This window comes from Chelon labrosus (assembly GCF_963514085.1).
Source record: "Chelon labrosus genome assembly, chromosome: 2".
Lineage (NCBI taxonomy): Eukaryota > Metazoa > Chordata > Actinopteri > Mugiliformes > Mugilidae > Chelon > Chelon labrosus.
Window position 1 is genome coordinate 31,499,957 of NC_140338.1, and position 576,716 is coordinate 32,076,672.

The 576,716-nt window shown below is 40.9% G+C and overlaps 24 protein-coding genes, 1 long non-coding RNA gene and 2 pseudogenes across 38 annotated transcripts; 9 read left to right on the plus strand and 18 right to left on the minus strand.

The window, feature by feature from the left end:
- Positions 1 to 256: 256 nt before the first annotated feature.
- Positions 257 to 33,342, minus strand: LOC311508806 (sphingosine kinase 1-like; the record flags this gene model as incomplete). Its single annotated transcript, XM_084573781.1, has 5 exons — positions 257 to 2,440; positions 8,207 to 8,322; positions 8,598 to 8,692; positions 18,063 to 18,212; positions 32,931 to 33,342. 5 exons carry the CDS (start codon positions 33,340 to 33,342, stop codon positions 1,552 to 1,554), a joined length of 1,662 nt encoding a protein of 553 aa, XP_084429907.1. The 3' UTR covers positions 257 to 1,551.
- A 26,642-nt stretch (positions 33,343 to 59,984) lies between these two features.
- On the minus strand, positions 59,985 to 78,233 carry cygb2 (cytoglobin 2; the record flags this gene model as incomplete). Its single annotated transcript, XM_084567820.1, has 3 exons — positions 59,985 to 65,818; positions 68,527 to 68,758; positions 78,040 to 78,233. 3 exons carry the CDS (start codon positions 78,231 to 78,233, stop codon positions 65,654 to 65,656), a joined length of 591 nt encoding a protein of 196 aa, XP_084423946.1. The 3' UTR covers positions 59,985 to 65,653.
- Positions 78,234 to 88,733: 10,500 nt separating this feature from the next.
- On the plus strand, positions 88,734 to 134,071 carry myh10 (myosin, heavy chain 10, non-muscle). Of its 2 annotated transcripts, XM_084559140.1 has the most exons (44): positions 88,734 to 88,869; positions 91,383 to 91,764; positions 98,300 to 98,456; positions 105,886 to 105,913; positions 107,761 to 107,863; positions 108,278 to 108,307; positions 109,165 to 109,182; positions 112,122 to 112,214; positions 112,807 to 112,870; positions 113,293 to 113,391; positions 113,593 to 113,736; positions 114,398 to 114,493; positions 115,304 to 115,422; positions 115,880 to 116,032; positions 116,176 to 116,349; positions 116,562 to 116,735; positions 117,645 to 117,759; positions 120,173 to 120,366; positions 120,518 to 120,639; positions 120,733 to 120,802; positions 120,916 to 121,076; positions 121,827 to 121,935; positions 122,399 to 122,530; positions 122,668 to 122,874; positions 123,201 to 123,338; positions 124,062 to 124,185; positions 124,594 to 124,765; positions 127,385 to 127,597; positions 127,922 to 128,066; positions 128,151 to 128,357; positions 128,495 to 128,599; positions 129,027 to 129,179; positions 129,970 to 130,218; positions 130,314 to 130,526; positions 130,813 to 131,025; positions 131,149 to 131,310; positions 131,470 to 131,598; positions 131,705 to 131,793; positions 131,924 to 132,047; positions 132,282 to 132,371; positions 133,071 to 133,189; positions 133,298 to 133,406; positions 133,528 to 133,700; positions 133,915 to 134,071. In XM_084559140.1, the coding sequence occupies exons 2-44, from the start codon at positions 91,420 to 91,422 to the stop codon at positions 134,057 to 134,059; spliced, it is 5,979 nt and encodes a 1,992-aa protein (XP_084415266.1). In that variant the 5' UTR covers positions 88,734 to 88,869; positions 91,383 to 91,419; the 3' UTR covers positions 134,060 to 134,071. The 2 variants fall into 2 exon arrangements, with proteins under 2 accessions (XP_084415266.1, XP_084415265.1); XM_084559139.1 differs by lacking the exon at positions 88,734 to 88,869 and having other exon boundaries at positions 90,423 to 91,764.
- Positions 129,894 to 131,789, minus strand: LOC311498553. The gene is made up of 4 exons (XR_014699414.1): positions 131,688 to 131,789; positions 130,788 to 130,971; positions 130,065 to 130,188; positions 129,894 to 129,969 (listed from the first exon to the last, which is right to left on the minus strand). It is a non-coding gene; the product is annotated as an uncharacterized lncRNA (long non-coding RNA).
- A 22-nt stretch (positions 134,072 to 134,093) lies between the features above and the next one.
- LOC311498529 (uncharacterized protein) lies at positions 134,094 to 158,924 on the minus strand. 4 transcript variants are annotated; one of them, XM_084559159.1, is made up of 19 exons: positions 158,377 to 158,924; positions 156,767 to 156,883; positions 155,475 to 155,573; positions 154,574 to 154,684; positions 153,788 to 153,817; positions 153,013 to 153,116; positions 150,627 to 151,185; positions 149,613 to 149,683; positions 149,175 to 149,304; positions 148,347 to 148,453; positions 147,403 to 147,513; positions 146,769 to 146,912; positions 146,075 to 146,125; positions 145,922 to 145,964; positions 143,833 to 145,329; positions 143,541 to 143,748; positions 142,462 to 142,530; positions 137,829 to 140,731; positions 134,094 to 134,870 (listed from the first exon to the last, which is right to left on the minus strand). In XM_084559159.1, the coding sequence occupies exons 1-18, from the start codon at positions 158,677 to 158,679 to the stop codon at positions 140,685 to 140,687; spliced, it is 3,801 nt and encodes a 1,266-aa protein (XP_084415285.1). In that variant the 5' UTR covers positions 158,680 to 158,924; the 3' UTR covers positions 134,094 to 134,870; positions 137,829 to 140,684. The 4 variants fall into 4 exon arrangements, with proteins under 4 accessions (XP_084415285.1, XP_084415288.1, XP_084415287.1 ...); XM_084559162.1 differs by lacking the exon at positions 155,475 to 155,573; XM_084559161.1 differs by lacking the exon at positions 142,462 to 142,530.
- A 1,580-nt stretch (positions 158,925 to 160,504) lies between these two features.
- ift56 (intraflagellar transport 56) lies at positions 160,505 to 169,453 on the minus strand. Of its 2 annotated transcripts, XM_084565979.1 has the most exons (18): positions 169,223 to 169,453; positions 168,893 to 169,036; positions 168,251 to 168,343; positions 168,012 to 168,126; positions 167,335 to 167,384; positions 166,968 to 167,113; positions 165,638 to 165,809; positions 165,378 to 165,452; positions 165,164 to 165,266; positions 164,821 to 164,876; positions 164,322 to 164,375; positions 164,169 to 164,232; positions 163,427 to 163,515; positions 163,043 to 163,126; positions 162,887 to 162,956; positions 161,763 to 161,869; positions 160,962 to 161,095; positions 160,505 to 160,803 (listed from the first exon to the last, which is right to left on the minus strand). In XM_084565979.1, exons 1-18 carry the CDS (start codon positions 169,223 to 169,225, stop codon positions 160,689 to 160,691), a joined length of 1,674 nt encoding a protein of 557 aa, XP_084422105.1. In that variant the 5' UTR covers positions 169,226 to 169,453; the 3' UTR covers positions 160,505 to 160,688. The 2 variants fall into 2 exon arrangements, with proteins under 2 accessions (XP_084422105.1, XP_084422106.1); XM_084565980.1 differs by lacking the exons at positions 168,012 to 168,126; positions 168,251 to 168,343; positions 168,893 to 169,036; positions 169,223 to 169,453 and adding an exon at positions 167,464 to 167,763.
- A 1,496-nt stretch (positions 169,454 to 170,949) lies between these two features.
- Positions 170,950 to 179,693, minus strand: slc25a38b (solute carrier family 25 member 38b). Of its 3 annotated transcripts, none has more exons than XM_084561272.1 (9): positions 179,219 to 179,693; positions 178,797 to 178,899; positions 177,696 to 177,779; positions 176,611 to 176,735; positions 176,079 to 176,163; positions 175,511 to 175,690; positions 175,117 to 175,285; positions 174,445 to 174,608; positions 170,950 to 174,249 (listed from the first exon to the last, which is right to left on the minus strand). In XM_084561272.1, the coding sequence occupies exons 2-9, from the start codon at positions 178,809 to 178,811 to the stop codon at positions 174,127 to 174,129; spliced, it is 945 nt and encodes a 314-aa protein (XP_084417398.1). In that variant the 5' UTR covers positions 178,812 to 178,899; positions 179,219 to 179,693; the 3' UTR covers positions 170,950 to 174,126. The 3 variants fall into 3 exon arrangements, with proteins under 3 accessions (XP_084417398.1, XP_084417397.1, XP_084417399.1); XM_084561271.1 differs by having other exon boundaries at positions 177,696 to 177,782; positions 179,219 to 179,692; XM_084561273.1 differs by lacking the exon at positions 177,696 to 177,779 and having other exon boundaries at positions 179,219 to 179,692.
- Positions 179,694 to 180,670: 977 nt separating this feature from the next.
- Positions 180,671 to 206,684, minus strand: LOC311500787 (myosin-9-like). The gene is made up of 43 exons (XM_084562380.1): positions 206,483 to 206,684; positions 201,865 to 202,055; positions 201,567 to 201,707; positions 201,259 to 201,415; positions 200,848 to 200,875; positions 200,469 to 200,562; positions 200,015 to 200,035; positions 198,249 to 198,341; positions 197,292 to 197,355; positions 196,769 to 196,867; positions 196,283 to 196,426; positions 195,840 to 195,935; positions 195,151 to 195,227; positions 194,857 to 195,051; positions 194,342 to 194,515; positions 193,923 to 194,096; positions 193,614 to 193,728; positions 193,136 to 193,326; positions 192,800 to 192,921; positions 191,383 to 191,452; positions 191,140 to 191,300; positions 190,867 to 190,975; positions 190,210 to 190,341; positions 189,776 to 189,982; positions 189,449 to 189,586; positions 189,199 to 189,322; positions 188,931 to 189,102; positions 188,539 to 188,751; positions 188,238 to 188,382; positions 187,944 to 188,150; positions 187,643 to 187,747; positions 187,057 to 187,209; positions 186,214 to 186,462; positions 185,592 to 185,804; positions 185,270 to 185,482; positions 185,027 to 185,188; positions 184,456 to 184,584; positions 184,112 to 184,200; positions 183,793 to 183,916; positions 182,524 to 182,732; positions 182,333 to 182,441; positions 182,026 to 182,198; positions 180,671 to 181,654 (listed from the first exon to the last, which is right to left on the minus strand). Exons 2-43 carry the CDS (start codon positions 202,048 to 202,050, stop codon positions 181,534 to 181,536), a joined length of 5,898 nt encoding a protein of 1,965 aa, XP_084418506.1. The 5' UTR covers positions 202,051 to 202,055; positions 206,483 to 206,684; the 3' UTR covers positions 180,671 to 181,533.
- Positions 206,685 to 210,038: 3,354 nt separating this feature from the next.
- map2k7 (mitogen-activated protein kinase kinase 7) lies at positions 210,039 to 230,526 on the minus strand. Of its 3 annotated transcripts, XM_084568744.1 has the most exons (13): positions 230,242 to 230,445; positions 227,473 to 227,520; positions 223,418 to 223,562; positions 222,908 to 222,974; positions 221,433 to 221,546; positions 220,181 to 220,300; positions 219,852 to 219,959; positions 219,593 to 219,772; positions 218,753 to 218,833; positions 217,810 to 217,952; positions 217,529 to 217,574; positions 217,286 to 217,421; positions 210,039 to 214,568 (listed from the first exon to the last, which is right to left on the minus strand). In XM_084568744.1, exons 1-13 carry the CDS (start codon positions 230,363 to 230,365, stop codon positions 214,513 to 214,515), a joined length of 1,368 nt encoding a protein of 455 aa, XP_084424870.1. In that variant the 5' UTR covers positions 230,366 to 230,445; the 3' UTR covers positions 210,039 to 214,512. The 3 variants fall into 3 exon arrangements, with proteins under 3 accessions (XP_084424870.1, XP_084424868.1, XP_084424869.1); XM_084568742.1 differs by having other exon boundaries at positions 210,039 to 217,421; positions 230,242 to 230,526; XM_084568743.1 differs by lacking the exon at positions 227,473 to 227,520 and having other exon boundaries at positions 210,039 to 217,421; positions 230,242 to 230,526.
- A 2,059-nt stretch (positions 230,527 to 232,585) lies between these two features.
- pkn1a (protein kinase N1a) lies at positions 232,586 to 283,845 on the minus strand. Of its 2 annotated transcripts, none has more exons than XM_084555586.1 (23): positions 282,959 to 283,845; positions 251,856 to 252,050; positions 250,656 to 250,761; positions 249,728 to 249,876; positions 249,135 to 249,255; positions 244,908 to 245,053; positions 243,865 to 244,078; positions 243,115 to 243,309; positions 242,624 to 242,733; positions 242,344 to 242,487; positions 242,009 to 242,084; positions 241,265 to 241,400; positions 240,847 to 240,973; positions 239,780 to 239,859; positions 239,466 to 239,541; positions 238,078 to 238,169; positions 237,681 to 237,857; positions 237,074 to 237,136; positions 236,531 to 236,607; positions 236,059 to 236,201; positions 235,074 to 235,181; positions 234,771 to 234,851; positions 232,586 to 234,381 (listed from the first exon to the last, which is right to left on the minus strand). In XM_084555586.1, exons 1-23 carry the CDS (start codon positions 282,977 to 282,979, stop codon positions 234,178 to 234,180), a joined length of 2,841 nt encoding a protein of 946 aa, XP_084411712.1. In that variant the 5' UTR covers positions 282,980 to 283,845; the 3' UTR covers positions 232,586 to 234,177. The 2 variants fall into 2 exon arrangements, with proteins under 2 accessions (XP_084411712.1, XP_084411711.1); XM_084555585.1 differs by lacking the exon at positions 282,959 to 283,845 and adding an exon at positions 252,836 to 253,027.
- A 1,997-nt stretch (positions 283,846 to 285,842) lies between these two features.
- On the plus strand, positions 285,843 to 289,830 carry cUnh19orf67 (chromosome Un C19orf67 homolog; the record flags this gene model as incomplete). Its single annotated transcript, XM_084554345.1, has 7 exons — positions 285,843 to 285,984; positions 286,228 to 286,405; positions 286,489 to 286,642; positions 287,180 to 287,280; positions 288,788 to 289,009; positions 289,102 to 289,257; positions 289,357 to 289,830. The coding sequence occupies 7 exons, from the start codon at positions 285,843 to 285,845 to the stop codon at positions 289,481 to 289,483; spliced, it is 1,080 nt and encodes a 359-aa protein (XP_084410471.1). The 3' UTR covers positions 289,484 to 289,830.
- A 2,555-nt stretch (positions 289,831 to 292,385) lies between these two features.
- On the minus strand, positions 292,386 to 319,465 carry prr36a (proline rich 36a). The gene is made up of 6 exons (XM_084559613.1): positions 319,304 to 319,465; positions 305,139 to 305,784; positions 304,767 to 304,860; positions 298,776 to 298,951; positions 295,925 to 298,516; positions 292,386 to 293,937 (listed from the first exon to the last, which is right to left on the minus strand). The coding sequence occupies exons 2-6, from the start codon at positions 305,722 to 305,724 to the stop codon at positions 292,814 to 292,816; spliced, it is 4,572 nt and encodes a 1,523-aa protein (XP_084415739.1). The 5' UTR covers positions 305,725 to 305,784; positions 319,304 to 319,465; the 3' UTR covers positions 292,386 to 292,813.
- Positions 319,466 to 322,929: 3,464 nt separating this feature from the next.
- On the minus strand, positions 322,930 to 337,585 carry mcoln1a (mucolipin TRP cation channel 1a). The gene is made up of 14 exons (XM_084558789.1): positions 336,980 to 337,585; positions 331,980 to 332,257; positions 331,143 to 331,310; positions 330,322 to 330,478; positions 328,856 to 328,937; positions 328,503 to 328,599; positions 327,294 to 327,393; positions 326,989 to 327,095; positions 326,584 to 326,733; positions 326,382 to 326,483; positions 326,073 to 326,195; positions 325,538 to 325,744; positions 325,264 to 325,394; positions 322,930 to 324,495 (listed from the first exon to the last, which is right to left on the minus strand). The coding sequence occupies exons 1-14, from the start codon at positions 337,008 to 337,010 to the stop codon at positions 324,459 to 324,461; spliced, it is 1,770 nt and encodes a 589-aa protein (XP_084414915.1). The 5' UTR covers positions 337,011 to 337,585; the 3' UTR covers positions 322,930 to 324,458.
- Positions 337,586 to 337,736: 151 nt separating this feature from the next.
- trappc5 (trafficking protein particle complex subunit 5) lies at positions 337,737 to 340,952 on the minus strand. Its single transcript, XM_084558803.1, has 3 exons — positions 340,909 to 340,952; positions 340,419 to 340,708; positions 337,737 to 338,662 (listed from the first exon to the last, which is right to left on the minus strand). Exons 2-3 carry the CDS (start codon positions 340,686 to 340,688, stop codon positions 338,366 to 338,368), a joined length of 567 nt encoding a protein of 188 aa, XP_084414929.1. The 5' UTR covers positions 340,689 to 340,708; positions 340,909 to 340,952; the 3' UTR covers positions 337,737 to 338,365.
- Positions 340,953 to 341,035: 83 nt separating this feature from the next.
- On the plus strand, positions 341,036 to 345,028 carry LOC311499260 (N-acetylmuramoyl-L-alanine amidase-like; the record flags this gene model as incomplete). Its single annotated transcript, XM_084560180.1, has 4 exons — positions 341,036 to 342,508; positions 342,825 to 343,685; positions 344,107 to 344,317; positions 344,725 to 345,028. The coding sequence occupies exons 1-4, from the start codon at positions 342,436 to 342,438 to the stop codon at positions 345,026 to 345,028; spliced, it is 1,449 nt and encodes a 482-aa protein (XP_084416306.1). The 5' UTR covers positions 341,036 to 342,435.
- Positions 345,029 to 349,077: 4,049 nt separating this feature from the next.
- LOC311495493 (lysozyme g-like) lies at positions 349,078 to 350,503 on the plus strand. 2 transcript variants are annotated; one of them, XM_084554963.1, is made up of 5 exons: positions 349,078 to 349,457; positions 349,578 to 349,655; positions 349,762 to 349,976; positions 350,055 to 350,205; positions 350,283 to 350,503. In XM_084554963.1, exons 1-5 carry the CDS (start codon positions 349,454 to 349,456, stop codon positions 350,414 to 350,416), a joined length of 582 nt encoding a protein of 193 aa, XP_084411089.1. In that variant the 5' UTR covers positions 349,078 to 349,453; the 3' UTR covers positions 350,417 to 350,503. The 2 variants fall into 2 exon arrangements, with proteins under 2 accessions (XP_084411089.1, XP_084411088.1); XM_084554962.1 differs by having other exon boundaries at positions 349,762 to 350,205.
- A 5,664-nt stretch (positions 350,504 to 356,167) lies between these two features.
- LOC311495045 (zinc finger X-chromosomal protein-like) lies at positions 356,168 to 360,281 on the minus strand (the record flags this gene model as incomplete). Its single annotated transcript, XM_084554357.1, is given in 6 exon segments — positions 356,168 to 356,419; positions 356,596 to 356,631; positions 356,635 to 356,727; positions 356,832 to 356,857; positions 356,860 to 356,929; positions 360,264 to 360,281. Coding segments are annotated over 6 exon segments (495 nt in total).
- Positions 360,282 to 362,274: 1,993 nt separating this feature from the next.
- On the plus strand, positions 362,275 to 363,233 carry LOC311495056 (lysozyme g-like; the record flags this gene model as incomplete). Its single annotated transcript, XM_084554368.1, has 4 exons — positions 362,275 to 362,278; positions 362,404 to 362,478; positions 362,585 to 363,028; positions 363,100 to 363,233. The coding sequence occupies 4 exons, from the start codon at positions 362,275 to 362,277 to the stop codon at positions 363,231 to 363,233; spliced, it is 657 nt and encodes a 218-aa protein (XP_084410494.1).
- A 12,835-nt stretch (positions 363,234 to 376,068) lies between these two features.
- LOC311502050 (lysozyme g-like) lies at positions 376,069 to 377,337 on the plus strand. Its single transcript, XM_084564163.1, has 5 exons — positions 376,069 to 376,312; positions 376,439 to 376,516; positions 376,608 to 376,822; positions 376,901 to 377,051; positions 377,129 to 377,337. The coding sequence occupies exons 1-5, from the start codon at positions 376,309 to 376,311 to the stop codon at positions 377,260 to 377,262; spliced, it is 582 nt and encodes a 193-aa protein (XP_084420289.1). The 5' UTR covers positions 376,069 to 376,308; the 3' UTR covers positions 377,263 to 377,337.
- A 34,266-nt stretch (positions 377,338 to 411,603) lies between these two features.
- Positions 411,604 to 412,928, minus strand: LOC311502072 (annotated as a pseudogene). Its single transcript has 3 exons — positions 412,804 to 412,928; positions 412,534 to 412,699; positions 411,604 to 411,799 (listed from the first exon to the last, which is right to left on the minus strand). The product of its transcript is annotated as an uncharacterized misc_RNA (transcript).
- Positions 412,929 to 416,784: 3,856 nt separating this feature from the next.
- Positions 416,785 to 418,127, plus strand: LOC311502061 (lysozyme g-like; annotated as a pseudogene). The gene is made up of 5 exons: positions 416,785 to 416,834; positions 416,952 to 417,029; positions 417,121 to 417,335; positions 417,761 to 417,911; positions 417,994 to 418,127. The product of its transcript is annotated as a lysozyme g-like (transcript).
- A 5,199-nt stretch (positions 418,128 to 423,326) lies between these two features.
- LOC311502040 (lysozyme g-like) lies at positions 423,327 to 424,571 on the plus strand. Its single transcript, XM_084564152.1, has 5 exons — positions 423,327 to 423,506; positions 423,630 to 423,707; positions 423,809 to 424,023; positions 424,102 to 424,252; positions 424,330 to 424,571. The coding sequence occupies exons 1-5, from the start codon at positions 423,503 to 423,505 to the stop codon at positions 424,461 to 424,463; spliced, it is 582 nt and encodes a 193-aa protein (XP_084420278.1). The 5' UTR covers positions 423,327 to 423,502; the 3' UTR covers positions 424,464 to 424,571.
- A 2,978-nt stretch (positions 424,572 to 427,549) lies between these two features.
- Positions 427,550 to 433,449, minus strand: LOC311498196 (uncharacterized protein). The gene is made up of 6 exons (XM_084558677.1): positions 432,875 to 433,449; positions 429,888 to 430,178; positions 429,567 to 429,799; positions 429,086 to 429,211; positions 428,816 to 428,981; positions 427,550 to 428,357 (listed from the first exon to the last, which is right to left on the minus strand). The coding sequence occupies exons 2-6, from the start codon at positions 430,126 to 430,128 to the stop codon at positions 428,179 to 428,181; spliced, it is 945 nt and encodes a 314-aa protein (XP_084414803.1). The 5' UTR covers positions 430,129 to 430,178; positions 432,875 to 433,449; the 3' UTR covers positions 427,550 to 428,178.
- Positions 433,450 to 438,394: 4,945 nt separating this feature from the next.
- On the minus strand, positions 438,395 to 464,646 carry evi5l (ecotropic viral integration site 5 like). The gene is made up of 20 exons (XM_084558664.1): positions 464,321 to 464,646; positions 455,128 to 455,523; positions 452,171 to 452,360; positions 451,369 to 451,593; positions 450,952 to 451,026; positions 450,561 to 450,686; positions 450,221 to 450,364; positions 450,041 to 450,130; positions 449,344 to 449,441; positions 449,017 to 449,077; positions 448,852 to 448,905; positions 448,289 to 448,321; positions 447,485 to 447,625; positions 444,575 to 444,691; positions 444,166 to 444,306; positions 443,882 to 444,058; positions 443,260 to 443,406; positions 442,776 to 442,871; positions 442,573 to 442,668; positions 438,395 to 439,432 (listed from the first exon to the last, which is right to left on the minus strand). Exons 2-20 carry the CDS (start codon positions 455,367 to 455,369, stop codon positions 439,115 to 439,117), a joined length of 2,571 nt encoding a protein of 856 aa, XP_084414790.1. The 5' UTR covers positions 455,370 to 455,523; positions 464,321 to 464,646; the 3' UTR covers positions 438,395 to 439,114.
- A 2,007-nt stretch (positions 464,647 to 466,653) lies between these two features.
- On the plus strand, positions 466,654 to 471,335 carry LOC311501645 (ATP-dependent RNA helicase DDX39A-like). The gene is made up of 10 exons (XM_084563598.1): positions 466,654 to 466,743; positions 467,590 to 467,797; positions 467,931 to 468,058; positions 468,683 to 468,959; positions 469,054 to 469,172; positions 469,614 to 469,745; positions 469,923 to 470,032; positions 470,278 to 470,422; positions 470,640 to 470,787; positions 471,089 to 471,335. The coding sequence occupies exons 2-10, from the start codon at positions 467,590 to 467,592 to the stop codon at positions 471,103 to 471,105; spliced, it is 1,284 nt and encodes a 427-aa protein (XP_084419724.1). The 5' UTR covers positions 466,654 to 466,743; the 3' UTR covers positions 471,106 to 471,335.
- A 761-nt stretch (positions 471,336 to 472,096) lies between these two features.
- LOC311501654 (CCN family member 1-like) lies at positions 472,097 to 478,063 on the minus strand. Its single transcript, XM_084563610.1, has 6 exons — positions 477,796 to 478,063; positions 476,755 to 476,968; positions 475,854 to 476,101; positions 474,716 to 474,860; positions 473,796 to 473,977; positions 472,097 to 472,839 (listed from the first exon to the last, which is right to left on the minus strand). The coding sequence occupies exons 1-6, from the start codon at positions 477,844 to 477,846 to the stop codon at positions 472,534 to 472,536; spliced, it is 1,146 nt and encodes a 381-aa protein (XP_084419736.1). The 5' UTR covers positions 477,847 to 478,063; the 3' UTR covers positions 472,097 to 472,533.
- Positions 478,064 to 529,854: 51,791 nt separating this feature from the next.
- On the minus strand, positions 529,855 to 530,223 carry LOC311495065 (snaclec 5-like; the record flags this gene model as incomplete). Its single annotated transcript, XM_084554378.1, has 1 exon — positions 529,855 to 530,223. The coding sequence occupies one exon, from the start codon at positions 530,221 to 530,223 to the stop codon at positions 529,855 to 529,857; it is 369 nt and encodes a 122-aa protein (XP_084410504.1).
- Positions 530,224 to 576,716: the final 46,493 nt, after the last annotated feature.

Sequence of the window (576,716 nt, forward strand, 5' to 3'; positions counted from 1 at the left end):
CGTGAGTTGACGAAACTCGTGTTTATGTTCTGTCTCAAGTAATGCTGACACTGAGTCATGACTACGGAGTGTTCAGTATTAAATAAACGGATGCATTCAATAATCAGAATTAGACTTAAATAAGTGATGAAACATTTTTAACACACAGCTCAGCATTATGAAATTAAATCTAGATACTTACAGGTTACTTCTACGTTTGCAGCATATTTAGTTTTTTTCAACATCGTCCTATATCTAAATGTTAGTGACCATTTTATGGAGCAAAATCTTTGGTAAAAGTTTCATTAACTTGAAATATTTACGTGAATATACTGACACAAGTGATAAAGTTCCATTTAGCAAGCTGTTCAAAACCAGACATGGCTTCAGTCGCAGTATGAGAGCAATAAAGTGATAAATTGCGTGGTTCAAAAACATCATTTTAAGGTTTGATGTTTCTCACTTTCACATGCCACTGTTAGCGCAGAGTAATAATGGCTAGCAATGGCGTCTACGCCATTAAGACAACCTCACCATGGTTGTTCAGTGTGATTAGATTTCTCAGAATATCTATTTAAAAATAGCTGACATTTCATGTATCACTTGTGTCAGTTAATTCACATTAATGGCTTTTTATAGAGAGATTTGAGTCATATATCTCATCCGTCTTTTTCATGCTGTCACTCATGATTCCACGGCCCACTCACGCCCCCATGGCACATCAAGGCGCTTGTAAGGAGTCATCCGCAAATTATTATTGTCAAATTTCAAGCAGTTTACTGTGGTGGTTTGTAAGATATAAAGCGCCACCTACTGGTTGCCAAGTTTCGTTCCGTGTCACCTGTAGCGCACCCTGTAGACGTAATGTCACGCAACTTGATGGGCGTCTACACAATATTTTACAGATTGTGTATGCCAAATTTCATGAAGTTAGCTATTGCAGTTTTAGAGATATTGAAATGCTGCTTTCAAATTTCAACTCTTTTTTCCAAGTTAATAAAACAATTGACCTGGATTTGGCTCCATACCTATTCATTAAAGTGTTTAAATCCTCCAAAATCCTGAAAGCTAATATATATATTTTCAAATTTTGCCAAGACAATTAAACATATTATTTATTTTATAACGTATTTCACTACGGTATGTTCACAAAAAGATCCTTGTCTGTAAATTGAGACAAATCACACAACTGAGTCTGACCTGATTGTCTTTGTTTACAGACAATGAATTCTCCTGTTGTAAAACGTTTTTGGAAGTAATAAGGTTTCATAATAATAAGCTGTTGTCATGACTTTTATCCAATTCTTATATATTACTTTTGTAAACTTTATTCATTTATCTAATATTGAACACTGTCCATACGTGGCTGTTTTGGAACATTTCATCCAGCATCAACAGGTAAACCATGTTTTTTCTGTGCTGCTGACAAAATAAAAGTAAACAAGCCTTACATCCACATCCGTTTTTGCTCCAGTACCAGGGCATTTCTGATCTGAAATGCTATAATGTGTTTACTAAACCCCATCAGCCGCAAACAGCACAGATGAAAGCTGGCAGTGATGTTTGTTCAGTTCATCCAGTGATTAATCTCGACAGGCCTCTGTGTACTTCAGCTTGTACTGGACCATATTCCACCACTTCTCCATCCACTGTTATTATCCCTTTGGGGGAATATGGCTCCAGCCTGAGTGCCCGCACCTTAGTGTGCACCAGATGTTGGCAGTTAGTTGCCAGATGCGCCCCCTTCTCCATAGCTAGAAACAACCTCAGTAGCGCGGTGCGTGATATTCCCGCTCTAACGTAGAACAGATGAATGACACCGTCGTCCAAGGTGGCATCCGGTGCTGCCAGGAGGTCCTCTGCCAGGTGGGATTGGTACATGGCCAGCATAAGGACAAAGTCTTCCTCCTGCACCACCACCCAGTTGCTAGGCAGCGGCTGATCCAGAGGCAGCAGCAGAGAATCAGGTGGGCCAGGAAGGCCTTTGGTAGCGCTTCTGGAAGGTGTGTTCTCCGCCCTCCTCACTTTAAGGGAGTTGTTGGAGTGGCAGGAGTTGTGGAAGGTGTTGTGGCGGGAAGAGTCTCCAGACGGTCGGCACAAGAGAGAGGCCGGCGTCTGGGAGGATGCCTGATTGTTGCTGTGCACTCTCATGTTATTTCTCAAACCTTCCTCATTATTGCATTCCTTGCTGGCGGGCAGGTAAGCCAGCCTGCCCTTGTAGACGCGGAGAGAAGCCAGCCTCACCAACGTGCCGACGGTGAACCTGGCGGCTCCAACGTGGCGGTATTTCTCACTCTCTATGTCTACGTCTGCTACAAAGCCCCAGGCCAGAGAGAGGAAGGAGAAGAGACGAGGACTGGAGGAGAGATGGATGGACACCAGATCCATACGGGACACCAGACCTTTACAGAGCAGGAAACCACAGCTGACCAGGAGCTCCTCGCTGGACACAGGAGAGGCTCTGGAGGAAGAAGGACAGCGATTAAATGCTTCCTGCTCTCTAAGTACCTGCTCTCAGTTGCTACTAATATTACAGTTAAAACAACCAATAATTACAATGAATTAATCTATTAGTAAAGTGGCACCTGTTACAGAATGTTAATTATTATTTTAAAGGCAAATTATACAAGTTTCACTTTTTTACTTGTGATTATTTGCTTCTGTTTTTGCCCTGTATTGTTCTAAATGGTACTCCTTTTGACTTTTGATCTAAAGGTCGGACAAAAACACAAATTTAAAGACGTCTCCTCCAGTGTTAGTAAATTGTGATGGATCTTGTAGTCATGATTAGAAATCAATTAAACAAGAAAACGCTGCAAATAAATGAACTACGAGAAGTAAGCAACTAAGAAAAAATGTGAATATGACACAGTTATGAAGCAAATGGTTAGTGAAATAACAGAAATGAATGAAAACTTATCGTAAGCCTAACTTAAATTATCTGTTGATAATTTAAAATTTGATACCCAGTCACATTATCAAAACCATGGAAAAAGAAAGACAGATACAAAAATAAAGAGTCCCCAAGACCACAGGTTAATTTATTCTGCTCCTCCTGGTCAGCTGAGGCTTTATTTTTACATAAAACAACGGCTCCTGTAGAGCAACTTTCATCTTGTGGTCCATTTAATGTTTCCAATTAAATGCACTTGAACGTGACTTTGAGGCAGCAGCAGCTCGACTCAGATTAAAAGGTGGGAAGAGATGCACCAGGTCCAGAGTGGATACTAATATTATATATTTACATTATATTTAGTTAATAAAAAGCAGAAAAGCAGAAACTGCAAGTGGTCCTCAACGAAATAAAACAAGAAGGTGAACTTCTTGAGGTGGACGCCACTCTGGGGAGTGAACTAAAAGAGGAGTGTTACATACAATACAGGAGTAACTGTGACCTTGTTGTGCAACCTGAAAGCACAAAGGGGAAAGATGAGGTGGAGGGTGGAGCCCCACAGAGCTACGATGGGTGTGGAGTGAGGGCTGGGGGTGTAGGCGGCAGAATGAGCCTAAGGGCCTTCAGACGTGACAGGCCGGTCCAGTCAGAGAACAAAGACAAGCCCATCTGGGAGAACGGAGACTGAGGTGGAAGGTCATGACAACACACACAAACCCAGATTTGCCTGCTGTTACCACCCACAGCCAATTACAGTGATGACTGGACGTCTCAGTGGAGTTCAGATATCTCCATATTCATCATCCTGAATTTATTCACCAGTCCAGCTTTCCAGATAGTCTGATTCACATTCCCTCAGCTCTGTTGCTTTCTAATCTGGTAAAAAGGTCAAGAAAGCATCTGGTTTAATCTCACATCTGTTCACAAATGAATCTGTTTCAGTGAACTCAGGCATTAGAGGTAACTAAGTACATTTACTCTCCTTTCATTGTGACCAGTGACCAACAGTTGTGGTCCTTCAAGCAAAATGTTAACATAGAATGACAATACTAACAGACTGATGTTTAGCTAGCACAAGGTTTACCATGTTCATAATCCAAATTCTGTATGTTAGCATGCTAACATTTACTAATAAGACGTGGGAGCCCCAAAAACAGAGGCTATAGGCCTCAGTGTAGTGGCTCAGGTTTGATTCCTTTGCTGCATATCTTCCTATCTTTCTGTCTCTCCACACATACATCTAGACAATAAAGACAAACAAGGCTAAAACATGATAAGCTTATAAAGTACATTGTTTCAAAACGGCAACCTCCAAGGGTGGAAAGGGAATCCAAAGTACAAATGCCATGTTCCTCAAATTGGCCACTTGGGATGACTACATGAGCAAGTAAATCCCCATAGACGTCAGTGTTCAAAAGACCAATGTTACAAGTTTACTGGTACAGAAAATGTTTTTGTATGGTCTCTGAAGATAATGTCTCCATTCATGACAGCTGTTAGGGGGCAGAATTTTTATATAACACCTAACTGAATAATACTGAGGCTTGAAGTTTTGCGTAAATAATCTATTTATGTTCAAGGGGCTACGTGGCCTCAGCTCCACTTACGCAACACCTCTTAGCCCATTTTTGGATTAGCAGGAGGTTATGTGGCATCGGGCTCTGACAAGATGCCGACATCCCGAACGACTAAACTGAACTTCAAAACTGATCTTCAGGAAATCTGTGTGTTAAGAGCGAATCTTCCATCGTTATGTACAATTAATACTGCCTCAATTGTGCTAGCTTGTGAAATTGTGCCTATCTGGGGTTCCATATCACATATTTCCCATTATTTTCTGCTGAAGAAAATATTCAATTTAATTAAATTCTAAAGGATAATTTTATGCAGCACACCTTTTCGTCCTTTACTATTAATGTTTTCATAATTCCCAATAATCAGGACCTTTACTTCTAACAGAGTATTTCTATATTTCTGTACTGGTACTTTTATTAGGAGAGTATCTGAAAACGTATGTGTTTTAACTAAGCTTTTATCGTAGCTTCTGTAATCTACCAGGGGTTTGAGACTCTCACTCACATCAAAGTGTCACAGCTGTCTGTGGGCTTCCCATCTCGCACATGATGTTATATGGCTCCTTCTCATTCTGTTTGTGCACAGGAACCCATTAAACCCTCAGCCTGTGAACCTGTACACTGTTCAGTGCGTTGCATAATACCAGATACGTTCTAGCTGTCACTCGTTTGATCCACGTAGCCTCGATGAACTCGACATTCAGCTGGGAATAATACCAAATACAATCTGGTCAGGGCCACCGCAGGGCAGCCTGCGGCCACCAGAGAGAGAGAGATTTTCTGGATGCCCCGGGAGTGTGAGAGGAGAGTAAACAATACAGAGTCTGGTCCCTTCCTCTCATTGTTGCTGCCGCTCTCACTGGAAGACCATTGTTTGAGGAGAAGCTGATTGGCAGATGCAGTCGAGGTGATGAATGAATGAATGTGGCTCTTTGGTAATGACGAGAGGTGTTTTATTTGAATTTTAATAAGCTTTTTCAAGACAGGAGCAGCACAAAGGCTCATATAAAGGCAATTATACGCCAACCAAAACAACAACAACTGCACAGAGATGCAAAATGACAGATAAAAAATAAATAACGGAGGGCAGAATAAAGCCGACCTACAAACACAAAAGCAGCTTTAAAAAGTGCCTCAAAGCTCTTCATGGGTTTGAAATTTTCCCATGTAGTTCAGAGTTTAGAGTAGATAGGGCAGAATATCTGAAATAACAACAAGCAGTAACAGTGCTCACACTATTAATATATTAGGAAGCACATTTAAACACCACTAAGTTAAAATTCTAATTGTTTCGCTTGCAGGTTCATTTTCAGAAATCAGTAAGATTTTTTAATAAATTTTTCCAGAAAAATGTCTAATGTTCTTTGGTTCCTGCAGTTTTTCATGGCCGTACCTGGCAATAAAATTTAACATTTAATTTCTGACACAACTTTGAAATTTGAAACTGCCTTACTGAAGATGTGTCCTTGTCCAGACTGTGAAAGCCATTTCTTCTAACATTCAGCCCAGATGATTCATAAATTAATCAAGAAAATAATCGCCAGATTAATAAATAATGAAAACAGTTGTTGGCGCAGCCCTATTTGCACCACATACTGAGGACAAACAAAGGGTGAAATGTGTTTCATAACACACACTAAGCTTTATTCCCTCATCATATTAGCTTGAGTAACAGCAAATGGGTAATGACACAGTGATGATTTTACATACTCATGACCCAAATGAGTGTCCTATTTTATGCCCATGCTAATGATGAGGAAAGTTGGAGCCCTAACAGACTACACCAAGATACTTAAAGCTTATCATTAACTAAAGAGAACCGGGAACCACTGACCTACAATACCAAGTCAATGAGTTGACGTATCGTTATTATTGCAGGGTTTATTGTAAACGACTCAGTTACTACACCGAAAGGCAAAACAAAGAATTGACGTAACATTGGAACAGTCAGAATTTTCTAGTTCCCATTGTGCAACTTCAACTTGCATGTCGCCACAGGTTAGTTTTTGTATGTAGACATGTTACTGCTAATACAGTCTCATGACTGCCGTTATTAACTGGTATTTCAAACAATTACCTGGCTCGTGACTAAAGCTCACGGTATTCTACCAGAGCTGCACGGCGAAGGTTTACGTCTTGGTTTTTCTGACTTGTTCAGCTGGAATGCAGTTAGTTCGGGAGTGACAACAGTTCAACGGTTCGACATGATCACAGACCACAGATCTAAGGAATCTGTGTCAAGACTGTTGCCAAAAATGAATTTGCATAAACAAAAAAATACTATCAGATGATATATTGTTGTTAGATTTTTAGCCCGTTAAGACTGAATTCAACATATCAGTGTATATCCCTTTAAGACCAGAGGAATGATTTTAATGTTTCATAAAAACCCAAGTTTGTAGGAGGTTGTTTTCAAACTTTGGTTTTAGAATAATTTTCTATAAGGTGCCTTAGGTCTTAAGGAGTTTAAACCAATATCAACTATGTAGTGTACAGTAGTTACAGTTGGAGTGTTTAAATTTTTATTCTGTGGAACAAAAACTACTGTCCATCACTTTTTGAACAATCACTATCGACTAAAATGCTGCTATGTGATGGGTAGTCGGTGAGTAAACTAGAGAATGACTTCACTTCTTTGCTCATTTCTTCCTGTCCTTTAACGTCTCCTTCCTGCTCTTTCTTCTGGATGAATGAACTCCAAACAATCCATCAAATGAGCAAATCATTAATAATTCATTCAGATAAGAGGAGTGCAATTTACTATGAAAAGCGCCAGAAAGCCAGGATAATGTGTGTCTGAGGCTCACTGTACCTATCTAGCGACACTACAAAGAACTTATTCATTTTAGTATCTGGAGCCGTCCACAACATTTTACACAGCAGCAGCAGTATTATATGACAGATCAGACAGTGAGCACCATCAGTGCCACAGGCTCCATTGAACCAGACTCAAGGGGATCGTAGCCTGTATATATACTGTATACAGTCCATGTCTGCAAAGCTTGATTCAGTTAAAATGGACAGATCTCCTTTTGATGCATTTGATATAGTTTCAAGAGCTGTTCATAAAGAAAAGCTAACACTGTAGATAGGCTTATATGTGTGAACCACATCTTTGACCACTGTTCGGCTGGAACTACTGTACCTATTGCATAATCCTGAATCAGACTTATCTGCACTCACTATGTACATACTGTGTGGACACAAATTAATCTTGCAGCACTGCTCCTGAAACGATGGGCCCCCAGTTTATGGTATGCCACCTAACTCGTTTGTCTGGTTTCAGTGTAGCTCTACACTGGGGTTTTGTCATAAAAGAAAAATAATATTACCCTGCGACGACAGCTTCAAGGCTTCTATTGTCCTTGTCTACGGTAACTAATGCGCATTTTCACCACTGATAAAATATTTTCTGAGTAAGTCATAAATCCATTGGCCTATAAAATGTCAGAAAATAGTAAAAGGTGGTCTTTATTTCCTGCAGGCAAATGTTACATCTAAAATTTTAACCAACCTATAAATCAAAACCAAAGATTCTTAGATTTACAGTGATGCAGGGCAAACAGAAGCTTCAACTTAGAGGAATTGGAGGCAGCAAATGTTTGTCTGGACCAAAATTGGAAAATATTAAAATGATAAAACGGAAAGATAAAACTTAATCTGGCCAACAAACAGAATACATTAAGAGTTGCGCTACACAGACACATCTCTACAGTGCTGTTGACTGATAGTTTTATTCATGTTTCTGCTCATGGCTCACCCAGAATAGTGATGTACTGAAGCAGCCAAGGCATTGCCTGATCCACCAGGAAGGATGCCAAGCGGTGTCTGGATTGCCTCCTCCCAGTCTGATCTCTCCAGCAGACCATTTATTACCTGACACGCACAGGAAACACAGCTTTGATTAATTGTGCAGATAGAAATGCACGGTAACCAGTTTTTAGCTGAGTCAGACTGCAGAATGACTGTCATAGAGCTGCGTATCTAATCTCTAAACCTGTTAGCCCAGGAAGCCCAGGAGTCTTTGTCATGTTTATTTAATTTGAACGAGATATTTACTGATTTAAATCACAGTTTGGAGTTCCTGCACTGCTGTTTATCCTACGATATCCTGTCATCCAAAAATATAGTGCACATGCATCTTTCTTCACCTCATAGAGAAGTCCATCTCCCGACATGATGACTAAAGCGTCCCACTGCGATAGGTCGGCTTCTCTCATCATGTCTCGGGCGTGGTTCTGCCGCTCTGGAAAACACAAAGAAATATGTAATGGGCATTTTTGTGCTGTAAGATGAGTGATCAACATGATGCAAATACAGAGAGTAGATTCTTTATCCTCCTTACTTTTAATTTTCTTTCCTTTATCGATTCTGTTCACAAATTAAAGTAAAACTGTTGGGGAGAAACTTCATACATAGTCTTAAAGGAAGTGTCTCCCAACGTTGCTAATTAGATCGGGACAACTAAATTACCCAGGAGCACTTTGTCAAATGAATCTGAGGCTGCATAATCTGAAGAAGTGGGACCGTGCTGACAGGGCCAGATGCAGGCTACAGTCACTGCTGGCTACCTGTATCACTCTCAGAAAGCACAGAGACCTTTAAAATAGGACATTTTCCCCCCATTCCTTTAAAGAACTTTGTATTCTTGTACTACACGAGAAAACGTAGATGGTCTGTAATTAGCACAGCTTCAGTCCATTTATTTTAATTACTTGCTAGAAACCTACAGAGTCTTCTGGTCAGTGGACAGCAAGTCAGCTCAATATGCAAAAATCTGTCTACAGTTCAGTATATATCAGGTTCATTTATTTAGATCTGAACAGAACCTTTTTGTCAAGAAACAATTATTGATATGTCAGAAGTATATAACTAAATAAAGGCTCTGTTGTAGTCAGTTACCGTTAGTTCTTTGCCAAACTCATCTGCATGTCTGGGTAATTACTAATTAAGGATAAACACATGTGGATATTGTTGTGTGGAACTTTCAGAAAAACTCAGGATTATCTTCAGTGAAAGGAGAAGTCATCACTGCTGATTGATGGACATATGATTTATGTCATAGACACTCACCTGAAAGAAAAGCAACAGGTACACTATCTAAAACAAATACAGTCTAATATAACAGTCCTGCACTAAATCCTCCTTCGTGGCTGTTATAATGTTCAGTTTATATTTAAACAGAGTGAGAAAGGTGGTAATTTAACTGGATGATCATTGCGGAGGATGTAGTTTGTGACGTTATTAAACTGGACTGAATTGTGTGTTTCTGAAATTAGGCTGTGAAAATAATAGAAACATGTGTCGGTAGAACACAATACAATTTAATAGTACTACAAACCACAGGCTCCAAAATACAGTATATATCCGAATCCGAGTCGACTTCCTGCTTAGTGTCATGACACAGCAGTAAAATTGACTAGAATAGAATAGAATGTCTTTGTTGTCATTTGCACAGTTGAGAAGGCAACAAATCAGCAATCAGTGTAGGACAGAATGCTGGCGACCACAGACTGATAAAAAAAAACCCAGGAGCTTCTTGCAGAGGTTAAAGGATCTTAGCCTCCTCAGAAAGTACATCCTGCTCTGGGCCTTCTTGTACAGCTGCCCCGTGTTGCTCGTCCAGTCCAGCTTGTTGTCTATCCACAGCCCAAGATATTTATAGGTCTTCACGACCTCCACCTCCTCCGCTCCTAACAGAACTGATCTAGGGCTGGGTCTGTCCCTCCCAAAGTCAATGACCAGTTCCTTGGTCTTTGAGGCGTTGAGCTGCAGATTGTTCATGTGGCACCAGACAACAAAATTCCTCTCTAGGCTCCTGTACTCCTCCTCTTTGTCGTCTGTGATACACACCATGATGGCCGTGTCATCTGCGAACCTCTGGATGTGACATATTTCAGAGGTGTGTGTGTGTGTAAGTATCATGGTAGTTTTACGTGCCAGTGGTTTTGGTATGTCTGTGTCTGTGCGTGTTGTTGTTTTCTCTCTTGTGTACTTCCAAGTGCTGCCCCTTCCTCCTACTAGAGTAGGTTATTGAGTTCGCCTGATAACACTTGCTCATCGAAGGAAGAAAGCAGAAAAGCTAGAAGGCCAAGTCAGCAGCAGTGGGTTAATCAGGTGTAGTCAGGCTGTGTGACTGTTTACGTCTTTCTTTGTACAGGAGGGTGTTTGATTACTCTCTTCAACAGGAGGGAGGGTATCCTCTTTTGTGTTTCGTGGTGCCCTAGGGTTGAAAAAAAGGCTAAAAACGTTGGATTGTTGGAAGAATGGTTATTCAGTTATTTTAGGTTTAAATGGACATTTAATTGTAAATAACAGTCACTATCGGTTTGAATCTGTTTCCCCGGTCCCTTTCCACAAGGTCAAATTTTAAATTCTTAAAACCTAGCCTACAGGAGAACACAATGATGCGTCAGCTGTGTATGTAAAATAATGTGTTAAATTCTTTCTTTTCCCAGACTTTACAGATTCACAGGCTGCACGGACCTGAAAATCAGTGGTTCCGTTGTGTCTGTACAACCTAACTTTGTTGTCTTGCCCTTAAACGCTGATATTGTCTTCACACACACACACGCACACACACACGCACACACACACCCACACACACTCCTCTAGAGAGAGATCTGATTTCCCCTGCCTCCCCTTTCCTAAAATCTGCAGAATAAAGGAATCAATTCCTCCTTATCAGTCCAGTCACATCACATTTCCTTATCTATGCAGAGGCTGAACAATAAAAAGGACTGAAGGGCCCCAATCAACAACAAAGCTGCAGAACAGTGACACTGTAGAGTGGTGAGAGGAGAACTGAGAGAGCAGCTTTAGTATGCAGCTCAGGACAGAGATAATTCACACTGTGCTTATAATGATTTTTAAGGTTGTCGTAGAGGAGAGGAGGTAGTTCAGTTTTGTCTGGGCTGTGACTAACTCCTTACAGTCATGCAGATCTCTGCTACGTTATTAGCATCTGGTCACGGACCGCAGGGGCCATGGCAAGTGTTCAGGTTGTCTGAAGAAGAATTCAAATAATTCAAAGGCCCCAAGACCTAAATAAACAGATAAATAACAGGACAGCAGATGTTTTTGCAGATACTTCTCAATATCTTTAGCTTGTGATATTGTACCAGTATGTGTCTGCATACACTAGCATTCACTGCACAAGAAGCATTGCTCACAGAGTACCTTTCTGTGTACCTGGAGGATTAAAAAGTAGAACATCTAGGAGGCATATCAGGGTCAAATCCTCTCAGACTCAACTACAATGTACAATGTAAAAAACAGCACTCACATTTTGCAAATTCTGCAATTAACAATATCGCTATTGTTTTTCTTTAAAACAAGTTGCAGCAGACTTGTTGCTGCACCTGCTGCCATCATTGTAAATGTTCTTACGGTCCAGTGTTCCCTATTGCATCCACTTTACCTTTGGCATCATAGAAAAACAAATATGGTCACATGTTCCCAATACTGACATCGACTAGGCACTGCGCGTCAGTTCTTGTGACATCCCTTACAGCACGTTTGCTTCAACGATAGATGTTGTTGTTCTTCTTGAGAACATTCTCTCACTGAGTCACATCACAGTTTCCACATTTCAGGTGTTTCCATCATGATATTTTATGTAGGGTAACAGGATGATCTGTCCTCTTCCTGACCTTGTTTCAGCCCACCTTGATAAGTCTCCACCTTGCTGTCACACACATCCTGACTGCAGCTCTTTTTTTTATAAAGCAGCAGTCTAATGGCTGCAGCACTCATCCACCAACATGACAGCAGGCGATGACAGTTAAACAGCAATGCTTTCTGAGTGCGTGTGTGTGTGTGTGCCTGTTGATAAATCAGGAAACACTATAAACGCTGCCAAAGCTTACTCAGCTACCAGGAGGTGCTTGAGGGTGCAGTCACACAAACGCACAGTTGTACATGCACGCAGATACATACACACTCACTCATTACCTTAGAAATTACCGTGCTGGAAAGTATTACATCGGTGGGTGGGACTGTAACGCTAATATATTAATGACTTGTGCAACGTTTTTGTGTTTTCAGCACCAGTACATAAAAATCTCCACTTGTAGTTGAGTCTCTCGTGACGCTGGCATATCTGAGAATGACTTGTATGAACATATGGCATAACAGGTTGCATTTGAATATCTGCATAAGAAACATGATGGCTACTAACAAAACAATCTGTGATGCCTCTTTAGCCAGCGGAGGGTGCTTGCCAGTCAACCTTATTCACAAAATGCGTACATCTTCCTAAAATCCATGCCACTCTGTAGCAAATATAAAAAGTTACCAAGTTCTTTCCGCTGAAGTTAAATGTTTTTCCCAGAGTTTTCAAAGATCCAGGGAGATGTGAATGGGTTGGGCCGAATGCTGCGCAGTGCTGACAGATGCTTCCTGCTCAGATGCTGCCCTCAGCTAACCACGATCACCTAACAAGACTTAAACATGGGCACTCATTTGATGTGTCTCTGGAAAAAGTATTTAAACTAAGTGATGACCAAGATATTGTTGAACTTACTTATCAACTATATATATATAGCGAGAGAAAGAGAGAGAGTGAGGATATGGTTTGTGGTGCTGTTAAACTAAATTAGAATACATTTATTTTTACTAATGAACCTAATGAACTGGCAAGTTAGTGTATGTTCATGAATGATGAGAATCTTTTAAAATATTTAGTCCAAGTAACTGTTACCTACATTTATATATTCATGTTGATGTTTGCAAAGTAACCATGTCAAGTGTATTTCCAAGTATTTCCTCCATAATCACTGGTGTCTCTGTTAGCTGAGACTTTTCTTTCATTGCTGAAAACAGCACAGCAGTGACATTAATCCGTGTGTGGATGCTGCAAGGGGCTGGGCCTTTTGTGAGTCTCTAAAATAACAGATGAGTAATAAATTAATGTGTGCGCTTTCAGTGAGAAACAGAGACTTCGAAACTGTTGCATTTTATTGGCTGGTGTGAACACATGCACTTAAAGCTAGGGATCCAGGCATTTTAAAATGACTGGATCAGATCGGCATCAGGCTTCAGTCAAGCCAGACCTATTGTAGTTATTTGTTTTAGGTCTGGGACTCAATTTTCAAGGCCAGTACTCAATTTTAAATGATTGGTATCAGATTGGAGGGCAAAAAAACTTAATCAACTTGTGACTAAATTACCCAGGATGCATGTTAGTACCAAGTCTGAATAAGTTCTTTAAACCCTCTTTGCCCCAGGCTTTTATTATCATGACACATATATAAACTAATCTTCATGTGTAAATTGGTGGCATGCCCCTTAAGGCATCGCTGACCTGCCAATTTTGAGTCTGAGTGTGCTCTTATGTCCTAGGATTTCTGCCATTTCGGATCAGTGTCTCTCTGTCCACACCAGTGGTCAAATTGTCTGTATTGTGAAGCATTATTGCAGGGCTCCAGAAGGATTTCCTGGATTGTGTTTTAATAGAAGGCTTTGGTGTATTTCTAAGAGGCTTCCTTTCATAATTGTTGGGGTGATGCCTCGATCTCTGTCCTGTCACTGCTCTTCTAGTGTTCATATAGTGACTTTCCTAACATCCTCATAGGGCCGTGACAGAGAATAAAGCTCACGCCATGACATGTTTCTAAGAGAGCATCTAGACTGCTGTTGTAAAGGACTTTACTCCAGAAGACTGAAGAAAAATAAAAAACAGAAGGAGCAGCACAGCAAGGTTGTCTTAGGGCATATCCATCTGTTACGGTAAATATTTATAATCGGTATTGAGAATATGAGTCCAAGCAGAAGTGGAGTACTTTCTGCCAGACATCTTAGGATGCTTGGGCAGGGAGGGAGACTGCCTGGGAGGAATCAGTGCGCCATCTTTACTCACTAACACAACAGAAAAAACACACCCACAACGCAACACACTGTCTCTATCTTCAACCAACCCCCTCTCCACCAGAATCAGTGCAGTCATCCTTCAACTATCCTCTACCTCTGGCAGAGCCCACAGCTGCCACACAGCCCAGGATTCAATAATGAGTCCATCCACTTTTGTTAACATCCACATACAAGAGAGTTCCAACCATGCGCCTCGTACGTATGCCAGCGACACACAAGCTGCACATGCTGTTAGAAAGTGTTATTGCTAAATACATTGATAAACTTATATTTTACTGGTGATGCGCTGATCAAACTGGGTCGTTACAAACTAGAAAATGGTCTCTTATCTAAAACAAAGTATTATGCACTGGGGAGGGTGGGTTCCTTACATATGTAAAGAGTTCACTCAGACTTGAGAACTACAATCTGATAATACTCACATAGGATTGATGCTACTTTCAATTGCATTTTCTAATCCAGTTTGTTGATGAGAATTGTGTATAAAATGTGCAGACTTTATGGTGCACAGAGCATGACGAAAATGTGAGCAGCATTTGTGACATAGGTTGAAAGCCAGTCCACAGCTTGTGTCTGGGCCAAAAAGTTGCTCTTGAAAACACCTCAAGAACTAAAGCAAATGGCCAGTTAGCACAGACGTTCTGCCCCTGCATGAAAAGAAGTGTATTCTAAGAAACAGAAAAGATACTCTTAGCTGGGAGAAAATTACAAACTGTCAAACATTTATTCATTTCCTGTGACTGCTTGTCCTCTGGAGGGTCGCGGGGGGTTGGAGCCTATCCCAGCTGTCACACCTACAATGGCGCCAAGTCTCAAAAAAAAATATTTTGAGTATTTGGTGTAAAATGAGAAAAGTCTTCTGTGTGCCCTTAGGCCTTTGTTGTTAAGTTTGCTTTTCTTCTTGAACAGCCAATCAGAGTAATCTTTCTTACGGGAATGCCAAGTGTGCAGACACACCGTAACAAAACTAGGGAAACAAATGCTCGCCCCTGAGCAGGCTGACCATCGGCTTGGTGTGGCACAAGTCTTATGTCCAAACCTGTAGCACGCATGGTATAAATGCTGAGAATCGACTGTCTGTAATGGAGAAGACATCTTGTACAAGTAAGTCAATCATATACTGTATGTTTGTTTATTAGTTCCACTTCTTTTTGAAAAGTGGAAAAAATATATATATAAGCTCGTCCATTTTAAAACAGACCGTTAATACTATCACTAAGCACTTGACAGTCCGTGAAAGTGCAGCTGGCCCGGCTTGGTCATTTTGTAACTTGTAGTGTAAACACAGGTAGCTGAAACTTTGTAATGGAAAAATCATATCAGAACCAAATTCATTATTAAATCAGTATTTTGTACATCTAAACAGAGTCCACAAAATAGTCGAAAAAGCCCACTACTGAAGACAGGTCTTTTAAAACCTACAAAATCAAGATGCACAGTAGGCTGTGTTATCTACTTCATTTACAGGTACTGACAGAGGACTTCCTTGTTGTTTACGACCAGCAGAGCTGAGGTCAGGTTTATTAATCCATTCCCATGGCTGCTCACCTAAATGCTTCCTAATTAATGACCCCTGAGGGCATATCTCTGGACAACCCCTAGGGAGAACTTTAATATGCCTCTACTGAGGCCGTTCATTGCCATTTGGGAGAGAAGAAGATTTATTTCAAAGGTCAACCATCCAAAGAGATTGTCTGTCATTGTTGTGTCCAAATTTCTCTTTCAGTGGTCATGCTGTTACACAGATGTAGATTAGAGGATTAATCTATTCTTTTATATTCTCCAGGATTAACTTGTCAAAAAGTACATCTATGAAATGATAAAACATGTATTTCTGCAGAGTACCAGTAAGAGGATTTCTGGTTTCTTTCTTCCCAACTGTGATTTGCTCTGTCTGCCCTCTTTTTTTTCCCCGGTGCATCTCCCACTGAGAGGAAAGGCGTATTTTTTTGTCTGTTAACTGACACTGCACTGAACTTATGAACACAGACTGAGGGTGAAACAGACAGTGACACAGAAAGGGTAACCTTCACAGAATAATTTAAAATGATCTTGGGCTGTATGAGGTGGGTGAGTTTTTCTAATACTGCACTGGATAATCATTACCACACAGTGTGGATTATAGACGCATCAAGCCTTGGAAGATTATATCAAACGATATTATGGCAAACAGGATTTCGTTAGATTGTGTGTGTTTATCGTGGACGCGTCTTCATCCATATGTGCGCACACATTTTTATTACATAACAGCACTGCATGCATATAGGTCAGAGGCAGTTGATCAGCATAATGAGGGTGGCAGCATGAAAACAAGCAGAGGATTTCAACTAGAGGAGGGGGCCTGGGCTGCGGAGAGAGAACGAGAGAGAGAGAGGGAGAGGAAAGCAGGGACATGATGGGAGGTGTTGTTGTTATTGTGGCCTTTGCTGAGCTGTGTGTTTGATAGTGTGATCATCTAGTGTCATTCACTGCAGTGCTAGTGGGAGATACATTTGTGAGCGCTGTTTTGTGTGTGGCTGTATTTAAGAGAAGATGATAATGACTTTACAGGTACAATGGATCTATGAGGTGGGTGGAGATCTCTTGATGTGTGTGAGGTTATACATCTATTAATTTTGTTTATCAACCCAAGCAACTCAATCAACTAAACCAGGAGAGCAAACAGCCCAACTGTTTCTTTTGATTTGATTTATTTTATTATGGCCTATTTTCTATTTTCTAAGCTTGTTCATGTATCGACTCAAAGGAAGTTAATTAAGGGCTGTTCATTTGCTAAATGCCAGTAAAACAGATGAATTAGCGGTCGAGTGTGCATGTGAGCAGACTTAGGTACAGAAATACCAAACTGACATCAAACTGAAGAATCTACTTGACATACGGTCAGCAAAACGTCTTCCAGAAACCCTACAAGACCAGTTGCTCTTGTTTCAGCTGTTTTTTTTTTTTACGTGGATGACTGAGAACCTTCAAAGACAAATGACATCAAAGAACTACCAGCAACGAAGACCCACTTGTGATGTGTCTGTGTGGTGTGTCTGGACCATAAAGTTGAGGAAAGACAGGAAATAATTTTTTGGAAAAAAAAAAACAAGAAGATCTACAGTTCTGCTTGGTTGCTGATCTCGATCTACTAATAGCTGTCCGCTACTAATGTCATAGAGAGCTGGCCTGTCCTGAATCATGCTGATCCATCATTCTACGGGTCACTGATGCACACCAGTAGGTTGACACCAGAAAGCAGGGTGTGTTGGGGTGTCCCGACTCTAAATCTTTAATACACGTTTGTTCATATTTGTTCACTCCACACAAATACCTCACAGCTTCCAGATTCAGAAAGAAATGACATATTTTTTGCACATGCTGTTGTGTTTTAATCAATAATGAACAATAGAAGAACTGTCCCCAATTCTTAAAAACTTGATAGCAATTGTGCACCATGTCTACTATTCCATTCCCAGATTGGCCCCTCCATACCGTATGGTCAATGTCCAAGCAAACTCAACAGGAACGTTGGCAGCAGATGGATGGGCACACTACATCTGTGTATCCACGTTTTGGTATATAAAACGTTAGCTTGTAGAGACATATTCAAAGCGCACATGTTGCTTGTGCTCACATACTTCCCAGGAGATTACTTCCCATAACACAAGCTCATTAGCCTAAATCACACACACACAGGGCCGCCTCCCCAAAAGGCTAAAAGACCCATCTATTAACACTACACATCCCTGTGCCTTGCAACTTACCCGTGATCACCAGAGTGTGTATAACACCAGCCTCGTTGAGCATTCGTTGGATGTGGTTGTTGTACAGAGTGAGCGCCTGTCCCTTCCCACTCTGTGGATTCACCAGCAGCATCATCCGGCACGGACGAGACAACCGGCTCATCAACACCCCTGCAAAGGAGAGAAGAGGAAAAATGTGACAACCGTATGATCAGCTAAATAACAACCTCACTGCTGCTTCCTAAACATTGGCCGGGGTCTTGATTTACATCACGTGCAGAACAAATAGAAGAACAGAAGATAAATGTTATGTTCACACAGAAGTGATCAGTTTTATTGACTGCACTTTTGAAGGATGTCAGTGTGTCAACTGTACGTGGAGGATATGGTACGTCTGACATTAAGTAAGGTAAGAAAGACCACCTAGGGTATGAGCACACATTACAGAGAGAACTGCATGTGACTTACGTATTGTTGCGTTAGATTGTTTGGTATAATCTCACTAAAGGATGGAATCCATAAAATATTTTCAGATTTGTTAAAAATTGAGTCAGTGACAGAATATGTTGGGCACGTGGTACTACAGTTAGAGAGCACAAAGTCTATCTTGAAGTAGAGGTAGTGAAATACTCTCTTGAAACAAGAGGCTAAGCAGAAGAGGCGCACAGCTGTTCCCCTACAGAGGAGCAGGAAGGACACCTGGGAATCAATGTACTGCGATATTTGGAGATGAACACACAAACTGGACCCTTATCTTGCCTAACCAGCCCTGGAGGAGCTTGTATTGAATAACTGTGCAGAAAGATGCTTAATATTTGCTTAATTTCACTGCAGTATAGTACAAGACTGCCTGGACCCTAGGGTAACAGATGTTATTATCGTAAAATTCTTTCTGCAATGGAAACTCATAAGGAGGAATTTAGTTCTCCATATGCTGCACATTATATTAATAATTTTAATGAATTATTAGCTTCTATTTGATTGCTTTAAAACTGCTGCTCCTTCAACCACGCAAATGCAATTTCAGGTAATTCAATATTTTTAAAAAGCCTATGATAAAGTGCCGTTATGTTCAAAACTGACAGGAGATTTATGGATATAGCTAGAAACAAAGGTCGGTGGTTACACACCATCCAAAGCACACACACAGACACACACTAAATTAATCTTACTACACACTTCGCGGGGATGCAGAAGCAGCAGCCCCTTTGCTAAATTTGCAGAGTTGATGCAAATTGGTGTTCGAGATAACTTGGGGATTAGACAGATTCAGGGGATTACACAGATCTTACAAATACAGATCCTAAATCTTTTTAAAACACTGAAGATGTTGGTTTCACTGAGGCACCAAGTGGGACTAAGAGAGAGTCGAACAGCTACGATAATGCTTGCATGTTCTCCCTGTGTCTGCGTGGGTTCTCTCCGGGTACTCCGGCTTCCTCCCACTGTCCAAAGACATGCTGGTTAGGTTCACTGGTGATTCTAAATTGATCATAGGTGTGAATGTGAGTGTGAATGGTTGTCTGTTTCTCTGCGTTAGCCCTGTGATAGACTGGAGACCTGTCCAGGGTGTACCCCACCTCACATCCGATGACAGCTGGGATAGGCTCCAGCCCCCCGACGACCCTTCACAGGACAAGCGGTTACAGAAGATGAGTGAATGAATGAATCTGAGATGAGGCTGGAAAACTACATTTACTCTCAAAGGCTGTGGGATAACTTTAGAAATAGGGACACAAAAGAGTCCTCTCTGTTGTAAGAACAGCCTCATCACTAAACCAACAATTTCAGCCTGACAGGCCAAAACCCTGCGTGATATTGCTCATGATGAGTGATCTGAGCTGTATTGGAATCCAAACGGGTCTGGCAGGTGATAAATGAGTAACGATGGGCGGGAACAACTGCAGTGCAGCTACTCTGATGACGAGTACTTCTGTTTCAATATCACCAGGTCTCATTTTAATGGATTCTGCAGTCATACTACAGGAATGCAGTGACACAGGTGAGAAGAATGTTCCCACGTTAATGTCTTCTGTCACTTGAGTTTGACCTAAGGCAACCTCTCAAGTGCTCCAGGCTTTTTGTTGTGTGGCTGCTATCGCCTTACAAAACAAATGCATTTGAAAACAGCAGTCGTGCAATAACTCAATAAGGCTATGATGTTTGTTGATACTTTCTAGCTACTGGCGTTTGTGGTGATGTTCAGTTGTACTGCAACATACTCCGGTGTGCACTGGAGATATTTTCCCATGTGTCCGTCAGCATCGACACTAATTGTAACCCTTTTTTTGAGTTGGCTATTAAAAGTTAAGTGACAAAAGTAAACAGTAAACTGATCAGCATGTTTCAGGACAGGATAGCTCTCTATGACAGTTTGTAGCTCTTCCTAGCCTACCAGCTAATAGTAGCTCTTCCGATTGCAGAACATTGATCAGGCATAACATTATGACCACCTGCGTAGGTCTCCCTTGTGCCTCCAAAACAGTTGACTCACCAGATAATGGACATGGGCCTTCTGAGGGTGTCCTGTGGTGTCTGGTAACAGAATGTTGATAGTGGGGGCCTTTGGGTCCTATGGGTTGAAGGGAGGGGCCTCTGTGGATCATCCCACAGATACTTGATCAGTTTATGCCTAATCGGTGTATGTGCTAGCTGGCCATTAGCTGTAGTCTTTATAGTGTTTTCAATTGCAACTTTAGTAAAGACTCACAGTCTGCCTTTGTCAACAGTAATTTTTTGATGTCAGTCTGGGTTGTTCTATCCTCATTTATATAAAGGCGCTGGATCTCATTAGATACCAGGTTGTAAAGTATGTAACCAAGTCAAATTATGACATGATGACTTTGTGTATTGTCTGGAGATGTAATTATTTCATAATTTATGTATAAAATTTTATGTATAATATAAGGCTGCACACGAATGCCTGTAGCAACGTTCATTACAGTTGATGCAATAGTTGTTGAGATATTTCAGTCGAGACCAAAGTAGTGGACCGCCCAACGACAGACTTCATTAATATTATATTAAGTATAAAATTTTTATATATCGTATTTGAAAGTGAATTAATAATTGTATGTGCAATATAGAATTGAATTACTGTTTGCAATAAGTGTAAGTAGCAAGGGCGTGTTTATGGCTGCTTTATAATTAGAACTATTATAGAACAACTTCACATTTCCTTGTATCATTTAGACAGAATCATCTTAAAATCATAACGACTGGACTCCTGAGGGAAAGCCACAGAAGTGCCCTCATGAATCAGCTGGCCTGAGAGCTGGCACTGAATGCCCCGACCTTGCTCTGTGTGTGTGTGTGTCTATCCCAACACCCACACAACAGTCTTTGCTGGCTAAATCCAATCCAGTGCCACTTCCTGTGTGCCACCCCTCCCCGTCTCAAAACATTCCAGAGGGCACTATCCATCTACTTGTCTCTGTCCGTCCATGCTCCAGGTTTCCTCCTCTGTCATTAGCCCTGAGGCAGCAGCGTCATGGCATCGAGCCAAAGCATGACACACAGTGCATCTCATAAAGGATTGTAAGGACTGTGGAGAAAATAAATTTTTCAACCCAACTCATACTTTTTCAGAGAAAAAAATGTAATTATTTTGATGGATTGATGGTTTAGGACAGCATATTATGGGTCTGGTTTGTTTGTTTGGTTGGGTGGGTGGGTGTAGTCCTGATTTTCAACTGATGCTCTACTTTATCAAAAATTATATCAAACTATGAGACCAGAACTCAGACAGTCATAGCTACCAAGATTTTGAAACAGTTGGGGAAGGTTTAGTTAGTGTTTAAGACAAAGTAATTAAAAAGCAAACAATACATTAAGTAAATTTCAGTTAAGATGTAAAAGATGAAAAACAACAACAAAGCCCTGCTCTGCATTTCAACTACGTTTACTTGATCTGTGATTACAGACATCTCATCTGCTCCTTTCAAAAACCAACAGCATGGGAACTGTCCCAGATCTTAATTGAATAATCACTACTGACGTATTCACCACAGGAAATAACAGCCTAAATGAAAGGGAAAACCCAGGAGAAGAAAAAAACACATTTTCCGGAAAGGTTCCTTAGAATAGCTGTCTGTGTGCATATACATGGAGTCTGAAATAGGCAAATTTCTTGGTTTTGTATGATGGCTCTCCTCTACATTCAGCAGCATGTCAGCTTCTATTAACCAGACACAGAGGTTAAGGGTTTAGTAGTAAACTTCAAATGCAGTTCTCACAGTTTCCCTGTGTAAAAAAAATAGGTGCTTTCTTCTTCTTTTTATTGAAGCATCATTCATCTTGCCAGGCTTTAAACTACGTGCTTGTGGCTGAACCCACAATGGTTTAAGCAGTTAGCCTCCTATGAGGTAAAATAAGTCAATGGTGACAACAGTGAGAGGCAACCATTTATTTTTATCATTTCTCCTTTCAAAGACAGAAAGCATCAGCATGCTATGAATTTGACTTTTTATAAACATAAAATAAGCCTGCAAGCCAGCCCGAAGTTTCTCCTTCCACAACATTTTAGCGGGGACATTTCAGTCTGGAGTCACTCTGTTCAGAATCTATTATGCTCAGTGAAGATCTGCAGGTCCCATCAAAACGTTTGGCGGATCTTATGCACAGACAGATTGTGTCTGTTGTAAAACATATTGACAGTGGAATAACTTTAAAGGACAAACAGTTAAGAGCGATTACAGCATTTTACAAGCATACGTCACATCATTTGTTACTCTGATTAGTTGTAGGATTTTCTAATTGTGTGCAGAGGTATTTCTTTCTTGCATGAGCGGCTGAAACCATATTGTCTACGGCTAAAACGCCCCATAACGAAATTCCAATGACATTGATTCAAATTCTGAGAAGAACTGAGTCCTGCTATTCCAGGATTATATAACACAGCATTTTATAACTTTAACAATTTTATTTGTATTTAGGATGTTCAAATATTTTAGCCCTGCGAAAGACTGGCAACCTTAGCCTTTAGAAGACAAGCGGTTATTACAGATAATGAATGAATGAATGAATTAAATATTTTAAGTAAAATTTGGACAATGGAAACTCCAGTGTATGATGCTGCACGGTCACTCTTTCTATTGGAGTTGTAATAATTGCACTCATGACTCCCACTGACTCATCAGTTGTGAAGCATGACACAGCATTAACTGCCTGTAAAGAAGAAATGATGTTGCAATCTTGATGAAAACCCGCAGAAAACGCCAGGCTTTCGTCATGCTCAGCCGAGCCGACACTACACCACTCAGACCCAATAAAGCTGCAGCTCAGATGGGACCCGTCACACCCGTCAAAATATGGTGTCATTAGGGATTTAGAGAAAAGAGACAGGATGCACATCCAGACATACTTTATGTCTGGATTTAAACTAAAAGATCACTCTCTTATGGTAGTATGTTGTTCAGACAATAATTATGAGCAGCTAAGTCGTAAAACATTTACGGTTTGAATCATCTTAATTTATTATTATGGGATCTCGGTTAACAAAATAAACAACAAGAGTGTTGGTGAACTGCAGACAACATGATACGATCTTCACCATCAGTTACAGACTAATGACAAGATGTTTACTCTTTTTTGCTCCAAGCATTTAAACAACATACTACAACGCCACACAGATAGCTGTTTCCAAAATCTGTGTGACAGATCAAGGGAGCAGTGACGTACACTATAATTAATTTCAAACATATACTGTACATAAAAACATCTGAATTTGCTCGGGTGTGGTGCTGCAGCTCCTAAGTGACAAAATGGTAGAAATTGACACATTTTTTGATCTGATTATTTTTGTCAACAATGTTTTTTACAACTGTGTTAAACTGAAGTTTTTCTAGTTGTACTTTTTAAAGTATTATTATTATTTAAGCCTTTATTATAAAGAATCAATGCAGAATACTTAAAAATAGCCTGATAGCAACTCTGTATTTCTGCCTCGGTCATCCATGCCTCTCCATGCACCCCAGACTGAGAACAACTGCTCTACAGTGGTTTCACAAAGTTAGCTTCCTGCAGTCTGCACATGACGTGGAACATGGACTAAAAATGAAGGATAAAAAAGTGGTGCATGTTGTTTTTTTGTTTTTTTACAAAATGTAAGCTCATATCTGTAACTAATGCTCAGTTGTGATGTGGACTCTAAGCTTTAACAAACACCCATTAGGAGAGAATCCAGTTTTCACATTTAAGGGATTAGTGGATTAACATGTATTTGACTTAGTGCTTATATTCTCCCAGGCCTGAGCAACGTGACAGATATGTCCAATCACAATTTACCTATGTATTTTCTTTGCTTCAGGTCAGCTTAAGCCAGGTCTTACGTGTGGGGAGGAATTTTGTCAAGTAAAGCAGCAAAACACAAAGAAATGTACACCAAAATCACAAACATCTAAAAAAAAAAAAAAAAAAAAGTTTCAAGGGCAAAGAAAAATGTGCAAAAGAAATTTCTATCTTTCAGCCGCAGCTTCAGATCCAGCCAGATGTGCTTCAGTCCTGAAAGCATTCCCTTTTTAGCAGATATGAAATTGTTTATAAATTTGATACCAGTGTAATGTTAAGGCTCTCAACCGAACTTCATGAGCATACTGTAGTTAACTGCATACCAGCTGTAACCTCATGATGACAATTCAGAGATGCAGCACAACACTGTGGGTGTATCCACGACGGTCAGAGGTTTAGTTCTAGATCATCTTGTGCCCAAATACAATGTTAGTTGTAGCAACACACTTTCTCTGGAGCTTCCATAGTAAACAGAACTGTGAAACCATGTGCCACTTATTAATTTAATTAATTATATTATGATATATTTCAGTGCTGCTACTGTGATTCTGAGAACTTATTAGATCATTCTAATCTAGAACCAAACTATGGTATGTAGTTAGCACTTTTGAGGTAATTGAGCTACTGGAAATTAGTATTTCCATATTCAACTTTTTACTAGATAAATGCTGATCAATATTCTGAATACAAGATTTTACATTCATAATGGTTTTACATTGTTGTATTGCTATTTTTACTAAAATAAGAGAAGACTTCATTGATCTCCAAGTGGCCATTTATGTGATACAACAGCAGGGCAAGACACTGCAACAGTGTACATGAGTGTCATGAATACTGACAACTCCAATAGGAGTATTGGTCTTGACCAAAACCAATACTGCACAGAAAAACATGATGAATTAGTAAAATATTTGAGACATACATACAAAGTTCAAAGACCTGAACACACCTTTCCCCACTCTACCTATTGTATTACATTGTAATTAATTCAAAATATAAACAGGTAGAAGGTAAAGCGTTGATAGCTGGTGATAATCAAGAGGCAGATTTCGGCCAGTCGAATAAATCAGTTTATCTTTAGGTGCATTAAATGAGGTTACAGTTAATAATAGTTTGAACCACTTCTTTTGAAAGTTAGTTTAAATACCACTGAATAACTTTTAGCTTGATTCTAAATAAAATGCTGGTCTCCACATTTCAGTGGTGGGACTACCTTTTTCTTTGCAATTGAATTACTGGCTGTATCTTTTTTTTTTTTTTTTAAAAACTCATTGGGGCCTTTTAGGTGCAGTGGGATGATAACTCTTAGCGCTGTCTGTAAATGAAAGACTGAAAACTGCTCAAGCACACAAGCAGATTTTTTGCTGAGGCAGAACCACGAAGGGTGTGGAAGGCGGAGGAGGAGGAGGAGGAGGTGGCAGTGGTTAGCCCTCAGTAGATCTATATTAAGGAAGGCCGAAAGTTTACGACACTGAGGTTTGAATGAAAAGCTTAATGCAGTTGTCCATAAGGTATCTTAAATTTTGTTATGAAGAGAGAAAGGTCAGGAAAGCTGAGAGAAGATGAAACCACCGTCTGTCTCTCACTAGGGAAGGGAGGTTGTTTTGCCGCAGGAAAACAAATCCAAAACAAAAGAAAACGTCGTAAAAGAAAGCTGGTTATACTAATTCAATGTCCACTTCACTTTACTTCAATGGGCTCTGAAGCTGACATTTTTGATTAACTTTTTTTCCCACAACTACAACTAAAGACAAGACAACGGAGCAACACATTAGATCAATGGAAACTCAGCTACACATATAGAAGATATGCTGTGCGTTGACATATAGAATAAATGTAAAAAAAAAAAACAGGCTCAGACTTTCACTTAGGTGAACCAGCTGCCTTCTAGGCTGGATGGTCAATTAGTGGTTCTTCTTGTCGGTGTATCATAGAACGATTCGAGAGGGCTTTTCTGAGAATAGCAAATTGGGTGAGCACTGAATGTTTTTTTCTGTCTGCTGGTACAGTATAAGTGGAGTTAGTCAAGCTCTTGGTTGCAGTGGAGAGGCGGGAGCTGAACAAATGCTAAATGGCTTGTTTCTATATTGTGCTTTTCTACCTATTGGTACTCAAAGTGCTTTAAAATCACAGTGTGACATTTACCCACTCGTACACACAAGCACATAAGCATTCGTGTACACAATATGTGTGTGTGCTTGTGTGAGCGAGTGGGTAGATGTGTCTGTGACTGTAAAGCACTTTGAGTACCAATAGGTAGAAAAGCGCTATATAAAAACAAGGCCATTTACATACACACACCACAGCCATACACTGTGAGCAACTCGATGTTTATTGTCTTACTCAAGGCACTTCGGGATGTGGTCCATGTGCAGGGGATCGAACCGCTATCCCTCTGGTTGTGGACAACCCCACTATACCTACTGAGAAACAAAGTTTGGTAGGGTTTCTATGGAGTGTAATTTGCCAAATTGTAGTGGTGTTTATGCTGTGTTCTGCAGTTCTCTGCTCTGTTCTGCTGTGTTCTGCGGTGTTCTGCTGTGTTCTGCTGTGTTCTGCGGTGTTCTGCGGTGGTCTGCGGATTTGTTCACGGTAAGACAGAGGGTAAGAAGCTGCTGCTGCCGACACAAAGCTGCTGTGAGCCCCCAGAGCAAAGGAGGCTGAATCAGAGCTTTCAACAGCACATCGAGATCTGTCGCAGCGTATGTCTGATGAGGAGTCCTCAGGGAGAGGGCTGCTGCTACCACGGCTGACTGACTGCACTGTCTAATACTAGAAACTCTGAATGAATAAAATGTTTGGGAGTGTTTACGTTTTTGGCAGTTCAAGAGTGGTTAATCACAGAGTGAGTTTATCTTTCGTAATGACCAGCACCTTGTTGTGTTACAAGTCATCACACACACACAGAAATCAAGCATTGCCTCCTGTATGTCAGACTTCTATTATGTATACACGCATTGTATGTAATAGTGAAAATGTTCAAACCTGCACCACTTGCTAAATAAATTAAAGCAATTTTAGACTAAATATTTCGGATGACTGAGGCAAACTATTGATTCATCATACATCTAGTTTGTTTATTTTATGGCTTTAACTTTTTGACAGGCTCCCCTTTTTATCACATTAAAAATCATCTCAAAGCATGAAAACCGTTATCCAGGCTTCAGTTGTGCCTCAGCCAGAGGTAATGTATTAGTAATAGCATCGACAGGCTGGGAGAGGCCTGGATTTTGCTGCTAAAAGAAGAACCGTCGGTCCCCTTGAGGACATCAAATACGGTGCTTCTCCTCTGACTTCCCATCACTGATTTTTCCATGGTTTCACCCTTTTTCTGCTTAGTTATAGAGGATTAGTAGAAATCATAAGCCACGTAATGATTCAAATGCTGCTTTTGAGTGTGTGCCACTACTGTCTGTACAACTTCCACAAATCAGTTTAAGAAAATATTAATCTGTTGTTTGTTCCACACGTACAATGATAGTATATACGTCTTATTGTCACTGATGCTAGTGAAGGCCTCACAGGAGAGCAAACTAGACATAGGGTCAAAACTGGACTACTGGACAAAGCAGGACGAGAGACACACACGCGCGCAGAGATGATGAATGCCAGTAGTAACAAACACAAAGCAAAGTACCGATGCCACTACACCAATGTAGTTCAATGAAAAATTGTGTCCAGCTTTTCCCTGCTTCTACCAGACATACAGTTGGTAAATAGGTGATGTGATGTATGTTACACCAAATGGAAGAAGGATTGGACTTTGAATTTCGTTACTCCAAAAGAGTGAAAAAGCTCTGTGACTACAGGATGAAGGGTAAATATCTGGCTTGAATCTTAGATATGGTCACCATGGAAACGTCTGGTTAAGCTTAAAGCAGAAAATATTAATAAGCCAGGATGTATTACTTCCAGCTTACTGTATTTCCAGGAGGTGTCTCTGAATGTTACCAAAAGGTTGTCTGTCCACAAGAAGACATCATGGAAGACAGAGTGAACTAGGATTATAACGTTGTCTGCTCTGAGTCTTTTATGTTTTATCTGTTGGGTAAGACACAGTACTTATCTTTAAACCCCAACTTCAATCCAGTCTTGTAGAACTGAAGAAGTTACACAGATGAGTAGTGAAAAGTCTTCAAGAAACTCTACAAGTCCAGTTGCCCTAGTTTCCTTCTTTTTGGGGGGGATTTATCTTTCTAATTATCTCCACTAGCTGTAAAACTTACAACATCGCACTTTTCAAACTAACAATTCTGGGGATTCTCTGATGTTGACATCCCACAGAGTTCACAACATGTACCATATCAATATATCTTCAAAAGCTTTGCATCTGCACCAGAAATAGGAATCCTGAACTGATATCATTGTCCGCTGATAGCTGTTAAGTGACGTCACTTACAGAATATAGAATACATCATATACAGTATATACAGTAGGTTCAACAAAGGCTGGACTTTACTGGTGGCCGATTATTTCACGTTTTAGCAAATTTTACAGTTTTTTTAAATTTTTTTTGAAGAGTGGTTTCTGTTGCTGCATTCATGTGTTCGACCATAAATACACACTTTCGTTAAATGGTCCTCTTACGAGGGAAAGCACAGACTCTGAGGTAGTAGTTAAAAACAGACTTTGAAGAGAGTTCTGAGAACTACAGTCATTCTCAGTTCCCGCAGGGCAGACACCATGAAAGGGATGTATATACTCCAACAGTTATTTTAACTATGAAGAAGCATTTGTTGTGGTCCCATTCTGTCACTTCTGCGAGTTCTGCTTCTAGATACAAAAATCAACCTCACATTAATGTTAAAATTCAGATACCAAATCCATTCAGCTTTAATCACTGTAAGAGAAGTTTTTTTCTTCCTAATCAAAGATGTTGATCAACCTTTTCTAGTTCCACTCACAAACAATTCAGTTAGGACAAAAGAGAACACGGGACATAGAATAACAATGTTTTCAGTAGATGACAAAGCTACTTCACTTCCTTCTGCAGTGTCTCACATTATCTCACTGGCTATCACTAGTTAAACCTGGCATTCATGTGGATGTTACTTTGATTGAAGTGTTTATTTTGTATATGCAAACCAAAATAAAAAAGAAGGCAAAACATTTAAACATAGAAATACATATTCGAAAAGGATTGAGAAGAAGAATAACTTATAAGACATGTAGCACCCACCTAGACCAGACCAGACACCCCCACCCCATAGCAATGACACTCCTTGATGGCAGCAGCCATCCCCAGCAGGATGCAGCCTGACACACACACACACACACACACAAAAATGGTTTAGGAACAACTAAAAAAAAAACCATGAAGAACAGCACAAGGTGTTGACCTGGCCTCCAAATTCACTAGATCCAAAACTGATTAAGTATCTGTGGGATGATCCACAGAGGCCCCTCCCCTCAAAGCCCCCCACTAACAACATTCTGTTCCCAGACACCACAGGACACCCTCAGAAGGCCCATGTCCATTCTCTGATGAGTCACAACTGATTTGGAGGCACAAGGGAGACCTACACAATATTAGGAAGATGGTCATAATGTTATGCCTGATTGGTGTATACAACAGAATTAAATAAAATGGGGTATGAGCCACAATAAGTCTCGTTATCACCAAATAAATAAGTATGGTAAACAATACAAGCAATCCTGTATCTAAAAAGGTATTTTGTGATCAATCAGATATTTTGGCCCCTAACGAAATTATCTCCATTTATTGTTTTGATCAATACCAGTATCGTCTCTGCTGCCATGATAATGATATTGCTGTCCAGAGACGGATTTAATCTTTTTAATGACAAACCTGGATCAATACAATTTAAGAAAAACTTGCTGCGTCATTTGCAGTTGTCAGAGAAAACAATAATTTATGGAGAAGTTGAGTCAATGGCCTGACACGCTCTACTGACTAGAAGTGGTAGTAGTGAGTAACACGCACGTCAACTCGCGTCAACGCACTCAAAAAAATGCTATTTTACTGTAACAAGCAGTACTGTAGTTGTGTTGGCCAAAATCATTGTAGAAAGTCAAACACAGCAAACTAATCATTTTCACAGTCTGCAAAATAAAATAAAAACAGCACCAAAAACAATGCCTGAAATGATCATTATCAGGCAAACTAGTATACGGCTGTGCAACCTAACCTAAACATGCATAACATCTGTATGATTTTATCCACACAGGTCACATACTGATTGCAAGATCACAGTTACATAAGATATATAGAGCATATTGGACACCTAAATCCAAACCTGTTATTCTCTCCCATGAAATGTTTCAAAATGTGGAGTTAGATTACATCATCGTCGTGACTCTACCTTTCAGAAGACAACGGACCTGGAGAAAATAAGATGCCCTCTGAATAATTCCGTGAGTATACTGGAAATCAAGCCAGCGACACAAACGCCGGTGTTGATTAAGAGGTAAGACAGGCTGCACTGACCTCATCTAGACTAATAGTCTGGATGCAGAACCCCTGAACATGATTTAGCATGGTTCACAAGGCCTCCAGAATAATGAGTAACTAACTGGAGACTACCTTTTAGACTGAAATCATATCGCCACATTCCACAGATACCAAAGACCCCTGTAGTCTCAGTGAAGTTGGAAATTAACACCGGTGACCATGAAAAGGCTTAGAAATTTGAAACAGCGGCAGGTATCACAGAGGCATACATACGACCATATGCATAAATGGCCATAATTTGACTCCATCCTCCACACTGTTTTCACCCTTAAACCTTGATCAATGACTTTGCGACTGCCACAAATGCTTAGTTTGACCCACTCAGGTTTTCAGTAGAGCTGTAACTAGAAATTACTTTGAGAAATTATTGCAAGAAATTATTGCAAGAAATTATTGCAACGTTACCGTGTGAAATTAAGAAGCAACAGTTTCAGAAATTAAATATTAAAAGAAGTCACAGTTCACAAACGGTTGCTGGAATTTAGATGGCAACAGTTGCCTAGCAGCAGTCTTTGAAAACGTAGGGCTGATGTTACTACTTAAATGTCAAACATTTTGTTGACACCACTTCCCATGTGATAAGTTCAATGAGAAGGCAGCCATAGTACATGATCAGTTGTTGTAGTTCTAGTTTCCGATGTTACACCTTGAATCTTACGAGCACTGTAGAAGGGGTAGGTTGCAGCAGGAGAAGTAGAAAATACATTTGTGCCTGGTTCTCTGTCCCATGGTTGCAAACTTGTTCAGTCGCTGTCTCAGGTTGCACTCCAGGCAGTAGAATCACAATATGTCTCAAAGAAAAGTCTTGAGTTACTAAAACACAGCTCTTTTCTCTTCTGACAATGACAGCCTGTACAGAATTGCAGCATTTCTTGTCTCGTTAAAAATAAATTTGTGCAAATGGAAAAATGCTAACTGGGTCACAGTGTGCCAGTGATGCAGCATGGAGGAAGAAAGTTTATGTGATGCAAAAAAAAATTTTAAAAAAAAGTTTGGTGAGGAGGACTAATAATGAGGTAACTTATCTTTAGGAGACTCCAATTATAGAACGTCTCCCACTGGAATAATTACACCTCTTGGCAATACATGAACTTGCAGTTGTAATCTTACCCTGTGTTTCTCAGGTGTCTTATGTTAAGTAGGTTAGGTTTGTTTGCAGACTGGACTTACTGAAATGTGACGCTCTATACCACACAAACACCATTGTTTAATTCATGTAAAGAAGTAGCTTAAAGGTGACAGGTACAAATGTAAAAAAAAAAACAGGGTTGTACAGACTGTAGAACTATATGAGCTAATTAATGACTGCATGGTGGTCATTCATTAGATGATAGTGACAATGATTCTACACTTAAAATTATCAAAGATACATGTAATTTTAGAAATTTGCAAAATTCCTAGAATTAAATTAGAATTACTTTTTTAATACTAAAAAAAAATATATGAATCACAAGCTGGTCACCAAGTGATGACCGAATACATTACCCTGATGAGCACCGATGACTGTCAAATGAAGAATGAAAAACGGAACTGAACTTTTCTGACTATTTTTGTAGTAACTTCAGTCATTTACCGGAAAGGAAAAAGACGCCTGCTCACTACAGGTCGTGGAGGTCATTGTCGCACAGTGACTAATGAAACAGCTTGATGGACACTAATAAATAATTCATTTTCAAATATGCTGGTCATACTAATGCTTGGGGACGTTATCCTACGTGACAGTAAACTGCAAAGCTTTGGGTGTAGTTCATTGTAAACTAATGAAAACAAATATATTCTAAAATAAAGGTCCTGCGCTTCATCTTCCTTCAGGAAGTTTCAGATTGTGGTATGGGCTGACGGACTTAATAGGCTTTAAGACAACAACGCCTGCATACATTACCGTGATGTATATTGCAGAGGAACCCTAAATTAAGATAGTCTGGCTTTTATTGAGTCTGTATTGTTCTTAATGGTCCATTTGTTATCATTGGGTTATAATATTTCACTGTATGAACAGACCTCATTTAAACCCCATGTGCTGAGCTGTTTCATAGCGTTAAACTGCAGTGTGAGATCCTGTTGCTCTCATTCATACTTGCCCCTGAAACTTTGCGAACTTTCCTCTCCCGTTGCTAACGAGCACTCACCGTCTCTAAGGTGCTGTTGCCGGGCAGAGCGTTCTCGGACAGCGCGAGCCCACTTCTCCGCCTCGTCCAGGTTGGCGCGCGGGTCCTGGAGCGCGACGAGCCGAAAGCACTGCTCCACTCTCTGTCTTGAGACCCCGGAACTCGTCCAGCGCCGTTTGAGCGGGTAGAAGTAGACCGCCAAGTAAGCCGCCGGGTCCGCATCGTCATCTTCCCGGTACGCCCGGCAGCCGAGGCAATCCTTCAGATTGAGCACCACCTTGTTCCGCCTGACAGGTGCAGATACGAGCCTCTGGACGATGAGGTCCCTCTCGGTCAAATTCACGGAACACCGGACTTTTCGGTTGCCGGTGAGTGTAAATTCCCCGTACAGCGTAACCGGGCTGAGGTCCGGTTCAAAGTTCCTCTGATCCATCCTGAGGGAATGCGGGGCGGGAGGGTCCAGGACGCGGGGGGTCCGGGATACAGCCGCAGCCTCACGGTCACATAGCTCGTCGCCGGAATGATGCGGGCAAAGTGGAGGGACTGCGACTGACAGTGCTGATCTGGTAGGACACTTGTCAAGAGGAACGAAAGCATAATCCACATCCGGGTTCCTTTCAAAATAAGAGCCAATCTAACTGCCTTTGAAGGTGTTCTCGCTACCTTTTTAGGTAACAGATTTTTTAGGGAAATAGGACGGTATATGATCCAGTGTAACTTGGCCAATAAACCTTTCACAAAATATAACTGGAAAAATAAAAAGGGCAATTTAATATTTTAAATGTGAGGAAAATACCAAAAAAACATGTAACAGGATATGTTATATAAAACCCACTGCCTGTTGTGTTATTTTTGTTGTGTTACTTTAATAGTTGTAGACATATTCTGCCATTTAAATCCACCAAAATGACGCTAAACTGAGTGACCAAGCGATTGGTATCAACAGGTCATGGCAGTATTGACTTGTTACTGACCCTGAGGTCAAAAACAGTCTGCTGGGCATCTTCTATACAGCAAATACGTTTTTATCATGTTAGTCAATATTCTGGTTTTGAGCTGCGTGCACCATGACAAAAATCTTAATTCATTTAGCACTAATTAGTTGATGTACAGTTCACCTGAGCTTTCAGGGACGCTGGAGTTTGTGCTTGATGGTACATTATTGTGGTTGCAAGCAATTGTCTTATTTATTGCCTTATTTAGAATTTTATCTTATTATTTAGTTTGCCGATTATTTTTTTAATGTATTTATTTATGGGGTATTTTTTAATGTATTGATAGATAACCAGGAACTGTGAGTCTTAATGGACTCCCAGACTGTTCCCTATTGATGAACCACGTGTTTTTGTAACCACAGATTTACTCCACGTATATCACCATTCATTGTTAATGCCATTATGAACGTCTATTCATGATTTTTTAGTTCTAAGTTAATTTGTATTGTTTTACTGTTAGTTTTGCTGACTTGTTGAACTTTGCTGCCCCCTAGTGGTACGTAAAGGGAAAGACCGCAGTGTAAAATGACTGGAACGTGTACTGTATGTATTATTTATAAGAGAATGGAGGCTTCTTTATGAAGACTTACACAGCTTGCGAGGTCATTAGGTAAACTATTAACAACTAATACATTCTAATATGACAGCCCTGCACTAAATTCTCCTTTATCACTGTTATAATGTTATTTGTTTGGTGAAACAGCATAAGAAAGGTGGTCATTTAACTGCATGATCCTATGGTGCCTTTAAACTAAAGTGTTTCTGTTATTTAGCCTCTTATTTAGACTAAAATGGGTTTGTCAAGATAAACTAAACATGTGTCGGTACAATACAATTCAGTATAATACAATAGTACAACAAACCAGAGCCTACAAAAGACATTTGTTTTTTGAAACAGATGTTGAATACCATAACCTTCATGAAGCTAAGATGTAGTGCAGGACTGATATATCTCACTGCTCTACAACTTGGACTATTACGAGCCTTTAGAAGATGATGTGTTCTTATACATCACACGACAAGTGATTAAAATTATTTCCAGTCTGACCAGCTTTAACTTGAAAGTGTTGCTCAATTTGGTCATTTATCGACAATAAATCAAAACTGTATGACTACTTTTTTGCATTTTATTTCTTTTAGTCTTTATTTTTGTCAGTGCAGAACTTCTTTTCCATGGTGATATTGCTGCTTTAAAATATGCATGGATGTTTTTAACACCCCTGCTACCATAGCACCATACCATATGGTTCAAATGAAATGCTATATATTGTGCAACACAGTGTCTGTATCCACTGTGCATGCATATACTGAATTTATTTAAAAGCGACATACTATAATGTACACGAGGAAGGTGTGATGTAGTATAGTGATTATACTGATTATAATCTATGATAACAATAACAATACTTCAGAACCAGACCAGCCTCCGGGGGGGACTGTAAGGTGGAGTTCAGACACAGGTCAGAACATCAGGTCTGTCAAAAACTGTTTGAGTTGGAATGGTCTCCTAACTACTATTCTATTACAAATCACTGCTTTTAAAAAACAGCTTAGAAAATGATTAAAAATAAATCAAACTGGTGAACATGTAGGAAGTCTGATCAGCACTTTTAACCTCTTTTATTCATTGTACTGAAATGTTATTTATTGCTTTTATATAGTTATGCATATGCTATGTTATTATGTTTGTTTCTCAGTGTTTGAGGACAACGGATGGAAATTAGCTTTTTACATAACATCATGTATTGTTCCAAGTATTCATTCATTTGCACTGCCCTCACCGGATAAACATTCAGTCATTCATTCTTCTGTGTTCACAACTCTTTTTAACAATGCATGTAAGAAATCGAGTGCTTAAAAATAAATCAGCCAAAACATGTTTTCCAATTCAAATCAACATTACTGAGATCGGGACACGTTTTTGCATAAAAAAAAAAAATGGATCAAACATTAAACACACACATTTTGTTTATTCTCCTTTTCAGCATTTAACATCAGTAGCCTTTTCTTATTTTAACTTTTAAAGTCATTCTTCCCTTTCAGTCCTTGTTCATTTATTCATTCATCTTCTGTAACTGCTTAGTCCTGTTAAGGGTCACGGTGTCTGTTGGAGCCTATCCCAGCTGTCATCGGGCGAGAGGCGGGGTACACCTTGGACAGGTCTCCAGTCTATCGCAGCCTTTCAGTCCTTATGTTTGCTCAATTAAAATTAAATTTTCACACTTCCTAATATTGTGTAGTTCTCCCTTGTGCCTCCAAAACAGTTGTGACTCATCAGAGAATAGACATGGGCCTTCTGAGGGTGTCCTTTGGTGTCTGGCAACAGAACGTTGTTAATGGGGGCCTTTGGGTTTCCCCTATTATTAAGGGGAGTGGCCCGTGTAGCTGGAGTCTACGTAACATCCACATGGGTGCTAGGACCAAAATTTCACCAGCAGGACATTGCATTGTAATGAGATGATCAATGTTATTCACATTGCTTGTGAAGGTGGTTTTAATGTTGTGGCTGATCAACTCATGTAGTTAACCAACAGATGGCAGTGTTGATCAGAGAAAAAAGGCAGCTGGTCATCGTCACTCTCCAAAGCGACTCCAACAAAACTAGAATTATAGTCTAAAAACTAAGGATGATTTTCTTGATTATTTTGTGTGTTGTCATGCACATTATAGAGGGAAGCCCTGCACTTTCTACCACAAAATGCAACATCTTGCACTTAGTAAGGTTTGTTTGCAGTGAGCACTCATATGGAAATCCTATCTTTAGTAAAGGATTACTATCTAGTACAATCAATCTGCACTACAGACGTGGTGTATACTGCTATCTACACCATTATAAATCCATCACTGGCAACATAAGCTATCTTCATCACTGCAAGAGTGATGTGTTTGAGAAAATGATAAAGAAGTTTGTCTCACTTCTCCTTCAAATCAAAGTCATTCTTTGCCCCAGGTGCTGGCATATGATCCACAGAGAGGAGAAGAGGAGGAGAAGCGGAGGAGGAGAAGGAAGAAGAGGTAAGCATATATGCAGATGGGAATTAGTGGTCCCAGTAAACACCTGGAGCCAGAGGGGAGATGAAATAATCTTATTCTCTTATTCACATGCTAGTCATGTGCCGCTAAAATGCTTTTCATCCACTTCACACCAGTAGATAGGTAGGCATCACCTCGATCCCTGCTTTGCCCGTGAATGCAGTTTTTCAGGGTTTACTTCGAGCATATTATGTAATTTGCTGCAACGGGAGAAAACGCCTCAGAAAAACGCGTGTGAGATCATTACTCACACTATGGGCCTCACAACAAAAGAGGCCTTTCACTCCAAACTGCAGGGTAGATGCTGATTTCCTAAAAGCTATTGATTGAAAATGGCACAGCTGAGGAGCGGGAGACGAGCCATGAATGGAGACAGTGGATTCTCACTTCCACCGTCCTCCAGCTGTGAGCTCTATTGCCTGCCTGGTATAGAAGTGGGGGAAGAGGGCCGCCCCTGCATATGGTGTTTTTCTTTGGATTTCACAGACAGTGCTGCCATTCCTTCAAGAGCTTGAGAGGTTTCATATCAAAAGGCTGTTGAAAACAACCACAATTTTCACAGTGTACTTTTTTTTTTTCCCACACGTGTACCGGTGCACACTAATTGCCCACAACTGGCAATCCTCGCCATCTGGTTTCATCTCCTGAGCATGAGACCATTGACACAAACTTAATAAGTGATAGGCAGCCATTATCTGTTGTTAAGGCAACTCTGTGCAGATGTCAACTCAGGGCATATCAATACAGTTGATACATTAACCTCATTATTGCTTATATAAATCACTAAGCCTGCTTCTGCCCTACAGTATCACTACCACACACACACACACACACGCACACACACACACACACACACTGTCAGATATCTGAGTGGGAGGAGGGAATGTCATATACCTCAAAATTCAGTTAGCATTGGCATCCGACATGACAGATTCCCCATCTGGGTCGCTTAGCACTGAGGTCTCGCAGAAAGGTTTCGCCTGTCTGCCTGACTCTCCTTCGGTTACTCCTCAATTCTGCTCTGTTTCTTCAGATGCCCACCCTCCATTTTGTCAAGGCGCTGCCACAGTTATGCAAGACTTACGAATACCTGCCTCTCGCTAGCAAACAATGAAACATTTCCAGCTCTGAAATGGTGAGGTTTAATGGCGACAACCATGATAAATGTGCCTCCATGCAAGTTTATTATTTCAAACTAATAAAGCTGTCAATGCCAGGCTGCTTCATGGAGAATCAGCTCTGTGGTGTATTGAACTGCATAATAATAATAATAATGCCTAAAACAAAGACAACCAGACTTTTCTCAAGGACCTTTCACCTCTCATCTAAGTGGCTTCTTCAGTTCTAAATGTAAGTTTAGGTTTTTATTAGGAACATTGAGGGTTGTCTGTGTTATAGTTTAGTGGGGGGTTTTTTAATACTCCACACAGAAAGCACAGCAGTAGTAGCTGATACGTCCGTACGACCCAAAGTGGCTTACAGACAGACACCGCCGTCCCCTGTTGCATAGCTACAAAGTGCTATCATTACTGCAACAGGACAGGTACAATCCTGTTCTAAATTTTCCAAAACTGTGCAATGAACTTTCGCCACCTTTGAGCCACTGCTTGGCAGCTCTGAAAGATAATTCACTGCAGAATTTGTGGGAACCCATCAGCCTACAATAAGGGGTTATTGTCATTCTCAATTAATATGCAGATTTTTGTTAAACTCATTCCAATTAAATCTTCTATAAAAAAAACACTAACAATCACCGTGGCCTTTACAGAACCCTGAGCCTGAAACTGATCAGTCACATGGTCTTTAAAACATCAAATAACAGTGAGAATCTTAATTCTTAATATTGTCCAGTCAACAGGAAACTCAAATATATTCAGTTTGATGGCATAGAAGACTGTTTATTCCTGCTGGCTCAGATGATTTGTTGGTATTTTTCAAAAATATGACTAAAATCATTTATTAATTTGCTAAATCATTGCTTATTAGTGTCTCAACTCATGTAAAAAGTATAGTAAACTATTTCACCAAATGCTTTAATGTGCTTATTTTTTATTCCTGAGTCTTTGGTGTCATTTAGTGGGGATCTTTCTTCTCAGAGGTTTGTTTGACAGCAGATTTGATTCATCTCAGTCTCAGCTCCCACCCAGCAGCCACGGGCCATCCACAGAGCTGAGTCACACTCACTGAACTGAAGTTATGCCAAGAGGAACAGACAGGAGGGAAAGCCCAGGCCTCTCCGTCTGCAGCGAGGGGAATCACTCCTCATTACATGTGGACGTGGTTTATTGGGTCACCTCCATTCTCGCGGCCTGGTTGCTGCACGATGTTTGTGGGGGGAGTCTGAACAGAGGCAGCTGGATTAGATGCTAGATGCCATGAGCACTGATATGTGTCACGGGGGTGAGATGCAGTCTTGCAAAAGAACCAAACTGCCTGACTTCATTAGAGAGAGTCCATGTAACTCTTGAGATGCAATGAATATCATGGCCAGTGGGCTTCACTGACATGTCCTGGGTGAGAGTTTGCTGAGATGCAGCGATGTGTGTTGTGGATGGTGTAATGTGATGCCAGGCGAGAGCCAAATCTTCAGATGAAAGCGTAAGTCTGGGCATTTCTGATCTTACTGTGGACTCACTTGCCACTTCATTAGGTACACTAGTGATAACAAAATTAATCTAATAAAAGAGTCATGCACAAAATCATGACTGTTAAAATGTTTTAGTCCATGTCGAAACAGAGTCAGAAAGAAGGTAATCAGACCGGATGATAATTTTGGAGGATGTAGTTTGTGGTTCTGTTAAACTGTACTGAATTAAACATTAAAGTGTTTCTGTTGTTTATCCTAGCCCTTTTATATTAATTAACCCCTTGACGCCGAGTGTCGCAAATTTGCGACGCACTGCTTCCGCTCAGACTGCAGCCAAAATAACGCATGTAATACTCCAATGTCGATTTTTGCACATTCAATACATACCTAAGAACCTTTTGCAAGCACTAGTTTCTCGTAGCACCAGCCATGGTTCAAAGCATAAACTATAATTAAAATTATATTACGTAAAATATGCTTAAGTATTCACCCACTTCAAGTAGATGCATCTTTGACATAGTGGCTCAAAGACAAAGTGATTTTCATTAGCATCTCTATATTACAAACAAATGTTATGTCAGTCTTCCTAGTCTTGTCCACGGTCCAGGCTTTTAATACGTGGTACAAGTTATTTATGGGTATGATTACTGCATGTCAGCCTGCTGCTGTGGTTCTCCATCATCTCATTTCCTCCAGCACAGAGTCAACCACAGGGTCAGCTTTCAGGATGCTTAGATGTGGCCTGTCAGAAGTAGCTCCTCCGTATATCGCCGCTCATTTTGTGAAGTGGCGCCCTGTCGGTACAGAGAGAGCAGAACAAACATATCACGCTGGCTGAGGGGACACCTCGCTATTCTCATAACCTCTCCAGCCCACTCAAGCCCCATGACAAAATCACAACCTATAAAACCACGGAGGAACGTATAGGGGGAGTGCGTTAGCGCGTAGGCGGCTGGATGAGAGTTTGAAGGACTGCTATTGTTGCTGGTGAGTGCTAATTGCCTCTGAGTGACATCTGAGCAGACTTTTGCTGTAACTGCAGGAGGCCGCTGCTTGCTGTCTCAACCTGCTGCTGATTACAAAACGCTTGCATCGCTGTGTGGTTTACCACCGGAGCTCATTTAGCTGCAAGAATTTTGGGCAGCAGTGAAGGGAGATGTGTTAATTAGTCAAAGAAAATACACAACAAACTACAGACTTTGCTAATCAGTCAATAAGTGGTGATCACAAGAGTGAAAAACAACAGCACCAACACAGTAGCACTTTGTATGTACTTATACTGCTTAATAATATAATGCATACTTGCAAAACATGCAATTATTCCCAGTTCCCAGATGATGATTCCTATCGACTTTCCCAGACATCCGCTGAGTTTTCCTTGAGTGCAATCATGGCTCATAGCTGTGTGTGTTTTTTCATTTTATTTATTTATTTTTTTTGGTAAAATGTACATATAATGGTTGGACATGGTTGACATTTGATACAGATGTTCATGCTCCCCAGAGGATGAATTGCTATCACTTGGTAGTTCTGATTGCCAGCATTTTAGGTGGAAATAGTGACACACATATGACCAGATGAGGCTTCACTGGAGCACTGAAAAAAACTGAAGCCAGTCAGACTTTGATATATTTCACCCAGCAACAGGCATTATGTCTTGTATCATCATGTCACTGGCTCCCTCAACGATGACTTGTGGCCTTTTGCTTCTTCCTTGTAATCTGACCACACCACAAGTCCTGTTTAAAACTTACTTCCTCAGCAGCTAAGCTACAGAACATCAAGTTTGTTTTTTATGAAACTAAATAAAATGACACAATTCCCCATAAAGGCTGTGACACAGCAAGCCGGCCATGGTCCGTTTTCCGTTTTGTGGCTCTAGTTTTGGTGGTGTGCCTCCGAACCACTGGCACAAGTCAGAGCTCTGTGGGCAGATTTTCAGCCGGTTCAGCCTGTTGAATTAAGGACCAAACGATTCGGTCGGGTAGAACAACGTTGTCAAGTCCAGCTTTCAGGACCAGAAACATGCAAAGTGACGTAGGCTTTGTTGTCAGTAATTCTTTGTGAACTTTGTGAATTAGTTTTTTTTTTTTTTTTCAAACAGACCACACATACTATACAGGTCTTTGTTTTCACAGCAGCTGTAAAATGTGAAAGCCTTGCAACGTCTAATGCATGAACCTAACTGCTTCCCCCTTGCTTTATTTTACAGCAACATGAGCACATACATTAAACAATGCCCGTAGGCTACTGCTATTCATGACAGTTACAAAAACAGGTCACATTATTGACTTGATGTCTACATGCCCTACATCTTCTTTCCGCTGCAGTCAACAGCACGGCTATAATCAGATCCTCAAGAGCCAGTGCGTTCCTTCTGTTCCTTTGATTCCTGCTGGACCTTGCTCAGGGTTTTTTTTTTTTGTAAATTTTTTATCATTTTCAAATTCTATCAGAGAGAAATATTTGTCTACAGTACAGCAGACAAGAGGGATCCGTATTAGAGTCTCCATCAGTACCTTTTCCCCCTGCATCTCTCTCTCTCTGAAGCCATTAGGAGCCATGACTCTCTCCTCCATCATTAGATTAAATCCCATGGTCTGCCAGAGTGTGCAGGAAGACCATACTCATTACCCAAGCTGCTCTACTTTAAACGAGCGCACAAAAGCCCCGCTTTCACCTAGTAATTTGAGTCGGACAGGCTGGCAGCAGACAAACAGCGAGATGTGGAAGTGCTGCTGCCACTATCTACAGATATTTGTGCCCTATCCTTGATTACACAGGGGGATTTAGAGTGCATGCTTGGCAGCGGCAACGTTCCTGGGGACATATTAGGCTCATTAGTTCCCCCGGCTTCTGTCAGTAGAGTACTACTGCTGGAGGGATTTGGTCCATAGTTGTCACAAAGACAAACAGAGACATTCCCAATAATAGAGCTCTTAATAGAGTAGATGCATAACACACGGCCATGCTCCGGTCACAGAGGCAGTTTTGGCCCCTTTTCAAAAATGACTCTGTGGCCTGTCGCTCCCTGCGGAGGGTAAATTAAATGCACGCTGGTATCCCCGGGACAACGAACAGGAAAACAGCCTTAATATCAACAAGGATCCATTCATTTGTATAATTAGGCAGGAAATAACAAGATTTCATTTGTTGGCAAGGGAAATGATGCAGCTCATAAAAAAGATGAAAAGCAGTGTTAATTGCTGAGTTCCTGTAGCCTAGAATCTAGACGCGCCCCTAGCGGCAGCAAATTACATTTGCTTCCAGGGGCAGTCTAGTTACTCTCCGTTGACTTGAGATTTCGAAAAATCCAAGATGTACCAGGCCAATCACGAGTCGGTGGGCGGGCTTAACATGATGACGACTGACCTGCGACCATAAGTTCCGTGAATTACGCGTGAATTCCCCATCCTGCTAGAACTACCAGAGCGATGGCTGCTGCTAGCGAACAACTTTCTTTCGAATCGGCTTTGGCCGCCACTCTGAAAGACTTGGAGTTAAGCTTTTCTCTGAGAAAAGAACAAGAAACTGCACTGCAGGTCGTTCTTACAAAAGAAGGATGTATTTGGAGTTTTACCAACCGGATACGGCAAAAGTTTGATCCACAGCTTAAAAATGATTAATGCAGGAGAAACTCAACCTGTAGGCGAACTCATAAAAAAAAAAAACAGGATGCAACAAGAACTATTTAATATCTATTAGGATAAGTTTTTTCCACAACACATGCAAGGAACTCTCTTTTCCGTCGCTCTGACTACGTCACCTTCTTCGTTGCTCTGATTGGTTGTAGCGCTATCCTATTGCGTGGAGAGGGAGTTTGAAAGACAACCGTTTATCCCACCCCTCCGGTTTAGCCCTGTCTATGGAGAGTGCCCAGACCCTACATTTAATGTGGGTCTGGCTCGTCAGGCTAGAGTTCCTGTACATAGGGGCTAAATCATTCCCGTATGTAATTTAGTGACGACTCAAGATACTTGAGAATCTGTGAGCAGGTCCCGTGGTATAAAAAGACAAATGCAGGCAGCTTGTTTTTGTGGCGCTGCCAGTGTTTGCGTGAGTTTCCCCTCAAATAAAGATCCAGTGTGAACATACATCACAGAAAACACTTGTTTATTTCTGGTCGTGCAGCAACGTAATGACAAAAAGTTTTGGTTTGCTTCATTGAGTCTAAACAGGTTTTTACAGCTTTTAGAACAGTTGAGTAATGAAACGCTCGGGTGTGAAATTGCTTTCCTCCCCTGAATGTCAAACAACTGCTTAGGAGAAGAAATCACCATGTTTGGGGTTGCAGCAGTCAGAAAACTGGGTTCAAACAATGCTGTCTGTCATTTCTGTTTTAGATCTGGCGCTCACGGCACACAGCCTACAAATTCCTGACATCGCTGTTTTATTTTATTTCACTGGAATAAAAGAAAAACCCTAAAACCGTCAACAAGACAAGTTCAAGACTATTTCAGGCGTGTGTTTGGGGGCAAAAGTATGAGATTTGTTTTGCTGCCAGAAAGTTTAAGAACGTCTAAATCCATCTCTACGGCTCAGCTGGTTTGACTGGAGCGAGACCTGCTGTGGCTTAAAGAAGATGGAGGACGCACTGGGCTGCTTCCACGACTGTAGTCAGGATATTTTTCCAGAGAAGCATTCTGAGGACAGAGAAGGGTTTTTAGTTTAGTTTAGATACAAACAGTATTCAAATCCACCACAGAGATATTAGTTTGCCATCTATTAATATTTATCATTTTTGGATAATGAGAAGGACTTGGATCCACTCACTAGCTGTCTTTCCATGGACCTGAGGACACCCTCCACATCTAAAACCCACCGCTGTGTGAAGGAGGAGGAGGGCAACGGGGGCAAAGGGAACAGAAGAAAGGCGACAAATGAAAAATTTCATCATTCAAAGAGATATGCTGCAAAGTGGAAGTGACTCATGCTGCTTTTGATCACAGCAGACCCAGTTCTGAGCGAACCGAGCGGTTTCACGTTTTGCTGGATAAAATATTCAACAGGCCGCAGGAGGTTCTCATCCTGACTGCACCTCAAACACACAGGCAGTAAAGCACTTGGAGCGGCAGTTGTCCACGAACCAAAGGGTTAGCAGTTCAAGACACTGAACCCCCAGTTGCTCCCAGTGCGTGGCACTGGTGTGTGAATGTGTGTGTGCTTGTGTGAGTGAATGGGTAGATGCGTCTGTGACTGTAAAGCGCTTTGAGTACCAATAGGTAGAAAAGGCTATATAAAAACAAGGCCATTTACCATTACCACTCAAATACTCTCTAAATCTAAAGTACAGTTACAGTGTGTGATGAGCTCCTAATGGTAGACACCGTATTCTGCAAAAACTAAATGTAGTCATGTGTCATTGCCTCACTGCTTTGAAGGTGCAGTTCATCTAAGAAAAGATGTCATTTATTTTCACGAAACAATGCAAGTTCTGTCATATTTTTCGTTATGTTGGAATATATTTGCAATGTTTCACAGTTTGACTGTTTGACATCATTATGGTAGGAGAAATGTAAGCTCGTTTTTGCACATAAAGGAAAAAGAATGGTCGAAGCTTGCAGCCTTAAGTACACACAGCAAGAGCGATGTGGTGATGACGGACCGTGAAATGTTACTGAAACTAACATTAACTAGCTAATCTCAACTTTGAGGTGACACTTTTAAGGGGACAGCCAATAGGAGTGACTGATCTGATTGACTGACATGACAAACACAGAGTTCGTTTATCTACATGTTCCTGTGAAACGTCATCAGCCGTTTCCCAGGTACTGTTCCAATTCTAAGTACATGTCTGACAAAGTCCAGATGCCCAGATGTGCCCCGCCAGTTTTATTGAGGATGGGTCGAGAAGTTACTTGTGTGCAATTGGGACAGCCAGGTGTCTCTGAATGCATTTCATAGCACTTGAGGACTTTTACTTCTACCTACCGTCTTACATAAAACAAAACTGTCTTTATAATGACTAGCCAGTGAACACTGATACTATTAAACCTGTTCTAAAAACTTCATCTCTACCAAAGTACCTTCGACTTACCAAACTCTGCTTTTACAACAGACACAAACGGCTCCAGGTTTACAAACCTCCAGAGTGGAACAGGTTAACTTATTAACTTTCAAGATAAATTAAAGTTTTTCACACAGCTGGGGACAGGCCTGCGCCGATGGGCTGGTTTGTCCTCTCTGTAACATTTATTGCGAGCACGGCATCATGTAGTGCTTCACAGTCGCTGTGATGTAATGCATTTGAGCTATAATGAGTTCATTAAGGAAACTAATTAATAGATTAGCATTAATTAGTCCACATTTTAGTGTAATTTTCATATTTACTCTGTCCAAAAGCATTAAAGAGACAGGGAGATCCTCTGGCTTCAGAGTTTTGACATATTGATCATGATTTTCTGTGTTCATACAAAGAACCCTGTTCCCCATGCTAAGAGGGCCGGTCAGTAAATACTGTATATAGGCAGAACACTAACAAGCTCAGATATTAATGCATGTGCTGTTTCTGAGGATGACATTTATTGATGCAGATCCAAATCAATATGAAAACACAAAATATGTGCTGCGGTAATTGTTCTTTTTTTTTTTTAAAGGACAGTACTTGTCGTTTAGAGATAAGTGACGGAGCACTGACATCGATTGATCTTCCAGATTCTTGTACACAGAATACATAATGGACTGTCTAAATGACTTTGGCAGAAAGAAAAAAAAACGCACAGCAGCTCAGGGCTCCTAGAAATTAACCAGGCGACAAAATGATCAGACCACTGTGAATAGAAACAGCCTTACTCTGTGGCTCTGTCTCTTCTCTATGCTCCAGTCTCTCACATCCCTCCACTGCTCTGGCAAACATGCATCAGTTGCTCCCCGACTGTCTCCTCTCTTAGACATGATTTCCCCTCCACACAGTTTGTCAGCGTGACCACCACCACCACCTCCTCAAAAGGCAAACCTGCAGTGTAACCCGACTCTAGGAACTGATACTCTTCTACGCGGTGCCAAACTCTGGGAGGTAACGCAGTGGAGACAGCGTTGCCGTGCTACAGTCCTATTGTCAGTAAACATCTTTAAAATCTGTATCACATTTCTCTGCAGTGTTTCCAACTAATGGAAAATGTTTCCACTGGTATTGTGCTATGAAGACAAGAGGAGGTAGAGTGATGGGATGGTGAGGCAGTATGAAACGTAATTAACCACATGTACTGTAGTTCATAAGCAGGAGTGTTCAGAGCTGTAATTCAAATATCAGAAACTGTAACAGAGTAGAATGAAACACACAATGGAAATTGTTCTCAAAAGACCAAGACCTTTAAAGTTTGTTGACCTCTGATTTGGATTCACAGCATGAGAAAACAGTATTCAGGTTTACCTGAGGTGACTTCCTGGGTGCAGTCATTTGTCAGGGTCTTGGCTTTCCACTGGGGTCGCCTCCTTCTCCTCCAAGTCTTTTGGAAAGCTGAGAAGAAGAAAAGATGGTGGTGAAGAAGACACTAGTAGTGAGGAAATCGGTGAAGAAGAGGAGATAATGAGAAGCACTTACTGAAGGTGATAAGTGATCACGGGGAGATAACTACGTATTAGCTCTGCTGGCGGGGGCAGTAATCTGAAGTTGAGAACAGGGTAATGTTTCATAGAGCACAGAGAGCTGCTGGTCAGTTTATGTTGTTTGTGTGATTTTAATCTCTGTGTTCGTTCAACAATAACTTTTAATCATTTAGATATGAATGCAGTGTTAAAATGTTTGAGTTTTAAAGTGGCTTTTGCCTGGAAAAAGAGAACAAACTGAAGCAGTTGCAGACACAAAGCATGTTAGCATGAAATATGAAATTTAGTTTTAAATTTTACTTCTTCAGTCCTTCAATGCTAAGTTTACCCTACTTTACCACAATACTTATTCTTCAGTATACGGACTAGATTACAAAGGTGGTCTCTGTTTGTCTAATGCTCAGATTAGATTAAAAGATTGAAAACTTCACGAACTATTATTGAACATGATGTTGAGGAAAGAGGCTGATGCTGGGTTTCTAGTTCTACTTTAAGGTACTAACCAATTTATGTCAGTGCAACAAAGTACTGATGCAGATTAAAATCAACCTGTGCCAAATTTCAGTGGCTTCCAGTTGTGAATCTAGGTGAGAGAGGTAAGCATATTTTAGAAGAAATCCAGACTATTTAACTACTATATCTTATTGAAGGCCAACACAAAGCGGTCACACCTACTGTGGTTACACTTCAAAACTTGATGCAGACAAAGATTACTGCAATATAAGTAATAATAATAACATAATAATAAGTGGTTGCCAGGGCAACATGTTCAACATGAGGATACAACTGGTCAAAAAAAAGTGTTTCTAAAACCTGAAGACTGTACTGGATGTGGCAGCCTAGAAGCTGCAGCAGCTGCAACTAATGTTAGCTGGCCTGCAACAAGCTTGGAAGGTGAAACTAATGTGATACACCAGCAACTTCATCAACATCTGCAGGTAATTAATGAATCATTTACTCTGATAATTTAACGTTGGAGATAACTTTTCAGTTGACATTAGTGTGTTTGTGTGTGTGAGCAAACAGTGAAAGTGAAATTCCTCACCAAGTAAACCAGAGCACTCTAATAATATAAGTGTGAGATGTTTTGTTGAGTATAAAACCAAAAGTATGTCAACTGGGTACTGTTTGCAGGGAAATGGAATTGCAGTAGAGATGACAGCATTACCAGACAGCAATCAAAGAAGTCCTGCTGTAATGTCAGTAATGTTTTGGTTTAAGTAGCACGAGTATATTTATTAATGTTGCTGAAATGCAGACGTATGGGTTTGTTTTCTACAGCTCAAATCACATGTTTGTTATTAAAGAGATGGTGAACTATTAGACTGACTGGTACTAGACTGATGACAGTGCCGAATTCCAGGAACAGTCTCTGTACTGGTTCAGAAATGAATGGTAAACAATCCTAGCCTAGTGTAATCAGACTTCATTCTTATATGAATATGAGTTTAATAACACGAGAATTGGATTTCATGCTTTCACAAAACAAAAACAGCTATGAATGGATTTGAGTTTGAGTTTCAGCGTTCAGATGCCTTGTATGACTACTCCACTCTTTACTCTTCTGTTCATCACAGTATAAAGTCCAGCCTAATGATTTTATTGGCTCGACAGATCTTTGCTGGAGAATAATCAATTTCCAACAGAGGGCTTCCAGACCAACGTTCCACAAAAAAAAAATATTCGTAGGCGGTCAAGTTTGTGTGTCCTTCCCGGCTAAATGAACCTCACACACCACAGATTACAACCAATCCACCAATGTGAACAATTTGTTCACATTTCTAATAATGCTATTATTGTATCAAGATCATTTTAGCCTGATTGACTGTTTTTTGTTTTTTTGTTTTTTACAGACACATTTGTACCAGTGTGATGGTCTGAAATAAAAGTAGAAGTATGGATTCTACTAAATATTCACCAACTCTGGATACCAGTGATGTGCAGCCAGCCGAAACCCCTGGAGAGGACACTGATCTCAAACCTCAAACTCCATCATAAACTACTTCCACAACTGATGTTTGTCCAGCTCTCATTCAACCATCACCGAACATTTGTGGGTAGATGATAAACATGCTATGTGTGTGTGTGAAATATGATACAAAGTACAGGCTTAGCAGGACAGGACCATTTTACAGCTGCATTTAATATGAAACACATCCAGACTGTGTGAAAGATGTTACTTATAATGAAGTATGTATTTTTACATGTATCTTTAGGAAACTTGTTTATTATAAATGTACTTTATTTGGTAACCAGCCCTGTTAAATTAAAAACAATGTTCCATTTCCCTTCTGTCTTCATTTATGTTTCAACCTTTCAGCAAATAGGATACAGTGTAATTATGTGTTCCGTTCATTTAGTTGAATGTCAAAACAAAAGAGATGGCTATTACTGGATGTACCTGTACAAACAAAGAAAATTGCTAGTTTCACTTTTTCACAGACATTTTGTACAGTCCTCGAGATATATTGAGCATCACCGGTTCGCACCGACTCCTGCTGAAATGTCACATTTAAAGCATATCTGCTGTGTTTTATGAGTGTATTTATAACCTCAGACTGTGTCTTATAGATGTGTTTCCAACTTAACAATCTGCGGTATCACAATGTGAGTGTTTGCTGTGGCATTTACAACGAACAACCCTCTTAAAGATCATCTTAACCCAGCCTTATCGTTTGGAGGGTGTCTGTCTCTGCGGCGCTCAACATAATAATCTTGGCATTTGCAGTCTGCATTTACCACTTTCTTGTCAGCTAAGAATAGCAGCCAGTTATCGGAGATTCCCTTCAGTCACAGAACAGTCACTATGAGCCTGACTAACAGAGAAAGTCAGAAACATTTCTCAGTAATCAGAACTTGTTTCCCAGCACACTGTCACCTTGGAACAAATTCAAGCCCCGTACCGTGGTGTTATTCACACCACATAATTGCTTTGTTCGTCCGTAGATGTCGAGCCTTGTAATGAGCTAAAGATCCGAGGACAGACCTGCCCGGGGGTTGAGCATCTGCAGGCGAGAAGGGGCTCTTGGAAAATGACTCATGTAGTGATCTATACTCTGTCATGCTCTTGCATTAGACATGGATCTCCAACGGAGGCGCCGTACCTCATTACACATAACTGCGTGGAGAGATCAGTATCTGACAACCTGAGGATAATGACATCTGAAGCGGTGTGAAGATCCCTGCACATCTAGATCCCCTGATGAAAGCAAAACCATTTCACCGCATTAAAAACAAAAGGAAAAAAATGTATCAGGCAGAAAGTAAACTGACGTGTCTGACTCGACTGAGGAAGGCCAGAGAGGAAATAGGCTGGTTTCCTAGAAAGATTATAAATTAAGTGAGAATTACACTTTCTGAGAGTCTTATTGAATAAAACAAGATTCATCTCAACCACGTAGATTGCTACTACTAATTAGTGGAGAAAATGCACACAGCAGTGGCCTGAGGGGGCTCATTAAAGCTCGCAAAGGGGCCAAAATACAGTAAAGTGTGATAAGTGGTTTAGAGAAGCTCTCCTCAATGTCTTTTCAAGTGGATTTGTATTAAAAGACAGAGTGTGCGCTGGTTTTACTGAGATGGCTTGGAGAGCTCGAAATGTACATATACTGTACATGGTAAAGGTATGTAGTGACTGTGATGTATGGTCACATTCTAGCAGTGGTGGGCCGTCAGGGCCAGCAAAGCCTTCTCTGCTGGCCTAAACTTTATCAAAATCACTGACTTACATTTTAATATTTTCCCATTAATCTTATTAGGTGCTTCTGGCAGTGTAACTTTGCATTAGAGCTTTTATCCAATCATATTTCAGCCATCATGTGTTGTCTGAGTCAAAGAAATCTGCCTGGGCCTTCACAATTAAAACTGCAGACAGCTGAAGCTTGAAACACATTGTAAAGGATGCTGTTCCTTTAACCAATCACATTTCAAGTTTGTATTTCTTAGGTCTTCTCTGTGGCCCACAGTAGCGTCAGTGTTTGTGATTGGAGGGTCAGATAGCGGTTCATGTTCATCTGTTGCGAGCTGCACAAGCAAATCATCCCCGTTAACGTTTTGATAGCTATTTGTTGAACCTACGATGGCGGAAGGAGGAGAGGCTATCGACTTGGTTGCAGATCTTCTTAGAAAGCTATTTTCACAGCAGACTTTCCAGGAAAAATGGGAAGTTGTGAGGAAAGGCTGCCCAATCCTGGAGCTGCTAGCCTGACCCAGCCAGGGAAAGGGTGCATCCGCCACTTTCAAGTCAGCAGCTATGAGCGCTCCGATGAGAACTGAAAAATTCTTTCTTAAATTCTGGTGAGTAAAACGAATTATATTTGTATCTTTTGTGTATTGTTCTAAGTGATTTTCTTGCTTTAGTAATGGCGGCTGGGATGAAGATCAGCACCTCCAAGTCTGAGGCCATGGTCCTCAGTCGGAAAAGGGTGGACTGCCTACTCCGGGTCGGGGAGGAGGTCCTGCCTCAAGTGGAGGAGTTCAAGTATCTCGGGGTCTTGTTCACGAGTGAGGGTAGGAGGGAGCGGGAGATTGACAGGCGGATCGGGGCGGCATCTGCAGTGATGCGGATGCTTAACCGGTCTGTCGTGGTGAAGAGAGAGCTAAGCCGAAAGGCGAAGCTCTCAATTTACCGGTCGATCTACGTCCCAATCCTCACCTATGGTCATGAACTTTGGGTAATGACCGAAAGAATAAGATCGCGAATACAAGCGGCCGAAATGAGTTTCCTTCGCAGGGTGGCCGGGCTCAGCCTTAGAGATAGGGTAAGGAGCTCGGACATACGGGAGGAGCTCAGAGTAGAGCCGCTGCTCCTCCACGTCGAGAGGAGCCAGTTGAGATGGCTAGGGCATCTGGTAAGGATGCCTCCCGGAAGAGGTGTTTCGGGCATGTCCCACCGGAAGGAGACCTCGGGGCCGACCTAGGACACGATGGAGGGATTATATCTCTCGTCTGGCCTGGGAACGCCTGGGGGTTCCTCCGGAGGAGCTGGCTGAAGTGGCTGGGGAGAGGGCTGTCTGGGTTTCCCTGCTGAAGCTGCTGCCCCCGCGACCCGGACCCGGATAAGCGGGAGAAGACGAGACGAGTAATGGCATTCAACTTGCTATATGAGATATTTGTCACGAATGCACGTTTTATTGTGTATCCTTAAGATGTTGATGGTTTCTATAGCAGTGGCGTCATAACTATCATATTAAGAGGTGTTTTAAATAAGGTTGGAGGTCAGTGAAGGCCTAGATAGAAAATGCACAGCCCGCTACTGTACTCTAGATACTGTATGTTGACGTAAAGAGGAGTTTACGTACTAGGACTGCACACACATAAGTCTGATTTAAACAGTCTTATAAAAGCAAAACCTTTTAAAAATGTAATTTTGTATTTGGTTCCACAGTCAGATACCTCGCAGGAACGAAAGGAGTTAAAGTTTAGAAAGAATATTCCAGAAATATTAAAAAACAAAAAAAGTTAAAAATAACTCACAAAGTTTGGTTGGTTCACAAACATGCATTTGGTTAAGAATCATGTGTTTAACCAGACGGTCAGACAGTCAACACCAAACAGGGCTGTACACGGAGGTAAACAAAGAACAACGACAACTTACGTCTTAGCTCGACTGGTGAAATGCTGGCGCAGTACGAAGGCCAGAGTGGAGAGAACCATCATGGTGGTACACATGGTCCCTAGAGGTCCACCGCTGCCCTGACAGTGAGAGAGTGGGGTCAAAGTGGAGCATCCATACTGGAAACCAGAGTTCCAAGGAGTTGTCGCTCCCTCTGGATCAGGAGCACTGGAGGATTAGTCAGTCCCAGATTAGAAAAGATGACATGTATTATTACACAAGCACTGACTGCACACCTAAGCTTTGGTGTGATGTGTGTGCACTTATTGAGCGTGACTCACATATATACCGCCTAATCTCTAATGAAAAGCACCTGCAGGCTGTATTTTGACAGCTGGTAATTTTGCATCTGCCTGTCATGCCAGACTCTTCCATCGACGTCCCCAGTCACCAGATCATCTTCCGCCTGAACACCTGCCCCTCATTACCCTGATAAGCCACCTACATACCAGGTCCACCAGCAGGACTGTCTCCTCAGTTTGTGTCATATTACATTTATCAGAATTTCCTCCAAGTTGAACCAAGAAGATTTCAATGTCACGTCGAGTTGAGGCCAAATTAACCCCTGAACAAAAGAGCCTAAAAAGAAGTAGGGTTGTTCCATGGCAATCAAAGTCAGTTGTTTAATCTAATGAAACCTATTTTCAACGAATATAGTTCAGACGCCCATGTGTCCATCTCTGCAATAATGCAACTATCTTGAGTTTGACTAATGATGTGGAAGCTCACGTTGTAAACTGGGATTCATCTCTAACATCCATGCCATATAACAAACACGTGGCATTGTTTGCTAATGATCCTAGCTTGATTCTTTTTTTTTGTTTTTTTTTTGTTTTTTTTTTGTTTTCTCACCTGCTTGCTTCCTTTTTGGACTTGATTGCCTTTCCAGTGTGTCTTTCTCCTTTTCCCTTCATATTTAAAGTTTTAAAAAGATCCGGGAATATTAGAGAAAAAGGTTTGGGTGTTTTTTTGCCCTAACTTTAACGACAACATTGAATTAGAATATGACATTTACACAGAAAGAGATGAACAAGATGTTTTCCATGGAGCTGCCCACATTAATTCCTGCTTTGTTCAAACAACTTGTTGTTTGCTGCCACCATATTTCTGTCCCTCCAGGTTCTATACCTGATGTTTACACCATACGGAGCAAACACTTACAGAAAGAATGTGTTTATTCCAAGAAACAATTGGATCAAGTGTGTACATGGTTATTAGGTACTAATATTTTCCTATGAAGCAGATTATAAATGGTCTACACCACCTCTCTCAACCTGTTTTGATTGAGATGGTTGCATGAGAGATATTTTTGTTCTGACTGTGTGTTTATTCAGATTATTAGTGGAATATTAGTGTTCGTGTAAATGCAACATTTTGATCCTCCAAAACAAATTTCAGTCCAGTGGCAGAAATAAGCAAAAGCATTACATTATTTTTCATTTTTTTTTAAATGCCATTAGAGATGAATCTTCCTCAGAGTCAACAGTTTACAGTAAGGAGGAGAAATCAGGAGGCCACACAGAGATATTGATTGGTCGGCACCTTGAATGTTTTGATCATTCCTTTTTCTACAATTGAACTGATAAAATATAAGTTCAGCACAGGAGAACACTTAATAAACTGTCTTAGTGCTGCCTCCATAGCTGCGTCCACATATACCACTCATAGCCCGTCTCTTTGTAGCTGACGGTTGGCCGCTAGTGGATATTCTAGGCTCTGGTTGCCTTGGTAACCCTCTTGTATATTTCCACCTTAAATGTTTCTATCACCCTGTAACATAGCACATGTTCAACAGGTGTGGGTTTTAGATGTAGTCAAAGCGATGATCTGCAGCGGAGAAAATGACTGAACTGTTCCTTTACTGTTCTAAAATGTGTCATTTTCTTTCCAGGTTTTAAATTGGTGAATAATTGAGGATCACCTGCTGTTGTATTTAAGTCCACAGCTGTATCCCATTCAGACTGTGTGATGACCATTTTTAAGCTGAATAATACAACCTGGCAACATAATGAGGATTTCTCCAAGACAGCACAGCTATAAATACACACACACACAAACACACACCAATCAAATCCTGAGCCTCCCCATTATCTGTCCCATTAGGCTGTGCTTATATTTCTTCCAAACAGCCAGCCGGCCCGTGGATGTTGTCAAGCCGGTGATGACAATCCTCACAATGACATCTGTGACTCTGTTGTCAGCGCTCCGTCGTGAAACCCCTGGTGCGTGGACAGCAGACAGATGGACGTTCACACAAGTGGCTGCCGGGAATGTCAAGTTGCAGCGATGTGGCTGTGCATCTCATCGGCAGCTTTGAGACAAGCTCATGACTCCTAATTGGAAAATTCTTCAGGCCTCCTCTCAAGCTTTATGTTGATGGAGAGCTGCACCGGCTCACCACTGCCTAAAAGTCAGGGGTTTATGTGTCACAGAGTTGTTATTTGTGTTGTTTGGCCAGTCTCAGGGAATTAAAGGGATTTATTTGGGAAAATTAGTGAACAACTATCTCTCAGGTTCCCAATTTCCAGAAAGACTATAGGATTATGTTCTTAATGTACTGTATGCCATGTCCAGATGCAGTGAGGCTTTTGTGGGTAGTAGCAGTATAGATACACAGGAGACTCAGCTGAGACATTTTAGTATGATCTGAGGATGAAATCAAGTTCCTAACATGATGGTTTTATCATGGTGGTTTCAGCTGTTGCCCATCAGCACTTTACATTTGTGTCAGTATGTTGGCAGGCAAGCAGCAAAAAGGGCAACAAATTCTGTGCAGTCTCAAGCTCCACCATGAATTACTTCAACTACTGATGGTTGGGTAGATGTTAAACAAGTATTTGAGGTGATCTGCATACAGAGTGGGTGAGAATCCCTAAATCAGGAAGATACAGACATTCCTCCTATCATGGTTTTATCATGTTTCACTTGTTGCATTCCAGTGCGAGGAACAAAACCCCAGCTACGTTTATGTGACAGGAAAATATATTCTCCTCAAATTTATACTTCTAATCAGGTCACTGAAGTTGTTTTAAGCTGCACAAAGCGAACAAGGGAGCGTTGCTGCGTTTCATTTACCTCAAAAGTCCACGATGGGAACGACACTGGATGCAAGTCAACTATACTTTTCATGTCAACCGAAAGTTGGAAAACCAAGACACACACCTTCTGGGAAATCTTTGTCGTGCTTCCTCTTTCATCGTCAGCCAGGTTGGTCCTTATCTGCAACTGTTACCATAATACCATAACAAAGCCTTACTCACTTAGGGTATGGAGTATTCTGTGCACAAAAACAGCATAGGAACATATCAGGTAAATGTTTTCTAGTACTTTGTGCACCACTGATTTAATGGGTACAGACATACAGAAGAGCTAATAAACAGTGGTAAACCAGAGCTTTCATCACTGCCGAGCCATCGTTAGTACTGAGGTCAGAGTCGGAAATTTGACTTGGGTGAGACTTTTCAAACCTTTATTGGCTACCCAGTTTAAATTGAAATCAGCATAAGAGTAACCAGAGTGACCAGTTTTGTCAGTGTGAGTTGGGCTGGAGATTCGTATACGTTGGCCATGCTTGTGATCATGCATCTAGAATGAATAAGCTGTAGACCAATCAGCAAAAATCAGGAAAGGACAGCTGTACAACAGTTTGCTCTTTGTAGCTTCCTGCCTGCCTGCTAATAGTAGCTTTTAAAGTTTCCTCATTTGAACAACAAAAACAGACTACTGCACCTGTTGGTATGAAGAGTTATAACCTTAATGAGCTAGCTGGCCGTTGGCTGTGACCTTTGAGGTGTGTTTAAATGCAGTTTATTTCATCTAGACACTGGTGATGTGAAGCCACATCCCAGTCAGCCTCTGTTGTCGGCAGCTCTTTGATGGCAGTTTGATGTGTCCATACCTTTATACTAATTTGTCTCAGTTTATATTCAGGAGCCCTGATGAATCTCAATAAGGCCAGCTGACAGGTAAAGATATGTCTGGATGTACTTGTGATTCAGTGATGAATGTTAAGACAGAATAAGCTAACATGGCAACATACTTCTCCGTCGTATTTGTGTCTTCTGCTGTGAGCAGTGGACCCCTTCTTTCTAATCTAATCTCCTTTTTATAGATTTCCGTTTCGTTTTCAGGTCGGGGTGAAAGTTGAGTTTGTCCCGGTGCGTTAATGGAAATGACAACTTGTGGCAGTGGGAAAATGTGTCGCCATGGTGACCCGTCGACCAGGCATTGGATGATGGAAACTCTATTTTCTGGCTCTTGTGATGCTTCACCTGTTCCCGTTGCTGAAGCCAGGTGGCAAGACTGATTGCCTCAGTAGTGTTCCCAAAGGCGAGGCGAGTACATACATTATCAATCCAAGCCCACATCAACCTCAAAATTACAGCATGCGTGAATGCTTTCTGTAAAACATCTTCCATGCATTCAGAAAGCAAACGTATGAGAGCCTTTTTTTCTCCACTTGATAACTAAGAATAAATTAAAGTATAGATTTGAAAAATGAGTGTGTTCCTCGCTGCATGAACCTCCCACTGGAGCCTTAGATGGAGTCTCGCCTGCAGCGCCAAGCAGCGAACAGGCAACCATTAATCATTGATTAAGAACATTTACATCTCATTTCATTTAATTATCTCTTGTTCATGAAACAGTGGGACTGCCATGCAGAGTATGTTGGCTGACTGTCTGCAGGCAGGAGATATGTGCTGTGCTGGGTTATCTGGGTCAAGTCCATATTTGACTCATGATTAGGCTGGAAAGACAGAAACAAAACATGCTGATTTGTCCTTGAGGAGCAAAAGCATTTCAACCAAACCAAAAAAGAAAGAAAAGTAAATTCATTTTCCATAGTTTCTGCTGCTGCAGTCGTCGCTAACACAAGAATCCCACCAGCTCGCAGGCTTCACCTGTGGGCAGGGATTGCTTTTTAAACCCTTTTGGTTTATAAAGCACTGAATGGTTCAGGGCAAAATGGCATTTTTTTGATCTGCTGCTCTGTTATGAACCGTCCAGACCTCCCACAGAGAAGCTGCATTCATTTTCTGAGCTCCACATATCTGAAACACTCCTAACTTCACACCTAACTTCTGCTAAATCAAGGCTGTGAACTTTCCTGTTTGCAGTTGCCTTCTATTCATTTAACTTTAGAGCTTCCTATTCATGACACTCTACTATTTTTTGTTTATTCTGTTTCTTCTTTATGGTCCGTAGTCTTACTTTCTTTTTATTTCCTGCTCTGTATTGCTCAGTATGTTTCTTGCCTTCATCTACGTTATTCAGGACACCAGACCTCTGATCTTGGTTACCTTTTTTTATTAAATCTGATTATGATCTGATCATATTTTTAATCCAATTTGGTTTAATTTTGATTTATATTAAAGTATGTTAATGGAATGAACTGAGTCATAAGGGGTAACCTTATTCAGACTTTCCTGAGAAAAACATCTTATTTTTATACAGGACACTGATTCCTTTTATACTTGACTAAGCACTTACACGAGTAATGATATCTTCCTAAACTTTAGCAAATTTTAAAGGGGGTGTTATACAGTTTTCTGAGTCTGTCATGTGTCCATATGGCATCATTCCTCATGTTCAAACTAGATCTCAAGGAATTCCCTCTTGATATGCTTTCAGTGTGCAGACCAAGTTCATACTAGCCTGACGAGCCGGACCCACATTAAATGTAGGGTCTGGGCACTCTCCATAGACAGGGCTAAACCGGAGGGGTGGGATAAACGGTTGTCTTTCAAACTCCCTCTCCACGCAATAGGATAGCGCTACAACCAATCAGAGCAACGAAGAAGGTGACGTAGTCAGAGCGACGGAAAAGAGAGTTCCTTGCATGTGTTGTGGAAAAAACTTATCCTAATAGATATTAAATAGTTCTTGTTGCATCCTGTTTTGTTTTTTTTATGAGTTCGCCTACAGGTTGAGTTTCTCCTGCATTAATCATTTTTAAGCTGTGGATCAAACTTTTGCCGTATCCGGTTGGCAAAACTCCAAATACATCCTTCTTTTGTAAGAACGACCTCAGTGCAGTTTCTTGTTCTTTTCTCAGAGAAAAGCTTAACTTCAAGTCTTTCAGAGTGGCGGCCAAAGCCGATTCGAAAGAAAGTTGTTCGCTAGCAGCAGCCATCGCTCTGGTAGTTCTAGCAGGATGGGGAATTCACGCGTAATTCACGGAACTTATGGTCGCAGGTCAGTCGTCATCATGTTGAGCCCGCCCACCGACTCGTGATTGGCCCGGTACATCTTGGATTTTTCGAAATCTCAAGTCAGCGGAGAGTAACTAGACTGCCCCTGGAAGCAAATGTAATTTGCTGCCGCTAGGGGCGCGTCTAGATTCTAGGCTAAGTTCATACCACAATGCTGTCTCATTGTGTCAGTCATGTTTACTCACTTGATCTGAAACTTAAAGTTTTCAGACCTACTGCTTCTGTTGAGGATCCGTTGGATCATGGACAGTGGTGGTTGTCTCTTTATTGACCTGGACCACTTACTTCCTTAAACACATCTAGAGATGATAATTCTGCAACTCGTTTATCAGCAAGTAAACTCCGTGTCTTGACGTCTTCTCAGGTTCAAATCAAAGCAATGTTGTTGTTTTTTCTTCTTTCAGGAAGTGAGAGGACCATGCAACCATCCTCACTTAGTGACAACATTTTGTCTCGTATTGGACATTTTTGAAACAATTAGAATAAAGAATCCGTTTGCAAGCTTTCTGCAGGTAGCAATTATTGTTGGATTAGGGATTAGAAAAATATCTACCATAAATACGGACTTTGTGTACCTGGTAAAACTCGCCAGTTCATTGGGTACACAAGTGAAAACTAATGCATTGTAATATAAACAGTCCTGCACTAAATCTTAGCCTTATGAAGGTAATGTCATTCATTTGTTTAAAATAACTGAGAGCTGTTGATTCAACTGTGTTTTCATTGGAGGCTGTGCTTTGTAGTACTGTTGACTTGTCAGAAATCATTCTGACTGTGTTTCAGCATAAACTGAACATTATAACAGTCATGAAGGAGGATTTAGTACAGGACTAGAGTGCATTCATTTTCACTAGTATACCTAATGAACTGGCAAGTGGATGAATGTGAAGCTCTTAATTATGCAGCTAATTAAACAAAGCGGATTTCTTCCAGTCTTTTGTGTTTCAGAGCGTTTGCTGAGCTGGAACAAAAGCAAATGCAATGAGTCTCACTCAGACTGCTTCATTTCATTTGGCTACGCTTAAGAAAATCTATAAGGAACACATCTCATGGTGGCCTCAAGTGTTTAAAGACTTAAAAATACTGCACTGTATAATTTAATTTGGAGGAACCGACTGCCTGAACTGGCGGTGCTGTTGTTTTAGTAGCTAAGCGGCTCTTTACAGCCTGATCGCTGTTACTTCTCCAGATGAAAATGTCAGATGAATAAATGCATTTTTCCAGGTGATGTAACCTGGGTGTAATGTTCTCTGGTGGACTGGCTGCTGTAGGGAGCAGTACATTTCTGAAAGCTCTTGGTTATATAATGTGTGCAGCGGACTGATCATTTCACTGGCAATATTACTAATGAATTCTAGCCTGAACACTGAGATAAGGTTAGTTTGGTTTGTTGCATGTGATAAAAACAATAGAAGAAGCTGTCTGCATCTGAACCATTAATCACTGCACAACATCAAGTGTTTCCTTTAGAAACCAAAGACACACGATTGTACAAGTACAGTTTATTGATGGTCATGATTCGTTTTCACCAGGTCTGCGAAGGTACAAGTCTGTGCAAACATGCTCAAAACACTACAAAGCCACTGCACTGGCTCCCACCAACAGCGCAGTATACAATGACATATGCATATACAGTGTTCAAATACATAGAACCCTTCTCATAGATATATTTAGAAAAATATAAAGTCCCGACTTTCCAACCGATAGACAAGAACATTTCACGACAAAAACGCACAGGTCCACGTATGCTGCAATGCCCTTATTTGCAGGAAGAGAATGACTGTGTGAAATAACAAGCAAAGAAAGTGTTGTTTTGGGCTTAAAATGATCAAAGATGGAGACCAGAACAAGAGCTGCTGTAGTACGCTCGGCATGCGAGGACATGCCCAACCATATGTGAGAGGGAAATGGAGGGAGCGTAATTGGGATGTGTCTGCACATAATTGTGTATGTGTGTGAGTTCATGGTGTGATGAGGAGTGTGCTGTGCGCATACGGTGACGGTCAAAAAACCAGCGGCTTAGCAAGGGCACGGTGTGTGTTTGCAGATAGGTTTCAAACCACGCAGTCAGAGGGGTGTTTGCTTTATAAAAATATTCCTGATCCTCGAGCTGCTTTAAGTGCAACCTCGGAGGGACACTAATGTCGGAAATTGGGCAAAGAATAGGATTTTAAACAGGATTTACAACCTCCAGAACTACTGAGGATTAGTTTGACTCCTCAGTGTATTTTTGTCCACTTGTCTGACTAATCTAAGCGTGACATGACCTTACATCTCTCTAGCCAATGCGAAAAGTTCAAAGGAGAACCTTTTAAAACTTCTGCAGTTTTTCAAAAGTACTGAAGATCAGAGTGATTGTGGTTATTGTTTTGATCTCGTTCTCTCGAGATCACAAAGTGATCTATTGTTCTCATAGCAAGGTTACTGTCTTATTTTGTGAAAACAACACACAAGATACTAACTTGAGATAATGGGTTGTGTTTTTGTGCATTTAATGATAACAATACACATTTATTTTAAATGTAATGCGCCATAAGTTGTGCTGCAATCAGTGCCTCAGCAGCTAAATCTTCCAAAACTAGCATGAAAGTACGCTTTGCAATTCATTTTGCTACTTGTATGCAAATACTGGCTGCAGAGCACATCAAGAGTCTGGCACATTGCACCTAAAATGTGCACAACAGCGGACAGATGGAAGCACAGCCATTACGTATTTAACTGCGCGGTATAAAGGTCACATCGAAGAACTGGCGACAATAATGGCAGACTGTGACGCCACCCCACCTCGTGTCTCATGTGTCAGAGCAAAAACGTACACTTAAGCACACGGTGAGGGTTATAACCAATTCCCATGTCATGACATGCTACATGTTCTAGGCTGGAATGAGAGGCAATAACTCTTACCAGTAGGTGGCAGTAGTTTGTATTTGTCATTCTAAAGAGTGAATCGAGAAAACAAAGAAGAGAGCCGTCTTACATAGCTAGCCTCTCCTGAATCAGTTCATTTTTTCAAAATGATTATGCCCTTGTGATAATATTTTTCGTAATTTAATGATCAGATGAGAAGAAGATATGAGAAGGTGATATGATGAGGAGGGCCTGTGGACTCTTTGAACTTGACTGTCGCCACTTCCACTTTTTCTCCTGCACTCCTAGGGCTCTGGCATTAATTCAACATGCTCAGTCTGTTAAAATTTTGAAAATAGGGGTCCAACTAGTGTCTACTGCACGGGACACACCACAAAAGCATAGGTCACAGATGGTCGCCGATGGCCTGACACCAGCTAACCATCGACTTGGTGTGTCGCGGCCATAAAGCAGAGGTTCACAAAGAAATGGAAAGCACAGAGCCACTGAAAGACGGCCAGGGGAAAGATACAGACCAGTCTGACATAATGACTTGTTAAACTCGGATAACTAATAGCATTTTAACTGCACAGTCAGCCATTGTTAATGCGATCAGTTTCACTTGTGACACATTCAATTTTACACTCTGCCTTGAAAATGGTCTTTGAATTGGATTCAATTTGTGAAGCCAAGTAGAGCCATCTATTTGAACCCTTCACTGTCACTAAAGCACAAAAGCGTTTTGTGCGTTTTATTTGCAAGTATAATGAAGTAGTAATAATTCTTGATCGTGTCATTTCCACTTGGCTTCTCCCTTGTTGATAAACCACAAATCAATCACACGTCAAGGGGCTGTGATTTAGTTTACAGCTTCCCAAGGAGATCACGATAAGAAAAATTTGGATACCACTGGTCTGGGACATTCCATAATTTGTCCCAATAAATAAATGTTTTATTTCTGGTATTCATTAATGAATATAACTGTGGCAAACTCATTTTCAAGTGAATGAAAAAGATAGAAGCATCGTTATGAGCGGCTGACACTGTGCGGCAGGTTTTTGGCCATCTGTCCGGGCGTAATTGTTTTTGTTGTCAGGGACGGACTCCCAACAGAGGCAATGGGAAGTTACAGTAGATGAATGACCAAATGAGAAGGAGAGGAGACTCATTACTTCCTCATTAAGGCCAGATGCTTATGCCGACGGGGGTCAGATGGGAGATACAGGACGTCACTGGAGCAGATGCAAACTGAAGATTGGATCAAGTGTCCATTTTAAACAGATTTGTTGCCTATGTTTGGGAACTGACTAGAGCGAGAATCCGGCTAGCAGGATGAGTGCGTGCAGTCCAGAGGCGGCGAGGTTAAGTAAGGTAAGGAAATAAGAGTAAATGGTTAACTGAGGTCTCCAGAATTTAGCGGGGAAACTGACATCCTGGGTGGGTTTCTAAAGCCCTTAATGGAGCCTTTAAAGCAGCACGTCTCTGTGATGGGGTTTTGAAGACGTAAACTAACCGACAGTGGTGTAAATATTAACACAGGAGACGTCTTATAGCATGTGGGTGATTGTGAACCTGATTGTGTCCACCTGCTGATATTTTCCATCTCACTTTCACAATGTTAGTGTGTAGCGGTTTGTGCAGTGAAATGTCAGGCAAAGAATAAAACAGCATCAGTGCTAATTAAGACTTTCTGCAAAGAAAAAGAGCCCTCTTCAACACGACAACAGATCAGCGTGTCAATGAGTTGTAAACGAAGGCAGAAGAGTACGCACATTTGCCCACTGTACACTTATACAAACAACACCTCAGTAAAGTTCAACAAGACATTAAATAGAGAGAAAAAGGGGCACATGTCCCCTGAACATGAGGATATACTGTATTAGGACACAAAGAGGATCTATTAACAGTCAGCAGCTCCATGGTCCCGTAGCTGGGGCGTCAACAACTAACTGCCTCCCCCCCAGCTTAAAAATCATTCCTTGTCTAAACATTTATTCCTTCTTTCAAAGTATCATGAGGTGTTTTCATATGTGAGAAGATGCTTCCTCTCTCGCCGCAGGTTTCAACAGAAATGAACCCCGAAAAGTCATAATCCGCAACATTTTTCTAAATAGATGTCTTTTTATACATCATTGCCTATTACTGAAACCTGATCTGGAATAGACATCCCAACATAACATTAGCTTAGCATCTGTAGCAGCAGGCCTGTCAAGCTTTTTCATCACATGAAAGGAAATCAACGTACAGCAGGGTGGTCAACTTTCAGCTCCGCTACCATGTAGTAGTTGAACACGTTTCTCAAAAGTGAACTTGAATGGTTCACTCTGGTTTACAAACTAAAGTACATTTTTTGATAAAAACCTGGACCAGACAACAGACCAGGATAGACAGATCAAAAGTTAATATGGAAATAGTCATTTCAGGTGAAATTATCATTAAAATTGCAAGAAGCAATTTCATTACTTAATTTGGTGTGATTGTGTGATATTATTTTCCAATGTGTTCACTTTAATGATTAGAGAGGTGAAGTCTTGTTCATGGTTTTGATGTTAATGATCAAGTTTTTGGGTTGAATCAATTATTAAAAAGGCTTCATTGCTTTAATTCTTATAGCTGTCTATTATTCATTTGTTTTTGTGTATATTTCAATGATTAAAGGGGTCATGTCCTGTTTGTGGGTAATATTCTGTGTATGAATAAATTCATTCACAGAATATTACTATTGTAAATTCTGCGGTGCTTTGAGGTTTTTAATAAACAAAGGCATAGACATTCAGTCTGTTCAACAGTGAAATAAGGACTCAGTGAAACGTGAGGCCGTCCACTATGAACAAATCATTTATAGTAGCATGTAAACTGTCTGTGTGACAGCTCATCTGTCTGGGGTGTCAAAAATACAGAAAGTCATTTGCTGTTTAATCCTAGATCAATCCTGTATTATTGTTGAGGGTAATTAATAAATAGAAAAATTTAAGGAAGTTACAGTTTTTGTGTCGTGTGCATAAACCTGCACAGCACACCAACATTTTGGCAAAACCATGACTGAGATCAAAAGCAAAGAGTTGGCAACCCTACTATACGTAGAGTTTGGAGGAAGGTCTCTCTTAACAGACAGATTAGTTAGCATGTCTGCAAAATTAGCCTAATTAGCATCACTGCCAAGACTAAGGAACAAATCATTAGTGTACTATTTTGTGAAACATCTAAACTGACATTTATGTTCATGTTTTCTACGTGTATCAAGCACATTTAGCTTTAGCCTTTATTGTGTTGCTGATATGAAGTCTTAAGGTCATATTTAAGTTTCAGAAATGTTACTTATTAATTTGCATAGATAACATTAAATAGCAAGCAAAAATTGTGTTTCTAATCTGGGAAAAGTGTTTTCAAATTTAGGAGGTGAACTCTACCGCCATTAAATCTAAGTGGCATGTGTGCTTTGCTAAACTGGAAAGCTTGACAGACCCCCAGAGACAGAGCTCAATCATGTCTATATAAAACAAGCTTTTGGAGTTGCTTGTCTAACACTTGGCAGCTAAGGAAGCTCTAATGCTACACATGAAGTGGTGCTTCTGTTTCTGGCAGATTGTTTTGAACAAAAGAAGAACTTGATAGTTAGCATTAGCAGTGAAATATACACACTAAAAAAACGACAGCGGGAGAGTGCAATGACTGGCTACATGGTTTGGTGTCCAACTCATCTCCAGGAAGTGCAGTGTAATGAAAACTTAGCACCAAAATAAAGAACAAATTTGCACGGATTACCACGTTAATCTGATTCATGTCTGTGAAACCGTCCTCGCGGAACTCCTCTCAATTCTCCATCCACATCTTACACAAACATTTTCCTTTTTTTTTTTTCGCTTCTGTAAGTCCACTGGAAACTCATTTGACGACCCTCTTCTTCTTCACACCGCTGAGCTGGAGACCTGGAGCCAGCCCGCCTCAGTGTAGGCCCCCGTCACGTGCCAGTACACCGCCCCCATCAGTTTGGTCCACACCATCTGCACCTCTGTCGTGAAGAACTCTGGGAAATCTTCGGCGAACACCTCCAGCATCACTCCAGCCAGGATCTGGGTTAGAAGGAGGGTGAGAATGAAACTTCATTAATGTGTAAAGCGAGAGAGCGAAAGAGATGGAATATGCGGCTGTGGAGATAATGATGAGAGGAGAGAAATCATATTCAGCAGGTAAAGTGGGAGCGGGGCGATGGCAAAAAAAAAGAAGTAATTTCACTGTTACAGAAAGGTAGGCGAGACAGGTGAGAATTGAAAATGATAACGGGAAAATATGAAAGCTGTGGGTGGACAGACAATGCAAAGGGAAAGAAATGACATAGTAGAGAGAAAGTACAACAGAGCTGGGGAGCGACAACGTAAAAGATGTAAAGAGAAAGCAAGAGAGAACATTTGGTTTAGATGTGGCAGACAAACGGTGTGTTAAAAGCATACATTGTTCTTTTCTGGTAAACCTGAGAACTGGGGCAATAAAAACAATGCATTGAGCTACAGTTCACCTGTTATTATGTGATCAAATCTGCATACTCAGGCATGCTATAAAAAACTAACCTGAAAACTGAGACACCATCAGCTGAGGAAGCTCTTGAAATGTGTGTTAAAAGCAGTTTATTTTGATCCAGTTCTCTCCCCACAGAGTGTATTCTAGTGGTATTCAAGAGAATGTCCTTTGTCAATAACCCAAAGAGATACAAAAGGGGGGATTTACTCAAGTGTGTTACCTAAAATCTTATTCAACAAAGACAGCATCTTTGTCTGTGAACACCGTGAGTCATCTAAACCATGGTATATCTAAAACATAGCTCAAGGCAACTGGACTTGTTTGAGGGGCCACTTAAAAAAGTTTCACTGAGACCTTGCATCTGGAGAGTTTCTTGCCATTAATGGGTCATTAGAGAAACAAAGAGAACACCACCCAAGTTAATCTGAACAGCACGCTTTAGTTCCAGGTGAGCACTGAACCTAGTCATGTTAGATTCAGATGGAAACCACCTACAGGTATCTACTCATACCAGGTAAAACTCCAAAGGGAGGCATCCTCCTCAACTGTCACCTTGAGCCCCCCTAGAGCAGCAACATTACTCCAAACTCCCTCCAGATGTCTGAGCTCTTCATCTTATCTCTATTGCTGAACCCAGTCACCCTTCGGGGGAACCTTATTTCAGATACTTGTATCCACAATGCCATTTTTTAGATGAGGGTTGGAACATAGATCAACTGACAAATGGAAAGGTTTCCCTTACAGCTCAGCTCCCTCTTCAGCACAACAGTCGGATAGAGTGCCCACATTACTGCAGATGCTGCACCAAACCGTCTGTCCATCTCTGACTTCATTCTACCATCACTCCTAAACACCATCCCAAGATACTTAAACTTCTTCGATTGGGGCAGGAACTCATCCAACAATCCACTGTTTTCTGACAGAGCAACATGGCATCAGACTTAGAGGTGCAGATTCTCATCCCTGCAGCTTCAAGCTCGGCTGTAAACCGTCCCAGTGCGTGCTGAACGGTAAGGTCGGATGAAGCCAACAGAACCACATCATCTGCAAAAAGCAGGCACGCGATTCTAAGGTTCATTAATGACACCCCGGATTCACCTTCAGCTCCTGTCCATGAATACCATAAACAGGTCAGACTCTCACTCTCCTTTCCAGCACCCTGGAATAAACTTTCCCCGGGAGGCTGAGCAGTATGATACCCCGAAAGCAATTGAGCACACACACTTTTTTTAATTGTAAAAATGTGTGTTTTTTAGAAAGCTGCTGTTAGCTAGATGTCTTGTCTAAGCTCAAGTAATATGTTAAGACTTGCATGTCATGACTTACTGATGCCGTAATAATTGTCTCAAAGTTGAATCACATTTTTTTGTTGTTGCTCAGTCCCAAAATGAGCAAAACTATTTTAGGTTTGTGTGATAAACTACTTGAGATTATTAAACATTCAGGGAAAGACTATTTCACACTTCATTTTGAGTTTTGTCTGGTTGCAGTCATCAGAACTAGCAGACATGACAACCTATCCGCATGGAGTTATGAATTCACAGAACATAAAAAAGGACTAATTTGTTATTCCCAAAGTGATCACTTGAATCTAAAATGTATTTTAATGGCAGTTGGAAACCCGTTAAATTGCGGTAATGTGTTCTCTCCACAGCTGCATTTATAACTGCAGCCAGCATTCAAAAGACTTGAAGAGGGAATCAATATACTTCCGTCTTCAGTGAGATGAAGAGGGAAGTACATTTAATACTGAGAGTTATGTAACCACACAGCCTGTGTTAAACACTGGGTCCTAAACATTTCCAATGATACTCATCTTGCTTCCAGCTTTTTCTGCCCCCACATGTCATCAACGCTCTTGGGTTTGCTAACCCATAAAACTCATTATACATAATAAACGAAAAAAAAAAGCAAAACATTTAATGATTTTGTGGCCTGAGGAAATTTAGATAAGTTAAAGTGTATTATCCCCCCGATATTAAATTAGTAATGAGAACATTTCTTTTAGGGTGTAGTGAGAATTCAAGGGGCTACCGAGGCAGAAAAAAACTGCTATTGTATTGCTACTTATCCAGCACAGAGAGCACTTGGCGTTTATCTTTCAGGACACAGTCTGTTTGTTTCATGGGCATAATGATCAAGTGTCCAGAACTCGAAAACAACATGACTCCTTGCATTATAACAACCCTGTGGCAATAGTTCTTAAAAATACAAAGGAAACAGGGTCTGAAGTAAAGGATGGTGGCTTATTCCTCAGAGTTACCTTAAAGTACATGGGTTCCACTTTGTGTTTGACAGCATGGGCCTTTCCCACCAGGGCGAGCACTGACGACACCTTCTCTGGGTCATTGAGGTTCTCCACCACGGTGTTGATGGCGTTCATCACCCTGCGGGCATGGTGCCGAAGTTGGCTGCTTCGCTCCATCTCCTCAGGATCCTCCATGTCCCGAAACTGGCTGAAGTACTGTTTTGCCGATGGGAAGTTGACAAAGAACCTAAGGATGCAAATATATAATTAAAAATATTCAGTTTAATTTGTGTTTCCTCTGGAATTCACAACCTGACAGTCAACAACTAGGTTTAAGTCCAGCCATGATATCAGCTATGATAACTAGTCATCACTTACACACAGTAAATTAGTTTGCGTTGAAGATGTTTTAAAGTAGTTTTGTATCATTTGTTTCCTTGTTTGTTGTGGGCTGCAGTCATTGCTTTTATTGTACATTGGTAATAAATTAGTGTGATGATAGCCACCATGGGACTAGTATTGGAAATTAGCTTGGGCTATAAACATGTATTCACTACATTGCTTCCTTTTTTCCTGCTCTGGAGCACTTTGGTCTTGGCAAATACTGAGTGACAATATACTGTACAGAGAATGAATCACAACAACTGGAAAAAAAAAAAAAAACAACTATAGAGGAATGAGATCATTTATCTTCGCTGGTTTGAAATAAAGACAAACTAAGAGAAGCGAGAGAATGAATTTAATTAGAAACCTACAAAACCCCCAGTGAGAATAAATCAGAAGTGGAACCACACATATATCACAAATTTGAAGGGACTCAATTTTTCCAAGCAACAAATGGCTGAAGGCTACTACTCCACATTTCATACCACATATTACCCAGATGACATCCAGTCGGCATAAATTCTCTGTGTGCTCAGTAATTCAAATCAGTGTCTCTATTTCTTCTTTACTAAGTAGGTTTTGACTAAAGTGCAGTTCACCAGCTCACATATGCGTTTTCCTGTCAGTAAAGTGTGTAATCTGCCTGTGCACCATCAGTGTGGCAGGAAGCCCCCAGTAGAAACCTTTACAGAGCAGAAGCACTAATGAGACCCTGCAGTTAAGATTGATGGGATTCTATGAGTGTAATTGGATGCAGGTGTGCTGCAAGTGTTTAATTTTCAGGCATATCTAGAGCTGTGTATGCAAGAGCATCAAACTGAGAGACACCAACTGAAAGCGTGACACTGGGCAGATTAAAACGTTGTATCGTAGGTTTTCAGCTCCAAGATGCCCTACTCATGTATGGAGAATATTATTTTACTGAAATGCAGTGACTGGTGCAGACTAACTGCATGCCTTCTTGAATGAACGTTATAAAATAAAGCTTTGATTAATAACCACTGCAGAGGGCAGTACATGTTATATACTGTCATCAATCTATGTCTATGTCAGTCTAATCACATCAAACTATGTGCTGCTCCACACTTTAGTTTTAAGGTTGAAATTATGATATAGACTAATTATGTATGCGAGATACACTTCGGCAGTTGTTTTTGATCATTTGATAATCTACCCAGTCCTGAGGTCCACAAAACATGTGAAAATATGTTTTATGGACCTCTTTCCTTCCTCTATCGTACATCATAAAGACATAAGCAACACTACTTGTAAACATGTACATCTAACCCATACTCCTGTGACTCTCACTAGTCATTTTACCTTGCTTTCGCTGGGGTATCCCCCAAAGGAGTCCATATTAACGGCATGGTCTTGTGGTATTCGCAACCATATAACTGGAAATGTCTTTGTATGGTGAACGTTCAGAAGTTGTCAGGTGTTTGCAGATATTTTTAGAAAGGGAGGTGTATGGTAACTTAATATGTTGTAATTTAGTTGTAATGACTTCTCCTGGTAATGTATATGTCTGAGGTTCCCAACAGCCTCTTTTTTCAGGAAGCCTTTGTCTTGGTACCTTCTAGACACCAGGGGTTGCCTAGCAGTCTTGTTGCAACATGTGAAGGCAGACATATTTTTCTTCTGGACAGGGGGGTGCCCAGAAGTTGCTCATTTGCATTTAAAGATACAGACACTGAAATGATGATGATTTTTCATGAAACTTGAAGAGACTTGAAGTCTGCAATGCCCTAAGATGGTCACCTTGACTGATATGCAAAAGTGTGTTTGTGGATATTTCATCATTTGGTGCAAGGTGCAAGTGTTTTCTGATCTGGCATTCTTACGGACAGGACAGCATAATTTGTCTGTGCCTTTCAAAACTGATGCAAAACTGAGCCTGACATCACCATCCCCTCTTTTTAGACCTAAGCCTAATCATATTGCTTGTCATTTAACACTGTAAGCTGACATGCAAAGAGCTTAAAGAGCGTTGTCCAAGAAGTTTGAGCTATTTATACACACTTACATAATATCACGGAGGACACTGTACTAAGGTGACTTGAGGGAAAGATCACAATCATGCTTTTTACTAAATATTAATGTCAGCAGGCTAAAATGTTCACAATGCCAAACTTGTTGGGATCAATTTGAAAATATTTGGTCATAACCTAAAATACTAATGTGTAATTTCACACAGGTACACCAAAACCATCAGCTTTAGGGACAGTGAATGTCTGTTTAAAGTTTCACCACAATCTATACAACAGTTGTTGAGACATTTCAGTCTGGACCTACCAACTGAGAGATCTCTTGTGTATGTCAAAATGGTAGTAAAGCCTGTCTAGGAATCCTCACTGTTGTCTGACAGAAAAAAAATAACAGATCCTTGCAAGGCTTTAGTCCAATGCCTTTCTAAACTCAGTGCTGAGCATTTAAGACCTGCCATGTGACATAAAATGACACTTATTTAAGATATAGTACCTTCTACTCTTGTACCACCCTGGTAGATGTAAGCACACAGATAAATAAAGAAAGTGTAAATTATCTTGTGGGATTCTAGTTACAAAGATTTGTTTTGATTCAGGGTTTGACAGTTTTCCTCACAGCTGTCTGTGGTCTCACAGCAGCTCAGTGAGAGAGAGGAAAGAGTGAATGCCAGAGCAACAGCAAAGTTTCTACAAGCCTAACTGAGGGGGGTGTGAGAGATCTGACAGATTAAGCATTGCTGGTTTTCACTCACAATGCAGAGTCTAGATGTTAACACAAATCTTTAGAAACTTACACACAAACACTGACTGAAACAGATGGATTTACAAGTGCACACACACATAACACACACTTCTGCTCTGACCCAGTTTAAATCTTGTCAGTGCTCCAGCTAACTAGAAATGCTAGTACAGTTATTTCCCTGTTGGAGTTCGGCCATTGGCAGCACCGCTTCACTACATCCACATCCCCCAGATCCTATGTCATGCTAGGCTTACAAAGGCTCAGCTTGCCTGTAGCACTTCTAACTTGGATCCACCAGCTGTCAAGATGCGTACACACTATTTTCCTTGGCGGCAGGAATAATTCAGACTGTCTAGTAGCTCTTGTTCAGCTTAGACAACATGGAAGTTAAAACGCGGCTCTCCTCTGATGTTTTCTCTGAAATAAAAAAAAAGACATTGTCTTTTTTGTGCTTGTCTTTTTGTTTTAGAGTAATGTGTGTTTAATCCCATACAGCCAGAGCACGGTTGTACAGTACATTTTAATTTGCATCAGCATATTTCTGAAATGAATTATACAATTGAACAAAGCCTCATAATTCAAACAGTGTAAACCATCTTGAGATGCTAACATTACAGCATCATTAGCTGCAGGAGCAATGGTTCCTTACGTTCTAATAATGTTCTAATTTCTGACTTCTATAGCAGCACATACTGATGAATCAATATATGCTGCACACTAAGTGCAATCTGAACAGCTACTACTGACTCATTTGATGTTTGGTACCTAGTCATTTCATCTGACCAGAGGACTGGTACAAAACATCATAATTATGATGCTATTCTGATACTTTTTCCAATTTACTGCACCATTATTTAAAAAAGAACTTTTGTTCACATTGGATGATTCTGCAGCACTCAGCTTAGATCTAAAGCCACCGTTTGGGAATCTCAAACACCAAATGAATCATCATCTTTTGACCTTGCAAGGATTCAGCTCCCTCTCAAGTTATCCACAGTGGTGAGGGTTTAAATAGATGAATTCACCTTGTGTAACAGACCTAATTATCATTATTCTTTACCATAAACACAATTCTTTCCTTAACCAGGTATTTAGTTTTGGCTTGGGTTTTTTCTTTTCCTCGAATAATACACAAGCACAGAAAAACATGATGGGCCACACTGACGTTTCAGACCTTTAAACTGCATACGAAGGCACGGTGAGAAACACTTGTGTGTGAACAAGGTACTGGTGTTTAGTACCTTGGAGGGCACTGAGAAAATTAGTGCACCTGCCTCTGCATTTAAATTAAGTCATAAAAGATAAGCGGCGCCCTTAGTGGTACTTGTTAATTGCACTTTGATTACAGTGGAAGGGTTTCTTTAATTCTATGGTGTAGAAACCTTGAGCTGAACTGCCAGAACTTCAAGGACGTCTTTTTCACATGGTAAACTCTATGACTCCACACAGCCAACTTAATTACTGGGGGAAAAAAACACATACTCCTGAACTCAGTTTGAAGTGCTATCAAAATAATTCAAACAAAACTAATACAATTACTTTAATGAAGTTGTTGTTTATCAGTAACCACCACAATGCACAGACATTCTTGGTCCTCAGAGGACAGGTTAGGGTTAGACCTTTCTTCTGGTCTTAACTGAATTATCATGGTTATTACTAAATTCATTTCCATACAGTTTAAGCAGATGCCCATGGTCACCAGAGGATGTAATACTAATGATTGTCTTACTTTAACTACCTCCACCATCAGGTTACAGTGTCAATACTTTGCTGTTTTTTTATAACCAAATACCTGCAAAAGAGACCCAGCTGTACTTTGTGTTTCATACAAATCGTGAGCATGGGAATGGGAATATATGACATAGTAATTTTAAGCTTGTTAATTTAGCTCAAAGCACTGCTCTGCCTAAAGTGTGTAGCCCATGTTGTAGCCTACCAACTGAGAGCATATCTACTTGTTTGATTGTGTACTGGTGCCATCCTGTAATTACACTACTAAAATACTAGTTGGTGTGTGATTTGTGTATGACAAACAGTGGTATATGTTGAAGTTGGAGTTAACAAAAATTAATTTCACTGAAATTACTGCAAAGCAGAAAACAGACATTGGAAGGGATGGTGTGTAGACATAGGCTACATTATCCTATGTTACAACACGCTGTGAAGAACTATTAAATGCTATTATGCACAATATTGATAAGCGCATAGGTTTATGTGCGTGTTCTGTTGACATTTTTGCTGTGGTTGTGGAGTGTGTTTTTTGTTTCTTGTGCTTTCTTTTCCCCGAGTGAGAGCCACATATTAGAAGTGTCAGACTGACAGTGTTTATGGTGTTAACGTGGGCTATGGCCAACAGTAGCCCGTGTTCAAGCTTCAACAAACTTGCAGAAAAGCCTCCGTAGCTTCCTTTGTGTGACATGCTACAATATGTACTCAGGTCACAAATATAGATTTCGTCGTTGCAAAGCATTACTTTCTACGTGTTTTTATTTGTGACGTCATCGACTAGTTGATGCCAACTCGACTTTCACCACATATTAGTCAACTTTAAAAAAATCTCAAGTCATTCAACCCGTAGGTAGAAAGAGGATACATTTTTTCGTGCTCAACTTGTGAGACACGTGAATGAGGATATGAGTTTCTGACCATGGACCATGGACTCATGGACACACCAACATAGTTGTAGACTGGTTGTATCTGCACACATTGAAAAATTACTTTTTACTTAAAGCGGACTCTACATGTATAGTCCTACAGCCAATCACAGCAACAAATTATAAGACACACAGTATTGACAAATGCCTTAATTAAGTTAAAGTTAAATGCTAGAACTTTACTATTATTTAGTTATTGTCCAACGGTAGCCATGGTAATTTATAATGGTAGTTATAAACAAATTAAACTCAACAATGTTAAGATGACACTATGACTAAGTCGTTACTTTTCTGTCCATCACTGCATAAAAGCCCACCAAATGATCTGATTGGCCCCACAGATCTTTGCTGGGCATAATGAATTCCAAACAGAGCGACTCCAGACCGAAGTTGGGGAACTTCGGGCTGGCCTCCAAGTTATCGTTGGTTATTAGTGTGCCCAAACCAGAAACCACTCAGCTTTTCCATTAGAGCATTTACAAATATTTATCTTGCTTCAGCATCTTGTCCTAAACACAGCATGAAACAGATCCAATCAATATCAATCAAGTGAGATTGTCTATAAATTCTGACACTTAAATATCTTCCACTTGGAATGACAATGTGCCTGATGCCACCCATCAGCGCCATCCGTGCAACATTACCATTTGAGTCCAAGTACGCTGGGTTCTATTGTATTCACAACGCTGCCATATGCACTGTTCTGCCGGTGCCTGGGGGGCTCTCACTCTTTGGTGCAATTGCATTTGTACGCATTGTTGAGATCAGCTGAGGCTTTTCTCGCCATCTATTCTCTCTGTGCGTACAGGCAGATGGATCCACATGAAAATGTAAATGTATGTTCTCGTGTGGTATGTTGTGCTCTGCTCGCAGCAATAAGAACTCAACCGAGCAAGGAATCTGAACCAGCGTCAGCCTCAGGTTGGGAACGGTAAGCCAACTGTTGATAATTAAACTCTTTGTGCATCACGTAGTGGTGAAATAATGAAAATAAGGAGTGCTGAAACAACACATTTGTTCATTGATCTGGTATTTAAATATTTTATCTAGTAGAAATGTCAATATTCTGTCAGAATTCCCAGCTACAATAAACTATGCCATTTTCATTTTTCATTGAAAATGTTCATTTTGAAAATGTTTCTTTGCCGTGGTTGTAAATCTGAGACCAAAACAAACAAGCAGCTGGAACATTTTCATGTTTCATTGCCACAAGAACATCACTAGGACCCTCATGTCTGTCTGTTGTCTGCTGTCAACAGTCATCTTAACATAAAGAGCTTGTCCAGCAGTGACAAACTAGCATTAACAATGGATCAATGGAAAATGCAACTAGCATTTTTAAGGCAACAATAATTTCAAGGCAGTTAGAAAGAACAATTCCAGTAATTGCCTCTTTATGGCTTAAAGAAAGACAACTGCTCTTGCTTCAGTATTTCTAATTATTAGATGCTGCCCCAGTTGAGCATGCTCTGTCACTGTCTACCCTACAGTCTGTTAACTGTGTGCTCCGTTGTTTCTTAGTTGTCAATATGCATCTTCACCAGAGTCAAATAAACAAATTCTTGCATATGTAATAAGCCTTGATGAAATTGATTTGATGGTCAACATAACTTAGATTTCAAAGGAGGAAAGATTTCCCCTTTTCTTCAAGGGAGGAGACAAGAAGATGGATGTAGAGGCTTGGATAGGGGCATTTAAGAGCTAAACCTTGTAGCTGTCATCCCCAGATAAGAGCACAAGGCACACACATGCAAATGATGCTCTCTGCCCCTTCTGCTCTCTCCCTCAGGGTTTCTCGTCACCCCAAACCTAAAATCAGTTTGTTTCACTCGCATGCTGTTCACTCACATCAGTCTCCTTGGCTACGACCGGCTGTCCATTTTAACAAGCCCTTAAGGGCTGTCTTAGTGTTGCACTGAGACAGTTTAACCGAGGACATTCAAATGAATCAAGGCTTTCTTCTTTCATATTTATATATTTATCTAAAAACATGAAAAGAAGCAGGAGAAACAGAACCGTCCTGTTACAGCTACTTTTCCAGTGAACCTTCACAGAGAATTACAGATCAGATCCTTACATATATATATATATATGCGCGTGGGGGGGGGGGGGGGGGATTTCAACAGCTTACGGACAGAGGCAGTGGCAAAGCAAAAGCAGTAGAAAAAAATTAAAACTGTAAACTCTAAAAACTAAAAGTTACAATTTGTGAGCCGTAAATCGTCTTCTATAAAATAATACCTTACTCACAATAATTTAAATTAGTCACCGTCTCAAGGGTGACATGTGTCTTGTCAAAGTGTGAGAGGAAGTGAACTAGAACTGTCCTTCTTCAGCATCTTAATGAGAGAGGAATGCGATGTTCCCTCTTTGCCTGCACTTGTCACAGCTCAGTTATTGGTGAGAGGTTGAAGGAATGGTTGAAGAACTTGTGCGTGTGTGGGCGCGCGTGTGTGTGGGTGTTGGTGTGTGTGCATGCACACCTGTATGTGTGTTCTTGTATTATTCATGTCGTGGGGACATAAACCTACTCACATTATGGGGACCCTCATCCCTTTCGAGAACAAACTAAGTCCTCATTACATGAATAATTAAATCTAAGACTGAAGACTTTGTTTATGGTTAGAGTAAGGGTCCTCTGAAGGGATAGAAACAGACTGTGTGTGTTTGTATGCTCTGCATGTTTAATTAGTGTTACCTGTTTCCATTCCAAAAAAACAATCATCTACACGCAGTCAACTAAAAGTTCGACATTTTCAGCACTAGACTTCAATGGTTACTTGATGAAGATCACACAGATGTTATTTGTAGGCTACATTTTTTACTTTTTAAGAACTTTTTTGTTCCAAACTCTTCCAATGCTGCCAGGTACTGTTTAGAGCACAGTAATGATGTGGGATAAGAGAGAAGCAGCTACTGAAAAACATTCTATAGAAGATAATTATCAGCATTGTTAATAACACCAACTGAGATTTAAAAAAAAAAAAAAACACTATTGCACATGACTGATTTGCCAAGTCATTAGGTGCACTAGGGAAAACCTTCTAATGTCATTATATAATGTGCATATTACCATAGTACTGCATTCCCATAGAACCCTTCACTGAAAGCAATCGCGTGCTTGTCTTTCTGTCTTTATCTAAATTCATTTCTGTGTGTGACTTGGAGGCTGTGATAGTACTACTGAATTGTATTGTGATGTACCGACACAGGTGTCTATTATATTGACAACCCCATTTTAATCAGTGGGCTAAGTTAAACAACAGAATCACTTGTTTAACTTAGCCCACTGATTTAATCCAGTTTAACAACACCACAAAGCACATCCTCTAATATAATCATACAGTTCAATTACTACATTTCATACACCATATTGACTTGAAGTTAGCATTACAACAATTAGCTCAGGAATGTTATATTAGAAAAATCTGCTTCCACTCGTGTAAATAATTTTTACACTGGCATTGATGCAAATAAGTATAGAGCATAATTCCAAAAGAAAGGCAAGAAGAACTAATGAGTCTTCACTAGTTGTTCTCTCTTCTTGGCTTTCCTTTGTTACTGAGATTCAATCTGAGCATGAGACACTTATGAGCAGCAGGGAAACTAAACTACTGGTGTTATCAGATCGCACACCCATAGCCTCTTGCATCTTGATCTGTGAAGATGTTACTTTCTGTTTCTGAGTTTACTTACTCTGAGACAGATTTGAGATTTTCCTCACAAAGACAACAAAATTCTTCCTCCTCTTAACAAAACTCACCTTATGAGCACGGACACCCCCACATCCTCGCAGTTCTTGTAGACATGCCCCCATGTGCCCTGGACAATCTCCCGCTCGGCGTCGGACAACGGCTCAGCACGCTCTGGACGATCCTCACAATCCACCTGTCCTCTCTGCACTCCCAGCAGCTGTGGAGGTGGCGAGGGCGGTGGCGGGGACTCCCTGCGAGACATCCTCCTGCGGCGCAGCAGCCCAGAGGCTCCCAGCAAGGCCCGGGGGAGGTAGGGAGCAAGGGAGGGGGGGAGGGAGACAGAGAGCTGAGACCCCACGGCGGGAGCTGGGGGGGGCGAGTCTGGGATGAGAAGCGGAGCAAGAGAAGAGGAAAAAGAGAGGGAGAAGAGAGGAGGCAGACTGCACTCACAGCCGAGAAAATAAAAGGGAAAATGAAGCTCCCGATCCCCCACCAAGCTCCCTCACTCCAAACTCTCCTTCGCCTGTCGTAGCTCCAACTAAAAACTTCTTTCTCTCACTGTTTTGCTGCCTCCCCCTCTCCTCTTCCTCTCCTTTCTCTCCCCACCTTTCTCTCCTTCTCTTCTCCTCTCTCCAGCAGTGAGGGAGATTCTTGTCAGTGATGTTGATGTTGTTCTCCCGTCACTTCTCCTCTCCCTCTCTCCGATCCTCCCGCTCTGATGGAGGAGACGAGGCGTTCGGAGGCTGTGTTGTGAGGACCTGATGGAATGAGAGCAGGGTGGGGAGAAAACAGAGAAAGACACATAGGGGTGGAGAAATCTAGAGATGAAAAAGAGGAGGAGGAGAGAGGAAAGGCATTAAGGGTCCCTGACAACACCCCCCACATACACAAAGCACATGTCTGAGCACACATATTGACACAACTACTAAGAATTTATTTGAGTCTCTGTTTTAGAGACACACAATACCATCAAATACATCTAATGAAGACATTCTTCTTCTCATTAGTAGGGTGGGTGTTTATGTGTATATGTTAAAGAGTGTAGAGTAAAATGTGTGCATGAAATTTATCTCAAGCAAACAGCACCAATTTTGCATTGCTACGCTCCTGCAGTTGTTTTCTGAGAAATTGTGACTCCTGCTCCATTTAATATGTTAATAACAAACCAAAAAAATGGTTTTGTTTCACCACTCTTGTCAATCCTCCACAGCTGAAATCAAATCCTGTGATACCAGTAAACACAACCTGCTCAGCACCAAACAGCACACAGATTTAGCAACTAGCTGGTGAGCATAGCGGATTAACGTTTTTGCGGCTGACTGGCGACCACAGGAGAAAAACTGACGACGCGCACACTACGAACTTCACTTCACTTCCGAGTCTATTTGACTCTCTTTTATTCTTTTTCACAACGCTGTACAAGCTTACGGTTGTTTTCATGCGTCCGTGCAAAGTAAGAAAGGCGAAATCACATTAATGCGGTCAACAGAAATTTCCACTCCTGATGTTCACCTTACCCCTTGATTAAAGGCCAGCACCGGTGAACAGGTGAGCGCAATCACTTATCGACTTCCGGGTAAACACCCATAGTGACACCCCTCCACCCAAGTGCCAATACGATGTGCACACACACGCCAAAGACATGAATATTCAAAGACTTACATGGATGGCTCCTACAAACGTCGTTTCGGTGGAGACCAAAAATAGAGATAAAAGACACTGACCCTGGACATTTACCGCTTCAGCAATACTGTGACTTCAAAAACCTGCTAATGTTACCTCACGTTTTATGCATGTGTAGGTGTGACAAAGTGGGTGAGAACCACACCATTTGTCCCATTTACTGTTTCTTCTTAATCATGCTTGTTTAATATTTGTTTGCCAAATTCCACCTTTTTCTGTAATGTGCATACACTTACTATCCTGGGTTTGTTTGTGTTTTGCATTATATTTGGTTACAAATCATCCTTCAACATTTCCATATAAAATCAGACTCAGACAAGTTAAAATTATTTTATTTCAAATGTGCAATATTTAAGTTAATTGTTGAGTTACTTACCATACCCACCATGTGTTCCAGAGACAAAAGGAGGAAAGTTTGGATCTCTTCCTGCTTTTAAGGTCTCTGTAAAGGTCCTTGAGGCGTGCCTGTAGCTCTTTGAAGAGCTACAGGCACGCCTCTATGATAAGTGGATGGCACCAAAAACTAACACAAAAGAGCAAATTGGAGACACCATCATCATGGAGCAGTTTTTCAAAGAGGAACTGTGGATGTTTTTTGTATTCATGGTGATAAGGTACCCCATAGCTGAAGTACCCATGCAGGTTGATGGTCAACACTACGTGCTATCAGTAGGGTTTTTTCAACATCTACCCTATCAGGTGGTGTTAGGCTGTGATATTCCTATCCTTCCCGAGTTGATAGCTAAGCAGTCCCGTGAGGCCAGGGCCAGCGGCACTAGTGAAAGTTTGCTAGCTGTCACCTGATCCAAAAGTAGCCAGGAACAAGCTAGCTCAACAGCGGGATGGGAGGAATTTTGTTTTTCCCATTCTGAGTGACATTGCGAAGCTACAGAGGGAAGACACCACACTTAAACCTGTGTTTGCTAAATGTGTGCATGAGTCAACCCAAGTCACAGAAATAGGAAAGGACGTATTTGTGGTTAAGGAAGACAGGCTCTATCGCCATAGTAAGATTGGTGGCCATCTAGTCATTCCTCAGAGTTTGAGGTCCACTATCTTTAACCTTAGCCATTTTATCCCTTGGGCAGGACATCTAGGTTACACAAAAACATTCCTAAGAATGATTCACCGTTTTTTATTGGCCCCAGCAGTATTCGGATACAGTAAAATATTGTCAGTTGTGTCCACAGTGGCAGCTTACAGCTCCTGGTGGGAAGAGAGATAGAGCACCTCTCATTAATATGCCAATCACTGATACACCCTTTTCCCGTATTGCCATGGACATTGTAGGGCCACTAGAAAGGAGTAGTGCAGGCCACAAGTATATACTGGTAGTCTGTGACTATGCCAGATATCCTGGCCCAGTCACATATGAGCTCTTTTGAAGGAATGGGTGGACCAACCAGACCAGTCTACAACCCTGTGGGCGCGCACAGTGACCGATGAGGAAGAACTGCAGGAGCAGTATTTTCCACCTACCGCATACCTGCCAGACTTGTTCCTGAACTGAAGCAGGAAGTGGAGGAGATGCTGGCTACGGGTATCATTGAACCCTCTCACAGTGAGTGGTGTAGCCCTGTGATGTTGGTCCCAAAGAAGGACAACCCTAAACTGAGATTCTGTGTCAATTTTTTAAAGTTGAATGCTGTGTCTGCCTTTGATCCCTATCCAATGCCAAGGGTTGATGACCTTATTGAACGCTTAGGGAATGCTAACTTCTTGTCGACCCTTGACCTCTGTAAAGGGTACTGGCAAGTGCCCTTTACAGACTCTGCAAAGGACTTGACAACGTTCAGAGTTCAGAGTGGTCTCTACAGGTTCAGAGTGATGCCTTTTGGTCTGCATGGAGCACCAGCAACATTCCAGAGGTTAGTGGATGAAGTTTTGAGAGGAGCAGAAAACTATGCAGCAGCTTACATTGATGACATTGTGATCTTCAGCCGGACCTGGGAGTAGGAAACTGTTTAATTTAAAGAGCTACCGGCAACAAAGGTGATCTGTGATGTTGCATTTGAACTCATTGCAAAGACCGGAGCCAATGGCCAGTTTCGCTAGCACATTCTGTGCCTGCATGAAAGGAAATAACTATCCACACCAGCAGGGGGCAGTGGTCCATGTTCATCATTCACAAAGGGAAATCAGAAATGAAAATGAAACATTCTTTTCAATCTGCATTCTTGTCTTTACTTCTCTTATGTGAAACGTAATACTTCGCTGCACAGGTACTGTTCCAATTCAAAGTACGTAGCAGACCAGTTCATACCTAATACGCGGATGTGTTTCCCCGCCCATTTATCAAGAATGCGTCAGGAGTCCACTTGGGTGGACCTTGGACAGCCAAGTATTCCATTTGCATTTTATAAAGTACGCTGATGTTCCAGTAACAGAATGACCATCCCGTCCTCCAAAGTCAAACTTGTCAAGTCCAAACTACCATGTGCAAACCTGAAGATCTCGTGCAGTAATGTTTTTGTCCACTGTAAAGCTGCTAAGCTGGTGGTGTACACCAAGTTTATGAGTTAGTTGCTAAACATAGCGCTACGAGAATGATGAGAGTAAATATGAGTAAAATCATAACAGTGAGCTAACATATACTAAAATGCTCTGCTGAGCTGAGGAGAACAGATAAAATGGGTTATAACTTGACCCCTCTAACATTATACACAATCATTTTATCTATTGCTATATACATATTGCTTTAGGCTTTCATATTTCTATATGTACAATTGCCTCAATGTGGATAAAACCATCACTTAATGCAATTTAGTATTCATGACTACTCTCTGTATAATAATCTAAATATATTGGTGTCTGGCTCCATAAGAATTTAGAATTTAAGTATAGGATTAAAAACAGCAACAAATGCTATGATTTGTTTTCTGGGTTATGAAGAATGAAATATCAATGCGCTGCTGCCTCTACTTTCAGCCTCCTAGATATCATTCACTGCCCTGCCCAAAGGTACATCGCTGGTGATAATTACACTCACTGCTGCTGTCTATATGAGAATGTTGGTTGACCTGTCTGCGAAATGTAATAACCAACCATCTTATATCTCATATTTGCTACTCTGGGATTCTGACACTTATTCCAGCTGTTCCATTCACTGGTTTGATACATCGGAGCCCTGAAGCTGAACTGACTATGGAAAGCACTGGCTGATGGAATAATAAATCATGGCACCCTGTCAGTCCTATGTCCAACTACCTGCCTGTGATTCCTCTCTATGAAGCTGTATCTGAATCTGTTGTGAATGTATTTTATGCTCAGTTAAACTATATCTATAAGGCTGAATAGATCAATAAAAAATATGATGCAATTTATTGTCCATATGACACACAACAATCCATAACATTATGACCACTGACAGGGGACAAGAATAACACCAATTATCTTGTAATCATGGTACCTGTCAGTCATTTCTTTTAAGGCAGCTAGTAACCATTTTAAATTTGACTTGTTGGAAAATGTGCAGGAAGGGTTTGAGTGACTTTGGGGAGGGACACAGTGTGATAGCTAGATGACTACGTCAGCACATCTGGAAGCTCTACAGCTCTTGTGGGTTGTACCTGGTCTGGAGTTGTCAGTATGTGTCGAAAAGTGTTTAAAGGTAGGGAAAATGATGATTGGTCCACCAAGCCTCATTGATGTTTGGGGTGCGAAGGCTGGCATGTATAATCCAAAGTGACAGACAAGCAAGTGCAGGTCAAACTGCTTTGAGTATATATGGGATGTGCTGGACAAAAAAGTCTCATCCCAGGAATTAAAAGATCTACTTCTAACATCTTAGCCCAATACCACAGCACTCCTGCAGTGTGGAGTCTCAATGGGTACGAGCTGTTCTGAAGACAAAAGGTGTACCTACACAATATTAGGCAGATGGTCATAATGTAATGGCTGATTGGTGAACATTATATGTGTAATGTGCAGAATGCTGGCATAATTATATCTTTAAACATTACACAAATAATAGTTCATGAGATTTTTTTCTTGTTAATCTCTGTTTATAATGCTGATACTGATGATTACTGTCATTATCAATGAAGCATCCTCAAGTAAATTAGAACATTAGAAATGTCCCTGACATTTAGCACAACACAGAAATCAGGAGCACAATTAGTCAAAACATTTTTACCCAGAATAGTGGGTACTTCACTTTTGGTCGATTGACACGAATAATTTTCTTATAACATCAGTTTGTACTATGCTCATCAGTACATTCCAAACACAGATGTACTTACTTTATATGGCAACAAAACAGATAGAAGAAATGAAAGATGCACAAAGTGGAAGATTTGTGTCTTGTAGAGGTACCTGCTTTGTGTCTGGACATTTTTAGCAGACAGTTCGTCGGGTGAGGAGGAAACTGAGGATGACTTGGGGCTGGAAAGGAAACAGATCAGAATGTCATTACAGCCAGTGCACTGGTTGCTATGTAACCACAGCGTTTCTTTGTTTTGCAATCCTTCAAACTTTAATCAAGTAATTTCGTGCACAAGGATCTTTAACCAGACACTGAACTGAAAATAAAATGTTTAATTATTTAGACAAGTCCTGTCTGATTCATGCAGTTACATTTAATTATGGTCTTTCTGAAGAATCAACAAATCAAACTATAAAACGACCACAGTGTATGATGTAAACTTTGACAGTGCTCCTCAGTGCCCTCAAAGTCAGGAAGAATTCTAAAACTACTTCATCTGAACTGAAGCTTTGTTATTCTGACAGGCAAGATTTACTGCATGATGACGGGAGATGACGCTAGAGTGTGAAAAATATTTCAAGATCATTTGTGTATAAAAACCTTTTAAAAGACAATTTCAACCCAGTGAAGAAAATATAATTTGAGAACTCAATGGTAGAGAAAATGACTTACTTAAGATGGAGATTCTTCAGTGAACATATACAGAGAGAGCACATCAATCTATGTTTGTGCAGGGAACTGAATACAGTGCCTGCAGAGGTCAAGCATTCATCTCAACCCAATCTGGCTCGGTGGTACCGAAAACGCCACATTTGACATTCCTTATCTACGCAAGCGAAAAAAAGAGAAGAAAAAAAAAAGATGGAGATTTTTGATAAACTGCTGTCTAGACAATAGCAGAAGAGGGGTGGTGCAGGACGATGCTGATGACAGGTCTATTATGCCACAGAGGCAACTGGAGAAGCCAACAATTGAGCAATGGAGCTGTCACAGCATTTTGCAAAATGGCAGATTTCTGTGCAACACCAAAGGGTGTCACGCTGTCACTCGTCAAGACTAGATGAAATAACTCGCTCAGACGTCTTGCATCTGTCACACAAGCTATGCCAGAGCTCAGTATGCAACGTGAAAGTTAACTGGTTCATATATGAAGCCAAACACCGAGTTAATGAAGGGAAACATACATAAAATACAGTCAAACACATCTGCACCTCTGACAAAAACATGACTGGCTCATGAGTAATAGAAATACATAAAAGTGTCACACAGCACGTGTGAGGATGTAAGTAACTATGCATGGTCTGGAGCTCTGTCAAGACGAGACTCAGCAAACCTTTACCTTTACTGCTGCTGCTATCTACTCTCTGCTGCACTCCAAAAACCAAATATTCCAATCAATCAAATAATCTTAACACTGTGTTGTATAAGGAGACCTGGCATTGGTGACTATGTCTGAAAAACTTGACAATTTTCAGCATAAAAATGGCAACGACATGGCAATTCTATTTGTTATTGTATTTAGTAATGTAATCTTCGATTTTTTTAAATGAGCGAACAGTGTCACTCACAGGAATTCTGCGATTAAGTTAAGAGGTGATTAAATTATTGTTTATTTAACTACCATATATGAAGGTGCAGCAGGTTAGAGGAAGTAGGTTGATAAAAAATAGTGCACAAAAGACTTTCCCCGTGTACAGTACCTACAGTAACTGGACTAAAGAGAGAATAAAAATAAAGAATAAATATGAATAACAGAAAAGAAAAGGGGAACTAAAGATAGACCCACATCCATACAAGTGTACATACCCAGTACACTGGTAGTTATGTATACTATGTATACTACAATATACTACAATGCACTGTACAGAGACCTCTAAAGAGGCCACAGACCTCTAAAGAGGCCACAGACCTCTTAAGGTTGCAGTAATAATCTGATGTAGAGCAAATATGATACACATCATGATGGGTAAAAGGTCCATACTAAACTGTCAGAAATAGAAGATTTAAAGATTCATACGTAGAAAAAGACATGGCATGTTTGAAAAATGATTTTAAAACAGCATTAATATTTTTAACAGTGTTCAGTAATATTAGTCTTTAATAACCACACTTAATAATGAGATGACCCAAACTGTTTTTAACCATGTAAATGAGCCTGTGGCTAATATGTTAGTATTCTACTGTCTGCTTAGCATTGTGATTTTAACCTGGAAAACACAAACTGGTGCTGTCTGTTTGCCAGCAAAAAAACAAACAAACAAAAAACAGTGTTTTTGTCTTATTAATTATTGACTTTCCTAAAGACCAATGATTTTTTAGGTCTCTAGCATTTCTGGCTAATTTTAGCATTATGTTATCTAGCTTGTGTTCATATATGTACTTCCATAGGTCACCTGGGCCTGGTTTAGTCCCCTTTTTGAATTTAGTGTAAAGAAATAATGTTTGATATGAATCAGTCAACCACCAGGTCCATCTTTGGTTTGTTTAGTAGACCTAGCTAACTGACCTGTCCTACCTGACTGTTCAGAAATCTTCTCAGATGTCACATTGACTCAGGTTCCTGTCTCACTCTCTAGTTTCAGCTGTAGCATTTGAATTAAATTGTTTCCACGTCCAACTTCACCTGGGATCCATAGAGACATTTTATAATTTCATCTGGATAACAAAATTAATTGTAATCTTCTTGAATGTCACCATGACAACAGCTGTTCAGGTCTTTCCTACAGGAGCCTGAACAGCGCTTTACTGACGCCATCTTGTGGTTATGTGGAGGTAGCGCAGGCAGAGAAAAATGAATCCACCTGCACCAGTCTATGATCTGAACATGTTGATAGATCCAGGAAGCTGCTGTTTCAGGGGAAAAAACATAAGTAATGAAGTGTAACATTGTGACATAGTGGTGGTTACCAAAGTGAACTTCTTTAGCATAGCTATAAACTGAACAATGAAGGCTATTATTACAACAAACATGGAGGAGCTTCTTTTTCTATAGATATCTTATAAGAATAAATCCATAACTCCGGCAAAGTAGTCAATCAGGGGACTTGTTTTTGGTATGAAAAACAAAAGTGACTTCATTGTAAATAGTAAACACATAAATATATCATAAAAATGTATTAAGAAACTATATTTTAATAGTGAAACATAGCATGATTAAATATACTGTTGATACTGAATTCATTTCCATTCCTATTAATTAACATTTAATTGTACTATTCCTATTAGTGAATCCACCTCCTTTTAATTTATGTGTACTTGCTCAGGCTTGCATGTGCCTTAAAAAACTCTAAAATTCCAGTTTTTCCTGTTATCAGGCCTTACATAGGTTCAACACAACCACTTAAGCACTAAATCCCAAAAACAAATAACATGTTAGTTAGATAGCAGAAGCTGTAGCTGCTGCAGGATGTCAAAAAACAGCAGGACTAATATTTCAGGAGAAAATAAAAGCAAACTGTAAACTGGAGCTTACGCAGTATTTTCTTGTTCATATATCTTCAACTGTGCTAATTAATGTGCTTAATTGTCTGGTAAGCACCCTTTAATGCCCTAAACATGTCTAATCATTACATTTAGGTTCTCTGGTATTTCACTTGACTTAGTGTCATGACGATATGCTCCCTGCTTTCCATGTTCTTGTTTTCTTTTGGGGGTTTTTGACAACTACTGTCCAATCAGTCAGTTATTGTTCCTTTGCAGCTCTTTATTATCTGTTTTACATGGGAGGTACTATACATGGTGGGCAGTAGCAATATGTGTATTTATGCACCAGAGGGCAGTATTTAAACACAGTATGAAAGGTCTGAATGGAAACGAAGTAGACGGGTTGTTTTGAATTTAACTTTAGTATGAGTTTATGTGTTTGACTTGTGATTTTTATTTTTACCCAAATTGAATATATAAGAGACACACATCAAACAAACAAGCAAACAAAAAATGAAAGAGAACAAAAAAGGATGATACACTTGCAGACAGGATATGGCCTGTAGATATTAGGAAGATAAACAAAATAATAGCCACAACAAAAGACTCAAATAAGGTTTAAATATAGAAAGTGAAATAAAAAGAAAAGTAAAGTTACATACTTTATGATTTATGTGCAAATGTGGTCGAATTCCTGAGCATATATGCTATATACAGTATATGTAATATTGCAGAAGAGGATGCTATATAATAAGACAAATACATAGATTTTACTGTACTTAATTGACAATGTATCAAATATGAGATAAACATTTCGGCATGGAAGCAGGTTAAAGCGCTTTATAGACACTCTGGAGATAAAATATAACAATATACTGTCCACTCACTTGTCAGTTCATTAGGTGCACACCTCCAAAATGATCATCCTGTTGAATTACTACCTTTCTGATGCTGTTTTATCATAAACAGAACATTATAATTGTCATGAGGGAGATTTAGTGTAGGAGATTGTATTACAATGTATTCGTTATCAGTATTGTACCTAATCTTTTGGCAAGTGTGTATATACGCATTTATAAACACCAGGTGTAGAACTAATAGAAAACTAGATAATAAACCACATATATTTTCATTTTAATAGTATATATTAGACAAATAATATAATATAAGGTATTCAGGAGAAACTGATAAATGTTGACTACAATATCAAAGGATATTTGAATGACCTGCAGCCGTGAAGAGCCGCATCCACCGGTCTGCAGGTGTTTATATCCTGGGCGGCAGTCACCAACCATCAAAGTTTTGGGATGCAGATTGTTTTTGCACCAATCACTGCAAGGCACCAGACTTTGACAGCCAATCGCAGTCCAGCATTCCGTTGTGGGCGTTGCCCTCGAAGAGTGCGGCGGTGCGGTGCGGTGCATCCTCACGGGCCGGAGAGAGTTCGGTTGAGAGGGTGCTGGATGGTGGAGGAGTACCACTGATGAGAGAGCGGGCGAAAGAAGGGACTATTTTAGCACGCTTTGAAGGACTATTACATTTTATACCGACAAACACCCGGGCGGGGGTTATTCGTCTACTGTGCGTGGTAAGTCCTGCAGAAAAGCCAGGTGCGGTTAGTGAGGATGTAGTGGCTAGCAACAGTAACCGTTAGCTAGCGGATTATTGTGCCATGACTTTTTAATGATGGAGGACCGTCCGCCTTGCTAACGTTAGCCGGCGCCGCAGAGCCGGTGTGCCTTTTGTGTTAAGTCTGAGCCGATCTTAAAGTAGTATTTGTGTTTCAGATATGTGTTTTAAAAGTCTAATCTCCAAGTGCTTCTGTGAAACGGCGTGGTCATTGTCCTCCAGCTTTTATCCCCACCCAGACGTCTTTGAGCCACCCACACCCATGATGGGATTTTGCCTGAGGAGGCTGCACAGTAAATCTCCCATTTGCGTTAACATTCGAGTAGTTATGAATTTTGGTTCAGTTTTTTATGACTTAAAGTGTAAAAAATTGTAGCTGAAACACCTGTGTTCCGCTGGTTAATCGGTGCTGTGGAGTCCATGCAGGCATCTTTTCTAGCGGGTGTGATATGAAGCACAGCACGCCAACTTTGAGCTAGCGTTAGCAAGCTAAACTAGCCGATGCAGCTGTTTGGCCTGGCCGGCATGAGTATCACCCCATGGTTCCCAAAGCTATCTGCAAATTCTCGGCCCTCCTTTTCTCGAATATCTTAATAGAGGTGCGATGTGATACATACACTCCAGAGTTGAAAGGAGGACCAAAGTGACACGGCAGCCAGCAGCCACACTGATCCCCCCCCATCCCGTGACCTGACCCAGATTCGTATCTAACCAGCGCCTGATTTAAGCATGGGACTAGATTGTAGGTTAAACATCTCTGAGCTTTAATCGGCAGAGGTCGTCTCAGAATAATAACAAGATAGATGCAAGCTGGAGTGGTGCTTTCTGTCACGGCTAACTTTGAACTTGTCCCTGCATCAGCTGTTGAGGGCATCAAGTGTCAAGTTTTACCACAGCCGCTCTGTTAAGTGTGTTTTCAGCACACTTTGTGGAAGTGACTGCTTTTATTATTCATTGTAATTTTATTCTTTATTGATTAATACACTAACTTATTAAATATAGGGATGCAGTAAATAATCCTTGGTACTGTCAGTTAATCTTCATTTTCTTTTATTGTAATTAATTGTGTGGTGTTTTAAATCAGAAGAGAGTAAAATAAAAAATACTCTTAAAGCCATCTGACATTGTATTTTTTCACAGCAGCAGCTATTTACTTGGTCAGTCATTTGCCCTGTAAAAAAAAAAAAAAAAAATGTATTTTTTAAATCCATCTTAAATATCTGAGAATGCTTGTTTAGTCTAAAGTGTCTTAAAACCCAAAGATATTCAATACATTATCATATAAGACAACGAGAAGCAGAAAAATAAACATTCGAAAAGCTGAATGATTATCATAAACATGATAACTTCTGCAAACTAATCAGTATATTAATAATTTATACTGTAACTTAAGGAATGGGCTACTAAATTCTTTAAATGTTAAAATGTCACCATGATTTTATTGAACAAAACAGTCATGGTTTCTCATTGGCTTGTCTCAAATGGTGATGTCAGTCCATGTGCCATGGTTATATACAGGGATGGAGGCACACCATTCTGTGTGGTCAAACAAGTCCTTCTGGTAGTAGGTAAATTAACCCAAGTATATGACAAAATACAACATTGACATTGTATTTTTGTTTGGTTTAAAACATAGTTCACACTAGAATAGTTGTATTTTGTATTTTGTTTGTGGTCAACTTATATTTCCTTTTACTCCAGAACATTATATTCCACAAAGTTACATAAAGGGAGTCCAGTGTTTTTTGCTGGCATACATTTTCTAATAGTACCACGACTATGAAACTAGCCATCACAGTCTCCTGCAGAGGAGTGACAGGCAAGCAGCCACCACCGTGTGTGACTGTGATAAGATGAGACACTTGCCAGTTCACTATACATGCACTATACAAACCTCAGAAGCAATGGCCTTGCTTACTGAGATCTCAACTTCTTATGAGAAAAATAGGTTCCTGTTATTTGGAGAATTCAAGCCAGTGAAAATAAATCATGGACTTTCTTGGAGCCAGCATTTAGCGGACATTAGAGACAACAATCAGTGCTGTATCAGTTGCTAGAACCAGTAGCTCTCTCTGCAACATGTCTGGATGTATTTATTCCTTTTGGTCAATGTTGCAAATTATGTTGGCTTTTTAAGAAAACATATTATTAATAAGTTATTTTTGATGTGAATCTTTTCCATATGTCATACCAGAAAAGAACACATGTAAATGTGGAAAGTTATCAAGGCTGATTTCCTTAAAGCGTCTATAGTTTCAGGGACCTAGACTTATGTATTTTCTGTCCCACTTTCATGCCACTAACATGTTATGACAAGTGACAAGTCAAATGTCTGCTGTGAAAAATATCTTAAAAGAATCTTTTACATAACAACTTTGGGTTGCAGCATGAACTCATTAGCAGTAAATTAGTCAACTTCATGATTTTTTTTTATTGGTCACATGTACACTATGCTTTCTCCCTTCCCCACAGGTGGTCTAGATTGTTTTGCTTCTGGTTTCCAGCAGCGATGTCACAGAGGAGTGGGCAGGAGGACCCGGAGCGGTACCTCTTTGTGGACCGAGCTGTGGTGTACAACCCGGCAGCACAGGCCGACTGGACTGCCAAGAGGCTAGTATGGATCCCATCAGAACGCAATGGATTTGAGGCTGCGAGTATTCGCGAGGAGCGTGGAGATGAGGTGGTGTTGGAGCTGGCAGAGAACGGAAAGAAGGCAGTGGTCAACAAGGATGACATCCAGAAAATGAACCCGCCAAAGTTCAGCAAGGTGGAGGACATGGCTGAACTTACCTGCCTGAATGAAGCGTCTGTGCTTCATAACCTCAAAGACCGCTACTACTCTGGCCTCATCTATGTAAGTATTGTAATTCATAAAAATATAATGGTTTTCAAAAATAACTTGCAGTCCAAAAAAATATCATTTTGGTTGCAGTTTCCCTTGCAGGGATCTACTACTTTGTCAGCATACAATCAAACCCACACAGATAATGTTTACTATTACAATAACAAGTAAAATGCTTGAAATATTTCTGTATGAAGGTGCAGCTGTCTCAGTGGCATCCAATGTCCTCAGAGAGGATTATTTAACATACCTAGTTTATTTGTTCCAGTGATGCGTGAGTCACATGTGGTTATTGGTTAAAAAACGATGCAAGTTGGCCTCATCAGTGATGATTTAACCAGACGGACAAAGATTACTTAATCACCTGTTCTCCTACAGGCCACTAGGAATTCATCAGAGCAGCATAACATTGAGATAGACGGCAATGGAACATCCATTCCCTGTACAGGTTAACGAAGAGGCATACTTAATGTATTATGACCATATCTACATAATACTACATTCGCATAGAATCATTCTCTCTTGGTCTGAAAACAAATGTGTGCATGTGCATGTCTTTTCATTAGTTTCAAATAACTGAGAGCTGAGTTGATTCAGCTGTGCATTTTCATTTCGGAGGTTGTGATAGTATTATTGAATTGTATTGTGTTTTACCAACACACGTTTCTATTATTTTGACAACCCCATTTTAATCAGTGGGCTGGGCTAAATAACAGAAACACTTTAACAGCACCACAAACTACACACTCCAAAATGATCATCCAGTTGAATTACCGCCTCCTGACTCTGTTTCAATATAAACTGAACATTATAACAGTCATGAAGAGGGATTTAGTGCAGGACTGTTATGTTAGAATGAATTGGTTGGAAAGTGTTTATTAAACATAACTGGTACATCTCCTTGTCTCCATAGCCTTTTAAACTTGAGTGTCAGTTCCAGAGGCACTTCCTTCAACCGACAAGTCATAATGTCCCATATAATTTGCTGATTTCCCCTGTGATTATGACCCACTTAATGACGTGCATTCCTGGAATAGCCCAGAGTCAGAGCTTGTGGTCCACCTGAGACCCCACGAAGAGGCAGGGGCTGTGGGGTTCAGATTTACAGCCCACAATTGAGAACTTAGCTTTTACTTGGAGCACAGTATGTGGAAGAAAACTTGCAAGGATTTGAGAGTGGTCATGAAATAATATGGCCAAAACTGATTGCACATGGAGTATCTTATACTTCAGTATTCTTAGGTTGTGTTTGGTTGGCCATTGAGAAACATCTTAAGAAGCTTTGTGGATGAAGTCATAACATTTGAAAAGCTAATGAAGACATTATGCATGCTTTGTATTGATGAGGCATGATTACATCACTGTCATTATCCAGTAGATGTCCTGCCAAACCACCAAGCCTTATGGCATAATGTTCCTGACGGGACTGATTAAAGGAAAAAAATTTCCATTCAGGTATTATTACTCTTCTCAGATTCAAGCAGTCAACGACGATTTTGTCAAATATTTTGCATTGACGTGTTTGGGACCTCTCTCTTGGCTTTATCTTACACATGCTACTGCAGTGATGTCGTACAGTTGACTTTTTATTTATTCTGTTAATGAAAATCCTAGGTAAAGAACATACTTGTATGTTCGTGGGGCTTATGGTGAAGAAAGAAATGATCACAGCCCCATCTCTTAGCTCAGGGAGGCCAGTGCTGAGTCATACTGTAACCAAACCGCCTTAAGAGAGCTCTTTGTGTTCACTGATAAGCAACATCTGTCTGCTCAAATAACTGAATTTGGTCAGTTTTGCTGAGAGAAAGAAACACATGCCAATCCATGTCAGCACTGCTGCTCTGAAGGCCAACAGGCATGCCTTTCTTTAGACCTTTGTAATTCATTATTTGTGCTGCTGTATTACCATCTTTTTTGCTTTCACTGAAGCCTAATGTCCACAAGTTAATATTCAAAGAGTTTAAAGAAGTTTAGATGCATGCAGGACTACTGGTCAGCTGTGTTAGCACCCCTGCATATTTCCCTGTCCTGCTTATGAGGATTGTGTGACATTTTAAATTGGACTAGCATAGCCATGATGAATCACACGTGGTCTGACCTGGTTGCTGAGGAGAAGGCAAACTGGATAAAGCCATGAAGTCACTATAATGTATTATTGAATGCAGGCCACTGCATGCTCGTCCTTTGTTAGATAAGTGGTGCATCCTGAAGAGGATGGGTGACAGCTTCAGGCTGAGAGCTTTGTGTGACCGCCTGTATCGGCAAGCTGTTTGTGTAAGCCTGTCTCTTACTGGAGCACTGGTGGCATTGTTCACAAGTGAAACCTAGACATGAGACTCCTCCTCTATTTAATGAAAGAAAATAAACAGAATTTTTTGTCACTGTCCTGGCAGTGTTCTTAGTTGTCTTAGAATTAGTTTTCCATCTTAATGTAGTTAATGTACTGGTCCCCTTTAGACTTTCATGCTGCACAGCCACAGCAGTCGAAATAATTATCTGATGGTAATTGCAGCTCTATTTCATCCAGTTTTGAGTGGGCTGTGACTCTTGGCCCAATTGTGTGTTTGTCTGTCTATCTTGTATATACAAATAAATCCACAACTCACCCCAGTTTGCATGCAAGGTCATTCGGGTCACTTTTGTTTGCTGATAGTTTCATTAACCCCGGAAACATTAAGTGTTCTGAGTTATTTGAATTTGGGCTAGCTCACTCTCATAAACAGTCAAGAGCCCACAGTGATGACAGGGTTGCCGTTTTAATCAAGTGTGTTTGAACGAGATTAAGAGCACCTCTAGATTTAGAGCAAATACAGATCTAGGCAAATCTTCAGCTTATCTGGAAACATATGGAAATAATTAAAATGAACTGTGCTGGGCAAATGCATTTCTTAATTCCCTTGTGTAGTGAGCAGAGATACTTTAAAAGATGTGGTAAAACCCACTTATGTCAGAATGGACGACACTGATTCATGCAATCGCAAAGACCCCAGAAATCGTTTCCTCTTTTCCCGGAGAGAGAGGCCCTGTTGCTAAGCACTGTGCAGTTCACAGACATTTATTTGAGCATTTCTGGAGAGCCAGGGAGCCTTTCAAATGTGTCAGAGTTTTTCTCTATTGGCCAGAGTTTGTGTGGGTTACTACCCACACAAACTGGGTTCAGGGCTGCATTGACTCAGAGAATGATATATGCTTTTGTTAAATGTATTGGTAACTTTCCTGTGAGGAGACATTCCTATGTCATAACTTGTGTTTTCAGATAGGAATGAAACGCAACCCTGTGGTATTTTGTTTTGGCTGCTGGCTGGTGTATTGTTTGGCCTAGTTGTGTAGGTAGCCAACCCCTTACCTTCAGGGCCCCACTAATCCCCCAAATACCCCCTGAGGTACACCATCAAGTTCAGCCAGCTGAGTCATCTGTCTCCCCACTGCCTGTGGTCCATGCTGGGTCAGGATCACGGATCTGTCTGCCTGGCGCTGTGCCCACAGTAGGGGGTCTGGGAAGGGGTTATTATAACAGTGAGCATACAGTACATTTTATAAATTAAAGGTGATGTTAACATTGAATTCAGTGGTGTGAATATGGGCTGTAGCGGTTTTCCTACAACAGGCAGCAGTGTTTAAGTTCAGTGTTTAGATACCTCCAGTGATTCCAGAGTAACAAATGACTGTACAGCCAGCTTGCAGCACTGATCCATGTCCAAAGCATCTGTGCACATACAAGATGCAGGGAGGGGTGGGTTAGTGGCCATCTGGTGACATTACCCCCACCTTCCACACTGTGGGCTACAGCACACGACGCAGCCACCACCAGTGATACCTGCTAAGGTTAGATAAGGTTCTGACTCTCTACATGTTTAGATGCATATCTATCAATGTTCAGGTTTTAAACCAGCTTTAGCATCTTTGGCATACACTAATACTTTTTATCATAACAATTCCTTATATTGAGAGTATATTATTGTTTACTGGTTTACTGGAGCAACATTATACTAAACAGCTATAAATAATTTAGTCACAAGGTCATATTCTGAGTGATGATGCTGATTCCATTTTGAATGCTACAGTCACATCATAATATGATTCCTTCTCCACAGAATCAGACTGTAAATATGTGTTGTGTATGTAGTACGAATGCATGGTGTGTATCTCCACCCAGGTGACATTTGTGTTGTTAAAAGCGTCTCCCTCCTTCCTTCGCTGGTGAACACAATCCACCTCCAGCATGCTTTGGTTATTTCACCACTGTTCAAGTTCAACAACTGGGTAGAGTCCCTGAGCCTTCCAAAGTCCTCTGGTCACCACAGACAAGATAATTAAATGAAAGTCGAATTAAAGTTATCAAGACTTGAACAGAAAAAAACAAACAGGTCAGACAGAGCTCAACAAAACAATAAAGATCACAACTAGATACATGGTTGTGATTTATCCCCCCCAAATTAATCTATTGTGTAGCCCATGCGCTCTCGAGTGTATCAACAGCAGCATCAGACATGTCAGGGATTAACCCTGTCCTGGCCAGTCTGTCTGCAGGTCTGTCTACAGATATACTGTTGTAGATTAAAATGACACCATCCAACATACGATTTCAGTTGTCTGGGTAAAAAATGCCACCAGTTTAATGCAGAGAAACTGATTCATTTTTATGTGGAGAATAAGTAAGTGGAGTAAGAATCTTGAATGCTGTAAGGTCCTTGGCAGTGTGTCAACACTTCACAGTCATGCACAGTTTTCTGATGTGCTCTATGAATTCATGATATAGACAACACAATGGGCCTCATGCAAAAATCACTCATACTATCTCATTTATTATTGAGTGTCAAATACAGCTAACTAAAGAGAATCTGTGTCGTTTACAAAGTTCCTGTTATTCAGAAATTTCTCTTCCATGCAATTCAAATTCATGAGTCGTACAGACTTGTCATATGTGTCATCAACAAAGAGTCTACTTAAAATTACAGGAAGAGATACAGTCTAAAATGTAGGATTGGGGTTGGATCAGGTTTTACTCCAGTCTATACATCTATACACAGATCTGACATTTTGTTTTCTGTGGCCAACGTCACAGTACCCAAAACTATTGGTACTTGGTATCAGACTATACAGTTATATATAGTTCAGGTTCAGGTATATCGTGGATGACAACATTTCATCAGAACATCAGAATCATTATACCTTAATCTACAAACATTTGTTTTAAATAATACTGAAATAAATTAATTAGATTAATGCACTTAAGTAGCAAATTAATAGCAAACTATATGATATAATTATGACAGTATTTGAGGGAAACATGGTAATCAAATATTATAGATTGAGTGTTAACATGGTGAATGTGTGTTTTTGATGAATTCTGATGAAGTAGCCAGTAATATCTATCGCCATGTAATTCCTGGAGGTCCTCTAAGAATAACTTTGAGTAAAAAAGGTTTAGCTTCTTTAAATCCTTGGTCTGCAAGTATTAACCAACCAAACAGTAGAGCATCATCCTTTGGTTTAGCAGAGATCTGAGAGACGCAATCATCATGTTTTTTGCAAAGAAGACAAGAAGATTTATTTTGTCCAGCATTGTTAGGTGTCTGTTTTCTCTACTGTGGTTCATATACATGTATGTTCTGATGCTGCACACATACAAAGGTTTTTGCGTAATAATTTGGGAAATAATGCTTTTGGAAAAACTTTCTGGTAACAAATGGTGCACACTGCTTCCCACACGTGTGGGCTGCCTCGACTCCGTTAACAGATCTGAGGTCAAGATATTCCCAGAGTAAGGGCAGAGGTATTTGTCTTTTTAAGATGTTATGATGTTATGTATATAATGGGATAGGAATAGTTTGGGGTTATGTGAGGTATTCATAGTGGGTCTATTACATGCAGAACATGGTGGTCAACAAAGCACCAGTTTGGTGAAGCAGCCAGGAGCAACGGCACAGAAGCCAAGCAATGATCCTTCATGGAAACGGTCTGAAGCAAAATGTAAAACGAGGCCCCTCTTAAAAATGAATCAATCCTTTACTGGAAAAGAACTGAAGCTGTTTCATTGATATATGCTCTCTTCAAGCCTCCATACTCCATTAAGTTGCTTGTCTTTCACTAGCTAGATTGCTTACTTTGTGTTATTGTGTGACTTCGTTGTGTTAACATGTTCATGTTAAAACTTCACAGTCACACAGTGGTAGACGAGCATCACCTGTGTTGTACAGGGTAAATGACTCTGTTTGTTATTGGACGGCAGTCTGATGGCAGTGTAAGTTGTGATAATAATGTTCTTATAGCATACACATTTTCTGGTGGGCCTTATGTTATGTGGCTAAAATATGTTTTGTTGAAGCAGCACTCCTGATTACTGGGGGTTGGTATGGGGCTGTGCCAACCACCCTGTTCTTATGACATTGCACTAAAAGCTGCATAGTCATTGTCCATTTTGTGCTCAGAATAATCAATACACATGAATATTAAAATACTGTAAAATATTTACCGTGGCATAATGATGACAATTAAGGCTGCTGTGTGAATTGATAAACAACGATGGTCTCTTTTATTTCTCCAGACATACTCCGGTCTCTTCTGTGTGGTCATAAATCCCTACAAAAACCTGCCAATCTACTCAGAGAACATCATCGAGATGTACAGAGGCAAAAAGAGGCACGAGATGCCTCCTCACATATACGCCATCTCAGAGTCGGCTTACAGATGCATGCTGCAAGGTAAGTCTGAGTGTTAATCATGTGGCTGTTGGTTCCTTGTCTATCTCAGTCCACCACACTTACAGGAATTACCACTTTAACACACTTTAAAATGTCATTTAATGTCAGCGTTTTATTATAGTCTTTTTTGCTCTTTAAAAGGTCACATCTATTTACCATATTTTCAGCATCCAATTAGGCATGATCTGATAATCATTCTCACTGGGATATGACTTCGACCATGAGCGCGAGTGTATCATATTTGTAGCACTTTCACAGCTACTACTTACTGACTTCTACAGTGCTGTCAGTCTGCTCTAGTTGTTGCATTTTTTTTTTTTTATTGTTGTAATTCATAAAGAAAAACACAAAATCTTGTAAGTAAAGGTAGCTCAGACTGAATGATGTCTTCGAAAGATCCTTGCTCGGTGGTTGGAAATATTCCAGGCTCTATGCGCAGTGACTGACTAGGATCAGACCAGCGAGAACAGAGAGGGTGACCCCATTGTGCTCGACAATAGATCCTTTGTGTGATTGTGAGGGCCGGCCAGTGGGGGTGGTGACAAGCTGGACAGTCCCGTCAGTCCTTTTAGACTTTGCTTTCCTCATGTTGGTCCACGGAAGGATGTTTTGGAAGCGTCAACAAGTAGCTTGAGTACACCTTTGCTGTCTTTGAACAAAAGCATGGTGACATTCCCAAGACATTTTTACTAGCCACTTTCATTTCACTGCAAATGTGGATGTTTTTTTCACAAAGCTGACTTACAGTTATTTTTTCTAAACTTTATTAAATAGATGCTTGTTTGGGTTAACTGATGGTTTGTCATGTCAGTGCATGTGCATACATATTTCCAGTAGCTGCTATGGAACTGTGCCAGCCCGTCATTTAGTCCATCTAGGTTCTTGTTTGTGTTGCCGCCTTCTCTTTTATTCACACCCTCTATTCTCTGCAAACTTTGTTTCTGCATGGATGGTCGTAGACATGTGGGGGCAGGGCTGCAAGATCCGTCAATTAGTAATGCTTTGATTCTAACATATTTTTGTTGATTCTTTCTGCAGCTTGAATGAGGCAATGACCTCTGCCCCCGAGCATTTCAGAAGGCTCTTTACTGAATGTCTGTGACAGGACCTGTGATTTGTTTTTTATGGAACTCCAACCCTTTTGTAGTGGTATCAGATTTCAGATTTGATATCAGAGTTGTGGCAGAAAAATAGGTTTGTAGGTTGGAGATTAGTGGATGCCAGCTGCTGTTCAGCTGTGACCCTGAGCATTTCAGCAACCCGGTTAATATAAAAGAATATCCTGTTGTATGGGAGGTTTTCTTCAAGCTATCAGTAAAGTTAGAGGGAAGCTAAACACTGAAAAATATCATCAGTTTCCTCCTCTGTCCTTGTGGTTAGATACATTTTATAGGAAATCTATTTCCTGAAACAACATGACAGGAATTTCTGGTTTTGGCTCATTCATCAGCATAATGTAATGTTCAAAAAAAAAAAAAAAAATTGTAATTGCTGTGAAGCAGAGATACACAATTTTTCTACACTTACTGCATATTTCTAAATAGACAAAAGTGTAAACATAGCTATGTCAGTTGACACCTGAGCAAGGAGAACACTGGAGACAAATAGTTTGTTGCCTTTTGATTTATGACATTTGGACCTGAGTGGGTTGGCAAACCATATTTACGACCGAAGGGTGTCTGAACCTCGCAGGGAACTGTTAATTACTGCAACATTGCTGTGAAGCCAGTCATTGCTCATATGGGAGGTGAAATGAAGTGTTAGCTAACAAAGACGGGGTGTATAAGCAGACCTCTAGAACACACTACACATCTGTCATTGATTAGACCCCAGGATATTTGGCATAACTGACCTTGCTGGTCTGTCAGTGCGTGTTCACTGACATACAAGAAGCTAATTTTATCATATATGGGAGTGTGTTGGGAGGAAATGCTTGTGCTTGCTGGAATGAAAGCATATATTAAAGGAAGGTTCATGTCTGCAGATGTGATGGGTTCCAGGAGTGGACATGCATCAACAGAGCTGCAAGTGTCCCAGGTGGAGTTATGAAAAAGAGGGTCTTTGTTTCAGTGGTAATGAAGAAAGACCTCCTTCTTGAGTCTTTCCTTGGTGTTTAATCAGGGCATTAGGTCAAGTCCAGCTGGATTCATCTTGGCTTAGTGGGGTTTCTTCCAAAGCACAGCTCTTTGATTTGTCTTCATTTTTATAAAGAATGAACATCTCACATAAGGCATTACTGATTTTAATAAGATTAAAGGCATGGTTTCAAGAAAGCAAAGTTGTTTACACAAATGTCCCAGTGTAAAGAACACTCTCCAAAATGTGGGATAAATCAAGCTCAGTAATGTTTTTAATGGCACAGCTTACAATCTCAGCCAACACTGGCCCCACCTGACAGTAATCAGGACTGTAGCAGAAACGGCTTTGGTCGCCTTTTGAACTCTTTCAGCCACAAACATTGTCTTGGACACCTATGTAAAGCAAACAGGAAATATGTGTTAATGTTTTACTAAAATAATGTAGAACATTTATTTAAGATGTTGCGGATGAGGAACAGATTTACAATCACTGAAACTATTGTTCTTTTTTTCCCTAACTTTTGTTCCATAAATGTGTGATAAATACTACCACAGTAGGTTATCTGAATATCAGATGAATCCACTTTGTGGTTCTATGGAGACTTTGTGTTCATCAGGCTGAAGCTTGCTTCTTGGACACATAAACCCACATTCAGAGATTCATTCAAAAACTGTAACTGTAAGTAGGGATGTCCTGATCAAGGTTTTTTGAGTAGAGCGGATCCTGAGTCCTGGTCCGGTGACAACAAATACTTAGTGTCATCAGTCAATATAAAAATAATTTCTGGTAGACTTATATGAGCCTTGCTTGTCAGATAATTTAAATCACTATTATGACTGTTGTGTTAGCTACTGAACCTAAATCTTGTTCTTTCTGCTTTTTTTCCTTCGTTCACCCTTTTGTCTTCATAAGTAGCCTTCAGAATTTCTTATTTTCCCTTTCACACTCACTGATTTCCTGTCTTCTCTCTTCTAGTCATTTCCGTTTGGCTTCCACACTGGCCATTTCTTATTTGTTTTGAACCTGATGTAGCTATTAAGTGCCAACTGCCTCAACGATTTCCATCACTCTAGTTTGCTTCAGCTTGCATGCATACCTTGAATAAAAATCTAAATCTCATTGTCAGCTTTTCCAAACAAAGTTAATCATCCTATCAGATTTCATTACGGACCTTCCTTTTCAGAAATCGTCCACATAGGAAACAAAACAACCAAACCTTGCATTTGTTTCCATTTGTAAGTCCTTGGCTGACGCTTTAGCCCCAGCTTTGGCCACACCAGATTTTTTTTCCATTTCGCTCCTAAAACGGATAGTTTGAGATGATCGACTCCTTGCAGTTATATAATCTAACCGACAGATACCTCTGTCTGTTCGTCACAGATATCAGGGATAGTCAAATCCCTTTTGACCAATAGTAAATGGTTTTCTTATATCTGGAAGGTGTAGTAGGATAATGGATAAGTATTTATTCATGCCACTGAAAGCTGAAATATAGCCCTCCTTTTAATGGGCTGTAAAGTCCCTTTGGCAATGTGTCGTATGTTTAACTGCTCTGTGGCCTTGAGCTAATAAACAATCACAAGCCCCTTTTGTGTTTGAAGATGGCTTTCTATGCCAGAAAGGACACTGCAGACAGAGTTGTGTTATTAAAGTTCTTAAAAATCAGCAAAAATTTAGATTACTACTCTGTTACAGCTCAGCTTCATGCCAACGTTTAGCTGCTCCAAATGTGCTTAGAGGCAGATCCTATAATTGCCACATGGGATGGATACCCACTACTTTATTTTTGTTGGAAAATCAATTATATGAGGTAGTCCACCCATTGGTCATTATACAGCTATGAAAGTGTTTTCCGCGTGTCTGATATTAGTCGGCGGCGATTAGATGCTTGATGTTGTGCCATGACTCGATGGCTTTAGATAATTATTTAAGAGGTTGAGACACAGTTAACTTGACATGTCTACAGCTGTAGCATCTCAACATTGAAGAACAGTGGAAACACTGCATTTTCAGTAATTGGAATAAAGTGAAGCTGTGATGGAAAGGTTGGTGGTTGCCACCCAGGTTCATCCTGTCAGTCAGGACATTGGGCAGCAACATTTGGATGTGTCATTACAAGGTTAGAGCACACATGTATGATTACAGAAGTTATTCTTCCTGTTCCAGCACGCTTTCTTTTTTTAAAGCCTCAACTTTGTGTGAGTTCGTGCCAGCTGTGATTGACATCTTCTTCACCCCTTCTGTTGGTCTTGTTGGACACATCAGGGTGGGTCAACTGTCACTGTTAAATTAACCATTATACTTTTATGAGCTAACACAGTGCAAAGCACAGCATCACCCAAGCTCCACCTGACTGGAGGTCTGATCAGCCATAGTAATTAAACCGCCTTTTAAGGAAAGCATCTTCGATTAGAATTTAGCTTCCCAGAAATACTGATTTTGTGATTCAATTGTGTGTTTATTGTGTTTTAGCAGCATTTGTTGTAGATGTTTGTTTTAGGAGAAAAGACTAGGTACAACCATAAATGATTCACTAGTGCTGAAGGTGAAACGAGGTGTTTGATATTCATTACACAGCCAAGTGGACGCTCATTTACTGAAATAACTTTTAGTTGTTTGTCTTTATTGCTTTGAACATTCAGCTAATGTGTGTTTCTCTGCTCACATCACTGGTATTTTGTCCATGACATTTTAGTAGCAGCTAGATCTTTGTGCAGGGCTGCTCTCTGAGGTGAGTGTTAGCACTTCATTGCCACTCCTAAATACAGGCATTAGTCATCAGTGGTGGGCACTGATGGCTAATGCCTTTTGCCATTTAGAGGATGTAAATCCACTATTCAACATATTTTCAAACTCCTCAGCTTTCATTTGAGCTAATAATATTATATATCCTCGGGAAAATCTCTGCCGCCCTCCATCATAATGGAGTCATGTGAAGCTGGCAACAGCATTGCCAATCATGAGAAACCCACAAAAGTTCTTATGACTATTAAGTAATGCCACAGAAATAACAGCCCTGTTATATAATTCTCATCTGCACAGACACGCAGTCTCTGCCAGTAATCAGCACTTTACAGTCTGGAGCTGTTGTTAAGGTCGCTGGATAACTGGTTAATTGGTGAATGGAAGTGAGCAGTCTCACAGTGACTGGATCATATCTTTCCACTGTGTCTGCAGCCAGTCTGATAACAGAGACTTTCTGAGGGGTGTTGGTGTCCTGTTCAGATAGGGATGTGAATGTAAAGACAGACATGACAAAGGTAGGGGCTAATGCTTGCATGTGTGGTGACTTTCACGAAAGATCAGTCTAGCTTTAGTGCATTTGTGCCAAGGTAGCTGTCCCCTTACATGACTGCAGGAAGCATGTAGTGAAAGCCAGGAAACCCAAGTTGTCCTTGATGAGCCATCCAGCTGTGTCCTCATTCAGATAACCTTCCATCATTACCCCAAAGGAACACAGTCAGCACTTCAGCAAACCTTTACCTCTGGCAGAACAGTCCAGTCAGGGACAAACACGGACAAAATCAGTTGATATATTCACAGCATGGTATAGAGCAATAGGTCCAAAACTTATGCTTCAGATCTCCCACAATAAAAGTTCTTTGCAGTTTAAAGACATGATAAATAAAACTGAATTCACTTTAAATCATATAAGTTGAATTTTTGGACTGTACGTGAAACACAGGTTTAGATGGTGTACATTTTTGTGTTTCTAATCTGGAAGATTGATAAGAAAATGAGTGCCCTCCTTCATGGTGAAAGGCAGATCAGGGCACAAACCATGATGAACTAGATTAGGCAGTCACAGATTGGACATGCTACACTGCACGATTACTCTACCGCTGTAATTTTATTTGTGTTTGAGCTATAACTTGAGTAATTTGAGTAGTACTTGCAGTTGTGTCTCTTTTAAAACTTAAAGTAAAATAATTACAAAGGTCTTGTTTGTGCTACATCTGTATTTAAATATGTAAATATAAATTGGCTCATTCAGTGTATTTCCCTGAGCTATTCATAGCTACCTCCCCCAAGTCAATCTACTAATGCATCAGCCTGCCAATCACCCGTCAGTGGTAACTCCTCCTATTACTGAATGTGCAGTCGTAGCAGTTCAGTCACAGTATTAAAGACCTCTGAGCTCAGGCCTCCTAATGAGCAGGCTTTTGCTCATAGCAAGTTACAGGAAAACGTCTTAGCCTATTGAAAGTAAATGCACAATTGATTTTTAGCTGTCAAATCAATCAGCCAGTCACAGGTTTCAGCATGTTTCCAGTATTCATTGGGTGTCTTTTTGTGTACGAGGATAATTATGTATTATTTGGCATCATTATAATTCAAACACTTTTGAGATGACTGGTTTATCATGTAATGAAAAACTTAAAGACAGCATTCTATTTATTGAAATGTTCAGTGTCCAAGGGCAATAAATCTGTTCCCAAAGGGAATAATCAGAATCTGGGGTGCCTTTATATCTTACCTGGTTGAGCAGGCATCTCATAAACTGAGGTTACAACCCCTCACTGCAGTGGCAGAGGTTGTCCCCTCACTCTCACCTCATAACTTCCTGTATCTGTCCACTAAAGACACACAAGGCCAAACATTTACTTAAAAAAAAAAACTAACCCTGATCTAATTATTCATTTAATTATGACATAGCTACTATTAGTAATTGTCTTTGACAGAGTTCATAGACATCTGTCCATAGTTGTAAATGGACAATGCAACATCACCTCAGTAGGTGAACTGTCTGGTGGCTGTCATCTAATCCTTGGGCTTCTTGCTGCTCAGTCAACCATGTGACTGGACAGGAGGCCCTATCCCTATAGGGGTCATTGATGGGAAGACTAAGTACTGTTTTCTCATGACATCATGACCATTCGTTTCTCCTGTATGGCCTTGAGATGACTCACAAGACCCTCCAAACTGAAATACCCCACAGGCTTAAGGAGACACATTTACTGTCAAAATTTATTGCCACATGACCTCAGTGTGCAAGTAGTCATCAGCACAGCACAAATTCCATTTTTTGAACTGCACAAGAAGTGAATCACATTTGTATTCTGTTCAGTCAAACTCTTCAGTCGATTTACTGACTTTTTTGTTTTACTGACCAAAGAGATGACTAAGCTCCTGTTTTTGAATCTGCTAATCAACTACTTTAGCCATGAAATACATTCACAGGAAGTATTTACAAAGATGGAAATCTTATTTGTGTAGATTAGAAATGGACTGTTTCAGTTGTTGTGTTTAATATGATTGAATGCAGTTGATAAAAACTGATAAAAGAAAGTGCAGCTAACTAGTTTGTTCTCCTCTTCCCTTTACCCCCCCCCCACCCCCCACCCAACAGATCGAGAGGACCAATCCATTCTTTGCACGTGAGTCCACCACTGCATGACTCTGTATTTGTCTTATTCCACACTTAATCTTTTTGCAAGAGAAATTGAGCCACCTAGCCCAATTTAATGTCTCCTTTCCACTTGGAAACATCTTGGAAATAACATCACAGTGTATATTTCTCTCTGGTATTCTTGTCTGAATAAATAAAACTCAGAGTGGCCATGATGCATTCCCTGATAATAACACAAGTTCATAAGGGCAATGGAAGTGAACCAGTCACCTGCGGGTCTTGACAGTTATTTTAAAGCAAGCATCTCTGTGACATTGACCAGACTGTCACTACTTGAAAGAAAAGTGAGAAATGCAGCTCTGAGAAATGCCTGACATTTCTGCTTCACAGCCCTCTGGCATAGTTTCAGTGACAAGTGTCTACAGATGACAGGAATGTAGTCAAAGAAAATGCTAGGGAGGGTATCAAGACACACACTGACCCTTGTCCTCGAGCAGCATCAACACTGAGGCTGTTATGTTGTTGGTGTTAAAATCATAAATGAGAATCTTTTTATATTCATTCAAACTCCACATATTTGACTTAATTCAGAGCAGAGTAGAATTAATTTATGGGCCCTTCACAATCTTATTTTAGCTGTAACAACAGTCTAATTACTGAGTTCAGAGGGGGGTGCCATAAAATAGTGTATTTTACTACCACCATCCACTGAGGTTCAAGACACTGCTTTCAGCCTGCAACAAACTATTATTTTCTTCCAACAATGAATCCATCAGTTAATAATAGTCAGTTAATCCTTCGATTACTTGACACAAAATAATCCACATAACTTCTACCATTAGTCTTTCAAATGTTTATTCAAACATTTTCTTGTGTAACATATTTTAGCAGTAAATCTATGACTAACATCATTAGAAAAGGAGTTGTTTACTATAATCTAAAATTAAACATTACCATTACCCTAACCCTAACCCATTCATGGGTCATTAGTACCCCTATTTGACAAAAAAAACCAAAAAAAATAAACAGGTTAATCTTAACACCATCCTCTAATTGCGGGTGCGTATTGTGTGGACACATTTCTTAAATGCTTGCGCATATTTATTCTCACAGACAGTGTAGTTTACTGTAAATAGTGACTTGCGCACATTATTAAGTGCTTTCATATTGATATACACACGCTCATTTCAAAACACAAACTCTACAATCCTCACAAGTTGTGATTAGGTGTGCACTCCCTGTCTATATTTCATATCTTTGAAATGAAGGAGCTGAGGAATGTAACACGCAGCAGTCCAGGGCCAGCAGCAGACACACTGACGCAATCTCTCCGTGATTATCTCCTGTTCAGAGAGACTGAAATCACTCACTCCCCTCGCTCCTGGTCTTTACTCACAACCACATCACACTCACACAATCTGAAACCAAAACAATATTTTGTGCATACTTGGTGTATGTAAATTTGCACTCACTGTAAAACCTCAGGTATGCTCTAAATCCAAACTGCTCTCCCTAAAGTTTTTGCTTGGCTTTGTGGTCGTGGGAAGACTTCTGTGCCATGGTCACTGTTGGACTGTTTGAGAAGTGAAGAGCCTGCCAGAGACCACAGCTGCTAAACTGGACTGACACTTGAAAATATACAGTGAAAGATAGACATCATTAGATATGGACCAGTATTTGGTTTGAGATTATATTTGTTCTTTTAACCAAATTGTATTTTAAACTCAAAGCTATCTACCTGAAACACTGTCATTAAAATAAGAAACAGTACTACTATGTCTTATTGACCCAGTCTTTTTTTTTTTTATCATTTAGTGTTTTTCAATTTGTTGAGCATGTCTGTTTTTGTCTGTATTGTCTTCTTGTGCCTTGCAGAGGTGAATCAGGGGCTGGAAAGACAGAAAACACAAAAAAGGTCATTCAGTACCTGGCACATGTTGCCTCCTCCCACAAAGGAAGAAAAGACCACAACATTCCTGTGAGTATTCTGTCAGACCTAGCGATGCTTGCACTTCTCTCATTACTCACATTTAGTTTAGGTTAATTAAGTTCATTAGACAGATGTGCTATGATATTAATGTACATACTGACGTAAAAAGTACATTCTCATGAAAACTTAATTAGTTGTACTTGCATGTTTATACAACTCATTAGGAGAGGGGACACTGAGGATTAGAGCTACTAATGCAATATCAGAAGAACACTGTAAAGATAATAATTAACCAACAGTCAGATTGGCCACGGTGGGATTGTTGTAAGATGCTAATTGGTTAAAAATAAAAATAAGTATAGACATAGCATGTAAGCACCTGCAGTAGGCACAATGGCATTGTGCACCAGATGTGTGCGCATACAATTTAACAATTTACATTTCTTTATCCGTAACAAACAGCCAGAATCACCTAAACCAGTGAAACTACAGGCAAGTTTTTCACACTCTCTTACACAACATATGCATGCTACACAAACATTTTCCTTTCAAACTAAATATCTGTAACTTGACCTCATAAAGTATCAGTTTAAGAGAACAATGGAACAGCATATTTAGCATCTACTCTGTCTCTCTCTGTCAGGTTCAAAATGCAATTGTAAGTAAATTTGAAAAGTGGCATGATTATTCCGACTTTGTTTATTGTGATGGTTACACAGTGTTTTACTTTACATTTGGTTTCCATTACATTGATTTACACCCAGTGAAACATAATCACATGCATGCTATGTTTATCTGTTGTGGTAGTTGTTGTACATGTTAAGCCGTGACTGTCGTCTTGTGGTTTTTGTAATGATTTTACTGCTGTTAAAAGTTATTAAGATGCTAATAGTAATTCACATGTTAGTTTAAAGTATAAATGTGTATTTTATTCATCTTCTGGACTGTTGAGACAAGCTGCTGACCTCACCTGTCTAAGTATATCACTGCTAGTGGTTATGATTAGTTTACCTGCTCTGTCCTGGACCCAGAGCCCTGCATGCAGTCAGTTAACCAGCAACAGAATTATTACTGTATAGCTAAAATGAATGGTGCTGTTGACTCATAACACCAGCAGTGCTCTGGGTCTCGAGAGCCATGATAATAAATCACTAAGGTAGTAATGACTATGGTAATAATAATAGTAAATAATAATCTGTCGCTAGTTTCATTCATAGACTGCTGTAGGGTTTGCATAGATGTTAATTCATCCTTCAGAAATGCTTTATCTACAGATCCACTTGTAGCCATGACATTAATGCCATTTATAAATAACTTATTTAACAATTGAATCTCCCCATATCCTACAGAGTGGACCCCTGTTTTATGTGAGTAGTATGTAGTTTCTCGCCTTTCTCACCTCACTGTATAAAAGGGGTTCTACACCCACTCTGTTGGCACCTTTTAGATAAAATAACTATCAACTCTTAATATTCCATGATGCTGGGCTGTAGATGCTTTCCACTCACCTTAAACCGCCTGCTGTAGTTTGGCTTTAACTTCTGCATGGCATGATCTCTGCTTTTTGTCCTCACTAGTTTCTCACTAGTATCTGTACCACTTACAATGTGGGGACATCCTCTCTCATAGAAGAAACAATCGGAGGAAAGTATAAAGTAGTTTTTTGCTCTGAACCCGTATTGTGACTTCAAGTTGAATTTCTAATGAATCTGTTCTCTGTCAAATTGACACTAACATCCAAAGAGCATATTAACAATAAACAATGTTTCACTTGTTGCAGCCTAAAATGCTGCAAGTCTTACCATTTAAAAACTATTAATCCTTTGGACACACAGATGACTCACTCAATATTACTTCTATTTATTCAGTGTTATGTATATTCATTTGTACTGCATACATGTAGGTAGCCTACATTTATGTTATATGATCAAAGTGGTTTGCTAGTTTTCAATTTAATCACCTGACCTAGTGGCCCATGCAGAACGTCTGTCGACCTCTTTTCTGATTCTGGCTCAAATGACTTCTCCACATGGGCTTGTTCCCGTCCAGTGTTCTGCATTTTCTCGCTAGTGAAAAGAGCGTCTTGCCATATTTGTCTGGCCCTGTGACCTCTAAAGCAGATGTTGAGCAGTGAACAAACATCCACAACTGGCGTCGGCCCCAGACGATTTATTGGGACGATTGTGACTGATCCTCTTTGATTCCTCTAAATCTGTCCTGAAGGATTCCTCCACGGTTGCCAAACAGCCTGCACTATGAAAAGAGACCAACTTGTTGCTGTTTAGTAGGAAAAGCAATAAATAAAACCATGAGGTCATGATAAATCTATATAGTTCAAAAATATTTACTTTTGTAGTGTGGGCTGATGATGTGTGCTTTTGAAGTCCCTTGGATTGCTCACATTTTATCATAGCTACACAACAATTGGCCAGCTCAAGTGGAGGAGTCGCCTCTTTTGGCTGTCACATTTTTGACATGCTCACTTTGCAACAGGAATGTGGGTCAACTCCTAATGCTGCTATTGGACCCCCACTGACATTTGTAATCTGCTCTTTGTTTGTGTGTGCACAGCAGACCACACAGATGAGTGGAGGTTGCCAATGAACAATTTTAGTACCAAGCTGCACCGCAGGCTTCTGTTTATATAGAAACAAAGGCTTTCGGTTTGAATCCTCTGCCCTCTGTGGGCTACACCGCTGCTCTGATGGAGAAGGATCAGGTTTATCCAGTTCAGCCCTGCTTCATTCCAGCTGCTCAAAAACTCAATTAAAAGCAGACCATCATGCTCTCCTTGGCCAAAGATCACATTACAAGTCTCACATCCTGAGCTCAGTGCTGATTCCTCACTTGTGGAAAAATGGCCTACGCAAACGTTCAGAGTGTGGAGCTATTTTTGTTGTAATGGGAAAATATTCCTCTCAGCCACTAGACGCGAAAAAACATTGCATTTTTCCCTCACTATTTCAGATTCTCTGGTCATGACGAAGCCCACAATGTGGCTTGAATGGGCACATAGTGGAAACACCTGTCTAAACATCTGCATAAGCCACTTATTTATTAATTCATTTTCTTAAAGTGTCCATCCTGACAAAGAAATGTCAAACTGTCTCTGTTGGGGATAAATTCTCCCTGACATGGCAGAATTGGTTTTTGGCTTAATTACAGCAAAAAAGAAAAAAAAAGAAAAGAAAATCCCCCAGTATCTACAAAACAACAACAACTTTCAGCCAGCCAGTGAAAGGCTTTGTTCAAATCTGGTTTTTAATTTAATTTGCTTGTTTGAACTTCTAAAAATAAAACTTGTGCAAATGGAATTGACTGTGTTATTGAAGTTTTATGGCAACAAGGCACGGCTTAAAATATTTAGTTTAAAAAAAGAAAATACAAAAAGTCCACTGTCTGTGAAGAACACTTGAATTCATTTAGCTCTGTAGTCCCTAAAATGTCAGAAAATAAAGCCCCAGATTACTTTTTCAAATACCAGTTATATCCTTATTCAATTAAAATGCCATAAAACGGACACAGAACTATTTTAATGATTGAGAGGTGATCTTCACCTTCATTTTGCTAAATGAAGAAGGCTGTGTTTTTGCTTATTCGAACCTTGTGTCGCATAAAGATGTTACCTCTGAGTACATGTTTTCAAATGGTGTGGTCACATTGTCTGTTGCTTTATTAGGCGCTCTATGTGATGAGTGTAAATTTACCTTACCTGGCAAAGCTTTGACATTCAAGAAACTACTTTGACTTGCTGCAGAAAAACTCTATAAAATGCTATACACTTAACATTAACCCCCTAATATGATACTCATATGAAATTATTATTAGTCAAGAGACTTGCAACTGCCCTTTAAACCCTAAAGCCACTGGTTCTGGGGGCAGCTGCATGTGCAGATGGTCCCCAAATATGCCAAAAAATCTGGAAAGCGTACCCAAACATTTATTTAATTTGGGCGTATCATGTTCAAGCGGTTTCAGCCCTAGGGTTTAAGAGGCTTGAGTTGTTTTTGTGTGCTGTGTTCTTCTTGCTGAGTGTGGATAATGAGCTGCCGTCAGCTACTCTGTGGCTTTCTTAATTCAGTTAACCTACATGGGGATGGTGGATGTAAAGTCTTTCTGTATCAACCACATCACAATTCTTATGAGTCTGCCGTCTTTGGCTGCATGTTTCCAGTTCTCAACTCACAATTTCTCGTATTTGTTTATTGGGCTTAACTTTCACTTGGTTGCAATGGATTATTTTAACATCTCTCTCTCTCTTTCTCTGTTTTAATTGTATTGTATTTATTTGTTAATTAATTTTTAGGGTGAACTGGAACGTCAGCTTTTGCAAGCGAACCCCATCCTCGAATCTTTTGGGAATGCAAAGACTGTGAAAAATGACAACTCTTCGCGTTTTGTAAGTAAAGAAAAATGATACTCATGAAAGCTTTTTCCGTCACAATCCTAATTTGCCACAAGAACAAGACAGAGGTGTTTGTATCTTGAAAGTAATTTGATCATCCTGTTTTCACTCTGAGCAGTTAGACATTTAATATGGGTGGACAGTGGTGCCTACTATTATACTACTACTTAGGAGTACTTTAATAAACTGGACACAGCACTTCTTATTACGTATGACAAGAGGGACATGAGAAGTCTCTTCTCAGGCGTCCCTGTTCCAAATGAATTTGCCTGATTACGTTTTTTGTAATTACATAATCACAACAGAAATAGTTTCCATGTGGTATCAGTGGAAACTCAATCATAATTTACTATATTTAGAACTGATTCATAGTGGATAAAATACAATTATCAGCCCTGCTGTTCATCTGTATCATTGTTTATGTTTATGAAGGATTCATGCTGACTAAGTACATTGTTCTGCAACCATCACACAGCTGATTCTAAATGCCAGGAGGCTTTAGCGTGCGTCATTATGTTGGCAATTGATCGCCGTTTATCTTGTCTTATGCACCTCAGGAACATTTATTTTATGTTCATCTCTGCAGGGGAAATTCATCCGGATCAACTTTGATGTCACCGGATACATTGTCGGGGCAAATATTGAAACCTGTATCCCCTTTTAAAGCAGTTAATGAGAACATTTCTGGCAGCCTATGTTAGATGTTTTTGTAAAGGCAAATCTAAAAGGGATTTTTTAAATAGAAGCAGAATAATGGTATTGAAAAAAAATCTAATTTCTTTTTTAACGTGTAACATTGGACATGGGCAAAATAATTTCCTCTTTTGTGTCTTTTATTATACAGATATTGTGTTGATCTTTTTTGGATGCTTGGTTGATTTTTTTCTTTATAACTATATAAAGTTTTGTGACACAAACCTCACATGAAGTCACAGACCCATGCAGTTTTTAGTTCATTTATCAGTAATTCATTCAGGACAACCTTAGACATCAGAACACCTTTCTGGTCAGACATGTTTTATACTCACCTACCAAATCTGTTGGTTAGTTTTACTTGACCTCTCTGTGTCAGACTTACTGGAGAAATCCAGAGCTATTCGTCAAGCCAAAGATGAGCGCACCTTCCATATTTTTTACCAACTTCTGGCAGGAGCTGGGGAACACCTCAAATGTGAGTAGACTGAGTTTGAAAGACCATGTAGGTACTTCTGTTCATCGTAGCTGTAGACCACCACATATTTTTACCTGAATAACAACAAATTAGGATTTTAGATTCAGCAATGTCCTCTAATGTTCTGTTTCTAATGTCAATTTGTAGCAGTCCTCTGTCCGTGCGTGGTTCTAAATGTTTTTTCCATTCGTCTGTCCGCAGCGGACCTGCTTTTGGAAGGATTCAACAACTACCGTTTCCTGTCCAACGGTAACATCCCAATCCCAGGCCAACAGGACAAAGACAACTTCCAAGAGACAATGGAGGCCATGCACATTATGAGCTTTGGCCATGAGGAGATTCTGGGTATGTTTCCCGTTACACCTGCAGAAAACATAAATCTTTGACTTATTCTTTTTCATGCTCTCTCTGGTGTATATTGTGGTGGGATAATTTCAGAATGGTCTTAAAGGAAGGACCACAGTCCTTGGTCTTAGTTCATTGAAGTCTGTTCAGTCAGTCATTCACTTCTCCAGGTGACATATCTTTGAGAGAGAGATTTCATCAAACTGGTTGCAAATGAAGCTGTAAAGGATGGTTTACTTTACCCATGCTAGAGCCAGGAAGAAACACACGAAATGGATTATGTTTTTGGAAATGTAAACATCTGCTAACATACGGAAACATGCACCTCTTCCTATGATATAGCTCTGCTAGGCACCATAACTCACAACTAAGGTTTGGTATATGTTGATTGCAGTTTGCTTATCACCCCAAATCTCATTTGATTGGATTAATTTCAGTATTTATTCATTAATTCAATAAATTAGTGACAGAAGGCTGAGTCCTATTTAATTAACATGTAATAACATTATAAAGACAAGACTAAATGAAATCAATCCCCTCTTTTTACCTTTATGACCTTGAAACTGCCTGTTGTTTGTCAGCAGTAATGAGATAAATTAAAGGATTTTCTTATCTTCATATCTCAGTGCAATAATTTTTCTCTGGACTCTGATATTCGTAGCCATGTTGAAGGTGGTCTCCTCAGTGCTTCAGTTCGGTAACATCATCTTCAAGAAGGAGAGAAACACTGACCAAGCCTCTATGCCCGATAATACTGGTATGTATTGCAGGAATTACTCACACACAAACTGCAATCCTTTGACATCTGTTTTATAACCTCATGGCTGGGAGCTAACAGGTCAAGACACTCTCTTCCTTCTTTTCCTCTTCTAATATATATTTCAACTCGTTTCCTCCACTGTTGTCTCCCTCACACCGTGCACCTCATCCACACCACAGAGGGACTGGTGATTTATGTCTTTTTTCCCTCTCCCAAAGCCTTGTCAACCTGCCTTACTTAATCCACATCATTGAGAGGATTTACTGAAGGAAATGGGGCACAGCCTTCCAGTTCCTCCACATGTGGCACTGCATTTTTGGCACTTAAAAGTGAGAGACAGGAGAAAGAGTCTCAATGCCAGCGATGCAGTTCAACCAGATATTCCCAAAAGTAAAAGCAGAACGTAGCACTGAAGCAGATGTGTTTTTTTTTTGTTGCCGTGAGACTTGGCAGAGCAGATCATTCTTTTTCCTACTTTTCCACAATCTCAAGCCATGTAAAAAAAAAAAAAAGCAACAACACATTTTCAGTTACATCTAATATTTGAAGACAGTTATAAATCTGAATATTATTCAGTTAAAGGCAAATAATAATATTTTCCTACCATCTTTTACTGGGCTATGCAGGTTCTGTTTATATGATATGAATAGTTAAATTATTTGATTGTCAAATAATAGCAGGAAAAGTCACTGCTTTTTGTTTTATTGTTATTAACGTATTAAAGAGAGTTACAGTTTCGAATTCTACACCATCATTTTATTTTTATTTAAAAAAATGTTCCCTTTCTGTGCTTTTTCCACCTCCCAGCCGCTCAGAAGTTGTGTCATCTGCTGGGTATGAATGTATTGGAGTTTACCAGAGCCATCCTGTCACCAAGGATTAAAGTGGGAAGAGACTACGTCCAGAAAGCGCAGACTAAAGAGCAGGTCTGTTTGCGCTGTCTTTAATTAATTAACACAACCTGTTTTGTCTTTCGTGTCTAGCCTCTCGGCTACAGATCTACAAGACTTATTGTTTAGGTCAACAACAATTCAAATGCAACTGAAGTTTGTCTTTTTATCTGCAAGGAAATAAAGTTGTGATGATGGAAGGGTGGAGTCCAGAACTGTATAAGTAAAATGCTGCTTCATTTCTGCGCAATTCACACGAATATAGCATAACAATTAAAGCCTATTTCCATGGCAGCTCTGTTTGTAAATTGGATGTTTGGGCATTAGCAGTATGTAGTCAAGCTATTGTAGTCAGGCTACGATCTGGCAGCATGTCTGAGTTATACCCCATGTTTGTGCACACTTTCTATATGTTAAACACACATATTTTATTCCTGTACTATTACATTGTTCTTTTCTGACTTTTCTTCTGCTTTTTTTTGCCTCCTGTCAGGCTGACTTTGCTGTGGAGGCCCTGGCTAAAGCAACATACGAGCGTCTGTTCCGCTGGCTGGTCCATCGCATTAATAAAGCTCTGGACAGAACCAAACGACAGGGTGCCTCCTTCATTGGCATCCTGGACATTGCTGGTTTTGAGATTTTCCAGGTTTGAATTTAAATATCTTAAAGAGGAGAATTTTGTCGTTTAGTTAATGATAATATTTGTTATCCACATTTGAAGATTTTGTCATTGATTAGTATTTCCAGCAACAATGCCGTCATTGCTCGTATTTCTCTTCTCGTCAACAGCTCAACTCGTTTGAGCAGCTGTGTATCAACTACACCAATGAGAAGCTGCAGCAGCTCTTCAACCACACCATGTTCATCCTGGAGCAGGAGGAGTACCAGAGGGAGGGCATTGAGTGGAGCTTCATCGACTTCGGCCTCGACCTGCAGCCCTGCATCGACCTCATTGAGAGGCCTGTCAGTGACAATACTGTTACTTTCCTCTTTTTCTTTTTTTTCCTATTAGTTCATTTTCTTCTGCTATCCTGACAAACGTTTTAGCTACTTAATAATCATTCTCAGTATTTCTTTTTTTTTGATTGTTTCTCTTTGTTTTATTGTTGTGAAGTCTAATAAAGATAATTATTATTCACTCTCTTAAATTCTGTCCTGTGTTATTATTCCATCAGGCGAACCCTCCAGGAGTGTTGGCTCTCCTGGACGAGGAGTGCTGGTTCCCCAAGGCCACAGACAAGACCTTTATAGACAAGCTGATCCAGGAGCAGGGCACACACACCAAGTTTCAGAGACCCCGCCAGCTCAAAGATAAGGCCGACTTCTGCATCATCCACTACGCTGGCAAGGTACTCTTGATTTGTCTGTATCAAAGTTACACTCAGCAGGTTTCTGTCAGAGTCACAGCATAAGTTTAGAATAATTATCTAAAGTATGTCACCTGTTGATTAAAATATATGAAATGTATGACTTCGTATTGTACTGATATTATTTCTGAATATCTTGTTTGCCCCTGAATCAACCATGAAGGGAAAAGTTGCTGTCGGTCAGAGGTCAGATAAAACAGTGACGCAAAGTTCTCCTGTGGTGGGATTTCAGGGAAACGCTGAAACCTGGTTTGATTTATTTGTCATTGGGAGGGGAGTTGGACGTCAACAGTGGAGTTATGCAACAGAGCCCAATGTTTGTCTTGTGTAGAGGAGCACATCTGCTTACTATTACATAGACTGAGTTGTTTTAAGGTTCCAGGCCTAAAGTCTGTTGTGGAGAAAAATGTCAAACCAAATATTGTCAACATGATCGTTCACATAAAAAAAGTCTTTGTTTTTCTTTTCTCTTTTCACATAAATGCATAACTTAAACTTTTAACATTAACAAGCTGTTGGACAAACTATTTCATGAAAACACTTTTTTTCCCATTAATATTAATATTGAAATAGTCTGTTTCACAGATGAGTAACAAGTTCAATTTCACAAAAATATGTCACAGAGGATAGCTTAAATACTAAACTACTGTATATTTTTTCCACTTGTCAGGGTCTTGCTGTAGTAAATAATAAAGAAATACCTATGATTGATTATGTCGATCTAAAGCAAGCTAATGAAAGATATATTTATGTAAAATATCCTCATCATCAATGTTTTAATGTAAAAATAAAAATCATGATCATCAAAAATGTCTATTTCAGATGTGTCTTAGTTGTTTTCAGTTCTTTTCTTTTTCCATATAACTGAGTTGTACCACTTTATTGTTCCAGGTGGACTACAAGGCTGATGAGTGGCTGATGAAGAACATGGACCCTCTGAATGACAACGTGGCCACTCTGCTGCACCAGTCTACTGACAAATTCGTGGCTGAACTGTGGAAGGATGGTAATGTACCTCCTTAAAGTATCTCAAAATGTTTCAATTAGTACTAGAAACTAGGAGGAATCGGTTTAAGAAACGCCTCCTATAGCATTCATTGTGTATGTACCTGTTTGCTTATATTGTTAACAGCACATCAACAAGTCTGTCACTCAGGCCTACAGTACTAACAACAGCTTTCTGCTTTGTTGACCCAGGCCTACATATTAACTCATCAACCTCCCCTCCTCCTCTTCTCTCTCTCTGTGTTGTAGAGATTCAGACCATTCAAAGGGCCTCATTCTATGACAATGTCACTAGTCTGGATGAGCCGGCAGGTGAATGACTGGGTCGTGCTGTAGCAGACCTGGGCCAAAATAGTAAAAGGATTTAAAATGACCAGTGTTGGGTTATTAAACCGCACTGGTCAGGGTGCTTGGTGGGTGAGTGGGGCTCAGTATGAGTCCTCCACAAGCTTCTCAAAACGATATTTTTGCCCAGATCTGGCTGTATGTTTCATGCTTCATGAAATGTCTGTCATAGCTGCAGTGGCTCCCATTTGCTTCCAGGCTGCATGGCTTCATCGTCTCAGCCAGAAGCAGTAGTGTCCAGTTCCTAAATAAATAACTGTAGAATGTAGTAATCTGCTCCATTTAGTCAAACCAGACTGCTTTAATTTGTCTGAGTATTCCTATGGGTTGAAGTTGTAGTAAGTTCAGCAGCCCTGGAGCAAGCATTTAGAATCCAGTGCAGCTGTTTCTGAGTCTTATTCCTGTCTTTGTCTCCCCTCTGTGATGTAAAACGTCCAACGGCAAATGGAGGACCTGAAGCTTGAGCGAAGAATATTTAATATCATTAAATTCGTATCTTCCTCCTGCCTAAATAGGATGACCGTGGCAGGGAATTGAAACCAGATTTTGTTCTTGGTATTTTTCTTGGGACTTCAGCTTAAGGTCCAGACAGTGGGTCATGTATCACGTCAGTTTAATTTCCAGCAGTCTGTGAATTGTAACTTTAATTTAGCAGCTGGGGCATTAATAAGTGGCAGAGTAACTGAGAGTTAAAACTTACGGACTGTGTCATTTTGTGAAATGTAGGATAGGTCTGCAGATTATTGCCAGATTACAACCTCAGGTATGTCAGAATGTGTTTTTTCAGTAACAGTATACTTGTGAAAATTATAGAGGGCAACTTTACTTTATAGTGGATGTGGTGTCTCATTTTTTTATTGCCTAAATGTAGACGTTACAGAGGTGTGTCTGGCTTATTGTTGCAGTAACGTGATGTTGCTTAAGTTGGTCACAGGTTTAACAAACAGCATTGTTTTCTCTGATTTAGAAAACAAGGTGCAAATAAAGGTGTTGCTGAGGCTTCATAACGGGACTATAATTAATTAAACACTTTTGGGGCCAATTTAGGCAACAGGGACTTCAGTGTGCTGTGGAGCATTATGTACATCATATGACATTCACAGCTGCATCTATAAATGCTAAATGAATTCTTGGTTTCACTTTAAACTTAAGTCTGCTTTAACTTTTTGAAATTTGTTTGTTTACCCAGAACTGTAACTGTAACGGTAACCATGGTAGCGTCACCTGGTTGGTGGGTCAGCAACCAATCAGCAGGCCAATGAAGGGTCAGTTACCTCAACTGATTAGATCCTGCTCCTATAACAGGACAAGCACTGTACTTTTCCACACCAGATTTACAACTAGGGAAGACCTGCACAGTCTTCTAGAGCCAGCTGCTGTGGTCACAGCTGTTGAAAAGGAAAGGGGTGCCACGACTTCCAATAGCGGATACGCAGAGATCAGCTTTCTCTGAAAAAAATCCCATAAAAACACAGGAGATTATACTTGATTTTCCATCATTAAGACTTGGGAAATACTCAAATATTAAATTATTCCTGTAGGTTAAAATGCTCAAAAGTACATCACCCTGGTGCTTTAGGCCTTCTCTGAATGGTAGATAGTAGACTTGAAGATGCTCCTTTCACAGTGAGTAGGACAAAACATGACTAGCAAAATGGTTTATGGTAATGATGATCTACATTACTTGCAGCAGATTTCAGTAGTTTTTAATTTTAGTTTTGAACCAGTGTATTGTGTTTGCGATCCCTAAAATGTTTGTTGAAACGGTTTTATGCAAAAGCAGTAAAATGTTGAAAAGAGCAAATTGTTACTTAACAGAAAGACAGACTCCTTAGGCTAAGGAATAAAGAGGCTATGCACTCCATCCCCATCTGCAGGACGTAGCTGTAGGTCTAGACTTTGAGTGCTACTTTGGTAGACTGCCTTCATTAGAGAGTAGTATTTAATGTTGTTTTCATCCATTTGCACTTGGTCATGTAGCTCCATTTTGCCACTGTGCTGCTCCTACAGTGATACCCTGCTCTCTGAAGTCTTCCTGTTCTAACCCTACGTCTCTGTCTCCCCACCAGTCGACCGTATCGTGGGTCTGGACCAGGTGGCAGGAATGAACGAGACAGCGTTTGGTGCTACCTACAAAACAAAAAAGGGCATGTTCCGTACAGTGGGACAGCTATACAAAGAGTCACTCACCAAGCTCATGGCCACACTGAGGAACACCAACCCCAACTTTGTCCGCTGCATCATCCCCAACCACGAAAAAAGGGTAAATATGTGCATTTATTTGAAGAGTGTAATCCCATGAAAAGTGTTTAGTATAAGGCAAACAGAGTTGAGTCTTTTGGAGGGTAGAAATAGATATCTAGAAGAATATGTTTGGTGTCTGATCTTAACAGTGTATTTGTTTCCTTCTTCAGTCTGGTAAACTGGAGCCTCACCTGGTTCTGGACCAGCTCAGGTGTAATGGAGTCTTGGAGGGGATTCGCATCTGCAGACAGGGCTTTCCCAACCGCATCATCTTCCAGGAGTTCAGACAGAGGTGAGAAACATCAGAGAAACGTTTAAAGTCTTTTTGCACAGAAAAGAGATTGGCTTTATTTCCAGTTCATGTTCATGTTTTCTTTACACATAGATATGAGATCCTTACACCCAACGCTATCCCTAAGGGATTTATGGACGGGAAACAAGCCTGTGAGAGAATGGTAGCGTATTGTTATTTCTGTGTATTTTAGTTTTAAATATACTTCTAAAATATATGAATTTAATGCTTCCCATGCAGATTATTTCTTAACAACGGTGTGTATTTCTTTTGTAGATCCAAGCCCTCGAGCTGGACCCTAACCTCTTCCGTATTGGTCAGAGTAAGATCTTCTTCAGGACCGGTGTTCTGGCTCATCTGGAGGAGGAGAGAGACCTGAAGATCACGGACATCATCATCTACTTCCAGTCCGTGTGCCGTGGATACTTGGCACGCAAGTGAGTGTCCCGTCTCTGAATATGCAGCCCTATTTTTACAGTATAACTTGATTCCGAAGTTATAAAGGTTGAGTTTTAAATAGATCGTGAAACAGTTACACTCAATAGTTTCCTTCCTGTCCTGTACCTCCTTGTAGGCCTTGTAGGTGCACTTTTGTAAGGATATCACATGTTTTATCAATCACACAGTCTGCTGCATTCGTGTGTTCCACTTGTGGTTCAGTCTACTGGCAGTCAGAGCTCTTCTCTGGAGGGTCTTCATTTTTATTCAAACAGTTTCTTGACCCCAGTGGGGTTGCAAAGCATCCAGATGTTGGCAAGTGTAAATGCATCAGTCATGCCAAGTCATGTACATTTAAACCTTCTCCCTGTAGTTCCCTTCTTGTTTATACGTGCTGCCGTTTCTGTTACATTTTAATCAGCTGCACATGTACGCAACAGATTATTAAAAAACACTCCTGTCCCATGTAATGTCATGCTCCAGTAAATATACTAACAGAGCATCACACTAAGGGAAAACTAAAAACTGAGGTGTCTGATTGTAGACACCATCTTGGTCATATGAGTTGGAAAGATGATGATGTGCCAATGTTACCTTCACAATGTGTTTTTATTGCAATCCAATGGCTATTATAATCTGTTATAAGTTTAAATGAGGGGCTTCTTACTTGGTGTTGCACCCAGCCTTGCTTTGGTCTGCAGACATACACAGTCCTTGATTTACCCCATCTCATCTTTTTCTTCTCTTAGAGCCTTCGCTAAGAAGCAGCAGCAGCTCAGTGCCCTGAAGGTCCTGCAAAGGAACTGTGCAGCTTATCTGAAGCTGCGACACTGGCAGTGGTGGAGACTCTTCACCAAGGTGAGAACTCTGGCACAACCTCTTCTATCAAAGTAATTCCTGTGCTACACTGATGACAAATAACCCTGTGCTTCGGCTTTATCTGGTCATCTGGGCCCTGCTGTACATTTTAATAAGCAATTGATTAAATGAAAACATTTCAGTTCAGATTGCTTTTTCAGCTGCAAGATTTAACTGTCTATCACACATTTTTTTGTTTCACTGGACGTATTAGAACAGCAAAATAAAAAATACAGAATTAAAAGTGTGTATAGATTGAATATTTTTGTTTTTGGTCAAATATAGGAATGTGTTCTCTATCCAAAAGCTACACATGAGACTGATGTGACAGTTCATTGTGCTGCAGGAATCCTAAATTCTGTATTTCCTTAATAAATATAGTTGTAGGCTTTTTTGTAGCATTTGACCAGTATGGCTGTGAAAAAGTTATTAAAGGCATTTTTTTTTGTCTCCTCTTTCTCAGGTGAAGCCGTTACTGCAGGTCACCAGGCAGGAGGAGGAGCTGCAAGCCAAAGATGAGGAGCTGATAAAGGTGAAGGAGAGACAGCTCAAGGTGGAGAACGAGCTGGTGGAGATGGAGAGGAAACACCAGCAGGTAAAAATGCCCCGTAGCTGGAATAATCTTTAACACTGGATAAATGACAGTATAAAGGTTGTTTGGTAAAATGTGTTTGATCAATCTTTTTGGCCAAGAAGACGGCACTTATCTTCCAAACTGTTTCTTCTCTCCAGCTCATAGAGGAGAAGAATATTCTAGCAGAGCAACTCCACGCAGAGACGGAGCTGTTTGCTGAGGCAGAGGAGATGAGAGTTCGTCTCCTTTCTAGGAAGCAAGAGTTGGAGGAGATCCTTCATGACCTGGAGTCCAGGGTGGAGGAGGAGGAGGAGAGGAACCAGAGCCTGCAGACCGAGAAGAAGAAGATGCAGTCTCACATTCAGGTTTATGTTGTTTCCTCTTCAGATTGCTACACACTCAAACGTCTCTCATGCCCTTGTTTTTAATGCTGACATCCAGCACATTGTATTTAAAATAATTTGAAGGATTTGATTTGATCAACTTGTGTACCCAAACAATTACGATCCTAATTTGAATATTGAAAAATGAAGAGTATTATCTTAATATTTTTTTACTACAACTCATGAGATTCTGCATTAATTACATTTCAATAAAGGAACTTCCATCTTCACTCTATTTGCATTAGATTTGATATTAATATATATATATATATGTGTGTGTGTGTGTGGGTGTGTTTTCAACCTCACAGGACCTGGAGGAGCAGCTCGACGAGGAGGAAGCTGCAAGACAGAAGCTACAGCTGGATAAAGTGACGGCCGAGGCAAAGATCAAGAAGATGGAGGAAGACATTCTGCTGCTAGAGGACCAAAACTCCAAGTTCCTCAAGGTGAGAGGAGTTGATCTGGAAATGGCAGCTCAGACTGAAACCAGAGTAAAGCGATGGATGAGGCATATGATGAGATAGCACCACTTTGTGCCTCACAGATTACCTCACATTTGAGTCACACAATTTAGCATATACTGTAGTTTTCAGAGAAAAGAAGATATTTATTACTGCAACAGATGATCTGATTGTTTCTCAGCTGGTGAAAGGATTTACTCAAATACAGTAGAATCTGCTCCTTCTTTGCTTCAGGTTGGGTTTTTATGTGGTTTAACTTCATCACACAGTAATCTCGCGTCCCACATAGTTTGTGTGGTTGCCTAGGTTACAAGAGCAGCCACTGGCATCACTGTTCTTAAGGAGTGTACACACAAATAGGAACCAGCAACAATGAGGGGACAAGTGACAGTGAAATGTCATGAAATTCAGTGGGTCATGCTGTAGTGATGATAAGTGAAAAAACCTTTGTTCAGGTGCAGTGGGCGGTACCTAGTTGAACTAATCTCAACTTTGAGATGATGCGACCCTATCACAGTGGCAGCATGTGATAGGGTTGATTGACATACAACAAAAACACAGAGTTCCCCAAACGTTTCCGCAGGGCAACTTAGTTTGAGTTAGAATTGATGGTGGCCCTGCAGCACTGCTTCCTGGGTAGAAGAGCATTCAAATTTTTACACCACCATACAGTAAGTGTGTGTCATAAGACCTTTTTTCACCCATCAGGAGAAGAAGCTGCTGGAGGACAGGATCGTTGAGATGACCACCCAGCTAACAGAGGAGGAGGAGAAAGCAAAGAATCTCGGCAAGGTCAAGAACAAGCAGGAGATGATGATGGTTGACCTGGAGGGTGAGTGAGAGCAGTTAAAAGTGTACCTTGACCAGGGTCAATTCTAGAAGAGGTGCTTATGTGAACTGTCATCACAGCTAGAAGATAAATAAAGGTTTTATGTTAGACTAGAACACCACAAGGTTCATTTACAGGACACCTAGTATGGCTGTTAATGAGCCTTGATTGTGTAAATGTAGTTTTTACAGCTGTACAATGAGTTAATGAGCAGCAAAGCTGCAAATGTGATTACTGTTAGTTGTGTCAGGCTGTTAGTAATTTGATGTTTGTGTGTTCCTACTTTCAACTGAACTGTTTATGACTCTGTGACCTCTATGTAAACTGTGACTATGCCCAGAAAAAGAGTTTTTAATGAACATTGATAGTTTTGTCTCTTAAACTTGTTTGTGTATGTGACATTCTCTTCAGAGCGTTTAAAGAAGGAAGAGAAAACGCGCCAGGAGCTGGAAAAAGCCAAACGCAAACTGGATGCAGAGACGACTGACCTGCAGGACCAGATTGCTGAGCTTCAGGCCCAGATAGAGGAGCTCAAGATCCAACTGGCCAAAAAGGAGGAGGAGCTACTGGCTGTTCTGGCCAGGTCAGTCACAAGAAGGACAGACAAGCATTATAAATTAAATGAACACATTAGACACAGTCTGCCAATGATAAAACACTTATAAGTGAAATCAGCCAAACTGCTGAAGGCTTGTCTCCAAATCCTAATCTGTATATACAATAAAGAAAACGGGGAGCTGCTATAATAAACACAGAAAATATACACTAATTTGTTTATTTGTGCTTAGCAAACTTTATATTTTACCTTGCATGTAAGATTCAAGGATGTATGTTCAATGCCTCTTTTTCCATTTACTTCTAACCCTCCTTTCAACAAAGTGAGAGATGATAAAAAACAGGGAATTATACATAGTAAAGTAAATACACTGATCAGCCACAATATTAAAACCGTTGACAGGAGAAGTGAATAACATTGAACATCCTGTGACAATCCAATGTTCTACTGGGAAACTTCTGGACCTGGCATTCATGTGGATGTTACTTAGACATGTAGCACCCACCTAGACCAGACCAGGCACCCCCACCCGATAGCAATGACACTCCTTGATGGCAGCAGCCATCCCCAGGAGTTTTTTACTGTTGGATTATGAAACAGCTCAGAGTGGGCCAAGATTTTTGATTATTACTATTTTTTCCCTTTGCCATTAACAATGAAAATGCTATAACATCCTTTACAAATATCCTTTAATGTATTATTGAATGGTTAGTCATTTCCTGGAAGCTTAAAGACGTCAGGATTTTCTGAAATGACCTAATAGGAGATAAAAGAATAACGACCACTGTCAGGTAGATTTCCCTCTGAACCTGCATTACCACGAACCTAAAACTGGTGTGGCAACATGTTACTGTTGCTCATTTCAGTAGATAAACAGCTTCACACACATCTGCCCTCTAGTGCAGTGTTCCCATTTCCATGACAACAGCACGGTGATACTGCAGAGTTCATACCTGAAATAGACATTTAAGCCAAGACAACTCTGAACTCAGACTTAAAGCGGCTAACATCCTCTTCAGCAGCTGCAAGCTATGTTTATTCCTCAGTCTCACCTCAGTCCCTCTCTGCTTTGTTTTCCCTCAGCGACACTGGCTGAGACCTTTCATCTCTGAGGCAGCCGTGTCTGATTACAGGCAAATTGGTGTTGATTGATGCTCTCAGTCCTTGGCTCTGCAGTAGCTTTTTTCCACATGAAGGAATCAAGAGCTTTGCTAAAACAGGCTTTTATTTCACATTGGAGGAGAAACTTCTAGCTAAAAAAAAAACAAGCTTGTTTGATTGTGAAAAATGTGACCATCTCTAAATTCCTTCTCACTTTAGCTCAAGCCTCCCTTTATCCCAATTTTCCACACTTAATTTTTCCCCACTTAGCTGTCATTAAACTGCTTGCATGCAAATGAAGTAAACAGCTGTGGAGGTCAGCTCAGATCGTTTTAATATGACTTCTTTGTAGTTGCCTCCTTCCACCACAGCAAAAATCCAGACGCAGAGCGCGATGGTAAACGTCTGCCTCACTAATTTCACACACAGAAATGACCAGTTTAGTCACAGCCGCAGATAATTAAGCTTTCATTAAACTCAAAGCGCCTCATTTTGAATTCAGCCGCTCTCAGGGGAACAACTGTATCGTCTTTGTTTGGAAAGTGGGGCATTAATTTTATATGAGAGTCATTAGGGCCTTTAATCAAAGCAGGGGTGGTGGATTAATTATATAACTGACTCATTATGACATTCATTGTTTAAAACAGTGAATTTCTACTCAATGACAAATGTTACAGGAAGGAGCCAGAATCAGCAGTCTCATTAGTTTTCTTGATGTCAGCTTCAGCGGTGAACAGTTCACCACACTGCCACCCTGTGTGCACTGGTGGTTCATTTAAACCACAAAAACATAAATGCACTGACTCCCCTTTCATTTAATGTACTTCATTCCCAATAAATAGACAGTCGCAGTCTTATTGTAGTAAATTTATCATGCACAAAATAGTCACCATTTTTGCTGTTGTTTCTAGGACAAAAAAGACCTCATAGATTTCTGTGGTGAAGCAAAAATATTAAATATTATATCATAGATGTTTGTTTTACATTTGAAGTAAGTAAAATACTGCAAGAAGTAGAAGTTGCATCTGTTTACATTTTGTGATGGAAGCTGAAGTGTAACTTTTGAGTGAAGTTGAAGAATGAGTGGAAAGTCCTGAGAAACATAAATATATAAAAATAGTTAATTAAAGAAAATAATTCAATTCAAAAGTTTATTGGTCACATGTTTTGTAAAAAAGAGCATTCTTTACATACATACATTAAGCAATGGCTGCGCAAATCAGATGAAAAAACTGAAGATCTGAAGAGTTTGAAGTGTCTAGTAGTGCACTGTTATCCTCATGAATTATTTCATAAATACCAATTATTCTGTCCATGATTGCATTAATAAAAATATAATTAATAATTACTTAAATAATAAAGATGGACAAAAAATATAGAACACACTGAGTTAAGTTCATTTAAGATGAATGGAGAAATTAAAGACATTTAGAAGTCCAGTACCTTGGCTGAAGTTGTAAGCTAAGGAGACGTTTCTATAGTTTGATTATGACCAAGACCAAGTTCTGTAATTATGATCTGCTCTGCTTGTGTGTCTCCAACCAGGAGTGACGAGGAGACCGTCCAGAAGAACAACGCCTTGAAGCAGGTTCGGGAGCTCCAGGCTCAGCTAGCTGAGCTCCAGGAGGATCTGGAGTCTGAGAAAATGTGTCGAAGTAAAGCTGAGAAACTCAAGAGGGACCTGAGTGAGGAGCTGGAGGCTCTGAAGACGGAGCTGGAGGACACGCTAGATACCACTGCAGCCCAGCAGGAACTCAGGTGCTTAGATCTGGTCACTTGAGTCAACGTTGGTTGTATCTAAGAACTACAAGTTTGAATATGGAATATCTGAAGGTGTGGAGCAAGACAGGAGTGAGTTTACCAGATCTTTGTTGCTCACTCCATATCTCTCAGTGAGGATTAACACCTCAGTCAGTGTTGAGTATCTTCTGTAAATCAGCCGTCTATAGTGTTATAGATATGTTTATTCCCCACTGTTCACTTGACAGGGATTTCAATAGTAATAATAAGTCCTGCATGTTAAGATGTTTTGTGTTAGTATATTAGAAGATGTCTAGCTTCTTCCTTGTGTCTAAACTCCAGGACCAAGCGAGAGCAAGAGGTGGCAGAGCTGAAGAAGGCCATAGACGAGGAGACCAAAAACCATGAGGCTCAGATCCAGGACATGAGACAGAGGCACGCCACAGCACTGGAAGAGCTGTCTGAACAGCTGGAACAGGCCAAGAGGGTGAGTGGGTCTCACCCTTGAAGGGCTTGTGTTTGCCTACACACACAAGAGTTCTCTAAATGCTTTATTTTTTGTTGTGAGCAGTTCAAGGCCAACCTGGAGAAGAACAAGCAGTGTCTGGAGAGTGACAACAAAGAGCTGGCCTGTGATGTGAAGAGTCTGCAGCAGGCGAAGATGGAGTCTGAACACAAGAGGAAGAAGCTGGAGGCTCAGCTGCAGGAGTTTATGGCCAGGGCCACTGAGATGGAGAGGGCCAAGGGAGAGCTGACTGAGCGCTCATACAAACTCCAGGTAAAGATCTCCACAGACAGTTTTCAATATAGCCCCAGTGAGTTTGTATGAACTAGAACTTAAAGAACACCAAGTATTTGCATGCATTAAAATGATTTATTGTGTTTTCATCATAATTTGTCTTGTGTTGGTTGTAGGCGGAGCTGGACAACGTGTCTGCTTTGCTGGAGGAGGCAGAGAAGAAGAGTGTCAAACTGGCTAAAGAAGTTGAAAACTTGAACAGCAAACTGCAAGACTCAGAGGTGTGACAGAGCTACAGCCTTTTTGTCAAATTCAGAACTATAGGGACAGTTTTTCCTTATAGTCTATGGAGGTGTACTGGTACAAAGTATTTGTCACAATAATTTGGTCTGAAGCAGAAACTCCAGAAGGGTTGGTCAAAGACTATTAGTTTTTGTGCAATGGATCAAATGATTATTCTGCTTAATCAATAACATTTTTGTCAACATAACTGATAATGAATTGGTAATGAAGACAATTGTTAGTTACTGGTAAAGGAACAAGCAGTGTTACCTGCCAGTCAGGAAATCTTTCACTTATTAAACTGATCACATCTAGGGAAGTCACTCATTAACCTTCCCTGAAGCTTGAGATGTATGAATGTGCAGCACGTATAACAGACACCTGCTTCTCCTTTGTCTTTGTTTCTGGTTGTGGTCTGGTGTGTAGGAGCTGCGGCAGGAAGAAACGCGTCAGAAACTGAACCTGAGCGGCCAAATCCGCCAGCTGGAGGCGGAAAAGAACACCTTGCTGGAGCAACAGGAAGAAGATGAGGAGGCGCGACGCAGCCTAGAGAAACAGCTGCAGACGGTGCAGGCTCAGGTGCATATTCCCACTCACAGACGTTAATTAGTCCTAATAATCATATACGTACACATCTATAGAATCGACACGCACAAGCACATGAGGAACACATTTGGGTACCAGTGATGCTCGACTGAGTGCCAAGAGAAGGACCGGGCAAAAGTTTCCAACTGTTTACCAGCTGTGAACACCTGCCGTTGAAGTGCAGAGCAGCAAGCAGACAGCTGTAACTCAGTGAGGCCTTGCAGCAAATTGAAGACCCCATGAAGTGAAAGACAAGATGTGTAGTTCAGATTAAGGAGGATACGTAGACAGCGGTTTTGGAGCTCATTTATCTGGCCACTTGCCAAACAGCACCGAGTGCTGAGAGGAGACGAGGAAAAGGAAAAGCATGAGATGACTGTACCTGTGTGTGTTTTAAGAAGAAGGCCCTGATCATGTGAATCATTGGTTAGAACAAATCAGCAGCAGCCAGAGTCATTTAAACCGAGAAAAGTGTGTTTTGTGTTTTAAGTAGCTACAGAAAATATATGGAATCTGAAGTAGTGAATGATCAATTTTTATTTGTATGACACAGAATTGGAAATCAAATGAGACACTACAACAACAGGATCTCACTGGTTGACTCTGTTAAACTCAAAGATGAACCTTATCAGTTGCTTAGACTACTAATAGATGGACGATCCACACGGCTCAGTAATGTGAATTTTCCCCTTCTTTTAGGTCACAGTGACCTAAGAAAGATGATGATTTCCAAATGTACAATTACCTGTATGTTTTTCTTGCTTTAAAACCGTCCTTCCTGTAGCTGTTTGAGACAAAGAAGAAGCTTGATGACGATGTGGGAGCAATGGACGGCCTGGAGGAAGCAAAGAGAAAACTTCAGAAGGACATGGAGCTCACCATCCAGCGTCTGGATGAGAAGACCATGGCCTTGGACAAGATGGAGAAGACCAAGAACCGACTGCAGCAGGAGTTGGACGACCAACTGGTGAACCTGGACCAACAGAGACAGATCGTCTCCAACCTGGAAAAGAAGCAGAAGAAATTTGACCAGGTACGCTGGATAACTCACAGGAGTGTCAGAAATGATAGACCAAGATCACATGTATGTCAGTGTATTGACGGCCATTGTTTCGTTGTCTGCACTAGATGCTGGCTGAGGAGAAGACCATCTCCGCTCGCTACGCTGAGGAGCGCGACCGTGCAGAGGCTGAAGCCAGGGAGAAGGACACCAAGGCTCTGTCTATGGCCAGAGCTCTGGAGGAGGCCTTAGAGGCCAAAGAGGAGCTAGAGAGATTTAACAAGCAGCTCCGTGCTGAAATGGAGGACTTGATGAGCTCCAAGGATGATGTGGGAAAGAATGTGAGTGAACGAAAGATAGTCTTCTTTGTGGGTTACGTCTTCTGAGCAAATAAATGTATCTTGATTAAATCTGGAGTTCATTTACAGCTGAAATGATAGCTTCCAACTTTCTATATTTATTTATATAACTAAAAGAAGTCAACCATCAAATTAGCTAATACTGATCAGCCATGGTAGTTTTTAATGTTGGATATGAAATACATTAATGTGGGTTCTTGGGAGGAACTTCAGTCCCTTGTTTTTTCCGACCTTGTTACATACTTGTTTCTCCTGTCGCTGCATACAGGTCCACGAACTGGAGAAGTCCAAGCGCACTCTGGAGCAGCAGGTGGAGGAGATGAGGACGCAGCTGGAGGAGCTGGAGGATGAGCTGCAGGCCACGGAAGATGCCAAACTTCGTCTGGAGGTCAACATGCAGGCGATGAAGGCCCAGTTTGACCGAGACCTGCTGGGCAGAGAGGAGCAAGGAGAGGAGAAGAAGAGAGCGCTGGTCAAACAGGTGCCATAATGGACTGAATGTGTAGATTTTATTTACACGAGTAATATCAACCGAGAACACACAAATTAGCATTTGTTATCTTTAGACTGCATTGATGTGCTGTGTGTCGTTTTCCTCTGCCAGGTGCGTGAGATGGAGGCAGAGCTGGAGGATGAGAGGAAGCAGAGAACTCTGGCTGTTGCCTCCAAGAAGAAACTGGAGATGGACCTGAATGAGCTTGAGGGTCAGATTGAAGCCGCCAACAAAGGCAGGGACGAGGCCATCAAACAGCTCAGAAAACTACAGGTATGCACCACCTTTCCTTCGCTACTTAGAGACCTCATCATCAGTATTTCATTTGATGGTTTAAATTTGGGTCCATGCCAAGCTTTTCTCCATAATAGTAAAGTCTGAGTTTTCTTCAATGTCAGCCTCTAACTTGGTTCATACTATGTTGCTGCTCAGGCTCAGATGAAGGACTATCAGAGGGAGCTGGAGGAGGCCAGAGCCTCCAGAGATGAGATCTTCACCCAGTCCAAAGAGAACGAGAAGAAACTCAAGAGCCTTGAAGCTGAAATCCTGCAGCTTCAGGAGGTTGGTTCAGGACTTTTCCTTTGCCTGTGATACATGCTCTTTTATTCATGTGAGTGATAAACACTACATTCTGAGGGAAACTGAAGGACCTTGTGTGTCTGTGTAGGACCATGCAGCGTCAGAGAGGGCCCGTCGACATGCTGAACAGGAGAGGGACGAGCTGGCCGATGAGATCTCCAACAGTGCCTCTGGAAAGTCAGTATCATCGTATAGTTTAGTGACAAGGGTCTATAAAACTGAGCTTCAGTGACAAAATGCTTGTCTTTGAGTCGTGGGATAGATTAAGGGTTCAGAGTCAGAATGAAAACTTTAACCTGTGTTTCAGGTCATCACTGCTGGAGGAGAAAAAGAGGCTGGAGGCTCGTATCGCCCAGCTGGAGGAGGAGCTGGAGGAGGAGCAGGGCAACATGGAGCTGCTCAACGACCGCTTCAGAAAGAGCACCATGCAGGTAGACTGACTACACATGGAATAAGAATCATTATTATTGGATACAAAACAAGACGTGCAGATATTTTGGATACCTCTTCCTTCAAATGCTAGTGTTATTTTTTTGTGTAAAAAAAAGAAAAATAATTGTGACAAGTTCTTAATGGTTAAAACATTTTTGTTAAACTACATTGTGCCTCGACCTTTGCCTTTCTTCTTTCCATCCTCCTTTCTCACCTCCCTCTCTTTTTCTCAGGTCGACAGCCTGAACAACGAGTTGGCTGGAGAGCGCAGCGCTGCGCAGAAGAGCGAGAACGCTCGACAACAGATGGAGAGACAGAACAAGGTCTGGTACAGTTCTAAGCCACATATGTATCTGTGCTTCTGTAAACGTAATCGAGAAGCAGCTTTTTCTTTGTCAGCCTGTTGTGGAATTCATTTTTCACTTCAGGCCAGAACACGCCATAGTTAGAAACAACATAATTATGAATGACTTAATATTCAATTTAAGGACTGTGACACACTAAGCCGACCGTTGGCGAGCGTCTGTGGCTTTCTCAGCTCATTCAGCATGTTGAACCGGCTGCCGAGTTCATCACTGAGAGAGATGTCTCTGATTGACTGTTTAACTAACAGAACCAATGCACGAGAGGAAAATAACGTGGAAGTGATGAAAGTAAACTAAATATCAATGTTTAAGGGTCACTAAGAAGGCTTTTCTAATTTTTCATTATCATCTCATCTGAACATTCAGATACACAAATATTTTCACAGTATGATCATCTAGGAAGCATGGTCAGGAGAGGCCAGAGAGAGGTCACTGCTAGCCTCCCAGCTAATAGTAGCTATTCCACTTTCCGGTCATTAACGGTTTAGTGCGTCGGCCCTTTAGTGTCTTGTTATCCTTGACCTTGGATTTGTTATTTACTAACTAAGGCTTCTTCCTTCCTGTGCACCCCACTCCTTGTGTTTGGGTTACCGTCCTCATCTGCTGTGGAGGTGTATGTATTTGATCATATTTAATGCTTCCCTATCATAAATGCAGGAGTTGAAAGCCAAGCTGGCAGAGCTGGAAGGGGCTGTCAAGTCTAAGTTTAAAGCGTCTATCACTGCCCTGGAGGCAAAGATCCTGCAGCTGGAGGAGCAGCTGGAGCAGGAAGCTAAGTAAGAGTCAGACTTATTAAATACCAAAGAACACTTTGCGTCCATTTGAGTAGAAAAGAGAAGGTGGTCGTATTTATTTGGTCTTACCGTTTCCTGTTAAATCTCCAGGGAGAGAGCAGCAGCCAACAAAATCGTCAGGCGTACGGAGAAGAAACTGAAGGAGGTGATGATGCAGGTGGAGGATGAGCGTCGCCACGGCGACCAATACAAAGAGCAGGTATTAATTCACAAGAGGAAACACTCAAGGAAAGACAAACTCTCGTTCTAGTCAGACTGTCCAGCCAGCTGTACAACCTCTCACTGTCTCTGTGTTTCCCATGTGTCCATCCTCCTGTCAGATGGAGAAGGCCAACTCTCGTATGAAGCAGCTGAAGCGTCAGCTGGAGGAGGCAGAGGAGGAGGCCACCAGAGCCAACGCCTCCCGCAGGAAGCTGCAGAGGGAGCTGGATGACGCCACCGAGGCCAGTGAGGGTCTCACCCGGGAGGTCAACTCCCTGAAGAACCGCCTCAGGTACAAAGAGACCAGCGTCAGACCCCATGTGTACTTTGACCATAACATAAGCGATAATAAGCCTCATCAGTCTCTGCTCTTAATTCTAAGCCAGACTAGTCACGTCCTGGTTCTAGCATCTTATTTGTGTGTGAATTTCAGCTGTGTCTTCTCATCCAACAACAAACTGCTTCTTTAAGCAGCAGAGGCTTAAGTTGTCTTTTTCCCCGAGCAGGCGTGGAGGTCCGGTGAGCAGCTTCTCCAGCCGCTCAGGCCGCCGCAACCTCAATCTGGACGGGGCCTCCGTCGACATGTCAGACGACGACGCCGACAGCCGCACCAGCGACTTCAACGAGACGCAGACCTCCAATGTCGAGTAAACGCAGCGATCCTCTCCTCCCTCCCTCCCTTTTTTCCTCCTCCCCTCGTCACCTCCCACCCCCCTCCCCGTCCACCTGTGACCTGCGCCCAGTTTTCCTCCAAAGATCCTCGGCGTCCACATGGTCTTTATTCATTTCAAACCACTGACTGGTCAGAAGATTGGAGCGATGAAGCCGTTTTCGATTGAGCTGGGCGGAGAGCGCCTGGCAGCACGTCTCTGCCCTTTTTGTATCAGTTAACACTGCAGGGAAAATCCACCGCCCTCCTCAAGAAAAGCCTCCGGTCCTGGAGTCACATGGGCAAATGGACACTTCTGCCTTACTCTGTTGTCCTCTGGCAAGCTGCTAGTCCTGGCTCGTCCGTCAGCCACGTATCATCTCAGTGTCACAACACTCCCGTCCCATCAGGCGTGACGTTATCTGCTCAGCTTATTGAGAAAGTATGCATAGGTACAAAGTGCTTTTTATACATATGAAACTCTGCGTGTGTGGTGATGTAGGCCAAGGCTGTGCGCCGTCATGTATGTGACTGCGCTTCATACTGGAAATGCAGGACTGCAAGGAGAAGTTTTTCACTCCGGTGTTGTTGTAAGCGTTCTGCTCACTAGTTTGTGTAGGAGTCATCTCGTACCTGACATGCTCCCTCCTTCCTGTGTTCAGACTTTAAAGATGAAAAGAAAAAAAAAAAGCCCAAACCGAGGTCACCGTGGCCTTCAGACTGCCACGCCGGCTGCTTTAGATGCATGAGTCTCCTTCTAGTGATGTCCCTTGTTCGGCGTCTTCACAGCAGCACTACATGAACGACTAACATCTGGGGACATGCAATAGAAAAACATGGACTCTGAATTGAAAGTGTATTACTGTGAAAAAAAAAAAAGGTATTTTATTTTCTCTGTTGCTTCATCTCAACATTTAATGAAGGAATGTCTAGCTGGGTTTTAACTGGGAATCTGACGCTCGTCATCCATTTTGTGTTGTTGACCAGTTTGAGCACTGTTGTGTTTTGAAGGATATGGTCTGGGAATGATGCAAAGATGCTGGAAAATGCACAGAACTGCACAGAGGTCAATGTGACACTAAATGGTTATTAAACAGGTACTTTGACTAGGAAGGAGACGGTTTATAAATAGTCATCCTCTCACTACATTTCAGTGTTTGTGTTTAGCCTCAATCTGTATTAGCATTACATTTAAGAGAGAGCATCAGCTAAGCAGTGATTTTTGGATCTTTGGAAACCCAGGTTTAACACTTGACTGCAGTTCTTAAAGGTATTTCCAAAGTCCTCAGAAACCTATAACCATCTGAATTAAGAAGAATTGTATGTTGCTTGACTTTAAACCTTTAGATCAGCTGCTACCAAAAGTTCCAGTAAAGTGTCTAGAAAAACTCAAATTTGGTTTCCTATCCCAAATAAAGGTCGTAGCTGGAAATTCAAAAGTATAATGTTCAAGTTGGTTTGTCTATATTAATGTCACCATTGAATATTAATCAAAATTAACATCACATTCCTGTCATAAAATAGGCATAAGGGGCCACCTCTCCAAAAAAAAAATGTTGCACCTTGGAAAATTAATTTAAAACAGTGTCACCATTTGGTCCATTAGAGCGGCTGATCATTTTACACCGTCTTCATAAGCAGGGTGTGAACTCTGAAAGAACGCCACTACCATAACACACCTGACTCAGACAAGTTGTGGGTGGAGGCAGACTTGAAAAGGAAGCAGGATTTACAAACTAAAGATGACGCCTCTAGTTTTATTGCTTCAGTTTGATACATGTTACACTTCCCAGTTTAAAGGACCAGGGTCTGTGTTTTAGTGCCACCTAGCGGTGAGGTTGTAGATTGCAACCAACTGCCTTTCAACGCATGGTGGAAAACCCACAATGGCTGCCAGCTCTTTAAAACACGAAAGCCTATATTTGGTTGGTCCTTTCTTTGGTTACCATAGCAACATGAAGCTAATGAAAACAATTATTTGTAGCAAGACAACCTAATTAGGAGTAACATCCCTGCTGATTGATCCCCCTAAATCCTACACAGTGGTCCTTTAATTACTTCTTGGTGAGTGAGACATTGTTCTTTTAATGTCAACAGAACCACTGAGATGGTTATAGTGTTTTTAAGGATTTTAAAATGACCTGTAGAACAGCAGCAAGTGTTCAACAGTGTTCTGAGTTTTCACAAAATGAAAAACAAATCAACAAATGTAAACTTGTAAGCTCTGTGACTGGAATGTAAATTGTGCCATTATTTTGAGTTTAATCCTCACTCTTCAAACCAACAACACATCTCATCAAGAATTAATGTTTGTAGACAATGCTGCATTCAAATGCAGCTCATTACAGCATGGGAAGTCATGTCGATGACTTGTGAAGTTATCAAAACTGTCCACTTAACTAGGTCACGAATACCACAAGAGGACACTGTTTGAAGGCAGCATAAGAGAAACATTTTTTCTTTTCTCTCAAGTTTTGTTCAAGTTCCTTATATAGTGCTTTTAGCTCTGCTTGAAATACAGCAGCTGAAGCTCTCCAGTGTTAAACCTACATACCAGGGTAGCCATATCCACCATCGACTCTACTGCTTTTCCTTTATTCTGGACACGTTGATTGTGGTCATCAATGGCAGACTCCTTTGCCCTTCTCCCCAAATGTTAACACTAAACAGTATGTTTCTTTAAAAGTGCCTTAGACACTAAATAAGAACATAAGTGGGCAAGTACTTCATTACGGATTTGAAAACAAAAAAAACAGGAGATAACAGGTACATCAAGAATATACTCAACACGTAATCTTGTTTTCTTTCTTTTGTATTTCCGCCATGCTTCGTATCATATCCACTGTGTACCTTGTGTCCATAATAACCTAGCTTCTTCACTATTACAGTATTATAATTAACTAACATGAGAAGCGGAGCCGTCTGCAGCTGCTTTTCTCCCAGGTGAAGGCTCAGCATTTACTCTGGGAACTGATGGTGCTGCACAGGATTTAAATTTGGTTGGAAGCTTTAACATCTACAAGTAGTTAACTCGTCTTTCTTTTATAATTATCCAGCTGGCTGTTGACAACTGGGCGTTCAACTGCAAACACTCCCACCATGTTACTTCTTGTATACCTGTATTTCTAGAAGGTGATTTTTTTCAGTTTTGTTTGTTTTTGTAAAAGGAGAATAAAGCATATTCATTGTAACTTGCTCTTGGTTTCATGTATTATCTTGAACAGCTCTCCTTTTAGTGTCAAGTTAAGTTGGCTGTTCTAAATTATAATATTCCAAATGTTTGTGTCCAGTAAAAGAAAAGTTTCAGTCAGAATTTTAGAAAATAAAATGGTTGCCGTCACATCAGTACACTGATGTTATACTACTGCTGACCATCAACTCCTCTGGTCTTGAGTTCATATTAAAACGAACCCAAATTTGGGAGAAACCAAAATAAAGTTTTGTTGGGAGACCACGCTGACTGTTCTGCCCTATCACACATTTAGAGACTGTACAAAGCAACATCAGACAACAGTGCAAGCACAGCATTGTCATCTACAGCCCACAACGAATTGATTTGTCTTGTCTTGTAAAAACTGAGTTTTTCAGACAAACCATGTTGAGTAAAACTCTGCTTGGTAACTACCCGTGACGTTTTAATGAGTACCAAGAAATAGGGGACGGTAGAAACCGTAAAGAAAATCCAGTTCCACTGATCCAGCATCATCAGTGTCAAGTGGAACTAAATGTTGCAGAATTAGACATGAGCGCTCATACTCACTGATCACTTACCGTTATTTGGTGATAAACTTGCAAAACAGCAGGGCTGAGAACATCACAAGCAGAAGGCAGGTTTGGAAATGGCTGATACTGAAATGGCTCATCACTGAGGTGACCTTCTGACACCCCTGTCAAACAAGAATGGTACAACCCACAGGCTGAGACATGGTATTTTTGTGTTTATACAGTAAAATGGAACATCTTTAAGCAGTAGCCTGTTTTTCTTAACATAATCTAAACGCAAAGCATCACTGGAAGATGATTCTTTTTCAGTTGTTTTGTTTCTGTAAAAGGAAAATCTGTACTGTTGTTTGAAAATTAAGGCCTTTCTTTAGATATATAAAAAAATTTAAAAAAAGGTGAGGGCAGCCCATAAACGTCCATGTTAAAATGCCAAACTTTACCCCTTGATGATAACTTGCAGAAGTAGCAAAATATCCAGGTGAAAAATATCTACTAGACTAAACACAGACACTGATGTAGCTTAGGTCAATTAAGACTCGTTACCAGTGAACAAATGAACCATTTAGTTTTAGGAGGTAATTGAGCTGTTTTTTTCCCCCTTAAAACTACAGGGACCAGAATGAGTGTCTATTAAAGGGGAACATAATGGATGGACAGACTAATTTAGTGTTTGTCTCCTTGGGATCCGTTTCCACAGCAACAGCCGAACTGAAGTAACTATATCTGTTTAAGTGGTAAAAGTTTCAAAGTAAAAGCCTCTCCAGAAAACAACTCCAGAGAAGAACCAACAAACGCTCTTTCAGCATCTTTGATGCGTGGTGTTTCATGTGACACTCGGGTCCTCACACACAGACCTGCAAATAAAGACAACCATGTTCAACTAAAACACAATAAACTGTTGTTACAAAAACAAACGTCTCAGAGTCATCATGAAAACCACCTGTTTTGTTTAATTTCATAATAGACACACAAAAATAATCTACAAAAGACCAAATTAAGTAACCAGTTAATCATGAAATGTCGTTTTTATCCTCCCCCACCCGAAAAGAAACACAGATGTCACCCACTGCTCCAGTCACATGACCTCACAATGACATCCCCAATGAACACGCAGACACGCATGGGTTTATATTTCTGTGGAAGGGAAATGTGGAAATATTCACACAGACACTCACCGACCAGCAGCACCCCATCGTGAGGAGCTACAGAACAATCTTTGGCGTCGTTCTCGGTGCAGCTGGTCAGCCAGACACACGGACAAGGGCGGGAAGTTTTAGTCGTTTTGGGACATGGAGACTCAGGAAGAACGGTTAAGTTAACGGAGGTATTCAGCTGAGGGAAGGTTCTCTATCGGTGTTCAGACACAGAGAAGTTGATTTTAGGGAGAACTTAGATCAATACTTTATTTATCTCGTGTGAATATGGTATGTGACCCTGTACCAGTGTTAGCTAGAGGTAAGCTATAGAACTAGCAAAGGATTTTCTGCAGGAGCGTGTTTGTGTTCAGGTTGGCCACAAACCCAGCAGAAAGGGCAGCTTTTTGTTTTTCTCATGTCCATCCAGTGACATATTTCCTTTCATCTCTGTAATGCAAGTCCCAAAGAAGGGCTGCTTCTCACACGTTTTTTACAGTGTAAGATGGTCCAAACATTTTGCGTGGTATGGACATGTCCCAGCCTTTGCATTGACTTTCAAAGTAATCACATCTAAAATTAGCTTCGCCCTCTGTCTGAACACACGCCGGGGAAATAAGGAGTCTCAAGTGACATAACAGCATCTACAAACATTCACAACTCCAGAAATGCACTGACAAGTTGAGTAGAGGTTGAAAGCCAAGCGACGACTTGCACTTTTGCATTGAGCGTTTACAGTCCTGCATAGATCTTTTTCATACTTTTTCAATATAAACTAAGGCGTTTTGTTATATTAAGTTGGTTTGAGTCGGTAAGCAGAATAAAGTAAATTAAAAAAAAATCTTAACTCATTTAAAAACAAAACAATTCAAGTACGCTACAATCTTGTTTTTTCTCCCCCTCTCTCACAGGTGGTTCCTCTGGCCAGAAGAGGAGCCTATAACTTTTTCTATTCAAGTCTTTTTTTTTTTTTCTTCCAGAAAAGGTCCAGTGTGATTAAACAGCACCAAAAACACACTGAGCAAGAGAGGGGCATCAAACTGTGAAAGGGGGATACATGTCCTTACCCACTCTTACAGAATAATCTGGAAAGAAATTAACAGTATATTGTGTTTGTTATGTACACACACGCATTCAAATCAACCTCACCACTCACTCGCACATTTTTTTTTTTTGTCCCTGTGTAAATTACAAATAATTTATCAATATTAATTTAAGCTACTACTTAACAGTCATTTGTGGGCGCAGAGGTGACCAACAATAAACTTCTACTGACACAACAATTCCCACGTTTGAGACAAAAGACAGAAAAACAAAACAAAGAATTAGTCTGTTTTTCTTTTTTCTTTTTGTACTGCAAGAACAAGAGTCCTGTTATTCCACATAAGCTTAAATACAAATTATATTACGTAGCATACTACTACTCTCATCTGTACCACACCTTCGCTCACACTCATTCCACAGTGATCAAGGTCGGTCGTATGTAAACATGTTGACAAAAATAAAAATAAGCCGAACAAAAACAAGTGTCCTCATCATTCACGCCGTCTTGTTGTCATACCCGGATCGTTAGAAAATAAAGTTAAATTAATTTGTCATTGCCACTCGTAGCGAGGATCAACTGATTCTCCTTTAGGTCCATTTTAAAAGAGGCAGTGGAGCCCCGCCCCCGCATACCACATCGTCATGTCAGTCAATCAAAGTGAAGATTCCTATTGGTGGATGGGTCCAGGAGGCTGTGACGTCACAACATCTCCTGCACTGTTATTGGTCAGTGGGATTTCCTCTTCATGTCTCCACCCTGGCTTTGGTTCGCATCTGAGTGGAGAGGACAGACTTGTTACAACTCTGACAGCTGGATGATGAAAAATACTCTCCTAATATCCAACAACCAACAGCATGAAGCACCAGTTCATCAAATTAACATGGAAAAAGCTGCTATTAATAATAGATTTTTTATTATCAACTACTTGCGTGGAGTATTTATCATCTAAAGAGTCACATATTTGCCTCAAGAGGTGGTGAGGACCAAATACAGAGCAAAAAGTAGCATCAGTGCGGGGTCTGCCAGAAACATGTCTCTAACAAGGCAAGGCAAGGCAAGGCATTTTTATTTATATAGCGCATTTCATACCAAGAGGCAACTCAATGTGCTTTACATAAAAACAGAACAAATTAGAACACACAGTTAAAAGCAAGAACAAAGAAAAATGTTCAAGTTATCCATATAACATTTATTACGCAATTAATATGTCAGTGTCATATTTTCTATTGTTTTGCAGCCTCTAGTGACCCCAGGACCTGAGAAATTAAGCCATAGAGAAGGGCTAAGAAGTGCAGTACCACAAATGGCCACTTGGCTACAAAAGTGAGTCCGCGTTAAAAGTGTCCAACAATAAAGCAAAAATAAACATGTTTACAGCCTGCTACAAAAAAAATTAAAATCCTGCTTAAAGTTGTGCATAATTAAGGGCATGGCTGCTTTGAGTCGTATAAAAGAACTTTCTATAAATTCCAACTTCATATCAAATTAGTAGGCCAAGTAAGAACTGTCAATCATTAGCAATTTGTTCAGGCAATTCTGATGACATATTTAATCTTTTTAATTAATGATCTGATTATTTTAAGAGGTTTTTAAGACTGATGTACTATATAGTTGAGCTGAAACTAGTTTCAGTACAAGCTCATGTTACAACTTTATTTATTCCTAGATGCTTTTTGAATGGAATCTTGTTAAATAACCATTAATGAGAGATACGCTCAAAGGAGAGGCCAACAATGAATTTCTAAAGTGGCAGCAATAGAGTTAACTGTTTGTACTTAAGTAAGTCTGTGGTATAGTTAGTGGATACGTCAGACTATTTGTTAAATAGCTATAAGGATGTATCTGAACCAACCAACTAGCGTTTAACATTCAGTGTACATTCATAATGATGACCTGGTGAAACAGGATGCAGGAGAAACTTCACAGTATTTAAAGAAGGACAAGCTGAGTTTCAGTTTCTGTGTTGTGGTTCAAATAGTCAGATGGTTCTTTGAGCCAAAAGCTGCAAGTGTGATCTTCAACTTTCTGCTCAATGCTATAAATACAAGTGATCCCAGCTACAGATTCATAAAAAGAGAAGATAAATTAGTAAAACTGCTGGATAAAGAGGACCAAACAAAGACTTTCTGATTTGTTGAAACCATGTGACCTCAGCTAACATGAGCAGAAGAAACCATGTCATTTTTCCTAATTCAGTCTGCTAAATCTCACATGGCAGTTTTGCATTTTATTCAGACTGCTGCTCTCAAATCAAAGAACCATCTGCAGAAACAGAGAATAAATAATCCCCAGTCTGTTGTTCTGGATCGTAAAAACAACTGATTCTACAAGCTTTAGCAACAGAGGTCAAACCAGAGGTGGGCCTAACACTAAATATACTGAAGCAAGCGGAAAGTTAAAAGAACAAACAACACAGCAGCTCAGCAGAGGACAACAGGTCGACTTGACACAGACAGATGGACAGAGAGAGAGAGGGAGGACAAAGAGGAGGAATGTAGATTACCTGAAAAAGCAAGCTGCAAGTGAGGAGGTAGGGCAGCCTGCGACCCTGACTGGAGACTCTTATACAGTTCTGAGGAGAGACGGAGGGAAGGGGTGGACAGATGAGAGGAAAGATCACAACAACAACAACCACAATCAGGGGCAACAACATGGTACATACAGATAAAGGAGAACATGTTAAAATGGCCGGCAACAAGAAGAGAGGACGGGATCAAAAGCAAAGTGGCAGCGAGGCGTACAATTACAAAAGGTTGAGATGACAGAGACAGGCACAAAAGATGGAGGGAACAAAGAAGGGAGACAGGGGTTTGTAAAAATGAGAGGGGAGAGAGGGGAGAGAGGGTCACAGCAGAGATGTGAAGTGCAGCACGCACTGAAGTACTGCTGGTGTACAGCATGAACATACAAGTAAGATGAACATACGAATGACAAACTATGAACATGTCTTCTTTAGTAACAAACTGTGATGCTTATAGTGGTAAAAAAAATGTCTCTTCCTCAAGGAGGAAGGCTTACATTTGTCTGACAAACGCTACACTTTTGATTGAAAATCAATAACAGGTTTGTACTATGCACTACTAAATCTCTTCCCAGAAAATAAAATCATACACATAACCCTATAAATCAACTGTCACTGTCACAAATCATTTTTTATTTAATTACAAAGATAGAACAAAAATAAAAAATGATTTAAAGGATGGGGCTGAGGACATATAAATTGCAGTCCATGTAGGTTCTTCTTTCTGATTGGTTAACAGGGGGATTCAGATGGTTGCAATCTCACCACCAGATGTCACTATATGCCACACACTGGACCTTTAATACACCGCTCTTCCGGACACAGTTCCCCAAAAATGCAACCTTTCCTACATTTTGTAAGAAGTTGTTAAAGTCACTGGCCTCAGACAGAGAGTCACAGACAGTACAGTGAAATCAGGATGAGGAAACTGAATCTTTTCTGTGCTTCTTTTCTGGCCTTTTAAAACAAGCATTAAAATAATATGTTTTTATGTTTTTCACTTAATTAAAGGTGAATGGTTTATTACTTAAAATGCATTAAAAAGCTGGAAGCTCACTCACCCATTAGGTCGCTCTGTGCTAGCGGGTATCCTGAGTTGGAGCTGGGGGCTGAGCCCATGCCTGCTGCCCCTGGGGCTCCAGAAGGGCTGAAATTAAGCAACGAGGGGAACTGGAAGGGAAGCGAGACAGGCACCAAGCCTCCTAACATCCCGAAGCCCAGGGGCAGAGCAGAGGGGCTGCCCAGGAGGGGAGTGCCTGCAGAAGATACCTGCAAGAACAGCAAAAGAGTTAGTTGCTTTTAGTCATTCGGAAAACATCAATACAACATGTTCTTGTTTGTGTGAAAACTAACCTGTGAGAGGTGTGACGTTGTGGAGGATGTGGCCAAAGTTCCTGAAGGTAACCAACCATTTCCTGCTTTTGAGCCCTGGTTGGCTGCACCCACCACCCTCTGCCTCTGCCCATGGTTGACTGAGACTGAAGGTGCAGAAGATGAGGGAGTTTTGTCTGGATGACTGCAGATTGCTGATACCACTCCCTTGTTAGAGTTGTTGCTGATGCTACTGTTGCTAGTGGTAGACTGAGGTTTCTGGCTGCCAGCGAAGCTGTGGCTGCCCTGCGTCTGCTTCACCTGCCCGCCCCCTGATACACTAAAAGGGGACCGAAATGTTTTGGGGGTTTTGGGCGAGTACTGGTGTTGTGGCTGTTGGCTGGAGATCATCTGATGGGAAAGCGGGTGTGACGGTGAGGATGAGGGGGAGGGGGAGGAAGAAGGAGGCGGAGTGGGTGCGGGAGGCCGAGGGGTAAGTTTGATGATGGGAGATGAGTTGCTGCTGTGGGAGGACTTAGTGAGGGTGGCTTGCATGGGTGTGATGAAGTTGGCCTGATGGTGGTGATGTGTGTGGGATTTACCTTGAGAGGAGTGTGAAGTGTGGGAGGTGGGGGATGGAGAGGAGGCCACTGGGGAGGGAGGGCAGAAAGACTGCAAGCTGTGGTGGGAGGTAGAGTTGGAGCGGGGCTGTGAGGAAGGGGAGGAAGAAAGTGTGAGGTTGCTGTTCACAGCCATGCCGTTGGATTTGGCACTACCCTTGGCTAGTCCTTGAGTAGCTCCCATTGCTCCCAGAATCCCTGCCGGGCTTGCAAAGCCTTTCTGATGGGGAGGCAGCAGAGGGGAAGCTGTGGGAGGAGGTCGCTGCTTTGGAGGTGAAGGAGACGGATGAGGACGCATCTTACCCATCACCAAGCTTGGCCTGTGATTAGGTGATGCCATGGTAACATGTCTCTGAGTCTGGGTTTGGCCCATGGCACCAGGCCCTTTGATTAGGCTGTAGTGACCATCTGCAGTCCTGGATGTCAGTGACAGGCCCGTAGTCTGCACACGAGCCATGGAGGAGACAACCGGAGATGAGGAAGAGGAGGTAGACGAGGAGGTTGGTAGCGTTGTTGTTGTTGGCAAGTTCCCAACAGACGCAGCTGCCAGCGGAGCAGTCTCCACCTTAGACAGGCTACGTTGCTGAGTGGCGGATGCAACCGACACAGAGAGCTGAGAGGCTGAGGGGTAGTGAGGGGTGACAGGGGGAGGAGAAGACGTGGGCATTTGCAGCGGAGGGGGTGACAAGGGGCTGTCTGAGGAGCCCAAGCCCTTGGATGCATTGCTGAGAAGGGCCAGAGCATGGGAGATGGAGTCCAAAGAAGGAGCAGTCAGATCCTCATCCAGTGAGTCCGACAGGCAGATGGGCTCTGAGGGTGAAGTAAGGGGCTGGCGGTTGGAGGTCAGAGCAGATGTAGAGGTTGGCAGAGATGGGGTGGAGGCCATGGTGAGAGGCGTCTTGTGGATCCAAAGACCCTCCTTAAGAATAGAGGGAACATGGTCAGTAACATGAAACATGTCAATTTATCAAGTAGCTCCTCAGTTAATGTAGTTTGTTCTTGTCTTAAATTCAACATATCACCCTCTTCAACCAATTCCATCAGAGCTTTGTCAGGTCCCATCCTTAATCTACCATGCATGACATTCAACATTACCAAATTACAACTCTTATTTATAAGTTTGCTTTTAATCTGAAAAAAGTCAGGAAAATACTGAGCGATTGTAGAAAACAGCAGGTAACTTCACCCTGTATTTTTTAACCTGTTTTTTCTTTAACAGTCTTAGGGATTATTAGAAAACAGCCTTACTGTGTGGAAATAATAAAACAGGATTCATTTTCTATTTACATAAAATGATAGAAATGGTAATTAGCAATTCTCCCTTTAGAATTAAGCAAATATGATACAAGCAGCCAAGACATAATGAGGCCATGGCAGCTGCATTGTTTATTTCAAGAAAGAATGCTTTTTAATAAATAGGTTAAAAAAATAAAAAATAAAAAAAAAAGAAGAAAAAAGAAATGGGGATTATCTTCAAGTAATATTCAGTAAATAGTCTGAGCATTACTCACCTTGGCTTTGGCCTTGGGTCCAGGCACCATTCTCCTCTTGACTCTGTATGACAAAATGCCAGCAAATATTCAGCCTCTTGTACTGACATTTTATATTCAAGCTCAGTCTTGGTGTTACTGGAGAAACATGAGCTGTAAAAGGTAAATACTTACAGGTTTCCAGTGAGGTGATTGTGAACAGCAAGACTCTCCTTGAACAGTATCCTGATAAACGCACAGTATTAACGATAGAAAACAAAACCAGATGGATTAATGCCAGATTACTGTTAGGAAGTAATTTAAAATAGCTTAGTAGTGTAGCAACATTTCTCCAAGGGGAATCCAACATTCAAAGATAACAGCTGAAAAAAAAAATATTATATATTCCCACCCAAAGCCTGTGGACAAATTTGTCAGTTCAGCCTGAAGACTGCTGAACAAACAAGAACTTCATGCCTGAAAACCTAACCACAATCAAATGTTGACTAAAAAGCACATAAAAGCCAACCTGAAAGGGGAATAAAGCAACAGCCTGCAGATTTATGGAGTGATGAGACTGAACTGGATCAGTGCTATGTCTGTGGTAAGAAGTGAAGAATCAAAGCATTTAAGCATGGAGGTGGATCTGTCTGTCTGTTGAGTGTTTAGCTGCTGCAGGAACTTGTAAACTTGACCTTCTGAGTGACGTCTTGAATTATGAAGAAGAATGTGATGCCTTTTCTAATTTGCATCATATTTTCCAATACATTGTTTACCAGATGATGTGTTTTCTCTATGCCACTTGAATGTCATGCAGGTTGAGGGTGTGGAATCATTACAGGCTCTATATAAGCTGTGATGCCACAATAACACACAAAGACACACAAACCTGGCCTGCATCCAGCCCTTGGGCCACAGTGGTTTGACCTCATTCTCTAAGAAGGCCTTGAGGTAGTCCTCCACAGACAGAGAGCACTGGTTCTCCATCTCATAGCAGCTCAGCTTCACTCGCACCAGGCTGCACAGCAGGTTCCTGCACAAACACAATGTCCATTTCAACGCACATCAATTGATATTAAAATCTAAATTAGGCTGCAGGTGCAGAGCACACAGGCACTTAATAATCAGTGTCAAAAACAAGCCCTTTCCTAAAAATATGAAGAAAAATTCATGAGCAGCTGTGAGTGAGTCAGGGTTTTAGTTGTTTCATCCAGACACAATTTCTTTACTCAAGGTTTCCACATTTATTCAGGGCTTTACTGGCAACTATAAAAGCTGTTAGGTGAAAGTGAGTTTGAAATTATTTTTCCAGAATGTGAAGTGTCGAATGAATATTTATGTTATGGTTGACATTTGTAAGGCTCTTTGAAGCAGCTTTAAAGCCTTTATGAGCTGAGTTTACTAGTTTTACCAGTAGTAATGAACAGTAGAGAAAATGGAAACAAAGCATGGAGAGAAAAACAAATCAGGAACCAAAAACAAAGCATTAGCATTATTCCAGCAGGACAGTCGTGGATCGTTACCTGAGTTTGTCATCCCAGACAAACTTCTTCCGTGGGCCCATCACTCTTTTCCCAGGTTTCTCCTCATCCTCCTCTTCTGAGCCATTCTTTTCGCCCTCTTCTGACTGCTGCCTGCATAACACAAACACACACAAGCAACATTATATGAAGGTAAATGAACTTTCACCAACAATAAACTTCATCAAAAGGCTTCAATTGCGGATATAGAAAAATAAAAATACTCTCATCATAATCAGGAATGTTCATCAAAGCCATTCCTGATTTATTTATTTTTTTAAATCAAAGTTTTCTTGAGTATAGTCTCTTATTTTGTTCTACTGTATGTTGCATAACAGCATTAGTGCCAATAACAGACACAGATGTAACATGTTTATTAAAAACTTGGGTTAACACCTGACTCAAACCACAATGAATGACCAGTTTAGGCTGCCAGGAAGCTTCATAGAACAACTGAGAACAACAGTGAAATTTGGGTGTGAAGTGTGATACTTTCCCTGAGATATGGGTTTATTATAAGTCTTTGTTGCGCCTCGGCTTGAGGGACATAACATTAAGTTAGACCAGATATCAGAGTTACAACACAAACAGTTTACTTCAATAAATTATACAGGTGATGGGTGAGATGCAGCAAGCTTCTCCAGCAGGAGTGGTGTCATCTTCAGGCCTCTCCAGCCCTGCCTTTTTTTTTTTTTACACGTTCTCAGGCATAGCTGATTAAGGTAATCAAGCCCAAGCACCACTCAAAGATAGCTGCACTGCCATTGCAAGGCCAGTGGGGCTGCAGAGGGATCCATCTTGTTTTAAACATATTCAGTTCACCTTTTCAATTTACATGCATCACTTGTGACATCTATCTGTCTATGTATATCTCTTTCGATTTACTTATCCCAACAAGAATTTGAATGATGAGTGCTTATCTTACGAAACCAATGCGATCGACTTACTTTGCAACCTTGGCCATGCAGTCCATGTTGTATTTTGCTATCTGCTCTGGCATAACGCTGCACACAGCCAGCTTCAGCTTCAATAATGGCGTCCGTAGTCGATCATCCTGAAACATTGAGGTGGGGAGCAACGGGAATGAGAGGAAGCACAAAAGAAAAAGAAAGAAAAACAAATGGAGAAACGAATAAGAAAAGGTGGAGATGATGGTGGATTGGGAGAGAATGAAAAGAAAAGAGAATGAAGAGAATCAAAGAGGGAGAGAGAGGTGGAGTATTCTGATTTATTTAGCCAACGATGTTGCTTTAATGGTGCGTGACAAAAGACATTTGGTGGCTTGTTTCCAGTGGCAGTCTTTGCTGCACTAGTCTGCTCACACGGAGTTCTCTGCACATTAACAACTAAAGCATTGAAGTTGGCTGGGGATTAAAAGCTGTAGAGAGAACCTAGACATCCAATTTGAGGTTGAAATATTTCATTGCTTTTCTGATGCGTTACTTATGAAAATTTCCCAGAGCTGTTTTGAAGAATGTTTTGAAATACTACTGACCAAATGTTAGCTTGAAAATCCTGGGATTATACTTTAGTCTGAATGTTCACAGAGCTGGCAAGGTGTGAAGGAAGATCTGTACTTATTATTCATTCTTCACACGACTACGTGACAGGATTCTCAAAGTACTTACTTCCTGAATGTGGCTTTTAGTGACCACAGAGCAATCAGAAAGGCAGGAGCATGAATGTTTTTTTTATTTTTATTTTTTTTAAACCACTTTCTAGATCAAGCAAGATGAAGGTATTTGCCAGTTCCTCAACAGATAAGCCTTACTCACCTGGATGTTGAGGCTGAGCTTCTTCAGACGTTTGAGCAGTGCTTCTTTGTTGCACGGCACAAACGCCTCCATGTGGGAGTAGATGTCTGAACGCACCTCAGGAGGCTGCTCCTGGACCTGCAGCTCAATACTGAGAGGAGGGAGAGAAAGTCAAGACTGTTAGGAAAAGATAAAAAGAGGAACAGAAGAAAGGAGCGTGATAAGAGATTGAAGGAGAGGACGTGGAAGAAGTGAGGGAGTGAGCAAAGGGTGAATGGAAATGAGAAGCGTGTCATTACAGCAGACAATGAGAGACAGAGAAAGAAAAAACAAAACACTTAAAGACAGAAGAAGAGGTGGCAAGTGAAATATGTTAAAAATGAGCGAGGAGGGCTGAAAAGGGAGGAGGAGAGTGAGCTGGGATATGGTTGACGGTGATTTAAATGCTGTCCTACTCACTCCAGGAGAATGTTATTCATGTCCAGGGTGAAAAATTTCTTCCTGCCCTCTTGATCAAACTGTCGCGAGGCCTATGGCAGAAAAGGTTGAGTCAGCATACAGCACTGTTCAAATACAGTATAAATACATATACATATCGGTAATGCCTTTTTAGATCTGACAAACACTCGTCTAAATGTCTCACACAGAACGTCACCTGAATCAATCTGTAACCATTACCCTCGAGGGCACTGATGTTGAAAATGCAGTTTGAGAAGATGTGAGCATCAGTGAATCTAGATATATAATTTTGGAATATATTGTTAAATCAAGGAACTGTGAAAGAGTTCATCCTCATCCGTGTTGATAACGCACATGTGCAATAAAAGTGTAAAGGAATTGCAACACCTGGTGAGGTTGTACATTGCTCTGCATTTAAGCAGACTCTTAATAACAAAAAAGAAAAAACAAGACAACCACATCAAAATTAAGTTAGTGTAATGTTACTGTCTCATCTAACAACACTCCATGCATCACGGAGGATTCAGGAGGACATTCACCAAACTCTCCAATAAATTAGGTGATTTGTGTGACTTTGTATTCACAACTCTTGGTCAAGTCAATTTGAACTGGAAAGGGAAAAGAATTAAAGCTTTTTGCCTTGATAGCCAAATGAATGAATAATAATAATAATAATCCAATGCTTCTCCTCACTCTTCTTCACCTCTGTAGCCTTCAGCATCATCCTTCTCAAGTGCTTTCCTACCTTTACATTTTGACCAACATCTAAAATAAGATCTTAGGCTCAGAGGTATAAAAGCACAGGCCTGCTCTTTTAGTTACATAAAACCTTGCAGGGTTCAGCTCTGAGCCATGTTTCTCCAATACTTTAGAAGAGACCATTCTCCCTGGATTAAACAGCAACAACAAACACTCTGTGCCACTTCCTAGGCTGAACAGCATTTCTGTTTAGCTTCAGTGAAGAGGCTTCACAGGTAATTGCAGCCGCCTACTAACAGACTGCAGTTGACTCACCGCCCGCAGGTCCTCGATGCGTTTAATAAGAGGCGCAGGCAGTCCGTTGGGCAGCGGGGGCGGGGAGAACAGTGCGCTGGAAGACCCCAGGCCTCGCCCTTGGCCACCTCCTCCTGCTGCTGCTGCTTTATGTGGCGGAACACCGACTCCCAGAATGCCATTTTCTCTGGCTGCCACCATGGCATGCTGCTGGTCAGTGTCCAGCAAGCTAAAGTCCAGGTCGCTTAGGAGATCCTGTAGCTCCTTCTCATTGGCCGAGCCGAGCAGTGACATCACAGCAGGGTCAGAGGTGAGGTCTGCCAGCGAGAGGTCACTGCCGGCTGTGTTGCCCTGCGGGTGGGTGGAGTTAGTGGCCAACAGGTGGTTTGTCGAGTTGCCACAGTGGGGCTTGTTAGCCGCACCACCCGCCAGGCCGGGGTGAGCCATGTTGGGGTTTCTTTTTCTCATCTCTTCCTTCTCCCGGGTGAAGCGACGGAGCATGGCTGCCAAGTACAGCGAATCCTTCATCAGCTTCTTTCTCTTCTTCTTCTCTGGCCGGTGGACGTTGAGAGCACTCACTCTGTTGAAGGGAAACACAGACATGTCTTCTTTATAGCGAAACACTGAATACATGTTTGAATGAAAGACAGCTAGAGTGCCTCAAAATGCATTAGTAGTTAGTTTTACAACATGCATTCAGCTGGACATGCAGCATTTATTAAATTTTTTTCATGGTTAGGCAATTGAAATGGAATATGAGAAACCCAACTATAAATCTCCGGGTACAGAAACACTGAAGCAAATTCAAAAAACTACATCAATGAAGGCAGACTGTGACGTTGCCAGTGTCTGCACCAAAAAGTTGCCCTTGAACACATTACAAGGACAACGGCCAACAGCCAGCTGGCAAATACGTTTTGCACCTGTAAGAAAGAACGAACCTCTTCTCTGCTACCAGTGAGAATCAAGTCAAAATCTTAACACACTCACAGCTCCCACAGATACACCTTGCTGTATTCACAAAACATTTTCAACTTTGTTGGGGTGGTGAATAAACCAAGGTGTACAAAAAGAGGTGTGTTTTGATTTTGAAGTCAGAGCCATTAACGTATGAGGATGACACCCATGTTGTTAATCCCACCTTCTAAGATGTGATTAGTGAACAGCTTTTCCAAGCAAACAATAATGGGCTACACTAAACCAGATTCACTGAGCAACGCCGAGATGTGGGCGGCTACTGTGACAACCGAAACCAGGTTTCTTCACACCTAAGTGTAACATTTTAACATATTCACAAGCAAAACTTGTGTATTCACAAGCATTTTCACAGACATCAACACATGCTCATTAAGACAACTCAGTAATGTGGGAAACATTTGAAAGGAAGTCTGGGGATTCTGAGAGATAAGCTTGCTCTCAATGATCTGACACACATATATAGCACCATCCCTTTCATAATGGCACAATGGCAATAGCTGTAGCTATTTTTAGAAGTTGTTTTCCGAATGGCAGTGTGTTGGAGTATTCGGCATATCTGAGCGTGGATAATGGAGCGTTTTCTAGAAGGTGGCTGGCTTGTCTCAGTCAGCATCCCTGCCTCATGATAGATGTATGAGAAGGCCCGCACAAAAGCAGAGCAGTATAATGTCACGCAGGTTGGTGTGCTATTAGCTGGATAAAGAGTGGACAAATGCCTCATCACGTATTCACAGCAGCCCACAATTCCTCAGACACCTAAAAGGTCAGCTTTACAGACACAGGAGGGATACGTGTCCATATACATACATGTGCACTACAAAGGGACATGTTTTAAAGTTTGGCTTAATGAATCCTTAGATTAAATGGGATATGTTTGATAAGATGCATGGAAAGTTATTGCCTAAAAAGAAAGGAGATTAAGCTTGCCTCACCTAGAAACTAGAGTCTTTCATTCAGCCTGATTATTAATATACACCACAGGGGTTGGCTGCACCAGCTGAACATACACCTGGTAAGGTCTAAGTGTAGGCTGGGCGTAAGATGGGCTTTAAGTCTTACCAAGAATAAACACCTGTTGCACCACCTAGCTACATCTGATACTAAATCTTACGCTGAGTCAGAGGCAGGTGTAAAGTGAAAAGTCTTGGCCAGTTATCACAGTGAAAATAAACACTTTGATACAATGGTGCATCTAAGATACAGACAGCACAATCAGCGGCCATTCAGGCATGAAAGAGATAGATATACAGGGAGATAAAAATTTATGAAAGACTTAGTTTTCTTTTGATTTGACCTAGGGCTCACACTCAACCTTTTTATTTTTTTATTTCTTTTTTTAATACATCCAGCTAGTGCAGGTGGTCCCCAGACCCCTTACACAAAGAAGTAGCTGACAAGTGACAAAATATTACACAGCCATGATTCTTACCCTTGTTTCGGTACCCTGTTCTTCTTCGGGCTCTTCTCTTCCAGACTGTTCACTTCCTTCTTCTTTCTCTTCTTAATCACCTTCTCCTTGTCATCATTCAACTTCTAAAAAAAATAGCACACACACTCACATAAGCAAGAGTCTGCGTTACACAATAGATAACGCTCAACGAGGAATGCAGCAGCCGGTGTATGTGATGTGGTAGCGTGCATGCATCAGTTTGTCCTTCAGAGATTTCTCCAGATAAAAGAAGAACATTTATATGCCTCATCACGACTGGTGAGATACTAAAGTGTGATATGGTAAAATAAGCCTTGGACAAGCAAACATCTAGTTAACATGTTGTCTAACAAAGTTAACCATAAAGGTACACACAGTGTTGCATCAATGGGTCATCATCTCAGTCACCACTGTACTACTTTACTGTGACTTGATACGTGACCATTTTCAACTTGACACAAGCAGATGAGTTTTCTTTTTGGGTGGTAGCTTATTAAAAACAAATCAAAGATTATGCAGCCATACTAACATGCAAACACAGGTATGTTTACCCTCTTAGTTCATTGGCAGCAAGGAAATGTAGGAAAGATCTGACCACTCTGGGTCGTCCACAGTGGAACAGGGACGTTGTACAAAAACACTGTGCCAGCCTAGCTAAACACTATTTCAGTCTGTCTCAAACCGACTGACATTCCCACAACTATTAATTTCCTGCCAGCATGCCTGAAAACATATCATGCTTTAACAAACACAGTATGCGATCAACATACTGTACCTCTAATGTGGACACCAGATCCTTTGGCTTCTGTGATTAAAATAAATGTAATACGTTACCAGGGCATATTAAAATAATAAGTAATTACCAAACTAGTGGCTAAAAGGATCCTGTTTTTTTTTTTTTTTTTTTTTGTTTTTTTTATCTGCATGCAATTTATTCCGTAATTTATTATCTGAATGTTTGACTGAGAGATTTTAATGATCCTCGTGTAAGTAATTATAGTGTTAGATTTCGTTGAGCAGTTTCTTCACTTCAAAGACTACAAAGATTATAACAAAGAAATAATCTTTGTTATCATTTTATTTCATGGATACATGCTATGCCACTTTATTAGGTACACAAGTGGAAAAAAAATCAGTTTATGTAGAAACACTGTAAAAGGTGGCAATTCATCTGTATGCCCATTGGATTATGTAGTTTGTGGTTCTGTTAAATTGAATTGAAGCAAACACAAAAGTGTTTCTGTTATTTATCCTGGTCCACTGACTAAAACGGGGTTGTCAACATAATAGAAACATGTGTTGGTACAACACAATACAATTCAATAATACTATCACAGGCTCCAAAATGAAAACACAGTTGAATCAACAGCTCTCTCAGTTATTTAAAACCAGTGCTTAACACCATAATGTTCATGAAGCTAAGATTTAGTGCAAGACTTTTTTATTAGAATGCTTTTGTTTTCACAAGTGTACCTAATGACGTGGCAGGTGAGTGTGTAGTGACACATTTGCGAAACACAGTTTTGTAATTATAATTTCTCTATTTTTAAGGCAGCCTCACCTTGTCCTCCTCTCCCTCGGAGTCAGAGGTCGCCCTGAACTGCAGTGTGCCAGTGTTGATGTAAAATCCCCCCAGCTTTGTGGTGAGAGAGGCCGGCACCAGCTCATCATACTGAGAAAAATAACAATGGAAGATGGTTTGCAGCGTAAGATTACAGGACACTAGAAAACAATAACTCCACTTACACAACAAAATGCCGACGCTGACTGCAGTTTAAAAACATTTTTGAGTAACTGATAATGTGTTTTGTTAACGTGTCGCAAAGTAGCCTTTGCTCTGCCACTGGTCAGCGAATGGCCGACTTGTTTTGAGCATAAATAAATAAATAAATAACTAAAAAGAAAATACAATCCGTCCAGGCCACAAAGGAGAACATTTTTCCATCACAACACATCAAAACAACAACTTCGACAAAAACAAAAAAACAGGTGCTGCTAATTTGTGAGTGCAGAGAGGGCAGCTATCAAAACACCAAAAAAATATGATATAATGGCAGGGAATCCATACAAGGAGCATAATTCTACCTATTACACTTGAAGTAATATCCTCTGAACCCTGACCAACAAACACACAAAAACAATGACATAATCCTGTCGGGGACACAAGGACCATGGACGTCTTCATGAGTCACAAGGATGCTTTTAGGCTGTAGTCTTAGGCTGGTTGCAATAAGGGACAACCGTCTATCTTTAGAAGGACATAATGTTTTGAAACATCAAGGAAGGAAATACATATTTAACGAGTGAGGGATCTGTCTACCCCAACACAGCGAAACAAGAGAGCAACTCAGGAATGAAAAAAGCGCATCAAATACACCCGTGGATAAGAAAACAATGTGTTATCACAAAGATAAATTTGGATATTTCAGTAAAAAACGGCTCATTATCAATGAAGTACTCACAGCTTCTGAGTTGTCTATAAAGGGGTCTGTCTCGTCATAGCCAAACCCAATGTCAATCAAATCTTGCATTCTGTCCTTCCTCTTCTTCCCAGTGTTACCCTAAAAAAACAGTCCATTTTATTTTTATTCACAAGCTATCATATTCCAGTATGTTTTTACACGACTATCAACTGATACCAAAATCTTAAAATGCCTGGGAAGGCTGGAAAAATGTCTTCAGTTTAGAAAATATTTTCCATGTAGTTTTGTTTTTGTGGTACTCTAAAGTACACAAAGAGAACAAAAACATGAGCCTCATAATTGTGCCTTGCTGATAGAGTGCATCATTTACTGGACTTAACAATGAAAAGAAATGATAAATATATGAGGTTTGTTTTATGTATCATGTATCATTTAAGACCAACACGTAAATAAAAAGGGGAATACTGCTTGTGTGCCTTATGTATTTTTACATTATCATCAGAAACTACACTGCTATTTTTTAACTTTTCAAATATCAATATCCGTCTGAAAAATACCACATTGGTTGAACCATAGACAAAACAGACAAGTGGCACAGAATCTCTTCCTGATGTTTCTCCCTGTGATCCTGGATTTTTTATTCAACTCCAGGATCATAGAATTATGGACGTTTATCACTGCCACACCAGAAAAAGAAAAATAGGGCCAGTTTCACATTATGACATGAAAAGTTTGTGGTTTCATTTTAACACGTGCCTTTCACAAGACAATTGCGTGTCAACAAGATGTTTTCACATTATTCTGACACATGAAGTTATCACCTATTTATGTAATATACTATTTATTCTGTTACAACAAGAAATGTTTCACAATATAAGCTGATAAAACTCCTGTGTGAATACGATGACTTCAATTCTGCTACTCAAATTCTTTAGGTTGAGACATTGATGATTTGGCTGTTATATTTTGATAAGTGACGTAATAAAAAGGATTTTAATCTGACTTTTTGGGGGTATGTTATCACATTATAACACCAAAAATGGTATATTGTTAGAAAAAGAATGTAAAAATGCCATGAAAAATGTACATGTCATCACAAAGTGAACACCATGAGCACCGAGTATAGCAGGTGCCTCCAGCTGTGAACCATGAAGCTCTTTGAAGACAATTTGTGATTTGAAATATGTAAATAAAATTTGTGAGGCTTTAACAAGTTACTAAAGCTAAAAAAAAAACTAAAGGGTCAGGGTTTGAAGGGCTTGAAAACGGTGCTGGAATTTGCCTCAAGACTTCATCCACAATAAAGATACATATAAAAATAAATGACTCACATATTTATTTTCAAACTTTTTCGCCAGAGCTTCAACCTGGAGCCGCTCTTTCTCCTCGTCGTCGAAGGGGTCGTTGGGATTGTGGGCTGAAGTCGAACTGGGAGGATTATTCTTAGCCTGGAACAAATGTTTAAAATTGGATATTAAAAAAACAAACAAACAAACAAAAAAAAAAAACAGCAATGATCAGGTGTCAGAAAGTTTAACAACAGTTACAGTCTTCTTAAAACGCTGCCCTCAACTCCAGTAAAATAAGTAAATAATCAATAAAATATCACACTACTGCTTGCAAACCTAAAAAAAATATGAATGGATGCAAGTGACAGATGTTGCAGAAACATGAAATATGAAGAAAAGAAAGGGGCTGACATGACAATATTTAGGATTAAAATTAAAATTAAAATATCCACTTTCAACTTCATTAGGTACACTGGTTAAACAGTCCTGCACTAAATCGCAGCTTCATGAAAGTAATAGTATTCTCTGTTTCTTTCAGTTAGACAGAGCTATTAATTCAACTGTGTTTTCATTTTGGAGGCTGTGGTTTGCTGTACTACTGAACTGTAGTGTGTTATACCAACAAATGTTTCTTTTATTTTGACAACCCCATTTTAGTCAGTGGACCGGTCTAAATAAATAAAACACTTTGTTGTATTTGTATTGTATTTACTCTAGTGTAACAGCATCACAAAGTACATCTTCTAAAATGAACATACTGCTGATGTTTAGCATTAAATGAACATTCTAACACACATGAAGGAGGATTCAGTACAAAATTGTTATATTAGATGCATTTGTTTTCACTGGTGTACCTAATGAAGGGGCAAGTGAGTGTATTTCCATTAATACAAGTTAAATCTGTCAGTATAATAATATCACAATATTGGCAACAAGCCTAAAATTATTTCATAACTAATAATTTTGGGTTTAGGTAATCTTGTAACAGTGATGTTACATGAACCACAACATATGGCAAACATGTTGCTGACATGACCATCTTTGGAATAAAAATCTTTATTAATCCAGTGTGAGTTTTCCTCATTTCAGATAGTACAAACTTAGTTATCCAGATGTGGTCAGAGTATATATGAGATGAGTATGTCTCTGATCTAACAGCTCTGACATTTGCCTTGCTCCCATGCTACATCCTGGTACTTCCATCAGCAATGCTCTCTCATCTATCTATCACCCGCAGCCACAGGGCCAAACTGCATGTGGCATTTCCAAGTGCTGTAATGGCTGTGTGACTGAGCTGTTGCTGGGCAAGTCTGAGTGGAAAGGACACAGGTAGACGGGCTTCATTTCTACATGGGTAATAAAAACAGAGGAGGTCCCTGGCTCAAAAGGCTAATCTTGTTCTGAGAGCGCAGCTGAAGTTGGAAAGCAGCGAGTGAACTGGCTGCTGAATGAGTGGCTAAAAACTGCTGCTGTCTTTTGTGTGGAGTCGCACTAATGGTCACTTTCAGCCACGCTAGTCCACGGAAAAGGACAAGGTGCACTTCCCCCTCTTACTTAGCAATGACAAGTCCACACAAACACTTCCAGAAGCGATAACTCCAGCTCTAGTCTCAACCCGGCCTCGTAATGTTACTCAAACCGGGGAATCCTACCTGGAGGTTTTGGATGAGTTCGCCGTAATTAAACTCGGCTGAGGAGCGGTCGTCGGGCTCGGACAGGGGCAGGTTGAGCCTCACGGTCGCCCTCTTGTCGGCTGCAGCCTTGTCCCTGTCGCCGGTTTTGCCTAGACGACCGTTGCTGGCAGCACCTCCTGCCCCGGTCGCTGCCTCGACCTCCCCGTCTCTACCGAAGTTGAAGTCGGCCTCATCCTCCAGCCGGCGTTTCCTAGACTCCGCGGCTGCTCCAGCTGCGAAGGCCGAGAGGGTGACAAATTGCACTTTTCTCGGTTCGGCCATTTGGATGAGCTGCCTGCCTGAACCTCGCTCCGGACAGACAGCGACAGCGAGGAGAAGAGCTACTTCGCGAAACTACTCCAAATTGACGGCTTGAAGAAGGTTTCGCGGGGCTCCGACGGCTGCTCGGTGCCTACACGGACGTTAGAGCCTCCTCCGCGACATACGGATTGAAATCCAGGGGATGCGACGGTCGGGAAAAAGTTGTTTTTCGGCAGCTACGTGCATCCTCGATTTGCTATGGGGCTGAGACATTCACAGGAGCCATCTTGGGTTTCGGGAGTAAATAAAATATCAGAAGAGAGGGGTCGCTGCGCATGCGCGTACGCTCAAAACGGAAGCATCGTGCCACAGGGGGGTCATCACGTCCAATCACCGCGTGCCCCGATCCTAAACCCGCCTCTGTCACAACAGGCGATAATAACAACACTATAAGTACTATAATGACCTTTATAAAGTGTCTGGCGGAAGGACGGGCGGTGGGAGATACAGACCTCACGATCTGTAGATCCACTAAATAACAGTCTCATCTCGGTGTCCGAGTAGACAGCTTTCACTTGATGCCTTTCATTCCGTCTATTCAGAAACTGCTGAATTGTGCATTTTTGCACCAGCTCACACTCAAACATCAAATCCTAAAGGGAAGAAGGCAAGCCAGTTCATTGGCTGTTCCAGTTAACCTCCACAAAACAGCAGATTTTAGTTTCTAATGACCACCTGTTGATGCACAGTTTAGAAGAAATGCTCCTCGTTTCATTTACTGGGAAAAGCATTTACATTTCAAACTGATGCTTGTATTTTCTGCTCTTCTGCTGTAGATACCATATCTAGAGTAACCTGCTACAAAGCCCAAGAGTGAAACTTTACGCTTGGGCCCCATTAATGCCCCACCTACATTCCCCTTGCGTAATGTGCCTGAGATCTAAGGTTGTTGTGCAAAATTTGCAACTGAAAAGGTTCTTCACAGATTTTATATGAGCGTCATCTTCAGTTTAACTGGCACACTCAACTCAGCATGTGCCCTGTCTGAGATAGTCTTGTCAAGTTGGGCTAGAGTGCAGAGTTTGAAAAAGATGAGAGCATTTAACAGGCAGCAGGCAACTGTATTTAAGACTGCTGGATATTGCATTCAAAGATTGCACCTTGCTCATTTTTGAGGCTTCTGTGTGTTGCATGTTATGTTTCCAAAAGTTGTAAGTTGTGTGGCCCCTACACCAAAACAACTTCACAGGCAAACTCTGCTCATAGGGACTATTCATTAACAGGTGGATGTATGTTTTAAACTGCCTGAATAAAACTGCTACATAAAACAAGTGCAAATTTAAGTGTTAACATTTTCCATCTTATACAAACAGGAAATTATGCATAAGCTATTTGAACATCAGACCACAACTTGGAAATGTCACAAGAAACTTCATGGGCTTATGGACTTATTTTAGCATACTTTGATACGCTAACTTTTTGTACTTTTCAGCACTTTTTAACAATAAACAGTGAAAAGAAGTGTGGAAGATAATTGGATAATTTTATTTTCTAATCTTCTGCAGTAAAATAATGTTAATTAATGTGAACAACCTCATTTTATTTTTAATTGTTTGATTTTGAAAAGGTATTTTTCCAGATGATCCTGGTTATTTTGGTCTTTTAACACTGACTTCCTTTTTCATATCTCCAAAATATATTCATATCTTTTTCATTCTGTTTATTTTTGTGCAATTATTTTTTTTTTGCTCGAAAGTTCAGAAAAACGCATTCAGTTATTGTACTTATATTAATACAAATAATCACAGACACCATAAAAGTACTTTGAAAAATAGAGTCACATTTTAATACAAATATTCAGGAACAGAGAATAGAGAACCTACACATTTTAGTACAAATTACTTCAGATAGCAGACATTTTCATATTTATTCATGTAGCATAGATATAATTTGTGTAATTCATTAAAGTGACACGACCAAATGAACTAATGATGTGTGCATAACGTAGCTGCTCTTAGTACTGAAGGCCATCATGAGAGGAGCACTCTGTTGTCTTTGGCCCACTTCCTCAGAGCTCGGATGATGTACTCAACCTGTGGGTTTCCTGAATTTCGCAGGAGGGCAAGCACCTCTTTAAGTGTCTCTCTGAAACACAAACAGGATATGTGAGGAAACCAGATTAGATCAAGAATCCGAAATCTCTCGTGTTTATTTTATTTACACATCACACCCACTCCGACAGACAAGAGCACATGATAAAATCATGACCCAGTTTACTGCAGAGAAAGAAGAGATAAACATACTTGGACTCTTTATTTGCCAGTATGAGCTGGAAGATGCCCACACATGCCCCTCGTTTGCCCTCCCAGTAGTTGGAGCCTGGGTCCAGCTTCTCCAGTGCATCAAACGCTTTGGCTGCATAGTAGAACTGGCCCATCTAAAACAAGAGTGTGAGATCATGAGCAATGAAAATGGATGACACCTCTACAGACTACAGCTACATAAAAATGTGATAATGCAACACGCAACGACAGAATGAAATGTGCTGTTTTTCTATTTAATTAAGGTGACTTTTGGGAATTATGTGAGCTCAGGAAATGCCTTTGAATTGTGTAACTGAAGGACTCCTGCTTTTAGCAAACCATTAGTGAATTTTAACAAGAAAACAGCCAAATATACACATTCGTTTCGTAGCAACAATTAGTATTTACTGTTCAAGCTGAAAAGCCCACAAGAGAGTACATTTTTAATTTTCTCAAGTGGTTATTTCATCTTTTGGAGCACGAGTTGTCTATCTTTCATGACAACTTGTGACTTACAGCCTTATATTTAAATTTACGCCAATAAATAACTGTATTTATGTGAAACAATCTGTAATTATACTAATTTTTTTAATATATATTTATTGATTGATTGGTTAGAAAAAAAATGTATTCAAATCTTTTTGAATATTCAATAATAACAATGTAAGCACGTTTGGGTAGCAGAAATCAGAGGATATTTGCTATTTTTGCATCATTACTCAACACCACAGAGCAGAGACACCACATGTGGACACCACATAGAGTACAATACACGAGGAAGAATACGGAGGATGGAGTCACCTTGTAGCAGTCATTGGCAATGAGCTGCAGCAGACTGAAGGAATCTGAAGAAGTGCCCATCTTTAGATAGAGCTCCCAGGCAAGCTGACCCTTCTTGTTCATTATATCTGCCAAGAATAAGATCAGTGTTCAATAACCTGTCTTTAACAGGCAGTTTCAGCTTTTATACATTTTGTTCATTCATTCATTGTCCATAACTGCTTGTCCTATGGAGGGTCACGGGGGGGCTGGGGCCTATCCCAGCTGGTACACCCTGGACAGGTTGCCAGGCTTTTATACATTTGAGTTTGGAAAATATTAATGGTAGTGGGCAGGTTTTTATTGATGTAGATTAAGCCAAGGAGGGAAGAATACTCTTTCAGCAGATATTTCTAGTAGAGCTGTGAGTGTAACCATAGCTGAATGAAAGAGTGACTCTAAATTCTTTACAGGCCCAAGGCTAAAAAATCTGAAAATGTCTGATTGGAATCCCAGCCTCAGTGAAAGAGTATAATGGGTCCTCTCAGTTCTGTTATCACTGGGTTAAGGTATCTGAGAGTGTTCTTTGTGCTTTTATGTCAACAAATGATGAAATGGAAACTACTGTATGCTTGTTCGTGTCTGGCTAAAAAATGCTTTGCAGCTGTTTGTTCAGCTGGTGTTGGAAGCAGCAGCAAGCCCAACTGTAAAATAACTACGGTCTGTCTGGAATTAAGAGCAGGTATTCTCCTGTTGGTGGCTTGTTGCACTGAGAATTACTTTTTAGATGGTAAAGATTATTTTTACAGTATCAGCCGACCTATTTTGAGACCTCTCAGTTTTTAATTTAGGCTGTGTTCAGAGTAGGAAAAAAAGTGCCTGGGCCTGTGCTGATTTTACAGATCTTCAAACAGACATTTATTCTTTTGGTTGTCTTCATCTGAAGCCCTGCCATGACTAATATACTGAAATGTTATGTCTTGCTTAACTGGACTAATAGAAGAATTAATATGTGCTAATGTTATTTTTATTGCACTGTTCAATTGTTTTATTTAACCTTTGTCTTCATTTCTTTCACTGTTTATGCTCTACAACATTTGTCATGTCTTGCAAAATATTTTTGTGATTATACTTTAACATTGTGTTAGTATCACTGCTATACATACAACATCGTGCCAGCCAGCTGAGGTAAACATAGTCATTCTTGATCTTTTCACTCTGAATGAGCAGAAAAATCTACAAAAGAAAAACTTAAATTAGTACAAAAATAATCTATAAATGAATCAAAGCCTGTGAATAGACGTTTAGCTCAGTTAGTGTACCTCTTCTGCTTCTTTGTAGCTGCCAAGGGCTGCTTTAGCCTGAGCATAATTGAAGTTGAACGTATCATCATTATAGAAGTAACCCTGAAAAAAGAAAAGCACAGTTATGCTCACACGGAGAAGGATGAGTGCCCACGTGTCCAAAAATAAAGCGCATTCAGAGTGTCAGGTTTGTAGGCCGAATCACGGGGAAGAAAGAGAAAAAAATACATGAGAATAAATGTACTGCAGCTTTAAAGCACCACTTGTCATTTGAAGTGACACTTCAGATCCAGACCCAGCATGTGGGAGTCTTTTTTTTCCAACTCTTTTATCTCATTTTACCACATTAAAAATAATAACACTCACTCTACGCTGGAATACACCACATCGAGCAACGCTAACCTTGACTGAGTTGAGATAAATGAGAACATCTTCAAACTGTCTCAAGAGGAAGAAGCAGGAGGCCATGCATTGCCTTCCAGGAATCGTATCTGAAAGGAAGAGAAATTTCATACATATACAGTATACTTATTCACTATTGCTTCAGAGAATGACATTGATAATATTTCTATCTGACATGTCTGAGAAGAAGAAGAAGTTTCATCACTCATCCAAGTGGCTTCTACACTTCTAACGGGGAGTTTACACTTTTATTAGTCAAGCGAGTGTCCACCTGACAACCGGCTGAGTTAACAGAAATCTGGTAACAACACAATAGTCACTGCAATTAAAGGATGCTTTCCTCAGATTAAACCAGGTGGTGTTCTGCTTGAAAACTCCTCTCTAAACAACTATATAAACTTATCAGCCAATTACAACACAGTTTTATAATCTGTCCCAAATTTTTTCAACCCCTTTTCAACATTTTTTCAAGTCAGGAGGTTCTATTAATGGGTCCTCAAAGTACCACAGGACAGGACACCACCAGGTTAATCTGAACACTCCTTTAGCTGGTTGTTAACAGACACTAGTCATGGAATTTTGAAGTGTGCACCACCCACAGATGTTCCTGATAAAAACCTAAACTCTCCACCAGTCTTTTAGAACCGAAGAGGCCAATTGGAAGAGCAGTGAAATGTCTTCAACAAATCGCAACAAATCAAGTTTCTTAGTTCCAGCTTTGTTTTGGGGATATTTGACGTACCGCATTCACTAGCCGAGCCTCCGACCAATTGAAAGAACTGTTGAGCAATTTTCAAGTGATCCCTCTAAAATATTAAAAACAGACATGTGCCTCAGACTCGAAGCTACGACATTTCTCAGCATGTGATTTTTCAAGTTTAACAGAGGTGCTCACTGATCCAATTTCTTGTCCCAGTGCTGCGTTTACCACTCCTTTCAAAATGTACTCCTGTAAAAACAATAAATGATCAGAGTGAATCATTTGATGTATTGTTTCATGAATTGTTTCATCACGGCTTCAAACGCCATAAAAATCCATTCCAGCAAGAGAAAAGCGAAAGCCAAAGGGGCTTTCAGATCCAGGAGACATTAAAGTGCCTTTGAAGATTTAAAAAAAATGGTCAGAGGTAAAAAAAAATAATAATAATAAATGAAATAAATCTTTTCAGGAACTGTGAAGTGGGGATTCAATTAATCTGGCATGATTGGATTTTCCTCCTGTAAAAAAGCCTAACCTATGAACTGATTGTAGTTAAACATGTTCATTAACATAAAAAGTGTATTTATTTTGTGTTAAAGTGAAATTGGGCAGATTTGGAGTCAATTATTGGCTCCATAAGCAGATATCACCTTTGAACGAAACAGCGAAATATCACATTAAAACAAAGTGTCACCTGAGGAGTGGTGGGAACCAAATCTTGAATGAGGTTGTAAGCCTCCTGGATGTCATCTGAAAGTGTAAATCAGAGTATGTGAACAGCTGAACTGGGCAATCTGACAGTTTAAACAACTATACATTCACTTAACAGCATAATGATAACTGTGACGCTGTATAATAGTGAAATAGTCATATGTATGAGACTTTCAAAAATACAGAATAGATAGAGTATCACACAAAACCTCCCACTGTTTAATATATCTATATAATCTGTAACTATCATCTAAAGTATACCAGTGTATTCTATCTAAAACCTTATTCTGCTTGGTCTAGAAAACTGCACCGCTATGGCAACACACCTTGTCTGAGATAGTAGATGACCAGGTTGAGTCTAGCTTCAGGGATCACATCGATCAGAGGAGGCAGTACCTGCAATGCTCCCTCCCCACCTCGAAACACCACCTGCAGCACACAGGGATTCAGAGTGTGGAAGACTGGTGTGTAAAGTCACTAGTGTATGCACCCACACACACACACCTACACGCTCCCGGCTGAGGTTTGCGAAGAGCTTACCAGGTTGTGTCGGATAAGCTCCTTAGCAAACTCAAAGGAGCAGGAGGAGATGTCGATTAAGTTCTTCAACTCAGCCTAAGAGGGGGAGAGTGCACACAGGAGTCAAACATACAACCAGCTATTCTCATCAAACTGCGATGGAGCATGCAAGTTAAAAAAAATATACAGTATATTTTCTTTCAGTAAAAGCACTATTTTTTGACACTAACCCCCCAAAAATATCAGCTGTTGTATATTTTGCATATTTTAACAGATTGTACCTCAGCTGCTTTTCCATTGTAGAGCCTGAAGTGATTGCAGGCCTTGAGGTTGAGAGCAATAGTGGAGTCAGGGATGCTCTGCAGGTACACGGCCAAGACCTCTTGGGACACATCATAATAGTCCAACTTGTAGTAACAAAGAGCCACGTACACTTTCAGAGCCAGGAACTCCCTGAAAAGATAAGAACTGTTAAACTGGCTTTCAGATACATTTCATATACTAGTTTTTACATAAGAACCTGAAACTATCAATTATTATTTCACTAATGCAAACCTCAGTAGTTATACACCAATGAGCCATAACATCCAATTCAGTGTTATGGCTTTACAAAACCCTGTCTGAAACCCAGTCTGAAACCCCAGAGTAAGCAAAAAGGCGACGGAGGCAAGGAAAAACTCCCTCATTGTGACTGACTAGTCAGTGGGTGAAATATATTAGGCAGCAACATCCTCAAAATTCGTAAATTAAAAGAAGAAAACCTGGACAAGGGGAAGAATTTGAGTGACTTTGACATGGGCCAAATTGTGATATCTAGATGACTGAGTCATAGCATCTTCAAAACTGCAGCTCTTGTCATGAGCAAAGAACTGGACCACAGGACTGTGGAAGCAGGTTGTTTGGTCTAGTATGGATGGCTGGGTGCCTGTGCGTCACTTTGCTAGGGAATATATGGCACCAGGATGCAAGAACCATCACCTGCCTGATATTCAGGTGGTCGTATCAAATTAACGTCCACCTAAACGCCAGAAATTACTCTTAAAAAGTAACTGATATTTGCAGGCTAGATAACACAAAACAACCCTTGCAGTCTAGACTTCAGGAAAGTATGCTTGATTTCCAAGCAGTCTCAGCAATCTTGCTAAACCCTATTTGGATATTTTTGCATTTTTACGTTAACAGTCAGAGATAGGAGCAGCATCGCTTATTTGCATGCTGATAAAGAGTGTGCTCGGAGCTGCTACAGAGGCAACTACAGCTGGCAGATCTGCTGTCAACCTCAGATGCACTGTTGGTCCACAGATGCCACAAAGTCTTGAATATACTGTATCTCTGAAAGAAGAGGCACAGCATCTCTACTGAAATCAAAGTCTTTTCATTTTTCTAATCCTGGCTTCTACAGATACCGTATATCAGGGTTAGAGAAAGCCAGCTCACCAGTTCTGCAGCACTGACACATTATCTTTCTCAAGGTGTGAAGCACATGAAATTTAATACTTCTCCATTAACAACTCGCACCTGTCAAGGTGCTGCCAGCGTGGTGCATGTGTTCAAGTACAGCAGGACTGTGAAACCAATTTAGGAGAGTAAATAGGAGGAAGAAGTACAGACCTGTTCTGCAGCAGAAGGCGTTTATAGATGTCTATTGCCTCCTGATAGTGTGAGCGCATGTAGTGGATAGATGCCAGGCTCAGCTGGTCCTCTGTCACATCCTCCAGGTTCTGGTGGAAACCCATTAGCTTCTTCTCATCGTTGAACTGAGACACAACATCGAGACAACCAACAATAAGATGATACATCAGTCAGAGGTATAATAAGGATTATAAAGAGTGAGGAGAGAGCAAGACGACATAAATCACTCTTAGGAACAAACGGGCAGGGGACTGCATAAACTAAAGATACTATAAGACAGCACTGGACAGTATGTTAAGTTCTGAAAATACATTATAGTGCAATAATATTGTAATCATTTCCAAACCTTGTGAGCCAAGTGGAAGAGCAGTCGGTTTTGGAGGGGGGATACTGGTGCTACAGAGAACAGGAGATGCCAATTTTAGTTAGACAGCAAAACACATGAGATTAGAGAAACAGTTCATTACATCATTACCTTGTTCTCAGCAGTCACGTGACTGGGTAACTGGTGGTTAAATGGGTGGTGATCTAAAGTCGTACAGTGAACCCACTGAGCAACAAGTGCTTAGCCTACTGAGCAATCTCTGCATACCTCAAGTTAAGAAAACGACTGATGCATATCCATACTTATGACAACACCTAAATAACAAATGGTGCACAAATGAAGAACCTGTTTCTATTTACACCTAATTTTCAAGGACAAAACTTATGCACATTATGACCGTTCATTTCAAAACAAACAGCAACAAAAATGTTTCTTAAAATTTTATCTGGTTTATGTAAATGCCCCTCAGTGTCTACTGAGTGCTTCTTTAGGCATTTAAAAAATATTAAATGGCCTCAGATTTGCATTGCATTTTTTTATGTCATCCAGTTGACATATCAACACCAACCCCACTCTGTGAGTCTATTTCACAAAAACAATTTTTCCTGTTTTGTAACGAAATCCTTAAAAATGTCATAGATGATTTCAGAGTTATTTCCCCTAACATAAAACTGTAAGATCACTTCAGAAAAACCTACCTTTGGAGGCAGCCTCCTCAGCATCTTTATAAAGCCCCAGAAAAAACAGGGCACAGGCCAGATAGACCCACACCTCTGCAGAACACTCGGGGTTCATGGTCAGAGACTTGTATTCCTGTCAGAAAATATAAGTATTACCCTACAAAGAATACCTGAATTTCTTATCTAATTACTGTAGTTTGTTTTGTTGAATTCTGTGCATCTGACTCAAACACACACATATATGTATCAAAACATACCTCCATAGCTCTCTTGTAATCACCCAAGTGAAAGGCACAGTAGCCAATCCAGAGGTCTGCATGCTCCTCTTTTTCCCCAATACTTCTCTGAAACTAGAGATGACACAGTGACACATCAGCAGCAGCAGCAGCAGCAGCAGCAGCACCTCAGTATCACCATGTTGCATAGATAAGGATGTGATTCTATTTCTGTAATTCAAGGGCATGACGGAGGATAATCTGCAGGAGGCATTGCCGTAAAAAGGATTTAGCCCCTTTGTGAAAGAACAGATGTTAATTATTCAGCCACAGAGTTAAATTAATCCGGTAGTTCCATCTCAGCCCATTAAGATATCCAGTCCTTCCATTTGATTATTTATTTTTCTAAAAAGTCCTGAATTGTGAAAAGCGGTTTAATTAATTAATCACAGACAGGAAACAGAAGACCCCTTCACTCCTTGTCTGCAATGTCCAGTCTAAACAGCACAATGAGTCACTTTTATTGTGGACCCTTAAAAATAGTAAGACCTTCCCTGGAGTTTTCAATGAATGTAGAATCGTGTTGTGACATGAATTACTACAGCAAACACCGAGCTGGTAAAGGTTTAATGAGCCATTAACGCATAAAATAGATTTTATGAAAAGTAGTGTGAGTTTAAGTACCTCTAACAATGTCAAGGCCCCAAGGTAGTCTCTCTGTTGCAGGTAATCCTCCAAGGGAGGAACCTTAGTCTTGTTTTTCTTCTTTTTCTCGCTGATGCTCCCCGGTGTCTCTCCTCCCACGGCTGGTTTCACACGAGAGAGGATCTGCCGTGGTACAAAATTAGATTTTCTCGAGTTATTGCATAATTTCAGAGTGAGTTGGTGGTCCAGTTTCAGAGGGCCAGAGTTACATTTAAACGACAGTTTTAATGTATAATAATTTATGAAATTACTATTGGTTTACAGTAGATGTGTTATTACGTTTGCAAAAAAAAAAAAAAGTAGTCTCACCATTTCGACGAGTCTTTACCCCAGAGGTGTTTATCTCTAACCTAGGTAACGTTCGCTGCTCCTTTCTGGAGACACAGACGTTAGCTATCTGCTACCTAACAGGTTTTATCTAACGTTGTCTCGTTTCATCTCTCATTCAGACCCGTCATATAACGGTACCAACGTAAACTAAAAATTCCTAAGACTAACCCTGCCGTAATGAAAACTGAAAAATAACAACTTTTCCCCTGTATCGTGGAGAAATATGCTATGTATGTTCTTGGTAGCGTTAGCTACTTAATCGTCAACTACCTACAGACTAGATTAACATTTCCGCTCATGGATTTCCAAATTAAAGGCACAAGTAATGAGCTTGACAAGAGAGTGAGGCAGTTCAACTGCTACTCAGGGTGAAGTGTTGATATATAGGACTCGACACCCTCCTTTGAGCATGGCCAATACGAAGTTTGCCATGACAATCGAAGGATACACTCAGACATTGTCAACGTTTTATAAATGAGTGACATTTATTCTGTAGGTAAACAGAGTTTGGACCTTAACAGGAAACAGCTCAGCTTGTCTATGTTGAACTTGACTCGATGGTTTGTTCTTTGTTGCTTAGCAACCCCGTCGAGAGCGAGAGAGAGCGAGAGAGAGAGAGAAAGAGAGAGAGACGGCTTCACCGCTACACGATGATTGTGGAAGTTTGACAATATTTATACTACACAAGAAATATGTATTCCTCGAAATACACCCGTCAGTGATGTACGTTTTTGCAGAGATTCTCGGGTTTTGGTGTTGAAGTTTAGGGTATTGATGCCCCAGTGGCCTAATGGATAAGGCACTGGCCTCCTAAGCCAGGGATTGTGGGTTCGAGTCCCATCTGGGGTGAAATGTTTTTAGAGAAAGGAAAATTAAAGTTAAAAACAAAGGAAGAGTTTAATGTCCTGTTTCTAGAAATTGTCCATACACCAGTTTCAACATTACTTTACATAGAGCTTGATTAAGCTTGTTAATATATCTACACAAAAAATGTGCTCCTAAATTTCTAGTTATTTTATTGCACATATTCTGTGCACTTATTTCCATGCAAATAACAATTGTTCAACAACGACTCTTAATATCCAGCTTTTTAAAAAGACAGCTTTATGAATCAACAGCAAGCTTTACTGAATTTTCAGTTGATACAACTGTGCACCTCCCTAGAGTTTTGATGAATATGATTTGGAACCAGTCTGAAGTTGTGCATAGGAAGCTGCAGACCAGTCAAATCCTGCTACTAGAACTAGACTGGTCTGCAGTCTATTAGACGACTGGTTCTGCTTAAAAGCGCTGACAGTATTAGCATACAACAGAAATTCATGGTGACAAGGCCAGTTCCAATTGAGAGGTGGCAATATTCTATTATTTCAATTTATTTTTATTTTGGAAATAATATTCACCCCTGTTGTTCTCATCTGCAACTAAATATTGATTACACAAGACTCTGAACTCTTACAATACTTTACATTTTGAGAAAATACCCACACCCACACCCATATATATATTATAAATGAATTTAGTCCTGTCCCAGTTCACCAATTAGCTCCAGACATTAATTTCACCACTGTGGGTGTCAGACGGCAGCCACACGTTCAGCTTTTGTAGCGTATACTGCCATCTTCTGTACAAAAAGTATTATTGAAATTATTTATAATGGCTGTAAATGCCAATTTAGAATCACCAATGAACCTAACCAGCATGTCTTTGGACGGTGGGAGGAAGCTGGAGTACCTGGAGAGAACCCACACAGACACAGGGAGAACATGCAAACTCCACACAGAAAGGACCCAGTCGGCCCGGATTCGAACCCAGAACCTTCTTGCTGTGAGGCATCAGTGCTTGGCTGTATCACAACATTCATTTTTTATTAATGTTAATCTTTATAGTGCCACATTATACAGCAGTAACTATTATAATTCGAGTATGCGTGTGTACAGGTGTGAATGTACCAGAAGCACAGCAGATGTTGGCATGCAATGGCATTCATTCATTCATTCGTGTCATGTCGATAAATGAGCATTGAACTCCACAGCAAATTGCTGCCATGACCACCTAGACCTGTGCTCAGGTTAAATGCTCTAGCTTAATTCAACCAAGAGCATAAACATGGTAGCCTCTTTAAGGATGAACTTCTGTGAAGTCACAACTTGACACCCACCCAGTGTATACACACACAAAAACAACGAATGTGTAGCAATGCCATATGAGATTTCATAACAGCCACTGTTGGATAAAACATAATTTTTAGATTTAATATCTGCGTCACTCATTGTTTTTTGTGATGAAAGAAACAAGTAAACCCTTCAGCAAACAGCCTGGCAATGTGTCCGCACACTGCTTTAATCCTGTCACTGAAGAAACTGCTGAATCATTGGAGACAACAGAAATGGAGCAGCATTGTTGTTTCCACATGGAAAGGTGCTACTTTGAAAAGATAAATCACCTAATGTGATAGAATGAAGTGTAACTAGGCCTATAGAAGGTGATATTTAAGTGTGGCTCAGGTCAGTGAATAACATACTATGTCACTCAGGGACATCTCTAACAGCAACAAGAACACTGGTAGATACTAAATAAAATCATTTTTCATCATCATTTTTTACTGCAGTACCATTGATCTTTTCCAAAAAACAAAGCTAAAGGCAACTGGACTGGAGATGTTTCAGCACTCATTCAGTTCAATTAAATTTTATTTATATAGCGTCAAAAACAACAACAACAAAACCCAGAGCCTGGACCCCCGGAGCAAGCAATAAGGTGAGAGTGGCAAAGAAAAACTCCCTTTTAACAGGAAGAAACCTCAAGCGGAGAATAGTTGCTATTCAGGAATGAATAATGTGACCTTTATTAATTTTTAATATCAGAAAATCAATACTTTTGGAAAAAAAGAGGACATTTTATTGACCTTAAAAATCAGGCAGGCACAGGATTTGTCTGAGCAAACACAGACCAAATATCTACACCAACAATGACCATATGCAGTTTAGTCACGACAGAAGTGGCGTGACGGTGGAGATAATCGACAACTTCAAGGAGTGAATTATGGCACATGTAGCGCGTATATCATATACACAGTTAGCGTTACACAGCAAACACTGAGGTTTTCAGAAAACTACTCCTGTTTCACAAGGCCTTGAAAGAAAACCTGTACTGTTGTTTACTGTCATTAAACTGCTTTGACCTAACACAAAGGAAGCTTCCATAAAACCACTTGTTAGTTAAGGAGGTGTATTATTTTAACATTTTTCTAACAGCTTTACCCACCCACTCTTACACCACAGCTCATACTGGTGTCCTTTCTGACATGTTAACAAGCCATCCAAAGGACTTCATTAAGTGCATTTTGATCCGTTTTAATTAAGTTAATACGATCGTTTTGGCATTTACTCTACGAACACACATAGGAATTATTTTCAATATATCAGCTCTTTTTTATATCAACAATAATAAATAATATCTATGGTGGTAACGGATAGACTCTACACGCAACAGAAACATTTGGCCATATTGTAACAGCCATTTTAAGTCAAATATTTACAAAGCCAGTAAGAGGCTGACAACATGCAGAGCTCTAGCCCTGATATAGACTCCTTTTTAGCACAACGATTAAGCGATGCTTCACTTACAAGCTTAAATATTCTGCAAGTATTGATTTGTCACAGGAGGTAATGGAGGTAATGGAGTTCAGCAAAATATGAAACATTTCATTTTCACTGCCATTAAAATATTCAATAGAGAAAAAAAGTCAGCTTATTAGACAGTGCACACTGCACTGTTAGTTAAAGGTTCCCCCTTTGTAGTTCTCTTGTCAACACAAACTTGATGTTCACTATTAGTGTTACAACCTCAAATTCCTCCTCATTCAATATATGCAAAGTGGATTCTTTTGACTATTTTAAATTGTGTATTGGTTACGTCAATGTTTGCAAGCTTCCTTTTGTAAATGTACCTGTACTCCTGCCAACAAAACTGGGACTCATTCATAAAATCCATAAGTCATAGTGCTACTTGTGGTCAGTTACTCCACAGGTTTCCCCGAAACACCAAGTCCTCAAAACTATCAAGCGCTGAAATTAAAAAAACCCACACAAGTCCCATAAATCCTGATTTGTCTGAGATGCCATCACTGGATGTAGATGTGATTTTTCTTTTAAACACACCTGAATTCACTATACAGAGTCAAAAATGCAGCAGTTATAGAAAAGTTTAAATTAGCATAGTGCTGACAGCAACAAAGGCTTTAATGTGATTATTGGAGTTAGATTTTATTCCCATTTTGCGGCTGTGTGAGTACTTGTGATTGTCTGAGCCTGAAACTAATAAATGTTCTCTGCTTTTCTTATACAAACAAGTGAGAAACATTGCTCAATCTTATGCAGGTTTCACAAATGTGGCAGAAGCAGGAGCAGCTCCCTCCGTCTCTGCAGTTCTTTGTTTTTAGTTACCTCAGCAGATCCACAACTTGCTTGTCTTTTTCATCTTGTCAAATGCAACTCTGCTGCCCAGCAGAGCTGCGGCTCTTACTTTTGGAGTGGTAGCCATACCTCAGGGTGTCTGAACATAAATTGTAAGAGAAACAAGTTCACTTCACAGCAGAGAGTGTCACTACAGTCCAAGACTGATGTACGGGTGTGGCAGGTGTAACATCACAACCTCCAAACTTACACACCAACAGACAGGAACATTTTAACAGACATTTAAACAAGAGCGAAAACACACACAGCATCTCTCTTTTTTCAGACTTGTATCCACATGGCTCGTCTGAGCTTGGCCGTGTTGGTTCATTGTCTCTGAGCTCAACACCTCCTTTTCCTTTTTGCATGAGACCTTCAGTGAAAAAATATATCTTTATCCCCATGTGTATCTTTTTCTTTCCATGCTTTTCAGGATTTGAGGCCCATTTGAGCCATCAGCTGTTCATAGACAGTCCAAGCCATAGCGGCCATCAGAGTGCGTCGAAGGGACCTGGGCACGGCCCCACGAAAAAATCCGCGTAGGCCATGTTCCTGAGGGAGGAGACATAGCAGAAAGATTCAGTGTGATATGATACAGTGAGGAAGACTGACAGCCCCAAACCTCTGGACCAGCCTTCCTGTTTAAATTAAAAGTTTCCCCTCGATTGACTCCTGCTCTTTCACAAACATTTTTGATAGTATTATAATGTTTTCAACCCTGTTGTTGAAACCTTTAACTGTTCTCACCAGGTAGATGTAGTGAATAGCATCCTTTGTGCTCCAGTGGGATGGTCGGACTTGGATGTGGGTCTTCACTACATCTGCAGGCTGTGTGACCAGCGATGCCAAGACACCTGCCACCACCCCACAGCTGAAGTTCACCAGCGGGGAGTAGGCCACTGAAGTCACCTCTGAGAGAAGAGAAACCAGAGATAAAGATGAAGCTGATAAAGAGAGAAAAGGCCAAAGAATGTGTGTGTTTCCTTTCAGCACTGTTTTGAGAACATTCAGGCTAGATAGCGGCAGTTGGTGAGGCAATTTGAATTTACATCACATCATGTATTTGACTATCATTATGGTCTTCTTGGCTCACACAGATCTTGTGTTTCCATTTGCTGCAGTTTTTATTTCCACAAGCTTCATGGTGGTATATTTAAGTCTGTTACCAAAGTCCAAACTTGCAAATTCACATAAAATCAGCTGCATTGAAACACATTTTTTGTCGGTCTCCTGAGCACATGAAAAACCTTTAAGACTAACTGTACATGCACTGAAAACCACTCATTATATACAACACAACAAGCTGATATTCTGGAGTAGAGATGTAATGTGCATTCGCACGTCTGCTTACCAGATTTGTAAAATGCAGTGCTTCATAATTTCTATGATTCATTTTGATCAAGTGATTGAGGTGCTCACCTTGAGGCAGAGCTTTCTTGGCCTGGCTATAAAACATGACGTAGATGCCGGAGAAAGGAGCATCTCGGAGCAGTGTTGCAGTCAGCCCTGAGAACAGCGCCCGGATTCCCTCCGTCTCATACACACTCCTCAGGGCCCCGGCCACACTCACATAGTTGTAACAGCCACTCTGAAACAAAGAAATAATCAGCCGAGTGCCCCGCGACATATTAGAGACTTGTCTCCTTCCCCTCTGACTAAGAGCAGTTGCACATTAACACCAGCTCTCTCGGTTCACAACATTGCTTAAAACAGGACAGTGAGAACATGGTGATTTTAATCCACAAATAACACACACCATCAGAGTTGAAACAGACTCCGACTGAGGTCTGTCAGTTCGTAAACTGTTATTCACCTCAAAGCGTGTCTTGATGACTGTGAATGGTAGCATGCTGACTCCTGCCACAGTTCTAGCACCAGCTCCGAGCAGAACAGCCTCGCCAGCGTTTGGTGCCCGGTCCAGGAAGAAATGCTGCTTCAGGGAGTAGAAGGTGCTGAAGTAGATACCCACCCCTGGGATGCAGCGGACAAATGACTGCCAGGGAAGAAATAACCATGTTTAACATTTCTCAAGATTCTGATTTTGTTAAAATTAAGTTGCTAAAGGTGGTTTTAACTAGAACACATATATATGTATGTGTGTGTGTGTATGTGTGCTTAGTTTTGTTTGACATATTAATTAAATAAATGCTGTAATTATTTTAATTTTCTGTTGGTGAACATAGCCAACACTGAAACTGAAGGGGATGTCAACTAGCCAAGTGTCCGTCTGGATCTTATGGCAAGACAAAGAGGAAATGATAATGCGAGCTGACAGTTTTGGGGGACTGCAGAACAAATGCCAAACGAACACGCAACAACAAGGTTTATAGCTGCAGGAATAACTGTAAATGTTAAAATAATAAAGAAGGTCAGTTACTCACTGGCGAGACTCCCTTCCACAGACTGAAGAAATTCTCTGTCTTAATAACATTGATGAAAACGGTAAACATCCCTGCCTTGGGTGCACTACAAGACAGAATTTAGGCTGGGTTAGACAGACAACACAGACAACCGGACAGCCGCGAATGTGGTGAATGACTGTCGTGAACAATCAACACAGATATTTTCCCCAAACATTCTAAAGCAGGCCTTCTGCATGTGAAACATTCAAAATAAAAATCCACTTGTTCCTATCTTCAGTGGTGGTAATTGCAAGCTAGCAGCCTGACAGTGTGATTATATGCTGCTGGTGTGACTAATTGCCCTATATGGGTCATGACAACAGATTCAGGCTGGCACTGCCGGCAAATTTTGTCCTGTCATGTGTGTCTGTGTCTTTCTCAAGGTGTGTGTGGGTTAAAGTTAGACAGAGAAAAAGGATAACACAAGAGGCATGTTGATGTATATATGTGTCTGGTGGCATGCAGGAGAAAGGTTTCAACTGTGTGTGTGTTTGCATGCGTGCACACACACCCTGGCTTGGCATTGTTCTGCAGGGTCTGCAGCCGTGTCTTGACCAGATCCAAAGGCTGGAAGAGCAGTGTCGAGCAGGTGCCGCTGAGAGAGCCACACATAAAGGCTTTGAGAGCTGGGTGAGCCTGAGGATGATGATAGGCATAGAGAAAGACGGAGAGAGAGACAGAGAGAGAGACAGAGACAGAGAGAGAGAGAGAGAGAGAGAGAGAGAGAGAGAGAGAGAGAGAGAGAGAGAGAGAGAGAGAGAGAAAGAGAGAGAAAGAGAGAGGGAGATGAGACATAAACAGGGACGATGGAGGAGACAGACCAATGGAAGAAAAGGAAGACAAGATGGGGGAATGGCAAAAAGAGGACAAAGGAGAGAAGCAACAAGAGGAAAAAATGGCGGCCAGAGAGTGGACCGAGAGAGAAGAAGAGGTAGAACGTATAGGGAAATTAAGATTACGGACAGAGGGAAGAGACAGAGGATGGACAGAGAATGTGGACAAAGCAAAGAGGAATGTAAAGGATTAGTCACAGTGTAAAAAGCACAATGTAAAATCATCTTTCTCTGCACAATCTATATCTAACCAATGGTGCATTAAAGAATCCTGACACATATATACATAAAATACACATGAACTGGACTTCATATAAACACATTTGTTGTGTGACATTCCCACTTTGAAAAAATAAGCCTGTAGCACAGAGCAGAGGCCCACGTTCCTACACGGTGGAGATGATGAAGATGTGCAAAGACAGTTTAGACACACTCACACACGCGCGCGTGCGCACACAGAAACACACACACAGACACACACTGGGGCTGTTGGGAAGAATTAAACTAAGACCCAACATTATCTGTGGTTACAAGTGCCATGGATAAACAAGCAGCAAGACCCTGATACACATACAATGGCAGAGAGATGTTTAATTAGGCTGCACTTTAAGGTAAGTTACACAAAAAAATAAGCATAGAAAATGGCAATAGTTTAAAGCAACAAAAACGGACCAAACACAAGCAGACTGCTACAACATTACTATACGTTGCTTTTACGCACTTTACACACATGCACAGATTACGCACAAAGACGCACTCCTACCTTCCCCAGGGTGCCTGGGGCTTGGCTCTGAGAATCCTGTTTTTCCTGCATTTTGCCTTCTTTCACCTCCCTGGCTCTGTGATGCTGCTGTTACAAATAGCATATTACAAAATAAACCTCCATCTCTCTCACAAACCTTCATACCCTCTCTCTCCCTCTCTCTCTCTCCCTCAGCGACCCACAGTGGCTTTCTCCTCGCTCCTCCCTCCCCCCGTTTCGGAGCAAAAGCAGACGCTTAATCCAGCCTGCGTTATTCTATGGGTTTCTATCTTTATCTTTCAGACACACTCACACATCTGTATTTCGCTCTTACCCCTCCCCTGTAAAGCTCACTGCTAAACTGCATCTTTGTCAAATGGCATGAGTCATGAAGTGTGTGTGTTTGTAGAATTTAAATTTGGGTCACAGAAATGTATGTAGTAGGAGTGTATTTCCACAAGTGATTAAACAACCGTCTACACATGCAGTCATGTAGCTCTTTGATTTGCCCACATATTTTGCCATGAGAGTGGTTTGAATTCAAATGAGGACATTGGAAAGTCAAGAACAAACCAAAGATAGAAGGTTGCTGATTTACTTTGAGTTTTAACTAGGAGCTAGTTGAGGATAAAACAATGAGGCATAACATTATGACCGCATGATCCAGTGAACAATATTGATCATGTCGTTAACATTGCACCTCATTGCAGACTAGCCACTGTAGCAGATTGCTGAGGAATTTAATGCTGGTTCTGATGATGGAAAAGTGTCAGAACAGACAGTACATCACAGTTTATTTTGTAAGAGACTGTTTAGCCACAGACTAGTTAAGGTGCCATGCTGAGTCTTGTCCAATGCCGTCATGTGGATATCAGAACTAGACAACAGAATAATTAATGGCCTATACTATATTATACAGTTACACATACTGATGGAGAATATTATCAACTGCACAATACCACGCAGATTAAATAATTAAGGGTTTGACTCAAAGGTTTGTCCGTACTAACGATCTCAATGTTTTATTTGTATGAGAAAATAATAAAGAGGTGGTTAATTAATCTCCTGTCCCATCCAGTAACTGTCTGTATGATGAACATGATAAACACCGGCACCACTCACCGCTGCAAACTCCATCTTTGAGCTGGACGCTGAGCCGGACGAGTCCAGTTTCTCCCCTGCTGCTGTCGCCCTTTAGATGCTGGTTAATTTCAGCACGATGTTGCTTAAAAAAGGAGAAATCAGATGACAACCATAAGCCAGGTTTCAAAATTACAAGGTCGACTGCATAGTGTCGCCGGTAGCTGTAAGCTGTGGTAGCTAGCTAGCTGTCAGTGTAAGGTGAAGTTAAAACAACAAGTTTCTTGGGACAGGCTAACGTCAGAAAATAAGCTAAAGCTGCAAGTGACTACTGAAAACGAACATCACCACTCTAAAACATAAACCATGTCAAATAGCTTGTCTGATTAAGCCCATGAAAAAAAACAGTCTGACACATTGCTCAACTTGCTTGCAAGCTAACTTAGCATACTAGCTCCTCTTACCTGGCTTTGGAGTCTGTCAGGGACTCACCGAGGAGATGGGCACCCCTGCTAGCTTCAGAAACTCCATGTTTTCCATTTAAAGCGACAATCCACGATTGTTTCCTAACTGTCTAATGTTAGTAAACAAATAACTTGCCAGGAACAGTGAACTTTCTGGCAAGGCTAACAAGCTAACGTCAGTTTTAGCTAGCTCGCTTCAGTAAGTTATCTAACTGTAATTTGCTTCTTATCTTAAAAAAAAAAAAAAAAAAGCAAAAAGGTTAACGAAGTGTTATGGTTTGAATGGTGTCCTCGACGTCTTATTATTTATTTGTCAGTCAGAGATATTACTCTATATTAGTAATAGAGCATGCGTCTATCGTTGCCTCTACTTGCCGGTATCCTGACGCTGCGACTGTTAGCATGTAGCTATCAAAGTTCACCTCTAGGGCAGCGTTGATCCTGATGCCGCCGCATCACATGCTGACACAGGAGCAGTAACACAGCTATTATTTTACCACCAGTGCACTGCTAGTGTGTGTGGTCATTGTACCAAAACTGCATCTGCAAAAGATATATCTAGCAGATGAAGTTAATGAGGCAAGTTTTATTTTATTTTAATTTTATCAAACAACGCTGTTGTTCCTTGAGACTCCCAGAACTGCAGTTAAACATGCAACCTCAGACTGATGTTCACAATTTTACAGTTCAAAAACGTGCAAAAAAAAAAATATTTTGCAGGTCTCTCCTCCCTCATCCCTTTTCTTCTCTCTTTTTCTGTCTCTACATGGCCAGCCTCATGCAGATGGGTTGTGCTCAAGGTTTCCTCCTGTTTTTCTTGACACCATCACCTTAGTGCTTGCTCTGGGGGTTTCAGGTTTCAGGCTCTCTGTAATACCTCTTGAGTCGATTTGGATTGTTACTGATGCTATATTCAATCACTACCTGAAGTCTGGGAGACTTGCACATCACCAAAGAACTGAGTCTTTTGTAATGCTCTGGGAAACCTTTACTGGTGCTGTGGTTTGACCTCACCAAGTGAAATGCTGCTCAGTAGGGTCGAGATCAAATGACTGAGTTGTTAACCGTGTTGTCAGCGGCATCTTAGTCCACCTCCCCTTTGGAAAAGTTTTCCAAATTACCAAACACTCAGTTTTCTGTGGCCAAAATGTGCATGTTAGTGTCCCTTGTCCTTCAGGTGTAGGTGTACTGCTGTCCTAGTCCTCCTGGTATTGTTTAAAATAAAAATAAAAAAACTAAAGAAAAATGTACTAACTTACTTTGGAAGATGCATGATTTGTCAAACTAGGGACTTTCCCCACAAACACTATGGAAAGGATGGATGATTATATCAACCAGTTCACTGTTTCAGTGTGCATCAGTTGCTTTTACAAGAGACTTGAACAAATGCAAACTTTTCTTTTATGAATACAACTTTTCTAGTGGACTGAAGTCAAACAAAAGACAAGCAAATCAAATGCCTTTAATATTTTCTCAATTTATTGCATTAAGGCATTTTATAAAATACAGAACAGCCCATGTTGGCATCAATGGCATATAATTTCTTTGATAATACAGTGGAAGGGTATAATATTTACCTAAAATATGATGGACTCAACATTTAGAGACTAATGCGCCGATAGAAACCCATCCTGAAGTGCAAAGCAAAGCACAAAACATAGTACAGGGAACTACTACATAAGGAACCACCACCAATAGAAACCGGTGAGAGACAATACATCAACCAAGCTGTCATAAATCATACTACACATTTGTACCCATATTTTCACCAATATTACTGCATTTCATTTTTGCTACTGAAGAACTTCTCAAATGTTGTGTGTTGTCTGAGTTGGCATTGTGCAATTTTGGTAGAGGTAATAACGCAGTGAGAAGAAACATGTACATTACAGATGCAGATTTATAAAAGGTGAACTGCAATTTGTAACCGCAGCAAAATCCCCGATTTTTTATTTATTTTTTAAAAAAACACACATTTGTGTGCAAAACCAGCATAAAATGTCCAGTGTTTTCCTCAAAAAGTGACAGCACCTCAGCCCCAAGCCCAAATAAAATGCTACAAGAGCAATATTTTATGATATAATATACCCATTAAGTAGAAAAATAGACAAAAAGAAGTTTTTGTTAAGCCTTTGCAGAAAAACATTGCTTATATTCACTGAGATTAATAAGATTATTTGGCCAAATATAAATGCAAGTGAAAAATAATCACGGGAGTAGAAGGCTTAATCCTCGTTTGCATAGCTAATGTATTGCTAGATTTGCCTGCCGACTGTGGTCATTAAAATATTTGCCTCTTGGCTTTTCTCCCCCTTTCACTCAGCTGCAGGCTCAGGCGTCTCAGCTGGCACATCCACATCCTCATCCAGGTCCATGTCCACGTCCAGGCCTGTGCGATTCGAGATACGCCGCATATTGAAAGGCAAGTCCCCACGTCTTAAAAACAAATAATTTAAACACAGTCAGGAGCTGCACAACTATAGCACACAGGTAGAAAATGAGACACGCAGTATTATTGACTAAAAACTAAAAAATTGAGGGTTTGGTTGTAGGTAGCAATGTCATAGTGAACTAGATTGTTGCCAGGATATCTCACCTGCTGCTTTGACTTTTAGTTTATGGATTACATCCAAAAACCCAGAATCTTACATTTCTCATAACGCAACTTAATTCATCTTATTTTTCAGTACACCTCCCTTGCCTTGACTTGCCACACCCTAACCCAATTAATTTTCATGATATTTATTACAAAAAAAAAGAAAAAAAAAAAAGAAAGGAGAACGGCTCCTTGGATTCTTAAATTTTACCTGAGTTTGCTCTTCAGAGTGCTGACTTCACGGTTCATACTGTCTGCTGACTCATTGGCATCATCCAGCTCCCTCTGCAGCTTCCTGCGGTAGGCGTTGGCTCTTGTCAGCTCCTCCTCCGTCTCCTCTAGCTGACGCTTCAGCTGGCGCATTCGGCTGTTAGTCTTGTCCGCCTGTAGGGATAGTTTTAACTTGGCATGAACAACATCGATACAGTGCCAAAAACAATACAAGCCAGTCATTAAAAACCCCCTCTTCTCCCTTTAAATTAAATGAAAAGTAAAAGAAGAGCAGCTACAAGGCTGACCTGATCTTTGTATTGCTCCGTGTTGCGCCTCTCATCCTCAACCTGTAGCATCATCTCCTTCAGCTTCTTCTCTGTCCGCCTGGCCAGCCTGGATGCCTGCTGGCGCTCCCTGAAATAAGTAGAAAATTGTTGTGAGAAAACCAGTATAATCCCGAGTACAAAACGTTGCTGCGCTACTGGTTTCCACTCACTTTGACTCCATGTCAAGCTGCTCTTCCAGATGAGCTATCTTGGCCTCCAGGGTGGTGATTGTGGACTTGTACTTGGACTTGATGGTTGACTCCAGCTCCTGCAGCTTCAGTTTCAGCTCCTTGTTCTGGCGATCCAGCTGAGAACGAGTGCCCTCCAGCCTCTGGGAGGTACTGCGCTCTGAAGCCAACTCCGTGGTCAACTGCTCAGTCTAATATCACAGGCAGAGACAGTTGAGATGCTGTTACACTCAAGTATATGCTGAAGTAGTAAACTGTCTTTTTCTTCGTTCACCTTCTGTACCAGCTGCACTACTGCTTAACACTGCAACTTGTATCTTTCACTTAAGAAAAAATCTCTTTCTCCGTCCTTTCTGATTCATAGACTGTATATAAAAATGAATGAAATGACAGGTTCTCAAAAGTGAAGTCAAAGCGAGATGAGCTCCCCCTGGTGGCTGACTGCAGTATATATCATAACATCAAATATATCTTTCCCAAAGTTGGTTTCACATTGTTTGAATGTTTATGAATGTTTAAGTGTTAATTTAAACATTTTTTGATGAGTTTTGTTTAAGTAGTAGCTATAAAAACTGGAAGTGACATCATGAGGTTCGCTGTGATTGACAGCTGACCTTACGGAAGCAGTCACGTAGTGTCCTACAGACTTCTAAGATGCAACTTTAACTTTACATAACTTTAACGGTCTCTTTCAAACTGACAAAATGCAGGCTCTGCAGTAAACTGTGCTAACCAAGGATAGCCAACCAGGACTGTTACAGTCTTATAGTAAGTACAATCTTTGCTGTGGGACAAACAGCGGTCTGATTTCACTGAGAGGGTAATTTATCAGTTTGCTGCTTTGGAAGAAAGAATCAATTTAAATATTGAGTTATGGAATTTTAATTATTGTATAATAACTGCAATGATCAAATTGGAAGTGTGTTAATTCACTACACATTACTATTGCCCCTGCTCTTTACTCTGGATTTGCTGCAGCTAAAATGAAATGTGATAAACTGAATTCAATGATTGTGAAGACTTATTTTCAATATCGTAGTTGCTTTTATAGTATCTCAAGGTGCTGAACTGATAACTGTGCAGCCATCTACTGGTTATTGGTGGTGTTGCTACCTGAGTTATACATCAAAAAACCAATTGTTAAATGCAGTGTGACTGCAGTAGCTTCACATAAATGTTTTGTCTTTCTTTAAGCAAAAGTTTAAATTATCCACCAGAATCAACAGATACTAAGGCTGCGAGTGTCCTTACCTGCAGCGTGGTTCTCTTCAGACGATCGTTCACCATCTCAGTGTTGAGCTGTTCCTCCTCCAGCTCCTCCTCCAGCTGAGTGATACGGGCCTCAAGCCTCCTCTTCTCATCAGTCAGCAGTGAACTAGGGAGGAAGAGAAGCGACTGTTAATGTACAAAGACAAAGCTGTAGATTTCCCTTAGCTGCACAAGATGCAATGGTAAATAAACGTATTATTTACATCAAATGCTGCTGTCTTTCTTTTATGGAATGAATTGATGTGTGAAGAAAAATATCCTTTATAGGACAATAAAGACTCTATCTCTATTTGGTTCATACTTCTTGGTGTTGCTGCTGTTAATTTCATCCTGGAGCTCATCTCTCTCGGTCTGAGCCTGTCTCTTGACTCTCTCAGCAGTGGCCAGATCCTGTAGGAAGAGGAAATTATATTATATTGCTTCTACTACAGGGGCTTTTGGATTACACATGAGAAACATGTCATTTTGAGCCAAGTTAAAACCATGTCTAATTATACAATTCCTTTTGATTTCTATATAATTCTGTCACCATGTCCTATTCCATACAATACCATCCATGACCTTGAGAATACGCCAAGTAAGGTACTTTCCCTACATTTAGCCTTGCATCAGATTTTTCAGGAGCTCGTCTCCATCGTTTCATACCTCCTGGTAGTGCAGGGTGTCGGCCTCCAAGGTCTTGAGCTTCTTCTCAGTCTCTTTGGCCCCGTTGACGGCTTCATCTCTGGACAAACGCAGCTCATCCAGCTCTCTCATCAGGTCTTTCATTTGGGCCTGTAGTGTGGACAGGCAGACGTCAGACACTTTGTACGAAAGAATGTACCTACAATTGCCACTACTGTTATTGTAGCCAACATGGTTAAAAAGACTGCAGACCTACTTCTGAAGGTGCAAACATTCAGTAGATTATATAAACCGGTATGTTCCCATATAACTTAAGCCGTTTGGGATACATCCCTTTATCTTTTTAACAATTTATTAAATATTTAAATACAGGCCTGTTATTACAAATGTGTAACTAGCAACATTACCAACAGGCAGTAAATTACTTCATATTATAACCTGTCAAACTATTTAAAAGTAATGTGAGTCTGCTGTTATTTGTTCATATTCATTTTCTAGTCGTGATTCACTTATGCAAAACCTACCCTATCCTTTGCTCGCTGTTGTAATACTATTGCTTGTGTGTCTGTATGTACTTCCGTGTGAATTGTACCTGATATTTTTTCAGCTGTTTGAGGGCCTCATCACGTCCCTTGTTGGCAGCATCAATCTGGGTTTCCAGCTCAATCAGGTCCAGCTCCAGTTTCTTCTTGGATGACAGGGCCTGAGTACGCTGCCTGCGCTCATCTTCCAGCTCGACCTCCATCTCACGCACCTGAAGCAGTAGACGGACATACAGTCAGTTGAACCTCATGTAAAAATTCAAAATAGAAGTGGTTACAGTCTTCTCTAATACCTGTTTTACAAGCTGTTTCCTCCTCTCCTCTCCTTGCTCATCTCTGGCCAGGAGGTCTCGGTCAAACTGGGCCTTCATCGCCTGCATGTTGACCTCCAGACGCAGTTTTGCATCTTCTGTGGCCTGCAGCTCATCTTCCAGCTCCTCCAGCTGAACTCTCATCTCCTCCAGCTGCTGCTCCACAGCACGCTTTGACCTCTCCAGCTCATGAACCTGCAGGAGAAGGAGGTTTGCATTCACACACGATCAGTGTGGGTCAAGAGTTGGTTATAATAAGCTCCAATTCTACACAGGTAAAAGTACACAGGTCATGTCTTCTTACACTCTTGCCGACATCATCCTTGGAGGAGACCAAATCCTCCATCTCAGCTTTGAGTATTTTATTGGCCCGTTCCACCTCGTTCTTCAGGTCTGTCATGGTCTCCAATTCGCGGGCCAGCGTCAGTGCTCGCGTTTCCTTCTCCCTGGCTTCAGCCTCCGCCTTGTCACGCTCTTCAGCGTACTGAGTAGAAATCGTTTTCTCCTCTGCTAGCATCTAAAGAAAAAATATAAAAAGGATATGATCTGAAAAGGAGCATACGAATTTGTGTGATGCTGAGTTTGCAAAATATGAGCTCTCAATGAGAGCTAAGAAAAATAAATTTTCAGCGACGATGGATATTTTCAACCCATTACAGTAGAAATAAAGAAATCCTGCGCTTATAATAAGTGTCATTATTCTCATGGTTATGTATAAGAATTAATACACAGAAGATTTTCATTTGTCCACATTTAACCTGGTTAATTCAAGCATTATTTGATATTTTCTGTGAAAACCTTACTTATTGAGGTACATGCGTTGTTTTTTTGATACTGTATACTGTAATAAAGGTTTACAACAATATTAAACATTTCAGTACATTATCACATTTTACTTTAGGTAATAACTATTCAGATGATGATACCTGATCAAACTTCTTCTGCTTCCTCTCCAGGTTGGAGACTATCTGCCTGAGGTGGTCCTGGTCCACCAAGAGGTCATCCAGCTCCTGCTGTAAACGGGTTTTTGTTTTGTCCAGTTTGTCGTATGCGGCCGTCTTCTCCTCCAGCTGCTGCATGATGCCGTCCAGCTCTCGCTGGACTCTCTTGCGACCCTCCTCTGCACCCTCCACGGATGAGGCCTCCAGTTCCAGCTTCTTCTTCATCTCTGCCAGCTAAAGACAGAAATAGAATTGAGAGGGATTAGATGGACATAAAAGAAATCATGGCTATGATGAGGTGCAAGGTCTTTCCTCTTTATTAACTGAAAAGACTTGAGCAACAGGTGAAATGACACATATCTCTTTGCCATGATTGTAAGAAATGTGAAATATCCTAGCATCTTGATGTTTAGCAGTAATCATTTTTACCATCTTTGTTTCACATAATTATAGCTGATGTATATCACAGCCACAACAATGTGGCTAGTAATAGCCACATTGTTGGAGATGGTAAATGGCCCTGCTTTTATATAGCGCTTTTCTACCTATTGGTACTCAAAGCACATTCCGGGGATCGAACCGCTAACCCTCTGGTTCGTGGACAACCCGCTCTACCTACTGAGCCACAGAGATGATACTGTTGTATGAAAAGTTGCTGGAATTTATCCTGATGAGTGTCTGAAATGTCCCTGGATGGACTTTTGGTTCAGATACATCACCAGAGCCATGCAACTAACTTGGCTAAAACAATCACATGATGGAAAATCACATGATTTCCATAACATGACATGAAACATAAATGCTTTAAGAGTGACACTGTGGACCGACCTGGGCCTGCAGAGCGGAAACCTGCTTCTCCACGTTCCTCTTGCTCTCTTCCTCTTCATCCAGCATCTCGCGCAGGCTGTTCTGCTCGTCTTCCAGCTGCCTCAGGCGGGTGGAGAGGGAGAGCTTCTGACGAGTCTCCTCTTGGAGCAGCTCCTACAGTTCAGTGAAGGAAATATTGCAGCTTGAAGAAAGTATCCCAAAACCGAAGCATTTAGTCTGTTTTTATTTGGCCTATATTTGTTTACATTTTAGATATTAGCTATGATCACGCCCGTTTTGCAGTGTTACTACTGATTCACATCCCTGGATTAACGATAATAGTGAACATCCAACAACAATATCAGGTAAAATCTACAATAATATTTCTGTTAATCTAATGATTCATGGTTGTTTGAATAAAAAATTGTTTTGTTGTAACAACTGTGTGATCAGATTTGAGAGGAAGGAGTCAGTCACTTGCGTTTTAAGAATGTGAATTTAAAATGTTGCCAGTCTGTGTAGCATAGAATATATTATTTGAGATTATAAAACATACTAGAATGTGTCGGAAGGTAATAATAGTACTAATATATGCATTTGTGCATACCTGTGTGTCCTGCAGCTGAGACTCGAAAGAAGAAATGTCCTTGCTGGATTTGATGTTCTTGCCCTCTGCTTCACTCAGGAGCCTGTTTACGTTGTCCAACTCCGACTAGATACCAGACAGACAAAAAAATCAACGAACAAATGAATAGGTGAAACTACACGGCCTTCTCAACAACTTAATCAAACCAGCCACTTTATAGATCATCCCAAAACCAGTAATTTCAAATGCATCCTTTACCTCTGTAAAAGCATTCAGTCAATTGTTCTCACTCTAAACCTCTCTGAGACAATACCCTGCATACCTGTATCTTAGTCATCTTGTCGGAAAACTCCAGCCTCTGTCGCTCACTTTCTCCAAATTTGACCTGCAGTTCTTGAACCTGGGCTTCAGCCTTCTTGCGACGATGTTCAGACTCTCCTTTTCCTTGTGTCAGGGTCTTCATCTCGATCTGCAGCTCGTTCCACTCACTCTCCAGGGCCTGCTTGGCTTTCTCCACCGACACCTTGTTCTGCAGGACCGACGTACACAAGACAGGTTACTGATGGTATTCAGCTATTTGGTGGCTCCTTTCTCTTCGAACTGCAGCATTCATTACCTTTTTGGCCTGCTCCAGCTGTTCATTGAGTTCGTCAAATGCCTGATTGTGTTTCTGTCTCATGTCAGCCATCTGCTGCTCATGAAGCTGGGCCTCTTCTTCCAGCGTCTTCTTCAGCTGGGCAACCTCCGTCTCACGCTTGGACCTGCATGGATCAAAAACTAGTTAATAAAGAACAAGTTGCAAGAAGAGGATGTTAAAATGTTCCCATTTCTAAATGATACATTGTAGTCATTGTCCGTTCATTAATTGTTCTTGTATTTCCAAAAACAGACGTTAGAATCCACAGCCTGACTGTTACCTCAGCTCCTGCTGTGCTGCAGTCGAATCCAAAGTGTCCTCCAGTTCAGTCTTGAGGGCCTCCAGCTCCTCTCCCAGGTCCCTGCGCTGTTTTTCAGCCTTGCTGCGTGCCTGCCTCTCCAGCTCCAGGTCCTCCTGGAGCTCAGAGATCTGGGCCTCCAGCTCCCTAATCTTTTTCTGTGCTGTGTTCTTTGCTGCAGCCTCCTCCTCGATCCTGGAGGTTAATAAAAGAGAAGAGATGAGATTAACATACGGCTAGTCCATGAAAGTTCATAAAATTTATCTAAATCTAGAATGGGAAAATACACAATGTCTTGTGTCTTTTGTTGTTGAAACATTAGTACCAAAGGTCTTACTGGCAAAAAAACCCCAAACATTGAAAATCACTCAAACCTGGCCAGTGCAGCAAGGAGTTCTTCCTCTTTCTTGGCCAGCTGAGCTCGGAGTTCAGCAATCTGGGCCTGCAGGTCTGAAATCTGGTCATGGAGGTCAGTGGAGTCTCCCTCAAGTTTGCGACGGTTCTTCTCCAACTCCTGACGTACTTTCTCTTCTTTTCTCAGACGATCTGCGTTTAAAAAAACAAAAACAACAAATGACAAGCTGAATATATTGCTTACAGGTGATTAAAATCACAGTTACAATCTAAACAACAACCACTTGCCCTCCAAGTCTGTGATCATGGCTTCATGTTTATTTTTGAGTTTCTGCAAGCTTTTGGACTTCTCTTCCTCCTCAGCCAAGTTGGTGGTGAACTCAGCGATCCTCTCCTCCATTTGTTTCTTCTCCTGAGGTGAAGAGACAATTTTGTCTAGGTTTAGTTGTTGAGTTAAAGATGCACTCATGTTGGATTATTTCAGAGATTGGGTTCTGATTTGATCTATACTGGTCCAGATTAACACGCTGAATGAGACCTTGTTGAGCTTGCTGTTCTGGTCATCCAGCACCATGATGTCCTCCTCTAGTTTCTTCAGCTTAGCATCTGTGGTGACCTTCTCCATCTGAAGCTTTTGTCTGGCTGCTTCCTCCTCATCTAGCTGCTGCTCCAGGTCCTGGATAAAAAGACAAAGAAAAATCTGGAATATTAATACATTTAAGGTTCATCTGCAACTTTTCATTTTGCAGTGTTGTCCCTTATATAATAGCTCCCAAGCTCAACTGGTGTAATCAGAAACGTATTGTCAGGTTTTACATAAAAATAGGAAACATCATACATTTTGTCATCAGGACGTTTTACTGACCGTAATGTTCTGCTGCATCTTTTTTTTCTCAGTTTGCATATGAACGACCCTCTCCTCCTCTTCCTCCAGGCGAGACTCCAGGTCGTGCAGGATGTCTTCCAGCTCCTGCTTCCTAGTGGCCAGACGGGCTCTCATCTCCTCTGCCTCTGCACACAACTCTGTCTCTGCCTGGAGCTGCTCCTGAAGAGCGGCTTTCTCAGCACTCAGCTACCAGAGGAGAGTCATGTAATTAAATCTCTGCACCAATCAGTAGAAAGACTTCTGCTAAATATTTGATCAATTCATTCGTCATGCCAAATTTGAATGCAGTCAAAAAAGAAGAAAGTATGCAGACCCACAGGTAAATCTGACACTTTTTTTGCACAGGTTTAATTAAAAATAATAATACTAATACTAATACTACTACTACTACTACTAATAATAATAATATATACCTGTTGTTGCTTGGTCTCGTATTCTTGGAGAATCTCCTCAGCCTGCTGTTGTCTCTCCTTCACCTTGATCAACTCCTCATCCTTGGCCAGCATTTCCTCCTCCTGCCGAGTTACCTGCAGCAGAGGCTTCACCTACAAGGAAAAATAAAAGTTCAGATGGTGACTTTGTTGGATTAAATAGCATAGCTCTTTTGAGTTAGTGAAGAAGGATCACCACCAGACTGACATGCCTCACAAGTGACGTGGCAATCCACTTGGACAATTTATTGGAACAGAGTCGGAAAAGAAAAATGTCTAAGAAGACTTGATACCACCAGTGCCAAAACATTTATACATTTAACGTTTATAGTAGGGTGCCACTTATTACTCCTTAACCCCTTCACGCCTAGTGTCGCGAATTCGCGACGCACTGTTTCCGCTCAGACTGCAGCCGAAATAACGCATGTAATACTCCAATGTTGGTTTTTGCACATTCAAAATATTCCTAGGAACCTTTTGCAAGCACTAGTTTCTCCTAGGGTCGGAGTGGCAAGCAAAAACATAAATAATTAATTCTTTATATAATTGAAAAATCAATTCAGGCGTTAAGGGGTTAAAGGTGCACTGATAATTATAAATTTGAATGTGACCAAACTGAACTGCCTTTATTAATCCTACCTTAGTGAAAAGCCTCCACCACTGCCAGTTCCTGAGTTTGAGGTAGGCTGCACAGTTCCTCTGGATAACTTTCATGGCTGTCAGCTGCTGCTGTCTCTTGGCAAATGCTCTGGAGAGAAAAACAAGTTCTTTCATCATCATATAATTCATTTGAAGAAGAGAAGCTCAGTTAAAGTCAGCAGTGTGCAAAGTTGTTGCCAAAACATACAGCTGCTAATTGAGTAAAGCGTTTGAAAACTGATGCATGAATTCAAATGACTTGATCTCTCATACTTGCGGGCCACATATCCTCTGCACCAGGCCTGGAAGCTGATGATCACATCAGTGATCTTCATGTCCCTCTCCTCCTCCAGGTGGGCCAGGACCCCGGCTCTGAAGAACACTTTACTTTGACCGATGCGGTACAAGTTCGGGTCCAGCTCTAGTGCTTTGATCTGATGTGGAGGGAGAGAGAGAGGTGAGGCATGAAACAAGGCTTGAGATGAGGCAATTCTAAAACCGATTTGTTGTCCTTACCATGAGGACGCAGGCTTGCTTGCCATCCATGAATCCCTTTGGAATGGAATTGGGAGTGAGGATTTCATACCTGAGAGAATAAACACAGAATAAATTACAATCTTGTAAAGATTATGTATTTTTCTACAAACTGAGGACAAACTTTATAATTGCATTCAGCTAAATGTTTTATAGTCATCCAGGTCCATCTAATGAGGCAGCGGGCATAACAGCTTAGGTCTTTCTTGAAATGACCAGCATATTTCTGAGTCTGCACTTGAGCTTGAATGTCTCCTATTCAGATTATGGGTTGCACGACTTCAGATACTTTAAGGCTGCGTATTATGTGATTAAAGTCAAATCGACACCGACTAGTCTGTAATGACGTCACTCAGAGCATATACAAGCATAGAGTCCACAGCAGAGCTGCCTCCATCACCAAGGACCCTACCCACCCCAAGCATGGACTATTCATACTCCTACCCTCAGGTCACAGGTACAGGAGTGTGAAATGCTGAACCTCTAGACTGAAGAAGTCCTTTTCACCCACTGCCATCAGACTCCTAAACAGCTGTCAGGAGTCTAGAATCATGTACTTCAATTTCTAAGATTTTTGTTTATATTGTTGTCATTTGGTTGGGCGGCAAAAGAAGAATGTCATTGTACAGTGAAATATGTTTCTACACCGTGCACGTGACAATAAACTCTTTGAATCTTGAATCTAATAAAAACACAGTAAAAAGTAATGCTTTGCAACAATAAAATCTATATTCTTGACCTGAATGCATATGCTGAAGACAGACAGCTCACGCACCATGTACTGTGCACTATAGCGTGTATAAATACAGGCTGCAACTCAGCACCATCAATAGCATTTAATAGTGCTTTACAGTGTGTTGTATGATAGGATAGTGTAGCTGGGTAAAACAAAATTGGTATATCTCTGAAGCCTTTTCAGTGGATAGCAGCTGAAGGTCTAATGACTTTAGACAATGAAATTCACTGACAAATTGTTGATGTGCAGCCTCCTTCTCTCTGTTACCACAGGATGTTTGGTGAAGTTGTTAATCTGCTGTCGAGAGCATTTGGCCCTTTCCTCTGTTAGCATTACCAGAAGCGTTTTCAGATGAAGAACGGGCTTCATCTTAAGTGAAGTATTTCCACATACTTGAAGAACCGCTGATCACGTGATCAGTGACTAGTCAACTTCATGCTTAAAGCTCAATGGAACAGCAACAAAGTCGACAAACCGACTAGTCGACTAGTCTGTACAACCCCTAGTTCAGACATAGTTGGTCTTCTGGTTACATCAGGATGATGATATTTAAATGTGCGTCAGTTTTACCTTTTGTCTGAAAATGTTGTGAAAGGAGGGTGGTCATACTGGAAAGGAATAAAATGAGTGGTGTTTACAAATCCATCTACTTTTGTTTCTCACCTCTGTCTGAACTCCTGGAAGACGATACGGTTGGGGAAGCCCTGTCTGCAGATGCGAATCCCCTCCAAGACACCATTACATCTGAGCTGGTCCAGAACCAGGTGAGACTCCAGTTTGCCAGCCTGAAGAGAGAACCAATTAAGGATTTGTTGGATATTTCTTAGATTATTACATTATTAAAATGTGTTTCAGCAGTTTGGTGGGCTGCTTTCATGTCAGAATAAAAGAAGACCTTTATTAGCAATTAATAGTGGGCATCATGATCCTTTCCATGTTAAAATTATACAGGCTGAAGTGTGCAGGCTTATTATTATTGTGCTGTCCTTCCTTGAGTACCTTCTTCTCGTGGTTGGGGATGATGCAGCGGACAAAGTTGGGGTTGGTGTTCCTGAGTGTGGCCATGAGGTTACTCAGCTGCTCCTTGTACAGCTGGCCCACAGTGCGGAACATGCCCTTGCGGGTTTTGAACGCACCGTGCATGGAGTCCGACATTCCTGCCACCTTATCAAGACCGACGATGCGGTCCACTGTGAGGATGAACAGAATTATTGTCAGGATATTTTACAACAAATAACACTCTGCTATGCTGTCTGACTATAGCCACCGTCAATTATTCTGCAACTGGTTCATTTTAGTTTTGAAACTTAGTGTTCTCAAATACACACGTTGGTTGATAGATGCACAAAGAAATGAAATCCTGTAGCTTTAACACTGTCAGCACATCAAATGTTAGAAATACATTGCAGGCTTCTCACATTTTAGACTTAACCTAAATTCAACATTTCTCATGAATAAATTCAGTTACATCACTTACTGTCTCTCCACAGGTCGGCAGTAAACTTGTCTGTTGACTGGTTGAGCAAAGTGGCCACACACTCATTCAGGGGATCCATGTTTTTCATCAGCCATTCATCTGCCTTGTAATCCACCTGCGCCATGATAGAGATTTAAAATGAAACACTGAGGCTACCACTAAACCATTGGTGCTTTAGTATTTATGAAGGACTTAAGTTCAAACTTTAGTGCAAGATATTCTTCTGGTAAGTAACTATTCTTCAAATTCAAGATAGATGAATTAACTTGAAAAATAATCAACAATAACAATGCAAATTTATGGTCTGACCTTTCCAGCATAGTGTATGATGCAGAAATCTACGTCATCCTTGAGTTTCTTGGGTTTCTGGAACTTGGGATGTGTTCCCTGCTCCTGAACCACCTTCTCCACAAAGGACTTGTCTGTGGCTTTGGGGAACCAGCACTCCTCATCCAGCAGGGCCAGGATGCCTGGAGGACCAGCCTGTGACAAGCAAAGAACAAGAAGGCACGTAAGTCTGCGGTTCAGAGAATTGCTCTCTGATCTAATAATCTACACACAGCTACATGCCTCAACTTGTACTGCACAACTGTTTGCTGCAGAACATGAAAGAATAAAACCAGAAGGCTTGTAAGTGTTAATCTTAAATGTCACTCCAGGTTAAGCTGGGTGCTGTGAGTGTTACTGTCTGAGGCCTGAGGAGGAATAACAGCTAGGAGACATCGTACAGGTTTCTCAATGAGGTCGATGCAGGGCTGCAGGTCGAGGCCAAAGTCGATGAAGCTCCACTCAATGCCCTCCCTCTGGTACTCCTCCTGCTCCAGGATGAACATGGTGTGGTTGAAGAGCTGCTGCAGCTTCTCATTAGTGTAGTTGATACACAGCTGCTCAAACGAGTTGAGCTGTTGAAGAGAATTGGAAAATAAATGATTAGGCATTTGATCACTTACTTAATTTTCTGTCCATTGAATCATTTTAGTCATTTTTAAACCAAAACTGTAAAAAATGTTTGTATATGCCCCTCTGTTTGTTTTGTGCCCTCTCTTATCTTATCTCTGTCATCTGTCTAGTTCTTGTATCTCTCAACACTGAGCCTCTGAGCCACTTTATACAGTGCACCAAAACGATTAATATGCATTATGTTTTGCACTCCAACAGAGTAGCTGAGGTCCTTCAGAGTCTCCACCGCTTGATCATAAAATGAAAGTTAAAAACTGAATCTGTCAAGTGCCAAATACTTTACCTCAAAGATCTCAAATCCAGCGATATCTAGGATGCCAATGAAGGAAGCTCCCTGTCTCTTGGTCTTGTCCAGGGCTTTATTGATTCTCAGGACCAGCCAGCGGAACATCCTTTCATAAGAGGCTTTGGCCAGCGCCTCAACAGCAAACTCTGCCTGCTCCTGGGTCTGGGCCTTCTGGACGTAGTCCCTGCCGACCTGGAAAAAAGAAATAGGAAATAAATAAACGTTTTTCATGCTAATTTTGAATTCAGCCTTGTGAACGAGGACTTCGTGAACTTTCTGAACTGTGCACACCTTGATTCTAGGAGACAGGATAGCTCGAGTGAAGTCGGTCACATTGATGCCCAGCAGGTGACACACTTTCTGAGCAGCTGGGGGGGAAACATGAGGGTCACATTGGAAGATGTAAATGATGAATCAAATGGAAAGATTACAGAAAAATGTAGAAAACAAAGACGACTGGACATTAGGGCGAGTGAAGATGTTTCACCACTCATCCAAGTGCTTTCTTCAGTTCTAAATCCCTGGTGGAGAGTTTAGGCCTTTATCAGGAACATATATTGGTGGTCTGAAACTCTTTTGTCTAGGGTCTGTTAACAACCACATAGTCACCTGCCTGTTTCTGCACAATTAGTGTTTCTGTAACAACCCAGGACCTCCAGACTCGAGATGCAAGTGAGGAAGAAACATTTTGGGGACAGATGTTAAGACTGTGCTGTAAGCAGCTGATCATTTTGTCAGTCTCCCGTTTAGAGAGATGTTTTCCAATTTTACATAGATGGCTTCCTTTACTCCTTTTTGGTTAAAACGTGTAATTTGTTGTCTTCTAACAAGTGTCACTTGTCCTCCAGGTGTAGGTGGACTGCTGAGTCCTGGCCTGGAGTGTGCATTACAATCCAGCTGACTTTGTTTTAGTTAGTTTAGTTGTTTAGCCAAAGAACATGCACAGAGAAAAATATAATGATGATGATGGTGGTGTGTACCGGTATCATCAGGCATTGAGGCCTGGTCAGAGTGACGCTCCTTCTTGAAACTCATGTTCCCCAACTGCAGCACAGCCGACACCACCTTCAACAGACCTGAGAGAGAAACTTGAGACATTAGTGTGTGTTGCAAAGGAAAGAACCCACAAACTAAAAACAATAAAAAAATACAGGATTATTTTTACATTCAAGTATGTTAAGCTGGGCAACATTTCATTAGACTACCTTCAAATTTGCACATACAAAGTTGCATATAATCATTAGAAACTATTTTGATGACCAAAAATGAAAATAGTATCTCAAATGGGACAATCTGACCGTTTTCTTTCCCATTTAAACCGCCAATCATCTCAAATGAATGGAAAACTGCTGACAATGTAGGAATACAGGAACCTTTGAATCGATTAATCAAGAACAGGTTAAACAAATAAGGTGACAGGTACCAATTCTTTCCTCTTCTGGGATGCTCATGATCTCAAAGGCGTCCATGGTTTCAGTGAACATGTCTGTGTCCTGCTGCCCAGGGATTGTCACATTTCCATTGGACAGGAAGCGGTACTTGCTGTAGTCCTCTAGACACAGCTCAGCTGTATCATAAAGAGCAAGGAGAATTGTTTATTGACAGCTGATCATTTCATTTCTGTAAAGCTGAGGACACTTGGGTTTAGCCTTTAGGGGTAAGCTCAGGTAAAAGCTCTAGGTCAAAATGCATTTCATAACTGATCTGTGAAAAAGGAACATCGTTCGTAGCCGTCAATTCCATTGAATTAAATTCTTCAAAGACTCCTGTTTAAAAAGTGTTCTTGCTACTGAACTGCAAGTCACGTAGAACGATTAATGCAACCAGTTATTTTGCAACCATCAACTCCATCTTCCTCATGTAGTCCAGTTTGTTGTAGGTGTTGTAATAAAATGGTTTCAGTGCTCACAGCGCAGCTTCTCCCCTGCTCCTGTCAGCATGTAGTAGAAGACGTGGAAGCTCCTCTCGTCTTTGGCTTGTCTGATGGCTCGAGACTTCTCCAGCAGATCTGACGATATTTCAGTCAAGGACAAAACAAAACTGATAATACAAAACAGCAGCATCTTTAAATTGCTGTTTTCCAATGTGACTTATTTCAAAACGGTTTTGGAACTATGAATGCACAATTAAGATTGCACTTATCTTGCAGGCTCTGTGTTATTAAAAGACTCTGTGACACAAACTAGTTTTAATAGAGTTAACGTTTCAGCGGGTATTATCCTCATATGGTGCATGGAACAAATTAAGTAAAAATTAAAATTATTATGAACTAAATGACAGAGGGCAAGGCACATTCCAGCAAACAAACACTTGTTTGCTTTCAGGATTATGCGCTAAATGCCCTCATTAGGTGTCTTTAGCTCAGTTTTGGCTCTAGGGTCTACTAGAAGATAAATACAGAAGTCTTGGGAAAAGTAAGTTTTAAAGGATGCAAGTTTCGATGTTGGCCCCAACGATGTATCCATTGACATCAAAGTTGATCCTGATAAATTTTCCCTGAAAGAGAAGAGAAATCATTTAGCACTAGGACTTGTGTTTGTTTACTGTGTATATACTGTATATGTTGCAACATTTCTAACATTTATAAGGGCTACTCTGCAAATCTAATTCTATAATACACTGCCTGGCCAAAAAAAAGGCACCAGAAAAAAAAAAAAAAAAAAAAAAAAAAAGGCCACACACTATATGTCGTTGGACCACCTTTAGCTTTCTCTAACATTCTCTGTGGCATTGTTTCAATAAGCTTCTGCAATGTCACCAGATTTATTTCCATCCAGTGTTGCATTCATTTTTCACCAAGATCTTGTATTGATGATGGGAGAGTCTGACCACTGGGTGATGGGTGCATCACTTCATCTGTCACTCATCAGACCACATGACCTTCTTCCATACCACCCTAACTACTTGCAGCTCGGTTCATTTGTCCCTGAACAGAGCGTGATTGCCGTGTTCACGCCAGCCCAAACGAATCAACCTGCTGGAGAAATGCTCTCAGCTTCAAACAGCAAACTAGTTGTGAAAGCACCTTCAGTTTACCAAGTGTTCACCTTGTCAAAGTCTGATAAATTTGGGTTATGTTGTCCTGCACTTGACAACAGGCCGCTTGTATTTTCAAGTGGGGTTTGGAATTCAAAGTAAGGTGTGTTCAGTCTAAGGACAGATGGATGTAATGATTGGTTAGACATTAGGAGAAGCCCAGGGTCATACATACCAGGCAGTGAAAGTCTGACTGAGAGACTGAGCAACATCTGCTGCTTTTCACCATTACTTTTTTGTTTGTCTGTTTTTTGTTTTTGTTTTTGTTTTTTTAATTGGCCTCTTCCAAGTGCCTAGTTTCATGTAAGCACACTAATGAAAATGGATTAAGCAGCCCTTTAATATATTCTTACAAATCTTGAGGAGTTGTCGTTCTTGACAGTCTTTGCATTCCCAAAGGCCTCCAGGATGGGGTTTGCTTGCAGCAGCTGCTTCTCCAGCTCCCCCTGACAGACAAAAGAAAGAATTAGACTAAACTGTAGATGGACATTTTTAAAGCAGACATGACTTTAAATCATACCTTCTTCATGCAGCGCTGCAGATCTGAGAGTACAAATAAACCCAGGTACGAACAAAAACATATGCACCTTATTAAAAACAATTCCAGCCTCGGATTCAAAAGAATGACCGCAGGGAATTTTATTATTGCACAACCAACCACACATACACACAAGCAAAGACTGAATCCTGCACATTCCGACACACATTCCCGAGCATAGCAAGCCCACTCAAGCTCCAAAGCCTGTAAGACTGTCTCTGTCCATGCAGGCACAAACAAGACAACGCAAGAAGCATACAGGAAGGTTAGCCAAGATCCCCCAGAGGAAATGCATGAAACGCTGTGCATATTACAACCTGACAATGGCTAAATCAAGACTGACCAGATCCTGAGAAGATAAACTGCTGCTGGGTAGAGTGGGAAACCTGCCCCTGATGCAGCTTTAAATTAGGTGCGAACACCACAGCACAGTTCAACCTCAGATAAAGTTACTGCTTGACAGCTCTGCTCTGGAAGTGTAAATGACCTTCCCCTTTGTTCCCTGAACCCGTAACAATCAGTGGAAAACCTGTTTTTGTGTTTTAAAAAGGCCCAACTCTTCACAAACCTGCTGGGAAAATGTCTCACTGTTGTAGTTTCTTTTCCTGTTTTTTCTCCTCGTATTTAAACAATAGTTTATGCAAAATTTACTTATTTGTATTCCTTTCAAGAAGACCAATTATAACTGCACGCTAAATATAAACCAAGGTGAAAGGCTAGTTAATTTAGCTTTGTGTGAAGTCTGGAAATAGAAGGATTTATATGAGATCATCACTAGAGATCGCAAAAAACGTTTGTCAGTCTCATCTAAAGAGTAACATATAGAGCAAACATTCCCTCCAGCTGTTAGGAGATTCAAAGTGAAAGCCTACAAGTGCATGGTCAAATATCTGAAAAGTGGATGTTGTAAAGTCAGCTCTGAAAGAACTGTGCAATACATCCTTCACAGTTTCAAGGGACAGCTTCCCCCTTTTGAAACTCCACTTTAAATGTGACACAGCTGCTTTTACAGATCACTATTTACAAGGGAACCCAGAAAACAAAATAACATAATACAGCTTTCCAAACTTTGTTTGAGACTGACAAATCTTTTTTTAAATAAGATTTCAGGGTTTTAAACTTTTTCTTTGCAGTTATGGATTATGGCATAATCTTAATCTCATAGATTTGTGAGCCCGAGTCCCAAAATGATCAGCAATGGTTTTATGAAGAGATATGCATCAGCCTGTGTTGTAAACTTCCGTTTCAGTCATGATTAAACTAACGAGTCATAACATGTTGGCGAGTTTTAGAGGCATGAATAGGCAAGGCTAGCAGTTTTCCTTACATTTCCTGTCTTTATGCTAAACTAAGATAACTGGCCACAGCTTGATATTTACCATAAAAGACACGAGCCACAATAATCTTCTCTAAGCAAGAAAGTCACTATGACCATTATCCAATATGTAAAACTGCTCCTTTTAAGCAACGGGCTATTTCTGAGACTGAATGCATTTCCTTCAATACCCAGACAAAGACAAAGACATATTTGCTGTTAGTAGTGTAGTACAGACACTGATGGAGTCAGGGCGATGAACTCACATGTGATAACACAGCACTGCCCTGGAGAAGAGGTAAAAAAAAAAAAAAGAAGACACAGTTCAACACATTTGATACCAACACACAAATGACATAACTGCAGAGGAAACCTGGTGTCACTGACAATCATGAAAAAATGATTTATCAAAGGTTTCATGTCAGGTCTTGTCAAATAATCTACATCTAGCATAGCGGTACAACACTCCCACACACATATCTGCGTTCTGCCTCACTTCAACCCACCGCAGAGGTGAGGCAGGCACGTCGAGGCCTGAAACAGGAATGTTCAGCAGTCGCCACAATGTTTGTTCATGTACACTACATTAAAGAGATGGACTTATGAGGAAATCTACAAACAGGAAGACCGGGGAGGAAGGGGAGAGCAGAGGACATGAGAGGAAAGACAAAAATAATGGGGTGCGACAAGGAAAAACAGAAACAGTAGGCTTTTACTCACCTGGTCTTTCTTGGACTTGAAGGAGGAGGCGACATGTGCGAGATACTGAATGACTTTCTTTGTGTTTTCTGTTTTCCCTGCTCCTGACTCCCCACTGCACAAATACAAAGAGAGATTCAGATGAGAGATCATTTTTATTAAACAGGAACAGCAAGCTGAATATTATTAATAAAGGTTCATCACTATGATCGATACCCTTCAGATTGCTTTCGAGCAGCTATGACCGTTTTTATATATGACTTGAAAAGTTGATGTGTGCATCCTGAGGAGAAAACTAAATCTATGCTTGGCCCAACAAACATGTTGTATGAATCTCAACTTGACACTTAAGAAATGACTTGGGTACTAACAAAGATACCAAAAGAAAAGAGTGACGTACGTGCAAAGGATGGACTGGTCCTCACGATCTGTGAGAGGAAGAGAAACGTGAGAAGCCACATCAGGTGAGAAAGTTGGCAGTAGAAAACACGCAACACGTGTTTGCTTTGTTTTGTAGCAGCCAGTTAAATCATCTGTCAAACACTAAAGCCAAACTTTCTCTGGATCCTGCTGCTTGGATGTGTATATTTATTGTGTTGAATGTGATATTGTAGATTTTAGACTGCTGGTGGGACAAAAAAGAAAACACCTTTGGATTTTGGACTCACTATTTTCTGATATGTTTTACTTACTAATTATTTGAGTGTAAATAATTATTAGTTGCAGCCCTAAAACCAGCTGTTTATATGTGCTGGTGTCAATGTACTATGTGTGTGTACATGCTGTTTTTACAGATATAAGACAGTGGTACCCTGCATCATGCTTCTGTAGGCCGTGTCTGTGATGGCATAGATGTGAGGGGGCATCTCATGTCTCTTCTTGCCCTTGTACATGTTCACAATGTCCTCAGAGTAGATGGGCAGGTACTTGTACGGGTTGACCACCACACAGAAAAGACCAGAGTACGTCTGAGATAGAAGATGATGGAGCGTTAACACTTCAAAGCAATGAGTGCACACATATAAATGTCATGAAGATTGTAACATGAGAGTCTGGGCAAATACTCATTTGTGGCATCGCTAAATAAACATGGATACACAGGTATCCGTGCAGACTCACGTAGATGAGTCCAGAGTAGTATCTCTCCTTGAGGTTGTGCAGCACAGAGGCCTCATTCAGGCAGGTGAGCTCAGCCATGTCCTCCACCTTGTTGAACTTGGGTGGGTTCATCTTCTGAATATCATCCTTGTTTACCTTCACCTGAGGACGACAAAAACAAGGCATCTGTTGGACAGGCTTTCCTGAATGAGATGTACAGGTTTCTACTATGAAACATAGGTTGGTTGCCTTTTAAGGACATCGTCCCTTGACACTAAAAGACAAATTCAGGCTGAGAAGACAAATTCTCGGCTCTCACCTTCTTGCCAGAGTCAGCCAGCTCCACCACACACTCGTCTCCCTGCTCCTCTTTGACTGAGCCGGCCTCGAAGCCCAGTTTCTCGCTGGGGACCCATACCAGCTTCTTGGTGGACCAGTCAGCCTGAGCCAGAGGGTTGTTCAACCCGCTGCGGTCCCCATACAGGAACTTGTCTGCGTCCGTCATGGTAGCTTTAGGACAGAGGAAGAGAAGGATTTAAACAAAAATGAAGTCATTTTCATCTTTTGAGGAGAATTGGAATGTTTGTTTGAGACAAGAGAAGATTCAAATGATTGGACCAGTCACTACAGAAGCTGTATCAGACCCTGTACTTTAGATCTTGTCAGGCAATCGATATAGCAGTGTGCTTTACAAAAATCCTTTTTATAAAAATTACAAAAATCTCCTAGCCTAGAAGCTAGCCTAAACTTTCCACGCCCACAATTTGTTTTGTGGTGGACTGTTGGTCGGGAGTCGCTCTGTTTGGAACTGATTATGCTCTGGCAAAGCTCTGCCGGGTCAATCAAATTGTTTGAGTGAGTTTTATGCAGTGAAGGACAGAAAAGTAAGTGTGACGTCTTCATTCGTGACATTGAGGTTAAATTTGTTTACAACAAAATGGCTCAGACTGGTTGGAGCACTATTCATTAGTGTGCAGCGTTTTTGTTTTTTTTCCTCTGTAAACACACCCCAAAAGTTGTGTTACCAGACTGATATTCTGATAAGAACAGGATACACCAGACTACACTAGATCATTATGTTTATTCTGCAGGAATGCAAATTCTGTCTGATTTTAGACTCAAATGCTTTATGATTATAGGCCACACCTGTGTCAACAACACTTTTATTTCACAGGTCAAATTCAAAGATGCAATCTTTCAGATCTATAAAAGCATCAAAAGAAGATTTTCTATATTACTTTGTAGTTTGTTACCAGATTTCTGTAAATGAAGCAGGCACGACCTTTCAAATGATGAACTTCAAGTGATGCTGCAGTTTGATGGCACTAAAACCACAGCAATTTATCAGCACCATGATAAATTCAAACAGACATAACTTAGCGCAAAGGTCTTTTATTCTTGGGGAAGAATGCGGATATGAAACCAACCAGCAGCCAATCACGCATCACCGCCTAATGCATCATGTTTTGATGCAGATTGAGATTCAGATTAAAACCTTTCCAGACTTGGGACGGGCACAGACAATGCTTAGTGATCACAGTGATTTAAGAGACTGATTGCCACGCTTCCTGACATCTCTAACACTAAATATGCTGTAAAAGTAATCAAATATTAAATCAATGAAGTGGAATGATCGAGAAAATGTGCATTTAATCCATCCAGTTGTACACACAAAGAGTACTGCGCAGACTCAGAGATGTGTGCTGCACCCAAGGAAGAGTTTGGGAGTTAAGTGCCTTGCTCAAGGGCACATCATCAGACTGCTTATTCACTCCACTCTCTATCTGCAGTGTTTCAATGTACTATACCGCCCAAAGAAAAACAACTTTCAGTGTACAACATCTACATCCGTGTCGGTGACATGATTAACGTCCGTCATCGCTGCTTGTTGTGCAGCCGTCACTCACCATGCACGCAGGTCTGTGTGCCAAGTTTGGTTGATGAGTTTTAGCTTCAAACTTCTCTCATGAATATTTAAGAGTTGTGCGTGCACAGAGACAGACGGCACTCTCTGAGGTGGTGTACGCTGCCGGGTTGTCAGGAGGCGCAGCACAGGTTTGGGCACATTATCTCTGCAACAGCTGTTTGCTGATGTTTGTCACTGTGTTATTTTATGAACATGCAGCTAATTTACATTTAAACCTAACTGTACGACAGCGCTCATCACAAACATGATTCATTTCAGTCCTTACCATTATACAGACAACCTGAGGCTCAACACAATCAGACATAACTATTAGTCACTTTCCAGCTGAGCTCTACAGTTTGACTACCTCTCTTCTTCTTCTTCATTCCCTGTCTGGCCCACATTCCTTCCTCACCAACTCATTACACAGGATTCCACAAATTCCCGACTCCTGCTCGTTACACACGACCCTCTTTTCAGATCCCCCAATTTCCGCCAGAGGTAACAAATGTGTAGGCGTTACACATAATCCCGCTCCATGCATTTAAACGCTTTCTGCAGTTAAAGGTAGCCGAAGGTCTGGATGGAGGTCAGCGGAGGGATGCTTTGCAGGCAGAGAGGTGGTGAAGGAATGTGGGAGCAAGTCTGGGCAGAGAGAGAAATGTCATCATTTTCCCGACCACACCCTGGACACATCCTCAACGCTGCATCAGAAACTAAAAGTGATCTAAAAAAAGACTCCGCTTTCGCCCACGGGATCAGGACATACAGAGTCTGAACAGATTCTGTGTTTTTATGCCATAAATGAAGCGTAGCTTCTTTTTAATGAGAGTGTTGATGGGAAAACGAGAAAGGAGAAGGAGAAAAAGGAACGAAGACGCAAAAGTAACGGACAAAAGGGGTGACTAGTAGCATCTGGAGTTTACTTTAAAGGGCTATGTTTTAATAAAACTATATAAAAAAAAGCTCTACATAAAGTTACTTCATGAAAGATGGCCTTAAAACAAAAATATTCTTTATTGGCTTCTGTACATATTAATGAAATGGATTCTAAAAAAGGCAATATTAGAGGCTGTGCAGCATTAAAGAGTGTGTACATCACTGCCTTTTGTTGCATATAAGACAGACAATGAGGAAGCGTCTCACTGCTGCATTAACATCAGAGAAGACTATATTGAGGTGGAGAATATCAGCACTTGGATGCTCCGAGTATGGGTTCAGATGGCGAGGAAAGGCTGAGGACGGATGATAAAAAACAGTACGCTGTGTGTGTACGGAGAGGGAGATAAAGACATGGATAGAGTGTGTGTTTATACAGTGAGGGATAAAGGGATCAGTGCAGAAGGTGTCATCTGTGTCTCTCCTAAGTTCATTATGTGCTCAGACTCTTTAAGATCAGTGGGGGAGGAAGAGGAACACGCCGACATCTCTTCTGCTTTCATCGAGCGGCACCGTAAACCAGAGGCCACAGATGACTAAGAGCGATCGCGTATCTTCACAGCTAGATTACGTGAGGGCCTCATTAATAACCACACTAAAATCCCCACACCATCACACAGAAAACTTGTGACATTCACATGTGGCTTTGCTGTTTAAGCCGTCCATGAACAAACTTCCTCAGGAAGTTGCACAAACTCTGGCCTCTGCACATTTTGACACTCTTGTGGTTGAAAATGACAAAACGAGCCACTTCAGTCTTCCAATCTACTCTTCTGTGTCGACTCTAGTCGCTCAAATCCAGAATCCAACACATCCTCTTTAAAAATCACACCCAGCACTAGAGGCAGCGTCATGGCAGATCCCCTCAACCTGATCAGCGTACACATGCGTTCCCTATTGTCTGCCCTCACCACCTTAATCTCTGGTGTTCTCCTGCAGGAGCATCTCCACTCTCCTGCTTTCTCCTGTTCTTGGCGCCCACTCAATCCCCGCTTTATCCGAGCTTCCTGGCTATTACCTAACGCCAAGAGCCCAGCCATCTGCAGCCTGGCCGCTCGTACGAGGCCGGTGGGGTGACACAACACACGAGGGATTCGGTGAGGGGGGGGGAAGTGTGAGCGGCATGTTTAATTTCTTAAATGTTCAGGGTGTGGGGCGGAGCAGCATGAGCAAGGTGTGAAACTACAACAAAACAAAATGAGACAACATTTTTAAACATCCGCATTTTACTCTGGGCAAATAACAGAGTATGGGGGTTGAGAGGGCGTTTCTGCTGCTGCTTGGCTTCTGTGCTCGACCAAAAGAGGAAGAAGCATCAGAAAACTGCCTTTACAAGTCAGAACTAGAATCACCGTCCAGCTGGGATCGGTCTACAAAGACCAGTTTGATCACAGACAGTAACTCCACATGGCTCACACAAAGCAGAGTCTATTGTAACTGCCTGCCAATTTAGTGCCCTAAGGGTAGACACACACACACACACACACACACACACACACACACACAGCAGCTGGGTGTGAGCGTTTGTTTAATGAAGAGAGGAAAAAAAAAAAAGTTCATGTCATGCAAACCTGACATCTGACGAACCGCACTGGTGAATCTATAGAGACATAAGCTAAACAGTGAATTCCGAAGAAGAAAACATGAATTTTCATTGCACAAGATGAGCCTGTTTTTCCTGTCTTGGTAATGCTGGTGGTGTTGTGAAGTGTGAATATTATTTCCTGCCAAAAAGACCAAAGCTGATGTTTTAAATGACACCATTTATCAACTGGTTTGATAATGGCTGCATCAGATCTGACTGGTTGTACTGGTGTGAGAAACATGAACAGAAGTGAGCTGTCTCAACTTTCAAAGTAATTTTTACACAAGCTGCATCAATAATGAGGAAAAAGGAGATAATTGAGCATGCGCAGGGCTCCTCTGTGAACACCTGGCCAGGTGCGCCACATTTCTCATCTCAACCCAGTTCATTTATAATTTGAAACTCCAAATTTCAAACTGAAAGTCGTCTCCATCTGCTGGAAACACGGACAATGCCACTCAGGTCTCTGTAGCTGCAGGAACAAGAAAACAATAAGAGGGAACACACCTGGTTTTCAGCTGCAGGCACTGCAGGTGAGAGCTCTTCCTGTGTCCGCGTTTGCAGCAGCGCTGTCCTTCTCGACGACACCTCGTTTTTTTTTTTTGCAAAACAAGAAGCTGCTGGTGGAAACAAACGCCTCTGCGCCGCTGGTACTCCGTCCTCAGCCGAGTCTCTGCCCTGTCAGACGGTCCAGCTGCTCAGGAGTGGCTCGGTGATGATCTGCACCTTTGATCCGCCCAGTTTTATTTTTCGCAGGTGAGTTGGAGGCCCCGCCCCCTTCTCACGCTCTGTGTGTGTGTGCGTCTGTGAGGTTGGTGCTGCGTTCACGAGCTCCACGTAGAAATCAGGAGTTGTGAGTTTGTCGCTGAGTTTGCCCTAAATCAAAATGTGGACATTTAAAACAAGCAAATGTTGTGTTTGGACAATTAAAAACGACAAAGAAGCTCATAAATTAGTATTTTATTCAATTTGTGATCAATGAATATGTCGTGCTGTCTAGTGAAGGCTTCAAAAGACTAATACATGCTGAATGCTCACTATGAACTTCCTTTATGATAACCATGAGATCTGTGTGCACTCAGTAATAATGCACAAAAAAAAGGAATAGGAAATAACAGAACAGAAATAGCGGACTGAGTAATCAGTTTGTAGCGTGAAAAAAAAAAGAAAGAAAGAAAGAACCACCAACAGCGTTGAGTATCGATTAACCACTTTATCAGGCTGAGAGAAACTAAATATTCATGACCAGCTTCTCAAATGTTTTGCCTGCTATTGCCAATACATTAAAAGGTTTCTTTAGATTTTAGACCCATTATAATTTTTTTTCTAACATGGGTCACTAATTAAAACATTAATAGACAGATGTGATGTTAATGAAAACCTTTTTTCCTGACATATCTGGAATATAAGATCATTTAAGTATAGTAGGAGCACTGGGAGTATTATGGTCTGGGAATGCAGAGCCTCGTCTGTTCCTGCAACAGGAGCTTGGGTGTGGCACGGCGATGCATCCGAGCTAGAAACATGACACTAAACGCGCAAATAGCTGTGCAGAGAAAAATCAAATGTAGACCAACATAGAGAGTGGGTTAATATGTTTAGAATTAGATGGTTTTAGTGACAGTGGGTCAGTATCTGTGCAAACACATAAACCTTGTTAATGGTCTACCTTGCAATAAATCAAAACATATGAATGAGGTATAAGAAATAGAATCTTGGAACTAACATCACACGTCCCAAACAAGGTAAAATGTCTACCTGCACTTTGTCTCCCATCCACCAATGAGCTTTTGGTTTAATTTCCTACCATATATGGTCAGAGAGAGCAGGCAGAGAAAGAAAAAGATTTCCAAAGAGAGAGAGCTGAGAGGTGGAAGGAGGCGGGCTCTATTGTTTGGCTTGCTGCGGTGTAAAGTTTCTTTTCAGGCCCCATCATTACCCCGAGGTCTGGTCCTCCTGTTGTTTCAGATCTGTCACACATCAAAGATGAGCTGATAAAAACGAAGCATGTCGCAGCATGAACCCAGCAGAAACACACACACACTCCCCCAGCTCAGTGAGGCGTGTCCCTTTGACTGTGGGCAGTACAATAAAACAGCAACTCATACAGATTAATGCTGAGTTAATTGTGTAACAGAGTGGCTGACATTAATGTAAGGACAATATTGATGGAGACACATCTTGTTCAGCAGACTGTTCTCTTTAAAATGATTTATTTTGTCGTTAAGGTCTTCTGAACGGTTTCATCCTTAACCTCATGTGTAACTGGATTATTTTAACAGTATTTAATTCCACATTTATCTTGTATTCCTTGCTTTGAAGGAAGGCCGCTTGTTGCTTGTTTTTTAAAAGTGCCACAATTTAAAGTCACAGCTTCCTAAAAGTAGAGTTCTAATAAGTACAAGTTTAAAAAAATCTGAACAGTCTGAACAAATATGCAACTATTTTTTTCATATTTTAAATCTTTAAGGACTTAGGACGTCTCCAACTAATATGAAAAACCTGAGTGTTGTTCACAAAAGGTTTATTTCTGCAGATGAACGTGGAAACAACATCTTTGTATTGTACACGTTTCACAAGAACAGAATGCGTCCATCACTATTACCTGAATTCACCTTATCACTACAGAAAAAAAAACATATTTGGAATATTTAGTGTCAGTGTGCATCCAGTGCTTCTTTCTAGAGCCCACGGTCTGTCTTTTCACTTAGTCATGATCCTGTTGGTTCGTTTTCACTGCCACAGGGCACAGTCTGCTGTTCCACCACTTCACATACAGTATAAAGCCGCTTCCTGCCTCTCACTTCAGGACAAGGAAACAGTTGCTCCAGTCAAAGGTGATCATACTCATTTTTTTCTGCATAATACATACAACTGTTAGCTTAGTTCAGAAATTCCAGATTAGTTCAAATCTCCACCATCTGTTGTGTAAGTTTCCAACTTTCAACATAGGAGCTGAAGCAGAGTCAAGTCCTGTCACGTCATGCAGGTAATGTGGTAAATATCACTGAAGGGGAAATGTAGAGGCCATAGCAGGAAGGCAGGGAATGGTTGTCTGTCTCTGTGTGTTAGCCCTGTGAGACCTGTCCAGGGTGTACCACGCCTCTCGCCCGATGACAGCTGGGATAGGCTCCAGCCCCCCTGTGGCCCTTCACAGGACAAGCGGTTACAGAAGATGAATGAATGAAGGAATGAATGAATGATACTTTTTACAAAACTGGAAATCCAGTAAAAATCTTTAAGGATTAATTAAAAAAAAAAAAAAAAAAAAGTGATAGAAGTTTATGCATGTTTTTTTTTTTTTTTTAAAAGGGGTTTTATAGGGTTTATATTCCCCTTTTCATGCATGCTGTTGTTGTCCTGTGTGTGACATGTCAGTTACACCAGGCTGAAGTCACCTTTGCTTACCTGATTAACAAAGTACTGAATGAAAAGTGCGCCCCAGTGTGGACAAAACTGGAAGTTACAATTTAAAGGAGGAATTAAAAAGACTTGAGCATATGGATATAGTCTGAAATGAATGAGAATTTACATGTTAAGTTCACTTGTTACAATCAGCTAAAGTACTGCTAACATCTTCTGTGGCTCTGAAGGCCTTCCATCAATAACCCTGATTACATCCTGATTATCAGCTTTGATCATTTACCTGAGTAGAACTTCAACTGTCCGTCACACATCTCGAAATACATAGAAGTGATCAAAACACTGATGTTATTTTCAGTACCATCACACCTGAATCTTTATGAGCAGCAGGACATGCTTTGTAGATTTTTCTGGGCCTCATAGTTTCACCTCTCATGCCACATAAGGCTGCACTGCTGGAGTTTTCTCTGGACAACAGGAACCTTTGACGTCCCTCCACCTGCCTATCCAGGACCTAGACCGAAGCTGGGGAGATAGATTTAGCTGCTGGTAGTCTCTGAAGGTTCAGGAGTTTGAGGTGGGACCAGCAGCGTTGAACGTCACATCGTGGTTCTCTGGCCTTGCTGAGGAGAAACTTTCACCTGTAATATCCTCAGGAAAAAAAAAAACACCACCATGACACATTTTTTAATGAGTTTTTATTTATTTATTTATTTGATTTTTAAGTGTTTTATTATTTTTTTCTCCAAAAAAATCCTGAGGTATTCACAATATAATGGCATTTATTCTGTTTGAAATGAGACTGGGGGATGGAGGGGGATAAAATACAGCCAAAAACCAACAAACAAACAAAATCAAAATAAAGGGACAGTAAAGCTGTGTCGATTGGTTCAACTGTCAAGACAACATATCCAGGGTGTGTCGTACGTACGAGAAGCCTTTGAACTGCAACAGCAGTGACTGCAGTCAGTCCTCCCCCCGCCCCCCGTCCCCACCCCCACCCCGACAACTAGCAAAGTCATGCAATCTAAACCAACAACTGCATTTTGAAAGACCAAGCAACAAACCTCAAATCAAAGCAGGGCGCGTCCCACCTTGCTATCAGGGAGTGCAGGTTAACAACAAGCCAATCAGTTTGCTATCATAGTAGTTATCATCAGCAGAAACACCTGAAAATTTTTTTGTAGGTGGCACTGACAACTAATTGATTAAAAACCATTAAACTCTCAGATAACCAAGCTTTAACTGTGAGTTATTAGAGAGCACAAAGAGTCAAATACACGACGCCGAGGCTTTAAACCACGAGCGCTCTGTTTGTCGAGGCCTTCTGAGAGGGTAAACAGTAAACAAAATAATGGACGCGTGACAGTCGCAGTGAAGCCAGAAACAGTTCACGTTACTGTGCTGCAGGTTTCTATTTTTAATCGACTCAACAGTTAGTGTGATGATTCAATATCCTGCTTCTCTACACAATGAGAAAATGCCAATGAGAGACTACTCCTCTACCTTGAGTCCTGTTTGCCCTCCACAAAAAAGCAACACATGTAAAAACAAATTAAAAAAAACAAACAAAAAAACAACAACATACAAATGACCAATAAATAAATATCAGTGAGAAAAATACACTGTTGAATCATTTTCTTGCTCTGTGTCACAGATTTATAAGATTGATAAAATAACTGCTGTGACTTTAAGAAAATAAGGAAAACACCCGACATTCTCCTCTCTGCACAACAACAACAACAACAACAACAACAACCCCAATCTGCAGCACAAAACTAAACTAAATAAAACCCAAGAAGTGCAACATCAGTCTCAGCATTACAAAAAAAAAAAAAGAAAAAAAAAGCTCTGGTGTTTGACCATTAGCTCCTTACTACAGCATCAAACCAGAAAGAATAAAAAATAATAATAATCATAAAATAAAAATCCAAAAGCAGAGGGAAAAAAAAGAAATAAAATAAAATAACAGCACACAATTTATGACCCAAACTGGGAAAAATAATAAACTGATCATGACGTCTGATCAAAGGAAAACAACCTATAATAATTATAATAGTAATAATAATAATAATAATAATACAAAAATACTATTAGACTTCAGGTTTGTCTTTATGTGGCGGTTTGAATCAGGTGGACAGACACTACAGCGTAGCGGTGAGTAAAACAAGCGCTCCACCTCGCCAGTTAAAGAGACCTGTCTGTCTGGGATCACACGCTTTATTTCTTTGTTCAATTTGGTGTCGTCTTTGCCCTGAATAATAATAATAATGATAATAATAATAATAATAACAAAACAGTAATCAGAATAATAAAAAACAAAACAATGGACAAAAATAAAAGCTAATAATAATAATAATAATAATAATAATAATAATAATCACCGTCAATAAAGACTTTTGGTAGACAAATAAACTTCACACACTCTCAGCACGCTCACACAGCTAACTGAAAAGAACGACACACGGCACGTAACGAGAGGAAACAGGACACTTCTAACAAACACTGACTGCTGATAAAGATACAGCTCCTCCTCCTCAACAACAACTAGTGATGGGTCCAAAGAGAGAAAGTATATTGCAAAATTGACAGAGAACGAAAAAAAAAAGGCAAAAACGTGTGTCTTTTTCTAAGTACACAGTAATTCAACAAAAATACAGACTATATGTGTAAAAATCATAAATAAGGATAAAGTTTTGTGCATCCCCGTCCCAACCGACCATTGTCTTGGAAGAAAAATAAAATAAAAACAAAACAGAAATCAAAACAATGGCAGTCACAGCGGTGACAATAACATGCAATTGATATACTTTACAGCATTGATCTGTATCTCCCCCAACTACGAACCCCGATCTAAACCCCGTCCCTCCCCGACCCCAATACAATCCTTAAATATTTGTCAGCTCATTCAAAACATATCTCTTGCTCTGTCTCTTCTCTGTGAACTAGCTGAAGGCGGCGATGTTGATCACACTGGGGGGGGGGGAGGGGTTGAAAAGCAACACACACCGTCGCCAGTTTGAATCTGTGTATGTACAGGAGGCTTTTTTCCCCCATTGAAGCAAGCTGACATGGTTTGAATGACTGCATAGTGAAAATGATATTTGGTTTACTTACAGATGGGGTTACGACACGCACACACACTCTCGCTCGGTGCCACGGCACAATGTATGTCCAAACTGTTGTCTTTATACACCGCTGGCCTTGCACCTGACAGGCAAATATACACATGAAGCCACTAGTGGCAGTAGCCAGCGTTGCTGTGTAGAGTGGGATCAATTTATACATTTGGTGTGAATGGAGGTTAGTAATCAGATGTTTTCTTTCAGCCAATCAGATGTTTGGATGGGAATGCACTGGAGCAGCCTGGTCGAGAGAGTGTGTGTGTGTCCATAAAATACACATCAGCATAATAACAGGGAACCTTGACAGTGGGAGACTGGGTCCAGCTGTGGACAGGGGTTAGTCGAGACACACAGAGTTTGGACAGTAAACGTTGCAGTGAGAGTGCATCGTCTCCTACAGTGATTATATTTGAAACTGCACCAATGAAGACATCTCAGGCTGTGCTGGCAGAGCAGTACAGCTCACAGATGCTAAGCACCAGATCCAGGTCTATATACAATGGTTTTAGCAGGGAGATCTGTCACAAGGAGCCCTGAACTCCAGCATGTAGAGAGTTTATGAGAGCAGGAGAGACCTGTTCAGTGGAGAAGTAAACCGAGGCTTTAAATCAGGTCACATCTGGTTTCAGCGTTAGAACCAGACAAAAGCTCAGCTAACGGAGTTCAGCCAACATCACATCTGCATCACTAAGACAGATCCAGAGCTATCTTTGGGAAGAACTGGTTTTCCTGTACTTCAAAGCTGGCTCATTTCTAGATCGCCATGGTAACCTATACTTCATGGTTAACCTGCCTAGAGCAGGTTCATTTCAGCACTTTGATTTAGATCATTTAGTTACCACGTGTCCACTGTCACAGATTGAAGATTCACCTTGCAGGACAACTGATTTTTACTCTTAATCCACAATTTAAACTATTTTCAAAGGGCCTGTCACCATTTTAACACATTTCAAGTATGAATTGAAGCTTGAAGTGTGACAATATTGAATATAATCTAAAGAAGGAAAACATTAAAGTTAACTCATTGTCCTCAGCTTGGACAAATAACTATTACTTTCTGTATTACTAAACAGACGGTTATATCAGGGTTATATTAAGAGGAAATGTAGGAACCAGGGTTTTGGGTGCTTAATCCATACTAGGGTCATAAAGTCTACTTCTTCTTCGATCCTCCTGTACAAAGATAATCCTTTAATATATCCACAGTGGGGAATAACAATTTTATGACTTCTTTTAGCCTTATGTTGACTTTTTTTCTTGACACAGTGTGATAGTAACACTTTCACTGCTTGAATAATTGTCATATAAAGCCCTCCTGACATGGATTTGAGAAAGACACTCTTAGTTGGAAGAGTAAAGGCAGAGCTAACAGAGCCAGCTGTGTGATACAGGTTAACACTGAGAGCCTCAGTGAAGACAGGTAACCCAAAGAGAGCCAGGCCCATGGTGAGTTTGAATTACTGAGCGACTGGTTTTTATTGCCCCTGTAGTGTGTTAATGCACCAGTCTCCCCCTGCACAGTATATGACACATACACGGCACTGCTATAATACAGCACCCCCCCAACTAGCTATATATTTATATATATATATATATCATAGCTGATAGTGATCAATTATAACGTCAATATCAATAACAACAATGCTCATTTGTATTCTTGTTGAGTCGTGTTCACCTTTGGTGTGAAGTGTCAAAGTTGTCAAGCTTGCAGGCGACCTGTGGACAGACGGAGGGATGGATGGACAGAGTATTGGATGGATGTGGGGTACAAAAAAAAAAAAGCATCTGGACAGACAGACATCCCGTCTACTCGTATCTACACTGTACAGGCTTGTAGTGTGGTGTTGGGATATAAATGATTAATGAGAGTGATGTTTGAGGTGAGGTGTGTCTTTATAGTTTGTGTGAGTTAGTACTTTTGTGAAGCCAGCCTCCCTGCACTTTCTTTTCTAACCATCTTCCCATCTCTCACTTGCTTTTGCTCTCTTCAGACTTGCTCTTCAGTATTTGGTAACACGTGTAGACATTGCATTATTTCACTTATTTGGCTTAAAAGAACAAGAATAAAGTATTTGTCCTTTGGGGAAAAGAAGTGAGAGCAGCGTCTAAAGCAATAAAAAAGGTAGCAGCAGTAGCCATGTAAATAAATAACATCGTTTGAACAGAACAGTAAACATCACAAACGCAACACACTAGCTCAGTCGCTAAAATCATAATTGGTAGGTTGGTGTTAACACCATGAAAGCTTTTTACAATAATCAGCTAGCCTCAGAGCTGGGCAGTGCTGTGAAACTCGGGCTGTTTTCCTTTCGTTTCTCTCTCCTTTATCACACACTTAACTTGGTCTCATCTAACACCAGCTTACCTCTTCTTTACCTTACCATCCCACTTCCTTAACACTCGCTGTATTCCTTCCCACTTTACTCATCACCTCCTCTCCTTTTCCTGTCATTTCATTTCGCTCGTCTTTTCTGCCCTCTTGACAACATTCCTGGAACTCTCTCTCTCTCTCTATCTGACTTAACAGTTTTCCTGTCTCTATGGTTGCCCCTCCTCTGCTCTCTGTGTCTAGCAGTGATTTGGTTTGCTGCGTGATGGAGCGTGAGACTGCACATCTAGCAGGCTTTGGCTGTGGCCCTGCAAGAGGGGAGGCAGTAAAACTCTAGTCGGTCAGCCTCTATGGACCTGAAATCATATAATACATTTATATATCTATACATAGGAGTTTCACACATAGTGACCAGTTATGTCTGTTTGTCAAGCCTGACACACTCCGTTTCATGTTAACAACAATCCTCAGGGTCAGGGGGGTCAAAGTCAAATTACCTGGAGGCTGCTTGCTGGATCATTTGTTTGCTTCAATAAACATAAAGGTGGGGAAAACTCCAGCAATAATATATATTTAACAATGTGTTTACTTGATGAATTGATCAGTTAAAAATGTATTCTTCATAACAGTTGGTCTGAACATGTCCAGTTGGAACAATGACACTGTTCCGACTTAGTATTAACATATGTCCTGAGTGATCGGATTACAAGTATCCACCATTTGAGTTCAGCTCTATGTAAATTACCACGGACATTATGTGGAGCATACAGAATTATTGCCAAGTTGATGTCTGTAACGGATCGCTACCTGCTTTTGTCCAGAGAGAAAGATATAAAAGAAAATAATGGGAACACTAATGTGGAATTAAAATGCTGAAACTGCTAATATGCATAACTGATAATAAGCTTTACGTTTATCTCAAAGTCTGAGGAAAGATTTTTCTTTTTTAGATTAAACTGTATCTTGCAGGCCCCCGGTTTAGTTTGGCACCCCTCCCTGAGGTTCTAATAACACCAAAACCCCTCGTCATTTTGAGTTCTTAATATCAGATATTTTGTAGGAACAGGTCTGAATCTTATGTCCTTCACCAACAACAACCTGCACGCTGCCTTTGGTCTGGTAACACTGTGGAGCACTACGTCACACTAAGCTGCCGATACAGACAGAGAGGTGGGCAAAGAGGAAGAGGTAGACGAACAGAGAGTAAAGTAAAGAAATGCTCCACAGATCTACCCCACTTATACTCTTTGTACAAGATAAGCTCATGTTCTCTGCCATCTCAATGAATTAGCCCTCTCTCGTTTCTCACACTAGTAACATTTACGTCTTCCAAGCAGTTATCAGTAAGCGTTCAACTTCCCTCTTCTTCCTCTTCCTTTCCTTCTCACATTTCATCACTTCTGTTCTTTATATCCCTCCATCTCAAGAAACGTTCTTTTAGTTCAACTCATTCTGAATACACAAAAAATAAAACCATAAATTACTTTTCTAAAAAGCTACAATGCAACACTAATTTTTTTGTGATATTTTTCCATTGTTTTTCCAATTATGCAGCTGCTAAATAAAATGATGTACATGATAACATATTTTATAGCAAAATGAATGAAGATTACTATTCTTACATGTTAAAAATGTGTGTGTTAGAGCTGTAGTGTGAAGGTGAATAAGTGAAATATAACCTCACTTATAAATACAGCCAGTGATATTAACTCATACATACACACGGAGGTGTTTACTCTCACTCTCTCTCTTTCTCTCTCTCTCTCTCTCTCACTCTCACACACACACACACACACACACACACACTACGACCAGATAAAGATACAGCCTGAGAATGTGTGATATCAGAAACACCTGAAGAATCATCATTGCACCAAATATTGTTTTGTCCTCCTAATAATTTCTGTACAAGTGATTTGTGTTTGCTTAAGGAGCAGATGCTTTGTTCCAGTGTGTAGTGACTACTCTGTTGACCAATCCAATGTCTTGGATCAATGCTGGAAACAGACATTGTAGATATTGGTAAAGAAGCTAGTGGAGGAAATGCAGAAGCACATACAAGACATGAACAGTTTGTGTGACAGTGTGTGGCTGTTACACACTGTGATGCGATGCGAGTGCGATGTAACAGTGTGTAAATGAATTGATACTAACTACAGTGTGCACCTTTTCCTGTTCCCTCCTCCCCATGTCTGCCTGTCCAAATTCAACATACTATTAAACCTATGTCTTCTGTCTAGCCATCCATTTCATCTCTCATCCATTACTCCATCTGTCCATCCAGACCTCCATTCAGTCTCCGTCTCTCCCTCCTCTGTGGGTTCTTCAGGTTCCTCCGGTGGACAGATGGACAGGCAGATTGGGTCTAGCGCTAGCTATAGCTGCTAACGACTAGACTAGAACAGACTGAGTCTGGGCTTGGCAAAGCTAAAGCTAGGCTAGTCTAGCGTATGGCTAAGCTAACACCGTGCTGGTCAAGGCTAGGCTACCTACTGAAGAGTGAATGGAGTTGGTGCTGATGGCTATAACACTGGCTGCTGCGAGGCGACTCGGTGCGATCCATCACCGTCTGAAACCAACCAGCCACGTCCACATCCAGCACCTCGTAACGCCGGATGAATCTATGCTCCTGTAATGAGGCAGATGGAAGAAAAAAGGTTAGTTGAGCAATATTTATTCTTACACTAATTCTGGTCTCAATAAAGTCTTTATGGCTTATTACAAATGGTGGCTTACCAGCAACTGGTGGTATTTTGGCCTTTTTCTGTGATCCTTTGTGAGGCTGCAGAAAGATGCACAAAAGAAGATGCAGCAAGTGAATTTCAAAAGAAAAACCAGAAAAAAACAAAAGGATTTCAGTTTACTTGGAGTGTGGACACAGCTGTGACAGAACTTAGGTGATTAGGAATCGGTTTATTTCATGGAACAAAACCAAAGCAGCTATAAGATCTGGATCTCCTCCGAGGTAGAAAATAATCACCTGATAGCTCTGAACTTTAGAAGAGATTCAAACTCACCAGTCTTTGACGAAGGACTGGAAGTCGAGAGAAAAACCCATGCTGAGAGGCAGGAGAGGAGGATCTTCCTGCAGCACTTTGGTCAAAACCTCAAAGTCTGTCTTGCAGTTCTTATAGGGAAACTGTCCTGTAGCCAGCTCCACCTAGAGGACATGAAGAACACATTAACACCCACAACAACAAATGCTTGACTTGTTTGTAAGTAGATGATTGAAACAGCTAACCAGCCAACCGTTTATTTTTTCTTCCTTCATCTATCTATCTATCTATCTTTTTTTACATTTCTGAGTAAAGTATACACTTGTATGCTCAAGTTCTTGTCCCTCCAATATGGAAATACTAATGAATGTATCTTCTGGGGCCCCCTGTCGCTGACCATAGATTCATTTTACATCCAAACATAACAGGATCAGAGAATCTAATTATCAATTATTCAATAATGCTTTCATTGATCACTGTTCTGTTGCGGGAACAGACAATTAATCAGAAAGTTTTTAGATAATGAAATTATGATTTTAGAAATTGATCAAGTCTGAGGACAGTACATCAAAGCATTACACTGACATTTAGTGCCAGTCTGTGTACACTGAATGCAAGTGTCATACACCGAATGTTAGGCTTCTTCTTCTTTAACAAATAGTGCAAATAGATATGTTATACGAGGGATACTCATATAATGGACATGTTTTTCCATGGTGCCCTGTTTTATGGTATTTGGTAACAGAAACCTGCATATTTTCTGTTCATCAAAACAGATACTTTAATATGCAGAATCTTTATTTCTTGTATTTTGATCTGCATATAAAATGTAGTTAATGTAAAAGTTGCCTTGATTTTGGGATGTAATTATATATTATTATTATAGACACAAGAGAAAAATAAAATGTGTAAATCTTGTAGCACTCCTTCCAGACTGACAATGATAAAATAATAAATACCATACCAGAGAGATGCCGAGACTCCACACGTCTGCTCGGATGTCATAATCAGGTTTGGTGGGGTCTGGAGGGTCTATTCTTTCAGGCTGGAAAAATTCAAAAACAGTGCCCAGTAGAATATTGTGCAAACAGAAGGTGCATCAGAACAATGGATCTCTACATACAGCCGTTTCAAAACCAAGAACAGTGCTGTTTGTTACGTGCGCGTTAGAAATGGCGACACGATCTATGAAACATAATGACTGATGAAGTCTCTCTTGCTCACTGAAGCCACACACACTTTTACAAAGCCTTTCACTGTGCTGTCTGTTGCAGTGAATGGGAAAATCTCCCGTCATAATGGTAAATAGAGAAAATATATAAAGCCACATGGCTACTTTGGGTGCATCAATATAAACACACTGCTAATTAACATCAGACCAATAGATTTGAATATGAAAGAATCACACAGAGGTAAATGATATTCTATATTTTCACTATATTATTATATTACTAATAAACAGACATCACACTTTTCTTTTTTTGCGATCATTCAGAATAGCAGTTGTGCATTTTTTTTCAATGAATGAGATAAAACTCCACTTACACAAGAGGACATTAATTGAGTAGGTGGTCCATCAACGTGACCAGGACACACTGTGTTTACACTACTGAAGGAATGGGGTAACAAGTGGTCCAGACTACTTCCAAATGTGAACCGAGTGATCAGATCTCAAATATATCCTAAATGCGTCATAGTTGGATTTACATCTAAACTTTAAGCTCGTCACTTGTGATTAGATCACTCAGGACACATGTTAATACCAGATATGGTGTGCAATATTTGTGTGTGGGTTTTCACTCACCGCCATATAAGCAGCACAGCCAGCACTGCGCGTCTTGGCCTTGGAATCGACGAGGCGTCCGCTGATGCCGAAATCGCACAGTTTGATCTGACCTTTATCATCCAGGAGGATGTTGGAGGGTTTGACGTCTCGGTGGATGACACCATGTTTCTCTTTCAGGTACAACAACGCTTTCACTATCTACAGCAGAAATACACACAGTAAGACAACCAAGTCAGCAATGTCACATTTGCCGTGTGTGTGCGTTTCTGTAACTTACTGCCACTGTCATCTTTCCGAGGATCCGCTCTGGAATAGGGCCCTGGATTCTCTTCTTCAGCTTTTCAGCACACGTTCCCATCAGCTCCATGGCAATGAATACATCCGTCTGTATATGTATGCAAACACACACACATTAGCTTTTCAGAGTTTTTAAAGCAAGGAAGTTTTACTGAAATAAAATAGTCAAAACACTCCCACTGGTGGCAACATCTCTACAAAAAAGTAGAGGCTACACTTCAGGGGTCTTCAGATGAATAAAAGTGAATTTACGCTACTATAATTTTCTCGTTAAGAACACAAACTGGAAATTATTTTTGGCACACCCACGTTGGTCACTATGGCGCCGTAGCACTGGATGATGTAAGGGCAGTCATGACTCTTCAGCACCACGTCCAGGTCCATCAGGATCCTCTTGTTTTCATCCTTGTTTCCTGTACGACGCATTTGCTGGTGACACAAACACACAACAGGCAGCGCATTGAGCATATGAGAGCAACAAGCCATTAGGAAATCGCAAAACAAAGACTCCTCTGGCGAGCTGATTGACTGTCTAATTGTGATACTGCTTGGTTGGCTACAATTATGTCATCTCTAAAATAGAGGGGCTGTTACGTACGGTTTTTACTGCCACAGTGTTGGTAAACTAATCACAATTAAAGCACAAAACCCTATGCTGATTAGAGGATTTGTGTGTTTATGGTCCCTGTAGAAATACTTAATTAAAAAGATATTGACTGCTGGTAGGAACACAGGGAAAACAAGCCAAAGAGACATTACCAGATCAAAAACTGCTCACATTACAAAGACCCATGGCGTTCTAAAGTAACGGAATAATCAAATCTGGATTTTTCCAGGACAGCTTAAACACCCTGGCAAGAAAACACCAGCAGTGGACGACAGTGTTTTCTGACTTAAACTTATTACCAAACTAATAGATCCCTAATAAAACAACTGTGAGCAACATACTGTGATTCAGTATGGATCATTACTTAACTGTAACAGCCAGCAGCTCGGGCTGATAAGCGTCCTATGAATAATAAACTTGGCATGGGGTATAAAACAGACAAAACAAGATCAACCTTATATGAAACCCTGATTTGTGATCATACTTTTATCAGAGCAGCTTCCCAAGGTCATGAAGCAGTGAGAAACATGTTGCTGCTGTATATGTGCCTAACAGTGAGTGTACACAGCATCTGTCTGCTGTCCGGCTAAGTCACTGATGCATTTGTAATATTATCAACCTGTATTTTGTTTATTTTGTCTGACGAGGTTGTCAACTAATGATTTTATCTGCAGCTGCAGGGAAATTGTAAAGTCTGATGATCAAAACACTATTTGAGAGGCCCTATTAAGTTTAATTGTCTGACAACAAAAACAGAAAAGTAAGAGCAGGAGAGGACACAATGAAGAAGCTGTCCGTCACTATATTTCTGCTGTGTCAGAAAAGTCAGAAGCAATTAACATTAAACTTAAAATTTAAGTGGGCGCATACATGAAGCTAGATTGGAAGTGGATCATCTCTGAGACAGAGCTGGACCACAGCTGGATGCCACTGGGCAGTGCAGGCGGGTCTTACTTTGACAGCGATGACATGGCCCGTCTTCTTGAATCGCACTTTGAAGACCTGTCCACAAGTCCCGCTGCCGATCTCCCCCTCGCTAATCAGGTCTGTGACCTCTGCTGGATACCGCTGTGGATGAACAAGTAGTAACAAGCACAAACAAACAAACTTTAGATCACGCTCAACACATTTTATTGATTCCTTTGTGGAATATTTGTTCTTTCCAAACAAACTCTTCAGCTGATAACAGCATTCAGTTTAATTCCATTTTATTTACAGAGCATCGATAACAATACAAATTGTCTCAAGACACTTTACAAAACCCAGAGCCTGAAACCCCCAGAGCAAGAACGGAGGTGATGGCTGCAAAGACAAACTGCCCCGGCCGGACAGACAGAAAGAAAGAGAGAAGAAACGAGAGGATTAGAAGAGAGCATCAGGTCACTGTAGAATGTTTAGTGGATAAACAGAGTGCTCATAAAGTTACTGTTACAGGGATAAACAAGAGCACAGGGACATAAACCTGTCAGTGACAAAAGGCCAGTTCTGACACTGCATCCTGCTGTGACAGTGAACCTTACTGGGCCACTGAGTGACAAATGCTCTGATCTGTAATAAGCCTCTCCCCAGATTACAGAAGAACACAAGCATACAGTGGGACAGTGCATCATTTATCTTCTTTAAAAATAAATAATCAGTGACACTGATGCAGTGAGGGACATCTTATTGAGTTCATAATGAAGTGAACCCTCTGGGCTAAATAGAGGATGTAAAAACAATCTGGGGGACGAAATGAGTCACATCATTTTCTCAACCATCTTCAAACCCTGACTATGAGACTGGAAGATAGAGAAAACATATAAACTAAACAAGGCCAGTCATTATTAGACAAAACAACAAATATATAGAAAAGAAACGGCCAGAGAAGACAGTTGGTCCCTGAGAGAGAGTTTGCTTTCATGAAGTTTTGATACTGACCTTGTTTATCTGTGGTCTGTCTAACTAGAGCAAGGATACCAACTTTATTATTGTAGTTGAAAAAAAATGTTTTTCTTTCTCAATACTGAGGAAGGACACGTCTTGCTTATTTTTCTTACTGGTGAATTTATTGCTGCCCAAATGAAGGAACACTGATACAAGATGTAAATATCTAAATACACTAAAAGGTTAAGTTTTTAAATAGCCTCAGTAATTTTCTTCAAGAAATTTGTCACTGTACTTTTAAACAGATGTTGCTCAACCAGAATAAACACAAATGTAGTCGCACTGTGGAAATGTACAGTTGCAGTGTATATGTGATTGATCCCAATTTTCTATAGGAACCAGCTATATCGAGGTCTGACTACACATGCGGCATTTGTTGGAAGGTTACCTTCTTTGCTGACATAAAGAAAGAAATGCAGACACACTCGCATCCTCATTCTGATTTTCAGTTCTGTAGTTAAGCAGGGAACTGAAACGCAACACGTGTCGCTGTGTGCTCATCTCACCTGACCGTCGATCTTTAGATAACCCGTCTGTTTCATGATCTCCTGCAATTTCTGGTCGATCTCTGCACTGTGAGGACAAGAAAGACACAGAAATCACAGTGTGAGAAGAGAAATTCAAAGTGTTATTGGAGACGTTATGACAAACGTTTTGCTCTAATTATTACTGATCAGAAATTTAGGCAATGGGAAAAAAATCATAGCGTCAGCAAATGCTAAATGAAGTGTTTGGTGTCTGGCTCATAAATGGATGCTGTGTGAGTTTCTGTACAACCTCTTCCACCCACACTCTGCACATGTGGACCCATTATGTGTAATATAAGGACACTTCATGCAGCTCAGTGTTTGTGTGAGTATTTCATGTACATGTAAAAACCTCACAGTGTTGAACTCATCCTGTGTGGCCATTTTTAGCATGTGAGTTGATGTTTAAATACTCATGCAATGTATCCCATGTTACTGGTCAAGAAAAGTAATTTTTTGTTGTTGTGGTGAACATCGGAGTCAACATACTTCTCTAGGCTCTTCTGTAGGCCGTAAGGAGGCGTGGGAAGGGGGAGCATGGGTCGTGGGCGGCTGGTGTAAGGGTGGTGCTGAGGTGAGCTCTCTGAGGATGATGAACGACTGCCTCCATCGTTGGCAAGGGGCAGCTGGAGCGCTGGGGGGTGGGGGGTACAAGACACATTAGACAAAGACAGACGGGGGAAAGGGGTTTACACCAGAGGACAGCATTTGAGATGTCTATGGGCCTGTTCAGACCTTGCATTAAGAGCTGATCTGGGCATCCCCAGGATGTACTGAGATCATATTTGAGAGAGTCAATCTCCGACCACATTTGGAAGTGGTCTGGGTCGCATGTGCCCGCATTCTTTTGGTAGTGTGAACGCAATGCATCGCAATGTCGCATTTAAGACGGTTTATACTCAACAGAGGTGCTCCTAACTGACTAAATAATAAATAAATCCAATCAAAGTATTTAATATCAGTACACAAGTGTGATTCTGAACATGCAGTCATGTTGATGTATAAGGAGCCATGTGTGGTTACATATTTCTTTAATTACTGATGTCTTTATTTCCCTTTATTACCGGAGATTATGGTGCATATGTAAACTTCCAGGGTTGGAGTTATAATATGAGTTTTGAGCAGGTCTAACTAACGTCAGGGCGGAAATAATAACTTAATGCGTGTGCCAAAGTCATGATGCACATATATGAGGCAGAGACCCATTAGCATACAAAGTTCAAAACTGAGATCACATCTGGAGGCGTATTTGGAGACGCATGTTAATACCAGGTGTGAACACACGTACCTAAAGCTGGTCACTTGCGATCAGATTGGCCAGATTGGATCTTAATGCAAGGTCTGAAAAGGCCCTATGATTACTCATGTTCTCACTTAATCCATTATTTTAGTGATTTAAAGTTGCTGTACACTAACAGAGAAGGTGATAATAATTTGTAAGTGGTGATTTATTAGCTTCACAAATTTGCATAATTTATTTTACTTTGTTTCATTAAATCTGGTTTTCAATTTTTTTTCCTGACACCCGACTAAATAAAATATCATCTAATCTTGTGTTGTACAGGTTGATAAGAATTTCCCATCAAACTGCAAGAGAAAGTGTCCTTGGTGAGGTCAAAGAGTTCTTTCACTACAACATTGCTATCTAGACCCTGCATAGCATTTTACCAGCATATGAACTTGTTTTTCTCTCCCCCGAAAGTTACAACTTTTCTTTCGCCGATGTCCCGACCCAATGTCAAAACAAACAAGACGGTTATCTCAGAGCAAAAGCAACACCATTCTCAGGCAGGAAGGGACAGCGCAGTGTTAGCCCACAGCTTGGGAGGTACAGTTTAGGGACGTGCAGTCTACAGTTTGTTTTTAATGAACAACTACAGAGTATTTAAACAGCTCCAGACACTGATCTTAACAGTAATGATAGCGTTTTACTGACTAAAGTCACTGCTGAGATCTCAGAACGCACCAACATCACAAGAATATGACTGTACGAGAAGCAAAGTGATCATCAGTGAGTGCACACATTTGGGAAATAATTTCGCTGTGTGCTTTTCTTTGGGTATTTAACTACTTGTGTTAGTACATTTTACAGATGTCACCGTGTTCTCAGATCTCAGACATTATTTTGGTGAGTGCAAGGTTATCAAAACTGCTAGATGATAAAATGTCAGGAGCATTAATGATAAAAAATAAAGGTTCTAATAGACAATAATTTGACATTAAAGCTGACATTATTCACATGAAGTCATTCTGTATTGACTCTTTGCCACTGGACAGCTAATAAATAACTGTAGGTGTAGTTCACATGTTCCTGGTGCTGAAATCCAAATTGAAAACAGAAGATGTAACATGCTTTAAGCCCAAAATGAAGACAGATGTACATCATGCATTAGAGGGCGTGTTAAAACCCCACCAGCCTTATACTATCAGGTGCATGTCCAAGCAAGCGCCAACTCATTTTCAAATAAATATGTTAAAGAATATCAAGAGTACAATAAGAAGCACTATTAAAGGATTATGAAGTACTATCATGCAACCGAATGCTCAGACAGAAAGTCAGCCCCTATGATGACCTCCTTGACCATGAACGCTGTCATTGAGAGTTTAACTCCCCACTCATTAGCGATGTCCCATCATCAACTTCTCAAATGTCAAGACCATGCAAATGTTATTATTATCATTATAATATATACAACAGGCTGGCAGCTCCTCTGAGAGTGCCGGTGGGTGTTTGTTTCCATGAGTCACCTGGATGCATCTGCCTGTAAGGGGAGAATCGGTTAGTGAAGGGAAGGAGGGGTTAGTGTGGAGAGGAAAGGGAGACTCAGGCAGTCTTTGGCACAGATTGCATCTCCATAGTTCAGCTGGCTCCAGATGGACGGATGGGAGGATTGACGGGCAGACAGAGTGAGGAGACACACAAAAACAGATAGTTGCAGGCACTGCTGCCCCGCCTCCTGCTCACACAGTGTTGCTGTAAAAGGAAGGGGAAGGTGCCAGAAGATGAAATACAGACAAACAACATCAAACAGTCCGATGTCAGAGAGAGAGAGAAAGAGAGAGAGAGAGGGGAAAGAAGTTCAGCCAAAACTGCATAGCACAGACTAAGCTAGAAGTCAGACAGTCAGTCAGACAGACTCGGACAGGAAGGCAAGTCTTCAGTCGGCACACAAAGAAAACAGAAAGAGAGGCCAGAGTGTTCACAGCACTCCTACAGGCCGACCAGTGGGGATGCTGGATTAGAGACTGTCAAACAAAACACAACCCAAAAACATTGTGCCGTGCAGAAAAGCCACATGCGCCGTGATTCTCTGCCTCCAGCGAAACAAAGGTTAATCATCCAAAACACGTCCACACGCACAATGTGAACATCAACACATACCAGCACTGCCCTGCCACTGGCACAGACACACACACACACTGAATGGACAGAGGGAGGTGGAAAGATGGAGAGATGGTGTGAGTTTAGAGGAGGTGTAAATAACTGTTGGGATAAAATATCAGCACTGGTCGAGGACCGATTTCATAAACACGAATTAAACATATTCAGGTTAAATTCATCAGATGATTGTGAGACAAAGTGTGCAGGAAATTTGATAGGGTTTATTTAATATTTAAGTTAAAATCCATGTCTTTGAAGCAACATTTGTCATCGGATGTGTTCACATACCTTATATGTTACACAAAAGACCAGCTAGTCGGCAGAAACTATATGAACCTATGTTGGTGGGTGAGATTAACCTTAGACTCAAGGCACAGACACAACAAACCTGCATCAAAGAACTACAGTCATCTCACGTCACCTCAACGCAAAAACTACGGCCAACAGCCAGCTGGCACATATGTTCTGCGCCTGCATGAAAGGAATAACTCTGGTAAGAAACCAGACGAGCTACTATTAGCTGGGAGACTAGGACAAACTAAAAGCCGTCATAAAGAGCTGTCCTCTCCTGAATAATGCTGGTCAGCTTGTGTACGTTTTTTTCATTCTAGATGATCACTTCATTGTGAAAATATCTGTAAATTTGAATGTTAAGATTATATAAATATGTAAAATGAAAAAGAAAAAGCCTTGCGTGCCCTTTAAATGCTGTTGTTTCTCTTCTTATGAACTGGTTTTCAGCCAATCAGAGATCTCTCTCACCAACTTGTTCTGCCGCCGACATGCTGAATTGGCTGAAAAACCAGCAACAGTGGTCTAACAAGTGCCAGTGGTGCAGGACAGACTTGGTCTGACACTGGACTGTTGGCTTGGTGTGTCACGGCCATTTTGTAAGGGAAGTAGCATATATTTTAATGGACTGTCTCTTTTAGACTCTAAATTACACTGGATGCAAGAAGTTTGATTTAGAAGACCACCCTAAGAGAAGTAGCGATACTGAATAGTGAGAAGATTTTGTTTGTTGAAGAGTGGTATAAAATAAGAGAAATCAGAATCAGAAAGAGATGATGGAGGAAGGAGGGGCAGAGGGTGTAATGGGAGACACAGGTGTTGGGAGGTGGGGGGAGTGCAGTGGCAGAGAGAGCGATGGATTGAATGATACCTGCACGCTGGGAAGGGGCTGGAGCAGGACTGAGCTGGATCACGATGACTGGACACAGGAAAGAAAATATACACACACGCACGCATTACTGTACTGTTCTACTGAGACACACAAACACACACACACACGCACACACACTCCGTCAAGTAACAGAAAAAACTTTCACACTCGTTGTGTTCACACTTAAACAAAATGCACAAACCTGAACAATTTGTATAAAACAACAAGGCTGGTAAGTTTCTTTCTCTTATTGCCTACAAGCCTCATCAAGACCAAAATCAACTATACGCCATGCCACCTCTCGATGCTCTGCAACCTTGTCTGCAGCACTTAACACACTGAGCACTAATGAATTAATAAATCTAAATAAAAGGCCCAGACATTTCTTAACAAAGCAGGGTACAGCAGACCTTAATAAATACTCCAAAAATAGGAGTTAAAAATCTCTTCGAGACTATTTTCAAAAGCAGATTAACACACATTTGGTGGGTAAATCTGCTCAAAATGAACTACAGAGCCAGTTCATTAGGTATACTGGTGAAAACAAATACATTGTAATACAACTGTCCTGCACTACATCTGAGCTTCATGAAGGTTATGGTTTTAATCATTTGTTGAATAACTGATTCAACTTTCATATTGGAGGCTGTAGTTGGTAGTACTGTTGAATTGTATTTTGTTGTATCATCACATGTTTCTTTTATTTTGTCCACCCTATTTCCATCAGCAGGGTAGGCTAAATAACAAACAGCTTAGTATTTAATTCAATCCAGTTTAACAGAACCACAAAGTACATCCTCCAAAATCACACAATTTTCACATTAATGTGAAAATGACCACTTTTCTGACTCCGTTTCAACATAAACTGAACATTATAACAGTCAAGAAGGAGAATTTAGTTCAAGACTGTGATGTTAGAATAAATTAGTTTTCAGTAGTGTAATGAATTGCAACTGAATGCAAATCTCTCAGTGCTAACAGAACAGCTCTTTGGTGTGTCTGTAAGGCAGTTACACCATAAAGGTGATGTCAGTGCTCTCTTTTCCCAACTTTTAAAATATGTATAACTCACTGAATGGAACTTCACACCCCACATTTGTTTTTGGTGCTTCTATGCCTTTAGTGTACACAAGCGCCTCAACAAGTGGTGTGCCCTCAACCAGGAGAGCAACGAGGCGCCCCAAAGACACATATTTTTAGTGGCATATCTGTATCCGATCGTTACTAGTTATAAAAAAAGTTTAGATCTACATTCACTTACGAATGCACGCTAATATACCAGTCCTGCTCGAAATCCGTGTTCATGACTGCAATAATGTTCAGTTTATGTTGAAACAGCAACAGAAAGGTGGTCATTGAACTGGATGAACATTCTGGAGGATACAATTTGTGGTTAAACTTAATTGAATCAAGTGTTTCTGTTCTTAAGCTTAGCCCACTGACTAAAATTAAATTGTCAAAACAATAGAAACATGTGTCAGTAAAATACAATTCAAAAGCACAGCCTCCAAAAAAATACAGCTGATTTAACAGCTCTCTCAATTATATGAAACGAATACTGAATACCATGAGCTTCATGACGCTAAGATTTAGTGCATCCTTTTCACTAGTGGATCTCATGAACTGGCAAATGAGTGTATATCACAGACCAATTAGCATATGTGAGAGGAGAATCAATTATGGTTGGTTTTGGTCTTCAGGTGAGATTTGACAATAAGAAAATGAATCTCATCCAAATTCTTATTTACACTTTCATTATGACAGACCAAACTACAATAGCAATAATAATAAAATAAGAAGAGGAAAAAGCAGGTTTATTCTCTCAAACCTACATCCTATACCAAAGGACAGGAAGGGATGATCTGTAGGAAAGAATAATGTCAGGCAGCAAGTCGTAAAAGTTCACAGTTCCACTGGTAAGATAACAGAGAGGCACCACAGAGTCTAGTGTCCAAAGACAAGCTGCCTACTGAACCACTCTGACTGTTGCTCGATTTTCCCATCAAAGGCCCAACATTTATGCTTCACCAGCTCCTACAACACTGACCTGACGCCACTTTAAACCACTGAGGATGTTTATTCGATATGTCAACATGCAATTGTATCATTTTGCCACTATGTGTTAAGAACCCGATGTGTTTACAACGCCGCTGACACCGCAGACAACAGTAGTTAACGTTTGTTCAACGCTAGCTAGCGGTACATAGCTTCAACAAATTAGCCTCTGTTTCGCCAAGGGATCAAAAATGGCAACAAAAACGGACTTGTTGCAAAGGTCACAAGAAAATAAATAGACGACAAAACCCATGAGCATACAGACAGACTGGGGATAAATGGCATGCCCGCAGTATTTCACAGGAAGACTGTAAACTACATGAAATTTTCAAACTGACGCTGGGCCTGCCACCGACTATCAGTGCTAGCTTGTTAGCCTAGCATGTTTGACAGGACAGAATCAAAACAGATTTCGGGACGTGACTGAGTGGGCGAGATATTTCATGACACTGCTTCAGTTTTCAAAATTACACCTTGTGTTTCCCACTACAGAAACTGTACCGCTTATTTAGTGCTTGGTTTGACAGTAAAAATCAACAAACCAAGCTGAGTCGGTGTTTGTTTATGTAGCTAGCCTGTTAGCACGGAGCTTATAGCTAGGAGAGCAGCATAACACCCCAACTCCTTCCCTCCCTCCTGCCTCCGCCTCTCCGATCTTTCCCCCTTCTATTCTGGCCGTTACCGACACCCCGGTCCTCCCCGGTGGACACTCACTGGGCCTCGGACGTGGTCGGTGCGGACTCATGTCGATGTTGAGGTCGATTCTCCGGCGAGCTTCTTCATTTTCCTGCTTTAGTTTCTCCTCGATTCGCGACAGCCTCTGTTCCAGCGACGACATCTTGAAAAATTGAGCACCATGTAGTTCCCAGCAGAGCTCTCGACTCCCCTCTCTGGCAGGCAGGCCAGCAACACACTCACTGAAACACACTCACTGAAACACACACACACACACACTGCAGTAACGGGACCACATGTCACACATCTGTGTCAATGTTACAGCCACTTTAAAATCAATAGTAGTTGATACATGTGAGTTACTGTTCACAGAGGGATCTTTCAAAGCTGCCAGTCTGGCACAATGCTGCACTTTTAAATATAAAATTATTGGGCTCCTACTCCTGTGCCATTTTATCCTTTTATTAGAATATCCAGTGCTGTGTTGTATTGTGAATGGATACACCACTTGAGTTGCAGCTAATAATTTCACCACATACACTTACACAGTGATATTAAAGACGTCTGATTCTGACAATGAACTGAACATTTAAAACTCAACACAACAAACCAAATGACCTTGCCTGAGTTTCACCACTCATCTAAGTAGCTTCATCAGGTCTAAATGACTGGTGGGAGTTTAGTTTCTTTATTAGGGTGGATGGTGTACACTGAAACTCACATGACTAGTGTAGGGGAAGCAAAGAAGGGAGCAGCTGATTTAGATCATTCTCTGTAGGTTCATCCCTACAGTGACCTTCGTTTACAATGTGGTGTGTGTAGTGGTTAGCACTGATGCCTCACAGCAAGAAGGTTCTGAGTTCGATTTCCTCTGGGTCCTTTCTGTGTGGAGTTTGCATGTTCTCCCTGTGTCTGCGTGGGTTCTCTCCAGGTACTCTGGCTTCCTCCCACCGTCCAAAGACATGCTGGTTAGGTTCATTGGTGATTCTAAATTGTCCGTAGGTGTGAGTGTGAATGGTTGTCTGTCTCTCTGTGTTAGCCCTGTGATAGACTGGAGACCTGTCCAGGGTGTACCCCGCCTCTCTCCCAGTGACAGCTGGGATAGCCTCCAGAGGACAAGCAGTTACAGAAGATGAATGAAAGAACGAATGATTACAGCTTTCATTCCTCACAGCGAGATGTCCATTTGTATAATTCAGTTTTATGAAATAAAAGTGGTCTTTCCATAAGTGGTGCTTTGGTAAGAGTTTAGATGTCAGGCTTCAGATAATTAAATACATAGCTGGTACAAAGACTCGAAGGGATAAATGATAGAAAGGAATTAATATGTTTGATCCTCAACAATCCACCTCTCATATTTAAAGGCTACACTGGTTGAAATCAGAACTGTAGTATTACTTTTGTTAATGAAATTTCATATATGAATCAAATGGTTATGTTATGTTAAATGTCATGAGTTTCACTGGTACTTGGTTATAGAGTCAAAATTATTAGTTGGTTACTTGATTAGTCCAGCTATAGATTTAATCAGTAAATCTATAGCTGACAAATAAAAAGGCAGCATGGTGATGCGGTGGTTGACACTGTGGCATGGCAGCATGGTGTGTCCAGGTTTGAACCTTGGCTAGGACCTTTCTGTGTGAACATTTCATGTTCTCTCCTCTCTGTGGCTTTTCTCTGGCCCAAAGACAAGTATGTTTGCTTATTGGTGATCCTAATTGGCAACCTGTCCAGGATGTACCCCATCTCTTGCCCAATGCCTCCAGGACCCACCTGCCATAAACACTGACTGACTGAAAGATAGAGGATGGATGGATGGATGGATGGATGGGTAGATCACTTCAGTCATTCAGTAAGCCAAAATGCCAGACCTTTAAGGGTTGGGCCTTCACTAACAAGGGAGGATTTGCACATTTCTACCATACATATATTTTTGGACTCTAACAAATTTCAATTATTTATTATTGTAAAATGTAATTATCGATTGCTTAATCAAACTAGTCATCTCCTCACATGTCAAGTAACAGTTCACATCTATGTCTGTTTATATTTCACATACGTTATCTATGAAGACTCTGAAGGAATTTAATTAAATTTTTACAAAGCATTATGACACAACAGTGAAGTTAACCACTGACTTATGAAATATAAAATTGAACTCTATTGGAAATTTGTCATCATTAATTTTGACTTCTTTATTTATAGTCAAAAACACGTTTTATCAGGTCACAGACAGAGACCTCTGAGCACCAAAAGGCACTCGAGTCATTTCTTGTGATATTGTGTTATATATAGTAAATGAAACTAATTGTACTATATTGTCAAATGATACCACTTTAATCTGATGATATTGAATTATTTCTAAGAAACTGTTGAATTCAAATACTGAATGCTGTCCCATTCATTCATAATGCCCTATTACAAAGGCAGTGCTTACCTTTTTAATCTACAATGCATTTGTGAAGTTACTGGCATTTGTTTCTTTCTAAACTTCACTTTCCGGTATTTCTGCTTGATTGAACTCTTCCACGACAACAATAAACACACATAAAAGTCACTCCAGGTTTTCTTTATAAAATAAGTCATCTTATAATGTCACAGGGTTTTGTATTGTCGTACACGAGATAAGTAAAATCCACACGGTCATAAATACAGCTTCACAACAAACCTCTCCTGTAACATTTTCACCACTGGCTCATGTTTTCTCAACATTTATCATTCCGTTTCCTCTCTAATGATATATTGTTCATTTAGAAACGTATTGCCAAGAGAACTGGGATCTAAGGCAGTGAGCTCTCCAATTGGTTCCACTGTGGAAAAGTGGAACAGTAATGAGGTTTGCTTTGCTTATGGCACCACCCAGATTTTCCACAAGATCTCAATCAGAAACTGGAGACCGAACCCCGCAGTGACCACAGTAGGTAGATTCAACCCGTCAGTGGCTTAAGTCTTATAGCCACCGAGTTTAAAGTTTTAAAGGTGTTGGAGGGAAATGACTTACTTCATGTTCACAACACTCTGGTAGCAGCTAGATGAATGTGTCTCATATTGATGAGTCTATTACATCACAGTTTAGTGTTATTGAATTTTTTTTCCTAATTAAAAAATTGCCACATAGCTTTTTATGCTGATGTTTGTGTGTGCTGCACATGTTGATATCAAATTCATTTTAAAACAGTGACCAATAATAAAAAGCTAGTTTTGTGAAGCGTACTGAATCATACACAGAGGAGTCAGCGGTCATTAAACGACAACTCATTTGCAAGTTCCTGTTGTAAAATCCAAGCTTCACAATTTTAAAAAAGTAGTTGGTGGACATTTCATTAAAAAGTCCACTGCAGTGAAATCATAAAGTGGTTCTTTACCCCATACCTCACTAATAATTCATCTAGAGTCCATCCTAAAATCAGAGGGTTGTCATCTCATGAGTGCTAGAAAAGCTTTTAGCACAAATTCCCTCTAAATGTTGTCATTTTCTCTTCGTCTTCAGCACACTGTATCCCCTCCTGTACACAAAGGACCACAAAATAAAAACAAAATGCTTTTCTATGGAACAAATACAAATACAAATGTAAGGCATTGGTATGAGAGGCCACTAAGCAACCTCAAAACAGTCAATAGTACAAAAAGACAGCAAGCTTCTCCTCTCACAGCTGCACAGGTGACTACATTGACGCATAAGAGGATGGGAGGCTTAAGTTTGCAAGATACACAACCCACTGGTATGTTGTACATTGACTGGAGAGGTGGCCTTTGTTTATCCTTCGTTTGTGATACAAGATTTCACCCCCACAGCTATCTGTCCGGGCTTTTATTTTTTCAGTCCAGGATCTTCGCGCTCTCTGCTTTCAGTTCACAGTGTAAAAGACGGCAGACAAGCTCGGACAGTCAGTCGGTCCGCTCTGACTAAAACCGCCGCGAGGCCTTCAAAAATCTAAATCCAACATTCCGCTGCATCAGTGAGCTACAGGCCCACTAGCAGAGGTCAGAGACGTAGTCGAAGTCCCGGAAGCTTTCCTGGTCTTTGCGGGAAAGCACGCGGGGCTCACGTGGAGGCGTGAGGGCCGGAGGTTCGGTGGTGAACTCCTCGTCGAAGTTGCTGACATCCTCCTTGCCGCCGATGGAAGGGATGAAGGGAGGGGGCACCTTCCTTTGCAGCAAGGCCTCCCAGTCAATATTCTGGAGGGAGAAAGAGAAAAGAGAAGAGGAATATTTTAAAAGGTGAATTAAGCATCTGCTGATTTTAGTTCTGTATAACTTTCCATCTAAGTGTCAGGAAGGAAAATTAAAGTGGCTTTTCCAAAGGCCTGGAACAAACCACTTTAATTATCTTTCAGCACAGGGATCAAAGATTTTTACTTGTCTTTGATAAGACTGCTGATTATGTCAAAGCATTTGTATAACATTATTATTGTGTCTACTCAAAACTGTAGCAGACCTGTTACTGCTACTGAAAACTGAATATTTCTTATTGCTTTTTCACAGGAAGTGTAACTAATAAGATCTGGATGAGGGTCAGCAGATTAGTTCTGAATATTTAAAGGAGAGCTGTTCGAAAATACACTTACTCTGAAAAATGGCTGCTTCTTCACTTCCTCTGCATCCTTTTCACCAGAACCCAATCTTCTCTCTGGATTCCTCCTTAACAGCTACACACACACACACACACACACGCGCGCGCGCAAACACACACAAACAGAAATAAGAAATTATAGGAAGCTGTTGTGTTCGAACATCAATGCGACCTGTGGTTAAGTGTGTGTGTCACAGTCAGTGATTAAGTGTTTCACATGTAAGTGCAGCATTTGTCATGTATAGTCTGAGTGATAAAGATGGCAAGGTGGTGAAAAAATGTGTGTGTGCACTGTTACCCTTCTCATGATGCCAATAGCCTCGGTGGAGAGGAAGCGTGGGTAGCGGACTTCATCATTCACAATGCTGTCAAACACCTCCTCTTCATCATCGCCTGGGAACGGAGACTACACACACACACACACACACACACATAGGACACAAACACAGAGACACACAAAGTCCACTTAATCCAATATAGTCCATTTTATGCACAAATCAACATCTTAACTACAGTCAAGGGATAATCTGACGTATAGACCTGTCACATCTTACAGACGCTGCAAGAAAGTCAGCTATAATTTGTTATTTTGTTAGTTAACAACTACAAGGACAAAATATTTCAGTATGCTCTCATTATTGATGAACAGACAGCACATGAGGTGCATTTGCCTTTACAGTTGATCATTCAAAATTGTGAGTTTTTTTCTGAATGAATGAGGCAAAACTCTGCTTATGCAAGAGGACATCAGCTGAGTAGGTGGTCCATCACTGTGGCCAGGATACATTATGTGTTAAAACACTAGTAAAAGAATGAGTCACGAGTCGTCCAGATCACCTTCTAATGTGATTAGATCTCAAATGCATCCTCAGTGTGTCTTGGTTGTGTTCACACATGTCCTTGAAGCTGTGATCACTTGCAATCGGATCACTCGGGACTTGTGGTACCCGATCTGAACGGGACCTGTATGAAAGGGCTTTCTGATGCGATGATTTATCAGTGAAGTTGAGGCTGAAGCTATTATTTGACATTAAATGTACATTATGGACATTACTTTTCTTTTTCTTCGTATCATCATTCATTCATTTTCCGATGAGTATTCTCAGTATCTTGTGACATTAACCCTTTGCTTTTTCCAGCAGAGCTCGCAGGTGAAACCATAGCAACAGTGTCACATCAGCTACATGTGACATCAACCTAACAAGTCTCTACTGCGTGTTGACATCTAACTATATCCCCATGGACAGTCTCAAAGCTTTCATTACGTGTATGTTATTTCTCACCTCTCCCACCAACATTTCATAGATGAGGACCCCTAGTCCCCACCAGTCTACTGCTCTGGTGTAGGATGTATCTGTGAGGACCTCTGGGGCCAAAAACTCTGGAGTCCCACAGAACGTGCTGGTCCGGTCTCCGTAACCCATTCCTGCAGAGAGACGGAAAATGTTTGTGGCTCAAAGCTTTTAGGAAAATCTCACAGAAGGTGTGGGAGATGTATCTCCTTATTTACTTTGTCTCTTTTGATGTAACTTTATCACTAAGATGACAAAAATCTGCCACACTGTAGTTCATTTTAATATTTATATACCATTTTTCAACACCCCTGTGTTTTTGGGCCCAGTACACAGAAAACGTTATTTTCTTTTCCTTCTTCAAAAAATGTATTTGTATCCTGAATAGTAATTTCCTCAACAGAGACAAACTGAACTCAAGCATATTATAAAAAGCCCATCTGTCAGTAACATCGTTATCCACCTTCTTTACACAATCCAAAGTCCGCGATCTTCACATAACCATCTGTGTCTAGCAGCAGGTTGTCAAGCTTGAGGTCTCTGCGAGGGAGAAAAGATGAAGGTGAGAATCAGTGTCTCTGTACAGTATTTCACCATGAGCAGTGGGAGTTTTGAAGGAGATAAAAACACCCTAACAGCTCTGTGAGGCTGTGATATACTGTACAGCCGTGCCAAATACAAATATCAAGCTCAAAAAGGAGCAGCAACATTAGTAGGATTTATCCTCTGGGCATCGAGAATGTACGTATGCTGTTTGTAACAAGCAGTAACCTGAAAAGTTGACACTGCCGTACCTAGAGACATACGCTAGCACAACTACAAATAAACATTTAATCTGCAAAAACATAACCACAGATTTGCTGTGAATTTAAAATGATAGTTGTGTCCTTTAGTTTTAATTTTCTTTTCAGTAAAGTAGTAGTATTTTGTGGTTGGACCTTCTTCACCAAACATTTTCTAAGAACATACAAGAGTTTAGAAACTGGTTTGTGTGGTCTCTACTCACCTGTACACAATCTTATGGTCATGGAGGAACTGAAGTCCAAGAACCACGCAGGCTGCATAAAACCTGAAGTCAGAGCAAATAACTATTATTATTAATCTACAATGAACGCAGTCCGAGTGTAATGCTCCAAATAAATAACGGAAACTACTTTCAGACCATTTGTGACTGTGACCAAAACCACAGTCTGAATGCAGGCAGCTTTTTGCCATCTGTTGCACTGCAGTTGTACAACTATTACTAGTTTAATGTTGTTCAGACTGGCCTCAGAGACTTTCTAACATGACTCCTGTAAGTGAAGGGAGGTATTGGACTATTTTGAAAGCCTCAGATGATTTGGTTTAACTGGCTCATTTTTACACACAGCGAGGACTGTGGATTTTTCTCCCCATCCTATTTTGCTACCTGATCATGGTATTGTGCATGCTGGCTAATGGAGCTCTTATGTAAATGTAACATTGTGCCTTTTAGAAATGGGATCATAATTAACATGTTTAGTCATTCACAATTACAGAAATGTTGTCCAATAGTGTACAGACTGACACAAACAGTGACAGAATAATTCAATTCTTAGCATTTTGTCTTTGTCAGACATGCAGTCGTTACGTACACAGCCCGTGGTTCGGTGAAGACATCAGTGTGGATGTGCATCATCAGGTCACCACCTGCTGTGTACTCCATAACAAAGCACACATGCTCTGGTGTCTGGAAGCATGCGAACAGGTTGACCAGGAACGGATGGTGGGACAAGTTCACGGTCTCAAAGATGCGCTTCTCGCACATCAGACTGGAGGAGGAGGGAGAGACAAAATGGACACAGAGGCAAAATAAAGTGAGAATGAGATGAGTAGGTGAGAAAGATGGGAGGATGAGGAGGATGAGAGGAAAAAAAAGATGAGAGTGACATTTATAGATATTAGATAGAATATTGGCTCTACAGCTTCAGGCTAAAAACACCAACCAATCATAAAAGCACAGGACTGAGGAATAAACACATCAACACACACCTTTCCACCTCATCCCGAGTGATGATATCTCCTTTTTTCAGGGCTTTGATGGCGTACATCGTTCCTGTTTTCTTGTACTCTGAAAGCAACACCTGGAGACACACACACTTTGTTTCACTTTTTAACTAAGGGCTTTTAGAGCTACATGTTTATTCCTTTAGTCAGCTGAAGAAATAAAAACACTTTAAAATCTACTTACAATAAAATCTTACACTATTTAAACCTGCAAGTTAGGCCTGTCACGATCACAGATTTGTCTGGACGATGTATTGTCCCACAATTTATTGCTGATAAACGATATTATTGTCAACATTATTTTGAGACCATTTATTCACTAATGTAATGATAATATGGAATAATAATGAAAGTACACCCTTTCAAAAGCAATAAACTTTTATTTCTCAGGAGTATTTAACATTGTCATTGGAATGTCAAGAACTTTTAAATATCCTAAATAAATAAAACAAACACAAAAAACATTGTAGTATTTCTCAAAATTCTGCTTTTCAACTGTATTAAAATGCTGCATTTCTATTCCAATGTAGTGAAGTCCACTCTCTGTGAGCGCACACCATTTTGCGCTGTTTCGTTCATATTTACTTTGACGACCAAACGCCTCAGTGAGTGTTGACTGTCGGGGCGAAGGCAGCTTTTTTCCCAGCTGTGAAAACTGGACTGGGTGGTTGTGTTTCAGGTGCGCGTACTACTTTCAAACAAATACGACGTACTGGCTCGTCCGTGTTTATGTGCTCACCTTGTTCATTTAGTGTAAATCCGAAATGTTCCCACACTAGAGCTGTGGCATTCTTCCTTGAAATCATCCCTTTTATTCCTACACAAGTTACCTTTCTCTCTACTCTTCACGAGGCTTACTTTCTGCACTCTGTGTGTGTGTGTATGCTAGCGGCCCCCCACTGAGACAATTGACAACAAATAGACTGGATGACTGACAGGAGGGTCCACTCCATTCATTATCCTATGGAAGCAACGCGTCTAAGTGCCGAGACCGATGCACAGAGTGAACCCTCTTGTCATCCAGCCTGTTTGGTAGAGAGAGACGAGGAAAACAAACACGCATGCACAGGGCAATATATAGAGGCCGGCAAAATGAGTTTGTTTTCATTTATCGTGCGATTAATTACTTTATTGATTATTGTGACAAGCCTACTGCAAGTTCAAAGCTGCTTCTTTTCATTACTACTGTTTATACCTTTGCACATAAGGTTCACATAAACAATATTTTTTACAAATGGTCTGGATATGGTCAGATTCCTTTCAGCTTCTTGCTAGTTTCAAGAAACAACTTTTGTTTGTGCATCCATTGATCTGGTTGTTGAACCACTTTTTGCGGATTCCAAGTGTTAAAAAGTAAATCCATAAAACTGTACCTTCCCAAAGTGTCCCCGTCCCAGCACAGCAATCAGCCTGAAGTCATGGAGGGACAGAGGACCTTTCCTCTGCTTACTGGAGAGACGGATGTTAAGAAGGAAATTTTAATATTTTGTTTTGTGATAGTAAGAATAGTAAACAGAGCCAACATCATTTTTGTCATTTACACCTCTGCTCTTTCTACTGCCACATGTCAAAATGTAATATGTCAGCAGTCTAATTATGAAAACTACAGTACATCAGTCAAAAACAGACGAGTATATGAATGAAGGAAAAAAGAAAAAAAAAAAGGAAAATCTGTACGTGTGTGTACCTGTTAACAGGTGGGGTTTGGACAGGGGACTCAGGGGTGAGGTCTCGGGGGGAGAAGGGCTCGATGACTGGCAGCTGATCCTATTGGAGGACATGTGAGGAAAGATACATTAAGGAAGAGACATGCAGAGGGAGAGATGACACACGAAATGGAAGACAATAGAAAAAGTTTGGAGGAACACTTACTGCCCCTGCTTTGCATTTTAAACCTGATGGGAGCCAGTTACAGCGGTACAGATCAGTAGTAGTCATCCAAACAGACAGGTTTTTTGAAAATATAGATTTTTTTCCAGTAAACTAAGATGTTATTAGGTATTGGGAAGACACTTTAGCTGGACACAGTCCTTTTTTTCCCTCAGTAGCTGCACTGCTAACAGGAAGGACTATGAGAACAGCGATGATGTAACAGAAAGGAGACTGAAGACGAAGATGTTTAAGCAGCTCTACATGCCTATACTGGAAGGGCTGTAAAGATGGGATATATTCCTACTGTGAATGTTCACAATGTCAGTTATTTGTGTGACTGTTGGAAAAAACAGTGCACCTGAAGTGTAACACCATATATTTTTAAATATATAAGCTTGTTTCTAGATAGAGTTTTAATCTCTATCCATGTCTGGCCATTTATGGGTTGTTAGAACCACTGACTCTAGGTGTGAATAGAAGTCAAACTAAATAACAAAAACTGAACTGATGAAGCTGCATGGATGAGTAGTAAACCTTTTTCAACCTATTTGTTTTAGCTTGCTTTGTTTTGGAGATCTATGTCCATGATTCTGAGGTGTAAATGTGGTGCAGACGTTAAAACATGGTCATTATTATAACTATGATGTGAAATGAATGTGGCAAGAGTGACTTTATGGGCCTCTTTAGAGGTATGTTTATTAACTTTAATTTTAATTCAGCAAAATTTATTAGCCTCCAGACTTAAATTATGGCCTGTAGTATGGGTTTTTACATCAATAACTGATGGAAGGAACAAAAGATAATCTTTTTTTTGAGGCTTGGGTCTTCTAACTACAGTAGCTTGAAAGGATGCTTTTGAAAACACCAACTCTTGTCACACACCTCCCCTATTTCCCGGGTGTCCTCTCTCTCTGTCTGTCTCCCCGGAGTGTGTGTGTCCACGTCTCTCTTGAAATCGCCTCTTATCGGAGAGTCACTGTCCAGACTCAACTTCTCCACTGAGATCTCCCTGAAACATCCGCACAGACGCACACAAACAGACCGACGCAGTGATGAAGACAGACAAACGGACATGAAACAAAACACACAAGGTTGTTAGATGTGTGGCAGAGAAAAGCATCGTATGCTTTAGTCTTTGCCAGGAAACACAAGGAAAAAGGTTCAAGGAATGCTGATGTGGTTGATAGCGAAGTCCAGCTGACAGCTATTAAACGTCACACACACACACACATATGCAGAGTGTTCGCTCTGTAGATTTAAGTGGGTGTTTACAGATGTTTGCGGTGTGTAACTGTCTCACCCAGAGCTGAGTGGAAGGCTGTGTGTGTTGGGACTGTAGGTGCCCGAGTTGTTGACGGTGGGGATGGCATTTCGAAGCAGCCTCACCCACGTCCCAATATCCACGTTCATCTGACGAGCCCGAAGGAAAGCCTTGCCTGGAAACACACACATCTAGAGTCACTAATGTCTTGTCTACCCACACTTTAGAAATTAGTTTTCCAGCATTCTTTGAACAGGCTTCTTCTATTTTAGATATACACAACAAATATCAGCGTTGCATTTGAAAAAAAAAAATAAAAATCTGATGTGGGACTGTTGTTAAGGCACAATAATTTAAGTGTGAGTTAAGTCCAAGAAGTTTGAAAGCAAGTCAAGAACAAATCTGAAACTAATTTCTACCATCCCACGTCTTCAGAAACGTGGGAGGGAAAAGATTCTTGTTCCTCCAGAAATATATATTAAGAACTTTGATACAAGAATGCACAAAACTCTAAAACGAGGATTATTGGATGGTACATTGCAAGTGCAACAATATTTGTACTTGACTGTGTTAAGAGTGCCCTTTGCAATCAAATCGTCATCAAATTATTCACCGCCAGATGGCGCTGTGGTCTAAATGAAGGTTTGAGTTCATTTTCTCATAAAGAAAAAGACACTCTCACCAAAACAGTTCCTCTGTATAAACTGTGCAAAGTTTAGAGAATAGAAAAAGACAGAGAAACAGCAGATTAGCAGTTTTTCCTCTCTGCACTCTGTTCCCCACCGTGCTGCTTAGAAAAGACTTTCTTCTGCCTCTGGAGGCGAGGAACTCTCTCTATGACCGGGTTAAAGAAGGTCACCTGGAAAACGCACACAAAAAACAAAACATAAAAACCCATATTTTATTTTCAGCCGTCACAAACAGAACCTTTCAAGTATGATTTATCAAAGCAGTGTTTTTCCAGTACAGGTGCAGGTGACAGCTTGTAGGTAGGTGGACATGCGCACCATCTCATGTCTTGGGGTATTTATAGCACGCAGGTGTCACGTATGCAAGAACATGTATGTGCACTTTTGTACATAGTGTGTGTATATATAAGGATTTGTGAATGTGTGTACCTCGGCCAGCAGCAGGCCCTGAGGTTCCAGCTCCAGCTGAACTCTATGTTTCTGGTTGTCCAGGAACTCCTCTAGCTTCAGGTACTTCAGAGCGCATAGTGAGCGGTAGTCCTTCCAGTAAACCGCAATCTCCATCTCCCTCGTCTGAAACACACAACCACACAGCCAGGCAACAGTGTTACACACACTAAAAAGGCAGTTGTATTTACATTGCAGCTCCTTTGGTGGAGTGTTCCGTGATTATGTGCAGATCAGTGGGAGTGTTTGTGTGAATACTGACCCTTTCCAGCTCCACCGTGAACGTCTGGTCCCACGCCTGTTCTCCCACAGTCTTCCAAGCTGTCTGGCCCACCACTGTGTTATCCAGCTTCAGCACTGCACTCACCTCAGCTACACACACACAGACACACACAGCAATGATTTCCTCTATAGGTGACATTCCTGAAGAGTACACGGCACTTCTGACACTTGTGGTGAAAACTGCTCTGCAATACAATATAAGCACTGATTTCCTTTGAGACATCTTAGAAAGTGCAAGACCTTAAGAAAAGCTGTTTGTGGGCTGCTTTTTCAGTGTTTTGAGGCGATCAAGTGAAAACTGCTGATGTTTTGTGTGAGCACTGACCTGTGGTATCTAACCTGACCTGCCTGCCAAGCTGCCGCTGCTCATATGCATTTGCTACACTGCATGGAAAGTAATGCTGATGTGGTAATGGAAGAAAAAGGTTTACATCCATGTCCTCAAACTGAAGCACATGAACACCAACTCACAGGAGAGTTCGTCTGTCTTGCTGGGCGTCTTGCCGCTGACAGAGCCACTGCGCCCATAGAGTCCTTTGCTGCCTCTCATGAAGGACCTGGTGTCACCGGGGCTGTAGCTTGGCAGCATGACAGATGTCCCTTTATTACGACCTGGGACCACCTCCAACAGTCCAACACAGCCCAGCAGCTGCACCTGTAAGGTACCTGATGGCAGAGGAAAACACAGGCCAGATAAATGATCTGTGTCAACTCAAAATCCATATATTTGTGAAGACATGCACGCATATTGTTGGACTGTGTGCACTAGTGATCACTTCCACGAATAGCTATTAATGATAAGATGCATATAAACACCAGTTAGAAACAGTATGAAGTTTGGTTCACATAACCCATAAAAACTATCTGACCGCTTTCAGACAATCAGCGAAAATGAATCAATCCGTTTGTGCCTTTTGTTGTTAAAAACAAAAACAAGACGCTGTTTGCTCAGATGGTTGTGACATTACAGCCAGAAGGAGGGAAAAACTCATCATACTAAATCAATTGATGAGACGGCTCCACACAGATACAGCAACAAATACGCCACAGCCAATGTGTAGCACTTATGCTCATCTAAACAACACAATGAAAAGCCTCTAAACATATATTTGCTTCATCGTATGGGGTCAGACTTTAGAAAGATTACTGTGTGAAGGTATCTACATCCCTTAATCTGAGTAGGACCTCTTGAACAACCCAGTGTTGATCTGTAAAACATACCAGTGAGAGGTGAGGGCTTGTTTAGGGTGCTGTACTGATTATGAAGGTACGGGGCACCGTGGCGGGAGCTGAAAGCGGGTGAGGAGGCCAAGACCATCTCCTCTTTAATGATGCTGGCTTTGGGATGGTCCTCTGGCAGCTCTGCCAGACGATGGTCCAGAGAATCCCTCAGCAGGTCCAACCGCTGAGACGCCTCGCTGAGACGCGACTGTGCCTGCACAGCATTTACACAGACGTGCTTTAATATACATTTATATCCACTGGTCGACTGCTTAAAATGACAAGATTGACAACTTATTAAAAAATGCTAACCCAGCCTCACAGTGCAAAATAATCAAATCATATTTGGGACACGTTTTATAGCAATCAACTGCTGCTCTGATCGACTGCTGCTCTGTTTGCTATAGTTAGTGTGTATGTGTGTAGGGAATATAGGCTTATATTTACTTTGTCTAAATAATTAAATATAGGTGTATGAGCTATAGCTCTGTGTTGGAGACAGATTGGTTCACTGGTGCTGACACAGTTCATCAGACACAGTTATTCTGATTTAGTGCAGTACTTGCACTAACAGCTGCTGCTGTAAAATATATTTCAGATGTTTTTTTATGAACACATAGTGCACAGTACATTAGCTGGAGCTGCTCTGTATAATATCTGACTTCTCAGAAGACTGCTTTGCTGCTTTCAGCATCCTGTGTTTTTCCTAGAGCCATAAATTAAATCCAATCCAGACACCTTAGGGTGTCACGATGTTGTAAAAAACCGCACTGATCTAAACTAATACCATTTAAGAGAAATATTTTAGACGAGTGACAATGCCAAATATGACTAAAGTCCCGGATGGAAGTAAGAAGAAGAACAGAAGAGGTCATGACAGAGGAAGAGCAGGTCAGTATCTGATGTAGTAGCTGACATTGGTGTGTCAGTGTAATACCAGTGATACAGATGTTGTCCAACAAGTGTCTAAGTGTATGCTTTGAAGTGTGTGACAGGAAACTCTTTGCAGGATGTCTCTGTGTTGTTTGTGTTTCTGGACTAACCTCAGACAGAGCTTTCTTGTCTTGAACCTTGCCGGCCCCCAGGAGTCTGAGGACATTTTTGGCCCCCTCAGCAACAGCATGTTCCACCCTGTAGTGATGTCTCAGCTCTTCGATACGGAGCTCTACCCCACACAGGTCATGGTTTCCTATGTGGTGGGACAGACAAATAACAATAAAGCCCATCAGAGATGGTGATTTTACACAATCACTGCATGAATTGTGTGGCTAATCTGCCATAGGACTCAGGACCCAAGTTTCCCAGAAGAACATTACATCATAATGAGATCAATAATGTTATTCACTTCTCAGGTTGGTGGTTTTGATGTAGTGGCTAAATGGGTACTATTAAAAAGTAGTGTTTTGTTTTGAGTCTATAGTCAGGTGGATGTTGAAGCACTTGTTTGGCAGTGTTGTGTTTTAGGGAACTCCCCTAGGCATACTAAGTTAGGCTAATGCCTTAATGCGTGTCATGCATTACACAAGAGTCGGACAAAGAAAACATTAGCACAGCCTGGAGGGAGGTAAGCAGCGTCTAAGTGTTCACCCAGTAAGTAGCTCTTACCACATCTGTTACCAAATGGCCCCATGTCCCCTCTTTAAAAGCAAACAGAGCAGTTAAAAAGCCTTTCTTGTGTATGTAGATTTGTAAAAGTGCCTGATCATTACCTTAAGTTTGGCAGTCGACACTAATGCAAAAAGTATTTCTCTAACTTCGACTGACCTCTGGCTTTCTCTGTTGATAGTGATGCTAGAAAAATAACAATCTACTGTATAATAATCATTATATACTGTACATATTTACACTCTCCCCAGTAGACTGAGGGTCACTTCAAATTCCAAACACACACAGTTAATTATTTGACTCCTGAAATGAAAAGACTGGTAATGGAAGTCAGATTAAATCACAAAATGAAGTGTAATGCTCTCATGTCAAAAAGGAAAACATACTTAAAGAAGGGTAAGCCTCAGAGCAGACCCCACGAAGCACAATTACAGCCAAGCGGCTAGCTTAATGACACAGTGACAGGCTCTCACAGTGGGCAGCAAACACAATGGAGCATGCAGACATAGGATGAACAGCGAGGAAGTGTGAGATAAGGAAACTGACAATTGAATAAATAGCATTAAAAAAAATCCGCATTTGGCTTTCAAATGTCAGGTTAGTAAAGAGGAAGGACAGAAGGGCACAGAAGGAGCGGTCAAGAATCATTTTTATGACTTATGGGCTGTTCAAAACGCCGCATCAGACATGAGTATAAAGAAAGGAAAAGAGGGGGGCAGGGGTGGAGAGTGATGTGGCCGCTTTTATCTCCTAATAAGGTGTTCTGCCTGGAGCCCAGACCCCGCTAGATGACCCCTCCACCGGGTGTGGTGCCTGGAGACTGTCTGTGTACACTATACACAGTGTGTGTGTGTGTGTGCGTGTGTGTGTGGTTTAAAGAAGAGAGACAGAGCGGGAAAAAAAACACCATGTGGATCAAGAGGAGAGAGAATTTAAGGTTAACCATCAAAGGCAATCAGGCAGACAAAGTGTACAAGCAGACATATGAGCTTGAGCTTTCTCTGTAATTGTGTGAGAGAAGTGAAACTGAAATTTACACTCTGTTTATAGGTCTTGAGAACTTGTGTATATATGTAAACACGTCTGACAAACCGATCAGATATCACATGAGTCAGCATCAGCTGGGACTGAGAATAATAGTTTGAAGAGGAAAAAAAAAAATCAGAGGGCCACGTCAGGCCTTTTCTCATCCCTGTTAAAAGTGCTACTAGCACAACACACCTGAATAAACTAAATTGTCAGCGGCTGATGGTTTGTGGGTAATATACTGCTGGGGCAATTGGTCAGTAACATTAATAATATTATTATTACCTTGCAGCAGTAGAAAGAACATTCAGGTTTTCTACATGGAGGACACAGACGGTTAAAGTATGCCATTAAATGTCCCTTAAATATTCCTTCCGATCGGCCATTATCGTCTTTGCCTTAAAAGACTGACTTAACAGCCATAAGCTCCCTCAGTCTGACATGAGCAGAGAGGGATAGATAGCCCCAAAGGGAATACACCATCATTAAAATCTGTGTTTCACTTCTACTCCCTCCCTTCACCGTCTCTCTCTCTTTATTCTACCAGTTAATCCACCTCCTGTGACCGTCATCAACCCGCCCTTTTTCCCAGCAGAGGGGCCTTAATGGTCCACAGCACTCACTGCCTGTAACCCATTCACCTGCTACATATGATGTGCCAGAGAGAAGTGCACAGGTCTTAGCAATTATTGGATTGGAACTTTAAGTGCATGACCAGTGCATCACATACACCGATCAGACATAACATTATGACCACCTTCCTAATATTGTGTAGGTCTCCCTTGTGCCTCCAAAACAGTTGTGACTCATCAGAGAATGGACATGGGCCTTCTGAGGGTGTCCTGTGGTGTCTGGCAACACAATGTTAGTGGGGGCCTTTGGGTCCTATGGGTGTGGGGGGAGGGGCCTCTGTGGATGATCCCACAGATACTTGATCAGTTTGGGATCTAGTGAATTTGGAGGCCAGGTCAACACCTTGTGCTGTTCTTCATGTTTTTTTGTTTTTTTTTCAGTTGTTCCTAAAGCGTTTTGTGTGCGTCTGTGTCAGTTTTGTGTGTTTGTGTCAGGCTGCATCCTGCTGGGGATGGCTGCTGCCATCAAGGAGTGTCATTGCTGTGGGGTGGGGGTGCCTGGTCTAGTCTAGGTGGGTGCTACATGTCTAAATAACATCCACATGAATGCCAGGTCCAAATGTTTCCCAGCAGAACATTGAATTGTCACAAAATGGTCAATGTTATTTACTCCTGTCAGTGGTCAAAATGCTATGCCTGATCAGCGTATAAATTAATAATGTATGCAACCACCTGCTCAGACCACGTTTGCTGCTTTGCCTCCACACACAAAACCGCTACTGTGATTTGTGTGTCAAAGGGACTTTTCATCTGCTGCTTTGCTGAAGCTGCTTTGTTGAATTATTTTTGTTGTACATCTATGTGTGAATTTGATTGATTGTGGTAATGTGCCAGGTGGGCCATTTCAGAGGCTTCATTTTGCTCATGCCCGTATTTGGTCACCTCACCCACCCACCCACACATACAGACACAAATGGTCAAAGGAGTATAAAACCAAACTATCCTCTTCATCTTTTTCTTTGCCACAAGACGCGGGCAGAGTGATGTGAGAGCACTGAGCCAGCTCTTCATTGATCTGTTTGTGCTATTGTGTGTCTGCTGTCTAGACCTGCAGCTCAGGACAAAATGTAGGACAAACAGAGAAGAAGAAAGCAGGGCTGCACATCACATAAAGACAAACTGATGAAAAAGGCCCTGACAAATGACCCTGCCATGGCCGGCTGATTACTGTTATAAACCAAGAAGAGTCTAATTGCAATTAACGGCTTAGCTTGCTATTAACAAGTGAGCTAAAATGTTCTGGTCAGAAACATTTACGTACATATGTGACAACTTTGTTCATTATGTGCAGGATCAAGAATCTCTAACACTTAAATGTTACTGATAGTGAGGTTTGCATCGAATAAGCTAAATACTCTTATTGATTTATCTACAACAGACACATTTTCACTGTCTTTGGGTGCATAACAGCTTAGATTCCCTAAGTCTGAGTCACGCTTACATTTATGCTGCTATCACATTCTGTACGTCTTCATATTCTCGTCCTTCAAAATAACTCCTAACACCACTAGAGTTATTTCAGTCTGATCTGATGTGGGTATGAAAGGTGTTCGCCACTGCTGCCAGCGTGCGAGTCCACACCCCTCCACCCCCATGAGAAAAACCTGAGCCCCAAGTGGAAGCCCCCACGCTTACATAGTCAAATTCTGTGGGAAACACTGGTAACTTGCACCACTATCCACACAGATGAGTTGATGAGTCTGTTTAGTCAGCTAAACATACCCCTCTGACAGCTGGATGATGGAGCATGCATCACTAAGTGTATGAGGCTTGTGGTTTTGTGCAGGAATGTCACCACAGAAATGCAGTTTGTAAAATTGTCAGGATTTGTATATAATTTAATCAGTGAACATTTATTTACCAGTAATGAGTGTACTGGTGTTTTATTACACTGATGTAACTACCAATAGGGCAAATAGTTCTCTCTTCTATGGTTTCCTGTCAAATCTCTCTATTATACATTGAGAAAATGTTCACAAATAAGCTCAGACAGTACAGTACACTCACCCTGTGTGTCGTCATTGTGCTCGGTGGCCTGTACGGCCTTGCGGATCTGCATGCGGATGATGTCGATTTTGGTCTTACTGTCCTGCAGCATCTGCTGGGCAGTCTGCAGCATCTTCTTATCCTGAAAGTAACAGGAACAAAACAATAAGGAAATCTCCCCATGGCAAGCTAAAAGGCATATATCCCTTTACGATTGTGTTGTCTGAAAACAGATTTCTTGGCGTTTTTTCCTTTTATATGATCACCATAGCTCTCATATGATTTGAAATCTTGAAATGGTGAGTCAGTGAGGGAGGTTGAGGTATAAGAGCAAGGTCAAACAGCAAGGAGAAACAGCTGAATAGAAAAAGGGAAGGGGGGGTTAATTTACTCAAGTGAAGCGTCTGCTTCGGGAAGAGGTTTCTGCGTATCAGATTTTATACATATACATCTGAGTCAGCAAATGCCAAGGTTACGGATCATGAATGCACCCACAGCATATGTTATCAGCCTACTGGGGGAGGGGTGCAGAATGTGTATGGTTTGTCCTACAACATGTGACGCGTGTAGTCAATGTTATCTGACCTATACTTTGTCCCGTAGATGCCTCGTACCTTTGTGGATCCATTGGAGTAGATGGGGATCATATTCTCAACTCCCTGTTTGACTTTGAGCTCGATGTTGAGCTGCCTCTCCAGGGCTGCGATGCGTTCCTTGTGGGCTGACGTGCGACTCTCTGCCCCTGGAGACTGAGGACACTCATCTGTGGAGACAAGGAAATGTTGGGCATGATATAATAAGGAACAAGATGAGGGTTCACATGGTGTGCTCTGAAGTAAAAAATGCTCTTGAGGGAATTTCATGCAGCGTCTAATAATATTGTTGCAGTCTTGGATTTCAACAGCAGCTTCGACGGAAAATGGATCTGATGACTGTTTCGTGGTCATCTGTATAATTTGGTCATCTACTCATCATGAAACATTACTTATGTTTAATCATAAGTAATGTACTGCCTAGAAGTCTTAGGCCGCGTTTCAAAAGATCAAAATTAAATTAGAAGATGGTTGACATAAGTGTTAAAAATCCCTACTGAACGTACCTTCTTTTTAAGAGAAGTAAGAAATGTAAAACTGCTTTTGAGACCTTATTAAAAACTACAGAGACTATTGGACCTTCCACAGTACATTAACCAAGAGAAAAAACAATGGATGGTGTCTGATGCTATGAGTTCATACGAAATACAGTTTAAATGGAAAACCTTGACACATAAGAAGAAACACACCCCTGGAACATGATGAGCACTAGATTTCAAATGCTACACATCGGTTTGGTCATACTTTTAACTAAAAAGTTTAGGTTGTCTTTAATGTAATACAGTATACCACACTTCTATACAAGTCATTATGCCAGCTAAACCAGTGAATTAATGGCTGATGAATCAACAGATTTTATCACTGTTGCACAATACATTCATGCTCATCAAATAATAAATGACAGCGATATGTGGATGGCAGGAGTGACAGGTCTTCACTTCTCACATACCTTTATTCTCCTCACCTCCCTTCACCACAATGTGGGCGTCCAGTTCCTGCAGCTGAGCATGCAGGTTGTCGAGCCTGCGGTTCGACGACCGCAGCTGACTGTCCACCTGTAGGTAATGCACAGGCATTAAGCCTTCTGTATATATGTATACACACACATACATACATAGATACATACATACATACTATGGCTTAAATTATGGACCCAAGTATTTTGATAATTTGATTTAGTTCTAGTTGTGTCTGTTGGCTGGTTTAGCAACATCATTTCTGACATATTTCTGCACCACAAAGAACAACATTACACCCTTACATTATTTATAAGAGCTTATCGTGTAGGGGGGGAGGGGTGGGGGGGGGGGGGGGGGGGGGGTTGTAGGGGTCTGGAGTGTGTCCCAGATGGGTCCCAAGTCCAACACCTTCGCATGTAGAATCGATAAAGCCTGGACTTCTTCGTTGATCTATTGCTATGCATTTTTGCATTGTTCAAGGCTTATATTAAGTGCTACATTGCTAATGTTTTAAGAATATTTAATTCTTTTCTAATGACAATTGCAAGGGGCTGCATTCATGCATATGATACACTTAGGTCATTCAAAGTATCTTTAGTACAGGGGGAAGTAGCTAAACTGCAGTAGGAGCAAAATATAGCCAAAAAACTGAGTGCTAAGAAATGCAGTTCCATTGTCATTTTCAGTTCCTGCTGCTTAAACATGCTGACTTTTTCCAACAGTTATAGAAACTATGAAAAAGTTCTTGCTGTCTGAATATAACTGTGATGCTGGAGGTAAGACTCCTCATAATAAGGACATACTCAGCGTTCTCAGCGAGCAGACTGCAGAGTAAGTAACGGTAAAACACTGGTAACTTTAACATTTTAAATAGAGTCAGATCCCTTAGAAAGTCCCAACTTTCTGCAAAAACAAACAGGATAAGACGTTAACATACCGTCAGATCTATCACAGTTCCGGTGAACCAGTATGCGTCTGATTCACCAGCCACATTTCCAGACGGCCGTCATTACACTGGCTTCCTGTTGCTACTATCATTGCTCATTTGTTAATGAGGTTTTGCTTAAACAATACATTCTGAAATCCTCTATTCCGGGTAGAAATCCAGTTTTAAGATCCTCTTTCCTCAAATAATGAAAACATATGGCTGATTTGTCAAAGAGGGCGTAAGGGTAACTGTTAACTCCTACTTGCTGAGCGTTCCTTTTGTCAGTCGTCGCCCTGCGCAGGTTCTCAGCTCCCTCCTTGATCTTCAGCTCTTTGCGGATCTCTCTGCGAATCCTTTCACGCTGCTCGTCTAGAAGCTGTTGAACACTGGAGTCTGAGAAGTCCGAGTTCTGGTCCAAACCAAGCTGCTCCAGAACCGATAGCCCGCCTGGGTCGCTCTGGAGGGTTAGATTAAGAGGGAGGGAGGGAGGGAGGGAGGGAGCGGGAAAAACATGTTAGATAGTGTAGTTATAGAACAGAATATATATCAAGCCTAAATTTCCCCCTCAGCCTGTAAGAAGAGGTGTTGAGAGTGAGGAAAACAGAAGAGGAAGAGATGGTGAGCAAGATAAGATGGTAACGGGAGGAAAGACTGAGTGAGAAAATAGTGATGGGGGGTAGAGGAAAAGTTGGGCAAAAACAACAAGAGTGGAAAAGGAAGCAGTAGGATTGGAGAGGAGGTGCCGGAGGATCAATGAGGAATGGACAAATATCTTGTTCAGCTGGCGTGTGTAATACTTCAAAACAAATCTGTAGTGTCCAAACTGTTTACAAGGAGAACTTTGAGATGCTGTTTTCAGGACTGTCTGTCCACCAAATGTGTTACAACTCAGACTATACATAAGCATCAAAGTGAATTACGAATGTCCCATGACCTGTGCTGTCCATTGTCCTCATTCACTGTTTTCTCACGGTCCACTCCTTCTTTACAGTCTGAAAAATGCAGCAACTGTCTTAACTTACACGAAAAACATTGATAGAGACTTCAGCACTAGTATATTATTAGAATGTACTCACTCAACCTCTAGCAGACCTACAATTTATTACAATGTGACACTTGAAGACTCAACTAGCCACAGACATAGCCAGGAACACAAGCGAGAGACTGTCAGTCACTTGAAATCTCACTCAGACTCTATTACAGGAACAAACAAATCAAACAAAAGAGCCAGCGACACTTCACCTCGGAGCTGTCCTCATCTTCCTCATCACCATGCCAACACATAGTTCAGTCAGATCTGATGACCCAAAAAGCTAACAGAGGAGCAGAAATCTTCAGTTCGCGTCTGAGCTCGGTCAAACAGTTAATGCCACACAGAGAGCAAAATGGGCTGGGGGGAAAAAAAAACGATAAAAAGAGATAAAGAGAGAGAGAGTTAAGTGAGGGAGGAGGGGGAACGCCTCCGAAAGAGGATATCCGTCCCAACACCAAGCTGCTCAGGCCTTTCCTGTTTCCTCTGCGATTTTGCTGCTGTCAGTGGTGAGTGAGACGCAGAGGAAAATAAGAACAGAGACTCTTTATACGAGGAATACAATCGCCCTCTTGGAGGTTTTGTAAATCATTCCTGGATCTTTGGCATTAATCACATATGATGTCAAGTGTTCCTCGTCTGCATATGTTCAGCAATTAATCACATCTGTCTGGAGGTGAATTTGTGATAGGGGTTTTTTTTTTTTGCTCTCACTTGGGTCGGTGATATAATCTTGAGGGCGGAAATCAGGGAAGGATGCGTTTTCTAAGTATTGGATCAAAGCCAAAGAGGACACATTTCTGCTGCCTGCATGAGCTTTTATTTCCTCTCATCTACAGGCCCAGTGGGGGTTCCCCTTCTCCTATGGACACACCATACGGCTTCAAATAAAGCAGCAGTAGTAGGTGCAGTTAGCACTGTAATGCTATCCATAACATCATCTTTCCATCAGGAAATTAAACACGGTGTATATTCTGTGTTAATAAGTACAATATTTAAGATAGGACAGATTGTGTGATGTATAACTTGTGATTTAAAGCAGAACCATGTAAAACGTGCAAGCAGAGCAGAGTTTGACCACTGTGCTGTAGGATCTGTCTTTTTCTTTTACTCTTGCACTGAACTCATTTCATTTTACATTCTTAATCGTTTGTTGGCTTGTTACTGTGGGTTGTAATCATAACACTGATTTCACTGGATTCTTCTTGCTGTGATTTACACACCCCAGATTACCGTATTTTTAAAGTGACATGTCACAAAATTATGGGTGAAAAAATGAGGCATGTAGACTCACACGATGCGAACACACAGAAAGGAGAACAGAGGTTGAAAGCTAGCCGTTAGCTCTGTGCTGCAGTTACAACCAGCTACACACAGCTCATTAGCTGTCGCTGGGCTACTGTTAGCCATTAGCCAACAGAAAGCAGCCCAACACAAGAAAAAGATGAAGGAGTCATCTGTCGCATCCCTGAAGATGACCAAAGACAGGAAGTCAAACCTTTTCCTTACCCAATGCTAAGCAGTCTTTACAATGATTGAGATTGAATAACATTTGATTACACTAATGATCAAACTTCTGTATCTGTGGGAAAACTTGCTTTCAGAAGCAGAATACAAGCAGTAGTAGAGACAAACCAATAAAATATTTCTTCACAGTATGACAACCGACAGCTTTGGAAAATTGACCAGTGTTGCTGGAAACGATTTCATGTCACATCAGATAAACGTGAGAGGATCATGAGACTAATTATGGCTGTAATTTTGCAGTCTGTCTGCCTGTCCACATAAAACTGACTCATCTGTGTACACCTAGACAAGATTACATCCTGTAATCTGAAAAGTCCGACTAAGCCAACCAGGAATTCTGGGTATTTACGGTAATGAGCTTCCTATGACATATTAGCGCTTCACAATAACATGGGCAGTTGTCCCTTAGTAGCTGTGGCCAAACCTACAGTGACTAAAAAAGCATTTCATTAAACATTGCCGTTGAACCTGAAAACTCATAGGCGGTTTAGACTTCTGCGTCAATTGCGCAAGAGCTGTGACTGGTAGGCTTGGTAGTAGTGTATTTCCACTTTAGTATTTTTGGCTGTTTCATCATCTTCGCAATTTTCAAATTGATTGTTCTGGATTAATAAAGACTGAACACATCGGGGAAAGGTTAACTGAGGAGGTTAACCTTTCCTACAAACATTTGTGTGACATTTGTGTGACTCGTCTTCGGTGAAATTTCGGCGAAAGTTTCAGTTGCCATTGTTGATAGTGAAGCAGGAAGTGGAAATGTATAAACAAAAAGGAGCCCGACTGGCAAACCCCCCCCCCCCCCCCCCCCCCCCCCCCCAAAAAAAAACAGCGCAGACTAGCGTTTGGGTGGTGTTGTTACAGAGCGAGCCACACTGACGAGCGCACAAGTATAAATGGCTTGCACCGGTGTAGGCCATGTGTGTAAGTTACACCGTCTAAGTCTCGCAGTACCCTAAAAGAGCCTTTTCTGGTTCACCTCCCAGTGTTACTAACAATAACTATCAAGACTGTTTTAAGTAAAAAAAATAAAAAATCCAACTGTGAAGACGCTTCACTTTACCTATGTCTGGACCAAAAAGCTGCACATGAATGCACCACAAAGACTACAGCCAACAGTCAGCTGACGAATGTGTTGTGTGTCTGTGTAAAAGGAAATAACTCTTCATGCCAGCAGGTGGCAATAGCCTGTGTTTGAGGTTCAAATAAAAAGAACTGGTGGAGCTGCTATTCGGTGGGAGGCTGGGATCGAGGAAGAACAACAAACTGTCGTACAGAGCTGGCCTCTCCAGAATCAAGATGGTCAGTTTGTCTACAGTTTATTATTCTAGATGATGATCATGTAGTTGAGAAAGTATTTGTTTATTTGAATATTCAGATGAGTTCCAAAATGCCAAAAAGTTTGTGAGTGGGCTGCTTGGACTTGGTTATTTTGTTTACTTATCTCTCTTGTTTTTCTCTTTTCCTGTACTAGTTCTCTTCCATCATTGATTCAACATGTACTAATCTGAAAAGCCAGCATCAGGCGTCGGACTAGGGCCAATGGTGAGGAACACACTGAAAGAACTAGGGTCACAGACGCCTCTGAACAGCCGACCGTTGGATTAGTGTGTCACAGCCCTTAGAATACAGAGAATGTTGAGGATACTGAATAGTTACTGAGTAGTTCTGGACAAAATCATCTGTTCAATAAATATAATGAACTACATGTGTGTAAGGCACTATGTACAGTCAAATGCAGTCCAATACAACAGCTGGTAATGCTAAGGTGTTGATGCCACTATTGGAAATGGAATTAAATCAGTGGACGACATGTGTTTTAATTTGTTGCCTTGACATTCATAAATGCAGTCGATTATTAAAAGCACTGTTCAATATTCACTCTGCTGAAAAACCATTACTCTGCCCCCAGCACAAAAACATATAATTTAATCAGCATCTCTCCGACAGAGTCCGATCTAATCTAGATGCTATGCAGGACAGTTCACTGAAAGTATTCGAAATGATGACGCAAATAAGACATTTCCTGGGCGGCTGTTGCTTTTCTAACTAGAGACTGTGACCTTTCTTCAAGACCAGGAGAAATCTTACTTCATCCAAGATGTCACTTTACCGTGACACAGTTAATCCTCAGTGCCTCCTCCTCCTCCCTGTGTTAAGTGTGTGTACATGTGATCCACACCTACCACAGTAAAAAACACTGATGAAATGTTTGCCTACATTTTCAGCATCAGTCACTGGGAGGAACTGCTGTGGCTTAAAAGAGGCTGTAGTGTTTCAGTATTAGATCGTTGTGTTTTTGCAGAGCCTTGCTGCAGAGTGATTATCTCCAAGATGGTAAAGCGATTGTGTAACTGAAGTGGAAGGAGTTGTTTTTTTTTTTTTTTAAACGCGTCTTACTTCACATACCCTCCTCTTATCCACAGCTTTAAGCAGAGATGCCGATCAAAGTTACTCCTACGACAAATAAAGCTTGATTTAACGTTGTACATTAAAAACGTATGATACTGGTGTGCACCTCCTAAAAATGTAGCTACAGTAAATATCAGTATGTTATGGAGATACTGTAACATTATTTTCTTGAAGAAGCGCTTGATCTACATGGAGATTGAAAACTTGTGACTGAAACACAGGGCCTCAGCTGTTGTCACGTTTTCAGTAACATGAATCTAGCAGAGAAATTTCCACTGTTCATCGTGAACATGCTGTTAGTTTCGGAACTGCATTTACAATTCTTTTTATGGCTGTGCATTAAAGCCTGCACAAACTCCCTCAGAGGAATTGGCAGTTAATTCTTCAATCCTCAACAACTTCATCCATCATATTTATTAATAAGGTACTACTATTCTTAAATTTCCATTGGCAAGAGCTCTGTGTCGTCACATTACGCCTGTTTTCCACACTACACTAATTTGTGATCATTTATGTTACGGTTCATTGTTCAGTATTTTAGTTTATAGTCATAAAAAAAAAAAAAATGGATCACTCTGTCTCTAAAGTTATTTGTGTGAATCATTGCTGGAACATTTGGAGATACCACAGAAATAAAAAAAACAATAAACATTCAGTAGAATAGTCATTTTTCATCAGGCATGAATCAGCAGATATTTTTTTTTTTTAGTTGGAATAAATTAAAGACATCAGCTTGTGTTTAGGCTACTGAGAAAATTGGTTAATTTATTCATAACCAGCCCGCTTCAGATAAATGCATAATCATATCATCCTGTTTACATACATCTGTAATGGATGGCGTCAGAGGATCAGTGATTCAGCAAACACGTCGTCAGTATCCAGTCGTACAACAATGAGCTCTCAGTCCTTTCAGGATGTGCCATTTGTCCAGTTGGTGGTGATCATACCTCGTCACTTCCAACACAGCATGTGTTAAAGACATGCCAACAGCAACAGATGTTTACAGCGTGATCTAACACACATGTACGCAGCACAGAGAGGAAACAACCCACGAGTCATGGCAGTCATATGGACACTTTTTCAAGTAGCTGAGCTCAACAGTTGTCAAGCAGATACAGAACAACCAACTTCAATGTCTAGCTGTTCACCCCGTTTAACACTACAAAGATGGCGACAGCTAAGAGGAGAGGCATAAACGACTCATCTCGTGCAGCTTGTTAGTGAAGCTGATCAGGGAGGGACATTTAGCTGGGGCGTCCAGGGAAGTAATGAGGAGCTAATCCGATAGATAACGGCACCCAGCGAGGCTAATTCAATCAGACTGTGCGAGCAGCGTCGAGGAGCCTAGAGCTGGACAGAGAAGGACAAGACCAAGCGTGGTGCGTCCTCCACTGTGAGTACAATGCCTGGAGTTTTCCCGAGTGATAATGACCACTCGGTACAGAGACAGTGTCCACACAGAGGTCATGGACAGGCGAGACTGTGCAAGCGTGCATGACATGGACAAAAATAGGAGAGGAGAAACTCACTTTTAATGAATGCACATACAGACACACACATACACACACACACAAAACCCGTCTCAGTTTCCAGTGAAATGTGAGGACATGTCTCTCGGGGAGTGAGGCCACAGAGCTCAACTGTTATTGTAGAGGGTGTGCTCAGTGCACTCATATGGCTATGGGACACTCTAAAATCCACTATGGTGTAGGCAGGTGAACATGACATTAAGTGAAAATGCCATTTTAACAGTGACTTGACACTTGATCTTATACGAGAGAGGAAGGACAGACGAGCTCTGGCTGTGTTCAAAAGTACAACTAATAATAAAGGAGGAAGACAGAAGAGGAAGAAGATAGAACTGGTCCAGACCACATTTTATACAGAAACAAAAACTGAAAATTCAATGATATTTTTAATTTGCTTTCCATAATAAACTATACTAAATAAGAACTAAAAAAAAAAGAGAGAGATTAAATTTTTTTTTAGTAAAAGATGATGAGTAATTATGAGGAACACAAGAGTGCCATCTCATCTGATGATGATCCAAAATAGGTGGCTATTTTCATTTTCAACTGCATGTAAGTGCATTTTTTTTAGATGACCTGTGTATTGTCACATTGTTATTTCTAGTATTGAAACAGCCAAGAGGGGAAGTCCTGCACCAGTCATCCATGGCTGGAATCAATTATGTTATGTGTCCCAGCAACTTAGTGATCAGTTAATAGAATTTCAAAAATCCATTATTGACAGAAAATATTCTTTCTGTTTCACCACTCATCCAAGTGACTCCATCAGTTCTAAATGACTAGTGGGAAGTTTAGCATGATCATAAAGCCTGATGAAGCCTCTAATTATGCTATCCTAACTATTAAAAACTATTTATACAGTATATGGCACCTAGAATACTGTGGATATTGTACTTAATGACAAATAACGGCAGCCTGTTCATATTCAGCTAGCACTTATAAAGTTTAGCTAGTTCACGTTACATCTGGGGTTGTTTCTTCTCTTTAAAGTCTCTTTAAATAATTGTAAATCTGCAGAAGTGGCGGTAACTTAAATGAGATGCTTTCAGGAGCAATAGGAAAACGCAAGCGCAACGTTGTTTGAAACGTGCAAAAATATTTCTGATTTGTTGTGAGTCCATGACTGAGTAAATTAGACCCTGGCGGGCTGCCATAATGTATTGTATGGGAAAGCCTGAGATCCATTACTACAACCATGCCTATAGCTCCCTTTAGTGTAGTTCAAAACACACTATGAGAGAAGGAGGAGTCTGCAAAGCCTTTCTCTAATGGATTTACAGTAACTAGTATGTCATTTCCGCAGACATCTGCCACAAAGGCCAGTTTGCATTATTCTGCTGAAAAGACTAGCTGGCAGGAAACACCATTTCCTATTCTTGTCAAACTGACCGATGGCACAGTAGAGAGGCTAAGAAGTGGACAATAAGATGGAAATAAAAATCTAAGAAAACATTCATTCTTTCTTTGAAGGGAAAGGTGGAGCTGCATACTGTCCTTTACTGTATGTGTTGGGGAACTACAATGACCTCGGAAGAAAATTCATCAAAATAATCACAAACACATAATTTTTGAAAGTGCAGTCAAAGCACGTTGCCAGCAGCGGAGGTATGCCCATACAGAAATGCATCATTCATCAGAAAGGCGACCATCTGTAACAGAGATCTGGAAAACAAAACAAGCTGGTCATAGCACACTCTAGACAAACTCACTCTAGACAAAGACAGAGAGAGAAGTGGTTAGTGATGGGCTGAGAGAGAAAGAAAGATAGAAGAGGCAAACAAAGAAAGAGCAGCATGGGGCAGGAAGAGAGGGACAGACGAGAGAGGCAAGGGGCAGGAAGCAGTCACAACGGGGCCGAGAGCAGCAATGAATCAGCAACCAAACTGAAACTACGACATGAAGCAACTCTGTCAGTCAAGTGTTCAACAAAACCGCTCATGGACGAGTGGCACTGAGTCCGTTCTGTAATTATTTGTGTGTTTAAAGTTAGATTTTCTAGTCTCTCTTCAGTTGTACATACACTATATTACCAAAAGTATTCGCTCACCCATTCAAATGATCAGAATCAGGTGTTCTAATCACTTGGCCTGGCCCCAGGTGTATAAATTCAAGCACTCAGGCATGCAGACTGTGAAACAAGACATTTGTGAAAGAATGGGCCACTCTCAGGAGCTCAGTGAATTCCAGCGTGGAACTGTCATAGGATGCCACTTGTGCAACAAATCCAGTCGTGAAATTTCCTCGCTCCTAAATATTCCACAGTCAACTGTCAGCTCTATTATAACAAAATGGAAGCGTTTGGGAAAAACAGCAACTCAGCCACGAAGTGGTAGGCCACGTAAAGTGACGGAGAGGGGTCAGCGGATGCTGAAGCGCATAGTGCAAAGAGGTCGCCGACTTTCTGCACAGTCAATTGCTACAGAGCTACAAACTTCATGTGACCTTCAGATTAGCCCAAGTACAGTACGCAGAGAGCTTCATGGAATGGGTTTCCATGGCCGAGGAGCTGCAGCCAAGCCACACATCACCAAGTGCAATGCAAGGCGTCGGATGCAATGGTGTAAAGCACGCCGCCACTGGCCTCTAGAGCAGTGGAGACGCGTTCTCTGGAGTGATGAATCACGCTTTACCATCCGGCAATCTGATGGACGAGTCTGGGTTTGGAGGTTGCCAGGAGAACGGTACATTTCAGATTGCATTGTGCCAACTGTGAAATTTGGTGGAGGAGGAATTATGGTATGGGGTTGTTTTTCAGGAGCTGGGCTTGGCCCCTTAGTTCCAGTGAAAGGAACATTGAATGCTTCAGGATACCAAAACATTTTGGACAATTCCATGCTCCCAACCTTGTGGGAACAGTTTGGAGCGGGCCCCTTCCTCTTCCAACATGACTGTGCACCAGTGCACAAAGCAAGGTCCATAAAGACGTGGATGACAGAGTCTGGTGTGGATGAACTTGACTGGCCTGCACAGAGTCCTGACCTGAACCCGATAGAACACCTTTGGGATGAATTAGAGCGGAGACTGAGAGCCAGGCCTTCTCGACCAACATCAGTGTGTGACCTCACCAATGCGCTTTTGGAAGAATGGTCAAAAATTCCTATAAACACTCTCCTCAACCTTGTGGACAGTCTTCCCAGAAGAGTTGAAGCTGTAATAGCTGCAAAAGGTGGACCGACATCATATTGAATTCTATGAGTTAGGAATGGGATGGCACTTCAGTTCATAGAATGAGTAAAGGCAGGTGAGCGAATACTTTTGGTAATATAGTGTACATCTCAGTGATTTATTAACGCTTCTTACATACAGCAGCAAGTTTGCCTAGTTAGTTACGTCTAGAGTCTTTTCCTCCGGGTTTTGATGGACTCTTTAAATAAATTTAAAGCTCCATGGTCTAAAATCAACAGTACAAACATCTGGTTTTAAAAATTGACGGTAACGTAATTTTTTATGAATGAACAACACAAACAGCTTCACGTGAGTTGTCTGCGCTGTTTTCTCCATCAGGTTAAATTGATACAGAGCAGGTGAGCGACCGTGTGTGGAGGGTCTGAGGGGAGGAGGCTTTGGGGAAAGGAGGGAGGGAGAGCTGCAATCAGTCACTTTTTTTGCTATTCAATAATCTCCTGACTATTTTCCTGATGAATCATTTGATAATTTTTTTGGGAATGTTGGAAAAATAGTGAAATGGCTCATTATAACTTCCCAATATATCACTTCCTGATATACATTTAGATAAAAAAATGACTTCTATATGAAAGAGAAAAGCATCAAATCTTCACATCTGAGAAGTTGGAACCATCAAAATATTCTGCTTTCTGCCTTGGAAGTGACTGACATGATTAATTATTTCAACAAAAGGAGGAGTGTAAATAAAAAAAGAAGTGGAAGAGATGACAATAGGAAAAGACAATGGCTATAATGGGGAGTGGGTGACCTGACCCACCTCCATAAATTCACAAGGATACTCGTGAGAACTAGGACAGCGTTTGTCCTTTAATCCCTGCGGTCATGTTGATGACCTCCAGGCCTTACTACTTTCCCTGCATCCTCTTCTTCTCTCCATCCTCACCCTCTACTCCTCTTGTCCTTCTATTTATTCCACAAACTTCTTCATTGGCTCTAAATCACGTGTATATTTTTGGACCTCAACCTTTAGCGTCATCACCTCTACTCTAGAGAGGAAATTCATGTAGCCTTTAAAGTGGAAAATGCTGAATTGAAGAAGGACGCTCGATTTGTCATTTTCATGGCATGCTCTTCTTGGCTCAACCTGATCATCTGTAAGTATGATCATCTCCTACAGACCTTTTCAGTTTGGCAGTTGTGGAGGAAGCTGTGCTGACTGTGCTTACCTGCACTAACATGCAGCAACACACAATAAATGAGTTGACTTTGAAAACAACAGGTGCTGATGATTTAGTATTTAGTACACTGTATAGAAATACTTCTTCTTAGTATTTGGCACAGTGTCCAATCTGTTGCACCCTCATGTTTACTCATTTCTTCCATTCCACCTTGCTCTTTTCACCAGCTTGCCAAAAACCTCTTGGCTATGGCTCTAAAACAGTCCAACTATGCGTAAACCAGGTACAGAGTGCAGCTCTACTGATGAGATGGAGCATAAGAGAAAACTGAAAAAGAATCCTCCGTTACTTCAGAAATCAGATGATGCATAAAATTCCCAAGGGCAGAAAATTGGGAGGCTCCACTTCTGTGAGTAAGCTGCTATTATGCCATTCAAAGCTTTGGGTGGAGAATTTGATTCTCACCTGGATTATTGCTCACACGCTGCAGCACACACAAACAAAATAGATGACATGTCACGTGTCCAACTTCAGATTCAAAACATTCAAAACTAAATATACATCAGATTTTCTAAGCACCAGCATGTGCCACATGCTAAAGTTTGCAGAGGGGTTTGTGTTTGTAGTAGTCACCATCCTAGGATGGGCCATCCTATCTTGTGTCAAGTAACGAGAGAAATTCTGCAGAGTTCTAGGAACAATTTCAGAATCTGTGCTCTCCCTGGGATAGGCTCCAATCCTGTTAACTTACTATTACTCAATTACTAACTCAATTACTAATTCACTTAATTACTAACTAATACTCGGTTCTGAATCATGAACGTAGGATGACATGGTAAAGTTATTGCATTTTTCTTTTGATTTTAATTCTTTTCACACAAAAAAAATCGAAGAAACCTGCATATGCACTAAAAGTGACTTGAGAATGTTTTCTTGCTAGATCTGAGGTAAGAGTGAGAAAGCAAATAACACAAATATGTAATAATATATGCAATATAAGTAAAAAGTGTTTGCCAAAAGGCATGTGGGAGACTTAGATCAGCTGGAAGAAGGTTCTTTAGTCTGATGAAACCAAAATGCTTTTTGACCTTCAGCCTGGAAACTATGTTTAGCAGACACAAAACACTGCACATCACCACAAACACACAATCCCACAGTGAAGCATGGTGGTGACAGCATTGTGCTATGGAGAGTTTCTTAGCTGCAGGCCCTGGAAGGCTTGTAGATGTAGAGGGTAAAAAGGGAATGCAGCTAAATATAGAAAACTCCTGGAGGACAATCAGATTCAGTCAAGAGATGTCCATCTGACCTGAAGCATACAGCGAAGTTTACAGAGGTGTGGTGGAAAGACAACAAGGTGAATGTTACAGTACAATACGCTACGTCATAATACTTTATGCCAGTACTTTGTAATAGACTTTGATGCTCTAAAACCAAACAATTTATTGGAAGGCGTCACTACGGGCTTTGGGACACTGTTTAACAAAACTGAATAATATTTTATTACAGCCCTACACAAAACCGACCTCACCAGTAAGAGAAGCAACAGATCAAATGGCCGAAAGCCAGGGAGCTACAAATGTTTGGAGAGGAAGATTAGAGATGAATCAATTATGAAATGTCTTTGGTAAACAGAAGTGGAAATTAAATGACAAACATCTCCAGGTGGGAATGTAAACACAGTCAGGAAGAAGTGGCTGCAGAACCACTGAACCCTTCTTCGTGTAAGAGAAAGGAAGAGCAAAAAGGACCTAAAGGAGGGGAGCAAACAGCTTCTCTACACTCTTATCTCCTGAGAGTAAGCACACAGAGGCTGGCATTCACACCAGCCGCATTAATCTCTCTCATCAGCGGGGGGGGGGGGGGGCTTTCAGCGCAGCAGGCTGCCCGTCAATCACTATCTCTTCCAGACATACTTAGTGAGCAGACCAGACACCTATCAATCACCGTCCAATCCCTGCTGAGTCAGTGAGGACGCTTGGCAACTGTCAATCATCCTCTGGCTACAACAGAAAAAAGGCCACCACGCAGTGAGAGGAGCATACAAGACAACTGATTTGATTCCAACTTAACCTTTGTGACAGTGACAGTACACAAAGAATCCATGAGGGAAAGTAAACACATGTCATCTTTAAGAGGAACAGTAGGCCTTACAAGACGGCTACAAGACTGACTGAGCTTAAAGTCTCCTGATGCTCATAAAATCAGTTCTGAACACAGACATGCCTCGATCAGTCTGAGGACAGGACAAAGAAAAGACAAGCAACCATTAATTCCTGTCAACCTTCCAATATTGTGGTAGAAAAATAAAGCAGGCCACATTTACAAGTAACACCTATTAGCAATTATTTAAAATCAACTATATACAGCAGAGCAAACCCACACAGTCACGAGAGAATGTCTAATGGGCCTGAATAATTACCTGTGTACCCCACACAGGTAATTATTCAGGCCCACATGCCATGGACGTGAAGAACATTTAAATGACCACTATGTCGTGGGAGCAACATGGTGGTGGAGGTACAACCTTTACATGAGTCAGCACTGTAAAAGTAAAAACAGTGCGTTCTTTGATAATTTCTCCAGAATGATCCTGATCAGCTGGTCTACAGTTTATTCATTCTAGATGATCGTGTCATTGAGAAAGTATTTGCATGTTCAGATTGCATGTTGGTTATAGAACAACTACATCCTTCTGTATGTGCTCTTTGAACATCACTGTTTGCTTACTTTTAGCATTTCTGTTTCTCTTCTCATGCACTACTTTGCTACGGTAATGAGTCAAACTAATCTCTCTCATCGACATTTTCTGTCGCCGAAGGTACGACTAATGCCAATGGTGCAGGATACACCGCCAAAACTATTGTCAGTTTGGTCTGCTACGGCCTCAGTGGAGCTACTCAAGCACAGGACAAGCAGCTTAGTTTATATTACACCTCTAAAGATGTGTGAAAATGTAATGAAGTGACAGATTACTCAGAGGAGACTTCATATGAACACGGAGGCATCTGCACAGACACTGGTGCGGTGCTGTTAGGAGCATCAGGGTTAAAAAAGAGAACAACCTTCCTCCAGTAACACTTCAAAGTTACGCAAAGTTGCCTATGTTCATGTTTAATAACAAGACTTTAGACAAAAAAAAAAGGCAACTGGACTTGTAAACACTTTTTGGACATACCATGACCTGGATGACTGAAATCTTCACAGACATAAATTACAGGAAGAAAGACAACACACTGGCCAAGACCGAAATGTGTTTCTATTCATAGATCAGGAAGCCAAACTACCACGTCCTTCCAGCAATGAATCAGCCAGCGTACAGAGCTGATGCAGGCCAAGCGCATGCAGATTAAGAGATGTCTTAGCAAGATAGTATCTTTCAGTGACTGAACAACAAATGACAAAATGTTTTGCACGTGTTGATGATAACGATAACCGTTCATCACAACTACACAGAAGATAATCCGCACTTTTGTCAGTCAACATGAACTGTGTGAGTGTTTCTATTGTAATGTGTGTGTGACAGAGGACCTAGCTGAGATGTCTGGGTAATTACTCTGACAAGTCTCGGATATCTGCCCAGATGAACTTCAGGGAAAGAAGGCCATGCAGAGCAGCACTCATATCTCTGGATTCTTGTGCGTGAGCATGTTAACTCTAAAGTGAAGGGATAGAAATGGGTCTGCATAGCTGACTTGTTACAATGCCCTGATCTGATGTCACTTGAATTTTGTCACACAGCAGAAAAAAAAAACACAAAAAAAAAAAAAAAAAAAAGAGGACACGGGCCGTTCTTAGATCTGTTCACCAAAGACATGAGAGCAAAGGTTGGATGCAAACTTCCACCTGAAGTCAAAACAATGTCTGCTTTGCTCTGTTTATGAGCGCACGAGAGGAAATGTGTTCACAAAACTGTGTGTGAGTCAAAGAAAACATCTGGAGGCATTCCTGAGACGCCTGAGTGGTGACAACAGCCAACCTGGCAGGCAAGAAGGGGAGGAGAAACGGAACGATAGAGGAGGGAGAGGAGGGAGAGGCAGCAGTAAAGCGATAAAATCACTGGGCTATAACTTGTTACACCACACTCCTTACAGTACGTCTCCATCTAATCAGGCTCTACTGATTTTTATTATGATAAAAACCACATGGACTAGAATGATCCCTTCTTAAAACAAGAGTGCTGCAGGCTGAAAACAAGTCTTCAAAGACGTACTCAATGTGGCATTTTCATTTGGGAAAAGGCGAGAAGCGTTATCAGAAATTGAGAGAGAGGGAGAATAAAAGTTGTCTCAAACCTAATACATCTTAAACGCATGAATGTTTAGTTCTCACTGCAGCTGTATAAAAACACCTCTAGTTGCCCGTTTCTGGACCAAAAGGTTGCACTTGAACACACTGCAGAGACAACAGCCAATGGCCAGCTGACACAAGTGTTCTGTGCCTGTGAGCTACTATTAACTGGGAGGCTAGGAAGCTAAGAAGATCTACAAACTGTCATACAGAGCTGTCCTCTCCTAAAGCATGCTGATCAGTTGGTCTGTAGTTTATTCATTCTAGATCGTGTTATCTTGAAAATATTTGATTAACAATGATGCAGAACACACACCGCAGATGACATCACGACAGCTGACACAGGGGAACAGTCGACCATTGGCTTGATGTGGGCCCTTAGGGGGACGTGATTCAACTTTATTACATATTCATTTTAGAATGTGACTCAAAATACTAGCATATGCACTAAAAGAGACGTGAGAATGTTCTCTTGGGGTAAGAGCGAGAAAGAAATCAAGAAGTTCCTGTTATTAGCAACACCGGTCAGTAGAACATGCTGGTGTGTTCAGACAGAAAGCAAAGATCCATCCAGAGTTTCTGTCTCACTTCCTACTGGACTATTTCTGTGGTTTGTGTTTATTTGCCCCAAATATGTGATAGGATGACTGTACACGTGTTCCATTCGCTCCTGGAGTCTCTCTCCTCTTTCCTGTTCTCTCTGTACCATTATGAAGCTGATCCACAAAGCCCCATTGCTAAATTCTGAACTCGTGCCAAGCGCCTCTGTGTCAGTTCATGGCGCCCCAGGCACATTTACATCTAATCGTGTCTTCAAGTGACAATGAAAATAAATCGTTATATGACTTACTTTCCAAATCACAGCATACTGAGGAACCTCAGCTAACTTAGCTTAGCAGTTAGAGCTGAACTTAACAACTATTTTTGTAATTAATAAACCGTCAATGAAATGTCAGACATCAGTGCAATACAGACTTTTTTAGTTCTGACATCCCAAGTTAAAGTCCTCATTATGTCTTGCAGTCTATGTTATTATTATTACTATTGTCATTATTTTGTGGCAAAGATAAGCATCAGATCTTCACATTCAAGGTGGACTAAATAGTCTAAATAGTTTTCTGTTGCTTAACAAATGATACTTGTTTGTCTTAAAATGTTTATAATGAAAGATGAGTAGACACAAAAGTTAATGCGTTTACTCTGAGAACTCTCCATCCTCCCGCTGACAATAGTAAATCTGCTTTTTTAGGAGGAAATGTGCCCATTTTCTTTCAAATCAGCTCTATTGCTCAACACTCCCTTTCATCTCTCTCTCCGAGTTGAGGGAGGAATGAAACTGCAGGGAAGAGGAGAAAAGAGATGCACACCACCCTTCCCCATGAGGCAGACAAAGGCCAAGAAAGCCTCTGAGCAGAAAGACAGACTGAAGGAGGTGGACCGCCAGAGAGAAAGAGACTGGAGGGAGGGAAAAAGAGGGAATAAGAGAAATGGTCAGCCAAAAAGTGATAAAGAAGCAGGTGGAGGAGGAAGGGAGGATGGCTGACCCACAGAGCCAGAGGCGACTGATGGATAAAAGAGCATGTGAGAGCATGCTGGGAGGTTGAACTCACTGCCAAACACACAGACATCAGACACATGAGGCAAAGGAGGAGGAGGAGGAGGAGGATGAGAGCGAGTCTGTGCTCATGGGCGGAGACGAGTTCATTGAGAGCACATTTGGCAGAGGACTGCAGCTGTAAACCCGTCTGACACACACAAAGCGGGGATGAACATCTCATCAACCTCGCAAGCAACAAATCAATTTCTCATTAAGGAGGTTTGGTTTTGTTTCACTCAACAGATTTCTTTTAGAATCTAAAAGATCTCCACACAGCACGCTTCACAATGTAGTCTTTTTAAAAGCACACTTCTGATTTATGCCTCTGGACATCCTGAGGTTTTCAGGCATAAAGCTAGCCCTTTTTATAGGAGATGGAAAACAGGACAGAGTGTGTGATGGTCAGGAAGGAAGGGATGAGTCCCTGGGAGGAGAGAAGGAAAAAAGGGTTCACAGGTACAGCAGTAGGCAAGAGGTCATTCAAATGAGTGTACGCACACACATGACGTATCATAAAAACAGAAATGACACCATAAAACAGTGGAGAATGGAAGAGCAGCAGACGCATGAGAGTAAAGGTAATAAAATGAATAAATGCACATGCACTGCTTGTTTGTCATTCTCATTTGTTTAGATGCCTGTAGATCGGTTTGTAGGAACAATGGGAAGTTGTGAGCACTTAATGAGAGTTCAAGCTACCTAAAAGCAACTGGCTTCATGCCATTTGTAATGGAAAGAAAGCTACTTGCAGCAGGTTAAAGCTGAGCCACGTCATTAGCCTGGGAGCTGGGCTGGTTTGAATAATCATACACATTTGTTTCATTAGTTCTTTTCTAAAGGATGACGACAAAAAATGTTTATTTATGAGTTAGAGTTTTGCTCTTGTTATTAGTTTTGCTGGTATTGGATCATAAATAACTTTTGACCTAAACATGGCGCTAAAGTAAAAGTTTCACTAAAAGATCACTAAAACTATTGTAATATATGCTGGGGGGAATAGGAGTGTCTTGTTGACACATGTAATAGAAAAAATAAAATGTCAATCTCATTGTGACACTAGAGGAAGAGTCGAGGCATCACTAGAGTCATTAGTATAATTAGTATCATTTAGTAGTCTTTTTAGGCATAATGAATGGTTGTTCAAAATCTCCCAATGATACAGGGGAAGTTACTTAAAGAGAGATAACCATTTGTGTGTTTGTTCTGACTGCGAGCAAGTCACGCCTTCAAGTTACATTGTGTTTATGTGGAAACTGAGATTGTGAGCATGCGAGCAGAGAGTACATCGCATTTGTATTTAGGGAGTACCCGGGAGACACAGAGAGTGTATGTGGCAGTGCGCCACAAAAAGCGACGCACGTAAGTGCATCTGAATGAGCCAGAATAGCACCCTGGGGATTGGGATCGCCTTCAGTGTATGCGTGTGTGTGTCCCAGCTACAATGATTATGACTATGGCCTCAGGTGTGACAACAGCAGCAGAGACCAGACCAGTGCAACAGGTCTCTGTGGTTCTGTTTAGATGGCCTGTACAGACAAGTCTCAGTGATTACGTTATCACACTCGGACAGATTTTACTGGCTCATTTTTCAGAGTACTTCCTCTTTGCAGACATGTGTAGTCGCATGATTTTGGTTCCTCTTCTTCGATTTTTGTCAGTTTTGATGCCAGGCAACTGCTAGCCATGACGTATTAGGGATGTGGTTTATGGCAGACTTAAAATAAATAACTACAAAAGATATTACTACTGACTCAATCCGATCATTATAAAAAGGGCAGGATTGGCTCCAATACCGATCAGGACATCCCTAATTGACACTTTGTTGGTCTGCTGACCACCAACCAGAGGGACGTATTTCTTCTCTCTTGCCGTTTATGCATTCGTGTGCTACTACTGTATTTTCTGCTCGTCCCTCTCTCCATCTCAAATTTATCAGGTCACTTCATCCAACCTCTGTACCCTCTGTTGTGCAAGAGCAGTTTGGTGTACAATGAACAGACAGCTGTTTTCATATTAGGATTACCTGTTACATCATTTTAAATTAATCTGTGAAAACACAACGTTTAATATTGTTGAAAGCATTCAGCTTTGCACAGGCTTATATGGAGCTATAGATGGTCATATCAGAGAGCTGCCTTCTAAGTCAAGTGCAAATATTTGTGGACGTGGATGAGAGCAACACATTTCTTGAGATGGTAAATGAATACTCTGAGAATTGTGTGTTCATGGAGGTGAATGATGAGCTGTCAAACAGAGCAGGGTTAAGGTTCATGTTTGGTTGGATATGAATCAGGTCATAAAAAGTATTTGGGGATAATGATTGAGTAACCACAGCTTAATCAAGTGTGAAGGCTAAAATCCCTTCCATCCAATCTCTAATTGCATGGGCAAATATAATTTTACAGCCCACACTTGGTTAATTGTCCTCTGAGAGTCCACTCCCATTAAAGCTTACAAAAAAACAACAAAAAACGTGGTCATATGTAAACAGTGGTGGGAGGAGAATGCTCCGTTCTACATGTAACATTGTGTACACAAATATTACAGCCCCCTTTGACTATAAATAAAATGGTCTTCCTAAATTGGACTTGCTGTAGGGACTTGTGGGAAAGTGTGTTTAAATCACCGAGTAGAAAAATGATGACCTCATGCTGTTGCCAGCTGTTTCTATGGAAGCCCAGCCAACAGGTAACACAGCAGAAAACACCTGACTCCTCCTTCCCCAGGGCTGCCTATTTATCTAACACTCCCTCTGCGCTGAGGCTTACTGACATTCAAATGAGTAGGATCTGAATGAAAGCCGGATGTCAGGCTGAGTACTAAAGAGAAGATTTGCTGTTAAGAATCCCTCTCACTCTAAAGACATAAACTCAAGGTGGAGGTCACGACAAGTTCAAAATAGAACCACTGTGGAAAAGCCCCACACAAGTTTGTGTGTTTTTACTGTGGCTTCATATTGTTCATTTATTTACACTGCAAGCTGGTGGGACTGCACACAGACAAACCAATACGCAGAACTTTGTTTCATCTGCAAACACGCACTGTTCAAAGGAGCCTGGCCAAATTTGTTTTTGCAGCTCCACCTCAGCCTGCAAACATCTGCGAATGCACTCACACACTCTGTTCAGCTTGGTGAAAAGAGTTTTCTCTTGGCATGTCTGAGAACAGCATATTTCACAGCAGATCTCTTGAGTTTACAACATAGGGAAAGGACGGGAATACCGTGATTCAGATCCATTCATTCTGACTTGCTGTGCATATGAATGGTGATCTCTTATTATATTCACAAACTCTGAATTCATAAACTGTGACGTGACTTTTGATGTTTTCGGAAATGACGGGAGGTGGATATTTGTTAATATATTGTAATTTAGTCATATAGAGGTTTTCCTCATTATTTTGGAACAGCTCCAAGTAAAATGTTTATATCCCCAACGGCCTCCTCCTTCATTAACTTAAGCGGTCGTTAGCATGCTAAACTGTTGCCAAGTAAGGGTGTTGTCATGACTAATGGCTGATGTTACTGTTCAAACACAAAGCATTCTGGGTACATGACATACTGTGTAGTAACCATGAGCTCATAAATGTCCCATCGCGCCATAAAAGCAAGATCCTGTATTGAGAAGGCTGCTATAATTAAGACATGTGTCCTTGCCTTGCTGTGACGAGGCAAGATGTCCTCTGTTGAAAAAGGCCTATTGTCTTTGACCAATTCTGGCCAGCTTGATTTTTTTGTCTCAGATCTGTCTGTGCGGTAAATCTGTAGGCAACAAAACCATGGCAACAAAACACACACAAACCATCAGAAACTCCTGTAGGTAAAATTGCTCTAACTAAACACTTCAACAGCTGGTCAACTCCAAGAGACACGGTGAATGGACATGAGGGCACTTGCTGGTTCAGCAACAATGGGCCTTGACAAAAAAAGAAAAATGTGAAAAGTACAGTTCTCTGTAGGAGACAGAGTTTCCACTTAAGATGAAAACCTGATGCTGAGAATAATACATTCATGTCCAGTCCTCAAATTCACTTCACCCTCAACAAAACAACTAAGAAGAAAAGGAAATGGTTCAGGCCATATTATAGGGACTTTTATAACGCTTCAACAGTGCTGGACCATGTTTTTAAAAAAGAATCCGTCAGCATTGAGTCAAGTTAGTACTAAATTAATCTATCACTATTGCCCATTGTTACTGCAAACAACCTGTGTTCAAGGTGTGTTCACCTTTGGCAGGTTTGGTTTAAAACTAATTCTGATGCTATTGCAAGTCGACCAATCAATCAGTCTGTGACCTTGTCTATATGCTTTCTAATTTACTGTTGGTTCAATGTTTAAAAAGCTAAGAATGTGAATGCTAAGGACCTGTCCAGGGTGTACCCTGCCTCTCGCCCGATGACAGCTGGGATAGGCACCAGCCCCCCCGCAACCTTTCACAGGACAAGCGGTTACAGAAGATGAGTGAGTGAGTGAGTGAATGAATGAATGCTAAGTGAACCAGGCTTTTTCCTGCTTTGGTTCAGACCAAGAGAAAACAACTACATTTAATGTACATTACGTACAACAATGTGCTCTACTTACAAAAATGGCCAGGACAGAAACTATGAATTACTGCTATAATAAACTGATAGTTTTCTGATTAACTGATTAGTCTATAAAATAGGAAAAGATTGTGTTAATGACCATTCAGTTTCCAAATTTGAGAAGATGGCTCAAAGAAAATGTTATGTTGTAAATGTATTTTAAGCATTCAATATAAAAACTATGAGCAAATAATTTCCTCTCAGCAGTCAGTACAGTCAAATAATAGACTTATTCTTTCAGCACACCATGAAAACATGATCAGATATCTAAAAATCACTTTACTTGCTTTGTCTTCTTTCCAGTAAGGTACACTTATTATCCAGTGTAGTAATAATAGTACTGACGGAATACCAGTTTTAAATACACAAATAAGGCATTTGTCTCTTGAACTTCTTTAATTTGCGATTTGACAACAGCTCCACCCAGCCATTATCTAACCATCCATCCATCCATCCATCCATCCAGACTGGAGTTGGTGAAACTCCCAGAAGGGCAAATGTTATCAGTACTTCTTGATCTCCAGTCCATTGTAATGTGAGGGATTGTTTGTGGGGAGACTTCAATAACTCCCATAACCTATTTATATCTCATAAGTCACAATCTCTCTGTGTGACGCACAAAAAAAACACAAAGACGCACCCGCCCCATCTACCACACACTTTGATAAAGCCTGTACTATGCTATGGGAGCTCTAACAACTGTTTGCCGACTTGACACAATCAAAACTCATACTGTAAGCCTTTCTATAACAGTTTACTTAATCAGTCATACATTTATACTCATCTATTACTTGTAAGTGGTGATAGCCTGATAGCATAAGATGTTTCCAGTCATTGCACACACTAAACTACAAACAGTCTTCACACAACAGTTTAGTGCATGACACCAGTGGCATGCTGGAAGATTTATGTAGTAAAAAACAGTGAAGCTTGTGAGTGGCCAGTCTGCTTGGCTTTAAGCTGACTAACCACAACAGCATCACTTGAAAGGAAAAGTCTTCCTTCTAATTGTCCCCAGGACAGCCAACCATCTTGAGGGCCAACCATCCAAATGGGTAAACAAGGGGAGGGCTGTGGGAGCAGAGGGGAGAGAGAGGAGGAGAGCAGCAGCTGTTGTATGGCCTAGACAGGAGGAGGAGCGAGCTAGTGGGAGATGGTAGAAAAGAAAGGAGGGGTGGGAAAGATAACAGAAGGGGAACATGGTGGATCATTTTACAGCCCCTACTGTAACAGATCCAGTACAAGTCCAGTACTTTATCAGAGCAAGTATGGTCTGTACTACAGAAGCCTGAAGATGCTTCCTTAGAAATGAAGGCATGACAACAGAGCAACAGGCAACTATTATTATTACTCCCAATTTCAGTGTAGGCCGGCAATATGAAGTAAAAAAAATTACACCTAACACTGTTGCTCATGAGCAAGATGTGCTTCATCTCAAGTTTTTTCTGGCTTCAATTTATATACTCACATATGATTGTATCAGCAGATACAATGCGTGAACATCTCTTCATCGCCTCCTCTCCACCTGTGTAGTCGGTTACTATTGGCTACGTTCACAATACGAGCACGGGTATTCAAAACTCCAGTGACTCCTCCCTTTTAGCGCAGCTTTAGAGAGACTTTAAAGTTGGTTCTAAGAGCTAAAAGAGAGCTAGACTTAGATTGGCCGCCAAATGGATGGCAGTGTTGAGGATATGTAAACAGCTGTTTGCTAACAAGGTCAAACACTAACTTATTCTGCTGTTTTCAATTTGGTGACTGTCCTACTTAAGTTGAATCTCTGTCAGCACAATACATCATATGATTCTGCCATATGAAGTATTCAGCCTGTTCTGCAGCAATATGACAACACTCTTTCACCATCAATGTCCTAGTTTCCACCTTTTGCTTCAAATAAAGGTGCCAATTTGTTGTCTCCGTTTTTGCTATTGACATTTTCACATCCAAACATGACAAAAAAAAATATCTGAGACCAGACAAGCCTCGCCAGTCATGGTTAGGCCACTGACGGAAAATTCTTGGGAGCCCACAATTAGGAATTTGGAAACTCCACCGTAGATCTGTCGTCTTCTTATACAGAGGCTATTTAAGACAATCGCCGCAGACTTTTCCCCACACCATTTATTTTTTTGTCTTGTCCAACACCACATGTTTTTGTCTAATCATAGCAAATCAACAGTCTCCACGAGAGAACAAACCACAGGAGCAAACGCATGCACAAACCCATCTAAGAAAGCATCTTTGTGGATTTCTGAAAACATTTTTGCGCATTTTCCAACACCACTGAAGGCACTTTTATCACTTTTTAGTGTCCTTTGAAACGCCTGTACTGTAGTTTGTGCTGCATTTGATCATTTTCTCGTGTTTTCAGATTTTTTTCTGAATGCTGCACGTGTTGTGAAATTGTTTTCTTAAGTTTACTTTTGCAGAGATGTTGGTTCAAACTGGTAAGGAAAGCCTGGGGTATTATTTAGAAACTACTTTGGCATACATCATCATCACTAGGATGGTCTATTACTTGTTAAATCAAAAAGTAAACTATAGAACCACTTGTTTATAAACCACCAGCTACATGGTGTCTGATTTGTGGAGATAATAATACTAATGCAGGTCAGACGAAATTATTCAATGTGCCATTCTTGGGTTTAATACGGAGAGATAACTCCGTTTAATGTTTAATGAGGCTTGCATATCAGCTTGTGCTTTGTTGGATGCAGGGAATCATGCCTAGTTTATTGCATTATGTTTTCCAATATTGCTATTGTTCATGGACTGTTTGCCAGCAGACCTCCTGCTGTGGGGGAAATCACCATGACTAAATTGCCATAATGCGTGCCAAAGGGATGAAGGCACAGTACCCTTGAGGGGTGAAAAAAACTGTGTAAGGACAAGATCGAAATGTCAAATACAATCAGGGTTCCTCTACCCTGCCAAACTGTAACAAGGAAAGCCAGTCGTAAATATTCACCAAATCATTGTCCAAACTTGCAGTTTCCTGATTATGTCTCCCGTTAACTTACCAAAGCTCAGAAAACGGCCTCAGCTTATGTCCTCTTTCAGAATAATATCACCAGCACTTTCAACATAAAGTATTTAAGTCAACACAAAAAGTAACTGAAGTAACTTCAACTCGCCTTTTCTTTGTAAAATTTCTTTTTATTTTTTTATTCTATTTTATCGAACACAAACAACAGAAACACTTACAAGACATCTACAAAACATATTTCTATGTTTATAAGCTGTCCACAGAAACTCCACGGATAGTTAACCTAACTGAGTGGTTGTTTAAACGGCATGGCAGCACTGCGCAGTGGGCCGGGGATCAATGTATGTGGCCCGGGGGCCCTGCGCACTGTCGTAATGAGGAAGGGTCAAGGGTCACGGTTACTGGTGTTAACAAGCCAAGCTTCGTGAGAGCAAAAGTAGGCAATTACTGTAGCAGTATAATGAAACGTCAAACACCAAAACCAAATTAAACCCGATGCTGACATGGGGACAAATCTCCAGCATCTATAATCTCTGATAAAAATCAGACATGAGCAGTAACATTTAGTTTTCGCTGAGTGACCCACCCCGACCCACTTGCTCCTGTCCAGCCTCCTGACCAGTGACCCTGACCAAGGGTGATAGGTGATGTCATAACAGAGTGTGAGCTCAGTACTGCTGCCTTGTATGAGTGTGTCTGAGGAGAAGGAGGGGTCCATTTGAAGCAGGAATGCAGGGGTACATCGCTATGAGGTCATGAGAATTATGGGATGTTTGCACAGGCGGAACGCGAGATGTGAAAGGGAGATAAAGACACAGGGCAAAATCCACAGAGAGGAACGTTGGCTTACAACAGCTGCTGCAGCTCGAACCAACCATGAAGCACAAACGCAGTGTGAACACTCGCAGGATTTCAGTTTATATGTAGGAAAACAAACACCCTCATGGCTCCACCAACAAAAACAACTATTAACCACACTTGATATAAATCAGGTTTTACTACCGGTGCCAGAGGGTGGGCAGCTGGGTTGGTTGGTGTGTTGGTGAGGGTGTGGTCACTATGCTACATGCTACAGCCAGAATGAGGAAAATGAACTCGCAGTGAACTGAACGTGATCTGGGCTGCTAATGTCAGACAATACAAGCTATTGTACTGCTGCAGCCGTAGAGCCTCATCATCAGCATAACGCCCTTTGGCCCTCCCCTTCCCTCCACCCTGCAACCTCCAACCCTGTGGCCGAGCAAAGCCTTACAACATATGACCTGCTACTCTCAGAGTACAGATCCAAGCTATTTTTTTTCTTTCAAGTGGTCAACCATGAATTTCCCTCATGAGGGAATAAAAAGGAAAAAGTCTTCAGTGGTCAACTCACAAATTCCCTCTTCCAAACAAAAGCTTTCTAGCTTTTGCTAGCTTCCTGGAAACAACCATTTCTCATAAAGGTTTTGGTATCTAACAGATATGCATCAATAGAATCAAGGTAAACATTAAGACAAATTAATATTCTCCTAACTTGAGCAGCAACTGATGATTATTCTAATTACCATGAAACTGACTTTTATCGTCTTGACTCAGAATTTAGACTATATAACATAACAACACAAATGTCTGGCAGTTCAATGTAACTTCACCAAATATCATTTTGTCCAAGCAGCAGTCCAAATTTCCAAGAAAACTTGATCATTAAAGAAGCTGAAACTGTAAAATCATTCAAACATTAGAGTAATTAATAGTTGCTGACTACTTTTCAGTCAACTGACTTGTTGAATTGAACTGTTGCAGTTCTTAATTAAATTTCCCTCTGAAAGCATAAATATCACTTAGACACTTCAGTTGTTGTTTTTACACCCTGGTAGGCCGGTCACATTTATTACATAATCACCTGATCGCAATTATTTGAGCAGCTGGCAGGCAATTGAATACTCGCCATAATCATTTCCATTCACTTGTATAAAAACAGCTGGATGAAACTATCAGAAATCTCTCATTTATGTAATACTTCCACATTTTCCACTGCTTGAGGTCTGACTAGCACCCTTTTAATAAAAATTTTTTTCTCATACTACGGTTTAATGGCACCAACATTTGTCTATTCTAATATAATGAAGGCAACATTCAATTTAGTAGAAAAACATACATTTAAAAGAAATGCTGCAAATGTTTGACAAAAACAACGCAATGTTTTGAAAGAAAAAAAATCATCAAATTATGACATGATTATGACAGCCTTGGACCCATTTTCATTATCAAAGTTATAAATACTCTTTAACCTGAAACAAGCACTTTCACAGTATCAACTTTAAGATGCAGCCTTTAGCTTTTCAATGTAAAGCAGATCTGAAACGCAGATCTGCTCTAAGGACTGTGGCTGCACTGCTACTGTAATATGATCACCATATAGAGACAGTGAATACAACCCATCAGAGGACAGCCGGGTCACAGTGTCCAACACTTTCCCACAGCACTAGCTGTGCAGGGAGGATGGACGCTTTGGTCACGATCACATAAAAAAATCTACATGGAAACAAGCATACTGAAGTAATCAATAGAAGTGAGTGCAGGCTTGTATGGACTACACTGATCATAAAACCGGTTTAGATGGGTAACTTTGCTGACAAAGGAAGATTAAATGCTCCTTGCTTCCTTTATATGTTCCGCATTTAAGTTGACGCCAGTAAACAGTGTTGGTTTTGTGAAAGCTGTAACTTCTTGAAGGTTAGATGGAAGAAAGCACACATTCAATAGAGCCAGTAGGAGGTTATGATCATGTGTTACAAGCCTAAATATAGAAATATTCATGCAAGAGTTTGAATCACATGATGGGGAGTGTACTGTTAGATCACACTGTTTCATTTAATCGAGATGCCTGACGTTAAAAAAGTGGGAATATAAACTCTCTCTCTGGTTGTTCCAACAGTTGCTTGATGTACTGTGGTCTCTGTCTGCCTACATGGCCACGAGGCAGCGCTGAGAAAAGCCTACTTTGTGTGCATAGCTGTCTCCTTACGTCATGGTAAAGCTTATGGGAAGTACTCCTATGCATTCCCTGGAGTGTCTGACTCTGTCACTTGCTATATCTGTATATTTGAGAACAAGAACATGTGTGTTCTTGTAATTTTTGTGAAACCGAGAGAACGCGCCTCAGCTCTTCAGGCTCTTTCTAATGAAGGCATATGTGCAAAACATGCAACACACAAGCAACTACGGCAACCACAGATCTGTCCACATACTGTACCCAAAAGCGACCTCCTCTCCATTCCATTCTTGTCTCCCTCTAACCTTTATGAGGAAGTGGGATGCAGTTGGGTTCAGACTTCTCTTGAAGCGGTTTAATATCATCTTCCTGTGTGGCATAGAGCTTCACTGCACGACTCGTATCTATTATAATGTAAACTTAAAGGGGAACTCCATCACATTTACACTTCAAAGTCAATTTAAAGTATTTGAAGTGCTACTGCATATGTGAGAAAAACGTAGAGAAAGCTGCATGGAGAAATTCAGCCCAAGTGCCTCTGTGAAGATCTGTGGTTGGAGTGAAGACTGTTTGATTGTCTGAGGGTGTGGAATTAATTAAAAAAAAAAAAAATGAGATGACCAGACCTCATTGCAGCCTGAGGCTACATTAGTCACCCAACCAAAGACGAATGTTCATTATGAGTCCAACACTGTTACAAGGTTAGCTTGGCATATCCAGATTCAATTCCTATCAGAACTTAGGTCTGATAAAATACCATTTAGATTTCATTATGGGGCGTGTTTCGACCAAAAAAAGATTACCTCCGCACGGAACTGAATAGTCCTTTAACCAATCAGAGCAACAAATTATATAATACAATGTATCTCCACAGATAACTTAATTGCCATTTGCGCTTTAAAGTTATTTCGCTGTTGATCATTTTTACAACAGACATGACTGTTACTCCTCCGACCATCACAACAAAAAGCAGACAAAAACGATTTGATTGGTCCATCAGATACAAAGACAGATTCGGTCCATGTACATGTTTTTGTATAAATAATCTGTCTAGTCATTCAGCTGTGTGGGGTGAATATTTACACAACTCACGTCTTTAAATTGTACTATGGCTTCAAGTTCTACATTTAGGGTGTGGCTGCCTTGCGTGACAGAAAAAATGACAAAGAGACTTTACCAATCGTTCATTTGAGCTCCAGAAAAAATCATTTAGCTTCATAGTGTTGTCATATGCACATCGTCAATCTCCTGTTTCACTGGGTTGTTGATTCAGACTTCTAATCAATCAGAGAGTCTTGGCACAAAGTAAGTCTAAAGGCACTTTTACATCAAGATACCAAAGCTAGAGTAAGACCTGGTCCAAGTGGGAAACTAACTCAAAAGAAATCAAAACATGGGGCACTTAGGAGGTGTAATTAAACACAGACTTCGTCTCATTTTACCACCAACACGTGCTGGGATTTATGACTTCCTGACATGAATTAAAGAGGAAAAACTAATAAAGTAGCAGCCATGGCAGTGTGGCAGCTTATAATTATATTTACTATTGATTAGTCTGCAGATTATTATCACCAATAATTGCATAGTTTTATGAGTCATAAACTATACTTTAAAGGTCATTTACGAAATATGATGTCTTTAAATTGCCTTTTTTGTCCTTGGTTGGACAGCCCCAAACGACTCAAACACTAAAAAATTCAACTGGTACCGTAATAGAACAAAGAAAACCACATACAAATGCTTTGTTTTAGGGCGCTTTCACAGGGTTAGTTCAGTTTGAGGGAAAACATTTGAGAAAAGTTCTTTTGACATGCCCTTATCACTACGTGTTTGCAGGCAGTTTTGTAACTGGTCCTAATTCTGAGGGAAAATTGGATTTCAGGAAATCAGGAAATAAACCTAAAATGAAGCATGATCAGTGAGGGTGGGCCTTGGTATTTATTCTGTGGTGTATTTCAGTGGTTCATACCAGTGTTCAGAATATGAACAACACATCAGAGTGAGCCAGACTGATGAGCACACAAGCATAAATGACTCGCACCGGTGTAGGCTACGTGCGTATGTTACGGTGTCTATGTCCCGCAGAAGTGAACTCCACTTTATTCCTTAAAGTCATAAATGAGCAGGAACTGAGATACCACACTCTGAATTACAGGAAGATATAAGGTACGTCACTAGGTAGCCCTATCAATTAAGGGAGCACACCGTGGTCATTTATAATGCAGAAAGGAAAAGGGATGTATGGGTGAAACAGTTCAACTGTTGTGTCTAGTCAAATTTTTACAGCTGTGAGGTCAGTTAACAGCCTCTATGCTACAGATATAATCTCCATTATCTCCATTCTGCTTTTCAACACGCACCTGTTCCTCACTTGGCTACTTCTAATTATAGACTATACTGATGCTAACTTGTCTCTTGTTTCACTGCTAGCCATTATTTCTCAGTAAGTAATCACAACTATGTTACTAAAATGCAAACAAGACTGTGTGATTGCCAATGACCTATGAACCGGCATCACCTGCATGACAGCACAAGCACACGCCTTTCTGAACGCTCGCACGTCAACTGATACGCGATACTCGCCAAGACTTAAATGTTAGTGTGTCAAGCTCTGCAGGAACAATAGCTTGCTAAGTCCAGTGGTATCTTTCATAATGCTCATCTGCCTCCTCATTCCTCCTCACACACTTCAAAATAAATGCCAACACATTTTACTTGATAATGTTATTTCAAGACAGATGCCTCTTGAGAGCAGATCAAGTAACAGCTAACTCAATTATTATACATCAATAAACCGAGTATGCACACAACTATCCCTCGTCAAATGCAAAGCAAGCAGACTTCCTGCTTTACTAATGCATTCATGGTCTAGTGACGTCCAAAGGGAGTTGGGAATTGTGAGTGTGAGAGTGTGTTGTTTTACACCAAACACCAGTATTGTGCCTGAGTGCACCTGCCTTTACTCTGTACACACAACTTGCTGAAAGCACAAAGCTACAGTTAGACCGAGGCCCACATCACAGCAAATACAGGACAACACCAAGGAGACAGACCCCTGCTGGAGCCCTTTGCAAAACCAGAAAAGGGTCCATCATACATTATTAAGAGGACACAAACGATGTATTTCCAATTCTACTGAGTGGTCAGTGGTCCCTCACAGTGGGAGTCCGCCAATGTTCCTGGAGGAGTCTGCAAGGAGCCTCCAGCAAATCAGAAATATTTTACAAACCAACCCCACCGCAGCTGCTCGAACAGCAGGCACCGAGACCTGCAACGATTAGCTGATTAATCAAGAGAAAGGTCGAAAATAAGATGAAAAAAGGTTCAGTTTTTACCAAACACCTGCTTGACTTTTTTCAAGACAGCTTCTTGTGTGTTAAAAAAAAAAAATATATATATATATATATATATATATATATATATATATATACACACACACACACAGAGAGAGAGAGAAAGAGAGAAATGACTTTTTTCATAGATTAACCGACACAAAATAATGGAAATAAATTACCTATTCTCAAATAGTCTTCTTATCCATTTTTATTCTAGGTGTGGTTTACAAATGCAGTCCTCCACTTGGACAGTAGCAGCCTGGATTATTATGTTTAGCTAACTTTGGTTTTTATGAAACACTGGATATGTTTGAAATGTAATGCAAGATGGAGAAGGTGATCACTTACACTAACTCGCCAGTTCATTAGACAGACTAGTGAAAACGAACTGTCCTGCACTACATCTTAGTTTCATGAAGGTTATGGTATTCAGCATCTGTTTAAAATAACTTAGAGGGCTGTTGATTCAACTGTGTTTTCATTTTGGAGGCTGTGCTTTGTTGTGCTGCTGAATTGTGTTGTGACATAGGTTCCTATTATTTTGGCATCCCCATTTTAGTCAGTGAGCTAGACTAAATAACGAACATTTAATACTGGACTAAATTCAACACAAAAAGTCTTCACTAGTGAACAATAAATAATAAGTAAAGTGTATTCCCACTTAACATTATTTCATTTTTGAGAATCATTTGCCAAACAGCTGGGACACACCCAACATCCTTTGATAACGGTCTAATAAAGAACAAAATAAATAAGTTAGACCATTCATACAGGTTACAAAGCATCCAGCTTGATGGACTTACTTGAATAGAGTCGTTCGCCATGGTTGTCCCTGTTGCCGTTTTCAGTCCGTGTAGTTTCACAGACAACGTGTGCACATGTGGGAACACTGTCCCTCAGGTTGGGAGCGGTCTAGTTTCTAAGACAATAAAATAGGAGATAGTGTGGAAAGGCCTGGCTGTTTGTCTTATCTCAACTTTAGGCAGACACTATTGACACAAAGGCAAACAGTCAAGAGGTAATCCGCATTGTTGGCTTGCCTGGCCGCGCCTGAACTGATCCTCCCCGTGCGGTTAGATACTTAACAAGAATTAAAATGCGTCCACTGTCTGCACGGTTGTTTTTTTGTTTTTTTTTTACAGCATCCAAACAGCAACACTAGTCAGCACCACAGTCATTGTTCATCTTCTTCCCATTCAACAGCTAGCAAGAGCTCCGTGAAATCCACCGGAGCACCGGCTCCTCCGTCATGTCCTGCTGGAGCCGAGCGGCGATAGTCGCATCCGCTGTCCACAAACGCCGTGAAAGAAAGAAAGCTCCTTCTTCCCTCTCTCCTTTTCCCGGTAACATCCGTGAAACATGAACACGCCTCGGTCTCTTGTCTGTATCACATGCCTCACAAAAGGAAAAGCCGCCTGTCAGTCCTCCACAAGCCGCTCACAACGAGGGACAATAGAGAGATAAAATGTCCGTTAAATATACTCCTGGCTTAAGTCTAAAGACACATGAAATCGCCTTTCTTTGTCTTGATACATGAGATGGACGAACATTTTGTAGGCTGCGTCTAACTGACGGGAGAGGATCACATACCACTTGTACACTAGACCCAGCAGCGCGCTCCCGACGCTCGAGCAAACCGCCTGGGCATTCATTGGTCCGAGGCTGGACGGCGTGGGCGCGCCCGGATGTATCACGTGACCTGCAACGGCGCTCAACTTCCAATCCAATGAACCAACTGTTGAATATGTCATTCCTAACAAAAAAAAAGTGTTAGGAAGCCTGAATTCATGAAAATAACAATACTGCTTTACATATCAGCAATTTAATATGTTGTTGCTAACTACTATTGCTGCTCAACATATTGCTAATTGCTATTGCTTGTAATTAGTGCTTCAAGCTAAATGCTAACATTAACCTGCTGCTAACTGCTACTGCTGCTTATTGGTGATTTAAGCTAAATCCTAACATCAACCTGATGCTAACTGATATTACTTGTAATTGGTGCTTCAAGTTAAATGCTAACATCAACCTGCTGCTGCTATTGCTGCTTAATGCAAACATCAGCATGCTGTCACATTCAAAACATGTTGGTGCTGAACCTTGTTTACCATTGTTTAGCATATTAAAATTTGCTAATAATTAGCAAGAAATATAATCTGGAGCTGACTCAAAAATACTGTTGTTTTGTTCTTAAAAATGGCTTTAGCAATCATATACTGTATTTGTCAACACATTTCACAAAAAAATTATATATATATATATATATAAAGACACCAAGACAGTCAGGATTCATCTTCTGGGAACAATGAATGTCTATTAAATTCAAGAGACTACTTGCAAAGTCCCAAGTAGTAGGAGAATTGCTGTCGGTAAATGCATAAATGTATAAGTTCAAATTACAGTATCAAAAAGGAATATTCCATAAAAACACAATGGATCAAACTTATACTTAAGTACTTGAGAAAATCTGCTTCGATTTACCAACTATTTACCATTTTACAAGTTTATTCTACTTTGCGGCATAGGACAAAAGCGCATTTTTGTCTCAGAAGTTATTTCATCAGTAGCTTAATTTTCTTCTTCTCATAATTAGTATTACAAAACATGTGCTTTGCAATAATACGTTTAATTTTATTTATGTGTGTGGGAGAGAGAAAGAAACGCTGATGATAGGGTTGGGAGTCACTTCGGTGCGAAAGTGTTGGTGGATTGGACAAAGATGAACTGACCCACATTTGCATAACTGATTTGCAAACTGAAAATTTGCCTGCATGGAAGATACGAAGGATGCAGGACCAGAGAAACCTGACACTCCAGGATACGCACGTGATATCCCATATATAAATGACATGAAAATCTGCACACTCCCGACTGGCCATTAAATGAATACAGCTGAGTCATTTACAGTCAGAAGAGACTCAAGTGCTGAGAAGGCAGCAATGACTCATGATTGATGACAACTGCTTAATATATTGTTCAGAATGTCACGCAGATCTTTTTGTCCTGTTGTCTAGAAAATGCATTTTGTTTAGAATTCTTCTTCTTCTCAGTGTGGAGGATGTTTTTTTCGGTGTTTTGCAACATATGGGACCAGTATCACATTTCCTTTTAGAGGCTTTTTCACAAAAATACTGTGCTAAACTCAAGAAGGCTAATTTCACAGTGTTATTAAAACAGAAAAAATGAGAATGTTCACTTTTGCTTGACAACTATTCGGTTATTGAAATGACTGAAACAAAAAGTAATTTTATTATATTTACTTATTTGTAATAAAGACTACACATGAAAGCAAAAAGTAAAAACAAAAAAAGTTTTTTTCTTTTCTTAGCAATGACCTTTGACCTTTGACAAGAGGCCAACGAGGAAGAAAAAGCTAACGGTGTAAGTCACGTAGCTAGCATAGCAAAGACATAGTTAGTACTTGTTAAACGTTATAATCAACTTACTACAGCGTACATATATTAATTTGTTAAGAAAACAACTAGTTGAATTGTATAAACGTACTTTTGTTCTTTTCTGATGGTAAGACATAGGTGTATTGCTAGATATCGCGACAGTTTGCTGGCTCGTTAGCATAATTGCGATTTAGCAAAAAGTTAATACATGCTTATTTAGTTATTTATTCATCTTAGTCATTTTTTTTCAACGGATTTCTTAACAAATCTCAACTTACCTTCAGCAGACAACATGACAGATATTGAAGTTCAGGTTGAAGTCCTGCTCGAAAAGTCACCATCAGGACCGCATCCTTTCGAGGGCATGCTGCAGGAGGATGTAAGCGCTGGGACGTCAAACTGCACGGAAAACTTTCAAAACTCCAGCCGGCGAGGTCAAATAACATGCCCTGCAAGCTTTGAAAATGTGGCTTTCAATTTCTAGCGTGTTTTACCCAAATTCTCGCATTTTTCGGTATTTATTTTTGATGCTACAGCTTCGTTTCAGTGGCCATGACTCTCCGTGCACGAATGCTATGCATGTGATAGAATATTTACCGTCAATAGATACAATTAAGTAATAGAATCATTATCTTACTTTTTTTTGTGTTTATAATTTTAATTCATTTGTGTTTCAGAGGCGGATGAGCCGCTGTTGTTTTTGGCTGACGTTGCTCTGGCGCCACCCTGTGGTGAGCGTGTGCCCTGCATGTGCATGGAGGTCAGGCGGCTGGAGATCAGCATCCAGTCCATACAGCGGCAGCTCCAGTTCCTCATGAGCAAAGCAGATGACTTACAGGGCTGCCTTGTCAACGGGTCTGTCCCAGTCTCTTCTTGATGCACTGATTTGAACTGTGTGCTGTTGTGTGATGTCTGTTTCTCTCCTTTTTGTTTCTCTCCTCCACCAGACAAGGCTTTCTAGAGCGAGAGCCTCTTGCTGCTGCAGTGCTGAGCTTCCTGTACACCTGTCAGCCTTACTTTAACCATCTGGAATCCACAGCTAGGAGCGTTGTGACCCAGCACACCCGTCTGCCCATGGACATTCACACAATGGTAAAAGTTTTCACCAAAATCACATAATGTCACTTGAGGGTTTTGTGTTTATTTGGTTTTGGAACTAATTTTGGAGTTACTTTCTTTTGGATCCAGTTTCCACTTGGCAAAGCACCCAGATCCATTCACCTTTAGTGATATTAATTCTCTTATCTAACCTCAGTGAACCATATTTTTGTAGTTCAGCCAAGTGGCACCGGCACAGAAGAGAAGTTAGAAACTAGATGTGAACTAAATGTGATGGCTCCACAATGACATTGTAGATCCATCAGGAGTAAGAAGAATTTCTGACTGGAAGCAGCAGGCTCAGAAATCACTGGATGGGATTTTGTGCAGATGTGATGCATGTAACACTAAGAAATAAACACGTTCTTGGTGATTTGCTAATGTGGTCAGTTGATTGTAATCTATTTAGATTGGTTATTCCCGGCAGAGTCATATCTGCAGCTGAATCAGAAGCCATTTGTGTTCAGCGTATGAAAACATCCTGGTTTAAGTGCCACAACTTGAGCCCGAACCTCTGTTGTGTGTGCGCAGCTGTTGGACTTCTCTCAGCAGCTGTGTGAAAGGTTGGAGCAGCTGGTGTTGACCTACTCCAGCTACAGTCTCCTCAGCTTGGACGAGGCCGAGCCTACCAGGTACAAACTCGCACAGAGTCACACGGTACAGTTCTGTCATCCCGGTCTGCATACTGTTGCATGTTTGTCTGGTCGTTTGTGTTGTTCTCCCTCAGGGTTTCAGCTCTATTTTGTTATTTTGTCCAATTTCTCTTTTGTTAGAAAAAGCAACAAAAAATAAAGTCTAAGACGACATAACAGAACACAATGTTTTCATAATCAGATCGTTTGTACTAAGGAGACATTTTTATGTAGATCATCCAAGTATTTTATTTCTCCTGTACTTTGTGCTAGTAAACGTCATCAAGTAATAGTTTTTTGAGTCTGGAAGTGTAGTTTCACAAGCATGTCATCAACCTGAGTCTCTGCAGTGCCCACATTATAACAGGCATGCAAACTCCTCACCTTTCGGCGAAATTCGCCGTTTTCAATCCAAATTGGGTGACTTATGTGATTCGTGCAAATCCGAGGAGAAAATATTTGGGGGGGGGGGGGGGGGGGGGTAGCCTACTCGTTGACTTTTATTTTAATATATTTTAATAATATAATAATATAATGTTCTATATACCGTAAATCCTCTAATATTGGCCTGTATTCCATTAGCGGCCGGGTCTCCAACATTTGCCGGTCTCGCTGTCAGCGGAGGTAAATAAAGGCCGGTCATCTCGGCGGGTCAGGGTTTCGGCGGCACGGTGTGGGAGGATCCCCTCAGCGGGACCTCTCCCCGGCGTCGGCCGGCCCCCGCCGGGCGCATTTCCTCCGTGGCGGTGCGCCGCGACCGGCTCTGGGTCGACCTGGAAGTGCTCGGGGCGAAGGTGGCTCGTCGGCTCCGGCCGCGAGCTTTACAGCGACCCCCCGCATCTCACTTGGGGTCCCTGGGGTCGTGGAATCAGTGCTCACTGCGCCCTCTCTCCGTGCGGGGAGGGACGGGTCCCACTCGCTCCCGGCGCGACTGCCGACCGGCAGCGGACTCACTGTCCTCAGTGCGCTCCGACCGCGTCGCGCCGCTCATTTGTTGTTAATATTCTGTATGCATACCATGTTATGGTAACGGTACGTTTTCAATAAATGAACCTAGTATTTTATAGGTTCAAATAGACACAAAATCTTGTTTTTATTCATTCTACTCGTAGTTCGTTTTGCTCAAATAGAAATTAAGGCCTGCCTCTAATTCTGGCCTCCTTCCAATAAAGGCCTGGACCGCGATGTGCTTGAGTAAAATAAAGGCCCGGCAGTGAAATATGCCCTTCAGGCCCGAGGAAAAACAGTTTCAAAAGTTTTTTTTTTGGTAAAAATTAGTGAATTTGTAGTCTGTTGTCTTTGTAAATCTCTGTTTACCAAGGGGGGGGGGGGGGGGGGGGGGGATGTTCGTGGCCATTTCCCTCTTCACACTCTTCTCACCTTTTTGACCCCTGACCAGTTTGCATGCCTGTATAAACACATGGGCATCATCCGATTTTATGAGTGTTGCTCCTAATAAAACCATTTATTTTCATTTATCCACCATCTAACTGGTTTTCGTTCCCAGCATGTCTCACTTCTGCATCGGACAGATTGACCTCGGCCGACTGAGGCTGACCATTTTCCGCTACTGCAGGCCGATGCCGTACCTGGCCCGTGTCGACACTGGACTGTATAAACGTATGCGCTGGAACGTGGAGAGACTCCGCCAGGGGCAGCAGCAGGATGATGAAGAGCAGACGAGGGAGTGTGAGGGCAGAGAGGCGGGAACAGTCGATGACACAGACTAGTGAGGCTCTATTTATTTTCATCGTTTCCTGCAGAGTCTCCTCGCTCGTTTATTGGTGTTTAACCGTCAAGCTGTTTTCTTACTCCTTCAAGTTACTTCCTGTGCTACGAGGATATTCCCAATGCGCACGCAGAGGTCGACCGGGATAACTCCGGAGTTTCTTGTCACAGTAAGGTGGTGAGGATGTGGTCCATCGGTCAGTGGGTGCAGGTGAACCCTGACCCAGACGCAGAGAATATAAGCGACTGGTAGGCTCCATTTCTTTTTCCTCCTTTTCAGGAAAATGTCAAGTATAAAGCAGCTGATCATCTTTGAGCCATGTCCCTCAGTGTGTGTTCATGTTTCAGGATCATATGCGAGGTCCCTCAGGCCACATATCACAGGCTTTTGTTTCTGGGCAAAGACGAGCCGTCTAGCTGCAGTGCTACAGACTGCCTGCAGCAGCTGCTGTTGTCCCAGCTCACAGTAGACTGATGCAGGACCTGTGTGTCTGTGTGCAACTGGACCAGTCTGCTCCTAACTTTTGAAGCCAGTTACAAGTATTTTCTTTTTGATTTGTTGACTTAAAGTGTCACGTTTGCGTTTAGTTTTATTGTCTGAAGTAGTTTGTAATAGAGACACTTCGACGTGTGTATGTATTTATTTCGTTCAACATGTTCATTTATAGTGTTTTAAAGTATTTCATAAGAGATCATATTTGTTGTAAAGTTATTTTTTATATGTTTATTGGATTGAGCAGTGCCTAAGAGCTCAGGGCTATAGCCTCAGTTTGACATTTTAATTGCAGTTTTCTCGTTTGTAAGGCTGGTTCCTTGTGTTGTAAAGAAGTCAAGATGTGTTATTAAAAACAATTTATTTACATGAGACATTTCATTGAAATAATTACACACAATCACAGATTCATCTGTCAGAAGATAAAGAAAAATGTTTTAGAACAAGCTGCCTTGATTTGGGCCTGGAGTCAGACCACACAATTCACTTCATTTCAACAGGATCAAGACGTTCAGATGAGCTCACGCAGGCCACACTTCATTTCCAATAAATTAATACAGGACACATTTAAAGACTACGAGCCTAAGTAACAAAGGAGATTTGTTCACTCATATTCAGCCTACTGTGTTCAGTTTGACCTTGTAACAATTCTTTTGGCCGGACATCAAGAGAAGGCAATTTACTTACAGAAAATAAAATCTACCATTTACACCCTTCATTCTCTATTCAATAAAAATCTAGATATAACTCAGCTACTATACTTCTAAAACTCTCAGGTACAAAAGTAAAGTGGAGTTTCCCTTCATTACAGTGATCAGTCTTTCAACAAGATGCCAACAAATACTTTACAAAACACTACACGGACTTGTTGTGGGAAGGACATTTAAAACGCTCCACGTACAGGAAGGAAAACGGACGGACACCTGGCTGCTCCTCAGCTGCTAAACGTTCAGAGCAAAGAAATGAGCAAACTGGGTTTTCTTTGCTTCTTTGCTGAGACAAAGAGCAAATATCTTTAAAGACTTTAAAGTTCAGGAAGCCAAATCTCTTAAGCTCTTCAATACTTGAATCGCTGCTTTCAGTTCTGTTACTGAACACAATTCAGTGTTTATGCCATTACACACTGGAGGGCAAGGCAGCGAGCCAGGAGCCTACAAACAAGAAACTGATTCTGTGTCAGAGCTCTCGTGAGATTTCTGTGACCTCCAGTCAAGATTAACAACCAAAGTCTAAAAGAATGCATTCATCTTTAAACCAGCATCCAGACTTCAACGCGAATACGAACATTTACCACCAGTGACACACACACACACTCCTCGCACCCAGAATAACTTCTTATAACAAGCGTCCCTTTAAAACTCTTCCTCATATCACACAGTGACCTCTGACTTTCACAGCAGTATCGGTTTCTGCCTGCAGTTAGCTGTAACGTGGATGGATGCGACCAGTGTGGTAAGCCTTGTATAATTACAGGCTATCATCTGTCTGTCTGTGGTCCCTGACGCACCAACACCTGGCAACACGATCTCTAACAAGATCTGGAACACCTAATTAAATGTTAATGTGGGGCCACAGATTAGTGATGTTGAACATTAAACAGTATTTCGGTAAAAAGGAACCATCAGCAAGATTTAAGCACTTAAGCACTCTTTTATAAACGTTATACGAAGTAAGAAAGCCTCATTGCGGTCTCAGTGTTTTAAATGACATGTTGGACTAAACTTTGGTAAAGACCTGCAAGATCCCCACGGCTCAGAATGAGTTCATTTCTTATCTAACTTCTTATTATAACTTACATCAAAGTCGGATGTAGAAAAGGACGACAATCAGGAACTTTTCCTAATCACCAAATTTGATCCGATTCAAATTACAATACTTCAGGAATCTGATTAAGTGCAACCTCATTAAACGCTAGAAATCAGTGATCATACATCACTGATCAATAGAAAGACATCCAGTGTATTCTCACGTTTCAGTAAAGTGATGTAAACATGTATGAACAAACAGGTATGGCTTAAATCAACAACGGGTGAACAATTCACCTTACTTACATCAACAGTGACCATTTGGCACCGCCAGGTTGTGTACGTGCGTGGCCCTGTCACAGTCAGTAGCACTGGTCATCATGAGATTGTGTCAGTGATGGCTTGCTTTTAGATGCGTGTGTTCAGAGGACTGAACCGTGATATTATAATCAGTAAAGTGTGTAGTGGTGGTGTAGGCCAGTGAGTGTGGGGTTACAGAGGTGCAGAGTTTCAGTGTGGTGTCACGTTGGGTTTGTCTACTTAAATTTCTGCAGAGACCAGATCCAGCAGCTTCACTGGCAGCATTGGAGACTTCCTTGGCCTGAGTAGAGACTCTTCAGCAGTGTTACTGCTACAACACTGAAGGTCCTAGACTTTTGTTTTTGTTTGCACTGATTAAAAACAAATTTTACCAGCAGATTCACGCATGTTCATAAAAGATAAATGAATGAGAAATGCCTGACAGTCTGAACTCGGGGTAATAAAGTCCCTCACCTTTTTTGCATCAATAAACAGTATTCAATAAAACTGTAGCACCACCAAGCATTAGTATCTGTGTTGTGCTTCTTTTCACAGTAGTTAGAAATCCCAGTGTGTCTATAAATGTGGTCCCCAACTTTTTGGACTTGTTAAAATAAAGCTCTCCATTTGAAACGACTCATCACGGGTTGCATGGATCTACATACGGTAAGTAGTTCCACCAGAGAGGGGTGATTCCTGGGCAGAACTCTGCTTTTGGATCTTTTTAAAGCCCTGACAGGTAGATTTATTCAGTAGTTTAAACGAAAAACCTAAACAAAAATAAAAAAAAGTCTTCACACAAACTCTACGGTCTCAAAACAAATATAAATATTTTATTCCAAACCCTTTAGAGTCTTGCCTTGTTGGTTGGGAACCACTGCAGCACCACATGTTAATCAGTCTACCTGGGTAGGGCAAATCTTTTTGTTTTCCAACATTCCCAGTTTTGAACTATAACACAGTTTAAAATGACCCTGTACAATTTGGTAAATTGTGATAAATATCAAGTAAATGATTTTATGTAGCTTAGCATAGTGTGATCTTTTTTTACCATGGGGCCCAGCCTAAACGTCAACTTTAGTCTGTGCAGCCGTTCTCCAGAAGGAAATACAGTGTATAGAAACAGTACAGCAAGAGTGTGTGTGAGTATAGCATGTTTGTGCGGCCCTCTTCCACTCTTGAATTCCCTTGTTTGTGTGTGTAAACAGCACTTGTCATTTTCCCTGTATGCATGTTGACAAATACACCTGCAGTCGTTTCACCGCTGTCAGTGATGTGTCTCCAGCTCCACCACTGTCCACTCTCCCTGTGGGGAGCTGCCAGTGGCCTCTGGGGAGAAACTACTGACAGATGTGACGGTAGCAGAGGGAGGGGTGAGTGGAGGCAGGAGGCTGGGCCACAAGCTGCTCTCCAGGGGGCTTAGGGTGCCTCCCGCCCCACCTGGCAGCAGCATCAGGGATGAGCAACCGTCTCGATTCAGCAACAAGGTCTGGTTGATCAGCTGCTGGACTATGTCCACTTTCTTCCCCCAGTCCAGGTCCAGGGGTGGAGGTCTCTCTGGAGACTCAGGGAGGCAAGGGGAGGAACTGTCTCCATCCTGCGAGGGGTTACTGGATGACTGAGGAGAACCTGGAACAGGAGGGGGGCTATCAGACAGCAAAGAGTCTTGATGTTGGTCTTCATGTGACATCTGCCTTTGACAGCTGTTGCTCAACTCTTCACAGGAGTTGTCTTGCTGAGGCCCTTTCTTCTCTTTAGTTTCTATAGGGTTCAGCTCATTTATTCTCTCTTCTTCAACCTCTTCTTCATCACTGTTCTCCAGGGCTTCATAGATTGTACAGAGGCCAGAGGAAGGAGACAGCAGCACTGTCTGCCCTTTATTGGACTGTTGAAGCTCTTGTTGCCACTGCATGATTTGCTGTCTTTGCTTCAGCTCATCCTGTTGCTGCTGCAGCTGCAGTTCAAGATCACGCCTTTGTTTAAGTTCCTCGTCTTTCCTCAATTTTTCCTCCTCCTCTTTCTTTGCCACCTCAGCCTGCTCCTTGATCTTCCTCTCCTCCTCTTGTTTATTTCGCTTTATTTCTTCTTCAGCTTCTTCCTTCTTCTTCTTCTGTTCCTCTTCCTCCCTCCTCTTCCTCTCCTGCTCTGCCTCCTCCAGGGGTTTATTCTGTTGCTCCCTACGTTGCTGCAGCTCCAGCAGCTGCCTCTGATGTTGCTCCAGCCTGCGGAGTTGAGGGCTCAGCGCCTGCTGCCCGAGGCTTCTGGGTGGGAGGTCAGCGCAGGTCAGCTTGGGTGGAGTGACAGCAGTGCCGGGTGCTTTGACGATGTCGTAGTAGGCTCTGGGGTACGCTGAATGATCGCGGCGGTGTGGGTGTGGTAGCGTGGTGAAGCCTGCGTGTGAAAGGAAGCGGGAAGGAAGATTACAGTAGTGTGGTGCTATACAATAGAAGTTACAGGCAGCGGGACAGTGACAGCAGTGCAGTGAGTACAAGCAGAAGAGGGTAAAGGGAAGGATGGGCTTCAGAGGCTCATACTTGCTGAAAGAATAGTTGAAGCATTGTGAAGCCAAGCCTGAAGGTCTGCCAGTAACTTACAGCATCAAACTGACCAACAATTACTAGTATTTTTATACTTATAACAAGTTCTAGTGAGACATGTGCAGCAGTGACAGAACCAGCCTGTTTTCAGTATGTATTCAGAGGGCTGGAGTATTTGTGTGAAACACACAAGAAAATAGTGACCCAACATAAGGTGACTGGGGGTGGGAAAATTGTGCAGAGAGCAAAAGTGCATTTATAAGAGGATTTCTTTTATAACTTTCAAATATGACACCGAGAAAAGAAAGATTTTGTATGTGCAAAAAAAGCAGCCAGACTTCCTGTATATGCAATCACTATCAACTATGGTGAAATATAAACAATCACAGAGAAGCTTACTGCAAGCTTTAACAGTCATCACCCGTGAATGGAGTTTATAGTTAGTCGACTAGTGGTACATGCAAAAGCTCTCCATGCATTTACAGACATCCAGCATCACAAGAAAACTGAAATAATAGCTTGGCTTTAGAAGGAATCAAGTCATGGCTAGATGTTACTCACACCTACGCACATCAAGTCCTAGAGCCAAGCTATACAGCTAACCCTGAAAACACCCATCCAAAGTAATAAGTAATGAAATCAGTTCATTGTGCAACAATAACATGCATAAGCTTTAGTTAACCTTATTGCAGTGCTGTATAACGGCACAGCAAGAGTGCTTAAAAAAATGCAGCAGAAAAGAGCAACACACCCACAGTGAACTGGAGGGAAATTACATTAGCAGGAGAATGAGCGGAGTTGGTTCCCATCGAGGCCTGACGAAAAGATCAAATCTTCTTTGCAGCTTCACATGGGTTTGAAGGATGAGGACGTCTCATGAGTGGGTCATCGGCTTGAATACTCATTCTGGCTGTTTGATTTTCAGATCACTGAGGTTGGACATGAGTTTCAGTGCTTATTGTGAAGTGTCCAGTTTTCAAAGGAACTGTAGGAACTTTGTGTATGGCAAGAGAGATGACAGGTTGTAGATGAGTGTACAGAGCCACTGGTAAAAGTTTGTCTAAGTGAATACCAATGGTGTTATGTGGATTTGTGTACAAAACAAACCATCCACCATAATTGTGCATTGCACTCCACTCCAAAGTGTCCATTGTAATAAAACTGTACAGTGAGAGAGTGCATCATGGTAAAAATCTAATCTTTATTTAAAGTTTTAAGGTTCATTACTCCAAAAGATGGATAAACAAAACAAAAAGCTGGGTACAATTTAAAGTGCAAGAAGAGTAGGGATAAGGAAGATTGCCTGTGCATCGTAGGAGAGCAATAGTCAAACATGAGTAGACAATCAAAACTCATTTTCAGTTGTTGCTTCGTTCAGTAAAAAGTACATGGGTAAATACACATGGAAACTTGTTCAACAATTCATTCCACATTTCTTTTGTTATGTTTTACCTCTTTAGGAGCTGTAAACAGACAAGTCACAACCATGCCAGTTTAGGGCAACCACGTAATTCTGTGTTAAATAAGATGAAAACCAAATCCCAGGCACGCTCACACATTTAGCAGTAAATAGATGTAGCTATTGCACATACAGGAGTTGAAGCCGTATATTCATAATGAAAACGTTATATCAGGGAAGTGCCACTGCTGTCCTCTTTATGTCTTCTCTTTTTTTTTTGCTCTCTGTTCATTTATTTATTTTTTTAACTTTGATTATGTCCACCCCCAGAGATTTCATGATAATCACCGACAACAAGAACTACAGCTGTGATGTTGAGGAGTCAGAGGGAGTTAAGAGACATAACTTGGGGCTGTTAGGGAGATGATGAACTATACGTTACCTGCAAAAGAGTCCTCAGTCTTTTCGCAGATAGCAGAATAGTAGGGTGGCTGGATGTCATCCGTGTTTTCCTCTGGTTGCTGCAAAGTGCACAGATTTGATGAAGGAAGTGCGGTTTCCTCTGACCCCAGCACTTCCTCCTTCGCGTGCTCAGCTGACTCTGCTTCCTGCTTCCCACACTCAATGTACTGCTGCTCTGCAAGATGGGTGGAAGGGGGTGGGATAAAGCAAGATTCTTTGGCCTCTTCAGGCAGCTCCTCCAAGGAGAAGATGCCAGGGCTCTTGATGCAGCTCTCCCCTGTGGACTGTGCATTTGAATTTGAAGCTGTGGTCATGGTGTCAAAGCCATAAGATACCAAAGAGGTAGCTGAAGGTGGAGTGGTGTCTTCCCCTGCAGCGCTCTCCATCTCAGCCTCCTCACCCTCTTCTACAGTTGACAAGCAGCGCTGGGCTGAAGGTTGGCTGTCAAAGGTTATGTGGATGACTGCTGGAGTCTCCAAGGAGTCATCCAGCTGAGCTTCTCCCTCTGTGTCGCTGGCCTCATCTTCCGTTACGGAAGATGAGGAGGGGTTGGAAGTGGGGGCAGTTGCAGGGCCTCCCAGCACTTCATCAGCAGGCAGGGTCTCAGCCTCCTCCTCTCCTTCTTCTCTGTCTAATTGAACGGCCAGGTCAGGCTGCAGGGAAACCACAGGGGCTCGAGGTTGGAGGTTCCCTTCTTGATTGTAGTCACCCAGTTCCTCAGGTGTGCTGGTCTCACTGCTTAGGGTGCTTGACAGAGACATTCCTGGGGCAGCTGAGGCCAGGGTCAACACTGGAGCTGGGCTGATCTGATCAATGGGCATTGGAGCAGTGTGATTTTGTGGCTCACTTTTGACAGAGGAATAATGAGGAACTTCTTGATTTTCAGGGACTAAAGAAGCAGATCCTAGTTCTAGCCAGGCTTGAGCTGGAGACTGAGTTGGAGTTTCAGAATCTGCTTGCCAGGGGTCTGCCAAAGGGCTTGTTACAGCTGCCCCTGCTCCTTGTACGGAGTGAAGCCCTTGCTGAAGGGGATCTGCCCAGGGATCAGCAAAAGGGTTTGGTTGATCCCATTGAGCAGCCGGGGCAGAGGGCAGCATAGGCGGGGGAGGTGGGGGCTGGGCCACCCTGTTCAAGTTGTCCAGCCTTTCATCCTCTGCAAAGTCATCCTCATCTGCATTCCCATAGCTTTCTAGCCCACTCTCTGTCACCCCCTCACTAGCCATCTCCACATCATCATCCTCTTCATCATCATCCACATCGTTGTCATGCCTGGGTCTTTGTGGTTCATCTGCCCGCTCTGAGCCTACATCCATGTCACACACCCGATCATCATCATAGTCATCCTCATCTTCATCCTCATCAAAGTCATTGACTGGTATATCAGGGACCTTCTCAAAGTCAGGTGAACCTGCTGAGGCTCCTTCCATGTCAATGGCTCCTTTGAGACTGCCATCTCCCAGATCATCCATACTTTCTGTGCCCTCCAGGACACCAGGGGCACTCAGTTCAGATGCACCCTGCTGGCTACCACTTACCTCCTCAGAGTCTAGCTCAGAGAGCAAGGCACCACCAGCTCTCCAAACCGAGCCCCCTACTGGTCCAGCTGACCCAGGACGAGACTCTTCTGTGGGCTGTGTGGTTCCACTCATTTCAGACACAGAAACCAGCTGACTACCCTCTTTCTCCTCTTCATCTTCATCCTCATTTAGATTGGTAGGTGGGACTATCTGTAGGATGGCATTTTCTGCTGGGAGGGCTGTAGATGTTGAAGGGGTCTGCTCTGTTAACAAGTAAGCAGGCCCTTCCAAGTGGTCTGGAACTGAGGCCACTGGTGGTAATGTAGGCTTAACAGGGAAAGGGATCTGCTCCTGGGTTTTTATTAAGCTAGCACTGCTTTCTAACAGTTCCTCAGGTGGAGATGTTTGTGGTGAGGTTGCCCTAATGGGGCTTTGTGGGGTGGGTGCGGCTTCATGGTTTTGAATAGCCTCTTGAGGTGCCACTTCTGGTATGGTATCCTGGGCCAAGACGGGGGTTGAGACCTCCTCAGATGCAGAGGCAGCATGGAATGATCCTAGTGGTAAGGGCACTATGGCCTCTTGTGTTTCTGCTAGAGTGGCTGTTGTGGTAGCTGCTGCCACTGTGGTAGCTACAGCCACAGTACCAGCTGCACTCTGTGCAGTAGTATTTGAGACATCAGCCTTCTTGGCAGCAGTGAAAGGTGGGACAGCCTGAGTGGGTTTGGTTCCACGCTTGGTTTTAGAGGCACTACCGTTTGCAGGTTTGTTGGCTGGAGAGGAAGGTGGGGTTTGACCAAGTGGCAGTTTGTTATTTGCAGGGAACCGTACAGCAGCTACAGGTTTCTTTGTGGAAGCAGGTTTCGCAGGCTGTTGAGGTTTGGACTGTGACACCTTGGTATCAGCTGCCTTCGTGGGAGTGGACCATTTAGGGGCAGAGTTGAGCTTTACGGTGGCCGTGGGTTTAGAAGGTTCAGGTTTTTTGGTCGCAGCTGGTACTGCGGCTGTAGCTGTTGTGGATTTCTTGGCCACTGTAGTAGACGCTGTTCGACTGACATCTGGTGGGAAAAACAAAAAACACTCACATACCTGTCTGACATAATAAAACAGTTTTGTCAGTCTAGCTTTGGTTACAATATTCTTTGTTAAAATACTTCAGTCTCCAGATTCACAAAGTAGCGAACATTGGAGGAAACTTCACATTCAAAACTCTGCTCTTCGTACTATAACATTTTATTCTGATAATCTGCTAAGCTGTCAGATGTTTTTATCCAATCTAAAAGCCAATCAGACAGAAGATCTCATGGTCCTTCTTACCTTTCTTAGCAGCAGTGGTTCTAGGAGGCTGCACTGCTGTGGACCTGCCAGTAGATGGTGCTGTGTTAACTCTGGAAACAGTGGTTTTGGTAGTTGCAGTGGTGGAGGGCTTGGTTGTAGCTGTGGGCCTGGATGTTGTGGATGTAGGTCGAGATGCTGACAGAGCTGTAGCAGGCCTGGAGACAAACAAAAAGACATGTTTAGGTGGCATGCAAATTATTAACTAAATAATAATAAAAAAAAATTATATATAAAAAATATATATATATATATATATATATAAAATAAAAAGCAGATTCATTTTTGTGGTCCATTTACTTGTCCCATGCATAAATAAATGACCTGCAAATGTAAACCACAAAAGCAGTCTGAGCATTGGGAACCCATTAATACAGCACTTTCCATCTACAGCCAAATAAGAAGGCATCCTCCATTTTCTAGCCAGTACTAAGTGGTTACAGATGGCTTAGAAAAGTGTAGTGCAGAGGTAGAGGAGATGAAACATTATGAAAGCTACACAGCTAAAGAATATGCTTAAAAGAGGAGGAGTTGAGATAATAGCCAAGACTACATACAGCAGCTGTGCATGTAGAGAAGAAGTCTGAGAATTTATCCTGTACTAAGCTCCTCGTCTACTGCTCTGTTTGAAAGAGTTCTTACGTGACACTGCACTAATCCACTCAATCGCCCCAACTGCAACTACAACAAGCAAAATCTCCTTTCCCCATTCCTCTTCTTCTATTCGGCTTTGCTCCTAGAAAAACAATAAGAATCAACATGTGCTCATAAGTCCTTCGCATCTGATCTGTCCTGAGCACAGACGGGCTGACGCAGCCAACAACATTATGTCAGTTTACATTTGTTTTATATATTTGCCAATGTAAACACGGGTTGCACAGCATTTTTCCTGCTCCCCACTATGCACAGAGATTGTCAGTTAAACAAGGAGAAAAATCATAGAAATCTACATGTAATGATAGCCAAACACAACAATCCAACAAAAATGAAACAAAGCCCAAACTGAAAGCTTTTCCATGGTCCAATTTGTGTCCGAAATTCAACCTTTAGGTCAATGTGACTCCAGCAGGACACCACCCCGTCTACATTAGAAGAACGGTGCAATGCAGCAGATTTCTCCCCACAATTGATCTGAATGCCAATGTTGCTTTTTCTGTGCTATACTTAACTTTGTGAAATTTAGTTTGCAGAAACAATGTAAAACCTCAGCACTGTAAATATTAAGCATAACATCCGTTTCTCACCCCAACAGATTGGATTGCCTTAAGGAGGAGTAGTTCCACATCCAATCTGTATTGTTTTTGACTTGGTCTGCTGATATTGTAGTAGATCATGACATAAACTGGCAAATACAAAATGACTTTGATGGCTTTCAGTGGGGTAGCATGCCTGCACACAGATGCCGCTCCCACATTACATTAACCATTACAATGGCCTTTTGTTTCACAAAGATCAGACAACCACTGTACAGCCATGGGGTCATATCTACGGAAGTAATTGGCTGCTAACAGACAGATGACTTGGGTTGTAATGTGAAGTGTAGCTCAAACACTGGAAAGTGTGTCAGACACTGACATGACATCTGCCCAGAGCTAAAGTTGAACAGGGTGGTAACAAGACACAGATCGGAAAGTCTGAACAGAAAGGGCAATAAAAGCAGAAAAAGGTCCATATATTAAAGCAGCTTTCATATCAAATCCTTGATGCAAGTCAAATGTGAACTGACAGGAACATGTAGTTACAACAGAAATCAAGATGGAGAAAATCAAACTAACTTTGCCTACAGAAGGATGGGGGGGGGGGGGGGGGGGGGTATTTAAGTGATGGGAATGAAGAGGGTAAAGGGACTTCACAGACAATATAACCCCAAATGACCCCAAACCCTCTCTCCAAAGTTTTATGAGTTATAAGTTATTACAGTTGATCCAGAGAGACAGCACAGAGAGGAAAAACACAGCCACTAATGCCTGCACTCTACACACTGCCAGTGGGCGGTGGCAGGTGGTTCTGTTGTTTGAGTATTAGTATGGATTACACTTCCTGCCAACGGAGGGATAAAATCAATACAAAACCACAATCCAACGAAGATGAGAAGCACTACACAATTTTAATGACCAAACATGAGGTCAGAGTTCAACACAGGAACAAGTCACTGATACTTTATGGGCTCTCTTTCTCTCAGTCAATAGTCAAATATTTACCACAGATGCAATAACACGCTCATGGAGTTAATCTACTGAGCAGCTGCCACATTTCCTTTGCGACAAATTAAAGTATAAATATGAGTCAGAGCGTCTTTGATGAAGCCACGCCTCCTATCCACCATTCATCCACAACTCTTTTCCGTTCTTTATAAAAACACTGCTGGGGGGCCAGAGTCCCCTGGCACAGATGAAATTATTCTGTTTTAATCAGCTGACCAGCAGGTATATACTATCTTCATGTTGTAGTAAGCTTCCCTACATAAAATGCAGTGTAAGTAGGCATTCTTCTGTCTTTGCCCTTTGCCCTCTCATCACTTCAATGGCCCCCTCAGAGACAACAAAGGGAAATGGAGCACCCTAACAATACCTTGTTTGGCTTGTCGGCTATCCAAAACTAGCTGATTTACTCCTTCCCGAGAGCAGCACACATTCCTTAGGCTTGTGATCTTTCAGATTCCTCCTTGACGATAAATAGTGAATGCCTGGACCAGTTCAGTGCAGAGTTGTAGATGATATGTTGCTGCCTAGCAATAGTCAGGGCAGACAATTTTGGCTCTTATGAGGCCCAAGACACCCACTGTCACTGTGATAGATGCCATGGGTCTTTTTATGTTAGGAATGTAATCCGGCTCCCTGCCAAGACTGTTAGCGAGAAATGACGCAGTTTTACCTCCAGCGGGTCAATGCAGTTAAAGATCAGGAAGATTCAGATAGCGAAACAAAATAAGATGATAAAAAAGGTAAGAAGAAAGTGCAAAAACATGCCATTCTGTAAGGTCAGTACAGTGAAAGGCACAGTACAACGAAACGTGTAACCTTTGACAAATTCTCCATTACAGTCCACCTAGTATTTGATTGAATATAAAACCAACAATTCCCAGTGGTGCCCCTTTGAATATTATTAATTCTACTGCAACATAAAGGCATAGTCACTGTCCTATGCTGCACTTTTTTTCAGTCCCTATATGCAGTGAAATGATGAATGATTTTGAACGCTACATGGATGTGAAGACTCCAAAAAGGCTTAAAGGAGATCCTGGCCAAATGCCCAGCTCTGTAAATGTACAGAAGGCAGAAAAAAAAACAAAAAAACAGATGAGGGTGCAGAGAAGGAAGATGGAAAGAGGGGGTGGGGCGGGGGGAAAAAAAAAAAAAAAAAGCTCTCAGTGCAAGGACTCCATTGCCCAACAGGAGATCAGAGCAAGGCAAGTGTCAGATTTTATATTTGGTGTCAGCTCTAGTTATCAATCTCAACAACCACTGTAATAGAGACACTGTGCTGTAAATGGACTGTGTGTGTTTCCTAGGTACTTTCTTACTGTAAGTAAGAAACACACAACTGAAACAATCCCGCCTCTACTGTGTTCACAATAAGGTTGTTTAGCACGGATGCATTTTTTTTTTTTTTTTTTTTTTTTACTGCCTTTCTACCATTTTCTTTTATCAAAATCATATTACCCGCTTTCCTATAGGTACGGACACATCATCCTGAAATCAAAGAGGCAACGAACGCCGACTGTGACATTGCTTGTCGCGTGTCTGGGCCATAATGTTGCACTTAAATACACTGCAAAGAATACAAATAGTCAAGCAGGCACAGTGACTGGAATTAACTCTTCTGGGAAACTGGAATAGCTACTATTAGGAGCTATTAGCAGAAATTGTCATAAACTGGCGACAACCAGTGCCATTGGTACATGAAACACCGGAGGAAATTAGGACCACAGATGCTCACCGCTGGCTCAAATTTCAGCTTGGTGAAATCCTATTTCAGGGAGCTCATTGTCCAATTTAATCAGTCAACTTTATTTATTTATTCTTCACCAAACGGTTTGTTCAAGTTGAAATAAAATCCTTTTTAAGCCCTAATATTTTTTGTTTCTCACTTAATATTTTAAGAAATAGTGCTGTTCCTTTCATTGGACATAGGTTTATGTGTGTAAATATAGTAACAGGTCTTGACAGTTTGGCCAACAATGATTGCTGTTGTCACAGCAGTATGATAACAATACGGTATGACTGGAATTACAACAAAGAGGCGATCAAGTTGTTGTAACTAGATCTCACTGGGTAGTTGGCCAAACGCTACGTGTTTCAATGGAAAGTTAGAGCTGTCACACTCGTGCAAGTCTAATACAAGTCATGTCATGAGCTACGTGAAGATTTGTTAATATTACTGCCAGAGAGACAGCACAAATATCAATACCGACTGAAATTCACACCACTATACACTGGATCTAACACACTACTGATCACATCACACAAACAAAACACAGAATGCATCACTTGTCAGAAGGGAAGACATAAGCTGCTGGTCTCTTGTTGAGAGCCTGACATTGCAGAGGGCAAGCCAGGAAACACACTCGCATGAGGATGAGGTACCACTGTAATCAGACTCCTACAGTTGAAAAGACTCATCTAATTAATTCACAGGATGAGCTTCTCCATGTACACACTGACACACACACACACAGAACAGATCATCAACAGAAACCACTCTGGCTGACCTCCCTCTACCCTGCAGTTATTGTGGTGCCACAATAAGTCACACTTCCTTAAATTGACAATGGTCACACAAGGCAATGTGCAATGCAAACGTGCTTAGTTGATCAAGTCATTTATCAAACTAAAACTACAACTTGTCTCGAATTTGACATCTTTGACTTTTGGACCAACAAAACAAGACATTTCAGAATTTTCAGAAACCGTGAAAATGTATAATCTTAACATTAAGTGATTGCACAAAACCATAATATTCTCTAATGAAAATAATTCTTTAAGTAAATGCATTGTCAAATGTGTATTATTGGTCATACATTTTAGCTTGTATGTATATCTCGAATAGTAATGCAAGAGTTACAAAAGACAGATAAACTGCCATTGAGAGCACAATTGCTCATAGCCAAATAAGAATGTGGTGACCCTTTGCGACTTCACAGCATAGTGATGCAGCACATTACTTCTTTATTTAATATGAGCATAAAGAGAAAAGTCAAGTGGAAGCAAAATCTAATCAAGCCTCTCAGTACAGAACATTACATCCTGTGGAAAGACATTGGACTGGTATATTATAGATCTGACTTGCACTTAATTTGCAAAAGTGACTATCGCACTTTTTTGTCAATATAAATCCTGTGTTTCCCACTTTCTAGTCTAAATGGCAAAAAAAAAATAAAATGGAGAGAAATGACAGCCAAAAAGATGATTTGAGAGCAGCAGGTTTAGCTCAAGTAGAGTGCTCTCTATCCAAACCAATGGGCCTAGTATGAGAGGGATTATAATCCAAGTCAGCGGCTCTCTGGCCTGGGGAGGTGGGTCTGGTTTCTGTCTGGGGGTCTGTTTGGGACAAAGCGGTAGTTCTTCAGTATCGCTGGTTCTGTTAAGGCCCTCTGTCTCAGGTTATTTCTGCTAACATGACTCACACACTTGAAGTGAAATCCGACTCAATAATGGCTCAGAGACCACAATGGACATCGTTCTCCACTGCTCCTTTTCATGGCACCAAGATAAACAAAGTCACCCTGTCATGCAGTTTGTAAGGGGGGGTACAAAGTTCAGACCTTAGAGAAAAGTGGGTGTGTGTTTGTATGAGAGAGAGAGAGAGAGAGGGAGAGAGAGAGACACAAAAGGGGAGAGAGAGGAGTGCATTTGTCATACTTCAATAAAATAAAGGGTTTTGCCAACCACTAAATTTTATTCAAATTTTTACTACACGTCACCAGTAGACTTGTAACCTTGGCTGTTGTCTGTTTAAGATAGACATCTATACCTTGTCGTTTTTGAAGTAGTCACACCAACAGCTTTAGTTGTATTTGAAGTGCTGGGTTTTGAGGAACTGGAGGCCACCGTTCTACTGGCAGTAGCTACAAAAAAAAAAACGACAATGAGATTGCAAAGAAGTTAGAATAACCAAGGGAGTACCAAAAAAAAAAAAGAAGAAAGAAAGAAAGACAAAATTCCTTCTAAAACTTGATTTATACTTCTGCAGTCACAAATCCTAGGTATGCAAGTGGACTTAGGGAACAGAGCTACACTGTACCCATCATGTAGGTCTGACGCAGAAGCTTAAATCCAGTTTTAGAAGTTCTGAAAACTTCATTACATTCAACATTTCTTTTTACAAAAACACCTTTAGACTCACCTGTGGTTTTGGGTCTAGCTACGTTTACAGTCTCAGTTGCTTGTCTCTTCTTGGTAGTTCCATTTACCGTTGTTAGTTTGGTACCATTTGTTGCTGTAGCAGCAGCAACAGAGGTAGTCCTGGAGGGTCCAACAGACTTCTTGTCAGGCACTCTAGTTTGGCTCTTTGCCGCAGTGGAAACTGCTGCAACACCTATTGGTCTTTTAGGTACAGCTCCTGCTGATGCTGCTTTTGCTGTGGTTGTCATCAATTTCTTTCCTGCAGCTGCAGAAACATTGTTGGAGGATTTGACGTCATTCACCGTGCGGTGGAAGGCAGTAGCTGGCCGTGAGATAGATCCAGACACTCCTGTAGATTTGGTTGTGGATTGGGTTTTTGTTCCGACAGCCTTTGGTTTGACTTTGGATTCTGTTGTCCCCGACTTGCCATTGGCCTTTGGAGCAGCTCTTTGTGCTGTATCCTTTGCTCCTTCCTCTTGTTGAGATGGGGCTTGCTCTGTTATGTTTTCCTGCAACGAAGACGGCTCTGTCACTGCTGCAGTTTCTGTGGGCTCTGTCGTTTCCATTGTAACCCCATCTGGTTTCATCCCCTCCTCCTAAGGTGTGGATGCCAACGTCGAGGCTTGTTCCTTTTATAGTTTAATATCCTGTAGACAAACAACAAAACATAGATTATTCTCCAGGCACAGTTTTTACTACATGCCCATTAATACTTCAGACCTCCTTTTCAAAGCTGAATCCTGTCAGCCAAAGGAAGCACCATTTATGGTAAGGGGCCTCAGTGGAATTTGGGGGGTGTCTGAAAAAACAGGAAACGAGCAGCACAAGATGCCAGCAAATTATTTCTATAAAACCAGCCACTTTCCAACACAGTGACTACTCAACCATTTAACACAGAAATACCATGACAATAATGCCTCAGAACCAAAATAAATTCAAAGGAATTGCTATTAAAACATCGCAATAAAGAAAAAAGTATATATTTTAACTGTAAAATTAATGGGGGGAGAAGAAAAACAGATGACTTGGGACATGGCTCTAAACTGCTTCCAGCAACTGAAAAATATAAGGGGAAAAAGCTGTGGTTTGGAGTGCTGAAAACCATGAGAGGCCTCACAATGTCCTGACATGACACAACCCACAGAGGGTGAGAAGAGGGAGGAGGTGGGAAACAAGCACCAAATGCCTCATTTGTTGGCCATTGTCTTCCCCTCTGTTGAGCAGATGCAGAGGGTAACTGTCATGTCATTTATGGTTGCTTTAAAGATTTATTGCGTAGGGAGATCCCGACTGTGTTAGTAGAAAATCGAAATATTAATATGGACTCGGAGTGAGGTCGTATTTAAAATTCTATAACCAGCTCAGTCTAGTTTCTTCTGCTCGAACTGGACAGAGATTTTCCTGGATCCATTATGGGTTTAGGTCTTCACTGCATCATCCTCTCTGTCCACAGTCCCCATTTCTTTGCCCTCTGACCACAGCAGCTTCCACCCCCTTCTCATCTCCTTTTGTCCCTGTAGCCACTTTTCGTCTCAACTCCTTGGTCACCCCCCCCCTTCCCACTCCTATTCGAGTTACTTCCAGTAAATGGCTATACAGAGGGGTGATCTAGATAGTAGTCGCCTGGGAAACAAGCTATGCAAGGGATAAAGAAAGAGGAAAGAAAGATGGAAAGAAAAAGAACAAAAACCTACTAGAATAATAGAAAGTACAGCAACAAAACAAAAGCTTTCAAACGTGTGAACTTGCTCATCCACTATGGGAATATGACAAATCATCCATTGTTGAATTCCTGAAAACAGCACGCATCATGTTGGGCATTTGGTTTAAATAAAATAATAAATTAAAAAGCTGTTCTCAGGGGATATATTTCCCTACCGATAACTAAAAACATCTGTGAAAAACGACAAGTTCCAATGAGCAACATTTTCCATTGACTACTCAGCACATTTATAACAACAACATAATAACAACAATTAGAAACCTCACATTTCTATATTGATGGTAAATGTACTTATTTAGACTATTCTCCAATTGACATATATCCAATAGAATATTTGGAGAAGCAAAACTCATTCTTGTCCAAAGGTCACTTACTTCAGTCACATAACATCTGAGTTAATGACATTGAAGCTCCTCTCCCACGCAACCCAGCCTTTAGTCATCTTATTTCATTAGTTATGCTTACAGGTTTACTTGTTTGGCCTGAAACTCCCCACAGACTCCACACAAATGCCTACACAAGCAACTGAAACCGCTGTTAATCTGCATAAAATAATTGAGTCCTACCCTTTTGGTCAGCCATGGAAAAGTTACAAGTTGGATGCAGTGTTGCAGCATTTGCCTTTAGACGAAGTGTTAAAATTTGCTGCCTCATGTTGTAACTATTATTCTCCTCTGGTTGCCATGGTTGCAAATCTGACACAGACAGGACACCAAATAGCTGAGAACAGCCTGCCAAAAGTAATGTTGTCTTGTCCTTTTTTTTTGAAAACATCAAGCCTAGCTTAGGTTTTATAAGACAATGAGCAGAGCCCTTTGAATAGTGCTGAGTAAATCAAATCCCAAAGTAAAACATATTTATTTGAGGGAGGTTTTGATGTTGTTAGCATACTGGGATCCATAAGCCACATATAAAGTGATTCACTGACTGGAAATTGCTTTGTTTCTGACATGTTTAAGCCAATAGATGTCCCCTGCCTCTGGTTGTCTCAATGTACTTCTAACCCAAAAAGTTTCCCAGGAGTTTCCGTCTTCTCAGTCCGTCTCAAAAATTAGTTTACTTCAACTGGGTACCTGTCCATTTTTAAGGACTGGATTAATTTAAAGGGGTGGGCAGTTTCGTTTTCAACAGTGCGTCCACAGCTAACCCTGTTACAGTTTTTCTCAGTTGCTAAAACACTAAAATCCATTGGCTGAAGAAAGTTCTCAGTTGCTTGAACTCATTAAGCTAACTGTTCAGTCTGTTGTCAATACCTTAAACCATTTCACATGGTTTAGCAAAACTCTAAACACATTCTCATTCTTAAAACACATTCTGCACTCTAATGCACATGTCATCCATACTGGTAAACACAAGTGGCAACAATTACATATAAAGAGAGCAGAAATGTCATTGATTGAACACAATCAGTCAAAATTGATTTCACTTCTTTCAAATGATGTGACAACCAATATAAGCCAGTTCAGAGAGAAAACAGGTTGTTGAAGGTGGGAATGAGAAAGTGTGAGAATGGACAGAAGAATTTATGTGAGAGGACGAGGACGAGTGCGTATGCGAGGTGGGGGACGAGGAGAAAGAGGAGGAGGGCAAGAAAGAGAAAGAGGAGGACGAAGAGGAAGAGGAAGAGGAAGACAAAGAGTGGAAATATCCGATGAAATTCGAGCAACAATCATAGACCATGTTGTTGGCTGTATATGGTACAATAAACAAATTGTATGGCCCTGAACATTGTGCTTTCCATTTGTTTTCAGTACTGACTGCTCAATAGATTTCGACTGGTTACAGGTTCATATCATCAAAGAACAAGAATTACAGTATCACAGAGATGAAGTTTTTGAGATGCAGGGTACAGCACTGTAAAAATAAGGGTACAAGAAGGAGGAAGAACAAAAAAAAAATGCAAAGAGCAAAACACAGTAATTTCTGATCAATTTTGAGCTTTTTGTATAATGACAGAAAAATATGAAATTTGTTTTGAGATTAAAAATGTACTTCTCCCTGAGAACTATATGTTTTGAACAACGTGTTTTCTATTTTTTGGTGTATTGTTTACTGACTGCTTGATAGTGTATGTCATTTTGAGCAATTTGTTTATTATATGAGAGCAGTGTTTGATTTTGAGCACAGGTAAAACTGTTTTGAGGCGAAAGTTTCATTTTGGGCACACGTAAAACTGTTTTGAGGCGAAAGTTTGATTTTGCAAGAGGAGTCAGAGGTTTTGTAAATCGTGCTTGAAGCTGAGGTTTTGTGTTTAAGGTTTTGAGAAAATGGAGCAAGGTTTCAGAAATTGTGTTTTAGCAATTGAGAAAAACTGTAATCCAGCAGAATTGCCAAAACTGATTAAAAACATGTTTGTATCAGGCCAAACTTTTGAGGAATCTTGGTGACTTTACTTCTCAATAAACCCTACCCTTTAAAAAAAACAAACAGGTGAACTCCCTGTCTCACAAAAAGAGCAGTGAGACAGGGAGTTCACCTGGTGTTCTGATGTGCATGGCATTGCGTGTTTTTTTTCCAGCTACTACTGCCAGGGGCTGAGCAGACAGAAAAGTGAATCAAATTCCTCATGTGATGACCCCCTCCCGGTCAAGTAAAAGCATCATCTCTGACCAGCTGACCCCATGTGACGTCGCACAGAGGGGAAGCTAGTGGATCATTAAATCCCATCCACACAGGCACACAGATAAATGATGTTTTACCAAATTACAGTAAGACTGCTCTGCAGCGCACTGGTGTCTGGTTTCATCATTGGAAAATGCCCCTATACACCAATGCTAGACTCGGTTTAGGGATTCTTCAGGCTGTTGACACCTAGCTGGGAACATGTTGAGTCAGAGCTTCATGTTCAGAGTAATCACCACACAACTATACCAACAGAATTTAAAATAACTATTAACGCCCCTGGTAACAATTACCACGTGTTGCAGTTTTTTTTTTTAGTTGAAGGCTAAAACACTGCAGCATATGTTTAGCCAAAGCAGATGAAGAGTGTGTGTTTATAAATGTAGTCAGTTTGTCAGACCGAGACCGTCTAGACAGAGAGAAAACTGAGTTGCCTTTATAGTACTTACATTCCAGTTCTAACAGAAATATGGTCGTATGTGCCACTAAATTGTACTCCTGACATCTGTCTCCAGACAGTTTAATTAAATCTGTTCAACGCTGTATCTCAGTCTCTCCTGCTACACATCCAGACATTAGAAATGCAGCCTACAAAAATGGGTCACTTTTAATGCTGTGTTAAATACAAGCTGAAAAGGATTTAGCTGGGCTGAGAGCATTGCAGGGGTTTGTGCATTGTGCAGTCTGCAGAAGGTGGCGGGGAGCGTGTGTTGATGATGCTAGAGTGCAAAGTCACCTGTACATTTACCCCAGATGGTTATCACACAGCCACAACTACAAAAAAGCAGTTAGACGACATACAATAAGTGCATTATATATTGATAGTCTGAAATGTAGATGGACGTACATTTCAGCCAGTCACAAACTGATACTTAATTATTCAAGCCATTTTTAAAACCAAAGAATCACTTGTTCCAGCTGCTCATTTGTGAGGATTTCCTGTGTCCTTTTCCAGATGCAAGAGTAGAACAAATAATCATGATGTTGAACAGCTGGTTGGTAAAACAAGTAATCAACTGATCACTTTGAGCGTTGTTCAATAAGAAATCAGTGCTTTAAAAGGTGCCAATCATCATTTTCATAATGCAAAGTAGTGTTAGTTCTGCAGACCTATGCAGACCTTTGCTGGAAGCATGAGACTAGCCATTTACACAATGTTGAGTTTTTACGACTTAAGATTTATCAGTGCTGCATCTGCTTTAAGATGATTAATGGTAGGAAGTAAATGCCTCAAGCAGTCCCGACCACATTCCAGCTCTGTCGACTTCCTCTAGACTCCTTGGGGCTACGCAGTGACAGCTGGCAGTGTGTGTGTGTGTGTGAGAGAGGGTGTGTTGGTGAGTATCCGGAGCTGTAGGGTCAGCAAGTGACCAACTAATGCATGAGTGCCATGTGTATAAGCATGATGGACAAATGCGTGAATGAACAAAAGATCTTCCAGACTGAAGTCTGAAAATGTTATTTGCACAAATTTACAGAGACAAAACCAGAAAAGTGGAATTTGGTGGCATGCCACTTCCTGAATTCTTGAAATTCCTCCTACATTCTCACCACACCTTGTGACATTTCCAACAAGCTAAAGTTGGCCTGGTGAACTTGAACATGGCAACAGGTTTGGGACTGAGCAGCAGACAGTGCAAGTAAAGGGAAGCCTGACAATGTTTTCAAAAGAGATATCCGTGTGTTCAGTAACTTTCCTTTGGTGACCAGGGACCCAAGTTTATGTGTATGTGCATGCAACTGTGACACAAGTTAACATGTTAACATGAAGAGGATGGTCGATTCATGCAGTGGAGTGAAGATTAAAACAAGAGGCGCCACAACAACAGAAACATACAAATAAAACCTGCTAAACTTCACTACAATTGCCACCACAAAAAAAAAAAAAAACTCTTCATGTACAGTCTTCAGAGAAGAAACTTAAAGCAAATGCATGTGAACAGTGGTCAGGTAAAATCTCCCCAGGAAATGGGAGGCAGTGTGTGTAAATGTCTGAATCGCCATCTGACCATACAAGGCAGTGGTGCTGTTTCTGTTGTAACACAAAGTGTTTAGTTCACACACATACAGAATGACAGAGAGAAAGAAGAGAAATTCAATCTGCTGCTGGCACACACTCACACACCCACACAAGAGAGGAAGAGTGCATGTAAACCTAGGGTTTGTGAATAAAACACTCTAAAGAGCACATTACTGAACAGTTGCGTCAATCTCTTCACACAGAGAATCTCAGTCTAATACACAAACATATACACATTGGCAAATTGTAGTTTATCTGACCTTTATAGAACAGATGGTGGGCAAAATCATTCTCTTTAAGCTTGAAGTTCTTTTGTTCAGCGCCCTCCTGCAGTAAAGTCAACTGATCCAACAAAATGTAATCTTGAAAAAAATGGACAAAGAATGCACCAGGTTGGAAATAAACAAACAGGAAGTCAGTGAAGGATGCGGTAGTCTGTCAGTTGCCACTGAACTGACCAACTACAGTGTCATACTAGTTGTGAAGAGCTCCAATATGTTGAAACAGAAATTCAGTTCATCTATGACAGTAATTTCAGTATGCAAGATGTTTTATTACTCTAAGAGCACCGGGTTTAGTTTAGAATGAATTTCTTATACTTCTGCTCAGCTTTGATGTAGCACGTAGAATGTGTAGTTCCCTTTAGAGGGAAATCAAATTTTAAGCTGTCCGGAAAAAAAAACAGCTAATATTCAAATGTCTGAATGCCAAAACCGAAAACTAAATGCCTACAAAACATAAACATATGTTAATGTTACGTAGGCAGTGACCCAAAATATTTGGGTCACTCTCTACTTTCTACTCAACATTACCCCACAGGCTCCACCACATAGCTAAGACATGGCCAAGTTGACAACACTGGAGATGGCCGTTTACATTACAACACCCACTAATACATACATGCATGCATACATAACAAAGTAGCCTAAATACTTTAGAGGCACACTCTGAGCGTGGAGGGATTAAGAAGACACTGGCATGGTTTCTCACACTTATGTCCAACTAAAAACCTCACAAACATAAAGATTACACAACAGCTCTTCCCAACCTAAACACAAGTTCTAAGTGAGTGACAGTAAGAGCCACAACAGCCCTTGGCCTAAGGACAGCTTTGGCAGCCCATTATACACCGACCTCTGTGGTGACAAATATTGAAATCACAAGAGTAGTTTAAATGCTCTTTCACTGGAACAGCCCTGATCCACAGAGCAGCAGCCCCCGCCCCCCCTCAAACCCAACCCATAGGACCATCACAGGACACCTTCAGAAGGCCCATGTCCATTCTCTGATGAGTCACAACTGTTTTGGAGGCACAAGGGAGACCTACACAATATTAGGAAAGTGGTCATAATGTTATTCCTGATCGGTGTATCCACCCAACTGAAGGAATAAAAACAAATGAGTCCTTCTGATCCAATAGAACAAGAGCAACATATTCAGGCTCAACATGAATAATTTATTTCCAACTTCTGTTGTCAACATCATGGAGCTGATTATATATTTATGAAATCTAAAACTGTCAGGCAAAGCCACCACACTACTGAACACCTCTCAGTCTGGTTTAAGTCCATCATGGCAAGCTATGGCTATTTATTTATGCTGAGGTACAGGTGGAAAAACGACAAAAACATAACAAAAATTCAAAACAGTTCTAAAAGCCAAGAAATGTGTCTTGAGGTCTGTGGATGCAGAGGGTAAGGCAGTCTACAGAGGCTCATCACCCCACCCAGAAACCTATCAAGAAGATGAATGACACTCCACGCATCTCGTTATCTGTAGACAAAGAGACACATTAACCCTCAGAGATCTTGCAGCTTCGTTGGTTTCTGTTCATCTGTCTAAATAAGACTGTGTGCAGGTGTTGACAAGCTGTGCATCAACACATTTCATCCTTAGACTGATTTTGCACCTCCAAATGTCTAGAATATTCTGACATGCAGTCTATTAGTAGATTTGTTTTCACCACTGAGAATCATGGGACAAATGCAATCAGATCAAACTAGTGCTAGGTGTCTTTTGTCAGACTATTTTTTGACTGAACACATTCAAATAAGGCAGCAACCAGGAATAAACGAGAAATGTTAGTCTCTTTCTGGGAACAATTCATCACAGATTTCTATGATGGCAAGCTTCTCTTTACTACTACTCCCTACAATACTCTGAAATTGTCCCAGAATGTCCCAACTTATCAAATGTCCCTTTTGATTAGATTAATTTAGCAAGAAATTGAACAGTATCAGCATATTGTATCAACACTGTCAGAGTGCTCCATAAAATAACAGTTAATTCCATCAGCAGAGTAAAAATAAACACTTTCATCCAGGGGGCGTTAGGCTGGATGTTAAACTCACAGTTTATTCTAATCTACTTTTTACAGGACATTAACATGTCATAAGTGACTGTGAGGTTCTCAATAAGGCCATCAGGAGCAGGTGGTTAAGTGTTACCAAGCCAGTTAGCCTGTAAGGGAGTGGCACTCAAAACGGGATGGACTCCCAGCTACTGGCAGTGCATTAGTCCGAAAGTCTGCATGAAATGGGTGGCAATCTGGTCCTGCTGCCATTATAGCACCCTAACAGTGGAGAATGTACAGTCAGTAAGGTACTCAACCGCGGTGGGATTGAATATAGCACAAGTATTTGTGTGTAACTTATTAGATCTGGTCAAAAACAATAGATGAGTTAGGGTAATACTGGGTGCCATTAGGGGGAGGGTGGGCAGACTGGCTCTTTTGTCTGCACTGCACACCATGTATCCCCCTCGGGCATGGTGCCGAAGGGAATACATGGAGTGGGGGTTGGTAATGAAGGGATTAACTAATATAACGGGACAGAGGAGCAGCTGGCACGGGTAACTTCACCCAAAAGACCTCAGGGCTGGAGAAAAAGCTATAAGGTGAAAAAGGAATGCACGGATGACACCCATTTAAAATAGTGTGTATCACATGGATGTCCTAAATACACACAGAACGATTCGAGCTGGTCACAGCTAAATCATTACTCATATCATTCAGAACCACACTACTGATTTATTTACATTAATGGTTATGTTTTTGCAAGTTACACATACATACTCTCAATACTGAAATAAAGAATCATATTTAGGGCGGTTATTCTAGCATGCTGGACCTTGCCGTTTAATCATCACCAATCATCCTTAAAGAACACAAAATCTGAGGACAAGTGAGAAGAAAAGTTATGTGAGAATTACTAAAAATGGGACACTAAAAACAAAGCCATGGCTATAAAACTCACAAACGCAATGTGTCTACACATAGCCAACACAATAGGTGATGCGCAAGTGAAAACATTTTTACCTATGTGCTGCTGGTGTGTTTGCATTGTTCTAAACGCTAGTCAGCCGCGTCAAATCTCTCCGCGTACTTCTAAATTTTGAGTGAAACTGAGCAGCCCACCATGCATCCATCAACAACTACTTGTACTGAAGTTATTGCAACACAGAAAAGTCCAAAGACATCCAAGTAGATAGTTTGTTGGAGGGAGGCTTTTCTGTACTTGCCCAGCCACAAAAGATGTGAACAATGAAATGTGTTTCTGCAGCTGTTGAGGTCTGTGTCGGCGAGTCACGCAGGTACATTTCTGGGGAAGTGTGCAAGGCATGGAGGCTATGCTGTACCTACACCATAGAAGTGATGCATGACTAGAAATCAAGCTCAAGGCTCATACCAGTTTCCCACCAAATACCATCATCCCAAGTTAGCTCCACTTTCCCCATTCTTTCGACTGTCGGCTAGACCCGTTTTCAAATATGTAATGCAGCCCAGAATTTTATAGATCTCAACGGCCGGACAGTAAACCAACCTGTCCCTGCCAGCTCCTGAAGACAAAGTCTGTGTAATGTCTGACTGAGTGTGAATAGAGCTGCTAATTATCCTGGTAATTTACAGCGGGAAAGTGTGCATGCTGATGTGTCACCATGTCTTGTCTCCTGCATGTACCTAGATGTAATCCCTGTTCAAAACCAAACACTAACTGTGCCTTGAATTTAATATAAAACAAAAACACATTAAGCAATTCCATCAAGGACGGTTGGCTGTAGAAAAGACAGACCTGACATTATATTTACCATATCAAAGCCAGCGGCCACTCCCCTGTGCACCAGCCAACTAGTTATAGACAAGCAGGCAGATAGTCAATATAATGCTGGAAAGCCTGCGGGTCAGATCAGTTACCATGCCTTTGACTGGGAAGGGTGAACCGAGGCCAGATGGACACTGATCCCACATGTCTTTCTGACAGCCACACCCCACAACAGTGTGAAAGACGCACACAAACCAATAACTAAACACACAGGACTGACCTTCGCATGCACATAAATTGGCAAAGGATGACAACAGGATATGCCTGGCCTGTCCTAAACAAACACACACCCCTGTTGCTGTTGTGCACTTTGATTCACCCAGATTAATGACTAAACAGATCGATATAAACCAAAATGCTTCAGATGAGATTGCAGCTGCACAGGACAAACAGGGCCAGGTTAAGGCATAATCATGCACTATAAAGGCTTTAGTTAAAAATGCACCATTAAAAAAATAATAATTTAAATTAAAAAACAAACAAACAAAAAAAAACAGCACTGTGCTGTAATGAGGAACATTGCATATCTTTCAAGGTTACAAAAGTGAGCTAACAAACAACCATTCAAAGTGCTGAATTACTCTTTCAATAATTACAGTGCACTGTGCCCAGCTTCACAGTCCCAGACAGACAGAGTACCTAAAAAATGCTGCGCCAGCGTCCACCACTTTATCCAAATGGGCAGGAGAGTGCCAACCTCTAAACCACAGTGATGAGAGTCACAGCACTGTCTTAACATCCCACTGCTGAAAAGCCAAGAGCAACACAGCAGATCCACAACAAACCTTAAGCATGAATGACGAGTTCAACTCTGAATGTCTTCAGATCCAGTAGAGCTGGCAAGAGTTTGGACTGAATTTCCATGGGCGTGGGGCTTAGACACAGAATGCAGGCTGTAACCAGCTGACTTCAAAGCAGATGCAAATGCTGCGTGAAGTGCACAGGTTGTTCCACTGAGCTGCCCTGAAATTAACGTTAGCGCACTCTGACATTTCATTAACTAAAGAATTGACCCTCTCTTGCTCCTGATTGGTCTGCTGACCACCAACCAGAGAGCTACTACCGTTTGTCAAATCCCAACTTCATACGTTACTATTGCTAGGTTAGACAAATAACAATGCAGCTGTCCTCTCCCATAGAAAAACTTTGAAAGCCTGTAATAATAAGATTCTGTGAGATAATGAGGTGACACAGCATGAACACATAACATTAATAGACACTGCAAATATTACTGGTCTTTCTAGTGTTCAGTTTTTCCAAGTATGGTTATTTCTTCTGCAGTACCCATTTCATGTTAAGACAACAAAGACTACGGGTTTTCAAACATTGCTATTGCATGTCTAACTTAGCAACAGTAAAATAGGATGTCAGGGCTGAACAAGAATAATTTTGTACTGTATTGTAATTCTGGATTGGCTCGAAACAATATTACTGACCCCTCTTTTCTACCTTTATTTTAATTCAATTTATCTTTCAAACATGAAATGCTTCAGCCATTAAAACTGCTCCATAATCTCAAAAGATAGATGTCTGCTGGTAAGATGTAGAGTAACTAGCAAATACTTTCTGCTCCTACAGCATGAGATCACGATGGATTTGAATTGCTGACCTCGACAACCATCATAACCCCTCACAGCTGTCGCATTGATGCAGATGATCCTGAATGAACAACACAGATCATCAGCCATTAGATGTATTAATCCTACAGTAAGAGACTGAAGCGCACATTTTCCTACCAGCTCAGACACAGGCTGCACATGTCTGACAATCATAATCATTCAAGTAAATGCTGACATGGTATTCAGTATGTCAGTGAAAACACAGGACTGGTTCACTCGATACAGATCACCAGACTTAACCCGTTTTAAGCGTGGCACCCATTTTGAACAGGCCAGTCAGGTCAGTCTATCGCACATGCCGCGATGGCAACCACCTGCATTTTTCACACACTGCCATGCCTGAAATAAACAACAACTGTAGCCGTCCCATGAGCACAATAGCCCTGCCCGAGTCAAAAAACAAGTCTTGAAGTTCACAAAATGGAAGTAGAATGGATGTAGAGGTTTCAGTACACTTTTATTATAAGCACAAAAGATCATAGGATGCAATGACACAAGAAAACTATATTGAGCTCCTCTTCTGGTTTCTCCTGAGTTTTCGGAAGAGGAAAGGGAAAGAGGTGTGGAAAGGGGAAGGGGCTCTGTAGTATAAAAACACAGCTGTGTCCAAGTTCCCAGGTTGGATCTTGGTCCATCAAAACCATGGACTAAGGTGCCTCCACAATCTTTGTGGTTCTGTTCGAGGACTGGTTTGGCCTTCCACCAACGAGAAAGTCACTAAAGAACCATGTCTATATGTCACCAAACACGACAGTCAATTGTCAGCGCCTTCTATAACCAGTTTTTCTACCGTTCCTGAGGTTTAGCTCACACAAAACCTAGGAAATGACATGGTGTGCCCTTTTTGCAAACAAAAATGTAGTCCCATGATACTTGCTAACTTTATTTAGTGAACAGTTGTTTTAACAGACCTTAACCATTGGTGCAATCCCTAATGGACAATGTACACTGGATCGTGGCATGGCAAAAATAAGGCTGCTATGCTGTTGCTTAGCCAGCCAGAATTAGCACGTTCAAGTCCCATTCGCACTTTGTTTCTCATCCAGGACATCATAAGTGAGGATTCTGACGTAAGAAACACACCCCTGTTTGGGTCTGCATGTCAAATTCTGTTTTGAAGCCAGGGAGAGAGTCACCACTCTTGTGTCCAAACCCATCCAACCACACCCAGTAAAATCCCAAAAACAGTGATTATGTAATGCAGACTCGGAGCCAAAAAAGCTGACTGATAAACAGCATCTCTTCATCACTGAGATCTGCAGGCAGTGCTGTCCAATGATCTGTCTCATAGGCTGTTCTGCCAAACTGGGATTGCGATCACTCCATGTGCAGGAGAGTAGATATGAAAACAAACCTTGATGGTAGAAAACAACTAAGGAGGCAATGAATTACTTCAGCAACACGCTGAAAATAACTACACTGACTGTAAAAGGACAAAATACCAACAATTACTTGGTTGTCAGACGTGTCCTCGTGAGGTTTGGGAGCCTGTCAATGATCCCTACTAAGTGATCTTCGGACCCCCGTCTTAGAGCCATTGCTGTGAGAGTTTCTGGGTGTTTTTCCAGGCGTCAAGTGGAGCTTTAATAATGCCATTTGTCTTCTGGAACAAACACGCTGAACTCTCTCTGGTTTAGCAAAGGCCCAGTCCTGCCCCACAGAACAATAGCGGTGTACGCTGGGGGAGCTCGCAGGCTGAAGCATATAAAGCTAGGAAATAAATTGAATCGGATACCACTGAAGAGCATGCCAGGCGAGCTCCGTACCTCCCCAGACCAAATTAAATCTGTTATTGGGAGTAAAACGCACGTTGAATGCACCGCCCAACCCTTCCGTGCCATGCTAACGTTACACATCCATCACATCCAGCCACAAACTGGCCACTCCACACTACAAAGAGGGCGCCTGTCTTAAACACAAACGCGGTTTGGTTTATTTATAAAAATAAATAAATAAAAAAAACACTCAAAAGAGGGTGAGACTGGACATTTGTAGATATTTAACGGTTAAAACAGTACAAAGAAACGAGGAGGCAATGCAGCGAAACTTAAATAATTTCTCTCGTTGTAAATTGGCCGTTACCTTTCAGCTGTCGAGTCGTCCACACTCCAGGAGAAACAAACAGTCCCTCCCTACCGGGTCAGCAACGAGGTAAAAATGCACTAAATACGTCGACGGAGCCGTAAATTTCACCACACTAACAATAGAGCCGTGCACTCAGCGGCGAGCGTCCCTCTCCGTGTCCTTCCCTCCACGTTTAAACAGCGGCGGGCGGCGGCAGGGTGCTCTTCTTCATGAAGGATGGAGGAGCCGGGAGGGGGAGTGACGAGCAATCCAGCTGCAGACTGGAGGCGAAGCGTGGCGCTCATAAAAGAAGATGTAGATTAAATCCCGCGAGCGGCCCAATCAACAGCGCGAGACCGGACGTTATGCAAAGCAGGGGTGACGTAAAAAACCAAAACCAAGCGCGAGCGCTATGCTCCTGCACAAGTGGTTCCCAAAACTGAGGCCCAGGGCCATTAAGAGACGTTAAAATAATAACAATAATAATAATAATTTGTATAAATATTCTGCACTGCTTTGGTTTTATTAAACTTTAAGAGAAAAATATTTCATAATTTTCATATTTTTTTTGAAATATTTTATATATATAATATTTTTTTTCAAACATGTAAACTATACGTAAAAAGTAAAAACAGAAAAAAAACTAAAAATATATATTTATTAATAATTATAATTTATAAATATTTTTTGAATTATAGATATATATATACAAAAATAAATATTTGCATATAGTCTAGTTTTAAGTTTTTTATGTATGTATATGGACACATGGATTGAATTTATGGTCTCTCAACACACAGGACTTTCCATTTGGAGCCAATTTCCAATGCTTAGCTCCAGCGGTGACACACACTCTCCATCTCATTTTCTTCCATTTAAGGATTCAAGGATCAAGGATTCTTCTTCTTCTGTCATTTCAACACATGTTGGTACATGGGATGGAACGAAATTTGTTTCTCTGGTCCCAATTCAAGCCATAAATAAAAAGTATAAATATAGAATAAAATTAGCTAACTAAATATAGTACAAAAATAGCAAGAAGTATATAAATATAGGCAGTAAAAAAAAGTGTCAGCACTGTAATAACTGGAGATTAACTGCAATGAATGACACAGTAATATCCAGTCCTGTACCATTGAGGTAGTGTGTAAGTGGAGTTAAAGTGGCATTGTGCACAAACAACTGCAATCTGTGCAGATGTGGGTTTTCCCCCATTTATTGTCTGTGCTTAAGTTTCGAGAGCTGCATGCACGACTCTGTTTCCTGAGCTTTGGAGAGCTGGAAGTGCTCTCTGAAAACGTTTATTGTTAATTTCCTGTACTTACAGTTTAATACAGTGTCCACTTCCTCATGGTACAAGCCCACAATAGCTGTGAGAGGAATCCTTTTTATGAACGTCGTTTCTCTGAGCTGCAGCTGCAGGCGCCACAGCAAAAAATTCTAAAAGGGGTGGAAAACATACAATGACTGCACTGCTACTTCCTGAGAGATGAAGGGTGAATGAGTTAAGGCATCTGACATCAGCTGTTGTTTTCTCTAATCATACCAGAGAGGAGCAGGAATAATGGAGACACAAGAAAATGCCTTAGGGAGAGAGAACTCTGAGGGAAGGGAGGAATGAAGGCTGACCAGAAATCATCAGTGCACACATTCTCAGAGTGAAGAGCGAGAGTTTGAGAGTCATGTGTCTCAGCTCTGCCTCTCCACCCATGCTCTTTACAGGACTGTGGCAGATGTTTCATCAGCTGCTTGTCAGCATTTCCAGCCAGCGAGAGGCCCTGAGCCGGAATGAGGGGGAAAACCCAAATGTCTTCCAAAAAGTTTCACAGCTTCTTCCCGTTAAGAAGAATTTTCATCCCTGAAACTAGTTTAATGCTGCATTACTTTAAATAAAACCCATTTAAGCTGATATTAGCATTTTTGGGGGCGTTGATGATGCTAATCTGAACCCAGAAACCAAATTCTTACCACAGGATGTGGGCTTTTGGGTGTTGATCCCCCTCAAATATGTCAGTAAAAGCTTTCTTTCTTGTCTTTCTTTCATTTGGCTAAACTCGACACTAATGGCATCCATCATTATGTCTTAGAGCTGAGAAAAGCTGCTCAATCCCCTCACATCCTGCCCATCCATTTCAGATTGCTCCATAATGTTGTTACACAAGGGTGTGGCTCGGCTCGGCGCTATGGTAAAAAATTCTTAACAGAATTAGGGTAGACTGGTCATCGAAAGGCTTTTTATAAACAGACCGACTTCTTTTGAAAGTGTTTCTTCAGTTTAGTGTGGTCTGGTCCCCCATCTGCCCAAACACTTCACAGCAAAGACAGCTGCACACGCTGCCTGTGGCACAAAACACACCCCGCTAGCCCACACACAAGACAAACACACTGACACAAACAAACTCCTGTGATTCGGTATCTAAGCCAGGAAAAGGAAACCCTCGCTGCTGCAGGCCTATGGTTTTGATCTGAGATGCTTCGTCAATACAAAAGGACGGAAAGTTCAAACAGCAGGCCACAATGGATCACATTTCATATCAAAAAAGGCATCAACAAAGGGCCACGCCTGATATAAGCACACTGAAACTACAGCTGATGGACCATTAGCAGCTTCTGCCAGCTGTTTCCTCTGGGCTTTCATTGTGGATCAAAGTGAAGTAGCCCTGCATAAACAAACATGTGAAAACACTGTGAATATGAGGGCGATGAATGAGCCTCTCTTATTGAAAAGCATTAAACTATGAACCTTTCCCTCTGTCTCTCACACTCTCCAACACGAGGTCAGTGCATAATGTCTGATGATATTAGTTTAAGTGGGAGGAAGGCAGAGATGTGCTGCATCGGCTGCCAAGCCTCGCTCAGTAACCAGGAAATGAGCTCATCATATTAGACTTTTCTGAAAGAAACGACCCAGACTTGCAAATTCTGAAAGCCTCGAGCTGCAGCTTCTCAGCAGAAACAAAGCATTTCAGTCTTACACACTGATCAGCCATAACATTGTGACCAACTGGTCATGTTCATAGGTCAAGAGAATAACATTTATAATCTTGTTTTCATGTCACCCGTCAGTGGGTGGGACATATAAGGTAGCAAGTCAGAAGCAGGAAAAAGGGAGAAGTGGAAAGATTTCAGGGACTTTGATAAATGCCAAACTAGGTGACTGGGGCAGAGCATCTCCAGAACTGCAGCTCGAGGTGTGTTCCTGGTCAGTAACGTTCAGACATGATCCAGGGAAGGAAACAAGGTGAATTGGTGACAGGGTGATAGACAGCCAAGGCTCACTGTTGCATGTGGCAAGAAAAGGCTGGTCCATGAGGTCTGATCCAACAGATGAGCTACTGTGGTTTAAAAGCACTTACAATGGACACATGAGCATCAGAACTAATGTATGTCGTGGACAAACATGCCAGGACCCAGATTTTACCACAAGATCATTACACGGTAATGAGATCAAGGTTACTGACTTCACTAGTTGGTGGTTTACTTGTTACGGCTGATAAATATATATATATATAATCTGAAAACAATGTAGATAGTATGCTTACATATCAATTACTTCTGCTCCATCTACTGACAATTTGGTAGAACTGCATTAGACTTGAAGTAAACGAAGAACTGGATCATGATACATAAAACTATGTTTTAATATCAAGGATGACCCAGGAAATTTTAATTAATACATTTGACACCAAGCAGATCACTTCATGACAATTTGTACCATTTGTGTTTCTCAAGTACAGATAATTTATATAAAAAAAACATCAAACTGTAGGGAAGTACATCTTGGAAATACAAGATAATATAAACCTGAACGTCACATCATTTAAGGCCACGGATACATCTGACATATGTTTGCTCTTAATCGGTATTTTTTATTTTTTTTTAGTTTACATGTGACACTTGTCAAAAATGTCATTGCACACTTCATCAACAGTGCTTGGACCAGAGATCATCTCTTCACACACCTTTAAATATTGTGCGTTTCATGAGGTAAAAAGAAAAAGACACTGATCCAGCTTCCAATAAAGGTCAAGTCACTGGGAAACGATTTTAGGCATCATTATGAATACAACAAAAGGACCAAAAAGTACCATGAGTCACTATCAAGTCAAGCCTTTTTTCCCCCATTTAAAACAACTCTGATTCAGTTTGTAAATGGCCATTAGTGTGTTTTTAACTTTTAAACAACGAATGCACTTGCTTGATAATAATTTGGCATCATTAAAGAAACATGTACGTGGATTTGGAGAACTGTTTTGTAGCTAACCACAGCCAATTCTGAGTGCTTCATTAGTGAGAGAGTGAGTGCATCCCATTACACTGATTATCCCATTACTGGGATACATGAAACATATCACAAAGAAGTGCAGCAACGAAAACCACATTTGAGAGCAACGTGATTCTTATGCAATGCAGCTGCAGCAAGTCGGAGTTTGAAACTTTATACTAAACGTGCAGCACACAGAGGAAACAAATCAATTCCACATCTGAAACCTCACATTGTATTTGTTTGTAGTCCTGATTTCAGATATATTGTCCAAAAAAGACAGAAAACAAGACACAGGATTTACTTCTCTCATTCTGCTCTAATGTACCATTTCACATATTGCAGCAGGCGTTATTTCAAATGTATGAGTTGGTGTACGAAAATGTAGAATTGAATGTGGTTTATATAAATGTTCCTATTCTCAGAAGGTAAGGGATTTTAAATATTACAAAAATAAAAACTGTCAGCACGAGGTATGCATTACTACTTTATCACGGATGGCACTTGGTCGCAGGTTGTGCAGCTGGTTCAGCAGTGTACATCACTAGACACATACATGAATACTGTATTTTTGTTTTTAAAAACAAACAAGAAACAAGAGAAATGTTCTGTGCATTAGTCACCCACGAGACTGCTAGAGTCCTGTTGGTAAAAAAAAAAAAGAAAAAGTCCAGCTATTTATCAGCCCATGTTTCCTGTCCATAAAGCCAAGAATGGGGAAAAATAAGAGGTCAAGCAAGGACACTACTGTTACATTTCAGTCTACAGGTCCAGCTCGTCATGGCTCCTCAGTCTGAGCAGGGCAGAGGTTTGACCTACATACAGTATGTTGATACCTAGGAGCATGCAGTGGGCCCCTTTTGTCAGCAGAGGAGGCTGGTGAGGCCTCTGAGGTCATTGAGGTCAACTTCAGTTCACCAGCAGGACATCTTCATATGTTGTTGTTCTGTGGAGGATATCAAAGAAAGTTGCCTCATTTCCCACATTCACGATATTTGATATAATAATCTTCTTATTTAGAGTCCCTAAATGATGGATTCAGATAAGGATAAAAAAATGCAGTAGAAATATATTTGGGTTAAGCCTTCAGCTATTTGTATTGAGATAAGAATGACTGTTTGCTGTCTGGTTACCATGTAGCTCACATTCAGACTTTGTGTTTCCGTTGCTGCTACAGTCTGTTGATGTGTTACTTAGATGTTGTCATGTGCGCCCTCTGCTGGTCATAATATGCACCTCTTTTCAGTTCAAAATAATAGAAACACAACACAATTCAATAATACCACAAACCACCGCCTCCAGAATCAGAACAGTTAAATCAACAACTATCTCAGCTAAACAAATGCTGAATACCATAACCTATCAGAAGCTAAGATTTAGTGCAGGACTATTTAAATAGAATGCATTCATTTTCATGAGTGTAACTAATGAACTGGCGAGTGAGTGAGTAGATGGTGAAGAAAGCCCATTTCTCTCTCTCTTTCTCCTGAGCCAACAGTTATAGCGGCAGCAGCCTGAGGTGAGACCAATCTAACCTGTCCTTTTGTTTATTTTTTAATTCTTTATCTGTGCTGACGGTGGTGTTTTCATGGCTTCCTGCTATTTTTATTTTCTAATTTTGTTTTAGATTAGGTGGAGTTCAAATTTCGGATGGCCCATCGTCTTGTTGGCCTGGATGACTTCCCTCCCTCTTATTAAGTTAGAGAACACTCACCTATCACAGCAGCAGAAGAAGGAGCAAGGTGACGTCTCCAGACCCCTGAACTTCCCAGAATTTGGCGCATCTGTACACTCTGCTATGAAGGCGTGCAGGTCCGTAATGTGGATGGGTTCCTGAGTCTGGTGCTGTGCAAATCAATTTCATAGAATTTTCAATTAAAATGTTATTTTCTCCAATGTCTTTGTACTCAGTCTTTGACAGAAACATCAGACTGACGATGCCAATAAGGGCTACTTTCTACGCTCTGATAAGTGAATTTATTTCCTACCTTGATGGTCTCATAAGCTCCAGTGATGAGAGCGATAAACAGTGACAGCACCATGTAGATGAAGAGGGAGATGAATGTGTAAAGGTAAATTTGGCTGAACAGCCACACCAGAGTACTGCTCTCCTGCAACTCCGAGAACGTCACGTACATGTCGTCCCCGTTAATGAGAGAGAAGAGGCACTCTGACACCATGGACAGAGAACGGAACTGCAAAGGTGAAGAAACAGAGATAAGATAAAACTAAGAGGAAATGTTCTGACATTACTTTAAAATGAAGAAATCTGACTTTAGCAATTTGGGAATAATACAGAGATGTGAGGCTTCTGCAAGAGGTGAAGTCAGAGCAGCTATAATTTCAGTTTCCTGTAGTCACAGGAAATGGAATGTGCAGAGTTACTTTATATCACTGCAATTTATCATACATTTTAATGCAAATGTTAGAAAATGAGTGAAAAGGAGAGGTGAAGGTATAAACTTAAGTTCAATTTAAAAAACTACCAGATGATGACATTCCTGTCGATAAAGAGTTATTCACCTTGACGTGGTATGGTCCCAGGACGATCCAGCCACAGAAGCAGTAGCCCAGATAGATGACGGCCACACAGCAGCAGAACCGAATCACATTGGGGAAAGCTGCTCGGAGCGTGACGATGAGGATCTACGGTACAGAATACATTCGACAGATCAAATTACAATGTGAGAGAGAGAGAGAGCAGGGAAACTAGATTACCTGAAATTATTACATTATATCAAGCCCAAAGGAGGAACATTTTCTCGAGTTATTAAATTAGCGGCAAGTTAGCAACATTATCAGAAGATCCGTGTCAGGGTTTCAGTGACTTACATTATACTTCTGGAAGAATGTGAGGTAGCGAATGACTCCCACCCACACCAGGAGAGTGGAAGTCCCTAAAAGGATGGCACAGACATCATAGGAGGACATAGTCTGTGGGAAAAGATGCACAGCAAACAATGCTCAGTAAAAAAAAGTGGGCATTATCATAAACCGCGTGTAATTTCAAGAAAAGCCACAGCTGACGTGAGACCTTGCGCTCAATGCCGATTTTGATGATGCTGCCGGTGATGGTGAGGACGTCGCTGATGATGAGGAGAATGTACCAGCCATTGATAAACTCTAGCCGGTCAGACCACCACACTTTACGATCCAGAGTCTCCCTGAAGAACTGCACAAACTCCTGAAGAACAGAGGCAGAAAGGGAAAACTTCATGGTTATTAAATACAGACTATACTTTTTAAATGATAATATTGATCTGCTTTATTATCATTAGTTTAAGGCATTAGTTTACACAAAATATGAAATTTTTAGTCACTATTTCCCATTTTGATTCTAGCTCTGCATTCTTACCACGTAAAGCATGGTTTTATTGCTGTAACTCAAAGCTCTCATTCTCCTATATGTTTCTCTTTGGCTGTGAAAGATTTTTCTTACCTGTTGCAGCATGATGCCTCGCAGTATGGAGCGACCACACAGCACAAGGGACAGCATACACAACATAGCCACGGCAACATCAAATGCTACACGTGTGTAGTTCTCAGCTGAGGGTTTGAAGAGGAGAAAACACAGAGGCACTGGTATAAATAACTTCCTGGTGGTAATAGTAACTTTTAACACGGATCTCATTGGGCTGTTTAACACTTGCTTACTGCTGCTTTGATTACTGTTTCCACACTACAGCCGCAATATTTTCGTGGTGATTATGTTTATGCCAAACATCCACTGATCAGGTGTCTCACCGTGTCCAGAGACGCTGGGGTCTGTACACTCCTTTATTGATGCCTGGTTTTCTAACCGGATCTTCACCATACCACTGTGAGCCTTGTTGTCCAGAACGATCTAGAAGTGAAAGAAGAACGAGTGACGATGTGAGCTTTGTGCATGGTGAAGATTAATAAATAAATAATGACTCAATGTGTTTGTAGTGCATACAGTGTGTGGCAGACTCAACAGCTCATTATGTTTCACAATCTGTTTTATATCCCCTTGTTGAGATGCACACACAACAAACAGCACTGTTCGGGTTTCTGAAACATCAGGAGCTGCTGGTGGATACTTGTAATCTGATCACTCAGCACACATGATAAGACCTGTTCTGAACAGTGCCAGAGCTGAAAAAAGGATTTCAGACAGTGAAAATACAAAGTCAGACCTAACCTATTAGTTTGAGTTGCTTATAATTATTATGTAATGTTGATATTACATAACATATAACAAAACCAAAATGAACCAGTTCCAGTTCTCTGAAAAATGAGACTGACTTTGTTGGTGGACCCAAGGGAACATTAGGATTTTAGGATACATTGACCAGTGAAGATGTACCATCCAGATGTTGTCTTGCAGTAGAGTTTTATACATACAACATTAAATTACCTCCATGTACACAGATCAGCCACAACATTAAAACCACTAGCAGGAGAAGTGAATGACATTGACCATCTTGTGACAATGTTCTGCTGGGAAACATTTGGACCTGGCATTCATGTGGATGTTACTTAAACATGTACCACCCACTTAGACCATAGTAATGTCACTCCTTCATGGCAGCAGCCATCCCCAGCAGGATGCAGCCTGACTGCAGGCACACATACAAAAACGCTTTAGGAACACCTCAAAAAACAGCACAAGGTGTTGACCTTGCCTCTAAATTCATTAGATTCCAAACTGATCTAGTATCTGTGGGATGATCCACAGAGGGCCCTCCCCTCAACCCATAGGACCACCACAGGACACCCTCAGAAGGTCCATGTCCATTTTCTGATGAGTCACAACTGTTTTGGAGGCACAAGGGAGACCTACACAATATTAGGAAGGTGGTCATAATGTTATGCCTGATTGGATTCTGTGAGGGTCACTGTTACTTGATCTCAGCTTCAGTAGAGCTGAATGAGTAGCTAATCCTTTACCTTAGGATGAACCATGTGTACGTCTCTGAGTGTTTAACTTACCGTTATGTGAAAAGTGTAGCAGTCTGGGATCTCATTGTTGATGATGGTCTGTATATTGATCGCCTTCAGCTGGAACTCTATGGTCACATTAATCAACCTTGAAATAAAGAAAAACAGTGACATTAACACTGAAACACAAACACAAATTATTTTCATGTTGTGCAAACCACCCACAAAGGTGGACAACAAACTATGCATACCTCTGTGTGCATTTTTGCATGTATACATGCTTGAGTGTGAGTGCACGGCAGAGATAACTGACGAGTTGAATGTCATCTTCAGATACAGCAGAGATAATCTTGTCAACAAATGTTAGACGAGAGGCTGAAGCCATTTGAAAAATGAAGCCTTACTTGTGGAACTTGAGAGTAAAGTTCTTGTAGCTGCTGGTGATTGGAGCTGGGGGGACGGTCGGAGGGTTCACACCTACACAATCTGAAGATGGGGAAGAATAAACAAGAGAAAAGCGTGTTTCAGAAGTGTTCCACATACATGTGATATGAGATGAGGAAATATTTTAAATGTTATTTCCAATGTTGATCTTACTTCCTCTTAGTCTGGATAAAAAACTTAAACAGCGTTGATTTGAGGAAGTAAAAAACTGTGGACACTCAACACTTTCTCTGACTAGAAATTTGTATATGACATAATGCAGAAAATACATTAAGAACAAAAAAGGTGATTAGGATTCATCTGTACCCAACATAACACAGCTGTTGTTGTTTTTTTTACTATAATTTCATTCATTGTCAGTTCAAATATGGGTAAGAAATACATTACTATACACTTGTATGTGTTTACAGTTGGTGTTTCAGCAACATAAGGAGTAACTTGAACACATTTCAGTGAGGGTCATGGGTGTTTCAGGTCTTTGATCATTGGACACCCCCACATAGACAAGCCAGCCAGAGATGATCAGTCCCTCAAAATCACCTCTCTTATGTGATGACATCTGTCATTTCCACATAACAACTGTGAAAGGGACAGCACCTCAATGATATCAATTAGAGTTCTGACCTCTTTAAGGTTTTTGACAAAGATTAAATTCCCATGAAATGTCATCACAGGCCAAAAACATAATATAACAATTTGCTGGATTACCTCTTTAAAAGCAAAAACTACATCAAGTCATTATCTCAAGAAAGAAAGTGTTGATACCTAACAGTTCCATGTATTCAGGTTTTTATGCTGGAACCTATAACGGGTTGAAATCTGATTATTGCTGCATGTTATTAGCTTAAACTTATATGTTACAAAATAAACCCAACAGTATAGTCTGGGTTTGTAGCTTATTTATGAAAAAGGCCTGGGAAACAGGGTGTTTCAGGAGGCACCTCACTCAGACATCTGTACTCACTGCTTCCTTAGGAAGTGATCAAAGTGTTGGTGATGCTCCCTCAGGCAACAAGTGTCACCTTGCACAGTCTGCAGATAACTGCACTCTGCTTGACTGCTGACTTCTAAACTTCGCAATGGGAGCAATGCAAGAAAGAAGCTTTGCTGAACACTTTCATTCATTTGGCCTCACGTAAGAGATAATTACTCTCTCTGTACCATCACCATAAGTTGTCTTGATGAAAAATGGAAGCAAGAACTTTTCAGTGGCAGTGGTTCCCTTTTAGTGTCATTCTTGCGAACAGTGGTTTATATATAACCATAGCGCATGTCATCTTTACAGAGTCGTTCAAAGCTGCTACAGCCCCCACCATTCAATGTGAACTGTCACATTGAGAAACATTTCACACATTACGTTAAGCTGCAGGCACTGTTAACATTGAAAGCAATGTCCCTGTCACACCATACAGTGAAGTTGATTTACCTGTGATGATGCGAGGGTCTATACTGAAGGTATCGTTGGCTGGATCGATGCTTCCCTTCTTGTAGTACTGTTGGCAGAGGGAGAGAGCACTCCTGTTCCCACCAACATCATGGACATATGCGTAGCGCCCCACTGTGGTCTCTGGTAGGGCCAAATACTGGACACAGAAAGAGAGGAAAATAAAGGTGAAAACGTTGTACATATCCCAGAGCTTTTGAAACTGAGCTTCCAGAGAAACGAATGTGTATAGTTGATAAAAAAACAAAATGGTCCAAGAGTCAAATGAAGGTAAATGTTGTGGAGTGAAAACGTGCTTCTCTAAAAACAGAAAGGCTCCTCGTAGTGCCAATATATATGGTATGAATCATAAGGATATAGACATATGTATTTACATCCTTTACAGTCTTAAGTGTCAGCTTGATCTCAGGGACTCTTGCATTAAAACTGCAGAGAAACTACCCATGGGTATCTCTTTCAGCAAAAATAAAAATAAATAATGTGCAAAAACAGGAAGTGAGCTATACTCTGACCTACAGGGGCATTTTATGATCGAAACTTCTCAGCAGATACAAATCTACTAAGCATAGCTGCTGAGAGTGATGAGTGAGGATACAAGTCCTCAGTGCACGTGTGAAATGTTGACTGTGCTTTTGTTTGGCTTTTGCAAACAGCTTTTTTAAACTGTATTATTATTATTATTGAAGAGGATGTAGTGCATGGCTGTTATATTACAATGCTTCTGTTTTCACTAGTGTACCTAATGAACTGGCAAGTGACTGTAAATTGACGCAGCTTTTCCACTCAAGAGGAAGAAAGCCTACCTGCTCAACAGCATAGAAGATGTGCTCGTAGACATCCTGCTGTGTGTAAACAGCAAAGGAATTATCTGAGGACTCATCGTAGTCTTTCAGGAAGAGGTGTTTAAATGTCATGGTGTTCTCCTCCTTGAAAGTCACCACCACCTGGTTGCTGAGGCCAAACAGCACCAACTGCAGCAAAGAGGGGAAGGCATGATTTAACAGGTAAAAAGAAAAAAGAGTTTGAGATTTATCAGGATCATTTAAAACAGAAAGCCTCCTGTTTCAGAAGTATGATATCATTTATGGCATGTCTTGTTCTTGCATCACATATTGTAAATCCCTCAGACACTCAACCAGGAGGACTGCCTGTATAAACGTAAGAGTCCAACATTTATTTCCTGATTCTTTCACCACCACACCTACCTGTGGTATTCAAGCCATTCATTTGCGTCAGTCTTACTTCACGAATCTTATTTCTGACTGCATCAACCATGAAGCACTCCATCAAGGAATGTCATTGCTATGAGGTGAGGGTGCCTGGTCTGTTCTAGGTGGGTGGTACATGTCAAAGTAACATCCACATGAATGCCAGGTCCAAAGGTTACCCAGCAGAACATTGAATTGTCTCATATTTACTTCAGATGTCAGTGGTCATAATGTTATCCCTGATCGGTGTAAATAGACTGTATTATAGACCAATTTATGTACAACCTTACATTTATCTAAAACTAAAGTACAAAAAGACACAGAGACCATTCTGGATAATAAAACTAATCTAGATCAAAAGAGATGATTTGTAGAAATTCTCTGATGAAAGGCATAAAGCAAGACAGTATTACAATGCCACACATGATGTACCTGAGCAGTGACAATAAAGATCTTGAGCAGCTGTAGTATGAGCTTATAAGGCTTGCGGCCCTTGGCGTGATATTTATCACATGGGCTCATGAAGAAGTATTTCAGCTTCCTGCGAATGGCCTCCTCTTCCTCATCAGCTGCGACCCAGTGACCTGCTGTTGCTGAGGGAAACCCATGGTTGTTGCAGTTGTTGCCGTGACTGTTCCTCTTAACGTCATGCTCGCCGCTGCTGTCTGTGGAGCCGTAATGGGTCACCGAGGAGGACAGGCCTTCTCGCTCTAACGAAAAAAATAAGAAAAATCATTTAAAAACTAACAAAATGCTGAGCTGGACCACAATGCTGACAAACTAAAACACATTTGGCAAAACACTGGGTGGAGCTGCAGATGAAGAGCTCTTATTGTTTAGCTGGTTGTGATTACCAAACTAACCGAGAAGGAAACCACCAACCACATAAATCAAGCTGTTTTAACCCAAATTTCAGAGTTCAGGAATTTTCTGCAAAACTTGCCTCAACTTTCCTGTCACAGCATCCTGTTGGCACCACACTTGTGCCAGTTGGTCTTCGACCTTTTAACACCTTAGCCTTAGCACTTCTACTTTGCCTCTCATTGTGCTTGTTTTTTGTCTACTACACCCCTCTAACATTGAGAGTGAGCTCAACTCCACATGTGATTGAATGTTTTTAACTCAAAGATAAAAGGATTCTTGCAAATAAATGCTGCTATCGGTTGTTGAATATGTTATATGGTTTTTACTGTTGAGTTTAGATAGGTAATTCATTCTAAAACAATGCTAAACTTATACTGTTAAATTATCCAATGTTAAATGTATTTGTAAAAAACTTAAATCAAACCGTTTCCGGGCATCAGAGGTAAAGGCTGATCAGTTTTAACAAATGACTGTGTTCTGACTACTCATCCATAATAATATGGGATATATTTGAATGTTTCAGTCGACACCAGCATGACGTTTGTTCTGGTGTACACGTTCCTGTAGACTCACTGTCAACATTAGCGCTGAAATTTGAGCTCACTATTCATTATCATACAAATCACTGCAAACTACAATTTAACTGTCACGTCTCTGCAGCATTTCTTTAAACGTTTGCTTTTTAAACGTATCAAACAGCTACATTTCTTTGGCTATATATGCCCAAGGTATCAGAAGTTGAGTGCCTTGAGATATAGTTAGTGGTACTAATGTTCCAATCAGGAGCCATTACACCATAGAAGAAGAGATGACGTCAATTAGAAGTGTACCAGACTTTAAAGTCATCGTGGTCAGCTAAAATAATGCAATCAGGTCATTATGTCAAGACTATGAACGGTAGTACCTTTTTTTTTATTGTAACTGAAGATACCATCTTTACACATAACACTTTACAAGTTTATAACACGACTCAAAAACATCCTTACACACATGTAGGGATGATTTTTCAACTGATTGTTTTTATTATTCTACTCATCTATCCATTTTCCGAATAGTAACTCAGTTACTTGGTTATCACTAAACAGTAAACACGAACTTCCTTATTAAACTTTTATTAAAACATGATAAAAATTAATCCTGCATAATATATATATATATATATTTTAGGTCAAGATTCATAAAATAAAACTGAAATATCTAGAGAGGGGGATAAAATATCTGTGGCTCATCAAAGGTTTGAATATTTCAGGGTGTCATGTGATATAAACAGAGAAGTGTAACAAATGTGCACCTCAGTGTTTTAAAGAACACAAACACCCACATTCTCATGTGAAACTACTCTAGTCTCAAATAACTACAGAGTGAACACAATGCATGCTGTGGAACAAAGCGCTGTCATCGACACACATTAAAAAGAGAGACAGAGGGAGAAAACCTTAATCTAATCCAGTATGCTAAAACACAAATTGTGACTAAGCTGGAAACCAGAGCAAACAAACAAACTGTGGCTACTTTCAAACTGTCATGTTTTCAAAGCGCAGTCGTCACATTTAAGAGAAAAGCCACAAGACGCAATGTAGGCTAATCATATTTAATACGTGTCACATGTATTAATCTGTCTGGATTTGGCTGCTGCAGAGAAATAACAAAGGTCACTTGGTTTACATGTGTTCACTCTCCAGTACGGTAATGACTCCTTGGGCTGATAATAAACTGAAAACGTGGCTAAATATCATTTGTTCAACTGGGATAGGGAATATTAAATGAGTTTAAAATGAAGTTAAACAGGATTAGCACTTGTCACATGAATATATGGGGCATCACATACGCTGCTGCTGAATCGGGATAAATCCTTACAGACACAATAAATCAGCAGAACAAAAAACCAGCTTAGCACTATCCAATGGAAATGAGAAGTGAAACAGAAGAACTAAACCACCACTGCTTAGCATTAGACAGCAATATCTGTAAACAAGGGGAAAGTTCCATGGAAGAATATCGCACAGAAAAATTTGGAATAATTTATTGTCACACATTTTCTGGCTTTGCCAGACTTCATATAACTTCTTTTGTGTGAGGGTGATTATGGCTACTGAGGACTTCCAAACAAAGGTTCCAAAAAGGCAACTGGACTTGTAGAGTTTTTTGAGAAGATGTTTCACCAAAAAAACTCTACAAGTCCAGTTGCCTTTTTGGAACCTTTGTTTGGATATACCATGACCTGGATGACTGAGAAACCTTCACAGACCTACTGAGGACTTGTTTATCTCAACTAATGATCCATGACACAAATTTAAATAAATATTTAGTCACTGAAGACTACAAGTTGCCATCACTCTTAAGGTTACTGGTTTGAGATGCTGACTGAAACTATAAGATGTCTGTTAAATAGTTACATTTGATTAATTAATTAATGGCTTGAATAATGCTTTGAAACATTGTTCAATGCATTGGATAGACAGCCAGTGATTATTTTACACAGCCGAGAGAGGGAGAAACAATCGAGTGGAGACAGCTTGAGACTGCAGCTGCATGACACGTTCAAGACCCCACAGATATAGTGGCTGACACTCAGATCTGAAATGGTGTCCTCTATAATCTGGGCAGGTTTCTCACATGCACCTGGTAAATGTAGACAGTGCAATAACAGTTGATTTTATTTTAACCTCATGCAGAACTCAGCAATAAACCAAATCCATAATTATAAGGACCACTTCCTATAATCAAACACCTGTTGCTGACCTGTGAGAAATTGTAGCTGACATGAATAGCACCCAGACTTGGCTCCAACACAGTTATCTTAGATTTACATTATGTTAGTGGCCTCAGGTAGGACAGATGTCATGCACTGGCTTTAATAACAGGAGTTGCGTGCCATGGTGAGAATGAAAACAGCTGAAAGACTCCAACCACTTAACAAGCAGACAACAAGTGCAAATCTCTATCATATCTTTGATCAGAAGAGTGTGCTGATCGTCATGGCAGATAGCAAGAAGACAAACAAACAAACAATCCTGGATAAATCTATGAAAATATCTGGCTCTTCTGGTTCACTGTCGCCTGTGGTGCGCTGGCAGACACACTGATATAGTTACCTCCCTTTCAGTCAAAACTGTACTGTCACTCAAAATCTGTCAGCAACTTGCCATCAGGGCACAGATCTAGTCTAGCCGTCCACAGAAAAAGGCCACCCAGAGGGCGAGCAGCAAAGACATCCACTTATACTAAAAGTAAAGGAAATATCTTGAACGAAGGTAGATGATCTGGATAGTGTGAGTTACTGTGAGGTAAGAGGTGAAACTTTGCATGAACTGACATGGATCCCTTTTTCGCAGCAGCGGGTTCACTTTTTCACAAAATGAGGAAAGAAAGCCCTGATAACGCTGCCTTAAATAGACACTTCACTGGAATCTATAAAAAACAAAAAACAAAACAAGAAAAAATGGTTTTGGTCTATGTACTAACATTCTGAGAAATCTGCCAATTAAATTTCTGTTGCCACTGTAACAAAGTAGAGGGAAACAAATATGCAAATCAAAAGTAAAATAGTGAACAGCAGATCATCTGAATTTAAAGAAAAAATGAAAGATTTCATCCTCTACAGAATTAGTTTCAGTGCTCATCACTATCTTGAATTTCCTCTCACCACTTGTCTCATTACACCTGGAGGCAGCAGTACTCTGAAAGACATATTTGAACACCTCTCCACATGGACAGCTTGATACGATGGGAGCTTTTAGTGTATTATAGGGAAACTGGCCCTTTAACTTGAAGCCTACTGACCACATCCTGTGCGTGATGCTAAGTTCTTTTGCGTCAAACCACACTCCTGAAGTAAAAAATGAACTGCGAATTCACAGAGAGAGAGAGAACTAAACTGAGCCAGCTCTCGTCAGTGAAAATGTTCAGATTCAACCATGCATGTAAGGGGCTTATGAAAGAGACTGGGAGTGATTATAACGCATGAAAGACTTTTAGGACGTTTAAATGTACTTGATTGGGTACATTTGCTAAAGTACTTCTGTACTTCTGCTAAGTTGACTGATCAGCAGTTAACTTAGAAATTATCTCTTCAATAAATGGAGTTCAATGGACTTAAATCTAAAAACAAAATAAAATAATAATGTATTTTGATTATGTTTTCAAGAGTAAACCACTAATCACTTCATTTCTAAATGTGGAGAACTTGGAGAACCGACCTTTCAATCACAATCAGTTGCTAACATATAATGTCATTGCTTTTTCATTCAACTAATACATTGTCAACATGCATATATTAAGTTTTACGGATCTGGATGTCTGGGAAACTTGAAAGGAGCTAACGGCCTTTCTGTTATTGGGAATAATGTCTACTACCTCAACCCATGACAGAGCAGAAAAACAGTTAGCGGCGGAGATGGTTGTTGCTGTTGGCGTCTTAACAGCTACTAGATACATTTTAATCACACACAGAGGATCGAAAAAATTGTTGCACTTCCCCTAAACAGTGCACTGATACGCAACACAATCTCCTTAAACAGAAGCAAGAGCCGTGAGTGACAAGAAAGTTAACATTAGGACTACATTACCCGAGGAGTGCCGGCGTTCCGTCGCAGCCATGTGGCTGTTTAAATCAGTCAATCAATAAATAACTGGATGAAACAGCTAAAACTAAAAGCAGCTGTTCTTATTGTAGTTGTAATTGTTTATGACTGCCAAAGCTAACAGCAGCCGCTTTCTGAGGACCCTGTTATTGTAACCTCTCTTCCGCCCTTCGAGGTCACGTGACCGACACCATGTGACCACTTGACTCAGGGGAAGTTGAAAGCAGGGCAGTGTTTTGTAGCAAACGTTGATCCCGTGGTTTACAGCTGGACTTTTCGGAATTACTAGCTCTAAAAATAGACACAAAATAACCATTTTAGTCGGTGGGGTTGTCAAAAATAATAGAGTCGGTACAATACAGTAGCTATAATTCAACAGTACTACAAACCACAGCCTCAACAGTGAAAACACAATCAGCAGCTCTCTGGTATTTTAAAGAAATCTTGAATAACTTATGAAGCTAAGCTTTAGTGAACGATTGTTGTATTAGAAATTAGCAGTGTTCACCATGAACTGGCAAATTAGTGTAGAAATCCCTAATATTGTCAGGTTTTAGTTATTTGTTATAGTGCATGTATTTCACAATGTCTATTAACTGCATTTGGTTAAACCTCTAGAAGAACACATTGTGTAATACAACACTGTTAAACTGTACTACATATAAACTACCTCTTCCATAACTTTTAATAAAGTGGAATCAAAACATATCCTGATCCAAAACATTCCTTTATGCCTTATTGACATTTTATCACAACAAAATACATGTATAACCATTATTTCTCAAAGACACACATGCCAACCGTAATGCTTTAGTTGCCAGCTCAACATGATACACAACCCTCTCTTCAGACTGTTACACTGTTGTGGTGATCCTGCAATACAAACACGTATAGACAGCTGTTCTCCCATTAGGTTTGTCAACACGGACGCAGCCACACATTTCAGCTCTTTGATATGTTGGTGTCAGCTGGTTATGTTGTGCAAAAAAACACGAAAATTAAATCATTCTGTAACAAGCAAGTTTCCAAGTAGTGGAATCAATTATCAATAAATATGTCTCAGTAACACCCATAAAATTTCCTTTGAACTGAATGAACTGAATTGGTATTTTGACTGATTTCTCCTTTTTTGTTTTTTTATTGATATTAAACGGAAACTTTTAGATTTTGAAACTGTCAACCTGAATATGAATACATCACATTTTCTGTTATTAGTCAATCATCAGTCAGTTAAAAATTATCTGCAGATTAATCAGGAATAAGAGCCTGAGGCGTTCCGTTTCTGCTTTTCATTTTGTTTCCACATTAAGATCCACTTCAAATCCACTCGCAGTCTTTCAGACCTGTCAGCAGTCACATAACATCTCCCCTCTATCTGCCTTCCAGAGCCTTGTCCCTGGCAATCACTTCATCACTGAACTTGATCATGAGCGTGGTGCCCTTGTGCCAGTGGACGGTGACCTTGGCGGGGAAGCCACTGTGTGTGAGGATGGCCTCTACGATTCCTCCGGTAAAGGCTGCACAGTTCAAGGTGCTGTTCTCCTTAGGAACAGAGATGTAGGTGTTGACCAGGGGCTCTTTCTCAATGATGTAGTATGTTTTATCATCATCGTTGGCCTGCTCCAGCTTGTCTGCCTCCTTGCCAAACAATGATCTCCACACAGATACCTGTCAAGCACAAAGCAGATGAGGAGGAGGATTATTATTATTTCACTACATTAACAGTAAATTACTTATGCTTAAAACCGCAACCTCCAGGACTGGAAAACTAAGACAACATCTTCTGAATGTCAAAAACTGAAGTTCCTTAAATGGCTACTTGAGGATTTTAAAAGTGCAGACCTCCATGTTAAAATCAATGAGGTGGCAAACCAACTTTACAGTAGAAATAAACATGTTTATAGCGTGGTACAAAAATAGCTAGTTTCACCTTTCATTACAACTGAACGTTGTGAAATTTTATAACTTGTTTGAATTCCTGCATAGCTCAAAGTCTGTTGTCTGTGCTACAGCTTAACTTCTGATTTCTATATTTTTATGCATTTTTCACAGCTACTCTGCTATTGTGGAACTATTCTGATCCACAATATCAGAGCGTGAAAATTCATATTCATATGTAAATGTTCTTAAATTTGTAACAACTATTATCAGAAAAATGTAAATCATTTACCAAAGTAAAGATGCAGAATACATTTTTCTGCCATTACGTATTGACATGTAAGCAGCATTTTAATGTTGACAATTAAACTGTTTTATGTAGTTAATCTGACAATCTAAATGTTTTATATATGTCAATCAGCCATAACATTATGACAGGTTTAGTGAATGACACATTATCTCATAACCATGGAACCTGTCAATGGGTGGGATATATCAGGCAGCAAGTGAACCTTTTGTCCTCAAAGTTAATGTCAGAAGCAGGAAAAAAAAAAAAGTGGATAGATTTGAGCGACTTTGACATGGGCCGAAATTGTGATGGCTAGACGACTGGGTCAGAGCATCTCCAAAACAGCAGTTCTTCTGGGGTTTTCCCAGTCTGCTGTGTATAGTACCCATCGAAAGAGGTCAAAGGGAGGAAGAGCAGTCAGAAAGAAAACAGTCCGCATGAGACCCAACCAACTGCTGGCACATGAGCTTCAGGCCTGGACCATGGAGCAGTGGAAGAGAGTGGCTTGTCCCGATATAACACATTTTCCTTCGCATCACGTGGATGGCCGGGTGTGGTTGTGTCTTAGCTGGGAAACACACAGAAGTATGACTGGTGTTTTGGCATCAATGATGTTTTCAGCAATGCTCTGCTAGGAAACCTAGGAATCCATGTCGAAGATATTTTGACACATAGCATCTACCTAAGTTTTCATGTTCTCCCTGTGTCTGTGTGGGTTCTCTCCAGGTACTCCAGCTTCCTCCCACTGTCCAAAGACATGCTGGTTAGGTTCATTGGTGATTCTAAATTGGCAGTAGGTGTGAATGTGAGTGTGAATGGTTGTCTGTCTCTGTGTGTGGCCCTGCGATGGACTGGCGACCTGTCCAGGGTGTACCCCGCCTCTCGCCCGATGACAGCTGGGATAGGCTCCAGCAGACCCCGCGACCCTTCACAGGACGAGCCGTTACAGAAGATGAGTGAATGAATGAATGAGTTTTCCTTGAGAAAAAGATTATGTGGCCTGACACAAAGAGAAAATGGTTCAGGAATGGTTTGAGGAAGCCAGATCTCAATCCAATCGAGCATCTGTGGGATGTCTGGACAAACAAGTCTAAAACTTAAAGGATCAGCTGCTAACATACTGGAAGGGGCCACCACAGCACACCTTCAGACATCTAGTAGAGTTCATGCCTCATGGCTGGTCTGTGTGCATAAAAAAGTAGCTTTTCTAATACCACAGCCACAATAACCCACTCCACACACGCAGTAAATGTGTACCTTGACGAAGAGCAGTATGTTCAGTACTTTGGTTTCCCTCTTTCCGTTTTTCTCCCTCAGCACCAGGACGTCCAGCAGGCTGGCTCCCACCCGCTGCCCCATCTCAGACAGACGAGCCTGCAGCTCGGTCACAGAGTACACCCGGCTCTGGCAGTACTGCACCACCTCCGAGAACAGCAGGGCGAAGGCGCTCACACTCACTTCGGTCTTAGGTCGGCTCAGGGGCCGCTCCAAAATACCAGACTTGCCTTTGGTGAAGCGAGTCTCCATTATTATAGATTATTTAACAGCTGTGAGAGTAAACATTAAGAGAGGGAGGCAACATCAGTGGCTGTAAACACTGCTAATGCTAACCAGAACAAAATGCTGCAGGGACGCGAAGAACAACATAACCGCTACGTAGAGGATACAAAAACAAGAGCATTTTAACCTCAGCGTTCACAAAACACAGTGCAACTGTTACCAGAAATCATTTGATCTCTTACTGCACCTGTTTTTGTTATTTTCTGGTTATTTACTGATTGTAAACGTCACTGTATCACATGACCACCGATTCTCGACATTCATTTCCGCAAACACAAATACTGCCTGAAAAAGTAAATACTTCTAGCCTAGAATCTAGACTGCCCCTAGCGGCAGCAAATTAATGTGGGTCTGGCTCGTCAGGCTACAATACTTCACCAATAAGGTTAAAGAAATCGCTAAAACATATCAATAGAAAAACAACAACAACAACAAAAAAAAAGAAAAAAAAAGAAATTGTTATATTGTTTTGTAGTTTTTATTCTAAAAGTCCAGTAACTTTTGTGCATTTGTGTATTGTCCACTTGTGAGAAAAGTCTGGCAGAAAAATACCAGACCAAACTTTTTAAAACCTCCTTTGGTAAATGTTATCATTTGCAGTCCAAAAGAGGCAACGTGTATCATTAATTTTAACCAGCAAGTAGAAGCCATTTGATTATTTCTGTTTTTTCTACATTTTCTATTTCCAACCTTGCTTGGTCCACAGAAAGTCCCACATTAAACCATTAATCTGTTTGAAGATCACCAGAGGAATTAAGAGGACTTAATAATTCTACCATACATTTTTGTTTGTGAGTTGTAAAAATATCTTCACACATTTTTCTTCACAAGTTCATGTAATCTTATAACAATCATTCACTTTTTTTGGTTAGTTTGTTTATAAATTGTTTAATGGCTTAAAATCTTACAATCTAGTGCTAAATGTTAAATATTACCACAACATGTAGTGTGTCCAGAATTGTTTAAGTTTAGACAAAAACTTAAATCAAAAGGCAATTTTGCTCCTACACCAGCATACCAAGTTTACTCTTTGTTCGATGTAGTAAGGTGAATAAAAATACTTAGAAGTTGTATTTTCTTGATTTCATCAAGTAGCTACTTTTTGCCACATCTGATGACCTCTTCAAAAATCCACATTAAATCTGCTCTATTCTTGTTTTCTGTAATTCCTCTGCAGTTCACTGCATCTAGTTGATTGTTATTGTGATCAGCAGTGACTAAAAGTGTTTCTCGAAACTGGTGAGTACACAACAGACAGACACATCACATGAGATGGTAAACATTAACCATAAATCTGTTTATGGTTAATGTGAATGCATTTCTTTTGTGTTGACTGAATGACATACTGTATCAGGAACATGTAAAAGGCTGTAATACATACAAGGAACGAGTTACACCTCTATGATCCTTTTTTTCTAAAAACCTGTTATTTGTAAGGAATGTTTAGTTAAGGGGCAGACTTTGCTTGGCTCGTGACACACTTTGATGTATTGTAGGCTGAATCAATATTTGGAGCCATCAGTGTACAAACAGTTCCCTATTGAGACAGTGCTGTAATGCACGTACACACTGGACACAAATACACTTACACAAATCTCCTCAGTTGTAGGGTGCACAACTGATATGTCTGGGAACCCTGCTGAGGACTGAGTAATTCTGGTCCTTATCGTAACAGAATAATACATTTTAAGTGGCGACAAACAGAAGAAACAGCATGACTTTATTTCAAGCTGTGTTTTATGTTCTGGCTTTATTCTTCTTCTTGACTGTCTACAGCAAACCTTCAGGTAAGCTCAGTTATTTAAAACATGCAAACATTTTGTTATTTTGCATTAGCAACAATTAGGTTGCATAGTTTCATTGTGGTATGCTAATAAGGAATAGTTACAGGCAACTCGACATGTTGATAAGTCATTTCTTCTTATCTGTGATCTGCACATTTCAATTTCTCTCAGGCTTGTGAATAAGATTCAAGCTGATGTGGTCTGTTACTCTGACTTGTATAATGCTATTGTCATTGGAAGTAACAGAACAGTTCATTCACGACTCTTTGATGCAGTATAATAAACTTCCTTCACTTCTTTTCCCCCTAAACTGTGTTAGCTATTCACCTGCGCAACATGGACAGCTTCATCCGAGCCGTGCAGCAGGTTGAAGACTCCAACCCCGGTCTGTCCCCCCTGGCTCTGGTCAGGGCCCTGCGGAGGACTGCTGGCCATGACGACATGATGACTATCCATTTCTTGGGTGCGTCTTATAATTTCAGTGATACTGAGGTCCTGGAGAAGTCCATTCTCAATGCATCATCCTTCAGCTTCTTTGATAAGGCCATTCACCACATTGTGACAGACAGTGGAGAAGAACGAGGTGTGGTTCTCACTCCAGATGGCACCACAGTAGCGCTTACACCTCTACTGTTAGGTATTGAATTGGGACTGAAAGCCAAGATGGAGGGGACGGCAGCTGTTGGGATCTTCCCTCTCACCTTAGGCAGGAGGCTGGGTCTGTCCTTCCTCAGCCTCCAGGACTTCCCACCATCTCATCGCCTGGGGCCTAACGGGTGCTGGGACAGCATAGAGCATCCCAAGATGTTCAAGCTGTCTCGTCCTGCCACTCTGGCCACAGATGCCATTATCAATGGGGGCATGGATGGAGCTATACTGGGGAGTAGCCTCAGCAATCAGTCTGCATCTGAACAGCCGCAGGCCCTCAGTGAGGTTTTGAAGGGATACTATAGTTTTACTCTGACTGAAGCACAGGGTCTTGATGCCGTGACTGGTAACGTTAGCCCCAGGCGACGGGAGCTCTCTAGATCCATTCTGGAGTCATCTGATCTTCACAGTCAGGTGATGGAAACACTAACACTGATCTGGAAGTTGGAGAAGACAGAATGGATTGCTCTGGATACTGGAGTGGGGAAAGCAGTGAGGGATGGATTGCAGGCATTTATGCACAAGTACTGGGGTGAGTTGTGATTACTTTTAATAATTACGCTTGGATAGATTGACCAAACCTAGACACAGTAAAGATTTCCTCAACTTCACCAGCCTGAAAATTTGCTTCTTTTTTTTTTAAAGCTGCTATGACCACTATTCTTTTGAAATAATTCCAATAAATCCAGTGAACACAGGCTGCTTCCACCCCATAGCAGAAACAGCTAGCGACCAGCTGATGAGCACAGTGAAGTGGTAGCTAGTGAGCCACACATTTCTCTACAGTTTACATTCTGTAATTTGTTATGCTGCCGCACAGCACTCAAAAAAAAAAAAGTTTCAATAGTGGATAATCTACTGACATATAGCTAACACAGTATAGCAATAAGCTTAAATCAGATGAAATGTGCTTATAGTATGCTAACCCTCATCCACTTTTCTCCTCAACACAGACTGCCCTCAAATCATCCCTCGCTGTCAGTGGGGTGCTAAAGCCTACCAGGGTACACCCATCCCACTTTCTCTTCCCCTCCAGTTTCTCTACGTTCATCACACCTATGAGCCTTCATCGCCATGTTTATCCTTCCCGAAATGCTCTCGTGACATGAGGGCCATGCAGCGTTTCCACCAGGAAGACCGTGGCTGGGGTGACATTGGATACAGGTAACCCGAGAGTCAGGAAGAAACGGTTTGACACCCTGAGGAAAAAAAACGTTAGCCTTTAGCGTTTGATGACAAGATGGATAACACTCTCATGTCACTGCATTAAATATGAGCTGATTCACATACACAGAGCCATGCTAGCTGTTTCCCTCTGCTTTCAATCTTTTTAGTAAGCTAAGCTAAACACCTCCTGTCTTCAGATCCTTAGGTAATGGACAAATATGACAGTGATAACCACATATTTTGAGAGGAGATAAATCATGTGTTAATATCAGTATTTTTAAGAATGCTGCTGACAAAATGTAATTTTTGCACATGAGGACATATTGTTGAAAATGGATCACATTAACAAAAATGTCCCACTTTAATTCTAAGTTGCTCTAACTGTGCTGTAATTTTGCCCTTAGCTTTGTGGTCGGCTCTGATGGCTACATCTATGAAGGCCGGGGATGGAACCACCTCGGCAGACACACCAAGGGTCACAATGCCATCGGGTATGGCGTGTCTATCATTGGTAACTACACAGCCACCCTGCCATCTCGCCATGCCATGGACCTGTTGCGTCATCGTCTTGTAAAATGTGCTGTAGCTGGAGGAGGACTGGCTGCCAACTTCACCATCCACGGCCACAGACAGGCGGTCAACTACACCACCTGCCCTGGAGACGCCTTGTTTTCAGAAATACAAAGCTGGGAACATTTCAGCGAATGACAGAACCCAGACTGCCAGTTTGAGGTTGATCATTAATGGTTCTTCAGGGTGTGACAGCTATTTATTTTTCACTGATTTGTAAAATAGCTCCACTGTATGAAATGGTTCTCGGGTAGTACTCCACTCTCTGGACTGGTTTACCTCTTTTAGTGCAAGATCAATGTAACTCACTGTTGTCTTGTATGCTAGTCCACCACATGGCTCAGGGATGTAGAGCAGCAGTGGGTTTGATTCTCAGACTTTAGCGTGTTTCCACCCAGGATACTGGAAACCTTTAGTACCAGGAACCTTTGGTTGTGTGCATTTCCAACGCAGTCTAAAGACAACAAAGGTTAAGCAAACAAAGCAGTTTTCACTTGTCATATTTGCACCCAAACACACAACCACCTACTCTACTTCAGTCCAGTAGTTGTACCGTTGACAACGCAACAATAGGAACACTGTATATATGGACGGATAGACATTGTTATTTGTCCAACAGTGTAGCAACAGTAAGCACAGAAGAGATTCAAGCCATGTTTCTGTTCATGAGAAAATGGCTTCAGTGACTGAAAAAACACATTCAAAACTTTTGAAATGCTACACTGAAAGAAACTGAATGAATTTAACAAGTAAGAGGCTGACCAAAGGATAAAATGCTTCAAAGTACTCAACCAATCAGAATTGTTTCTGGCAAGCCCCACCCCCAGGGTCTTGTGAAAAGTGCTACCACCAGAGGAGACATTTTTCTGGGGGGGGGGGATGTCAAACCATTTCCCCAAAACTTTATTTCATGGAAACACACTTAGTCTGAAGGTTATTAGATGAGTTTGAACCAATACAGAAAAAGCAAGTGGGAGCCATCTTTACCAGCTGCTGTGGAGTTAATTTGCTGGCAACATTTTATTTCATATAATGCTAATTCAAAGCTGTACTAATGTCAAAGATGTATGAAAATAAACTTGAACTGAATTTACCAAAAGGAGAGAAAAAGACAATTCTTATTTCCAGTGAATCTTTTTTCTTCCTTTATGACTTTACAACAGATGAGACGATCCAACAGTCTGCAAAACATGTGATTGTTTCTTAAACCTGTCTTCTTCATTTGCATCAATTTTTACAGTGCTAACAGAACAGGAGATTAGTACATATTTTTTTTGTATTCAACCTCTGCATGACAGCTTTTCCACAATGTTAACTTCAGAAATAAAATTATAAACCCTAAAATACGTTCAATTTAATGCTTTTTAAAAAAGAATTCTGAATGAATAACATCCTCATTTGCTTGAGTTTATCCAAATACTAACATTACTTGAGGGCTAAAGGCATTTGAGTGGCCACAATTGCCGTGAACAGGGTGCATCGTCAGACTGTGAGGAAAACACTTAGTTTGGCCAGGTGGGTAATTTCTCTGCAAAGCCTGCCAAGACTCCTCACAAACAGGAAAGAGAGCAAGGCCTCAGTCAAAGTACACTACATGAATACAAGGCTGAGTAAAGAGGTGGTGCACATGTGCAGATCACTTGTCAGAGAGAAATACTAAAGAAGGATCATACCACAAAAAAAACAAAAACTTCCCAGCACTCACAGGTGCAGGGTCAGGTCAAAATTTCTATTGAAGACCCATCAGACCACCAGTAGCATCCAGTGTTTTCCCATTTTTTGCCCTTTCGTCTGACCTACTTTTCTTCACTCACTGACCTTAAAGGACCTGAACTATGTTCAGCCTAATGTTTGCTCTGTAGAGTCCAGCGTACCATGGGAAAATACAAATACAGTTTGGGTATTAACTCAATACAGAAAAAAAAGCCATGCCTTCCCAGTGAGGTGGATGATCCAGAGGAGGCTATACATTAAGACCAGTTTTAAGGACTTGACGTGGTCTTTCATGAGCTTCACAAACAGCCTTTGGCTCTGGGTGGAAAACAAAGAGCTCATAAGACGGACCTGCGATTCAAAAATTTGATTGTAAATGGCAGTGTAGTGCATAAACAGATACTGAAATACTAATATGATCAACCCATCAGGTCTGCCATTGTTTTTATATCTAGCACAAATTAAATCCAATATAAAGTCCAAGTCATTGCTTTTCAGAGGTATTGACATTATTCTCACAACATATTTTCATTGAAATGTTATGTCAGAAGATAGACTAACAGCCCTATGTAGTATTATAGGAATAGAGTCTCAGTATTAAACTGTTTAAAATGCTCATTAAGCGTTAAAGAAATATATAAAAGACTGTCATCAAACCCAAAACGCAAGCTTTTATTTTGTTGACAGCAGCGCCACCTGCAGGTGAGCTGTAATTATTTGTGTATCCCATATTTCAGTGTTGTGTGAAAAACAATACATTACTTAGAGCTGACATTTTCAACATAATCAAACCACACGAACCTTTTCAGTTCAATTCAAATTTATTTCCAGGAAGAAACCTTGAACAGGTCCCAGGGACCCATCTGCTTGAGGCCGCCCAGGTAGAAACAGAAAAGGAGAGAGAAGAGATGAGGAGAAGAGAGTCGCAGGAGGAAGCGGATGAATTTAGACATACATCTGAGTAAAGCATACATACAGCACATAAAAATTATTCTTTCTGAAACAGTGCCTGGAGATAAAGGTGGTTCACAATACTCAAACGAAATACATTTAGAATTTTCATTAAAAGACACAAAAACAAACAGATTAACCACACTGAAACAGCAACTACACCTCATAGTGTATCACACATTTAAAACCATCAAATGAAACCATTTGCCACTGTTGGGGAGGGATAAGAGAGTGGTCTTGTTTAAACCCCAGATATCTAGAGTGTGATGTTTGTTTCAGTTCCGTGAAGTGTGTGGTATGATCTAAAGAACTTATTCAGAAAAAAGATTGTGGTGCCCATAATTCTGGCATGCATTTAAAGGATTCTCCATGTCTTTTGCCTGCTTTTGAAATTAGTTCTCCTGGAATATTTTGTGTCTGTTCTTCTTTAGCACTTCCTGTTGTCTCTTGTCAATTGCTCAGATCCAGAGCAGGATTATCATTACAAAACACTTCCAAACTGAACATATTCTAACAAACAAATGACATCCTCATCTAGCATTTGTTCATTCTCTCAAGTCTATGGCAAAGTGTCCTTCACTCCACTGGTTGGCACAGTGCTGTTTTTTCTCTACCCCCTGATACTCAGCCATGCTTCTCAGGGCAGAGTTTGCAAAATGGGGAACAATTGCCACTGTAAATCTTTGATGGAGTGACGAAGGATTTCCCAGAACAGTGCTGTATCCACTGCTGCTGAGTCCTGCTGTTTGGAAGTGATGAAGGCCTCCATTCATTTATGAGCAGTACCAGCAAAAAGGACATAGGCAGGATTGACAAATTGATCCGAAAGGCTGGACATGTGATTGGCAGTGAGTTGGAGACATTTGTCTCAGTGAGGAACAGGAAGACACTCGACAAATCCATGCTCATTCTCCAACAGACTGATCCAGCTCCACTCCCACAGTGAACGGTACAGGACTTCTTTCATACCATTCTCAGTCCAGCTGTACATCAATTCACCTTTCTGTAACAGATAACTCTAAGTTATTCATGTTATTGCTCCTCCATCCACATTATTGCTCCTAATTGGATTAGATTATATATTATATATGTAGAGACCTTAAAAATATGAGGAGTAAAGTGGAGTTTTCCCGAGGGGACCCACCTGTGGACTCACCTGTGTGTGACGAACGGTGTGTAGCATACTGTGGTACAGTGGGAAAGTGTTCTAACGTCGTGTTGAAGCATTTCTATTTTTTATTCTGTGCAAGTTATCAAGTAGTCCTCTCTTATTCTGCAGTCATGTGAAGCACGTTTGTTAGGTTGGAAAAGTAGAAAAGGGAAGGGACACCCCCCCCCCCCTCCATTTTCTGAAAAACATGAATTGTCCCACTAAGACACTACATGCCCGAAACCCTTAAAATTATGATTTACTAATATAACAGGTAAGTAAGCAGTGATACGCGCTGTTGGCTGTTTAGGACAATATAAACAAGAAAGGTAAGCATAATAAATGATTCCCTGTGCAGTACTTTTTGAATGATATGGTGAGCCTCTACGTAGTTGTGCTTTATGGTGGCATGGTATGAGTTGCATACCGGCAAAAAAAAAAAAAAAAATCACTTTTGTGTACTCCCCAATCCTGACATCGGAGCTGCACCCCTGGTCACATGGTTTCAGTCCACGAAGTTCATTTCTTGTAAATCAGCTGCTTTGTTTTCTCTGTACTCCCTCCTCACATTTCTCACCCCCTGGAGGTTGGTTTTTAACAGGTCCTAGTCAGAGTGAAACTGGAAGTGAACCCACAGATACAAATACAGCTTTCCTGTCAATCTGCATCGGAGACCAAACAGTGGGACGCCGTATCCAGATCTCTCACATTTCAGTCTTAAGTGGACAGCAAAAGAGGAAACTGACAAAATGGGTGAGAGCTTGCATTGTTCTTTGTTGTTCAAATTCTAGTTCTCTTTACTAGAATTTGAATACATGCCTAAACTGTCTGTTGACTGCTAACTATGGGGTCTAATAATCTGAACATTTGTAGGTTATGGAGACATCATGAACGTTGAAACTACTGGAGCTTCATGGAATACAGCCCAGCAGGACAACCTGGGCTATTCAGGTAACACATTCAGGAACACGGGAACTGATACGATCATGACATGTGGAAAAAGTAGGAAATAGACACAATTGTTGCACTGCAAGTTTTGTTCTCTTTTTCCCTAAAGGTGTGAGGGCATCACACACAATGGCAGACACTGATTCTGGCAGAATGGCAAAATACAGGACAAAAATCATCAATGTTGGCAGAAAGTATGGGATAGATCCAGCTATTATTGCTGGCATCATTTCCAGAGAGTCCAGGGCTGGAAATGCGCTACATGACGGCTGGGGGGATTATGACCATCAGAGAGGAGCATACAACGGCTGGGGACTGATGCAGGTTGGCACAAATACTGCTGCTTTCAGTAGAGCCTCTTATCACAGTACACTAACTAGACGGTTTGTCCCTTTTCTGCAGGTTGATGTCAATCCAAATGGAGGTGGACACACTGCACGAGGTGCATGGGACAGTGAGGAACACCTCTGCCAAGGCACTGAGATCCTGATTTATTTTATTGGTCGGATCAGCAAAAAATTTCCGTCCTGGAACAAGGAGCAGCAGCTGAGAGGTTTGTTTTACCAAATCAGATAACGGCTCCGTTAAACCTTTGCTTAGTTTCAATTTCATTTGTATTTTTCTCTTTAGGAGGGATTGCAGCCTACAACATGGGGGATGGAAACGTCCATTCCTATGGAAATGTAGATGCCAGTACAACAGGTAGAGACTACTCCAGTGATGTTGTTGCCAGAGCCCAGTGGTACAAAAAAAATGGCTATTAAGAGCCAAAGGTGAAGGAAATCTGTTCCAAATCATGAACATGTTTATCTTGTGTCTGAGTTGAATAAATGCTTAACAAACGCTCAAATTATGCCTCTGTGTATTCATTATGTTGAGAGACTAAGTCATGATTTCAAGAACATTTCTAATCCTAAAGACCTCCAGGATTATTAATCTCACAAGCAGAAATAGGTTTCCATGTTACTTCTGGGCATGGGTTGTCATTATTTTGAGATTTTTAACTGATTATAATGACGATGTTTGACTTTTAAATCAGTCTTAAGATTTAAGTAATTACTTTGACAGCAAGTCTCGTTGTAATGACTTGGAAGGTTTTTCCGTCACATTCGTGGAAATGGGCTTCGACCAACAGCAGTGATTCCTATGGATACTATTACATTCATGCCCCCTTCAAACAACTGACTCATTGACCTTTAGGTTAATGGTGAAAGCAATCAGGGCGGGGCAGACAATTACAAAGGCGGGAAGATACAGGAAGGGACACAAGACAGGAAACCAAGAACAAAATAAAACAGGAAACTGAAAAACATGAACAAAACTCAAAGCATGAACACAGGAATCAAAAAACCCAGAACCATGACAAGATTCTCTTATTTGATGCTTTTCACAGACTCAAAACTAAAGGAAAAGCACATGTGATGATTCAAAGTCAAAGTCAAAGAAGTTTAAATTGTCACTTTAATCATATACAGCAGGTGCAGTGCATATTGAGATGACGTACCTCCAGGACCATGGAGCTACATGAAGACATAAGATTAAGTACAATACAAGGGACTGGGCATACAGTGTGTGTGTGCAAGCTTATGCAGACAATACCAAACAGTGCAAACTGTGCGAACTGTGCAAAACGGTGCAGACAACAGTGCCAGCAGAGCAAGATTGAGAGACGGTGCAAAGACAAACAGTACAATATACAGACAGTGCAAAACATTTGGGAGACTGTGCAACATAAAAAGATGTGTGCAAAGGACTGACAGGATATGAGTGTAGGTTATGATATTATTGTGGTTGTGAGTGAGTGTGTCTATTTGTGTATGTTCAGTTTCAGTTTCATTATGTGTTGCAGAACAACATGGCGGAGAACTTGAATTCACAATAGCAGGGTGTCTCCACCAGAAGGACTGTAGTCAACAGGGTCAACAGTCACAGCGGTTTTGTTTTGACTCCAGACCAAAGAAGGAAGGCTAAAGAGCAGAAGGAGAAAGGTACACAGAGCTCCTCCCCAAGTGGACTAAAATGGGAAATGGTAAGACCAAATGGTATGACATAGGCGCAAAACTATGTGTAAAACGTATGATTCCTCACTTGCTCGTTTTAGAGGGAACATTTTTTTCTTTTTTTTTAAACAATGATGTCCTAGCTGATTTACAACAGTGAAGGTGCATCAGGTATAAACACAGAATCTGAAAATCCCAGAAGAGGAAACACTGGAATAGCTGTGTCGAAGCTCTGCAGTTGCCTCTGATCACCTTGCTGTAGATTCTTTTCTTATTGTCAAACTTAACCTAAATAATTGTGCAGTATTCTAACAGAAGTCTAGTCTGTCTGTGGTGCTCAGTAATCCATGTGGACTGACCCAAAAAAAATAAAATAAAGAAAAGTTTGAAAATGGGCCGGCACAGACTCTGGTTTGGAGTGGGTCACTATAGAGAATACTCCTTGCCGTGCCATTTCATCCTATAGATAGATAGATAGATAGATAGATAGATAGTTTCTTTATTATTCCCAAACTGGGAAATTTCTCTGTTGCAGCAGCATTGTACAGGCATTCAACCATACATAAATATAACAAAAGCTAAAAATCAACAATAAAAATAGAGAACTAAAAAAAGAACAAAAAGCATACACAATATTAACAAAATTATAAGATACGTGAATAAGTAAATATTAAAAGTGAATATTAAAAAAAGTTAAATTAGATTGCAATGAGGTGTACTGAATTTAGGTAAGATTAAAATTTACCAGAGGTGGAAAAAGTACTAAAATATCGTACTCAAGTAAAAGTACCAATACTTGGATGAAATATTACTCAAGTACAAATGAAATTACCCATCTGAAAAATTACTCAAGTAAAAGTAATAAGTAGCTAATTTAAAATGTATTTTAAGTAAAAGTTACTTAGTTACATTTAAAAAAAAATACCTGTAGAACGGGCCGGGGGATCTCTCCCATGTAGTGAAAATAGGACAAGGGGTCATACATCCAAAACTGTTTAGTTTTTAATTAAAGGACAATCTATACAAATGTATAAAAATCTATACAAATGTATACACATGTAATGACAACATAACACATGTCACACATGACATGTAAGACCCTTAGAAAGGTATAATGTGCAATTTTAGTTCTGACCATCCCATAAAACTTTTTCAAATAATCAACTGTCAATCAAACTGTCTCTGAACCGTCGTCGCTCTTCTGATCCACCTCCATCTCGTTCTCAATCTCCTACAGAAAGACTTGGCGCTTGGTAGTGGTAGCCTATGGTGGTAGCCTACATGCTGACCATACGTCACTCACTACGTGGTTCCGGGCGCGTTTTTTTTTTTCGGTTTTCGTTCGTCAACGTTTGTTTTTTTTTTACTCAGTAACGGATGGGATTTGTAATGTAGCGAAATACAATACTTCACTCAAAACGTAATCAAGTAAAATTTAAATTACCGATTTTAAAAACTACTTGAAAAATACAAAATACACAAAAAAACTACTCAATACAGTAACGTGAGTAAATGTATTTCGTTACTTTCCACCTCTGAAATTTACAACCAATAACCAAACAAGCATGTGCAAATGTGCAAGAAAAACAAAATCCAGAGTGTCATCTGTCACACACAGACGAGGAGTTGTACAGACTGATGGCTTGGGGCAGGAAAGATTTCCTGTAGCGTTCTTTGAGACAACGAAGTTGTCTGAGCCTTTTGGAGAAGGTGCTCCATTGTCTGTCTATTGTGTGGTGGAGAGGGTGGTCAGGGTTATCTATGATTGATAACAGTTTGTCCAGAGTCCTCTTCTCCACCACCGATTCAAAAGTGTCCTGTCTGCAGCCAATGACAGAGCCAGCCTTCCTTGATCAGTTTGTTCAGTCTGTTGGCGTCACTGGCTGCAATGCTGTTCCCCCAGCAGACCACAGCAGAGAAAAGTGTGCTGGCCACAACAGACTGGTAGAAAATTTCCAGCATCGTGCTGCACACATTGAAGGTCCTCAGTTTCCTTAGGAAATACAGCCTGCTGCAGCCCCTCTTGTACACAGCTGTACTATTGGACCTCCAGTTCAGTCTGTTGTTGATGGTCACTCCCAGGTTTTTGTAATCCTCCACCATCTCCACATCCCTACGGGCAGAGGAGCTGTTCCCTTCCTCCTGAAGTCGATCACCATCTCTTTGGTCTTGTCCACGTTAAGCAGCAGGTGATTCCTTCCAGCCCACCCCACAAATCCGTCCACCAGCCTTCTATACTCCTCCTCATCCCGTCCACCTCTTATACACCCTACAACTGCAGAGTCATCAGAAAATTTCTGGATATGACATGACTCTGAGTTGTGCTGGAAGTCAGTGGTGTATAAGGTGAACTGGAACGGAGAAAGCACAGTGCCCTGTGGGGCTCCCACACCACTCACCACCACATCAGATAGGACATGACCCAGACACACGAACTGTGGCCTGTCTGTCAGGTAGTCAGTGATCCAGGAGACAGTGGACGCACCAACACCCATCGACCGCAGCTTCTCACCCAGCAACAAAGGCTGGATGGTGTTGAATGCACTGGAGAAATCAAAGAATGTGATTCTCACCGAGCCTCCACCACCATCCAGGTGTGAGTGAGTGAGCTGCAGAAGATAGATGACAGCGTCATCCACCCCCAGACACGGCTGGTAGGCACACTGCAGGGGGTCTAAAGAAGATCTCACCTGTGGCTTTAGGCGGACCAACACCAACCTCTCCAGCACCTTCATCACATGGGATGTAAGGGCAACTGGATGGTAATCACTGAGGCCAGATGGAGATGACTTCTTAGGCACAGGAACCAGGCAGGAGGTCTTCCAGAGAAGCGGCACCCTCTCCAGGCTGAGGCTCAGGTTGAAGAGCCGTTGGAGAACAACAGACATCTGGCTGGCACAGGTCCTCAATATCCTGGGGCTGATGCCATCAGGGCCTGCCGCCTTGCGTTGGTTCAGTCTCTCCAGCTGTCTCCTCACGTGGCCGGTCGTCACAGATGTGTTATCTCAATATTTGAAGGATAAAAAGAGTGATGTAAATCCAGTCATCAAGCATTCTTGTGAAGTTCGGGCGAAGGTTCATAAAACTCACAAACTATCACATTACAAACAGCTGTATGCCTCACTTTGGTTCAATACAGAAGTACAAATCGGGACACAGAAGGTTTTCTGGAAACGCTGGCTGGATCAGGGAATACATACAATAAGCCATCTCTATCTTTAGAACTGAAGAAATTAGTTGAATGAAAATGCCTTTGAGAAACCCCACATGTCCAGTTACTGCTGTTTCAGCTTGTTTTATGGATTATACCATGAGCTCTATGACTGAGAACAGGATCACTCCCATCTCTTCTAAATGTAATTAGTTTTTGACTTTTACCATGCAGTCAACTAAAATAATAAAACTAATCTTAAATTAATACAACTGATCAACTAATATTTAACTTTCTAAATAGAGTGTTATACCGCAATAATTTGAAGCACCCTGTTTAGAATGAGGGTAACAACTGAACAGGTACACAGATGTTTGAAGTCCTAAAAGAATATTGCATCTTAAAATATAACGTTGGATGGATTACCACCAGTATTCCACTTGGTCAACTTTGAAATAACAGTAAGGTCCTATGAGGTCTTTGTGCTTTCTGGGGAAAGACTGGTCTTCTAAGGAGAGATGGACCACATCCAACGAGCTACTGTCTTATCTAGAAGTTTTTCAGTTATTTAGGCAATGAAACCAACTGATACCAAAAGCTGAGGCCAGGGGGCAGAGTCGCAGCCTCTCAGCAGCTTCTCCAGAACAGCCTCACACCTGTAATCCTCCCAAACCCACAGAGACAGTTTCTGCTACTAAAGCCACATGAATCACACATCAGTCATCTAACAAAATGTTTTATTTATCTATTTAACTTTTGGTCCCTCACACCCAAACAGGAAAACAGCAACAACAACAACTGAAACGATTCTATTTGCTGTTGTGTATTGTCCACTTGGTTCTTCCTCTGAGTTTTTTCTTTTTTACCTGAATTCTCTGACGTCTTATCTGATTTAGTGTTTAGTACAGATAAAGTAATTTTAGTGGGTGACTTTAACTTTCATGTAGATGTTAACAGCGACAGCCTCAGCTCTTTATTCACTCAGTTATTAGACTCTAGTGGCTTTTCTCAGAATGTAAAAATGACTTATGGCATGTCTACTTCTTAATGACTTTTGGATTTACAATAATTGACTAAAAACAATTGGAGGGACATCTCGTTACAGAAGACACAAAAATACAATTAATCTTACACTTCCTTATATATTTAAACACTGTATTTAGCATGAGAGTAGCTTGAAACTTTACAACTGAGCAGGCACACAGAAGATTCAATTCTTAGCCTATCCCAGTCCTAAAACACTGCTGAATAAAAACACCTAAATAATATATCTTCTGTCTTTAGAGCAACACAGTCAGTAGCTTTTCTCTCCCGACGGTGTTTCTCCTGATGATCAACGTCTGAAGGTGTTGGCTGTGCAACCGTCAGCGGTAGGTGCAGTGGTGCTCCTGGTGCTGCCGCAGGTCCAGTTTGTGCTGGAAGCCATACAGGCAGTGAGGGCAGCGGTAGGGCCGGTCGTCCCTGTGTTTACAGCTGTGAGTGATGAGGTTGGAGCTCTGGCTGAACGCCTTCCCACAAATCTGACACACGTGGGGCTTCTCCCCTAGTACACAAACAGACGGAGCACAAGCTGTGTGACTACACAGGACGGTAAGATTGCGTAGGTCAAGCAGACGCTGACCTAATGTGAGGAAATCCCAAACCAGTGCAGTTCCATTTTTAGACATTTCTTACCGGTGAACCAGTGAAATCAGAAGACTAGCTGTATGCCAATTATGAAGGTGCTGCTGGTTAGCTTAGCTTAGCTTAGCTTAGCATAAAGAATGGGAGCACATCTGAAGGTCACCAACACATCAAGCCTTCTTTGTTTAATCCATATTAGGGAAATTCAAGGCTGTTTGTCTGAATGTATGAGCAGATGGGTGGAGAGGGTGGAGGAGCGCTTGAACACCTTTCCACACACCGTACAGCCAAACGTCCTCTCCTACAATAAAAAGACATTCACAATTCAGGAGAGTTGGACCTCATATGTGCATGGCGTTCAAAGACGTGGTAAAACCCTTAAGTAATATGAAATGCGAAACTGACCTTTCCTCTGCTTGATGGCCGCTCATGTCAGACCTCCCAGATTTGAGATGTGGTGCTGACAGACGTGCTCTGCTTCCATGACTTTTACATATGTGAGTCTTCAAATTTGGTACACATACTGTCAGACTCTGTGGCTGTCCTCACTGAGAACAAAAGGAAAACACTTAGTTTGGCCAGGTGGGTAATTTCTCTGCAAAGTCTGCCAAGACTCCTCACAAACAGGAAAGAGAGCAAGGCCTCAGTCAAAGTACACATGAATACAAGGCTGAGTAAAGAGACGGTACACATGTGCAAATCACTTGTCAAAGAGGGATACTAAAGAAGGATCATACCACAAAAAAAAAAAAAAAAAAAAAAACTTCCCAGCACACACAGATGCAGGGTCAGGCTGAAACTAATCACAATATTCATCTCCTTCTGTAACCGCTTATTCCTGTTAAGGGTAGCAGGGTCTCCTGGTGCCTATCCCAGCTGTCATCGGGCGAGAGGCGGGGTACACCCTGGACAGGTCGCCAGTCTTAATCACAATATTTTCATACTCAATTGATTAATATCTTGATTGATCACTTAATTTAGTGATATCAAACAAAAAGTGAAGTCTGACCCACTTTTCCTCACTCACTGACCTTAAAGGACCTGAACTGTGTTGCTATATTCAGCCTAATGTTTGCTCTGTAGAGTCCAGCGTACCATGGGAAAATACAGTGGGTATTAACTCAAAAATACAGAAAAAAAGCCATGCCTTCCCAGTGAGGTGGATGATCCAGAGGAGGCTATACATTAAGACCAGTTTTAAGGACAGAGGCTTGACGTCGTCTTTCATGAGCTTCACAAACAGCCTTTGGCTCTGGGTGAAAACAAAGACCTCATAAGACGGACCTGCGACAGGCAGTGTAGTGCATAAATATATAAACATAAATCATACTAACATGATCAACCCTTCAGGTCTGCCGTTGTTTTTATATCTAGCACAAATGAAATCCAATATAAAATCCAACATAAAAAACAACTATCACTGCTTTTCAGAGGTATTGACATTATTCTCACAACATATTTTCATTGAAATGTCAGAAGATAGACTAACAGCCCTAGTAGTATTATAGGAATAGAGTGTCAGTATTAAACTGTTTAAAATGCTCATTAAGACATTAAAGAAATATATAAATGACTGTCATCAAACCCAAAACGCAAGCTTTTATTTTGTTGACAGCAGCGCCATCTGCAGGTGTTCTGTAATTATTTGTGTCGCCCATATTTCAGTGTTGTGTGAAAAACTATATATTACTTAGAGTTGTCATTTTCAACATACTCAAACCACACGAACCTTTTCAGTTCAATTGAAATTTATTTATATAGCGCCAGTAACAATTGTGTCTCTAGACGCTTTACAGAACCCAGAGTCTGAAACCTCCACAGCAAGTACTGAGGTGATGGTGGGAGATAAACTCCCTCTTAACAGGAAGAAACCTTGAACTTGAACAGGTCCCAGCTCACATGGAGGGACCCATCTGCTTGAGGCTGGCCAGGTAGAGACAGAAAAGGAGAGAGAAGAGATGAGGAGAAGAGAGTCGCAGGAGGAAGCGGATTTAGACATACATCTGAATAAAGCATACATACAGCATATAAACCTGGGGCCGTATTCCTAAAGATTCTTAGCGCAAAGAGTTGCTCCTAGTGGCCAAATAAGAAAATTCTTGGAATCATGGTCTTTTCTAAGAATTTCCCCTCAAAGTTAAGAGTAGATCCTAATAAAGATAAAAGATATTCCTAAAGAATCTTAGCTCTTAAGAGAGCTCCTAAGGTGAGATCTGTTAAGAGCAGGGAGGAAGACTTTTAGGAGGCTTTGGAGTTTCTTAAGCAGAGGAGAAAATGGCTGAAAGAAGAGACAGGAGAGATATTTTCCAAACACTGAATGACGATCGAGCTTGTTACAGTCGCAATATCACCGGAAATGAAAGTCATCACAACACTGAGGTATTTAGCAACAGGAAAAATGCAAAAATGCAACAATGCAGCAGTGATGACTTAGGGCCAAATCTACATCTCAAAACACTTTTATTCTCATTGACCAGTTGAGCCAGAAGGAAACACTGTTCCTCTGTCCAGTTGGGTTTTCTACGTCATTCCTTCTCCATTGCTGCTCGGTTTGTAGAAGATTTGAACGCCAACCAACACTGCTTCTTCTAGGCCGGTTAGCAATCACAGAAATTGATGAAAGCTGAACCATTTTTACCCTCATTAATACCAAATGGACGAAAAATGACCGGCATGGTAAATGAATGGAAGCAAATAAATAGAACTATCAGCATGTGAATACTGTGCAAGTAGGAGTTTTTTGTAGGATAATTTTAGACAAACAAAGACAAACTAGAAAGAACATTTTCTGAAGGATAAAGTATAGCTTACGATTTATTTATTTTTATGCAAAATATTATTTAGCCCTCGTGCTACCCTCTTGCATGATCTCTATCTGTCTGTCCATTCGCTTGGGGTCCCAGAGACCCCAAAGGTAGCACGAGGGTTAAAATTAGACTGTCTTCATAGAGATTAGATTCTATTATTACGTCAATTGATTTGACGGTCCAGTCAAGGCCCATTATCACCAAAAGTGTATTTTTATCTAGCTTTTATGATCAACCAGTCACACCTTCTGAAATGATGACTCATACCTAGCAACGGGGTCAACCACACCTTGTCACTAAGATAAGAGTTTCTGTCCAGTCTTTGCTCAGAGTTCTCTGAGAATGTTCTGGAATCACTTCTAAGCAAAGACTCCTTGCTAGGAATTTTTAGGCTAAGTTAGCTGCTCTCTGAGAGGATTCTCAGAATCTTTAGGAATAAGGACCCTGATTCTTTTATGCATTTCGAAACAGTGCCTGGAGATAAAGGTGGTTCACAATACTCAAACTAAATACATTTAGAATTTTCATTAAAAGACACTAAAACAAACAGATTAACCACATTGAAACAGCAACTACACCTCATAGTGTATCACACATTTAAAACCATCAAATGAAACCATTTGCCACTGTTGGGGAGGGATAAGAGAGTGGTCTTGTTTAAACCCCAGATATCTAGAGTGTGATGTTTGTTTCAGTTGCATGACGCGTGTGGTATGATCTAAAGAACTTATTCAGAAAAAAGATTGTGGTGCCCATAATTCTGGCATGCATTTAAAGGATTCTCCATGTCTTTTGCCTGCTTTTGAAATGAGTTCTCCTGGAATATTTTGTGTCTGTTCTTCTTTAGCACTTCCTGTTGCCTCGTGTCAATTGCTCAGATCCAGAGCAGGATTATCATTACAAAACACTTCCAAACTGAGCATATTCTAATAAACAAATGACATCCTCATCTAGCATCTGTTCATTCTCTCAAGTCTATGGCAAAGTGTCCTTCACTTCACTGGTTGGCACAGTGCTGTTTTCTCTCTACCCCCTGATACTCAGCCATGCTTCTCAGGGCAGAGTTCGCAAAATGGGGAACAATTGCCACTGTAAATCTTTGATGGAGTGATGAAGGATTTCCCAGAACAGTGCTGTATCCACTGCTGCTGAGTCCTGCTGTTTGGAAGTGATGAAGGCCTCCATTCATTTAGAAGAAATGGCAACATCACAAGACAATGTTTATTTCCTTGTCAGTTCAGTGAAAGCCATTTGCATGTGATAAAAAAGAGGAGGATGAGCTTTTTTTGGACTCTGATTATTCCTAGCCAAAGTGGTAGTACACAAATCACACAAGTCCCAACAAGAACACAACATAAACCATTTACTGCTGAATGGAACACCAGAAAAAAATCGCACAAGGATTTGCAACATATTGTACACAAGCTTGGATTTACCAGCATCTCTTATCTTTTTTTTTCTTTGTGGTAATATATAGTTGGAGTTTGGATGGGAGATTTGTGGAAGGTAAATAATTAACTTTAAGGTGGGATAAGCATAGCCTCTTTTATTATGATTAGATATTTATTTCTAGTGGTCTGTAGGAGGATCTTGGGGCAATGGTAGTTGCTCCTACTCCTTGTAAATATATTCTTTTGGCTACACAGCTACTGCTTTTCATCCTATCAACCATTTGCTCACCTGGTATTTTTTTGTATAATTTCTCTTTCCTCTCTTCCTCTTTTCTCTCTTTGCACTGGCAATCACACTCAAGCATGCTGCAATTAATTACAAAATAACAAATATTGTTATATTAAATAAGCAAAATAAAATGAGTATTGTACCGAGTAGACTTTATTTCCCGAGGAAGCTCAGGTTTTTCAATGTATGCAGCAAGTTGCTGGAGACTTTCTACCAGTCTGTTGTTGCAAGCGCCCTGTACTTTGCGGTTTGTTGGTTGAGCAGCACCAGCAAAAAGGACATAGGTAGGATCACAGCTCACCTTTCTGTAACAGATAACTCTAAGTTATTCATGTTATTGTTCCTCCATCCACATTATTGCTCCTTACTGGATTAGATTATATATGTAGGGACCTTAAAAATATGAGGATGTAAGGAAGAGTAAAGTGGAGTTTTCCCGAGGGAACTCACCTGTGGACTCACCTGTGTGTGACGAACGGTGTGTGCTGTGGTACAGTGAGAAAGTGTTCTAACGTTTTGTTGAAGCATTTTGCTGACTTAGATACTTTAACGTGTTGGCGCAAGTGCTATTTTCCTCATTTTTTTTAAATTCTGTGCAAGTTACTTTGTAGTCCCTTCTTATCCAGCAGTCAGGTGACTGACAGTGTTTTGTGACAAGTGTTTAAAGGACTTTCAAACGTGAATGTCTTGGCTAGGAAATCGACACGGCGGGAACATATCGTGACGAGGAAACAACACAACACCATTTTTTTTTTTAACATTTATTGACAATAACAAAAAGTACAAAAAGCAGTAATTAAAAAAAATAAAGAGACTGAAATTAAATTAAAAAAAAGGGAACTGAACAGGGGTCTATAGTAAATTATATTCATCTATAAGTGTACTATGCTTTCTAGCATGGGCATTTTCAATTTTCTTCATACATTTGTATAACATTTGTAGTACATTCCAGATTGGGGGGGATTTTGCAAAGCGGCATCAATAATATTTGGTTATGACAATTATGTTGTTCACAAGATATTCAGCGTTATACCTACTTGGATAATTTTGAAAGAAAAGAAATCTATATATATGGATTTGGAACTGAGCCAGTTGTGCAAGGATTTCCACAAGTTTTGGATCATGTGACAGGAATCGAACAGGTGCTTTCTGACGCAACACCTGCACACGTAGCTGTTTCAGTCAGGGAAATTTATTTCTTGTAAATCAGCTGGTTGTTAACAGCTCCAGGTCAGAGTAAAACTGGAAGTGAACCCACGGATACAAATACAGCTGTCCTGTGAGCCTGCATTGGACTCCAAACAGTGGGACGCCGCATCCAGATCTCTCATAAGGGGACAGTAAAAGAGAAAACTGACAAAATGGGTGAGCGCTTGCATTGTTCTTTGTTGTTCAAATTCTAGTTCTCTTTATGAAACTAGAATTTGAATACACGCCTAAACTGTCTGTTGACTACTAACTATGGGGTCTAATAATCTGAACATTTGTAGGTTATGGAGACATCATGAAGGTTGAAACTACTGGAGCTTCATGGAATACAGCCCAGCAGGACAACCTGGGCTCAGGTAACACATTCAGGAACACGGGAACTGATATGATCATGACATGTAGAAAAAGTAGGAAATAGACACAGTTGTTGCACTGCAAGTTTTGTACTCTTTTTCCCTAAAGGTGTAGAGGCATCACACACAATGGCAAAAAATGATTCTAAAGGAATGGTTAACTACAAGACAAAAATCAACAAAGTTGGGAGAAAATATGGGATAGATCCAGCTATTATTGCTGCCATCATTTCCAGAGAGTCCAGGGCTGGAAAAGGGCTAAGTAACGGCTGGGGGGATTATGACCATCAGAGAAAAGCACACAACGGCTGGGGACTGATGCAGGTTGGCACAAATACTGCTGCTTTCAGCAGAGCCTCTTATTACAGTACACTAACTAGACCGTTTGTCCCTTTTCTGCAGGTTGATGTTAATCCACGTGGAGGTGGACACACTCCACGAGGTGCATGGGACAGTGAGGAACACCTCTGCCAAGGCACTGAGATCCTGATTCGTTTTATCAATCGGATCAGAGAAAAATTTCCGTCCTGGAACAAGGAGCAGCAGCTGAAAGGTTTGTTTTACCAAATCAGATAACGGCTCCGTTAAACCTTTGCTTAGTTTCATTTGTATTTTTCTCTTTAGGAGGGATTGCAGCCTACAATATGGGGGATGGAAACGTCCATTCCTACGTAAACGCAGATGCCAATACAACAGGTGGAGACTACTCTAATGATGTTGTTGCTAGAGCTCAGTGGTACAAAACCAATGGCTATTAAGAGCTAAAGGTGAAGGAAATCTGTTCCAAATCATGAACATGTTTATCTTGTGTCAACAAACACTCAAATTATGACTCTGTGTAAGTTGTTAGCTTTGATTCTTATGGGTTATAAGGGAATTGAGTTCCTGTCTCACAGTCTTACAGTCAAAAGATTCAAGGAACAATTGAAGCTCTTTTCTGCCACTGTGATGAAAAAAAAAGAAGAAAACTAAATAATGTGAAAATTTTGACAAGCAAAATATAGAGTTAGTATATCAAAGTAGTGACTTGTTATCTATCATTATGTAAAACCAGTCTCATGTACCTATGGGGCGGGGCCTGGGTTACTCTTATGATATCCCCTGTTTTTATGCTTCTAAATAAAATATGAATATTTGAATAAAACACCACACAACAAAACTTGAAATGCAAAGTCTCTTCTTTAGTTTTAAGTAAATTTTAAGTTCAAAATGAATAAAAGAAATGAAATAAACCACTTGGGTATTAATATCTAACTGAAATGGTACCTGGTTTTACTATTACTCAGTCTGATATGATGGCCCCACATGCACTCTGACCAGTGTTGGGAACGTTACTTTAAAAAAGTAATTAGTTATAGTTACTCACTACTTGTTCCAAAAAGTAACTGAGTTAGTAACTGAATTACTCTATAATAAAAGTAACTCGTTACCAGGGAAAGTAACTATTTGCGTTACTGTTAAAAAAAAAAAAGTTGCCATATGTCAAATAATTTGGATTTTTTTTAGCAGTTTTCACAAGTCAGTTGAAATGAGTAGAACAGACAGGTGTTTGTACATAACTTTCGATATTTATATATTTATATATATATATTATAATATTTATATTTCGATAGGGTTTAGACGGCGAGCTGTCATCTGTGGTGGAGGTATCGGTGTTTTTGGCCACTAGCTTTGTAGATGCGTGTGTCGTTGTGAGATGCTTCATTAAATTAGAGTTGCTTACGACGGAAGTCTTCGCTCCTGGACATAATGTACACATTACATGCACGTTCTTGCCTTTGACCACAATGAATTTGAAGTAGTCCTTATATCTCTACCTTGAAAATGCCAACTTTTCATCGGATTGCTCCTGACTCGCCATCTCTGCTGCTTCTTCGAATCTCTGTTTAGCTGTTGTGTGTGTGTGTGGCGCGTGTGCTGGCATGTGTGTAAAAACACTGGCTCTGATTGGCTACCATGAAACATGACTCTGCCTTAGCCAATCATAATCGCTTACCTCGTTATTAACCCACCTCCTCACTAGCGGTGAGCCAGGGGTGCGTTCGGATTACACAGTTTATTCAATCAATGCATAGTAACGCACCGCATTTAACGTCCAGTAACGTTAACGGCGTTGTAACGACGGGAAAAGTAATTAGTTAGATTACCCCGTTACTGAAAAAAGAACGTCGTTACCTAACGCCGTTCTTTTAAACGGCGTTATTCCAAACACTGACTCTGACACACACACTTGGTCCACAACAGTCTCTACTAGTCACCCAAAACCCCTGTTGCAGGCCTGCGTTGTAGCTTGGGTGCATTGAGGCCTTAAAACAAACTGCCCGCTTTATTTTCAATAAGCAGAAAAATAAAATGCATGTGGAAATCATGTACTCATGGCTCCCGACAGTTAGTGGGGTAAATGGGGAATGAAAAGGTAACCGACAAAGCGACATGGTGCAGACAACAGTGCCAGCAGAGCAAGATTGAGAGACGGTGCAAAGACAAACAGTACAATACAGACAGTCCAAAACACTTGGGAGACAGTGCACACATAAAAAGACATTACTCAGAACAGAAAACAGCACACACTAAGCAGACTTGAGTCAGGGTGGTTGTAAAGATTTGACAGATTAGCAGCATAATGTGTGCAAAGGTTGCAAAGATGTGTGCAAAGGACTGACACGATATGAGTATAGGTTATGATATTACTGTGGTTGTGAGGGAGTGTGTCTATTTGTGTATGTTTAGTTTCAGTTTCATTATGTGTTGCAGAACAACATGGCGGTGAACTTTGAATTCATAATAGCAGGGTGTCTCTAACCAGGAGGACTGTATAACGGGTCAACAGTCACAACAGTTTTGTTTTGACTCCAGACCAAACGTTTGTTAATACACAGGATTAGATGTTACGATCCCTTGTGCCAAAAGGCAAAACACATTTAGAGGCCCTGTCCAACAGAGAAGCCCTAACAAACCTACAGTCAATGTGTTATGAGATATGAACTAAATAAATGCTGTGGTGACCGTCTCTCTCTGTCTCTCGCCAGGGAGGAGTTCACCATGGAGCACCTTGGCATTGTGCACCACTCCAACAGTCCGTAGGCCTCCCCCCTGCACATGGTGACCAAGGCTGATGGTGGTTAGTGCCCCTGAACAACGCCACCACCCCCGACCGGTACCCGGTGCCGCACATAGAGGACTTCTCCGCCCACCTGGCCGGCGCCACCATCTTTTCGAAGGTAGACCTGGTCCGAGTACACCATTGACATTCAGCACGTGGCTGGCAAAGACAATTTCGTCGCCGACTGCCTCTCCTGGGCCATCACTGGGTCTGTCCACTTGGGCCTCGACTACACAGCCATGGCAGTGTCCTCTGCGACGTCCCCCGGGTGGATGGCGTCAGGTTTTGACGCCATCCACCCGGGGGTGAAGGCCTCTACCAAGCTGGTGGGGGCCAAGTTCATCTGGCCAGGTCTGCGGAGGTCCCGGGGGAGTTCTTCCACATGCCACGGCCCCGTGGTCGGTTGCCTCCCATCGTGCTGTGTCCCGGGACATTGCTGACGCTTTCATTCCCATTCCAACGTCTCACCATGGCCTCAACCAGTCCTACATTCTCAAGGATTTACCGTCAGCCAAGTATGTCTTCATCCGCCACGATGGCCATCGTTCCCCGGTGCGGTCCCGGTACGATGGGCCCTTCCGTGTCCTGGTGGGGGGGGTCTAAGAACTTCGTTGTGGATATGAGGGGCGGGCCTGAGCGGGTGGCTATAGACCGCCTCAAACCTGCTCATGTGGATATTGGCGAACTGCTTCAGCCTGCCCAGCCCCCACAGCAAGAGCACCCCCCTGCGGCAGCCTCGGCCCCTGCCCCTGCCCCTGCTCAGGCTTCGGCCCAAGCCCCGGCCCTAGCCATTGCCCTTTGCCTCTCTCCTGTTGAGCGCAGCCGCTATAGCCGCCTGCTCCGCCCCCCTACACGTTGCCTTTGCTGGGGACTGTTATGGGCTGGTCTGTTCTGCTTTTCACTAGTGGTTGGGTGCCAGTTCTATTTGGGGTACCTGTTCGGTCTGGCCTTGTTATTATGGGTGAATTCTGGGGGGGCCTGTGTGGAGACTCACAATGAACACTGAAAGAGACATTCACCAAGAGACTGTACCTTTAAGGGAGTAGTTGTTTTTAGTTGTTTCAGTATGAGTTCCGGGTTTACGTTGTGTGGCAGTTTTCACCTCACTCGCCGTACAGTATTTTTGGATATATATATCTCCGTCTCTTGTCTCCTCACTTGCACTCCACAATGATATATATATATATATATATATATATATATATACACAGGAAGAAAGAAGGAAGGCTTTGGAGTAGAAGGAGAAAGGTACACAGAGCTCAACCTCAAGTGGACTAAAATGGGAAATGGTAAGACCTAATGGCTTACTCTTCTGAGGTCTCACTTACAGAACAGACTGATGTTCAGTTTATCTTAAAGCATGACATAGGCGGAAAACTATGTGTAAAACATATGATTCCTCACTTGCACATTTTAGAGGGACTGGGAAACACTGGAATAGCTGTGTCGAAGCTCTGCAGTTGCCTATGATCACCTTGCTGTAGATTCTTTCCATATTGTCAAACTTTACCCAAATATTGTGTAGTATTCTAACAGAAGTCTAATCTGTCTGTGGTGCTCAGTAATTCATGTGGACTGACCCAAAAAAAATAAAATTTGAAAATGACATTTCCTATTATGAAGTGTGATATCTGCATACTGACGTGTTGTTCTATTTTGTCTACTTTGAAATAACCTGTGTCCCTGTCCTCCTCTGTCCTCTGAGTTCTTCTGCTTTGTGGATGTTGATGCAAAAACACTATAATGACCTGAAGTTTTGTTGGATATGGAAACATCATGAAGGTTGAAACTACTGGAGCTTCAGAGAAAACAGCTCGACAGGACCGTCTGGGCTACACAACTATATCAATATATAGATAGCAGGGTCTTGACAGTTTGTTGCACCGAGGCCTATTGCTAAAGGAGTAAGAGCATCACATAAGATGGATCTGCCTTGTATTTATTTCGTTCTCCCTGCCATGGGCATGGTAGTGATGCAAGGTCTCATCCACACTGCTGGTGTGGGAGGGTGAGGGACAACTTTCTTCACCTGGCTGGTGACAGGACTGCAGGGCTCAGCTGAACTACAGTCTGAGAGGAAAGACAGAGAGGTAAGCTCGGATGAAGTGTCTTTGTGATGTCTGAGGCTAAACATACATGAAATATTTCTGTCACCCACCGTAAGACTTGGGACTGAATGGCTGAGGGTTCCCAGATGGAAAGTCCTGGTGCGATGCGATGGAGGCTGCATTATCATCTGGTATTTCTGCTGTGGAGTACTCCAAGGATGTACCCCAGGGCCCCGTCTTTTTCTCTAGTTCCCCGAGCATTACTGGGGTCGATCCAGAGCTGGGGCTTCTTGCTATGGGCCGAATGTGGTGCAGCCCTCCTCTCTTCACCAAGAATGAACGAGGCATCATTCATGGGGGGAGGAAGACTGGCTCTATTCACAGACTAGATTCATAGACACCTAGAGGATAAAATAAAAACAGAATTACAGTAATGTTTAACTGAATACAGATTCACACAAAATGATCTGAAACTTGTTGCTTGCATATTGATAAATGTATGGAAACAATAAGAAATACACCACTTAAAATGAATATGTGTGTAAATCTATCATACATCATTTTGTTCCTGTACTAAAATAAATAATACATTTTTACCTGAAATGTTTGTAGTGCCCTAAAGAGGGCAGCACAGCTGTACTTTCATAAAGCTCTAGATATGGACTAAATCAGAAAGGACAAAACATTTTGTGTTGACTACATATAATGATTGTGACCTTTTTGTTTGACTGGTACTGTGACGCATCTAATATTTCAAGTATACAGATGCATGTTAAGAAGTGACGCACCAAAGGATACCATACAATAGCTGATTTTACTTCGAATAATTCACATTAGCATAGGCTAAAACAAGCGCGATAAAGATAATGTACAGTATTGATCCCACATGGGGAAATTATTTCCTTGCATTTGTCCCATTCATTCGGTCACACACTAGTGTATGAATGTATAAGTGTAAGTGCAGATGAATAATGGAGTGTGAATTGTGTCACCCACCGGTGTGTATGAAGGTGTGTTTCTTCATGTCAGACTTCTGGTGGAACCTTTTGCCACAGTACTGGCAGGGGTAGGGCCGGGTGTCTGAATGTATGAGCAGATGGGTGGAGAGGGTGGAGGAGCGCTTGAACACCTTTCCACACACCGTACAGCCAAACGTCCTCTCCTACAATAAAAAGACATTCACAATTCAGGAGAGTTGGACCTCATATGTCCAAAGACGTGGTAAAACCCTTACATAAAATGAAATGTGAAACTGACCTTTCCTCTGCTCGATGGCCGCTCATTGTCAGACCTCCCAGATTGGAGATGTGGTGCTGACAGACGTGCTCTGCTTCCATGACTTTTACATATGTGAGTCTTCAAATTTGGTACACATACTGTCAGACTCTGTGGCTGTCCTCACTGAGAACAAAAGGAAAACACTTAGTTTGGCCAGGTGGGTAATTTCTCTGCAAAGTCTGCCAAGACTCCTCACAAACAGGAAAGAGAGCAAGGCCTCAGTCAAAGTACACATGAATACAAGGCTGAGTAAAGAGACGGTACACATGTGCAAATCACTTGTCAAAGAGGGATACTAAAGAAGGATCATACCACAAAAAAAAAAAAAAAAAACTTCCCAGCACTCACAGATGCAGGGTCAGGCTGAAACTAATCACAATATTCATCTCCTTCTGTAACCGCTTATTCCTGTTAAGGGTAGCAGGGTCTCCTGGTGCCTATCCCACCTGTCATCGGGCGAGAGGCGGGGTACACCCTGGACAGGTCGCCAGTCTTAATCACAATATTTTCATTCTCAATTAATATGCTTGATTAATATCTTGATTGATCACTTAATTTAGTGATATCAAACAAAAAGTGAAGTCTGACCCACTTTTCCTCACTCACTGACCTTAAAGGACCTGAACTGTGTTGCTATATTCAGCCTAATGTTTGCTCTGTAGAGTCCAGCGTACCATGGGAAAATACAGTGGGTATTAACTCAAAAATACAGAAAGAAAGCCATGCCTTCCCAGTGAGGTGGATGATCCAGAGGAGGCTATACATTAAGACCAGTTTTAAGGACAGAGGCTTGACGTGGTCTTTCATGAGCTTCATAAACAGCCTTTGGCTCTGGGTGAAAACTCATAAGACGGACCTGCGATTCAAAAATTTGATTGTAAATGGCAGTGTAGTGCATAAACAGATACTGAAATACTAATATGATCAACCCATCAGGTCTGCCATTGTTTTTATATCTAGCACAAATTAAATCCAATATAAAGTCCAACATAAAAAACAACTATCACTGCTTTTCAGAGGTATTGACATTATTCTCACAACATATTTTCATTGAAATGTTATGTCAGAAGATAGACTAACAGCCCTAGTAGTATTATAGGAATAGAGTGTCAGTATTAAACTGTTTAAAATGGTCATTAAGACATTAAAGAAATATATAAATGACTGTCATCAAACCCAAAACGCAAGCTTTTATTTTGTTGACAGCAGCGCCACCTGCAGGTGAGCTGTAATTATTTGTGTCGCCCACATTTCAGTGTTGTGTGAAAAACAATACATTACTTAGAGCTGACATTTTCAACATACTCAAACCACACGAACCTTTTCAGTTCAATTGAAATTTATTTCCAGGAAGAAACCTTGAACAGGTCCCAGGGACCCATCTGCTTGAGGCTGGCCAGGTAGAAACAGAAAAGGAGAGAGAAGAGATGAGGAGAAGAGAGTCGCGGGAGGAAGCGGATGAATTTAGACATCCATCTGAGTAAAGCATACATACAGCATATAAAAATGATTCTTTTAAGCCTTTTGAAACAGTGCCTGGAAATAAAGGTGGTTCACAATACTCAAACTAAATACATTTAGAATTTTCATTAAAAGACACAAAAACAAACAGATTAACCACATTGAAACAGCAACTACACCTCATAGTGTATCACACATTTAAAACCATCAAATGAAACCATTTGCCACTGTTGGGGAGGGATAAGAGAGTGGTCTTGTTTAAACCCCAGATATCTAGAGTGTGATGTTTGTTTCAGTTGCGTGACGCGTGTGGTATGATCTAAAGAACTTATTCAGAAAAAAGATTGTGGTGCCCATAATTCCATAATTCTGGCATGCATTTAAAGGATTCTCCATGTCTTTTGCCTGCTTTTGAAATGAGTTCTCCTGGAATATTTTAGTTTTTTGTCTGTTCTTTAGTACTTCCTGTTGCCTCATGTCAATTGCTCAGATCCAGAGCAGGATTATCATTACAAAACACTTCCAAACTGAGCATATTCTAATCAACAAAAGGCAGAGTTCACAAAATGGGCAACAATTGCCACTGTAAATCTTTGATGGAGTTCCCCACTGACAAAGGATTTCCCAGAACAGTGCTGTATCTACTGCTGTTTGGAAGTGATGAAGTGATTTCTTCTAAATTCATTTAGAAGAAATGGCAACAATCACAAAACAATGTTTATTTCCTTGTCAGTTCAGTGAAAGCCATTTGCATGTGATCAAAAAGAGGAGGTTGAGCTTTGATTATTCCTAGCCAAAGTGGTAGTACACAAATCACACAAGTCCCAACAAGAACACAACATAAACCAGAAAAAAAATCGCACAAGGATTTGCAACATTATTGTTCACATACTTGGATTTACCAGCATCTCTTATCATTTTTTTAGTGGTAATATACAGTGGCTTGCAAAAGTATTCATACCCCTTGAACTTTTCCACATTACGACCACAAACATGAATATATTTTATTGGAATTTTATGAGAAAGACTGACAGAGTGGCACATGATTGTGAAGTACAAAGAAAATTTTACATGATTTTAATTTTTTTTATAAATAAAAAACTGAAAAGTGCAGTGTGCAAAAGTATTCAGCCCCCCTGAGTCAATACTTTGTGGAACCCCCTTTTTTTTTTTTTCAAACATATTTTTATTAGCTATTTTCAGAACACATTACAAGAAAGAGGAAACAAACAAACAAAAAGATACAACATGTGAAGAACACAAAACAATAACAGGCAGTCGTACGAAATAAAAGGCAAATTACATTGTGTTGTGAAGTGCTATGAGGACAAAGATACTTAGGATAATAAATAAACATGACTTAGTTCATATTGGGGATACACTGGGGAGGGATGGGGGGGGGTAAGCTTAGCTCGGATATACTCGATAAATGGTTTCCAGATTCGATTGGAACCCCCTTTTGCTGCAAATACAGCTGCAAGTGTTTTGAGGTATGTCTCTACCAGCCTTGCACATCTAGAGACTGCACATTTTGCCCATTCTTCTTTGCAAAACACCTCAGTCAGCTCAGTCAGATGAGATGGAGAGCGTTTGTGAACAGCCGTTTTCAGATTTTGCTACAGATTCTCGATTGGACTTAGGTCTAGACTTTGACTGGGCCATTCCAACACATGAATATGTTTTGTTTTAAAACCATTCCATTGTTGCCCTGGCTTTATGTTTAGGGTTGTTGTCCTCCTGAAAGGTGAACCTCCGCCCCACTCTCAAGTCTTTTGCAGACTCCAACAGGTTTTCTTCCAAGGTTGCTCTGTATTTGGCTCCATCCATCTTCCCATCAACTCTGACCATCTTCCCTGTCCCTGCCGAAGAGAAGCACCCCCAGAACATGATGCTGCTAGTTTTAGTTTTCCGGCACACATAACGTTCTGCATTTAGGCCAAAAAGTTCAATTTTGGGCTCATCTGACCAGAGCACCTTCTTCCAGATGTTTGCTGTGTCCCCCACATAGCTTCTGGCAAACATCAAACGGCACTTCTTGTGGTTTTCTTTTAACAATGGCTTTCTTCTTGCCACTCTTCCATAAGGGCCAGATTTGTGCAGTGCACGACCAAAAGTTGTCCTGTGGACAGATTCCCCTACCTGAGCTGTGGACCTCTGCAGTTCGTCCAGAGTCACCATGGGCCTCTTGGCTGCATCTCTGATCAATGCTCTCCTTGTTCAGCCTGTAAGTTTAGGTGGACAGCTGTGTCTTGGTAGGTTTGTGGTTGTGCCATACTCTTTCCATTTCCGGATGATGGATTCAACAGTGCTCCGTGAGATGTTCAAAGCTTGGGAAACCTTTTTTATAGCCTAACTCTGCTTTAAACTTCTCCGCAACTTTATCCCTGACCTGTCTGGTGTGTTCCTTGGACTTCATGATGCTGTTTGCGCCCCAGTATTCTCTTAATAAACCTCTGAGGCCGTCACAGAACAGCTGTGTTCGTACTGAGATTAGATTACACACAGGTGGACTCTATTTAGTCATTCGGTCAACAATCGATCATTCAGCAATCATCATGTGACTTCTGAAGGCAATTTGTTGCACTCAGAGAAAAGGGGGCTGAATACTTTTGCACACCACACTTTTCACTTTTTTATTTGTAAAAAAAAAAAAAAATAAAATCATGTAAAATTGTCTTTGTACTTCACAATTGTGTGCCACTCTGTGTCAGTCTTTCTCATAAAATTCCAATAAAATATATTCATGTTTGTGGTCGTAATGTGACAAAGTTCAAGGGGTATGAATACATTTGCAAGCCACTGTATATATAGGAGTTTGGATGGGAGATTTGTGGAAAGAAAATAATTAACTTTAAGGTGGGATAAGCATAGCCTCTTTTGTTATGATTGGATATTGATTTTGAAGTGGTCTGTAGGAGGACTTTGGGGCAATGGTAGTTGTTCCTTCTCCTTTAATGAGGCTCACATCATGTTTGTGATGTGTCCATGAAATGCATGTAAATATATTCTTTTGGCTACACAGCTACTGCTTTTCATCAACCGTTTGCTCACCTGGTATTTTTTTTTTTTGTATAATTTATCTTTCTTCTCTCGAGCATGCTGCAATCAACTACAAAATAACAAATATTGTTATAATAAATAAGCAAAATAAAATGAGTATTGTCATCCTGAGATGGACAGGAGGTAGAGTACAAGACACTGATCAGAGACTTTGTGGAGTGGTCCCAGGCAAACCACCTACCCCTGAATGTGGACAAGACCAAAGAGCTGGTCATTGACATCAGGAGGAAGAGGACACCAGTGGAGCCCATCACCATCCTGGGCCTGGGGGTGGAAGTAGTAGACCACTATAAGTACCTGGGAGTCAATGTGAACAACAGACAGGACTGGAGGGACAACAGTGATGCTGTGTACAAGAAGGGACTGAGTAGACTCTACTTCCTGAGGAAGCTCAGGTCTTTCAACATATGCAGCAAGTTGGTGGAGACTTTATACCAGTCTGTTGTTGCAACTGCCTGTACTTTGCTGTGGTTTGTTGGTTGAGCAGCACCAGCAAAAAGGACATAGGCAGGATTGACAAATTGATCCAAAAGGCTGGACATGTGATTGGCAGTCAGTTGATACATTTTTCTCAGTGAGGAACAGGAGGACACTGGACAAAAACTGCTCTCCAACATGGACAATCCATCTCATCCACTACACTAGACAACAGAGTGGCAGTGGAGCTCATTCTCAAACAGATTGCTTCATCCCTGCTCCCACACTGAACGCTACAGGACTTCTTTCATACCATTCTCAGTCCAGCTATACAACAACTCACCTTTCTGTAACAGATAACTCTAAGTTATATTATTTCACCTTATTGGATTAGATTATATATTATATATTTAAGGGACCTTAAAAATATGAGGATGTAAGTGTAAGGAAGAGTAAAGTGGAGTTTTGTTTCTGAGTAAATCAAGACTGCATGGATTTATGGGCCCCTACAGTAAAAATCCCAAGCGCTTGATTGTTTTTTTTTGTTTGTTTGTTTTTTTTTTTTGAACATTTATTTCCCCTTGTGTTACTTTGATTTAATTCAGTATTAAATCTCGTAATTAAAACTTCAGTTAATTTTATACAGTTAAAATAGTTCAACTTAAGTATTCAAGCTTTAAGTAGTTCAACTTTGAACTTTAAGTATTTCAATTTACAGTATTTAAGTTTTAAAGTACTTAATGTTTTTTTTTTTTTACATTTAAAGAAATTAATATAATTTCTATATTATTGAGAGGTAAACCGATATTTACTTTATTTTGTATGTTTGTGTGGGTGACCTAAATATTTTGGATATGTATTGGAGATTTTTTCCAATTTTTTGTTTTCAGTTATAATATTCCCTTGAAGTGTGGATACATATATTTACATTATATTTACTAAGTTTACTCAAGAGTATTATTTAGTGATTTGAGATTATGATTTAATGATATTTTCAACCTGTTAAACCATTTGACATGGGAATTTAGCCAGTTCATCATCAAATAAAATTATACAATTTTATTTTATAGTATTTTTCTTTTTACTTGTGGTTCGCAAGTTTTTTTTATGTGCTACTGAGCTACTTTGACCAAGCAATTTCCCTTGTGGATGAATAAAGTCTTTCCCCCAAATCTAGAATTGCACTCTGCTTGTGTACATGAAATCCATGTCATTGACTACATGTCAGCTCTTACTGGATTGTCTTTGCATTTACTATCTCTCTCTCAATATATCTTTTTTTTTTTTTTGCTGTCTCCATCAGTGGCTTTGAACAAAATTGTTTGCAATCCCATTCAGAGCAAAATAAGCAATCTGACTATGAAACTATAACATTTTCCCATGTACAAAGATTAAAAAGAAGAGAACTACTAATAAATCGACCAGCAAAAAAATAAATATATGTGTATAATAACAAGAAATGTACATTTAGCAGCGATACTTTCATATTATATTTTGAACAGTTGTTCACAGCATTGCACAAGGTGGAATATCGCACAGGTTAACAAAAAGAGACATTACAGTTTCACTGTCCAGTTTCACTGCTTTCCAGCCTGTTTGTTTAAGCTCTTATTGTGCTCTATAGGTGATGTGCTGGGTGGGATGTGTCCTTCAGGATGTAGCTGGCTTTTCTGTGACAGCAGGACCAGAAATGGAGAGGAGGGCACAGCCGATGATCTTGTGTGCAGTGTTGATGACCCTCTGTAGTGCTGTGTTGTCCTGAGCAGTGCAGATAGCAGTCAGGAGACTGTACACTTTTAACAGAGCATCTGCAGAAGGACACAAGCAGCTCAATGGCTAGGGCGTTGTTTTTCAGGAGCCTGAAGAAGAAGAAGAGTCCCTGCTGTGCCTACTGAACACAGTAGTGGTGTTCGGTTTTCCAGGTTTAGATCATTATCCAGATGCAGGCCCAGTCAGAGACCTTCTCCACACAGGCATCTGATGATTTCAAAACAAAGGGGGACAGGGCCCCATGACCGTGGAATGATCTGCTCGAGGAAATCAGGTCATTGGTCTCTGTGATCTTCTTTAAAACACTATTTTTTCTGAGAGCCGTTCCTGGGATTAACTGTCAAAATATTTCTTCGGGGAGAGGCTTTGTTCTGAAATCGACAGGGCGGGAACACAACGGGTTTTGACACAACACCTGCACAAAGAGTCACATGGCTGTTTCAGTCAGGGAAGTTTATTTCTTGTAAATCAGCTGCTTTGTTTGCTCTGCACTTCCTCCTGACATTCCTCGCCCTCTGGAGGTGAGAAACAGAACAGTAAAAAAAGAAAAGGAAGTCAGAGTAAAACTGGACGTGAACCCACGGATACAAATACAGCTGTCCTGTGAGTCTGCATCAGAGACCAAACAGTGAGACACCGTGTCCAGATCTCTCACGTTTCAGTCTTAAGAGGACAGCAAAAGAGGAAACTGACAAAATGGGTGAGAGCTTGTATTGTTCTTTGTTGTTCAAATTCTAGTTCTCTTTATAGAAACTAGAATTTGAATACATGTCTAAACTGTTTGTTGACTGCTAACTATGGGGTCTAATAATCTGAACATTTGTAGGTTATGGAGACATCATGAAGGTTGACACTACTGGAGCTTCAGAGAAAACAGCCAAGCAGGACAACCTGGACTACTCAGGTAACACATTCAGGAACACAGGAACTGATACGATCATGTGGAAAAAGTAGGAAATAGACACATGCAAGTTTTGTTCTCTTTTTCCCTAAAGGTGTGAGGGCATCACACACAATGGCAGAAACTGATTCTGGCAGAATGGAGAAATACAAGACAAAAATCATCAATGTTGGCAGAAAATATGAGATAGATCCAGCTATTATTGCTGGCATCATATCCAGAGAGTCCAGGGCTGGAAATACGCTACATGATGGCCGGGGGGATTATGACCCAAAGAGAAAAGCATACAACGGCTGGGGACTGATGCAGGTTGGCACAAATACTGCTGCTTTCAGTAGAGCCTCTTATTACAGTACACTAACTAGACGGTTTGTCCCTTTTCTGCAGGTTGATGTTAGTCCACATGGAGGTGGACACACTGCACGAGGTGCATGGGACAGTGAGGAACACCTGTGCCAAGGCACTGAGATCCTGATTCATTTTATCGGTCGGATCAACAACAAATTTCCGTCCTGGAACAAGGAGCAGCAGCTGAAAGGTTTGTTTTACCACATCAGATAACGGCTCCGTTAAACCTTTGCTTAGATCCAGCTTCATTTGTATTTTTCTCTTTAGGAGGGATCGCAGCCTACAATTTTGGGGATGGAAATGTCCGTACCTACGAACGCATGGATGTCGGAACAACAGGTGACGACTACTCCAGTGATGTTGTTGCCAGAGCTCAGTGGTACAAAACCAACGGCTATTAAGAGCTAAAGGTGAAGAAAAACTGTTCCAAATCATGAACATGTTTATCTTGTGTCTGAGTTGAATAAATGCTTAACAAACACTCAAATGATGCCTCTGTGTATTAAAGTTGTTAGCTTTGATTCTTATGGGTTATAATGGAATTGAATTCCTGTCTCACAGTCATACAGTCAAAAGATTCAAGGAACAATTGAAGCTCTTTTCTGCCACTGTGATGAAAAAAAAAGAAAAAAACTCATGTGAAACTTTTGACATGCAAAATATAGAGTTAGTATATCAAAGTAGTGACTTGTTATCTTGCATCAACAATAGTTTCCTTTCAAAATGCTGATTATCTGTGAAATACTAACTCATTATGTTGAGAGACTAAGTCATGATTTCAAGAACATTTCTAATCCTAATGACCTCCAAGATTATTAATCTCACAAGCAGAAATAGGTTTCCATGTTACTTCTGGCCATGGTTTGTCATTATTTTGAGATTTTTAACTGATTTTAATGATGATGTTTTACTTTTGAGTCAGTCTCAAGACTTAAGTAATTAATGTGACAGCACTATTACATTCATGGCCCCTTCGAACAACTGACTCATTAACAACATCTGGATTCAGGAGATTTTTGAATCTAAATAACTTTAACTTAACTAAAGTTAGTTGGAATCTTAGAGTTTGGCCTTTACAACTGCATCTGCTGTAATTATTAAACTTAAACTCAGTCACTTTTCTCTCACCTCTTTGTGCCTGTTCTAATCAGCGGAGGCTTTTTCTTGTAAATCACAACTCTTTTTTTCCATCTGATGTAGTTTGAATCTCTAAGCTAAACCATCTCATTTAAGAAAGTTCTGGACATATACAATACATAATACAGTCAAACTGGCCATATCATTTATCTAAGGAAGACAAAGAATTGATAAAATATCACAGTGTGCAATAAGTGACGAGTTGTCTAAGTGATCAGTAAAGAGACCATCTAAATAGATTCTGACGTGGATTTTCAAGGTGAGGTAGGACCCAAGTGCAGGACTGAACGGGCTGAGCCAGGTGTAGGCAAAAACAGAATTTTATTACACAAAAGGAAACACAAAGCGCCGCTGAGACAGCAGGTATTCCAAAAGTGATGAAAACAAAAAAAAAAAACTACTTTGAGACATGAAGAAGGCAAGGAAACAAGTAACAAGAATCAAGACTTGAAACTAAGGCATGAAACAAGTACGACCTGAACATGACAAGACTTGGAAAAAACAGTATGACATGACAGAGGACAAAGGGAAAAGCAGGACTATATGTACACACGAGGGCAGAGGAGACACAGGTGAAAACAATCAGGGCGGGGCAGACAATTACACAGGTGGGGAATCACAGGACAGGAAGGTGACGAGAAACAGGTGAAAGCAATCAGGGCAGGGCAGACAATTATGCTTTGTCTCGTTTGGAAGTGCCTCGCTTTGCCTGCAGCTGCAACAGTTTTGCCTCACCTGAAACTGCTTCGGGCGAAGTTGCGGCTCAGCAATGCCATTTCTTTTGTTTTAGCCAGCCTCGTCTTAAAGTGTGTGTGTGTATGTGTGTGTGAGAGAACAGTGTGAGGACTTAATTTCGTTTTTCATTTTTGTGTTCGTTTGGTTGTCCCTTATAGCATATTCTTTATTTTCTTTTGCGGTAATTAGTTTGTTGCAACTCATACATAGGATTATCCTGTTAGCTTTGTGTTTATTTTGGTTATTGTGGGTTCCATTTCATTTGATTATGTAGATATTGTTTGATTTGTATTGTTTCATTATTAGATTATAAATTTAATTCTTTGATTTATTCTGTGCTTAAGAACAATTTTGTTTCAATGCATTCCTAAACTGTTGCTCTCTGGTGTTCCCCATTCAGGTGCTGAGCCTACAGTTGTGGATTGGTGTCCCCTTTATATTGTGTTTGCTTTGTTGCACTTTTGTTTATTTGCTTCACATGTGGTGTCACTGGGATCCCCTTTTCTTTGGACCCTTCTATCACAGTAGGTCTCAGCCCCGGCCCCCTTTTAATTCCATGAGTGATTTTAGTGCCAGAGTTTTAATTTGATAATTGTAACTTGGAAAAATAATTTTTTGTACCACTGAACTATCGTCTCTGCCTCGTTTGCTAACGGTCCTGATTGCCTTCCCAATTTGGGTTAGCTTGTTTAAAGAAATCCCTGGGTGAAATCCCAGGGTGGCGTTGTCTGGCGACAATAACAGATTATCAATATTGTCTTGAAAGCATCCCGTGCTCGCGCTGCCACACAGACAATATGAAACAGTGCAAACGGTACGAACTGTGCAAAACGGTGCAGACAGCAGTGCCAGCAGTGCAAGAATGAGAGACGGTGTGTTACAACCGGCTCGCTGCAACAAAACAGGAGTTGTACACTCAAATGAAGTATAACAAAGTAACATTTATTAACATAAATCTCAAATTGGATGGGATGTGGAAATCAGTATCAGTGGTGTAGGTGAATGTATGTTGGTCAATGTGGTGCATGTTGTTAGTGCGAAATAAGATAACTCAAACAAAACATTAGCACGCTGGTTTGGTGCCACCAGGAGAGTGCAGAGCAGGATGAGGGAGAGAGAGCTGGGAAGGTGGGGTTATATAGGTTATATAGGTTATGTAGCCTCAATTTCCGAGGCAACCTCAGTTATTTGACCGCGATTAACCAAACATGCTACAGGGGGGCAAGTTGGGCAACAGAATCTGATAACTTTAGACAACAACATAGGGAGCGGGACAGGATTTGGGAGTCTTTCTCTCGGGATTTTGCGGGACAGGATTTTTTTTTTTTTTGGGGGGGGGCAGTCACGTGATCGGGATATTTGAGAAAACCTTTATTATGACGGGAGTATTTTTGTAGGCTCGGGATGGGATGGGAGCAACAATTGATTCCCGTGTCACCCGTGGCACCCTAATGCTGGCCAGGTGCTGCTTGTCAGCCCAATGTACCGCTTCCAACCTGCAACAAACAAACACACCAACAGTACACTGCATGCCGACACACTGAACAAACACCTTATGTCCTTCACAAACTTCAGTTCTCCCACTACCTCAGCAACTGGATCCTTGAAGCTTATTTAAGAAGAGAGAGAGACCAAGAAAGATAGGGCTAAAGTGGAGAGCAAAAAAAACAAACAAAATACATGCTATATAATCACTAACAAGGGGCCCGAGATAACGCATCCGCCACTACATTGTCCCGTCCCTTGACATGGCAACTGTCGAGGCCGTAGGATTGGAGGAAGAGAGCCCAATGAACCAACCTCTGATTGGGAGAGTTGAGGAACATTAGAGGATCATGATCTGTAAAGACCAGCACAGGTGAAGAGGTGACATACACACCCAAATGCTGCAAAGCTAGAATCAATGCGAAAGTTTCTTTTTCAATGACAGAGTAGTTCAGTTGATGTCTGTTGAATTTCCTGGAGAAGAAACACTGGTTTATCCACCCCGAGGTCATCAGCCTGCAACAGCACTGCATCTGCGCCCACAGCACTAGCATCCGCCTCCAACTTGAAAGCTCTATCCCATCTTGGGGCAGCCAAAACAGGGGCATTACATATCAAGGCCTTAACATTCTCAAACGCTGACTGACACTCTGGTGACCAAACATATTTCACTTTGGATTTCAACAGATTTGTGAAGGGGCGCAACTACTGTAGAAAGATTCCTGCAGAAGCAGAGGTAGTATCCAACTAGCCCAAGAAATCGCATCAGCGACTTCTTAGTTGGAGGCGGGCAGTGTTGGGAAGGATACTTTCAAAATGTATTCCGTTACAGAATACAGAATACATGCCCAAAAATGTAATTTGTAACGTATTCCGTTACATTACTCAATCTGAGTAACGTATTCTGAATACTTGGATTACTTCCACATTGAATTGTATTTTATAAGTGTAGGAATGCGACCATCAAATCCTTCTGTTCCAACTGGCTGAATGTGTTAGGCCCAAGTCTCCCTTAAAGTGCAAATTATATATTATAATTTGCTGTAGAGAAACAAGACTATAAGGGTATGTTTATGCAAAAGATGTTTTGCTTTGTTAAAAAAGTGAAGAATTTACCAATTTTCCCTTTTCAGTTTCTTTATTTACTCAGCTGTTAAATGTGGGAAAATAGACATAAAATAAACATAAAATATTCTGTTTTTGTACAGAATTTGTTATTACCTAATATATCTAACATAGGTGTTGTAACTTCAGGATGAGGCAAGCAGAGATTGCACTGCACAGTTATATTGCATCCCTTCTCTTTCTTGAAGGTCAAATGATCTTTGAATTTCCACGATGAAAACGCATTCTTGCCCTGTTGTGCCGGTTCCAGCTCTACCTCTGCTAGCTCCTCTTCCGACTCCATTGTGACTGATCACGCAGCTCATTTTTTCGTTTTCATATTGGGGCTTCTGGGAAATGCATGGAGTTGACTTAATTTATTTAGAAAGTGAATAAACTCGTGAAACAGAAGTATCGTCATGTAATCCATTGATTTCAACAATGTAACTGTATTCTAAATACCAACTATTTAAATTGTAACTGTAACGGAATACAGTTACTCATAATTTGTATTCTGAATACGTAACTCCGGTACATGTATTCCGTTACTCCCCAACACTGGAGGCGGGGCGTAGTTATCAATAGCCTGCAGCTTTGCACGCACCACTACTACTGCCCTACTACACGCCCCAAATAAATCACTGTGGCTTTGGCAAGCTCACACTTTGCCAGGTTTACAGTTAACTGTGCACGAACCAAGTGATCGAACAGCTTTTCAATGCGGTCAAGATGATCATTCCAACTGCCTGAATGAAACTGTCCTCCTCGAAAAACGATCACATGAGTCGTATGTACATGCGGCGAATTACGACCTCATGTTACGTTTCAAAGTTAAGCGACCTCTAGCGGTCGAGTAAATATCGACACGCCGGTCACAGTTGTCGTTTTGCATGCACCCAAATTACGACTCAGTGTTTCGTTTGAGGGTGAGTAGCTCCAGAGCTGTTAATACGTCACTTAATTAAATATTAATATTTTTTCATGCGAGAAAGTAACCGTGTAGATCCCGAATATGTGATCAGTTTATTCAAATAACGCCTGTTTGGAAGTTTGCTCGGACGTTTTCGGAGAAGTGAAGCGCCACCTGTGGAACCAGCTGACCGAGAGCAGCGGGTCATCTCAGAGGCGAGCAGCCGGCCTCCTGAGGTGATCGGCCGGTCAATCTCCGTCGTCATCCCGGGGTAGAAAACGAGCCGATTAGTGTGAAAATACTACCCACACCCTCAAAGTGAATGCTACTATTGCCGTGTTACTCAATGCATTCATTAAACCTGGTGCATTTTGAACTGTATTATTAAAAGAAGGCTTATGAGATCGGCAGAAAGCCTAGTGACGTGGTTGGACTCATTCGATTCCTGTCTATAGCTGTCCACCGTGGATTGGTTGTGTTCGGTTTCTGCCGCTCAACCAAGCTACAGCAAAGCTTCATAATATTTTCAAATAAACGACTCAAATGCAGTGTTGTGTGTCATTTCTTAACTTAAAGCAACTATAATCACTGCCATTACAAGTTCGGCTGTAGTAAATATTTCATGTGTTAAGCAGATAAACCAATCCTAACCCTATCTACTGTTCTATAAAGCCGTAGGACCAAACTGCATTGCTTTTTGGCATAAATCTATATTGGGCGGTTCTAAACACATCTTAAATAAACTATCTTTACTTTTTCTTAACATATATCAACTTAAAGCAATGTCATCGCTAGTTTGGCAATACTAGATATTCAATGCAATCAGTATATATATCTTTTTTTACAACCCTATTTTAACATGTGTTTGAAAACCGAAAAACTACAAATATCACGTGACTTGGTATCAAGCTACATGTCGCAGCTCAAGGGATTTGTAGTTTCTACAACGATTAGTGATTTCCTAGAATAGGAGGTTATAAATAATAAAATGAATACATAGCTGAGGGTTTAAAGGTGTGGGAAACACATTTATGTGACCAGAATTTAAGTATATAATTGTCAAGTGGGTGAAAAGATATGTAGGGCTGCAGCTATCGATTCTTTTTGTAATCGATTAATCTAGCACTTTATCGATCGATTAATCGATTAATCGGATATTTTTTTTACGTTTTTAAACAACCAAAACAAATGATGCATAACGAAAATTATGTGGCTGTAAAATGATCAAGCATTTGCCTTTTATTTCTCAAAAAAACAGAGAACTCCAACTCCAACATTTGGCTCCAAAACTAAGCCCATGTATTGCAATTTACCCATTAAAAGTGCCAGTGCCAACAATTACATAACAATACAGTTAAGCAAACTTACTGTAAAACAAAAAGCAATTTAATTTATTAATATGCACAACAAGTTTCATGCTGTAATCTAGCCCTGACATCAAAGTAAATATCCGTTTTATGTAGATTTCTACACCTGCAGCATTTACCATTAGGCTACTAACAAATAATACATAATTTCTGGGGTGAGCCTATTTGCTATGGTAACCTAGCAACCTGTTTGTTTTTTTGTGAACGCGTGCTGTGCGTGAGGAAGAGTGAGAGAGATGAGGGTGCAGAGAATTTAGTAACGTCCATGATTCTGATAAGCACAGGCCGGTCGCGTTCGCCTCGCGGCCGCTCAATTTATGATAATAGGGGAGTATATGGGAGTATTTGGCCGCTATTCGCGGAGAATTTATTAACGTCAATGATTCTAATAAGCTCAGGCCGGTCGCGTTCGCCTCGCGGCCGCTCAATTTGTGATCCGCTGCGTAAATCCTTCGGCTGGCCCGGTCATCCCGATTGCCACTCCGCCCCTGAAGCTAAACATCATATCTAGTCAAACCGCATCATGACATCGCTACATACAGTATGCGATTAAAATCAGCGAACATTAATGTATAGGTTTAGGTTACGTTACCTTGTTTCAGCGACGCTTGGTGAAACAGCATGTGGATGTTTTCTGTTCAGATGCTGGATCATTGAGCTTGTCCTGCTGTGGTACGCCAGGTCTACTTTGCAGTATCTGCACTTTGTTCTCTTCCTTTTTTAGAATGTAATGATCCCAAACTTTAGACATTTTTTGCCGTTTATGGGCATCTTTACTCTCCGCCATCGCGCCAACTAAATTCAAAATGTATCACGCGCTAGTGGTGTGCTTGCATAGGTGCTTCCAAAACAACGGTCCGTGTGGAACAATCAGATCCCTGCGCGTATAGTGCGCGTCATAGGAATTTAACGAGGCTTCGAGGCAGAGTTTTTGCCTCGACCAATTTTTGTAATCGAGTTAATCGAGTAACTCGACGAATCGTTTCAGCCCTAAAGATGTGTTTACCATTTTGAATAGCGCCCCCACTTTCTGTCTATATCCACTAGGTATAGTCACACAGCTGAGTTCGTAAGCTTTCTAGAACACTTTGTCCCCTGTCTATAGCCCCTTTTGATGCAGAATTACAGCCCTTGAGAACTTCTCAGAAGTCAGGGTTCAAAGGTCAATAGTTCAAAGAAGGAGCCATTTACAATCCACTAACTAACATATGCTATTCCCCGGGTTGAGCCCCTTCCAACAATATCTTTATTATAGTCCTACAACAAAGTATGGATTTTCACATTCCATGGACACGGCTGTGCCCAGGCTTAGATTCATAGAGCCTTTTGCAGGCTCAGCCCATGATATAAGGATTTTTTATTTTTTTTTAAATAATGAGAAAAATCATGTAAGGTAATCATATCTGACAGATTTACAACTGAATTAGTAATTTATATTGTATCTGCTCATTTGTTTTTGCCAGTTAATTAATTCCACCAGACATTTTGAACCTGTGTGCAAACTAACATCACAACAGCTATTAAGGGACTTTGAGTAAATCAGTTACACATACCGTTGTTATGATGTCCAATAGTTCATTTCTGACATCTGTGTGTTTCAATGAAAAAACAGCATCTCAACAAAACACTACTGAGGATATGCAACAGGGGCATTCCTTGATTTCAGAATATTCCAACTTCTATCCTCACCTATAGTGGAACTGCAGATTCACGGCTTATGCCTTCAACAATAAATGTTAATCAAAACTAAATCAATTCTGAGTAATTAACAAGCAATATAAGCACAAAAATTCAGCTGATGGGTAAGAATGTACTTCTCGATGACATGGGCTTGTCTTTTATACTGGCTAAGCTACTGTAATGGGTGTGATTGGATGAAGTTGTCTGTTAACCCCTCACCCTTTTTAGTGAAAACAAACCTATTCAGGCTGCTAATTTATAAACTGTAAACAATCATGAAACTGAATTGAATGGAAATGAACACAGACAGAGACAGGTGGCAGGTATTTTATTTTAAAACATTACCAGACATTAACATTTATCATTCACGTAACCTGCCTCCTCAAAGATCAAGCAAAATAGATCATAAAGCAGTTATATCAAAGAATATATAACTGTTTTTTTTTTGTCATCAATTAAATACCAGTCTGAATCAAACATTAAAAATGAATTATTAAAAAAGAAACATGTCTATACTTGAACATTTTTGATTACCACAGTATGGCATAATCCCCTGTCAGTCTCCATAACTGTCATTGCAACAAACAATGCAACACAGCAACAACAACAAAAGCAATATGACACAGTCTCAAACAATTTATTGGCTATTTCAGGATGTTAGCTTTGAATGTTGTCTTTTGGCTCCCAGGAGTTTTTCCACTTTGTCCCACTGCAAGACAGACAGATAGACAGCATTAAGTATTACTGTTAAATTGTTTGAAAATTATTGGAAAATGTACAATTTCCAATGACACATTGATTCCTCAGTTATGCAGACATTTTGTAATCAGAATACCTGGTAAAATGATCCACATTCTGTATATGTATGCAACAGCCTATATTTGAAGATGACGCAATAAATTAGTTTAGCCAAGTTAGATAAAAAAAGTGCATTATGTAACAGTATGCATGTAGTACACAACGTACATACTATGTAGTCAGGCACCTACAAGGTACAAAGATGTCATGTTTTCAATTTGCAGTATAACATTACTCATAATGCTTCTAACATCAGAAATATAATGTACTGCAGAAACTTATGTCAGAATTTGGTTTCCCAACACAAATCATAGTATTTGTTCCTTAGTGAAATTGAGGGTCTAAGGACAGAGGATGTCACATACTGTATAGATTGTAAACCCCCTGGGACAAATTGAATTGATTTGAATTGAGGCTATATAAATAAAATTAGATTTGACTTTAAGTCCTTTTGATGCTGGATGGCATCAGCAAAACTGTCTAATCAAGGAGCTACCTGTCTGTTTAACTTCATGTTTACCCCTTATTTTCCAGTCAATATCTTACTATTATATGCATGTTATGTTCCTTTGTAGAAATCATGGCCAATCAAACAGTGATGCAGGCTATGGGTTAAGAGGAGGCTAGAATGAGACTGTTCTCACTGAAACAGTTTGACAGGTATTCATATAGTGATAATAAAATGACTGATGACACACTTTTAAATGATCCAATGATCACTCTGACCTGTCAAGAGGGCCTCAGGTTCTCAGGGACCATGACTGATTTCAGACATAGGGCAGTTATAAATTAATATATTACTTAAATACTTTGTTACCACCTGGCTCTAAGGTGGCAACAAGGAGGGAGGCGACACACAGATAAAGCCCGAGAAGTAGTTTTATTTTAACATAACCGAATCAACTTATTTACAAATGAATGTGGTATGTAGGTAAGAAAGGAGTCAGTCATGTCAGCAGTGTGTGGACAATATGGTGAGAGGTGTGTTGTATAGTGCGACAACCAAACAAAAGAAGAAACAAATGGTGGGTCTGGAGCCTGCTGAGAGAGAGTGAGGCTATGCAGAAGGCTGTCTTTTATGCCCTCTGGAGAGGCCAGCCCACATGGGCAGGTATAATCACGACCCTCCCACTCTACCCCTTAACCACTCCCCGTACCTGCAACAAAAAGCAGAGGTGAACAGATAGGTAGAGGGGAGGGGTCGTCACACTCCCCCCCTTAAAATGGAGGACCTTACTAGGTTCCCACCCTAAAATACCAGAAAAACAAAAAAAACTACTAACAAATACAACTGTGGACTTTAATCCAATATACTCTAGTACACTAATACCCACATGTGAAAAGTCTATGCAACCTGCAGGCAGTTGCCATCTGGACCATCAAAGCTACCCTCTCAGCAACCTTGGTACCTAGGAAGCACATTTAAGAGAAGAAAGCTCCAAAGGACAGAGACACTGCTGGGAGGAAAGACACAACACAAGTTAACTTTAAGTCATTGCTCTGGACATGGCATCCGCTACAGTATTCTCAACTCCCAACATGCCGTATGTCCAAATGAAAAGGCTGGAGGAAAAGGCACCAACGCATTAGCCGCTGGTTTGGATTTTGGAATGAGTGGAGAAAAGTTAAAGGATTATGGTCCGTGTACACCACCAAAGGACTTACACCACCCCCCACATAGACCTCAAAGTGTTTTAAAGCCCAGATGAGTGCAAGTGCCTCCTTTTCAATAACTGAATAATTCAGCTGATGTGAGCTGAACTTTTTAGGAAAGAAGCTCACCGGACAGTCGACACCACCTTCACTGGCCTGCATGAGCACAGCACCAGCTCCCACCTTACTAGCATCCACATACAGCGAAAAAGGCCGGTCCATCTGTGGAGCTGCAAGGATAGGGGCAGAACACAACAACGACTTTACAGCCTCAAAAGCTTGTTGACATGCGGGAGACCAACTAGATGCACAGGGTTCAGCAATATTATTTTCCAACATGTAAGTAACTTCGGCTTCCAACTGCCCACGCTTGTCTAGAGACATGCGGTAGAAGCGTTGTCTTATCGGCTGTGCATCTCCCACCTCAATGTCGTGCTCAATGATATGGGTACATGATGGGGTATCAGCAAACAAACAGGGATAGTCCTTAATGAGACTCACCAACTCTGTACATTTTTGTTCAGGTAAATGATTTAACATTTCCTTCAGATTGGCAAGTGACTCTGAGTTTTTAAGACGACCTCTCAAAATCCCATCATCTGGTGTATCCAATTCCTCAACTTCCCCCTTGGGCACAACAGATGAGGCTGAATGACCCAGTGTAACAGCACTAGCAGCAACAGAAAGTGATGAACCAGGAGCTGAAGCAGGAGAGCGAGCAAAATATGGTTTCAACAAGTTAATGTGACACATTTGCACAGACTTCCTCCGGTCAGGAGTTGCGATCATATAATTCAAGTCAAACACTTTTTGGGTCACTGTGTACGGGCCAGAATACTTTGCCTGAAAAGGTGAGCCAACTAAAGGCAGAAGAGCCAGCACTTGGTCACCAGGAGTAAATTCACGGCGTTCTGTTCGCCGATCATAGAGGCTTTTCATTTTGTTCTGAGCTGCCTGCAGATTTTTTTTCGCCAGCTTGTTTGCACGGTACAACTCTTCTCTGAAGCCATTTACGTGATCTATCACATTCTTTGGGGCCTCCTCAGCGTGCCAATCACTGTGCAATGAAGCTAAAGGGCCTCGAACTGTGTGGCCAAACACAAGATCATTAGGACTAAAGCCCAGGCTCTCTTGAGACACCTCCCTCGCAGCTAACATCAGCCATGGTAACCCCTCTTCCCAGTCATGGTCCAACTCAGTGCAGTAGGAACGAAGGAGAGACTTCAGAGTTTGATGAAACCTCTCCAGTGCTCCCTGACTCTGAGAATGGTAGGCACTGGACTTAGAATGTCTGATGTTTAATCGTTTTAACCATTCTGCAAACACGTTGGAACAGAAGTTAGTACCCTGGTCAGACTGAATTACCTTTGGGACGCCAAAAATGGACATAAACTGTGTCAAAGCTTTAACAACTGACTTGGCGGTGATGTTTCTCAGAGGGTAGGCCGCCGGGTAGCGTGTAGCTTGACACATTACTGTCAGCAAAAAATTACTACCTGATTTAGAACGGGGCAAAGGACCAACACAGTCTATAATGAGATGATCAAATGGGTGTTCAGCAACTGGAATGGGATGGAGGGGGGCAGGTTTAATTGTCTGGTTTGGTTTCCCAGTCAACTGGCAGGTGTGACACGTTTTAATAAAGGCAGAAATGTCTTTTTTCAACCGCAGCCAGTAAAAATGTCTAAGAACTCGGTCATAAGTTTTTCTTACTCCGAGATGCCCTGCAACACCATCATGAGCTGTCTGAAGCACAGTGGGCCTTAGTGTAGCAGGCAGAACAATTTGCACAACTTCGTCCCCCACAAAACAATCCCCACCCCCCACATGAGGAACCCATTTCCTCACCAACAAACCGTCTTGGAGAAGATAGCCGCAGGCTGCACTGTCCACTTCATGATCTGGGAGAAGCTGGCTGTACAAAGACTGAAGTGTGGGATCATTTCTCTGCTCTTTCGCGAGGTCACTGCAAGACAGAGGCAAGGGAAAAGTAGGCACAGGAAACACAGGCTCTCTTTTCCTATCCGTTTTGTCACTATCTGAACCATCACTAGAGCGGCACATAGCACGTGTCACAACACAGGTGGGAAGTATCCCCACATTTCTGGGAGAATCCGAACCTTCCACCTGGGACGTGAAAGTGTCCTCTGGCACAGGGACATCAGGCCACACCTGACTTCCAGCCAGGTCATTTCCCAAGATGACCTGTATACCCCCCATAGGCAAAGAAGGGCGCACTGCCATGGCCACGTCTCCTTTCACCAAACTTGAAGACAATGTCAGCTTATGCTGTGGAGCAGCAAAGACCGTCAAACCCATCCCTCGGACATCAACACTAAAACCAGTCTCTGTCTCAGGGGAGAAAGGCAAAACAGAGTCCAGAATGAATGAGTCTAGTGCCCCAGAATCCCTTAATATCTTAACAGGCACCTTTGTTTCACTCCCAACCAGTGAAACAAAACCATCAGACACAAATGCAGCATAACCAGGGTCAGTCTCATCAGCTAACAAATCTGTCTGCTCTTGCCCTACTACAGGAACCTCAGTCACTGAGTCAGAGGAACAGGATTTTGTATGTGCCTGCACCGCAGCAATGACACGGGCTCTTTCTTCTGTGCGCAAAGATGCAGCAGCCCCAGATGATTTTGCTGTTGAAAAACCAGGCTTGGATTTTCTCCTCCACACAGGACACTCATTCCTCCAATGACCCTTACCAAAACAATAGTTGCACACACGATTAGGGTCAAACTTTCCCCGTAAACCACGATCAGCTTTAACGGAAACCTTTCCTGTTTCATCAGACAAACATTTATTGGAGTGAGCCCCCACAAAACCTTCTCTACAGCTTGCGTCTCCACGACCACGGTTCTCACCAAAAGAAACCTTATCAGGACAAACTCAGCCTGCCCCAACTGGGCAGCATCTGAAATCTTGGTTACTTTCTGTTCATTTATGTAGGTTACAATGCGATCAGGCAATGTGTTTTTGAACTGTTCAAGCAAAATAAGATCCTGCAGATCCTCCAAAGTCTCTACCTGGGAAGCAGCACACCAGCGGTTGAAATGAGAGGCTAAATCACGAGCAAACTCAGTGTGGGTCTGCCTCTCTTTCTTGATAGATCTGAATCGCTGGCGATAAGCTTCTGGTACTAACTCGTACGCTTTAAGTACTGCTGCTTTAACCAAATTATAGCTACCGCTATCCCTAACACTTAAGGCCGAGAAAACCTCTTGAGCCTTGCCAGTGAGTACACACTGAAGCAGCAGAGTACGTTCCGTGTCAGACCAACTTCGGGCCTCTGCCAAACGTTCAAATAACACAAAAAAAATGTCATGATCCTTTTCATTAAATTTGGGAACTAACCGCAAATTGAGAGCAACATCAAATGGCGAGAAGTCTGAGAAACAAAACCTACAGCCTCTTTAACCTTCGATGGGTCGGGCTGAAGCTTTCCTTCACTTATAAGCTCCAACTTGTAACGTTCCAACTCTAACTGACTCTTCCTCTCAACATGAGCCAGCTCAGCTTCGCGAAGGCGAGCATCCTGTCTCAACTTTTCCAACTCCAGAGCATTTTTTTGTTCATGCTGGAGCTGTAACAGAAACAGCTGTTTTTGTTGTTCAAATGTCAACCCAGCCCCAAGACCAGTCAAAATAGGAGATACATTTGCCAGTTTACTTGACTCACTTACACCAGGAGAAACATCAGAAACCCCACTCATTTCAACAGGTGCACTAGCACCCACTGCCAAGGCAGACAAAACCTTTTTCTCCACCAAATGTGCCTTTAATGTGGCCAACATGACATCTTTTTTGGACTGCTTATGGATTTCAACACCAAAATAATCAGCAACTTCCAAAAGCTGATCCTTTTTGTATGAATTAAGCAATTCTTCCGTCGGACACTGCACAAAATCCTCAATTGAAGCCATTTCTTCATTTAGGGGAACACTAAACACTCAACCACTACAGATAGGCCAGAACTGCACCCTGCAATAAAGTTTTACCACACTTAGGGTGACCAGATGTCCCGCTTTGTGCGGGACAGTCACGCATTTTCATTACTTTTCACACGTCCCGCAAATTGAGACGTTGTCCCGCATTGTTATTGACAGTCAGACTCCAGTTTCGAAATGCATGTTTTACAATCTGGCATTTATCAAATAGCTGTTTGGAGAAAGCAGTGAGGGCTGTCATCAGGGGTCGGGGCGGGCTGTTTGATCATGTCAATCAAACTGGGACGCGGACGCAGGTTAACGGCGCGCCCACCAACAACAAACAATGCGAATCAGATCAGAACGGCATGCAGCGCGAGACATGGAGGGAAGCACAACCCGTACGACTGAGAAGAGGAAATGCAGCTATAATAAAGACTGGGAAACTATCTATCCAATGCAAGGCGAGTCTGGTAAAGTTTGCTGTGAAGTTTGCTTGAGTCATTTTTCCGTTTCACACGGAGGTGAATACGACGTGAAACGACACAGACAATGCGAGACAAAACGTGTTGCTCACCTTGTGAACTTGGGAAATTTGCATTTAAGCAAGTTTTTATATATATTTATATTGTAAAATATATTTGTTAAGTTTTTATTTGCAGGCTGTTATGTCCTACTGAATCAATCAGATGGCAAAGTAATGCCATAAGCAAAGGGGCAGAATAGAAATATTTATTTTTTCTCTTAGTTCTTTTAGACTACCTTGATGCATTGGTATCTCACATTGTCCCACATTGTCCCACACAAACGTAGTCTTTGTCCCACGTCTGGCGAATTGGGATCTGGTCACCCTAACCACACTACCAGAGAGCATAACAGACTGCTTCAGATATGGAACCCCACCCCTCTAGCTAACTGCCTAAACAATCTATCTGACTCACTCAACCCTAGACTTCATGCAGGTTAGCGGCAGGATAAATTAAGCACAAAGCCCAGTAACCCGGTTGACTTCCAGCATGCTGAAAACCACCTAGACAGTCATGGAGTGCACCTGAGCAATTGCTCTAACCATTTTACTGCACAAAAACAACAAACTAAAACAAAAAAAGGGTCAATGGAGACAACTAGTGCCTCTCATTGCTTAAGCCTAACAGGAATGAGGGTTCCAGATGATTTTTCAGCCCTTACCTCCACTGGCAGTTGTAGAAAACAAATTTGCTTTAACCAGCCAAACTCTATAGAGTAAACACTTACTGGAATACACAGACAGTCCAGTACTGTACCTACAAAATACTAGAGTACCTCCAAAATCTGTGTGAAACACTCCCTCAAAGAATACACACACAACAAGATTCCCAGCATTAACTTTTCCTACAGACGAGCCCCCATTTGTTACCACCTGGCTCTAAGGTGGCAACAAGGAGGGAGGCGACACACAGATAAAGCCCGAAAAGTAGTTTTATTTTAACATAACCGAATCAACTTATTTACAAATGAATGTGGTATGTAGGTAAGAAAGGAGTCAGTCATGTCAGCAGTGTGTGGATGTGTGGACAATATGGTGAGAGGTGTGTTGTATAGTGCGACAATCAAACAAAAGAAGAAACAAATGGTGGGTCTGGAGCCTGCTGAGAGAGAGTGAGGCTATGCAGAAGGCTGTCTTTTATGCCCTCTGGAGAGGCCAGCCCACATGGGCAGGTATAATCACGACCCTCCCACTCTACCCCTTAACCACTCCCCGTACCTGCAACAAAAAGCAGAGGTGAACAGATAGGTAGAGGGGAGGGGTCGTCACAACTTCAATACACGCTTTCTCTTCAGAACAATAGATACTGTGATTGGTAAATTAAGTATGTAAAGTATGATAATAGCATTTGAAAATCAGCTTACAGACACCAATGGACACCTGTCTTATCTGTCTGTCCTTTTCCATTCCAGGCTTTCACCTGTGCGTGTCCTGATGTCTTCTGAAAGTCACATTTACATAGCTGTTATAATGCTGGCCAGCTAGCTAGCTTTTGGAAAACGTTGTTTTAATGCAACGTTAGCTCTTATATAGGTAATTTTATCCCCCGTAGTAATTCTAGATAGTATACTAGACAGCAAAACAACATTAAAACGAGCTGACAACATGTTATATTGTTCTCAAATGTCAATTAAACACATTTGCTGTACTTACCTTAATTTGTCCAACTATGACATACCGATGTAGTGGATTAATCCCCGCAATACTCTCCTGTTACCGGTAGGAGCGCTATTACAAGAAACGCTCCTATGGGTCGTATTCGAGAGCATGTACACACGACCTATATGGTCGTATAAGTTGGAGGACTTGTTGGTCCGAATAGATGACGACGTCATCCAACTATACTGAGCAGATCTCCAACTACCATATTCATAAGGCGTTGAAAGGTCGCTGGTGCATTCCACAAACCAAAGGGCATTACAGTATATTCAAACCAGAGGGCGTAATAAACGCAACAATCTCCCTAGCCTTCTTTGACAATGGGACCTGCCAGTACCCTTTTAATAGGTCAAACTTGCTAACATATTTAGCAGAGCCCACCTGATCAATACAGTCTTCCATCCTAGGGAGCGGAAAAGAATCTGGCTTAGCCACAGCAAGTCTGAGCAAAACCGTGGCGTGTTATCAGACTTCGGCACCAACAAACAAGGAGATGCCCAGCTAGAGGAGGACGGCTGTGCCTACGTGCCTACGCCAACGCCATGGCTGGCGTACGCTGGAATCTACAGATGACGATTCTTTGGCGACACTTAGAGGTGATGCCGGGAAACTGTCATAAATGTGAAAACTATTACCCCGACCGATCGGGACTGTGTCAGTCGACCCTGAGCAGAGCCATGCAAGCCATGTGGGATGGAATTATCCGCATGTCAGCCTGGTAAATCAAATTCCCATACAATGCATCTGAACAGGTCAACATTAAAGAGCAATTTGCAGCGAGAGACGGTTTTCTGAATGTAATCGGAACTATGGGCTGCACACACATCGCTATAAAAACGCCATCACATGAATTTGTAAATGTCAACAGGTAACATTTTCATTCGATCAATGTACAGATCATACGTGATGCGCAAATGCAAGTAACCAACATTGTGGCAGCGTGCCAAAGAGCACATTTTTGTGCATCTCCACTCCAGTGAGTAGCGTCTCTTCTGTGAAGTTCTTCTTCTTTCCCGTCTTAGGGTTAGGGTTATGGTTAGGGTTCTTATGTTTTCGTTTTCTGATCGAGCAGAGAGGGGAATCTCGGGTGTGGGGTCAATTTAAATATAATTTGCATATTTAAAAGGGGCGTGGACAGGGAGGGGTCGGGTATGCTCAATTGGAATGTACAAAGGAAAAATGCTTCTAAATGCTTCTAAATCTGAGCATGCGCCATGTTTTAGAAGGAAATCCACGTCTTCGTACATGAGGCCCCTGGATACCGCCTTATCAAGTCAACTAATTGTCCACACCTCGACACCTCCAAAGGACACAGCAAACCATCAAGATTCTGCAAAACCTCAGAGTTCCTCAGGCGACCACACAGTACAGCTTCATCAGGGCCCGGTAAATCATCATCCTCTTGCTCTGAGGAGACACCGAAGCTGAAACACAAACAGGGATGAAAACACGATTCTCCACTTGGCGATCATAAAGTTTTTTCATCTTGCCCTGCGCAGACGTCAAATTATACTTAGCCACTTCCTGAGCCTTATACAGCCTGTATCTAAATCCGTTTACATATTGTTGAAGAAAAAAACAATCCAAGTCTAGTTCCAAGTTTGCTGAAGTTTACTGGAGTTCCAAGTCATGGTGAGCCTACCGACACAGAGTGGGTCTGAGACCAGAGACTGACATGGAATGCAGGGCCAGAGAACAGATATACCCTGTCCCCAGGTGTGGTTGCAGACAGTTCCTGAATAGATCGTATAGTGGATGTATATTGGTCAGTCGAGGGCAACTTTACACAGGAGGGTGAACTCAGTAGGAGGCAGGGGTGTCCCCAGACATGGTCAGAACAAAAGGACAAAAGGACAAAAGAGTGACACTCAGGTAGTATGATCAAGGCTCTGATCAACAGGGGAGAGGAGACAGGGAGGGTAGACAAAGGAGTATGATCAGGAAACAAAGATCGGCAGGGGAGCAGAGACAGGAGAGATCAACATATGGCTGGAATTGCCCCAGATGTGTCAAGGCCAATGTCAAATACAGAGTACTTAAGTTTTCTTCTTCAATCCACCCTTTTATTTTATTTTTTTCCCAAATAACAAAAGATAAACATAAAGCAACAGCAAAAGAAAACCAAATAACTTAAGAAAGATAGAGCAAAGTCAGTTTTCACACTTAATCAAAATCAATTTCAATTTCGTACCAAAAGTCAGAATTTCCATCTTCTAGTTGCAGGTTAGATTCAGTTGTGGTTGTAGCCGAATACATGATTGTATCAGTTGTTTTAGTAATCAGTGATTTGCAAACAGATTTGAGGCAGGTAACTAAAAGGCTGAGAATGGGCAGTGCACCAAATCCAAGTAATGTATATTCGAACAGTAAGTAGTCAAAAAATCCCAATTTCCCTTTAAGCCAATCAGACAAACTATAAATACAGCACTTTCTTACGCGCACTTTTGAGTCAATATTGTTTCCCCAGCGGCCCAGGTCACTGTTATATGGGTCATCTGACTCGTCTCCCTCCAGCTGGTTTGCAGCCTGGTCCTCTCTCTCTCTCCCCCCCTCCAGCTACATCCACCTGCGCGGCTAACTTAGCGAACTTAGCGAGCTTCCTCCGGTGCTGGGTCCATCTTCAGTAGCAGCTGGTTTAAAAAAATCCGGTGAGCTTTGGGATGCTCTAGGACAGTGGTTCCCAACCTTTTTTGGGTTGTGACCCCATGTTGACATCGCTAATTTCTGGCGACCCCAGAGACATTTTTTTCCTAGAATTAGTTTTTGATCATGTTTGTGACTAGCCAGATTACTGCACAAAGTGACATTTTATTTTCCCTGATCACATGTACAGTTAGGCGAGCTTGTCTTTACAAGGCTGAAAATTAATACTGAACAAACAATCTCTCAAACAATGAATTATGAGAAAAGAGCTACTGAGCTTAAACTGGCCAAAGTGAAGATTTGGACGATGGAAAGTATTACAGTGCTTCCTTTTCAGTTTGTCATGTCTTCTGTGTATTATTATTGTCTCAACTCACCACATTTAATAAAATAATCTTAATGGGATGGCTGAGCCTGCACACCTCGCTGCAGCATTTCAAAGTCAGGTGCTGTAGACAGAGCGCATCTCAAATCTGACGTAACATCCAGTCGGGAACGGTACTTTGATTTCATACACGCATTCCGTTATCCGGTAATTACCGGCCAAAGTCTGGTCTGCTGATGTCCGGTATTTTTAACCCCGCCGGTCAAAATGTCCCTCCAAGCAAATTTTTAATTTTATTAATATACGCAATTTTATTGGTCATTTTGGCAAAGAAATTTCAAGTAAGGACGAGTCGGCTCCTGCTACAGCTCCAAGTTAGTTAGGATTCCATCAAGCGCGCAAGGAGACGCCGCCGCTGTAATGACAACGCTCCGTGGTTATGGAGGCTTGAACAGCCAGTGAAGTTCTCATCAGAGATTTCAGCGAAATCTACCCGGAGTGGACTAAACTGGCCAAGATAGTCTGCGTGATCCCCGTCTCCAGTGTGCCAGCAGAGAGAGGTTTCTGCAGAACCGAATCAAAACAGCGCTGCAGCAGAAATTCAGCTTCTGCACACTTAGCGAAAATGCGTAAAAAGTTAATAAAAACGTCTCTTTCAATAAAACGATTATAAACTGACATGCTTTAAAACCATTCTTATATAGCCTGCATATCATTGAGCATTTTAAGCTCAATAAATTCAGATAATATTTGACCGGAATTTCAAACATTTGTCCGGTAAATTGAAAACCTGCCGGTCACGTTGTCCGGTGCTATTGGATACACTGAACTACTCTAGATCCAGCTTCACACAGATATGTGTTTGCAAAAGGAACCGTTTTACAGCACACAGTGAGATCTCTGGTTAATTATCTCTTGCTCCAAACCAGAATTCTTCCAGAATGTAATCGCTGATGCGCTTTCGCCTGTGCAGTCACGTGATCGCAGCCGTCAATTAAGATGCGCCAGGTCGGATGTTTTCATATGCTTGATTTGATTTGAACTCGATTTATATTCATGAAAAGTAAAAGAATACAGTTGTTTAAGATTGTGTGTGTGGTGTTTTTAGAATAATAATATAAGTAGTTGAAAAATATTTTTATCAGTAATTTTTTTTATCAATTACTAGACATTTCAGGCGACCCCATTTGAATTCCAGGCGACCCCACGTGGGGTCGCGACCCCAAGGTTGAAAAACACTGCTCTAGGAGCTCCATTTCGCGCAACTCCTTAATAAGTGTTTTTCTTTTCTGGGCACCACTCTCAAACGTCCTCGCCGACATTTTCCACTTAATGTCGCTCAATCACAGAGGGACACACCCCAAAACTAACTACGTATGCACATTCTGATAGGTAAGCCCACGGGCCATAGGCTATGGGGCCACGTGGACCACTCCTAATTTGGATCAATCAGCAGCCACGTAACGTGCGATTTGAGTGATTGACAGAAAACCTGACAAGTAACAAAACAATATGACCTTTTCAGCTCATCATGAACCTGAACTTGGGAGGCCCCGAGGCTGGGAGGCCCCTGGGCTTCAGCCCAGGTAAGCCCGTGCATTAAAGCGGCCTTGGCGGTGTCCCTGTACGCCAGTCCGCCCTTGTTAATGAGCCTAGAGGCATATGCACAGGAAGCACAACTACCTGTGCTTAACGGTTTCGTGCTCACGAGATACTTTCTGGTGCGCACGAGAAAGTATCTCTTGTTCACTAGAAACGTTTCATCCCCCCATGTCCCTTTAGGGGCTCCGTACAAAAGTGCCATTCTGAGGGAATTTTAGGTGGCCATCGTTAACCGTTATCTCGGCCCATGTCGTCACAAACTTTAAACTGTCTCCACCATAATTGTCAAACATGTATTTTGCAGGACCAGTCAGCTCTCTCTCTAACCTTCCACTGAAACAACCTCCCATTATCTGTCTGTAAGATCTTTCTCCAAAAAAAAAAAAAAACGCTTGCTATTCTATTGCTCAGAGTCACTTTCAATCAAAGCTCTGCTCAGAATCTACAGGTCAGTTTACACAAAATGGACGAGCAAATCAGCCCCATGCCTATAGTTCCAATTAGTCCCTCTCTGGACTAAACTCAAACACTGAGGACCACGCCCAAACACAATCACAGGTTCAGCTACCTGGAATATTTTGACCTTCACCTTAAAAGCAGTCGCTGGTTTGGTGCCACCGGGAGAGTGCAGAGCAGACCGAGAGAGAGAGAGCTGGGAAGGCGGGGTTATATAGGCCTGACAGGAAATGTTGGCCAGGGGCTCCTTGTCAGCCCAATGTACCACCTGCACCCCCCCATTAAAGTCAGGGTCCCCTAAGGGAACCTTGGATCCCAAACTCTATATAATCATTGTATATTTCTACATTTATCAATAACTGCACTAATTTTAATATAATTATAAGACAAACACCTCACCGCTTATGCGACAAGACAAACAGTACAATACAGACAGTGCAAAACACTTGGGAGACAGTGCACATATAAAAAGACATTACTGTGTGCAAAGGTTGCAAAGATGTGTGCAAAGGACTGACAGGATATGACTATAGGTTATGATATTATTGTGGTTGTGAGTGAGTGTGTCTATTTGTGTATGTTCAGTTTCAGTTTCATTATGTGTTGCAGAACAACATGGCGGAGAACTTGACCTGTATAACGGGTCAACAGTCACAGCGGTTTTGTTTTGACTCCAGACCAAAGAAGGAAGGCTTTAGAGCAGAAGGAGAAAGGTACACAGAGCTCATCCTCAAGTGGACTAAAATGGAAAATGATAAGACCAAACGGTATGACATAGGCGCAAAACTATGTGTAAAACGTATGATTCCTCACTTGCTCGTTTTAGAGGGAACATTTTTTTCTTTTTTTTTTTAAACAATGATGTCCTAGCTGATTTACAACAGTGAAGGTGCATCGGGTATAAACACAGAATCTGAAAATCCCAGAAGAGGAAACACTGGAATAGCTGTGTCGAAGCTCTGCAGTTGCCTCTGATCACCTTGCTGTAGATTCTTTTCTTATTGTCAAACTTAACCTAAATATTTGTGTAGTACTCTAACAGAAGTCTAGTCTGTCTGTGGTGCTCAGTAATCCATGTGGACTGACCCAAAAAAAAATAAAATAATGAAAACTTTGAAAATGGGGCGGTACAGACTCTGGTTTGGAGTGGGTCACTATAGAGAATACTCTCGCCATGCCATTTCATCCTATAGATGTGTTATCTCAACATTTGAAGGATAAAAAGAGTGATGTAAATCCAGTCATCAAGCATTCTTGTGTAGTTCGGGCGAAGGTTCATAAAACTCACAAACTATCACATTACAAACAGCTGTATGCCTCACTTTGGTTCAATCCAGAAGTACAAATAGGGACACAGAAGGTTTTCTGGAAACGCTGGCTGGATCCGGGAATACATACAATAAGCCATCTCTACTTTATCTTTAGAACTGAAGAAATTAGTTGAATGAAAATGCCTTTGAGAAACCCCACAAGTCCAACTACAGTTGTTTCAGCTTGTTTTATGGATTATACCATGAGCTCTATGACTGAGAACAGGATCACTCCCATCTTTTCTAAATGTAATTAGTTTTTGACTTTTACCATGCAGTCAACTAAAATAATACAACTAATCTTAAATAAATACAACTGATCAACTAATATTTAACTTTCTAAATAGAGTGTTATACCGCAATAATTTGAAGCACCCTGTTTAGAATGAGGGTAACAACTGAACAGGTACACAGATGTTTGAAGTTCTAAAAGAATATTGCATCTTAAAATATAACATGGATTGATTACCACCTTACTCTAGACTCTTTTTATATTTTCAAACTCTACTCTAACACAACATTTACCTTAAACATTATAACATTTTTGAAAGTATTCCACTTGGTCTACTTTGAAATAACAGTAAGGTCCTATGAGGTCTTTGTGCTTTCTGGGGAGAGACTGGTCTTCTAAGGAGAGATGGACCCCATCCAACGTTAGATGGAGCTACTGTCTTATCTAGAAGTTTTTCAGTTATTTAGGAAACAAAACAAACTGATACCAAAAGCTGAGGCCAGGGGGCAGAGTCGCAGCATCTCAGCAGCTTCTCAGCAGTGTAGGATAGTCTACACCTTTTTAAATGTCTCGTTAGGGCACCACCTCCTGTTATCGTAGGAAGAACACGGTTTAAATCAATTTATCAGTCTCAATTAAATAATTTGCATATCTGAAGGAGTGAATCCTTTACTACAATTTGTACCAGTCATTCTCTGCCGTAAAATAACATCACAAACAACTTCTTAAGTGTGAACAAATATTTATTTAATAAAGTGACAACTATGAATAAATGAGGGACTAATAGAATATAGGAGTGTAATCAAATGAACGAATATAATAAGGTATGAAATAATTTCTGGAGCGATGGTGAGAGATGGAGGTGTTTAAGTCCTAAACTAAAGGGAACGGATTTGATACCTAATCTAATCAATCTTCTCTAAAAGATGTTAGTAGGGAGTTTCAAAGTAGTGACACCAACTCTTTGTCTTAAGCGGTAGGAACGATTCAAGCCTACTTTTCCGTAGAGTCTTCTCGGCGTCGGTGATGGCGGAGCGTCGGTGTGACGAGATGGTGACGAAGCGGCACAGCTGATGCAGGTCTCTCTGGGACCGGTAGACAGGACTCGTTGCTTGGTCTGCAACTCCAACACCCAGCTTTGCATGAGAGCGCTGTAGGTGTTCAGTCAAAGGCAGATGACACTTGGCAATGTCTTTGTGTTTGAAGAAAGAAACTGGATCGTCACGTCTTCTTGATGTCGTTGCTATGGCAACAGCTTCTTGATTTCTTGATCCGTCGAAGAGATTGGGTCTTTCTCTGATATCCCAGCTGACTACGCTGACTAATTTATAAACGATGTTGATTAGTTTCGGTTCGTAGAGTATAAAATGAATAAAACTAGAAAAATATTTAAGTCACTATAAAAATCGTACGTCGGGAAAAACATCCGACGAGAAACAAACAGAGCTTGAAAAGGACCGGATCGTCAATTTTCAAGTTGTTCTTAAAGTTACTAAGTATAAACGTGACTAAGTACGTAAAGAAGAAAACTAAAATAAAAGTAAAACGTGAACGGAAAGTGCGAAAGTCTAAAAGTCCGGAGAAAGTGCGGCGAAAGAGCGGAGAAAGAGGAGCGTCTCTCTGGTTTTATGAGTTAATTATTCAGGGCGTGTTTGGATCGGGTTTCCAGAATCTTCGCGCGGAAAAGAAGAGAACGCCTAGTTCTTTGTTTCGAGATGTCTTATTGCCTGATCTTCTTAACCTATTTTATATTACTAAATTTAATCATTCCATCACTCATCATGACTCGTTAGCAATGTTTTTCGTATGCGACAACACTCAACATTACAACATGACAAGATGACGTATCAGAATGACCACATCAAAATAACTCAAAAGCATCAATAAATTAATAAACTCAAGTTCTCTTTACAGTGACATTTTGCTAATAATAAAAGGTCGGGGTTTCTAAAATAACAATCCCATCAGTTATGATTTCAACTAATAGCTACTATTAGTATAAGAACATACCTAAGTTTCAACATTCTTGAACTTCAATGATTAAAAGAGAGAAAATACTTTTAAAGATAGCCACTTGATGGCAATGTTGATCCATCCTTACTGTGACAAATTATGTGAATTTGGGCTAGCATTATCGTACAAGGATCAAAATCGTCTCATTGTGATCGTAAGCACTTCCAGAACAATAATATATAACTTACCAGGTTATTACATTTTCAATAGTCATATTATAAAACTTAGGTTCTTTTTAGAGAGGAGAAATGCAGATCAGGGTCTGGTTCTGGGGAAAGAAAGTTATTTACGACCGGCTTATCAGTTTTTCACTCTCTTGGTCATTCTCGGAGAGGGGGGCAAAACCTGTTAAAATGGTATGTTTGCATTTGTCTCTGCAAGGAAAATTAGTACATCACAAGTTTAAAACATAGATGAACATGACATTAAGGTTTCTAGACTTTGTCCATTGAATCCAAAAGGAGTGATTCATTCTTTGTAGTTCCTGATATCATGTTGATGTTCTTTCGATTCAGGACTAATTAGTCCAGAAACAAGAGTGGGACATTCCACAAGAAGTGTAAATCTGTCTCTTTTGGCCCAGATGACGTCCTCAGCATTAGGGAGGTCCGATAGTCTGGGTCTGTTCAGTGTTTAGACATGGCACCTTTATGGCTAAGGTGTAAAAGGTTGATCTGTTAAAAGAGTTCTCCTGCAAAACAACTTCGTAAATTTAAATTCCAGAGAGGGGGAGAATTGAGAGGACGACTGGTTCCCCTACATATCCCCCACTCGATTCGAATGATCGCTGTCCAGGGATCTTTCGGATCGACAAGATGGGACCTGTTGTCATCGAAGGGACGTTGACTTGATAACCGCCTTAAAGACCAGAGTTAGTGTCTTTTATTTTATTTTTTTTGGGAAAATATCAGTGAAAAGGGATCTAGTACAGGGTCCTAACTGAATTTCTGAATCACTTGGTTATCTAGGATGCTAGCTCTAGGATGGTAGGGAATAATATGTTTTACTCTAGGGATAGAGGAATAAGATATGGGGAAATCTTACTAATGGCTAGGCTGTCCATTGAGGATCTCTCGCAACATATCTGTCATTAGCATGCTAACCAGTTGTGTATGAGCATAGTCAACAGACACAATTGAGAAAATAGAGACTATCGCATGGATAGTCTTGCTCAAGGCTTCACTATGAGCATTAACCACCAGAATGGTGCTCTTCAATGATTCTATTACAGTTGCAACTCGTTTCGTTGTCTGTGCATTTGTGCTCTTATGTCTGCAATCGGACATAATTCCAATGAACCATTTAGGTCTCTCAACATACCCATTCAGTTTTGATTGTGTGACAGTGAACTTCTGCAACCACAGCGACATGAGTTGTGTCTACTTCAGCATGTTCTATAATTTCTCTGGTCCATTTCTTACCAGCCCAGCTGGTCAGATCAATGGTGGTAGGAGCGTTTTTCCTACATACCTCGCTAGGATTGAACTTAAATACTTTTTGGGTGTGCAGTCGATAATTGGTGATCAGCCAAATCATCTTTATGAAAAGAACACACATGGTTAGGGTTCTGTTAAATGTATAGAGTTGAGCCCAAAAGGGAACTATGTTGTGTGAGGTGTTTGACCCCCACTTGTAGCTAATTGATTATGTCGATTTTAACTTGGAAAGTAAATCGAGTTTGGTGGATTAGGATAGGACACCTATCTTACAATTAATTTTAGTAGTTTACGTTAACAGCAATCTTATTTGTTTTTCCACTATCGATTGGCACTCTTGGGTGTTTAAAAGTTTCTTATCATTTATGACCTAATTAGGACGTTGGAGTCCCCGACAAGTCCCATGGGGTTTTTGTGTGGTTTAATCTGGTTGCGATTAACCCATTTGAAGGTTGGCTCTTTTTGACCTTTGCTAACCTTGTTTTGGTACATGGCGGAAGAGACTTGGTCCCCCACTTGTAATTTGTTATGGAACGCTTTTTGGTCGTAATAGGCCTTGCGTCCTTCTGCGGTCTTGTCCAAGTTTTTCTGGGCAAAGGCGAAGGTGGCTTTGAGGTGAGCGTTTAGGTTGGTCATATACTGGTGGGTTGTATATGCCGTCGCAATGTTGGTCTCTTCTGGTTGGTAGAGCAGGTGCCGTGGAAGCATCATCTGTCTATCAGTTGTCGTTTCAAAAGGTGAGAACCCTGTCACTCTGTGTGGGGTTGCTCTGATTCTTTTGTGGCCTGCGTATGGAGAGTCAAGGGCATGCATTGGCATCACCCCCCTTTGGCTCTGAGGCACCACGAACTCAGGAGAAGTGAGTGCGTCGGAGACATGGACAAGAAGGCCCTTGATGATTCGAGGAGCAAAGACAACTGGGGTGGGAGGGTGGGTAAAACATCCAGTGTCAAGTATCCAGGGTGTCCCTTCAAGGGCACCTGTTTTGGCCAAAGTATCTGGCAGGTCATTGAGCTCTTTGTTTTTGAACGGTCTTCTGTGGTGTATAGACACGTCCTTCGTTCTGGCAGGTATGTGTGGGTGGCGTTCGTTGGCCACCTGGCTCGCTTCAGGAATTGTTTGTCCTGTCTTCATGTCATCATGGTCAGGAAGGGTGGTTTCACCTCGTGATCAAAGAGTCCTCCTTGAATGGTTCTTCCTTTGAGTCCGACTGGACTACCAGAACTGCACTAGGAGTGGTTGTTTTCTCTCTCCCTGCGTCTGATTGTTCACGCGCAGTGGTTGAGAGTGTTGGGGCCTGAGTCTGAGGCAGCACCTGCTTAGTTTCTTCAGGGCCCAAGTAGTCGTCTTCCACAACGACGTTTGGTTGGTCGTCTGGATTCTTCTGAGGAGAAGGTTTTGGATTTGCTGAAGCTACAGAAAAGACGTCGACTTTCTTTTCTTTCTTGAATATATTTTCAATCATTTGCCTGATGGTTTCAAGATCTTTCTTGGTCAGACCTGATTGATTATACTTACCGTCAGTGCTGTTTCTATTTTGTTGGCTAGTCCGCCTGTGATCTGTTGCTTCCTCATCAGAGGAGCTCTGATGATGATGTTGCTGGTCCCTGAAGGGAGTGTTTCGAAAGTCATGTCGATCATGTCCTCTATTAGCACGAGGTTGGCGGTCCTTCCACTGGTTAGGTGGCGGCTTGTCTCGGTGGAAATCAGGAGGCTTCCGATTTCTCTCAAAGCATGGTTGGTTCTGGCCTCTGTCAGACCAGGGTGACTGTGAATGCCAGCGGCCTTGCTTCTTTTGTTGAAAGGAAGGATATGGCCTGGTGACAGGTTGACATGGTTCAGCAGGATTCGTGGTGGGCTGCGAAGGTGCTCTGCTCGGAGCTCCTTCTAACTCCAAGGGAATTGACCTGGTGTTGATACTCAGGATGTGGGGTTCTGATGGTTTGCCCATGTTTTCCTTTTGTTTTGCAAACCCTTTCATGGCTAGTTCACGCAGTTGGCGACTAGTGAGGGTTTTTGGACATGCCATGACTCCGAGGTGATGGCTAGTTGAGGGATGGAGGTTTTGCACGAACAGAGATTTGAAGTGCATTTCTTCTTCCATCTGTATATTGTTTCTGGAACCAAAATAGGCTTCGTGGAGCCGCTGATAGTATTGTTGAGGAGATTCTTGTCTTCCTTGTTTGACAGCTAGAGCAGCTGCGAGACCTGTGTGTGGCGTGTAGCCAGAGAATTCTTCTTTTAATACCTCACAGAGGCTTCCATATCTTTCCTTGACATGGGGAGGTTGTCGCTCGATGAATCTGCTAACTCGATGACTTGAGGTTACCTTGATTAGGTAGATCCTGTCATCAGCTGTAGCATTTGGAAATTTCCTCAAGTAGAACTCTATATCTTTAAGGTAAGCGTCAGTGTCATGAGTTTCACCGGCTTTGGGCTCAAAGCGAGTTATGTTGCGGGCGATCTTATCCAGGTCTCTGTCGGAAGGACCTTGTGAATGATAAGTGTCCGAAGATGAGTGAGGTTTAGGGGACAAGGTCTCCCTAAATCGGTCAGGTATAGCTGCGCTAAGCTGAGTATGAAGGTTGAGAGCTGGGGGCAGCGGAGGATGAGGAGAGGGATGGTCTCCCTGATGTAGACCTAACTCAAGAGAGTATTCTAGCTCTCTTTTAACCTCTTCCAGCTCTGATTCTGTCCTTGCTTGTTGTCGTCGGGATTCTCCAGCATTATCCCAGACTTCTTGTAGTTCTTGCTTCAAGTGGAGGAAGCGATTTTTCTCAAATTCTCTCGCTTGGTCGTGAACTTTGAGTTTAATCTTCAGGTCTTTTATTTCATTTAGTGCGTCTTTAAGACAATTGTCAGAATGGTTGAGAAGTTTGCTCAGCTCTTGAAGCTGATCTTTTGTTTCCGCTAGCTCCTGCTCGCGGTATTGGAGGATTTGTTTGAGTCTAGTATTCCTACTTTCAAACTCTGTACCTTCGTCGTCCGACGATTTATTATCTACCCCCCTTTTGGTGTTACATTGAGACTCTAAGTCGTCGTTGCGTTCCTTTGCCGCAGTTAAAGACTGTTTAGTCTCATCAAGTTGTCTTTTGAGGGCTTTATTATCTTGTTGCTGGGTTCTTATTTTAGTTTGGCTTTGCTCTAGCAACTTTGCTGACTGTTTGAGTTGCGCTGCCAAGACAATAGCCATGCTTCCTAACATTTTAGTTAGATCTTTATCTTTAAGTTTTTCAGTTAAAGCTTGGCACACGAGCACAGACATTATTTCTTCTAGATCAGAGGGATTTGTTTCCTGGATCTGATTTACATATCCAGGCATCAATTTGTTAGTCAGATCGATCAATGCTGAATCTAGGCTCTCAGAGGGATTTCCTAAACTGGAGGGAAAGGATCCGTTTGGGTCCTCCATGATTAGTTGTGGTAATTTTGGACATAAGAAATCTTCTCCCTTAAGGAGGCTAATTGTGAAATTTACAGTCAGTAATACTTTGTCACAGCAGTGAGTAACTCTAGGGTGGAGGAACATGGAAAAATTAAAAAGAACTCGAATGAGTAATTTTAAGAAAATTAGAAAAGTTTAAATTTTTGATTAATAATTTTTTTTATGATAGATTAAGTAATTAAATCTGGATTTAATTTCAAATTAAATTTCAATAGCCTGTAAGTGTGTTAGCACACAGTGGCTTTAGCCTAAATGAGAATCTGTAAACACAGAAACATATAATGTGTTTTGTTAACAATTTCCAAATAATATTGATAATTTATAAATCTTCAAACATGTAATCAAACAAACTTAGTTTAGTAAATTGGATTAATAGTATATCTGAAGGAAGTTTAGTTTTTAGTTTTAGTTTTTAACAAAACCACTAGTTCAATAGTGAGTTAATTTAGGCTCTGTCTATACAAGCTCAGACCTTCCATGTTTGCAAGTCAAATGCAATTAGTCAAATCAACCACCAGAGGCGGTGTCGTTTATTTTACTCTACAGATGTAGGGAAGTTACGTCTACAAATGCAAGGAAGTTAAGTCTTAGGCGTGACGAGGGGGCGTTTTTAGCTCCGCCCACTGAAAGACCGCCCTGTTCAAACAGAATCTGATTCAGTGTAAGTTTGGGCACGACAGGGTTAATTTCTCAGCAGCGAGAAATCCAGTTTTCACACAAGAGAAACTCCAGGGCACAGCGGCCTCCTTTAAAGTTTCGACACAAAAAAAAGTTTTCCAGCTCACCTGGACAGACAACAAGCACAAGGTTAATTCAGCTCGTTTACGAGCACAACTTAAGGAGTTTACTCCTCACAAATACGCGTGTGGTAAGAATTTCGTTACCACAGCAACAACCCGTCTCATCACTTAAGAGGGGAAAATGCAGCCTCTTTCACTGTCTTTAAAACAGCTGTTTTGGGTTAGGTAGCTAATCTAACCAGAAAACACAAGAGGGTCTGAATACGTCAAACTTTCTGGAACCTCGCAGCAAAGTGGACTAATATTCAGGGCGACGTTAATCAGTTTTGGAACTTCGCAACAACTGATAACCCACCAACAGGCCTTTTAAAGAGAGCGTGCTTACAACACTCTAGCATGCAAACAGTTCAGAGTCCTGGAAACTCGCAGCGACTCGACTGAGACATAACGTACAGCGACGTTGTTTCATTAAATATTGCTCAATTTTATCCTTGCAAGGTTTCTTTTACACTTTTAAAGTAAGGTAGTGACTCAATAAAGAAAGCTCATACACAACCGAAGCACAGCGAACAAGCAGCGATGTTGGATCACTCAGCGGACATAATAGCATTAACTCTTAATTAATTATCACAGTTAAGTTTTGTCTGTAATATGAAATTACTGCAGAGAAATCAGGTATACGTAGCCTCACACGGGGCACCATATAATGTAGGGTAGTCTACACCTTTTAAATGTCTCGTTAGGGCACCACCTCCTGTTATCGTAGGAAGAACACGGTTTAAATCAATTTATCAGTCTCAATTAAATAATTTGCATATCTGAAGGAGTGAATCCTTTACTACAATTTGTACCAGTCATTCTCTGCCGTAAAATAACATCACAAACAACTTCTTAAGTGTGAACAAATATTTATTTAATAAAGTGACAACTATGAATAAATGAGGGACTAATAGAATATAGGAGTGTAATCAAATGAATGAATATAATAAGGTATGAAATAATTTCTGGAGCGATGGTGAGAGATGGAGGTGTTTAAGTCCTAAACTAAAGGGAACGGATTTGATACCTAATCTAATCAATCTTCTCTAAAAGATGTTAGTAGGGAGTTTCAAAATAGTGACACCAACTCTTTGTCTTAAGCGGTAGGAACGATTCAAGCCTACTTTTCCGTAGAGGCTTCTCGGCGTCGGTGATGGCGGAGTGTCGGTGTGACGAGATGGTGACGAAGCGGCACAGCTGATGCAGGTCTCTCTGGGACCGGTAGATAGGACTTGTTGCTTGGTCTGCAACTCCAACACCCAGCTTTGCTTGAGAGCGCTGTAGGTGTTCAGTCAAAGGCAGATGACACTTGGCAATGTCTTTGTGTTTGAAGAAAGAAACTGGATCGTCACGTCTTCTTGATGTCGTTGCTATGGCAACAGCTTCTTGAGTTCTTGATCCGTCGAAGAGATTGGGTCTTTCTCTGATATCCCAGCTGACTATGCTGGCTAATTTATAAACGATGTTGATTAGTTTCGGTTCGTAGAGTATAAAATGAATAAAACTAGAAAAATATTTAAGTCACTATAAAAATCGTACGTCGGGAAAAACATCCGACGAGAAACAAACAGAGCTTGAAAAGGACCGGATCGTCAATTTTCAAGTTGTTCTTAAAGTTACTAAGTATAAACGTGACTAAGTACGTAAAGAAGAAAACTAAAATAAAAGTAAAACGTGAACGGAAAGTGCGAAAGTCTAAAAGTCCGGAGAAAGTGCGGCGAAAGAGCGGAGAAAGAGGAGCGTCTCTCTGGTTTTATGAGTTAATTATTCAGGGCGTGTTTGGATCGGGTTCCATCACTCATCATGACTCGTTAGCAATGTTTTTCGTATGCGACAACACTCAACATTACAACATGACAAGATGACGTATCAGAATGACCACATCAAAGTAACTCAAAAGCATCAATAAATTAATAAACTCAAGTTCTCTTTACAGTGACATTTTGCTAATAATAAAAGGTCGGGGTTTCTAAAATAACAATTCCAACAGTTATGATTTCAACTAATAGCTACTATTAGTATAAGAACATACCTAAGTTTCAACATTCTTGAACTTCAATGATTAAAAGAGAGAAAATACTTTTAAAGATAGCCACTTGATGGCAATGTTGATCCATCCTTACTGTGACAAATTATGTGAATTTGGGCTAGCATTATCGTACAAGGATCAAAATCGTCTCATTGTGATCGTAAGCACTTCCTGAACAATAATATATAACTTACCAGGTTATTACATTTTCAATAGTCATATTATAAAACTTAGGTTCTTTTTAGAGAGGAGAAATGCAGATCAGGGTCTGGTTCTGGGGAAAGAAAGTTATTTACGACCGGCTTATCAGTTTTTCACTCGTTCACTCGGAGAGGGGGGCAAAACCTGTTAAAATGGTATGTTTGCATTTGTCTCTGCAAGGAAAATTAGTACATCACAAGTTTAAAACATAGATGAACATGACATTAAGGTTTCTAGACTTTGTCCATTGAATCCAAAAGGAGTCAATTCATTCTTTGTAGTTCCTGATATCATGTTGATGTTCTTTCGATTCAGGACTAATTAGTCCAGAAACAAGAGTGGGACATTCCACAAGAAGTGTAAATCTGTCTCTTTTGGCTCAGATGACGTCCTCAGCATTAGGGAGGTCCGATAGTCTGGGTCTGTTCAGTGTTTAGACATGGCACCTTTGTGGCTAAGGTGTAAAAGGTTGATCTGTTAAAAGAGTTCTCCTGCAAAACAACTTCGTAAATTTAAATTCCAGAGAGGGGGAGAATTGAGAGGACGACTGGTTCCCCTACAGCAGCTTCTCCAGAACAGTCTCACACCTGTAATCCTCCCAAACCCACAGAGACAGTTTCTGCTACTAAAGCCACATGAATCACACATCAGTCATCTAACAAAATGTTTTATTTATCCATATTTAAGTTTTGGTCCCTCACACCCAAACAGGAAAACAGCAACAACAACAACTGAAACGATTCTATTTGCTGTTGTGTATTGTCCACTTGGTTCTTCCTCTGAGTTTTTTCTTTTTTACCTGAATTCTCTGACGTCTTATCTGATTTAGTGTTTAGTACAGATAAAGTAATTTTAGTGGGTGACTTTAACTTTCATGTAGATGTTGACAGCGACAGCCTCAGCTCTTTATTCACTCAGTTATTAGACTCTAGTGGCTTTTCTCAGAATGTAAAAATGACTTATGGCATGTCTACTTCTTAATGACTTTTGGATTTACAATAATTGACTAAAAACAATTGGAGGGACATCTCGTTACAGAAGACACAAAAATACAATTAATCTTACACTTCCTTATATATTCAAAACACTGTATATTTAGCATGAGAGTAGCTTGAAACTTTACAACTGAACAGGCACACAGAAGATTCAATTCTTAGCCTATCCCAGTCCTAAAACACTGCTGAATAAAAACACCTAAATAATATATCTTCTGGCTATAGAACAACACAGTCAGTAGCTTTTCTCTCCCGACGGTGATTCTCCTGATGATCAACGTCTGAAGGTGTTGGCTGTGCAACCGTCAGCGGTAGGTGCAGTGGTGCTCCTGGTGCTGCCGCAGGTCCAGTTTGTGCTGGAAGCCATACAGGCAGTGAGGGCAGCGGTAGGGCCGGTCGTCCCTGTGTTTACGGCTGTGAGTGATGAGGTTGGAGCTCTGGCTGAACGCCTTGCCACAAATCTGACACACGTGGGGCTTCTCCCCTAGTACACAAACAGACGGAGCACAAGCTGTATGAATACACAGGACGGGAAGATTGCGTAGGTCAAGCAGACACTGACTTAATGTGAGGAAATCCCAAAACAGTGCAGTTCCATTTTTAGATATTTCTTACCGGTGAACCAGTGAAATCAGAAGACTAGCTGTATGCCAATTATGAAGGTGCTGCTGGTTAGCTTAGCTTAGCTTAGCTTAGCATAAAGAATGGGAGCACATCTGAAGGTCACCAACACATCAAGCCTTCTTTGTTTAATCCATACAAGTGACAAGTTGTGATTTTACTGTGTTATGTGCTGGACAGTGTCTTAGCAAGGGGGCAGTGACAGGACGTCTTAGTCTGATGCAACTTTAAAACTCTTTGGTTTTTACAAGGATTTTTAAGGATTTGTTTGGTGGGAGGCAGTTAAACATTCATGTATGGTAGTGAAATAGAAATATTTCAGAATCTTTTTTTAATGTATTGTGTACACATACTGCACCAACAGTGTTACAGACATTTGTAAACACGATAAACTTTTATTTAGGACTTTTAGTGATTAGCGCTAATAATTCACATTAGCATAGGCTAAAACAAGCGCGATAAAGATAATGTACAGTATTGATCCCACATGGGGAAATTATTTCCCAGCATTTGTCCCATTCATTCGGTCACACACTAGTGTATGAATGTATAAGTGTAAGTGCAGATGAATAATGGAGTGTGAATTGTGTCACCCACCGGTGTGTATGAAGGTGTGTTTCTTCATGTCAGACTTCTGGTGGAACCTTTTGCCACAGTACTGGCAGGGGTAGGGCCGGGTGTCTGAATGTATGAGCAGATGGGTGGAGAGGGTGGAGGAGCGCTTGAACACCTTTCCACACACCGTACAGCCAAACGTCCTCATCTACAATAAAAAGACATTCACAATTCAGGAGAGTTGGACCTCATATGTGCATGGCGTCCAAAGACATGGTAAAACCCTTACATAAAATGAAACGTGAGACTGACCTTTCCTCTGCTCGATGGCCCCTCATGTCAGACCTCCCAGATTGGAGGTGTGGTGGTGACAGACGTGCTCTGCTTCCATGACTTTTACATATGTGAGTCTTCAAACTTGACAGACATGAGAACATCTGCAAAGACAAGGTGAATGCAATCTAATTTGGTACACATACTGTCAGACTCTGTGGCTGTCCTCACTGAAAACAAAAGGAAAATATGCTTGATTAATATCTTGATTGATCACTTACTTTAGTAATATCAAACAAAGTGAAGTCTTACCCACTTTTTCCCACTCACTGACCTTAAAGGACATGAACTGTGTTACTATGTTCAGCCTAATGTTTGCTCTGTAGAGTCCAGCGTACCATGGGAAAATACAGTTTGGGTATTAACTCAATACAGAAAAAAAGGCCATGCCTTCCCAGTGAGGTGGATGATCCAGAGGAGGCTATACATTAAGACCAGTTTTAAGGACTTGACGTCGTCTTTCATGAGCTTCACAAACAGCCTTTGGCTCTGGGTGGAAAACAAAGAGCTCATAAGACGGAACTGCGACTCAAAAATTTGATTGTAAATGGCAGTGTAGTGCATAAACAGATACTGAAATACTAATATGATCAACCCTTCAGGTCTGCCATTGTTTTTATATCTAGCACAAATGGAATCAAATATAAAGTCCAACATAAAAAACAACTATCACTGCTTTTCAGAGGTATTGACATTATTCTCACAACATATTTTCATTGAAATGTCAGAAGATAGACTAGCAGCCCTAGTAGTATTATAGGAATAGAATCTCAGTATTAAACTGTTTAAAATGCTCATTAAGCGTTAAAGAAATATATAAAAGACTGTCATCAAACCCAAAACGCAAGCTTTTATTTTGTTGACAGCAGCGCCACCTGCAGGTGAGCTGTAATTATTTGTGTAGCCCATATTTCAGTGTTGTGTGAAAAACAATACATTACTTAGAGCTGACATTTTCAACATACTCAAACCACACGAACCTTTTCAGTTCAATTCAAATTTATTTCCAGGAAGAAACCTTGAACAGGTCCCAGGGACCCATCTGCTTGAGGCCGCCCAGGTAGAAACAGAAAAGGAGAGAGAAGAGATGAGGAGAAGAGAGTCGCGGGAGGAAGCGGATGAATCTAGACATACATCTGAGTAAAGCATACATACAGCATATAAAAATGATTCTTTCTGAAACAGTGCCTGGAGATAAAGGTGGTTCACAATACTCAAACTAAATACATTTAGAATTTTCATTAAAAGACACAAAAACAAACAGATTAACCACACTGAAACAGCAACTACACTTCATAGTGTATCACACATTTAAAACCATCAAATGAAACCATTTGCCACTGTTGGGGAGGGATAAGAGAGTGGTCTTGTTTAAACCCCAGATATCTAGAGTGTGATGTTTGTTTCAGTTGCGTGAAGTATGTGGTATGATCTAAAGAACTTATTCAGAAAAAAGATTGTGGTGCCCATAATTCTGGCATGCATTTAAAGGATTCTCCATGTCTTTTGCCTGCTTTTGAAATGAGTTCTCCTGGAATATTTTGTGTCTGTTCTTCTTTAGCACTTCCTGTTGCCTCGTGTCAATTGCTCAGATCCAGAGCAGGATTATCATTACAAAACACTTCCAAACTGAGCATATTCTAATAAACAAATGACATCCTCATCTAGCATCTGTTCATTCTCTCAAGTCTATACCAAAGTGTCCTTCACTCCACTGGTTGGCACAGTGCTGTTTTCTCTCTATCCCCTGATACTCAGCCATGCTTCTCAGGGCAGAGTTTGCAAACTGGGGAACAATTGCCACTGTAAATCTTTGATTGAGTGATGAAGGATTTCCCAGAACAGTGCTGTATCCACTGCTGCTGAGTCCTGCTGTTTGGAAGTGATGAAGGCCTCCATTCATTTAGAAGAAATGGCAACAATCACAAGACAATGTTTATTTACTTGTCAGTTCAGTGAAAGCCATTTGCATGTGATCAAATGTTTTTTTAAGAGGAGGATGAGCTTTTTTTTTGGACTCCTAGCCAAAGTGGTAGTACACAAACCACACAAGTCCCAACAAGAACATAACATAAACCATTTACTGCTGAAAGGAACATCAGAAAAAAATCGCACAAGGATTTGTAACATATTGTACACAAGCTTGGATTTACCAGCATCTCTTATCTTTTTTTTTCTTTTTAAGATTTTGAAGTGGTCTGTAGGAGGACTTTGGGGCAATGGTAGTTGCTCCTACTTCTTTTATGAGGCTCACATCATGTTTGTGATGTGTCCATGAAATATATGTAAATATATTCTTTTGGGGGCGGCACAGTAGCGAAGTGATGCCTCCCAGCGAGAAGGTCCAGGGTTCAAATCCATGGGCCGACCGGTTCTCTCCGGGTATCTGGCTTCCTCCCACCATCCAAAGACATGCTCATTACCCCCACCTCTCACCTGATGACAGCTGGGATAGGCTCCAGCAGACCTTAACAGGAATAAGCGGATACAGAAGATGAATGAATGAATATATTCTTTGTTGCTTTGCTTAACTGGTATTTTTTTGAATAATTTCTCTTTCCTCTCTTTGCACTGGTAACCACACTCTAGCATGCTGCAATCAACTGTAAAATAACAAATATTGTTATAATAAATAAGCAAAATAAAACAAGTATTGTCATCCTGAGATGGACAGGAGGTAGAGTACAGGACATTGATCAGAGACTTTGTGGAGTGGTCCCAGGCAAACCACCTACTCCTGAATGTGACAAGACCAAAGAGCTGGTCATTGACATCAGGAGGAAGAGGACACCAGTGGAGCCCATCACCATCCTGGGCCTGGGGGTGGAAGTAGTAGACCACTATAAGTACCTGGGAGTCAATGTGAACAACAGACAGGACTGGAGGGACAACAGTGATGCTGTGTACAAGAAGGGACTGAGTAGACTCTACTTCCTGAGGAAGCTCAGGTCTTTCAACATATGCAGCAAGTTGGTGGAGACTTTATACCAGTCTGTTGTTGCAACTGCCTGTACTTTGCTGTGGTTTGTTGGTTGAGCAGCACCAGCAAAAAGGACATAGGCAGGATTGACAAATTGATCCAAAAGGCTGGACATGTGATTGGCAGTCAGTTGATACATTTTTCTCAGTGAGGAACAGGAGGACACTGGACAAAAACTGCTCTCCATCATGGACAATCCATGCTCATTCTCCAACAGACTGATGCAGCTCCATTCCCACAGTGAACAGGACTTCTTTCATACCATTCTCAGTCCAGCTGTACAACAACTCACCTTTCTGTAACAGATAACTCTAAGTTATTCATGTTATTGCTCCGCCCCAGTTTCTGAAAAATATGAATTGTCTCCCCCAATAAAAATAACCTAAATTATTCAAAATTGAGCAACTGTATTTTCAGACTTCACATTCCTCACATTTTAGTTTACCAGCATAACTAGCATTGTAAAAACATGATCAGTTAGTTTGCACAACTTGGTTAGGGCTTCATATTTTGATATTCATCCATATCAATTAATCATACATAAAGTAGTTCCATACACTGGGAGAAAAAGAAGATGGTGAGAAGAATTGGGAATGAGTAGACACTACATGCTCAAAACCCTTAAAATTATGATTTACTAATATAACAGTTAAGTAAGCAGTGATACGTGCTGTTGGCTTTTTAGGACAAATAAACAAGAAAGGTAAGCACAATAAATGATTCCCTGTGCGTACTTTTTGAAGTACTGCCCCCCAATCCTGACATCGGATCTGCACCCCTGGTCACATGGTTTCAGTCCGCGAAGTTCATTTCTTGTAAATCAGCTGCTTTGTTTTCTCTGTACTCCACCCTGACATTCCTCGACCTCCGGAGGCTGGTTATCAACAGCTCCTAGTCAGTAAGTGAACCCACGGATACAAATGCAGCTGTCCTGTGAGTCTGCATCAGAGACGAAACAGTGAGACGCCGTATCCAGATCTCTCACATTTCAGTCTTAAGTGGACAGCAAAAGAGGAAACTGATAAAATGGGTGAGAGCTTGTATTGTTCTTTGCTGTTCAAATTCTAGTTCTCTTTATAAAAACTAGAATTTGAATGTCTGTCTGTTGACTGTTAACTGTAGGGTCTAATAATCTGAACATTTGTAGGTTATGGAGACATCACGAAGGTTGAAACTACTGGAGCTTCATGGAATACAGCCCAGCAGGACCAGCTGGGCTACTCAGGTAACACATTCAGGAACACAGGAACTGATACCATCATGTGGAAAAAGTAAGAAATAGACACATGCACGTTTTGTACTCTTTTTCCCTTAAGATGAGGAGGCGTCACACACCATGGCAGAAACTGATTCTGGCAGAATGAAGAAATACAAGACAAAAATCAACAATGTTGGCAGAAAGTATGAGATAGATCCAGCTATTATTGCTGGCATAATTTCCAGAGAGTCCAGGGCTGGAAGTGCGCTAGAAAATGGCTGGGGGGATTATGACCCAAAGAGAAAAGCATACAACGCCTGGGGACTGATGCAGGTTGGCACAAATACTGTTTCTTCGGTAGAGCCTCTTGTTACAGTACAGTGTACTGAGTACACTAACTAGACCAGGGATGGGCAACTGGCGGCTGCATACGGCCCGCGACCTCACTCGAAGTGGCCCTTATATTAAGAGCGGAGGAGAGAGAAAACTTGATCGAGAAAAATCGTGTCTTTCAGGTGAAAGGTTATCTGTTCACAGAATGTAAAAGCAAACCTATGTGCTTAGTCTGCTTAGAGACGTTATCTGTCATGAAAGATTTCAGTTTAAGTTGCCGCTACAACACGTTGCACAAAGCTAAATACGAGAAGTATACTGTGCGGTCCTATGTGGCCCTCAGGTAGTGTCGATGAAAAATTGTGGCCCCTTCCATCATTTAGGTTGCCCATCCCTGAACTAGACCGTTTGTCCCTTTTCTGCAGGTTGATGTCAATCCAAATGGAGGTGGACACACTGCATGAGGTGCATGGGACAGTGAGGAACACCTCTGCCAAGGCGCTGAGATCCTGATTTATTTTATTGGTCGGATCAGCGAAAAATTTCCGTCCTGGAACAAGGAGCAGCAGCTGAAAGGTTTGTTTTACCAAATCAGATAACGGCGCCGTTAAACCTTTGCTTAGCCTACTTTCAGTTTCATTTGTATTTTTCTCTTTAGGAGGGATTGCAGCCTACAATATGGGGGATGGAAATGTCCATTCCTACGAAAACGTAGATGCCAAAACAACAGGTGGAGACTACTCCAATGATGTTGTTGCCAGAGCTCAGTGGTACAAAACCAATGGCTATTAAGAGCTAAAGGTGAAGGAAATCTGTTCCAAATCATGAACATGTTTATCTTGTGTCAAAGCTGAATAAATGCTTAACAAACACTCAAATTATGCCTCTGTGTATTAAAGTTATCAGCTTTGATTCTTATGGGTTATAAGGGAATTGAATTCCTGTCTCACAGTCATACAGTCAAAAGATTCAAGGAACAATTGAAGCTCTTTTCTGTTATCTTGCATCAACAATAGTTTTGGTTTCTCATTATTATGAGAAAGTTTCTTTTTCAAAATGCTGATTATCTGTGAAATACTAAGTCATTATGTTGAGAGACTAAGTCATGATTTCAAGAACATTTCTAATGACCTCCAGGATTATTAAACAGGTTTCCATGTTACTTCTGGGCATAGTTTGTCATTATTTTGAGATTTTAACTGTTTTTAATGATGACGCTTGACTTTTAAGTCAGTCTTAAGATTTAAGAGACAGCAAGTCTGGTAATGACTTGGAAGATTTTTCCGTCACATTCATGGAAATGGGCTTTGATACACAGCAGTGATTCCTATGGATACTATTACATTCATGCCCCCTTCAAACAACTGACTCATTAACAACGTCTGGATTCAGGAGATTTTTTTAATCTACATAGTTTGGCCTTTAAAACTGCATCTTCTGTAATTATTAAACTTAAACAACTCAGTGACTATTCTCTCACCTCTCTGTGCCTGTTCTAATGAGCGGAGGCTGTTTCTTGTAAATCACAACTCTTTTTTTCCATCTGATGTAGAGTTTGAATCTCTAAACTGAACCACCTCTTTTAAGAAAGTTCTGGACAGATGATTCATTTAATGCAATTCAGACAAACAAATACAGTCAAACTGTCCACATAATTTGTCTAAGAAAGATAAATAAGTATTGATAAATTATCACAGTGTGCAATAAATGATGAGTTGTCTCCCTTTCAGTGGGAAAGCTGAAAGGGATCAGTTGTGAAGAGCCCATCTAAATAGATACACTCCACTGATGCTTTTCACAGACTCAAAACTGAAGGAAAAGCACAGGTGATGATTCAAAGTCAAAGAAGTTTTTCTTGTCATTTCCGCCATATATAGCAGGTGCAGTAGATGGTGAGATGAGAGGACGTTCCTCCAGGACCATGGAGCTACATAAGCACAAAGGACAAAGTACAATACAAGGGACTGAGCATAAAGCAGTACAATACAGACAGTGCAAAACACTTGGGAGACAGTGCACACATAAAAAGACATTACTCAGAACAGAAAACAGCGCAGACTAAGCTGACTTGAGTCATTTTGGTTGTAAAAATTTGACTGATTAGCAGCATAATGTGTGCAAAGGATGAAAAGATGTATGCAAAGGAGTATGTTGTGGTTGTGAGTGAGTGTGTCTATATATTTGTGTATGTTCAGTTTCAGTTTCATTAAAGGATGAAAGGATGAGTTTGTTGGTTGAGCAGCACCAGCAAAAAGGACATAGGTAGGATTGACAAATTGATCCGAAAGGCTGGACGTGTGATTGGCAGTGAGTTGATACATTTGTCTCAGTGAGGAACATTTGTCTCATTCTCCAACAGACTGATCCAGCTCCATTCCCACAGTGAACGCTACAGCACTTCTTTCATACCATTCTAGGTCCAGCTATACATCAACTCAGCTTTCTGTAACAGATAACTCTAAGTTATATTATTGCACCTTATCGGATTAAATCATATATTACATATGAAGGGACCTTTAAAGTATGAGGACATAAGGAAGAGTAAAGTGGAGTTTTGTTTCTGAGTAAATCAAGACTACATGGACTAGCATCACCTATAGGGACGGACTCTACTCAGCGCGCTGGACCTGTGTGACTGCATGGACAATTATCGGCATCATCGTCATCTTGCTACATCACCTGCCTGCTCATGGATCTTCACAAACTGTACATTAAACATTGAACTGTATTAGCAGGAACTATTCTGAAGGAATTATTTTCGTATGAGCACCATCTTGTGGGCCCCTACGGTAAAAATCCCAAGTGCTTGGTTGTTGTATTTTTTTCTTTTTTTGAACATTTATTTCCTACATTATGTTTACTCAAGAGTATTATTTACTGATTTGAGATTATGATTTAACGATATTTTCAACCTGATAAACCATTTGACATGGGAATTTAGCCAGTTCATCATCAAATAAAATTATACAGTTCTATTTTATAGTATTTTTCTTTTTACTTGTGGTTCGCAAGTTTTTTTTTTTTATGTGCTACTGTGACCAAGCAGTTTCCCTTGTGGATGAATAAAATCTGTCTAAGTGACTCATGTTCAGAGGAGGTTGGGGGAAAATCTAGAATTGCACTCTGCTTGTGTGCGTGAAATCCTTGTGGAGTCTGTAAAGGCAAAACAGAAGTTTCCATGTCAGTGACTACATGTCAGCTCTTACTGGATTGTCTTTGCATTTACTGTCTCTCTCTCTCTCTCTATTTTTTTTTTTTTTTTTTGCCGTCTTCATCTTTAGAATCAGTGTGTTTGAACAAAATTGTTTGCAATCCCATTCAGAGCAAAATAAGCAATCTGACTACGAAACTATAACATTTTCCCATGTACAAAGATTAAAAAGAAGAGAACTACTAATAAATCGACCAGCAAAAAAAATAAATATATGTGTGTATAATAACAAGAAATGTACAGTTGAAACCAGGGTGTTTACATACACTGTGTTAAAAGACACATAAACCTCATTTCCTCACATTTCCTTAGTATTTGGTAGCATTGCCTTTAAACTGTATGACTTGGGTCAAACATTTTGCAATAGTCTGCCGGAATTCTGGTCCATTCCTCCTGACAGAACTTGTCAAGTCGGGTAGCGGGGGTTGGGATTTAGGACCCAAACACAGGACTTGAAGGAGGCAGGAGTAGGCAAAAAAGGGTTTTTAATTAACAAAGAACAAAACCAATAGCGCTGCCGAGTATGCAGGATTTCCAAAAAAACAAAAATCAAAAACACTATCAAAATGTGGCATAAAAAACTATGGCATGGGAAACATGAAAAAAACCTATGACATGAAACGTGGACATGGAACAAGCAGTATGACGCGACCAAGACAAAGGGGAAGGCAGGGCTATATATACACACGAGGAACCGGGGTGACGAGACACAGGTGAAGCAAATCAGGAGACAAGACAAGGTGAATCCAATGATCTAATCAAAGGGACAAAAAAAGCATGAAGCAAGACAAACAGGAAATCAAGAACTTAGCAAAATAAAACAGGAAACAGAACAGAAAAAACTAAACACTAACCATGACTATGAAAACCAAGAACTTAACAAAATACAATAAACAGAAACACAAGAAACTAAACCATGATGGAAACCATGACAGAAACGAAAGACATGATGGACAACATGACAGAACCAAACAGAAACCATGACAGAAACGAAAGACATGACGGGCAACATGACAGACAACATGACGGACAACCAGGAAAACCAGAACTTAACAAAATAAAACAGGAAACCGAACAGAAAACATGACAGAACTGAGTCAGGGTTGTAGGCCGCCTCGCTCTCACACGCCTTTTCAGATCTGCCCACAAATTTTCTATGGGATTGAGATCGGGGCTTTGCGTCCAAGCTTTAACTTCTTGGCCGATGTCTTGAGATGTTGCTTCAATATTTCCACATAATGTTCTTTCCTCATGATGCCGTCTATTCTATGAGGTGCACCAGTTCCTCCTGCAGCAAAACAGCCCCACAACATGATGCTACCACCCCCATACTTCACAGTTGGGATGGTGTTCTCAGGCTTACAAGCTTCAAGCCTTTTTCCTCCAAATGATGGTCATTATGGCCAAACAGTTCCACTTTAGTTTCATCAGATCACAGGACATGTCTCCAAAGATTACAGTCCTAGTCCCTGTGTGCATTTGCAAACTGTAATCTGGTTTTTTTATGTTACTTTTGGAGAAATGGCTTCTTTCTCACTGAGTGGCCTTTCAGTCCATGTCGGTACAGGACTCGTTTCACTGTGGAGAATGACACTCTCTTACCAGCTTCAGCCATCATCTTGACAAGGTCTTTAGCTTTTGTTCTGGGGTTGATTCGCACGTTTCGGACCAAAACACGTTCATCTCTGGGACACAGAACCCGTCTCCTTCCTGAGTGGTATGATGGCTGGACATTCCCATGGTGTCTATACTTGCGTATAATTGTTTGAACAGAAGAACGTGGCACCTTCAAGCATCTGGAAATTGTACCCAAGGATGAACTAGTCTTGTCCACAATTCTCCACAATTCTCTTCCTGATATCTTGGCTGATTTCTTTTGATTTTCCCATGATGTCAAACAAGGAAGCAGTGTGTTTGAGGTGTAGCCTTAAAATACATCCACAGGTGTGCCTCCAGTTAACTCAAATGTTGTCTGTTAACCTATCAGAAGCTTGCAAAGCCATGACATCATCATCAGGGCTTTCCTTCATTGTTTAAAGACATAGTAATCTTTGTGTATGTAAACTTCTGACTGTGAAGAAAGTAATAAAAAATTCTCTAAGAAATACTCTCTCTCATTATTGTGGCATTTAGCAAATAGAAATAATTTTAGTAATCCTAACTGACCTAAAACAGGAGAGGTTAAGTCTGATTTAACTTCAGACAGTGAGGAAAAAATGTTTATGTGTTTTTTAACACAGTGTATGTAAACATCTGGTTTCAACTGTACAGCAGCGATACTTTCATATTATATATTGAACAGTTGTTCACAGCATTGCACAAGGTGGAATATTCCACAGGTTAACAAAAAGAGACATTACAGTTTAACTGTCCATTTCTTATTGCAACAGCCATGGCTGCTTTCCAGCCTGTTTGTTTAAGCTCTTATTGTGCTCTATAGGAGATGTGCTGGGTGGGATGTGTCCTTCAGGATGTAGCTGGCTTTTCTGTGACAGCAGGACCAGAAATGGAGAGGAGAGCACAGCCGATGATCTTGTGTGCAGTGTTGATGACCCTCTGTAGTACTGTGTTGTTCTGAGCATTGCAGACCAGTCAGGAGACTGTTTCTTTAGGGAGCGGCGTTGTTCTGAAATCGACAGGGTGGGAACATAACGTGACAAGGAAACAGGTTCTGACACAACACCTGCACAAAGAGTCACATGGCCCAGGGAAGTTTATTTCTTGTAAATCGGCTGCTTTGTTTGCTCTGCACTTCCTCCTGACATTCCTCGCCCTCTGGAGGTGAGAAACAGAACAGTAAAAAAAGAAAAGGAAGTCAGAGTAAAACTGGAAGTGAACCCACGGATACAAATACAGCTGTCCCGTGAGTCTGCATCGGAGACCAAACAGTGAGACGCCATATCCAGATCTCTCACATTTCAGTTATAAGGGGACAGCAAAAGAGGAAACTGACAAAATGGGTGAGAGCTCGTGTTGTTCTTTGTTGTTCAAATTCTAGTTCTCTTTATGAAACTAGAATTTGAATACACGCCTAAACGGTCTGTTGACTGCTAACTATGGGGTCTAATAATCTGAACATGTAGGTTATGGAGACATCATGAAGGTTGACACTACTGGAGCTTCAGAGAAAACAGCCAAGCAGGACAAGCTGGACTACTCAGGTAACACATTCAGGAACACAGGAACTGATATGATCATGTGGAAAAAGTAGGAAATAGACACAGTTGTTGCAATGCAAGTTTTGTTCTCTTTTTCCCTAAAGGTGTGAGAGCGTCACACACAATGGCAAAAAATGATTCTGGCAGAATGGAGAAATACAAGACAAAAATCACCAATGTTGGCAGAAAGTATGAGATAGATCCAGCTATTATTGCTGGCATCATATCCAGAGAGTCCAGGGCTGGAAATACGCTACATGACGGCTGGGGGGATTATGACCCAAAGAGAAAAGCATACAACGGCTGGGGACTGATGCAGGTTGGCACAAATACTGCTGCTTTCAGCAGAGCCTCTTATTACAGTTCACTAACTAGACCGTTTGTCCCTTTTCTGCAGGTTGATGTCAATCCACATGGAGGTGGACACACTGCACGAGGCGCATGGGACAGTGAGGAACACCTCTGCCAAGGCACTGAGATCCTGATTTATTTTATCGATCGGATCAGCAAAAAATTTCCGTCCTGGAACAAGGAGCAGCAGCTGAAAGGTTTGTTTTACCACATCAGATAACGGCTCTGTTAAAACTTTGCTTAGATCCAGCTTCATTTGTATTTTTCTCTTTAGGAGGGATTGCAGCCTACAATTCGGGGGATGGAAACGTCCGTACCTACGAACGCATGGATGTCGGAACAACAGGTGACGACTACTCCAGTGATGTTGTTGCCAGAGCTCAGTGGTACAAAACCAATGGCTATTAAGAGCCAAAGGTGAAGAAAAACTGTTCCAAATCATGAACATGTTTATCTTGTGTCAGAGTTGAATAAATGCTTAACAAACGCTCAGATTATGCCTCTGTGTATTGAAGTTATCAGCTTTGATTCTTATGGGTTATAAGGGAATTGAATTCCTGTCTCACAGTCATACAGTCAAAAGATTCAAGGAACAATTGTTATCTTGCATCAACGATAGTTTTGATTTCTCATTATTATGAGAAAGTTTCTTTTCAAAATGCTGATTATCTGTGAAATACTAACTCATTATGTTGAGAGACTAAGTCATGATTTCAAGAACATTTCTAATCACCTCCAGGATTATTAATCTCACAAGCAGAAATGGGTTTCCATGTTACTTCTGGGCATGAGATTTTTGACTGTTTTATAATGATGTTTGACTTTTAAGTCAGTCTTAAGATTTAAGTAATTACTTTGACAGCAAGTCTCATTGTAATGACTTGGAAGGTTTTTCCATCTCATTCATGGAAATGGCCTTTTTTCGACACACAGCAGTGATTCCTATGGATACTATTACATCCATGCCTCCTTCAAACAACTGACTCGTTCACCTTTAGGTTAACCCCTTAACGCCTAGTGTCGCGAATTCGTGACGCACTGTTTCCGCTCAGACTGCAGCCGAAATAACGCATGTAATACTCCAATGTCGGCTTGTGCACATTCAAAAAATTCCAAGGAACCTTTCGCAAGCACTAGTTTCTCGTAGGACCGGTCGGAGTGGTAAGCACAAATACAAATAATTGATTTCTTTATATACTTGAAAAATCGATTCAGGCGTTAAGGGGTTAATGGTGGAAGCAATCAGGGCGGGGCAGACAATCACAAAGGCGGCAAGATACAGGAAGGGACGCAAGACAGGAAACCAAGAACGTAACAAAATAAAACAGGAAACTGAAAAACATGAACAAAACTCAAAGCATGAACACAGGAATCAAAAAACCCAGAACCATGACAAGACTCACTTAATTGATGCTTTTCACAGACTCAAAACTAAAGGAAAAGCACAGGTGATGATTCAAAGTCAAAGTCAAAGAAGTTTTCATTGTCATTTCAACCATATATAGCAGGTGCTGTGCATATTGAGATGACGTACCTCCAGGACCATGGAGCTACATGAAAACATAGGATTAAGTACAATACAAGGGACTGGGCATACAGTGTGTGTGTGCAAGCTTATGCAGACAATACGAAACAGTGCAAACTGTACGAACTGTACAAAACGGTGCAGACAACAGTGCCAGCAGAGCAAGATTGAGAGACGGTGCAAAGACAAACAGCACAATACAGAGAGTGCAAAACACTTGGGAGACAGTGCAACATAAAAAGACACTACTGTGTGCAAAGGATGCAAAGATGTGTGCAAAGGACTGACAGGATATGAGTATAGGTTATGATATTATTGTGGTTGTGAGTGAGTGTGTCTATTTGTGTATGTTCAGTTTCAGTTTCATTATGTGTTGCAGAACAACATGGCGGAGAACTTGAATTCACAATAGCAGGGTGTCTCCACCAGGAGGATTGTGTAACGGGTCAACAGTCACAACGGTTTTGTTTTGACTCCAGACCAAAGAAGGAAGGCTAAAGAGCAGAAGGAGAAAGGTACACAGAGCTCCTCCCCAAGTGGACTAAAATGGGAAATGGTAAGACCAAATGGTATGACATAGGCGCAAAACTATGTGTAAAACGTATGATTCCTCACTTGCTCGTTTTAGAGGGAACATTTTTTTCTTTTTTTTTAAACAATGATGTCCTAGCTGATTTACAACAGTGAAGGTGCATCAGGTATAAACACAGAATCTGAAAATCCCAGAAGAGGAAACACTGGAATAGCTGTGTCGAAGCTCTGCAGTTGCCTCTGATCACCTTGCTGTAGATTCTTTTCTTATTGTCAAAGTTAAGCTAAATAATTGTGTAGTATTCTAACAGAAGTCTAGTCTGTCTGTGGTGCTCAGTAATTCATGTAGACTGACCCAAAAAAATAAAATAAAGTTTGAAAATGGGCCGGCACAGACTCTGGTTTGGAGTGGGTCACTATAGAGAATACTCTCGCCATGCCATTTTATCCTATAGATGTGTTATCTCAACATTTGAAGGATAAAAAGAGTGATGTAAATCCAGTCATCAAGCATTCTTGTGAAGTTCGGGCAAAGGTTCATAAAACTCACAAACTATCACATTACAAACAGCTGTATGCCTCACTTTGGTTCAGTCCAGAAGTACAAATCGGGACACAGAAGGTTTTCTGGAAACGCTGGTTGGATAAGGGAATACATACAATAAGCCATCTCTGCTTTATCTTTAGAACTGAAGAAATTAGTTGAATGAAAATGCCTTTGAGAAACCCCACAAGTACAGTTACTGCTGTTTCAGCTTGTTTTATGGATTATACCATGAGCTCTATGACTGAGAACAGGATCACTCCCATCTCTTCTAAATGTAATTAGTTTTTGACTTTTACCATGCAGTCAACTAAAATAATAAAACTAATCTTAAATTAATACAACTGATCAACTAATATTTAACTTTCTAAATAGAGTGTTATACCGCAATAATTTGAAGCACCCTGTTTAGAATGAGGGTAACAACTGAACAGGTGCACAGATGTTTGAAGTTCTAAAAGAATATTGCATCTTAAAATATAACGTTGGATGGATTGTCACCTTACTCTAGATTCTTTTCATATTTTCAAACTCTACTCTAACACAACATTTACCTTAAACATTATAACATTTTTGAAAGTATTCCACTTGGTCTACCTTGAAATAACAGTAAGGTCCTATGAGGTCTTTGTGCTTTCTGGGGAAAGACTGGTCTTCTAAGGAGAGATGGACCCCATCCAACGTTAGATGGAGCTACTGTCTTATCTAGAAGTTTTTCAGTTATTTAGGCAACAAAACCAACTGATACCAAAAGCTGAGGCCAGGGGGCAGAGTCGCAGCATCTCAGCAGCTTCTCCAGAACAGTCTCACACCTGTAATCCTCCCAAACCCACAGACAATTTCTGCTACTAAAGCCACATAAATCACACATCAATCATCTAACAAAATGTTTTATTTATCCATATTTAAGTTTTGGTCCTTCACACCCAAACAGGAAAACAGCAACAGCAACAACGGAAACGATTCTCTTTGCTGTTGTGTATTGTCCACTTGGTACTTCCTTTGAGTTTTTTTCTTTTTTACCTGAATTCTCTGACGTCTTATCTGATTTAGTGTTTAGTACAGATAAAGTAATTTTAGTGGGTGACTTTAACTTTCATGTAGATGTTGACAGCGACAGCCTCAGCTCTTTATTCACTCAGTTATTAGACTCTAGTGGCTTTTCTCAGAATGTAAAAATGACTTATGGCATGTCTACTTCTTAATGACTTTTGGATTTACAATAATTGACTAAAAACAACTAGAGGGACATCTCGTTACAGAAGATACAAAAATACAATTAATCTTACACTTCCTTATATATATTTAAACACTGTACTTAGCATGAGAGTAGCTTGAAACTTTACAACTGAACAGGCACACAGAAGATTCAATTCTTAGCCTATCCCAGTCCTAAAACACTGCTGAATAAAAACACCTAAATAATATATCTTCTGGCTATAGAGCAACACAGTCAGTAGCTTTTCTCTCCCGACGGTGTTTCTCCTGATGATCAACGTCTGAAGGTGTTGGCTGTGCAACCGTCAGCGGTAGGTGCAGTGGTGCTCCTGGTGCTGCCGCAGGTCCAGTTTGTGCTGGAAGCCATACAGGCAGTGAGGGCAGCGGTAGGGCCGGTCGTCCCTGTGTTTACGGCTGTGAGTGATGAGGTTGGAGCTCTGGCTGAACGCCTTGCCACAAATCTGACACACGTGGGGCTTCTCCCCTAGTACACAAACAGACGGAGCACAAGCTGTATGACTACACAGGACGGTAAGATTGCGTAGGTCAAGCAGACACTGACTTAATGTGAGGAAATCCCAAACCAGTGCAGTTCCATTTTTAGATATTTCTTACCGGCAGTGAAATCAGAAGACTAGCTGTATGCCAATTATGAAGGTGCTGCTGGTTAGCGCAGCTTAGCTTAGCTTAGCATAAAGAATGGGAGCACATCTGAAGGTCACCAACACATCAAGCCTTCTTTGTTTAATCCATACAAGTGACAAGTTGTGATTTTACTGTGTTATGTGCTGGACAGTGTCTTAGCAAGGGGGCAGTGATAGGACGTCTTAGTCTGATGCAATTATTTCCCTGCATTTGTCCCATTCATTCGGTCACACACTAGTGTATGAGTGTATAAGTGTAAGTGCAGATGAATAATGGAGTGTGAATTGTGTCACCCACCGGTGTGTATGAAGGTGTGTTTCTTCATGTCAGACTTCTGGTGGAACCTTTTGCCACAGTACTGGCAGGGGTAGGGCCGGGTGTCTGAATGTATGAGCAGATGGGTGGAGAGGGTGGAGGAGCGCTTGAACACCTTTCCACACACCGTACAGCCAAACGTCCTCTCCTACAATGAAAAGACATTCAGAATTCAGGAGAGTTGGACCTCATATGTGCATGGCGTCCAAAGACGTGGTAAAACCCTTAAGTAAAATGAAACGTGAGACTGACCTTTCCTCTGCTCGATGGCCGCTCATTGTCAGACCTCCCAGATTTGAGGTGTGGTGCTGACAGACGTGCTCTGCTTCCATGACTTTTACATATGTGAGTCTTCAAACTTGACAGACATGAGAACATCTGCAAAGACAAGATGAATGCAATTTAATACTGGAAAATGTAATTGTACACTTCAAGAAAGAGGAGGGTGGAAAACTACCTCTAGAAAATACAGGTGATAGTTAAACATGGACACCAGTTTAGATTTCTTGGCTCTTTAATCTCTGGGATATTCAGAGATGATACTGAAGGAAAACGGTCTCTAACTTTCTCTAGGATCATGTTTTTTCTCAATTTAATGATGAATCACTGCTTCAGTAATTAGGCTATTTGGTGCCACCTTCAGGATGAAGCGTAAACCCTTAACTAGTCCTCTAACTCTACCTCCAGGTCAAACTTTCAGACAAATATAATTTACTGTAATGGAGGGCCATACTTTGCTACAGAGTGGACACTCCTGCCTCGCAGCACTGATCTTGGAACAGCCACCGCTCCTGGTCTCCCTCAGGATCTGACGTTGCTCAGTCAAGTCTCCAAGGCCTGCTGAGAGTTTGTCTGGATATCCTGAGGTCATGCGAGGTCTCATCCACACTACTGGTGTGGGATGGTGAGGGACAACTTTCTTCACCTGGCTGGTGACAGGACTGCAGGGCTCAGCTGAACTACAGTCTGAGAAGAAAGACAGAGAGGTAAGCTTGGATGAAGTGTCTTTGTGATGTCTGAGGCTAAACATACATGGAATATTTCTGTCACCCACCGTAAGACTTGGGACTGAATGGCTGAGGGTTCCCAGATGGAAAGTCCTGGTGCGATGCGATGGAGGCTGCATTATCATCTGGTATTTCTGCTGCGGAGTACTCCAAGGATGTACCCCAGGGCCCCGTCTTTTTCTCTAGTTCCCCGAGCATTACTGGGGTCGATCCAGAGCTGGGGCTTCTTGCTATGGGCCGAATGTGGTGCAGCCCTCCTCTCTTCACCAAGAATGAACGAGGCATCATTCATGGGGGGAGGAAGACTGGCTCTATTCACAGACTAGATTCACAGACACCTAGAGGATAAAATAAAAACAGAATTACAGTAATGTTTAACTGAATGCAGATTCACACAGCTTGTTCTCACAGATGAGGCATTCAAAATGATCTGAAACTTGTTGCTTGCATATTAGTAAATGTATGGAAACAATAAGAAATACACCACTTAAAATAAATATGTGTGTAAATCTATCATACATAATTTTTTTCCTGTACTAAAATAAATAATAAATTTTTACCTGAAATGTTTGTAGTGCCCTAAAGAGGGCAGCACAGCTGTACTTTCATAAAGCTCTAGATATGGACTAAATCAGAAAGGACAAAACATTTTGTGTTGACTACATATAATGATTGTGACCTTTTTGTTTGACTGGTACTGTGACACATCTAATATTTCAAGTATACAGATGCATGTTAAGAAGTGACGCACCAAAGGATACCATACAATAGCTGATTTTACTTCGAAAACGGTGATCTTCAGATTGAACTGTGAGCTAGTTCATCCTGAATCCGCTCTAGACGAGGCTTTTGTCTCTGAGCTCTCTGAGTTTTGCTCTGATTAATGTTCCTAAACAAGTTTTATCAACCCCAGAGAAGAGATCTGCCGCCAAGTCCAGATCGGACCAAAGAATCTTCGTCTCCCCTGTTTGGTCTTTGATTCTCTGCTTTACAAACTCATCTCAACAGGTGCATTTTTTTGTCATAAAGGATGGAGAGAAGGATTTCCCAAGGCAGCATGATCCTTGGCGCTCCCAAGCAGCCTGAACGTAGGTGAATCTGTATATCTGCCTTCAATTTCTTACAACTGTGCTTTGCCATATTACAATGTCAACAATATAACTTAACGGCAATACATTTTATGACTCAGTCATCACTGCTAACACCATAAGATGGTGTGAAAAAAGGGAGTTCACTGCAGAATACTGAGGCGTTAGACCACACAGACCAAAAAGTGTCATGGATGCTGCATGTTGCAACATTAGCTGATATGCAGTTAAATTGCATTACGCATTGAACACTGTGTCCTTCATTCACAGTGGTAAAGTGCAAAAGTGTTATCAACAATATGTACTTGAAGTAGCAAAAGTAAGAACTGTCTTCACAGATAAATGTCCACTGCTAATGATTTTATTTTTATTATCAGAGAATACACGATTGTTAATACTAACAGTCTTATAACCATGGGTAACTATCATTTCCGAATCAGAGTTAGTTGAGGATGTCATACATGCCTGTCATACATACGGCCCGCAAAACCGGCCTGCCAGAGGGTCCAATCAGACCCGCGGGATGAATTTGCAAAGTATGAAAATTACATAGAAGACACTAACTTTGCACTAAAATAAAGGGAAACATTTGCAGCTGTTACTGTGCTATTATGTTACTGGTCCAGTCCCCTTGAGATCAAATTGGGATGTATGTGGCCCCTGAACTAAAATAAATTTAACTCCCCTGCTCTAGAGGGTCGCAGGCTAAATCTGTGGGGTTGTGAGATGATCACGTAGAAAGTAAACGAACTTCAAAAGCAAATATGGAGTCATTTATCTCTTCAAGCTAAATAGTAATTTATTGAGAAGTTTAAAAGGCTCACGGACATAACCAGGCAAAAACGGCAAAAGTCATATGCTTATCATATAATATAAAATCTTAATTTGACTATTAGACAGCTGTAGTTAGTGAAAAGTGCAATGATTCCATCCATAAATCAGCGACTTAGAGGTATGAAGTAGCTCAAAACATAAAGTGAATACTCAAGTAAAGTACGAATAGCTAGAAATAACAAATGATCATCTTATGATTACACATAAAATAGCCAAAACCTGTTTGTGAAAATGAGCTCTGATGGTCAACTCTGACCTGATGATTTGTTTCACTGCGTTGACTCTTCAAAAGGGTGTATCTATCTAACGGAGAACAATATATGGAGTTTCCAGAGGGCCCTCATCATGTATGTTTGCTTCATCTCTTATTTTTCACTTTGAGATGTTTTGTGTGCAAACGATAGAAAAAAAGATAAATCTTGTCTAAAATATGGCTGAAAATGACTGTATGTTGGGTATCTATATCTATATATATATCTGTATTGTTTAGTTCAAAAAGATGACTACACAGTATGAGCTCAATCTGGAACTGAACGCAGACGATAAGCCGTGACTTTAGCTTTACGTTGCCTGAGTTGCCTGCCACCGTCAGTGAGACAGCACATTCTCACGTTCTCATTTTTTAGCGAAAGTTGTTTTCTTCTAAACTAACTACTTAGGCTTTGTTTTTCCTTTAGCATGGCCTGTTAAATGTGGGCTGATATTCAGAACACTGCACAACCAATCAACTCCAATCAAGACACATTCTCCCGTAAATGACTAAAGAACACAGGACATTCATGGATCACATCTGCAGCTCAATCTAAAAAAATATTTTTAATTTTAAATACTACTTTAAAACTAGTTATTTTTAGTGTGTATGTTGGATGGACATTGCATTAAAAAAATTGTTTGTAACAAATGCAAATTTACAGAAGAACAAAGGTCACCAAGATGAAACATGAAAACTGACTGATTTACTTGTGTCTCTAAAGTGAAGAAAAGGATGATACACAAGGGCACATGGGGACTATTCACAAAACAAAGATCACTTCTGGAATAATTTAAAACACATTTTGTATGTTCATCATCTAACGGAAATAAATAAATAAATAAATAATGAAAATACTCACCAGACTTCAGATTCCTTCCACCAGTGCTTCTTATCGTCACACACAAACTTCACACCGACTTAGATGAGAGTCTCATACCAAGCTGGAAGAGACACGTGAGGTCAGTTCGCTCTAATGTGGATTGCGAGAGGCTGATAATCTCTGTACGTTGGCGTGATGCGAGTAGTGTAGGACGAGGAAGTGTTTCGGCTCTGTCACCTCTGCGCTTGACAGTCCAACCACACTGCTTCCTCACACACAAACCCAAACACTGCACATTCGCAGCAGTGGCAGAAGCACAAAATGTGTCCAGCAACACTTTTAAACGCATGTGCAAATTGTGGATATGTTGTACAACCTAAACGCACCATGTGATGACGAGTGTAGGGAAGACAGATCAATCTGATTAGAGAGGAAGCAGATAGACAACTGTGCTGAAAATTCTTCAGAAAGTGTTGACACGCTATGTTGACACAGTTGAGTTGCAAAAGAAACCATTAAGGTCAAATTTAAAAAAACCTGGCAGATGCAACTTCAGATTCCATTCTATAGCATTCAGTGAAAATATACCAAGAATTAACAAGGAAGAGACAGGGTAAGAGCAAATGTGAATACATATATGTGTTTTTTTTTCAATCCCTGACAAAAGCGCTTTACTCCTGTTTGAAAGACACTAACTAAAAGCTACAGCTTTTAGTTAGTGTCTTAGAATGTTAGAATCTTAGAATGTTAAACAATATTGTCGCCAATTTACTTTTTGTAAATCCATAAATTATTTCTAAAATGTGGATTCCCTTGTTATATGCTGCCTACATGGAACTTACTGGAATCCAATACTGGAAGTTGTGTACAGAAAATGCAAGGTGTTCAAGTGTTAGCGTAGCAAAGGCAAAGACAAATTAAAAGGAAGAGACTTTGGGAATATAAACATTTCCCTCAGACATATAGTATGCTTTATAATCTGTTATGGTATTCTAGGTATGATTCCACGGTTATTAGTGATACGACTATATTACTGTAAATTAAGTTACCGTGCACATCCTTGATTTCTAAAAAGGTCAGTAAATACACAACTTGTGAATCTCTCTGAAAATTTCCAATTACACAGTTGTGAATATTTCAAGAGAACAGGTTTTACATGGTGTTTACTCATGAACACAGTGAACACACCATTGAAGGGAGCATTGGTAACTAGCTAGTTAACACCTCATTACTTCTAGAAAATCTAGTAAAACTTGTGATTTCAACTCCTGCTTAAAGGCCAGTCCACTAGATTACTGCTGCCTTCAAACGGTGTTGGGTTCTCCATGTGTGCTTGAAGAATCCATATGACCCTCTTGTGGTAGTTACGTCATAAACCGAAAATTTTGTTAAGGTCCCAGTTTTTGACGTTTTTGCTAAAGTTTTCAGAAATGATGGACGTAAATCCTAAGTGGACATATTGAAATTTCTTCTGTATATACTGTAGGTCGCTAGCTTGGTAAACGTCTAAAAATAAGTTTCAGTCTCTGTTGAAGTGATATATACATTTATTTATAACTATTGACGTGATTGGCATGATAGTAACTATAGGCAGGACTTAGCAATATTCATGCTAATCTAACCGGTGCTAATTAGCCTGATACTAGCATATTTATTTTTTTGTCACATTTTCTATTTATGTCACTGTAGAAGAGTTTGATGACATTTGGGGGTAAGATATGTGAGTCAGCGACATTCTAATGGTAACATAGAGCTGTAAGTGTCCGGACCAATGCTGGTGGCATCTAAAACTCACAGAGGCTAACAATTAGCAAGCTAAGGGTGGGTAGCGTACTGTATGAAATGCAAAGGCACGATGAAAGGATGAGTCACTGGGAGTATCAACACAACATCAAGAAAACTCTACGACTAAATTACATGTTTCCCTTTCAATTCCATCCATTTTTGAAAACATCAGCAAACTGGGTTGAACTCATGAACTTGGACATAAAGAAATTTTTCACTTTTGAAAAAACAGATGATACCACCAGAGGACAGTGATCATTGTGAACACCATAAACACAACCCCACTGGAAGGCAGCGTGCATCAACCAGCAACAAAGAACAAAATCAGATCTTTGCAAAGGTGCAATGTCAAAGTTTATTTTGTACCATTCATAGGATACAGAACACTGAAATGTATTTTTCCCCATCATAATGGAATTTATATAACTTTTACTGTCATTTAATATATTTGACAACATCAGTTGAACTGCAAAAAAGGGAAACAATGAAGGTGGACAAGGTTCCTGGTATGATGCTATGGATATCAAACAGCCGTCACATACAGTACATTAAATCTGAGAAGTCGTAGAGCAGACCAACACTATCTGAAAGGAAAACTCTTGATGTTTTCAGTGTGATGTAAATCGGGGAGAACGCGTGGCAGATGGTCTAGTTTCAAGACTATTTATTTGGATTAACATTGTGATAGTATTCCATGGCTGTTAAATGGGTGAATGAAGTGTGTAAATCTCTCTACTTTTATGGCACATTATGATGTTAAATCATCATCATCATCATCATCATCTCATGTAATGCTCTTAGCAGGAGGAGCCAAAGTACTGATGGTAAGTATAAAAATAATATTAAGGATGAAGGCTAGTATCATATTCAAAACTAATTTACAAACATATCAAAAGGTTTTAATCACAGTAGAGTTGTATTCAGAAAGTGGTGAGAACAGAGCACCAGCACTGAACAGCAGTGTACGTACCGATGTGTTCATATTTTGGAGGATGCTGAGCGCTGATCAGGCTTCTGCTTAATGTTGATTCAGGAAATGAAACGCAACCCTGAATGAAAGTTGGTTTCTGTTTTTTTTTTTTTTTTTTTTGAGAAAGAAAGCCAAACTGAAAACTTAAACCCCAATGTGTTAGACTCGGCAACATGTATATTTTGTAGTGAAATGTGGTTTGAGAATAACATATAGGATATGTAAGTGGTACAGCTAAAATAATTATTGACAGAAAAATGTTTCAGTAAAGAAGGCAGTCAGCAGTAACTAAGTTTTCCATCCAAATATGGTGTAAACAAAATGTAGAAAAAAATGAATTCATTCTTACGATCATTAACTTGATTCATGTCTCAAAAATAAATGTTGATGCAAATTCTGAAAGGGTCATCCAAGGGTTTTGAAATTCAGCCTGACATAACTCAAAGTCAAAACACGGAATGTGTTAAATCTTAACAGAGTCGATGCAAGTCTACATTTTGTACAAAGAACTCAACTGAATCCCCAGTACAACCGTCATTTGCCCTGCTGATATCCAAGCACTGATTCCAGTGTTGAGATTTCAGTTGCTACACCCACCACTAAAAGACTGTTATTTGCAACAGCACGCTGGGCAAACCAACATCCTCTTTAGGTCTTTGATGGCGATTACTGGAAAATCCAGTTTCCTAATTTCTAAGGAGATGGCAATAATGCACTGCTTTATCTTTCTTTCATTCACATTGCACAAAATGTGCTGTGGAGCAGACAGCAGTCCTTTAGATAACTTAGAGAAAGCAACACCAAGGAACAATGAAGAACAATACAAAGTCACAATATATGATCTTGGAGCACTGATCCCACCATGAATCCATTCATCCACACCATCTCCCACAGCCTCATGTCATGAGTGGAGAGTCTGCCTTTCTCTGTCGTGCAAAAAGCAAGGACCTGCTCTGTATATACCCTGTTTGATAAACTATACACAGACTTGTCACCATCAGTACGACTTGAGAAGTAGTCAGTACGAGTTAAATATCATCTCCATACTTTTTATTTCCTGTCACACTGTATATTTCATATTTCTGCATATATTTTACAACCATTTTTTTTCTAAACAGAATATATTAATGTTTGATATGTAAAATATTTTGCAGCCACGCACTCTCCGATCATGATGGAGGCCATTTTGTTGGCATCCTTACTGCCTTGCTCTTTCGCACACAGTTTTAGCTGTTAACAAGTGATAAGTGATATGAGCACACGGTGTTATGAGGACACTGATGATTACTGAATAGTTTGACATAAGGATCTCATTTCTGTGTGTTTTCTATGAAGCTAAATCCTGCAGAAGAGTTAGCTTAGCTTAGCATAAACGCTGGGAGTAGATGGAAACTGCCAGCATGGCACCTTCCAAAGTAAGAAAAAATCCATTTACCAGCACTTTTGCAGCTCAATAATCAACCCATATATCAAAAAAAAAAAAAAAAAAAAAAAAAAAACCTCTGCCACACACTCAGGTTTTTAGCAGCTGCAATTAGCCTAGCTTCTTGATTTGCTATAGCCAACAGCTCTGTTGCTTTTAACTGGCTATGGTTAGCTGTAGTTAGCTAGATATAGCTATGTAAGTGATAGTACTGAGACGATTGAGTGACATTTTTTCTACTTGTGCTACACAATAGTTTAGCACTTACCATTATGTCACTTAGGACCTCATTTTAGAAGTTTGAAGGAGAGCTATGTGTAGAAAGTAATCCAGTAGTACATAGTAGATGATAGGCATACCACTGCTAAGCTTACCATCTTCTGGCTGTGGTTTTATAGATAGTATCAATGTTCTCATCTCAATCTCAGTAGGACAATCAATATAGGCATTTGCCAAAATGTTGAACTATTCCTTTAACTTGCTTAACTCATTCATTCATTCATCTTCTGTAACCGCTTGTTCTGTTTAGGGTCACGAGGGGGCTGGAGCCTATCCCAGCTGTCATCGGGTGAGAGGTGGGGTACACCCTGGACAGGTCTCCAGTCTATTGCAGTGCTAACACAGAGAGACAGACAACCATTCACAATCACACTCACACCTACGGCCAGTTTAGAATCACCAGTGAACCTAACCAGCATGTCTTTGGACAGTGGGAGGAAGCTGGAGTACCTGGAGAGAACCCACGCAGACACAGGGAGAACATGGAAACTCCACACAGAAAGGCCCCAGTCGGCCCATGGATTAAAACCCGGAACCTTCTTGCTGTGAGACAACTTGCTTAAGTTTTGTTGAATTTAAAGGAAACTGTTTCCATCATTGCAAAATTTTGAGAAGCTCCGGGGGAAGTGTGTGTGTGTATGTGCGTGTGTGTGTGTGTGTGGGGGGGGGGGTCTGACTGCTTTGCACAGTAAATGTAAACCGCCTGTATGGCAGAGTTGACAGGAGGTTGGACGTTGACATCACAACAATAAGTAAGAACAAAATGGAATAATTAAAAACAAAACAAAAAAATCATAGCAGCACATTTTCTGTCTCTGAAACACCCAGTGCCGCGGTGAAACCATGACAGATCACTGGTTGGCACAAAGGACGGTGTACAAAGTTTGGCCTTGGTTGGTATCTCTACACTCCTACGGTTATACATATAGATATATAAAACATTAAAAAAATAAATTACAACACATAAATAATAAAAAACAAAAAACATAAATGATTTGGCAACACTGAGTTTCTTCCTTCCTTTTTTGTGTCTTCTTGTGAATGTTTTGAAATGATCAGTTGTGAGCAACACATAGATTTAGTATGTTAATGATTCATTCATGAACGGCATCTTGTGATATTCTTATAGTTTGCGACTATGTGTGCGAGTTCCTACACTGCACTGTTCCTTCTCATTATCACCTTTTGAATTTTCTTTTGTGTCGACATAGAGGTGAACAGATAAAAGTCTTTTTTTTCAGAGGGCAGTGAAAATGGATGGGAATCTTCCTAATAAGCGTAACAGGGAAAGATAAACATGTATTTAACTTTGAATCAATCAGGAAGGAGAATTATATAAGGGTAGACAAAGTATACAGTGTGACCAGTTACTGTGTCTGTCTACCGATCCTTCACTCCTTACCACAGTCACAGGTTCAGGTCCAATGGTAGAGCTCAAGCAGCATCTGTCGTGCTGGTTCACTGTCAGTCCATTGTGTTTGCATGTCATATGTTTAATGGATGTTTTTTGACAGTTTCTGATGCAATTGCACATAGGAACACTGAGAGAGACTTTACTTCACCTCTTTGTCAGGGAACACAGGATCAGACAGTGTGGGGAACAAGTTGTTGGAAACAGTAACGGGAGCAGAGACAACAGATGATAAGAAGAGGTCCAACAAATGCCACTATGTCTGCATCAAGTGAAAGGTAAACACAGAATTAGGCGAGGGGGCGACTGGATAATACAATCCAAGTCTACTGCAGCAGTTTCATCCTGCAGAGCTCCAGCGTCTCTTTAGTTCAAAGTAATCCAATTCAATCATTGCACAATTTCCGGGTCTCAGTTATCCAGCGCCTCGGCACACACCATGCTGCCATATAGCTGCTGGGGGTCTGGATGCGTCTGCACCCGTTCCTCAGCCTCGCTGTCTGTGCTGCCTTCACTGTCGAGGCGGGCAGACGGGTGACACTGGCCGGACAGGGTGGGGTAGAGGGTGGTGGTGGGCAGTGGGCTGGGGAGGAGGTCCTCATCTGAGCTGAGGTAGTCCCCCTCAGCAGAGGCGGGGCTGGCCAGGCAGAGATCCTGGTAGTTGGTATTTCCTCCTGCACCGCTGACTCTGGAGCTGTTTGACAACTTCTGCCCTCGCAGCTGTCTGACCTGAGTAGGGAACGAAAGCTTTTAATTAAGTGGGTCCAAAAGGTAGGTAGCTCTGTGTATTTACTTTTGTCTGAAAATCTCAAAATGTTCTTCCTCCCTAACCCATCTTTGGCACTCAAGTCCATTTGTGTTACCGTGAATTTATTAATTAATTTATATTACACATACTCCTTGGTTTGGAAGCTGGGGTTAAGGGCAGTCATGACTAATAGGGTCAAGAGCCTTGCTAAAGTCCAACAACTCCCAACTGGATCAGTAACCAAGAGCCTTGATGAGCAGTTTTTGATCAAATATAACTTTAAGGGTGAATTTTGTATTTATTGGTTGCTATTTTTGACAGTAGACAAAACCACATTTGGTGCCCTACTAAGTATTTACAGCAGCAAGACTATATTATGCAAGAGTATGGGGCTTACCAAAAACAAACTATAGTGCCTGATAACTTCTGGTTTAATTCAGCTTGTCTGTCCTTAAGGTACACAAAGTAAAACATCTTTATGATAAGGTAAATATAAAACATGAGAAATATTAGTACTTATATTTGTAGCAAAATCTCCATCCTAACTGCAAGGCTGACAACGACATAATGTCTGCAGATAGCTTCTTTTCATAGAAATAAAATATCAGTGTAGAGAGCACATGTAATATGTAAAAGCTCACCCCCATGTTTTAGCTTGTAGCTCAGTTTAAAATACAAAATCTCTATACCATTGAACTGTTGATTTTTATAGTACATAATTGCAGTGTTTCACTGTGCCAGTGGGCGAAGTTTAATGGTGTGTAACTTGTGCTAAGACAGGTATATGAGTCTTTGCAAAAGCATTAAATGTCAGGTGCTGGGAATTTTTTGCAAAGGGATGTTGGGTGTGAAAAAACAAAACTGTGAAACCCACTGATGTGTATCTTTCTTGTCATTCAGAGGTTGTGCAAATAGGACCGTGGGTTCTTTAAAGTTAAATCAGAGCACACATCTGAAGGTCGAGTAAGGTGGGTGCTCTGATTTGACCAGGTTAAACATTAAAAGCTGAACAAATGAAAAAACAAAAAAATATAAAAGCAGACATGTTTGCGTGTTTCTGCTCTGTCGCTGCCGTCCAGCCATCACATTGCAGTGTTGTTTCTTCTTGCGTGACAGGTGAGACCCAACTGCAGCTGATCTTCACATGCATGCCTTTTGCATGTTAGCCTTGCATGTACCACAGTGACTCATGACAAATCTCAGAGGTTTTTGTTTTCCCCCTATCATACATTCGGGCTAACTGCAGTGAAGGGGGGAGGGGAAACCAGTGGTTAACCAGTGGAAATGTTTTGACTGTGTCTGACTGCTCTTCAAGCTACAGAAATATAAAGCAAACAAGCCGCGCTTGTTGGGTCATTTGGATTTTCAATATACACTGGTTGATTAACATCCTAAACCTATGCCTTCGTAAAAATTCAAAATGAAAGTTAACCTGATTTACAATATATATAACTGTATGTAAAATGAACAGAATGAGTCATCATGTATCAGTACTGGCAATCGTAAGATGATCGCACGGACTGCTACACTGAGATTTTTCTAAATGGTTCACTGCTTCCTCAGCTGTACTCACGCAAGTTTCGGTCTGATTTATAAAACCGCTGCTTTGATAAAAAAAGGTGGGGAGAGGAAAAGAAAAGAGAGGAGCGGTAAAGGGCAGGGCAGTCTCATCACGCCCCCTCACTCATAAACACTCCCTCCTAGTCACGCACTGCCACTCTCTGAATGAACAAACTCAGAGTGCATGAGAACCTTGTGACTTCAATCAGGGTTGGACATTATCTCCATAAACCCAAGATGTCACTGAATTTTCAACATCCGCACATGAAATCTGAACACAAAATATGCAAAAATGAACAACAAGATATATATACTTCTGAGACAGTCAGTGATCTCAGATCACGGAGGCTGAATAGCTGTGGGATCACCTATGACAGACAAACAACCAGACAATGGAAAAAAAAAAGAAAGAAAAATGTATCATTGTGATACACTTATTCTCTTGAACTTCACTCCACTTTCAGAATCTAAGTTCACTGTAAGCTAAATGATGAGAATCCATCTGTTGGGGGAAGAGCAGCGGTCTCTTGTTACAAGAAAGATATTTAAACAACTGTGTGTGTGTGTGTGTGTGTCGTGGTGGAAGTGGTCTCTGCATGTAGATGACAAGATTCATCTGTGGTGGTTAGCAAAGCTGCAGGATATGTGTACACACACACACACACACACACACGCACACACACACACATATATATATATAGATATGTACATATGATGTCTTACTATGTGTGTATTGTAACTTCAAAATGTGCATATATACACACACACACACATCTATCTATCTATCTATCTATCTATCTATCTGTGTATATGCACATATATATGCACTTTTTGAAGTGACTCTGAAAATAATTCTTAGTTATGAGTTTACCAGCAAAATCCTTGAAACCCTAATAAATCATAATACACAGATAGTAAGACATCAATAGGTTCTGGCCTGAAAAAAAATAAAAAAATAAATTGAACTTCATCATTTGCTTCATAGCAGAGAAAACTCCAAATCTCTGCGAGGCTGCAAGATAGGTTTCAGGTAGAGGATAAGATTTAAACTGGTCTGGTTTTGTGTCTGTTAATAGCTTTCCCAATCCATTGGAGAAACAACCAAAGAAGCTGGATTTAAGGGTGGAGACGTCCAACATAGCTATCCAGCTAGCTTTGATTAACACAGTGGCTAAGGAGTTTCTATGTGGACTGAAAAGGACGTGATGAACACATTGTTACCACTGGCACGACCCTTCACACATGCCAAAAAATAAGAAGCAAGCAAGGCTAGACGAATGAAGGGTAAGAAAATGACAACTTAGTCTGATCATCTGAGACCAAAATCATTTTGTGCCATAACTGATTCATTTTGTCATCAGACTTTTGAAAGATGGAAGAAGTGCAACTATTGATTGCTTTCTTATTTGATCATTTAAATGTTATACAGCTGGTTTAAAAATACAGTAAAAAGGAAATTCAATTTCTGACGATTTATTTATCTATTAATTAACTCATCATATAATCCTATAAACAGTACCTTCCTGAATTGTGTGTTTGTGTGTAAATGCGTATGTCCAACCTCGTTCTTGAGCTCAGCGATCTGGTCCCGGAGCTGGTTTATGTACTGCCTGGAGTCCGAGTGGTTCAGCTGGCCCTGGATCAGCCCTTCCTCCTTCTGAATTACACATTTTACACACACAAATTTAAGATCACAGTCCTTTTTATTATTACAATACTGTTTATTCAAACTGAACAAACGCACAGACACTCAAACATGCACACCTGTATCTCGAGGTCGGCGATCTTCTGCCTGAGTTCAGCCATGGCAGCCATAGTGTCTGCTTCCCTCAGTCGCACGGCCATCACGTCCTCTTTACTCTACATGTATCATAGGGAGAGGGAGGAAGTGGGTCAAGATAGAAAGAAAAAGACCAGTTTATGCTAAACAGCTGAACACTGTGATGACAATCGTACAATCCTCATCTCTCTTCCCCATCAACATCCTGCTGTGCCTCCTTTATTGCTTTACTGTCCATCTTTTCAGGATATGAATCTCAGTATTTATAGTCAGACCCCATTTTCTCAGTCATTATCTATTTCTGTTCTACAAAATCGTTTTTTTTTCTCCTAGTCCTTCTTTCCCGACCTGTCTTATTACTGCATTTCATTTTATTAAGTTATACAAGGAACATTTTCTATACTATCAAAGTGTTTGAAACATTGAGAGAAGTAACAAAGGCTACTCCTCAGCGCCTTTCATTCAGACCTTGCAGTCTAACTCGGCCTGCTTCCTTTTCATCTCGTTGAGTTGGGATTGCAGAGCTTTGTTCTGATTGGCCAGCATCTGGAGCCGGTCCTGCAGGGCGGAGCGTTCCTGCTCGTGGCGGCCAATCAGTTTGTTGTGGATCTGGTTCTAGAAAGAAGGAAGTTAAGTGGGAAATAAGAGAGAGTCGGACTCCAGCTGTTTTAAATAATCAATTAATAATCAAAGAATCAAAGTCTGAAAACAAAGGTTTCTAAAAACCCAAGATAACATCCACTTAGCTAACAGCAAGTTAATTTACAGTGATGTATTACCAGAAAATGTCCCAAAAAAAAAAAAGTAAATGTACAACCAACGACTCGCAAAGCAACAATAAATTACTTTTTTCTGCTAAATGGTAAGTTGATTATTCAGCTAACCTTCGTACTACTGGAGAAGAGAAAAAAACACAACATTTCCCATGTCACATGTCATATTGCTGTATTATGCTATAATCACAGTTCTTACAAAAAGCATGACGCATAAATAACACTGATTTTGTACCTTATATTTGTGTACAAAGGAAACAGACCGACTGCTCATATGCCCTCTATCACTGGCTGTGCAGTTGTAAAGTATGTCTGACCTGGCTCTCCAGCTGCAAAGCTTTGAGTTTGACCTCTCGGAGCTCGGCCTGTGCTTGGGCCTCCCTCAGCCTGACTGTCATCAGTTTGTCCTGCAACTCATTCATGGCGTTCTTCTTTGGGGATTCCTTCCAGTGGCCGCCCCCTCCACCGGTGCTGCTGCCACGGGACATATGATGCTGCAGGAACCAAGAGTGAACAATTGCAACTCTCCTGCCACTATGTCAGTGGAGCACATCAACATGCATGTACAGGTTATTTATAAAGAACAGTTGGTGTGTTTTACCTGCCAGCGCTGGTTGAGCTCAGTGACAGTCTCCTGCATCTCTCTGAATGAGCTCAGAGTCTCCAGCTCCCTTAGCTTCATCTGCTTCACCTCTTCCTGCAGGGCCACCACGTTGTTCTCATCTGGCAGGCAGCTGCTCTTCTGCATGGACAAACATTTCAGGTTTACAGTTTAACAATATTAGTAGCCATGGTGATGGATTAGTGAGGTTTTACCCTGGAAAATGTTGTAGAAGGAAGGCAGGAAAGCTATGTTGTCGTCAGTGTTTGAAATAACTTATTGTAGTTTACAGTAATATCATCTTTATCACATTCACACACCCTCTACCTAGGCTCACTGTCCCCACTGTGCTGTTTCTCACACACAATAAAATATATGTGTGTGGGTGTGTGTGTGTGTGTTAGCTCACCTTCTCTAGGTCAAGAACCTTGTCTTGCATTTCCTTCAGCGCTCCAAGGAGTTCGGCTTCACGTAGCCTAGACTGTTCCAGCTCAGTCTGCAGATTGGTCACAAACTGCTCCGTGTACTGAAACAAACATCACTGTGTTACACAAGTATGTTCTGTGCAAGCTCAGAGGTGCTTCATAACAGCTTTGATCATTTTATTGAAACTGCTTTATTAAGAATAATTGTCACTTGAATAGAGTGTGTCTGGGTCAGTTTTCATTTGACTCTCACACCTACTGTAGACCAGTTGCAGATGTGTGAACACAAACTGTTGCCCTCTTTTTACTTTCGGTTTCTTAAGGTGAGAAAAAAGAAACAGAAATTTTAACAAAATGGCACTGTGTGTCCTTTGCATGTCCTTTCTGAGAACTAAAAGTGTCATCAAGCTACATTTATGGAAGATTACACACTATTCTAGGATGCAGCCGCAAAGCTACTACATTGTTCTGCATTTTAACAATTCTAACAAATAAATTAAGAGCATCTATTCTCTTGTGATTGTTAAAGGCTCAATTATGTCAGAGCCCCAAACAAGGTCAGTGTATTCTTCTGTTTTGTACATAGTAGATGATCTTGACACTTGAAAATAGGAGTTCAACGCAATTTAGCTGTCATCAGGCATCTGTGAGTCAGAGTGATGTCAGAAAATAGAAAGCTACTGTACGCATTCATGTCACCACATCAAGGTGAAACTCCAACACAGAGAGTATGAGAGCAGCAGAAAAACAGAGAGCTGAGTGGAAAAACAGTCACATAATATAAAGCTTCAAATTGGGCAAGTACATAGCGTGAGTACAAGATTCTCGATTTGTCATTTTGGCCTTCTCAGTCTTGGTTATCAAAGAGGTATGTAAGTGTCTGGAGGTGTGTGAACCTTGGTGGGAGATGAGTGCCAGCAATCTGAGATGGAATTAAAATCACACGTCAAAATGGCATCATTTACAGCTAAATCAGTGACTTCATGGTTGTTTCAAAGTAACTTTAGTGATCCATTTCATAAATAATTCGCTTGATTCACATCAGTTGCTCCGCTTGACACCCTCTTCTCATGAGCTGCTGAGGTGGCAGTGTAAATTTTAACTGTGGTTAACAGCAATGGCACAGACCACATGCCATTTTTTTTCTCAAGGTTAGTAAACTAGCTAAGGCAAACACTTTTTGATACTCATTTGTAATAAGGGTTAAACAACTTTGGATTTTTTTAAGTCAACTAATATGTGGTGAAAGGAGTCTGTGACCAGAAGGATAAAGCTTAAGCGCAGTTTATGCCTCTGAGGGACATAGACACCGTAAGTTATGCACGTAGCCCACACCGGTGCAAGCCATTTATACTTGTGCGCTCGTCAGTCAGGCTTGCTCTGTAACAGTCTGAACAGCCAACCAGAGTGATCTCTCTAACCAATTCAACATGGTGAATTGTCTGAAAAGCCCAGCATGGGTCAACAACCAACCTGCTTGCTGCATTGGAGCATTACAAGTGATAAACAGCTGAGTAGCAAATAGAAACAGAGCTAGAAGAGGAAGTACTATGCCCCTCATTCCTCTTTCACCTCTGTACAGCTGGCAAATCACAGTGTGAAATCAGATGGTGAGAGGGGCCCATCATCCAACATGCAGTTCAGACAAAGAAGAATTTTCATTCTGTACTACATCAGAGTTGACACTACATGCAACGAAAGTGAAAACTCATTTGAAAATGTGCTGTAGCTTGTCGCCTTTCGCACTGCTAGTGTGAACATAGTGTCTTGTTTTCTCTGACAGTCTGTTCAATCCATTTAATTCTAGATACCACTTCTTCTACTACTGCTAAACATATCACTAAAATAAATCCACTAAAATGACTTACAGAACACAAATATTGTAAAGTTGTAAAGCTGGTTTATATGAGGCACTGTTGTGTGTTGTTCTCTGTTCTCTGATTAAACATAAATATACATAGATATTAGGGGTTTGACTTTGATGCGTTAACTAGAATTAATTAATTATAAAAAAAATTAACGTGTTAAAAAAACAACGCATTTAATCGCAGTTTACATTCCAAACAATGCGGAACTTTCGTCAGTGCACAATTTCCTGGTACACCGGTTACACCGATACACACGTCAGAGCTCGGCTAATGGCTACCAAAATGGAGGAATCAGATGAAAGCACATTGCTAGGACTGATGGAAGGCAAATTTTATTTAAAAAAAACCTTGATAAAAGTGGGGTTTTGTGCAAATTGTGCAAAAAAAAAAAAAAGAGTTTGCATACCACCCAAGCACTTCAATCCTACGGTGCCATCTAAATGTAAAGCATGTTGCAGTGAGCACAGACACAGAAACCGCCGGAGCTGTTAGCACTAGCAGTCCTGGTCTTGTCCAGTACAGTCGGTAGCACCCCGACTGTACCGGACTTTTTTTTTTCGTTAACCATTTAAAGTCAATACTGTTCTGAAAAAGTACTTAGAGTACTTAAAATGGCACTTTAACTTTAGGTCTGTCCAGTTCTGGCCAGGGATGTTTCTTTCTTTTTCTACTGTTTTGAATTGAAATGCATTTTTCCCAGACATTAAAAGAGCTTGAGTTTACAATGTGTATTATTTGATTCAGTCGTCCACTAAAATCCATTAAAATATTGTTGCGCGATTAAAATGTGATTAATTGAGATTAATTAATTACAAATCCCCTAATTAGATTCATTTTTTTAATCGAGTACCACACCAAATAAATATACAATATTAGGGGTTAAAGACGTTTTATTCTGGTAAAAACATTAACCTAATGATTTGGCTAGAGCCAGACAGTTAGCTTAGCTTAGCTTAGCTAGAAGACTAGAACAAGGTGCCCCTTGTTCTAACAACTATCTTTTGTACATTTAGTTCATTCGTTTACCCTCTGCTGTTGCAGCTCTCTGATGGTGTCCTGAGCTTTCTCCAGACTCTCACTGGCTGTGTTGCACTGCTGTCTCACCACCGCCAGCTCCCGCTTGATCACATAATTCTCCTCTGCTTCCTGTGCCCTCGTCACTTGACCCTGAAATAGCAAGCAGGAAAAGGCTTTAAGAGGGTTCGTGGAGTCTCAACTTTATTACTATTCAAGGGAAAAATATAAATCAGGGCATCGTTATTAGGATTATGGGGAACTTTGCTACATGTCACACTGCATATTTTTTAAGCTTTAAAATTAACATATCAATATTTTGAGACAGATGCTTATTTGCTCTCTAGCAGAGTTAGCTGAGGAGATCAATGCCACTCTCATATGTCTCACCAGTAGTCATCCAGCTTAGCTTAGCATTAAACAAGGGAAGAAGCTGTCCTTATGTTAAGCTAGGCAAACTACATTCTGACAGTAGCTAGTTTTGTCAAGGAAGCAAATAAGCACATTTCAGTTTAAACTACATGGTATTTATAATAATAATTTATAACAGAAATAGTAATAACAATGAACTTCCGCAAGCCTCATGCAGGGTTTGCACAACCTCATATCAATTTCCATTAAGGATAAACACTACATGCATTCAGGTGTTGCAGGATGGTCTCGTGGACTGATGTACAACGTGAACATTGGATATTTTTCATGCATGTTTTTCCAGTTCAGGAGAGGGAGAGAAGCAGTGCAGGATAACAGAGGAGGAAGGTGTGAGTAATGCAGAGGAAAGCAAGGACAGTGGGAAAGTGGTATAGAGTACTCTACCTGTATCAGCCTGTCTGCCAGAGCAGCACTCTCCTACAGCGCATCGAAGGAGAGGAACAAGAGGATGAAAATAAGTGATGGAGTGAGTGAGTGAAAAACAGTGGCAAAGCAGGGAGGATAGACCATAAGAAAATCCATGAGGAAATTCAAGGGAAAGAAAGAAACAGGATCACAAGTAGGGGAACCGATCATTTGAATCAGAAAAGCACAGAGCTGTTTGTGTGGAAAAAAACAGAGGCAGCAGTGAGATCACTCAGAAAAATGTGTTTCACAGAAGAGCAGAAGAATAAAAACTGCAGTGTCTGGGGGAAAAACCTTGCTTGCCAGAAAGACCAATCGCAGGCATCCACAACCGCAGACACGCACATACAAGCAAACTCCTCAGGGGAAGAAAACCAACGAGAGAAATGAGCTCATGTATTTAACTCAGCCGTATTATGTCATTACAGTATTTAAATAGAGTGAAGGGTACTAGGCCCGTCTTATCTGGACGTTTTATGGCAATGCTGCTGCAGATTTCTATTATCATTTAGGTAAGGTGTAGTCAAAGCCCTTCTTCTTACCTTCTCAAGTGTCTCAATCCTCTGCTTCAGCAGCCTGTTTTCTGTGCGTAACCTCTGAACACGGAGAAAAGGAAGAAAGGCAGACCACATTTGTTGTTTTATGTCACATCTATCTGCTTTTTATTGCAATACTGACAAATGGGCACAGATACATAAAATACACACCTTAATCTCAATTTGTTCCTCCATTTCTTTGTTCTTGATTGTGGTGTATTCTTTCTCAAGTCTGGAGAAAAATAGCCATTATGTAATGTTGCATTTCAATGAATTGTTATAAAAAAGCACTGATCCAAACTTAGAATTATTAAAAACCAAAAAAAGCATTGGGGGATTAGACAGGAAACTGCTTTCTCCAACTTAATGCACCACTTATTACAAAACACACCGGATGTGAATGTGTTTCAGTGTAAAAACCTCAGCATTAGTAAGACAGAAACACAAATTGTTCTGGGCTACAAAATCCAGTCTCAGCTGAGTAATGAGTGCTCTTACTTCTTCATCCTCTTGGGGTTGTATTTGACCTGGTATGCCCTGAGGATCAACTTGTCTGGGCAGCTGTCAAACTGATGGGGGATCACCTTCTGGAAATGCTGGCAGACCCAGACAGAAACACTCATGTGACAAAGAAGCTCATTAGCATATTTTAGATGAGTGACAAAGAGCATTAATTAACTGTTTCAGTTTTTACTCAAGATGAGTAAAATCTCCACACTGTCTGGACCTAGCTTCTTAGTTCTCACCAAATGTCATTGTCATATATAAATTCAATCCTTTTTTTGATAATTATAATTAATAGTAAATATTTTATTTAAATTAAATTAAAGGCAATGTAAGAAAACAGAAGAATGTTAAGAGTGTATGAGTGGAAACAATTCAAAAACATCTCAAAATCAAATTCACCTGTTGTAAGGTTGTATTAATGAGTATCTAGAGTAAACTTTAGTTTTAGAGAACAAGCTACACAAGAGTAAAAATCAACACTGTGCCAGTGTTTCACCAATACAAAGCACCAATACAAAAGCAGGTTCAGTGCAGCTTCTATTTATCAAAGTAGATCTTAACTTTTGATTTGTAGTTCAGGAAGCTTGCATGCAAAAGGGAAAGTGGGACGTGGAGCCTTTGACTTGTGGCTAAATTTGTACATGAAACTCATTTCTGCAGAAAGCCGCACACAGCTGTGGTCGCTTACCTGTGACATGCCCTCCATGTCCAGCTGAATGAGGTCGGTCTGGTTGTACTGTAGGATGGCCAGGCCCACGCGGAAGATAATCTCTAGGCCCTGTAGAGAAGTTTTTTTATTATAATACATGAAAGCTGAAATAACAGTCTAAAAAATCTTGATTGATCTTGATGATTACATGTTTCATACCTCATACATGAAAATATCGAAGATGCGTGTGGCGACAGGCAACGGGAGGAAGGTGAGAAAAAGCGTGAGGAACCAGGACGAGGCATACATAGATGTGTGGAAACTCTGGGACCGGAAATGGACGTTCAGCTCTGGAAGCTGCTCCTGAGGTAACAAAGACGCACAGCAAACCTTTGTATAACTAAAGCATACTTTACAAGAAATATACAGAATATATACCAGAATATACAAGAAAACGAATACATGCTTTGGCCATAACAATGATTTGCTGCCCCTCTGTGGACAAGTTTCACATTGCAATCCTTGTGTTTGTTGACAGACTTTGTAGCTTCCGTTTTACCTGTAGCAGATATTCAAACTGGTAGATGCAGAGGCCGAGCTCTGCCATGCTGGGTTTGAACAGCTCCCTCAGACGATACTCCTGCATCAGGCGCACAAATACACAAAACGCCTCCTCCTCTGGCATCTGGAAAGAGGTGAAAGGATTGAGTGAAACACCAAAAAGTACTAAAAAGTGCTTATAGTGGACTGTATATTATACAGTAACTCAAATATTTCCTAGATAGACCTTGAGAGATTACTTAAGCACACTGCAAAAGAAAAATAGCTACATAATAAACTTAAGCTGAACTTTAGTGAAACAAATTATAGGAAGCTAAGACTCACTCCAGTGAGTTTTAAAGTAAAATATTGTCATTATAGACTGTATAATAAAATTTTTCGATCATTACCTGCATTAGAAGCAAGCCCACGATGAATGCACTGCCTTGGCAGTATCCCACCTCTCGATCCACCAGAGAGTACGCCTGCAAACACATCTTACATTACATTTGCTATGCTCTATTTGCATAACAACAACATCTGCAATAGTGCATAATCATTCAGACTGTGAGGAACTGGATCAACAAGTCACCAGAGGTCCCTTCATTTCCTGAACAGCTCTGCCATGAAGAAACTTGACTGATTTCTATACAGTCAAAAAGCTTGTCTCCATAGTGGTCAACGACACATTTACACATTTTCTTGTCTTTGTAGATTTAGTTTCAGGAACATAATCGCATAATAATACCGGAAGGACAGAGGACATAGAGACAGTGCATTGCTGGCTCAAACTGAAAACAAACTGAAATTGAAATTGAAGAATTCACCTTCATGACGTTGAAGAGGACTTCCTGTCCCAGGCTGTCTTGGCCTTTGAAGAACTCGTGCTCAGGATAGGTGCGGGCGATGTCTCTGCGAATGAGTTTCTCGCAGGGGGAGGACATTTTTAGCAGCTCCGAGTACTGGTTCTTCACAGGCATGTCCGTGGCGTTGCCCAGCAGCTGCCAGACTATGGCCCGGAAATGATGAGGGATGCCCTTCCTGATCAACTCCTAGAGGACAGAGAGAGAGAGAGATTAAAGATGACAACTGGAGGTACTTTTAAAGCTCTCTATGCTTATCTTATTATAAAATGATGAAGACATTTATTTATGACTGTTTAGTGTCATTTCATAATTACACTCAGTACACCATGATGGATCACGCTTCTATTTTCTGAATCTGTACAGTTAGCAGGCAGTCAATTTATTTTTGCTTCGTTTGTCAGCTGCCCTATTTTGCCTGACTCATTTTTGCTGTCTCTTCTTGCATCCATCTTCTCTCCCCCTGGGTTTACTCTTCTTGTGACAGAGGACACAAAGAGAGACAAACAAAGAGAGAAAGCGGGGAGGCAGAGGATTGGCAGGGAGGTGCATCTGTTTTATAAACTAGTGTATTAAGAGCATCATACCAACTGATCTGTCATTTGTGTTGAATCCGTTCAACAGACATCATGAAGGATCTCTTTCAACTGAGCGACATGTTTCTGACACAAACTAACACAGTGACCTTATGACTAAAAACAGACAAGTGACAAAGTCAACCAGCCCCTTCATAAAACATCAGCCACATCCAGTCCCTGAGCACCACCTTCAGCAACTTGTCCTTCTTGCGTCTCCACTCCTCCCATTCATTGACAATGCGGCCCCATAAGATCCAGGTATCTTCCTCCAGGTGTGACAGGTTCGAGGAGGCCGAGGAGCTGGACACCAGTGAGGAGCCGCTGTTGCGCCTCGAGCCACTCATCGACCGCATGGACTTGGAATCTGCTTCCAGCAACCTACATGAAACGAGTTAATGAGGACACTGGAAATGATCAGTTATTCTGGGAAAACAATATCCACATGACTACACAGAAAAAAATGTTGGTCTTACACAAAGAGTGACATATAAGATTATGCAAGTGTCCCAGCCAACAGATGTGACTGAGGCAGACTTTGTACAGGACAACCGTAGACAGGCACTAAAAGCCTCAAAATACCATGAGGATATCACCAAAGCTGGCTCCTATCAGACATTATTGAACTACAGGATGGATTTGTCTACAGCAGGGATTCCCAAAGTGTGGTGCGCGCACCCCTGGGGGTGCGTGAACTGCCTCTAGGGGGTGCGCGAGATGAAAAATGCAATGGCGGAGAAGAAGTTATCCTATATGCGCAACTAACTGAGCCAGCTGTGCTGCACTTGAAAATCGTCAGATGGATCCTCATTTTTTTTTATCTGTTCCTGAGCCTATGCTCTTTGTTATTTATGTTGTGGGTCGTGTGTAACTTTATTACAATTTAATTAAAATTACTGGCGTTCTAATTTTATTTCCATAACCGCTGTGTTATGATGACGGGGTTGCGTTAGCTCCACGGTCATTTAAAGTTGCTGCAATTTTTGTTTAATGCGGCTGAAAATATTAGCCATATTTCCCCCAACTTATCTGCTTTCTGCCTCTGAGCCTGAGCCTGTCATCCATCCCCTTTGCTCTTAAAAGTGGAAGCTTGTGCGTAACTTTGTTTCATTATATGGAAAATGTTACAGTGTTTCAGTTTAATTCAAATGTGAGAGCGCGTTGTTGTGATTTTGTTATATGTGTGTTCTGGTAACTTGAGCATGATTAAACATGCTGCCTCTAATATGGCTATAAAAAAAGCTTGTTGCATTTTTTTTTTTTTTTAAGGTGTGGGGGATTTGGGATGCGTCAGCGCGGTTGGGATATAGAAGGGGGTGCGCGGCCAAAAAATTTGGGAACCGCTGGTCTACAGGGTAGGACTAATGTTTCTTTGGTGGAGGAGGGGTTGTTTGGCTTTTAACTCAGCTAATACTGTGCTAAGCTGATAAATAGCTATAAGCTGTTTCCAGTGTTAATGCCAAGCTAACAAATTGCTAAAGTTTTCCTTTGAGTGTATTTATTTATTCCTCCTTGTGTAATCAGTGTGGAACAGGAGGTCAGAAAGCAGTGGTGATGTGATTTAAGAGCTTGCTCTTCACCCAGAGGGTGTCAGAGTCAGTCCCAGTTAGATTCTTTTAAGTCACTTGACTTCCATCCTGCACTCTGACCCTTGTGCTGAGCTGGCCATGTAACTAAGATATAACAGTGCTACTCTTTAACTTCTGAAAGAGGTTTGTTGCATTTTTAGACTGTGTCCAGGTTAATAAAGTCTAAGCAAAACTGAAGGCTGTTTTTCTGCATGGTGGAAGTTAAAGGTTATTTGGTTTTGTGAGTGAACAATGGGGTGGTCATTCTGTCAGAGAAGTGACCATACTGTTATCAGGACTTTTGATGTATAATGACATGATATGGGGATAGACATTTCATTTAAGACTGAGGACTAATCTGTAGACCAGAACATTTAACAGTAGTTAAAATCATATTTCTTTCATTTACACAGTTTGTGTTCTCATTTGGCAAATACATTTATATCACAGTATAGCTTTTCAAACGAATCTGGCTGTGTTATATTTTATATTTTACAGTGTCAAACTATGCTGAGGCGAGTCAAAGAGTGTAACTCCGAAGTCCACTTTCCATCATGGATGACCTGTCAAGCCTTTGATTTCTAGCTTTGCAGCTCACATGATGTTGATGAGTAAACACCCTGTATTTAAAAAATTTGGAAGGTCTTAAGTCATGTAAGAATGAAAAATATTTTAATTAGATTTCCATTTAAAATGTTTCACTGAAACACTAAAGCTAAAACAATCAGTGCTGCTCATTTGTCTTCTACATGGATTATTGTCTAGCTAATGAGGATGCCGGCTTTCTCCCTGGGGTATTTTGCTTTAACCCTCAGTCTTATAGCATTATAATTTATCGTGCATGTATCCATGATGTGTTGGAAAGACTCCTTGAAATATATGTTATTTCATTCATTCATTCATCTTCTGTACCCGCTTATTCCTGTTAAAGGTCGCGGGGTCTGCTGGAGCCTATCCCAGCTGTCATCGGGCGAGAGGCGGGGTACACCCTGGACAGGTCGCCAGTCTATCGCAGGGCTAACACAGAGGACAGAAAACCATTCACACTTACACTCACACCTACGGCCAATTTAGAATCACCAATGAACCTAACCAGCATGTCTTTGTACGGTGTACCCGGAGAGAACCCATGCAGACACAGGGAGAACATGCAAACTCCACACAGAAAGGCCCAGTCTGCCATTGGATTTGAACCTGGGACCTTCTCGCTGTGAGGCATCAGTGCTAACCACCTCGCCACTGTGCCGGCCTATATGTTATTTTGACTAAATGTAACAGGAAATCATGTGGAGATATTACAGTTTTTAGTCCAAGCTATCTACAGCTAACAAAATCTGCTAGCGGAAAAAATCCAGTCGTCAGTGAGAACCAGGAAGTCAGATTTTTGTTTAACACTAAGAGAAAACAAAGGTCCATTGTTTTTAAATATGACTGAAATTACCACCGTGAAGTGCACAATTTGGATCCAGTGGTCGAACCTGCCAAGTGTACAACTAAACTCTGGATCCAACTCTGTCACAGTGAAGCTAAATAACTGCTCTGTTTTCAATGGAATAGTTTAGGATGGCTGCTGAGCTTACCTATTCTGCTCCTCTAGTTTGGCCAGCAGCTCCAGTTCATCAGGACTCAGGTTCTCAGAGTCTGCTGGAGAGGCTGCTGGTGCCGACAGCGCTGCATCATGGGAAGAGGAGTCAGGGCTCAGCACTGGGCTGCCTGTCGATGGGGGATCTTGGTCCATGCCGGGAGGGGAAGAAGGGCAATCGAGGTGAGGAGGTGCCCCACCGGAACCCTCTCTTTCTGGACTGCTGCTGGGTATAGACATGGTGCTGAGGATGGAGTGGGATGGGTGAAGCTGTGTGGGTGTGACTAAAGGGTCTCCCAATCTCACTGTTGGACTCCCTCCTCACAAAGCCTGGTTGTCACCTGACTGGCCACCTGGTGGGCCCCAGAGCCAATATGATCAGAGGTCTTCAAACCTGTCAAGGAGACAGAAAAAAAATGACTGAAAATATGAAACTTAGCTAGGTAGGCTAAAAGCTAGGCTAGCTAAAAATACAGTCTTCAGATTTTGTAATAGGAGAAAACGCCATCCAGTTACAGCACTGAATTAGGTCCTCCCATCGGTTGCTATGATGTTGAAGTTTGTACTAGCTGTGAAACAAATTTTCCTCAGAGACAATAAGACTTTAGGGAGACTATCCAAGAAAAGAAAGTCAGTTACTCATTAAAATGCCTTCTTAGCCCCTCCACACCCTGGTTCAAATAACTGCCATGAAGGAGTGGCTCTTAGTCACTGTACTGACATCATCCTGACAGAGACCATCATGGTGCATCACTGCAGACCAACTCTGTGATCAGAGGAGTGTTTGAACAGAGGTGACACTGCTGCTGACGTGACTGTTGCTTTGTGTGAACTGCTGTGATTTGTACACAAATATTAATTCCTTCTGTGTTTTTACAACAGAAGCCAACTATTCCCTGGACTGAGCCATGGTCATGGGTTCATGTGCATTCACGGTACGACAAAATGGCTTACTGTGTTAGGTTCAGAGAAATAACACCAGTGTCATAGAACTTATTTTTCTGTCTGTGCTAAATGAACTGTGAATACTGACAGGGGGTTTAAAAATTATTTTAAAAAATCAAAAAGAAACCATATGTGTGTTTCCAGTTTGATATTTCCACTGATTAAAGCACACAAAGGACAGGCATTTGAGGCCTGAATGCAACATTCAACTTGTTGATGTTAAGACAGCCTAGTAGGTAAATAGCTGGCTATGAAGGGACAGGGTGGATAATTTACACTTGCCAGAGGACAGCATAGATCTCAGAGCCGAAGACTCACTTAAACACACTTTCTGTACACAGATACCAACTGTTTATTCTCTCGTTGCACCACCAGAGTTGACCAAAAAGGAGTTGCAATGGGATTTATCTGTGGATATACTAAAATGTGAAAAAGCTGCTCTATATTGGAGGGCAAAATGTGACAGTACACTCCACTGGCTCTCCCTTGTCTGCTTTATAGATGGACGCCCATTTACTGTGGCTGCCCTGTGGAAAGTACCGAATGTATGCTCACAAACAAGCTAAAAATAACCTGCGTAATAAATATGGGTATTACACATTCATGCAGATAAGATAAAACACATATCAAAAACATAATATATACCAGTTATTCTAGCCATATTTAGCTTAACCTAGACCAACAAATATCTAGAGATTGATGGAAAAATGCTATTTCAAACTGTCCTTGTATTAGAAAAAACAGTGCAATGAAGAATTGATTTTGGCCATGTGATCAAGCATGACTGTTGAGAGGAACCATATATTATGAGCATATGATGTTGACATTCACAAGAAAAAACATAAAGCAGACATTTTGCCTGGAGGAGAGGAGCTTAAGAACTGTCTGCACACTGCATGGGGAAAAAAATCAAGGACCACATTCATGCATCGCAGCGAACCAGATCCATCAAAAAAGCCATTAACAAGCCAGTGAAAACAATCACATTTGTTAAAGGGCTTATCAAAAAAAATATTAACTGTCTCAAGTACAGTCGATTTTGAAATGTATCTCCACCAATATAAACTAATGCAAGAGCTTTTTTTTTTTTTTGCATAAACAAATATATTCCTGTAATAATTAAAATAAAATGACTATCTGTCTTTTCTTCTTAAAATCATCTGAAAAAGGACCAGGCTCAAACAGAGATGCATCTTTTCCTTGCCAGTCTCATAATCAACATAATGCCAGCAGTAAGACAGCTCTCTATAATTGAAAGCAAAGTACTGATGCTTAGGGATGTTTTGCCCATGGATTTCCACAGACACGCAATGCTAAAGTCATCTTTCTATTAGAGCACTCAGTCACTAATAAAAAAGGTTGTATTTTAGGGGAAAGTACACACCTCTACATAGCATTTTCCTTTGTCCAGATCTGCTGAGTATACATTTTTGTTGCAGGGATCCAATATTGCAGGTCCAGACTTAGACTAATCAATAAAAGCATGTTAATATTGGTAAAAATTGCAAACTTTCAATTTCTCAAGACGCCAGTGCACATTGTCTTAGAAAAACAAAACAAAAAAAACCCACTAGAATTCAGGAATGTAGATTTGATTATGAACAGGTCATTAGATCAATTCAATACCAGGTTCATGCGCTGAAATAAAAAAAATAAAACCTTAAGTGACATAAAGCCATCTTTGTAAGTGTCAGCCTCTTACTGACAACAACACAAAAAGAAGAGAGGCTACTCTTGGTTTCAGTACTACAGCTGTTGAGCTGTGTCACTGTAGTCACTATAAAATGTGTGAGTCATGCAGGGCTAAAGAGTGTTTTTCCTCCTCTCTCTCACTCTCTCTCCCTCAGTCTGGTTAATGGAAGGACATTGTGAAGGTCTCACAAAGAAAAACAAGCCAGATTTTCTGAGCTTGGCTGTTGTGCTGTATATGACAGCAGGCCTGGTGTAATGTCATTGTGTGCTCGGACGAAACTGCAGAGGACTAAGAGAGAAAGGAGGGCACTTTAATGTAATCCACTTATATATATCTTTCTGAGCATGTGTGGACACTACACGAATGGTTATTGTTTAGCATATGCACTGACTTGTCTCTAGGCTTTGTGTAACCCATGTTTATATGGCGCCAAATGTGTATGTGAGTGTGTTTGTTTGTGTCACCATGGGCTCAGTCAGTGTGTGACCTGTGACCTGTGCCCTGTGCCCTGTGCCCTGCTGTGTGATAGATATATGCACATACATTCACAGTAATGGTATTGTATAGTCTACGCTTGAGCGCATCCTCTCCAAGCTCTCACTGTCTGCACAAACAGACCGAACTATTGTTTCCTCCTCACACGCATACACAGACACAAACACTATCTCTCATCATCCAAGATGAACCAACATCCCCTTTGACCTTCCATGTTTACAGTGCTGTGTGCATGGTATAACATTAAAGTCGAATATGTGTAATTTACAAAATACTTTACACTGGCATAAAGAAGGTTTTCCAGTCCCCATCTGGGCTGGGTGACATGCACACTAATCCAGCCCAGGGCAGTTATAATAAGTAGGGTAACAATAAAAAAGCAGCAGCTAATGCTCCCTTTTGATCTCTTCACACTCAGCAGAAGCAGACATATTTTCCCTAAAGCCATCATTTGACATGCTACCACAGACAATGTGATGGCTAGAATATTTCCTCAGAGACCATGAAAATCTGATCAGCATTTCACGAAAGAAACAAAATCAATCTGCTAGTTTTTAAAGCTCGTGTTTGTGCGTCTTACCTCCAGGGCCTTGCTGTTGTGACATCAAGCGCTACCCCTTTGTTAATCTGTAGCCACTAATTGCACCGTTACCCTAACTCCTGATCTCATGTTTGGCTACTGACACATGGACTGTTTATGTTCACGCTATACAACTACTGTACTCACTGACTGTGTGACTGCTGCAGATCCCTGCTATGCTCAAAGCGTCCCATTGTAAGAAAGAGATGTTTTTACTTCGACACTGTTGTCCTATGCTCGCTCTCTCCCCGCTTTGTAAAAGCCATAACTAGAATCAGAATGGCCCAATTAGCTGAAACCAATGCACGGAATTAGTTCTGATGCAGTCATATTGACAAGTTAAATTCACTCCACACACAGTGCAAAAGAGCAATGGTGTGAAAGCAGATAGCAATCAATTTGTGCATGAAGAAAGCTGGCCCCTTAAATGGCGTTGTGCTTGCCTGGCAGTGGTGGAAAGCACCTCTGGAAAGCACTCAAGTACTTCACATGAAGTAATGTTTCATCTTCAGATGCAGATTTTAGATACAAAACATAACACTACAGCACTGAGAAGGGACCACTGCATTTTGTAGCTAATATCTCTGTACTGAGAGTCATTTTTATTTAAAAAAGGGACAGCAGAATATATTTTTTGTATGCATTCTTATCCTTGTCACAGAGAATACCCAAAATACAGTATACAATTTGAGTGTGTTATGCTAGTAGCACTTAATGTTCTTTTTAACTACAGAACTTTAAAATTTTCGAGTCTGTATAAGTTTTAATTCAATTTATCAGACTTAACCTCGATCAGTTCTTTTCCCACCTCTGTGTACTGGCTACCCGACAATCATTATGCTAAAGACAATCTTTTCTCCAAACATCACAAATGAACAAATTATTGAGAGGTACGTAACTGAAAACTTTTTCTTATTGGTGCCATGCACCCGCTGTTTTTTTTTTCCAGTTTCACAAAGGTGAACTTTCTGTGACATTAAGAACAGATAAAGATAAGCACATTCAAGACATTTTCCCCTAAATCTACTGTTCACTTTATCTGACTAATGCTTTCCTGCTCTAAATTTAGTTAGTATCCCTCTCTACAAGATGTCATTCCCCTAAGTACCACTGTCACAGGAAATTGTCTAGAAATAGCCAATCACATAATCCATCACTGGTGTTCACGTACAGAAGACTGCTTTGCTCTTTTCCACCACTGACTGATCAGTTCAATCAAACTAATACTGATGGGATTATTTAATATTATTGAAAGTGTTATGGAGAACTGCTGATTTGCTACCAACCGGATGCTAGTATAGGTACAGGACCACTAACTGTGATAAAGTTTACATCAGCAGTAACTTAATACACAGCTCAGTTTACAGCTGAAGGCAGACTGTAAACTGAGGTTTATATCTGAATGGACAAACAGGGTTATACATGAGTGAAACTAAACTCAAGACAACAAACACAAAGCACAGCACTATAGCAGTGTAGCAGGCGAAAATATTCCTTGCTGCGAGTGGAATTAATGACATGGATCGGAACCGCGCACCGCGGTGTGGCTAAAGCCCCGAATCATTACAAGAGCTGTAATAGACAACAGCAGATATTGTTTTTCTTGTTGCATTTACAGCATAATTTCATACTTTTTCAGCAGCTTCATAACAAACACTTATCAGTAGTCGAGCTGTATAATCACCGTTCAGATTTCAAACATCTGTTGTTTGCCTTAGAAATGGCTGTGAGCTGAGGAAAATAGTCAAACACTACAAATACACAAACAACATCCCCATAATTTGATGCTGCATACTATTTTTTTCTTTCATTATCTTGTTTCGGTGTATTTCGTACCTCTGCCTCCCAGGGAAATGAAAACGTAATCAAACTGTCCTTTTGTAAGATGATCTGAGGAGTTCACAGACATATATACCGCGACATTTAATGGCCACCTGAGCTGCACAAACATTTGAACTTCTCCACTGTTTACGCCAATGCAACAACACACTGATAGCCCATTATCTCTCAGCGATGTTACAAAAGTAAAGGAATATCATCAACAGCTTTGTGTGACGACACAGGTTTCAAAATGCCTCTTAAGTCTTTCACTTAGCAACATGTCTGTGTTGTTAATCACGCTCCCATCAATGCATCTTGCAGTAAATCTTGTGCTCATTTTAAACGATACCATTACTGCACAGAAAAGCAGCATGGTTGTACCTTTCTCTAGAATTATGTTGAATAAAGACATAAGCTTTTTGTAATGCCATATGCTTATGTAATACTCATCCTCAGTGTTTATCAAAAGAGACTGAATAATTCCTTCCAGTATATTCATTCTCCTCTTTCACTAATAATTTGAGCAGAGTAGAGCACAGTTCCATGCACTTTTTTACATTATAGATGTTTTATATTCATTACTTGAATATAAATTGCATGTTAATGTAAATCCAACATGCAGTAGTCTCAAAATGAGAACACATTTGCAGTGTAGTGTAACATTTGCAAAGCAACACAGGCTCAGTTACAAATCCGCAGCCTATGAGAACAATAGGACAGAGAGCTGTGGAGAAGCTGCAGTTGTAGTGAGCTTGAACCACGGCAGCCAGGTCATCAAGCTGCTCCCTGTTTTCATGTGTCAGCAAAGGAGATGAAGTGCAGAGCCGTGCACAGGCCTGGCCAGCACCAAACCAGTCAACCGACGAGCCAGGAGGGGAAAAAAAACATCAGCTCACATAGGCTATGAGTGACTTTAGAAGGTCAGTATTTTGTTTTAAAACGTAGCCCTATTACACTGTAAAATCAGTCCATCCACACACCACGTGGTGCTTCTATTTAACAGTAATACAGGGAGCGAAAGAATGGCATAATCTTCCAGTTCATTTATCAGCTACCATTTATTCAATTAATGAATTCCTTGTGAAATAAAAGGCAGATTAGTCAACAAAAACATTTTGCCAATTTTATTCCTCACTACGACTATATTTAAGGAAAACTGATGTCATGCAATACCCAGGTAATAGCGATGCAGAGTGCAACGACTGTGATTAGTCCAAAATGCATTTCCTCATCCATGTCTCTCAGTGGCCAGACAAGCAAGAACAATCTTCCTTCCGCCCCCAACAAACCAGCTGCTCAGATGTTGCCTCTGTTTTCTGCTCTGATTTTTGTAAAAGTAACTGTTGTTGAATATTTATTAGACATAAGCTGCTCAGTTCCAAACCATATTTTGAAGTGCACTGATTTTTCTTCACAGCTGACCAGCCACCGACTAGTGTTTTAGTGCTGTAATTACAGAACAATGACAATATACCAGCACACAGGTATAATGCTTACAAGGGTGTAGACTAGCCCAGATGCAACATTCACACTATCTGCAATAGAGCAACATGCTTCCAAAACATTTTCATAGGGAGCTGGCAATATGAAGCGACACGTCGACTTCCCACACTTGTGGCAGCATTAACCTACAACATAGGCTCCCAGAGCTATTGTGGGAATGTAAACTGAGCATAAGCCTGACAACAATAAGACTGGTGCATTTTTAAGATCACAATTCCTCAAGTGTTCAAGCCACATGGACTTGAAGCTGGAATGGAACAATATAAATAAAATTAAAGCATATATAGCGATAATAATTTACTTTATGACTGCAGTTTATCTTATTTGATTATTCGTCTCAGGATTTCTTGCTGGTTTGTGCCACAAGTGGAATGAATGTTAGCTCTTTCTGCAAGCACAGGAAAAAACACATCATCACACATATTTACACTACTTATCAGAGACCAATATTGTTCCAGATGCAAGGAAAATCAATAGGTTGCGGGCATCCCTGTTCTACAATTTAATGGAGTCCAAGACAAAAATAATCCTGGACAGGAGCAGGCAGACAAACTAACAGTACACAGGGAAAACTTCAAGATCACATCCCTCCTCCTGTTCTTGCTGGAGGCTACAGTCACAAGCATGAATTCAAACGGATGCACCTAAACACACACAAGTGTACGCACACCTCAGTGCTGACCATCTGTCCTGAAGACACTGTCCAGAGTCTTTCTGCTCACCACTCTCTCGCACACATGAATAAAGAAACAGCAGCAGTTAGTGCACAGGAAAACGTCAGCTGGGATGAGTTGGGCTGTTCTTGCATGCTGCTGAGGTAGTATTCAGTCTTTTGTGTGCATCTGTGTGATCAGATAAAAGAAGTAGTGTGAAGTTTTTGCACTTACAAACAAGGTCACCAGGATGTGAGAATCTGATACCTGTTTCCTTGACGGTGAACTGTGCGAGATGGCTTTTGCATGGCGAGTGGATTTCACAGATAACCCTGAGAGTAATCTCATTGTATCTCACACAAAATATGATGAGCCCATTACTCAGTGGTACATGCCCTTAGTCATGGGGTATTTAAATCACAATTATAATCAAAAGAGGAAGATAATTAAGTCCTCAAATAACCCGCTCCTTAAAAGATAAGTGCTCGGTGCTTGAGGGAGGCCTTGCGTTTTGTGACTAGTCAGCTAGATCCCCAAAAAACTGTCAGCTAACTACTTTTATTACAGTTACAGAGGTTCAAATTATATGTGTCTGGCCTAGATTTACAACAATGAGTCACTTAACCTTCCTTTGAGTTTAGAGCAGAGCTGTTTTTTTGGTCTTATATGTCAGTCAGGCACCTTTAGAAGGAAATCACTGTGATCAGATAGATACAGCAAGAACAGCTGGACTTGGAGTCCACTAACCCTTACCTTTTTTACTAAGGTGGGGTTGTTTCTTTGGTGTCTTTGTTGGTCAATGACAGGTCAACAAACATCTAGACAGAGAGAACACAGCAGCTATTGCGCCATCCATCCAGCGATATTCCATCTACGTCTGAAAACTGAGGATGATTCATATAATCCCTTGCCTTGCAGTGTCATACAGTAATCTTATTGAGCGGTCTGTTTGGACATGACAGCTCATTATCTCGGCCCGCTGCTGCTGCTGCTGCTGCTGCTGCCTCAGGATGCCTGAACAGCAGGCCTACATGCTCTGCAGTCGACTCGTGGCTCGACTGGATCAACATCTGTGCCAAAAAAAAAAAAAAAAAAAAAAAAAAGACACATCACTCCCTCTTTGCGGCACAAAACGTCTCACAACAACATGATTGTGTAACGACATAAAATAAGGACGGGTCGTTGAGGAGAGGCAATATGGATACAGTAGCATGCTATGCCTTAGCGAGAAATACGGTTTATGGGCTAATGAATGGGCCGCGTCTCCGCTGGCATGTTGTACAGTGCATTTTTTTCACGGATATAATGGGACTGACGGATGAAGCTGCAGTTGATGGGCTTCAACAGCAATAATATGCTACGGGGCCGGTTTGGTTTTCTCTGTTCTGAATTAATATGCTACAAAGCATTAAGCTAGCGGGCCCTAAATAGTGTCTTGACATTTATATTCCGTTTAAAAATAAAAAAAACCCCTCAAAATAAACAATCTCAGCTGTCTTACCTGCACTCGTTTTCCATAATCTGAGCGGCGTGTTTGTCCTCGCTCCCCGACACCAGTCCGTCGTAAATGCCAACCGTGTGTTATCAGCTAATTAAAATCTTAATAGACCACCGAGTACAAACAGAGAGACCGTCCAACGCAGTGCCATCCTCCTGCCGCCGACCAACCGGGGAGGCAGCGCCGCGTCTCACAGCTGCTCTCGAGCCTCCGCACACGGGAATGGTTGTTTTGTGTCAATGCGGGAACCGAACTAGCGGAGGAAAATATCTGTGGAGGCTAAAATAACCATGACATCCGTGTCATGAAGTCGGCGGTTCAACAGGGATGTGGTGTAAACGGTCGCATAAATCATTGCGAGTAAATCACACAGAATGGCTGGCGTTCAGTGGCTTCTACTGAGCGCGAGGTGGGGCACACCAATCACACTGCAGAACTAGGTGTGACTGACAGGTCCATAAACCAATAGCCTGTTCGGAGCCTTGGCTCTCCCTGGAAGGACAACAAATAAAGCCAATCACTGTGGAGTTTTATTCTGCTGGAAGGCGGGACTAGCAGGTGTCACCCAGAAATGTCAGTTAAACGGATTTGTCTGTATATGGTAACTATATTATAAATTCTGGGACAAAAATATTTTACCAAATAGTTCCAGCCAGTCTGTGGCATTGTGATAGACTGTGTGATAGCAACTAGCAGTAGTTTTGTCAAACCTATGAGCCCCTGTATTCTTCACTGCTTTTTCAGTAGCAGCATTTGTTCAGTGTCAGATGATATTGTCATTAAATGGGCATCAGTACCTACATGTTACATGTTTTTAAATAGTAAATGGTCTTGTTTTTATATGGAGAATGTGTTATTTCTGGTACTTAATGTGCCAAAAGAAAATGAACAGTTATCAACACAGTTAACAGTTAATAATTATTACTGCTGATGCATTGAAGTAAAGGAGCATTTAACTTGCATATTGTAAATGTTGTTGAATACTTATGTCTATAGCAGTGTAGGGGTTCATTTCCTGGACGAGCGCACATTTATGTTACAACCCAGCCTGAGGCCCGTAGCATAAAATAAAATTAGACTAAAAATGCAAAGTGAGTGGCAAGTGATCTGGTGATTGGCATGGTGAGTTTCTGCAGAAAAGAATAGACTCCCTCAGGCTTCTACGGCCTTACACTGTCACTCCAAGGCCAGCGAAGGAACAGAATAAATAAATGTCATCAATGTATAATGGAAATTTTTCGTTCTTTACTAGAATATTGAAGAATGAAATAGTGATATACCAGCAAAATACTTCAAAACTGCAATACTTGAGTTAATGTACTACAACTGTCAGTGCATAACTTTACGTATATGCACTTTGAAAAAAGACTTTATTTAATTAATTTTATGCTCTGTCTGTTTTACACATTGGAATTGGGTGCATACTCATCTTTTACAGCCCACAAAGCCTGCAAAACTTAACAAAGTTGGTAAGATTTACCCTTCAGTTCCTTAATCTAAGTATTTAAGCACAGTGTCACACTCATTTTCATCAAGAGCTGAAGTGGAAAGAATCAACAAAATATAGAGAAACTGATGAACTGTATTTCTCATGGTCATAGCATCGAGGCTTTGGATATTTGGTTCAGACTAACCAATTTCCAACCATAAGCGGCATCAAACACCGACAAACTAAGATTGTCGTCGGTCCTATCTGAACACCTTATTGCCATCAAGTGGACAAATTGGATACTGCAATTCAACTCAATTCAACTCAACTTTATTTATAGAGCACTTTAAACAGCCGAAACAAAGTACTGTACATAGGTAAGACAAACGATTAAAAACAATAATGTGCAGGTCTCAGGGTCGACAGCAGATGGTATGTACACAGATCTGGAAATATTATAGATATACTTAACCTGTATAAATTAGAACTATGTAACTATATCTTATGACATCAATTTATATTTTATATCTTACATGAACATGGCATGAATGTATAACTGTTGTGTAAACGGTCTGTACAAAATTCAAGAGGTAGCAGTAAGTAGTATTAACCTTTCATTAACCCTCACTCCCAGCAAACTTTCCCATTTGTAAAATTGGGACGAAACACATTCATCGATGTGTGTTATTGGAGTTATTGAATAATATGTAGTTCTTACGTGACAAAATTGAAACGCAACGCGAGGGCTAGTATTATATGACATATAAAATGAAATAAAGCGTAATATTTTTGTTGTTGTTGTCATGGTTCAAAAACGGCTTAATGTGTTCTTTTAATAAATGTTTTCCGAAAGCTAAACATTTTACGAGGTGTACCTAAACGCAGCATACGTGTGTGCGCACTCTGCTCATTGATTCCGCTGTGAACAGCTACTGCTTGCTAGCTCGGGGGATTCACGCACATCGACGTCCGTGGAATATCAAATAGTACATACAAGGTAACGTTGCAGTTACCCCGTTCTTTGCACATCGCGTTCACGGCTGTGTAGACATATTTATTCTTTAATAATAGAGAAATGTTTTGAATACTTTGTAACGGTCTCTAGATTTGGAAATACGGGGGTTTCTTCGGTAGCTAACACGCTAGGCGCATTGACGTTAGCTTGGTTTTGATCTAGCCGATTCTGATTTGAGATAACGCTTGCCTGTTAGGCTTAGTTAGCTATAGTTTTGGTGAGCAGTTTTGTTTCCAACCGTTCGTCCTCTTTAAATGTTGCACACATAGCGGTGTTGTGTCAGAGACCTGAGCAATGCAGATACAATGTCTGTAGCTGCTAGCTTACTGACTAGCCGGTATGAATGAACGAGAAGGACGATGACTCCATTGTTTATGAGCGTACTCCGTCTGCCGGGTCACGCACAGGGTTGCTATCGGTTTGACTTGGCGTGCTTGTAACGACTAAATGTATTATTTGAAACACTTTGGTCGTTAGGCACTAAATACACAGATGTTAAATAACTTTCATTCATTCTGCCACGAGCTACGGTCTGCTAAGGTTAAACAAACACTCCATTCAACATGGTCGCTAACTTAACAAATATACCAATCAGCTGAGGGTTGGGATCATACTAGCATTAAGCTAATATTTTTCTTTTTACAACACATTTTTTTTTTAATGATTGGCACCTAATCGATCAATGTATATAGCTTGGTGTACAAAATAGACGATATCGGTAAAATATTAATGTCAAAATAGCATCTCCAGATTTGAGAAACTTAAAAAGATTTGAGCCTGCTGTTTTAAAATATGTGAGACATTGCCTTATTTACATGTTTTATGCAGATGGCAGAGACCGATGTTGATAATGAACTTCTGGATTATGAGGAGGATGAGGAGCCTCAGGGAGCCCCAGAGAGCGGCACCCCAGCAAACAAGAAGGAAGTGAAGGGTTCATACGTATCCATCCACAGCTCGGGCTTCAGGGACTTTCTCCTCAAACCAGAGCTGCTCCGTGCCATTGTTGATTGTGGTTTTGAACATCCATCAGAAGGTAAATAGTTGTTTAAGTGAAAGCCACACTCCTACAAGTAATACATTTGTTAAAACTGCACAATAATATCTTAGCATTGTAAATTAAGCAGAATGTCAAACATTAGTATAATTGCCATTTGTTTTATTTTCAGTTCAACATGAGTGTATTCCTCAAGCTATCCTGGGCATGGACATCCTGTGTCAGGCCAAGTCTGGTATGGGAAAGACAGCAGTGTTTGTACTAGCCACCCTGCAGCAGATAGAACCTGTGGATGGTCAGGTGAGTTCACTTTTACAAGCTCGCTTGTGCAAATGACAATAAAGTCTGTTCTATTCAATGCCAAGTCATCATACCTCCTCTATACTTCTGTATAATGAGTGGGTGACGTATGAAGTAGTGTGATTCGCAATATTTAAAGCTACGCTGCAGCGGCTGCTTTATTCATTCACAAGTTCAGTCTGTTTTATTATTCAGAAACACTTGTTACAGGCTGTCCACAGCTATAAAAAGCCAAGTGCATATAATTAAGTTAGTGCGTGGGGAATTAGGTTTATGACCATTGGCTAGTAGCTTGTCAGAACTATGATCCGAGACAATACAGCCCTTGGGTTTAGCACTAACCGTTAAACTTGGGTCTGCCTGTCATTTTTCCGATCGCCTAAACGGCAGTAAATAGTGGACAGGGAGTCTGTAGGCAGCAGGATGTCTTTCTGATATTTCTTTTCACATGAATATGTCACTTATTTACTCGTTCCAGTCCTAAATCATTCATGATCACTGGGATTTTTGAGGGGAACTGTATGATTAGAGAAGTAACTATGAACTGATTTTCTAAAGTCTTGAAAGAGCAATGAAACAGTAGGCAGACAAAGCTGACTACTGTCCTCTTTTCCTGTGTGGCAGGTGTCTGTCCTTGTGATGTGCCACACTCGAGAGTTGGCCTTTCAGATCAGCAAAGAATATGAGCGCTTCTCCAAGTACATGCCCACTGTTAAGGTGTCTGTATTCTTTGGTGGCATGGCCATCAAGAAGGACGAGGAGGTCCTGAAGAAGAACTGCCCTCACATTGTTGTAGGAACTCCAGGGCGTACCCTAGCCCTTATTCGTAACAAGACGCTCAGCGTGAAGAACATCAAACACTTTGTGCTTGACGAGTGTGATAAGATGCTGGAGCAGTTAGGTGAGTAAGAGGATTTTATAAAAAGACAGCTTGTGTTATAGGATGTGGAATTAGAAGTTAAATTGGCTTATATTGTCGTTTTTGTTTTTCACAGACATGAGGTGTGACGTCCAGGAAATCTTTAGACTGACACCCCATGAGAAGCAAGTTATGATGTTCAGTGCAACCCTAAGCAAAGAGATCCGCCCTGTCTGCCGCAAATTCATGCAAGATGTGAGTTAACAGTAATTCTACACATTAGGGCCACTGTGGAGCTACATGTAAACTGTTTGATTTTCATATTTTTGAAAATGTAACTTCTTACGTGTGTATAATATCTAACTTAAGGTGCATGACTGTAGATTTCCTAATAGATGTATTTAACGTCGAATAAATGTTTAAGCCTTTATAAATCAGAAGTATGGAATCTTTCAGTTTTCAGTCCCTTTTAGCTTTGCCCACTTGTGACTGTCTGTGTCATAAGTGGCCATAATAAAGGGGTAAATTAAAACTCCTCAGCAGATTTGGCTCAGTCTGAACAGTCATACTTGTGGCTGTGCTGCAGTGCAGGAGAACAAGAGCATGGTTTATCTAACCAAACTTGGCTTATTTCATGCTTTTCTGATGTTGCCTTTAAACAAGATTAATGTTGATCCTCCTTTTTTTTCTGTGTAGCCCATGGAAGTGTTTGTAGATGATGAGACCAAGCTGACACTTCATGGCTTACAGCAGTATTACTGCAAGTTAAAGGACAGCGAGAAGAACCGAAAGCTGTTTGACCTGCTCGACGTGCTTGAGTTCAACCAGGTATAGCTGGCATTTGTTTGAGATGAGTCAGAATTAGTTATGCATATACTATCATTTGTTGTTAACCTTTTTAGCAATACTACAGCCTCCCTTCCCCTCCATCTCCCCCTCATCATTCTTTCTCAATATAAATATGAAAATATGCAGGACTCAGTAGTTTGTTTTGCCTCCTGGTAGGTGGTGATCTTTGTGAAGTCAGTGCATCGCTGTGTTGCTCTGTCTCAGCTACTGGTGGAGCAGAACTTCCCTGCTATTGCCATCCACAGGGGCATGGCTCAGGAAGAGAGGTAGGAGCTTCTTTATGCTTTAAATTGACAGTAATTATTATTATTTTTTCTGCAGCACATATAATAAAGCAGCACACTCTACTCACTGTATGGTATTTTGTTTTGGGGGATACATTTTCATCAATACTTCTTAGTTTTGTGTGGAATATACTAATTTGTCAGTTTTTGCGATTTACCGTCCCTCGGATTTGGATTTTATAGTCATTCCTTTGGATCATAATGTTGTTGATCCTCTGCCGTCACAGGTTATCTCGATATCAGCAGTTTAAAGACTTCCAGCGGCGCATCCTGGTGGCTACCAACCTGTTTGGTCGAGGCATGGACATTGAGCGAGTCAACATCGTCTTCAACTATGACATGCCAGAGGATTCTGACACATACCTTCACAGAGTCAGTTCAGCTATATTATAATTAAGTGAAAAAAAAGTGTCTGCAGCATGTACCGTACTGACCAAAACACATTTTGGATAAACTACTGTGTCTGCTCAAAAGCTAAACTGTAGAAGAAACTTGCAGAAATTTGAAGCTCATGCTAATAACTTATTGGAATGTAATTTTCTTTTAAGCAGAGTCTGTTTTAAACCCCAACTCTTTTTCATAACCTCAGGTGGCTCGTGCTGGCAGGTTTGGAACGAAAGGCCTGGCCGTCACCTTTGTTTCAGATGAGGCTGATGCCAAAACCCTGAATGAAGTTCAAGACCGCTTTGAGGTCAACGTAGCAGAGCTTCCAGAGGAGATCGACATCTCCTCTTACAGTAAGTTTTCTTGATGCTTACAGGTGCTGTTTGTTGGCTAGAAGATGTTAACTTTCAGTAACCATGTGTTTATGTGCACTAGTATCCTGGTAATTAGGTTTCTTTAAAACCTGTTTGTGACTACATAGTTATGAGCATTTCCTCTCTTCACTGTTAAAATGACCTTTGGCTTGTCTTTTGTCACTATGATAAGCTGAGATAACTTGTGTGCAGAAAACACAAACTGACCATCATTTCAAATAGTTGAAGACATGTACATTTACAGCATTTCTTAAAATCCTTTCATTTCTCTTATTTGCAGTTGAACAGTCCAGATGAGTGCAAAGTGTGAAGACTGGGTATGACCCTCCGTGTTCCTGTATTTCAGAAGGAAAAAAAAAAAGTTTTTTATGTTATGGTCCTACCTGCCACCATATAAGTTGTCAAGCTCATAAAGATGTGACATTTTTTATTTTCTCATGTCATTGCAGGGTGCTTGTTTTAGTGTTTTCCTCGTTAAAACCATGAATATATTGTTTTGGTTAAAGAAATAAAGTTTTTATATCTTATTTAACAGTGTTGGATTTAATTTTGCACTTAAACATTAAATAATGTCAGTTGTTACATTAAACAGTATCATCGAATACAATTGTCACTTGACTGTAGTTAATTATGCTCACAGGCAGGGGGCGCCATCAACATTTGAGGACGCTGATGTTTTTCCCTAAACGGCTTGTGACTTGCGCTGCCTGCCAGGAAGCATAATTTGAAACTGTGCAAGTTGAGTTAAAATAAAACCTCACATGAAACTTAATCTCAGCAGCCAGTTTTATCACATGGATGGACCAACAAAAAACTTTTAGACCTCTACACTGTAGTGTCCCAGTCCACAAGGAGTATAAATGTATCAATAACACAAACTTGGATCAAAAGAAAGAAAATGTATTTACAGAATACGTTATGATCCAGCATACATTCTCAAGAAATACGGGTTTATGTAAGATATTTCTCCCAAGTTGCATTTAATGCAAAAACAAATCAGTCGGCATTGGTTCAGTCCTTACTGAATGCCTGTCAAGGTTAAATAGGGTTCCTTATCATCCAAGTTAAAGGAAACTGAGTCAATGTTTGTTCGTGGAAACTTGCCATATAAAGGCACTACTGATGTCTGTGTTTATATTCACTATGAGCTATCTTGTATATCCTGAATAAACAAAAAATGTTGCTCACATTTTGCTTTGAGTTCTTTGTGTAACATTACACAAGGTATTATTTTGCTGGTAGTCACAGTGCATTGTGGGATATTAAGTCATCACTGCTACATGCAGGTAAAGCTGTTGAAGCAGCTGATCATGTTAGGAGATTTTTGTACACTGCTGATTTATTATAGTCCCAAGTTGCAGTGCTAAATAAAGTGCTTTGTTGCTTTTGTAGTGTTTCTCTCTCAGGCTGATCTGAGGGCGTCAAAGAATCCACCATAGCTCAACCAGCAATTTCAGTTCAGAGCATTTCAGGGCTCTTATTTAGGTCCCATATCAGTTTGAGCAGGCATGTGTACAATCCACTCCGGTCTCACATGTTAAAAAATGGGTTGCCTTGTTGATTGTGTACCAATACTACCAAGGAGGTCCTTCCTGCCTGTGGCCTTCACTCACTCGGAGCCGGTTGAGAAAAAAATGGCCCCTCGTCTTGAGGCTTCCTCCTCTTTTAAGAAAGCTGTCGTCATCACAATTAAGTAATAAAAAACAAACAAACAAAAACTCAGTTCTAGTCTATGAACTTGTGTGTGTCTCCATACATCCAGTGCTGTGGAGGAAGGGCCACGTCATTGAGGTGTCCGCAGTCGTCGCTGCATTTACACGACTGGATAAACATGGCCATCCTCTGGAAGCGCTCGCCGTCCGGGCACTCGAAGGTCACAGGAACCGTGCGTGTGCGGCGTGGCGAGCAGCACCGACCGTCTGTGCACACGCCGCAGTAGTTAGGCCGGTAGAGGCGGACGCTCTCACATTCTCCATAGGACAGGTGGATGGGCTCTGGTGCCTTCTGGGTAGGAGAGCAGCGCTTCCCCTTCTGTGGTTGGATAATAAAGGTTAGTCATAGTCTGGATGATAACGAGTGTTATGTGTCCCAGTTGGCTTCATCAAAACAAGTCATAAACTAAAATAAGAAAAAAAAGAATCTAATAAGCTTTGACTTTTATGCCCCGTCCTATTACATAACAGCAGATTTAAGAGGCTTTAAACTCAAACTCATTAGTCACACATTAAGAGAACCAGACTTCCCCTTGTTTTGCCAAATCAGGGACTCCAGGGGGGATTATATTTAGACTTAAGTGATTAAATTTGAGATTAAAGACTAAACATTTGCAAGTCTTTTAATGTGAAACCACTGACACTTATCAATGCCCATAGCAGCGGAGCTTTTAACTCGGTAAACCATAGAAGAGTGTGTGTCCAACATGGAGGATTAATATAGACACACCACTTCCCTGGACTCTGAGTACACAGACGGGGCCGAGCTATGGACAGTTGCTTGGCAGGAATGCCGGGGGTGGGGAACTATATTTAAAAAGGTGCCTGCCTGCCACCAAAACACTGCTGAATGAATCAGCACTGCCCTGTTCCCATGTGGACACATGGCTTCCCGAAAGTACCGCTACATTAATCTCTGTTCTTAAGATCAGGATAAAGATGGCTTTAGCAATAAGAGCATATTTACTCAGAGCCAGAACATCTAATGTTTCATTCTTTGCAGCACTGATTCAATTTAACCTCTAGTCTTTACTAAAGGAGGAAAACAACTAAGCAGAGCCAAAAGGAGCAGGTATTGTTTTGGCTAAGATAATTTATCCCACAGTCAAACACCATGATGGGAATTAGTTGTAATAATTCCTTATTGATAAGCGTTATCACAAGACAGCAAGGCCTCACCATATGAGAGATAAGATGTTTTGGTTATCTTGGCAGTAATTGACCTATGTTCAGTCTCCCTCTCCCTCAGCTCAGGTCAAGTTCATTCCACCTCACCTTGGCTGGGACAGACAGGGTGTGGCAGGGCCGCACAGTGCAAATCCTCGTCTCTCTCTTCAGCTTGCACTGAGAGTTCTTGTTGGTTATACGCGAGGAAACACCCATGCCACAGCTACGGGAGCACTGGGACCAGTCAGTGGTCTGGACTGGACACTTCTTCTCCTTCAGATGGTTCCACACTGAGGAGCACCGCAGGCATGAAAGAGGAAGGAAGGCAGGGAGAAAAAGAAAATCTAATTGACAAATGGTTGCAAAAGGTCACAAGATAAATCTTGTAGTTGCAATACAATTCTCAGGGAAAGGGAGCAAGAAAAAAAAACCTATTTCTGCTAAACAACATCTTGTTTATTTATTCAAACTTTCCTCTGATCTTCCTTTGTAACCATTCTGGCACCATGTTCAGGCTGAAAAAACTCAACACTCAGTACATGTTCCCCAGATGGTACATTTTTATGCTTTCAAGATCATCTTGGTCCAATAGACTTTACAGATCCTCTGACCTTTCCTTCAGCACTACCTCGACTGAGAGATGGACTGCCATGAAATTTGGTTCAGACATTCATGTCTTTCTCAGGATCATCTGTAACTTTGGTGATACCCTGACCTTTCATCTGGGACCATAATCACTTCAAAATAAAGGCTTACATTAACATTTTAATCAAAGCAAAGAATCATTCTTTGAAGCCGTCATATTCTGTACACACTCAGTGTGTAACCTGTGCAAGACGCCAAGTGAAAACTCAGGGAGATCTCTCATTCTGTATATGGGCATCATATATTTTCATTACCATTATAATAATTGCAAAGGAAATCCCACAAGTATATAAAATGCCCTACACATTTATTATTTCTTAAAACTGAGTCAAACTGTGATAGATTAAAAAAAAAAAGTCCCACTCAGTTTCTCTTCCTCTTACCAGGCAGGTGTTTGTAGCCATGTTCATTCTCCCAGCTGCTGGACTTGACGTCTGTAAGCTCATTGGCGAGGACCAGCTCATTGTCAAGGTGTTGTTCCGCAGGATGGTGCCAAGGTCTGGGCAGGTGCTGTTGTGGCGGAGGCACCTGCCAAGAGAGATGAGATAAGATGAGACGGTGTGATTCATCTTTGCATTGCGTCTGTGTTTTGTGCATTACTCCGCAGTCTTATCACCAAAGTGCTGCGAATATCAAGGGGTCACTACTAGGGTGCCGGTCTGATGAGAGGTCATGCTTGAAAGCACTTGTCTGTGTTTGTACAACTTTGACTAAAAACTGTTATACTAAAATAACTATTTCAGGAGTTCAATGACCTCTTTTTGCTTGTGTAAAATGCGACCGAATTATGTGAAAAGAAACAAGATAGTCTCTTGTCCCTATCCTCTGTCTCTGCCAGTGCTTGAAACTGTACATGCACATTAATAAAAAAATTCTGTTTGGTCAGTTTCCTTATGTTATTGTCTTTTAGTCTAATGATGATTAGTTGAGAAAATTGGCAAGTTAATCAGCACCGGGTCTGCTGCTATTTACTTGTGTTGGACAAAACTTGTCTTTTATCATATATGTTTTTCAATCAAGAGAACATCACAGTGGTAAGCAATTAATTACGCCTCAATTGGCCTGGAGCTGTGTGTTTCCTGTGGAGCTCTATACTACATCTGTTGTCGTGGTCTCATCAGCCTGCCCAGTCTTCATGGAATCCTGCAGTTATCCACTCCTACAGTTTGTATCATGAGATTCCACATGTACGCTTTAGTCAGATATGTGTATGACAGATGTATGTTTATCTTGCTGTTCTCTTCTCTCTTTTCTGTCTGTACCCGGCTGGCCTTAGGCAGATGGGTCCCTCCATATGAGCTGGGTTCTGCTCAAGGTTTCTTCCTGTTTTTCTTGCCACCGTTGCCTTCAGGCTTGCTCTGGGGGTTTCAGGCCGGGCTTTGTAAAGCGCCTTGAGACGATTTGTATTGTTATTGATGCTATATAAATAAAATTGAATTGAACTGAACTGAATTGAATTATTGGGCACATGTTCCTAAATATAAAACTGGTAGCGACCCCTGTCATCAACACGAAACAAACCTGGTGCTTAGGTGGAAGTTGCCAGGTGCCCTTGTGGCAGTCGACACTGAAGCAGCACTGCCCGGGAACTCTGACCAGCCGTGGGTAAGGGCAGGACGGTGAGGCTGGTGGCAGCTTGTTGCTACAGAGGGGAGCGCAACCAACGGCGCCGTCAATGCAGGTACACTGGTGTTTACAGCCGGCGCGGAAGTTCTCGCCGTTCTGGTAGATCCTGCTGTTGTACTCACACGTGCGTCCCTCTGACTTTGCTGAAGACACACATATTGTCACAGATACACTTGAAATAAAACATTTAATGACTTAAAATAAAGCGTGGTCACATACAGAAACAGAATCAGTCACTTCTTTTAGTAGGAAGTATGAAACGTATTCCCCACATCTTATTTTGGCAGCTAATACCCTTGATTGTTTATCCTATCTTCATCCAAACTAATGCAGTCCAAAAAAATCCAACTGGGGACCTCCAAGGTCATATGGAGAGTGAAAATAAGGAAACAGGAAGTGTCAGACTCCTTGTCTCTGAAGCACGGAAGAACCAGCTATTCATAGTTTGTGGGGCAACACTGGCATGGTAAGGATGGAGTATTTTTATCTCTGAAACCCCCCTGTTGCTGACATAAACATGTTCGACTTATTAAAAAAGGCCCCTGTGCTGTCTCCCTGTGTAAAAGGTTAGACGTTGCTTAGTCACAGAGCTGTGATTGCTTTTTTTTTTTTTTTTCAGCTGACCTTTGTCATGACTCCTTGGTTTCACATTCCCAGTATAATTTTTAAGAAGTTACCACTTGGTTTTGACATGAACAACAGTGGAACCAAACAGGGTTTGGATAGCTGCAGGTGGCAACTATTTCCAAGGCGAGATTCCTTCCCACCCAACATAAACGGTTCCCTCCACCCTCACCTCGACAGACGCCCCAGGCCAAGGTCACATCGTTGCCGTAATTACACTCCAGCCCTTTGTAGTGGTCACAAGGCTTCATGGGGCTGCAGTCTTGGTTGAGCTGTGCAGCACACACCTTGCAGCACCCACATCTGTCTGGCACAGTGCTAACACCTGGAGGGCAATCCAGGGGCTCTGTGGAACACTCACACACTGCAGGGCAGCTAGCAGTCACCTGGAGGGATCATGTGGTGAGACAAAAGCCAAATGATGTTTGCAAATATTGAAAGAGAAAAGAAATAAAACTTTTTACATTTAAGATGTACAATTAATAGGCAATTCTAGCAATAGCACACAGAGTGGGTGATTGGAAAATTCACACAGAGTATGCCATACCAGGCAGGGCTAGAGTCATCAGCAGGGGAGTTCAATGCACCAGTTTCAGCATTTCTTTGAGCATCAAAGTGTGAAGAAGAGCTCTGACACATTCATTTTTGATTCTGCGTTAGCTGTGTCAGACTCCCCAGAGCTTGTGACTCAAATTTTGACACACAACACACAAAACACTGCAGCACGCCTCTCTACAGCAAGTCAAGTCAGTGCTGGCCAGTCATCCCTCAGCGTCTAGACAGCTCAGGATTTGTACCCAGTCCCTCTGCTGGCACATGATTTGAGTCACGGCTCAAACTTGTTCCAGTTTGTTGGAATCAACATGCCACTGTGCTTTAAAAGTAGACATGAGCAAACATGCAGATTGCTAGCATAGGCAAACACCTTTAGAAGAGCTGTATTCATTATTATTTAAGCAAGGATATACTGGTAGTGAGAACCATGCACCCTGATTTATTTTTCAATTACTTTGTAATCTTTCCAATCTTAATCTGATGTTTGCTTCGGGGTTTAATTTTCCTGTTCATACCCAAGAGTTCAAAGTTTGATTGCGTTTTACTGGTTATCAACAACAGATTACACATAAACTAATCCTTGAGCATTCTTTCTAGAAGCAGACTTCAGGCTCTCACGCAGACACATTTAACTTTTCTCAGGAGAGGAGTGTCTTACCTGCGAGATGACGGCTGTTGTCAGTACAGTCAGGTAGATCAGAAATGCCATGATTAGCCTGCTGAAAGTTTCACAAAATACAAGTAAAGTTAAATCCGTGCCTTCAAGGAACAATCAACTTAATGATTTTTAGTCTTAAATAGATTTACACTGAGTTTCAGTCACTTAATAGTTCGGACCGTAGTCCTTATTCTAAAGGGGATAAGTATCTAAACTCTAATTTATAGTCGCTGTGGACGCCTGAAAAGCCACGCCCCTCTCAATACTTCTATCCAATCAGCAACTTAGACATTTCCAAACGGGCGTGGTTTCACAACTGGGCTAAGTTTGCTGATTGGTGGGCGGGTTTTGTAATGAAAGCAGCCATTCATAAAAATCGCAGGGCCGCTCTGTGTTTGTTTTATGAGTTAAAAATTAAATGTAACTGCCGCTTTTAAGTCACACTTAGACACATTCCTGCTTTTGTGGCCAGCACTCTCCTAACACTGAGTAAATATACTCAGCTGGGCCAGACAGCAGGGTAACATTAATAAGACCTCCACCTATGGGGGGAAAGAAGGAGGGGGAAGGAATTTATTTCTGTTTTTCCAGACCAGTGTAGGTGCCAGGGCAGAAAATTAAAGTGGAGTATATTAAGCAAATAGTAAGATAATAGCAGTTGTCAGAGAGAGTGAACACACCTCTCTGTCTGCGTCTATCGTAGTCTGCGAAAATGTTTCCATGGTTTTTCTGATTGTTTTGCTCTCTGACTGCTTCATCTTGAATTAAGGTGGACTGGCTCTTTTCAGACTATTATTTCTAACCTCATGGTGCTGACGAGATGAGAATGATGAGGATGTGATCACTTGGAAAGTATTGCCGAGTCGAGGTTGAAAGCAGGATTGTTGTTTTAAGGGCAGCACATATGAGGGTTGGCCTCCTCCCCCCTCTGCTGTCTTTTTTTTCAGCCGCAGGTTTCCAGCCACACCTGCCCCAACACAAAGACCTCTTTTGATGAAACAAATATGATGGGCAAAAGTTCTGACTTGAATTTAACAGGTGAAACAATCTGACACATGGGCTGTGATTATCTGATGTGCGGTGTTATCTCTTGATTATTAATTAACTCTCAACCTGCCCATCACCCCTCCGTCAGAAGAAGTTTTATGCTACATATTTAATTTCAAATCTTCCATATTTATTTTTTAACTTATTTCTTTACTGATTTATGAGTGGTGTGTCTCTAGATATATATGTGAACTATAAACATAAAACATTTTCCTTCAGAAGCTCAGGGGGTTTTATAATTTATACTGTTTGACACCACATATCTTCTACGACCTTATGTGTGCCATGTGACAGCCGTTAGGCGTAGACAGTCCCTTGCTGAGCGATGCTCTTCAGACTCTTCAGTAAACTCTTCAGTCAAATCCCATGGTGATTTGGCAGTTCTTGTCAATGGTCTTATCCAATTTCTACAACCTGGACAATTCTAACAAGGAGGAGACAGATGTGTATGACACATAAACATCCCCAGCTGTTCATCTTTCCTGACTCACTGTGCTGATTTCAGTCCTGACAGTCTCTTCCCTCACTGCAAATTGCTTCCAACTCAGTAATTAGACTAATTCCAGAATCAACGTTACGTTTTTAAGTTGGTCCTTCAGAACACCACAATACATACAGAAAAACTTTGTACCTGGTGGCTCAGGAAAGACATCTTATAGGACAAGTTTGACATTTTGGAAATAAATGTACTTGTGTTCAGCTGATGTTCATGACCATATGGAACAAGGCCAGTGTTCTTCAGCTTGCGGCGTGACTGCAGATTTTGCAAGTTGGAGGGGTGGAACAGTGGTGTAGTGGTTAGCACTAATGCCTCACAGCAAGAAGGTTCTGGGTTTGAATCCACCGTCCACCGTCCAGAAAACGAATGAATGAATGAATGCAACTTGGAATTAGATGAACTTGAGTCCCTACTCTATAGTACTTGTTGGTGTAACCATGAACTCTACAATGGAAACTGCATGATCAGAGGAACATGTGGACGTATAATGTTCTCCTTTGCTGGATTTGCAACACTGGCAGATCGAAGTCAAGTGGTTTTCGTTGTCATTTCAACCCTATTAAGTAACCACAGTACCAAATGAAATGAAACAATGTTCTTCCACGACTGTGATGATACATAAACCTACACACAGTCAAGTCTGGACTAACACAGATCTAACACATCTCTACATAAAGTGCAGTGTGCAGCAGATGGTACAGGACGTTGAGGTAGACAGTGCAATATAGTAATGCTTCCATATCATTCAGTAGAGTACAGTATGTAGGGTCAGATGTGGCAGACAAAAGATATTATAGTTTATTAGTCTGTTGAACCATTTGATTTTCAGCACCTCTGCATAAAAGTGCAAATAATGTGCTGACAGTTTGGAGACTGTAGTAAATATTACAAATAGCTAATTGGAACTCTTTCGCTTGTTTGCGACTGAGATAACCTACAGAACAAGGTTTTCTAGCTTACTGCTAGCAGGCTTGCTGGCTTGGAAGGCTTTCATGTCCTTGAATAATTTTTTATTGCACAAAATTGTTTGTAATAGTGGACAAAATGCCAGGGAGTTATTGGGACAGTTAAGAAAACACTGTACATCCTTCTCATGTGTGTTCAGCCAATTTAAAGCTACAAACAGTAGCTTAGCTAAGGCAGCACCCACTAGTCAACCAGAGGTTAGGTGGAACATTTCAATCAAGCCAAGTTCTCTTTTACAGCAAACATTTGTCCAACTTGTATTTGCCCGACTCCCAATTTAAAAAAAGGAAACCCCCGTCAGGAAACTATCAGTCATAGCTGTAATGGTGTGACCAAAGAGACAAAGTCATGGCCCATCTATTTTAATCCTTCGGTGGCCATGGTACAGGGGGAGCTCTGAAACTCCTGTGGCTGCTTCTCTCTCAACTGATGTTGAACGATAGAAACTCAGTCTGACAGATATAAAGCTAATGTTGTGTGAAGAAGTAGACCGTTGTTAGAGACTGTGACTGTGGGATTGTTTATGGTTATTTATACTCTGTTTGCATTATTATTTTTTTTTTTTTTACAAGACATCAGGCCACCTTTTGTGTTCCTTCTAGGTTTTGTTTCAGTTGTCGTAGTGCTACACAAGGTAAACTCACTGAACCCAAGTTACATTTGTAACTCTTGTTTCTCTCCTAATCCATGACTCACTGCAAGCAGATGTAAAACGTATTGCTATTGGTGCATCAGAGGGTAATGTCGCCACGGAAAAAGCTCTGTATTGCAAAATACAGAGGGATTTCCTTGGTGTTGATTAGCGCAGTCTGCATTTTGTGAACTTGTGTGTTATGTACTATATCTGTCTCTCTCTCTCTCCCCTCCCCTGTTTGTTTTGTGGGTGTTGATTGCCAGATTAGTTTCCATCTGTTTTGGAAATTGGTTGATTCAACCCCAGACTGACTAACCACTGTCCAGGGCCCTCATGAAAAGGGGCCCAGCCAAGGGATCCAGTCTCTGCTGCTTGCTGTTATCCTGCCTGTGTAGACCTTGAGATGTGTGGACTTGTGCACTTTATGTAAGAAATGTGCTGGAAGGTTGCAGACTGTAGGTGAGTTTGGGTTACCCCCTACTGCTTAGAAAGCAGTGGATGTTTACTTGACAGTACAGAAGCAGTATGAAGCAGTATTTTACTGTTGTAGTTGCATGAAGGGGAACTACTAGCTTTTAACCATTAGTTAAACAGTAAGGTAGTGAGGTCTAGTGGGCCAGCCTAGGGATCAGGCCTGTAGAATGGCTTGCTAGATAAATCTGAGGGATTGTGAAATAATTACCAAATTTGACATTTAACTGCCAGACATTAGCTGTATAACAGCTAATGTGAAATGTTGTGTAGTAAGGTGGCGTCAAATGGAAATCAAGCTTAAAACAGAGTGTCTGTAAAGCATAAAAACATTTCATTATAAGCAAAAGTCTAATATGAATGTTACATAATCCATTTATTAGATTATTATTAGTGATGCATTAACCTCTTTGCATGTTCAATGGCGTGAGGCCGCCAAAATCTCAGTTCAAAGTTGCTCATCCAGCAAAACTAAGATCTATATCATGCAGACTCATTAACAATTTATTATGTATTAATATTTCAGTTCATAGGGCACGGTGGTATAGTGATTAGGACTGATGCCTCACAGCATGTAGGCTTTGGCTTCCGCGGGGAGTTGGCATGTTCTCCCAGTTTTCTCCGATGCTTCCTCCAACAGACCAAAGTCATGTTTGTTAGATCATAGTAAATGGTTGTTTGTTTCTGTGTTAGCCCTGCGATAATACGGCAACCTTTCCAGGGTGTACCCGGCCTCTTACCCAATGACAGCTGGACTAGGCTCCAGGCCACTATGCGACCCTCTAAGATGAGACGTAATAGATAATGTATGAAGGATGGAATATTCCAGCTCCTATTATAAGTGAATCATGTGTTAAGTTAAATACTCTATTTTATTCCATGAACTGTGGTTCGGTTCAACTCAGTTTATCAATTGCATTTTATTTACAGTCAACAACAATCCAAACTGTGACAAGACACACAGAATCCGGAGCCTGAAACCTCCAGAACAAGCACCAAGCAGAACCCAGTTCATATGAGGGGACCTATTTGCTTGAGGCCGACCAGATAGAGAAACAGAAAAAGCATCAGAGGAGAGGAGAAGAGAACAACAAGGAGATAAATTCATACATCTGCATAAGCACACATGAAGCATATTAACATGATGATATAAGGTGATGAATGTTACATGAGAGACCGATAATAAATAAATAAATATAGTGGACAGAGCTGAATGAACAATAAACACAGGGCCAAGACAAAAGAGAAACATGCAGCTCTGAAGATCAGAAACATCCACCTCCAGGCCAGAGAGACTCACAAAATGTTTATATGAGAAATGAATAATCATTAAAAATAAATTAGTAAAATCTAATAGAAATGCTCTAAGCCTATGACAGCTGCTTAAATAAAAGGGGTACAAATAAAGTAGGAAGTTTGTTTTTGTACTTTGTTTAGGTGTAACTAATTTGAACTTTCATACGATGTTTTATAGTTTACCATATTTCATAAAATGATGGTATATTTAAACAATTATCTGCAGCTATTGAATAACCGAAGCACTGAATAAAATGGAAAACACTCAACTACTCTGGACATATGTACTCTGTAGGTTCAGTATGTGACTAAATTTTAAATTAACCCCAGGTTTTCTCTGACTGATGCCCCTGGAGGAACTGCAATAGCAGCACGACGAAGTGATGTCTGAAGCTGAGGGGCCTGATATTGTACTGTTTCTCTCAAGCAGGAACTGGGTTCAACATGATACACAAAAAAGATCAGGGGAGACACGGCTTTATGAGAAAGAGCTTATGTGGGAAAACAGGAAACATCTAGAGGAAAGAACGGCGAGGAAAAGTAGGTAAGAGGGTGTTGAGAGAAAGAAGAAAGAAGCAAAGTGGGGAGGAGAACTGTGTGTGTGCGGGGATAGGTGGGGGCCGAGGGGTGACAGGTGTTTCATGGTAAGAAAGTTTGTTTTTTCAAGAGGAGGAGTGAGCAACTTCCCTGCTGACTGGTCTGGTCCGCTGTGGGTTCCTGGCAGTCTGGCAGGATGGTATTTCACATAAAAACAGAGGCTCACTACTTCAGCCCGTACCGCTTTTAAAGTCCCATGAACCACATTACATGACTGTAAGGTCATATATTTTAAAGTACATAAATACACATGGACAGATGTGAAGAAGTGCATGTTACATAATATAGTTCCAACGCAATTATCCAAATGGCAGCATGGAATTGAGACACCAAGAAGTTGTGTCCTGGGAGAAAAAGGAGGAAGAAGGAGCTCAAGTGGTAGTGACAGGGTCATTAAACTGGTTTCTCTGCTGCCGCAGTGGAAAAGTTAAGCATGTGGGAACCGTGGTTATGTGTGTGGAGGAGAAAGGTGAGTATATGTTATTATTTTTAAAAATACCAAATAGAAACCTGAGTATTGATTATCCTGGACAGACATTTAAAAGATCAGTGAGAGTGTGGCTCTATATATGTGCATACGCCACACTTCTCATAAAATACTATAATATGTAATGGGATATGTGCTAAATCTGGAATCGGCATATGGTGCTTGTGTTAGTGAACTGTGCAGTTTAGAACTCACATAGGATTGTAAAGTTACATAAGAGAACAGACTGAATGACCAGGACTTGGAACAACTTCAGTCTAAATCAAGCTGCTTGGAGCAACTCCTCCCTCTGGTGGAAGTTTCAGAACAAAATGATGGATAAAACATTAAATGTATAGGTGTAAGGATTCTAAGAATACCTGCCTTAGGTCACCCCTTAAATTCTACTGTGTGGCACTGTGTTATCTATGACATGCTCTGCAGTGTCTTTAAACTCTGCTGCTTTGCAGTTAACATGCGGCACATTAGGGACAGTTTACTTCCTTAAACCTCCACAAGATGGAGCCAAAGACAACAATATCAAAAAAGGACTATATTGCAGCACAGCACGGACTTAATCGAACGCCCACCTTGAAAGTTCTGTGCCTGAAGCCAACACTGACAGTCCAGACACACAAAAGGCCAGCAAAGCGTATTTTTTTGAGGATCTGGTGTCAAAGACGGGAGTCCAAACCAGAGGTGTGCAGTCATGTGTCGCTGAAATACAAACCTTTTGTTTTATCCATATGATTTGACCATAAAGAAGGACTTATCTGTTGCCTTATAGTAAAAAGATGCATAAAATAATCCCTGGCCATTTCTGTGTCACACATCTACATGATCAGATTATTTCAAGATTCATTGCTGTGTGACATCAAATATTTCCTTGCTTTCATCTGTCCTCCTTCACTTGCTCACCACTACCTGATCTTTCATTAAACTCTTATCAACAGACTGTGCGTCCTCTGTATCTATATCACTCTTTCCTCTCCCCTTTCTAATTTTTTTTTTATTCATTTCCTTTCACTAAACCTCACCGAGTCCTTTCCCCTCATGCCTCTCTCTCTCTCTCCTATCTTTCTCCAGACTGTGACAGCAGAGCATAGTCGCTTTGAACCTGGTTTTATTCGGAGCACGCTCTTGTCTCCCATCACCCACGGTCCCCTGATTAGACTGCCACCCCGCACACACACCCCGCCCCACACCCCTTTAGCAGTCACTGAGGCTCAAAGCAGCCAACTGACAGGGAAGGAAAAAGCTTTTCCCAGGTAGAGTAGCAGCACTGCCGGAAGACTTGTAAGCCTAAATATCCCACTTGTCTGGGAGGTGGGGATTACCCTTTGGCCAACTGCTAGATCCTTCATTTCCCATACGGGAGTATAGGGTTTGGAAAGCACAAATGTGGAAGCTTGTTCTGCATAAGCTGCTGCAAGGGCAGAGGCATCGTGCATGTCAGGATTTCAGCCCTTGTTACTTTATACCCTCTCACATGAAATGTTGGAGAATTACATTAAAAATAAATCAGTTGGAGAGATATGTTGGCCTGCCGGCAACTGTGCTGCTGAAAACATGTTGTGTAGCCCCTTGGTTCTCTTAAAGCAATGATTAGCCATGCATTTACCTACTTTGTTGGTGTTTGGAGTATAGTGTAACGAAGTCAATGTATTTTATGCGTAGAGTCTGAGTGGATCTGTGAATGCAGCTCACATTCTTTTCAACTGCTGTTTATATTGTTACAGCAGAAGTAGTAGATAATACCAATTTAATGCCATCCAAAGTTAGTCATTGTAGCTAGTCTAAAAGCAGCATATGCAACACTATCTATAGTATCTGGTTAAAAGGGCATGACTATGCCTTTACTTAAAGATTATAAAGAGACCCAATATCCACAGGTCCTGAGCAACTCCGACCACAGGACGAAGGAGAATACATACATTCATGAAATCTTCTTGAAATATTGTCAGGGAATAAAACATGACAATAGACCATTCAGATTTATGGGAGGTCCTACCAGTGTTCAATAATCCATAGCAGGCTCAGAAACAGCCTTTATTATAAGGTTGTGGTTTCATTACGTTCGACTGTCGTCTACTAAAGCCTTGCTAGTGACACTACAGGTCTGTCTTAGGTAATTCTGACACATTCATGAAATACTACTGACATTTCCTCCAGTGCTCTCCATACCGCTGATTGCCATGAAATTTGCAAACAAATCAACTGGCATTTTTATCATCTTGAGCTGCTTTATCAAATGCAAGCGTGCTAACAGGATGAGCACAGTACACATTAAACCCAAGTGTGTTTGCATTGCCACTGTGAGCATGCTGACATTAGCAATTAGCTAAAAGCTGTTCTCTGTAAATGCAAGCTTACAGCATTGTTTGAATGACAGTACATTCAAATACTATGTCTGATTGTATTGTGTCCTGTACTGGGTAAACAGTACAGCATATGTTATCAATATCCTGCCTTTGAAAATAGTTTTACATTGGCCTATAATCTTAAATTCTTTTATTTTCTGCCAAACCTAGAAAAGATAAGGTCAGCAAAGTTGTAAGGATTTATAATGACAATAAAGTTGAACAGAGGTAAACTGTCTTTGTCATAGTCTTTAATGGAGCACCCTATCCTCCTTCTGCATCTGTCCCCAGACATGCATCCTTCTGTCCCTTGCTACTTCCCAGCTTTTTTCCTTCCTCATCCATCATTTCCTTACCACCCATTCCTTCCTTTCCCCCCATTCCCGTGGTGAAACACCTCAATCTGACAACAAAGCGAGCCTCCATCAGCACCAAAGACAGACTAACACAGATATCTCCGTCTGCAACATTTACAGATAACCCACATCTCTCTCTCTCCCCCCTCCCTGCACCCTTCATTTCCTTCTCCTCTGTTTCCTCTTCCTCTGCTTTCTCCAACCCAGCTGGAAAGATGGTGTTATGAAGATAAATGACACCTCTCAGCTTCCTTCCCCTGCTTCCATCTGCTTCCTTCACAGCTGCTGTGGGGAATTCCCCTGGAATTCTGTCAGTGTCTTGCCTGAAAGGTTCACAGCATAATTTTTTCATCCATGAGGAACAGAGTAAAAGGACTATACATGGTTGACTGAAGTAGCTGAAGACATTAGGCTGCCCTGATAGCATTTCAGGAGCTTTAAGCTCATCAGATTTCAATTATGGAGGAAATGAAGTGAAAATCTGAAGAGACCATTTGATAATCAGGGTTATTGAATATTTTTCTGGCACTGCACCTCTGATAGGCTGAAGATACAACCCAGCTCAAATCAGATTCAGCGTGTTACATTTGCGGAAATGCGCTTATTAGAGTACTTGTCAGGAGTTAGATGACAGAATTGTCTCTCATGTCTGCTTCAAGATAGGATAACAACAACACAACATCATCCCAGTACACTGTAAAAACTGTCACTTAGATCTAACTCAAAAAAATTAAGGCAACATTTTCCAACCACTTTTTCGAAGTTTAGCGAACTAACTAGTAATTTGAGTAAGTAGAACCTAATAATATGCATTTCACTGTATGCTAAAATATTAAGTAGCATTTGCAAGAAATTTAGTAAAATGAATGAAAAAGCATCAGAATATGAAACTTAATTAAATTAAGTAACATGAAATTAAAAATTAATAACTTGTGTACTCTATTTTATTTTTTTTATTTATTATTTCTTTGTTTTAGTTAGCATTATCATACACTTAACAAATAAAGAGAGATATCAATTTTGAACATTTATTAAATCACTACCATATCCAAACAGTGGTAAGTAGAAAAACCAAGTCCATCCATATTCAGTGCATAAAAGAACATGAGCTTATAATGTGCTGTTTAGGAAAACACCTTAAGTACATAATAAAAACATTTCTACATTAACATTAACACTTTTGCAACAATTTACAAGCATGAACATCTGACCTCATATTAGCAGAACACAGAAGATATTAGCAGAGCATTTAAAACAACATGGGCAATCTAAATGAATGCATAGCGTGGCTGTGTCCAAAGGTCCTTCATCACGGACCCAACTTTAGGCAAAAATTCCAAAAAAATCTAACTTAAATGGCTTTAAAACGTATCAACAAAGTTAATACACATCAAGAAATCTGGGTTAGGCATTTTCAATCAACAAATACACAGAAAAATGAAATTATGCGTACAGGGGCGGAACAGAGGCGAGGTGGTTAGCAGCACTGATGCCTCACAGCGAGAACGTCCCGGGTTCTCATCCATGGGCCAACTGGTTCCTTTCTGTGTGGAGTTTGCATGTTCTCCCTGTGTCTGCGTGGGTTCTCTCCAGGTTCTCCAGCTTCCTCCCACCATCCAAAGACATGCTGGTTAGGTTCATTGGTGATTCTAAATTGTAGATGTGAGTGTCTCTCTGTGTTAGCCCTGTGGAGACCTGTCCAGGGTGGACCCCCACCTCTCGTCTGATGACAGCTGCAACCCTTAACAGGAATAAGCAGAAGATTTACATTAGATGAATGAATGAATGATGTGTACAGTACATGGTGAACATACACTTGTTAAACTGTAAAACTGGTATATTCAAATCAGTGCTGATAATCCATGTTTGCAGCCGATGGGGCCTCTCAGTGAAAAGGTGTGTTAGTGGAACAACTGGGATGACTGACAAATGTGTGAATGTACCACAGTGGGACCAACAGATACTGTTGGATATCCATAGCAAAGCTTCTTGTTCGGACACCTGGAGGAGTACTACTGTTTATCTGTTACTGCAGGCGGGAAATGTGGCTACGTGCTGAGGTGCAGCGAGCTCGCTGGCTGAGAATACTGTACACTGTATTATGGTGCCGGGACGCCCTGGTAGTTTGCACTGCTCACCACAAGCTAATGACTGTTATGCCGACCCTTCGGGTCATTCCACACGAAGCCATTGTGCGGATAAACGGTAATATTCGCCACTGTTTATCGGGTATGTAACAGTCACCACCAGCATGTGTGTGTGTGTGCCAGACAGACAGTGAGGAAGTCTAAGCAACGATAATGTTTTTTAAGAAGTTATGCACTATCTGTATGAAATAAACTACTGCGCAAATACATAACTTGCTTATCATAAAACGCGCACAGGTATAGACAGTAGCTAGCTAGCTAGCTAGCTAGCTAACTGGTTGAAGGTCACGAACTGTTGTGTATATTTGAAATGGCGTTGGCGGCCGCTAATGTAGCTAGCATAATGTAGGAAACAGAGTAATGCCTTTGCAACAAGCGCAATACAGTCATGTTAATTCGGACAAAATCTAACTTTGAACAATACAAATAGTTACTTACCAGAGGTGGGTGAAGTATTTTTTATCCTCAGGCTCAGTGAAAAACGTGCGAAGCTACTCAGAGAAGATGAAGATTCTGTCCGGGCTCGTTCTTCCGTTGCAGGTGGGCGGGGCGTGTCGTTCTACGTCTGACATAAGCTTTAAAACTGAGTTTTGTGAAATTAATTGATGGTCAAATCCCATGAAATTAATTTTATTATAGAAAATATTAAGTTACGAAAACATACACACGTTTTACTTAGGGTTAACTCAAAAAACAAAGAAAACAAAAAGAAATCAATTTGTTGGAGTAAATATACTTTTAAAAATAAAGTCATATGGACAATGCCACTGAGAGGCTTTTTACAGTGTACCAAAACAATAATCATGTGGTGCACACTGGCCTAAAAGAATTTACAGTGCAGTCGATCTTAGGACAAGGGGTGAATACGTTTTGGCGGATGCTATTTTTACCAAAGGTGTTCTGATCATTGTGGTTATTTACAGCATGGCAGAGACAAGCACTAAAGCGTCTTTTATCAACAGTGGTTTATGTACCCAGAAGAAGGCCCCATAATTAACATGGTAATTAACAAACTGTCAACATAAAATAATCACCTCCCTATAAATAAAACAACAAGATAATAAATAATAAAGTAAAAACAAGAATAATAAAAAATTTAATACACTGCGAACCCAGTTGAATGCATGTGTGTGATCCATTCTTCCACCACAACCTGCATATGTGTACTTGATACTACTTTACCTGACTTCCTTAAGTGTTTTTGGTAGTGGGTGTAAATAGCTTAACAGCTGTTGTGCCACCCAAAAGTGAGCCCAAAATTGCAGAAGCGTTTGGAGCTCATGGAGGAAGCCTGGATTTAAAAACTGTTTTGCCATTTCCAGCACTAAGCGATTTTGATTCGAGTGAACAAGGCCCAGTATTGTAATCCCACTTCCAGTTCTCTGTAAAGTGATATTCACATTGACCAAGGATTACCGCCTCCTTCTCATGCACAATAGTCACATGATGGCACGATGAGTAAATCTTTCTCAACAAAGAAGGTCTGTAGTCAAAGGTTTCAAGAATCCCCAAGTAAGCAGACCTTTCTGAGTTGTCCTGAAGTCACTAAATTAAATTTAAGCCTCATGTCCCTTTCCTATCCCTAACACGTTAAAATGTATTCTGAGAAGAAGGCAGAGCTGAGTTGTGTATGTGGCAATTCACACAGAAACAGCATCCTTGCCATGGTTGTTTATGTCTTTGAGAAACACATTCACACACAGAACCGCCTTAGACCATCCACTGTGTAGAAATTAGTTTTCATCAAGTTCACAGTGAAACAGATGCCAGAAAGGAGGGATAAGAGAAACACTGCCATGTTCTTTTTACACGTTGAGCAGAAGGCCATGAATAAATCAAAGAATGAACAAACTCCTTACAAGTCTGTGGTCACAAGTGCTTGTGTGCATGTGGGACTACCTAGGGAATGTACAAGATAGAGAGGGAATGTTTAATTTAAAATGAAGACATTGAGCAATCTCTGAAAATAATAATATTTAAAAAAACAGTCTATTCCACCTGCTCAGGCACCTTGAGCTGCTTGCAGAGACAGCATCCCTGAGACCAAACATTTATCAAGGACACGATGCAACCTTCTTTTTACTCACTAAAAGTGATAATACATTCAGATCCTCCACACTTCAGAATGAGTCAATATCTTATGGATAGTTAGTGTTATATTAAATGTGCGGCACACTGTGATGGACCAGCACTCACTACTTCAGGGAATGAAAAGCTTTTCTGTATCATATATTATGTACAAAAACATACCTGCAAAACTACATGCTGAGTTCAATACTAACTTTTCTCTTTATATGGTACCAGACTAAATTGGTGTGTATGATTTTATTCCTTTGATCGGTTTTCAGCGTTTTTTAACAAACACATTTTTGGATTCTTTGAGTTTCTTCCTGACAGTATATATATTTTTTGCTTTGTGATCAATTTTCTATGTCTCCATGTTAGTCTGACTCTGAGGGCATAGCCATACTTTCCAGAGAGACTAGGTAAAGTAACTGCACATCTCTGGCTGACAAATATTTACATAGTTTCCTGTTAACTCCCACTGAAGCACACATTTTATATTATTTTTTCATACTTGGCTTTTCAAGTCTGATTGGATGGACAATAAAACAACTGATGCATGGCATTTGAAAAGTTATCATTCTAGAGTATTACTTACATGATTAACACAGTAACATCACTCACACTGTTACGAGTGGTGTTCTAATTGATAATAATGTTTTAGGTGGTGTTCTAATTGCTGCAGTCAATAATTATTCAGTCAGAACTGTCACATAACATCTGTTTCTAGGGGAAAGTATGGCAAAATATTGTTCATGAGCATGACAGCATTTGAAGCGACTTAAAATTCACTCCTCTTCAGTAAAGTGATTTGAATAAAATGGTGTGTATAGTGAAAAAAATGGCTGGCTTGAGTAGTCAGAACAGCAGATGCTAGGGGTTAAACCGACTAGTTGACTAGTTGACTTTACTGCTGTGCCATGACGCTTTAAGCAGGAAGTCGACTAGTCGCCAATCACGTGATAATAACAACACGGACGCCTCAGAGAAGACGGGTGAGGAGTCCAGTGGGTCATCAAGTGTGTTGAAATACTTCAGTAAAGATGAAGCCCATTCTACTGTGACATGCAGAATATGTAAGTCAGTCCTGAAATACAACAAATGTACTACTGCAATGTACACTCATCTGAAAAGGCATCTGCTAAGGCAGAGGAACGGTCCAAATCCTCTCAACAATTAACAACTTCACTAAACGTCCTGCGGTACCAGAGAGAGGAAGCTGCACATCAACAATTCATTCATTCATTCATTCATTTTCTATACCCAGTTATTCCTGTTAAGGGTCGCGGGGGTCTGCTGGAGCCTATCCCAGCTGTCATCGGGCGAGAGGCAGGGGTACACCCTGGACAGGTCCCCAGTCCAAGAATATGATGGTGAATTTCATTGTCTAAAGTTATTAGACCTTTAGCTGCTATACACGGAAAAGGATTCAGAGAAATAGTGCATTATTTTTTATCCCGGCTACATTATCCTATCTTACAACACGTTGTGAAGTACTATTAAACACTATTGACGGTTTTTTTTTGCCATGCAAGAGCCGCATATTACAAGTGTCAGACTGACTGTGTTTATGGTGTTGACGTGGTCAACGCCGTCCTGTTCAAGCTTCAGTTACCTTGTAGAAAAGCTTCTGTAGCTTCTTTTTACAATATGTATTTAGGTCAAGAATATAGATTTCATTGTTGCATAGCATTACTTTCTTCTGGGTTTTTATGTGTGACGCCATCGACTAGTCGACGTCGACTCGACTTTCACCACAGTCGACTTTAAAAAAATCGTTCATCTCCTAACAGATACTAAGAGTAACTAGACCAGTAAGCTGACCAGCTACAGAAATTCTGTTACTCAATAAGTCACTAAGCTTCTAACGTTTGGGTTAGAAAATGTCATTTGTGATGTGACTTTCACTGAAGTCTGTCTATTTAATGACGCACAAATGGGTTAGCTAGATACATCTGTATCTATTGAACCCCACTGAGGCTGAATCATTGTACTTCTTCTAAATGCAATCAAATAAAGCATTCTAAGGGGAGCTTTCTACCATCTCAAGAGTCCTTGGGAAATAGAAATCTTTCTGTTAGTGAAAACCTTCAGATGATAGAGGAATAAGAGGATTCTAGTGGGACTGAAGGCCATGCTGACCACCTTGAATTTGGAACATTTTAGTAGACAAAGACGTGCAATATTTTTCCTTTTCTTTTATTCATTCATGTTCTGTAACCGCTTGTTCCTGTGAAGGGTTGCGGGGAGGGGGTGGGGGGTACACCTGGATAGTTCTCCAGTCTATCTCAGGGCTAACACAGAGAGACAGACAACCATTCACACTCACACTCACACCTACGGCCAGTTTAGAATCACCAGTGAACCTAACTAGCATGTCTTTGGAGAGTGGGAGGAAGCCGGAGAACCCACGCAGACTCAGGGAGAACATGCAAACTCCACACAGAAAGGCCCAGTCAGCCCATGGATTCGAATACGGGACCGTCTCGCTGTGAGGCATCAGTGCTCCTTTTCTTTCACTGAAAGTGAAACAAAATAGGAATGAGGACATTTGAGAAGAGATAGTGTTGTCTGCTCTAAAGCTGTTCATAAGATGGTGATGTGCTCAGAGAAAAGTGTTTGAAAACTGGGAGCCTTATTGGTGGGAACCAAAGTACTCCACCCCCTAAAGTTAATCATTTAATATTAAGTTAATCAGTTAATATCTGGCACCAAGTTGCGATGGTTAGCTTTTTAGTTGTGTTCAGTGACTACATATAAACCTACTGTAGATAACATCTCAGCCATACCTGTGTGAACAGAAACTATCTCCATTGCCCACTTGTAGCTGACTGCTGTATAGTTAATTAACCCTGCCTTCCTTATGCTTTATATATTATACAGTCAATGGCTGTGAGGGTTAAGGTTAGGGTGATCTCCCCATAAAGACAGTCTACTATGTGTGAAGGGTTAGAGTCAAGGCACAATTAGCTTCCTTGGTGCTACACTATTTTAGTTTTGAGATATTTGTTGATATTTGATGTTATTACTAGAATATACAATGTCAAACTTATTTTATTGCCAACAGATAATGTATGATTTAATCTAATCTTCCTAAAAAGCAGCTCATAGTATAGGATGTTTAAGGACGTTTTTCTTTACCATTGTGGGCTGCAGCTTAGGGGGTTACACATATACTCATAGAACCTGGGGTTGACCAGGTATTCTACAGGCCAAAAAAAAGTTGCCACCTGGATTTAACTAAGCAAATAGGTACGAGCCTCGTTTTGGATAATTACTGCATGGACAATTATCTTTCAGCTGGCAACAAGTTACTTAAACAATTCATTTCTTAAACAACCATGTCTTTAGAGGTTAATTAAAAACTGGGAGGATAGTGGAGAACCATCGTCTGCAAGGAAGAAATGTGGTCGAAAAAAAAAATCCTGAAATAAATCCTGATTGATCGTGATCGGCAATCACTTAGAATGAGGTCAGCTGACTACCTGAATATACTAAATGACCAGGTTATTCCATCAATGGATTTTTTCTTCCCTGATGGCACGGGCATATTCCAAGATGACAATGCCAGGATTCATGGGGCTCAAATTGTGAAAGAGTTGTTCAAGGGAGCATGAGACATAATTTTCACACATGGATTGGCCACCACAGAGTCCAGACCTTAACCCCACTGAGAATCTTTGGGATGTGTTGGAGAAGGCTTTGCTCAGTGGTCAGACTCTCCCATCATCAATACAAGATCTTGGTGAAAAATGAATGCAACACTGGATGGAAATAAATCTGGTGACATTGACATTTTTTTTTGACCAGGCAGTGTATTTCGTAGTATGCAGGCATAGTTAGATATAGTCATACGCATATTTTGCTGATAAATTTTGAATGGATGTATGCTTACATTGGCTATTTTGTTTCCTACTGGCAGCTACTGTCCCCATATAGTTCCACTCTTGTGGTAAAGTTCAGCTACAGCAATAGATATGATGCCATTTGAATTAATTTATCAGACATAACATAAAGATACAGAATCTCTCAGATGCAGATAAAGTTGAGTTGGTCCTGTCAGTCCTATTTTTTCCTCTGTCTCTCTTTGGTTAGAGCACCACCATGTTTGAAAACTTACTGATGTCCTCCTTGTGGCCAGGCCTCATACACTGATAGGTCATCGCTCATCCACATCCAGCTGTCACCCAGGTAACAGATGTCACATGTCACTCAGGGTTTGTAAGGGACGTGACTTTGCATGTGCTTTGGCGTGTTTACACAAACAAATGTCATGATAGAGAAGAAAAACAAATGACCCACGCACAGAGAAAACACACTGAACAGATAAACGACTTTGTGAGACCAGCCTTTGCTGTGTTGTCCACATTGCTGACACCGGAAGAAGTGGCAATCATGAAGGACACACAAAATATGTTCAATGAATGGAAAATGACGTTTATATTCCACCATCTTCAGTGTTTATTGTGAACATACAACAACAATATTTTGTAATTAACCTACACTTCCTTATAAAACCTTAGTTCCAACAAACCTATCTATCTATCTATCTATCTATCTACATGCGTGGATAGATATACAGTATATTAGAGACAAATGCTTTCAAAAAAACATGAAATTCACAATCAAATGCAATGTACTAAACTAAATGCTAAAGAAAACTAGAATTATATCTATGTCTTTCCAGACTCAGTTATATTTTATAAGTAGCAGTGTAAACTGTTCAGGCTGGAGGATATTACCTTGGTACAGTTTGGGCCCCTCAGTACATACACAGTACTAATACTCAGTTTGTACAGGATAACTTGCCACTAGTGAATATGAAGAGAAGTTGAAGAATAAACAGTTTTAATAAATGTTTGTTGCAGAAGTGTCACTGTGACCTCTGACCTTTTGAATATTAAATGTCATCACTTCATTATTTTATGTTATCAAACAGAAATGTTGTTAATATATGAACTCTTCATTTTTAACCAGAGACATGTTCTGCATGGTGATAAGAGGTGGGACATTTGTTGTTTTAAAACTACTGCAGTACCTAAAACAAATTTACTTGCAAACAGAAAGTATCGAATAATCTCATCTAATATGAAAACAAAAACAGTCTTAAAACGTGACTTACACTCATTCTCAACTAAAAGCTGTCCAGTTGAACCGCTGTCTAATTAGTACATCACTGAGCTGCTTGAGGTTGCCGCAATGGACTTGCATTGAGATTTAAGATACACACCTAAAGGGTCTTTCTTAAAGGTGTTGACGTATTTCATTCTTGATTCAAAAGAAATCCTGTAAGAAGACGTTGTTTCCTCTCTTATTGCTCTGTAGCTCAAGCTCAAATTGTTTTCTGTGGCTGTTTCTTCTGTAAATGTCAGGGTTGTTAGATATTACTTTGCATGTGCTTTGGCCTGTTGAGACAAGTCAAACATCGTCATGGTAGATTTAAAGCTAAGAAAAAAATGACCAAACGGCTCATGCAAGCACAGAAAAAACAAACTGAGCAGATGTGGTTTGCATGAAGGACACACAAAATACACTTTGATAGGAAACACTGATTGTAAATTTAACATTTATTTGGTTACAAGATGTTATGACCCCCCAGCTCTGGTAGAGGTGAGGGAAGCAACATTAAAACCAGGTACAATTGGCTTTTTAGTTGAGGTTTATTGTGAAACGATTAAGACAACAGAAAGCACAGCACTAAGGCTGGACAAGGGGCGTTGAATAAACCAAAGAAATTAGTAAAACAAAAGGAAACTAAACATACAGACCAAGTCCTTGTTAAAAATGAAATCCCAAAAGGAAATCTCCTTAACCAAAATCAAAACACACCAGTAAACAACACCCCAAACATAAATGTGTCTATACAAACAAAAGATGTGTAAAAGATGTGTAAATGTATAAATGCAAAGTACAATTCTACAGGACTGGAAAAACGTTGCCTGTTCTGATAAGTCTCAGTTTCTGCTGCGACATTTGGATGAAAGGGTCAGAATTTGGTGTAAACAACACGAGAGCATGGATCAGCACTGCCTTGTTCAGGTTGCTGCTGGTGGTGATCTTGTGGAGGATATTATAATGGTACACTTTAGGTCCCTTAGTACATACAGGATATTGTTTACATGCCACAGCCTGCCTGAGTATTGCTGCTGACTACATCCATCCCTTTATGGCCACATCTTCTTATGGCTACTTCCAGCAGGATAACCTGCCATGTCACAAAGCTAAATTAATCTCAAAATGGTTTCTTGAACATGAATATGACTTAATTCTGCTCAAATGACCTCTACAGTCACCAGATCTCAATCCAAAAGAGCACAAGGTGGAATAGAAAATTCATATCATGGATGTGCAGACAAATCTGCAACAACTGTGTGATGCTGTCATGTTAAAATGGTCAAACTCTTAATATGTCTTAAATACATCCAGCACCTTGTTCAATCTATGCCACGAAAATGAAGTCATTTCAGACAACAAAAAGAGGTCCAACCCAGCACTAGTAAGATGTACCTAATAAGGTGATCAGTGAGTGTATTATATTAGTATAATATGTTATCTGTTGGCATCTACTGGCTTCTAAACTTCTACGCTATAGTTTTTCCTATGGTCAAAGTCATCAACAGTGATAGTTTTCATGCTACTTGAACTAATTTACCAGACATAAGATTGAGATTTTCTCAGATACAGATGAAGTTGAGCTGGTCCTGACAGTCCCAGTTCTGCCACTGTCCGTCTTTGCTTATGGCACCACAGCGTTTGAAGACAGGACACTGGTGGTCCTGATCTCCTCCTTGCGGCCAGGCCTTGTACACCAGTGGATCACCGTTCGCCCACAACCAGTGGTCACCCATGAAACGCAGGCCGATCCACACGGGCTCAGTAATGCGGCTTTTCTGGATCTCAGTCTGGGCCAGAAGGAGGTCGGTCTCAGAGAGCAGGCTGGGGAGATCAGAGTTACGCTCTCTGCAGTGATTTAGAGCTTCTTCCCAGGACTTCTTCTCCTCCACCACAGTAATATCGATGCAGTAAAAAGGATAATCGTCCATTTCATTAACATCATGCCAGTTTGTGTTATCCAAAATCAGTCCAGTTTTCTCATTGCCGCCAAAATTATTAGGCTCTCCATCATCCCAGTTTTCATATGTAATGTGTCCCCCTCCTGACCACTTCCAAACATCTGAGTTGTCAGATTCTCGCTGGAGGCCGATCCATCCTGTTTGAAGTCCTCCATCTGCAGCTGATCTGAGCTTGTCTATATCATTCTGGTTATTAATGACGGAAAGATCAGTGTGATGTCGTCTACAGTAAGCCTGGGCCTCATTCCATTTCTTTTTATTGGCAATAAGAACATGTTTACCTATTTCTCCCTCAACAGCTGTACAAAGGATCATTAAGAAGATGATTCCTTCCATGGTCGTTGCTCCGTAGCTCAAACTGAGATCGTTTTCTGTGGTTTCTTCTGTGGCTGCGTCACTTCAGTCTTAGGGGTTTTAAGGATATGCATTTGCATGTGCTGTGGCTTGTTTACATAAACAAGATGTCATCATGGCTAGGGTTGCCACCTTTCAGAAATGAAAATAAGGGACGCCCAACAAGGCTCCTCTGGACCATGACCACCACAGCCCCGACTCCTGTGGGGCAGGGTGCCGGCAGCAGTGGTGTGTTATATTTTGTACTGGTGTTTTTAGTAAAGGGGTGATCAAGAAAGCACTTAGTCACACTTGAACACATTCTCTTATAAAGTGCAGTTAATTAAATCTTAAATTAAATCTGTACCAATGAACTTTTAAAATATAAACAAAATTTATTTATTTACTGTTAATCTATTAGTATAAATTTTTTACATGGTCATATATATCATCATTCATTCGACTCAACATCCTAAACCACACATCAAACTCAAGGCCCATAGCTATCTGGCCCGCGAGATAAAATTATTATCTATCAGAACTGGCCCGCAGGTATTTTGTATTTTGTATTTCTCCCTCAACAGCTGTACAAAGGATCATTAAGAAGATGATTCCTTCCATGGTCGTTGCTCCGTAGCTCAAGCTGAGATCGTTTTCTGTGGTTTCTTCTGTGGCTGTGTCACTTCAGTCTTAGGGGTTTTAAGGATATGCATTTGCATGTGCTGCGGCTTGTTTACATAAACAAGATGTCATCATGGCTAGGGTTGCCACCTTTCAGAAATGAAAATAAGGGATGCCCAACAAGGCTCCTCTGGACCATGACCACCACAGCCCCGACTCCTGTGGGGCAGGGTGCCGGCAGCAGTGGTGTGTTATATTTTGTACTGGTGTTTTTAGTAAAGGGGTGATCAAGAAAGCACTTAGTCACACTTGAACACATTCTCTTATAAAGTGCAGTTACTTAAATCTTAAATTAAATCTGTACCAATGAACTTTTAAAATATAAACAAAATTTATTTATTTACTGTTAATCTATTAGTATAATTTTTTTACATGGTCATATATATCATCATTCATTCGACTCAACATCCTAAACCACACATCAAACTCAAGGCCCATAGCTATCTGGCCCGCGAGATAAAATTATTATCTATCAGAACTGGCCCGCAGGTATTTTGTATTTTTGTGTCAGGCAGGTACGTCAATCAGCTCCTCCTCACAACTTTATTGACAAACTTGTCAAAATTATGTAAGGATATAACAGAAAAATCTGTACCCGCACAGGACAGCATGGCTTGAGTCTCTGGATGTTTTGAAAGACAGGTCTACGTCCCAATTTTCACTCTTCACACACACCCTGGTAGACTGTCTGTAAGTCATCATAATCCTCAGTTTCTTGGGTGTCACAGTCAGGCCTAACACTTGCACCCCTCTACATGCAGGTTAACTAGTTTCCCTCAGGATGAGCAATGGGTCCAGAGTCCTTGGGTTTTACAGCTACGGCCTTGGGATACTCAACATGAGTATGATCACCTACATAGCAGACAAAGCACAGGTGGTGAGCTCTGCAATGGTAATGAGTAGGAATGCATAGTATTTTCGGCAAAACAGGATGTTGTGATGACGCAAGCAAAACCCGCAGCCAGCACGGGCTTGTCTGGAATGGCCAACAAGTCTGCGGTGTGGACATATTTCAATAGCCTATATAAAGAATTATATAAATATTATATAAAGGCCCACGGATAGCGATTTGCAAAACGTGTAATGCTGAAATTTCAAGAGGGGTGCATCCGCAAAGATTTCTCCGTGTCGGGTTTAATTTATCACCTGAAATCCAAACATCCAAGCAAGGAAGTTTCCCAGTGATGGTGCCAAGACAAAGGGGAGGGGTGCCCAATGCATTGATCGCGATCGACTGGTGGATCGCAAAGGCAGTGCGGGTAGATCGCGTGCCATTGCGACATGCCCCTTCAGCGGCACACATCCACAGCCATGCACAACTTCAGCTCCTCCTCACAACTTTATTGACAAACTTGTCAAAATTATGTAAGGATATAACAGAAAAATCTGTACCCGCACAGGACAGCATGGCTTGAGTCTCTGGATGTTTTGAAAGACAGGTCTACGTCCCAATTTTCACTCTTCACACACACCCTGGTAGACTGTCTGTAAGTCATCATAATCCTCAGTTTCTTGGGTGTCACAGTCAGGCCTAACACTTGCACCCCTCTACATGCAGGTTAACTAGTTTCCCTCAGGATGAGCAATGGGTCCAGAGTCCTTGGGTTTTACAGCTACGGCCTTGGGATACTCAACATGAGTATGATCACCTACATAGCAGACAAAGCACAGGTGGTGAGCTCTGCAATGGTAATGAGTAGGAATGCATAGTATTTTCGGCAAAACAGGATGTTGTGATGACGCAAGCAAAACCCGCAGCCAGCACGGGCTTGTCTGGAATGGCCAACAAGTCTGCGGTGTGGACATATTTCAATAGCCTATATAAAGAATTATATAAATATTATATAAAGGCCCACGGATAGCGATTTGCAAAACGTGTAATGCTGAAATTTCAAGAGGGGTGCATCCGCAAAGATTTCTCCGTGTCGGGTTTAATTTATCACCTGAAATCCAAACATCCAAGCAAGGAAGTTTCCCAGTGATGGTGCCAAGACAAAGGGGAGGGGTGCCCAATGCATTGATCGCGATCGACTGGTGGATCGCAAAGGCAGTGCGGGTAGATCGCGTGCCATTGCGACATGCCCCTTCAGCGGCACACATCCACAGCCATGCACAACTTCAGTTAAGACTACCGACTACCCTTAAGGGACATCGCTATTTTTCTAAAGGTGCAGTGCACCAATTTTTCTTAATAAAAATAAAAACAAATATGCTCAGTCTAACCGCACAGTGGATCGATGCTGATTTCCAGCTGCAAAAGCTTCTGCTCCATTATTATTCAGCATGAGTGGGGTCAAGTTAAACATCTTATTTTGAATTTTATTTTATATTATGCATTGTTGGAATGTGCTAAATAAATATTTTCATAATTATGTAATTGATTTATTCTTTGAAACATTAATATTAATTTATGCAATTGCAATGCCTTGATAGGCATAAATGCAATTGTACTAATAACTGTCATAATGATTTCTTTCGGTGTTTCGGTTTTCGGCCTTGGGGGTAGATGACTCCAGGGTGAACATAAAACTGGCCCTGCCCCTGCCAACTGTTGGTATTAGGGTGAAAGTCACTGAACCCCTCTCCCAAAACCTGTGTCATGGGCCATGTCCTAACGACAAGCAAAACTAATGAGAAAAATCTGCACAAATAGAAAGAAAAGAAAGAAAATTCTGCCACAATCAAAACCACTGAATGCCCAGAGTGAAAATACAACAGATACCACATCAAATACAGGCCACATAACTTGCTGAATATGATGGAAATGAAATTGACAGTTGCTTGACCAATATAAATCACCAAAAATACCAATTCCGTCGCAAATCATCCATAAATAAAATTGAATTTGTAATTTCACCCCTCAACAATATCAAAATGGTACACAATAGAGAAATCAGATACACATCCCATCATAATTACAGTCACACATAGCACAACACTGACACTATGTGGCTTAACAGGGTACCACGTCCATTACAGCAGACTCCTTGTAGGTGGTTTGCAGGTGACGTCATGCGGAACACAACTGCGGATGGGGGGCAGGAAGTGTCTTGCAGGCAGGATACTGGCAGGACAACGGCAGGAAAATGCCAAAGTTTTGTGCAGTATATGGCTGTACAAAACGGTCAAAAGAGGAAAAACAAAAAAGTTTATTTAGAATTCCCAAAATGCTAACCCACAAAGGGGATCCATTTAAAAAACTGACAGAAAAATGGTGACGGCCCCTATGACCTTAACATGAAAGAGAAGGAGAATTATTTCATAGACTGTAACAACATGATGTAAACTACAGTTATCCCTCCGTACTCTCAGTACAGGGTGTTAATCATATTTATTTTATCTAGGCTGCCCAAGTGCTGTCACAGATGTAAACTCTCTAGAGTGGTCTCCTACGGTTCATCTTGGCTACCAGAGAGATACACCAGTGACAGAGGCATCACCGAGCCCAGAATCAGAACAATTAAAAGGTAAATGAAATACAGAATAATGCATGGAGGTTGCATGTAGCCATGTTACATTAACTATGTATCATACCCATGTATTTGTTTACCTCAGAATTCATCCTAAACAATTACCACCACCTTGATAAATACAATTTGTAAATTATACAACTAACCTATCTTTCTCTCTCTCGTCCCCTTTGCTAAATATATTCTATGTAGATGTAGGATGCCAGACTGACCTGACCATGAATGACCTTGAGAAGATGGAGGATGTTCTCAATCACTCAACAGAGGAGCTGATTGACCTCAGGAAAAAAAGCACTGAATTTAATCCAGAGGCTTTTCAGAACAGTGAAAAGACTACATTTTACACAGTATTGCCCAATGTCTTGGTTTTAATGCAGGTGTTTAGATTATGCGAGCCATACATCACCTCTAGCAGTTTGTCCACACTCCAGATTTGAGCAGCTCATTTTGGTCTTAATTTGGTTGAGACTTAATCTTCCATTGCAAGATTTGGCTTTCAGGTTCAAGATTTCATGTTCCACTGCTTCTCGGAGTTGGCACAGGATAATTGACACACTTCATGAAAGAACAGAGTGGCCGGAGTGAGAGAAGTTGCAAGCTACCATGCCAATGTCATTTAGGCAAACATTTTGATGTAAGGTTGCAGTGATTGTGGACAGTTTTGAAGTGTTCATAGGAAGGCCTTCCAATTTACTGGCAAGAGCACAAACCTGGTCCAATTATAAACACCACAACACTGTGGTGTGAGTGAGTGACAAGCAGTTAACTGAAGAGAGTGGTCTGCTGAAGAATTTGGGGGGGACATTGTTCTGGCAGACCTTGGCTTTAACATAGGTGACAGTGTCGGATTTTACTGTGCTTCATTGTATATGCCTGCATTCACAAAAGGGAAGAGCCAACTATCTGTGTATGAGGTTGAACAAACAAGAAAACCGGCTAATGTGTGAATTCATGTGGAAAGAGTCATCGGATTAGTGTGAAGAAAGTACCAAATACTGCAGAGTAGGGCAATGCCCATTGAACATATTGGTGTGAAAGCAGGAGATTCATTGGCACTGATTGATAAGATTGAGGTTATTTTCTGTGCATTAACCAACCTTTCTGACTCTGTTGTCCCACTGGAGTAAGCAACAGATACCTATTCCAAAGTAAAACAGAAAAAAACACACTTGTACATAAGTTTGCACTGAATGATGTATGTATGTATTTGTCAACATCAATGACTAGAGTGCTTCCATGAAGCTTGTTTTTTGTAGGTTGATTAATGTTCTGTGAGTGACTTTGTATATATTCTATTAAGGAAACTGCTGTAGTTGTGCTTTAAAACTCCTGTTGTCCTCCATGTTAAGGAAAGAAGGACGGAGGTGAAGAACTTAGGAAGAGAAGGAAGGATGGGGGAAAGAAGCAAGGGAGGGAGGGAGGGAGGGTAAAAGTAAAAGAAGAAGGCAGGAGGATAGGACAGAGAAAAGAGGGAAACAAAGGAGGGAGGAAAGAAGGAAGGATGTAAGGAAAAAGAGAGTGGAGGAAAGAGGGAGGAGGGGAAGAAGAAGGAGGAGGTCTGGTTTAGTTTTTAGTCCTCAAAACATTTCAGAATACATAAGCACGGCTGTCACTTACCATGAAACTCCAAACATGTTTTAAATGTTTTAATACTTTTACTTAAGTAAATGAATTTGAATCAACTGAGTTACTTTTATCAGTCTGTTTTTACACAAGTATCTGTTCCTCTAATTGAGTAAAGAATGTGTGTACTTTTGGCACCTCTGTATATTGTACATGTGTTTTTATATTTGTCTTCTTATAGATAGGTGTTAAAAATATTTCATACTTTGTTTAAAAACTGTGTCATAATATCCCAGGAGTCATTCAGTGCTGCTTTGGATCCGAGGCAGCTGACCCAACCACACACAAAGTAGTTGTATGCCTTCATTTGGCTAGCGGTGTAGTAGGAGGTCTGGAGGACGAGGTCATTTGTGATGTCGATGGCCTCGATATGAGGCAAGTATGACAGATGGTAAGCCGAACTCAAAGTCACTCACTGCGCAGTCTTCCTGCCACACGACCACGTAGCCACACCCACCAGAAGGCTCCAGGAAATAGAGGGGTCCCTTCTTTTGCCACGAAGCTTGGGTCAAGGCCACGGCACAAGTGTAACCGAGGCCCAGATACACTTCGCAGTAACTGCTGGCTGGTTCAAATAAACACGGCGACTCTGCGCTGTGTTGATAATGATGGTCGGGAGTCTTTATCTCTGTTTTTCACAGTTTTTTTTTTTATTTCCTGCACAGGACAGCATAAACACTGGTCAGTCATGGATTGGCTCGGTACATGCAGTTCAGACACAGTACTCTACAAAAACATACAGCAAGTTATGTTTGTGTAGCCAAGTCAAAATTTCTTATTATGTTTGGTTTATTTATTTTCCCTAAAATCTTTCTTTTGTGTTGTGAACTTCCCCAAAAAGATTTTTTTCCCCTCCTGTAAAAAAAAAAAGAAAGGTATCTAAGGTGATTTTCAATTTCATGCCCTTTGATCCCCCGGGGTGTTGTTTTGGCGTTACACCACCTAGCGTCATAGAGCTGTGTGTGCTCAGGCTGGTGAGTCACTTTAGGAGGTGCTCTCTCCATCGTCTTAGTTATTTTATTTTTTTTCCCCCGTTCAAAACCACAATATGTTGATATATGCTGTAATGTGACATGCTAATGAACCTTTAATGGGCCTCCATTGATTAACAACTCGTAAATCGAATTTCAAACTGAGTTATTCATGCAGCGTTAGTTAACTTAGCCTTATGCTAGCCGAACCGTTTTTTTTTCCTGTTTCTCTCTTTTTCATGCCGATGTCGTGAGTTTGCGCTCTGCATGCTGTGGTGTAATAATTGTGTTATTTCATATGTAATGTGACGTTTTATTGTGGTTAGGTGAATTCTAATTTACATTTTTTGTTGTAGAGTGGTGGAGAGTTGCAGTGTGGCTCGGTGTATGTGACGCCTGTGTTTTTTCTTTATTCCAAAGGTATGCTAGTTGTCTAATGCAGTTCATTTTTGATATTTTTGCACTATAAAAAAAATGAGTAAGTGTGGGTGAAATAATTTAATTCTTTTAGATTGTGGAAGATGTGTGTTAGAGATTTAATGCATTTTCATTGCACTTTGAATCCTGGTTTTACGTATGTTGGATTTTGTTTTACACGGTGCACTGTATCTTCACATTAATTTTAATACAGTATGAGCTATACTGTATATTTTGTGTAATATACAAAGGTGATAGAGCTGTGTGCGCTTGGGCTGAGTGGTGGAGAGTTGCAGTGTAGCTCAGTGTGTGTAACACCTGTTTTTTTCTTTATTGCAAAGATTAAATTCCCATAGATGCTCAACCCCAGTATGCGTATCACTTCCTAACTACATAACACAACGCAGAAAAACGGCTGCTACATTAGCACTGTAGCTTGCTCGCTAGCTTACTTCAAGAGTGCATTAGGTTGTTGTAATAAGTCGAACAGCATACTATTAATGCCACATATTAACAGTTCGACAAAGCACAATAATTAAATATTGCACCAGTGACCATACAGGCGTTAATACATAATATTTGTGCACAGTGCAGTGATCTGCAACGTACCTCAAGTGCTGCTCTCACAAAATGGCAACGTAAGACGACTGCCAGTAGAATTCATCACTAGAGAGGGCGCCACTGAGTCAATTTACCCATAAATATGCTGCCACAGAGGAGTGGAATCTGAAACACTGTATACACCGTTACAGAGCCATATGCATATATACAACCATCAGGCATAACATTAAAACCACTGACAGGAGAAGTAAACAACATTGACCATCTTGTGTCAATCCCATCTTCTGCTGAAACTTTTGGACCCGGCCTTTATGTGGATTTTACTTAGACGTTACTTAGACATGTACCACCCACCTGGACCAGAACAGGCACGCCCACCCCATAGCAAATGACACTCCTTGATGGCAGCAGCCATCCCCAGTAGGGGATGCTTTGGGAACAGGTAAAAAAAAAAAACACGAATAACAGCACAAGGTGTTGACCTGGCCTCCAAATTCACTAGATCCTAAACTGATCAAGTATCTGTGGGATGATCCACAGAGAGCCCTCCCCTCAACCCATAGGACCCAAAGGCCCCCACTAACATTGTGTTGCCAGACACCACAGGACATCCTCAGAAGGCCCATGTCCATTCTCTGATGAGTCACAGCTGTTTTGGAGGCACAAGGGAGACCTACACAATGTTAGGAAGGTGGTCATAATGTTATGCCTGATTTGTATATATATATGTGAAAAACAATCTGTATCACCGTTGATTGTTCATGCCATCAAGGAGTGTCATTGCTATGGGGTAGGGGTGCCCGGTCTGGTCTAGGTGGTAGGTACATGTTTAAGCAATGAATGCAAAATCTATCTATCTATCTATCTATCTATCTGCTTCCATCAACTAGTAGTTTATATCTATGTCTTTCTAGACTCACTTATATTTTATAAGGTGCAGTGTAAACTGTTCAGGCTGCTGCTGGTGTAACTGTGTGGGGGATATTACCTTGGTACACTTTGGGCCCCTCAGTACATACACAGTACTAATACTAACCTGCCACTGGTGAATATGAAGAGAAGTTGAAGAATAAACAGTTTTAATAAATGTTTGTTGCAGAAGTGTCACTGTGACCTCTGACCTTTTGAATATTAAATGTCACATCATTATTTTCAAACAGTCATATGAAATGTTGTTAATATATGAACTCTTCATTTTTAACCAAAGACATGTTCTGCATGGTGATAAGAGGTGGGTCATTTGTTATTTTAAAACTACTGCAGTACCTAAAACAAATTTACTTGCAAACAGAAAGTATCGAATAATCTCATCTAATATGAAAACAAAAACAGTCTTAAAATGTGACTTACACTCATTCTCAACTAAAAGCTGTCCAGATGAACCGCTGTCTAATTAGTACATCACTGAGCTGCTTGAGGTTGCTGCAATGGACTTGCATTGAGATTTAAGATTCACACCTAAAGGGTCTTTCTTAAAGGTGTTGATGTATTTCATCCTTGATTCAAAAGAAATCCTGTTAGAAGACGTTGTTTCCTCTCTTATTGCTCTGTAGCTCAAGCTCAAATTGTTTTCTGTGGCTGTTTCTTCTGTAAATGTCAGAGTTGTTAGATATGACTTTGCATGTGCTTTGGCTTGTTGACTTAGAGCTAGGAAAAAATTATTAATGCAAGCACAGAAAAAAAAAAACTGAGCAGATGTGGTTTGCATGAAGGACACACAAAATACAGTTTGATAGGAAACACTGATTGTAAATTTAACATTTATTTGGTTACAAGATGTTATGACCCAGCTCTGGTAGAGGTGAGGGAAGCAACATTAAAATCAGGGAGAATTGACTTTTTAGTTGAGGTTTATTGTGAAATGATTAAGACAACAGAAAGCACAGCACTAAGGCTGGACAAGGGGCGTTGAATAAACCAAAGAAATTAGTAAAACAAAAGGAAATTAAACATACAGACCAATTCCTTGTTAAAAATGAAATCTAAAAAGAAAACCCTACCTCCTTAACCAAAATCAAAAAACACCAGTAAACAACACCCCAAATGTGTCTATACAAAGAAAAACTAGCCAGAGTGAACCTAAAGATATGTAAATGTATAAATGCAAAGTACAATTCTGCAGGACTGGAAAAACGCTGCCTGTTCTGATAAGTCTCAGTTTCTGCTGCGACATTTGGATGAAAGGGTCAGAATTTGGTGTAAACAACACGAGAGCATGGATCAGCACTGCCTTGTTCAGGTTGCTGCTGGTGGTGATCTTGTGGAGGATATTATAATGGTACACTTTAGGTCCCTTAGTACATACAGGATATTGTTTACATGCCACAGCCTACCTGAGTATTGCTGCTGACTACATCCATCCCTTTATGGCCACATCTTCTTATGGCTACTTCCAACAGGATAACCTGCCATGTCACAAAGCTAAAATAATCTGAAACTGGTTTCTTGCACATGAATATGACTTCATTCTGCTCAAATGACCTCTAGAGTCACCAGATCTCAATAAAAAAGAGCAGAAGGTGGAATAGAAAATTCATATCATGGATGTGCAGACATGTGATGCTGTCATGTTAAAATGGTCAAACTCTTCGGAATACGTCCAGCACCTTGTGAATCTATGCCACGAAAATGAAGTCATTTCAGACAACAAAAAGAAGTCCAACCCAGCACTAGTAAGATGTACCTAATAAGGTGGTCAGTTAGTGTATTATATTAGTATAATATGTTATCTGTTGGCATCTACTGGCTTCTAAACTTCTACACTATAGTTTTTCCTATGGTCAGAGTCATCAACAGTGATAGTTTTCATGCTACTTGAACTAATTTACCAGACATAAGTTTAAGATTTTCTCAGATGCAGATGAAGTTGAGCTGGTCCTGACAGTCCCAGTTCTGCCACTGTCCGTCTTTGCTTATGGCACCACAGCGTTTGAAGACAGGACACTGGTGGTCCTGATCTCCTCCTTGCGGCCAGGCCTTGTACACCAGTGGATCACCGTTCACCCACAACCAGTGGTCACCCATGAAACGTAGGCCGATCCACACGGGCTCAGCAAGGTTGCTATTCTGGATCTCAGTCTGGGCCAGAAGGAGGTCGGTCTCAGAGAGCAGGCTGGGGAGATCAGAGTTACGCTCTCTGCAGTGATTCAGAGCTTCTTCCCAGGACTTCTTCTCCTCCACCACAGTAATATCGATGCAGTAAAAAGGATAATTTTTCTTTTCATTACGATCATGCCACTTTGTGTGATCCAAAATCGCTCCAGTTTTCTCATTGCCGCCATAATCATTAGGCTCTCCATCATTCCAGTTTTTGTATGTAATGTGTCCCCCTCCTGACCACTTCCAAACATCTGAGTTGTCAGATTCTCGATGGAGGCCGATCCATCCTGTTTGAAGTTCTCCATCTGCAGCTAATCTGAGCTTGTCTGTATCATTCTGGTTATTAATGACGGAAAGATCAGTGTGATGTTGTCTACAGTAATCCTGGGCCTCATGCCATGTCTTTTCTTCGCCATGAAAAACATGTTTACCTATTTCTCCCTCAACAGCTGTACAAAGAATCATTAAATAGATTATTCCTTCCATGGTCGTTGCTCCGTAGCTCAAGCTGAGATCGTTTTCTGTGGTTTCTTCTGTGGATATGTCACTTCAGTCTCAGGGGTTTTAAGGATATGCATTTGCATGTGCTGTGGCTTGTTAATACAAACAAGATGTCATCATGGTAGACCTAAAACAAGAATGAAAACCAAATGATGTACCTAAGCACAGAAAACACTGAGCAGAGAAAAAATCTTTGTGAAACCAGGCTTTAAAGTCTGTGAAGGTTCTCAGCCATCCAGGTCATGGTATATACCTTTTTTGGACAGGCTTTAAAGTGTACTCCACATTGCAGACACTGGAAGAAGTGGCATCATGAAGCAGTGTGGTTTCCATCAAGGAAACACTGAATGTAAACATTTTCCCTGTTTACAAGACAACCAACTTAAAATGTTGGTGGTAGAATTAACTTGACAATATGTTGTAATTAACCTACATTTCTAAAAAGAAAAAAGATACTCTATTCCAACAAAGGTGTCTATCTATATGCATTTTAGAGGCCAATGCTGTCAACAACTCATTAATAAAGTTCACTTTAGTTTACAAAATATTACAGGGAACTAGAATTACCTCCATGTGGTTGTATGCCATCATCTGCACTTTATATCCTATTTTGTAAGTAGCGGAAGAAGTTTTTTTGTGTCACAGTGAACCTAACCTCTGACCTTTTGGATGTCAAATGACAATGTCACTATATTCTCCTTCAACAGCTGTACAAAGAATAATTAGGAATATGATTCTTACCATAGTCGTCGCTCTGTAGCTCAAGCTGAGATATTTCACTTCGGTTGCTTCTTTTGTAAAACTGATTCACGGGTGAGGTTTGTGACGGACGTGGTTTTGCATATGGTTTGGCTTGGTGATCCAAGCAAAATTTCCTTATGGTACTGGAGACAAAAAAAAAAAAAAAAAAAAAAAAAAAAAAAACTGGTGGAGCATGGTTTTCAAATCCATGCTTTGCAGTAAATGTTTGGGGAACTCAAATGTGTTGCCGCAAAGTTGGGATCAGTCCCCCTCTATAGATAGATATATAGACAACTTTATTAATCCTTTTGGAAGGTTCCTGCAGGGAAATTGACATCTCCATCACACACAGCACTGTTGGACATACATGTACAAGAACTGAATAAAAACAAATGAATAACCCCCAAATACCCAACACCCAAAAAGATGAATAAATATTGTGATTGTACATGGTTTGTTATTGCACATTCTTAAAGAGAAAAAACAGACTGCACATTATTATTGCAAAAACTGATTCACAGGTGAGGTTTGTGATGGATATAGTTTTGCATATGGTTTGGCTTGGTGATCCAAGCAAAATTTCCTTATGGTACTGGAGACCAAAAAAAAAAAAAAAAAGACTAAACACAGAAAACTAGTGGAGCGTGGTTTTTAAATCCATGCTTTGCAGTAAATGTTTGGGGAACTCAAATGTGTTGCCGCAAAGTTGGGATTAGTCCCCCTTGATAGACAGATAGATAGATAGATAGATAGACAACTTTATTAATCCCTTTGGAAGGTTCCCGCAGGGAAATTGACATCTCCATCACACACAGCACCCAACACCCAAAAAGATGAATAAATATTGTGATTGTACATGGTTTGTTATTGCACATTCTTAATGAGAAAAAACAGACTGCACATTATTATTGCAAATTATTCAGAAAGTGTCCAACAGTCCTTTCTTTTTGTCCTGCTTGTTGGTGCCTTGCTCACTTCTCATTGCCACAACTCACAGAATTTCATTTAAAAGACATATTCTATAGATAGTCACCACATCACTGATAGATCCGTACTGTGTACCCACTTAAGGCTTCAACATACACTACTGGTCAAAAGTTTTAGAACACCACACTTTTTCCATTTTTTAACTGACCATTATTCAGTTTATTGTCTCATTGCACTCTGAAATGAAAGCATAGAACAAATAAGCAATTTGAGTTGAAAAAGAAATCATGGAATCAATTTATAGACCAAAATGTATTCTAAACTATTGACTCATCAAAGTAGCCACCTTTGGCAGATATAACAGCTGAACACACTCGTGGCATTCTTTCTACAATAGAAATCAAATATTCTTCAGAAAGTTCTTCCCACGTCTGTTGCAGAAGTTCCCATAAATGTGTGGCACTTGACTTTCACTCTTCTGTCCAGTTCATCCCAAACCAGCTCGATGGGGTTTAAGTCTGGAGACTGTGCTGGCCACTCCATGTTTTCAAGCTTACCATCTTGTTCTCTTTTCCTGAGGTAGTTCTGCCATAGCTTGGACTTGTGTTTTGGGTCATTATCTTGCTGTAGGATAAACCTCTGACCAATTAGGCACATACCAGAGGGTATTGCATGGCGCTGCAGAATGCTGTGGTAGCCGTTTTGGTTCAGGGTGCCTCTCGCTCTATACAAGTGAGAGGCACATTTTTATCTTGCTGTTCTCTTCTCTCTTTCTTCCGTCTGTACCTGGCTGGCCTTAGGCAGATGGGTCCCTCCATATGAGCTGGGTTCTGCTCAAGGTTTCTTCCTGTTAAAAGGGAGTTTTTCCTTGCCACCGTCGCCTTCAGGCTTGCTCTGGGGGTTTCAGGCCGGGTTTTTGTAAAGCGTCTTGAGACGATTTGTATTGTTATTGACGCTATATAAATAAAATTGAATTGAAGTCACCGACCCTGGATCCAGCAAAACAGCCCCAGACCATCACACTTCCACATCCATGTTTGACAGTTGATGTCACACACTGTGGAACCATCCTCTTGCCTACTTGCTGGCGTACAAAGATCCTGCGTGATGAACCGAAGATTTGAAATTTTGATTACCTTCTTCCAGGCTTCAGTAGTCCAATGGCGGTGTTTCATGGCCCAGGCGAGCCTCTTTGTCTTATTCTGACATCTTAGCAGTGGCTTTCTTCCTGCAACTCGTCCTGTCAAACCTGCAGCTCAAAGTCTTCTCTTCACAGTTGAAACTGAGACTTGCTTACTACGACCACTATTAAGCTGTGCTTGAAGCTGTTGTCCTGTGAGCTGCCCATCAAGCTGTTGACTCTCAGAAACTTGTCCTCTGATTCAGTTGTGGCTTTGGGTCTGCCAGACCTCTTCCTGTCAGAGTTTCCCCCAGTTTCTGAGTGTCTTTTGATGGTGAAGAAAACTGTACTCACTGACACCTTGACTTTCTTTGCAATTTCCCTGTAGGAAAGACCTGCATTTTTAAGTGTTATGACGGTCTGTCTCTCTTCCATTGTTAATTGCTTTTTTCTTGCCATTTTTGTAGCAACACACTACTTTCTTCAGTACAATACTGTTCACCTGATGCTCATGAGGGTCTGGTACCACAGTGTGTCCCAACACTGCTTTTTGTTGCGGCTGGAATGCAGGGTGGACCCAAAATGCAGAGATATCAGTTGGCAAGGTTTAACAAGTGTTTATTTTCCAGTTCTTCAACACAAGGCAAAAAACTACAAACTCAAAATAGTCGCTCAAAGTAACAAAGCAAGGCAGGCGGCGACCGGAGGCTAGCAGACATCAGGGAACTGAAGCAGTAGAGAATGGAATCATCCGACAGTGGCGTCGAGGGTGAACTGGCTTTTATGGGGTGGTGATTGTGAGATGGAACTCAGGTGAGCTCTGCAGATCCTAAGGAGAAAGTGGGTCAGCCACGCCTCCGAGCCACCACCTGCACTGCTGGAGAAAAAGTAAAGGGAAAAACTGAAGAACACAAGACAAAAAACCTCAAACCATAACAGTACCCCCCCACTAAGGGACGCCACCTGGCGTCCTACCAGGCTTGTCAGGGAACCTAGCATAAAAGTCAGATAACAAGACAGGGTCCAAAAGCATGGAACGTGAAACCCAAGAGCGTTCCTCGGGGCCGTACCCCTCCCAATCCACTAGAAACTGGTAACCGCGGCCTCGCCTGCGAACATCCAGAACGCGGTTGACTGTGAAGGCTGGGTGGCCATCGATGAGGCGGGGAGGAGGAGGCGGGTCCGGTGGGGGATTCAGGGGACTGTCAACCACTGGTTTCAACAGAGACACATGAAAAACTGGATGTACCTTGAGTGCTGCAGGGAGTTTCAGTCGTACTGCACTGGGATTAATAATGCGTTCAATGATATAGGGGCCGATGTATCTTGGAGACATCTTGCGGGACTCGGTCTGGAGAGGGAGGTCCCGAGCGGACAGCCAGACCTGCTGACCCACTTTGTATTCTGGGGCAGGAGTGCGGTGTCGATTGGCGACCTGCTGGTTCCGGGCAGCTGTCCGTACTAAAGCCGCACGGGCCTCCTGCCAGACCCGACGAGCTCGGCGGTAGTGGAATTGGACTGAAGGAACAGCAACCTCCATCTCCTGACTGGGGAATAGGGGGGGTTGAAAACCGTTAGAAACCATGAAAGGAGACATACCCGTAGCAGAGCTGACCAGGGAGTTGTGGGAGTACTCCACCCAGGGCAAGTATGTAGACCAGGAGGTTGGGAGACGTGCTGCCACACACCGCAGTGATGATTCCAGGCTCTGATTTGCCCGTTCCGTCTGGCCATTGGATTGGGGATGATATCCTGAGGTTAAGCTGGTCGTCACCCCTAAGGCTCGGCAGAAACCCCTCCACACCTGAGAAGTGAACTGTGGACCCCTGTCTGAAACAATGTCCTGGGGGATACCATGTAGGCGAAAAACATGTTGAACCAGGAGATCAGAGGTTTCCAAGGCCGAGGGGAGCTTGGAGAGTGCGACAAAGTGAACAGATTTCGAAAAACGGTCAGTGATAGTCAGAATAGTGGTGTTACCTTCAGAGGGAGGAAGGCCGGTGACAAAATCCACAGCAATGTGGGACCAGGGGCGATGTGGAATGGGTAAGGGTTGAAGGAGACCTGCTGGGGGGCGGTGGGAGGGCTTATTCCTGGCACAGACGGAACAGGCAGTAACAAACTCCCTCGTGTCTGAGGTAATGGTTGGCCACCAGAAGCGCTGCTGCAACAAGAAAAGAGTCCGGTGTATTCCAGGGTGACAGGCCACCTTAGATGCATGCCCCCACTGGAGCACAGGAGTTCTCATAGACTGGGGAACATACAGTCGTCCGGGGGGACACCCGTCTGGTGCTGTTTCCTCCTGCTGGGCCTCTTGGACCCTCTGTTCAATTTCCCACCTGGCTGCCCCGACCACACAGGATGACGGTAGGATGGTTTCTTCTGTGGCCTCCTCTTCTCCTGATGTGAACTGCCTAGAGAGGGCATCTGGCTTGACGTTTCGTGAGCCTGGGCGGTAGGTGAGGGTGAAGTTGAACCTTCCTAAGTAGAGGGCCCACCTGGCTTGGCGTGAGTTGAGTCGGCGAGCTGAACGGAGGTAGGCCAGGTTTTTGTGATCTGTCCAGACAATGAATGGCTGGACCGCCCCCTCCAACCAGTGCCGCCATTCCTGAAGGGCCAGGACCACCGCAAGTAACTCTCGGTTCCCCACGTCATAGTTCCTCTCAGCTGGAGTCAGGCGTCGGGAGAAGAAGGCACAAGGGTGAAGTTTGTGGTCAGCAGGCGAGCGCTGGGAGAGGACGGCCCCGACCCCTGAGTCGGAGGCATCAACCTCCACAATAAACTGGAGGCCTGGATCAGGATGAATAAGAACAGGAGCTGCAGTGAACTTAGTTTTTAGCTTATCAAAAGCAGCCTGAGCATCGGGTGACCATACAAAAGGTCTCTTTAATGAAGTTAACTGGGTGAGAGGGGCAGCAAGGCGACTATAGTTACGGATAAACCTTCTATAAAAGTTGGCAAATCCCAGAAATCTTTGTAATTGTTTCCGAGTGGTGGGAGCAGGCCACTGTTCCACTGCTCTGATCTTTTCAGGGTCTGGTTTGAGCTGCCCCTTCTCGACCACATAACCCAAAAAACTAATGGAGGCGGTATGGAAATCACATTTTTCTGCCTTTACAAACAACTTATTCTCCAGCAGTCTCTTCAACACCTGCCTGACATGGTCAACATGTTCTGCATAGCCACGAGAAAAAATTAAAATGTCATCAAGGAAAACAAAAACAAACCTGTTCAGCATGTCTCTAAGCACATCATTGACTGCAGAGATGCACCAGGGAGCAGATCAATAGCGCAGTCATATGGCCGGTGTGGTGGAAGAGTGAGAGCTCGGTCTTTACTGAAAGCCTCTTTTAGATCATGATATTCACAGGGAATGTTTGTTAAATCTATGTTCTCAGGTGGTGTAGGCACAATGGTGGAGTGTTTGGAGATGGCTGAGAGAAGACAGTGTTGGTGGCAGTGATCACTCCAACTATATATGGAAGCTGTTGACCAGTCTATGTGTGGGTTGTGAGTTTGAAGCCAGGGCAGACCAAGAACAACAGGGGTTAAGGGGGATGATATGACATATAGTTCTGCAAGTTCATGGTGGTTACCTGATAAGGTTAGTTTGATTGGCTGGGTTTTGTGTGTGACGCTATCAATGGGTCTGCCATCAATAGCCAGAACTCTTTTGGGTTGGTCTAGCTGGTAAATTGGGAGATCATGTTCTTGTACCGAACCAATGTCTATGAAGTTGTCATCTGCTCCCGAGTCAATTAATACGTGTACGGGAAGAGTCTGCTGTGTCCAGTGTAACATACCTGATAATCTGATGCGGTTAGTGGAGGAAGCTGTGGAGATTTGGCTCACCAGGGTCCTCCTAGCTGCTGGTGAGCCTGTCCTTTTGGTGCCTCAGGACACTGTACCCGATAATGTCCCTCCCGGCCGCAGTAGATGCAGAGTTTGTTCGTGAAGCGACGCCGTCTCTCCTCTAGGGACAACTTAGCCCTCCCCAACTGCATGGGTTCCTCCACCATCGGGGAACCAGGGGAGCTGGTGTCTGCTCTGGTGTTGCAGAATGGGGGGCCAGTGGTGGAGGGGAATGACAACATTTGTTTGGCTGGAGCGGGGGCGTGGGAACGAAACCTCTGTCCCTGAGATCTTTCCCTACGTCTCTCCCTTATCCTGTTGTCCAATCTGATGGTTAAGTTTATCAACGATTCCAAACTATCAGACTCATCTTTGCGGGCCAACTCATCCTTTAATTCCTCTGATAACCCTTTAACAAATATCCCCTGTAGTGCTGTATCATTCCATCCACTTTCTGCGGCTAAAATGCGAAACTCAAGTGCAAATTGAGAAGCTGACTGGGATCCCTGCCTCAAGTCAAGCATATGGCTAACCGCCTCTTTCCCTTTAACAGGATGGTCAAAAAGCTTTCTCATTTCCTGGGTGAATGCTTGATAAGACTGAGTAAGTTCTGGAGAGTGAGTAGATAAAGCTAGCGCCCAAGCAGAGGCTTGGTCGGACAGGAGGCTCATGATAAAAGCTATTTTAGCCTGATCAGTGGCATAGGAACCTGGTTGTTGATGGAAAACTAATGAACACTGATGCAAGAACTGTGAGCATGTCCCTGGGTGACCGGAATACCTGTTGGGTGTGGGGATGTAAGGTTCACGGGCCATGGGCATGGGTGCCACAGCTGATCCTGGTTCAGGTGACGGTGTGAGCGGAGGGGGAGGGGCTGCACGAGGGAGAGCACCGAGTTGATCCGCAATGGCGTCCATCCTCCCTCTTAGCTCAGTAACTCCCGTGGCTAACTGTTGCAAGTGGTCCACCACTTGTCGTAGAGTGGAGTCATGTTCACTCACCAGAACGCTCTGTGTTGTGAGCGCTTGCATGAGGCGATCTTTCTCCGCTGGGTCCATTTTGGTCGGATGATTCTGTTGCGGCTGGAATGCAGGGTGGACCCAAAATGCAGAGATATCAGTTGGCAAGGTTTAACAAGTGTTTATTTTCCAGTTCTTCAACACAAGGCAAAAAACTACAAACTCAAAATAGTCGCTCAAAGTAACAAAGCAAGGCAGGCGGCGACCGGAGGCTAGCAGACATCAGGGAACTGAAGCAGTAGAGAATGGAATCATCCGACAGTGGCGTCGAGGGTGAACTGGCTTTTATGGGGTGGTGATTGTGAGATGGAACTCAGGTGAGCTCTGCAGATCCTAAGGAGAAAGTGGGTCAGCCACGCCTCCGAGCCACCACCTGCACTGCTGGAGAAAAAGTAAAGGGAAAAACTGAAGAACACAAGACAAAAAACCTCAAACCATAACACTTTTATGCAGACAGAGGGGGTTGTAACCAAGAAAAGTTGGAACACCTGTAGGAACAAGTAGCACCAGCTTTCAAGGCTGATTCAGCTTTCATTGCTGCAGAACAGCTTTAAATTGTTTACCCACTTGGTGTTCCCTGAAAGAGGCCTTTTTGTATAATTCTGAAATGTACATTATTTTTCAGTTTTGGGTAACCAAACCTTTTTTTTAAACCTCTGGCTGTTCAGTACTTACCTTTGTACCATTTGAAGCTATTCATTGGACTTGCACGACTTGAATTGCAATAAATAACTGGAAAAATTAGGGTGTTCTAAAACTTTTGACCAGTAGTGTATATTTGACCTTTAGCCTTACTGCATAAACAGAGGTCAGCCTTGTTAGTATTTAATATTTATACACCCTGCAGATACAAGTTCCTCAGGTTTCTGGTAACAGCTTCTCCATTTTCTGAAGGTAAGATCTGGCTTGTTAGTTATGCTTTGATTTGTTCATGAAATTCCACATTTCCTAATTCTAGCATTTTTCTTAATTTACCGTTTAAAATAAATAGGTAGTTTACACTTTGACTTTGTGTGTTATTTCATTCATGATGATATTTTAAATTTAATTTTATTTTAATTATTTTAAACACTAAAATAGATCCCCAGAAGTCAAATGGGATGAGAGCATGTTGTATAAATTAGGCGTTCTTGTTGAAGAGTTGAATTGTTTAATTTGTTGACCCCTGTAGTGGAGGATGATAAGGTCCTAAGGCACCCTACTGAGAGACAGGTAGGGATATATTCAGTGGTCTTTGGGAGGCCAGAGAGAGAAGGGAGTGAGCACAGCAGCTACCAGGGCTTGTGCAGTTATTTGGGAGTTCTTATGAGTTGACTGAGCCTCAGTTACTTATGTTCACACTTTATTTTTTTGTGGTTTTTGCACATTTCCTGGAAGCGCTGTAAATAAAATGCCCACCAACGGGACCTTCAACCAACCCTTCTGAGTCTGCCTCCTACTTCCTTAAAGACCCCTAGGTGACACTATCTTACAGCCTGGTTTAAGGTGGGCAGATGTTGGATGTGTTCTAATATTAATCTGGCTTTCTGCACAGCCAGGTCCTTCACGTCCTAGTTCACAGCGCAGCCTCAGGTCTGTTTTGTTGAATAAAATAGTAGTAAAATTGTTTTAATATCATTAAAACAAGCTCACTACACTTAATAATTTGTCTTGTCTTTTGACTGCATCATGTGGCAAATTAAAATTCAATCCAGTTGTGAAACTGTTCAAACTTCAAGATATTTGGATAAAAAAAAAAATCTGTATTACCCCACTGACTATTCTGGTATTTAAAAAAGGCTGCTGACGAGATAAAAATTAGGGAACCAATTTGTGCCTAATCCCAAGAGTGACTCCTCGATATTGGAAAGGTTAAGTAGTAATTTATAAAATAAATAGAAATAAAAACAGAATAGTTTACAGTTGCAAACTCCTGGATACTTTAGTACCAAATGAAACTAATCTGAACAAAAACAAAAAAAAAAGAAACTACAAGGGGGGCCATGGTTATTACATTTTTAATACATGTAGGGTAGTCTACACCTTTTAAATGTCTCGTTAGGGCACCACCTCCTGTTATCGTAGGAAGAACACGGTTTTAATCAATTATCAGTAGGGGTGTGACGCTCGAAGCTGACGTTTCGAAACAGGGTCGAGCTTCCGAAATGCAAGTGTTTCGAAGTGTGGTTCAAAACGCCCATGTCACGTGACCATGGCTAAGTGAGGCTTCGTGGTGTTTCAAACTGGTTTCACCTGGTGACACACTTGCCGAGCCGAGTAATTAGCCAAGTCCCACAATGCTTAAAAGTCATTCAAACACATCCTATCTTTGTGGGTTTTTTGTGAGGAGAGAGATTTTGAGAGATAACGACATATAGAGACTCCAAAACAAGAAACAGATTAAATGCCAAGACGGCAGAACAACTGTTATTCTTAAATAGAAAATTTATGTTGAACCTGATTAGTCTAACCTGCTTCATTCATTTATCCTTTATTTCCCTACAACATGTTCCCAAAAAAAAAAAAAGCCTGGGCCATAAGCATACATTTTAAAACCATTGTAACATTTTTCTTGAGTATATCCCAAAGGATAATATACTATGAAACTGAAATAACAAAACATCTGTAACTGGCAGTACATTTCACTGTGCATTGTACTATGTATAACTGTGCATGTGACAAATAAAACCTATTTATATGTATAAAATGCTCAATTTACTCCAGGGATAAACTAGTTCAGACGTTTTAAGCATCAGCAGGGAATCGAACCTCGGCCGTTTAGGCCGCGTGCATGTGAGTTAACCACTGAACCACCTGGCGGTTGACGAAACATCGCGTTCCATGTCGGTTATTTATATTCTTTGTCTGAAGCAGTTGTGCTTCATGGTCAAAGTGTGATGTTAGCAAAACAGGCCACTAGATGTCACCATGGAGTTACGTGTGTCAGATTGTTTCGAAGCCTCGACACAATTCCGGCGCAATTGCTTCGAACGTTTCGTTGTTTCACAAAGCCTCGTTCTGCCCATCCCTATTTATCAGTCTCAATTAAATAATTTGCATATCTGAAGGAGTGAATCCTTTACTACAATTTGTACCAGTCATTCTCTGCCGTAAAATAACATCACAAACAACTTCTTAAGTGTGAACAAATATTTATTTAATAAAGTGACAACTATGAATAAATGAGGGACTAATAGAATATAGGAGTGTAATCAAATGAACGAATATGATAAGGTATGAAATAATTTCTGGAGTGATGGTGAGAGATGGAGATGATTTAAGTCCTAAACTAAAGGGAATAGATTTGATATCTACTCTAATCAATCTTCTCTAAAAGATGTTAGTAGGGAGTTTCAAAGTAGTGACACCAACTCTTTGTCTTAAGCGGTAGGAACGATTCAAGCCTACTTTTCCGTAGAGTCTTCTCGGCGTCGGTGATGGCGGAGCGTCGGTATGACGAGATGGTGACGAAGCGGCACAGCTGATGCAGGTCTCTCTGGGACCAGTGGATAGGACTTGTTGCTTGGTCTGCAACTCCAACACCCAGCTTTGCTTGAGAGCGTTGTAGGTGTTCAGTCAAAGGCAGATGACACTTGGCAATGTCTTTGTGTTTGAAGAAAGAAGTTGGATCGTCACGTCTTCTTGATGTCGTTGCTATGGCAACAGCTTCTTAATTTCTTGATCCGTCGAAGAGATTGGATCTTTCTCTGATATCCCAGCTGTCTACGCTGGCTAACTTATAAACGATGTTGGTTAGTACTTCGGTTCGTAGAGTATGAAATGAATAAAACTAGAAAAATATTTACGGGTGCATCCGAATACCCATACTAACGTACTGTTTAGTAGGCGAGACGCAGTACGCCACAGTAGTAGTACGTCCGAATTCTTAGTAGACATCGACTAGTAGGCGAAAAATACCCGGATGGCCTACTACCTCCACAGTATACAACGGTAGCTCACTACGCTATCCCACAATTCAGCGGGAGCCCGCTAAGCGTAGAAGAAGACGAGCCGCCGGGAAAATCAAATCAGACAAAATGCCTGAGACCGTTGTGACCATAGCTACAGCTACGACAACCGAAGTTTATAAATGTCAGTATAGAAAACACTCTCAGGGGATTACACTACACACATCAAATGCACAGCAACCGGTACACTGCAACCCAAGGACACACGATACTAAAATGCACTGCAACTTTAAGGACCACTCCAAACTGTAGGCAGGTCAAAACCCACTTTTACCGATAGGGGGAGGAAGGGAACCCCCTTAACCCGCCGGCTGTCTCTGGGAAGGCCTCAACAGGGCGTCGAACCACTAAAACTTTTTAACATACACTTAAAGGCAATAACTAATTGATGAGACAACAAAGAGACAATAAACACGAGAGTGTGATAACTTAACTCGCCCGGTCCGGCGAAAAGACCCCCCCGTGGGGTACAAACATGGAGCCTCCCAACAACTCCGGAAGCGTCTCCCGCAGCAACAGTCACTGCAGCTGCAGCCGGTAGGGACAGCAGGTAACCGGGCCTGTTAGAAACCCGTGTGATGGCGTGGAATGCGATGGAGTCAGGGCAATTGTCAGCCCCGCGAAGCTCAGCCTCGGCACTCTACTCCCCGATCCCTCTCTACATAAAGGAGGCACCTAGCCTCCCCTCCTAACGCAGGAACAGCTCCCCTAGTCACCTGTCTTCGCTGCCGGCAACACTAAAAGTTGCGAACAGCACCCTCCCACCCAGTGCCACAGCCACAGCCCCGGACAACACAGCTCTTGTCTCTCTCTCAACCGGCGTCTGGCCATTGAATCAGCTCTTTTATTCCCACCTGATAACTCCACCTCCTAACCCAGGTGAAAATCATTAATTATCAGTACTGTCAGGCACATCATCAATCCTCCCACATTTCCTCACTACAGTACGTAAAGAAGAAGACTAAAATAAAAGTAAAACGTGAACGGAAAGTGGAAAGCAAAAGTCCGGAGAAAGTGCAAAAAGAGCGAAAGTATAAAAGTCTGGAGAAAAGAGCGGCAGAAAGAGCGGAGAAAGAGGAGCGTCTCTCTGGTTTTATGAGTTAATTATTCAGGGCGTGTTTGGATCGGGTTTCCAGAATCTTCGTGCGGAAAGAGAAGAGAACGCCTTCTCCTTTGTTTCGAGATGTCTTATTGCCTGATCTTCTTAACCTATTTTATATTATTTAATTTAACCATTCCATCACTCATCATGGCTCGTTAGCAATGTTTTCCGTATGCGACAACACTCAACATTACAACATGACAAGATGACGTATCAGAATGACTACATCAAAATAACTCATAAGCATCAATAAATTAATAAACTCAAGTTCTCTTTACATTGACATTTTGCTAATAATAAAAAGTTGAGGTTTCTAAAATAACAATTCCAATAGTTATGATTTCAACTAATAGCTACTATTAGTATAAGAACGTACCTAAGGTTCAACATTCTTTAACTTCAACAATTGATTAAAAGAGAGAAAATACTTTTAAAGATAGCCACTTGATGGCAATGTTGATCCATCCTTACTGTGACAAATTATGTGAATTTGGGCGAGCTTTATCGTACAAGGATCAAAATCGTCTCATTGTGATAGCAAGCACTTCCTGAACAATAATATATAACTTACCAGGTTATTACATTTTCAATAGTCATATTATCAAACTTAGGCTCTTTTTAGAGGAAAATGCATATCAGAGTCTGGTTCTGGGGAAAGAAAGTTATTTACGACCTTCTTATCTGTGTTCCACTCTCTTGGTCATTCTCGGAGAGGGGGGAGCAAAACCTGTTAAAATGGTATGTTTGCATTTGTCTCTGAAAAGGAAAATTAGTACATCACAAGTTTAAAACATAGATGAACATAACATTAAGGTTTCTAGACTTTGTCCAGAAGAGTCACTTAATTCAATCTTTGTAGTTCCTGACATCGTGTTGATGTTCTTTCGATTCAGGACTAATTAGTCAAGAAACAAGAGTGGGAAATTCCACAAGAAGTGTAAAGCTGTCTTTTTGGCTCAGATGACGTCCTCAGCATTTAGGGAGGTCCGATAGCGTGGGTCTGTCCAGCATCTGGACATGGCACATTTATGGCTAAGGTGTAAAAGGTTGATCTGTTAGAAGAGTTCTTCTGCAAAACAACTTCGTAAATTTAAATTCCAGAGAGGGGGAGAATTGAGAGGACGACTGGTTCCCCTACATACATCATCTACACTATACAGTGTACTGTACTGATCAAGAGTGGCCAAGAAAATTTCAGTTAAATAAAAAAGTCAATAAATCTCTCTTTCTCTCTCTCTCTCTCTCACACACACAAATATTACATATAGTTTCGTAATTTGAGAGTATACATAGTTATTAGGTGCTGATATCTTCCTACTGATTGTATTATCAAAGGTTTTCACCACCCTTCTCAATCTGGTTGACCGTTCTTTCAGATCAGCCCAGGACATTTTTTTGTGCTGCTTGGACTATTCCTTTGGTTATTAATGGAATAATGGGGTCCACATAAACACAGTAAATGATTTTCTGGGCAGAGATCAAGGATAGAGCTCTTTTTAGAATTAAGCAGGTCTAAATCATATAATGAAAATATTTTCACTGAACAATTCAACCAATGTAGTATTTTCTCATTAATTAAACTAATGCAGTATTTTCTCATGAAGGTATAAAATCTATGTACATATGTTCCATGGATAAACACTGATTACAGGAAGACAGGAGACAGTACATATCGAACACCCTGTGACCTCGCAAATGCATATTTTCAGAGGTAATTACCCACAATCCCCCCAAGTGTGATTAATCATTACAAATGAGCCAGGGGAAGACATATATATCATCTGTGCATATATAAATTTTAGTCCCATGCTGGGCTCACATGTATATTAATCAAACTATTGTCAATAATTTCTCTGTGACTGAACACGTTACCTGCAGTGAAAACAGAAGGGATCTGGACCGCTGCCTTTAAAGTGTTCTGTGTCATTGAGCGCTCAAGCCTTATTTAAGTTAATCCCCTGTTTCATGTGAAAGAGTGCAGGGTCCATGGTGCCGTGTTAATGAAGTCCTTTGCATGTGAGCCACAATATATATTTGTTTTGTTATATTTGTCTTCTTATAGATAGGTATTAAAAATATTTCATACTTTGTTTAAAAATTGTGTCATAATATCCCAGGAGTCATTCAGTGCTGCTTTGGATCCGAGGCAGCTGACCCAACCACACACAAAGTAGTTGTATGCCTCCAGACTCTCGTATGCCTTCATTTGGCTAGCGGTGTAGTAGGAGGTCTGGAGGACAAGGTCATTTGTGATGTCGATGGCCTCGATGTGAGGCAAGTATGACAACAGGTACAAAAAATCACCTTTACTTCGTGTGTATGGGTCATATCCTACATATTTTTCTACTTTTTCATAATACCTGCTACGTGAAGGCTCACCCACAGCTTTTGCGTACTGGCTTTCCATCATTTCTAATCCCCATCTGAACTTTGAGCATCATCGGAATCACGTGACTGCAAACCACCTATAGATCGTCAGGGGCTTCTCACGCTCACCTCCCACAAAGATGTAACCTGCGGTCCACTGTGGCGGAAGATGGTAAGCCGAACTCAAAGTCACTCACTGCGCAGTCTTCCCGCCACACGACCACGTAGCCACACCCACCAGAAGGCTCCAGGAAATAGAGGGGTCCCTTCTTTTGCCACGAAGCTCGGGTCACGGCACAAGTGTAACAGAGGCCCAGCTACACTTTGCAGTAACTGGATGCTTCAAATAAACCTGTCGACTCTGCGCTGTGTTGATAATGATGGTCGGGAGTCTTGTTTATCTCTGTTTTTCACGGTTCTTTTTGTTTCCTGCACAGGACAGCATAAACACTGGTCAGTCATGGATTGGCTCAGTACATGCAGTTCAGACACAGTACTCTCAAGCGCGGCTCTCACAAAATGGCAACGTAAAAAAGACTAAATTTGGATAATAATAATATAATTAATAATAATAATAAATGACACATAAATTCTCACAAATAAAAATATTTATTTAATTCAGCATTTCTTAGTGCAGGTGTGTGTGTGTGTGGGTGGGTGGGCGTGTTTCTCAATATGTGTGTGTGTGTGTGTCTCATTTTTATTTTTATTTTGTTGTCATATTAGATGGGAAAATAATTACAAAGGGGTTTGGGGACATCTACTTCTATAATCCTGTAAATCAGAATATACTGTCAGTAGCCAGAGATTTTAGAAATAATCATTTTCTGTGATTAAATCAGGGTTTTGGTGTAAATGAAAGGCCAAACCACGTGGAAATACGGGACCTTATTTTCCCACAGTATGTATGTTAACGTTAAGTGAGTTAGGGCTAGAGTGTGAGGTGTGTGTTGTAGCCTCTTAGAGTGCTATCAATGGCATAAATGAGTTCCTCATGCCCAGAAGCTTGGAAATACATTTCTGTCACATTTAGATCCTAAGATACACACATTTATAATTTTGTGCATGAAAATGACATATTACAGAGGTTAATGACCTCTAGCTGACCTCAGGGGCCAAACTGAGAATGCCTCCACATCTTAAATTAAAGTGTATATCCTGAAGAACAAACCCTGACAGTTTCATGCTTCTTACATAAAAAGCATGATTATTGAGCTTAGCAGCTCCACTAATAGGCAGAAGCTACCGCCGACCACGTACGACGGTTGACATGACAATTGAAAATACAGTAGCCTACAGCCAACAGTAGATCTATTTCCTGCGAATGGCAAACTATGAAAGTGTCACTCATCAACCTATCACGGAGCGAGGTGAATGCAAGCTAGTGGAGCTTTTTTTTAAATCTCATCTTAAGTTGGTAATGTCCTCCCTAGAAGTTGGTATCAACTGCTTTGTGAATGACGTTAAAGAAAAAACTAAGTGGTGGCCTAAGAGAAAAGCTATGTGAATAATGTGTCCTGAACTAAGACTAAAAAACAAGTGTCAGAATAGCTGCTGAAATTAGCCAGGATTCAACTGGCCAGCTAGGATAGTTCACGTACTGGTCATCTGTTAGCTAACATTACTGATTATCAGCTACCGAGACACAGCTGACAACAAGCATCACAGCAGAAACAAAAATCAAATGATGAGATGATTTATTCTTTTTTTTTGATTGGCTGGTGTGTGACAGGCGCCTTCTGAACTCTACAGGAACCCGCTTGATTCCTACCTGTTCTACTGTTTTAAAAAATAGCGGCGCAACTTGGTGGGCTTTATCCTGGTAATTTTTCTGTGTGAGAAATACAAGGTGTGGTGTGTGAGCGTGTGAACGGGTTGAAATGCGTGTCTCATTCCCAATGCGTGAGACTTGAGAGCTTTGGTAACAAGTCGAACAACATACTATTAATGCTACATATTAACAGTTCCACAAAGCACAATAATTAAATATTGCACCAGTGACCATACAGGCGTTAATACATAATATTTGTGCACAGTGCTGTGATCTGCAACGTACCTCAAGTGCTGCTCTCACAAAACGTGTAAGATGACTGCCAGTAGAATTTATCACTAGGGAGGGCGCCACTGAGTCAATCTACACCAGGAGTGCCCACACTTTTTTGGCTTGCAAGCTACTTTTACAATGACAAGTCAAAGTGATCCACCCGTGTATATATATTTATATATATGTGTGTGTGTGTGTATATACATTATACATATATATATATACACACATTATATATATACATATGTATGTGTGTATATATATATATATATATATATATGTATATAGTCATATTAATTGTCATATTAATTGTTGCTACAGTGTTAAAAGCTCTATCCATCTTTGTTTTTATTTTTATCAAGAAAAACTGGTGCACTGCACCTTTAGAAAAATACCGCTGTCACTTTAAGAAAGACGGTAGTCTTGAGTTGTTGTTGAAGTTGTGCGTGGCTGTGGATGTGTGCTGCTGAACTGAGGGCATGTTGCGAATATAAAGTAAAAATAAAAAAAGATGAATGTTTGTCTCGCTGTGTGTTTTAGACTAACATCTAAAAACATTTTTCAGTGGCACGTGATCTACCCGCACTACCTTTGCGATCTACCGGTCGATCGCGATTGATGTAATGAGCACCCCTGATCTACACCATGAATATGCTGCCACATACGATCTGAAACACTGTATACACCGTTACAGAGGCATATGTATATATACACCGATCAGGCATAACATTAAAACCACTGTCAGGAGAAGTAAACAACATTGACCATCTTGTGACAATCCCATGTTCTGCTGAAACTTTTGGACCCGGCCTTTATGTGGACTTTATTTAGAGGTTACTAAGACATGTACCACCCACATAGACCAGAACAGGCAGCCCCACCCCATAGCAAATGACACTCCTTGATGGCAGCAGCCATCCCCAGCAGGGGATGCTTTAGGAACAAAAACAAAAACAAAAAAAAAACACGAAGAACAGCACAAGGTGTTGACCTGGCCTCCAAATTCACTAGATCCTAAACTGATCAAGTATCTGTGGGATGATCCACAGAGAGCCCTCCCCTCAACCCATAGGACCCAAAGGCCCCCACTAACATTGTGTTGCCAGACACCACAGGACATCCTCAGAAGGCCCATGTCCATTCTCTGATGAGTCACAGCTGTTTTGGAGGCACAAGGGAGACCTACACAATATTAGGAAGGTGGTCATAATGTTATGCCTGATTTGTATATATACATGTGAAAAACAATCTGTATCACCGTTGATTGTTCATGCCATCAAGGAGTGTCATTGCTATGGGGTAGGGGTGCCTGGTCTGGTCTAGGTGGTAGGTACATGTTTAAGCAATGAATGCAACTCTATCTATCTATCTATCTATCTATCTATCTATCTATCTATCTATCTATCTATCTACGTGGATAGATATACAGTATAATAGAGGCAAATGCTTTAAAAAAAACATTAAATTCACAATCAAATGCAATGTACTACACTAAATACTACAGGAACCTAGAATTAGGTTTGACAGAAGTGTCACTGTGACCTCTGACCTTTTGAATATTAAATGTCATCACATCATTATTTTATGTTATCAAACAGTCATATGAAATGTTTTTAATATATGAACTCTTCATTTTTAACCAAAGACATGTTCTGCATGGTGATAAGAGGTGGGACATTTGTTGTTTGAAAACTACTGCAGTACCTAAAACAAATTTACTTGCAAACAGAAAGTATTGAATAATCTCATCTAATATGAAAACAAAACCAGTCTTAAAACGTGACTTACACTCATTCTCAACTAAAAGCTGTCCAGATGAACCGCTGTCTAATTAGTACATCACTGAGCTGCTTGAGGTTGCTGCAATGGACTTGCATTGAGATTTAAAATTCACACCTAAAGGGTCTTTCTTAAAGGTGTTGATGTATTTCATCCTTGATTCAAAAGAAATCCTGTAAGAAGACGTTGTTTCCTCTCTTATTGCTCTGTAGCTCAAGCTCAAATTGTTTTCTGTGGCTGTTTCTTCTGTAAACGTCAGGGTTGTTAGATATGACTTTGCATGTGCTTTGGCCTGTTGACTTAAAGCTGGGAAAAATTATTAAACGGCTCATGCAAGCACAGAAAAACAAACTGAGCAGATGTGGTTTGCATGAAGGACACAAAAAATACAGTTTGATAGGAAACACTGATTGTAAATTTAACACTTATTTGGTTACAAGATGTTATGACCCAGCTCTGGTCGAGGTGAGGGAAGCAACATTAAAACCAGGTACAATTGGCTTTTTAGTTGAGGTTTATTGTGAAACAATTAAGACAACAGAAAGCACAGCACTAAGGCTGGACAAGGGGCGTTGAATAAACCAAAGAAATTAGTAAAACAAAAGGAAACTAAACATACAGACCAAGTCCTTGTTAAAAATGAAATCTCAAAAGAAAACCTCCTTAACCAAAATAAATCAAAACACACCAGTAAACAACACCCCAAATGTGTCTATACAAACAAAAACTAGCCAGAGTGAACCTAAAGATGTGTAAATGTATAAATGCAAAGTACAATTCTATAGGACTGGAAAAACGTTGCCTGTTCTGATAAGTCTCAGTTTCTGCTGCGACATTTGGATGAAAGGGTCAGAATTTGGTGTAAACAACACGAGAGCATGGATCAGCACTGCCTTGTTCAGGTTGCTGCTGGTGGTGATCTTGTGGAGGATATTATAATGGTACACTTTAGGTCCCTTAGTACATACAGGATATTGTTTACATGCCACAGCCTGCCTGAGTATTGCTGCTGACTACATCCATCCCTTTATGGCCACATCTTCTTATGGCTACTTCCAACAGGATTACCTGCCATGTCACAAAGCTAAAATAATCTGAAACTGGTTTCTTGCACATGAATATGACTTCATTCTGCTCAAATGACCTCTACAGTCACCAGATCTCAATACAAAAGAGCACAAGGTGGAATAGAAAATTCATATCATGGATGTGCAGACAAATCTGCAACAACTGTGTGATGCTGTCATGTTAAAATGGTCAAACTCTTAGGAATACGTCCAGCACCTTGTTGAATCTATGCCACGAAAATGAAGTCATTTCAGACAACAAAAAGAGGTCCAACCCAGCACTAGTAAGATGTACCTAATAAGGTGGTCAGTGAGTGTATTATATTAGTATAATATGTTATCTGTTGGCATCTACTGGCTTCTAAACTTCTACGCTATAGTTTTTCCTATGGTCAGAGTCATCAACAGTGATAGTTTTCATGCTACTTGAACTAATTTACCAGACATAAGTTTAAGATTTTCTCAGATGCAGATGAAGTTGAGCTGGTCCTGACAGTCCCAGTTCTGCCACTGTCCGTCTTTGCTTATGGCACCACAGCGTTTGAAGACAGGACACTGGTGGTCCTGATCTCCTCCTTGCGGCCAGGCCTTGTACACCAGTGGATCACTGTTCACCCACAACCAGTGGTCACCCATGAAACGTAGGCCGATCCACACGGGCTCAGCAATGCTGCTATTCTGGATCTCAGTCTGGGCCAGAAGGAGGTCGGTCTCAGAGAGCAGACTGGGGAGATCAGAGTTACGCTCTCTGCAGTGATTCAGAACTTCTTCCCAGGACTTCTTCTCCTCCACCACAGTAATATCGATGCAGTAAAAAGGATAATTGTCCATTTCATTAATATCATTCCAGTATGTGTTCCACCAAATCACTCCAGTTTTCTCTTTGCCTTTGAAATTATTAGGCTCTCCATCTTTCCAGTTTTTGTATGTAATGTATCCCCCTCCTGACCACTTCCAAACATCTGAGTTGTCAGATTCTCGATGGAGGCCGATCCATCCTGTTTGAAGTCTTCCATCTGCAGCCAATCTGACCTTGTCTGTATCATTCTGGTTATTAATGACGGAAAGATCAGTGTGATGTTGTCTACAGTAAGCCTGGGCCTCATGCCATGTCTTTTCTTCGCCATGAAAAACATGTTTACCTATTTCTCCCTCAACAGCTGTACAAAGAATCATTAAGAAGATGATTCCTTCCATGGTCGTTGCTCCGTAGCTCAAACTGAGATCGTTTTCTGTGGTTTCTTCTGTGGATGCGTCACTTCAGTCTTAGGGGTTTTAAGGATATGCATTTGCATGTGCTGTGACTTGTTTACATAAACAAGATGTCATCATGGTAGACCTAAAACAAGAAAGAAAACCAAATGATGTACATAAGCACAGAAAACACTGAGCAGAGAAAAAATCTTTGTGAAACCAGGCTGTAAAGTCTGTGAAGGTTCTCAGCCATCCAGGTCGTGGAATATATCTTTTTTGGACAGGCTTTAAAGTGTACTCCACATTGCAGACACTGGAAGAAGTGGCATCATGAAGCAGTGTGGTTTCCATCAAGGAAACACTGAATGTAAACATTTTCCCTGTTTACAAGACAACCAACTTAAAATGTTGGTGGTAGAATTAACTTGACAATATGTTGTAATTAACCTACATTTCTAAAAAGAAAAAAGATACTCTATTCCAACAAAGGTGTCTATCTATATGCATTTTAGAGGCAAGTGCTGTCAACAGCCCATTAATAAAGTTCACTTTAGTTTACAAAATATTACAGGGAACTAGAATTACCTCCATTTGGTTGTTTGCCGTCATCTGCACTTTATATCCTATTTTGTAAGTAGCGGAAGAAGTTTTTTTGTGTCACAGTGAACCTAACCTCTGACCTTTTGGATGTCAAATGACAATGTCACTATATTCTCCTTCAACAGCTGTACAAAGAATAATTAGGAATATGATTCTTACCATAGTCGTCGCTCTGTAGCTCAAGCTGAGATATTTCACTTCGGTTGCTTCTTTTGTAAAACTGATTCACGGGTGAGGTTTGTGACGGACATGGTTTTGCATATGGTTTGGCTTGGTGATCCAAGCAAAATTTCCTTATGGTACCGGAGACCAAAAAAAAAACAAAAAAAAAATAACTAGTGGAGCATGGTTTTCAAATCCATGCTTTGCAGTAAATGTTTGGGGAACTCAAATGTGTTGCCGCAAAGTTGGGATTAGTCTCCCTTGATATATATATATATATATATAGATTGATAGATAGATAGATAGATAGACAACTTTATTAATCCCTTTGGAAGGTTCCTGCAGGGAAATTGACATCTCCATCACACACAGCACTGTTGGACATACATGTACAAGAACTGAATAAAAACAAATGAATAACCCCCAAAAAGATGAATAAATATTGTGATTGTACATGGTTTGTTATTGCACATTCTTAATGAGAAAAAATAGACTGCACATTATTACTGCAAATTATTCAGAAAGTGTCCAACAGTCCTTTCTTTTTGTCTTTCTTGTTGGTGCCTTGCTCACTTCTCATTGCCATAACTCACAGAATTTCATTTAAAAGACATATTCTATAGATAGTTATTCAGTTTATTGTCTCATTGCACTCTGAAATGAAAGTATAGAACAAATAAGCAATTTGAGTTGAAAAAGAAATCATGGAATCAATTTATAGACCAAAATGTATCCTAAACTATTGACTCATCAAAGTAGCCACCTTTGGCAGATATAACAGCTGAACACACTCATGGCATTCTTTCTACAATAGAAATCAAATATTCTTCAGAAAGTTCTTCTCACGTCTGTTGCAGAAGTTCCCATAAATGTGCGGCACTTGACTTTCACTCTTCTGTCCAGTTCATCCCAAACCAGCTCGATGGGGTTTAAGTCTGGAGACTGTGCTGGCCACTCCATGTTTTCAAGCTTACCATCTTGTTCTCTTTTCCTGAGGTAGTTCTGCCATAGCTTGGACTTGTGTTTTGGGTCATTATCTTGCTGTAGGATGAACCTCTGACCAACTTGGCGCATACCAGAGGGTATTGCATGGCGCTGCAGAATGCTGTGGTAGCCGTTTTGGTTCAGGGTGCCTCTCACTCTATACAAGTGAGAGGCACATGTTTATCTTGCTGTTCTATGTTTATCTTGCTGTTCTCTTCTCTCTTTTTTCTGTCTGTACCTGGCTGGCCTTAGGCAGATGAGTCCCTCCATATGAGCTGGGTTCTGCTCAAGGTTTCTTCCTGTTAAAAGTTTTTCCTTGCCACCGTCGCCTTCAGGCTTGCTCTGGGGGTTTCAGGCCGGGAATTTGTAAAGCAACTTGAGACGATTTGTATTGTTATTGACGCTATATAAATAAAATTGAATTGAACTGAAGTCACCGACCCTGGATCCAGCAAAACAGCCCCAGACCATCACACTTCCTCCTCCCGTTGAAAGGAGGCGGACGCATCTTTTTCTCTCTCCCTCTCTCCCCTATCCCTTATCTTTCCTGCTTTGCTTCTCACGTCTCGTCCTGTCTTGTCTTAAACTTTAAGAGCCTCTCTCCGCACTGCTCTCTAAATTTTAAATCATGGAATTGGACGACTGGTCTCTCAATGCAATTGACAGAATCTTCTCGACGAGAGGACTGGGTTCCTGGGGGAACCTGCCTGCCCTGACGGAACGTTTGCCGCTGGATACATGATGGACTCCTGGGAGAAGTGGAGGGTCGTGTGCCTGGCGATTCTTTCCGTCGAGGACATCGAGGATCTTTACATATTCGGAACCGTGATAACAGGCTTTCTGCTGATTGGATTAGGCACTGCCTGGTGTATCGGAAAATTCGGAAGACAGGGTCAGCAGTCCAAAGCCCCATGAAGCTGCCCGACTTGATTGATGGAGTGAGCAGAGCTGTTAGCGCTCAGACTGTGGGTATAAACCGCAACATGGATAACACCTTGGAAAGAGCTATCAGCACACTGACTGTGGTTATAAATCGCAATATGGATAACACTTTGGACAGAGCTGTTTGTGCTCAGACTGTGGTCATTAACCGCAACATGGAAACCATCTTGGAGAATAAGTTTTCGGCTTTGCTAAGGCGAATGAATGGATTTGGAGACGAGAATGGACAAATAGAGTAAGTCGTGTATATTGAAATGCGACTACTCGCCCTAACCCAAACAGTCATAATGTAATCTGCTTTCCGGCCCCTGAGCAGCACCGGCCTTGGCCAAGGCCGCTGCTGGAACATCCCCCCCAGGATATCGCTGCTGTGAGACGCTCTGTCCTATTCCTCCCTCCCTTCCTCCACGGACACCTGTTGATGGTTGACTCCGTCTGGGACCCGATCAGGGGCATCTCCATGGCAACCTGCTGTGTTATCGCGATGACATCCTGTGAACTGAGGCACTGATTGGGAGGCTAGATGAAGCGACTCTCCAGGCTTATGTACACACGTGCAACCACGGACACTTACACACATGCACATATGCAATACACCTCCCTAACCAATCCCACGCCTTCGCCGCTTTACCCCACCAGTGCAACAGGCGGGGTCTGAAGGCTGCGCTGATTTGGCCGCGGCCGCGGATGGCTGCCTGTCTGCCCTGGAATACCTCCACCCCCCTTTCCCCCCTACCCCGGTGCAAGTTGTTTTGAGTTCTTATGTTGTAAAGTGTGCGCATTTGTTCTTATGTTGCAGAGGTTTTTTTCCCGGTCCCTAACTGTACTCCCCCAGATGAGTGTAGTCTGGGAGCTGCTTTTTTTCTCCTCCCCTCTCCTCTTGTTTCTCCCCCCTTTCCTCCCCCCACTATTATCTAACAGTCATCCTGTTATGTCTTTCTTATCGTATGTATTGTTGTATATGTACGGGTTGACTGGTGTAATTTCGCTGTACTTGTTATAGTGACAATAAAGATATCCATCCATCCATCCATGTTTGACAGTTGATGTCACACACTGTGGAACCATCCTCTTGCCTACTTGCTGGTGTACAAAGATCCTGCGTGATGAACCGAAGATTTGAAATTTTGATTACCTTTTTCCAGGCTTCAGTAGTCCAATGGCGGTGTTTCATGGCCCAGGCGAGCCTCTTTGTCTTATTCTGACATCTTAGCAGTGGCTTTCTTGCTGCAACTCGTCCTGTCAAACCTGCAGCTCAAAGTCTTCTCTTCACAGTTGAAACTGAGACTTGCTTACTACGACCACTATTAAGCTGTGCTTGAAGCTGTTGTCCTGTGAGCCGCCTATCAAGCTGTTGACTCTCAGAAACTTGTCCTCTGATTCAGTTGTGGCTTTGGGTCTGCCAGACCTCTTCCTGTCAGAGTTTCCCCCAGTTTCTGAATGCCTTTTGATGGTGAAGAAAACTGTACTGACACCTTGACTTTCTTTGCAATTTCCCTGTAGGAAAGACCTACATTTTTAAGTGTTATGACGGTCTGTCTCTCTTCCATTGTTAATTGCCCTTTTCTTGCCATTTTTGTAGCAACACACTACTGTCTGCAGTACAATACTGTTCACCTGATGCTCATGAGGGTCTGGTACCACAGTGTGTCCCAACACTGCTTTTATGCAGACAGAGGGGGTTGTAACCAAGAAAAGTTGGAACACCTGTAGGAATTAGTAGCACCAGCTTCCAAGGCTGATTCAACCTTCATTGCTGCAGAACAGCTTTAAATTGTTAACCCACTTGGTGTTCCCTGAAAGAGGCCTTTTTGTATAATTCTGAAATGTACATTATTTTTCAGTTTTGGGTAACCAAACCTTTTTTTTAAACCTCTGGCTGTTCAGTACTTACCTTTGTACCATTTGAAGCTATTCATTGGACTTGCACGACTTGAATTGCAATAAATAACTGGAAAAATGAGAGTGTTCTAAAACTTTTGACCAGTAGTGTATATTTGACCTTTAGCCTTACTGCATAAACAAAGGTCAGTGTTGTTAGTATTTAATATTTATACACCCTGCAGATACAAGTTCCTCAGGTTTCTGGTAACAGCTTCTCCATTTTCTGAAGGCAAGATCTGGCTTGTTAGTTATGCTTTGATTTGTTCATGAAATTCCACATTTCCTAATTCTAGCATTTTTCTTAATTTACCGTTTAAAATAAATAGGTAGTTTACACTTTGACTTTGTGTGTTGTTTCATTCATGATATTTTAAATTTAATTTAATTTTAATTATTTTAAACACTAAAATAGATCCCCAGAGGTCAAATGGGATGAGAGCATGTTGTATAAATTAGGCAGTCTTAGCTCATGGATCTGAAGGTTGACTCAGAAGCACATTTCTTCCTTTCGCTCTCAGAGAGTGCTGTGCACCATAACACTGATTTAATGCCATTTAGGTTTTGTAGATGAAATGATAATCGTATTGGTGTCCCTCTTCTAATTGGACAGAGTTGTGTTGAGCTTGAAGTGAAAAGATCAGTTAAAAAAAAAAAAGTCCAATATATTCAGTTGGGATAAATAATTTTATTTTAATAACATCCAACAAAAAAATCATCTGAGGCAGGTGAGGGTTCATTATGTTTATTTATGAGTGTGACCATTTATGAGTGTGCATGCATTTGAAAGAGTGAGTTGGTCTGACTGCCCTCTGGTCCCTGGACCAACTGCATCAGTCAGCATAGAGATAAGAGGCTCTGCATGCTGGACCTCTGTGGACCCCCTTAGCATGCTTATACAGTGCACCCTCTACAGTGACCATCTGATAGCCAAATGAATAACCTTCAAAACAATGCATGAAGAACACAAGAATCCACAGAGATTAACACTAGCGAGGCTTTCCCTTTAAAGCTGTTTGTAATTTGCAAACGCAGTAATCGCCAGCCAAAAAATATACAGGAGACGCACTGAAATGAGCCGTGAAGGAAAAAGCCTGTAAACTGGACTAACAAATGCCACTTGTCAAGTGGATACATGTTTATCTCTCTGCCAGTTCATGGCTACACCATGTTTAGTTTAGTTCTTTGTTAAGTTAGCCATGAATCTCACATGATAGTGCAATACACATAACTATCCCGGGTCTGTTTGTGTTTAGCATTGTATTTTGTTGAGATGGTTATCACCTTTAAAACCTGGTTAAACAGCAATGACAAAGAAGCATGGTTGATATTTCAGTTACTTTTATTCATGTTTCTTCGAGCAGCTTTCCTGAGTTATTAAGTTAGAACTATTTCCTTTGTCTGAGTTACTTACCTCCTTACCTGTGCAGGAAGCCATTGTGTGTGAAAGGGAGCCACCCTGCAATTCCCAGTCTTTTATACACTTGATGACATCGTCAGTGATGTCATGGGTGCTACCATGTTGAAGGGGGTAAATGTAATGAAGTATATTATATGTTGGTCTCTGAACAGTAGAGATATGGGAGATCTAGCATAAAGCTTAGTGAGAAATATGAGGTACAGCTGGTAATGATTATGTGTGTCCGTTATGTTGAAGAGTTGAATTGTTTAATTTGTTGACCCCTGTAGTGGAGGATGATAAGGTCCTAAGGCACCCTACTGAGAGACAGGTAGGGATATATTCAGTGGTCTTTGGGAGGCCAGGGAGAGAAGGGAGTGAGCACAGCAGCTACCAGGGCCTGTGCAGTTATTTGGGAGTTCTTATGAGTTGACTGAGCCTCAGTTACTTATGTTCACACTTTATTTTTTTGTGGTTTTTGCACATTTCCTGGAAGCGCTGTAAATAAAATGCCCACCAACGGGACCTCCAACCAACCCTTCTGAGTCTGCCTCCTACTTCCTTAAAGACCCCTAGGTGACACTATCTTACAGCCTGGTTTAAGGTGGGGGGATGTTGGATGTGTTCTAATATTAATCTGGCTTTCTGCACAGCCAGGTCCTTCACTTCCTAGTTCACAGCGCAGCCTCAGGTCTGTTTTATTCAATAAAATAGTAGTAAAATTGTTTTAATATCATTAAAACAAGCTCACTACACTTAATAATTTGTCTTATCTTTTGACTGCATCATGTGGCAAATTAAAATTCAATCCAGTTGTGAAACTGTTCAAACTTCAAGATATTTGGATAAAAAAAAATCTGTATAATCCCACTGACTATTCTGGTATTTAAAAAAGGCTGCTGACAAGATATAAAAATTAGGGAACCAATTTGTGCCTAATCCCAAGAGTGACTCCTCGATATTGGAAAGGTTAAGTAGTAATTTATAAAATAAATAGAAATAAAAACAGAATAGTTTACAGTTGCAAACTCCTGGATACTTTAGTGCCAAACAAAACTAATCTGAACAAAAACAACAAAAAAAAAGAACTACAAGGGGGGCTATGGTTATTACATTTTTAATACATCATCTACACTATACAGTGTACTGTACTGATCAAGAGTGGCCAAGAAAATTTCAGTTAAATAAAAAGGTCAATAAATCTCTCTTTCTATCTCTCTCTCTCACACACACAAATATTATATTTAGTTTAGTAATTTGAGAGTATACATAGTTATTAGATGCTGATATCTTCCTGCTGATTGTATTATCAAAGGTTTTCACCACCCTTCTCAATCTGGTTGACCGTTCTTTCAGATCATGCCAGGACATTTTTTCATGCTGCTTGGACTATTCCTTTGATTATTAATGGAATAATGGGGTCCACATAAACACAGTAAACGATTTTCTGGGCAGAGATCAAGGATAGAGCTCTTTTTAGAATTAAGCAGGTCTAAATCATATAATGAAAATATTTTCACTGAACAATTCAACCAATGTAGTATTTTCTCATTAATTAAACTAATGCAGTATTTTCTCATGAAGGTATAAAATCTATGTACATATGTTCCATGGATAAACACTGATTACAGGAAGACAGGAGACAGTACATACCGAACACCCTGTGACCTCGCAAATGCATATTTTCAGAGGTAATTACCCACAATCCCCCCAAGTGTGATTAATTATTACAAATGAGCCAGGGGAAGACATATATATCATCTGTGCATATATAAATTTTAGTGCCATGCTGGGCTCACATGTATATTAATCAAATTAGAGGAGCTGACTGACCTCAGGAAAAAAAGCACTGAATTTAATCCAGAGGCTTTTCAGAACAATGAAAAGACTACATTTTACACAGGATTGCCCAATGTCTTGGTTTTAATGCAGGTGTTTAGATTATGCGAGCCATACATCACCTCTAGCAGTTTGTCTGCACTCTCCAGATTTGAGCAGCTCATTTTGGTCTTAATTCGGTTGAGACTTAATCTTCCATTGCAAGATTTGGCTTTCAGGTTCAAGATTTCATGTTCCACTGCTTCTCGGATTTGGCACAGGATAATTGACACACTTCACGAAAGAATAGAGTGGCCGAAGCGAGAGAAGTTGCAAGCTGCCATGCCAATGTCATTTATGCAAGCATTTTGATGTAAGATTGCAGTGATTGTGGACTGTTTTGAAGTGTTGAATTGGAGCAACCAGAGTGCTTTGTCGTATGTATTGGGCTAACGGTTTGAATGATAGATTGAAAATAGCGGGAGATGCTGGGCACCCCTGTCTAGAACCGCGACTGGACTGAATTTTAATTTTTCCAAGACTTTCCACAGATATCCCCATTCCAAACGATCAAACGCTTTTTCCACATCGAGAAATAGGTCCACCTGGCACGCATGTAATGTAAATTTAACCTGAAAAGGTCGTTGTCGTACGGTTACGGGTCACTTTATAAGCGTAACTTTAAAAGTTGAGACAAACTCTAATGGTAAGCTGAACTCAAAGTCACTCAATGCGCAGTCTTTCATGGATTGGCTCGGTACATGCAGTTCAGACAAAGTACTATCAAGTGCCGCTCTCACAAAATGGCAACGTAAAACGACTAAATTTGGATAATAATAATAATATAATTAATAATAATAATAAATGACACATAAATTCTCACAAATAAAAATATTTATTTAATTCAGCATTTCTTAGTGCAGGTGTGTGTGTGTGTGTGTGTGTGGGTGTGGGTGGGTGGGTGGGTGGGCGTGTTTCTCAATATGTGTGTGTGTGTCTCATTTTTATTTTTATTTTGTTGTCATATTAGATGGGAAAATAATTACAAAGGGGTTTGGGGACATCTACTTCTATAATCCTGTAAATCAGAATATACTGTCAATAGCCAGAGATTTTTGAAATAATAATTTTCTGTAATTAACTCAGGGTTTTGGTGTAAATGAAAGGCCAAACCACGTGGAAATACGGGACCTTATTTTCCCACAGTATGTATGTTAACGTTAAGTGAGTTAGGGCTAGAGTGTGAGGTGTGTGTTGTAGCCTCTTAGAGTGCTATCAATGGCATAAATGAGTTCCTCATGCCCAGAAGCTTGGAAATACATATTTGGTTTACATTTATGTCACATTTAGATCCTAATATACACACATTTATAATTTTGTGCATGAAAATGACATATTACAGAGGTTAATGACCTCTAGCTGACCTCAGGGGCCAAACTGAGAATGCCTCCACATCTTAAATTAAAGTGTATATCCTGAAGAACAAACCCTGAAAGTTTCATGCTTCTTACATAAAAAGCATGATTATTGAGCTTAGCAGCTCCACTAATAGGCAGAAGCTACCGCCGACCACGTACGACGGTTGACATGACAATTGAAAATACAGTAGCCTACAGCCAACAGTAGATCTATTTCCTGCGAATGGCAAACTATGAAAGTGTCACTCATCAGCCTATCACGGAGCGAGGTGAATGCAAGCTAGTGGAGCTTTTTTTTAAATCTCATCTTAAGTTGGTAATGTCCTCCCTAGAAGTTGGTATCAACTGCTTTGTGAATGACGTTAAAGAAAAAACTAAGTGGTGGCCTAAGAGAAAAGCTATGTGAATAATGTGTCCTGAACTAAGACTAAAAAACAAGTGTCAGAATAGCTGCTGAAATTAGCCAGGATTCAACTGGCCAGCTAGGATAGTTCACGTACTGGTCATCTGTTAGCTAACATTACTGATTATCAGCTACCTAGACACAGCTGACAACAAGCATCACAGCAGAAACAAAAATCAAATGATGAGATGATTTATTCTTTTTTTTTGATTGGCTGGTGTGTGACAGGCGCCTTCTGAACTCTACAGGAACCCGCTTGATTCCCACCTGTTCCACTGTTTTAAAAAATAACTTGGTGGGCGTTATCCTGGTAATTTCTCTGCGTGAGAAATACAAGGTGTGGTGTGTGAACGGGTTGAAATGCGTGTCTCATGCCCAGTGCGTGAGACTTGGTAACAAGTCGAACAACATACTATTAATGCTACATATTAACAGTTCCACAAAGCACAATAATTAAATATTGCACCAGTGACCATACAGGCGTTAATACATAATATTTGTGCACAGTGCTGTGATCTGCAACGTACCTCAAGTGCTGCTCTCACAAAACGTGTAAGACGACTGCCAGTAGAATTTATCACTAGGGAGGGCGCCACTGAGTCAATCTACACCAGGAGTGCCCACACTTTTTTGGCTTGCGAGCTACTTTTACAATGACCAAGTCAAAGTGATCTACCCGTGTGTATATATATAAATATATATGTGTGTGTGTGTGTGTGTGTGTGTGTGTGTATATATATATATATATATATAAATAGTAGGGCCGGGACTTTAACGCGTTAATTAAGATTAATTAATTACACAAAAATAACGCGTTAATTTTTTTTAACGCATTTTAATCACACTTATTTTTGCACCGCCGAACGTTTCTCACTGGATGAGTTTCGGCGGACCGATTATACTGGAGCACCAACTAGCGTTCATTACCAGTGTCCTCAACAAGCAGCGGGTGCTGCCGTGAGCCCCTCTCCCGTCCCAAAGCACTCACAGGCGGTCAGTCTCACAGTAGCCCCGCGCAGCAGCGGTCAGAGCAGAGAGGGAGAACCACGCCACCGCGTCCAGACTGCAAACGAATGACGCATGCGCAAAGCTGCCGCTGATCGCGCCATGGTTTACAGAGCGGGATGTAAATGTTTCTTCACTGTCACACTAAAATAATAATCCATTTAGATTGTTAATTTTGTCAAGTAAAAACCGTTTGTTCAAAAAATGTTAAAAATATTCTAGTTATGGCAAAAAATGCTCATGTTCTTCTGTGCCTGTGACTTGTAGTCTAGAAACTAAACCAAACTTAAGAAAACTAAAAAAAAAAAAAAAAAAAAAAATGCCAATACCAAGCCCGGATAAAGGAGGCGCGTTAATAATACAGCGTCCATCACAATTACATCCAAAAGGTAAATTATGCAAATTAGCCGATGACGTCATTTAGCGACTTCTAGCGACTTTTAGGACAGCCAATACCTACTTTCCTTTCCTGAGGAGTTGGCAACACTGTTCATTACTTCAGACAACAACAAACCACAGTGAACATGAAAGAAGAAGCTGATGAGACCGCTTTGGTTGGCCCCGTGGATGGGAAATTTAGTCATTATTCAATGGTATACTAAAAATCCATATGAAAAAAATTACTTCTCACTGTTCTCAGGTCAAATATTTATATGCGATTAAAATGCGATTAATTTCGATTAATTAATTACAAAGCCTCTAATTAATTAGATTAATTTTTTTAATCGAGTCCCGGCCCTAATAAATAGTCATATTAATTGTCATATTAATTGTTGCTACAGTGTTAAAAGCTCTATCCATCTTTGTTTTTATTTTTATCAAGAAAAACTGGTGCACTGCACCTTTAGAAAAATAGGCTGTCTCTTTAAGAAAGACGGTAGTCTTGAGTTGTTGTTGAAGTTGTGCGTGGCTGTGGATGTGTGCTGCTGAACTGAGAGCATGTTGTGAATATAAAGTAAAAATAAATAAAGATGAATGTTTGTCTCACTGTGTGTTTTAGACTAACATCTAAAAACATTTTTCAATGGCACGCGATCTACCCGCACTACCTTTGCGATCTACTGGTCGATCGCGTTCGATGTAATGAGCACCCTTGATCTACACCATAAATATGCTGCCACATACTAGTGGAATCTGAAACACTGTATACACCGTTACAGAGGCATATGTATATATACACCGATCAGGCATAACATTAAAACCACTGACAGGAGAAGTAAACAACACTGACCATCTTGTGACAATCCCATGTTCTGCTGAAACTTTTGGACCCGGCCTTTATGTGGATTTTACTTAGAGGTTATTTAGACATGTACCACCCACCTAGACCAGAACAGGCACCCCCACCCCATAGCAATGACACTCCTTGATGGCAGCAGCCATCCCCAGCAGGGGATGCTTTAGGAACAGCTAAAAAAACACGTGAAGAACAGCACGAGGTGTTGACCTGGCCTCCAAATTCACTAGATCCCAAACTGATCAGGTATCTGTGGGTGGATCCACAGAAACCCCTCCCCTCAACCCACAGGACCCAAAGGCCCCCACTAACATTGTGTTGACAGACACCACAGGACATCCGAAGAAGGCCCATGTCCATTCTCTGATGAGTCTTTAAAATGAGATGTACTACACTAAATACTACAGGAACCTAGAATTACCACCATGTGTCTGTATGCTTCCATCAACTAGTAGTTTATATCTGTCTTTCTAGACTCACTTATATTTTATAAGTAGCAGTGTAAACTGTTCAGTCTGCTGCTGGTGTAACTGTGTGGAGGATATTACCTTGGTACACTTTGGGCCCCTCAGTACATACACAGTACTAATACTCAGTTTGTACAGGATAACCTGCCACTGGTGAATTTGAAGAGAAGTTGAAGAATAAACAGTTTTAATAAATGTTTGTTGCAGAAGTGTCACTGTGACCTCTGACCTTTTGAATATTAAATGTCATCACTTCATTATTTTATGTTATCAAACAGTCATATGAAATGTTGTTAATATATGAACTCTTCATTTTTAACCAAAGACATGTTCTGCATGGTGATAAGAGGTGGGACATTTGTTGTTTTAAAACTACTGCAGTACCTAAAACAAATTTACTTGCAAACAGAAAGTATTGAATAATCTCATTTAATATGAAAACAAAACCAGTCTTAAAACGTGACTTACACTCATTCTCAACTAAAAGCTGTCCAGTTGAACCGCTGTCTAATTAGTACATCACTGAGCTGCTTGAGGTTGCCGCAATGGACTTGCATTGAGATTTAAGATTCACACCTAAAGGGTCTTTCTTAAAGGTGTTGATGTATTTCATCCTTGATTCAAAAGAAATCCTGTAAGAAGACGTTGTTTCCTCTCTTATTGCTCTGTAGCTCAAGCTCAAATTGTTTTCTGTGGCTGTTTCTTCTGTAAACGTCAGGGTTGTTAGATATGACTTTGCATGTGCTTTGGCCTGTTGACTTAAAGCTGAAAAAAAAAGAAACTGAGCAGATGTGGTTTTCATGAAGGACACACAAAATACAGTTTGATAGGAAACACTGATTGTAAATTTAACATTTATTTGGTTACAAGATGTTATGACCCAGCTCTGGTAGAGGTGAGGGAAGCAATATTAAAACCAGGGACAATTGACTTTTTAGTTGAGGTTTATTGTGAAACAATTAAGACAACAGAAAGCACAGCACTAAGGCTGGACAAGGGGCGTTGAATAAACCAAAGAAATTAGTAAAACAAAAGGAAACTAAACATACAGACCAAGTCCTTGTAAAAAATGAAATCTCAAAAGAAAACCCTACCTCCTTAACCAAAATCAGAACACACAGTAAACAACACCCCAAACCTAAATGTGTCAAAACAAACAAAAACTAGCCAGAGTGAACCTAAAGATGTGTAAATGTATAAATGCAAAGTACAATTCTACAGGACTGGAAAAACTTTGCCTGTTCTGATAAGTCTCAATTTCTGCTGCAACATTTGGATGAAAGGGTCAGAATTTGGTGTAAACAACATGAGAGCATGGATCAGCACTGCCTTGTTCAGGTTGCTGCTGGTGGTGATCTTGTGGAGGATATTATAATGGTACACTTTAGGTCCCTTAGTACATACAGGATATTGTTTACATGCCACAGCCTGCCTGAGTATTGCTGCTGACTACATCCATCCCTTTATGGCCACATCTTCTTATGGCTACTTCTAAAATAATCTGAAACTGGTTTCTTGAACATGAATATGACTTCATTCTGCTCAAATGACCTCTACAGTCACCAGATCTCAATCCAAAAGAGCACAAGGTGGAATAGAAAATTCATATCATGGATGTGCAGACAAATCTGCAACAACTGTGTGATGCTGTCATGTTAAAATGGTCAAACTCTTAGGAATACGTCCAGTACCTTGTTGAATCTATGCCACGAAAATGAAGTCATTTCAGACAACAAAAAGAAGTCCAACCCAGCACTAGTAAGATGTACCTAATAAGGTGGTCAGTTAGTGTATTATATTAGTATAATATGTTATCTGTTGGCATCTACTGGCTTCTAAACTTCTACGCTATAGTTTTTCCTATGGTCAGAGTCATCAACAGTGATAGATTTCATGCTACTTGAACTAATTTACCAGACATAAGATTGAGATTTTCTCAGATGCAGATGAAGTTGAGCTGGTCCTGACAGTCCCAGTTCTGCCACTGTCCGTCTTTGCTTATGGCACCACAGCGTTTGACGATAGGACACTGGTGGTCCTGATCTCCTCCTTGCGGCCAGGCCTTGTACACCAGTGGATCACCGTTCACCCACAACCAGTGGTCACCCATGAAACGTAGGCCGATCCACACGGGCTCAGCAATGTGGCTTTTCTGGATCCCAGTCTGGGCCAGAAGGAGGTCGGTCTCAGAGAGCAGGCTGGGGAGATCAGAGTTACGCTCTCTGCAGTGATTTAGAGCTTCTTCCCAGGACTTCTTCTCCTCCACCACAGTAATATCGATGCAGTAAAAAGAACGATCTTGCTGTTCATTTACATCATTCCAGTTTGTGTTTTCCAAAATCAGTCCAGTTTTCTCATTGCCGCCAAAATTATTAGGCTCTCCATCATTCCAGTTTTCATATGTAATGTGTCCCCCTCCTGACCACTTCCAAACATCTGAGTTGTCAGATTCTCGATGGAGGCCGATCCATCCTGTTTGAAGTCCTCCACCTGCAGCTGATCTGAGCTTGTCTATATCATTCTGGTTATTAATGACGGAAAGATCAGTGTGATGTTGTCTACAGTAATCCTGGGCCTCATGCCATGTCTTTTTATCGGCAAGAAAAACATGTTTACCTATTTCTCCCTCAACAGCTGTACAAAGAATCATTAAGAAGATGATTCCTTCCATGGTCGTTGCTCCGTAGCTCAAACTGAGATCGTTTTCTGTGGTTTCTTCTGTGGCTGCGTCACTTCAGTCTTAGGAGTTTTAAGGATATGCATTTGCATGTACTGTGGCTTGTTTACACAAACAAGATGTCATCATGGTAGACCTAAAACAAGAAAGAAAACCAAATGATGTACATAAGCATAGAAAACACTGAGCAGAGAAAAAAGCTTCGTGAAACCAGGCTTTAAAGTCTGTAAAGGTTCTCAGCCATCCAGGTCGTGGTATATACCTTTTTGGATATATTAGCTGACCTCTGACCTTTTGGATGTCAAATGTCACTGTCACTATATTGTCCCTCAACAGCTGTACAAAGAATAATTAAGAACATGATTCTTACCATGGTCGTCGCTCTGTAGCTCAAGCTGAGATAATTCACTTCGGTTGCTTCTTCTGTAAAACTGATTCACAGGTGAGGTTTGTGACAGATGTAGTTTTGCATGTGGTTTGGCTTGGTGATCCAAGCAAAATTTCCTTGTGGTAACTCATTAAAACCAAAGACTAAAAAAAATAAAAGACTAAACACAGAAAACTAGTACAGTGTGGCAACTTTTTAAATGCTTTGCAGTAAATGTTTGGGGAACTCAAACGTGTTGCCGCAAAGTTGGGATTAGTCTCCCTTGATAGATAGATAGATAGATAGATAGATAGAAAGATGGATACATAGATAGATAGATAGACAACTTTATTAATCCCTTTGGAAGGTTCCCGCAGGGAAATTGCCATCTCCATCACACACAGCACTGTTGGACATACATGTACAAGAACTGAATAAAAACAAATGAATAACCTCCAAATACCCAACACCCAAAAATATGAATAAATATTGTGATTGTACATGGTTTGTTATTGCACATTCTTAAAGAGAAAAAACAGACTGCACATTATTATTGCAACAGTCCTTTCTTTTTGTCCTCCTTGTTGGTGCCTTGCTCACTTCTCATTGTCATAACTCACAGAATTTCATTTAAAAGACATATTCTATAGATAGTCACTGCATCACTGATAGATCCTTACTGTGTACCCCCTTAAGGCTTTCAACATATATTTGACCTTTAGCCTTACTGCATAAACAGCGGTCAGTGTTGTTAGTATTTAATATTTATACACATTGCAGATACAAGTTCCTCAGGTTTCTAGTAACGGCTTCTCCATTTTCTGAAGGTAAGATCTGGCTTGTTAGTTATGCTTTGATTTGTTCATGAAATTCCACATTTCCTAATTCTACAGATGAAGAAACCAATGCTGGAGGCCTAACATTCTTGTTCTATCAATAGGACCAGTAAATCACACGGGTACTGTAGGCCCATGGTTTGCTCAAGATTTACAAGTGTGCCAAGGCTTTGGAGAAGAAATTTGCTCTCTGGGATAATAACTAACCACTCATGTTGGGGAATCTCAAAACCAGCAGGAGAAAAATATGAAGACATGCTGTGCTCTGAATTATAATGATTAATAATGGAAAAATATACAATTTATAATTGTGATTTGAATGATGAGCAAGGATCTCTACAACCTTCTCAATAACCCCAAGATACATTTTCAGATTACTATGGTATTTGTTAAATAATTACTGTGGATTCAATACAGCTAAATGGTGTGAATAGATTAGCGTTTAAAGAGTGGATGCTATTAAGACAGCCATTTCTTTTAGTCTGATAAAACCAATTACAGGGAGCCATAATCAAAGTGATGCCAATGACTATGGTTTGCTGAACATGTCCAGGATTCACTAAAATAGATCCCCCGAGGTCAAACGGGATGAGAACATTAGCCGGTCTTAGCTCATGGATCTGAAGGTTGACTCAGAAGCACATTTCTTCCTTTCACTCTCAGAGAGTGCTGTGCACCATAACGCTGATTTAATCATGCTAATCAGGTTTTGTAGATGAAATGATAATCGTATTGGTGTCCCTCTTCTGATTGGACAGAGTTGTGTTGAGCTTGAAGTGAAAAGGTCAGTTAAAAAAAAAGTCCATTATATATTCAGTTGGGATAAATAATTTTGCCTCCTATTTGTGTGTTTCTCTCTGCTTTGTGAATATCAACATACAACAACAACAAAAAAAATCATCTCTGAGGCAGGTGAGCGTTCATTATGTTTATTTATGAGTGTGACCATTTATGGGTGTGCATGCACTGAAAGAGCGAGTTGGTCTGACTGCCCTCTGGTCCCTGGACCAACTGCATCAGTCAGCATAGAGATAAGAGGCTCTGCATGCTGGACCTCTGTGGACCCCCTTAGCATGCTTATACAGTGCACCCTCTACAGTGACCATCTGATAGCCAAATGAATAACCTTCAAAACTATGCATGAAGAAGACAAGCATCCACAGAGATTAACACTAGGGAGGCTTTCCCTTTAAAGCTGTTTGTACTTCGCAAACCCAGTAATCGCCAGCCAAAAAATATACAGGAGACGCACTGAAATGAGCCATGAAGGAAAAAGCCTGGTTTAAGGTGGGTAGATGTTGGATGTGTTGAAATATTAATCTGCCTTTCTGCACAGCCAGGTCCTTCACGTCCAAGTTCACAGTGCAGCCTCAAGTCTGTTTTATTGAATAAAATAGTAGTAAAATAGTTTTAATAACATTAAAACAAGCTCACTACATTTAATAATTAATCTTTTGACTGCATCATGTGGCAAATTAAAATTCAATCCAATTGTGAAGCTGTTCAAACTTCAAGATATTTGGTTAAAAAAAATCTGTATAATCCCACTGACTTCTGGTATTTAAAAAAGGCATCTGACGAGATTAGAGAACCAATTTGTGCCTGATCCCAAGAGTGACTCCTCGATACTGCAAAGGTTAAGAAGTAGTAATTTATAAAATAAATAAAAATAAAAACAGAATAGTTTACAGTTGCAAACTCCTGGATACTTTAGTACCAAATGAAACTAATCTGAACAAAAAAAAAAAAAAGAAACTATAAGGGGGGGCCGTGGTTATTACATTTTTAAAACATCATCTACACTATACAGTGTATTGTACTGATCAAGAGTGGCCAAGAAAATTTCAGTTTAAATAAAAAGGTCAATAAAGATAAGACAAGATAAGATAAGATAAGACATGTTTATTAATCCCACGTATGGGAAATTTCCTTGTCACACAGTGGGTGAAAAGTGTGATTTTCGTCCCCGTAAACGCCCAGAGATCTCCCTAATTTTCGGCAGTTAATGACAATTTGCAACCCGCGAAGGTCGCGTTTGTCTGTGCCACAAATTGTCGTTAACGAACCATGACGCGTGAGATCTCGCTAATTGTTCTCATTAGCATATGAATGCAGCGAAACCGTGCCTGGCCAGGTCTGGCTTGAGTATCCTTAGTCAGTAGCCTATTGGATGAAACCACTACTTTCAAACAAGTAAAATCACTCATGATTGGCAGAGAAAACGCGCCTGGTCAGGCCAGGCTTGAATGTCCTTACACAGTATTGGATGAAACCACAACTTTCAAACGAGTAAAATCACTCGTGATTGGTTGGCAGATCTGTCACATTGGTCACACCGGCTCATAATAAATGTAAACCTCAATAATAAAATAATTTATATATTATATATATTTATTTATTTATATGATATGTTATTATGCTGTATATTCATGTCATTGTTATCCTAGGCTACCACACTATTATTACCATCAAGGACATGAATACATTTATTGAGGAAAATAACATTTGCCAGGAACATGTTTATGCAAAAAAAAGAGCTTTATTAAAGGAAGAGCTTTATCAAAACAAACACACAACTATGTACAAAGTGAGGATCTGCCCACACAACATATGGGTAGCTCACGAGCAGCCCAAAAGTTCCAGCTCTGTTAACTGGCTGTTTGCTGGCGGCGTTCTCTCTGAGGGAGGCCCGTTTTGCAGACGCCTATGGTGCGTGACTCTGTACTTCGGAGTCGCCTCTAAACGGGACTGCAGCGTGGCACAGAGTTCAGAGAGCTCCGGGCTGCGAGAGGACGGAGCTCTTACAATCCATCCAGACACCCCGCCAACAACGCCGTCTTCCTCATCAGACATTAGGACTACGGTGGCGGACTTCCAGAGTTCAACCTCGTCCTCTGCTAGCACACTCTGTCTCGCTTCCAGCAGCTGTAAAAAACAATCAATGAAGACAATCAGTACTGTGCGATGCACTGCATATGAACACAACACATCCATCAATGCACCAGAAAAATAGTCACCAAAAAAAGTCTTACCCTCTTTCTTCTCGACCGACCCCGAGCTGAACTCTTCAGCCTCCGCCTGCGATGCAAATTCATGCTGGTTATATCTGAAGTTCCTGCGTAGGCCCTACTGTCTTGTAGTAGGTCTTACAGGCGGCTGGAAAACAATTAAATGAGAGTGGTATGAATAAAAATCAAACGTAAGCCACAGTAACATTAAACAAGGAAGGGGGAACAGTAAATAAGTTAATAAGCATATTATTTAAACTGAAATCTTACCCTTGCTCCGGTTCGTAGCGCATGCGATTGGTCTCTGAGTTGTGAAGACGGCGTAGCTACTGCTTCCTGTAAATTACAAGACAGAAAAATACACTTTAATAAAGCAACTTTCACTGGTTTTGCTCACTTGTTCTTTTGCAAGGCTACTAGGCTACTCTTAGCTTTGGTTTTAGGCTAGGATACTTTTAGCTTAGCTAGCAGTCATCGAACATATTCTTACCGCAGTCTTGGGATTGTCCGTCTTCTCTTCCTAGAGTCAGTCTCTCCCGCACAGTTTTTCGACTCCAGAGCAGCCAACTTATCCTCTATGGACAGCAACCTGGAGTTTACCGTATCGCTGAGTTGAGTTAACTGCTCATTCATCTCGGCAGCAACTCGATTAAGTTGACGAGATAATCCACTGATATCAACCAGCAGTTTCTTCTCGTCAGTCTGCGGACTGCCTGGAAGTTGTTGATCGCGTCCAAGAGGAGTTGAAGGCGAGTTGAAGGCGAGACGCCGTCCAGCCATTGGTCAAGAAGCGACAGCCTTTATTCACCAACAACTATGACATAAACTGTACATTTATTGCTAAATTCCCTAATAGCTGTGCTAACCAGTCTCGCTGTTACTTCCATTCACCGTCGCACTCGCTCTACTCTCGCTCTACCACCCACACACACGTTACGGTCGCACATGCGCACTGTACTACCCCGCCACGCTGCTCTTATAACAATATAATGAAACAAAGTTATGCACAAGCTTCCACTTTTAAGAGCAAAGAGAATGAGGACAGGCTCAGAGGCAGAAAGCAGATAAGTTGGGGGAAATATGGACAATATTTTCAGCCGAATTGAACAAAAATTGCAGCAACTGTAAATGACCGTGGAGCTAACACAACGACGTCATCATCACACAGCGGTTTTGGAAATAAAATTAGAACGCCAGTAATTTTAACTAAATTGTAATAAAGTTACACAAGACCCACAACATAAATAACAAAGAGCATAGGCTCAGGAACAGGTATAAAAAATGAGGATCCATCTGACGATTTTCAAGTGCAGCGCAGCTGGCTCTGTTAGTTGCGCATATACGGTGCGTAGAAGAAGATAACTTCTTCACCGTTACAGAGGCATATACAGTATATGTATATATACACCGATCAGGCATAACATTAAAACCACTGTCGGGAGAAGTAAAGAACATTGACCATCTTGTGACAATCCCATGTTCTCCTTGGAAACTTTTGGACCCGGCCTTTATGTGGATTTTACTTAGAGGTTACTAAGACGTGTACCACCCACCTAGACCAGAACAGGCACCCCCACCCCATAGCAAATGACACTCCTTGATGGCAGCAGCCATCCCCAGCAGGGGATGCTTTAGGAACAGCTAAAAAAAAAACCACGAAGAACAGCACAAGGTGTTGACCAGGCCTCCAAATTCACTAGATCCCAAACTGATCAAGTATCTGTGGGAGGATACACAGAGGACCCTCCCCTCAACCCATAGGACCCAAAGGCCCCCACTAACAACATTGTGTTGCCAGACACCACAGGACATCCTCAGAAGGCCCATGTCCATTCTCTGATGAGTCACAACTGTTTTGGAGGCACAAGCGAGACCTACACAACAAGTCATAGTGTTATGCCTGATTCATATATATATGTGAAAAATAATCTGTATTACCATTGATTGTTCATGCCATCAAGGAGTGTCATTGCTATGGGGTAGGGGTGCCTGGTCTGGTCTAGGTGGTAGGTACATGTTTAAGCAATGAATGCAACTCTATCTATCTATCTATCTATCTATCTATCTATCTATCTATCTATCTATCTATCTATCTATCTATCTATCTATCTGCTTCCATCAATGATATCTATGTCTTTGTAGACTCACTTATATTTTATAAGTAGCAGTGTAAACTGTTCAGTCTGCTGCTGGTGTAACTGTGTGGAGGATATTACCGTGGTACACTTTGGGCCCCTCAGTACATACACAGTACTAATACTCAGTTTGTACAGGATAACCTGCCACTGGTGAATTTGAAGAGAAGTTGAAGAATAAACAGTTTTAATAAATGTTTGTTGCAGAAGTGTCACTGTGACCTCTGACCTTTTGAATATTAAATGTCACCACTTCATTATTTTATGTTATCAAACAGTCATATGATATGTTGTTAATATATGAACTCTTCATTTTTAACCAGAGACATGTTCTGCATGGTGATAAGAGGTGGGACATTTGTTGTTTTAAAACTACTGCAGTACCTAAAACAAATTTACTTGCAAACAGAAAGTATTGAATAATCTCATCTAATATGAAAACAAAAACAGTCTTAAAACGTGACTTACACTCATTCTCAACTAAAAGCTGTCCAGTTGAACCGCTGTCTAATTAGTACATCACTGAGCTGCTTGAGGTTGCCGCAATGGACTTGCATTGAGATTTAAGATTCACACCTAAAGGGTCTTTCTTAAAGGTGTTGATGTATTTCATCCTTGATTCAAAAGAAATCCTGTAAGAAGACGTTGTTTCCTCTCTTATTGCTCTGTAGCTCAAGCTCAAATTGTTTTCTGTGGCTGTTTCTTCTGTAAATGTCAGGGTTGTTAGATATGACTTTGCATGTGCTTTGGCCTGTTGACTTAAAGCTGGGAAAAATTAAACGGCTCATGCAAGCACAGAAAAAAAAACTGAGCAGATGTGGTTTTCATGAAGGACACACAAAATACAGTTTGATAGGAAACACTGATTGTAAATTTAACATTTATTTGGTTACAAGATGTTATGACCCAGCTCTGGTCGAGGTGAGGGAAGCAATATTAAAACCAGGGACAATTGACTTTTTAGTTGAGGTTTATTGTGAAACAATTAAGACAACAGAAAGCACAGCACTAAGGCTGGACAAGTATGAGGGGCCGTTAGGGACATTATTCAGAATTAGCCTCTCACATACACACGTCAAACGCAAAACTCTTACACACACACGTCAAACGCTCTCACATGCACACGTCAAACGCTCTCACATATACACGTCAAATGCAAAACACTCACATACACACGTCAAATGCTCTCACATTAACACGTCAAACGCCCTCACATTTATATGTCAAATGCTCTCACATATACACGTCAAAATGCTCTCACATATACATGTCAAAATGCTCTCACATTAACACGTCAAATGCTCTCACATTAACATGTCAAACGCTCTCACATTTATACGTCAAATGCTCTCACATATACATGTCAAAATGCTCTCACATATACATGTCAAAATGCTCTCACATTAACACGTCAAACGCTCTCACATTAACATGTCAAATGCTCTCACATACGTCAAATGCTCTCACATATACACGTCAAACGCTCTCACATTAACATGTCAAATGCTCTCACATTTATACGTCAAATGCTCTCACATATACACGTCAAAATGCTCTCACATATACACGTCAAAATGCTCTCACATTAACATGTCAAAATGCTCTCACATTAACATGTCAAAATGCTCTCACATATATACGTCAAAATGCTCTCACATTAACATGTCAAAATGCTCTCACATTAACATGTCAAAATGCTCTCACATTAACATGTCAAAATTGAATAAAAACGGAAGGCATTTGAGTAGGAAAGGAAGTTGTTGAAAGAGGCGAAAAAAGAACAGACGCATGCGCAAAACGGCTTAACTAACTGAAACTGTACTGGTGGTTTGCAGTCACGTGATTCCAATGACGCGGAAATGATGGGGGCAGGAAGTGGAGAACGGTAATTAGAAATGATGGAAACTCGAGTAGGGTGAGCCTGCACGTAGCAGGTATTATTAAGAAGTAGAAAAATATGTAGGATATGACCCATACACACTAAGTAAAGGTGATTTTTCGTACCTGTTGTCGGACTTGCCTCGTTTGGAGGCCATCGACATCACAAATTATTCATCCTCCCGACCTCCTACACCGCTAGCCAAATGAAGGCATACAAGTGATTGGGTCAGCGGCCTCGGATCCAAAGCAGCACTGAATGACTCCTGTCATATTTTTGCCCGGGTGAGTAAATGTAATTCACTCTCTTTACATTGCTGTTTCAACTTTAATGTAACGTTACATGAATGCACCACTGGCACCAGGCTACAAGCTAACTGGCTACCTGTAGCTAACTGGTTTCTACCTAATGTTTCTAGGTCAACCATTGTCAGAGGTCTACTGAGACACCGTTGAAAACGTGGGTCGTGGCTAAGGACAACGGAGAAGTTGTTACAGCACATTGCAATTGTAGTGGTTGGGTACGTCATAATAAATGAACACCAAATCAACATGTAAACAGTCAAAATTAGACCACCTTTATTCCTGCTTTAGTAATTTGTCCAGTTGTTTGAACATGACAATGTGACAGCATCATATCATAGAGGACTGTCTGGTGTTTAAGAGTAAGTTCAGAAAGCAGAGAAGCACAACTAAATTAGGTTCTCAGCAACGTAAACAAAGCAGTCTGTTAGTTGTTTGTTACTTAATAGTATCACTGTGCATGTCACTGTGAAAAACAGATTTGATCTGTAAATGCATAATTCCTTTTCTCTGTCCCTTTTACCAACAGATTGTCAGAATCCTGCTCACATGTTGGAGCAGTTCTATGTGCCATTGAAGCTGGTGTTAAAATGAAAGAGTGAATCTTGTACTATGGAAAAGTGCAAGTGGATATCTAACTATTATCACCCACTCTCCAACACTGTCAAAATGAATCAAATGTTTATATGTTCTCATGTCTATACATGTATGTCCATAGGTTTTCATAGAATGTGACCATAATGGGTCAAAATCTTATCTATCACTAAAAAAATAAATGAGTTTCCGAAATATGCCAAGGCCACTTTGTGATGTCAATTTAAATGACTTTTATGAATTAAGTATGGCAGGGTGATAACTCAATATTGTCTATCATCTTTAGCTGGAAGTAAGTACATCAGGATGATTTTGGGATATTATGACACAGTTTCTAGACAAAGTATGAAATATTTTTAATACCTATCTGTAAGAAAACAAATATAAAAACACGTTAAATATACAGAGGAGCCCAAAGTACACATCTTTACTCAATTGGAAGAACAGATACTTGTGTAAAAACAGCCTCACAAAGGTAACTCAATTGATTCAAATTAATTTACTCAAGTAATAGCATTAAAACATTTTAGGAGTTTCATATATAGAATATATTTGGCAAGAGGATGAGAGGGAGTAAGATAGGTTAGTTGTATAATTTACAAATTGTATTCATCAAGGTGGTGGTAATTGTTTAGGATGAATTCTGAGGTAAACAAATACATGGGTATGATACATAGTTATCAAAACAGTTAATGTAACATGGCTACATGCAACCTCCATGCATTATTCTGTATTTCACGGAGGTGGAGCAATGCATCTGTGGTGTCGGTGCACGTCGCTTCTGCATCAGTGTTGGTCAGATCAGCTTTTCTGGCCCTCAATCTTTCATGTTGACGTGATGCCTCTGTCACTGGTTTACCTCTCTGGTAGCCAGGATGAACCGTACATCTGTGACAGCACTTGGGCAGCCTAGATAAAATAAATGTTATTTAACACCATGCACTGAGAGTAAGGAGGGAGAACTGCAGTTTACATCATGTTATTAGTCTATGAAATAATTCTCCACCGTTTTCATATTAAGTCTATAGGGCCATCTCAATCTCAATCTATCTCTGTACACTGTACAGAGATAGACAATGTCATCAATTTGAGAACAACTGGTTGCGATAGCTAACGTTAGCTAGAAATGCTAAAAACAAAGACACTGGAGATCGCCACATAGCTTAACGTTAGAACTCCAGAGGGTTATCAGAAATGTATAGCTATGTTGTAATATTATAATACCCTGCTCTGTATTTTTGACAGTTTTAGCCAGCTCTGTAAGTAGCTTAATCACTGTAGCCTTACCTTTCACGAAGTGGTCACTGCAGACACAGGCGTTGTCGGACTCCGCTCTCTCTGACCGAAGACGTGGACCGAAGAAGTTTTTCAGTCACGTCCGTCGCCGTTTTTGGTCATTTTTTTAAATTGATCCCCTTTGTGGGTTACCACTTTGGGAATTCTAAAGACACTTTTTTTGTTTTCCCCGGTTAGTACAGCCATATACTACACAAAACTTGAACATTTTCCTGCCGTTGTCCTGCCGGTATCCTGCCTGCAAGACACTTCCTGCCCCCCCATCTGAAATTTGCGCGTCATTGGAATCACGTGACTGCAAACCACCAATACAGTTTCAGTTTACTCGAACACCTTCCTTTTCTACTCAAACGCCTTCCTTTTCTACTCAAACGCCTTCCGTTTTTATTCAATTTTGACATGTTAATGTGAGAGCATTTTGACGTGTATATGTGAGAGCATTTTGACATGTTAATGTGAGAGCATTTTGACATGTTAATGTGAGAGCATTTGACATATAAATGTGAGAGCATTTTGACGTGTTAATGTGAGAGCATTTGACGTGTTAATGTGAGAGCATTTTGACATGTATATGTGAGAGCATTTTGACGTGTTAATGTGAGAGCATTTGACGTGTTAATGTGAGAGCATTTTGACATGTATATGTGAGAGCATTTTGACGTGTATATGTGAGAGCATTTGACATATAAATGTGAGGGCGTTTGACGTGTTAATGTGAGAGCATTTGACGTGTTAATGTGAGAGCATTTTGACATGTATATGTGAGAGCATTTTGACGTGTATATGCGAGAGCATTTGACATATAAATGTGAGGGCGTTTGACGTGTTAATGTGAGAGCATTTGACGTGTGTATGTGAGTGTTTTGCATTTGACGTGTGTATGTGAGAGCGTTTGACGTGTGCATGTGAGAGCGTTTGACGTGTGTGTGTAAGAGTTTTGCGTTTGACGTGTGTATGTGAGAGGCTAATTCTGAATAATGTCCCTAACGGCCCCTCATAGACAAGGGGCGTTGAATAAACCAAAGAAATTAGTAAAACAAAAGGAAACTAAACATACAGACCAAGTCCTTGTTAAAAATGAAATCTAAAAAGAAAACCCTACCTCCTTAACCAAAATCAAAACACACCAGTAAACAACACCCCAAACCTAAATGTGTCAAAACAAACAAAAACTAGCCGGAGTGAACCTAAAGATATGTAAATGTATAAATGCAAAATACAATTCTACAGGACTGGAAAAATGTTGCCTGTTCTGATAAGTCTCAGTTTCTGCTGCGACATTTGGATGAAAGGGTCAGAATTTGGTGTAAACAACATGAGAGCATGGATCAGCACTGCCTTGTTCAGGTTGCTGCTGGTGGTGATCTTGTGGAGGATATTATAATGGTACACTTTAGGTCCCTTAGTACATACAGGATATTGTTTACATGCCACAGCCTACCTGAGTATTGCTGCTGACTACATCCATCCCTTTATGGCCACATCTTCTTATGGCTACTTCTAAAATAATCTGAAACTGGTTTCTTGAACATGAATATGACTTCATTCTGCTCAAATGACCTCTACAGTCACCAGATCTCAATCCAAAAGAGCACAAGGTGGAATAGAAAATTCATATCATGGATGTGCAGACAAATCTGCAGCAACTGTGTGATGCTGTCATGTTAAAATGGTCACACTCTTAGGAATACGTCCAGCACCTTGTTGAATCTATGCCACGAAAATGAAGTCATTTCAGACAACAAAAAGATGTCCAACCCAGCACTAGTAAGATGTACCTAATAAGGTGGTCAGTGAGTGTATTATATTAGTGTAATATGTTATCTGTTGGCATCTACTGGCTTCTAAACTTCTACGCTATAGTTTTTCCTATGGTCAGAGTCATCAACAGTGATAGATTTCATGCTACTTGAACTAATTTACCAGACATAAGATTGAGATTTTCTCAGATGCAGATGAAGTTGAGCTGGTCCTGACAGTCCCAGTTCTGCCACTGTCCGTCTTTGCTTATGGCACCACAGCGTTTGAAGACAGGACACTGGTGGTCCTGATCTCCTTCTTGCGGCCAGGCCTTGTACATCAGTGGATCACCGTTCACCCACAACCAGTGGTCACCCATGAAACGCAGGCCGATCCACACGGGCTCAGTAATGCGGCTTTTCTGGATCTCAGTCTGGGCCAGAAGGAGGTCGGTCTCAGAGAGCAGGCTGGGGAGATCAGAGTTACGCTCTCTGCAGTGATTTAGAGCTTCTTCCCAGGACTTCTTCTCCTCCACCACAGTAATATCGATGCAGTAAAAAGGACGATTTTGCTGTCCATTATCATCATGCCAGTATGTGTTCCACCAAATCACTCCAGTTTTCTCTTTGCCGCCCACATTATTAGGCTCTCCATCGTTCCAGTTTTCGTATGTAATGTGTCCCCCTCCTGACCACTTCCAAACATCTGAGTTGTCAGATTCTCGCTGGAGGCCGATCCATCCTATTTGAAGTCTTCCACCTGCAGTTGATCTGAGCTTGTCTGTATCATTCTGGTTATTAATGACGGAAAGATCAGTGTGATGTTGTCTACAGTAATCCTGGGCCTCATTCCATTTCTTTTTATCGGCAAGAAAAACATGTTTACCTATTTCTCCCTCAACAGCTGTACAAAGAATCATTAAGAAGATGATTCCTTCCATGGTCGTTGCTCCGTAGCTCAAACTGAGATCGTTTTCTGTGGTTTCTTCTGTGGCTGCGTCACTTCAGTCTCAGGGGTTTTAAGGATATGCATTTGCATGTGCTGTGACTTGTTTATACAAACAAGATGTCATCATGGTAGAACTAAAACAAGAAAAAAAACCAAATGATGTACCTAAGCACAGAAAACACTGAGCAGAGAAAAAATCTTTGTGAAACCAGGCTTTAAAGTCTGTGAAGGTTCTCAGCCATCCAGGTCATTGTATATACCTTTTTTGGACAGGCTTTAAAGTGTACTCCACATTGCTGACACTGGAAGAAGTGGCATCATGAAGCAGTGTGGTTTGCGTGAAGAAAACACTGAATGTAAACATTTTCCCTGTTTACAAGACAACCAACTTAAAATGTTGGTGGTAGAATTAACTTGACAATATGTTGTAATTAACCTATATTTCCAAAAAGAAAAAAAAAGTACTCTATTCCTACAAAGGTGTCTATCTATATGCATTTTAGAGGCCAATGCTGTCAACAGCCCATTAATAAAGTTCACTTTAGTTTACAAAATATTACAGGGAACTGGAATTACTTTCCCCCGGGCTGTCGCTCTGATGAACTCTTGAGTAGTCACAGAGTGTGAGACCATTCACATGAACAATAGACAATGACTCTGCACTGTATATACTCACTGTATAATAACCCCGGTTTGGTGTATATACTATCCTATATTTTATATCCTATATTTTATATGTACAGAGTGAGATTTATTTTATTTTATTGTGTTTTATTTTATTTTATTCTATTCTTATTTCACCTATTTAAGCTGTACTTTACTAGAGAGAAAAGTTACCGGAGTCAAATTCCTTGTATGTGTACATACTTGGCGATTAAAGCTGATTCTGATTCTGATTCTGATGTGGCTGTATGCCGTCATCTGTACTTTATATCCTATTTTGTAAGTAGCGGAGGAATTTTTTTTGTGTCACAGTGAACCTAACCTCTGACCTTTTGGATGTCAAATGACAATGTTACTATATTCTCCCTCAAAAGCTGTACAAAGAATAATTAGGAATATGATTCTTACCATAGTCCTCGCTCTGTAGCTCAAGCTGAGATAATTCGCTGCGGTTGCTTCTTTTGTTAAACTGATTCACGGGTGAGGTTTGTGAAGGACATAGTTTTGCATGTGGTTTGGATTGGTGATCCAAGCAAAATTTCCTTGTGGTACCTCGTAAAAACCAAAGACCAAAAAAACAAAAAACAAAACAAAAAAGACTAAACACAGAAAACTAGTACAGCGTGGCGACTTTTTAAATACTTTGCAGTAAATGACTGGGGAACTCAAACGTGTTGCCACAAAGTTGGGATCAGTCCCCCTTGATAGATAGATAGATAGATAGATAGATAGACAACTGTATTAATCCCTTTGGAAGGTTACCGCCGGGAAACTGATATCTCCATCACACTACATGTACAAGAATTTAATAAAAACAAATGAATAACCTCCAAATACTCAACACACAAAAAGATGAATAAATATTGTGATTGTACATGGTTTGTTGTTGCACATTCTTAAAGAGAAAAAACAGACTGCACATTATTATTGCAAATTATTCAGAAAGGAAGGGAAACTGACTGCGTAAACAGAGGTCAGTGTTGTTAGTATTTAATATTTATACACCCTGCAGCTACAAGTTCCTCAGGTTTCTGGTAACCATTCACCATTTAAAATAGATAGTTTACACTTTGACTTTGTGTGTTGTTTCATTCATCATGATGGTTTAATTCTCACCATTTGCGGTAGGTGGAACTATTTACGTGTTGGTCATCAAATTAACATCCCAACATCCTGGTATTAACTACACCTACACAAAATACTACATGCTGAATTTCTCTTAAACTGTCTTTGTCTCTGAGCTTACCCTATTAATTTTAAATGTGCTGACACCAGGGCCATAAATATACTCTACAGAGGAAGAAACCAATGCTGGAGGCCTAACATTCTTGTTCTATCAATATGAGCAGTAAATCACACGGGTACTATAGGCCCATGGTTTGCTCAAGATTTACAAGATTTACAACTCATGTTGGGGAATCTCAAAACCAGCAGGGGAAAAATATGAAGACATGCTGTGCTCTGAATTATAATGATTAATAATGGAAAAATATACAATTTATAATTGTGATTTGAAAGATGAGCAAGTATCTCTACAACCTTAAGATACATTTTCAGATTACTACGGTATTTGTTAAATAATTACTGTGGATTCAATACAGCTAAATGGTGTGAATAGGTTAGCTTTTAAAGAGTGGATGCTATTAAGACAGCCATTCCTTTTAGTCTGATAAAACCAATTACAGGGAGCCATAATCAAACTGATGCCAATGACTATGGTTTGCTGAACATGTCCATGATTCACTAAAATAGATCTTAATTAATATTTTGTCATTAAGGTATAAAATCTATGTACATATGTTGCATGGATAAACACTGATTACAGGAAGACAGGAGACAGTACATATCGAACACCCTGTGACCTAGCAAATGCATATTTTCAGAGGTAATTACCCACAATCCCCCCAAGTGTGATTAATCATTACAAATGAGCCAGGGGAAGACATATATATCATCTGTGCATATATAAATTTTAGTCCCATGCTGGGCTCACATGTATATTAATCAAACTATCATCAATAATTTCTCTGTGACTGAACACGTTACCTGCAGTGAAAACAGAAGGGATTTGGACCACTGCCTTTAAAGTGTTCTGTGTCATTGAGCGCTCAAGCCTTATCAGTGTGATAGCTATGAATTTTTAAAGGTGGAATAAATGTCACTGTATCTAGGCAAAATCATATGAAGAACTCAAGGGGCAAAGAGTCCTCTTACGCATGCTAACAATACATGTTATATAAACTCTACACCCTGGTTCACTTTTTCTACAACATGTCTAGTGACTACAGATTGCTTGATTGGGGTTGTGACAGGAAGCCAGTAAATGGCACGTGGTCTGATACAAAAAGTCCACAGATCAGTTTTAATAACAGGATACGGAGTGATTCATAAGTGATTCTATCTTGTGATTTAGCTGTGAACATGTCTTCGCAAATGAAACAACTTTACTCTTGGTTCAGAGCCTCTACTGTGAGAAGTTTGTGGCCTGTGTGCCTTGCCACTACTAGAAAGTCTTTATTTCTTTCTTTGTTTACCTCAGAATTCATCCTAAACAATTACCACCACCTTGATAAATACAGTTTGTAAATTATACAACTAACCTATCTTTCTCCCTCTCGTCCCCTTTGCCAAAAATATTCTATTGTAGGGGAACCAGTCGTCCTCTCAATTCTCCCCCTCTCTGGAATTTAAATTTACGAAGTTGTTTTGCAGAAGAACTCTTCTAACACAGATCAACCTTTTACACCTTAGCCATAAAGGTGCCATGTCCAAACACTGAACAGACCCACGCTATCGGATCTCCCTGATGCTGAGGACGTCATCTGAGCCAAAAAGACAGATTTACACTTCTTGTTGAATTTCCCACTCTTGTTTCTGGACTAATTAGTCCTGAATCGAAAGAACATCAACGCGATGTCAGGAACTACAAAGAATGAATTAATTGACTTCTACTATCATAAGGACAAAATCAAGAGGCCTTAATGTTATGTTCATCTATGTTTTAAACTTGTGATGTCCTAATTTTCTTTTTCAGAGACACATACATGCAAACATACTTTTAACTCCTTCCCCCTCTCCGAGAGTGACCGGAGAGTGAAACACAGATAAGCAGGTCGTAAATAACTTTCTTTCCCCAGAACCAGACTCTGATCTGCACTCTCCTCTCTAAAAAGAGCCTAAGTTTGATAATATGACTATCGAAATTGTAATAACCTGGTAAGTTATATATTATTGTTCAGGAAGTGCTTACGATCCCAATGAGACGATTTTGATCCTTGTACGATAAAGCTAGCCCAAATTCACATAATTTGTCACAGTGAGGATGGATCAACATTGCCATCAAGTGGCTATCTTTAAAAGTATTTTCTCTCTTTTAATCATTGAAGTTCAAGAATGTTGAAACTTAGGTATGTTCTTATACTAATAGTAGCTATTAGTTGAAATCATAACTATTGGAATTGTTATAATAGAAACCCCAACCTTTTATTATTAGCAAAATGTCACCGTAAAGAGAACTTGAGTTTATTAATTTATTGATGCTTATGAGTTATTTTGATGTGGTCATTCTGATACGTCATCTTGTCATGTTGTAATGTTGAGTGTTGGCGCATACGAAAAACATTGCTAACGAGCCATGATGAGTGATGGAATGGTAAAATTTAGTAATATAGAATAGGTTAAGAAGATCAGGCAATAAGACAGACAAAGGAGTAGGCGTTCTCTTCTCTTTCCACGCGAAGAATCTGGAAACCCGATCCAAACGCCCTGAATAATTAACTCATAAAACCAGAGAGACGCTCCTCTTTCTCCGGACTTTTCGGACTTTACTTTTAGACTTTTGCACTTTCTTACTTTCTCCGCACTTTTAACTTTCCACTTTCCATTTACGTTTACTTTTATTTTAGTCTTCTTCTTTACGTACTTAGTCACGTTTATACTTAGCAACTTTGTTTTAAGAACAACTTGAATATTGACGATCCGGTCCTTTTCAAGCTCTGTTTGTTTCTCGTAGGATGTTTTTCCCGACGTACAGTTTTTATAGTGACTCAAATATTTTTCTAGCTTTATTCATTTCATACTCTACGAACCGAAGTACTAACCAACATTGTTTATAAGTTAGCCAGCGTAGTCAGCTGGGATATCAGAGAAAGACACAATCTCTTCGACGGATCAAGAAATCAAGAAGCTGTTGCCATAGCAACGACATCAAGAAGACGTGACGATCCAGTTTCTTTCTTCAAACGTAAAGACATTGCCAAGTGTCATCTCCTGCCTTCGACTGAACACCTACAGCGCTCTCAAGCAGCGCTGGGTGTTGGGGTTGCAGATCAAGCAACAAGTCCCGTCTACCTATCTATCTGTTGTCCCACTGGAGTAAGCAACAGATACCCTATTACAAAGTAAAACAGAAAAAACACACTTGTATATAAGTTTGCACTGAATGATGTATGTATGTATTTGTCAACATCAATGACTAGAGTGCTTCCATGAAGCTTGTTTTTTGTAGGTTGATTAATGTTCTGTGAGTGACTTTGTATATATTCTATTAAGGAAACTGCTGTAGTACTGTTTTAAAACTCCTGTTGTCCTCCACGTTAAGGAAAGAAGGACGGAGGTGAAGAACTTAGGAAGAGAAGGAAGGATGGGGGAAAGAAGTAAGGGAGGGAGGAGAGGAGGGAGGGAGGGAGGGTAGAAGTAAAAGAAGAAGGCAGGAGGAAAGGACAGAGGAAAGAGGGAAACAAAGGAGGGAGGAAAGAAGAAAGGATGTAAGGAAAGAGAGCGTAGGAAGTGGCTGTATTGTCTGGCTCATCAGACAATACAACCACTTCACACCAAGATGGAGCCACTCATCCCCCACCCTTGTCCTTCACAGCAGACCAGGTGAGAAAAGAGCTCAGGAAGATAAAAGCGAGGAAAACAGCTGGACCGGATGGTATCAGCTCCAGGCTCCTTAAGTCCTGTGCAAACGAACTGTCTGGAGTTATGGAGCATGTCTTCAACCTGAGCCTTGAGCTGAGAGTGGTACCACAGATTTGGAAGACCTCATGCGTGGTACCGGTGCCCAAAACATTGCACCCAAAAGACCTCAGCAGCTACAGACCGGTGGCTCTAACATCCCACCTGATGAAGACACTGGAGAGACTGATACTGGGACATCTCCGCTCTGAGGTGGGCCCCTCCATGGACCCACTACAGTTTGCCTACCGTCCTAATGTTGGAGTGCAGGACGCTGTTATCTTCCTGCTACACCGAGCTCTCTCTCACCTGGAAGGGACAAACTGGAGAGGATGGGTGTGGACCACCAGCTGTCTACATGGATCCTCGACTACCTCACAGACCGACCACAGTTTGTGAGAAACAGGAACTGTGTGTCTGACCTGCTCACCAGTAGCACGGGTGCCCTCCAGGGGACTGTTCTGGCCCCCTTTCTTTTCACCCTCTACACAGCAGACTTCAGACACAACACCGACAGCTGTGTACTGCAGTAGTTCTCCGACGACTCTGCGATTGTTGGCCTCATCAGAGATGACGATGACGACGCAGAGTACAGAGGACTGACAGGGAACTTTGTAGACTGGTGTCAACGAAACCACCTCCTGGTCAACGCGGGGAAGACCAAGGAGATGGTGGTGGATTTCCGTAGACGTCGTTCTGCCCTCCCCTCACCAGTGAACATCCAGGGAATGGACATTGAGCAAGTGGACTCTTAGAAGTACCTGGGTGTTCACCTCAACACCAAACTGGACTGGACTCACCACACTGACCCACTCTACAGGAAGGGACAGAGCAGGCTCTACCTTCTGAGGAGACTGAGGTCCTTTGGAGTGAAAGGGGCACTCTTGAAGACCTTCTTTGACTCTGTAGTGGCATCAGCCATCCTGTACGGAGTGGTCTGCGGGAGCAGTGGCATCACAGAGAGGGAGAGGAAGAAGCTGGATAAGATCATCAGGAAGTCCAGCCCTGTCCTGGGCTGCTCTCTGGACTCAGTGGGGGAGGTGGGTGACAGGAGAGTCTTGGCTAAACTGTCATCCATGCTGAACAATGAGTCCCACCCCCTGCATGGTGACCAGACAGGACTGAGGAGCACCTTTAGTGCAAGTCCACACGTACCAAAACGATCTTTTCCCCCTCTGTTTTCCCTGGCATCGTTTCAAGAACATTTGCGTACACACGGATCCATCTCAACACGACTCAACACGCTACTTCATATTCCAGGCCTATAGGTGGCGCTGTTTCAGTTTCACCAAAAACGGAGAGGAAGAGGCTGAGCATGCGCATAAAGCTTGAGCGCTGTTTACAAATCGGCAGTAGAACATAGACATATATACATAGACGCCTCATTGAGCGGGTTGGCCCGTTGTCGCGATACAGCAACGTTGCCGCCATATTGGAGGAGCCAGCTCCGTCCCGCGAACTAATACGAGTCAATGGAGTGAACTTTATTAAGCGTCTTCTACAAAGTGCTGTAAGTTAATGCTTCTCATTTACATATTCACACATTAACGTATATATTCAGGAAACCGATAGGAACCAAAAACAACGTCTGTAATATTCTGAGTAGTTAATGTTACAGACGCTGTTTTTGGTTCCTATCAGTTCCCTGAATTTATACGTTTGTGTGTGAATGTGTAAATGTTTATAGTACTTTGTAGAAGACGCTTAATAATGTTTCCTGAATATATACGTTAATGTGTGAATATGTAAATGAGAAGCATTAACTTACAGCACTTTGTAGAAGACGCTTAATAAAGTTCACTCCATTGACTCGTATTGGTTCGCGGGACAGAGCTGCCTCCTCCAATATGGCGGCGACGTTGACGTACGGTCCAGCGTTCAATGAGGCGTCTGTATATATGTCTATGCAGTAGAAGAGCTCGAGGGGTGTGGCGATGACATCGTCGAAACGCAAGTATAATAATAATAATAATAATAATACATTTTATTTAAAAACGCTTTTCAAGATACTCAAAGACACTTTACATAAAAAGAACATCAAATTAGCAAACAATGTGAAATATAACATCAAAAACACAATAAACTGAGCTAAACATTAAAAGCAATTTTAAAAAGGTGTGTTTTTGTCAGAGATTTGAAGGTAGGAAGGTCGGTACAGTCGCGGATGTGTTTGGGGAGAGAGTTCCAGAGGGAGGGGGCAGCTGCAGAGAAGGCTCTGTCGCCCCAGGTTCAATGCTTGGTCTTGAGTGGTGGAGTAAGGAGGTTTGCGTCACATGAACGGAGGCTGCGGGATGGATTGTGGCGATGGAGCAGGTCAGTGAGATAGGAGGGGGCCTGGTTATGGAGGGCTTTGTGTGTGAGGAGGAGGATTTTGAACTGAATACGCTGTGGAACTGGGAGCCAGTGGAGTTTCTGGAGGACAGGAGTGATGTGATCACGGGAGCGGGTGTGGGTGAGCAGACATGCAGCAGAATTTTGGATGTACTGAAGTTTATTTAAAGTTTTGGATGGTGTGCCATAGAGGATGCTGTTGCAGTAGTCAATTCTGGAAGTGATGAAGGCGTGAATGAGGGTTTCAGCAGCAGAGAAGGAGAGTGATGGACGGAGTCAGGCAATGTTCTTGAGGTGGAGGAAGGCAGTTCTGGTGATTTGATTGTTGTGATGATCAAAGGAGAGGTTACTGTCAAAGATGACTCTGAGGTTGCGACTGTTGGGGGATGGAGACAGGGTGGAGTTGTCGATGGTGAGGCGGAAACTGTCTGTGGTGTTGTTGAGGGATTTGGGGCCGATAATGATTAGGTCTGATTTGTCACAATTTAGTTTGATGAAGTTGATCTGCATCCAGGATTTGATGTCAGCGAGGCAATTGGAGAGAGTGGAAAGAGTGGCGGGAGTGATGGAGTTGGTGGAGATATAAAGCTGGACGTCATCAGCATAACAGTGGAAATGGAGACCGTGGTGGCGAATGATGTTGCCAAGGGGGAGCAGGTAAAGTATGAAGAGGAGAGGACCAAGCACCGAAACAAGCATGTGAATTTTGACTCACAGAAGATGAAGGTGTCCCTGGCTGCACAGACACTGAGTCGGTCTGTGACAGTGGCTCTGCGGACACTGAGGGACCTTGGCTATTCATAGTTTCAACACTGTGACGCAACAGCTGAATTCATTGAGGTAATGCTAACATAATACTAATAGTAAATGGACCAGGGCTAAAAGATTATAGTTTAGAAATTAGGCTAATGACCCATGGGAACATATTATTGTTTATGGTGATGATTTGGATGCTTTCTGTTAATGCAGATATTTGCTTTTAGATAATTGACAGGCTCTTCGACATCTTGAACAGTCGCAATCCCCATGCCAAAGGGTTCAAAGCTCCTCTGGGTTCTTTGAATTGGGCAGAGAGTGTAGACTTCTTGTTGAGAGGCAGGGACTACTTGATGAGTTTGGTGATGAAAGATGGCACACCCCTTCACCGATCAAAGAGGTTTTAGGAAATAGTGAAGCTTTTGTTTGCATGAAGAGTTCTTAAGTTTATGACATCAAGTTCATATGATGTTTTAGGCTGGGCAATATGGATAAAAACAAATTTAATTTTGATCAAATACCTCTTGATATAGAGAGGATACTGTAGAGATGACTATTGGTGCTTTTACTCAGTATTGATATATTATGGATATATTGCCCAGGCCTATTAAGTTGTCTTGTTCCGTATGCTGCATCATAAGTTCATATGATGCTGTGTTCTCTGGTTCCAATGTATTTGCAGTCTGCTGTTTTATTTCTGCTGGACTTCTATCTTCAGTATTTTTCATTTCTAGAGGTATCATAATGGTATGTATGGCAGTGTTGTTTGTTGTTTTCAAGCTTTACTATTAATAATAAGCTTTAACAAATTCACTTACTGCTCTCTTGAGGTATCTTGGTTTGCCAGGATAATACTGACAGAACATTTCCTTGTGAAGGTACCTATCTGTCATGGGGTTCATCATCAACATCGACACCCTGATGTTGATGATTCCAGAGCAGCTTCAGCGTCAGCGGTACATCTGCACCTACCGTTTTAGCCAGGATCACTTGGAGCTGCTCTTCAATTCAATCAGGGCATCAGGTTGGGATTTCATATATACACACACACACACACACACATATAAATATATATATATATATATGTGTGTGTGTGTATTTGCATATCTCTATGCATGTAACCATGGTAACTGTGTTGTCATTATGACATTTGATTGACAGCTGTGTCCACTTTGTGGACATACATATATGCAGACAAATCCTGTCACATGAAGATTAACACTTTCTTTTACAGTTCTGTAAGCCACACCATTTTTTTCTTTTACAAAGTCAGTCTGAAAAGGGCATATACAGTGTTGCTTTAAAGTTTGTGAACCCTTTCCAGTTTTTACTATTTCTGCTAAAATATGACCTAAAACATGATTTGATTTTTACAGAAGTCCTAAAACTAGACATGACATGTGTGTGTGTGTGTGTTTTAGGGGGCTGGAATAACAACCCTACAGCAGGCCAGTTCCAGGTCATTTTCTGCCGGCTGATGGTGCGGTGTGGTGTGTGTACAAGCACATCAGGAAATGTGGCAGCACAGGATGAGACTGTGTCCCTATCTGCTCTTGAGATATCTTCTTCTCCAGCCGCAGAAGAAACGGAAGAGCTACCATCCCCCTTTGCCAACATTCATGCCATTGTGTGTGATCATAGCTACTTACCAACCCGCTATGGTGGCCTTGTGGACAATGCCCTTGTGTACATCTCTGGGTTTGTCGTTCGCCAAGTTCTGCAGAAGCTGTCTTGTGTTGTGTGCCGTGGTAGTTTGGTGATTGAGGCTGTACCAACATCATTTGATCAGAGCTACCATTTGCTCACACTGAAAAACAGAGGAGGCCTGATGATTCCTTCTGAGGGCACAGTGAAGGTGGTCAGATCAGCCGAACGTTTCCTTCGACAGTCAACATCAGAGCAAGCTGTCAAAGCGACTTTGATCCATCAGTTTGTCCGGGCTGAGATTGGTTCGCTGGATGTGTTTTGCCTTGGGGGGCACATTCAAGAAACACAGTTTGGCATTGACAATCACCATTTTGTGCTGATGTCATTGGTTGTGTCTGTGTTCCACAAACTGAGGCTGCACCACATTGCCAAACTGAACACTCTTCAGTTACAGAGTGGCAGCACAAGAAAAAAGCTGTGCAAAACAGTACTATTCCAAGGGTTTTAGCTAACACACACACTCAATTTGTATTTTTGTTTTGCTGTATGTATACATGTTTTTAATCTGTTTCCTTGTACATACAGCTGTATTGATATAAGTATGTGTTTTTTAATCTGTTTCCTTGCACACAGGTGTATAAATATAAGTATGTGTATATGTTTTTAATCTGTTTCCTTCCACACAGGTGTATAAATATAAGTATGTGTACATGTTTTTAATCTGTTTCCTTCCACACAGGTGTATAAGTATGTGTATATGTTTTTAATCTGTTTCCTTGCACACAGGTGTATAAATATAAGTATGTGTATATGTTTTTAATCTGTTTCCTTGCACACAGGTGTATAAATATAAGTATGTGTATATGTTTTTAATCTGTTTTCTTGCACATACTGCTGTATAAATATAAGTATGTATATATGTTCTTTAATCTGTTTCCTTCTAAAAAAACGAAATAAATCAAAGAGTATGGTTTAGACCAGGCAATCTCAGTATTTTATGCCATTATTATTATTTCATTTTACTTTGTTATGATTTGCAGACAATGATTGTCAATAGTCGTTAAAATATAAAAACGATTAATCAAAATCAGTAGGCTACCATGTAAATGCTGGTGCTGTTTATTAATACAGATGTCTCATTTCCATGTCAGGTGGTTATTATAGACACAAATTCAATATTTTGACTGTCATGTATCATCACAGTAACAGCTAAACACTCGTGAAAACATTATAAAATACATCGAGTGGTTTGATGCCGACCTGTACACTGAACATATCAAGAATAGTTCACTTTTATAATCATCAGAGACCATTACAGACGTTGTCTTAGGTTCCTAACGGTTTTCTGAATATATACGTCCGTGTGTGAATGTGTAAATGAGAGGAATTAACTTATAGCACTTAGTAGCAGACGCTTAATAAAGTTCACTCCATTGACTCGTATTGGTTCGCGGGGCAGAGCCGCCTCTACCAATATGGCGGCGACGCTGACGTATCGCAGCAGCGGGCCAACCCGCTCAATGAGGCGTCTATGTATATATGTCTATGCAAAATACAAGCACATCAGCGGATTGCGGCCGTTACCATGTTACAATTTCCAGACCAATATAAAATCAAAGAGTCTGCTCATGCTTTGTTTTATTTGACTTCCTATCTCAGTTATTTCACATCAAAATTGTAATACCTGCAGGTATGCTTTAAGTCAGTTTATGACAGGAGAACAGTTCCCTAAAGATGGATCTTGAAGAAGCCAAGTTCTGCTGTTGTTTAATTACCACCGCAATACCTTCACTGTGCACCTTTACAAGTTGAGGATATGGAGAGTGCGTATTATCTACAGCATCCACAGTTTGGAGAGAGACTACTGATGACTGCCAGCTGCTCTGATAGGAAATGTGATAGCCAAGCATTGTGTGAATCTATAGTTTCACCAAGCAGAGGAAATTTTGAGGGAGAGAATTTGCCTACTATTTGTGTCCTACTATAGATACAGTCTTGTGTAGAAAACCAATGTCCAGTTTCTTATGAAGACTGGTGAAGCAAAATGAAAGTTGGAGAGAACAACACCATAGAGAAGGAGGAGGCTGGGGGATGGCTATTTGGCATCCATCAAGTTTTCCAAATCAAATTACAAAAAGATTTGCCCACTGGAACAGAAAATTAAGTGTTCACTGCTTTGACAACCCGATCATGATCAACACATTATTACAAGGGACACTGACACAAATGTGTTCATTTAGAGCAAAATGTTTTCTTCACCCGTCCATCTACCCTGATCTTCTCTCTATATTGTCTTTGATTCTCAGTATTAAAACATCAACTTTCTTCCTCCTTTGCTGCCATCATAATCCTACAGATGCTGGAGATCTGATTCTGTTCTTCTTAACGCTTAGGATGTATCAGTGATGGTGAGGAGGCTGAGTACAGAACTGTGGTGAGAAGACAAAGGAAATGGTTGTGGACATGAGGCGGAAAAAGGCTCCGGTGATCCCTGTTACCATCCAGGGGGCCCATGTGGACATTGTCTATGATTACAAGTATCTGGGAGTGCACACTGACAATAAACTGGACTGGTCAAAGAACACTGAGACATTCTACAGAAAGGGTCAGAGTCGACTCTACTTTTTGAGGAGACTGAGGTCCTTCAACATCGGCCAGACAACGTTGAGGATGTTCTATGAGTCTGTGGTGGCCAGTGTACCCCTGTATGCCAATGCATGCTGGGGAAGCAGGCTGAGAGTGGCAGACGTCAGCCCATGGATTCGAAGTCTCTTGCTGTGAGGGATCAGTGCTAACAACCACACCACTGTACTGCTCCATAAGTATTTATACTTTTATTTTCCTCCATAGTTACCGTGTGGATCATGGGTGACATGTTTGTCCAATGTGGGGCCTAGAGAACTAGAGACCTTCAGAAGAAACCTTTGCAGGCTGGATGTATGTGTCTGATGTTTGGCTGGTGTGAACTTTGATGGAAAAGCTTTCTCCTCTTCTTTTCCTACTCCCTGTGAGGAAGGGCAGCGCTGAACATCCTCTCATCCTCTGAGGTGACATGCGAGAGGTCAGCCAAATCGAGCTGGTCATCATGATGAAGGATGAAGGACTTATACCTCTGCTCTTCATTCCTATAACCCCACCCTTAAGCCCACTGAGACTTGTACAAACCTTGTTTGACTACCTGTTTACGTTTACATTTCATAGTCTGAAGTACAATCACCATTTTGTGTCTAATGTCTGGTATTTAAGTTCTGTTACAGTAAGAAGTTATCGGTCACATTTCAATAAATTCTGTTTGTATTTACACCCATAGGTCTTTTGTGCTGACTGTAAATGTTGCATTTTATATTAAAATGTCGTTGTCAACTGAAAGTACAAGCAAATCATAATAATTGATCATTAATCATAATCATTTTAATGCTAATTAGGTAATAAGGTCTTATCACTGTTCAACAAGTCATCATTTATTTAAGGAAAAACATCATATTATATTACATTACTCTAGCCTCTTATTAGCCTTGCTAATACACCGGAGCTATGCTGGAAGGCTAGCTACCAAGTCAGCTAAATCATTCAAAAATCTTACAAATTTTTTTGTCCCTCTGTCCCTTGTTTTTTCTGTGTGCTATCTGTGCACAGCTGCTTCATTCCCCCTGCTGAAATTCTAACACCATAAAACCTTGCGTAGCTTATACACACATGGATATCACATCCCATTGGGTGAGGTACTGTATGTTACCCTGAATGGTTATAGTACATACCGAACACCCTGTGACCTCACAAATGCATATTTCCAGAGGTAATTACCCACACCCCCCCAAGTGTGATTAATCATTACAAATGAGCCAGGGGCATATACACTATATTACCAAAAGTATTCGCTCACCTGCCTTTACTCATTCTATGAACTGAAGTGCCATCCCATTCCTAACTCATAGAATTCAATATGATGTCGGTCCACCTTTTGCAGCTATTACAGCTTCAACTCTTCTGGGAAGACTGTCCACAAGGTTGAGGAGAGTGTTTATAGGAATTTTTGACCATTCTTCCAAAAGCGCATTGGTGAGGTCACACACTGATGTTGGTCGAGAAGGCCTGGCTCTCAGTCTCCGCACTAATTCATCCCAAAGGTGTTCTATCGGGTTCAGGTCAGGACTCTGTGCAGGCCAGTCAAGTTCATCCACACCAGACTCTGTCATCCACGTCTTTATGGACCTTGCTTTGTGCACTGGTGCACAGTCATGTTGGAAGAGGAAGGGGCCCGCTCCAAACTGTTCCCACAAGGTTGGGAGCATGGAATTGTCCAAAATGTTTTGGTATCCTGAAGCATTCAATGTTCCTTTCACTGGAACTAAGGGGCCAAGCCCAGCTCCTGAAAAACAACCCCATACCATAATTCCTCCTCCACCAAATTTCACAGTTGGCACAATGCAATCTGAAATGTACCGTTCTCCTGGCAACCTCCAAACCCAGACTCGTCCATCAGATTGCCAGATGGTAAAGCGTGATTCATCACTCCAGAGAACGCGTCTCCACTGCTCTAGAGGCCAGTGGCGGCGTGCTTTACACCATTGCATCCGACGCCTTGCATTGCACTTGGTGATGTGTGGCTTGGCTGCAGCTGCTCGGCCATGGAAACCCATTCCATGAAGCTCTCTGCGTACTGTACTTGGGCTAATCTGAAGGTCACATGAAGTTTGTAGCTCTGTAGCAATTGACTGTGCAGAAAGTCGGCGACCTCTTTGCACTATGCGCTTCAGCATCCGCTGACCCCTCTCCGTCACTTTACGTGGCCTACCACTTCGTGGCTGAGTTGCTGTTTTTCCCAAACGCTTCCATTTTGTTATAATAGAGCTGACAGTTGACTGTGGAATATTTAGGAGCGAGGAAATTTCACGACTGGATTTGTTGCACAAGTGGCATCCTATGACAGTTCCACGCTGGAATTCACTGAGCTCCTGAGAGCGGCCCATTCTTTCACAAATGTCTTGTTTCACAGTCTGCATGCCTGAGTGCTTGAATTTATACACCTGGGGCCAGGCCAAGTGATTAGAACACCTGATTCTGATCATTTGAATGGGTGAGCGAATACTTTTGGTAATATAGTGTATATCATCTGTGCATATATAAATTTTAGTCCCATGCTGGGCTTACATGTATATTAATCAAACTATCATCAATAATTTCTCTGTGACTGAACACGTTACCTGCAGTGAAAACAGAAGGGATTTGGACCGCTGCCTTGTGTTCTGTGTCATTGAGCGCTCAAGCCTTATTTAAGTTAATCTCCTGTTTCATGTGAAAGAGTGCAGGGTCCATGGTGCCGTGTTAATGAAGTCCTTTGCATGTCAGCCACACTAAAGCTGGTATAAGTTCTATAATGGCTTGTATTTTACAGAGGGCTGTCACCTGTGAGTTCTCTATGTGTGGTAAAACGTGTTCTTTATCTTCTTCGTACATCTACTATCAGTGTGATAGCTTTGAATTTTTAAAAGTGGAATAAATGTCACTGTATCATATGAGGCAAAATCATATGAAGAACTCAAGGGGAAAAGAGTCCTCTTACGCATGCTAACAATGCATGTTATATAAACTGTAGCACCTGGTTCACGTTTTCTACAACATGTCGAGTGACTACAGATTGCTTGATTGGGGTTGTGACTGGAAGCCAGTAAATGGCACGTGGTCTGATACAAAAAGTCCACAGATCAGTTTTAATAACAGGATACGGAGTGATTCAAAAGTGATTCTATCTTGTGATTTACCTGTGAACATGTCTTCGCAAGTGAAACAATTTTACTCTTGGTTCAGAGCTTCTACTGTGAGAAGTTTGTGGCCAGTGTGCCTTGCCACTACTAGAAAGTCTTTATAAATGAGTTACAGTCTTAGTGTTGTGCCATCCGTGTAGTTTATGATATTGCACAACAGCGATGTGTACAAGCAGTGATGAGCATGGCTAAAAGGTTGAAAGCAACACAAAATGGGTCTGATTGATTGTACGAATACCTGTGTACAGAGGTTTTCTATGTATCAGTTGAAACATTGCCCACAATTAAATACAGATGGCATATATAGAATATCTAGAAATTTATAGAGAGAAATTAATGCTTTGAAAGTCATTCGGAACCTACTGTTGTACTACTTTGACTCCTGCTCCAAATCAAGTGGCCAATTGGATGGCAGGTGGAGTACCCACCTTGTATTTAACAATGGTTTCCCTCTGAACCTCTGAATTCTGTTTGGCCTTTTTTGTTTTCTGTTGTGCGCATTAGGACTATGCAAGCCATTCTTTAAAGTCTTCCTCTGACTGTGACTTCAGACTGAGGCTAATTATTTGTTGTGATTAGGCCAAGCGGTGCTCATCAGTGCTCCTTGTGGATTTTCTGACCTCCAGGGAGCATTTGGGACGGAAAAGCTAATTGACCTTCTACTGGAATTGCAATTACACACACTCTGACCTTGCCGAAAGCAACAGTGTCACTTTGGGTCGATACCTTACAACATACAGCAAGCCTCCCAGAGGGACAAATGTTCTTTGATCTTGGTCCATGTAAAATATATAGAAACACTGTCTCCTGTCTTCCTGTAATCAGTGTTTATCCATGGAACATATGTACATAGATTTTATACCTCAATGAGAAAATACTGCATCAGTTTAACTAATGAGAAAATACTACATTGGTTGAATTGTTCAGTGAAAATATTTTCAGTATATGATTTAGACCTGCTTAATTCTGAAAAGAGCTCTGTCCTTGATCTCTGCCCAGAAAATCATTTACTGTGTTTATGTGGACCCCATTATTCCATTAATAACCAAAGGAATAGTCCAAGCAGCATGAAAAAATGTCCTGGCCTGATCTGAAAGAACGGTCAATCAGATTGAGAAGGGTGGTAAAAACCTTTGATAATACAATCAGCAGGAAGATATCAGCATCTAATAACTATGTATACTCTCAAATTACTATGTAAACAAAATATAGTATTTGGGTGTGAGAGAGAGATTGTGTGAGAGAGAGATTGTGAGAGATTTATTGACCTTTTTATTTAACTGAAGTTTTCTTGGCCACTCTTGATCAGTACAGTACACTGTATAGTGTAGATGATGTATTAAAAACGTAATTACCATGGCCCCCCTTGTAGTTCTTTTTTTTTGTTGTTTTTGTTCAGATTAGTTTCGTCTGGCACTAAAGTATCCAGGAGTTTGCAACTGTAAACTATTCTGTTTTTATTTTTATTTATTTTATAAATTACTACTTCTTAACCTTTGCAATATCGAGGAGTCACTCTTGGGATTAGGCACAAATTGGTTCCCTAATTTTTATATCTTGTCAGCTGCCTTTTTTAAATACCAGAATAGTCAGTGGGATAATACAGATTTTTTTTAATCCAAATATCTTGAAGTTTAAACAGCTTCACAATTGGATTAAATTTTAATTTGCCACATGATGCAGTCAAAAGAATAATTATTAAGTGTAGTGAGCTTGTTTTAATGTTACTAAAACTATTTTACTACTATTTTATTCAATAAAACGGACTTGAGGCTGCACTGTCAGCTTGGATGTGAAGGATCTGGCTGTGCAGAAAGCCAGATTAATATTTGAACACATCCAACATCTACCCACCTTAAACCAGGCTTTTTCCTTCACGGCTCATTTCAGTGCGTCTCCTGTATATTTTTTGGC

What these genes read in the sequence shown, in the direction of transcription:
- myh10 (XM_084559139.1), top strand. Translation starts at nt 91,330, where the DNA reads ATGATTTTTTTTTATTGGTCACATGTACACTATGCTTTCTCCCTTCCC. An exon ending in ATGACAACTCTTCGCGTTTT is followed by an intron (nt 112,215 to 112,806) that starts GTAAGTAAAGAA and finishes TCATCTCTGCAG; the next exon opens with GGGAAATTCATCCGGATCAA. An exon ending in GGTGGAGACTCTTCACCAAG is followed by an intron (nt 121,936 to 122,398) that starts GTGAGAACTCTG and finishes CCTCTTTCTCAG; the next exon opens with GTGAAGCCGTTACTGCAGGT.
- LOC311498529 (XM_084559159.1), bottom strand. Translation starts at nt 158,679, where the DNA reads ATGGCCGAACCGAGAAAAGTGCAATTTGTCACCCTCTCGGCCTTCGCA. An exon ending in ATCTGGTGTCCACATTAGAG is followed by an intron (nt 153,117 to 153,787) that starts GTACAGTATGTT and finishes TATTTTTTTTAG; the next exon opens with AAGTTGAATGATGACAAGGA. An exon ending in ATGAATAACATTCTCCTGGA is followed by an intron (nt 149,305 to 149,612) that starts GTGAGTAGGACA and finishes CCCTCCTCTCAG; the next exon opens with TATTGAGCTGCAGGTCCAGG.
- ift56 (XM_084565979.1), bottom strand. An exon ending in TCTTCCACTTGGCTCACAAG is followed by an intron (nt 167,114 to 167,334) that starts GTTTGGAAATGA and finishes GTTGTGTCTCAG; the next exon opens with TTCAACGATGAGAAGAAGCT. An exon ending in GCTACAAAGAAGCAGAAGAG is followed by an intron (nt 162,957 to 163,042) that starts GTACACTAACTG and finishes TTTCTTTTGTAG; the next exon opens with ATTTTTCTGCTCATTCAGAG.
- slc25a38b (XM_084561271.1), bottom strand. An exon ending in TCATCAAGACACGCTTTGAG is followed by an intron (nt 175,286 to 175,510) that starts GTGAATAACAGT and finishes TCTTTGTTTCAG; the next exon opens with AGTGGCTGTTACAACTATGT. An exon ending in CAAGAAAGCTCTGCCTCAAG is followed by an intron (nt 174,609 to 175,116) that starts GTGAGCACCTCA and finishes CTCTTCTCTCAG; the next exon opens with AGGTGACTTCAGTGGCCTAC.
- LOC311500787 (XM_084562380.1), bottom strand. Translation starts at nt 202,050, where the DNA reads ATGACGGACGCAGACAAGTTCCTGTATGGGGACCGCAGCGGGTTGAAC. An exon ending in CTCCTTGCTGCACTGGCCAG is followed by an intron (nt 188,752 to 188,930) that starts GTTTGAGTGATT and finishes ATTAACCTCCAG; the next exon opens with GATCGAGGAGGAGGCTGCAG. An exon ending in CAGCTTGACATGGAGTCAAA is followed by an intron (nt 182,442 to 182,523) that starts GTGAGTGGAAAC and finishes TACTTATTTCAG; the next exon opens with GGAGCGCCAGCAGGCATCCA.
- map2k7 (XM_084568744.1), bottom strand. Translation starts at nt 230,365, where the DNA reads ATGTCGTCGCTGGAACAGAGGCTGTCGCGAATCGAGGAGAAACTAAAG. An exon ending in CCGACCACGTCCGAGGCCCA is followed by an intron (nt 227,521 to 230,241) that starts GTGAGTGTCCAC and finishes TCCTGTGTCCAG; the next exon opens with TCATCGTGATCCAGCTCAGT. An exon ending in ACGGCGCCATAGTGACCAAC is followed by an intron (nt 219,960 to 220,180) that starts GTGGGTGTGCCA and finishes ATACATATACAG; the next exon opens with ACGGATGTATTCATTGCCAT.
- pkn1a (XM_084555585.1), bottom strand. Translation starts at nt 252,877, where the DNA reads ATGTGTTGGCATGGTGATGAGGAAGATGAGGACAGCTCCGAG. An exon ending in GACGGGGACACTTTGGGAAG is followed by an intron (nt 238,170 to 239,465) that starts GTACAGTTTTAT and finishes GTGTGTCTCCAG; the next exon opens with GTGTTGCTTTCAGAGTACAA. An exon ending in TTCACCGAACCACGGGCTGT is followed by an intron (nt 237,137 to 237,680) that starts GTACGTAACGAC and finishes CTCTGACTTCAG; the next exon opens with GTTTTATGCAGCCTGCGTGG.
- prr36a (XM_084559613.1), bottom strand. Translation starts at nt 305,724, where the DNA reads ATGAAACCAGATGGGGTTACAATGGAAACGACAGAGCCCACAGAAACT. An exon ending in AACCACTGCTGCTAAGAAAG is followed by an intron (nt 298,517 to 298,775) that starts GTAAGAAGGACC and finishes TTTTCCCACCAG; the next exon opens with ATGTCAGTCGAACAGCGTCT. An exon ending in GACTGAGGACTCTTTTGCAG is followed by an intron (nt 293,938 to 295,924) that starts GTAACGTATAGT and finishes TTTCACACGCAG; the next exon opens with GCTTCACCACGCTACCACAC.
- mcoln1a (XM_084558789.1), bottom strand. Translation starts at nt 337,010, where the DNA reads ATGGCTGCGACGGAACGCCGGCACTCCTCGG. An exon ending in CATTCTTCCAGAAGTATAAT is followed by an intron (nt 326,196 to 326,381) that starts GTAAGTCACTGA and finishes TCTGTACCGTAG; the next exon opens with ATCCTCATCGTCACGCTCCG. An exon ending in TGGGACCATACCACGTCAAG is followed by an intron (nt 325,745 to 326,072) that starts GTGAATAACTCT and finishes TCACCTTTGCAG; the next exon opens with TTCCGTTCTCTGTCCATGGT.
- trappc5 (XM_084558803.1), bottom strand. Translation starts at nt 340,688, where the DNA reads ATGGAGACTCGCTTCACCAAAGGCAAGTCTGGTATTTTGGAGCGGCCC. An exon ending in ACATACTGCTCTTCGTCAAG is followed by an intron (nt 338,663 to 340,418) that starts GTACACATTTAC and finishes TGTGCTTGACAG; the next exon opens with GTATCTGTGTGGAGATCATT.
- LOC311495493 (XM_084554962.1), top strand. An exon ending in GGACAACCTGGGCTATTCAG is followed by an intron (nt 349,656 to 349,761) that starts GTAACACATTCA and finishes TTTTCCCTAAAG; the next exon opens with GTGTGAGGGCATCACACACA. An exon ending in CAAGGAGCAGCAGCTGAGAG is followed by an intron (nt 350,206 to 350,282) that starts GTTTGTTTTACC and finishes TTTTCTCTTTAG; the next exon opens with GAGGGATTGCAGCCTACAAC.
- LOC311502050 (XM_084564163.1), top strand. An exon ending in GGACAACCTGGACTACTCAG is followed by an intron (nt 376,517 to 376,607) that starts GTAACACATTCA and finishes TTTTCCCTAAAG; the next exon opens with GTGTGAGGGCATCACACACA. An exon ending in CAAGGAGCAGCAGCTGAAAG is followed by an intron (nt 377,052 to 377,128) that starts GTTTGTTTTACC and finishes TTTTCTCTTTAG; the next exon opens with GAGGGATCGCAGCCTACAAT.
- LOC311502040 (XM_084564152.1), top strand. An exon ending in ACGGCTGGGGACTGATGCAG is followed by an intron (nt 424,024 to 424,101) that starts GTTGGCACAAAT and finishes CCTTTTCTGCAG; the next exon opens with GTTGATGTCAATCCACATGG. An exon ending in CAAGGAGCAGCAGCTGAAAG is followed by an intron (nt 424,253 to 424,329) that starts GTTTGTTTTACC and finishes TTTTCTCTTTAG; the next exon opens with GAGGGATTGCAGCCTACAAT.
- LOC311498196 (XM_084558677.1), bottom strand. Translation starts at nt 430,128, where the DNA reads ATGATGCCTCGTTCATTCTTGGTGAAGAGAGGAGGGCTGCACCACATT. An exon ending in ATTCAGTCCCAAGTCTTACG is followed by an intron (nt 429,800 to 429,887) that starts GTGGGTGACAGA and finishes CTTTCTTCTCAG; the next exon opens with ACTGTAGTTCAGCTGAGCCC. An exon ending in GGCCATCGAGCAGAGGAAAG is followed by an intron (nt 428,982 to 429,085) that starts GTCAGTCTCACG and finishes TTTTCATTGTAG; the next exon opens with GAGAGGACGTTTGGCTGTAC.
- evi5l (XM_084558664.1), bottom strand. Translation starts at nt 455,369, where the DNA reads ATGTCTATACCCAGCAGCAGTCCAGAAAGAGAGGGTTCCGGTGGGGCA. An exon ending in AGAAGGACAAGTTGCTGAAG is followed by an intron (nt 451,594 to 452,170) that starts GTGGTGCTCAGG and finishes TCTGTCCTCTAG; the next exon opens with GAGTTGATCAGGAAGGGCAT. An exon ending in TCCTCTTCAACGTCATGAAG is followed by an intron (nt 451,027 to 451,368) that starts GTGAATTCTTCA and finishes ATGTGTTTGCAG; the next exon opens with GCGTACTCTCTGGTGGATCG.
- LOC311501645 (XM_084563598.1), top strand. Translation starts at nt 467,590, where the DNA reads ATGGCAGAGACCGATGTTGATAATGAACTTCTGGATTATGAGGAGGAT. An exon ending in GCCGCAAATTCATGCAAGAT is followed by an intron (nt 469,173 to 469,613) that starts GTGAGTTAACAG and finishes TTTTCTGTGTAG; the next exon opens with CCCATGGAAGTGTTTGTAGA. An exon ending in CTGACACATACCTTCACAGA is followed by an intron (nt 470,423 to 470,639) that starts GTCAGTTCAGCT and finishes TCATAACCTCAG; the next exon opens with GTGGCTCGTGCTGGCAGGTT.
- LOC311501654 (XM_084563610.1), bottom strand. Translation starts at nt 477,846, where the DNA reads ATGGCATTTCTGATCTACCTGACTGTACTGACAACAGCCGTCATCTCG. An exon ending in AACTTCCACCTAAGCACCAG is followed by an intron (nt 474,861 to 475,853) that starts GTTTGTTTCGTG and finishes CTCTCTTGGCAG; the next exon opens with GTGCCTCCGCCACAACAGCA. An exon ending in CCCTGTCTGTCCCAGCCAAG is followed by an intron (nt 472,840 to 473,795) that starts GTGAGGTGGAAT and finishes ATCCAACCACAG; the next exon opens with AAGGGGAAGCGCTGCTCTCC.